Consider the following 576716-nt stretch of genomic DNA (forward strand, 5'->3'; position numbering starts at 1 on the left):
CATTTTTTTAATCTGCCTATTGGCTATCTGTATGCCCTCTTTGGAGAAGTGTCTATTTCTTTCTTTGCCCATTTTTTGACTGGATTGTTTATCTTCCTAGTGTTGAGTTTTATAAGTTTTATATAAATTTTGTTTATTAACCCCTTATCAGACATATTGTTGAATATGTTCTCCCATTGTGTGGTTTGTCTTTTTATTTTGTTCATATTGTCTTCATCAGTGCAAAAGCTTTTTAGTTTGATATAGTCCTATTTGTCCATCCTGTCCTTTATTTTGCTTGCCCGTGGAGATAAATCAGCAAATATATTGCTGTGAGAGATGTCATAAAGCTTACCGCCTATGTTTTCTTCCAAGATGATTAGGGTTTCACAACTTATGTTTAAGTCTTTTATCCATTTTGAGTTTATTTTTGTGAATGGTGTAAGTTGGTGGTCTAGTTTCATATTTTGCAGGTAGCTGTCCAATTTTTCCAACACCATTTGTTAAAGAGACTGCCTTTACTCCATTGTATGCTCTTAACTCCACTGTCAAATATTAATTGTCCATAAAAGTGTGGATTTATTTCTGGGTTCTCTGTTCTGTTCCATTGATCTATATGCCTATTCTTATGCCAGTGCCAAGCTATTTTGAATACAATGGTCTTGTAGTATAACTAGATATCAGAAAGTGTGATACCACCCACTTTATTCTTCTTTTTCAAGATTGCTGAGGTTATTCGTGTTTTTTGCTTCCACATAAGTTTTTGGAATATGTGTTCTATATCTTTGAAGGATGTCATTGGTATTTTAATTGGTATTACTTTGAATTTATAAATTGCTTTGGGTAATATAGATATTTTAATGATGTTTATTTTTCCTATCCATGAACATGGTATATGCTTCCAGTTTTTTGTATCTTCCTTGATTTCTTTTATTAATGTTTTATAATTTTCCAAGTGTGTCTTTAATCGCCTTGGTTAAATTTACACCTAGGTACTTTTTGTTGCAATAGCGAAGGGGATTGTTTTCTTAATTTCTCTTTGTGACAGTTCATTGTTGGTGTATAAAAAGGCCTCTGATTTTTGAGTATTAATTTTATATCCTGCCACCTTGCTGAATTCATTTATCAGGTCCAGTAGTTTTTTGACTGAGACTTTAGGGTTTTCTATATACAGTATCATATCATCGCAAATAATGATAGTTTTACTTCTTTTTTTCCAATTTGAATGCTTTTTATTTCTTCTTTTTGACTGATTGCTGTGGCGAGGACTTCCAGAACTATGTTGAGTAAGAGTGGTGAAAGGGGGCACACCTGCCTTGTTCTTATTTTTAAGGGGATTGCTTTTTTTTAAAATTTATTTATTTATTTATTCATTTTAGAGAGGAGAGGGAGATACAGAGAGAGAGAAGTGGGGGAGGAGCTGGAAGCATCAACTCCCATATGTGCCTTGACCAAGCAAGCCCAGGGTTTCGAACTGGCGACCTCAGCATTTCCAGGTCGACGCTTTATCCACTGCGCCACCACAGGTCAGGCAAGGGGATTGCTTTTAAGTTTTGCCCATTGAGTATGATGTTGGCTGTGGGTTTGTCATAGATGGCCTTTATCATGTTGAGGTATGTTCCCTGTATTCCCACTCTGCTGAGAGTTTTGATCATGAATGGGTGCAAGATTTTATCAAATGCTTTTTCTGCATCTATTGATATTATCATGTGGTTTTTATCCTTTCTTTGGTTTATGTGATGAATCCCATTGATTGATTTGCGAATATTGTACCAGCCTTGCTTACCCAAAATAAATCCCACTTGATCATGATGTATGATTTTTTTCATATATTACTGGATCTGGTTTGCTAATATTTTATTGAGGATTTTAGCATCAAATTTATCAGGGATATTGGCCTATAATTTTTTTTGTGTGTGTTGTCTTTGCCTGGTTTTGGAATCAGAATTATGTTCACCTCATAAAAGGAGCTTGGAAATCTTCCCACCTCCTGAATTTTTTTAAATAGCTTGAGAAAGATAGGACTTATTTCTTCTTTGAATATTTGGTTGAATTCCCCTGTGTAGCCATCTGGCCCAGGGCTTTTGTTTGTTGCCAGTTTTTTGATAACTATTTCAATCTCATTTGTTGTAATCAGTCTGTTTAGGTTTTCTGATTCTTCCAAATTGATTTTTGAAAGATTATATGTTTCAAGGCATTTGTTTATTTCACCTAGATTGTCTAATTTTTTGGCATACAATTCTTCATAATATATTTTTACAATCCTTTGTATTTCTGTTGTGTCAGTTGTTATTTCTCCACTCCCGTTTCTAATTTTATTTATTTGAGTCCTCTCTCTTTTTTTCTTGGTAAGTCTGGTTAAAGGTTCATTGATCTTATTTACCTTTTCAAAGAACAAGCTCTTGGTTTCATTGATCCTCTATATTTTTCTTTAGCCTCTATATCATTTATTTCCACTGTGATCTGTATTATTTCCTTTCTTTTACTTCCTCTGGGCTTTACTTGGTGTTCTTTTTCTAGTTCTTTTACATGCAAAGTTAAATTGTTTTTTTGAGCTTTTTCTATGTTCTTAATTTATGCTTGTAAAGCTATAAACTTCACTCTCAGGACTGCTTTTGCTGTGTCCTATAAATTTTGAGTTGTTGTTTGCTCATTATAATTCATTTCTAGGACTTTTTAAAATTTTTTCTTTGATCTCATTGTTAACTCATTTGTTATTTAATAACATGCTATTTAGTTTCCAAGTGTTTGATTATTATTCAGTTTTTCTGTTGTGGTGGAATTCTAGTTTTATTCCATTGTGATCAGAGAAGATGCTTGATATGATGTCAATCTTCTTAAATTTGTTGAGATCCCTTTTGTGACCTAACATGTGGTCTATTCTTTAGAATGTACCATGAGCACTTGAAAAGAGTGTATATTCTGCTGCTTTAGGGTGAAAGGTTTTGAAGATATCTATTAAATCCAGTTGATCTAGTGTGTCCTTTCAGTCTGTTTCTTTGCTAATTTTTTTTCTTGAGGATCTATCTACTGATGTTAGTGGGGTATTGAAATCCCCTACTATTATAGTATTGCTGTTGATCTCATCCTTTATATCCAACAAAGTTTTCTTTATATATTTAGGTGCTCCTCTGTTACTTGTGTAAATATTTATAATGGTTATATCTTCCTGTTGGATTGCTCCCTTTATCATGTAGTGACCTCCTTTATCGCTTACTATAGACTTTGTTTTAAAGTCTATTTTTTCAGATATAAGTATTGCTACCCCAGCATTTTTTTTCATTTCCATTCGCATGAAATATTTTTTTCCAACCTTTTACTTTCAGTCTATGTGCATCTTTTGTTTTGAAGTGTGTCTCTTGTAGATAGCATTTGTATGGGTCCTGTTTTTCTATCCATGCAGCTACCCTATGTCTTTTCATTGGATCATTTAATCCATTTAAATTTACGGTTATTATTGATATGTAGTTGTTTATTGCCAGTTTATTATTTAAAGCTACATTCCCCTTTAACTATATTCTTTCCTCACTTTGTTCTGTTTACTACAGGCCCCTTAACATTTTTTGCAGCATTGGTTTGGCTGTAATAAATTCCTTGAGGTTTCTTTTTTTTTTTCTCTCTGGGAAGCTTTTTATTTCTCCTTCAACTTTAAATGTTAGTCTTGCTGGATAAGGAAGTCTTTTTTGTATGCTCTTGTTGTGCATTACTTTGAAAATTTCTTGCCATTTCCTTCTGGCCTCAAGTGTTTCTGTTGAGAAGTCGGATGTCATCCTTATGGGAGCTATTGTATGTTATTGACATTTTTTTCCCTAGCAACTTTTAGTATTTTTTTTTATCTCTTAGCTTTGGTATTTTAATTATGATGATCTTGGTGTAGTTTTCTTTCAGTTTCACTTTACTGGAATTCACTTTGCTTCTTGAACTTGTGTGACTTTTTCCTGCTTCAATTCAGGGAAGTTTTCCACTATGATTTCTTCAAACAGGCTCTCTATCCCATGTCCTTTCTCCTCTTCTTCAGGCACTCCTTTGATGGGGATGTTGTTTCTCTTTAGGTTATCACACAGCTCTCTTGGAGTTTACTCAGACTTTTTGTGCCTCTTTTCTTTTTGCTGCTGTGCTTCTGTGCTTTCATTTATCTTGTCTTTTAAATCATTGATTCGATCCTCTGCTTCATCCAGCCTGCTTTTAATTGTTTCTAATGTAGTCTTTATTTCTGATTGTGTTTTTGTCATTTCTGACTGGTTCTTTTTTACTATTTCAATGTTCTTTTTGGTGTTTGTTATCTCTTTATTTAGGTGCTCATTGTGCCCACACATTGTTGCTCTAAGATCTTTGAACATTCTAATAATCATTATTTTAAACCCTGCACCCAGTAGTTTGGTTATTTTCATCTTACTCAGTTCGTATTCTGGGGGTTTCTTCTGTTGATTTATTTGGATTGCATTTCTCTATCTGCCCATTTTGTCTGTGTATATACTCCTCATTTGGGTGTGTTGTTTGTGAAGCTAGCTAAGTCTAGGATTGGTCTTGTCTGCCTCCATTTTTTAGTTGTGTTATTTCTAGGTCTTTTTGGGTTGGTATCAGCTTTTGTTTGTAATCCGCTGTGGCTACTTATCTGCTATCACTGTTCTTTTTGCTGTTTGTGTTGGCATTTACTCTGTGTTAGCTGGGTAGGTGTGAGGAGCCTTTCCTTAAGGTTCCACTTTAACACAGGTTGTTAGGTCCTGAACTGGTGCTTTTTATATCTGGCCACTGAATGTGTCTGTCCTAGACCTCCCTGTGCAGATCAGTGGGGGTCAGTGGCTATGACTGTTTTTTTTGTTTGTTTGTTTGTTTTGTATTTTTCTGAAGTTGGAAAAGGGGAGGCAGTCAGACAGATTCCTGCATGCGTCCGACTGGGATCCACCCAGCATGCTCACCAGGGGGCGATGCTCTGCCCATCTGGGGTGTTGCTCTGTTGCAACCAGAGCCACTGTCCAGAACATAAGAACACACAGCTCTCTCTACAGAGGCATTTTCAGTGGTTTCACACGTGTTAGAAGCAGGTTTCCCTAATCCACCAACACTCATCTGCTTGATCAGTAAGCCCAACTCTGAGAGTTGGCCAGCCAAAGTTAGCCTTGGGATATCTTCCCTGTATGGAGAAATATTCATGATTCAAAGGGAAATTAATGTGTGACTTTAATTTCATTCTCAGTCACTGGCCAAACTAAATAAAGACCAATAAAATCAACAAGCATGGGAGATACATCAAGGACATAAATATGAGGAAAAGTGGTGGTGATAGGTGTGCAACAGGAGCTGCAACAGCCCTAAGGCCAGACCACAACTCCTTGTGGCTGTCAGTCACTCAGCTACTCTGTGACTCTTTCAGCATCTTCCATGTCATCCGTTCAATCTGATGACTGATTTGGAATCTTCTCCTTTTAATTAAAAAGTTTTCATTTGTTATTTTCACAGTCATATAAAATTAATGATGGTACTTACAAGTGTCAACTGTCATCCATTCATTAATCTGTCCATCTGTACACCTACTGCACAAACATTCATTCAGAACCAGGTACTAAAATTGGCCCAGCTTTGCTGGAATGTCTGTTAGAGATATATATTAATGTATATATGATTTTCATGATTCTTTTCTATTATAAAAGCAATTTTTGTTCATTTTAGAAATTTTTAAAACTACATAAAGCTATTCATAATTGTATCATCCAGAGATGATCACTGTTACTCTCCATTTATTTTCTTTTCTTTCTTTTTTTATTTATTCATTTTAGAGAGGAGAGGGACAGAGAAAGAGAGAGAGAGAGAGAGAGAGAGAGAGAGGAGAGACAGAAAGAGTGAAGTGGGGGAGTAGCTAGAAGCATCAACTCCCATATGTGCCTTGACCAGGCAATCCCAGGGTTTTGAACTGGCGACCTCAGCATTTCCAGGTTGATGCTTTATCCACTGTGCCACCACAGGTCAGGCTCCATCTATTTTCTTCACTTAACATTATATTGTTCATTTTTCTGTCATTGGGTTTTCTTCAAAAATATGACTTGTAAAGGTTACATGTTTATTTAACATGAGTATAAATTAACCATTTACCTATAGTTGTACATTTGTTTTTCCAATTTCTCCCCATTATAATGCCACTATAAATACCCTTGTGTATCAATATTTGATGTGTCTGTTTAATTCTTTAGGATAAATTCTCTAAAGCAGTTATTACTAAGTCAAGGAGCATTAAACATTTATAAGAATTCTGATTCATATTTTTAAATATTTTTATTTTTTGTATTTTTCTGAAGTTAGAAACAGGGAGGCAGTCAGACTCCCACATGTGCCCGACCAGGATCCACCCGGCATGCCCACCAGGGGAGATGCTCTGCCCATCTAGGGCATTGCTCTGTTGCAACCAGAGCCATTCTAGTGCCTAAGGCAGAGGCCATAGAGCCATCCTCAGAGCCTGGGCCAACTTTGTTCCAATGGAGCCTTGGCTGCAGGAGGGGAAGAGAGAGACAGAGAGGAAGGAGAGGGGGAGGGGTGGAGAAACAGAAAGGTGCCTCTCCTGTGTGCCCTGGCCGGGAATCAAACCCAGGACTCCTGCACACCAGGCCGACGCTCTACCACTGAGCCAACCAGCCAGGGCTGGTTTTTATCAACCTTTTTGGAGTTACAGGCAATTCAGATCTTGTAGCTGCCTTTGCTGGGCCCTGATGCTGTTGTAAATATCAGCTGCACTCTTAGGCTTGCTTTTATCTAGTGCTGGCCTTGGGGAAGTTCCTTTAAAATTCAAGTTTTTCTGAGATCTGCTTTCTGTTGCTTCTTATTGCTGGCTACTTGTTGGGCTCAGTACTGTAATTCAGTGATTAGGTATGGTATTGGATGTGGCCTGCTCCTTAGCCTCAGGTGTTATTCTATCCAGACTTTTTATTTATTTTATTTTATTTAGTTTTTTTTCTTCTTTTTCAGGGTGTAGTCAGAGGAATCCAGTGGATGTGGCCCTTGTGCTCCCTCTGTGTGGTCTATCCACCGGGATGCCACCACTGTTGCTGCCTGGGGCATTTGGGCTCAGGTGCTGTCAGTGCAAACTTGCTTCCATGGCCACCCCAGCTTCTGCTGCCGCTGAGGGCCAGCCTGTGTTGTGGGCCACTTTGCGCATGGGCTTGGGCCTTCACAGCATTCAGTGTACCTTGCGCCCCCACTGGTGGGCCTACGCATGCCCTTTCAGACCGCTTCTGGGGCTTCTGAGGGCTGTTACACGTCGCCGGAGGTTTGCACATTGGCCCACACTTCTTCAGCAGCTGCGAGGCTCCCACCTCTGTGGGGGGTCCTGGAAACCCACTCGGACCACCCCTGAGGTCGCTTGGCTTCTACTGCCTCTGAGAGCATGCCTGCACTATGGGCAGGTTTGCGCACTGGCCTGGACCTCCGCAGCAGCCACTGTGACTTCCACCCTAGCTGGCAGGTTTGCGGTGCCCATGCAAACCTTCTCTGCTGTTGCTTCAGCCTCCGCCTCGTCCAAGGGCTGGCCCACGCCACAAGCAGGACTGTGTGTGAGCCCAGAGCTCTGCAGCAGCAGCCGCGATTACTGCCTCTGTGGGCCAACCCACGTGTGCTCTCTCAGACAGCCCTGGCCTCTGAAGCCAGGTCCTGGCTTCTACAGCCATGCCCTGCCACCTTCGGCCCACCTGTCCCTGGTGAGCACTCAGCAGTGGAGGGGGGGAGTATGGCTTAGAACTCTCACTACCTATTTGTGTCTCTAATGTGCTGCCTGCCTTTAAGCACCTCTTTGTTCTAACTGGGGCAGATAAGCCTCCAGTGGATGGGGTAATTTCTTCCCTTTGCTGGTGATGCTGTTCCAAGGAAAAATGTTCATTTTTTTGTTTAGGGAGTGGCTCAGCCCAGGGGTTAGGGTGTGCATCCCTTAAATTGTCTCCCTCTGTGCCTCTGAGACCACTCTCTCCCCTGGCAATTCCAGTCCTTCCAGCGCTTCCTGCTCCTAGAGCTCCGGGAAAGTGGCTGTGAGTGAGGCTTTCTGTGCAGCCTCTTTAATATGGAGCCTGGGTCTGGGAGTTCTACCTACTTCTCTCAGTGTCTAGGCTCTTTTGTCAGCCAAATATAGTCCATAAGCCCCTTCCAGTCTCCAGGGCTCTAGTCTGGGATTCCGGTTTTGGGGCTGAGGACCCACAACTTGCTGGGTTACCCTCCCTGTTGTGAGAGTCCCTCTCAGCATCTGTTCACTCCCGGGAGTGGGGCAGCGCTTTCTGCATCTCTGCCTTTCCTACCAGTCTCAGTATGGTTTCTTTGGTGGTCCAGGCTGTAGAATACTCTTAGTTTAGTCCAAAGTTGGTCTTTCACGATGAGTGCTCTCAGAATTAAGTTGTAATCCACCTTGGTTCTGGGAGGTGAGAGTTGGTGTGTCCTTCTCCTCTGTGGCCATATTGTCTCATCTTCTTTTTCTGTTTTTTTTAGGTGTGGTGTTAGGTAGTTTACTTGGGATCTTTCTTATTTCTTTATATAATTGTGTAATGATATAAACTTCCCTCTTATTACTGCTTTTGCTGCATCCCAGAAATTTTAATATGTCGTGTTGTCATTTTTGTTTTTCTTTTGATCTCTGCTTTTATTTTTTCTTTGACTCTGTCATTTTTCAGAAGTATGTTGTTTAATTTCCACATTTTTGTGGGTTTCTTAACTTTCTTTTTACAGTTGTATTTTAATTTCAAAGCCTTATGATCAGAAAATATGCCTGTTATAATTTCAATCTTCCTGAAATTGTTGATGTTAGTTTTTTGGCCCAATATATGGTCTATCCTTGAGAATATTCTATGCACAGTGGAGAAGTATGTATAATCTGATGTTTTAGGATAAAATTTCCTATAAATGTCTATTATATCCATTTGGTCCAAAGTGTCATTTAAGGCTGATGTTTATTTATTAATTCTCTGTTTGGATGATCTATCTAAAGCCATCATTGGTTTGTTGAAATCTCCAGGTATGATTGCCTCTGTCTTGTGTAGCCATGGTATTCGTTTTCTTGTTTCTTAATGAAAGAATTCTAACAACAACAACAAAAACTTGTTAAGATCCCTAACCAACCAACCAAACAAACAAAACAACTACAAAAATGAAAAATTAATAAAACAAAATAAAAAATGTGAAGCTTTAAATGACATCTCTCACAGCAATATATTTGCTGATTTATCTGCACAGGCAAGTGAAATAAAAGACAGGATAAACAAATGGGACTATATCAAACTAAAAAGCTTTTGCATAGCTAAAGACAATATGAACAGAATAAAAAGACAAACTACACAATGAGAGAACATATTCGACAATACGTCTGATAAGAGGTTAATAACCAAAATTTATAAAGAACTTGTAAAACTCAACACCATGAAGATAATCCACTCAAAAAATGGGCAAAAGAAATGAATAGACACTTCTCCAAAGAGGACATACAGATGGCCAATAGGCATATGAAAAAAAAAATGCTCAACATCACTAAACATTAGAGAAATGCAAATTAAAACAGCAATGAGATATTACCTCATACCAGTCAGAATGGTGTTCATCAACAAAAGAACACAGAATAAATGCTGGTGAGGATGTGGAGAAAAGGGAACCCTCCTGCCCTGCTGGTGGGAATGCAGACTGGTGCAGCCACTGTAGAAAACAGTATGAAGATTCCTCAAAAAAATTAAAAATTGAACTGCCTTTTGACCCAGCTATCCCACTTTTAGGAATATACCCTAAGAACACCATGGCACTGTTCCAAAAGGAGAAATGCACCCCCATGTTCATGGCAGCATTGTTCACAATAGTGAAGATCTGGAAACAGCCCAAGGGTCTGTCAGTGGATGAGTGGATTAAAAAGCTTTGGTACATATATACTATGGTATATATAGCTAAAGACAATATGAACAGAAAGTAGTTTATACATATATACTACTCAGCCATAAGAAATGATAACATTGGGTCATTTACAATAACATAGATGGACCTTGATAACATTATACTGAGTGAAATAAGTAAATAAGATAAAGCTAAAAACTATATGATTTCATACATAGGTGGGACATAACAATGAGACTCAGAGACATGGATAAGAGTGTGGGGTTATGGAGAGGGGGAAGGTGGGGGAGAAATGAGAGGGAGGAGTAGGGGAAAGGAGGGGCACAAAGAAAACCAGATAGAAGGTGATAGAAGACAATTTGACTTTGGGTGAGGGGTATGCAACATAATCAAATGTTAAAATAATATGGAGATGTTTTCTCTGAACATATGTATCCTGATTTATCAATGTCACTCCATTAAAATTAATAAAAGAAATAAAGTCTAAAAGCTAAAAAGGAAAAAAAATATGACAAGTAAAGAAAAAAATCCACAGGAGAAAAGACCAAAAGCTGACAAAAAATGAAAAACTAAACACTCACAAAAAATAAAAATATAAAAATGAAAAGAAATGAAATTCAAAAATAAAAAAGAAATAAATAATAAGAAGGGAATAAATAAAAAATGAATTTGATTTTGTGAGGTTTTTTCCAGTAGGTGTTGCTGTATTACAAATTTTAGCTCTCTGAAGTTTATGGGCTGTCTGCTGAGATGTTGCTGTCACAATGGTGTAGGCAGGGCTCTAGTTGCATTGGTGGGTGGGACATGTTTTGAGGGCTTTATGACTTCAGCTTTACAACTTTGGCTTTCTGTCTTTATGGCTCTAGCAGTGGTGATGTCAGGCTTCTGGGCATTCCTTTCCAATTCTCAACAGACCTTGGATCCAGACATGGAGCACCTCTGCTCCTCAGGGGAGAAAGTGGCTCTGGAGTGCTAGTTGTGTGGTTTGTCTCTGCCACTCTCAGTACCGTGAACGTGAGGCAGGCAGGATCTGGGAGGCTGGGGACTCACACTTTAGCTTTCTTTGTCTCTGCTGAGAGTGGAGAAACCAGAAGAATGCAGGAGAGGGTACCTGCAATGTCTGTAATCTTACACTCAAGCCAGTGACCTCAAAGTTTCAGATTGAAGGAGGAAGGGCTGACTGAGAAAGTTTTAAAAGTAACAAACCACAGCTGTAGACCATTTATCAGTTCCCTGAAATAAACTTGCAGCACCAGCAAGAAAAATTGGATATATGAATAGTCAAGGACAGAAAGTCCAAACCTCCCCTCTTACCCCCTTCCCTCCCAGAGACACAAAAGTCATGTAGGTCTGCAGACAAAGAAATCAAAGAAAGCAGGCACTTGTCACATGAAAACTAAAGCTGCAAAGGTATATAAGATTCAGAAAAACTAACTTTGGAGAGCTCGTGCTTTGGTGCTACTTACTCCATGTGCTCCACTGGCTACTAATAAATTATTTCTTCATTGATTTGTCTGGGTGCTATTATCCTCCATTTTCAGGCCAATTCCTGGTTCATGCCTAGTGCAGGTTGCAGGCAGACCATGGGAACACTGGCCATACCCCGTGCTCTGAAGCTTTGGTTGATCTCCTCCTCTGCCCCTCTGTCTCACTGCTCTTCCCAGCAGAAGGAGATCCAGTCATTTCAAGTTTCCCTCTCCATATCCCTCAGACAAAATCCAGAGAGCCCAAGCTTCCCTTCTATCTGTAGTCCAGCAGAGAAAAACACCCAAGTCACCCCAGTTTTGTCTTCTCTCCTCTTCAAAGCCTACTGTGAATGCCATTTATCTCCCACCTCCTTTTCACCCCACCCCACCTTTTGTCCATTCGGTGCATGGATCTTTCAGGCACACTTGTGAGCACAACTGGGATTCCTTCACTGCATTATAGTTGTACAATTTTTTGAAATTTTAAGAGGAGAGATCAATAGTATCTCTCATGCTTTCATTACTCTGACATCCTATTAGTTCCCTTCAATAAAAAAATTTTAAATGTCAGTATCCCCTGTAGCAGAATTACCATTAATGGAGTAGGAAGGGCCAAAGGGAGTCAATCCAGAGTTGAAAAACAAAGTTCATTCTTTGAGGTCTGTCCACTGATCTTCATAGTTGAGAGACATTTGTATCAGGAACTGTCTTGTGTAAAAGGTCAAGAGAATAAGGACTATGACTAGAAAGTATGTGCCATTCCCATGCTTAGCTAGCCTCTGTATGTTTCTTCACATGATCAGCTATACAACCCTCAAAATTAAAAAGACATAAATACAGATGAACCTTTAAAAAAGGAATATTTGAGAGACTGTTGTCCCTTCCATTACCACAACTGTGGAGGGAAAAGGTAGAAACTTTGAAGAGTAAATGATAGGAAGATGAGGACTTGTAGCGTGCTGTCAAGAAAGAACATGGAGGATGCCTGGGTCTGAGAAGGGGCTCTTGTTATTCATGAAATTGCCCAGGAAAGAAGAAACCAAATATAATTCGGTCTGGGTTTTCTTCTCAGTGCCTGAATACATCCAAAGACTAAATTTAACAGATTACATAACTTTAAATTTTTCTGACTATAACACACTCATTGCTAGATAAACTATTATTGTTTATTTTAAATTAAATTTCTTGGGGCAAAATTGGTTAATAAAATTGTATAGGTTTCTAGTGTAAAAGCCTATAATATATCATGTGTATATTGCATTATGTGTTTACCACCCCAAGTCAAACCTCCTTCTGTCACCATATATTTGACCCCTTTTACCTTTTACTACCTCCCTCTAACCACTTTAGTTCTAGTACTCATCATACTATTATCTGTGTCTATAATGTTTTGTTTGTTCATTTGTTTTTTTCAGTTTTATATCCCACGTATAAGTGAAATCATATGGTTCTTGATTTTTTCTGTCTGACTTATTTTGCTTAGCAAGATATTCTCAGGATCCACCCATGTTATCACAAATGCATAGTTAAGTATATAATTAAGAAATTTCCAGGAGTCAAGGCCTAAAGAGGACATTGAAACACAGTGAAAAGCATGTGAGTTGAACTTAAGGTTTGTTTAGCATGGGGGAATGTTAGTTTTAGCAATCCTAGGCCTGGATTCCAGAGTTTATATAAGCATAGGAGATAATCCCATTGGCTTACATGAGATGAGGAGATAGAATTGAGACTCCTATATAAAACTAGAGCCCTCAAAAGGCTACACTCTCATAGTTCCTTGGATAAATGAGAAAGTCTTGATCTGTGTCCAGGGAAAAAAGAAGGTGAGCCTGGAATAATTTATGGTGCCATAAAGAAATGAAGTCCTCAAAGACTAGGAGGGTGTGGCAAAAGGACATAAGAACTTAAACAAATAAGCTCCCACTGGTCAATCTTAAGACAATTTTAGCATTATTTGTAAAGTATCATTTTAGATACTGTCGCAGTGAAAGTGTCACTACCTTAAGCAAGTGATCAAATTATAATTGCTGATAATAGGACAAACTAACATGTATTTTTGCATATGAAGTGATGGGAAACACAGACAAAAACTTCAAAACAGCTGTTATAAATATGTTCAAGGAACCAAAGTAAACCATGATTAAAGAAGTACAGTAAAATGGCAATATCTTATCAAAGAGAGTTAGGGCTGTGTGGAGAATGTAACCCCAGCACAGGGTTCTTCTTGGCTGTCTTTTTCCAGGATTCTCTCTATTAATCTTCTGACTGGCCTGCCATTTTGTTTATTGCTATGATAGAACTACCAGTCTCTTTTAAATGCTTGCCACAAAAATCTCCATTCTTTTCAACAATGCTCTTAGGTATGAACTTCTCCATGTTCTCTTTTAAATAAAGTCTATCATCTTAGGCAGAGATGCCAAGCTCTTGGGCCTTATGACTTGCCTCTCCCACCCTCCAGGCATAACCTCTGTACAATTGCATTGAAATGGACTGCTTTTTCTGAAGTGACACTCTTGGACACTGGGGATGAAAGTAGTTTGCCAATGCTGGAGTGAAATATCTATCATATGAGTGAGCTGGGTTGGAGCCTTTGCGTTCCAGTATTCTTAGCCTGTCTTTCCTCTGGCAGAGCCCTTGTCCTACAAGTGGCAGCTGAATGGGGAAAGGGAATTACATTTCTCTCAGACTCACCTGCCTAGAATAGAGCTTCTGCAACACAGGGCTGGAGATGAAGAAAGATACAAGCAGCCTTTTTTCCTCTCCTAGGGTGAAACTATAGCCCTAGACTAGGAGTTGTGGGGGGGAGGAGAAGGGACTACCTGTCTTCCTAGCCACGCCCAGCTCTGAGTAGAGGTTTCATTGTAGAGATCTATTGAGTGGGGCTGGGAGCAGGTTGTAGCTCAGATGCCACAGACTCTCATTATTCTTACTGAGATTTCATAGGTTTCCTTAGTTAAATATTTCATATTTTCTGTATGTTTAAGACTATTTCCGGAGATTTTAAATGGTTTTAAACATAATTTTTCAATGCTTAAATGTTTGTTTTACTGCAGAAAATTTCATTAAACTTCTTATACCACCATTCCAGAAGTCCCACCTGTCCTTGGGCTATTTCTTATACATAAGGAAGGATGATGCAAAGATGGAGCCAAAAGATATGGACAATTATTCCCAAAGAGCAGGACTGTGCCATAATAATCATTAAAAAACAAACACACAAACAAAAATTAGTGATACATGCCGAGCTGGATTTAGAATTCCTATGGACTGTTATATGTCTCCTGTTTCCTTCCTTTGTGAATGGGAATGTTTACTGTGGTTATCATATTTCTATTTCACCACTATATGTTGGGAATGTGGAGGCACATGGCTTGTTTCTTTGTTTCACAGGTCTTCAGATCTAGAGTACCTGTACTCAAGAAACTTGTCTGGAAGAGCCTTATTCCCAATCAGACCTAATTTAGCTGATGAGACCCTGGTCCTGAAATTTGTACCTGTTGTCAAAATAGAATGAGATTTCTGGAGGCCTCTGTGAGGGGTTAAGTGTATTTGGCATGTATAAGTAATATGAATAATTTAGAGGGGGATGTGGTACAGTACTCCAGTCTACTAAGAACTACCAGTGTCACGTGGAAGAAACCTACTCAAGACACAAACTTATGTCAAGAGGGAGAGGGGGAAGCTTGCCAAAGGAGGCAGAGAAGAGCCCCTGAATTTCCTCCTCCTTTAGCTTTTATTGATCAGAAGCATAACAGAGGTAACAGGATTATAAGGGAGGGAAACCAGGTGATAAAGTGTAAGAATGACTAATGGTCATTTTGCTGACATAGAGAAAGGGCTAATTTGGGTCAGTACATTCTTTTCTTTTGGTAATTAACAAACACAAAGTAAGGGGCAATCTAGAACCTCTAGGCCAGTGTTTCCCAACCTTTATTGTGCCATGCCCCACCTTAACCTTTCTAAAATTTTTATGTCCCCCCCTATGTAACATACATAATTTTTAACATTAAAAAATTGATTTGTTCACTTAATAAACATAAATGATAGGTTCTAGAAAGAAATCACTATGAAATTGTTAACAAAACACAGTAAGTAAAATTTCAAAACATATAATGAAAAACAGAAATTTAAATTCCAAATAATTTTAATACAGATTTTTCTATATTAATTTATTATTTTAGTTTAGTGTGATCCTTGCGCTTGATGCTTGCTGCACAGAGATTTTATATTAGGTTCCAATTTAGTTAGCTTTAGTCTCAAGTCTCCACGTTGTGTTATATCCAGCCGATTTCTTTTTTTTTACCGGTAAGTCATTTACACCACTAAATCCACATTCAGCTAAAAATGAAGATGGGAACGGTAGCAATAGTTTTCTTGCACATTTGGTTGAATTTGGGTATTTGATTTCTGTTTCCTCACAAAGCCATGCCATCGCTCCTTTGATATTAAATAAAGCTTTAACTGACTCATCATTTTGCAATTCTGTGAGTTCTTCTTGATACTGCATATTTGATATATCAGACAAATCCACTAACATTGACTGCATCATCCATGTTGGGAAATCAATTTGTTTTAAATCAGAAAATCTTTCTTTTAAATCAGCCAATAGAATATTCAAATGATTGACAATAACAAGTAAAGCGGTATCAGTTACTTCACATTTTTGGAGCCAATGAAACTGTTTAAAGTTTTTGTTGTTAATATGTTTCTGACATAACTCAATATTGGTAATGAAACCAAATATCTTTGCTTTTGCATCGACAAGAGTTTTATTTGTTCCTTGAAGTTGCTTATTTAATATATTTAGTTTTTCAAAGATATCGGCTAAATAACTCACAAATGCTTTATCATCTATTGTTAACAGATACTTCATTTCAGGTTTGTCGCTTAAAAAATCACTAAGAGTATCAAACAGTTCCATAAATCTTTTCAGTTTCCTTTAGATAGCCATCTTACTTCAGTATGAAGTAAAAGTCTCACATGGTCTTCATTTTGTTCTTCACAAAATAGCTTGAAAAGACGCTCACATTTGGCACTAGCTTTAATAGCATTAACACACTTTATTACTGTATGTAATACTTCATTCAGAACAGGCGAGATGTTTTTAGCTACCAAGTTTTCCCTATGAATAACACAATGCACAAGAATCATTTCTGGATTCGCATCTTTCATCAATTTTAATCAGTCATTTTTCTTGCCCATCATATTGGGAGCACCATCTGCAGCACAAGATGTTATATTTTTCATTGGTATATCATTGACATCTAAGTAGTTTTTTTAGCTTATTATATATATCTTTGGAGGTAGTGGTGTTTTCTAATCTTTTACAGAACATTTCTTCAGCAAAATGTCCTTTATCAATATATCTTACGTAAGTTATCAATACTGCCTCACTGTCTCTCAAAGTTGATTCATCCATTTGTAAGGAGAATTTTCTTGTTTTCAGCTTTTCAATAAGTTGTTTTTCAATATCCTCACTCATTTCGTCTATTCCTCTGCTAACAGTATTGTCACTGAGTGGCATAGCTTTTACATCTTTGTCATCTTTTTCAAGAACCGTTTTAAGAAATGCTGATATTGATGGTTTTATTAAATTCTCTCCTATAGTGTGATTTTCTCCAGTTTTAGCGATGAATAAAGAAATTTGATAACTAGCCTCAAGAACACGATTATTAGTGGAAGTATGAGCAGTAAATAGAGACTTTAATGTTGTTCTTTTTTCAAAAATTTTCTTTAAAGTTTTAAAGTAACTCAAATCTGAATTAATATGAGCACTATGTTTTGCCTTCAAATGTGCCTCAAGATGACCTCGTTTCATTGATTCGTTGGTCAAGCGTTGCTGGCATAAAAGACAAAAAGGAATCCACTCATCGTGAACAGCGGGTATGAACCCATATTTTAAATATTCCTCCGAATATTGACGAGTTTTTTTCTTTCTTGCACCACTCATTTTACTATGGGCTATAAGAATAAAAATAAGATCAATTAAAACTAATATTAAAATATGTGTTAAAATATATTCAATGTGACATAGAGTAAATGTATACTAAAAATTCATATTTATTTAAATGTATATAACACATTTACTATAAAAGGTATCTATATTTTTTCCACTTGACAAAATTTTCTGGAAAGTTATGCTTCTAAAATTAAAATTGTCGTGCATGCACTATTATAGCCCCAATAATATTTATAAAATATTATTGCTTTCTAGCCCCGATGCAAGAAGTACTTAATAAAGAGTTTAATATTGATAAAAATAAAATCAAATACTTACCAAGTATATCTATACAATATATATATGTATATTTATTAAATCAACGAGCTTTTACAACAGTTTTGACTGACACTTATTTCAAATTAACACCAACTGAATGATGTGAAACACTACAGAAGTTGCGATGGGCCAATTAGGTGAGAATAACTGCATTGTTTAGCGAGTTTTTAAAACGTCCGGGGTTCCCCACGGCAGATGGCACGCTCCGTGGTGAACCCAGGACGAAGTTTACTTGACGATGCCAATCACCCAGTTGATATTTTGGTCTCATGAAATGAAATTATACTTAATAATTATTTATCGCAATTATTTAAGAATTGCGTTTTTTTTTTAAATTTGGCACCGATATCTAGCATTGCATTTAAATGGCCCGGGGTGAAAGAGTTAAAGTCGTGTCAAGTCCATTTTCAAATTGCCCCCCTTAACTATCGAATTGCCCCCCTGTGGGGCGTGGGCCCCACGTTGGGAAACACCGCTCTAGGCCAATTTTCTAAAGTTTGTTCACATGCATTCCTTTGTGTCTGAACAAAGGTCACTCACTCACACAGCTTCTTGGTGTTTGCATCCAAGAGACATTCACTCAGGGCTTTTAAAGTTGTAAAATCCAAGTCATAGAGGGTTCAAGGTTAGATGGGTGATTCCATACAATGTGGAAGATATAAAATGGCTGCACATTCTTTGTCACTCATTATTTTGGATCTGAGCTGGCTTTAGTGACTTTCTTGGAATAAATGGAATATAATAACTGTGAAGTTCTAGGACTTTAGTCACAGGATCAGAAGAAACCTTGATGCTATGCTTGGGACTTTTTGGACTCTACCTACCATGTGTGAGGAAATCTTAACAGCCACATGAAGACTAACATGGAGGAGGAATGGTCCCTAGCTGACAGTGTTAGCTGAGCTCCCAACTGACACATAACACCAATTTGTAGATAATGAGAATGATCTAAACATACTTATCACCTGTCTCAGAAACCTTACTCTTGACTAATTACCTAAGATAAATGGAAACCAATGTCCATGTACAATATATTTTGGAAGTGATACTCCAGTTTCAGTAGAGTCATACAGGTGATACTGTGTAGTAGAAATGAACCATCTCCACCCAAATTGCAGATTCATGAATAAAAATATGTGATGGTTGCTGTTTTAATTCATTAAGTTTTAGGGTGGTTTGGTATGTAACATTAATAACCAAGATATTCTTCAAATCAGAAATTTATGTGTCTACCCTAATAAACTCTTGTATGTGTGAACAAAAAACATATATGAGGATGTTTATTATAGCACTTTGTATAAATGTGAATACATTGAAACAATGTATCATTCCTTAGTTAGGGAATGGAAAAATAAACTGGCTTATTCACAGTGGTTATAATGAGTGACTAGATCTATCTGTATCAACATGTATAGTTTAAGTAGTAACAGCAATTTACAAGAAGGTACATGCAGCAGATTCCATTTATATACATTCAAATATATACAAAAATGCTAGACATTATTTATGGACATACATTATTATAATAAACATGTAAACCCAAGCAACTGATTAATAAACATTAACTTCAGGAAAATGATTTTCCCTGGGGAGGGTAAAGGGAATAAGAAGTGTTGTTACATGCAGCCCCATGTTTATTGCAGCATTGTTCACAGTGGCCAGGACATGGAAACAACCAAAAAGCCCATCAATAGATGACTGGATAAAGAAGATGTGGCACATATACACTATGGAATACTACTCAGCCATAAGAAATGATGACATCAGAACATTTACAGCAAAATGGTGGGATCTTGATAACATGATACGAAGCGAAATAAGTAAATCAGAAAAAAACAGGAACTGTATTATTCCATACGTAGGTGGGACATAATAGTGAAACTAAGAGACATTTATAAGAGTGTGGTGGTTACGGGGGGGAGGGGGGAATGGGAGAGGGATAGGGGGTGGGGAGGGGCACAAAGAAAACAAGATAGAAGGTGACAGAGGACAATCTGACTTTGGGTGGTGGGTATGCAACATAATTGAACGACAAGATAACCTGGACTTGTTATCTTTGAATATATGTATCCTGATTTATTGATGTCACCCCATTAAAAAAATAAAATTATATAAAAAAAAAAAAAAAAAAAAAAAAAAAAAAAAAAAAAGAAGTGTTGTTAATGGGGCTTTAATTATAGTAAGGTTTTATCTCTTTTTTTCTTTTGTTATATATTTTTTTAGAGGTCCATAAGATAAAGTGTTTACATCTGTTGTATCTTAGTGGTAGGCATAGTGGTGTATGCTATATTATTTTCTGTAATTTGTGTGCTCAAATTCATTCATATTTTATAATTTTTACTAAAAAATAGGTAAGTATTGGATATGTACTCATTAATCACTACAATATATTACTTCTATTTTGGGGGCCATGATTAACAATAAAGATTTAAAAATCTTTATATACAACAAAATGTACCCTTTTAAATTGTACAGTTTGATGAGTTTTGACAAAATATACACCCATGACACCAGCACCACAATAAAAATCTAGAACTTGGACATCACTCCAAAAGTTCCCTCATGCACCTTTGCAGTCAATCCCAGCACCTTTGGGCCCAAGCAATCATGGATCTGCTTTATGTCACTATAAACTAGTTTTACCTTTAACAGCAAAGAATGTAAATGAATCATACACTAGGTTCAAAATTGTGTTTGGCTTCTTTTGGTCAGCATAAGGATTTTGAAATTCATACATGTAACAGGTGTATCAGGAGTATGTCCCTTTGTGTTGCTGGGTAGGGTAGAATTTCATTGTATGGATGCACACTATTTGTTTATTCATCTGCTGCTAGACATTTAAGGTGTTTCCTGTTTTTGGCCATTATCAATAAAGCTGTTACAAACATTCATATGTAAGTTGTCTTTTTTTTTTTTTTTTTGTGGACATTGGTTTTCATTTATCTTAGGTAACTAGCCAAGAGTAAGGTTTCTGAGACATGTGGTAAGTATGTTTAACTTTACCAGATGCTACCAAAGTATATATATTTACCAAAGTGCTTGTACCATTTAACATCCCTACCGGCAATATGTGGGTTAATATACATGCTCATCAACACTTGGTATTATCAGTCTTTCTAATTTTAGCCATTCAAGTGGGTAATTGTATCTTACGGTTTGATTTGCATTTTGCTGATGACTAATAATATTGAGCATCCTTTTACATGCCTATTTGACATTTCTGTATGTTATTTGTGAAACATTTTTTTAAATCAGTTGTCTACAGAAAATTAGTTTTTTTTTCTTATTATTGAGTTGCAAGAGTTCTTTATATATTCATGATAGAAGTCTCATGTCAAGTATTTGAATTGTGAATATTACTTTGAGTTCATTATTGTGCGTGGCATGAGGTAAGGTTTGAGGTTCATTTTGCATTGTATAGATAAGTTGTTCCAGAACTTGGTTGGACTGTGCTTGAAGTCTGCTCTACTTCTGGACTTCCTATTATGTGAAATAATAAATATTAATGGTTCTTAATTTAAGCCAAAAATGAATCTGTATGTATTGATTCCTATAATTACCTTTACCTTTTTGTTTTCTCAATAACATTTTTATTCAGAAAAGCAAGAGGAGGCATAGGGGAAATTAACTAAGTGTGTAAAACACACCACACACAGATACATATCCGGAGAGATTCTCATTCCTATTGACCTGAGAGCAATGACATACATCATCATCATAGTTACCCTGCAGCCAGTGAAAAAATTATTTTAAACCAAATTGTCTAACCGTTCTTCTTTTAATTCTGGCACATTTTACCCTACTAATTCTAGTTATCTTTCCAGCTCTGTATTCTAAGCCCTCATCATCTCCTTCTGGGTGCTTCATAACCACCTCTTTTCTGGCAATATCTCTTAAGTCCATCACACCTAATTTTTTGCAATGCTGCTTTTCCTAAATTGTTCCTAAGCTCAGACTTTCACAGTGCCCTGTTCTTTAGCTCCATCCAGAACACCTAGACTTTTCTATCTAGCTATCAAGGCCCCCGATCTTTAATTTTTTTTTCTTAATAAGTTGGTGTCCTCTCCTTACCATAAGCACTGTATTAATTCCAGCCACTGTATTTCTTGTTCATGTAGTTCTCCTTGTCTTTCCTCATATGCCACCACCTCTGCAAAGACTTCATTGATGTCTCTAGCCTAACCACTCTCCTTTTATTGTGAATTCTTGCCACATTCTGCACTCAGCTTCTAAGTTTTCTTAACTTTGCTGTGCACATCTCTCCCCAACTGAGATAGTGTCTGCATGAGTGCAAAGACTCTATCTTATATTTCTCTGTCCCCTGCAATGATAAGCACATAAATGCTTCCAGATTTATTTTAACATTTTTTTCAATCTGTAGAGTAAATGTCAATTTAAAATGAAAAAGGATGCCTTTACTTTACTTTTAGAATGACCTTATTTCATCTGTTGACTTTGATGCCTTTGTGCTTCTTGAATGAAGAAGGACATCTATGGAAGGACCACTATGGTGGCTCCACCCAACTTCATTCTTTCTTCAGGTTAGGAGGTGGATGGGAAGCCAATATGCTCTGGTACCATGCTAGAAGTCTGTCTTTAATTTCAGAAACAGATGGCTGGAGAATGAATATTTTCTCTCTCAGACATCAGAAAAAGGCAAGAAATTGGCCCTCTAATTTAACCCGTGGTTGCCCTGGAAAAGACAAAGACCACTCTCTTTGAAGGACTTTCTCCTGGCTGCAGTGTCTACTGTTTTCTGACTTTAACTGAGCGAAGGAAGAACCTCTATTAGGAAACTGTTTTTTAAATTACTACTCTTAAAGTGCACATAGAAGATACGTAACAGAAAAAGTATGTAAGAAAATGCACCACCAGTTCCCTTTTTCTGTTACCATGGCCAATGAAAGAGGCTTTCACTGCAGCCACACTATTAAGGATAGCGCACACCAGAGGACTCCATGTACATCGTTGTGGAGCTTAGAAAGGATTGACACTTAGTTCTACACCCTTAGCCTCATACACATGCTCACAAGAGCAATCTCCTTAGCCCTGTCTTTTCCCTATTCTTGTTCCTTAAAATTGCAGTCTGTTATCATCAGTGATTCAAAGTCCTCTATCTCCCAGAAGGACTGACCCTTGGTTTCCAGCCTTGCTGGCAAGGAATTTTAGCTGTTCACTATCATAACAAGTATGATTGAGGAGCCAGGAATCTCCTGTGATTTTCAATAGTCATTATATCAAACTTTCAGCAACATTAAATTCATTTTTGACATGTGTGGGATCTCATCCCGTGAAGAAAAAAAAGCTGTAAATGCAATGCTTTCAAATGAAAGTAGTGATTAATATTTCAATATTATTCACTTTGTTTTGCTCTGTGGTTTACTTTAGTTAGAATTTGGATGCCACAGAAAACGAGTTGAGAAAATAATAATCCTCTATGAGCAATTTCAAGTTTTCTAACCTTTCTGCAATCTTCTATTTAATTTGTCTTCCATTAGTAGATGCTTCAGTGTAGTGAAAAGAAAGAGAAGTGAGCTGGGAAGGGGAGAATGAGGATGTTCCAGCTCTGCTATTCTCTCACACTAGTTACCATGGTCAGATCATTTTTCATTCTCCGGGCCAGAGTTTTTGTATTGCATAAAGAGGGGCTTGAACTGGGTGGTCTTGAAGGGTTCCTCCAACCTTGATATTTTGCCATTCCAATTAAGTACGTTATTTGTATAGATTTTTTAGAAAATAAAACTGAATCAGTAACACTGGCAATAGCATGTTTTAATTTTTTTTTCCTTTTCTCTGATAAGTCTCAGAAGTGGGATTTCAAAATTAGGATTTCCTACAGGCTGCAGTCATAATAATAGAACAATCACAGGAGAACTATTAGAGTTAATATTCTTATATGTAGTTATTTAGAGAAGCAAATAACATTTGAAGATCTTTTTGCTGTTTCTCTGTGGATTCTTTATCCAGAGATGTTTATGTAACTGGTATATATTAGTGGTAAGAAAAGTGGGAATGTAAGGAGTGAAGAAAAATAAAGTCCCCTTCTTTTATGCTTGCCCCAACGCATCTTGGTGATTGTTTCTCAGGAACACCACTTGTGTTTTACTGCTTGGGACATCAGTGTATATACCAGCACTCATTCACTGCTAATAGAGGCTGCTAATAGCGTTCTCGTCTTCTGTCAGGGCTGACACAGTTGATTGTTTTATGGGATTTTTTTCCACTTCTGTGAGTTCCATCAAGTTTAACAGCTGAAAATCAAGCTCATTAAGAATTTCCTGTAGTACTTCAGTGAGCTAATTTTTCAAGATCTGGTTTGAGCACAGAATTTGGTGAAGGGAATCTAGAAATGGATCAAATAAGAACAAGGAACTTTGTTCCTGGAACTTTGAGAGGAAAGAGAAAGTTGAACAGTAATTAGTGTGCCCCAAATGATGGAAAAATTGCCTGATGACCTAATGTACTCCTCCAATGTTCATAAAGCTACTAAATATACTGACATGTGCATAAAAGCAACTCACGAATGGTGAGACACTTATATGATTAATTAATATTTGACAAAGAAGGCAAGAAAATGCAGTCTATCCAATAAATAGTGTTGGGAAAATTGGATAGACACATGCAAAAAATGAAACTAAACAATCTTCTTATACCATATACAAGAATAAACTCTAAATGGATAAATATTTAAATAATAGACTCAAAACCATAAAAATCCTAGAAAAAAAACATAAGCAGTAAAACCTCAGACATTTCTCGTAACAATATTTTTTTCTGATATATCTCCTTGGGCAAGGGAAACAAAAGAAAAAATAAACAAATGGGACTATATTAAACTAAAAAGCTTTTGCACAGCAAAAGGTACCATCAACAAAATGAAAAGACAACCACTGATTAGGAGGAGATATTTGCCAATGAAGCATTCAATAACAAGTTAGCATTCAAAATTCATAAAGAACTCATACAATTCAATACACACACGCACAAACTACCAATCCTATTAAAAAGTGGGCAAAGGACCTGAATAGACACCACCTCCATAGAGGACATACATCTGGCCAACAGACATATGAAAAGATGTTCAAAGTCACTAATCATCAGAGAAATGTAAGTTAAAACCACAATGAAATACCACCTCACATTTGTCAGAATGTTTATCATCAACACATCAAGGAACAACAAGTGTGCGGAGGGTGTGTGTGGAGAAAAGGGAACCCTCCTGCACTGCTGGTGGGAATGCAGACTGTGCAGCTACTGTGGAAAACAGTATGGAGATTCCTCAAAAAGTTAAAAATGCAACTGCCTAATGACCTAGTGATTGCACTTCTGGGTATATATTTGAAGTAACCCAAAACACTAATTGCAAAGAATATATGGATGCTCATATTCATTACAGTGTTAATTTTAATATCCAAGCTATGTAATAAACCCAAGTGGCCATCAATGGATCAGTGGATAAAAAAGTGGTGGTACATATGAACAATGAAATATTAATTGAGCATAAAAAAAATGAAATCTTACCAATGGCAACATCATGGATGGACCCAGAGGGTATTTTGTTATGTGAACTAAGTCAGACAGAGAAAAACAAATACCATAAGATATCACCTCAATGTGGAATCTAAAGAGCAAAATAAATGAACAAACAAAATAGACACACAGATACAGAGAACAAGCTGATGATGTTCAAAGGGGATGTGGATTGGGGATGAAAAAGGTGAATAAATTGAGTAGAGATTGGTAGTTACAACATAGTCATGGGGATGTAAAGTAAGGCATAAGAAACATAGTCAATAATATTGTAATAACTATGTACAGTGCCAGGTGGGTACTGGAAATATCAGGGGAACTATTTTGCAAGGCATATGGTTGTCTAACTACTATGCTATACACCTAAAAATAATACAAAATAATATATATTTTTATTTTTTAGAGATAGAGACAGAGACAGGCAGGAAGGGAGAGAGATGAGATGCATCAACTCATAGTTGTGGCACCTTAGCTGTTCATTGACTGCTTTCTCATCTGTGCCTTGACCAAGAGGCAGCAGCTGAGCCAGTGACCCCTTGCTTAAGCCAAAGACCTTGGGCTTCAAGCCAGTGACCTTTGGGCTCAAGCCAGCAACCATGGGGTCATGTCTATGAAACCATGCTCAAGCCACCAACCCTGCTCTCACGCTGATGAGCCCACAGTCAAGTTGAATGAGCTCACACTCAAGCCAGTGACCCCAAGATTTCGAATCTCGGGCCTCAGTATCCCAGGTTGATGCTGTATCCACTGTGCCACTACCTGGTCAGGCACAAAATAAAATTGAAAAAAGAGCTACCTTCTCCCACATTTTTAGTATTTTAAAAATGTTTTCCTCCTACATTTCTGTCTAGTCTTTCTCAGTCTTTGCAATTTTCTACTCACCAATCCAATTTGTTAATATTAGATATCCCAAGCGTCAGTCTTTGAATTTCTTTTCTTCTCTAGCAATGCCCACTCCCTTTGTGATTTCATCCAGTATTAGATCTTTAAATATCATCCCTATGCTAATAACTCCTAAATTTATATCTCTACCACAGATCTCTCCTTTGAACTCCAGACATGTATCTACCCACTTCACATTATCACTTGGATTTGTAATATATGTCTGAAACTTAAAATAGGAAAAACTGAATTTCTTCTCCAATCTGCTTATCCCATAGTCTTCCCCATCTCAGGTAATGGCTTTCTGTCCTTCAAGCTGCTCAGGTCAAAAACTTTGAAGCCATCTTTGACTCTTCTCTTTTTTTGTCACCTCACAACCAATTCATCAGGAAATCCTGTTGGTTCAAACTTCAGTTTTTTTCTATCTTCTGCATTTGACCACTTTTTCCCTTTAGTGCTATCATCCAGAAGTTTACATCATTTCTCTTGGATTATTACAATAACCTCTCACTGCTATTCCTGTTTCCTCCCAACTCCCTAACACTCACAATGTGTTGTCAATGTAGCTTTCAGAGTGATTCTTGCAACGGATAAGGTAGATAGTTGTTGCTTTTCTGCTAAAACCACAAATGCTCCTCATTTTGCCAAAGACCACCAATATCTAAAAGGTTTATCATCATCTTCCCTCTCTCCTCCAGTTAACTCTCTGACCTCATCTCTTAATAATGTCATCTTCATTTTGCTTCTTTAAGTTTCTAAAACACACTAGACACTTTCTAGTTTCAGAGCCTTTGTGTTTGCTGTTCCCTCTGCAGAAATGCCCTTCCCTTATCAGCACTGCTCATTCAGTCATCTTCTTTAGGAGCATTCCCTGTTTTAGTTTTTACACAGCACATATCATCATCTTACATTTTGTGAGTGTGTGTATCACTTGTGTTTATTTTTTGTCTCTTTCCACTGGAATGTTAACTACATAAGAAACGTAGAAAAATAATCTTATACATTTTTTATTCTTCAATTACAATTGACATACAATATTACCATATTTTTCGCTCCATAAGACACACTTTTTTCCCCCCAAAAGTGGAGGGGAAAATGCCCGTGCGTCTTATGGAGAAAAAAATACAGTATTTCATTAAATATTTTAACACACCATTTGGTTCAGAATATTTTTTTTCTTATTTTCCACCTTATAATCCTAGGTGTGTCTTATGGTCAGGTGCATCTTATGAAACGAAAAATATGGTATTAGTTTCAGGTGTATAACACAGTGATTAGACATTTATATAATTTACAAAGTAATCACCTCTATAAGAAAAATGATCTTTGCTTTCTTTACTGCTGTATTCCCAATTGCCATAGAGCGCCCAGATATTCGTTTAAATATTATTTTTGGGTGTGTCTCTGAGGGTGTTTCTGGATGATATTAGCATTTGAATTAGCATACTGACTTAAGCAGTTGCCTTTCCTAATGTGGGTGGGCCTCATCCAGTCCATTGAAGGTCTGAATAGAACAGAAAAACGGAGCCTCCTGCAAGTAAGAGAAAATTCCTTCTGCCTGAGTGCCTTTCAACTAGGATATTGGAATTCTCCTGCCTTGGGACTCACACTGAAACCTAGGATTTTTCTAGGTCTTGAGTCCAGAATTACACCATTGCTCTTCCTGGTTCTCAGTCTAGTCTCAATCTGGAAATTTAGCTATCAGTTGCGGTTCTCAGGCATTTCTCAGACTGGATCTACACCACTGGCTCTCCTGAGTCTCCAGCTTTCTAAATGCAGATCGTGCGACCTCTCAGCCTCTGTAATTATATGAGCCAATTATTTATAATAAACCACACACACACATACGCATCCTAACTAATTCTGTTTCTCTGGAGAAACCTGAATAATATACTTACCTTATATTTATTCTTATAGTAGCTATGCAATCCCTCATTCTCCTCACTCTTATCAACATTCTTTCATAATCAATGGGACAAGTTATGGAAGAAATGATCAAATGTGGGAGGGTAAGTATGCAATTCTTGGTAGTTTTTAAATTATATATTTCATTATTGTTTGCTTGAGAGTAATGACACAACAACCAAAGGCAAACTTATTTTAAATTTATATTGTCTAATATTTCTTCTTTCTGTCAGCACTGCTCAACTTTATATTAACAATCATCTTCTCATTTTTGAAATATTCTAATGCATTTTTCTGTATGGACACTAAGTTATACTGGGTATGTATCACTATATTATACTTCTGGGGCCACTTCTCCATTTACTTTTTTGTGGACTATTTCTCAAATCCTTCACTTCCTCTCCAGTCCTATTTCTATCATCCTGGTCCAATGATCATCTTGTGCTTGGCAACTTTAATAGCCTCCTGCTTGACTCCCTGGCTTTCAGCTTTTTTTTTCTATGTGATATGCCTTGGCATTCTAGTTATCCTGTATCTTGGCAAGACTACGGTTTTAGAATTTGGGATCTTAAGATGGAGAGACCAGGAAAGGAAGGAAGAACAATTGTCAGCCTTCAGACATAACTGGTATACAGACAGCCATCAGTCCTCTGGTTGGAAGACTTGCTGAAATGTTCTGGGCTAAGGTAGGAGTGAGGTCTAGTACTCAGGTTTCAACTTATCAAGGTACGAGGCCAGAAGAACCAAGTACACCAGCATGCAGGCCTTCTGGAGACCCCCCAAAATAGGTGGTCAGTTGCTCCTAACTTTCAAGCTGAAATTTCTGTCAAGGGTCTGGATCAGAAAGAAACTGTTGCTTTTGGCAAATTCTCCTTGGAGAATCCTTATATTGTCCTTCTGCTCACTTTCTTTGATGGTGGAACTAAGGAGGGATATGGGAAGAGGAGAGTATGGCAATTACTGTTCTGGCTGACTAGCAATTCCCTTTTCAAAATTTTTTAGTCTCTTCTCTCCCCCCAACACCGCAACAGCCTTCATTTCCCCTCGGCACTGGAGAATATACCAATTCACTTACATGGCTCCTCTCAGGAGAGTCTACCTTATTACATGACACTTGCCCCATGGCCACCTGGTCCTGGCACTTTAATACAGTTGGTTTATGGGTTCCTTTCCCAGAGTTTCTATATGTAAAATCAGAGAGTAGATCACTTATTTCTCCCATGAGTATCAGCCTTTGTTATAATGTGAAGCTCCAGAGCTACTGGTGACAGTAGTGAAGGGGAAGAATGAAGTCATGCATCATATAGGAGTATAGACAAGAAACATGCAGAAACCTCTCTCAATCTGTGGCTCCAGAACAATTGTTTCTGAAGGCCAAGGGGATTTCTGGCCTTTGATTCCCTGAGACCAGGGGTCAGGAAGCTTTTTGGCTGAGAGAGTCATGAACACCACATATTTTAAAGTGTAATTCCATGAGAGCCATACAACGACCCTTGTATGTTACAGCTGTGATTGGCTCCAGCCACCCGCAATCATGAACATGAGCGGTAGGAAATGAATGAATTGTAATACATGAGAATATTTTATATTTTTTTTGTTTTTTTGTTTTTATTTTTCTGAAGCTGGAAACCGGGAGAGACAGTCAGACAGACTCCCGCATGCGCCTGACTGGGATCCACCTGGCACGCCCACCAGGGGGCGACGCTCTGCCCACCAGGGAGCGATGCTCTGCCCCTCCGGGGCATCGCTATGTTGCGACCAGAGCCACTCTAGCGCCTGGGGCAGAGGCCATGGAGCCATCCCCAGCGCCTGGGCCATCTTTGCTCCAATGGAGCCTTGGCTGCAGGAGGGGAAGAGAGAGACAGAGAGGAAGGAGAGAGGGAGGGGTAGAGAAGCAGATGGGCGCTTCTCCTGTGTACCCTGCCCGGGAATTGAACCCAGGACTTCTACACGCCAGGCCGACGCTCTACCACTGAGCCAACTGGCCAGGGCGAGAATGTTTTATATTTTTAACGTTATTATTTTTTTATTAAAGATTTGTCTGCGAGCCAGATGCAGCCATCAAAAGAGCCACATCTGGCTCATGAGCCATAGGTTCCCAACCCCTGCCTGAGATAGTAATGATTATAGCTTGCATGTATGCTATGCTCCAAGTACTTTAAATAATTGATATAAGTCTCATAAGCACCCTATGAGGAAATAATATTAATGTCTCCATTTTACAAATGGAGAAACTGAGGCACTAGGAGGTACCTTGCCCAAGATCACAAAGTCAGGACTTGTATCCTTGCAGTCACACTCCATGCTGTTAACATCATACTGTCAATCCTTGCGGCAGTTCTCTAAATCCCCCTTGGCTAAGCCAGTTCAAGTGTTCTACAGTTACCCTGAGGCAGGAGAAGGAGTCCTAGTGAGCAAGATTACCTTCTGTATGCCCAACAGTTTAATTCTCTGACTCTTTCTCTCACTTGCTGCAGCCCTTCTCCTTTTGCTCACTTGTCCTTTTTTTTTCTTCTTATATTTTTTCCTCCCTTTTTCTAGTTCATTTCTTCCTTTAAAAAACTTACTTTTGGACCATTTCTCCTATCTTTTTAATTATTCTCAATAGCATTTGTATGGCCAGTAGCCACAGCCACCATCACAGCCGCCTGGCCCATGCAGGTTCAAATTGGATTCGGACAGTCAGTAATGAAACAACGGAGCCAAGAACTGGTGGGCCATTAGCTTTATTGTAGCTTGCACCCAGTGGGCAAATAAAAACACACACAGTGGGAAAACACTTCCCTTTCCATTCAGGGCTCCCTAAGCTACTGACTTATCTGAATTTCCTAGAATCAAAGGTTTGTACCTCACCAGACTTATTCACCTCTGTTCCCCATCTCCTTCTCTCTGCACAACCTCTGCACAAACTGGCTTCTTCTTCAACACTCCACCATATTGGCTGCTTCTCTTCTCCTCCACGTGGCCTTTCTCTGCTCTCCTACAGCATGGGGTCCACCTAGAATGTAATCACTCTTCCCCAGAACAACGTGATCTCTCTTCCTTTTAAAACCTTTTGGTGCAAAAGCCCTCCCCCAACACACATTAATATAATCATGCCCATTCCAAACAAGAAGGGCAACTAATATTATCACCTGGGCGATGGGCTTCCATGTGGGCAGCACCATCTTTAACAAAGTGAGCATAATATATTTTATCTGTCCAACAGCATGCAATAATATTGTCATTTTTTTATCTTACAAAATACTCTCTTGACTCTATTTCTCCCTTCAGCTTCACAGCTTCATCCACATTTGGGTGCTCCTCTGTACACCCAAACTCTTCAAAAGAGATATTCAGTTTCAAATTATTCTTTAATTCTTTCATAAACCCACTCCAGTCAGGCTTTTAGCCCCACTGCTCTTGAAGCTTTAAGGTCACCAATGTCCTTAACATTGCTAAATCTGAAGGTCAGTTCTCAGTTCTCTCATTACTTGACTTATTAGCAACATTTATTCCTCATTCATATAAAACATCCAAAACTATTTTTTCTTCACAAATGTGCTGCTTCCATGGTTTCTCCCATCTCAGTAAATTCCAGTTGCTCAAGCCAACAAACTTCATTTTTCACTCCACTCTTTATTCAAATCTTATATTTGGTTATTTTGTATCTTCAAAATACATCTACAATCTTATCATTTCTCACTATTTTCAATATTACTACCATAGTCCAAAGCCATCTTTATTTCTCACTTGGATTATTGCAGTAACCTTTAACTACTCTCCTTATTTCCTCCCTTCTGACTTATAATTAACTTGCCACTTAACATCTAGACCAGTGGTAGTCAATATGGTCCCTACCACCCACTAGTGGGCATTCCAGCTTCCATGGTGGGCAGTAGCGGAGCAACCAAAGTATAAATAAAAAGATAGATGTAACTATAGTAAGTTGTTTTATAAAGATTTATTCTGCCAAACTTAGTGAAAATCCAACATAAAGTACTTGGTAAGTAATTATTATTATATGCTTTAACTTGCTGTAACTCTGCTTTATAAATTTTATAAAATAAAGTTACTTCCCTACTTTATAAAACACCATTACTGTGGAACCGATGAGCGGTTAGAAAATTTTACTACTAATAGAGATATAAAAGTGGGCGGTAGGTAAAAAAGGTTGACTACCCCTGATCTAGAGTGATCCTTTGAAAATGTTTCCTATGGCCCTGGCTGGTTGGCTCAGTAGAGAAAGCATTGGCTGAGTATATTTACGTCTTAGGTTTGATCCCCAGTCAGGGCACACATGAGAAGTGACCATCTGTTTCTCTTCCCCTCCACTCCCCATTCTCTTCCTCTTCCCCTATTGCAGCCAGTGGCTCAGTTAGTCCGAGGATCGGCCTCAGGTGCTGAGGATAGCTTGGTTAATTTGAGCACTGGCCCTAGACAGGGGTTGCCCAGTGCATCCCTTTGTCAGGGCACATGTGGAAGTCTGTCTCCCCTCCCCTCACATAAAAACAAAGAAACAAAGAAAATGAAAGAAAAGAAAAGAAAGTTTCTTGTGTTATGTTTTTCTTTTGCTCAAAAACTATATAATGGTTTCACTTTTCACTCAGCATACATTTCGAAGTTCTCATTGTGGCAAATATTGGCCTATATTTATATAGTATTTTTAGTATATGAGCCCCTGTTACCTTTCTGAGCTTATCTGCTACTCTCCCTTTTTTCCTTATTACTTCATGCATATTGTACTCCTTGCTGGTCCTTAATGATGTCAGGTAAGATCTTGCCTCAGGGTCTTTGTACTTCTTTTTCTCTCTGCTTAAACACTTCTTTTCCAGACATATATGTAGTTCATTTTCTTTCTTTTTAAAAATTTTTATTGAAGTTAGAAAAAGGGAGATAGAAAGACAGACTCCTGCATGTATTCGACTGGAATCTACCCAGTTGCTCCCATCTGTGGCCAATGCTTTGTCCATCTGGGGTTGATGCTTGCAACTGAGATATTTTTTTTTTTTAATAATTTTATTTTTTTAATGGGGTGACATCAATAAATCAGGATACATATATTCAAAGATAACAAGTCCAGGGTATCTTGTCGTTCAATTATGTTGCATACCCACCACCCAAAGTCAGATTGTCCTCTGTCACCTTCTATCTTGTTTTCTTTGTGCCCCTCCCCACCCCCTATCCCTCTCCCATTCCCCCCTCCCCCCCGTAACCACCACACTCTTATCAATGTCTCTTAGTTTCACTATTATGTCCCACCTACGTATGGAATAATACAGTTCCTGTTTTTTTCTGATTTACTTATTTCGCTTCGTATCATGTTATCAAGATCCCGCCATTTTGCTGTAAATGTTCCGATGTCATCATTTCTTATGGCTGAGTAGTATTCCATAGTGTATATGTGCCACATCTTCTTTATCCAGTCATCTATTGATGGGCTTTTTGGTTGTTTCCATGTTCTGGCCACTGTGAACAATGCTGCAATAAACATGGGGCTGCATGTGTCTTTACGTATCAATGTTTCTGAGTTTTTGGGATATATACCCAGTAGAGGGATTGCTGGGTCATAAGGTAGTTCTATTTTCAGTTTTTTGAGGAACCACCATACTTTCTTCCATAATGGTTGTACTACTTTACATTCCCACCAACAGTGTATGAGGGTTCCTTTTTCTCCACAGCCTCTCCAACATTTGCTATTACCTGACTTGCTAATAACAGCTAATCATACAGGTGTGAGGTGGTATCTCATTGCTGTTTTGATTTGCATTTCTCTAATAGCTAAAGAAGATGAGCATCTTTTCATATATCTGTTGGCCATTTGTATTTCTTCCTGGGAGAAGTGTCTATTCATATCCTCTTCCCATTTTTTTATTGGATTGTTTGTTTGTTTGTTGTTGAGTTTTATGAGTTCTTTGTATATTTTGGATATTAGGCCCTTATCTGAGCTGTTGTTTGAAAATATCATTTCCCATTTAGTTGGCTTTCTGTTTATTTTGTTATCAGTTTCTCTTGCTGAGCAAAAACTTCTTAGTCTGATGTAGTCCCATTCATTAATTTTTGCCTTCACTTCTCTTGCCATTGGAGTCAAATTCATAAAATGCTCTTTAAAACCCAGGTCCCTGAGTTGAGTACCTATGTCTTCTTCTATGTACTTAATTGTTTCAGGTCTTATGTTTAGATCTTTGATCCATTTTGAGTTAATTTTTGTACAGGGGGAGAGACTGTAGTCCAGTTTCATTCTTTTGCATGTGGCTTTCCAGTTTTCCCAGCACCATTTATTGAAGAGGCTTTCTTTTCTCCATTGTGTGTTGTTGGCCCCTTTATCAAAAATTATTTGACTATATATATGTGGTTTTATTTCTGGACTTTCTATTCTGTTCCATTGGTCTGAGTGTCTATTTTTCTGCCAATACCATGCTGTTTTGATTGTCGTGGCCCTATAATAGAGTTTGAAGTCAGGTATTGAAATGCCCCCAGCTTCATTCTTTTTCTTTAGGATTGCTTTGGCTATTCGGGGTTTTTTATAGTTCCATATAAATCTGATGATTTTTTGCTCTATTTCTTTAAAAAATGTCATTGGAAGTTTGATGGGAATTCCATTAAATTTGTATATTGCTTTGGGTAATATAGCCATCTTGATTATATTTATTCTTCCTAGCCAAGAACAAGGTATATTCTTCCATCTCATTATATCTTTTTCGATTTCCCTTAACAATGGTTTATAGTTTTCATTATATAAGTCCTTTACATTCTTTGTTATGTTTATTCCTAAGTATTTTATTTTTTTTTGTTGCAATCGTGAAGGGGATTATTCTTTTGAGTTCCTTCTCAGTTGTTTCATTGTTGGCATATAGAAAGGCTATTGACTTCTGTATGTTAATTCTGTAAGCTGCGACCTTACTGTATTGGCTTATTGTTTCTAGTAGTCTTTTTGTGGATTCTTTGGGGTTTTCGATGTATAGTATCATATCATCTGCAAAAAGTGATACCTTTACTTCTTCTTTTCCAATATGGATGCCTTTTATTTCTTTGTCTTGTCTGATTGCTCTGGCTAGAACCTCTAGTACCACATTAAATAAGAGTGGAGAGAGTGGACAACCCTGTCTTGTTCCTGATTTAAGGGGGAAAGCCTTCAGTTTAGTGCCATTTAATATGATGTTAGCTGATGGTTTATCATATATGGCCTTTATCATGTTGAGATATTTTTCTTCTATACCCATTTTGTTGAGAGTCTTAAACATAAAATTGTGTTGTATTTTATCGAAAGCCTTTTCTGCGTCTATTGATAAGATCATGTGGTTTTTGTTCTTTGTTTTGTTGATATGGTGTATTACATTAACCGTTTTACATATGTTGAACCATCCTTGAGATTCTGGGATGAATCCCACTTGATCATGATGTATTATTTTTTTTAATATGTTGTTGTATTCGATTTGCTAGTATTTTGTTTAGTTTTTTAGCATCTGTATTCATTAGAGATATTGGTCTGTAGTTTTCTTTTTTTGTGCCATCCTTGCCTGGTTTTGGTATGAGGGTTATGTTGGCCTCATAAAATGTGTTTGGAAGTATTGCTTCTTCTTCAATTTTTTGAAAGACTTTGAGTAGAATAGGAACCAAGTCTTCTTTGAATGTTTGATAAAATTTGCTGGTATAGCCGTCAGGGCCAGGACTTTTATTTTTGGGGAGGTATTTAATGGTTTTTTCTATTTCTTCTCTACTGATAGGTCTGTTTAGGCTTTCTGCTTCTTCTTGACTCAGTCTAGGAAGGTTGTATTTTTCTAGGAATTTATCCATTTCTTCTATGTTGTTGAATTTAGTGGCATAAAGTTTTTCATAGTATTCTACAATAATTCTTTGTATATCTACGGTGTCCGTGGTGATTTCTCCTCTTTCATTTTGGATTTTGTTTATATGAGTTCTTTCTCTTTTTTCCTTGGTAAGTCTTGCCAAGGGTTTGTCAATTTTGTTGATCTTTTCAAAGAACCAGCTCCTTGTTCTATTAATTTTTTCTATAGTTTTTCTGTTCTCTAATTCATTTATTTCTGCTCTGATTTTTATTATCTCCTTTCTTCGGCTGGTTTTGGGTTGTCTTTGTTCTTCTTTTTCCAGTTCCTTAAGGTGTGAAGTTAAGTGGTTCACTTGGGCTCTCTCTTGTTTGTTCATATATGCCTGAAGTGATATGAACTTCCCTCTTATCACTACTTTTGCTGCATCCCATAGATTCTGATATGTCGTATTGTCATTTTCATTAGTCTGTATATATCTTTTGATCTCTGCACTTATTTCTTCTTTGACCCATTCATTTTTTAAAAGTATGTTGTTTAGTTTCCACATTTTTGTGGGATTTTTTTCCTCTTTTTTGCAGTTGAATTCTAGTTTCAAGGCTTTATGATCAGAAAATATGCTTGGTACAACTTCAATTTTTCTAAATTTGCTGATGTTGTTTTTGTGGCCCAACATATGGTCAATTCTTGAGAATGATCCATGTACACTGGAGAAAAATGTATACTCAGTCACTTTGGGATGAAATGTCCTGTAGATGTCTATCATATCCAGGTGCTCTAGTGTTTTGTTTAAGGCCACTATGTCTTTGTTGATTCTCTGTTTGGATGACTGATCTAGAGCCATCAGCGGTGTATTGAGGTCTCCAAGTATGATTGTGTTTTTGTCAGTTTTTGTTTTAAGGTCAATAAGTAGCTGTCTTATATATTTTGGTGCTCCTTGGTTTGGTGCATATATATTAAGAATTGTTATGTCTTCTTGATTCAGTGTCCCCTTAGCCATTATGAAATGGCCATTTTTGTCTCTGAGTACTTTTCCTGTCTTGTAGTCAGCATTATCCGATATGAGTATTACTACACCTGCTTTTTTTTGGATGTTATTTGCTTGGAGTATTGTTTTCCAGCCTTTCACTTTGAATTTGTTTTTATCCTTGTTACTTAGATGAGTTTCCTGTAGGCAGCATACAGTTGGATTTTCTTTTTTAATCCATTCTGCTACTCTGTGCCTTTTTATTGGTGAGTTTAATCCGTTTACATTTAGTGTAATTATTGATACTTGTGAGTTCCCTATTGCCATTTTATATCTTGCTTTCTGTTAGTTTTGTGTCTTGTTTGATCCTTCTCTTTTGTTTTTCTATCTTTTGTTTTTATTTGGTTGTATTCCATACATCTTTCCACTGTTGCTATCTTTTTTATCTCATGTGCTTCTGTGGTGGTTTTTTCAATGGTGGTTACCTTTGAGTAATGAAATGGGTCCCTACCCTGTTCATTGTAGCGAACTATTTTGTGAGTACTTTTGCACTCCATCGTCCTTTGCTACTGTTAATCTCCATCTTCTCCCCCTCTTTCTTTTTGCTGTTGTCACAGTTTAAATTTGGTTTTATTGTGTTCTTCTTGAAGCTTTTACTTGTGGCTCTGTTTTTTTTTTTGTTCTTTGTATCTGATTGGAGAACCCCCTTTAGTAATTCCTGGAGTGGGGGTTTTCTGATGATAAATTCCCTCATCTTTTCTGTATCTGTGAATGTTTTTATTTCTCCTTCATATTTAAAGGATAGCTTTGATGAGTATAGTATTCGTGGCTGAAAGTTCCTCTCTTTCAGGACTTTAAATATTGGGGTCCACTCTCTTCTAGCTTGTAGAGTTTCTGCTGAGAAATCTGATGATAATCTAATGGGCCTTCCTTTATATGTTGTATTCTTCTTTTCCCTGGCTGCCTTGAGAATTTTTTCTTTGCAACAACTGAGCTATTTTTAACACCTAAAATGGTGGATCCATTGAGCCATCCTCAGCACCTGGGTCCAATGTGCTTGAATCACTCAAGCCATGGATGCAGGAGGGGAAGAGTGAGAAAGAAAGAGAAAGGGAAGGAGAGGGGATGAGAAGCAGATGGGTGCTTCTCTTGGGTCCCCTGTTCGGGAGTTGAACCCGGGACTTCCACACACTAGGTTGACACTCTACCACTGATCAAAATGGCCAGGGCCTTCATTTTCTTACCTTTTAAAATTCATCACTTAAATATTGTATTCTGAGGTGTTCAAATATCACCCTACTTAAAATCACCCTCCTCCATCAACAGTCCCTATTTTCTTTTCCTTCTTTATCTTTTTTTCCCTAGCACTTAGTACCTTCTTATATACTATATAATTTACTTACTTCCTGCTGTGGACTGAATTGTATCTCCTCATTCATATGTTGAAGAAATAATCCTCAGTGTGACAGCATTTGGAGATGAAGCCTCTGAGAGGTGATTAGGTTTAGATGAGGTCATGAAGGTGGGGCCCTCATAATGGGATTGGTACTTTTAAAAGAAGAGATATAAGACAACTCTCTCTCTCTTTCTCTCTTTGCCATCTGCCATGTGAGGATACATGATTGATATCTGCAAGCCAGGAAAAAGCCATCACTGTAGAACTGCATCAGTTAGCATCTCAATCTTGTACCTCCTAGCTTCTATAACTGTGAAGAAATAAATTATTGTTGTTTAAGTCATATAACTTATGGTATTTTGTTGTGGCAGCCTAATTTGACAAGACTTCTATAACTAGAACATAAGCTCAAAAAAGACAAGGAGATTTGTCTGATTGTTTACTGTTGTATCATGAGTGTCTAGAACAGTTGTCAGCATATAGTAGGTGTTCATAAATATTTGTTGGGTGAATAAATGAATAAATAAATGAATAGATCAGCTATGGTCCATGCAGAGAGGATGAAAGGTACATGACCATATCATAAGGTAGACAGTGGTTAAACCCTACATTGGAGGTATCAATAAAGGATTCTGGTTGAGCTCAAAGAAAGAAGAGGTGATTCAGATATGGGGAGGAAATGGGGTAAATCTAAGAGCACTTAATGGAGGAGGTAACATTGAGCTGGGCCTTGAAGAATGGGTAGTATTTGAACTAGTGGATGTATGGGGAAACACAAAGAGTTTGGTCAAGCTGAAGTAGAGTTTATGGAGGGTAGAAATACTGAAAAATAAGATTAAAATGAAGTCTGGGAGGCCCTGGCCGGTTGGCTCAGTGGGAGAGTGTTAGCTCAATGTGTGGATGGTCAGGGTTTGATTCCCAGCCATGACACACAGGAGCAGCGCCTATCTGTTTCTCCTCCCTTCTCCCTCTCCTTTTTATCTGTCTCTCTTCCCCTCCTGCAGCCAAGGCTCCATTGGAGCAAAGTTGGCCTGGGCACTGAGGATGGCTCCATGGCTTCCACCTCAGGTGCTAGAATGTTTCCAATTGCAACAAAGGGATGCCCCAGATGGGCAGAGCAGCGCCCTCTAGTGGTCTTTCCAGGTGGATCCCAGTAGGATGCATGCAGGAGTTTGTCTCTCTGCCTCCCCACCTCTCACTTCAGAAAAAATACAAAAAAATAAAAATAAAATGAAGTCTGGGGCCAAATTATGAGGGTCTTCAAATGCCAGGTTAATGAATTTTGTCTTTTGGTGTGGTCTGAAATGGAGTGAATATGAAGGTTATAAAATTGGGAATAAAAATTTGAGTCATAAATTAATGGTTTTCTCTAATTTTACTTTAAGTTATTTACTCAATTATCTCTTACTTAACTCTAAGTTCTTTGTAGTCTTTATGATATGGTTTCTAAGCTACCACAGAAAAGAAGCAAATAAGGAGAAGAAGGAGGAGAATTTTAATTTGAAAATAGATGCATATCCAGGCAGAGAAGTCCTAAATGGCTGGTTGGTCTGAAAGATTAAGATGGAGACCCTAAATTATAGGCTTAGAACCTGTGGTACTCTGCAATCTAACAACTATTTCTTTTTCTTCACTTACATATTCTTTTACAAAATTTTTCTGATTTTAAAAGTAACGTATATATAATGTAAGACACTTGGAAAACAACAACACATAAAAGAGTTTTCTCTGTCTATCTACCATCTGGAGCCAGCCACTGCTAACAATTTTGTATTGGCCCTTTCTTTGCACATGTGTCCAGAAACAATATACTTACATATTTTAAACAAAACTTATATCATGTTATGCAGATATGAAATAGCCTGCTTTTATCCCTTAAAAATAACCATATGATGAATATTTCCTGATTTAACATCAGTTTTAAAGGATACATGTTTTATTCTGAACCCTTATGTTGGACAGCTGCATTGTTTCTGTTTACTATTAAATATCCTTATCACATTCATCATAGCACTTTTCTTGCTTATTTCTTTAGGGATCAATTTCTAGAAGTGGAATTGTTTGAACAAGTGATTCCACTTATTTAAAGCTTCTCTATTCTGAAAGATTTTACTCTTCACACTCCCACCAGCAGAGAGTATGTGCCTGTTTCTTTATGCTCAGGATAGCATAAACTTTTGTATTTATTTTCAATCTTTCTTATCTTTTTCTTGGGAGTTTTTAAGGAAACTTTTAGAACCAAGGGACTCAGGTCTTCCTGACTGCTTTGCAGTCACTGGTTGAGACCTTGGTATTCCCTTTTTTCCAGTACAGAATTGTACCCTGAAGATGGCCCTGCTTGACTACATCAAATGCTTATGGCCCAGGGACAGTGTGAAGTACAACATGATTGCCCTGCACTTCAACGTGTGCCAAGAGATCTGTGAGAACCAGAAGGCAGCTGGCTGTATCCAGCTGAGATTGATTGAGTTGTAGCCTTGGAGTGAGAAAAGGTCACACAGCTGCCCCCAGTACAGTGCTGCTGACCAAGGAAGTTCTTAGGACTAAGAAGAGCAAAAGCCCATGAGATTGACTATTAGAAGCTGAAGTGGGTACTAGTCACTCAGCAGGGATCTAGTTGGGCAGATAAGAAATGAAAAGAAGACTAGGAAGGCATTTGTGCCTCTTAGGATCTATAGCCTGTGCATCCAAGGTATTATCTATCAAGAACCAATGTGTGTGTTGATGATGTATAAGCTTATCTTGATGTTACAGAGATAAATGAAGAAGTGGAAGGGCCACTGAATCCTACTGCAGAGTGTGTGCACTTCTGTCCCAATAACCTTTATGTGAGGCATACCGGCTTCTCTGTGAACATGAGCTGGGATGTTTTTATTCCAGCCCACTCTCACCATGGCGGGATGAAACCAGCCTTTGGAGTCAGACTTGACAAGTGTCTTTTACTCTCCTGCGAAGGACAGTCTCAAAGATGGGCACCAACTGAAGCAGCTGCTGCTAAAAGACCGCAATGCTGATGCTGGATTCAGCAGTGTTACGCCAAGGTAACCAGACAAATCATATTTTCGACCAGCCTTGGAGCTTGCTGTCTATAGTAGGCCCTGTGTTCTTCCATGTGAATAAGAAGGGAGTTGTGGGTCAACTGGAGGCAGAAAAGGTGAATACATTTGCTTGAGGGTTCACATGGAAGATGGTGGCAACAAAGTTTTTTTCTGTGCCTTTCTCAACCCCTGTCCTTCAGGACTCCTGCATGCCACAGGCCCTGCACTATCAGTGGCTCACCAAGTCGATAACAGTGCAGACTCACTTTCTGAACACTGGCCAGAACACAATGCTCATCAACTTGAGCCACCAGAATAAACTAGCCAGCATTGCCACTATCTTCCTCTTCCTTGCTGTCCCACTCATGGGAACTAGAGGTTGAGTGAATTGTCTAAGGTCTCAAGGCAAGTGACAGAACCAAGAAGTCCAGTTCTCCTGACATAGCTGTCTGATAAACCAAATTGCCTTTTCTTACTAGTGTGCTTGGGCAATGGTTGGAGGAGAACGATGAGACAATGAAATCTCTTTTCCTCCATGCTCTTAGGCCAGCAGAGAAACAGGTACTTTTGGTCTCTTAGGTGGTCCTGGGAGCATCTCCTAGCCCCAGCCCCAGTGTTCCTATAATAGAATGCTGAGCCTGAGCTAGCATAAGGATTTGGTGCTGTTGGAGTCTGGTTCTAGCCCTTTAATGAGGAGGGATATTTCTCATGGAATCAGCCCTTTTATTGTTCCATGTACAGTTGAGTTAGTGAGAAGAATATTCTTTCTCAGCAGTTTTATCATAACTAATGTTCTTAGTGGCAATATGAAGTCATCATGGAAAGGTCAGGACCCTCTGTTTAAAGAGCACAGAAAAGATATGAAACATTTTAGAAATGCTTTCATTTGAAATAATTAAAATCAAAAGACTTATACTGGAGGGGCATGTTTCAGTTATCTGGTAAACTCATTTATATTAAATATCCTGATAGCTTCTCTTGTTTAATAAACAAGGCATGACTGTAATATTGACTTTACCAAGTGCTGCACACACTGCTGTGTGTGTGTGCATGTGGTTTTGGTCCAGAGGGTAGAATGTGCTTTGTTAATATATTAAAATCCACCCACACTCTTGATTATTTGAGCTCCTCTTTTAATTCCTTAGTACCAAGTCATAGTCACTCTGGCATCCCCTACTGGCTGACAGAGTGTCTTGGACAGGGTAAGCACTTGAGCAACATCTGAATTGAAATGTTGAGTTTCATGTCTTGAGGGCCAGCCACATGAAACACATTGTTTTCTTGGTGTAGGTAAAAATTTTTAAAGAGAATATGATAAGGTATTATATTTTGTTTCTATTTTTAAAAGTGTTTAGAATTTGTTGGCTGTTTCTGATTCCAACCATACACTAAACATATGTCTTCAGGGACTTCTCTCCAACAATTCCTAGATCCCTTTCCTGTGCCAGAACTGGTCATTTGGAGACTAACATTTTGTAAATATCTTTTGGCTCATTTTCTCCTAAATGCAGTACTTTGTATTTGCTCACATTAAAAGCTCATCTGTTACTTTTTTACCAAGAAATTCAGGTTTGAGAGACACTTCTGCCATTTATGCATTGACTTAGAATTTCAGTTTCAAAATGTGCAAAGAATCAGTATATCTATCATTTATAAAATTTATTGTTTAAAATATATTTATATTTAATAAACACATATAAGGTCACTATGTGATGGAGAGTGTTGTAAATAATTTAGATATTAATATATTTAATGAAATTAATCCTGGACATATTTTGAGGGTTCTCAGCTTATATTTTATCAACCTCCTCTATCAGGGTTTTTTTACCTGGAGACTATGAGTAGAATTTAGAAATGTGAATTTGAAGGAAAAAAAGTATATTTAGATTTTCACTAACCTCTAACTGAAATTTAGCATTTTGTTCCACTATAAATGTAGGTAACTAAGTACAGGAGAATTGGCAGTAAATTACTTTTTGGCCATCATCACAGATACTATCATATCACAAGTTATTGCACATTTATTGAAATATTTATGTTTATCACTACTTCAAAATTATAATAGATTTTAGGCCTGTCAGTACTTATTACTATTTAATGTGTTAAAGGAGCACACATACTACTGTATCACAAATGTATTTAGATAAGTGTGCCATTTTAATATAGTTGATTCATGCATTAAAAAATGTTATTCTGCCCTGGCCAGTTTGCTCAGTGGATAGAGCATCAGCCTGGCACATGGACATCCAGGTTTGATTCCTGGTCAGGGCACATAAAATAAATGACCATCTGTTTCTCTCACTCTCCCTCTCCCCCTTCTCCCTCTCTTCCCCTCTTACAGCTAGTAGCTTGGTTGGTTTGAACATTGGTCTCAGGCATTGTGGATAGCATGGCTGGTCTGAGAATCAGCCTCAGGTGCTAAAAATAGTTTGATTGATTCGAGCATTGGCTCCAGACAGGGTATGCCAGGTGGATCCTGGTCAGGGTGAATTCAGGAGTCTGTCTCACCATCCTCCTTCCTCTCACTTAAAAATTAAAATAAATCTGGAGATTTTTTTTCTGAACATATGTACCCTGATTTATTGTCACCCCATTAAAATTAATAAAAAAATTAAAATAAAAGTAAAAATGTTATTCTGATAACACAGACTCATAGATACAGAGAAAAAACTGATGGTTGCCAGATGGAAGCACTGTTAGAAAGCTTGGTGGAAAAAGTGAAGGGATTAAGAAGTACTAATTGGTTGTTACAAAATAGTCATTGGGACAGCATAGGGAATATAGTCAATAATATTGTAATAACTATGTATGATGCCAGGTGGGTACTGGAGATATAGAAGGGAGACTACTTTGTAAGTTATGTAAATGCTTAACCACTATGTTGTATACCTGAGACTAATATAATATTGTATGTCAACTGTAATTAAACAAAAATTAATTTAAAAATGTTATTCTGATAAGAAGTTCACAAGCTGAGAGAACTCAGTCTTGCATTCTCATATCCATTTCACTGTCCACTTAGCTGTGTGGCCTAGGGTTCGGGTTTTCATCCTTCTCACACTTGTTTTCCTTATCTGCAGTAATGTTGAGGGAACCACCTGCCTCTGCTAGCTCACAGGGTGTGTGCAGATCAGACAACAAAATGTCTGTGTACAGAGTTATTTTAAAAACACTTTAAGCACAATATAGGGTATATGTTGAAGAATATTAATGAGTTTGGGTTGCAGGGATCTGATGCTCCAGAGGATGATTAATTTTAACTTAGTCTAACATTCTAACAGACTTGAAGTAAGTGCAGTTAGGTAGAACACTCTTTAATATGTCCTGCATTCCATTTTCCACCCAAGATCTGAGATTATCTCCATAATGGTCAGCATGCAATCAATTTCTTTCCCTTCCTTTTGTTGTCCCAAGTTTTAGTATGCCTTTGAGACCTTCCACCCCGAGAGAGCATTTAGGCAAGCTGAGGTCTTCAAACCTTCCTGCCAAGCTGAAAGAATAGAACAGTTACAAATCTTGGGATATGAGAGAGAAGATATTGGTCCTTGTGCCACTTTGTTAATGTGATGTAGTCTGTCCTGTGATGGGAGGGGTGAACTTGGAAGGATGCTGTATATCATAACACAACAAAAGGGAGTTTCTTTCCTATGTCAGCCTGGGACCATGCATCACTTGCCTCTGATGGAACATTGTTCAGTAAATTCTGAATGTATCTGAGCCAGCAGGTATCATTCTTCTTATAACATGTGGTCTTATGGATCTCCAGTACTGAGCAGGTAGTTATGGTGTCTTTAAATAATTGTTAATGATTATTAGTTGAATAATATTTATAGCTATTTATTCAGCACTTATTTTGCCAGGCATAATTATTACTGGGTACTTTACACTGAACAAAGCCTCATAAATGAGACTTTATGGGAAGTACACTTCAATTTTCACTGGTGTGTGTGTGTGTGTGTGTGTGTGTGTGTGTTCAGAGAGATTAAGTGACAGTGTTATAAAGTGACATTGGGCACCATGATATAAAAGAAAAAGCATGAATTGAAGCCAGGAAGATTTGGGTTCAAATCTTGCACTTTGTTGCATACTAGCAGTGTGCCTCAGGTTAGTAATTTAATCTTTCTGAGCCTATTTTCTCCTCTTAATATGTTTCAAGCTTCCTAAAATTTGTGAAGCATTCTATGATGTCCTCTTGCAGCACTTGTACATGACTGTATCATTTAGCAGGCATCTCCACCAGACTGTAAATTCTCGAGGGAAGATGTCATGTTTTATTTCTCTTTAAATTTCTAGGACCAGGACTTGTACATATCAGGTGCTCTATAATGGCATGTGAATGAACAATATGGGGTTTATAATAATACCAATTAATTCAATATGAAGGTTAAATTAAATATGGAGCAGTAGAAAGTTTTGAGTTTGTAGTTGGACAGACCAAGATTTAAATCTTATCTCTGCCTTTTAGAAACTTAAGCAAATTATTTTACATCTCAGAGACTCAGCTGAAACAGGAGACTACTGTCTACTTTTCAGTTAAATTTAAAATGAATAAATCTATATATTTACTGGTAGGTAGGAATCATTAATCAGTGTTAGCTTTTATTATTAGAACATATGAGTGCAGTTTGTATAGAGTGTTACACGGATGCTCACTTAACAAATATTTACTGAGCACCTACAGTACACCAGGTTTTGAGGATATGGCAGTATGAGGACCATATTCTCATGGAACTTACATATGAGACTAGATAGGAGTGAGTAGGGGCCTGGAGAATAGTAGTTCAGGTCTTAAGAACAAGCTGTCATTATCACCTTATCTACACAATTCACGGTTGTTCAACACTAAATATTTTCATGTTGAATTTTATGGTATTGGGTGAAGAATTTAGGTGCAGTGTGTTAAAGCTTATCCTTCTAGCTCTTTGAGGGTAAGGGCCAGTCATACTTCTTTGTATTCCACAGTGCCTGGCAAAGTATCTGAGACTGATTAAATGTTTGAAATATGTTTGAATAACTTTTTGAGGCCCAGTAACATGATGTAGCGCCACAATTCTAGTTATGAACATAAAAACATTTTTTCTTAAAACGAGGGTAAAGTCATGACATATAATTACTTTTGACTGAGTCATAATCATAATCATATCTATTTGAAGCTCACTGTGGGTCAGGGACTGCCCAGGCAATTTATATATGTGATCTTGTTGAAAATTTACCATTACTCTCTGAGATAGGTACTTTTTCTTCTTAATTTTACCTACAAGAAAATTGAAGCTCTCATTGTGTCCTTGTAACTTGCCTAAAGGTATACAGGTAGGAAGTGACTTTGGGCAGAATGATAGCATAATATACTGCTCACAAAAATAGGGGATATTTCAAAATGAATATGAAGCGATAAAAAATAGAATTTGATTTTTTTATTAAACAAGAACATCAGAAAAGCAAATGATAAGTCAAAGAAAGTTGTTTGATTATGCAATGTGATACAAAACCAACTTTTATTTCATTGGTGAAAATGCACTGTACAAAAAGCTGAAAGTACTGGAGTATCTGCACGTTCCCTGATCCCCTCATTTTTGTAAGCAGCAGATGGTAGCAATAGTGAAAAGTGAATCCAGGTCTATTTGATGGACTGTCCAAGACAGCTAAGAATCCCAAGGGCTCACCTAGCTCGACCAGGTAACTCAAAAGGGACTGCACATCTATACTGTCTTTTCAAGTAATACAGTTTATTCTGCATTATACAAAATGTGTACATCATTAAGCCCAATTAAAAACAAAAATTTATATAATTTGAACACAGATATGTCTAATTTTCTCTGTAAACTAACTTTTTCATTTGCACTGAAGACATTTAACAAATAACTTGGTGATATAAAAAATAAGAACTGGAGATGTCACAGGACTAGGAGGTAGATGGAAAAAACTTTTGAAAATAAAAGATGCTTCTATTCATTAGTATCTGGAAAAATCTAAGTACTGTATTGCCTAAAAATAACAAAATAGTAATATTTCAAAATTTAGGCAGAATGACAAAAATAAATAGTACTGAGCATCTGTAAGGAAAAAATCAATAGATTTCTACATGACTGGAAAGTTTTGTAAGAGATGGTATGTATTGCGATTTGATTATGTGATAAAATCCAAAAATATTCTATTTTTAATATTATAACAACTCTGGACTAGTGTATTAGTCAGGATTCTCCAAAGAAACAGAACTAATGGGATGTGTGTGTGTGTGTGTGTGTGTGTATGTGTATATGAGTGTTTATGAGATGCTTATTTGAAAGAATTGACTCATGTGATTATAGCGGCTGGCAAATTTCAAATTTGTAGGTCTAGCCAGTAGTGTGCAAAGAATTCTGGCACGTGTTACTGTTGCAGTCTCAAGTCCAAAGGCAATCTGAAGTAGCAGTTACTTCTCCTCAGAGGACTTCAGTCTTTTCTCTTAAGTCCTTCAACTGATTTGATGAGGCCCACTCTCCTTAAGAAGGGTAGTATGCTTTACTCAAAGTCTACTGGTTTAAATGTCAATTACATCTTGGAAATACCTTCCCAGCAACATCTAGACTAGTGTTTGACCAAGAAACTTGGCACTATAGTGTAATCAACTTGACACATAAAATTAACCATCATAACTAGTATATTCAAACAGGCTGGGAAGTGTATACCTCAATTAAATTGGCAGGAACACTTCAAAGAAACCATTGGTAGTACAAGTAGATTAAGTGAAGAAGAGCAAGGGGTCTGGGTATGGCAGTTATTATTTAAAACTTTCATTTTATTTAACTTATTTAAAGAAGAACTAACTGATAAGTGGCAAATTACCTTGATTTTACAGATATTGTATATAATGTATTCAGGACCCCTTACACAGATGAATCAAAGCCTTCTGTTGTGTTGATGACAGAAGTGCTTCAGTGGAAGGTAATATAAAAATAACTCGAGCTTCCTGCTGGTGCTACAACTGGGCGCTGAAGGGGGAAGCCAGTTTTTGGCACAAATGGGCTGCCATGGAACCCTATTCCTAGTTCTGTATGCAGAAGAAGGTTTAGCATCTTCTTCAAACATACTAGTAACTGAAAGAAAAAAAAAACTGAGATGATTTACTGAAGGATTACTTAGAGAGCAAGTAATTCAAAACAGAACACCAAAATGAGGTATAAAAAAGAAATATTTATCTTTTAAAAATACAACTTTGAGCACTACTGACATCTAATTTACAAAGTATTTTCCTGAAATACTCTTCATCGGCTTTGCTTACTTAGTACATTCAGTTATTTCGAATCAAGACTCAAGGGAGGGCATGCTTGTATTATTATAAGTACCACCAACACTACAAAAGCAAAGATCATCTCTGCCTCAGGATATTATCCCAAATCTTCATTCTATCCCTTTCTCTTCCACCAAGCAGGGCTTCCTGGCTGATCCACCCATACTGCCATTGAAATCTGGAGGTGTCCCTGGCACTGCAGGTGGAGCTGACCTATTTGCAGGAAGCCTCACACATGTTGGCCCATTATTTATTCAGTACCAAGAGTTTTCTGTTAATACTCATATCAACAGTTTGCAAACATTCAGCATGAAGTAAACATAGTATTTACAGCAGTCCACAGTTTGCAATTCAACACACTGACAGCAGAAGAAGAGGGGCCAACAGACTTTGTGAGAGGCCAGAGGAAAAACATTAAAATAAGTCCCTGTTGCTCTAGTGTGTGTGTGCACATGCACACATGTATGTTTTAGTTCACAGAAAATTAAACATGCCCTCCTGTAAAAGCAGACTATTTACAAGGCAATTCCGAATGGCACATACACATGCCAGTCATACTGGACACCTGCTCTCTGCACATACACTTAGATTTGTTTAAATTCTGAAATATTTTTATCTGACATATTAGAGACAATAACTTTGAAACAGTTGCCATTTTTTGGTTCACAGTAATTTTGCAAAAGCCAAAAATCATGCTTTGTCTTTTAAAAGGTGAACCTGATAAAGCACCTTCTAGAAGACACTGATGTGTTTGTTATTCACTTACTAGAGATTGGAAAGACAACGCCAGCCATGGAGTATCGAGCGCTCCTCACGTTTCTCTGACCAGTAGCAATATTAATGTGAAGAGAAGTTTTGAAACACAAATCACACACAATTATCAAAATATTTCAGTTAACAGGGTTAAAAAAATACCAACATCTACAACAGTAGTACAGACATCGAAAACACCCCAAATACTCTTTAGCTGCAGGCCTTTTTCAATACTACTACTAAAGAAAAAGACAATCAATTAACAGAAAGGAAGTTACAGCACTTGAGGTTTGAGTCCATTTCTTTTTAGGGCCTATAGCTTGAGGTGCTACTCTAGGATTCTTACTTTAAGTCAAAACAGATTCCAAGAATAAATTGACAAATTTAAAGCAATTTCTACTTGAAAACCATTGAAAATACAAAACACTTTCTAAGCTTGTGCAACACACATTTATTTTCAGGATCCCAGGTTGTTAAGTAGACAAACTCAGGTCAGTTTCAAGCCCTCAAAGCCACAAAATTTCCATTTCTTCTCCAGACTGGCTCCAACTCCAGTCATTTCTTGCTTGAAGGTATGCTGAAGTCTGCTCATGAGACATTCCACATCACTGGTGCAAATCTGTGGTAGAGAGGGGAGAGAGAAACCAGTTACTCCATTCAAAACCAGTTTCACCTTTCCAAGCTGGCTCTTTCTCCCCTCAATACTGCCTACTTGACTTTTTATTTATTTTATTTAAAATATTTTTTTAGTGAGCTAGCGAGAGAGAGGGAGACAGAATCAGACGGGAAGGGAGAAAGATGAGAAGCATCAATTCTTCATTGCAACACCTTAATTGTTCATTGATTGCTTTCTCATATGTGCCTTGACCGGGAGGCTTCTGCCGAGCCAGTGACCCCTTGCTCAAGCCAGCGACCTTGGGTTCATGTCTATGATCTTACGCTCAAGCCAAATGAGCCTGTTCTCAAGCTGGCGACCTTGGGGATTTGAACCTGGGTCCTCAGCATCCCAGGTCAATGCTCTATCCACTGCGCCACCGCCTGGTCAGACAGTGTTGTCTACTTTAGGATGTTGATGCATATGTGTATGTCAGGGGTGTGGTTGGCTTTTTCCCCTCCTTGTGCATGCGTATATGGTAGGTGAGTGGCTTTCAGATGGCAGCCTTTCAATGTTCTGACCACTAGACAGAGTCTACTGACCTTTCTTTTTGCTTATGTATTTCATAACTGCTTTATTTAGGTATAGTTTTTACATACAATAAATTGTTATTTTATGTATTAATGAGTTTTAGTAAATTTATACAACTGTATAAATTTTTATATAATATACACTTGTACAGTTTTACAACTGTCATCACAATTCAGTTTTAGAACATTCCATCACCTCCAAAATGTTCCTTTGTGCCCCTTTGCATTCAATCCTCACTCCCAATGTCCGACTCAGATTTTTTCAGTGTGATTTTCTATTTTCTAAATATTTCACATATGTATAATCATACAATACATAGTATTTTGTGACTAGTTTCTTTGCTTAAAATGATGTTTTGATATTGATCACCACTGAGCTTTCTTTCTTTTTCTGATTTATCGTTCCTTTTTATATTAATAAAAATGTATTACAATACTACTAATTGTACCACCTTTTAAAATTTAAATTTTCAATTGCAATTTATGTTCAATATTATTTTGTATTATTTTCAGATGTACAGCATAGTAGTTGGACAATCATATACTTTACAAAGTGTATACCCCGGTAATTCTAGTATCTGCCTGGCACCATACATAGTTATCACAATATTATTGACTAAATTCCCTATGCTGTACTTTACATCCTCATGACTGTTTTTTAACTACCAATTTGTACTTCTTAATCCCTTCACCTATTTTTCCTAGTCACCTGACCCTCTCCCATCTGGCAACCATCAGTCTGTTTTCTGTATCTGTGAGTCTGTTTCTATTTTGTTTGCTTATACTGTTCATTAGATATCATGTATAAGTAAAATCATATGGTATTTGTTTTTCTATGACTGACTTATTTCATTTAGCATAATACATTCCAGGTCCATCCATGTTGCAAATGGTAAAATTTTATTCTTTTTTATGGCTGAATAGTATTCCACTGTGTAAATGTACCACAGTTTTTTTTATCCATTTATCCACTGATGGGCACTTGGGCTACTTCCAAATCTTGCCTGTTGTAAATAATGCTGCAATGAACATATGGGTGCATAAATTCTTTTGAATTAGTGTTTTGGGTTATTTCAGACATACACCCAGAAGTGGAATGGCTGGATCATAGGGGTAGTTCCATTTTTATTTTTTTCGTTAACTTCCATACTGTTTTCTACCTCTGAGCTTTCTATTGAAAAAAAGCTGGTATCGGCCATGTGGACAAGCTTGGCTTTGTAGCCACCTGAACATCAGTGATCAGTGCTGGTGATGGCATGCACAGGTCTAGTGAAGCTGACTTTTGGGAAGGGAGTGAGGCAGAAATAGCTACCACTAGACCAGAATTCTCTATACGCTCATTAGTTCACAAGGAAAAGTGATAGGACTAGGAAATGTTCTGAGCTCCTACTTCCGTGCATTGTCTCCTTCTCCCCACTTTCTACTCTCTCTTTCTCTCCCTATCACTCTCTCTCTCACACATTCACTCACATCAATATAAAAAAAAACATGTCTGTGGACCTTATTAAGGCTTGCTATAGGTGGTCATCTTTATGTTAGTAGCAACCTTCCTAACTGTGAGCCTGGGCAATAGAGCTTAACAGAGGAGCACTAAGGATTCCTTATATAAACCCCTAATTGCCACCACACTAAATATTCCTGAAGCTAGAAGGAAGGTCCTCGTCAGTTCTGTCAGTACCACTGTAGGATCTGTTTAGAGGGTCCTGGTACTACCCTGCAGGAAGCTGCTCAGTAGGAACTGGGCCTAGACTAGGAGGAACATCAAGCTTTCTTCCCAATGCTAGTAGTAGACTATATTACAGTGAAGTGAAATAACATTGCAGAGTATCATGTAGAGTTGAATTTCCTCTTCAGAAAACAAATAAGTAATGTTTACTGACATATACATGTGATGTAAGTGCAGCATATATACAGAAAGGGTCTGAAATAAAGATATGCCATACTGTTTACAGTGGTTATCCGTGAGGGGTGGGATTGTGAATAATTTTCCTTTTACTATATTTCTAGATGACTTACATTGTTAGACAATACATATGCATTATTTTTATAATTTTATTTCTTTTCTTTGTGGCAGAGACAGAGAGAGTCAGAGAGAGGAACAGATAGAGACAGACAGACAGACAGACAGGAAGAGAGAGAGATGAGAAATATCAATTCTTTGTTGTGGCTCCTTAGTTGTTCACTGATTGCTTTCTCATATGTGCCTTGACTGGGGCACTTTAGCAGACTGAGTGATCCCTTGCTCAAGCCAGCAACCTTGGGCTCAAGCTGGTGAACCCTGCTCAAACCAGATGAGCCTGTGCTCAAGCTGGCAACCTCGGGGTCTCGAACCTGGGTCCTCCACATCCCAGTACAATGCTCTATCCACTGTGCCACCACCTGGTCAGGCTGTTTTTATAATTGTAAAGAAAAGTCAGATCATTTTTATACCACTTAAACCAGCGGTTTTCAACCTGTGGGTCGCAACCCCGGCGGGGGTCGAACGACCAAAACACAGGGATCGCCTAAAGCCATCGGAAATACATATTTTATTTAAAAATGTATGTATAATAAATACGTATTTTCCGATGGCTTTAGGCGACCCCTGTGTTTTGGTCGTTTGACCCCCGCCGGGGTCGCGACCCACAGGTTGAGAACCGCTGACTTAAACTGACCACTTGGTCCTGGTGCTCACATTTCATCCCTCCATTCACTGCAAAACAGGCCATTTAATTGCGGAATAGCATCATTTCCTAGAGCTAAATGAGGGAGAAGTGCCAGCTAGAACTGAAGCAAATCCCATGAGGAGGATATATCATCATAGCTGGATTCGCAAATAGGCCAGTGCCTCTGTTAAGAGAACATACGCTTAAATGACTTCATATTTTGGACATCCAACAGCAGGGGTCTGCCTTCCAATAACACTTCTCAAAAGGCCCAGATCCTCTGAAATAGTGAGTACAATCCATGGGCAAGTTTAACTGAATGTTTCTTCTGAAAACAAACCTATAATGTCATGAATTTATTTATTCCAAGGGGTCAAGAATTCCCTCCTCCTTCAATGAGGTATCCCTGAGTTTCTAGGGAAGTATCACTTGCCCTTGCTTTGTGAGTTCCAAAGACAGAAGTCCATCAAATCAGCTATGAGCAAATATTCAGTGTGTGTTACAGACTTGTTGTTCCATGTTGGTTTTTTTTCTGTCCCTGCCTTGATTATCTCATAGATAATGGCAGTGGTGATGGAAATGGTGATGGTGATAGTTGGGGAAGTGGTTGGAGTAAGACATCCAATTTGGAAAATGAACATTTGTTAATTGTTAAAGGCCCAGGTCCAAAGATTGATTTGTGAGAAATATTGGTTAATTTATAGCTTATACGTCAATTAAAGGAAAGAAGGTTAATTCTTCTAAGCTGTATCTTGGAAGCTGGGTGACCAACTCATTGACGTTTTCCCAAGACTTCCAGAGTTTTAGTGTTGGAAGCCCAAGTCCCAGAAACCCTTAGTCTCAAGCAAACAGGGACAGATGGTCATCCTACTTGGGAGAGTGAGGCTCTACACTGAATCACAGTGAGAGGATAGGTGAGGGAAATTTCCTTAGAGCAATTACCAATAACTTACCAATGCTTGAGGAGAATAACGTCACCGGTTTACAAAGAATCCTATACCCCATTTCAGGCCCCCACATACCTTATTATCTAGACGGTGCAAGTAGGAACAGATGTATTCAATGCTTGCTCCAAATGGGTGGACATGAAGAAATGTGGCGATAATCCCTATAGAGACAATATCATGGATGTCACACTTGAGTAATGTATTCTTTGAGATGCCACATAATAATGTATAGCCAGCTAACTCATTATTACATACAACATACTATGTACTAGGAATTATTTTAAGTTTACATCTATTTTATTCATTTAATCTTTACAACAATCCCGAGAGGTAGATATTATCCTTATTTCATAGATGAGGAGACACTGAGGCACAGAAAATTTAAGCAACTTGCCAAAACTCACACAGTTGGTAAGTGGCAGGGCTGGTATTTGAACCCAGACAATTACTCTTAACATACTGCCTTTCACTACACTATACAATTTGTAGAAAAGCTGGAACTTGAGGAGTCACTTCCATCATTTTTGATGGATGAAGATGATCTGAGTTCTACATTTTACAATGAATTTAGATTGTCCTGAGTTTTTAGTTCCTTAGCATGGTCTTTAGACGGGGTTTTAGCCTCTATTATGTTAATAATGTCTTATTGTTGTGCTAAAACTACCAATCATGTAATTTATCTGGTTAACCTGTGCCTTTCAGAAGAGAATTTGCTATTGTGTTTGAGTTTCATTCTGTGAGTACAGTATCTCCAGAAAGAAATGCCAAACATTTCCCCCCCATTGAAGTGGTCACTAGCATTTTGTTTGTGCTCAGAGCCCTGAATCTCTTCAAATAACAGAATTCTTATAGTAATATATAGCTTCCAGGAATGATCATAATTTGTACTGAACATAACTGTGGGGTGATTGGCAGCTTTATATACTGCCTTGATTGTTCTGGCTATCAGGTTAATTGTTCCAATATTTCTTTTGTTCAAAAGTGTACTATTTCTTTCTTTAAATATTTTTGAATTCAATTCCTTTCATAAGATCATAGGTACCTCGAATAGACCCAGAATTGAGTTTGCTGAAAACTGCCAGGAAATAAAAGCTAAATATGATTTAGTTCATAAACTACAATTTGTCGCTTTTGGTGACTGACAAAGAATATCACAAGTTTAAATTGTAGCTTGAAGTTCAAATCAGTTCTTCAAAATCCTCCAAATAGTAGATGGCAAGGAGGTAGGTTGGGGGATCCAGGAGAAACTAATGGTAAGGTTCAAAATCTGCTCAAAATGAATGTCATTACTTATAATACTCCTTTATTCTTAAAATGGTTGGGCAAATTGAATTTCTAAACACTCAAACTGAGAAACTTAAATTCTAAAGACAGTGCATGTTCAAAGGAATTCTAGATGCTTTGGTTAGGATAGACTACCAAATGTCAAGAAACAACTCCACAGGATTCAAATACTAAGCACTTTTGGAAGAGACATACCCAAAGAACCAATAAAAAAACAGATTTTCTATTCTGTCAGTCCAAGACTACTTTCTTTAGAAAAACAAAGTAAGAAACAATTAAGAATCTTTGTTTCTAGAATTATCCATTTATAGAAACTTCCTCCTACCTCGCTCTTTTCTGACATCCCAGTTGCCATGCCAATCAGTTAAAGAACTTTTGAGTTGAAAAATGAAAACAAGTTGTCATTTTTCTTGAACATTCAATGGCAGATCCCCCTGTGCATCTTTATTAACATTTCAAACTGTTAACTCTAAGTACAATATCCATTACCAAAGAAGGCAGATATATATATCTCTAAAAAAATTTTTTTGGGGGGTATTTTTCCAAAGTTAGAAGCCAGTAGGCAGTCAGACAGACTCCTGCATGCACCTGAGAGGGATCCACCTGGCATGCCCACCACGGGGCGATGCTCTGCCCATCTGGGGCATTGCTCCATTGTGTCAGGAGACATTCTGGTGCCTGAGGCGGAGCCCATGGAGCCGTCCTCAGCACCCAGGCCAAGTTTGCTCCAATGAAGCCTTGGCTGTGGGAGGGGAAGAGAGAGACAGAGAAAAAGGAAAGGGGGAGGGGTGGAGAAGCAGATGGGCACTCCTCCTGTGTGCCCTGACCAGGAATTGCACCTGGGACTTCTACACGTCGGGCCGATGCCCTATTGCTGAGCCAACGGCCAGGGCTGAGGGCAGATATATTTGAAAACTGTGCAGACTCCGATCAGTGTGGAGAACTTCTAAAATAGGGTTGGGGCTACTATGTGGCCCAGCTTTCTAGAAGGCAGCTAGGATTATCTGCTGAGGTCCAAGACGAGCCACTTTTAAATGATGAAATATTTTAGGATCTCAACCTGCTAATGTTCTCCCAAATTGATTGTAAGTCAGCAAGCATTTGTGAATATTGCTGTCAGTGCAAAACAGATGGTTCACATCTATTGAGGTCTAAATATGGGCTGGGCACTGTATAAGATGATTTAGATGAATTATGGTATTTAATATAGTTGCCCTTTGAAACAGGTAATATTATTATTATAATTTTTCAGATAGAAGAACTAAAGCTCAGGATGGAAATGGTGGAGTCAAGATAGGAAACCAGGTCTGTCGGATTCTTTAACCATTTATGCTATCTTGCTTCTTTGAATAAATTTCTATATAACAAAATATTAGCAATTCTAACATTTATTTCATCAGAGTTCACCAGTGTCTAAAAGTTATTTACAGACAGATTTCTGAGTCATCTGCCAGAAACCTGGAAGACTAAAGAGAGGCACATACTTCTTCCGGAGACTCATCTGGAAAGCTCTCTGCCAAACTGTGTCTGGGCTGTCTCTTAAATGGGACTGAGAAAGGCCTAGTGAGCCTTGCATAGAGATTTAAAAAATCTACAATGTGTTCCCCTAGTGGACCCTCTTTAGTATAGTACTTACACTGTCACACTTAATGTGCCAGTGGCCACAAGGAGCTTCAAGAGGGCTGGAAATTGCTGTTACCATTTTTACTGAAATCTGTACTCGTTCTTATCCTGTCATCTTCAGGATTTTGGGCCCTTGCACTGTCAAACGTCATAATGTTTGGTGTGTGCTTACTCATCTTAGGCAAACCCATCCTCCTCTGCACTGCACTCTATACATTATATGTGTTTAGCTTCCTTACCTACTAGCAGTGCTTCACGTTCCGATTTGACAGGACTACTGTTCAGGGTCTTCTCAATGGGGTAGTCACTGTCCTGGCTTGATGCACAGAGTCTAGAAGCACAGTTTTCCTGTGGGAATAATATGCTTCCTGGGTGAGTTCACCTTATTTGGTAACAGGCTTGGTTTCAATTACACAACATGGAACTTCTGTAACACAGCAGCCTCAAAGAAATACTGCCCAAGTTTGATTATTGAATGGGAGGAAGGAAAACTATAAATTACAAAAGCATGCCAGATAATCCAAAGCTTTCTTATACTATGGTTTCATAACAAAGAAAAAAATAAGACATTCATTTTCACCAATTTTTATTTTCCGCCTTCATCATCCTTGACTCTATTCAAGTAATCGGGAGGACCAGTCCCAACATTACTGTTTTCTAGATGCCAGGTACTCTTAGATATTTATTATCTCCATTCTACTGATAAGAAAAGCAAAGCTCAGATAAATTAGGTATATTGCTTAAGACCACATTACCAGGAAGTGGCAGGGCCTGAATTTCATCCCAAACCATTGACTCTTAAAAGGACTATTTTTGCTTATTTTAGGTTCACATTCTGCTAAAGCAGGGGTCAGGAACCTATGGCTTGCAAGCCAGATGTGGCTCTCTTGATGGCTGCATCTGGCTCGCAGACAAATCTTTAATAAAAAAAATAATGTTAAAAATATAAAACATTCTCATGTATTACAATCCATTCATTTCCTACCGCTCATATTCATGGTTGTGGGTGGCTGGAGCCAACCACAGCTGTCTTCTGGGACAACACCAAATTTTTATTGGATAATGCGTAACATACACGGGTCATTGCATACCTCTCACAGAATTACACTTTAAAATATGTGGTGTTCGTGGCTCTCTCAGCCAAAAAGGTTCCCGACCCCTGTGCTAAAGGTAAATCTCATCTCCAAATGGAGAATCTACAATTTAGCTAATCCATTTACAGGTAATCAACTTTTGGTTTTTGAACTAAAAATTAGAATCTCTATTTATTGACTATCAACTCCCTGTGTGTCTCCTCTCTGACAAGGAAATTATCAGTTAGGATATTCCTGACTTTACAGCAAGAAATTCCCATGACTAAAAACATCAGAACTTAGTGGCCTTTGTTGTTACAAGTGTTTTTTTTTTTTTTCCCTGAGCATAGCAGGCATGATTCATGAGAGATACTCACGACCAGCAATCAAATTGAAAAATACCTCCAGAGCTTTTATGGATCTTTCTTTCTCTCTTTGGGCACTGAGAGCATCTTTTCTGTGTTATGAATGGAGAGGAAAAGCCTTCAGAAGAAGGAATAAAAGAAATCACTGCTTCAATCTCACTGCTATTGTAAAAGAAAATGCGGGGGATATGCTCCCCCAGGGGCAGTTAATGCCTGACTCAGATGCTTTGTCACTTCTCTTCCATAAGCCCTTGGCAGGGATAGATTTCCTTCTGTTTCTTTAAAGATGTCTTCAAAGCTTCCAGGATGTTGCTTCTGAACAAAACAAATGGTCTATGCTGCCAGGTATGTTGTTTTCTGGATTTACAGGCTTCCCTGCTGTAGTCCGAAGGGAATCCTTTCTTGATGACCTATTCAATCTTTGGCCTTTAGAATCCGATCCAGGAAGTAACTATCATGCCAAGTTTGATTTAGGCTACTGGCTCACTTCTAAGTCATGGGCTGAACATCTGCTTCTAACCCCCTTAAAACATTAAACGAGCTAGAAAGCCATTTCTTAAATATGAGAGTTTAACAGATTCAGGGTGATTTAGATGTGAAGACATCCTGCGACGTTTTGGCCATCTTGAATAGAAATGTAGCCTTATGACTACATAAGACCCATTGACGAGAACTTCCTGATTTTAATGTCTCAGTAGAAATAATTAGGATCTTAGACCAAGAGCCAGAAATCAACAGTGCTACAGTTCGACAAGAGCTCATACTCTTGACTTCAGTTTTTTGTTTTGTTTTTGGTAATATAGCTGGCATTTAAAAAAATTAGAAGGCATATGGAAGGGACACATATCACCTTGAATTCTACTAGCAGATCCAAAGAGCTAGTTCTTTCAGATGTAAGTCACATTGTTATATTGCAAAACACTGAAAATAAGTCACACAGTGTTGTACTGTCAAGAAACTCAGACAAAAACAAAGACAAAAAGATCCCTTCTCACCGAAACTTACTGCTTTCCTTTCAACCTAAAATTACTATTGCAGTTTAATGTAATGGTACTTTGCTTCCTAACCTAATTGTGTCAGGTTGAACTATTTGTTCATAAATCAGCTTCACAGAGAAGATCAATTTATAATGAACTGTCGTGACTTTCTCTGAAAGAAGTTTTGCTTAAAATAACAGGAGAAAACATATTCTGACTCACATTTTCCTGAGTATTAGTTGGATATCTTTCCTAGTTCTCTTTAGCTGGTACATCATGTAATATTAAGTTTCAGGATGGGAAACAGACTTACGCACAATATGGCAAGTTTCTTCTATGCGATTTGACCTCTTGCTTCTGCTTCTTTAAAATTAAATACTTTACAAAGCAGAAAGCACTAAAGCCCTAAAAATGTCCTTATCCTAAAAAATGCCCTTAAGTCAATTTGTGATGTCAATCGTAAAGGGTGATTTTAAACATAATCTCACATGTATCGATAATCTTCTGGCTATAAACTCCATTTTGTGCAAGAAGTAAAACAGTTATGTATGATAGCAGCTCTGGGAAATTTGAAAAGCTCTGATAGTATGAAGAAAGTCCTGATAAATAGAGCAGCTTTGGCACTTTTCAATTAAAAGCTTGATAATGAATTTCTCTGAGATTTTGCTTGTTTCTTTTTATTTTATTTTATTTTATTTTATTTTATTTTATTTATTTATTTTTTTCTGAAGCTGGAAACAGGGAGAGACAGTCAGACAGACTCCCGCATGTGCCCGACCGGGATCCACCCGGCACGCCCACCATGGGGCAGACACTCTGCCCACCAGGGGGCGATGCTCTGCCCATCCTGGGCGTCGCCATGTTGCGACCAGAGCCACTCTAGCGCCTGAGGCAGCGGCCACAGAGCCATCCCCAGCGCCCGGGCCATCTTTGCTCCGATGGAGCCTTGGCTGCGGGAGGGGAAGAGAGAGACAGAGAGGAAAGCGCGGCGGAGGGGTGGAGAAGCAAATGGGCGCTTCTCCTGTGTGCCCTGGCCGGGAATCGAACCCGGGTCCTCCGCACGCTAGGCCGACGCTCTACCGCTGAGCCAACCGGCCAGGGCCTGCTTGTTTCTTTAATAGTATCCACAAAACTGGAAAGCGAGTTGGTCTTATGAAATCAAAGAATTAAAAGCATAGTGCAAATGACCTTCAGAATAAAACACTTTCAATCCTTCGTTTCAACTACACTAACGTTGCCAGTTCTTAATAGCACTCTGGGGGCAGTCACTATGCTAGCTCACACAACCAGTGCACCTGTATGCATTGCATCTTCCTGAGCTGAGCACACAAGATAAAGAGCATGAGCTCTTGTTGAACTGTAGAAATGTTGATTTCTGGCTCTTGGTCTAAGATCCTAATTATCTCTATTGAGAAATTAAAATCAGACAGTTCTGGTCAATGGGTCTTCCTTTTCAAATAACACTTCAGTTGAATGTTCCAGCATAAAAGAAATTAGCGAGGTGTGATGGAGATGCCATCAGTAGAATTTACACATCCTTAAATAGACCTATCATGGTTGTGAGACATGAATCCATCAGATGTTAGCAGACTCTTTTAGAGGTCTTCACTGGTGTTTTTTTTATCACTGCAGATTCTCATTGGGTCAAGTCCCATCCTGTCTTCCCTGTTACTATCATCTAGTTTTAGAATACTGTTGTCTCCTTGTTTACATTCCAAGTTTTCTCTCCTTTTGCTTTTGGCTATTTCACCTGCAGCTGCTCATTGTTACACTAGATCAGGTGTAGTCAACCTTTTTATACCTACTGCCCACTTTTGTATCTCTGTTAGTAGTAAAATTTTCTAACCTCCCACCGGTTACATAGTAATGGTGATTTATAAAGTAGGGAAGTAACTTTACTTTATAAAATTTATAAAGCAGAGTGACAGCAAGTTAAAGCATATAATAATAATTACTTACCAAGTACTTTATGTCGGATTTTCACTAAGTTTGGCAGAATAAATCTTTACAAAACAACTTACTATAGTTAAATCTATCTTTTTATTTATACTTTGGTTGCTCTGCTACCGCCCACCATGGGCGGAAGGGACCAGGTTGACTACCACTGCTCTAGATGGAGGTCCACCAAGGAATGTCAATGTTTAGGTTGTTCTGTGTTTATTCCTTTAATGAAATGCTTAACTCAGGGTCGGGAACCTATGGCTTGAGAGCCAGATGTGGCTGTTTTGATGGCTGCATCTGGCTCGCAGAAAAATCTTTAATAAAAAAATAATAACGTTAAAAATATAAAACATTCTCATGTATTACAATCCATTCATTTCCTACTGCTTGTGTTCATGGTTGCAGATGGCTGGAGCCAATCACAGCTGTCCTCCGGGACAACACCAAATTTTTATTGGATAATGCATAACATACACGGGTCGTTGTATGGCTCTCATGGAATTACATTTTAAAATATGTGGCATTCATGGCTCTCTCAGCTAAAAAGGTTCCTGACCCCTGGCTTAACTGAAAGTACTCTGTATAGCAGGAGTTTTCTATGTTGTTATTTGCCTGATGAGATGAAGTGCGCACTCTGTTCTTCCCCAAGAGGGAAGACTGAGGAATTTTAAGGATGTTCTGATTTTTTATTCATTGTAAAGCATACTCTCCAGAACCCTTAGAAATGCAAAAGACTCACACTTAAAAACAGAGCTTTTGATTCAAGAATTACCCTGGATATGGGGCTTTTAATCCCTACTATCCAAACATTCCAAACATTTTTCTATTTTAGCAACTTCCATGGCATTTCATTGTCACTGGAAAGGGGGGGGGAAGGGCAGGGGAAAGGTTCACTTAAGACTCATGTACCTTTTCTTTAAGATTTTCCAACATTTTTTCCACCTGTAATTTGTCATCTTTGATTTTTTCAAGCTCAGCTTCTTTCTTTTTGTATTCCTCTTGGACTTTAAGTAGATGCTATAAGAAAGACCAAAGATTATCAATCAAGTCTTAAGGAGTGACATTTCACTTAAAACCCTGGATGGAATTATATATTAGGATGGCCTTCCTCACTTTCCCCCAGCACACAAAATCATTTCTCCTGGCAGAAATACTAAAGGGAAAGTCAAGATACTTCTCACTGAAGCTATTTTTATTTGGATTTTATTCATTTCTTATGTATCTCTTCATATTTTATGAAGAGCCTAAGAAACTTACTGATCTAATCACATACCTTTCCTGTTCCAGCCAGGGGTAAGGACAGAGTGCATTTAATACTTTGTGGACAATATCTTGATGGCTGAATAGAACTGAACTTAATGTTGTAAAGCATCCTTACAAATAGCCATTTTCCGAGTCAAATTCAATTTTTGTGAGGAAAGTAGTAAAGAATCCAAAATACAAAAATGTTAAGTTTCCATAACAGTAGACAAGGAACTAGATTCATCATTATTTATGATTACAACAAATTCTATTTATTTAGCTTCTAAATGTGCCAAGCATTGGGCAAAGAGTTTCATATGCATGATCTCATTTAAGCCTCACAATAATCCCATGATAAAATATCCTGAGGCTTAGAGAGGTTTAGTGATTTGCCTAAGGTCATTCAGTGGCAGAGCTGGGATTTAGACCTAGGTTGTATCAACCCCATAATCCATGCTTGTAACCACCATATTAGACTATACATCTTTTTGGGATAATATGGGAGAATTTTTTATCATTGCTTACAAGGCTATTTCCCAATAAAATGCAATCAAAATGAGTGAAAGTAATTTTTCAGGAGGTAGAGATCAAATTGTATCACTGAAGTCTTTGAAGTAAATGAAGAAAAAAAAATCATCATTTTAAAATTGCATTTAAATTGCAGAATTGTCTTTATATGGAATGGTTTCAATTTCAAGGTAGGAGGGGAAAACAACAAGAAAATCTTTCTAATGTCTTGCTTTCCAGAGGCTTGCAAAAGACCATTAGAAAGGCTAACAGGTACAGTACAATGTACATTGTTAAAATATTTTGAAGTACATTGATGCAATTTTTGGTGCAAATATCTCAGATATAATTTACATGTTCTTTTTTTTTTAAGTGAGAGGTGGGGAGGCAGAGAGACAGATTCCCACATGCACCCCGACCGGGATTCACCCGGCAAGCCCCCTACAGGGTGATGCTCTGCCCATCTGAAGCTGCTGCTCCATTGCTCGGCAACTGAGCTATTTCAGCACCTGAGGCAAGGCCACGGAGCTATCCTCAGCACCTGAGGCCAAATTGCTCGAACCATTTGAGCCATGGATGCACTTGGGGAAGAAAGAGAGACAGAGAGAGAGAGAGAGAGAGAGAGAGAGAGAGAGAAGGGGAAGGGGGAGGGGTAGAGAGCCAGATTGTCGCTTCTCCTGTATGCTCTGACAGGGAATCAAACCTGGGACTTCCACATGCCTAGCAGACACTCTACTGCTGAGCCAAAAGGCCAGGGCCTAATTTACATGTTGTAATTAAACTTCATGATGACAGTGAAAGAAAGGTAAGCATTACTTTACACATTTTTCTAATCGGAAAGGTGAAATATTAATGTGATATTGCTTGTCACACAGGAAGATAATGGTGGCATAAGTAATAGAAATATGGGGTTCTTAGTGATAGAAGAGGCTACCTGTTTACAATTTGCAATTTCCAACCAGCAATAAGCTTTGCTCTAGTTAATTCCAAGACATACAATTACAAAAATTATTGCAATTTAAGTTGTAAGGAAAATGGTCAGTAATCTGGCAAGACAGAAGAGAATATAGTACACTTACTCATAAGTAGTACTACTTTACTATAATGAGAGCAGCAATCTTTTACATTGTAGGTTCATTGTGGTGATGGTTACATGAAACTTCTAGATATTGAACATCTATTATACAAAATTGTATTTACATAATTACAGTTAGATGCACTTGTTTAATATATTTTTATACTTGGAATAATGTGAAGGTAAACTCACATAAATGACTGTGATAACAGAACAAAATAAAATGAATTGGTATTATATGCCCAAGAACACTGACAATTAAAAACCCATAACAGCCCTGCTTCTATCCAAATCAAGGGGAGGATTCTTGCCATTCTCTAAAATGCTGTATTATTCAGCACTGTATGGACTGGATACTTATGCACCAGCACTTTTTCATATCTAAGCATCTGTGCTTCTTCATAAGGACCCTGAGGCCCTGTCCAGATCCCAAAGTAGATTATGTTCAGTGTAGTTTTATTAAGTACTTTTCACTGAATGTTCATTCTTCGAAAATTGTGATCTACTGCTATCGCTGTATTAATCAGAATATTTCATTTACCACACACATAATCCCTCCTCATCTGTGCCAGAGAATAGAACATCAAGAAGAATAAGGGATTTGCTATTCTATTTGCTTGCAAGGGATTCTTTTATATGTGAGAAGCTGATGCTATTCTTTCAGAAAGCTCAGAAAACCAAAATGCCTTTACCTGTTGCATTCCTTGCAGGGCCTGTTTTAAGAGTTTCAGCTGCTGTTCCTTGTTTGGGTCATCTTCTCTGTGGGCTTTGCCTTGTTCTTGCTTAAGCAGTTCTACTTCATTCCTGTAGGCATCGAGCTGCCAACGGAGGCTGTCATTTTCCTCCTTCAGAGCTTCTGTCTGTGATACTAAGGCTAAGTAAGCAATATAAAGTAGTGAAACCATATGCCCAGATTCCTTTGTGATTCATCTTATCACTATGGAAACTTGGTATTTTAAATTGATTTGTATAAAAAGCTTCTGAATGAGAAAATTTAGGTCTGAGTTGGCCATGGCAGAAAGGGATGGACACAAAAGCACAGACCCAATTTCATAAATGAACACAGGATTCCAACACATGAGAGTCCTCGTTATGATTCATATTCTTCACCTGAAATATAACTAAAATATTTCCATGTAGCATCAGTTACTTTCATTTGAATTGTAGCAAATGATATGACCCTATAATAAAATATAGAGCTCATTGTCTCAAACCGATGACTGTTGAGACATTTCTGCTGACAACTGTAAATAAATGTAGCCTTAACTGGTCCTACACAGGAAATTTAAATGTAAAAATTAAGACACAGACTTCAGTTTCTAGTCTAGCTTAGAAGTTGCTACTCCATCCTAACAACATGTAAAAAGCTGAACTGAAAAATCAACAGCTCTTCTGAGACCATCAGAGGAGTGAAGTAATAGAGCAAACTGTTATCCCAAAACTTGATAGAGAGATAGGTGCCTACAGAGAATCTCAACTTACCAGACCAGAACACCATGAGCAGAAACCCCCACAGGACCCAGTGCCAAAGAAAATCTAAACCATAACTGGAAAATTGCTGGTGGCTCAGTATGGACAATTCTGACATTTAAAAAAATCAAGGGGGACTTAGTCATAGTGAAGTTCCTACACTATTGTGAGTTTTATGTCCAGGAGCCAACAAGGTCCTCACAGTGATTACAGGAGAAAAACTCCTTTGTTCTTCTAGCAGGAGGAAGAGATAAAGGCCATTTTGTATGTTAGAACATTCAGTTGTTGTAATTAAAGAGAATTGCCTTCAGAAGTAACTATTTTATCAGAATCTAACTTGCTGGGGTTTTACCAGAGTCTAAATCATCTGTGTAAGGAAAATCTAACTCTAGCCCCTTCTAGTCATCCTTTGCAGGGGGACAAAACAGAGAAATACTTGTAAAGTTCACATTCCAGAAGTATAAGCTCACTAAATGACTAAGACCTAATCATAGGACTATGGAATGCTTACCCTGCCCCACACTTTACTGTTGCATTACTAAAGTTCTATTTACTAGAGTTTCTTTTACCTAGTACATCATGCCCATATTTCAACAACAACAACAAAAATGACAAGGCATACTAAAAGATAAAAACCACAATTTGAAGAGTCAAAACAGGGATCAGAACCAGAGTCAGATATAGCAGGAAAGTTAGAATTATCAGACCTTCAATTTAAAAGAACTATGATTAGTGTGCTAGGTTTTAATGGAAAAAGTAGGTAACATGCAAAAACAGATGAATAATGTAAACAGAGTAATGGGAATTCTAAGAAAGAACCAAACAGAAACCTAGGAATAAAAAGCATTGTAGGCCCTGGCCGGTTGGCTCAGCAGTAGAGCATCAGCCCAGCGTGTGGAAGTCTAGGGTTTGATTTCCGGCCAGGGCACACAGGAGAAGTGCCCATCTGCTTCTCCACCCTTCCCCCTCTCCTTCCTCTCTATCTCTCTCTTCCCCTCCCACAGCCAAGGCTCCACTGGAGCAAAGTTGGCCCAGACACTGAGGATGGCTCCATAGTCTCCACCTCAGGCACTAGAATGACTCTGGTGGCAATGGAGCAACGCCCCAGATGGGCAGAGCATCGCCCCCTGGTGGGTATGCAGGGTAGTTCCCAGTTGGGCATATGTGGGAGTGTGTCTGACTGCCTCTAACTTCAGAAAAATACAAAAATACAAAAAAAAAGCATTGTAACAGAAATTTAAAAAATGCCTTTGACAGGTTTATTAACAGACTGGATAAGCTGTGGAAAAAATCTCTGAGTTTGAGAATATGACAATAGAATCTGCCTAAACTGAAAAGCAAAGAGAAAAAAGACTGAAAATAAAACCCAAACAGAATATACAAGAACTGTGGGACAACTACAAAAGATGTAGCACACATGTGATGAGAATATCAAAAGGGAAATAGAAAAGGATCAGAAAAAATATTTGAAGCAATAATGACTGAAAATTTCTCTGAATAAATGACAGACACCAAACTACAAACCCAGGAAGCTCAGAAAACTTCAAATAGGATAAATGCCAAAATTAGACCTGAACAGACATCTCATCAAAGATATACCAATATCAAGTAAGTGTAATCATATATGTCATATGTCATTAGGGAAGTGCAAATTCAAACAACAATGTGATAGCACTACATACCTAACAGAATTGCCAAAACCCCAAACAAAGGCAACACCAAGTGCTGAAGAAGATGAGGAGCAAACGGGAAATCTTCTTTACTGCTGGTGGAAATGCAAATGGTGCAGCCACTTTGGAAAACAGTTTGGTAGTTTCTTATAAAATCAAACATATTGTTACATATGATCCAGCAATCATGTTCCTCATTATTTACCCAAGTGAACTAAAAGTTTATCTCTCCACAAAAACATGTACATGGGTTTTATAATAATTTTATAATGGATTTTATTCATAACAGCCAAAACTTGGAAATAACAATAATATTCTTTAGTAGGTGAATGGGTAAACTAACTGTAGTATATCCAGACAATGAACTATTACTCAGTGCTAAAGAGAAATGAACTATCAAACCATGAAAAGACCTGGAGGAAATGTAAATGCATATTACTAAGGGAAAGAAACCAATTAAAAGGGTGACATACTGTATAATTCCAACTATACGGTATGCTGGAAAAGGCAAAACTATGAGTACAGTAAAAAAATCAATGGTTTACAGGGGTTACAGAGGTATGGAAAAATGAATACTCAGAGCACAGAGGATTTTTAGGGCAGGAAAGCTATTCTGCGTGATACTACAATGGTGGATACATACATTTTGAAAATTTGTCCAAACACATATAATGTACAATGCCTAGAGTGAACTCTAATGCAAACTATGGAGAATAATGATGCATTCATTTATCTTAACCAATGTACCCCTGTGTGTAGGATGTCACCAGTGGGGAGGCTGTATGTGGGGGCGGGATTCGGTATTTGGGAATTTTGTACTTCCTGTTCAATTTTTGGTGTGAACCTAAAACTGCTCTAAAATTTAAAGTTTGTTAATGAAAAAAACAAACAAACAAAGCTAAGACACATGGGGAAAGCTAGGTTAAATTTAATTACTTGTGGTTCCAGAACATTTTTCAAGGTCAATATCATCAGAGCTATTTCAAAAATATTTAATCAGAGGATTTTCTTTCACTCAACAAACATTTATTGAGTACCTTTTATGTTCCAGGCTTATGACTATGGTAAAACATGAGATTCCACTAATCTCTATTGTTTACACTCCAAATTAATGGAAGTATTTGTAGTTTATTCTTTTTTTTTATTCCTAACAGAGCATAGGCCCAGAAAAGAGACATTATTAAAATGGATCAAAATTAGAAATTTGTACATTAAATGAATAAGAATGTTAAAAGACAATTTGACAAAGGTGAGGTTTTGTCAGTTACCTATGAGGAGGAACTTTGGGTAGAAAAAAGTAAATGAAAGTAATGGAAATTAAATATTCAAAATTATTAATTATAAATGGTGCAACAAGAGTTTTCAAAAGGGATTTCAAAGACAAGATTCAACCTCTACAATACATAATGAATGGAAAGAAGTTGTGCTTTACAAAAATTAAATATATAGAAGAAAACCATATTCTGAGGGTAAAACATTGCTTATTTTAAAAAGAAAGCTGTCTCTTAGGAGGTGTTAGATTTAATTCAATGCCTTTAACTTGAGGGTTTTCCTAAAACAATCAGGTACTGATGTAGGCTGATGCGATCAGATTGTCCATCCAAAGCAGAGAACACCAATGTCATCAGAAGGGTTCTAGTGATAACTATTTTCTGGTATTGCTGAGACATGCTCTCAGTATACACATTTGTTTTCTGTGTGTAGCCACCCAATTACTCTGATATGGCTGTTTTATACCTTATATTTGTTTAAAAATTACAAAAGACCTTTGGCATAACACATTCAATTTATGTTTGGTTTTAATTTCTGCTGTAATCACAGGGATTTTGTGGTGTTGAAGAGAAAGCTGTTACACACAGTTGGATTCTCAGCACTCCAAATAATAGCTATCCTTGTCATCTCTCCCAGCAGCTGGGATACTTGTCATTAGGCAGCATGTTCCTAACAATCACAACACCAAAAGAAGATGCTACAGTAAAGATGACTGTATATAGGAAACTATACAGAAAAAGGGACATTAACTATCTGCCAAACAGGGGAAGAAATATTTGATTTGCTTTCTGGTTTAGTACCAAGGATAGCATCTTGAGCTGGAGTTTGGCAGAATAGTAGAGGTTAGTTATTCCGTAAATCAAGTGACTGTTACAGATGGAGTTATTTATTTTCACTTTGGCTTGTATGTTTCCTGGCAAGCCAAAAGGCTCAATACAAAACAGTAATATTTCATCTTCTGCCTTTTGTTTATTCTTATATAGCAGGCCAGTAATTGGGCTCATTTCCTACAAGTCATGTGGAGAAACATGGAAAGGAAAAGGGCAGAGATCTAGGAGAATGGTTAGAGGCATATTCTACAGTTTAAATGTGAAAATATTTTCCCTACAAGAAAATGAGGAGAAGCTACTTCCCTTCTGGGGAAAAGGGCAGGCGGATGAGCAGAGCTGCATACCTGCAGACAGGAAGAAGGAGCAGATAATGATCTCAATTTGGATCTGTCACTAAGCAAAAAAACCCCTGATCTATAATGCTACTAGTGGACCTCACTTACAAAATTTATTTCCCACTATCTGAAATAATGGTTTTTGTCATTTTAATGAGGACACTGAGTCTTTACTTTTACAGACTTAATACTAATTGGGACTATTTCTGAAGTTCGAACTCTTTATACATTGTCAGAACACTGAAAAGTTCAATATTACTTTTTAATAGTATGTTTCAGTAGGTGAATCTATCAGTTCTGATACTATAGAGCATAGGACAGTGAATTAATTAATATCCTGCCATAATTAGTTCTCAGCTTCTCCTTTTTCCTATTTTACAAATATCCTCACTCCTATGTGGAAAAAATGTTCCTCTCTGTGGGGATTGCTCCTTAGATCTGAAGGCTGCCAGTTCTTCATGGAAATATTAAAGTATGAAGGCAACTGTGAACTCCTTCTTTTAGAGTAGCCACTCAGAGCAAAATCCCAGGCATATTTTTCTGTAACAAAAGATCTAAAAGGATTTTGTGCCATTAAAAAATTAAGACCAGTCTGACCGATAGTGGTGCAGTGGATAGAGTGTCAACCTGGGATACTAAGGTCCCAAGTTAGAAACGCCAAGGTTGTCGGCTTAAGTGCAGGCTCACCAGCTTGAGTACGGGGTCTCTGGCTTGAGCATGGGATCACTGACATGATCCCAAGGTCGCTGGCTTGAGCAAGGGGTTGCTGGCTCAGCTGGAGCTCCCCAATTAAGTCACATATGAGAAGAAATCAATAAACAACTAAAGTGCCGCAACTATAAGTTGATGCTTCTCATCTCTCTCTCTTCCTGCCCCTCTTTCTCTCTTTCTCTCTCTCTCTCTAAGAAAATTAATACCAACATTTCTTCAATGGTACAAAGAAAACAAAAATAATTGAAGTAAATTCAGGGAGTTATTCCTTACAAAGCCACATTATAAGAGATGCTTAAAACTGTTACCAAATATTAGAAGGAAGGTGTTAAAACATATTACCAAATTATAGAAGGGAAAATGGGCAAAGTTCTCCTCAAGGTTCATAAAAAAATTGAGCTGGAGTGATGCACAAAGAGAAAACGCCAAAAAGAACAATGAATGAGAAGATAGAGGGCGATGATATTAGCATACTCCACTGGGAGTGGTTGCAGGCCAGTTCAGGAAAAACCTCAATTGAGTTTTCTGCCTCACAATGCTTTGCTTTTCTTGCCTCTGCAGGTCATTACTTCAGTCAGGCTTCTATGAGCATGGGACCTCATTGTCTCTCCTCTGAGATTTCTAAATCCCTCTCTTCAACACTGTATCTTCATTTATGAATTACTGCACTACCCCTCATCACCGTGAGACTCCACTGTCTTCCTCACTGGAATTTTTAATCTCTTGTAGTGGCCAACTTCATCCAGTTCATTAATTGCTTTCTGTCTAAACAGATTCCACTGCAAATTCCTAAGTACATCAAGTTTCCTCAGCCTCCTGAAAACCTTTGGCAATCTTAACTCATGGTCACTTGACTCACCTTCTCTGCTCTTTATCCTGGCTGCAGAAGACTTATAGGAAGTTGCAGTGCTGAGTATTCCTGGTCAATACAGACTCAAATTGGTCCCTACTGATTGGTCTTTCCCCACTGACTGATTTCTTTCTTCTGTATTTCCATACAAATCATCCCCCCCCACCAGATCATGTATTCCAGATATGTTCCTCTCTCTTCATGGTCTCATTTCCAAATCCTTCTCTCATCAATGCATAACGAATCTCTTGATATATGGAGAAGCATGGGCTACATAAGCTCTACCTCTATTATTTAAAAGTAAGAGGATTCTCCTATCTCTAAAGCAAACTCCACCTGAATTTGGATCACTTCATATTGGGGACCGAAAAATAAGCAGGGTATTTTGCAGTCTGGATTTTGGGGACAGAGGTGCTGGGAGCTGACTGTAAGCTGACAGCCTGCCCAACCCCCCACCTCACTGGCCTGATTAAGTTGCAAAGGGCTGTGGTTCAGTACTCATCCCACCCATGTTCCCCAGAAGGACTGGAAGCTAGTTACTTCTTTGTGTATGTTAAGATGGTGGGGGTTTTTCTGCACCTGGTGGTTTTCTTGTGTTGCCTTGGAAATGTGATTGATTTACTAATGGCCTACCTCGTGTCCAGTAAATTAAGAAGGATGTTTTCTGGGGGTGGCCATGTTTTTGTGGCTCGGACCAGGGCAGAAGTTCCTGTTGGCAAGGCAAGGAGCTGTGGAACCCTCCCGAACCTATCCTTTTATTTCTTTAAGTCTATTTTCTTCATTTTATACCATTTCCCGCTCGTAACCCTGGAATAGACTAGTAGCGTGGGTCGCGGCAACTTCACAATCTTCTTCTCCTGGATTCCACTTCTATAATTACTGATAAGTACTCTTTCATTTTCATGCATCTTTGACCTCACACTCTCCTTCTTGTCTACTGAACACAAACAACAACCTAACTAACTTTGTTATCAATTCTAGTTACCATTTATAATGCCTTGTTAGTTTTTGCTCATTACCCAACTTACTGACCTGTGATCTTTGTCCATTTTCTCTCCTTAATGTTATATCTCTGGCCTCTACCTCTATTACTCTACTAAAATAGTTCTTGCTCAACATAGTTCTCAATTCATCTCTTTTTAAAAATAATATCTGATAATGTTGATTATCCCCTACTTCCATAAATTATTTTTGTGGGCTCTATAATTCAATGCTTTTCTAATTTTCTTCCAGTCTCTTGGACTGCCTGTTCTCTAACTCCTCTGAAAATTCCTCTTCCTTTTCTTTTCCTTTACTGAGGTATCCCCCAAAGTTCTGTATTCAGTCCTTTGCTTTTCTTTCTTACTGTCTTTCACACTCATTTATTCATATTCTCCGGGATTCAATCAACACATTTGTACTATCATTTTCTACTCCTATTTTCTTCAACCCTGATTTGTATACAAATCTTTTGTATTCATTTCCTAAATATCAGCTCTTAAGCTGATCCTATCATATTTTGCAAATCAGTTTCATCTGTCAGTTCTACTATTATTAATTGAATTTGTTTCCCCTCAAAAAATGTTACATTCTTCAGAATGTGACCTTATTTGGAAATAGGATTTTATAGAGGTAATCAAGTTAAAATGAGGTCATAAGGGTGGGCTTCCAGACTTAGATGACTGATATCCTTTTAGAAAGGGAAAATTTAGACACACACACACACACACACACACACACACACATCATGAATATGAAGGCAGAGATTGGGGTGATGCATCTGCTAGCCACAGAATGTTAAAGATTACCAACAAACCATCAGAAGCTATGAGAGAGGAATGGAACAGATTCTCTCTCACAATCCTGAGAAGTAACCAACCCTGCTGACACTTTGATCTCAGATTTCTAGCCTCCAGAAGCAACTGTGAGATAATAAATGTCTGTTGTTTCAACTATTCTGTTTGTGGTACTTTGATATAGCAATCCTAGCAAACTAATACAACTACCAAACTCCTAATCTCCCAGAGTAGAAAACCTAAAGTCATTCTGGGTTCCTTCCTTTTCTTCATCATTTATATCCAATCTGGTATCAAAGATTGTCATCTATTCCTTCCAAATGACTCCTAGAATCTTTAATTTCATATTTTCTTTTGTTCCCCTTTTCTCTGTCATTTAAAAAATCAGTTTCTGTTGCCTTCAGTCTTGTCCCAACCTCATCATTTCATATCTCAATTCCTATAAAAGTCTTGGGCTGGGTTGTCTTATCTCCTAAAATTCATGTTGCTTTTATCATAATAGTGCATTGGTTGAGACAAACTTATAATGCCATACTGCCCACTATGCTAAGTCTAAGCTTGGTATCCATGGTTCCCTATACTCTGGACCCATCTTACCCACTGAAAACTTTATCCCCCTATACACATCATCCTTATCTCCGTCTTTGAGCCCTGCCCCTTCTCCTCTTCCCTCTCTGCATCAAAACACTTTCTTACTTTCCCTTCTCTTATTCAAACCTATTTATTTTTCAAGGCCCTGATCAATCTTCACTGATTGTGGTTACTCTGACCCAATAATATCTTGCCTTTTGCTACATTCTAATCAGTAACTTCCAGGGTAGCATCAAGAAGTATTTCTTATATTTTATATGAATTTATATATATTACATTTCTATTTCCATCATTTTATAGGACATAGTGCATGTATCATATTTTCCCATGTATAAAACTCTCCCATGTATAAGATGCACCTTAATTTTGGGGCCTGAAATTTGAAAAAAAAATGTATTACATAAAGCTATTGAATTCAAGTTTTATTCATCATAAAATTCATATAACTCCTCATTACTTTCAAGACTCCCATCCATCAGTTTGTCCTCACCTGTGTCTGATGATGAATCACTGTCTTCAACAATGAGCACAAAAACAAGTGCAGAAAAGCGGGAAATGCAAGCAAACAATCTATAACCACTGTATAAGATGTTCTCAGCTTTTAGACCCCAAATTTTTCAAAAACTTATGCATCTTATAAATGGGGGAATATGGTAATTCATTGGTAAAACTCCTGAAATGGGAATAATGGGAGGTGGGAAGAAAGAAAGAAGGAGATTGGATACCACAGGAAGAGAAAACTTGGTTAGAACAAAGAAGAATTAGTCTAAGTCAGTGATTGACAAATGTGCTCCCTGGACCACCAGCATCTAAATCATTTAGGATATCTGGCAAAATACAGATTCCCAAACCCCATCACAGACCTATTGAATCAGACTCTGCAGTTCAGAATTCAAAAATGTTAAGGGTAATCCAATGATTCTTATATACACCAAGTGTGAAAACTACTAGTTTACGTGAACAAGGCAGAAGATAGATGCTGAAAGGAAACAGCTGTTCTTAGGTTTACTGGGTACATGTACTTTCTATCATAGCTAACAATAGAATGAAATAGTTTCACACTATCATGATTTGCTTTGACTTGATTCTCCCTCTTCAACGTACTGCTTTGAGCACAGAAGTCCTTTCATTTATGGCAAGAGTATTTCCAGTATTGCATCACAAATATGGACTGGCTAGTATAGAGTATCTTGAAGAACAGAAATTCTGTGGCACTCCAAGGAAACATAACTGAGACTGCTAAGCTAGCTTTGACTCTTACTTTCTCCGGGAAGGAAAATTTAACCAGAAACATGCTCTAGGCTCCTTGGAATTCAAGTTCGAGAGCATGGAAAGAGAAACAATCAACTTGGAGATCCAGTGGTTAAGCTTGTAATTGGAACCAAGTAATAACTAAAACAGGTAGCTGACTTAGATGAAAACTGAGGACTGACTTACTGGCTCATAGTGAACAGGATTTCTACAGTTGAGTACTACAGAAGCGAGATAACAAAATTAGATACAATCTAGGGGAAGAAAAATGCACAAAAGTCTTTGAATTAAAACAAATTGAAACCTTCTTGGAGAAAAGCTATTTGGTAAGCCTCATTAAGTATATTGTAGATAGCTTTATTTGACAAAGCAACCTGGCATGTGGAACAGGAAAGAAAATAGCTATAAGATGATCTGTTAGGGAGTTTCTTGTCTCTAAACGAATAAAATTCTGTGCACTAGCCAATGCAGCTTTTAACTCAAAAGAGATACAGAAGCAAAATGCAATTATATAACCCTAGTAACTGCAGTTTGAATCTCCCATACAATACTCTACTCACTTAATAACTCCTCAAACTCAGCAATTTATCAAGTGGATGCTCAAACTTATGGTTGCATTCATTTCAGGGTAACACTGAATTAACATTATATAATACTGCAGGATTCTTAGGTGGAGACACTCCTAACAATCAAAGATTAATCATCTATAAAACATCCTGACTCAGTCCTTAGATAATTTGAAAAACTAAATTATCATTAAACTCTTTTGTTTAACTTTAGTTATAAGTTTATATTATGTGTTTGCAGTGACTGTTCTGAAAATGCTAAATATTCACCGATTACAAAGAGTTTCTTCTATGTATATGTAGATTTATTTGTTTAGAGATATAACAGAAGGCATAAACAGAGGAAATCCAGATGTAAAAGCCAACAAATGCCTCAAAGAAAAGGTCTGACTTGGTGGTTTTCTTTCCTTAAGGTTTTCTGTTCATAGAGTAAAGATTCTAGGACCACTCAAGTGGCTGTAGAACTGCTGACTTCAACATGCAAGTACTGGAAGCAAAAAATTCCAGTTTTCCTTATAACCAATCTGGTTTCTCTTCTCCCCCTGCCCAACACACACATGAAAAGTACACTACCATATCTGAATGTCCTAATGTCTAGCTCAGTGCTTAACATGTAATAGTTATTGAATTAATGAATGGATTCATTTAGCCATCATAAAATTCTGTTAGATGGTATTTATAATGTACTTCTTACAAGTGTGGGATCTGAAATTCAGTGGGAAGGAAATCCTTTCCCTTACATCAAGAACAGAGTTGGGACTAGAACTCAGTTGTGGGATTCAGCTGGTTCGCACTGGTTTGACAGAACCTATACCTAATTTTTTGTTGAATTCAGCAAACTTGTTGTTAAAATGCACTTGTAATCAGGGTTCCCTTTAAGGTGGGTGACTGCGCAGCCACCCAATGTGTAAATTACAAATTAACATTCCCTACTCTTTTTTAACGTTCATCTGTACAACAGCATATTCTAAGTGCCCTTAGTAATGTTCATCTGTCCATAGGTAAAAAAAAAAAATATTGCTACTGAGGACACCAGTCAAGAAGGAATATGGAAAAAATAAGCAATATGGGGAAAAAAAGAAGCAATATGAAAATATCTTAACAGTTTTATTGTTTTTTGTCAGGCATTATTTAATATTTTTCATTAATATTTTAAAACTCTTTCTGTAACATAATCCAGTTTTGTGTATCTCTAAGTTGTTTTTATTTAAGCATTAAATGCATGAAATAATAAACTATGTTTCTGTATATATTTTTTTATACTTAAATTGGTCATTAGGGGAAGACAAGATGGCGCTGGAGTAGGCAGATGTACCAACATCCACCTCCCAGAATCAAAGTGGATTACAAACTAATTTTAAGAACTATCATCTGGAAAAACCAACATTGGACTAAACTAAGAGGACTCTTCAACCATGGAACACTGAAGAAGCCACACCGAAACTGGTAGGAAAAGCGGAAATGTGGAGAGGGCTGCCCAGCTCCCCAGAGCTAATGGCAGCCGGGAGAGACTTGCATGGCAGGAAGTGAGTTTAGCAGAGAGGGAAGGGTCCTGAATCCCTGGAACAAAGACCCACCCTGCAGCCCCAGAGCCCAGAAGAGGCATAAGGACAGTATTTAGCTGGAAACAAGTCAGGATACTGTTTGTGAGAAAGAGTCTGATTTCTCAGACCCAGGATACTTCTTAAAGGGACCGCGCAGAACACCTCTCTCACAACCACTCACCCGGGGTTCCGGGGGATGGGGAGAGAGGAGAGTACCGGAATAGCAGAAGACAGTGTAATCTAGGAGGCACAGGGAGAAACATTTTGGGAGACAGCCATCCTAACCCCTGGGACGAGTCACTCCCCAAAACTGAAGGGAATATTTCCTCCGGAAACAGCAATACCAGCAAAGGGAAGCAGGACACAAGCCAAACAAGCTCTCCCACGGCACTCAGAGCAGAGTTGCTTAGAAGGAGGGAGCTTTCGGGTCTACAGTAGTGAGTGTTAGGGTCTGAGCTGCAGCGCCCGCACCCCACATGGCTGAGTGCTCGCCTGAGGCCGGGCAGCGGCGGGATGTGGAGGTGCAGTTCTGTTGGCAGGGGTGGAAGCCTGCTGGCCACCACTGGGCTCACGTGTGAGCTCAGTCTTGCCCGGCTGGAAAGGAGTAGGCATGCAAAAGCGGTCAAGCCCAGCTGCCGGCAGCCTGTAATCCAACCTGTGGGAGAACGGCAGGAACCCTGGAAGAGGTGGAGACCAGCCCTTGAGCAAGGGTGCAGGAGCACAGCCTTGCCCCACCCATGGAACTGAGGCCTGTGGCGTGACTTGGGAGCCGGCTCCTCCTGTGGGGGTGGAGCCAAAAGCCCAGAACAGGTGGATTTCCGCTACTGAGCTGAGCGTGGGCACACAATCCTGCCCGGCTGGTAGAGCCAAGGCTAGCAGCCATTACACCAGCGGGCTCCCCCAGCAAGGGCAGGGCAGAAAGCCTGGAAACAGGCAGAGATCCGCAGCTGAGCAAAGGTGCTAGCCACTGCCCTCAGGGCCGAGCATAATGCCACCCACGAGGGTGGGGCAAAGGCCAAGGCAACCAAGACTTGTGCACCCGAGCACGGGATCACAGGCACTCCCGTGAAGGAGAGGGGGAAACCTCAGCAACAGCCCCAGTGGGCAGGCACCGGCAACGCCCAAACCCAAAAGCCCTAGGCAGCAACAGAAGAGGGGGTGGTGGGCCTGCAGACAGACCATACCTAGGGAACAGAGGACATACCCAGTGGACTCCAGTGGCCAAAACCTTCCTTTACACAGAGAAAATGCGAAGGCAGAGAAATGCAACACAAATGAACCAAGAGAAATCCCCAGAAAAGGACCTAAATGAATCAGATATAACCAAATTACCAGATACAGAGTTTAAAATAACAATTGTTAGGCTGCTCAGAGATATTAGAACAACATTAGATGGTCATTACGAATGCCTAAATAGAGATAGCAAATATAAAAAAGGACACTGAAATAATAAAAAAGAATCAGTCAGAAATGACAAATACAATATCTAAAATAAAGAACACAATGGAAGGAATTAAAAGCAGGATGGATAAAGTGGAGAATCAAATCAGCGAGTTAGAGGACACAATAAATAAAGGCACGGAAACAGAGCAGAAAAAGGAAAAGAGACTCAAAAAGTCTGAAGAAACTCTAAGAGAGCTCTGTGACAACATGAAGAGAAATAACATCCACATCATAGGGGTTCCTGAAGAAGAAGAGAAAGAACAAGGGATAGAAACTTTGTTCAAGCATATCATAGCTGAAAACTTCCCTCAATTAAGGCAGGAAAACATCTCACATGTTCAGGAAGCACAGAGAACTCCATTAAGGGGAAACCCAAAGAAATCAATACGAACACACATCATAATTAAAATACCAAAGCTAAGTGATAAAGAGAAAATATTAAAAGCTGCTAGAGAAAAAAAGACTATCACCTACAAAGGAGCCCCCGTAAGGATGAATTCTGACTTCTCAACAGAAGCACTTGAGGCCAGAAGAGAACAGCAAGAAATATTCAAAGTAATGCAGAACAAGAGCCTACAACCAAGACTACTTTATTGAGCAAGGTTATCATTTAAAATTGAAGGAGAAATGAAAAGCTTTCCAGACAAAAAAAAACCCTCAAGGAATTCACTACAACCAAACCAAGGCTGCAAGAAATGCTAAGGGACCTGTTGTAAACAGATCAAAGGTGAAAAAGAATATAGCAAAAGAGGAATACAGTTTTAAAGAATAAAATGGCAAAAAACAATTATATATCGATAATAACCTTAAATGTAAATGGATTAAATGATCTGATCAAAAGACATAGGGTAGCTGCATGGATAAGAAAACAGGACCCATACATATGCTGTCAACAAGAGACACACCTTAAATCAAAAGATGCACATAGACTGAAGATAAAAGGATGGAAAAAATATTTAATGCAAATGGAAATGAAAAAAAAGCTGGGGTAGCAATACTTATATCAGACAAATTGGACTTTAAAACAAAGGATATATTTAGAGATAAAGAAGGTCACTATATAATGATAAAGGGAGCAATCCAACAGGAAGATATAACCATTATAATTATCTATGCACCTAATATAGGAGCACCGAAATATATAAAGCAGATTTTGATGGATTTAAAGGGCGAGATAAACAGCAATACTATAATAGTAGGGGATTTCAATACCCCATTAACATCATCAGATAGATCCTCAAGAAAGAAAATTAACAAAGAAACAGGAGACTTAAAGGACATATTAGATCAACTCGATTTAATAGATATCTTCAGAATCTTTCACCCTAAAACAGCAGAATATACATTCTTTTCAAGCGCTCATGGTACATTCTCTAGAATAGACCACATGTTAGGTAATAAAAGCGGTCTCAACAAATTTAAGAAGATTGAAATCATATTGAGCACTTTCTCTGATCACAATGGCATGAAACTAGAAATCAGCCACAACAGAAAAACTGAAAAATACTCAAACACTTGGAAACTAAATAGCATGTTATTAAATAAATAATGGGTAAACAATGAGATCAAAGAAAAAATTAAAAAATTCCTAGAAACAAACGATAATGAGCATACATCAACTCAAAATTTATGGGACACAGCAAAAGCAGTCTTAAGAGGGAAGTTCATAGCATTACAGGCATACCTCAAGGAGCTAGAAAAAGCTCAAATAAACAACTTGACCTTACATCTAAAAGAACTAGAAAAAGAACATCAAGTAAAGCCCAGAGCTAGTTGAAGGAAGGAAATAATAAAGATCAGAGCAGAAATAAATGACATAGAGGCTAAAGAAACAATATAGAGGATCAATGAAACCAGGAGCTGGTTCATTGAAAAGGTAAACAAGATCGATGAACCTTTAACCAGACTCACCAAGAAAAGAAGAGAGAGAACTCAAATAAATAATATTAGAAACGAGAGTGGAGAAATAACAACTGACACAACAGAAATACAAAATATTGTAAGAAAATACTATGAAGAACTGTATGCCAAAAAACTAGACAACCTAGGTGAAATGGACAAATTCCTTAAAACATATAATCTTTCAAAAATCAATCTGGAAGAATCAGAAAACCTAAACAGACCAATTAAAACAAATGAGATTGAAACAGTTATCAAAAAACTCCCAAAAAAGAAAAGTCCTGGGCCTGATGGCTTCACAAGTGAATTCTTTCAAATATTCAAAGAAGAACTAACTACTATCCTTCTCAAGCTATTTCAAAAAATTCAAGAGGAAGGAAGACTTCCAAGCTCCTTTTATGAAGCGAGCATAATTCTGATTCCAAAATCAGGCAAAGACAAGACAAAGAAAGAAAATTAACTCTGCCCTCACCTCCTACCACTCCTTTCCTCACTCCTCCGGGCCACTGGCCTCCTTACCCTTCCTTCAACTCTCCTGCCTCCGTACCTTGCACTTGCTGTTCTCTCTGCTGGAACGCTCTGTCCCTACACAGCTGCATATGTCACTCTCTCTTCTTCCTTCGGGACTTTGCTCAAATGATACCTGTCAGACAGAGATTTCTCTGACTATCCGATATCAAATAACTGCCCTTCCCATCCCCATTCATTCTCAATCTCTTCACTCTGCTTTATTTTTCTTCCTAACATTTATCATTACTTGACCTCTTATAGATGTAATTGACTGCTTATTATCTGTCTCTCCCGGACTGGCTGGAGTGAAAATATATCTCATTTAGAACTCACTTTGCAAAAATAAACAAAACACTAATCTGCAAAAAAAAAAAAAAAAAAAAAAAAAAAAAAAAAAAAAGAAAGAAAGAAAATTATAGGCCAATATCCCTGATGAATTTAGATGCAAAAATCCTCAACAAAATATTAGCAAACCGGATCCAGCAATATATGGAAAAAATCATACACCATGATCAAGTGGGATTTATTCTGGGGAGGCAAGGCTGGTACAATATTCGCAAATCAATTAATGTGATTCATCACATAAACAAAAGGAAGGAGAAAAACCTCATGATAATTTCAGTAGATGCATAAAAAGCATTTGATAAAATCCAACACCCATTTATGATCAAAACTCTCAGCAAAGTGGGAATACAGGGAACATACCTCAACATGATAAAGGCCATCTATGACAAACCCACAGACAATATCATACTCAATGGGCAAAAATTAAAAGAAATCCCCTTAAGATCAGGAACAAGGCAAGGGTACCCCCTTTCACCACTCTTATTCAACATAGTTCTGGAAGTCCTAGCCACAGCAATCAGACAAGGAAAAGAAATAAAAGGCATCCAAATTGGAAAAGAAGAAGTAAAACTATCATTATTTGCATATGATATGATATTGTACATAGAAAACATTAAAGTCTCAGTCAAAAAACTACTGGACCTGATAAATAAATTCAGCAAGGTGGCAGGATATAAAATTAATACTCAGAAATCAGAGGCATTTTTATACACTAACAATGAACTGTCAGAAAGAGAAATTAAGGAATCAATCCCCTTTACCATTGCAACCAAAAAAATAAAGTACCTAGGAATAAATTTAACCAGGGAGATTAAAAACTTGTACTCGGAAAATTATAAAACATTGATAAAAGAAATCAGGGAAGATACAAACAAGTGGAGGCATATACTGTGCTCATGGTTAGGAAGAATAAACATCATTAAAATGTCTATATTACCCAAAGTAATTTATAAATTCAATGCAATACCGATTAAAATACCAATGACTTACTTCAAAGATATAGAACACATATTCCAAAAATTTATATGGAACCAAAAGAGAACAGAAATAGCCTCAGCAACATTGAAAAGGAAGAATAAAGTGGGAGGTATCACATTTCCGGATATCAAGTTATATTATAAGGCCATTGTACTCAAAACAGCCTGGTACTGCATAAGAACAGGCATATAGATCAATGGAACAGAACAGAGAACCCAGAAATAAACCCACACTTTTATGGACAACTGATATTTGACAAAGGAGGTTAGAGCATACATTGGCGTAAAGACAGCGTCTTCAACAAATGGTGTTGGGAAAATTGGACAGCTACCTGCAAAAAAATGAAACTAGATCACCAACTTACACCATTCACAAAAATAAACTCAAAATGGATAAAAGACTTAAATGTAAGCCGTAAAACCATAAACATCTTAGAAGAAAACATAGGCAGTAAGCTCTCTGACATCTCTCGCAGCAATATATTTGCCGATTTGTCTCCACAGGCAAGTGAAATAAAAGACAGGATAAACAAACGGGACTTTATCAAACTAAAAAGCTTCTGCACAGCTAAAGACAATAAGAACAGAATAAAAAGACAAACTACACAATGGGAGAATATATTTGACAATGCGTCTGATAAGGGGTTAATAACCAAAATTTATAAAGAACTTGTAAAACTTAATACCAGGAAGACAAACTATCCAATCCAAAAATGGGCAAAAGAAATGAATAGACACTTCTCCAAAGAGGACATACAGATGGCCAAGAGGAATATGAAAAAATGCTCAACGTCACTAATCATTAGAGAAATGCAAATTAAAACCACAATGAGATATCACCTCACACCAGTCAGAACGGCACTCATCAATAAAACAACACAGAATAAGTGCTGGCGAGGATGTGGAGAAAAGGGAACCCTCCTGCACTGCTGGTGGGAATGCAGACTGGTGCAGCCATTGTGGAAAACAGTATGGAGATTCCTCAAGAAATTTAAAATGGAACTGCCTTTTGATCCAGCTATACCACTGTTAGGAATATACCCCAAGAACACCATGGCACTGTTTGAATAGAAGAAATGCACCCCCATGTTCATGGCAGCATTGTTCACAATAGCGAAGATCTGGAAACAGCCCAAGTGTCCGTCAGAGGACGAGTGGATTAAGAAGCTTTGGTATATATATACTATGGAATACTACTCAGCCATAAGAAATGATGATATCGGATCATTTACAACAACATGAATGGACCTTGATAACATTATACTGAGCGAAATAAGTAAATCAGAAAAAAATAAGAACTATATGATTCCATACATAGGTGGGATATAAAAATGAGATTCAGAGACATGGACAACAGTTTTGGGGTTACAGGGTGGGGGGGAGGAGAGGGAGGGGGTTGGGGGAGGGGAGGGGCACAAAGAAAACCAGTTAGAAGGTGACGGAAGACAATTTTATGAAAGTCACCCCATTAAAATTAATCAAAAAAAATTTGTTTCACGGCTAATTCAGGCAGTTAGAAGAATAGTATAAGGATGCTAATTCTGCTTTTCAGGCCACATCCTGCAAAAGGGGCTCCAAGAAAATTGGTGATTTGGCTCCTCTGATCTTGCCAATTGGATTTAAAAAAATAGGTCAGGAACGCCCTGATATGGAAGTAACAATAAATGAGCATAAATTCAAAGGACTTTTAGATACTGGAAGCTACATTGACCTAACAGATACATTGGTATCTGTTATTGCTAAGCTTCCTGGCCCACTATTCTTGCTCTATTGGCCAAGAGTTTGCTTAAAGGCTTTAATCATTGTAAAAAAAAAAAAAAAAAAAAAGAAAGAAAAGAAAAAAAAAAGAAAAAAGAAGACTGGATAAAGAAGATGTGGCACATATACACCATGGTATACTATTCAGCCATAAGAAATGATGACATTGGATCATTTAAAACAAAATGGTGGGGTCTTGATAACATTATACGGAGTGAAATAAGTAAATCAGAAAAAAACAAGAACTGCAGGATTCCATACATTGGTGGGACATAAAAACCAGACTAAGAGACATGGACAAGAGTGTGGTGGTTACGAGGGGCAGGGGGAGGGAAGGAGGGATAGAGGGAGGGGGAGGGGGAGGGGCACAAAGAAAACTAGATAGAAGGTGACTGAGGACAATCTGACTTTGGGTGATGGGTATGCAACATAATTGAATGACAAGATAACCTGGAGTTGTTATCTTTGAATATATGTACCCTGATTTATTGATGTCACCCCATTAAAATTAATAAAAATTTATTTATAAAAAAATTGGTCATTAGGGCAGAGAACTGGTTTTTAAATTATTTGAATCCCAGCACTGAACTCAGTTGTTTTAACTTTAGGTCCAGTGCATTGTCTACTGTACATTTCTGACTCCCAAGATTTTCTGGAGTGGTTTACCTGAAAACAGTGGTCTTTTGGCTGATATTTTAATTCCCTCTATGGTAATCTCCCTCCAAGAAAGTTTGTTATGAAATTAAAGAGTGGTGTATTATACTGTTAAGCAAGTTTGTCTTATGAGTTCCACTGGGAGCCAGCATCATGGCCTCTGTCTCAGTGAGGTCCTGACTATACTAGATAAGAACAAAAGCCTTTACCTGGAAAAGTTTTTGTAGACTCCTTTTTGGTTCCTAATAAACTTCCAAGTAACCACAGTAAAAGTCAGCAGATAGGTGGACTCATACATTGTAGAGATTTCCCTTTAGTTTGTAGATTCTCTTTTAAATTTGTTATATATATATATTTATTAATTAATCTGTATTAAATTTGTGATATATTTATATATAATTAAATTTATATTAAATTTATAATTATGTTTATATATAATTAAATTTATATTAAATTTAATTAATCTGTATTAAATTTGTGACATATATATATATATATATATATATATATATATATATATATATGGTCTACCGGAAAGTTCTGTCTGTTTCTGTCACAAGTTTCAACATGTAAGCACATGTTTATCTTTCCATTTTTATTACTTAATGTATACATACTGACGTAGCAAATTAACTAAAACAAAGTTGATTCACATTAGTCTTATGTGTGAAGCAATAGTGTACCCATGGCTACTGATAAAGTTCATTTATGCCACTGTAATTTTTATGAATTTTAACAAGGAAGAAATGCTATAGAAGCATGTCTGTCACATCCACCATATTCCCTGGACTTAGCACTCTCTGACTATCACTTGTTTTTATCCTTATAAAATTTTTTGAAAGGCAAAAAATTCAAAAATGAAGAAGATATCAAACAAGCACTGGTTCAATTTTTCGCATGAAAAGATAAAACATTTTTCAAAAATGGGATATACAAATTGCCCTTACGCTGGCAAGAAATCATTAATAATAATGGCAATTATATTATTTAATAAAATTTATTGATGGTAAGAAAAATTTGTATTTTGTTTTACTCCAAAAACGGACAGAATTTTCCGGTAGACTATATATATAGTCCGTTTACTCCAAAAACAGACAGAATTTTCCGGTAGACTATATATATATATATATATATATATTTAGTGAAAGGAGGGGCAATAGAGACAGATTCCCACATGTGCCCTGACTGGGATCCACCTGACAACCCCTACCTTTGGCCGATGCTCTGCCTATCTGGGGCCATGTTCCAAAATGAGCTATTTCTAGCATCTGAGGCTGAGGCTCAACAGAGCAATCCTCAGCAACCAGAGCTGATGCGCTTGAACCACTCAAGTGATGGCTGTGGGAAGGGAAGAGAGAGAAAGAGAGAAAGGGAAAACGAAAGGGAAAGGGAAAGGGGAGGGGTGGAGAAGCAGATGATTGCTTCTTCTGTGTGCCCTGACCAGGACTTGAACCCGGGACATCCACACGCCTGGCCAGTGCTCTACCCCTGAGCCTACCAGCCAGGGCCAAGTTTGTGATTTTTCAAGAGAAATATTTAATTTTTTGCATATAAATTTATCAAAAATATTGTTTATGATTTCTCTCTTTGGAGACTTTCATCTGAAATTATATAACCAACTCCTATATGTACCAGAATTTCTTTTGCTATATGTATTTTTTTACATTTGAATCTGAAATTCATCAATTATTAATTTTGCTATAAGGTATAAATGAAATAGGAATCTAACAATTTTTTCCCTAAAAGTTTGGCTAGTTGTCTATTTATGCATTAGCTTTCTTATGGTTTCTACTGTGAAACATATTATTAATAAATCCAAACCAAATACAGAATAATGCTGCCTAAATATCCAGTGTTCCAAGGAAAAGAAAGTCCAGTTTTAATTAGGTACTATGATAAAAGATAAGGGATAAAAGGAGGCAATCCTAAATTGAAAGCCCTTTAGCCACAGTGTTGATATCTAGCCAGTTTGTACTTAAATTGCTTCACCAATTATTTCTAGCTAGCTCCAGTCTAATAGGTTAATGCCCATCACTTACTGGGTGTTAACAGTTTTAAAATGTCATCCATTCAAGAAGATGTCATTTAAATAAAACAGAGCACAATTATCTTTACCTGATTCCTCGGTTTCTTTTGATTCTGTTGTTTCTTCTATTTCCTCATCAGACATCTCCATTTCTTCTTCTCTCCTGATTCCCATTAATTCATCATTATGGATGTTGCGAATTTCCTAAAGTTAAAAGGTATACTTTTAAAATGGGAAAGCCTTGGAAATCTTGAGAAAATGAATAAAGTTAAGGATAATATAAAGCAGTTGTTTTGACATATAACAGAATTTCAGAGTAATCTTAAGGCAAAGGCAAAGGGGAGCATTGAGGCTGAAATTGTCTCAATAAAACAAAGCAGACTTTGTACACTCTGTCTTGCATAAGGCTTTCTTTCCATACCCAGAATTCTGGTAGCTGATGATCCTTGTATCCTTCCCATATTAGAAAGTATTGTTGGTCACAAATGACCTTTTACCTCTTCCTCACATGAATTTCTGGACTTCTCCTTATTTAAGGGTTCTGCCATTTTCATATTCCTGTGTAAAACCCTTTGATTTTACTGCTTTCCATCCACTTTCTTCTCCCCTTACAGTTGCATTCAATGGAATTCTTAACCAAACTTTTGAAGGTTTAGAAGTCACAACCAAAATGGTCAGTAGTGGGCTTCTACCAGATCACCCATTCTATAGATAATAACTATACTTCATGAAAACAAACAAACAAACAAAACAAAACAAAACACCAAACCAAACCAAACCAAACCAAACTAAACCAAACCCCTAACTAATGACATTGTAGGGTGAAGAAAAGCAGGTATATTCTGAAGAGGAGTGACACTTGGAAGAAGTATATGGGTCTCCTAGTTTTTTAAGTGCCTTTTTGTCTGGGAGCAGACCACAGTCAGCACCTCACAGGGTAACTAAATTTTTAATAGAAAAAAAACAGTCTTTATATCCTAAAGAAATCAAGACGAGTGATTATGGCAACTGCAGCCACTGGGAAGTGAAGAGGAGTTTTCAGAAAGGAGACAACTAAAGATAGAGAAATTGAAATACTGTGTATAAGATCTGTTCAAATTTCTTCATGACCTCTGAACCACAAAAGCACAGTGCAGAATCCAAACAATACAGCTAAGGCTAAAAGAACTAAACGGACATTTGAGCTGCCATCTAAGACAGAAATTTCAGCTTAACTCTAATGAAGTAAATTGACTATTAAAATAAAGAATAACATAGTCAACATTCTTTGGAAAAACATAAGAGAATCTAAAGTTTTGTTTTTTTTTGACAGACAGAGAGACAGAGAAAGAGAGTCAGAGAGAGGAACAAATAGGGACAGACTGGAAGGGAGAGAGATGAGACACATCAATTATTCATTGCGGCACCTTTTGTTCATTGATTGCTTTCTCATATGTGCCTTGATCGGGGGGCTACAGCAGAGAGATGGACCCTTTGTTCAGGTCAGCGACCTTGGGCTCAAGCCAGCGACCTTTCGGCTCAAGCCAGTGACTATGGGGTCATGTCTATGATCCCAAGATCAAGCTAGTGACCCCATACTCAAGCTGTTAAACCCGTGCTCAAGTCGGATTAGCCTGCACTCAAGCCTGAGACCTCAGGGTTTAGAACCTGGGTCCTCTGTGTCCCAGTCTGACACTGTATCGACTGCACCACTGCCTAGTCAGGCGAAATCCAGTCTTAAAAGAAAAAGATATTCACAATATGAAGGAAAAGCTCCACAATACTTGACGTATAAAGAACTAGGATGAGATGATCCATTTCCACGAGAAAAGATAATCAACAGAGACCAAATTGAAATCAACCAGATATACAGTAAAATAATGGTGCACTTTTGACCGGTTACAGGAAAGCAACAAAAGACAATAGAAATGTGAAATCTGCACCAAATACAAGGCAAACCTCCCAGTTTCCATAGGATGATGCGGCAGCATGTGTGCATGTGCAGATGATGACGTAACACCGTGTATACAGTGGAGCAGCCCATGGCCATGCGTTGAGATGTGGACGGTACAGAGGAAAGTTTAGTGGTTTCTGTGGCTTGCTAAATTCGAATCCGTGACCAAAGTGCAACGTGAATATCGGCACATTTATAACAAAGCACCACCACATAGGAATAACATTACTCGGTGGGATAAGCAGTTGAAGGAAACCAGCAGTTTGGTGGAGAAACCCCGTTCTGGTAGGCCATCAGTCAGTGATGAGTGTGTAGAGGCTATACGTGATAGTTACCTAAGGAGCTCTAAAAAATCTGTGCTTGAGCCCACATTGAACTGCACTGAGTAGGTATGAAACTGGGAGTTTTCCTTTTATTTGGTGCAGATTTCACATTTCTATTGTCTTTTGTTGCTTTCCTGTGACCGGTCAAAAGTACACCATGACTTTACGGACACTGTAGATATTAGCAGACAAGGAGTTAAAGCAATTATTATAATATAATTAGCCCAATGATGTAAAGAAAAAATGCTTATAATGAAGGAAAAAATAGAAAATTCTAGCTGAGAAATAGAAACATTTATAAAGAACCAATGGAAATTCTAAAACTGAGAAATAAAAAATCTGAAAATATCTAAAATAAAAGTAATTAGATAAACCTAACAGTAGCATGAAGATGACATAATAAAGAGAAAACTTAGAGAACAATATAAATTTATCCAATCTGAAGAACAGAGAGAAACTAACTGGAATTACTGAAATAGGAGAGATTAAATCATTCAAAACCTTTGAAGAAGAAATAATTGAAGATTTCTAAAATTTGATGACAGACATTACTGTATATATTCAAAGAACTCAATGAATCCCAAGCAGGGTATCTGTAAAAAAAAGTATGTCTAGGAACATCATTGTAAAACTGCCAAAAATTAAACATAAAGAGAAACTCTAACAAACTTATTGTGATAATCATTTCAAAATATAATTAAAGTAACTGTGCTCTATATCTTAAACTTTTTTATTTTTAAATTATATTTAGAAAATTAAATTTAACAGTGTGACATTGATCAATAACAGTACATAGGTATCATGTAAACATTTCTATAACATTTGAACTGTTATGTTGTATACCCATCACCCAAAGTCAAACTACATTCTGTCATCTGTCACCTTACATTTCTCCTTCTTTACACCCTTCCCCCATCCTCTTCCCCTCTGCCTTTCCCACATCCCCTTCCCCCTGGTAACCACTTCATATTTATTTATGTCCTTGAGTCTAAGATAATATCTCATTTATGTGGGAGATCATACAGTTCTTAGCTTTTTCTGATTTAGTTATTTCACTCAGTATAATGTTCTCAAGGCCCATCCATGTTGTTGTAAACGACAATATGTCATCACATCTTATGGCTGAGTAGTATTCTATTGTATAATATGTACCACATCTTCTTTATCCAATATTCTATCAGTAAGTACATTTTGATTGTTTCCAATCTGTTAATAATGCTGCAATGAACATGGGGGTGTATATGTCTTTACATCCCAATGTTTTCGAGCTTTTTGGGTTGATACCTAGAAGAGGAACAGCTGGGTAATATGGCAATTTTATTCTTAATTTTTTGAGGAACCACCATATTTTCTTTCATAATGGTTGTACTAATTTGTATTCAAACCAGCAGTAGATGCCAGTTCCTTTTTCTCCACAGCCTCTCCAACACTTGTTATTACCTGTCTTGTTGATAATAGCCAATCTAACAGGTGTGAGGTGGTAGGTATCTCATTGTAGTTTTGATTTGTATTTCTTGAATAGCTAGTGAAGATGAGCATCTTTTCATATATCTGTTGGCCATTTGTATGTTCTCTTGGGAGAAGTGTGTTCAGGTCCTCTGACCATTTTTTCATTAGATTGTTTGCTTGTTTGTTTCTGAGCTTTGTCAGTTCTTTATATATTTGGGATACTAACCCCTTATCACAGCTGTTTGCAAATATCATCTCCCATTTTGTTGGCTATTTGTTTTGTTGTCAGTTTCTTTTGCTCTGCAGAAACTTTTAGTTTGATATAGTCCCATTCATTTATTGTTGCCTTTACTTCCATTGCCTTTGGGGTCAAATTCATAAACTGTTCTCTTTGGCCAAGATCCATGAGCTTAATACCTATGTTTTGATTTATGTAATTTATCATTTTTGATTTTATATTTAGGTCTTTGATCCATTTGAATAAATTTTTGTGCAGGGAACAAACTGTAGTTAAGCTTCATTTATTTGCATGTGGCTTTCCAATTTTCCCAACACCATTTATTAAAGAGGCTTACTTTTCTCCATTGTGTGTTTTTGGCTCATTTCTCAAAGATTATTTGTGTGTGTGTGTATGTGTGTGTGTGTGTGATTTTATTTCTGGGCTTTCCATTCTGTTCTATTGGTCTGCATTTATTTTGCCAATACCATGCTGTTTTTATTATCATGGCTCTATGATACAATTTGAAGTCAGGTAGTGTGATACCTTCAGCTTCATTCTGTACCCTCAGGATTGCTTTGGCTTTTCAGGTTTTTTTTATGGTTCCATACAAACCTTGGAATATTTTGTTCTATTTCTTTAAAAAATGACATTGGGATTTTGAAGGGGATTGCATTAAATTTGTATATTGCTTTGGGTAATATAGCCACTTTAACTGCACTTCTCACAAAAATTGGGGATCAGGGAACTTGCAGATACTCCAGTACTTTCAGCCTTCTGTATAGTGCATTTTTACCAATGAAATAAAAGTTGGTTTTACATCTCCCTTGCATAATAAAACAACTTTTTTGACTTGTCATTGCTTTTCTGATGTTGTTGTTTAATAAAAAAATCAAATGTTTCTTTTTTTTATTGTTTCATATTCATTTTGAAATATTCCCTATTTTTTGTGAGCAGTATATATGTTAATTCTTCCAATCCATGAACATGGAATATTTTTCTATTTCATTGTGTCTTTTTCGATTTCTTTCAATAATGTTTTGCAGTTTTCAGTATATAGGTTCTTCACATCCTTTGTTAATATTATTTCTAAGTATTTTAATTTTTCTGTTTTGATTTTAAAAGAAATTTTTTTAAGTTCATTTTCTGAAGTTTCATCATAGGCATATAGAAAAGCAATAGAAGATTGTATATTGATTTCGTATCCTGTGACTTTACAATATTGGTTTATGGTTTGTAATAATTTTTGGTGCAGTCTTCAGGGTTCTCTATATACAGGATCATGTAATCTGCAAAAAGTGATACCTTTACTTCTTCTTTCCCAACGTGGATGCCTTTTATTTCTTTCTCTTGCCTGAATGCTCTGGCTAAAAATTCCAGAACTGTGTTTAGTAAGAGTAGAGAGAGTGGGCAGCCTTGTCTCGTTCCTGGTTTTGGAGGAAAAACCTTCAGTTTTTCACTATTTAATATGATATTAGCTGATGGATTGTCATATATGGCCTTTATTATGTTGGGGTACATTCCTTCTATTCTGATTTTGAGTGTTTTAAACATAAAGGGATGTTGCATCTTATCAAATGCCTTTTCTGCATCTATAGGATATTATATTTGCTCTTTGTTTTGTTGATGTGGTAGTATATTATGTTGATGGATTTCCATATGTTGAAACATCCTTGTGTTCCTGGAATGAATCCCACTTGATTGTGGTGTATTTTTCTTTTGTGTTGTATTCAATTTGCTTGTATTTTCTTAAGATTTTCCGCATCTGTATTCATTAGACATATAAGTCTATAGTTTTCTTTTTTGTATTGTCTTTGTCAGGTTTTGGTATGAGGGTTATGTTGGCCTCATAAAATGTGTTGGGGAGTACTGCTTCTTCTTTTTTACTTATTTTTTTGGAAGACTTTGAGAAGGATAGGTACCAAATCTTTGAAAGTTTCGTAGAATTCACTAGTGTAGCCATCTGGTCCTGAACATTTGTTTTTGGGGAGGTTTTTAATAGTTGTTTCTATTTCCTCCCTGCTTATAGATCTATTTAGGGTTTCCACTTCTTCGTGGTTCAGTATAAGAACATTGTATAGTTCTAGGAATTTATCCATTTCTTCTAGGTTGTTGAATTTGGTGGCATATAATCTTTCATAATAACCTACATGTTCTTTTGTATATATATGATGTCTGTGGTAATTTCTTCAAGCCTGTGACCTTTAGGCTCAACCCAGCAACCATGGGATCATGTCAATAATCTCATGCTCAAGCTGCAACCCCACACTCAAGCTAGTGATCCCATATTCAAGTCAGATGAGCCCACAGTCAAGCTGTTGACCCCATGGTTTTGATATGGGACCTCAGTATCCCACATTGATGCTCTATCCACTTCACCACAACTAGTTAGGCTCATTTATATCTTAATAAAAATTTAAAAAAGAGAAATCTTGAAAGCAGCCAGAAAATACAACATATTATATGCAGGGATCAACAATTTGTATACTTTGCTTTTTCAGAAACTATAAAGGTCAAAAATCAGAGGAATAATATCTTTGTAACTTGCAAGGAAAGATAAAAATATCTTTTTATTCAGAATTTTATGTTCAGAGAAAAATTCTTTCAGGAATAAAGATGAGATAAATATATTTTCAGACAAATGTAAATGTAAGAATTTGTCACCCAAAGACTTGCACCATAAGAAATGCTGAAGAAAGTTCTTCAGGTTGAAGGAAAGTGCTACCAGATGTAAATACAGGACTTCCAGAAGGCATGAAAACATTGGGAATGATATAGACTACATTAGAAAATTCAGTTTTTCAAAAAGAGTAAACATGAGAACTCTGTATTTTGGAGCAGCTTATAATCATTTAGAGGCCACTTGATGCCTTTTAGAGCTTCCACAGCATTTAGCTCTGACTCCTTTTCCAGGTTAGATGCAAATTGATCATAAAACAAAATATCCAAAACTGTCTGGTAAAAACTTCCATTTAGTGAGATTATAAATATTTCAAATAGATTGTTTTTAGGTGAGAAAAAGAGAGATAGTGAGACTAACTCCCATATGCACCCTGACCAGGATCCACCTGGTAACTCCATCAGGTTCTGATGCTCGGTATTGAGCTATTTTTAGTGCCTGAGGCTGATGTGCTCCAATGGATTTGTTCTCAGTGCCTCCGGTCATGCTTTAATCAATAGAGCCACAGGCTGTGGGAGTGGTAGAGGGGGTGAAGGGGGAGAGGGAAGGGTAAAAAAGCAGATGGTTGCTTTGCCTGTGTGCCATGACTGGGAATCAAATCCAGGACTCTGCATGCTGGACTGATGCTCTATCCTCTGAGCCACTAGTCAGGGCCTCAAATAGATTTCTAAGTAAATAATGCTATAGTTAATCACTATCTAAACCACTATCCTTCTTTGTCATTCCTCTTATCAGGAAAAAGGATTTATGTATCAAGTTAAGTTTTCATTAAAGATAAAGAAGAGTACATTTAAGAAAAGTGAGCTACCCAATGTTATCACTAATGTTAAGAAGTAGTAGAAAAGTATAATAAAAAATAGAAATATTAATATAGCATCCCTCATGTGTTTCAGGGGTATTACTTAAAATAGAAAACAATAAGTTGCTTGAGAAAAATGAACCTTAAAGAGCCATGTCAAGAAAGAGATTTGCTATGTCTGATTCAAACACATTGTGAAGAAAAAAAAAATAGCACTAATTTTTACCAATTTTTTCTATGTAATGAGTCTGGGTTTCAGTTATTATCAAAGAGCTGTTCCTGGAAAGGTGATTCTAAGGAGGTTTGACACTGACAAATTAAAATATTGTACAACTTACTACATAAGGAAAAGTCATGGTTCTCCTTGTTGCCTAACAAAAATGTGGACTGTCAGAGGGTATAAGCAAAGATCAACTCTCAGTATACAAACATGCTATCTAACTCTAAGACAATTATTGTTTTTTCAGAAGAGTAAACTGTGTTCATTCTTGGTTAATGTCTCAGGGAAAGATCTTACTGATAGCTAAGATATGCCTTGTAGCTGGTCACCATCTACAAGGCATCTTTCTGTTTTTAGCTGGGTAAGAAAGCATAATAGTTTCTTCTTAAGAGTATAAAAAGTTTAATAATTAGGTGATACAGCTTATGTAGAGGTCTCTTACATCTTTAATATAATCCCTAGAAATATACTTAATTTACAAATTTTACTTCAACACCTTAAAATACTTCAGGAACAATAATTAGTTGTTCTTTTAGTTAATAAAGAAATGAAGGTAGGGAGGAGATTCCAAGATGGTGGCGGAGTACATAGACATTTCAACTGCCAACTCCCAGGACCAAATTGGATTAAATTAATTTAAGAATAATCATCTTGAAAAATCAATTTTAGACTAAACAAATAGGAGTCTTAACCAAGGATCACAGAAGAAGCCTGTATGACCAGTGGCCATGGGTATGCAGGTTCACACTGGATTCAGGTAGATAGTAAAGGAACAGTGGAGGCAGAAAATGGAGGGCCATTTCATTTATTAGAGTCTCACAATGTCAGAGGAACAAACAAGCAGGGAAAACTGCTTCACTCTCTCAGGGCTCCCAAGCCCCAATCCCCTCTCTGGACTCACTCTTTGGACCCACCAGACTCACAGACCACCACCAGGCTCAGCAATCCTTAGCCAAATTAGCTTGGCCAAAATACTCCTTCCCTGACAAATAATAGCAAACAATCACCCCTCCCCATGGAGGCCAGTAGTCCATAATTTGAAATCTGCTGCCTTGAGAGCAAGCAACTGTAGCCTTCCACAGACCACACACATGGTGCTGCCCTGCACCAATGCAAAATTCAAGCAAGCAAAGCTAAAGATACTTTACAAACTTGTTTGCCCAACAAAGCCACGATGAGACTGGTAGAAAGGGCAGAGATGCAGAAAGGGCTGCCCTGCTCCCAGGAGCAAGAGACTACAGTGGAGGGTCTGGAGGGACTCTCACTGCAGGGAGGTTCATTCTGAGGGGGGGGTTCTAAGCTCCAGGCCAGGTGCCTCAGCCTGAAATACCAGAGCCTAGAGTAGCTGACCACATAGCATTTCATGGTGAAAAAAGCTGAGGTTTCTTTCTGCGAGAAGAGACAGGAGCTCTGGGAGACACACACTCTGTCTTAAAGGGCCAGTGCAGAAAATCTCATTCACAGTCACTTACCCAGGGCTCCTAAGGGGGAGGGCTGAGAGGAGAGTTGTAAGAGGAGAGTATAAAGTTGTAGAACAGTGGTAGTCAACTTTGTCCCTACTGCCCACTAGTGGGTGTTCCAGCTTTCATGGTGGGCAGTAGTGGAGCAACCAAAGTATAAATAAAAAGATAGATTTAACTATAGTAAGTTGTTTTATAAAGATTTATTCTGCTAAACTTAATGAAAATCCAACATAAAGTACTTGGTAAGTAATTATTGTTATATGCTTTAACTTGCTGTAACTCTGCTTTATAAATTTTATGAAGTAAAGTTACTTCCCTACTTTATAAATCACCATTACTGTGGAACCGGTGGGTGGTTAGAAAATTTTACTACTAACAGAGATACAAAAGTGGGCGGTAGGTATAAAAAGGTTGACTACACCTGTTGTAGAAGGAGAGTATAAAGTTGGAGGCCCAGGGAGAGACACAGTGGGGGAAGGCCACTGGAACCCCTGTGCTGAGTCATTCTCCACTACTGCAGTCACCATGGTTCTTGTGTGGAGCAGTCCCCTCTGAGCAGCATCAGCCTGGGGGAAAGCAACTGCCCTACTCTCAGGAGTCTCTCCTGCCCCATCCATGAAGACTGGGTCATGCTGAGAAGCAAGGAAGCAGGTGACACATTCGTGACTGTTTTCTGGTGTTAAGGCTGAAGCTTTACCCCGCACTCTCTCAAGTCTATGACTGATGCTTCCACCTTATGGGAAACTCAGTAGAAACTGTATGGACTTCAGGCAGAAAACATCTCTGGGTCCCAGAGGCCACATTCACTGGATTCCTGGGGCCACACCCTACTGAGGTCTGTGAAAAAAGTCAGGACTGAAACCTAGGGCCGAGCCACACATAGCCCTAATCCCCGAATTGCTGCAGGCTCTAGACTCTACCAGAGGTTTTATTTCAGTGGCTGAGCCCAACAAGCAGCCAGCAGATAGAGGCTGTAGTAGGTGGGACTTAGGGAACCTTGGTCTTTTAAGCAGACCTTTCCCCATGACCAGTGTGGGTAAAAGCCAGTCAAGGTGTGAAGCCTGGTATTTCCATGTGCACCTGAGCCCAGCAGAGGCAGCCACAAATTCTGGATTGCTTGTAGCTCCAAGAAGGTTGCTAAGAGCCAGTTACAGGCAGTGTCTCCCACTGGTCTGTGCTGGGTTCCTTGCAGGGAGGCCTAGCGCTGGGATATCCAGTGGCCAGCTGCAGAGAGTATGGGTTTAGGACCTAACAACCCTTGCTAGTGGAGTATCCTAAGGAATGGGTCCTCATACCTGGCCAACTGAGGTGAGTTCCACTTTCTATGTTCAGCACTGGCACAGCAGCTCGTGTGCATTGGGTAGGGTGGAACTTCACAATCAGCTGGCCCTGGTGCTAGATATATATGCTTCCCTGCTGGGCTAGGTTCCACAGGGTGAAGGGAGAGAGGCTTGTAGCATAAATAATTATAGTGTGGGTCCCTGTGAGCCTCTTTTTGGGTCTGGTCAAGGGGCTTAGCCACTTTCTTGGGAAGGGTACAGTAAGCCCCAGGAGAGGACTTTCTCAGTCTTCCTCTCTGAGACCAGAGTTTAACCAGTTGTAATAACTTCTGCAGAGGGACTGTCAGCCCCACCCAACCTGAACCTGCTGCTCACCTTGCTGGGGAAAACAGAATTGGGACTATCCAGTAGTGGTTGAGGGATTTGGCTCTGGAATAGAGGATGCTTTCCCTATACTGAACTGCTGACCAAGAGACCCCTTAGTAGAGGTTCCATTAATGTACTCCCAACCTCAGCTGCCCTAACCCATTAAGCTTGCAACCTGTAGAGGGGTTGTTTCAATGAGGCAAATCTGAGCCCACACTACAGTCTATCTACAGAAGATTATGTGGGAAGACCAGGCAGCTGCAAGAGGAGGTGGAGCAGCTGAGAAGTAGAGGCAAATCTTACAGAGCTTAGCGCTTTTACAGAGCTGCTGTTATCTCGAAGCAGAAGGAAACTGATCCTTATAGTCAGATGGGCCCCTTCCACACTATCAAAGCACAGGAAACTCAGATACAAACATTGAACAGAGCAATAGCTCTATGCAGGTGGCTCATGGCAGGTTACACACGATGGCTCATGTCAACCCAAGAAAACCTAGGACAAACACAACCACTAGAGAGTGGCAGAGAGCACCAACCCTAGACTCACCTAACTACACAAGCAGCACACACAAAGGAGAATCCAAAAGGCACCAAACACTGTGGAGAATAAATATGCCCAACAGAACAGACTGCACAGTGCCTAACATACATGATTCAACACGACCCTTAGAGCCAGCCAGCCAGAAGCAGTAACTGCACCCATGAAAGGAACAACTACATTCAATAAACACATACAAAAGGAAGGAAAAATACTACCCTCAAGAATCATTCTTAGAGCAAGAAAATCAGGTGACCTGGAGATCTGTACCACTGAGCCCATCTTCCTCATAAAGACACCACAAAAATTTCGAAGTCAGACAGCACTACCTAATTCACAGACAAAATGGGAAGACAAAGAAATATGACCCAAATAAATCAACAAGAGAAATCCCCAGAGAAAGATCTAAATGAAATGGAAGTAATCAAACAACCAGAGGCAGAGTTTAAAATAATGATTTTTAGGATGTTCAAGGATCTTAGAGCAACAATGGATGGTCATAATGAGTACCTAAATAAAGAGATAACAAACATCAAAAAGGACATTGACATCATAAAAAAGAACCAGTCAGAAATGACAAAGACAATATCAGAAATGAAGAATGCACTAGAAGGAATCAACAGCAGGCTGTATAAAGCAGAGGATTGAATCAGCAATTTAGCAGAGAAGATAAACGGATGTACATACAGGAACAGAGCAGCAAAAAGAAAAGAGGCTCACGAAGACTGAGGAAAGTGTAAGAGCGCTCTGTGACAATATGAAGAGAAACAACATCTGTATCACAGGGGTTCCTGAAGGACAAGAGAATGAACAAGGGATAGAGAACCTGTTTGAAGAAATCATAGCTGAAAATTTCCCTAAATTGATGAAGGAAAAAGTCACACAAGTTGAAGAAGCACAGAGAGTCCCATTAAAGAGGAACCCAAGGAGACCTACACCAAGACACATCATAATTAAAATGCCAAAGTTAAGAGACAAAAAAAGAATACTAAAAGTGCAAGAGAAAAGCAATTATATACAGAAGAGTCCCCAGAAGAATGACATCTGACTTCTCAACAGACACTTTACGGCAGAAGGGATAGGAAAGAAATATTCAAAGTGATGCAAAACAAGAACCTAAAACCAAGAGTACATTATCCAGCAAGGCTATCATTTAAAATTAAAGGAGAAATAAAAAGCTTCCTGAATGAAAAAAACACTCAAGGAATTCATTACAAGGAAACCAGTACTGCAAAAATTGTGAAGGAGCCTGTTGTAAAAAGAGCAATGTAAAAAATAAATTGAGAGAAAGAGGATTGTAGATTTAAAGAATAAAATGGTGATAAATAAGTAAATATCAATAATACAGATAAATGTAAATTGATTAAATGCTACAGTCAAAAGACATAGGGTAGCTGCATGGATAAGAAAACAAGACCTGCACATATGCTGTCTATAAGAGACCCACCTCAGAAATAAAGATACAAATAGACTGAAAGTGAAGGGATGGAAAAAAGTATTTCATGTAAACAGAAATTTAAAAAAAATCTGGGGTTGCAATATGTGTATCTGACAAAATAGTCTTTAAAACAAAGGCTATAGTAAGGGACAAAGAAGGTCACTACATAGTGATAAAGGGAGCAATCCACAGGAGGATATGACCATTGTAAATATTTATGCACCTAATATAGGAACACCTAAATATATAAAGCAGATTTTAATGAATATAAAGGGTGAGATCAACAGCAATACTATAATAGTAGGGGATTTTAATTCCCTATTAACATCAGTGGATAGATCCTCCAGACAGAAAATTAAGAAAGAAACAGGAGCCTTAAATTACACATGAGATCAACTGGATTTAATAGATATCTTCAGAACCTTTCACCCCAAAGCAGTGAAATATACATTCTTTTCAAGTGCTCATGGTGCATTCTCTAGGATAGACCACATGTTAGGACACAAAACAAGACTCAATAAATTTAAGAAGATTGAAATAATATCAAGCATCTTCTCTGATCACAATGGCAAGAAACTAAAAATCAACTACAATAGAAAAACTGAAAAACATTTAAACACTTGGAGGCTAAATAGCATGTTATTAATTAAAGAATGGGTTAACAATGACATCAGGAAGAAATCAAAAGTTTCCTTGAAACAAATGAAAATGAACATACAACAACTTAAAATCTATGGGACACAGTTAAAGTGGTCCTGAGAGGGAAGTTCACAGCATTATATGCATACCTTAAGAAGGAAGAAAAAGCTCAAATAAATAACCCTGCAACTAAAGGAACTAAAAAAAGAACAAATAAAGTCCAGAGGATGTAGAAGGAAGGAAATAATAAAGATCACAGTGAAAATAAATGACATAGTCTAAAAATAATGCAAACAAACCAACAATGAAACCAAGAGCTGGTTTTCTGAAAAGGTAAACAAGATTGACAAACCTTTAACCAGATTCATCAAGAAAAAGGACTCAAGTTAATAATATTAGAAATGAAAGTGGAGAAGTAACAACCGACACCACAGAAATACAAAGGATTGCAAGAAAATTCTATGAAGATCTATATGCCAAAAAATTGGACAACTTAGGTGAAATGAATAAATTCCTAGAAACATACAATCTTCCAAAACTCATTTGGGAAGAATCACAGAACCTAAACAAACTGATAATAACAAATAAAATTAAAACAGTTTTCAAAAAACTCCCAGCAAACAGAAATCCTGGACGGGATGGCTTCACAGGCGAATTTTACCAAACATTCAAAGAAGAGGTAACACCTATCGTTCTCAAGCTATTTCAAAAAATTCAAGAGGAGGAAAGACTTCCAAGCTCCTTTTATGAGGCAAACATTATCCTCATTCCAAAACCAAGTAAAGACACAACAAAGAGAGAAAACTATAGGCCAATATCCCTAATGAACATAGATGCTAAAATTCTCAAGAAAATATTAGCAAACCAGATCAAGCAATGCATCAAAAAGATCATACATCATGATCAAGTGAGATTTATTCCAGGGAGGGAAGGCTGGTACAATATTCGCAAATCAATAAATGTGATTCAGCACATAAACTAGTGGAAAGATAAAATTATGTAATTATATCAATAGATGTAGAAAAAGTATTTGATACAACTCAGCACTTATTTATGCTCAAAACTCTCAGCAAAGTTAGAATACAGGGAACATACCTCAATACAATAAAGGCCATCTTGACAAACCCACAGCCAACATCATACTCAATGGGCAAAATTTAAAAGCAATCCCATTAAGATCAGGAACAAGGCAGGGGTGCCCCCTTTCACCACTCTTATTCAACATAGTTCTGGAAGTCCAAGCCACAGCAATCAGAGAATAAGAAATAAAAGACATCCAAATTGGAAAAGAAGAAGTAAAACTATCATTATTTGCTGATGATATGATACTCTACATAGAAAACCCAAAAGTTTCAGTCAAATAACTAAGAGACTTGATAAATGAATTCAGCAATGTGGCAGGATATAAAAATAATATTCAGAAATCAGTAACATTTTTATCCACCAAGAATAAACTGTCAGAAAGCGAAATAAAGGAAAAAATCCCCTTCATTATTGCAACAACAACAAAAAATAAAGTACTTCAGAATAAATTTATCCAAGGAAGTGAAAGACTTGTACTAAAAAAAATTATAAGACATTGAAAAAAAGAAATCAAGGAAGATACAAACAAGTAGAAGCATATACCATGTTCACAAATAGGAAGAATAAACATCATTAAAATATCTATACTACCCAAAGTAATCTATAGATTCAATGGAATTCCTACTAAAATACCAATAGCATACTTCAAAGATATAGAACAAATATTCTAAAAATGTATATGGAACCAAAAAAGATCCCGAACTACCTTAGGAATCTGGAAAATAAAGAATAAAGTGGGAGGTATCACAATTCCAGATATCAAGTTATACTACAAGGCCATTGTACTCAAAACAGCTTGGTACTGGCATAAGAACAGGCATACAGATCAATGGAACAGAACAGAAACCTAAGAAATAAACTCACGCCTTCCTTTATAGTCAATTGATATTTGACAAAGGAGGTAAGAGCATACAATGGAGTAAAGACAGTCTCTTTAATAAATGGTGTTGGGAAAATTGGACAGATACATGCAAATTAAATGAAACTGGACCACCAACTTACACCATTCACAAAAATAAACTCAAAATGGATAAAAGACTTAAATGTAAGTCATGAAATCATAAACATCTTGGAAGAAAACAGAGGTAGTACACTCTCTGATATCTCTCATAGCAATATTTTTGCCGATATATCTCCACAGGCGAGTGAAATCAAGGACAAAATAAACAAATGGGACTATATCAAACTAAAAAGCTTTTTCACAGCAAAAGACACCATTAACAAAAAGATAACCCAACACAATGAGAGAACATATTTGCAGATACTTCTGATAAGGGGTTAGTACCTAAAATTCATAAAGAACTTCTAAAACTGAACACGAGGAAGATAAACAATCCAATTAAAAAATGGGAAAAAGAATTGAATAGACACTTCTCCAAAGAGGACATACAGATGGCCAATAGGCATATGAAAAAATGTTCAATGTCACTAATCGTTAGAGAAATGCAAATTAAAACCACAGTGAGATACCATCTCACACCTGTCAGAATGTCGCTCATTAACAAATCAACACACAGTAAGTGCTGGTGAGGGTGTGCAGAAAGGGAACCCTCCTTTACTGCTGGTGGGAATGCAGAGTTGTCCAGCCACTGTGGAAAACAGTATGGCGTTTCCTCAAAAAAATAAAGATGGAACTGCCTTTTGACTCAGCTATTCCAATTTTTGGAATATATCCTAAGAATTCTGAAACACTGATTCAAAAGAAGATATGCACCCCCATGTTTATGGCAGCATGTTTACAATAGCCAAGATCTGGAAACAGCCCAAGTGCCCATCTGTGGACGAGTGGATTAAAAAGCAGTAACACTGTTGGTGGGAATGTAAAGTAGTACAACCATTATGGAAGAAAGTATGGTGGTTCCTCAAAAAACTGAAAATAGAACTACCTTATGACCCAGCAATCCCTCTACTGGGTATATACCCCAAAAACTCAGAAACATTGATACGCAAAGACACATGCAGCCCCATGTTCATTGCAGCATTGTTCACAGTGGCCAGGACATGGAAACAACCAAAAAGCCCATCAATAGATGACTGGATAAAGAAGATGTGGCACATATACACTATGGAATACTACTCAGCCATAAGAAATGATGACATCGGATCATTTACAGCAAAATGGTGGGATCTTGATAACATTATACAAAGTGAAATAAGTAAATCAGAAAAAACCAGGAATTGCATTATTCCATACGTAGGTGGGACATAAAAGTGAGACTAAGAGACATTGATAAGAGTGTGGTGGTTATGGGGGGAGGGGGGAGATAGAAAGGGAAAGGGGGAGGGGGAAGGGCACAAAGAAAACTAGATAGAAGGTGACAGAGGACAATCTGACTTTGGGTGATGGGTATACAACATAATTGAACGACAAGGTAACCTGGACATGTTATCTTTGAATATATGTATCCTGATTTATTAATGTCACCCCATTAAAAAAATAAAATTATAAAAAAAGCAGTGACAGATATACAGAATGGAATACTATGCAGCTGTAAAAAAGAAGGAAATCTTACCTTTTGTGATGGCATGCATGAACCTGGAGACTATTATGCTAAGTGAAATAAGCCAGGCAGAGAAAGACAAATATCCTATGATCTAACTTATCTGTGGAAGCTAATGAACAAGGTGAACTGAGGAACAGAATAGAGGCAGAGGCAGGAAGGAGGATGAGGGGACAGGATCAGAGAAGGTGAAGGGATTAGTGAAATTATAGATATATAACATATAGATACAGATAACAGGACAGCAACTTCCAGAGGGATGGAGAGAAATTAGGGGAAGGGAGGCAAAGGAGGTGTAACAGGGGCATGTGGTTGGCGGGAGAGGGAGATATATTGAGTGGGATACTTGAATCCATGTTAACACAATAAATTAAAATTAATAAAAATAATAAAAATTTTAAAAAAGGAATGAAGGTAGGAAAAACTAAAAGGATGCCTGCTCTAAGTTATTTAGTCTGGCAAGCAGTGACTAGAGCCCTCTTACCTCCAGAAAATATTTTAATCTTTCTTAGCTACAAAGAAACTAAGGCCTGTATCATTATTCTTCTGTAAATATCCAATATTAAGCCACATGAATGGGATATAAAGCAAAGAAAACATCAGAATTTAAAGGGTACAATATTATAGTAGATTTATGAAGAGCATTTAGTAAATGTTAGTACCCTTAAGTAAAGCACGTGAGATTTTAGGTTTTTGACAATCTTACTATTAAAACTCCTGATATCTAAGACACCTGTTTTCAGTATTCTGTGGTGGATCAAAAGAGCTTTACTTTGGGAAGCAAACCCTAACAAATATCTTCAGGATGAAAGGCTGAAAGGTGGCATTTACCTAAGGAGCACTACTCCTAACTTGGACATAGGTGTAGACAGCAGGAAGACTCAATCAGTGAGGTTTAAGGAGCAGTAGAAATAGCTGCACCTCCCAAATTTATCTCCTCCATCCTGGCATTTGGGTACAGAGCAAACTGAAAAGGGGGGCAGTGGCATGTGAAACATTTTCCAGAAATTTTAATTTGTAAATCTGTACCTGAAACTGAGTGGGTCACGTCACTGATAGACTGCATTGGAAAAGATAAGATAGCCCTTCTAAAGTTTCTATACCACTCTCTTGCCCACAGTAGACCTGTAATATTTTTCATTTAAACAGTGAACTGTTAGTGATTTTTGAAAATGCAATACAGTGACTTTGAGTCTGTTCTAATGGTAACTTTTCTGAAGTTCAGAAATACACACAGTGTTCCGCAATGAAGGACAAAGCACTTGTAGCATAGAGTAAAACTGAAATCCTAGACAGAGGAAAATACATGAAAAGAATTATCTGTGTACCTTATGGCATTTTTGATTTATCATCAAGTAAACAAATCAGAAATCATTACATGTTAATTATCTAACTACTATATGGTTTCACAAAAATTTATTTGGACTTAAATTAATCTTTTATATACTCATGTGATGTTTTTTAATAAGAACTTGATTAAGAAAAGCAAAGCTCTGTGTTAATTGTATAACAAAATTTTACTTACCCAGACTTTCAACATTATTAAAATACTTCGTGGGGAATGGGTGAGATAAAAGAATTGAAATGAACAGAGGATAAAAAGGTATCTTTTACAATTATGTAGAAATTTGATACTGCAATATCATTCAATACAATAAGCAAAGCCTAAACACAGGCTCTTTATTTCTTTTTATTTTATTAATTTTAATTTATTCTGTTTACATGGATTCAAATGTGCCACTGAATATAACACCCTCCCCCCTCCCCTGTGTTTCTATTTACACCCCGTTTGCCCCCCTCCCCTTCACTCTCCCCCCCTTCCCTCTGGGATTTGCTGTCCTGTTATCTATATCACTGTGTTATGTATATATAATTTCACTAATCCCTTTACCTTTTCTGATCCCATCCCCTTATCCCCCTTCCCTCTGACAGCTGTCCCTCTTTTCCCTGTGACTCTACCTCTGTCTCTATTCCATTCCTCAGTTCACTGTGTTCATTAGATTCCACATATAAGTGAGATCCTATGATATTCTCTGCCTGGCTTATTTAACTTAGCATAATAATCTCCATGTCAATCCATGCTGTCACAAACGGTAAGATTTCCTCCTTTTTATTGTATGATACAAATTAGGTTGATCCAGACAGCTATATGTGTTTTGATGGCTGCAAGTCAATAGCAAGTGTTAGTGAAAATGGTTCCTAAAACAAGGGAATGCAGATGACTTGAACATCTATCTGCAAACGGTTCTTCAGAGTTTGGGATGGCAGGCCTGCAAATCTAGAGAGAAAGTTACTTTAGTAATCATGGTACTTCATTTTATGAGACTGCTAGTAACCACCAGATCCCTTTTCCTCTGGCTCAGTAGTATAAATTGCATATTAGGGAGCATGCAGAGGGATTTCTTTTAGTGCCTACTGCCATGGGTCTAGTTTCTATATATCATCCAAAGTAACTTCTAACCTAGGCCAGCTTCTCAGTGAGAGAAACATGCAGGTTCTAAATGATGTTGTAGATAAAGAGTTCCTACAACACAGGGAAATGTCAGTGAAGTGACTATAGGATACTCACATTTAGTAAGGAGAGAGACTTTAGCCTTCTTTTAATAGCCTTTCCAAATGTATCAGCAGGAGCCTCATACACATATAAATCAGGGTAATAAACCAATAAAAAAGACTCATTAGCAATCTAGTCTGCTTGGCATAGGCTACCAAAGTGAGTGCTTAAACTGCATTCAGGGACTTTTTATTCTTACTGTATAACTTCTCTCTCTCACAAGAGTTAAGACAGTGCTAGCTGCTGATAGGAAGATGACAATGAGACATGAAATTAGTACTTTGTGACATGAGGAGGTCACCAGCTAGCTTATTCCCAGAGGAAACTGGTAAAAAATGTTCAATCTCGGGAATTTATAACTTTATAAAACCCTGATTTAGGATTTGTAGTTTAATGCTTAGGTCAAAAAAGCCAGTCTAGTTGATTAAGTCACTGTAATAGTTGGATTCTCAGTGGAGTGTTATATGGCAGCACCAATTTAAGAAGACAGTTTTGTCACTTTCTACAGGGTACCTCCTTTTAGTTCTCAGAGTTGCTGCAGTATGCAGAAGTTTAAAAAAGCCACAATTTAAAGTGGCACCAATATAATATAGAAGAGGCCCCTTAAGTTCAGCTATGTTCCATTCTCAGTTGCTTTATTGATCAAGATTGAGGTATTCCTAGGTAGACCTTAATTTAGTCCAATCCAATAGGCAGAAAGTACTTTTTGGAGTTTCTATAAATTCTACAACGCACATCATGAAACATGTAGCTCTTGGTAAGTCCTGCTAGCCATATACTTTATTCTTGTCACTCTGCCAAGGAAGCTTTGCAGCTTATACCCTATATTAAGTTATAGGGTATAAAACTCTTAGTTGTCTAAAGATCCAGAGAAATATCCAGCTCACTGGCATAATTATCTTTACTGAGAAGAAAATTGAAATCAAATGTGTATGCACCAGATAGGTAAGAGAGCCTTGATGAATACTATTAATGGAGAATATTTTAGTGCAAAGTCATTTGTGAAAGAGTTGTGGCCAAGGTAAGTCAATGCTCCAACAAGAGGCTGCCTTCTTTCCAAGAAACAAGAGAATACAGATGTTTCTCCACTTATGAAGAGGTTACGACCTGATAAATCCATCACAAGTTGAAAATATTGTATAGCAAAAATGTATTTAATACATCTAACCTACCAAATATCATAGCTTAGCCTAGACTACTCTAAATGTTTTCAGAACACAAAATCTAAAAACAAAACAAACAAACAAAAAAACCAACCTCTGGCAACACAGTATACTGTAGAGCAGCGGTTCTCAACCTGTGGGTCACGACCCCCAGGGTCACGACCCACAGGTTGAGAACCACTGCTGTAGAGTATCAGCTGTTTGTCCTTGTTATCCTGTGGTTGACTGGGAGCTGTGGCTGGCTGCTGCTGGTCAGCATCATGAGAAAATATTGACCACGTATCACCAGCCCCGCAAAAATCTCAAAATTAAAAATTTGAAGGAATGTTTCTACTGATTGTATATCACTTTCTCACCACCGTAAAGTAAAAAACAAATACAAAAACAAACAAACAAAACTGAAGTTGAACCATTGTAAGCTGCAATCACCTGTACTGCACTGGCTTGCTGAAACAGGTTGGACAGCTCCTTCCACCCCTTGAAAGGGATCCACATGGATGTGGATTGGAGGGATGGTGGTGACTACACAGCTCTTCTAAAATTGTAAGACATTTAGCATTTTTCTTTCAATCTTTATTCTTCTGAACTCTTCAAACTATATTTAAGAGTTAAGACATTTTTAATTTAGGGTACTAATGTCCACTCTTCCCCTTGATCACTTTTGTTATCCTTTTAGCTTCCTAAAAGCACATACCATCTCATACTGCATTGCATGTCATAATGCTTGCAACACAGAATTGTTCAGTAAACATTTGCATGGAAATGCTGAACTTTGCTTGTTGAGGCTCAACAACATGAGGTCCACCCTAGAATTCTAAAATCATTTCCCTTTTAATTCTTAATTCCTTTAAAAAAACAATTAAAAACATTACTGGCTGCCTGATCAGGCAGTGGCTCAGTGGATAGAGCATTGGACTGGGATGCAGAGAACCCAGGTTTGAAACCCCAAGGTCACCGGCTTGAGTGTAGGTTCATCTGCTTTGAGGACAGCTCACCAGCTTGAGCCCCAGGTCACTGGCTCAAGCAAGGGGTTACTCGGTCTTCTGTAGCCCCACTGTCAGGGCACATATGAGGAATAAATCAATGAACAACTAAGGTGTTGCAACGAAGAATTGCTGCTTTTCATCTCTCTCCCTTCCTGTCTGTCCCTATCTGTCCATCTCTCTGTCTCTCTGTCACAAAAACAAACAAACAAACAAACAAAAAACATTACTGGCTTTTTAGGACTGTACCCATCAATTGTGCTAATGTCTTTAGGAATTTCTCTCCAGAAAGTCCCTGATAACTTTGTTGAGCCAGAACTGATGGCTCAAGGACAGTTTATAAACAGGATTTGGCTTAATATCCTTTAAATGCTCCTCACAGTTTTCATATAGTTGTCACATAAACTATGTCATGTATTCTCATGAAAGACAGAAAAAATAGATTATCTTCATTTTATAGGTTAGGAAACTGAGGACCACAAATATTAAATGACTTGCTCAAGACCACAAGGCAGTTTCTATCAGAGTGAGAATTTCTAGTCCTGAATTACTACTTATTAGCTGTATAATTTTGTGTTCAATCACTTAACCGTTTCAGTTTTCTCACATAAAATATGGATACTGTACCTACTTATTAGCCTTTATGGAGTTGGTAATGATGAATGGAAATAATACTATTTATCATTTCTAAAGCATTTCCATTTTCAAGCTATCTACACATCTGTCATCTCATTTAATCCTGTAAGACTGGTTTTGTTATTAACTCCAATTTACAGGTGAAGAAATAGAGACTGAGAAAGGTGGACTTGCTCAAAGTCACACAGCTATAATGTGTCAGAGCTGAGATTTCGATTCATGTCTGAATCTAAGTCCAGTGTTCTTTCCAACTACATATCTGTTGGGAGGTAGGTGAGATAGCCAATGTGAAATGCTTTATAAAATGTAAACACCTTATAAATGCTATCTAAATGTTAAGAAACATGACAGTCTACATTGATATATATATATATATATATATATATATATATATATATATATATATATATATATATATATATATATAATGAAACTATTATCATACTGGCAAGGAGGACTCAGAAGTGAAGTTGAAAAAGTTGCTGCATTCATAGATCTAACATGGCGGGGCTGGGTAATGAAGCTGCCCACAGGAACAGATGAACTAGAGATATATGTAACATAGTTCCAAAGACACATCAGTGAAAACAAACTTGCCATCTCAGTTTTTAATCCTGGATTCAGAATACCAACCTAACCACATCAGGCATATTCCAGTGTTATACTAAAATGTCACTTCAGCGCAAGCAGAGAGATACGTGTCAACCTTAGTCTGAAATCAGAGTCCTGTTATCTTTAAAGTTGACACCCATAAACATGGGTGAGCAGGTTTGATAAAAGAAGCTCAGAAATCTTAATGCTTCAGTGCAATACCGGGTAGCTTATAGCCTCAACTGTCAAGATGCTCTAATAAATGTGAGACAGCCTTAATAATACTAACACTGAAGGCACAGGTCAGTAATTATTGTTGTACTCTAAGACCAGCTAGCTTAGAGAAGTAAACTTATAATTATCACAGCTATAATTTCCATTATAGCTAAATTCTCACAGCTAAAGTTTCCATCCAGCTGGATGTGCACATTTATCATCCTTTTGGCAGCAGGTGGGTGGCCTGGACACGGTGACAGGTTTGCACACATACAGAACATTTCTTAGTGTTTCATTAAGGCTTGTGTGACCATGGGAGTTTGGCACTGTTTAATTCTGGCTAAACTCCATATCAATAACTTGTTAAAGAACTGTCCGCCTCAGGGGCTACCAGAGTAAAAAAGTTACCAACCTCAGCTTGTTTGCACCAAACACTGATGTTTTTGCGCTGGGCCTTTGTGAAGTGGTCCCATGCCTTTTGTTTGGAGGCAGAATGATATACAGCAACTATCTGCTCAACTGCATCATCAGATAAGCAGTTGGATCAGGCCAGAGTATCATCCAGGGATGGCAAAAGAGAGGAAAAAAGAAATAAGAGAAGCATCAGTCTTGTTGCATCTTCTTATATGACACTACTAGGCTATGGTTGTATTTGGAAAAGGCTATGTTCGGGTACCATAATTAAAGGGATCTTAAAGGCAGATATATCAATATAAAGAAGGAGAAAAGGAAATTTCATAAGGTTTGAGGCGATAGGTGACACAGTTTTAATATAGGCAGTTTGTATCCATTCAGGCAGGAGAAGCAAGGCTCCTGGGGAATGTGATTTAGTGCTGCTGATTTCACACAGCGTGGTGGCAAGCATGAACTATACCAGCTCTTTTTGACCACCTGCTTCTTCCATAAACTAGCCCTCTAAAATGAGCTTGGATGTTTCACTGTAACATAATTCATCTTTTTACTATTCTGAAATATGTTTAACCAGGAGCATTAAATAAAAACCTAAGATGGATGGAATCCATTTTTAGTTTATCTGGATAGCCTGACCAGGTCATGGCGCAATGGATAGAGCACCGACCTGGGATGCTGAGAACCAGGTTCAGAACCCTGAGATTGCCGGTTTGAGAGCAGGCTCATCTGGCTTCAGTGCAGGCTCATTCAGCTTGAGCAAGGGCTCACCAGCTTGCGTGTGGTGTTGCTGGCTTGAGCATGGGATTGCCAGCTTGATCATGGGATCATAAACATAACCCCACAGTCACTGGCTTGAGCCCAAAGATCACTGGCTTGAAGCCCAAGGTCGCTGGCTTGAGCCCAAGGTTGCTGGCTTGAGCAAGGCTCACTGGCTCAGCTGGAGTCCCTGGTCAAGGCACATATGAGGAAGCAATCAATGAACAACTCAAGTGCTGCAACTATGAGTTGATGCTTCTCATCTCTCTCCCTTCCTGTCTGTCTGCTCTCTCTCTCTCTCTCTCTCTCTCACACACACACACACACACATACACACACACGTCTATCTGGATAGGCTCATTAACTAGAGAAACATAAGTTTTAAGAAAGAATGATGTGTAAGTGTTATCCTAGATAGTATTTTTCAGGGTCTCTTAAAATGTCAAAAGGGGAAATATATATAAATATTCTGGGGCTTATCATAACCAGGTAAAAGAAGGGAAACTTAGATATGACAGTTTGGGGAACGTAAAGGACAAGAGCCTCTGCCTGGCTGGGTGTTCACAGTGAGAAAACCCAGAGGTTGCTATTTCTTTCTGTACAAGACACTTTGTAGCCTGTGTGCTAATGATTTAGAATTTATATTCCCATAGTATTTGCTCTTCTCTTTTTCTATATTCTTTAGTCCTAGAAACATGTGCTTTCTCCTCCTGGATTCTATGTCTATGTATATTTTCAAAATAAAAACGGAAAATGAAACAACTCTTTAATTTCAATTACATATGAGTCAAGTATGGGAAGTCAAATATGAGGAGTGAGCCATCACTGTTTAAAAACAAAATCATAAAGCTGCACCCTTATTCTTAAGGCAAGTACAGTTCCTTACTCAAAAGATATGAGTACAGGCCCTTGTCGGTTGGCTCAGCAGTAGAACATCGGCCCACATTGTGGAAGTCCCAGGTTTGATTCCTGGCCAGGGCACACAAGAGAAGCGCTCATCTGCTTCTCCACCCTCCCCCTCTCCCTTTCTCTCTGTCTCTCTCTTCTACTCCCACAGCCAAGGCTCCATTAGAGCTAAGTTGGTCCAGGGGCTAAAGATGGCTCCACAGCCTCTGCCTCAGGTGCTAGAATGGCTCTAATTGCAGTGGAGCAGCGCCCCAGATGGGCAGAGCATTGTCCCTAGTGGGGTTGCTGGGTGGATCCCAGTCGGGCACATGACGAAGTCTGTCTCTGACTCCCTGCTTCTCACTTCTGGAAAAAAATATATATATGAGTACAGTATAGTGAAGTAAAACATTACTTGAGAATTTTTCTAATCTGTTTCATTTAGAGACTTTGGGTATGTTCACAGTGGTACTTCTTTTTGGAAAATGCCCATTTTAGTGGCTTCACATCCTGTCCCAGTGTCTATGACATCCAGCAAAGAAAATGTAGAAGAAAGGAAACTAAAAATAAAAGAAGTAGCAAATTTGGCTTTAATTCAATCACCTTGGGAAATATGATTAAATTAATTATGAAAATTGAGTACCTAAAAAGTATATTATGTGATAATAATGATGCAGGTCTTCCAAATGTTGATGCTACATTATCAGTTCAGCAACGGAATCCCCAACTTTTACTGAGGCATGAGCCTGCTTGTGACTTAAGAACAAACCAAAGTAGAAGCACAATATTGTGGTCTATGTCAGTGTTTGTTTCTAAGTAGCTGAAGTGGCTATTCCAGAGAAAATGAACATAGGAGGTCCCCACATATGTCCTGTGAGATTGGAGCTCAGGCATCCAGCACTGTAAAGGAAAGCCCAAGTCAGTGAAAGAAGCCTTCTTTCCCTTGCTCCAGAATGGCTTTGTGGGCCTTGCTCCTGTGTGCAAAAAATGGTGACTAAGTGAAATGCCCTCTCATCTTTTCAGCAGACCTGCACTCACATTGAATGAGAATTCCAGAAAGGGCCTGCTTGAACTTTTCCTTTGCTTCTTCCATGTCTTTCTCATGGGCAGCTTTCTCATTCACCAGGCGGCGGATGTGGCTGTTGGCCGACTGGATCATGGAGTAGAAGTTGTTGGCACTGCGACGGTTCACCTCTCCTCGCTCGATCCAAGTGAGCAAGGTCTGCACGGCTTCTGAGAATTTGGAGTCATCTGAAAAAAAGAATTTATTTTTAGAATCACTGAAAGTAACCAAATCTTGATCTGTTTTCCCACCACGCCGACAAGGAGGCCGCCATGACTTTTTTGGCAGTTGCTGTTTAAGAACTGCTGAGGATGAGGAGTCATGCGTGCAGACTCCTGTGCACACAGGCAACGGGCACAGGCAGGCAGGCAGAAGAGAAAGCTCGTAACGTACGTTACGTTGCTTTAGTTGAGGCACAATCTTCAGAGAGATAATTGTTTATTTTTTCCTTAAACAAGTTTTTTTTTACTGATACAGTTTTCACAGATTGCAAATTTGTTTATGTCTCTGATTGTGTGTGTGTGTGTGTGCACATGTGTAATGTATGAATGAGCAGTGAGAGAACTTCAGAATTCTACAATCCTAGCTTGTTGTTTTTAGTGATAGAGACACAGAGAGGGACAGATGGACAGATAGGGACAGACAGCCAGGAAGGAGAGAGATGAGAAACATCAACTCTTTGTTGTGGTACCTTAGTTGCTCATTGATTGCTTTCTCATATGTGCCTTGATGGGGGTGGTGTGTGCTATAGCAGAGTGAGTGACCTCTTGCTCAAGCCAGCGACCTTTGGCTTCAAGCCAGAAACCTTTGGGCTCATGCCAGTGATCATAGGGTCATGTCTATGGTCCTGTGCTCAAGCTGGATGAGCCTGCACTCAAGCCGTCAACCTCAGGGTTTCAAACCTGGGTCCTCTGTGTCCCAGTCTGATGCTCTATCCACTGCATCACTGCCTGGTCAGGCTACAGTCCTAGTTTTTAATAAGGAAAAGTCCAGCTTGAATTGGATAGTAAGTTTTTCCTTGACCTGGGATTATTTATAGTGTAGGAAGGAGCTTTACTGAGTTAAATGGGTCATTCTTTAGGAATAAACACATTTTTCTCCCGTCCAAGTACTAACCAGGCCCAACCTTGCTTAGCTTCCGAGATCAGATGAGATCAGGCGCGTTCAGGGTGGTATGGCCGTAGACGCCTGGAATAAACACATTTTTGACCTTTCATAACATCACTCCTGCATTCAATCCACAGCCGCAGGCCTTCCACTCAGTCCCAGGCACATTCTACTAAGATGTAATTCATTCTATTTTCTACATTTCCTCACATCCTGTTTAGCTTGCCTGAGGAAGCCTCCAAGTAGATTTCTACAGGTAGTTAGGAGTTATTCTCTAATATTAAAATAGTAGCAGAGTTCTTTCAAAGCTTCTGGTCCAGCTTCCTGAGATAGCCACTTATGCATTCTTCTATTAAAAATTCCCGAGAGGGAGAGTCCATTAGTATTCTACTGAAATTCTGTTCTGGGGTTCCACAACTCTCTCTGGCCAGAAGCCCGTATGTCCAGTGGAAATATCTCCAACTGCAATGTGAATCTTGCTTATTGCCTTTTCTCAGTGTAAATATATGAGAGGCCAACCTTCCCTTTACAGCAGCTTTTAATTTCACTACATGCATATAGTCTTTTAATGTTTGCTTTATGCTCGAGATCCATTTGACCAGCAAATTCATTAAAAAAAAATTCAAACTGACCAGCGTGGTACCATGTGAACAGGTCAGTCTTGGACTGGCATCTTACCAATGCTTTCAGCCTTTCCAGTTTTTCAAAGTGTCCCATTATTTCTGTGTCTCTATCCTAGTATAAGGTGAAAGATTTATGTGATCTGTAGAGAAACCAGAGTATTGTGTCTCTATTCTAGATTCTACGTTTTCTGTTTTTCTCTTACAGGAAGACAAAATCAATCCAAATAAAGAATTTCTTAAATGTGTGATTGTTTATGTCAGCAATTTTTAACCTTTTTCATCTCATGGCATACCTAAACTAATTACTAAAATTCTGTAACCAAACAATACATACTTTCCTGGCCTGACAAAAAAAAAAAAAAATAGGCATAATTTTCATTTATTCCCACTGGACTACTACTGTTGTGTTGGCTGTTGTCATTTTTTTATTTGGTAATCTAAGGGAAAAGAGGTCAGTGCCCCTGAATAAATAGTCAGGTATTGCATGTTTTAAAAATTCTTGAGGCACACAGCTTGAAAATCACTGCCTTAAGCTATATGGTACAAACAAATTTGGTGAATGAGACCTGTTGAAAGTAGAACTAGCAACATCTTGCCAGAGCCTAGAGCACAAAAAGCAGGGGTAATTAATACCATTAGAGCTGGATTAGTGTCATCAGTAAGATTGATGGAAACCAGCATTCATTTAATATAATCAACCATACTCCGAAGAATGAAAAAGGCTGAATTTGTGCTACTACCATAGAAGACTAGGCTGAGTAACTAATGTTAAATTAGCAAAATAGTTCTAAGAGTCAAGCAAAAGAAACAGAAATCAAAACTAAAGGGGAACAGTCTCATTTAGCAATATCTAGAAGTCTCCATGGATACTGTGTGAAATAAACTGATCATTTTAAGTGATTAAATAAGTCATTTTTTACTTGGTAGTTAAGTCTCTCAGTAATTGAAGAAAAATATACACTGTGACTACTCTTGGGTCCTTTGTTTTATTATCTATAAAATGGAGATTTTTATCAGGGTTTTCCAGGGTCATATTAAGTTCTATCATTCTAATTTATTTCTATTTATACTTCAAAACTAACTTGTTATCCATGATAAAAGAGAAGTGTTTACTTGTCCTGAGTCATGGATTACAGTTAAAATTTTCTGATGTGGAAAGTGGGACACATCATGTTATAGGGATCTTCACCTGAAACCTATGTACTCTTATTGATCACTGTCACCCCATTAAATTTAATTTCAAAATAAAAAAAAGAAAGTGGAAAAACATTTTTTTTAGAAACCTGATGTGTTGAGAGAAAAATGTCATCCCTTGAGACAGCAAAGGAACAGAGACACAAGTCGGAGAGATATTCTGGTTTTTGAATTACTAGGTACAATTCTCTATCTGTAAGGCTCTAACACAAGAAATGTTTAGAATCGATTAATGGAAAATTCAAAGGATAACTGCCAAAACTACAAATATATTTATTAAATTTCCCCAAAGAAAGAGTTATTTTAAACACAAAGCTTGAATGCTTTCTATACCTTTTAGTTTTTCAGCAACAATGCTGCATTCATGATCTGAATAGTGGACCACTGGGGGTGGAGATGGTGGGCGTAATCTTTCTTCTTCTATCCGTCTACGGTGGCGCTCCTCTCTTGCTAGCATACGCTGTTTGCATTCCCACTCATACAGGTCATCTCGAGCCTGTGCAAAATCAACGTGGAGCCTGCCTGTGTCCTTCTTATCGGTGCTAGAGCCCAGGCGAATGCGGTAACCTAAGTGTACAAGAGAGAGACAGAAGAATACGAGAGCAGCCCAGTGAGTGAGCAATTGTATGTAAGTGCCTTTCCAAGTTTAGTGCTGCAAATGCAGGTGCAGCAGTTTAAAGTGCCACATAACCCAAATCCTCTCCTCACTACTAACACAGTGAACTATCAAAAGACTTGCATTATATTCTCAACTCTGATAACAGTTCCATGGGTTGCATCAGTCTTGTTTGTAGGAGTTCCATTCTATCATCTGCAATCTTACCTCTGGCACAGGGAGGCTCTGTGGATAATAGTATCAAGAATGAGTATTATAATACCAAAGGAATAAATAACTACAACAACAAAAGAATCAACAAACTGCACTACATCAAACTTAGAATAACAATAACAAAAAAAGACAACTTACAGAATGGGAGAAAAAAAATTGCAAACCATATATCTGATAAGGGGTTAATATTCAAAATATGGAAAGAACTCAATCAACTCAACAAGAATAAAACCCAATTAGAAAATGGGCAGAACTAAATAGACAATTCCCCAAAGAAGGCATAAAAATGGCCAACAGACACATGAGAAGATGTTTAACATACTTAATCATTAGGAAAATGCAAATCAAAACCACAATGAGATACCACCTCACACCTGTCAGAATGGCTATCATCAAGAAGACAAGTGACAACAGGTGCTGGCAAGGATGTGGAGAAAAGGGAACCCTTATATGTTGTTCGTAGGAATGTAAATTTGTCCAACCACAATGTAAAACAATTTGGAAGTTCATAAAAAAATTAAAAATGGATCTACCATATTATCTAGCAATTCCACTCCTGGGTATATTAACAGGGTTTTGATGAGAAATATGCACTCCCATGTTTATTCACAACAGTCAAGATATAGAAACAACCCAAATGCCCATCAGTGTATGAAAGGAAAAAAATGATGTGGTACTTTGATACAATGAAAGATTAATCAGTTGTGAGAAGGGAAGATATGCTCTCATTTGTGACAACATGGATAAACCCACAGCACATTATGCTAAGTGAGATGAGTTAAACAGAGAACGACAAGTACTTATATGTGGAATGACATCATTTATATATAGAATATAAAAAAGTTAAACCTGTAAAATAAGAGAGTAAAATGATGGCTTCCAGGGGGTGAAAAAAGGGGGCATAAGAGTGATGTTGTTTTAGGGTACAAAGTTGTAACAAGTAGTAAATAAGCCATAGAGATCTAATGCACAGTATAATGAATATAGACAATAAATTGTGCTGTAATTATGTAAGGTAATAAATATTGCTACATCAGCAATCACAATACAATATATTAATGTATCAAAGTAACACATTGCATACATTAAACTTATACAAGGTTACATGTCAAATATATTCAGTTAAAAAAAGAATGAGGCCATGGCAGGTTGGCTCAGCAGTAGAGTTGGCCTGCATGTGGAAATCCCAGGTTTCATTCCTGGTCAGGGCACACAGAAGAAGCAACCATAAGCTTCTTCCCCCCTTCTCTCTCTCTCTCTTTCTCTCTCTCTTCCTGTCCTGCAGCCATGGCTCCAATGGTTGGAACAAAGTTGGCCCTGGGTGCTGATGATGGCTCCATGGCCTTGCCTCCGGTGCTAAAATAGCTTGGTTGCTGATCAACAGAGCAGTGGCCCACACAGGCAGAGCATCACCTGGTAGGGGGCTTGCCGGGTGGATCCCAGTTGAGGTGAATGCAGGAGTTTTTATCTGCCTCCCTACCTCTCACCTAATTAAAAATATAAAAATAAAGAGAATGAGTCTTATACAGCATCATGGACTGAGAAGAATGGAAAAGCTGGCCTGAAACTGTAGTGCTTTTGAATAATTTCAACAATTTTACTCACACCACCACAAAGAATTTTAATAAAATTTATTTATTTTTAAAGAACAAATAATTAATTTATTGTGGTAAGAGTATTTAACATGAGATCTACCCTATTAACAAAATTTTAAGTGCATCAACTTGGTATTTCAATCCCAAAAATTGTTTCTTAAGATGTATTTGGTGACTCTGAATCAATTTTTTGGGCAACAGAAAACAGATATGATAAAGTGGAAAGTGAACCAGGTTACATATATCTTGGGATCCTTAAAAAAAAACCGATAGTGTATTTATAATATAATGATATAGGAGTAGGATTCAGGAAACCAGGATTCAAGTCCAAACCTCCACTGTTTGTGCCAGTTGTACTACCAAAGTTAATTTAATTAAGAACAATAACAAAAAATGGATAAAATTAGTTTTACTAACTTTTAAAGTTTTAGAAGCTGAACTAGCTATTTCTTTTTTTTAATTCATTTTAGAGAGAAGAGAGAGAGAGAGGGGGGAGGAGCTGGAAGCATCAACTCCCATATGTGCCTTGACCAGGCAAGCCCAGGGTTTTGAACCAGCGACCTCAGCATTTCCAGGTCGACGCTTTATCCACTGTGCCACCACAGGTCAAGCAGAGTTCATTTTTTTATAGAGTTTTTTTTTATTATTTTATTTTTATTTTATTTATTTGTTTTTAGAGAGGAGAGTGGGAGAGAGAGAGAGAGAGGAGAGAGAGACAGAGAGAGAGAAGGGGGGGAGCTGGAAGCATCAACTCCCATATGTGCCTTGACCAGGCAAGCCCAGGGTAAACTAGCTATTTCTATACATGTTTGCCACATTTTATTCTGAGCACAGCTTGTAGTGTAATTCCTTCCTTAAGCAACTAAAAACATGGGCAAAATATTTGAAACAGTGGTTTGTAAGACTTCGAACATTGGGCAATGAAGACAGAGATCACTGAGAGACAAAAACTAAATGAAATGATCCCGGTGATTTTCCCAGGTTATTGTCTGGACATAGCTTCCAGGCTTCAGCAGAGGGAGGGGGACTCTGGGAAAACACAGTGATGTCCCTGAGCTCAGGAGAACAAGCTGGAAATCCAGGGAGACTATGGAAGACAGAGTTTACATTGCAGGTAATGGAACAAAAAAACTACACACAGAAAGAACTTTAAAGATCTGAATAGAGTTCATCAATATAAAGACTAATGTCTGGCAACACTAAAACTGCCACATTCTTTTTTGGAAGAAGAAGCATAGATATATATTTCATAAGCAAACTTTGTGAGGGCGTTTTACAGTTTAAAATGCACTTTCACACCTGCTCATCTTATTTGATCATCTGAGCCATAAGAAAAATAAAGCTATTAATGATTATATTGCCTATTCTGCCAGGATTGTGGAGATGACCAAATGAGAGGATGATAGGAAAGTTTTGTGTAAACACATGAAAAATACTGTGATGCTATGAGGATGATATCCTATGCACAATGCCAGCTCCCAAAGCTGTTTAAATGCCAATAGAAAAGAAAATTATTTTTACATTTGAAGCCCTTTTTCTAAATTAGTTTTCTTTGTTTTAACTTTTTTTTTTTTTTTTTTTTTTTTACAATGTTGGAGAACAGTCATCTTATTCAGGAGATTTCTAGCATTTGTGAGCTTCCATTTATATGGAAAACTTTAGTTGTTTTCACATCACTGAATGCAATTCCCTCTCCTCTGGCAGCTTTGAGAACATTTCCAGGAGGTGATTGTTACCAGAGGGCTGATTTCAATGATGTATAGATGGATTTCTCCTGAGCAGCATGTTGTCTTTTATGTAAAACTGTCCAGGGCTTTTCAACACCTTTAAGTTCTTATTAAAATAGTTTATTGTGGAATACTCTGTTATCATTGCTAAGTGCTGTCAAATCTTCCGCAGTTAGATATTACAGCACCTAGCAAATTTAATAAGAGGATTCCACATCTGCCTCCTCCTCTGCTTTTCTATGTTATCAGCCTACTTTTTCAATCACTGATTACCTTTCCTCTCGTCTATTGTAACAGGAGTCTACTGACCTCTCTATTCTCTTCTCTCCTCTAACTCATTTTTATACAGGGCTGTCAGATTAATATTTCAGGAACAATCATCTTCCTTGTTCAAAAATTCTTTCAGCAATTATCTATTATCTCATAAAGACCCAACCAAGTTATTCAAAGTGTTGAATGTTCATAAAAACTTACCCCCTTTGTACCTTTGCTCATGCTGTATCTATGTTCCATTGTTTACATCCAAATTTGCTCTTTGACAAAGACTTGGTCAAAATGCTACCTTTTTTGATATCCCCAGTCAGGAGTCAGAAATTTTCTCTCCCTCTCTGCAAGCCTGTCTGCCTAGCAGTCAACAAATGTTCAATAACTAACTGACTTCTATTGGCAATTCTGAGCACTTTTGTTCCAGGTTATGTGCTCGATAATGGGGATTCAAAGTTAAATAAGCCACAGTCCTTTCCCCTAAGGAATTCACACTGCGCTGAAGGATACTTAGGTAGAAAGGCAAAGTTGTAGCATGTTATTGCAGGAGTCATGTTAGGAGGAAGTAGTGGGTGCTTTGGAATAATTGAGGAAGGCAGGCCCAGATAAGCCTGGGGCAGAGTGAGGACAGAAGCCAGAGAAAGCTTTCCAGAAAAGGTTATGCTTGAGCTAGAGCTTTAGGGTGTGAAGATATGTGTGGGGTGAATGGAGGTGGAGAAGGTAATTCTAGTCAGAGGAGAAGGCATAAAACACCATGGCACAGTCTGGGGCCTCGAATTAATTTAGGGTTGTTGGGACATGCATGTGCGGGAAGGGTTGGAAGACAATGCTGAGAGGTAAAACAGATAATCGGCTGATACAAGTAAGTAGTTTGGAGTTATCCCACAGAAAATTGAGGATTACTGAATAACTTTAAAAGAAGAAGTTGGATGTTAACATGCATTTTACATCTCTGAGGGCAAGAGCGGGTACTAGTAGGACCAAACTTTACACTGATCCCCAATCTCTGCCTTGTGCTTGGTAGGTACAATCCTTGCGATTAAACACCTACCAGAAAGATAAAGGGCTTTGTCCACCATGTACTCCTCAGCAAAGCGAATGTGACAAAAGTTCTTTTTGCTCTTCCGAATAGCAATGATCTCTCCACACTGTTCAAACACTTCCACGATGATCTGCTCTGTCCCATTTTCAGGCAGGCCGCCCACAAATACTGTTTTGCATCCTGGTGGTCGTTCTCGGGTTGCAGGAGGTGGAAGATCTAAGTGTTAAGTGCAAAAGCATTTGAAATTAAAATGTTCACTTGGGACAGGCCTCTTTGAAACCTAACATATCCCAGAAATAGCCTTACTGTCCCTACCAGACTTTTGCCTAGTGCCAGAAGCATGTGGTCCCAAGGTGTTCATTTCTGCTACACAGCAAATTGGTTGCATGAACCTGAAAATCCTTTTATTGGTTGGTTTGGAGCCCATAATGGCTACAGTATAAAGTCTTAGACACAGTTGTTTTTCCCATCTCAGAGTTTTTATATTTTGTTCTTTACTTTTGTTGTGACAATGCAGCTCTGCTTGATTTCCAGTCATTTTTATTAAGAAGACAGTTAGTTGGGGAAAATCACACTCAGTTGAAACTCTTAGTTTCAGGAATTCTCGGAACCAGGATCCCTGAGGGAAGGGCCCCTGTAATTCAGTTGGTAGTTACCAAATTCTCTGTTTATACTTAAAGAACTGTTTTAGAATTAATTTGATAATGAGGGGGTAAACATTTACAAAAATATTTATAGCTCTCAGAATGATTTGATTGACAATGTCAGCCAGAGTACAAATGATCTTTTTTATTTTTTAATTTTTGTTTGTGACCCCTTCCTCAAGTTCCTTGATGGAGAGCTGCGGTCCAGCGCCAACCATGCAGCATTCAGAGGAAAGTATGACAGCAGAGAAAGTAAACTCATCTGGGAAATTAACTAAAGTGAGATAAATGTGGCTATGGAGAGACAGTAAAAATCTACTTAATGAGATGATTCTGGCTCTGCTTTAAAAAAACAAAGGGGTTTCTACTCATTCCTCTTATACATGAAACCTGTTGTATCTGCCAGCTCCTTGTTGCTACTTACATATATGAAAACATTTTCCAAGCAAAGTCTTACAGTGCACAGCTCCCCAAATCAAATCATGACAGTCAAGGGTTTTTCTAGTGTTGCTTTTGGATCTGCAATGATCTATTTTGTGTAATCCGTTCTCTCCATTCAGCTCTGAACAATAATTCGCTCAGCTCAAGATTTGGAGAGCTCAACAACCAGTGATGACAGTTCACGAACAAAAATAAATGTCTCACTTGTAGATTATTAGGTCAAGGCCCACACTTGGCTCTTATCCTAGTTGGCAAGCAGATGATCTGGGAGCTTCCTTGGGTGCCAGCATCTCTAGCTTCCTCACTTTGCTACCACTATCTTATCAGGGTGACTCAGAATAATCAGGTTCTCATGATGCTCTCTTTCCCTCTATTTAATCAATAAAAGGGGAGGGAGACTCAGGGAACTTACAAAATTTCTTTTGATATTTAAATGACTGTAATTTAAAAAACTCACTGTATTTTCCCATTTTAAAGGGAAAAAGAAGATAACCCAATAGCAGGAATCTGAAATATCTTAGTCATGGACTTTGGAGAGGTTATAGTTTTAGTCAAAAGGAGGATGATTAGGTTCAGAATCTCTTAAGACTTATGCTTCTGAGTTTTTAAGAACTGGAAAGGATTCTCAACTCTAGAAGTACATTAGAATCAAGTTGGGAGTCAAAGAAACAAACCAAAATGCTTAGACCCCATGAATCTGATTTAATTATCACGGGGTGCAAGCCTGTGCATTATTGTTTCTAAAGCTCCTCAGGCAAGTTTATCATGTAGCTAGAATTGAAAACCACTGATTTGGTCTAAATTCATATTACAGAGGAAAAATATTAGCTAAGTAATAAGGTTGAGTGACTCATTCAGGTCATCAAGTTAGATAGAAATATAAAGAACATGAACTTGGAGCAATTAAACCTGGATTGAAACCTTAACTTAATTACTCACTGTATGACTGTGGGAGGACCTCTGAAAAATCTCATTTTTAATCTTTAAAGCAGGGACACTGTCTTTTACCTTATAAGGTTTATTGCAAGATACTGTCTATATTGCACATGGTACAATGCCTAGCACTTGATAGGTTGTCGATAAACAGTAGTTATTATAGTGTTATTATTTATTATTACAGAACTCAGGTTTTCTAATTATCAAACTGGGCCTTTCTAAAGCCCTATCACAAATATTGAGTACAGTGGTAGCTCAGACCTGGGCTTCTAAGCTCCCAACTCCTTGCTTTATCCAGACCTTTAGATAAGACTGGGTTTGGGAAGGAATGACTTATTGATAGAGGAATCTACAGCTGTGAAGACACATATTGTTTTGACCATGGAACATACCAAAGTCACTGACTACACATAGGTAAAGAGTTTTTAAGAGCATATATATAGTTTGAGCAATGTTTTAAAATAAAAAAAACAACTTTAGTATAAAATCCTGTGTCAGGATCCTTCTAAAATTTCATATTTAAAGGAATTTGATGATAAGGAATCTCTTTGTGAAGCAAATAAACACCTTTTTATTTTATCTGAGTTTGCTTACTTAGGCCTACCTTTAGGTCCGTTAAGAAGCTCTAAGGAAAGTGTGTTTACTGTCCGTTGCAGTTACATGTCACACTATAAAAACAAAGGCTCTTCTTTCCCTTGACTCATTTCTGTGGGATTTAAAAATCCTGTGAAGTCATCACCTGTTTAGGCGCTGTGATTTTTCAATGGTGACTGATAAATAAAGAAGCATAAAAGCTACGAAGAGTAGTGTCAAGAATGCTGGGATTTATTTTTCTTGGGTAAATGTAGAAAGCCTCTGTTAGCATTTGCTGAGATTTAGGTGTATGCCACCAAGGAAGGCAATGGGCTGTACTATCTTTCTTAATGGATAGTACTTGTTCTTGAATTAACAGCTCAAAGCACTTTGTTGTCTGGGCCTGATTTTCTAATCACACTGAAATACAGCGATGTGGGCACAGCAATGAAAACTCCATAGGAGAGCAAATTCAAAGTGCTAAACTATTAATCAAGTAATGTGCTAAGCTCTTGGAAACACCCCTACCACCACTCTGGATGGAAAAGAAAACTTCCATGTAAAAAGATTTAAGATAACTGGGAGTATAAAGAACTCTAATCTCTGGTAATGGAAAAGGAGGAGCTTCTAGCAATTCTAATTACAACTAAGCACCCACTCTGGGGTGCTGTGTTGAGGCAATCAGCATTAAGATCAGAGTCACTGCTGATATTTGAGGCAGAGAGCAAGACAGAGGACCTATAAACCACTTGCTTCTTGCTTTTCAAAAGAGCACCACAGATCACTCAACTGGCTGGCCGGAAATTACATACTGCAAAACTGTGAGTTGATTTTATTAGACAGCCCAAGATTGAAGGCCTCCTAGAGACAATCATCAGAGGTCAGATATATCTTAATGTAATCCCAACTGGGGGGAAATAATCAGATGGAATGCAAATCTTTATTAATTCTCAATTTACCTACTTCCTCAAATTTTTCTTAACCCATTCTTAGGAACCAAAAGGAATGAAGGAGGCTTGTTTTGAGATAGTAAAATGAAAAAGAAATATTGTTCTCTGGCTCCTGGTTACTTTCTCACATTCTTGGACACAGATAGAAGATGTTATTCCACCATTTATTCCACATGTATTGCTATTTCACAGTAGACTCAAAATGCAACCTATCCAAAAAGAAGGTCTATCAGCTGGAGTAAAATTTATTGGCAAAATTGAATTTTCTGGAGAGATGATGATGCCTCTTATACTACCAAGTGACAACTACTAATTGAGAATGTGGTAAATCTCTGATAGCCACCCAGGGGGTGGGTAACTGTTCCAGAAAGCTTTATTTTGCAATATATTTGACTCCTGGGAGTCAGGAGATGTTGCTTCTATGAGAGCGGGGTGCTTACTCACCATTCATCTTTAGAAGACTGGTGCACAGTCAGCTCCAGTATAGTTTGATTGATTGCATTTTAAGACCAGAACTGATTTTACTTAGTGTAGATTAGAGGAGTTAAATTACTTACCCAAGATCTCATGGCTATTTAGTGGTGGATATCTGGGATATGAAAGCAGGAGTGTGTCGCTTCAGGACTTGGACACTTAACCATTATATCATTCTGTCTGCTCCACTGAAAGCACAAAGCTCTATGTACAACCTACCAATTTCCCCTTGCTTTTCATAATACATTTTGAGGGGCTTTTGCCTGAGTGAATAATGATTGTGGTAGCTACACTTTTAATGTCCAGAATCACGTTTTTAGATCTGAATAAAACCTTGGAGGTCTTTAGGTTAATCTAATTCACTATCCTCACTTCATAGACAAGTAAACTTAGAATGAGGGAGGTTATGTGACTAAGCTAAGATTTGGTGACAGAGCTGGGAGCAGAATACAATTCTCTTGACTTTTAACCTGGTAGTTTGTCAACTATTATATAGTAACATTTTTTGTACATTTGATGTATATATACCTAGAAAAGTCTGTTTGTCAGTTGGTTATATGTATCTGAAGCTCAGAAGAGAAATATGGACTGAACATATCAATTTGGAGATGGTAAGCCTGTGGGGTAATTACTCCAAGCTCTCTTGGTTTCTTTCTAGACCTCTGACCTCTCCTTTTTATCCATCCATCCATCTATACATCTAACCATCAATTACTCTAGAAATATTTATTGAATACTTACTATATCAGACACTTTTCTAACTGCTAACGATATGCCAGTGAAAAAGAAAACAGACAAAAATCCTTATCTTGGTGGGGTTTACACTCTATAAATTCTATAGTTTGTTAAAAGATACTAAATGTTATATAAAAATAGAGAGGGTAAGTAAGTAGAATTGGGAGTATGGGAGGGAGGGCTGTACTTTTAAATACGTACATTGTCAGGGTCACTGATAGACATTTGAACAAATATTTGAAGGAAGTGAATGAGTTAGCCATGCAGCTATTTAGAGGAAGAGCATTCCAGGTAGAAGGAAGAGCTAGTTCAATGGCCCTGTAACAGAAGATCGCCTGGTGTGTTCATAGAATACCATGGGGGTCTATTATATAATAGCACTGCAATTGAGTGCTGGCCAGGAGAGTAGTAGGATACCAAGTCAGAGAGACAATATAGGAGAGGGAAGAAAGATCATAAAGGGCCTTCTAATGCATTAAATCAGTGGTTCTCAACCTGTGGGTCGCGACCCTGGCAGAGGTTGAACGACCAAAACACAGGGGTCGCCTAAAGCCATCGGAAATACATATTTTATTTAAAAATGTATTGTATAATAAACAGGTTGAGAACCACTGCATTAAATGAACATTGGTCTTTATTGTAAGTAAAATAGGGAGCCAATAAAGAGTTTTGAGTAGAGAAGTGACATGATCTGATTTAGGCTTTAGAAAGGACAACTCTGCATGCTCTCTTCAGAATAGACTGTAAGGGGCAAGGGTGAAAGGGAAAAATAAAACATTTAGGAGGCTATTTTAATAGTTCAGAAAATGTATAATTGTGAATATAAAGTGGGTCAGAGTAGTGGTAATCATGAGAGTAGTTAGAATTCTAGATATCTATATTTGAAGGGAGACCTGATAGAGTTTTCTAACAGATTAAATGTGAGGGAAAGAAAGTAGGTAAGGATGACCCTTAAGTTTTGACCTAAGCAACTGAAAGAATGTCACTTCCAGTATCTGAGATGAAGAATACCAGTGGAAAAGGTTTGGGGGCAAAGATTAGGAATTCTGTTTTGAACATATTAAGCTGAGATATCTATTTTGCATCTAAGTGGAGATAATAAGTAGGGATTGAATATAAATTTGGGGTTCTGAGACAAGGTCTGAGCTAAACATTTAATTTAGGGTCATTGGCATATAAATAGTTTTGCAGCCATGAAATTGGATGAGATCATCAAAGGTATGAGTGTAGTTAGAGAACAGGTACAAGAACTTGGTCATGGGGGTCTCCAATGACAAGAAATCAGGAAGAACAGAAGGTTATAAGCAAAGGATACTGAGAAGGACAAAGCAGTGTGGTGGGAGGAAAACCAGTCGTTTTCCTGGAAACTAAGAGAAGGAAGTATAACAAGTAAGAAGTAATCAAGTGTATCATATATGGCTATTAGGTCAACTAGAAAGAGAATTGAGAATCAACCACTGGTTTTAGTATTGTGAGGTCACTAGTGTCCTTAAACAAGGGACATTTTGATAGAGCGGCTGGGCAAAAGCATATATAAAGAAGATTTGAGAGGAGAATAATTGGAAAGATTAAATCTTTTGAGGACTTTTGCTGCTAAGAGGTATATAAAAATGCAAACTACTCTTCTCCTTTAAATTTTGAAATGTTGGAATTCTTCTGGGTGCTCTGATTGGTTGTCTTCCGTTCTTTTTTTTAAAAAATTTTTTATTTTATTTATTCATTTTTAGAGAGGAGAGAGAGAGAGACAGAGAGGGATAGAGAGGAGAGACAGAGAAAGAGAGAGAGAAGGGGGAGGAGCTGGAAGCATCAACTCCCATAGGTGCCTTGACCAGGCAAGCCCAGGGCTTCGATCCGGCGACCTCAGCATTTCCAGGTCAACGCTTTATCCACTGCGCCACCACAGGTCAGGCCCCTCCCTTCTTGGTCTATATAATATCTCTGGTGGTCTCATTCATTCTGACACCTTCAAATAACCTAATGTTTCAAGAAGAATGAAGGGGTCAGTAGTACTAAATATAGCAGAGAGATAAAGGAGTTTAAGGACTAAAATGTATCCATTGGATTTAGCACTCAATATTCAAATGGAAATGCATTAGAGTGATGAATGATTAACTACTATTTTGTTTTCAGTACCTTCCACATGGAAGCATTCCAGGAAAGAGTAGACTTGGAGTTGTGCTAGAGATGAGTGTGAGATCAGGAAACTGTTGAACTTAACTAAAGGATGGGTAAATGGCAAGCAGAAACGATGGATTGAAGAGTCACATGAAGCAGATCAGTGAAAGGCATTTGGAGTTGAGTTGGACTCTTGAGTTTATGGTTACCGAAAGCCCCAGGACTTTTAAGGTTCTGCATATGTCACAAGCACCTAGACAAAGCATCAGGTGGGAGAGAGGGAAATAAATTGATGCTAAGGATAATTTCTAATGAAGCAACAAGAAAGAAGCAGATTAGATGGGTTCATAAAGAGCCCCCAAATCATATGACCTTATTGCTGAGAGGCCACTGAGTGCAAGAGAGTATATCAGAGACAGGCAGGAGTAAGTACTGGGGTTTATAATCAAAGCCTTCTCAGACAGGGTTGGTGGGCTCTGGGGAAGATAAGGGATTCGGTCATACCAAGTTTCGGCTTTTTCTGTCTCATCTGCTCTTCCCATCTCACCTTGACAAAGTTTTGGGTCTATTAACAAGAATGGCACTTTTACCATGATTTTAGCAGAGAACTAAAGGAGGCTTCTGCATTAGTGCTTTCCCCACTCAATTAAACTGAGTGTCCCTTTAAACAAAATTCAAGTTCTAAAAAGGCAATAGAATGTCAGTTTACTTTAAGCTGTGTCAGGAGTGTTATTTTTTTAATTCAATTCCAAAGCCAGGTTCCTTCCCAGAAGCCACCACTTTACTGGTACTAATTGCCCTGTCAGCATTCTTAAAACAAAGCTGGAGAACTAAAGGATTGAGTGGTAAAGGTAAAATACTTCTCTTTCACTCTGTGGCCCTTCCAATTCAGAGCTGAGAAGGCATGGGTACAGGTGGGAAAAATAAATGCATTTGAAAAATGTCTGTTTCCTTTAATAGAGACTACCAAAAGTTAGAGACTCTTTAAGCCATACATTCATTTAAAGACTGCTCAACAATGAGGTCTATGTGTTATACATACGGTATCTTGACTACTCTTGAAATTTAGGAACTAAACATACTGCAAAGTCATCTCTAGCACCCAACACAGACATTATAGGTTATGAGCCATCCTGCTAGATTAGATTTAATTAAAACTATGAAAGCCTACTGTAGGCTGATAATGTGATAAATAAATGATTAAACCAGCAGGATTCTACCTTTATATATGCAGGAGGTTTTAATACTGCAATGTCTAAATTCATGGCTTTTTGAGTGACAAATGCTAGTATCAGGGATGTACAGCTTTCTTTATTCTAAAAGCAACACAGAAGAAGAAAGGGAGAAAAGTCCATTGCCCATTTGTAGGGACAGGGGCATTAAGGGTAAGAGACAAAGGTACAACAATGCCACTCATTCACCAGGGCAATAAATACAAATCTAGAAATGGCCACACGAGTTGGCAGATAAGGCCTACTAGAAACATCTTATTCTCCATTCCCTAATTCTCTGGTACATGCTAATTCTTCTCCTAATTTGGTCCTCTGAGATGTTGGATTCCTAGATTTTTTATTGGTCTGGAGGGAAGTCCCTGATGACAAACAAGTTCAAAGATTGGAACAAGGTATTAAGGATATTTTTCACAAGCAAAAGAGGCCAAGATGATTTGTTCAACCAACCCTGATTAATTCTAAAATCCTCTCAGTTACGAGCAGATTGTACTAAATAGAATCTGGGTCCCTGCAAGGGCCTGATTCTACGATTAATTGATTCTTGTGTAAGGTAGAAGATGAAATCGTGGTCTGAAGTCATATGTCAAAGGTTCATGTTTATTGTGTTAGGTAAGTTCATTTGATCTATGGCCTGGACCCTTGAGTGTTTCCCTTAACAAAGAGTTTTAATCTCTTAGCATGGTAGAGCTAGGTCCCTTAAGTAGGCTACCCAGTACCACTAGAACTATGGAAAAAGCTTTAATGAGGCTTCAGTTGTGTGAAGATATAGCTTTTGATAATTTAAAATAAATAAAACCCCAAATGGATCTAGGAGAAAAGGTCAAGTCAATTATTATTGCTGCTGCATTTAAACTGAAAAATGGACACTGAATCTTGACAGATGTTTTTATGAGTCTAAGGAGAAACTTATTAATTACTGACAATATAGATGCCTAGATCCCTTATACATGAACTGTAATGACTAAATAACTGCAAGTAGTTTGAGCCTCAATATTCCTCTTTGCCCTCATGGAAGGTTCAACCTAGCCTCACTACCTACTGTAGCCCACCAATTGAATAGTGGTAGTTTGAGTGATATATGAATAGCTAGTAGCACTGGAGGACTTTTGGCACCAAAGTTATATTCTTATGGGCCTCAGGTAGGCTCACTTTCTGCTATCATCAGAATGTAAGCCAGTTCTGAAAAGGAGAGACTGCAAATGACAGCATTGAATATTTTGTGTTTGGAGCTTCCTTCTGCACAAACACACTTGAATTCCTTACTAGATGGCATTAAAAATATGTTTTATCATTTGTAAGGCAACCAGCACACAGATTTCTTTCTACTGGTATGAGCATAAAATTCAGCCTTGCTTAGTAAGAGAAAATTTTCCTTTCTTCTGTTTTCTAAGGGAAGTTTTTGTACACACATCTATGAAGTCCTTGGGTATTCTTTTCAAAAAAGAAGCAAGTGTTCTTAGCCAAAAAAACATTGTGACTTGTGTGGAGAAAAAGCAGAATATTACTTGGATTTGGAGGGAATAGTGTGCAGCTTTTACAGTGTATGATCTCTTTTACTACTGGCATATCTGGTGGAATTGGAGGAGGTACAATTCCCAAGCCAGGCATCATCGGAGTTATTGGTGGAATCCCAGTCATCATTCCAAGAGCAGGATCAAAGTCTAAAAAAAAAGGAGAGGACAATCAATGACACCAGGTCAAGTCAAATGGAGGCCGGATGTTCCCCTATATGCTTCCACACCAAAGTTCTCTCTAATACAGAGGCAGAATATTTAAGAAAACGTTATTAGCATGACCAAGTCTTAAATATTGTATTATACTCACACATTTTTCCTTTTGGGATGGAGCTTTTTTATTATGTTTGACTACTGTCTATTGTTCTCTACATCTCATTTTGACATCCAGGCCTTTCATAATGTTATTGTGCCTTTCTACTGGTCTTACCTTCCACTGGTTTCCAATACATATCTTCTGCTCCATTTAGACAAGGCTTCTTGCTGTCCCTTGTAACACTTCTTGTTTTTTTATTTTTATTTATTTTTTTTGCAGTATAGCATGGTGTTAAGAGCATAGTTTGGGTGATCAGGCTGACCTGGGTCCTAGTTTAACCATGTTCTTAACAGAATGAATCTTTTGAACCCCCATTTCCTCATTTATAAAACAGGGTTAATTCCATGTACCTTATAGGGAGCTGTGAGGAATAAACAAAATGAAGACTGTAATGTGCTTAGCATAATGCATAGCACAAAATGCTCAAAAAAGAACTATTTTCTGTGTCTTTATTCATGTTGTTTTCTCTGTGTGGAATCATTTGAGCCTCCCCAAATTCTCCCCATGACCACAGGCCTGGCTGACAACCCAACCTCCCTGAAGAACCCTTTCCAGATTAATCTGGTTTATTCTTAACTCTATGTCTAAAAAGTATTTGTTCTACACATGTTGCTACTAAATTTTATTTTATTTTACATTATCCTTTGTTTCCTTCAGGGATGCTTCTAGGATATATGGAGGCCCCCAAACAAATATTTTTTGCGGGGTTTGTCTATATAGGTACACAATTTGATTCACTCCAAATCAACATCAATACTATTCTGTTGGCACAATCTCATGCAATAACATGAAATAATGACCATACCTGAGAGCTGAAGTGATTTACTTGCCAGGCTACTACTCTCCTGGAAGCACGACTCTGGGAGCACCCCATTGGCGTGAGTTCTGAGGTTCCTTGGGGGCAACTAGTTGACTCCACATGTGAGGTGGAAGATTGGAGAATATTCCCAAATTAAGAAATGAGTACTGGTTTCCACATAGGTTGTGAGATTGGGGCTCCTTGCTTAGATGACACTGCAAGCCCTGGTCAGTTCTACACAAATGTGATTCTTGTGATCAAAAACCACACAGGACCTGCTCTGGACTTGGGGCACCTACCCTGATTGCACTATGTGCCTGGCCAGTGCTCAGTACTGAAGGGGATTTATAAAATATCAAGATAGGCATTTCAAAGAATGAGGTCGCCCATGGTGTGGGCCCAGAGCAGTGGCCCCACCTGTTGGGGCCTAAAGGTGGTACTGACTTCACTGTTTCTATATTGTCTCTATATCCAAATGCAAGTTCTTTGAGAAAAGGGCAGACATTCTACTTCTTTATTTTCCCACTTGTCACCCCTGCCTTCTACTATAGAATGTACAGTGAACTGCAAACAAAGTATGACAGAAGGAGTTCTAATAGTGAAGGGGCAGTTGCATTAGCAGTAGCAGGTCCTATGCCTGAAAACTTTACTTTGCTCAACACAATGGTGTGAGGGGCAATGCCTGTAAGCATGTCCGCAAGGTGGCTCTGAATCCCCTGGGTGGCTCTCTAAGATGTTGAAGGAAGCGTAGATTTAAGCAGTGAGAAGAATTGGTGGTTCCTAAAAAAGCAGAATTTCTTCCAAAAAAAAAAAAAAAAAAAAAGCGGAATTTCAGGTACAACAGGCATGGTGGGAAGGAGTCTTATGACTAGGCAGATAGGCAGTGACTGACAAATGAGCACCCCCTATTATAAGCCAGCCCAAAAGACTTAGGGCATTCCCCATCCTCTTGTATTCCAGTCATGTCAAGACTCTAACATATATGGAAAGAAAATTTTTTTTCCAAGAGGAAAATTTATTTTCCTGAAGAAAAAAATATTTTGAGCCCTTATAGTCACCTCACCCAACATGTACGTGTATACACTCTCCTTCCTTCCCTCCCTGTGACTCTCTCATCCGTACTCTCCTCTACACACTAGTTATGAGAACTTGAGGAAGATTTCTTTTTAAAAAATTTCAGTTTAATGAGTTTTAGAAAGAAAGATGGAGGGAGAGAGAAAGAGAAACACTGATTTGTTGTTCCACTTATTTATGTATTCATGGGTTGATTCTTTTATGTACCCTGATTGGGGATCAAACCCACAACTTTGGCTTATTGGGATGATGTTCTAACCAACTGAGCTAACCATCCAGGGCTGAGGAAGCTTTCTTAATATCTGTGTGTCTTCATTTTCTTTTTGGTAAAAGTGGGGATAAATAATGACATTGATTTCAAAGTATTAAAGGACAGAACAGATAAATACACTGGTGGGATAAGAGGTAGTCCTGTTAGGTAACTCTCCTTTTTTTCATTCAAAACATGCATACGCACACTAATAAATTCACTTATTAAGGCATTCATTTCCACATTCCTCAAACATTTGTGATAGCCTTCTCCATGTCAGGCTCTAGGTAGATGGAGACAAGGGTCCAGATCTTCCTTTCCATTTTGGGAGAACTTAAGGTCCCTGATAATCTGTTCCTGTGCTGTAGAATAAGAGTACTGTGGTTAAGCATGCCATTTATGTTTTGGAAAAATTTTATTCCTTATGTATAACACCTTAGAAAAATTGTTAACATTACTTCACCCATTTACAAACCTAATTTTCAGTAGAAAATATTTTATTAGATTGTATGCTAACTAAACATGCCATCTATTTTTTCCTTCCTACTGAAATGTTTGCTTTCTTTTATTGTTCTGCCTGCTTCCTCATTGTTATTCATATAGCTCTGTCACTCACAACTTTACCTTACCACAGATTACAGAAACACCAGTTCATTAAACCAGTCCTGCCACTTTGAGAAAGAAATGCCTGTTTCCATGTACTGTCTACTAATAAATGGAGACAAACAAAAACAAATACACAGGATAAATATAACTCCTGATTAATGAACTCACCACTTTGCTGTTTGGTATGATTACATTAATATTTTATGAAATTCATTTAAAAGCAAATATATTCATGACACATGGCTAAAGCCAGAGTAGATAAACTCCTTTTCTACTTTGAGTTCAATATGCCAAGAGTTCCAAAGGCTATACTGCCCCACAGGGCTTGCTAGAGGGCAAGCTGTACATGCTATTTCAAAAGTTCCTATCACATTATTTCTCCCCTTATTTTTTTAAATTTTCAACCATTAAACAGCAAAAGAGACATGAATTTCCCAACTAAGAAAATGCCAACTAAGAAAAGCCATGTAAGGTTTGGGTTCAGGGCGCCTTTAAGTTTACACCTCTTTAAAACTAAAATTCAGTTAATTGGCTTGCTATTCTCTCACTTAATGGCTTCCTGGCCTTCACTTTGAAATGTAGCAAAAAGTTTATCTTTGGAGAAATGTCAGGGAAAACTTACATTGGAAAAGGACCTGACAATTAGGGGAGCTTCAATCATAATAGTTGTTTGTAAAAGCCTAGCCACAGGAACAGAGATACTGCAAACCTGTGGGATGAGGGGAGGACTGGCTTACTTGAAGCCTCTGGCCCCAGAACTTTTGAACTAGCCCAGGACTCCATCAGACAGTTGACCTGGGAGATACACAGTCTGGAGAAACTGTGCTGCCACTCCAATCCACATACGAAAAAATATTACTTTGTACCTATGGAGGCAGTGATGTCAGCCACTTTTTCCAAGACCCCTGACTAACTTATAAAAACCCTGTTCTAACCCTCCATGATAAAAACATAGCTTTGGTCTGTCTTGATATGCTTGCACCCAGGCGTATTAAATAAATTTTTCTTTTGGAACACACCAGCCTTGTGTTTTCGGTTTGGTTCTCCCCAGTTTCCACCCATAGAACCAGGTAGGAGTTTAGCCTGTTAGCTATCTCATATGGCAGGGGTCGGGAACATATGGCTCGCAAGCTAGATGTGGCTTTTTTGATGGCTGCATCTGGCTTGCAGACAAATCTTTAATAAAAAAATAATAACGTTAAAAATATAAAACAGTCTCATGTATTACAATCTACTCATTTCCTACCGCCTATGTTCATGGTTGCGGGTGGCTGGAGCCAATCACAGCTGTCCTCCGGGACAACACCAAATTTTTATTGGGTAATGCCTAACATACACGGGTCGTTGTATGGCTCTCACGGAATGACATTTTAAAATATGTAGCGTTCGCCCTGGCCGGTTGGCTCAGAGGTAGAGCGTCGGCCTAGCGTGCGGAGGACCCGGGTTCGATTCCTGGCCAGGGCACACAGGAGAAGCACCCATTTGCTTCTCCACCCCTCCGTCGTGCTTTCCTCTATGTCTCTCTCTTCCCCTCCCGCAGCCAAGGCTCCATTGGAGCAAAAATGGCCCGGGCGCTGGGGATGGCTCTGTGGCCTCTGCCTCAGGCGCTAGAGTGGCTCTGGTCGCAACATGGTGACGCCCAGGATGGGCAGAGCATCGCCCCCTGGTGGGCAGAGCGTGGCCCGTGGTGGGCGTGCCTGGTGGATCCCGGTCGGGCGCATGTGGGAGTCTGTCTGACTGTCTCTCCCCATTTCCAGCTTCAGAAAAATGAAAAAAAAAAATTTGTAGCGTTCATGGCTCTATCAGCGAAAAAGGTTCCTGACCCCTGTGATATGGGATAAGGTAGTCTGCTGCAGTTCTCTCCAGGTCTGATGTAGTCGGGGGTTTATACCGATGTGCCAGTTGCTAAGAGAAGCTGAAAGGAGGCTTTCCCCCTTCCCCATAGCCACCTTCCATTCAGGTACAAGGGGCTTAGCCTGTCAGTTCTCCAGTATGGGATAAGGGATTCTGCTGCAGTTCTCTCCAGGTCTGACCTAGTTGGGGGTTTATACCGACCTGCCAGTTGCCAAGGGAGACTGTGGACTGGCCACCCCAGCTTCAATCTTTACCTTTCATGTACAAGTATTGTAGAACCTAAAAAATTAAAGAAGTCCAACAATTTCAAACACCTTTTTTTTTTGGAATAGAACACCAGAGAAATTTTCTCCCTTTACCTGGCTTGGGGAGTACTGCCAACGGCACTTAGTACTACTACTTATATTAGGAACTGAATCTTCTGAAGGAGATTTGGAATCACTTTATAGTGTTGTGGAAAAGCACAAGAGTTATTCCTCCAAACTCTTTTTCACAATAAATACCCTGTTTTATTTTGCTTTTACCATTTCTTCTAGCACAACCTTTCCCTACTGCTTTCTTGAATCTTGGCACAGCCATTGGTGAGAGTTATAATATGGTTTATATTCCTCTTCTGAATTGTGCACTTCCCCAAATCCCAGTTTGCTGGAAATGCTGCAAATCCTGAGCATTAGTTGGGCCAGCTCGCTCTTCAGAGTTAAAATCATGTAATGTTTCAGTATAGCCTTACGCCCTCCTGCTGCCTAGCAACTTGCACTTACTAAACCTAGAATAGTTACCTGGCAATATTATCATCCTCCATTCTCTGTACACATCTGAACTAGGGAATTACAATGGTGGCAAATGCCATCTCTATGTTGCAGTTTAGTTATCTATTTGTCCATCCACTCAATATTTTGATGCCAAGCCCTTAACCAGGTATTGGTTTTGGAGGAATGAGTAAGACAAAATGTTTGACCTCAAAGTTTAGTCTGGAAATAGTCAAGCAAGCAGTTAAAATGTTGTATCATCAATAATTATCATCAGTATAATTGTTTATTTGTTATATATTTTATTATATAATATAATTGTTTATTGGGTACTTCCAATGTGCTAGGCATTGTGCTAAGCATATTATATAATTTCTTCCCAAAAGATCTGTGAGCTAGGTATTATTATTATTCATTTTATAAATAAAAAAAGTGGGACTCAGTGGGATTTAGTTACTTGCCCAAGGATACACAGCTAGTAAGAGGCAGACCTAAATTCAAATTTAGGTTACTTTAACTCTAATACTCTTTTTTTTGTGACAGAGACAGAGAGTCAGAGAAAGGGTCAGATAGGGACAGACAGGAAGGGAGAGAGATGAGAAGCATCAATTCTTCATTGAGGCACCTTAGTTGTTCATTGACTGCTTTCTCATATGTGCTTTGACCAGGGGCCTACAGCAGAGCGAGTGACCCGTTGCGGAAGCCAGCAACTGTGGGCTCAAGCCAGTTAGTTACCTTGGGCTTCAAGCCAGCGACCTTTGGGCTCAAGCTAGTGACCATGGGGTCATGTCGATGATCTCAGGCTCAAGCCAGAGACCCCACGCTCAAGCTGGTGAGCCCATACTCAAGAGAGATGAGCTCTTACTCAAGCCAGTGACCTGGGTTTTGAACCCGAGTCATCTGTGTCCCAGTCTGACATTCTATCCACTGCACCACTGCCTGGTCAGGCTAACTCTAATGCTCTTAACCACTGCACTGCCACTCAATGTAGTATGACAATTGTTTTAATGAATTAATTTAATTGTAGGTATAAAGTGAATCAAGTGTGCTGGATAACATGGCCAATAAGTAACAAAATACTTCTATATAATTATTTTTTTCCAAGTGTGGTGAATTAAAGTTGGACTCAAATTCTTCGATACTCCTCTCATTAGAATGTGAGGTCTATGACCCACCCCTTGAGAACCTATTTGGGCTCTATGACAAATTTGACCAATAGAATATGGCAGAAGGGATATTGTGTCTGTTTTCAGGCCCTGGCCTTAAGAGAGATAAAATTTCCATTTATGTCTGTGGACACTTGCTATGGGTGCTTCAAGTCACCATGTAACATGTCCATGCTGGAGAGACCATGTGGAGAGGATCCTAGTGTAAACAGAAAGTGAGGATCCAGCTGAGCCTAGTGTTTTATCTGTCCTTGCCAAGGTGCCATGCAGATGAGTAGAGCTGTCTTGGAACCTCCAGACCAGTGTGTTACAACTGAGGCATTCCAGTTCATTCCATACGAAACAGAAGAACACCCATTTGAGTCCTGGCCAAATTATTCATCCAGAAAAATCTTAAAATATAATAAAATTATTGTGTTTTAAGTTACTAAGTTATAAAGTAATTTGTTATACAGTGATAGGTAAGCAGAATATGCTGGATGCTTGGGGACTGGGGTGTGATTGATTAATAAAGTTAGCTATTTTCAAAGAATGAAAAGAGAAAGTATATACTAAGCACTCAAAATAGACTTACTATGATTTTTCTGATTACTGAAAAGGTGCTTTGGAATCCAGCAGGGCCCTAGAGCCAGTCTTGAGCAATTGTTGTCACTGTACTATTGCTGTGTGGAAAGGGCAGTTGGGACAATGCCAGATGACTGACACTATAATAGATGCATTAAGATAACTGATGTCTATAAAACGCTAGAAACCTTAGAGTTTGTCCATTTTTGATGCCTAAAAAAGATAGCACACAGTCCAATTATATGATTCAACCTTTGATATTTTCTGGCCAGCCAATTAAATTTGTGGCAAGCTCCACATTTGTGGCAGGAGGGATGGGGGATTGTGGACACAACTTTTCTACCCATTATTGAACATGTATGAATTTCCAGGTTTTATATACATCATCTTACTTAATCTTCAAAACAATCCAAAGAATAGGCAATATTATTATTCCCTATTTTACATATGAGGAAATTGAAACTCATAGAGATAACACAGTAAGGCAATACAATAGGTGGTTTTTACTAACCATGCTTTCAATCAATAGTCTACACTGCTTTCCACAAAGTCCATGGATCCACAGGGAAAAAAATGCTCCTTGTCAGAATAAACTCTGTACCTACTCAACTTGTAGCAGGCCTTCAAATGTGCCTGTCCAAGAGCATACCTTAGGTTGCTTATCTCTAGATCTAAAATTTCCTTTTGAAATATTTAATATATGTCTTACCACAGTGTTAGGTAATTTAGAGGTCTCTGTTTTAAATTCATTGTCTCAACTGTGACCTATTGAAAGCTGAAATTGTGGCAATATATGAACTGAAGGCAAGCAGTGGAAGAGGTAACATGTTTATTATATTGCTTTGTTTTTTTAGAAATAGATCTTGGATCTGGCTTTCTGGAGGCCCCTCCAAAACCACTGGAAGGCTCTGCCTGCACTTTGTGGTTTCTCCCCAGCCATGTCCCTCAAGGTCCATAAGGGCATTTCCAATCTTTTAGTTATTCCAGAGACCCTTTAAAACCAAGAGGTAGTTTGCAGTCATAGTAAAAACACTGAAATGCAAGCACAGATTCTAAAATGAGTGTTATGAAAGGATCTAACTATATATACACAATTAAGCTACTTTATAGAAAATATGATTCCAGTTCAGGTATACATTTTTGGAACATTATTGCTATTTCCTTAGAGTTCCTATGAAATTAATTGGAAAATTAAGAATTATGCCAGAGTACCTAGATATTTTAACACAATATAGTCCTGACTTCCCCCTCTGTATACAGATCTTTAAAAAGACTTTTCAAGCAGTCAACCTGAAGTGAGTAAACAGATTTCTAAAGACAGCTTATTTAAGCTGCAAGATGATCCCAGACTTATCATCAGCCCTTTTGGAAATAGGTGACAAATTTTCAAAATTTTGTGCAATGAATCTCAAATCTACCGGCATCCATCTTGCTTCTTCAGAAGATCATCAAAACCCTTGTTTCAGGCCAGCTGAAAAGTTGAGGTAGGTCTGTCTCATGTACAACAGAATAAAAGAAACAAACTAAGCTTGAGTGTGCTATGTGTCATAATGTCAATTCATAAATATTATCCCCAATAAACCTTGATTTGATCTTAAATTTCCATGAATGAATTTTCATTCTTTTAGATTTTGATATTATTATATCACACATATACAGTGGTATCTTGAGATACAAACAGACCAACACACAAATTTTTTTTTTACAATACGAGCTGTGACTCGGTCCGTATTTTTGTTCGAGATCCGAGTGAAATTCCGAGATACGAGTCATGATTCAGGAAGCTGCCACTAGTTGGCGCGTTGATGCATGGATCCAGTATCGGCAGTTTGATATACAAGTTGACTGACTTACGAGCTCAGTTACAGAACGAATTAAATTCATATTTCAAGGTACCACTGTATATTTAAAGCATCAGATTGTGTTAATACGGCAAGATTATTTTAGGATTGATATTATTCCAATATTTGTAAATACATTCCAGGTTTTATATATGTGTGTGTGTGCATGTGTACGTATATGAGTGTATGTGTGCATGTGTATATATATGAGTGTATGTGTGCTTTTGCATTTATAGATATTGATGGGGGAACTCAAAATTTAAAATTTTAGCTTGCATAATGATGGCTTTGGTTATGGTCAATGAGCATAATGGTTAATGCCAGTAGAAGCTTTGTTCCAGGAACGGGGATACCTGAACAGGCTTATTGGACTTAAAGAGATCTGCAAGTCTGTAAGTGATTCAACTTTGTCAGGCCTACAGGACCTAACAAAGATCTGCATATGCCAGTGATCAACCTTTGTGCTCCAGGGGACTGCAAGCAAAGCCTTTGTCTTTGTACTCCAAAGAGGATCTCTCACTGAGTATTATCCAGTTAACTTTGACTATGATCTGATTGACTCTCCCTTGAAATCCCAAAACCATTATTACCTACCATTTCTTTCCCTTATAAAAAATCTTGGCTGGGGAAAGGGGGTTGAGATGATTTGGGAATGTAACCTTGATTTCTCCAGATTGCCAGCCATCAAAATAAAGCGCCCCAAAAGATTCAATCTCTGTTCTCTGAATTGGTGACAGGCAGCACAAACTCTGTTATATTTTCCGGTTTCATTTCATTTTAAAAATATTTTTTTATTGATTAATTTTAGAGAGACAGAGAGAGGAAGGGGGTAAGGGGGTAAGGAGAGAGGCTTGAGAGAGAGAGAGAGAGAGAGAGAGAGAGAGAAGCATTCATTCATTATTCCTCTTAGTTGTGAATTCATTGGTCACTTCTTGTATGTGCCCTGACCAGGAATCAAAACTGCAACCTTGGTGTTTCAGGATGATGCTGCAAACAGACTGAGCTAACTGGCCAGGGCCCTTTAAATTTTTTTTTTTTATTTTTCAATTACAAATGACATATGTTGGGCAAATAAGTTTGTAAAATCTGTATTTTTCTGGTTTTGCTCACTTTTATTGTTAAAAATGGCACTGCCCACGTGAATGGTGTTGGGCAGATAAAATATATTATGCTCACTTTGTTAAAGATGGTGCTGCCCATGTGGAAGCCCATTGCCCAGGTGATTGCTAGGGATGGGCGTGATTATGTTAACATGTGTTGGGGGAGGGCTTTCGCATAAAAAGGTTTTAAAAGGAAGAGAGATTGGCCCTGGCCGGTTGGCTCAGCGGTAGAGCGTCGGCCTGGCGTGCAGGAGTCCTGGGTTCGATTCCTGGCCAGGGCACACAGGAGAGGCGCCCATTTGCTTCTCCACCCCTCCCCCTCTCCTTCCTCTCTCTTTCTCTTCCCCTCCCACAGCAAGGCTCCATTGGAGCAAAGATGGCCCGGGCGCTAGGCATGGCTCTGTGGCCTCTGCCTCAGTCGCTAGAATGGCTCTGGACGCAACAGAGCGACGCCCCAGAGGGGCAAAGCATCGCCCCCTGGTGGGCATGCCGGGTGGATCCCGGTCGGATGCATGTGGGAGTCTGTCTGACTGCCTCCCCGTTTCCAGCTTCGGAAAAATGAAAAAAAAAAAAAAAAAAGGAAGAGAGATCATGTTGTTCAGGGAGAAGAGAGATCATGTTGTTCAGGGAGAAGAGGGATTACGTTTTAGGATCATGATGGTGAACCTTTTTGTAAAAACCGCCCACTTTTGCAGTGCTGGTCAACCTAGTCCCTCCTGCCCACTAGTGGGTATTCCAGCTTTCATGGTGGGCCAATTGCGATGCCGTTTGGTTGCTCCACTACCACCGTACTTTAACTTTCTCCATCTCTGCCTAGTATGAGCTACAGGCAGACCGTGGTAACACTGGCCATTACCCCGTGCTCTGGCTGCTTTGGTTTATCTCTCCCTCTGCCCCACTGTCTCACTGCTGCTCCTGGCAGAAGGAGATCCAGTCACTATGAGTTTCTCTGTCCATACTGCTCAGACAACATCCAGAGAGCCTGAGTTTCCCTCCTCCCCAAAGTGCAGTACAGAAAACAAACAAACAATCAAAAAAACTAGTCACTCTAAGTTTGTCTCCTCTCCTCTCAAAAGCTCACCATGATTGTATTTTTCACCCTGTCCCACCTTTAGTCCATTTGGTGCATAAATCTTTCATGTGCCTGCGAGCCCAGCTGGGGTTCCTTCATTGTGTTATAGTTTTTCAATTTGTTGAAATGTCAAGGGGAGAGATCAGAAGTATCTCTCATGCAGCCATTACTTTGATGTCATCTCCTCAAATTCTCCCTCGAGCTTTTCAAGATGCTGCTCCAGCACTGGAGCTCAGAATAGTTGAGTCTGTCAGCAAGTCAGTCCATATGTGGGCCCCTTAAGAGGGCTCCAGAAGCTCTCTATCTCACTCAGCAGCAATCCCACTGATATTCATAGCCAGAAGTTATGAGCACTTCTCTTCCTGGCACTGGAACTCTGTGCTGGGGAGCTGATCCCACACTCCACATGTGGTACCTTTACAGCTGAGATAATCCCTCCTGATTTTCAACTGTTACATGTGGGTGCAGGACCAGCCTGTTCTGTGTTTCCTTCCCTCCTACCAGTATCAGCATGGCTTCTTGTTTATATCTTTAATTAGAGGATTTCTTTTCAGCTAGATTTCCAGTGGTCTCAATAATGAGTGTTCTGTAGTACAGTTGTAAATTTTTAAATATCTTTTTCTTTCAATTTATTTTATATTAGTTTCAGATGTATAGCTTAGTGATTATACAATTATATACTTTATATAGAGTTCCCACTGATATTTCCAGTACACCAACTGGCACCATACATAGTTATTGTAATATTATTGACTATATTCCCTATGGTTTACTTAAAGCCTTGTGAATAATTTTAATGAGGTTGTGGGAGAAGGCAAACACAGCATTTACCTACTCTGCCATCTTGATTGGTAGTCCCTACAAAGCCTTATTTCTTCATTAAGTTTTTGCAAATATCTACCTCTCTAGTCAACCTTTTACTTAGTCCTTCCTATTTATTTATACTGTGCTTTTGTCTCGTTAAGATATTTGACAGATTCAGGGTCATATACTCAACTCTTACCCAGAGATGCTATGAACATCTTTGGAGTAATATTAATGAGGATATTGCACTTTACATCTGTGTTTCTCAGATTTCTGGATTTAGAGATGAATAAAAATGAATGAACAAACAAAACAAAATAAAAACACAAACTGATATATATATCAGATCGTTGGATGTCTGAGGAGAAGGGTGTTAGGGTGAGTGAAAGGCTAGAAGGGTTCAACTGTATGGTGATGAACAGTAACTAGACTTTTGGAGGTGACACTTGTAGTGTATATAGATGTCAAATGATAAAACTGTAAACCTGAAACATATAATCATGAAAAATAAAATTACCTATATTTAATAAATACATATATTAAGGTTTCTAGCCTCTTAATTTGCCAAAAAAGATGTGGGAAAAAATAACAGACATTAATCATGTACATTTCATGTATAGTTCACAAAAGAAAGAACATTTAAAACCAAAAATATAAGAAGCCTATAATCTCATAATAAAGTCAGACAACAGTCCTTTTAAATGAGTAAATTCTACTTCATGAAAAAGTCACTATATTCTTAGTTTTTACATTTTCAGCAGATTAGCAGAAGTAATATTGACTACTCCTGGGATACAAGCTACTGTTTGGAATTTAGAGATCACTCAACTACCTCACTTAGTGTCTACCCCTATCATGAAGCTCCTTGTTAAAACTTCTTTTACAACTAAAATGTCAAACACACACACAAAAGTGTTAGGGGGCATGAAAAGATTTTCTCCTGAGGATTGGTGTATTTTCTCTTCAAGAAAAATGCAAATCAAATCATATAACTGATCAGGTGCAGCTTCACTTTAGAAACTAGGTGGGATTTTATGACATACATATCTGATTCTAATTAACCTTCCTATCTAGACTTCATGTTCTATTCTCATTTATATTTTCCCAGATGATACTTTATTTTGCTTATATTTTCTCCCTTATGTTGTAGTTCTTTTATAAGCTGCCTCAAATTCTTTGTGGAATCAGTTGATGTAATCCAACTCAGTATTTAACCACTGTCTCCATACCATATACTCTTGCATAACTTTCAGTCATTGATGTACTAGGTCCTCTGCCTGGGCTGTTTTTAGAGATTTATTTCCCACTTGACCTATCCTTATGTATACTTGGACATCAAATTCAAATCTTACTACTTCTGTGAATCTTCCCTGACCACCACTACTGATCTAACAACCCCTATTATTTCACCTGGATAAAACAATATTTTTATTTCAATGTTTCTTCTGCTACTGGACTCTGAACTTGAAAGCACAGAATGAGCTATACCCATTTTGGATCCCCTGACCTAGCTCAATATACTTTTAATGAATGATGAATAAATCCACAAATGAACAAAACAGATGGGAACCCTTTGGGCTATTGTCAGTCAAGAAACCAGGTCTTATTAGGGACAAAATACAAAGGTGGGTGGCATGCTAAAAGTACTGAAGTCACTATGATGGTTGGAATTGTTGTCTTTTTTTATTCACTGCTTTATCTCTAGCGTTCCTCACAATACCTTGTATATAGCAAGTCTTAGTAAATATTATACTTCTTGTATGAATGAATGAGTGGTCTCTAGCATGATTCATGAGTTTCCAAGGGGAGATTTGAGAGTACCATCACTGGGTAAGATTAAAGCTTGTTTTAGAAAGATATTAATTCTATTTGGTAAAATATTTTATTGGTGAAGTATCCACCATGATGATTAATTGTGCTCTTTCTCAGGATATTAACTTTAAAATGCCACCAAAAGTGTATTCTATTTGTAGAACATACTAAAAATAATGAAAAACCAAGCACAGGCCTCCTTGAGGAGCATAAAGAACAGTGTCTTGTTATGTGTCATATATTCTCTTTTTCTTTCTGTTCTTATCAGAATTAGCCTGCTGGGTTTAGTGAGAACTGTCTTCTTTTATATTCTTTATTATTTTTTTATTTAGAAAATTAAATGTAACAGGAAGACATTGATCAATAAGAGTACATAGATTTCAGGTAACCATCACTGCATCATTTGAATAGTTAATTATGTTGTACATCCGTCACCCAAAGTCAAAATATTTTCCATCACCTTACATTTGTCCCTTTTTACACCCTTCCTCTAACTCCCTCCTGTCCCCCTTTCTCACATCTCCCTCCCCTTGGTAACCACTGCACTCTTATCTACCAAATTTTCCTATGTTTAAGACGCACATTTTTTTTCTGAAAAATTTGGGGTCTACCTCATCCACTGTTGGTGGGAATGTAAAGTAGTACAACCATTATGGAAGAAAGTATGGTGGTTCCTCAAAAAACTGAAAATAGAACTACCTTATGACCCAGCGATCCCTCTACTGGGTATATACCCCAAAAACTCAGAAACATTGACTTGTAAAGACACATGCAGCCCCATGTTCATTGCAGCATTGTTCACAGTGGCCAGGACATGGAAACAACCAAAAAGCCCATCAATAGATGACTGGATAAAGAAGATGTGGCACATATACACCATGGAATACTACTCAGCCATAAGAAATGATGACATCAGATCATTTATAGCAAAATGGTGGGACCTTGACAACATTATACGGAGTGAAATAAGTAAATCAGAAAAAACCAGGAACTGCATTTTTCCATACATAGATGGGACATAAAAGTGAGACCAAGAGACATTGATAAGAGTGTGGTGGTTACGGGGGGAGGGAGGAGAGGGAGAGGGAAGGGGGAGGGGGAGGGGCACAAAGAGAACTAGATAGAGGGTGACAGGGCAATCTGACTTTGGGTGATGGGTATGCAACATAATTGAACTTTAAGATAACCTGGACATGTTATCTTTGAATATATGTATCTTGATTTACTGATGTCACCCCATTAAAAATAAATACAATAAATAAAAAAAAAAGAATGAATATAAAAAAAAAAAATTTGGGGTCTAAAAACTGGGTGCGTCTTACACAGTAGTTGTAGATTTTTTTTTACTTGCATTTCCCACTTTTTCGCACTTGTTTTTGCACTCATTGTTAAAGACAGTGATTCGTCATTAGACAAAGATGAGGACAAGCTAATGGATGGGAGTTTTGACAGTGGTGAGGAGTTGTATGAATTTTATGATGAATAAAATTTGAGTTCAATAACTTTTTGTAATACATTTCTTTTTCAAATTTTGGGCCCCAAAATTAAGGTGTGTCTTATACATGGGAGTGTCTTATGAAATATGGTATTTCCATGAGTTTCAGTTTTGTATTTCAACTATGTGTAAAATCATAGTTTTCAGCTTTTTCTGATTTATCCATTTCATTCCATGTAATGTTCTCAAATTCAAATCATGTTGTCATAAATGACACCATGTCATCGTTTCTTATAGCTGAGTAATATTGCATAGTATATATGTACTACATCTTCTTTATCCAATCCTTTATTGAAGGACACTGAGGTTGTTTCCATGTTTTGGCCACTGTGAATAATGCTGTGATGAACATGGGGGGGTGCATGTGTCAATACGTACCAATGTTTTCAAGCTTTGGGGGTAGATACCCAGTAGAGGGATTGCTGAGTCATATGGTAGTTCTATTCTCAACTTTTTGAGGAACCACCATACTTTTTTCCATAATGGTCGCACAAGTTTGCATTCCCCCAGCAGTGAATGAGGGTTCCTCTTTCTCCGCTGACCCTCCAATACTTGTTATTGCCTGTCTTGTTGTTAATAGCCAATCTAACAGGTGTCAGGTGGTATCTCATTGTAGTTTTGATTAGCATTTCTTGAATAGCTAGTGAAGATGAGCATTTTTTCATATATCTGTTGGCCATTTGTATGTCTTCTTGGGAGAAGTGTCTGCTGAGGCCCTCTCCTCATCTTTTAATTGGATCACTTGCTTGTTTGTTGCTGAGCTTTGTGAATTATTTATATATTTTGGATATTAACTCTTTATTAGAGCTGTTGTTTGCAAATATCATCTCCCATTTTGTTGGCTGTCTATTTGTTTTGTTGTCAGTTTCTTTTGCTGTGCAGAAGCTTTTTAGTTTAATATAGTCCCATTCATTTATTTTTGCCTTCTATTGCCTTTGGGGTCAAATTCATAAATTGTTCTCTGTGGCCAAGGTCCAAGAGTTTAGTGTCTATGTTGTTTTTCTATGTACTTTATTTTTTCAGATCTTATATATAGGTCTCCGATCCACTTTGAATTGATACTTGTGCCAGGGGACAAACTTTAGTCAAGCTTCATTCTTTTGCATGTGGCTTTCCAATTTTCCCAACCCTATTTACTAAAGAAGCTTACTTTTCTCCATTGTATGTTTTTCGCTCCTTTGTCAAAAATTATTTATTTATATATGTGGTTTTATTTCTGGGCTTTCTACTGTGTTCCATTGATCTCTATGTGTTTTTTTTTTCCTGTCAGTACCATACTGTTTTGATTATCGTGGCTGTATAGTAGTATATTTTGAAATCAGGTAGTATGATACCCCTGGGTTCATTCTTTATTCTCAGGATCATTTTGGCTATTCAGGGTTTTTATGGTTCCCTATAAATCTGGTGATTTTTTGTTATATTTCTTTAAGAAATGACATTGGAATTTTGATGGAAATTGCATTAAATTTTTATATGGCTTTTGATAATATAGCTATTTTAAATATATTGATTCTTTCAATCCATGAACATGGAATATTTTTCCATTTCACTGTATCTTTTTCAATTTCTTTCAATACTGGTTTGTACTTTTTAGCATATAGATCTTTCACAGCCTTTGTTAAGTTTATTCCTAAGTATTTTATTCTGTTTTAATTTTTTGTTGCAATTGTAAAAGGAATTACTTTTTTGAGTTCATTTTCTGATGTTTCATTGTTGGAATATAGGAAAGCAATAGACTTTTTTTTACATTGATTTGTATCCTGCAACTTTACTGTATTAGTTCATTGATTCTAATAGTTTTTTGGTGGAGTCTTTGCGTTTTCTACAAACAGGGCCATGTCATCTGCAAATAGTGATACCTTTACTTCTTCTTTCCTGATATAAATGCCTTTTATTTCTTTCTCTTGCCTCATTGCTCTGAATAAAACTTCCAGAACTATGTTGAATAAGAGTGGGGAGAGTGGGCTGCCTTGTGTATTTCCTGATTTTAGAGGACAACCTTTCATTTTCCTGCCATTTAGTATGATATTAGCTGATGATTTCTCATATATGGCCTTCATTATGTTGAGGTATTTTCCTTCTCTACCCATTTTATTGGGTGTTTTAAAAATAAAGGGAAAGTATGTATAAGGAGGAAAATTAGAGAAATGGCAGCATGAGAGATACTTATCTCTCCCCTTAAAATCTCAACAAATTGAACAACTATAATGCAGAAAAATCATACATCATACCTCTAGATGGGATTGCAGCTGATCCTGAAAAATCCATGCAACAAATAGGCTGAAGGTGGAGTGGGGTAGAAAGGGGTGTCAGAAGATAAAACAGATCTGTGATTGGCTCTAAAGAGAAAAGTAGAGGACTAAACTTTTCTCTCTCCTTGATGGACTCAGGAAGAGTTTTATTCTGAGCCAGGAGAGGCAGAAAGACTGGGGTAAAGGGGCAAGGAACTGAACTAAGGCGGGCACAATCAGATGGAGGGTTACCAAGGACTGCCCATGTCACCTGGCTTGCGACCATCCTCTGCAGCCCCTGCTCAGCTTGCAGCATTTATTCCATCGGTGTATGCTGAACCTAAAGTGCCCAGTTCTCCTAGCAAAGTGTGAACTCCATCAGTGGGTGTTGGGCAATGCTCAGACCTCACAGTGAAATGCAACCTCCACCAGTCAGCAATGAGCTCAAAGTCCCCAGCTGTCACTGTGAGGTGCAGCTCCATCACTGGGTGCTTAACCCATGAAGAGCAGCCTACTGGCACTGCACACTCGCCATAGCCAGGGCCGGCATTGTACCAGCTGCCCATGCTCTGTGTAGTGTCAGGGAAAACAAAAGTGCACACCCTCAGCTTTGTAGATCCCATCTCTCTCCCCAAGCTGTAGGAAGAAGATTGGTAGCAGGCCCCCCAAAACTGACTCTCTGGGGCTACTCTATCCCCTGAGAGGCAGAAGTGCTCTGCATCTGATCCCCCGGGTCTGCTGAGACATGAGGAAGCATGACGAGAAACCAGAAACCACCACTGCAAAATCCATAAAGCCAGCCACAATTCAGGCCTACAACATGACCCAGCTACCAATGCAACTGCAGCGCTTGCCTACATTACTCCAACAGCAGAGGTCTGCCAAAGAATTTCACAGAGCCAAAACTTGTAGTTAGCAACAGCTACCTGAAAAAAAAATGCTTCTTGTTAGCGTTCTTAGTAATACCACTCTCAAATGCCATCAAGGAAGAAGAAATCATACATCATGGAAACACAAGGCAGAGATATAGTTCAGATTGATAATGAAAAATCTCCAGAATAAAAATCTCAATTACATGGAAACCTTGGAGTTAAATGACAGAGAGTTCAAAATTGAAGTTCTATAAAACCTCACTGAGTTGCAAGAAAACAGAGACTGGAAATTTAATGAGCTCAAAAAAAAATTAATGGACAAAAAGAGTACTTCACCAAAGATATTGAAACTTTAAAAAAGAACCAAACACAGATGAAACACTCAAAACATGAATTGAAATATATAGTAACAAGTTTAGCTAACAAAAGAGGCCAAATAGAGGAGATAATCAGTGACATTGAAAACAGACAACTAGAGATTCTATAGAGAGAATAAGAAAGAGACTCACAAATTAAAAAAAATGCAAGAGCTCTATAAGAACTATCTGACTTCATCAGAAAGAGCAATATAAGAATAATGAGTATATCAGAAGAAGAAAGGGAAAAGGGTATGGAAAACTTATTTAAACAAATAATTGATGAGAACTTCCCTAGCCTGTGGAAAGAGTTAGAGTCTCAAATCCAATAAGCAAGCAGAATACCAAGTTACTTCAACTCTAACAGACTTACTCCAAGGCATATAGTAATGACATTGTCACAAATTGATGACAAAGAAAGAATCTTCAAGGAAGTTAGGGAAAATAAGAATATAACATATAAAGGAAAGCCATTTAGGTTATCATCAGATTTCTCAGAAGAAACCCTACAAGCAGGAAGAGAGTGAACCCAAACATTCAAAGTACTGAAAGAGAGGAATTACCAACCAAGAATACTATATCCATCAAAGATATGCTTCAAATATGAAGAAGAAATAAAAACTGTTATTGACAAACAGAAGCTGACAGAATTTATCACCAGAAAACTCCCACTGCAGGAAATACCAAAGGGTGTTATTTGACCAGATACAAACAATAACAACAACAACAAAAAATAACTACAAGTAAAAGCTCCAAAAAGATCACAATAAAAACAAGGATAATCTGCAACAAAAATAAAATAATCTGCAACAAAATAACATAAAAGGGGAGAGGATAAAGACTAGCAGTAGGAAAGGAAGATGGAGTACAGAAGCACTCATATAATAATGGACTCTTGTAAATATGACAATTTTTCTTTCAATAACCTAAAGGTAACCACCCACAAAAATGCCACTACTGAAAAGGTACCTTAAAAAAATAAGCAGGGGGAAAATGTATGGAATGCCACCAAACAAAAAAAAAAATGAAAGAAACAAAAAACAGAAGAACTAAATGAGACACAGATCTATCAGAAAACAGTACATAAAATGGCTATAGGAAACCCTCAAGTGTCAATAATTACCCTAAATATAAATAGAATAAACTCACCAATAAAGAGGCAAGGAGTAGCAGATTGAATCAAAAACCAAAACCCAACCATATCCTGCCTTTAAGAGACACATCTAAGCTCCCAAAACAAAAGGAGACTAAAAGTGAAAGGTTGGAAAATGATTCTCCAAGCTAATAATATCCAAATAAAAGCAGGTGTATCTCTACTCATATCTGACAATGCTGACTTCAAGACAATAAAGGTAACCAGAGAAAAAAAGAGTCATTTCATAATGATAAAGGGGACATTATATCAAGAAGACAGAACACTTCTTAATATATACACACCAAATTGGGAAACACTAAAATATATGACATCTACTAACTGATATAAAAATAGAAACAAACAAGAACACATTTATACTTGATGATCTCAATACACCATTGATGGCTCTCGATCAATCATCCAAACAGAAAATCAATAAAGAAATATCAGCCTTAAACAACACACTAGACCAAATAGACAGACATTTATAGGGCATTTCATCTCAGGATTTCAGCCTACACATTTTTATCTAGTGTACATGGATCATGATTAATAACAGACCATATGTTGGGTCACAAAGCTAACATCAACAAATTCAGGAAGACTGAGATTATACCAAGCACATTCTCTGACCATAAGGCTTTAAAATTAGAATTCAACTATAGAAAGGAAGTAAAGAAACCCACAAAAATGTGAAAATTAAATAACATACCTCTAAGAATGACTGAGTCAAAAAGAACTAAAAGCAGAGATCAAAAGATATATACAGACTAACGAAAATGACAATATAACATATCAAAATTTCTGAGATGCAGTAAAAGCAGTAATAAGAAGGAAGTTTAAATCATTACAGGCTTATATCATAAAACAAGAAAGATCCAAATAAACAGCTTAACATCATCTCTTAAGGACCTAGAAAAAGAAGAACAAAGGCAACCTAAAGTCAGCAGAGGAAAGGAAATAGTAAAAATTAGAGTAGAAATAAATGAAATAGAGAACAGAAAAACTATAGAAAAAATTAATACAACAAAGAGCTGGTTATTTGAAAAGATCAATACAATTGATAAACCCCTGGCTAGATTCCCTATGGAAAAAAGAGAAAAGACTCATATAAACAAAATCTGAAATGAAAGAGGAGAAATTACCACACATATCATACACATACAAAGGATCATTGTAGAATACTATGAACAATTATATGGCAGTAAATTCAACAATCTAGAAGAAATGGATAAATTCCTAGAACTAGACAATCTTTCTAGACTGAGTTGCCAAGAAATGGAAAGCCTAAATAGACTCATAAGCAGGGAAGAAATAGAAACAACTACCAAAAACCTCCCCAAAAATAGAAGTCTGGGGCCAGACGGCTATATTAGTGAATTCTATCAATCATTCATAAAAGAGTTGATTCTTATTTATCTCAAAGTCTTCCAAAAATAGAAGAAGAAGAAGAGGCCAACATAACCCTCATACCAAAACCTAGCAAGGACAACACAGAAAAAGAAAACTACAGACCAATATTCTTAATGAATACAGATGCAAAAATCCTAATACTAGCAAATCGAATACAACAACACATTAAAAAAGTAATACATCACAATCAAGTGGGATTCATTCCAGGAGCACAAGGATGATTCAACATACATAAATTGATTAACGTTATACACCATATCAAGAAAACAAAGAATAAAAATCATATGATCCTATCAACAGACACAGAGAAGGCATTTGATAAGATACATTTTTTATGTTTATGTTTAACACACTATATAAAATGGGAAGGAAAATACCTCAACATAATAAAGGCCCTATATGACAAACCATCAGCTAATATCATACTAAATGGTGAAAATCTGAAAGCTTTTCCTCTAAAATCAGGTACAAGACAAGGCCTCCCACTCTCTCCATTCCTATTCAATATAGTGCTGGAAGTTCTAGTCAGAGTGATCAGACAAGAGAAATAAATAAAAGGCATTCAGATCAGAAAAGAAGAAATAAAGGTTTCATTTTTTTGCAGATGGCATGATCATATACATAGAAAACCCCAAAGACTCCACAGAAAGACTAATAAAAACAATAAACTGATAGAGTAAGGTCAGAGAATACAAAATCAATATACAGAAGTCTATTGCTTTAATATATGCAAACAATGAAACTATGAAATATGAACTCAAAGAAATAATCCCTTTTACAGTTGCAACAACAAAAAAATAAAATACCTGGGGGTAAACTTAACAAAGAATGTAAAGGATCTATATACTGAAAACTACAAAACAGTATTGAAAGAAATTTAAAAAGACACAGTGAAATGGAAAAATATTCATGGATTGGAAGAATAAACATGGTTTAAATGGTCAATATACAAATTTAATGCAATCCTCATCGAAATCCCAATGTCATTTTTTAAAGAAACAGAACAAAAAAATCACCAGGTTTGTATGGAACCATAAAAAACCTTGAATTGTCAAAGCACTTCTGAGAAAAAAGAACAAAACTGGAGCTATTACAATACCTGACTTCAAATTATACTACAGGGCCACAATAATGAAAATAGCATGGTATTGGCAGAAAAATAGACACACAGATCAATGGAACATAACCGAGAGCCCTGAAATGAAACCACATATATATAGACTAATCCTCTTTGAAAAAGGAGCCAAAAACCATACAATGGAGAAAATAAAACCTCTTTAATAAATGGTGCTGGGAAAATTGGAAAGGCAAATGTAAAAGAATGAAAATTACCTACAGTTTGTCCACTGCATAGAAGTCAATTCAAAATGGATCAAAGACCTAAACATAGGATCTGAAACAATAAATTTCATAGAAAAAACATAGGCACTAAACTCATGGACCTTGGCCATAGAGAACAATTTATGAATTTGGCCCTAAAGGCAACGGATGTAAAGGTAATAATATATGAATGGGACTATATCAAACTAAAAAGCTTCTGCACAACAAAATAACTGAGAACAAACCAAAATGGCAGCCAAGTAAATGGGAGATAATATTTGCAAACAACAGCTCTAATAAGGGGTTAATTATCTAAAATATACTAAGAACTCACAAAGCTCAGCAACAAATAAAAAGCAATCCAATTAAGAAATGGGGAGAGGACATGAACAGACACTTCTCCCAAGAAGACATACAAATGGCCAACAGATATATGAAAAAATGCTCATCTTCACTAGGTATTCCAGAAATGTAAATCAAAACTACAATGAGGCCCTGGCCGGTTGGCTCAGCAGTAGAGCGTTGGCCTGGCGTGCGGGGGACCCGGGTTAGATTCCCGGCCAGGGCACATAGGAGAAGCGCCCATTTGCTTCTCCACCCCCTTCCTCTCCTTCCTCTCTGTCTCTCTCTTCCCCTCCCGCAGCCAAGGCTCCATTGGAGCAAAGATAGCCCAGGCGCTGGGGATGGCTCCTTGGCCTCTGCCTCAGGCGCTAGAGTGGCTCTGGTCGTGGCAGAGCTACGCCCCGGAGGGGCAGAGCATCACCCCCTGGTGAGCAGAGCTTCGCCCCTGGTGGGCGTGCCGGGTGGATCCCGGTCGGGCGCATGCGGGAGTCTGTCTGACTGTCTCTCCCCATTTCCAGCTTCAGAAAAATGCAAAAAAAAAAAAAAAAATACAATGAGATACCACCTGACATCTGTTAGATGGGCTATTATCAACAAGACAGGTAATAACAAGTGTTGACGAGGCTGTGGAGAAAAAGGAACCCTCATTCACTGCTGGTAGGAATGTAAATTAGTACAACCAATTATGTAAGAAAGTATGGTGGTTCTTCAAAAAATTAAGAATAGAACTACCATATGACCCAGCAATCCCTCTACTGGGTATATACCCCCAAAACTTGAAAACATTGGTACTTAAAGACACATGCACCCCCATGTCCACTGCAGTATTATTCACAGTGGCCAAAACATGGAAACAACCTCAGTGTCCTTCAATAGAGGATTGGATAAAGAAGATGTGGTACACATATACAATGTAATACTATTCAGCCAGAAGAAATGATGATCTATTGCCATTTACAACAACATGGACAGACCTTGAGAACATTATACTGAGTGAAATAAGTAAATCAGAAAAAGCTAAAAAGTGTATGATTTCACACTAGTTGGGATTGAAAGCTGGGACTCATGGATATAGATAAGAGTGCAGTGGTTAATGGGGAGGTAGATGTGGGGGAGGGAAAAGGGGTTTGGAGGAGGGGTGTAAAGAGGGACTAATATAAGGTGATGGAAAATGATTTGGCCTTAGGTGATGCATATACAACATCATTGACTTATCAAATGATGGAGTGATGTTTGCATGAAATCTATGTACACTTATTGATTAATGTCATCTGTTAAAATTAATTTTTTAAAAAGAAAACAAAAATAAAAATAACATAAAGGGTTGTTGTATCTTATTGAATGCCTTTTCTGCATCTATTGACAGGATCATATGATTTTTTTTTCAGCCTTTTTTTTTTTTTTTTTTACAGAGACAGAAATAGTCAGAGAGAGGGATAAATGGGGACATACAGACAGGAACGGAGAGAGATGAGAAGCATCAATCATCAGTTTTTCATTGTGACACCTTAATTGTTCATTGATTGCTTTCTCATATGCCTTGACCACGGGCCTTCAGCAGACCGAGTAACCCCCTGCTCGAGCCAGCGACCTTGGGTCCAAGCTGGTGAGCTTTGCTCAAACCAGATGAGCTCACGCTCAAGCTGGCAACCTCAGGGTCTCGAACCTGGGTCCTCTGCATCCCAGTCCGACGCTCTATCCACTGCGCCACCACCTGGTCAGGAGGGATCATATGATTTTTGTTCTTTGTTTTGTTGATGTGATATACTACATTGATTGATTTACGTATGTTGAACCATGATAAGGATATTTTACTTGAGGTGAAAATAAAAAAAGTGACACATGGTATATTCCATGAGTACTGCTTTAATTGCTCCATTATTGGATTAATTTGGGATGATGGGCAGACTAGAAGGCCTGACTCTTTTTGGTGTGTCTTATCATATTAATTCTAACATTAGTTTTATTTTACCAGCTTGGAGAAACAAATATACTTTCAGGAAAAGAAGCCACCAGCTGGAGGAGATCTCCTAATCTGCTATCATTGTGGATTAACTTTATTGAACAGCAGCAGTACAAAACATCATGTTAGATGAAAGTATGCTCCACACCGAATCCAAGAGATGGTCTGTCTCTGCTTGCCACTCAATTAATAAAATGAGCCAGACTTTGCCCTGATGACAAGTGTGTGTCTAAGAGACTCAGCATCCGGTATGGATTTGAGCTCTCTAGGGAAAGTGAAAGGAGCTTATGTATCATTTGCTTTTAAGCAAGGATGAAAGCCTTTTCTATAGTGATGGATAGGCCACAAAAGACAGGACGAAGAAAGAAAAGTCTACTGGCTCAGTAGAAAAGCTCTTAAGGGACAGAAAAGTAACTGAACCATTGAGCCATCAATGATGACCTCAAGGAACAATTCCAGGTGGCTCATTGCTGCTTTTTCCATTTTGAGTAATTTTGAGGTATGGGGAGAGAATTGGGGAGATGTTTTATCCTGTACAGTTAAAACACTATTTAATAAAGATGGCAGACATCCTGTTCCCCAGACTTTGGCCAGAAGAAAGGTAAGCAGTATTGGAGTATGGTGCCAACCTTCCATTTCTTGGAAACTCCAATAGATTTACATGGAGCAGTCATTAGCACTGTCAGACACACATTATTCTCTTCACTTGTTCAGTGTTTCTCCAGGGGAAAAAAATAATGCTGCATACATTATACTTTACTGTTGTTAAGAATACAAATGAGCCATAATTCAACTTTTTGTGAGCCATATATCAGATGCGAACTTATAACAATAATAATTATAGATGAATTAATTGAGAGATTACTGTGATCCAGGCATCATTCTAAAACTTTATATGTATTAACTCATTACTCCTCATAAAAACCCTGTTATATTGGGGCTATTATTATCTCCATTTTATAGATGAAGAAACTGAGACATAGAGACGGTAAATAACTTTCAAAAGTTATACAGCTAATTAATGGCAGAACAGGGATTTACTTAAACCTACGTAGTGTAGATTGAGTCTGTTCTAATCTTGATGCTAAAACTGTCTTCTTAAAATAATACAGAGAGGAGAAAATTCAGGTCACATATAATTCAAGTGATTTTGCACATAGCTCTACAAAGTATGTCTCAGTCTAGTGCTATTGCCACATGTACTTTTGAGACAAGAAGGACACTACTGAACTAAATATAAATATTTCTAAGGCAAGGTTTTCAAAAACTTAAGTAACTTTTCTTGGAGCAGGGGTAAAAGATCACTGAATCACAAGGTTTAAGGGGACCCTGAAATTAAAATCATTCTTGAGGTTTCAAATGTATGATTGGAAGTTGATTTGGAGAACACACACTAGATCTGACAGTGGCCGCACAGAACCCAAATGCTGTCAACTGAAGTGGCATTTTAGCAGCCATTTGAAGGAAGAATATTAATATTTCCTCCATCTTAAAGAGCATGCAGTATTACTAACAATAGTAATAATTATGACAATTGACTTTTATTGAGTACTTATTATATGCCAAGCATTGTGCTAAGCATATTATTTCATCTTCACAATACTGCTATGAGGTAGATACTATAATTATCTTCATTTTATAGATGAGGTATTGATAGGTCAAATAACTTGCTCAACGTCACATAGTTAGCAAGTGGCAGAGAAAGGATTCAAACCCAAATAGTCTGTCTTTGAGGCCTGTATTGTTTAAGCGTGGTATTATCTCTGAATAGCCCTCTGGGCTAGTGTTAGAAAACCTACCCCAATATTTAAGGCTCAATATTGGCCCCAGTGTAAGTTTTAGGCCTATAAAGAAGGTTTGGATATATGTATTTTCTCTCTGCTGGGCTTATTTTGTTCTACATTACAGTTGAGTGGCTAGGCATTGAAGATTATTTTGTAGACAAAGACTTATGTTTAGATGTGATGATTTACAAATAATCTGGTGTAAACTAACGTTTAGTTTTCTTAGTATCAGAGCAGTTCTGGCCTCAAGATTTTTCTTGGAACATATACCTATACAGTTCAGATATCCATAAACTGGTAATACTTAATCCAAATCAGATTATCTAGTCACTCTATATCATAAGACGGTGTGACTCAGGAACATTCTAATATGGAACTATAAAAGAATAGATAATATGTTAGCTTAAATTCTATTATAATAAAATAATGAAGAAAAACTAAATAAAAATCCATTACTTCCTTTATAAATGTCTATGAGAAATATATCAATAAACATTCTTAAGTATTTTAATAGTCAATATTTTTGAACATTAACTACATGGCAGTCATTATGCTAAACACAATTTAATTTTCTCATTAACCCTATGGGTTAGGTATTATTAGTCTGCACTTAGGAATGAGGAAACTGAATTTCATATATAACTATCCAAGAGGAATTAGAGGAAAAATATAGGCTTAGAAGTCAGATTGACTCAAGAGTCTGAGTTCTTAATCACTATGCAATACCAGCTCCTGTTATAATACCCACTGATCCCAGATTGGCACGACTAGTGATTTAAAACCCAAGGAGATTCATGGTCCAATCATTCTAGTCCTCAAAGGACCCTTGGTTGCTCTTTTCAAACATGGTAGGTTTAATGGAGTAGGATATAGTCTAGTCACCTATGGCTTACGGTATGAATTATAGTTTGATGAAACAGTTCTTTGTGTCTGCTACATATAGAATCCAAGCTCCTTGTTTCTCCATCCATTTCTCATACACACATTTTTCTTTATGTTTGACTGCTTTTGTGCTTGTTTCCAAGCTTTCAATGTAATCACATTTCTTTTCTTTTTTTTCTTTTTTTGTATTTTCCTGAAGTTGGTAACAGGGAGGCAGTCAGACAGACTCCCGCATGTGCCTGACCAGGATCCACCGGGCATGCCCGCCAGGGGGCGATGCTCTGCCCATCTGGGGCATTGCTCTGTTGCAACCAGAGCCATTCTAGTGCCTGAGGCAGAGGCCACAGAGCCATCCTCAGCACCCGGGCCAACTTTGCTCCAATGGAGCCTTGGCTGTGGGAGGGGAAGAGAGAAACAGAGAGGAAGGAGAGGGGGAGGGGTTGAGAAGCAGATGGGTGCTTCTCCTGTGTGCCCTGGCCGGGAATCGAACCCTGGACTCCTGCACACCAGGCTGACGCTCTACCACTGAGCCAACCGGCCAAGGTCGTAATCACATTTCTTAATTTATTATTAAGATTATTATGTATCATTGTTGCCTATCCTACCTTACCCCTATTATAACCTACAAGCATCAAAATCTAGTCTTGAATTGTGAAGTTATTTTTGGGGTGTAGGAGTAGCTAACTATATAAACAAATGGCACAACAAAGTGTTTCTAAACTTTAAAGTGTTTGTGAAATCACCTGAGGATCATGTTAAAATGCAGCTTCTGGCCTGACCTGTGGTGGTGCAGTGGATAAAGCATCGACCTGGAAATGCTGAGGTCACCGGTTCAAAAACCCTGGGCTTGCCTGGTCAAGGCACATATGGAAGTTGATGCTTCCAGCTCCTCCCACCCTTCTCTCTCTGTCTCTCCTCTCTCTCTCTGTCTCTCCCTCTCCTCTCTAAAATGAATAAATAAATAAATAAAATAAAAAAAAACCTTTAAAAAATGCAGCTTCTGATACAGAATGTCTGGGCTAGAGCTTGAAACTCTGGGATTGTTGACAACTCCCAGGTTATGCAAACCATATTTTGAGTAGGAAGGTTCTATATTGGTCTGATCTTGTCATGCTTTTAAGTAGGACCACATTTAAATGAATCTGGAAAGATTAATATTTAGGTTGTGTACAAAGCATGCAGACTTCCTGAGATGGTAATTCTCTAATTAATGTCTTCACAAATCCATTTTAATGGTTAATTTCTCTGACAGTCTGGAAAAAATTTTTTGTATCTAAACTAAACCTTTAAGATGCTGGGCGCTTTTTCACCTGATTTAATCTTTAGTGGAGATGGAGTTAGGGCACCATGATCATTCTCTTATGGGTTACTTTGTTTAAAAAATACGAAAAGTTATTGAATGTTAACAGTAGTCTTTGGGGTGTTCCCTATCACCTCCTTTCCTTTCCTTTAGGAATCTAAGACTTTTGGGATTTCTCAGTCAGTTCACATTCCAGCTCCATGTATACTTGCCTCCTTTAAGAAATCCATAAAATTAGACAAGCTGTGTAATCCCTTGCCAAGTCCTGTAGCCTTTATTTCAATGAGTTTTTTAAATGTTCAATGACCATGGTCTACATCAGATATACTCTCACATTGTCTATAGGGCAATAAGGAGTATACTAGTAATGATTGGCCATCCAGTCTTTATAAAGGTCATGCTACAAAAAATGCACACTCTAGGCAGAATCTAGTAAATGTCAACATCAAAATAAATTGTGTCATATTGTTATATTTATGATTACATGGTCAAAATAAAAAGAAACACTTGTGAGGTGATTAAAAATAGCATACCAGGTAAAATTGGTTGTCCAGCAATTCCCAGTGGTGCCATTCCAAGATTATTCATTGCTGTGGCCCATGCAGTTGGATCAGACATAGGTAGCGTCATTGCAGTGGAATCCACATTCAGAATTCTACTATTGTCAGCTAAAAAGAAATGACAAGCAAAATAATTTGTTGTAGTAAGTTTTCAGTGTCTAGATTAATTATCAATGTACACACTGGCAAATTATATAGAAACTGACTGATGGAGAAGTGGTGGATAAGGCCTTAATTCTAGCTCTTATCAAGGGTTAAAAAAGTACAGTTTGAACTGGCAGGAAGTCATAGAATTTGAAAACAGTTTACCAGATGGCATTTTAGGTTTTTTTGTTTGTTTGTTTGTTTTTTTTTTTACCTCTTTCTTTCCTCTCTCTCTTCTCACTCCTCCCCTTACTCCCTCAATCCCTCTTTCTCTTCCTTCTTGTTTCTTTTTAATAATTTTTTTTTTTTAGAGCAGTATTAGGTTCACAGCAAGGAAAGGTCCAGGGATTTCACATATACTCTCTGCTTTCCCCAGTATCAACATTCCCCAGCACAGTGGTACATTTGTTACAACTGATGAACTTAGATTGATTGACACATCATAATCACCCAAAAGCTGTAGTTTTAACACATGAGGGTTCACGCTCGTTTTGTACAATCTATGGGTTTTGCTTTTTCTAGAATGCCATTTAGTTGGAATCGTACAGTATGTAGCTTTTTCAGATTGGCTTCTTCAACTTAGTAATATGCATTTAATTTCTTCTGTGTATTTTCATGCCTTGATAGTTCATTTCTTTTTAGTGCTGTGTTCATTGTCTGGATATATAAAAGTTTATCCATTCACCTACTGAAGAACATTGTAGTTGCTTCTAACTTTTGGCAATTGTGAATAAAACTGCTATAAATATATATTTGTGTGCATATTTTTAAAATTAATTTATTTATTTATTGGGTTTACATAGATTCTAGTGTCTCCCTAAAAGCATCCCTCCTCCCCCCACATTTTTGTGTGGACATAAATTTTCAACTCCTTTGCTATATACCAAGCCTCATAATTACTAGATCATATGACAAGAGCATGTTTAGTTTTGTAAGAATTATCAATCTTTCTTCCAAAGTGGCCATACCATTTTGCATTTCCACCAGCAATGAATGAAGTTCCTGCTGCTCCACATCCTCACCAGTATTTAGTGTCAGTGTTCTGCATTTTGGACATACTTATAGATATGTTAGTGGCATCTTGTTGTTTTAATTGATGTTTAATCTGATGACATATGATGTTGAGAATTTTTTTCATATGCTTATTTGCTATCTATATATATTCTTTGGTGAGGTGTCTATTAAAGTCTTTCACTCATTTTTAAATCAGGATGTTTCCTTACTACTGAGTTTTAGAAGTTCTTTGTATATTATAGATAATAGTCTTTTATCAGATGCATATATTGCAAATATTTTTTTTCCAGTCTGTTGCTTATCTTTTCATTCTGTTGGCATTGTCTGTTGTGGAGAAGAAATTTTTTATTTTAATTAAGTCCATCTTATCAATTATTTATTTTATGGACTGTGCCTTTGGTGGTGTATCTAAAGAGTCATCACCCTATACCTAGGTTTTCTCCTTTGTTAACTTACAAGAGTTTTATAGTTTTGTGTTTTACATTTCGGTCTTTAACTCTGAACTGATTTTTGTGAAGGGCGTAAGGTCTGTGTCTAATTTTTTTTTCTTTTTTTGGCATGTGGATGTCCAGTTTTTCAGCACTATTTGTTGAGAAGACTATCTTTGATTCATTGTGTTGCATTTGATCCTTTCTCAAAAGATTAGTTGGCTCTATTTATGTGGTTCTATTTCTGGGTGCTTTATTCTGTTCCATTGACTTATTTATCTATTTTCACCAATATCACACATCTTGATAACTGTACCTTTATAGCAAGTTTTATATTTGGGTTGCATTAGTATCCCAAGTTAGTTCTTCTCTTTCAATATTGCATTGAATATTCTGGGTCCTTTGCTTCTCCACATAAATTTTATTATCAGCTTATTAATATCTACCAAATAACTTATTTGGATTTTGAATGCAATTGCATTGAATCAGTTGGGAAGAACTGACATTTTCACAATATGAAATCTCTTAATTATTTAGTTCTTTTGACTTTGTTCATTAGAGTTTTGTGATTTTCTGGGGTTTTTTTTGTTTGTTTTCTTTTTCTTCTTCTTTTTTTAAGCATATACATCACAGGACTTGGGATGATTAAATGGGTTCCCATTCTTCTTATAGTCTAGTTGCATATTCAGTGAACTTTTATCTAAACTATTATGCATGCAAACCCAGGAGAGGGGGAAAATCCAAGGACTTTCATAGTAGCAATAAATATGAAAAATATATATTCTTGATCCAATATATCTTTGAGGAAGTACTATTGGATAGAACTGAACATACAACCAACATATATTAAATTAGGCAACTGAGTATTTTTAGAATTAGAGGGATACCAGAGAATAAGATAGAAGACAGAGTACCTGCATTCAAAGATTATACAATCTAATTGATGAGACTGATGATGAAGGTGATGATGATTATTATTATTGCTACTCTCACCATCGACATTCATTACTACCAGTAATTATTGAACACTTGTCATATGCTAGATAGTAGAGCACTTAGCATGCATTACTCTCATTTAACTTTCAAACAATCCTATGAGATAGGGACTATTTTTATCTCCATTTAATAGATGAGAGACTTTGAAAGGTCGCATATATAGTTCAAAATTACACAGGATGTACACTTTTAGCCACTATGTTTTACTATCTCCAATTGAACAAGTAGGAAAAATGAAAAACTTAAATGGTATAGAATAGAAATGTTACTGAAGTTTAAGGAATGAAGAGCTACTTAGCTTGAGTAGGTGGGAAAAGCTTCATGGAGAAGATAGAATTTGAAAGAATGGGATAGATTTCTAAAGAACATGTTTTGAGTGACAGGCAGTTATTAGAGAGGTAAAAAAAGGGGGGGGGAGATAATTCAGGTGCATGGATGACATAAACCAAGACATTGAAGTGGGTTATATATGAATGTGCATGTATATACTGCACAGTTAGGAGAGATATAATTATAAGTCATTTTAGCATAAAAGACTTTTATTTTGGCGAGCATACAGGGAGGTAGGAGAAAAGCCATGGAAAGTTCTTTTTCTATGGATATCTATAGTCAGAAGTATATTTCCCACTTCCTCATTAAGCCTTTTACATCTACTCGTGTCACAGCAGCTCTTTATTCCTTAAACTTCAGTAGCTTTCTATTATCTATCAAATCCTTCCAGCCTGGCAATAGTAGGGATGATCCTTGTACAGGTTATTTATACAAGTGCTATTTTGGTCATTGAATAGTTATAACAAGCAAAAGTGAATACACAAATGCATTATTTCTTTTTTTTTCTTTTTTTGTAAATTGTATTTATTACGATGACACTAGTTATAATCATGTTTATTTCAGGTTCCCAACTCTACAACATTATTTCTGAAGTATTAGGTTTTATTAATTTCCTATGTTGTCTATGACTCCTCTCCATAATCTCCCCTCCCTCACCCTGACACAAACAGAGCAATTGATGATTCTAAACATTTATTACTGCAGTCAGAAGTCACATTTCAGAACTGGTGATTTCTTCATCTATAGAAACTCTAATCCTCACACTCAGTTTTCAGTGCTCTCCCATGAAGGTATAGAAGGCTAAAAATACCTTCCTTGTAAATATTATCAAGAAAACAAACATGGGGAATCAAATATTTTTGGGTCAATAGCTTATATAGTGATTATTAGGTTCTAGACTCCAGTCCTCATCCAGGGGAGACAAGTTTTTAGGGAATATTGTAGATAGAAGGAACCTTTAGGGATTACTGTTTCTGCACTCTCATTTTCTCTAGTGGCTGGAGAATGACTCCCAGAGGAAAAAGCTAGGTTCGGAAGAATTGGTCTCCAACAGAAAAATAAATAAATAATAAAAAAATTGCAACAGTTTGGCTACTCATTGGCTCTGCAGACCTGGGAAATATAAGAAAATCAAGAATTAGTCTCAATAAATTTTTTTGAGATAAAAAAATTAGAATTTACAATGGACCAACCTAGCCAAACTCTGAACCTATTTGGTGGGTGTGGAGAGAGAATTAAATCACCAGTTATTTTTAAGGACAGCAAAGAATTACTATCTTCACAATATATAATAATTCAAAACGCCTGTTAAATGTTATCAAATAGAGTTCTTACTAGACTTGTTTACATGAACAGAAAAGGAACATGTGTAATTAATAGCAGTATTTTGCTACAATGAATTTGGTTCTTAAATTCTTAAGGAATTCTGCCTTAAAAGTCTTTCTCATCTCCTTCCCCTCCCCCAACACTTATATCTCCATCTGTCAAATTCTACTCCTTTTAAAGATTTTATTTATTCATTATAGAGAGGGGGAGAGAGAGAGACAGAGAGAGAAGAGGGGAGGAGCAGAAAGCATCAACTCCCATATGTGCCTTGACCAGGCAAGGCCAGGGTTTTGAACCGGCAACCTCAACGTTTCCAGGTTGACATTTTATCCACTGCCCCACCACAGGTCAGGCAAATTCTACTCCTTTTATAAGAGTCATCTCAGTGTCACTTTGTCTGTGAAGCCACCTCACTGGAATTAATTACTCCTTCCTATGTATTCTCATAACATTATATCTAGAATTTGATTTTTGCTTTTTCTCTCACTCCTCCTGAAACCAAACTTCTATTTTACTATATGCCAGATTATATGCTAGTGACTAAGAATTCAGAAATGAAAACAAAACAAAACCTCATTTACTACTATGGAAGGACTCACAGTATAATGAGACATGACATCTAAACAACCAATACAAATTATTGAATAAGTGCTGTAGTAAAACTATGAGTAAAGTGCTGTGAGAACAGAAGTATAATTAAATCTGATGGAATGAGTTTGGATGGATGTGTTTGTGCTTGGTGGGTGGGTGGGGGGATGGGTGGAGATGAGAAATACCAGGGAAGTCTTCACTGCTAAGAATTATATATTTGGAATGCATCTTTAATGTGGGATAAGACTTTCTTCCATGTAGTGAATGGAGAATTAGTGCTGAAGAGCATTTCAGGAAGCAAGGACAACTGAACACTTATCATTGACTGCCTTTTATTTTAGTCATTGGATATGTGTCTCTCTTCTGCTAGCCTGCATGCTCGTTTATAATTCTTTGTATTTTTGTGGTATTGTCACTTTTCTTTTGCTTCTAATTTTATTTATTTAGATTATAGAATGGGTTTTGGGCATCTATGTTTCCCTATTTCTTAGTTCAGTATCTGGTATAAAGCAGGTATTCAAGAAATATTTGGATGAATGAATTAAGAAAATCAACTTATATTGATTTGGGACACAATAAGCAATCTACACAATGATATTCATTGATTATTTGTATACCTTTTTGAAATGATATATTATCTTAAAAGGAATGGTATAATTGCTAAACTGATTTTTCTCTCTAGGACAAATGAATTTATATGTAGGAAATTACTTACAGTTATAACAAAGGATAGATTCACCCAACTAATAATTCAGTTTAATCTTACTAGGTACAATTTTTTTTCTCATATAGACATAGTCATACATATGTGCCAGCTTGTAAATTTTTACTTTTTTTTTTTTATATTTTTTTATATTTTTTTTATTTTATTTTTTTAATGGGGTGACATCAATAAATCAGGATACATATATTCAAAGATAACAAGTCCAGGTTATCTTGTCGTTCAATTGTGTTGCATACCCATCACCCAAAGTCAGATTGTCCTCTGTCACCTTCTATCTTGTTTTCTTTGTGCCCCTCCCCCTCCCCCTTTCCCTCTCCCATTTCCCCCTTCCCCCCGTAACCACCACACTCTTATCAATGTCTCTTAGTTTCACTTTTATGTCCCACCTACGTATGGAATAATGCAGTTCCTGTTTTTTTCTGATTTACTTATTTCGCTTCGTATCATGTTATCAAGATCCCACCATTTTGCTTTAAATGTTCCGATGTCATCATTTCTTATGGCTGAGTAGTATTCCATAGTGTATATGTGCCACATCTTCTTTATCCAGTCATCTATTGACGGGCTTTTTGGTTGTTTCCATGTCCTGGCCACTGTGAACAATGCTGCAATAAACATGGGGCTGCATGTGTCTTTACGTATCAATGTTTCTGAGTTTTGGGGGTATATACCCAGTAGAGGGATTGCTGGGTTATAAGGTAGTTCTATTTTCAGTTTTTTGAGGAACCACCATACTTTCTTCCATAATGGTTGTACTACTTTACATTCCCACCAACAGTGTATGAGGGTTCCTTTTTCTCCACAGCCTCTCCAACATTTGCTATTACCTGTCTTGCTAATAATAGCTAATCGAACAGGTGTGAGGTGGTATCTCATTGCAGTTTTGATTTGCATTTCTCTAATAGCTAAAGAAGATGAGCATCTTTTCATATATCTGTTGGCCATTTGTATTTCTTCCTGGGAGAAGTGTCTGTTCATGTCCTTTTCCCATTTTTTTATTGGATTGTTTGTTTGTTTGTTGTTGAGTTTTATGAGTTCTTTGTATATTTTGGATATTAGGCCCTTATCTGAGCTGTTGTTTGAAAATATCATTTCCCATTTAGTTGGCTTTCTGTTTATTTTGTTATCAGTTTCTCTTGCTGAGCAAAAACTTCTTAGTCTGATGTAGTGACATTCATTAATTTTTGCCTTCACTTCTCTTGCCTGTGGAGTCAGTAAATTTTTACTTTTAAAGAGAAATCCTAGGTGATCATCTCAGGCAGCAATCTGGAATTAAGTTTTGCACTAATAGAACATACTGTGGTAAACATCTGTTTGGAATTACCACTTAATGGTGAAAAAGTTAAATCCTGGCCTGATTCACCTTCCAGACTAAAAATGGACATCCATAAATTTATTTAAGTGTTTTATAAAAGTAGTCTCATGTCATTAAATGAAGATGTTTCTCATTTCCCTACTAGTCCTACGCTCACTGGTAGTAGCCAAGACTATTCAGAAGGCAACTGCTAGTGGTTGATAAATAGTCTTCAAAATACCTCACCTAAGTCTGAAGAACATATACTGCTATGCTGGTTCTCTTGTTTTGACTGTGTGACAATTACGCAAGAGATTATAGGTTGTAAAGTAGTTTCAAATGAGTGTCTTCTAGGTAAATTGATTGTAGATATGGCACTTTGAAATAAAATTTCATTAGCACCAAAATAATAAAAGTTTTGAAAGTGATTGTTGGCTTTAAGTTGGTAACACTCCATGACTATTAAATTCCTTCCATTGAATTGTTTGTAATTAACTGATTAGTGAATTACTGTTAAACTTATTTGATCCTAAGGACCATGCACACACACACATTCTGTGATACACCCATCCTGTAGTCAAATGTTTCCTTTATTTCCTTTGAAACAAGTTTAGTATGTTGATGCCACCTCACCAACTACAGTCTTTTGTTAAGAGAAAAGCTTTCCTTTTCTGACAATTTACTCTCTATAATTACTTTTTTATGTCCAGGATTATATCCATTGGTTTTTATGCTTGCTATAATTTTGTTGCACAGTATTTTACAAAGTTGAGAGAGGATTTTGTCAACAAGCATTTATTGAAAGTCTGTTAAGAGTTGGAAGCAATTCTGCTTAGTACTCATGAACATGGCTTTGAGAGTCAGATGGCTCTAGTTCTACTACTTAGTAACTATAATGTGCTCATTCTCTTTTCTCTTCTAATTTTTTCTCAATTGGTTGGTCTGCCTTCCAACCTTCTTTCCACATTTATCATACATTTATTGAACATTTTCTATGTGTCAGGCACCGTTCTAGTTGTTGAAGACATTACAATGAGTGAAACATATCTCACCTTTGGTCTTCTGAAGCTATACTCCAGTGCAGGAGGGAGAATTAAAATACAAATTAATATAAAATAATTTCACATTGTGGTAAGTGCTCTGAATAAATAATTGGGTTTGATGAGAAAAAAGGCAAATGAAAAAATTATCAAAATAACAGCATCAACCTAATAGGTTTATTGAAGATTAAATTAGATAATGTGGGTAAACAATTTAGCATGGCTTCTGGCTCACACTGAGCACTTGGTAAGTGGTAATAATAACATGGTAATAATTCAATTGATGATGGTGAAGTCGTTCCAACCCTTGAAGGGCTTGAAGTCTACTGAATGACACAAAATATATAGGAATTATTACAATACATCCTATAGGTATGAAACTGAGGCACAAATACTTTAATCAACTCAATATCATACAGCTAAAAGTGGTAGAATAAAAATATTTACCCAGGTAGCTCTGATGCCAATGCCCACAGTCTTATTAGTCACAATAAACTCTCTCTCAAAGAGCCCCTTTATTTTCTGTTCTCCTAGCTCATTGAACACATTACTATTATAACCCTTACCATATTATATTTTTATCATCTCTTTATACATATATATATATATCCCCTTATACTCTGAAATACCTTATTCCTCTTGGCTATTCCTAGTAGTTAGATACCATGTCTGACATGGAGTAGATGTTCAATAAACTATTTTAAACAAATGAATGAAGAAATATATGAATATATATGAGAGTCCTGCAGACATTCTTCTTTCTAGAAGCAGGTGCCAAGCTATTCTGAATGTGATACTACTCTTTGTTATAATAAGATAAAATCTCTGTTGGTAGTTTTCTTCTGAGGACAGAATATTAAACATTTTATATGAAGAGTGAGAGGGAGATAAACTGATGATAATTTGAGGTATTAAAATCCTAACATGCTGATAATATGAGAAAATCACAATTACAGAAATACGAACTTTAAGGAAGATAAAACTGGAGGTGGAGGAAATGAGTGGATTATTTTTTTGATAATTTAAGGCAATTCAATTTACCAAAATTAATGTCCTCCTAGCTGCCATATTAGTCAGTTCCTTGAGGACAGGGAATAAAAATCTCATTTACATTTGTATATTCTACAGTGACTTGCTCAAAGTAGGTGGCATAGTGTACTTTTAAAGTGAACTCTGCAAGAACTTAGCAATTGCACAAAGTCTGGCTTACTTGCAATGCTTATTTCATAGACCCACATCCACATAAAATCTCTTTGCATTGTGTGGTCCTGAACTGTGGACCTAGCTCTCTAGTCATTTCTGTAGAGGGAGGATAGTGGTCCAAAGCTGTGTGAGACATTAGACCTCTGGAATGTAACAGGACTTATATAAATGGTGAATAATAGTATTAATGATAGTAATTATAGCAAGACTAATAACGGTTAACATTTAATACTTACATGTGCCTGGCACTTTTCTAGGCATTTAATGTACATCAATTTAAAAGTCACAACAACCTATGAAGTACAACCTCTCATTCCTGTCATTATCCCCATTTTACTGCTGAGGTACCAGGAATAGAAAGTTTAAACAACCTATTCATGGTCATACAGCACATTGCAGTGGAGTCAGGATTCAAAAACCCAGGCAGTTTGGTTCCACACTTAATGCTCTTACTATTATTTTATACTAAATTATAAAGTTATAGAATATTTGAGCAAGGAGGGCTATAGAGCTCATCATTATAGAGATGGGGGCTCTCATCTATTGCAGTGGTTCTTAACTGCGGCTAATTCCCCCCCCCCAGGGGACATTTGGTAATTTTTGGAAATATCTTTGGTTGTCACAATTGGGGACTGGGAGGTGCTACTGACATCTAGTGCATAGAGGCCAGGGATACTGTTGAACACCCAACAGTGTACAAGACAGCCACCTATACCCTCCTCCAACAGCAAACAAATATCTGGCCCAAAATGTCAATAATGCCAATGTTGAGGAACCCTGATCTATTAGGGAAATTTTCATATGTTCTTACTGGAGAGACACTTATACCTTCGGTTTCTCAAAACCACTTCTACCCACCATATGTGCAGCCAATTCCAACATCTGCAGTTTATGCTCTATTCCCTTACATAACTGTGCTAAAACTAATCTGTTCACATTTACCAACCAAGAAGCTATTAACATGTTCAGCATGGTTACTTCCATTTCTCACACCAAAGAAAGACCCTTGTGGCAGGGAGTCCAGGTGCCATTGAAGGTTGATGGGGTACTGTTTACAGAGTGGTCTGGGGAATAAGCACTAGGAATACCATGACAAAGAAAGAGAGGATATTTAGAAAATGCTTACATGAAACACAGAAGAAATACCCATCTCTAGCATTTCACATCCATACAGTGGGCATTCAAGAAGTATTTCCTGTGCAAGGTTATAGCACAAGGGCAGGAGTGGGTGTCCTAGAATTAAATAACATTGTACTTTCTGTCTCTGGCTAAGGAAAAGAAAACTAGGATAAATCATGTTTTGGGACTGCATTAAGCCTAGGGCTCAAGGTTTTATCTTCTGTTTGGTATTTATTGCTCATGAAGTAATATATTGTGCATTGTAGGTGTTATTTTTAATCCTTCTTCATTTTCTTAGAAAAGTAACAATCCATTACTGTTTGTTAACAATGCACTGAAGCCCCATTCTTTCCCTGACCATAAACGTCACCACCAGTGACGCCTCAGCTTGCAAGATCGCTATGCAGGGTGAAAGAACTGACGGAGGCTTTTGTAAGATGAGGCTCCCAGGCAACAAGGCTCCCAGGAAGCTCAAGAGAGATGACGCTATTAGACAGCCAGGGTTTTGTCTCCTTGTGAGTGTTACCAAGAAAAGATCACAGAGCCCTCAAGGGGATCCAGATGTCATAACATATTATTCTTCCTTGGGGAAGGGTGGGGAAAAGAAAAAAGAAAAGGAAAAAGAAGGGAAAGGGAAGGTTTTCATGCTAGCCTATATAGTAGGGAATCATTCTCACATGGCCTATGAGTGTGGCAGGGTGTGGGGTGGGAGATAGTTATAGCTTGTTCTTTAAGGTATGCAGATGAAAACCTCAGGGTAGAGGGTGCCTTCATAAACTGAGCTTCACTCATCCTAGAAGATTCACTATTCTGGTTTATAAGCTGGAGAGTCCTGGAGATAGCCACATCCATCTTAGAGCAGTTATAAGGATATAAAAGGCTTTAAACAACATCTATAAAAAGCTAGGGCACAGTCTGAACAGGCAGTGGCACAGTGGATAGAGCATTGGACTGGAACACGGAGGACCCAGGTTCGAAACCCCAAGGTCGCCGGCTTGAGCACAGGCTCATTTGGTTTGAGCAAGGCTCACCAGCTTGAGCCCAAGGTCGCTGGCTTGAGCAAGGGGTCACTCATTCTGTTGTAGCCCCCGGTCAAGGCACATATGAGAAAGCAATCAATGAACAACTAAGGTACCACAACAAAGAATTGATGCTTCTCATCCTTCTCTCTTCCTGTCTGTCTGTCCCTCTCTCTGTCTCTGTCACAAGAAAAAAGAAAAAAGAAGTTAGGGCAGCAAACCAGACTTCCAGATGGCAGTTGCAGTGATAGTGGGGGAGGTGTATCAAGATAGAAATCCACAGGTTTTGGCATGTGCTTCTCCAAAAAACTCAAAGTATATACCGTACATTTACTAAGGCAACAGGGTATAGTGGAAGGAATAAAGACCTTGGGGCCAGATAGTTCTAAATATCTATTATTTACCAGCTTTGTGACTTTAGGTGAGTTCTGCAAACTCTGTAGCCTGTTTATTCACCTGTCCTTGGAGATAATGATACCTATCTCTCAGGTACTAAGCTAATGATAATAATGTTGATTTCTAACATTGACTTAAACCATTATATGCCAAACACTGGTTTAATGCTTTATATGTATTATGTAATTTAATCTTCACAAATCCATGAGCTAGGTATTATTTATTATTAGACCTATTTTACAATAAGAAAAATAAAACACAAAGAACTTAAGAAGTTGCTCAAGGTCACATATGGAGTTAATGCTGGAGATGAAATTCAAATTCAGGCAGTAGGGCTCCAGAGCTCACACTTTCAGCCACCGTGTTATATATCATCACTACAGTATAAAGAATGCTGAGCTGGATATCTGACACAGAGCAAGTACTCAATCATGATCTTAGTCCCACTTCTTTTATCTTTCCCTCCCTTTTTTCTAGTTAGGAAAGAAACCATTCATCTGCCCTGTCGGGGTCGTTTCTCACACTTCTCTTAGCTGAAGCCAGGGGCCTCCTTTGTTATCCCAGGGTGGGCTGGCGCAGGTCAAAGAATTTCAGGGATATTTGTTGTCACTTCAAGGTTATTAGCTAAATGTAATCCAGGAGAATAGATTGAGGTTGGATGCAGAGGTCCTGGAATACTGGTAGGCTCTACCACGGGACCCTTGAAAGGTTTCCTCAGTTAGTAAGAGCAGTTGCAAACTGCTCTAGAGAGGTTCTCTGGACCAATGTTCATAATTCTCCTCCCTTGGCTTCTTGTGTTTCTGAAATACCAGTGAACTCATTCTATCCTGGTCTAGGGTGAATGGTTGACTGTGACCCTCTAGTCATTAGGACTGTATCATCATATTCATTCCATATGCCCTCACTTAATATCTATAAACAACATTAAAAGCACAAATGGGTGGTAAAAATCCTATTTATTCTAGATGTTTTAACATCTACACTACTTGTCTGTTAAGTCACCTCGTTCTTTTCCTGGTTTTGAAACAGACATACTGATATTCCTGTCAGGATCCCAAATGTTGTCGCTACTGGTTTTCAACAGGAAATCTTTGTATTTAACAAATCAACTAATTGCATTTCAGGAACTGAACATGCCTTTTAAGTTAATGTCATGGCTGGTGGTAGAAGGGGAGAGGAAGAAAGGAAAAATAGAAGAATGAGTGCTGTAAGTTCCTAAAGCTCTGTGGTCGATGCTTTCCTGAGGTAAGTTGCATAAGAGATGACTTGGCAACCCTGTTGCAAATTTGGCAAGATCTCTTAGATGAAAAAATAATAAAGAACAACCCTGGGGTTAATCTATAAGCCATTTTTGCTTTAGCCCTTATTGCTGAAAGTCTTTCCAACACATTTCAGTCCAAAAATTTTATTTGCCATAGGAGACAGAGTACAACAAAGACAAATAAAGTATAGACTAGGTCTGGAATTAGGAAGGCTGAGTTTGAACTTTGGTCCGGCTACTCAAGGCTGTGTCACAATCACTCACACCCAGGTCTGTCAAAGTGCAGTCCCGCTATGTATATCAGAATAACCTGAATAGCAATTTAACAAACATGTTAAATCCATCACTATTGGGTGGTATGTGTATCAGTGAAAAATCCATGTTTTCCTGCCTTTTGAGGGGCTCACAGACTAGCAGGAGAGGCATACATGAAAAGAAAAACTATCATATAGTTTGATAATGACTAAATAGAGAGACATGAAAAGGATGGAGGCCAGTACTCTGCTAGGAAGAGAGGTGGTAATAGTAGACAAAGGTGAGCATAGGGGAAGTGATATGAAGCTGAAGAAGGTAACTTTAAAGTGACTTTTGAAAGATAAGCCAATTATTATGATGCCATGGATATCTTAAAAGTATAAGAGATAGGCTGTATTTGTGCTAAGTCTAAAACTAAGAACACTTGTTCTTATTTAGAGGATGGGCATTTGTAGAGGATATTTTTTTTATAACAGTGTACTTACTTCTCTTTCCTCCAAGTATGATGTTAAGACTGGAATCATTTTGTATTTTCCAGTTGGCTGGTCTTTGAGAGGATGGGTATTAGGCTATATTGTTGACTTGCTTTTTGCAAGTCTCTATCTACAAGACTATGGTCTAAGTCAGGGGGAGTGGGGCACTGGATATGACCACTATAAACAAGTTGTGTTAAATCCTACTGATAATGGGAACTTTGGCTTGAGGACTAGCTGCCTCAGTCAACTCATTCTCAAAGATTAAGGGCAATGCTTTATATATACATACAGATGCAGGAGGATCTGCTTTAAGCCAGCAGGACTGGGCCCTTTCTAATTTCTTTGCCTCTTACAGGCAGACTAACTTGAGTTTTCAAACTACCTCAATTTGACAAATAATTAGAAACTTATAGTGTACAGAACTTCACACTTTCCCCACCACCCTTCAGGTTTTAAAGTATTTTTTTTTCTTCAACACACTTCAATCAATCCCCACTATACCTTTGGCTAGACCAAACATAGTAACCTCTAAAACCTTAATGCTATGTGACACTGAAAGAAGAAAAAAATGTGGTTTTAACAGTAGTTAAGATCATATTTTTTGGAATCGATCTGAGTTCTAATACTGACCTGCTATTTAGTCATATGATGGTAGGGAAGTGACATAATGTCTCTGTGTTCTATTTTCCATATCTGAAAAATGAGGATAATAATAGCATCTATATCATAGAACTATGGTAAAAGGTAAAGGAGAAAAATGTAAAAAAAATCATCTAGCCTGACCTGCAGCTGGTGCAGTGGATACAGTGTTGACCTGGAATGCTGAGGTCACCAGTTCAAAACCCTGGGCTTGCCTGGTCAAGGCACATATGGGAGCTGAAGCTTCCTGCTCCTCTCCCCCTTCTCTCTCTCTCTCTCTCTCTCTCTCTCTCCCTCTCTCTCTCCTCTCTAAAATGAATAAACAAAATCTTAAAAAAAAAGGTCCATTACAATGCCTAGCTTCAGTAAGTGGTAGTAGAATACTAGTCATTATTATTAATATATTAGCCATAGTAGACATAGTAGACAGTCATGAAAATAAATACACTGAGAGCTTATGGAAAATAGAGGACAGTACAGGTGGAGAGAGAGCAGAATGTTATAATTCCTTCTAGTGAAAAGGACAGGACAGTATCAGTATGGGAACCAGCCTTTAAGAATAGTGGAGAAAACAAGAAGGAAATCTTACCTTTTGCGACGACATGGATGGACCTGGAAACTATTATGCTAAGTGAAATAAGCCAGGCAGAGAAAGAAAAATATCATATGACCTCACTCATTTGAAGAATCCAAGGAACAGTGAGAACTGAGGAACAGAATAGAGTCAGAGGCAGAATCAAAGTGACCAGAGGGAAAGGGGATGAGAGGATGGGATCAGAGAAGGGAAAGAGATTGGTGAAATTATATATACATAACACAGCGTTATAGAGAGCAGAGAAGCAAATTCTGGAGGGAAGGGGGCAGGGTGTTAGGGGGAGGGTGGCAAAGGGGATGTTGAGGGGAACATGGGGGTGGGAGGAATGTATTCAGCGGGACACTTGAATCTATTTAAACATAATAAGTTAAAATCAATAAAAATAAAAATAATAATAGTGGAGAACACACTTAAAAAAAAAAGACAAACCAAAATCAAAACCAAAAAAATCCAAGATGGCTTCTCTTTAACCAGTTCTTTACAAAGAACACTGCCAGAAATAATAGTGGAACTAATTTATATTCCTCTTATATGACTGACATTTTGTAAAAGTGGTACTGCTAATACAATCCTCTATAAATTTCCTGTTGTTACCCCCTCTTCCACTGTATATACTTCCAATTCATCAGACCTGCTGCCAAAACCCATTTGATTTATCTCTAACAGTATGGATGGCATTTGCATCCATGCTCTTTCGCTCATTATCACCCCATCTGATAAGGACAGAGGGCAATGAGGTAGGCAAAGGAAGAATTTGTTCTTCCTCACCAGCTTCCCGATAAAACAATGGGAGGTTATGGCCAAGGCTATGACCTCTGTGACAGTTGTGCAGACAATACCCATTGTATCAGCCTACTTGAGAAACAATCCACATGCAAATGATTTGGTTGTCAGTCTGTGATCTGGGACTGTATTAGTAATTGTGCTTTACCTGAAATGATTCTTACATATAATGTATTTTGCCCCCATTTACTTCAATAGTTCTCCTGAACATTGGAATACAGCAATAGTAGTCCAAATAACAAACACATGTGAGTTATTGACTTCCCTTCCTTTTATCGATTTCTGCTGTAACTTATATTTTCTTCTTGAGTGAATCTTCCAGCCACTAGTGACATTACGTTTTATCCATTTGTGTGTGTATGTGTGTGTTTTAAGATGGCATTAACATGGAGGAGACAGAAACTGTTAAAAAATAAGACAACTAGGTTGATAATGATCTTCAGAGCAAACTTTCCAGGGACTGGTAGAGCAAATTTGATTTGAAAGTGATTACAAAGGCTGAATTCCCTGTAAATAACGAATTGGAAAGAAAATCATTCTGGTGAGTATTTGCACGTGCACTTATTTCCACATGAAAGAAAAGCCATAATTCCTGTCAGCCTGTGCTTACAGCATGCCTAGATTGGCCAGAGAGAAATCAACCAGTGATGAAAATAAATACACAAGCTCACCTGTTCACTGCATTCTCTGTCAGCTCTAACACGAAGGAAAACCATAAAGATAATAAGTCTTTGGGTAACAACCTCAAAATCCATTATTCTAGTTGAAGCAGTTCATTCAAATTCCCAAATGCCCATGCCTCTGTTCTTCGCTGTCTCAGAAGCGAGAAGTTCGGATTCAGACAGGGGGAGCATAAAGGGGGGATGCAATGAAGCTGAAATACTTAATGATCTTGGGAAAAATTGGACAAAGCATGCTCTCATCACAAATCACAACTTTTTCAGAAACAAACTGATATGTCATCTGGGAGACAATGTCAAGACAAATTGGCTGAGATTTTTATCAAAGTGTACCTAGCTTTCAAGGGTACCATTCCTTAAAAATGTAAAACTAATTTCTGTATATAAAATCCTATTTCCCACTGACTTACACTGTCTTTTTCTCATTGCTTAAATTAAATATTGACTAGATGCAAAGGGAAATTTAAATGATACAAGTGTAAAGTATAAAACAACAATGCAATACAAATTGTATACTCAACATGCCATTTAAGAAAAAGATTTACCGCCTGACCTGTGGTGGCGCAGTGGATAAAGCGTCGACCTGGAATGCTGAGGTAGCCATTTGAAACCATGCACTTGCCTGGTCAAGGCACATATGGGAGTTGATGCTTCTTGCTGTCACCCCTCCCCATTCTCTCTCTCTCTCTCTCTCTCTCTCTCTCTCTCTCTCTCTCTGTCTCTCACTCTCCTCTCTAAAATGAATAAATAGAAAGTAATAAACAAAAAATGTTTAAAAAATAGTTAGAAAAAAGAAAAAGATTTACCTTTAAAAGTCACCATGTGCCCCTCCCTGATTTCTTCCAACTCCCCTTATAGATAACCACATTCTGAATTTTGTATTCATCATTCTTGCTTACCTTTATAGTACTTCTATAATACATATGATGAGAATGTCTCTCCAGAAATGTTTTATCTGAATTTCTGAAGGATTCTTTAGTGTTGCCAGCAGCTGTAATTTGTGATGTTATTCCTCACATTTCTCCCCTTTCCCTGACTCTCCCCATCCAACTTGTCCAGTATCTAGTGATCTAAGAACAAACATGACTGTCAAAGGTATCATTTACTAATGGATCAATATGGAAAGACAGTGATTCCTTTGTGACATGCCTACTTTTGCAAATCCCTGCATGGGCCTGATTATTTACCTGGATGTTTGGGAACATGGAAGTGGCAGTAAGCTAGAGATCAGGGTGACAGGGCTGTGTATATCGCCTAACATGGGTACACGATGGGTTTGGAGTCAGAAGACTATGATGTGTAACCTTGGGCAAGTCACTTAATGTCTCTGAACCTTGATTTCCTCATCACAAAAATGTAGACAATAATAATACTGATCTTACAGGATTGGTGAGATGGCTAAACAAGACATAATTAATTGTAAAGTTGTTTTAGAAGCTGTAGGATACTCTTAAAATGTTAGTTTTTAATGATGCTGCTGCTCTGTTGCTACTATTGATGTTGTACTATCATTCTGTTAAAGTCAAGGTAAAGAACTAGATTGTTAAAAATTTATCCCCAGATTTATCTGTGTCTGGCAAAGCTGGCACAACATAAAATTGAATTTTCTTTTCCAAATCTGTATTATTGGTCTATGTGAAAACTTTCCACTTAGTGAAACATCTTCCTTAAATTCCATTGTACCTGCCCAATCAGCATGTGTGGGAGTTGTGTTTACTGTAAAATACTCAGTGCTGGAACCTAGGGCAGAAAGTAAGTCACGTATTACAGGTATCTAGCATTATTTCTTCTTAGTCATTTCTCAGAGGATTGTGTGGGCTGATAACGCAAATAGAAATGTACGCAAGATTTGCTTATCACCTGATCAGTTTGCGCCTGAGGAACCTTCTGAATGTCCAGACTTTTGCCAGTGTGATATTAACATAATCATTTGCATGTCATTTCCATTTTGTTTTTAAAAGGGTCTATCCTTAAAGATCTACAAGAATGAGCGTAAGCAGTGGAAAGGCACATTTCCATTCAGCAAACTATATATAATCAAATATGTAAATGGGCAAGAACATACACAAGAGACGCTCCATGCTCCATAAAACTGCTGGCAATTATTTCAGTGAACAGCCGCAAGTTGTGCATAATTCTTCACAGCTGCTGCAGGTGTTGAAATAAGAGCTTCAAACAACAGAGGAGAAATAGAGATCATCGTTTTGAATATGGAGCTAGGCTACCTGCTTGCGTGCCTAGGAGGGGGTAAGGGAGGAAGAGTGCTGGTAATGTTCCCACAGGTTTCCCAGCCTTGAGGCTAGGCAGTTACATGCCCACCTGCTGTTAAGAAAAAAATAGGGCTTAACCACATGGGACAGGCTGTTTGACCTCTGATATTGCAAGGCTCTTGCCCTCTGCCTACCAGCTGACGCCTAGAACAAGCAGGCTAGCCTCACATGGACTCTGCAGGGGCTAGCACTAGGGCTCCAGCTGGGGGACAGCTGTAGATATGGCAACAAATGCCCAGGAATGAGTTAACACCAGCAAAAGGGGTTAATGGGAGAGGTGAGGGCTTTTATACAAATGCATTAGGGAAAGAAACTCAGTGCAGTGGGAATGCGGTCCATTAAAAAAGCTGAGTAATAAAATCCACCACCATTCTTAAATTGGACTTGGCTACTTAAACTGCTTTTCTAAATCAGTCTCCTGTGTTCCAGCTGTTCATTGAAACACTAAACCGATTTAAAGAAAAAAAAACCCCACAATCCCATAATAAGCAGTACAGTAGGAGAAACAGGATAGACAAAAAGGTGTAAAATCAGTCTTGCCAAAAACAAGAGATTTGTATGTTCTAAATATGTTCAAACAGCTTGTTATTACTAACAATCACCACCTGACAATAAATTACCTCCTACATGTGGATTACAAACTGCATTACTATGATGCATTAGAATCAATCTATGAACTAACGATAATGGATGGTTGGGTAGCTAAACATGGCCCCAATTATTGCTGAGTGCCCTCTGCTTTTGTGGCTACTAAATAACCATCATCAAAATTCTCCTGTAGAGAATGTTTCTTATGTCTTCAAAACATCCCTGGAAGGCAGGTCAGTATTGATGGGCTTCTTCTGAAGAAAACAGGGAGACATGGAGTGGTTAAGTGAAAAGTAGCAGAGGTGACATAGCCATTCCATAACAGACTGGGGGTTACAGAGGGTGCTGAGGAACAGAGGCCAAGGGCTCTAGGCTGTTCTTTCCATGATGACAGTGCCTACTGAATGCAGTACAATAGGATTTTCAGTCATTCAGCTACAGAAGAAGTGTAGATTCCTTAAGCCACTACAGTAGGAATTTCTGATTGTAGCTCAAAGCACAGAAGCACAGAGTACAATTTTACTTCTGGAAGAATACAACGCAACCTCAGAGTACAATTTTATTTCTGAGAAGAAAGAAAAGGTGCAATGAAATTCAGAAACCAGTATACTCCATTTGGATAGAACTATTTCCTACTTTCACAAATGAACAAATGGTACTTACTGAGCCCCATTATGCTTTTTGTTAGTGTCTGAGAGGGACACAAGAGAAGCAAAAGACAGTTACTTCCTTCAGAGAGCTTATAATTTAGTAGGGGTGGAGGTGGGCAAATTCACATACAAATTAAAGACCAAACAATACTCCATAGAATGACTAAGTATAAAGTACTAAGTATAAAGTAGGATCCTCTTCGTCCCATTGGTTAGAGAAAAAGAATGAGAAAACCTGAAAAGTGGCATGTTGGCAAGTTCTTACATGAATGTTACCAGTAGAACTTAAACTGACAAGTATATTTAGACACTTCCATCATCAGTGAGTGTGCTCACAATTGGGGGTGGCTGAAACAAATGAACAGGAGAGAGCATGAAGTAAATTAGAAGGACGGATGAGATTAGAGAGAACCAGGATGGAGGTAGGTATCTGCCATTATTTGAACACAATCATGCCATTTTTTAAGCAAACTCCACTTATAGGTCCTGCTTCACTGGGGATAGTGCTTCTCAGGCAAGCACATCTGGTTGGTATGTTGGCATATTCCTATATATATAGTTAAAGAGTTAGAAGGTAGATAATCAAAATGGAATGCTCTGGTGGACATATGAAGGCAGATAGTCTGTATATAGGCTGAAGGGAGGCCCACATGTTTTAGCTATTAGACATAGAGTGGCTTAAGCCATCATTCTGTTTCAGAAATTAAGGTGTTTGACTTGTGTGCCTGTCCAGATGGAGTGTTAGCTCCCTCAAGGAAGGACTGAATTTTCCTGAAAAAACAGAAGCATTCTGGATCTGTTTTAGTGACTTAGCTGGTATTCACTGATATTCCAGATGATGCCTGCCTAAGCCACTTCACCATCTACTTTCCTCTGCTCCACAGCCTCAGGCTACACATCTCACCGTGTCTTGTCTTGCAAACACAACTAGCTATAGGAGACTGGGGCAAGGGATGTAGATTACTCTATAAAACACCACTGAATGCGCACATTGTCCTGCATACAGTGGGTCAGCAGTGTTACTGTCATAGGTAAAATCTGAATGTTATAAGAAGCAACAGGCTACAGAGCTTCCCTAGATCTACTAGCACAATTCTTATTGAGAAGAATTGAATTTTAACTTGCAAAATGACTATATCTCCCTCTATGAGACCTACTCTTTGATACAAAGTTGAGAATTGCTATTTCTTTTAAGGAAATTTGAAAGAGACCACAACTATGCCCAAAGGAAATGCCATACTATAAGTTTGTGACCCCAGACCCTATAGCTTAAAGGTATTATAGCTCTGACAATAGCCTGCATGCTATTTTATAGCCTCAGAGCCCACCCTTAAAAGAGTTTTACAGGCATATAAATGGCAAGTTATTACATAAATGTTACTTGTAGAACTTGAACTGACAAGTATATTAGACAGATACATCAGGATTGCATAAACTCACAACAGGGTTGGCCAAAGGAGGTGAGCTGGAAAGAGAACACATGGTAAATTAGGAAGACAGATGAAGGTTAAACAGAACCAGGATGAAGGTGTCTGTCATTACCTGAATATAATTATGTCTTTTTTGAGCCATACTCCATTGATAGGTCCTGCTTCCCCAGGGTCTGTACTTCTCAAGCAAGCAAGCAAGCAAGCTTACAAGTCATTTGGGAAGAAATATTGCTCCCCTCTGACGTGAGGAGCTAGGTGTAAAAGATGAGCAGACATTTGCTTTGGGAGCAAGAGGTACTAAGCTTAATGCCCATCATCTGCTGGAGATGATGATGTATTATATATACACATAAAATCACTTCCACTGCTTGCTATTTCTATGAGGTCAGAGTTCAGTCTTTTACCTTCAAATGTCTGGTTTTCAATCTGGTTATATGTTGAAATCTGTTTAAATACAGCTCAGACAGAAAGGTTTTTGTTAAGCATGCAGAGACTAACCTTCAAGCACAACAGAATGCCAGGAGAGTAGCGTGACCTTTGCAGTAACATTAATTTGATGCTTACAATCTAACGCAGAGTCTGTAGCCTTTATTTGTATGACAGAGACACAAGACAATTTAGCAGGGATTATTAAATTCCACTTAAGCTCATCAGAGGGGAGAATTGAGGTTGATGCATTTCAGGACACCAACAAATTGGCCAAACCATGTGGGAAAGGAAAGGAAGACAGACTTCCAGGAATAAAGGGAAAGAGATTACAGTTGGTGCACGGTAGGCTCTCAGTGAGAACTGATTCAATGAATGAGGCAAAGAGTGAGCCAATCTGATGTCTGACAATGAGGGAGCCCCTTCCTTAAAGGCACCTGCTGATGAAACATCAATCCCTTTGAGATTCTAACATAGGGAAGCCATTTGGCAAGTGTCAGAGAACCGATGGTGAAGTTGGAAGGTGAGTGGGTTAGGGATGGTACAAGACATGGTATCTTGCATTCCTCTTCCCATTCGTAGCTGGTGGTAGGAATCTGAGCCAGGAGACTGTTAACCAGAAATGAAGAAAGCCAAATGGGTAGCAACAAATTTAGAAGGATGCATCCTCCCCAAGATGGCTAAGAGTACCTTAAACAAGAGAACTTAGTTAGGTTTTCAGAAAGCCTCTGCAACATTTGTACCAACTCCAGCATTACTCAGGAGGAATCAGTATTCTTGTCACTGAACTTTAACAAGTGTGTTATACACAAAGGCCTGTTTACAGTGGGAAATCCTGGTTGGTTTGTTTAGGCAATACAACACTGTATCTTTCTGAATCTGATGTTTTTATTTGCACATTCATGATAATGACTCATCTCTGCTCTTTTTTTTTTTTTTTACCAAGGTATCTGCATTTTATTAGCAAATATATTTTCATTCGGCATAATAAACAAATCAAAATTATTTAATTCATTTCCATCATAGGTATTGAAGGAATCCTTCAATGGTCTGTTTTGTATCATTCTACCAATTTCAGTAAGTTTTACTTTAATACTATTGTAACATCACAGCAATAATCTGGTTTTGTCTAAGTGAACTCCCTCTTATTTTTTCCCTCAGGAACTGAAAATTTTCCAGTTCTCTCGTATCTCAGAATGCTGACATTTTACTTTTTTAAAAGACACTTAGTACTAATGTGATTTTCTAAATAGCTATCAGCACTTCATCTCATATGAATAGTTAAATAGGTGCCTGTGATATCTTCCCTGCTGGATTGTAAGAACTTTGAGGACAAGTATGTACCTTATATACAGTTAACTTACCCCCAGATTGTGGCATGATAAATGAACAAATGGCCACTGTACTGCTATTAATTTTTACCTTCTTCAATCTGCTGACAGCATTGTAATGCCCAACAATAATTGTAGCTCATGCTTTTATTTAAAGTAGAAATACTTTACCCACCTTCTATGAACATTTCCCCAAGCTAATCATGCTAATATTTACCATATTAACTTTTTTTTTTTACTAACTGAATTTAGCCTATATAAGAGTAATACATTCTATTTTCCTCTGGTAAGCTACACTGTTCACAAAAATTAGGGGATATTTCACACTTCATATTCATTTTTGAAATATCCCCTAATTTTTGTGAGCAGTATAATTGGTTCTGCTACAAAAATAACCTTATGTTACGGAAATACAACTAGAGGATTCAGGAGTGATTAAGAAACATATATTTATATGTTCTAACACTGGAATGGCATGAGCAACCAAACAGAATTGAACAAGAAATCTTAGCACTGGAGCAGGGTCTGGGAGACCCCATCGTTGTACCAGACACTAATATATATTTTTTTATAATAATTTTATTTTTTAATGGGGTGACATCAATAAATCAGGATACATATATTCAAAGATAACAAGTCCAGGTTATCTTGTCGTTCAATTATGTTGCATACCCATCACCCAAAGTCAGATTGTCCTCTGTCACATTCTATCTTGGTTTCTCTGTGCCCCTCCCCCTCCCCCTTTCCCTCTCCCATTCCCCCCTACCCCCCATAACTACCACACTCTTATCAATATCTCTTAGTTTCACTTTTATGTCCCACCTACGTATGGAATATTGTAGTTCCTATTTTTTTCTGATTTACTTATTTCGCTTCGTATCATGTTATCAAGATCCCACCATTTTGCTGTAAATGATCCGATGTCATCATTTCTTATGGCTGAGTAGTATTCCATAGTGTATATGTGCCACATCTTCTTTATCCAGTCATCTACTGACAGACTTTTTGGTTGTTTACATGTCCTGGACACTGTGAACAATGCTGCAATAAACATGGGGCTGCATGTGTCTTTACGTATCAATGTTTCTGAGTTTTTGGGGTATATACCCAGTAGAGGGATTGCTGGGTCATAAGGTAGTTCTATTTTCAGTTTTTTGAGGAACCACCATACTTTCTTCCATAATGGTTGTACTACTTTACATTCCCACCAACAGTGTATGAGGGTTCCTTTTTCTCCACAGCCTCTCCAACATTTGCTATTACCTGTCTTGCTAATAATAGCTAATCGAACAGGTGTGAGGTGGTATCTCATTGCAGTTTTGATTTGCATTTCTCTAATAGCTAAAGAAGATGAGCATCTTTTCATATATCTGTTGGCCATTTGTATTTCTTCCTGGGAGAAGTGTCTGTTCATGTCCTCTTCCCATTTTTTTATTGGATTGTTTGTTTGTTTGTTGTTGAGTTTTATGAGTTCTTTGTATATTTTGGATATTAGGCCCTTATCTGAGCTGTTGTTTGAAAATATCATTTCCCATTTAGTTGGCTTTCTGTTTATTTTGTTATCAGTTTCTCTTGCTGAGAAAAAACTTCTTACTCTGATGCAGTGACATTCATTAATTTTTCCCTTCACTTCTCTTGCCTGTGGAGTCAAATTCATAAAATGCTCTTTAAAACCCATGTCCATGAGTTGAGTACCTATGTCTTCTTCTATGTACTTAATTGTTTCAGGTCTTACGTTTAGATCTTTGATCCATTTTGAGTTAATTTTTGTACAGGGGGACAAACTGTAGTCCAGTTTCATTCTTTTGCATGTGGCTTTCCAGTTTTCCCAGCACCATTTATTGAAGAGGCTTTCTTTTCTCCATTGTGTGTTGTTGGCCCCTTTATCAAAAATTATTTGACTATATATATGTGGTTTTATTTCTGGACTTTCTATTCTGTTCCATTGGTCTGAGTGTCTATTTTTCTGCCAATACCATGCTGTTTTGATTGTCGTGGCCCTATAATAGAGTTTGAAGTCAGGTATTGTAATGCCCCCAGCTTCATTCTTTTTCTTTAGGATTGCTTTGGCTATTCGGGGTTTTTTATAGTTCCATATAAATCTGATGATTTTTTGCTCTATTTCTTTAAAAAATGTCATTGGAAGTTTGATGGGAATTCCATTAAATTTGTATATTGCTTTGGGTAATATAGCCATCTTGATTACATTTATTCTTCCTAGCCAAGAACAAGGTATATTCTTCCATCTCATTATATCTTTTTCGATTTCCCTTAACAATGGTTTATAGTTTTCATTATATAAGTCCTTTACATTCTTTGTTATGTTTATTCCTAAGTATTTTATTTTTTTTGTTGCAATCGTGAAGGGGATTATTCTTTTGAGTTCGTTCTCAATTGTTTCATTGTTGGCCTATAGAAAGGTATTGACTTCTGTATGTTAATTTTCTATCCTGTGACTTTACTGTATTGGCTTATTGTTTCTAGTAGTCTTATTGTGGATTCCTTGGAGTTTTCGATGTATAGGATCATATCATCTGCAAAAAGTGATACCTTTACTTCTTCTTTTCCGATATGGATGCCTTTAATTTCTTTGTCTTGTCTGATTGCTCTGGCTAGAACCTCTAGTACCACATTAAATAAGAGTGGAGAGAGTGGACAACCCTGCCTTGTTCCTGATTTAAGGGGGAAAGCCTTCAGTTTAGTGCCATTTAATATGATGTTAGCTGATGGTTTATCATATATGGCCTTTATCATGTTGAGATATTTTCCTTCTATACCCATTTTGTTGAGAGTCTTAAACATAAAATTGTGCTGTATTTTATCAAAAGCCTTTTCTGCGTCTATTGATAAGATCATGTGGTTTTTGTTCTTTGTTTTGTTGATATGGTGTATTACGTTAACCGTTTTACGTATGTTGAACCATCCTTGAGATTCTGGGATGAATCCCACTTGATCATGATGTATTATTTTTTTAATATGTTGTTGTATTCGATTTGCTAGTATTTTGTTTAGTATTTTAGCATCTGTATTCATTAGAGATATTGGTCTGTAGTTTTCTTTTTTTGTGCCATCCTTGCCTGGTTTTGGTATGAGGGTTATGTTGGCCTCATAAAATGTGTTTGGAAGTATTGCTTCTTCTTCAATTTTTTGGAAGACTTTGAGTAGAAAAGGAACCAAGTCTTCTTTGAATGTTTGATAAAATTCGCTGGTATAGCCGTCAGGGCCTGGACTTTTATTTTTGGGGAGGTTTTTAATGGTTTTTTCTATTTCTTCTCTACTAATAGGCCTGTTTAGGCTTTCTGCTTCTTCCTGACTCAGTCTAGGAAGGTTGTATTGTTCTAGGAATTCATCCATTTCTTCTAGGTTGTTGAATTTAGTGGCATAAAGTTTTTCATAGTATTCTACAATAATTCTTTGTATATTTACGATGTCCGTGGTAATTTCTCCTCTTTCATTTTGGATTTTGTTTATATGAGTTCTTTCTCTTTTTTCCTTGGTAAGTCTTGCCAAGGGTTTGTCAATTTTGTTGATCTTTTCAAAGAACCAGCTCCTTGTTCTATTAATTTTTTCTATAGTTTTTCTGTTCTCTAATTCATTTATTTCTGCTCTGATTTTTATTATCTCTTTTCTTCGGCTGGTTTTGGGTTTTCTTTGTTCTTCTTTTTCTAGTTCCTTAAGGTGGGAAGTTAAGTGGTTCACTTGGGCTCTCTCTTTTTTGTTCATATATGCCTGAAGTGATATGAATTTCCCTCTTGTCACTGCTTTTGCTGCATCCTATAGATTCTGATATGTCATATTGTCATTTTCATTAGTCTGTATATATCTTTTGATCTCTGCACTTATTTCTTCTTTGATCCATTCATTTTTTTAAAAGTATGTTGTTCTTGTGGGATTTTTTCTTCTTTTTTGCAGTTGAATTCTAGTTTCAAGGCTTTATGATCAGAAAATATGCTTGGTACAACTTCGATTTTTCTGAATTTGCTGATCTTGTTTTTGTGGCCCAACATATTGTCAATTCTTGAGAATGATCCATGTACACTGGAGAAAAATGTATACTCAGTCACTTTGGGATGAAATGTCCTATAGATGTCTATCATATCCAGGTGCTCTAGTGTTTTGTTTAAGGCCACTATGTCTTTGTTGATTCTCTGTTTGGATGACCGATCTAGAGCCGTCAGCGGTGTATTGAGGTCTCCAAGTATGATTGTATTTTTGTCAGTTTTTGTTTTAAGATCAATAAGTAGTTGTCTTATATATTTTGGTGCTCCTTGGTTTGGTGCATATATATTAAGAATTGTTATGTCTTCTTGATTCAGTATCCCCTTAGCCATTATGAAATGGCCATTTTTGTCTCTGAGTACTTTTCCTGTCTTGTAGTCAGCATTATCCGATATGAGTATTGCTACGCCTGCTTTTTTTTTGGATGTTATTTGCTTGGAGTATTGTTTTCCAGCCTTTCACTTTGAATTTGTTTTTATCCTTGTTACTTAGATGAGTTTCCTGTAGGCAGCATACAGTTGGATTTTCTTTTTTAATCCATTCTGCTACTCTCTGCCTTTTTATTGGTGAGTTTAATCCGTTTACATTTAGTGTAATAATTGACACTTGTGAGTTCCCTATTGCCATTTTATATCTTGCTTTCTGTTAGTTTTGTGTCTTGTTTGATCCTTCTCTTTCATTTTTCTCTCTTTTGTTTTTATTTGGTTGTATTCCATACATCTTTCCTCTGTTGCTATCTTTTTTATCTCATGTGCTTCTGTGGTGGTTTTTTCAATGGTGGTTACCTTTAAGTAATGAAAAGGGTCCCTACCCTATTCATTGTAGCGAACTATTTTGTGAGTACTTTTGCACTCCGTCGTCCTTTGCTACTGTTAATCTCCATCTTCTCCCCCCCTTTCTTTTTGTTGTTGTCACAGTTTAAATTTGGTTTTATTTTGTTTTTCTTGGAGCTTTTACTTGTGGCTCTGTTTTTTTTTTTGTTCTTTGTATATGATTGGAGAACCCCCTTTAGTAATTCCTGGAGTGGGGGTTTTCTGATGATAAATTCCCTCATCTTTTCTGTATCTGTGAATGTTTTTTATTTCTCCTTCATATTTGAAGGATAGCTTTGATGGGTATAGTATTCGTGGCTGAAAGTTCCTCTCTTTCAGGACTTTAAGTATTGGGGTCCACTCTTTTCTAGCTTGTAGAGTTTCTGCTGAGAAATCTGATGATAATCTAATGGGCCTTCCTTTATATGTTGTATTCTTCTTTTCCCTGGCTGCGTTGAGAATTTTTTCTTTGCTGTTGGTTTGTTTCAATTTCATTATGATATGCCTTGGAGTAGGTTTGTTGGGGTTAAGAAAACTCAGAGTTCTGTTTGCTTCTTGAACTTGAGGCTTTAGTTCTTTCTACAGGCTTGGGACGTTCTCATCTATTATTTGTTTGAGTATGTTCTCCATTCCATTTTCTCTGTCTTCTCCCTCTGATATACCTATTATGCTTATGTTATTCTTTTTGATGGAGTCAGATAATTCTTGTAGGGCTATCTCATTTTTTTTTAATTTTTGAGTCTCTTTCTTCTTCTCTCTGTTGTGCCTCAAGTTGCTGTCTTCTATTTCACTAATCCTCTCTTCTATCTGACCTGTTCTATTAGCTAAGCTTGTTACTTCGTTTTTCAGCTCGTGAATTGAGTTTTTCATTTCTGATTGATTTGTTTTTATAGTTTCAATTTCCTTGGACATATATTCTTTGTGTTCATTGAGTTGTTTTCTGAGCTCCCTAAATTGCCTTTCTGTGTTTTCTTGTATATCTTGGAGGATTTTTAGGATTTCTATCTTGAATTCTCTGTCATTTAGCTCCAAGGTTTCCAATATATTAAATTTTTTCTCCATAGATTTTTCCTCATCTAGCTGTGTTACCTCTCTTTCTTTTGTATCCATGATATTCGATTTTCTCTTCCTTAATGGCATCTGAGGGTGGTTTTGTTGATAGTATTAATGAGATTTAATAAAGAATAAAAAGTTAAAAAAATAAAAAATCGAAAAGATTTTTTTTAAATTAATAATGAAATAAAGAAAAATAAAATAAAATAAAAATTTAAAAAAAAGGAAATTATTCCCCCCCTCCCTTTTTCCTCTCCTCTCCTCTCCCCTCATTCTTGAGAAAATCTTGTGGTGAACTGTGAATTATAACAAACAATGCCTGTAATGGAGGGCCTGAATTGGGGAAAAGTAATAAAGGGGCAAAAAATAGAAAAAAATAAAATAAAAAAGAAGGGGGTATGGACCCACAAGAAGCAAATAAGGAAAAAAAATTGGGTCAAGAATAAAATGATTTCCTTATAGGTGTTGGTTGACTAAGAGTTATGATGAGAGGAATAAGAGGAAAACAGAAAAATGGGGGGACAAATTAAAAAATTACTATTGTATTTAGTGGAACAAGAACTAGATAAAATGGAAACCAGGGATGGGAGCACTGCTAGTGAGTTAAAAAGGTGAAGTAAAAACCCCCCAAAATGACACAAACATAAGTTTGAGCCCCAGATAAGATAATTTGTTTGTTATTGATGTTTGAATGAGAGGAGATGTAAAGGAGAAAGGAAGAAACTAATATAGAGGGAGAAAAGAAAGAGAGAGAGAGAAAAAAAGAGGGAACCACTAAAAGAAGAAAAAAGAAAAAAGAGGAGAGAGAGAGAGAGTTAAGGGTTTTGGAGTGCAACCCTCATAGAGAGAAAGGAAGAGGAGAGAAAAGATAATGGGAGATGTAACACTTATGGGTAGTGTAGTTCAAGGAGCGGAGAGAGTAAGACCGGCAGAGAGTTAATCAGCCAAATTGGAGGAGGAAAAAAAATATCAAGAATGAAGATAAGAGAAACAAACGAACAAATATAATAAAATGGGATAGGTTATAAAGTCTGAAGATTATTCTTGATTTTGAGAGGTTATTTTCTTGCTTTTTCTTTTCTCTCCCTCTTCCTGGTCGGTGACTCTGTACCCCGGGTTCTGCCCCTTTGGCACGCTCAGGTAGAGGTTTGCAGTTGATAAGTCTCTATGGCAATGTCATGTATTGTGCTTTAGTCTCGTTGGCAGTTGAGGCTCATTAGCATTTATAGGCTCCACCAGTGAGAGAGTCCGTGTTCCTGGAGCCTTTCTCCTAGTCTTTCCTTCCTCAATTAGTAGCCTGATAATCCAGCTATGGGGTTGCTACTGCCTCTGCCTGGATAGTAAGAGGCTCAAAGAGCTGGCAACTCCCCACTCTATTTCCACTCAGCACAGGGCTCTGGGTAAGGCTCAATCAGTCAGAGCTGCTAGCATAATCAGGCGGGGTTTCCGCCCACTCAAAGACCTCTGGCTCTGCCACTCTGTCTGGTAACATAGGCAGGCGCCCACTTCCGGGGCGCTTGGAGGAAACTCTCGCTCACTATCTGCACGCGCAGACCAGGATATCCAGCCAGCAGTCTCATGCTCTGAGTGAAACTCCCAACCGCATGGAAAAGTTGCAGCGTTGGAATTGGCTCTCGCTCCGTCCCCATGTGCAGCTTTTGCAAGGTGCTGGGGCGGCCAGAGATTCCGCTTTGGCCCACACAAAGTCCCCTGACTCTGCCCCTCTGTGCGATAACACGGGCGCGCACTGCCGAGGCACTCGGAGGAGTCTCTCGCTCACTATCTGCGTGCGCAGACCAGGATATGAGGCCGGCCGCGTTTCCCTCTGAGTGAATCCCCTACCAGCACGGAAAAGTTCCACCGTTGGAATTAGTTCTCACTCCCTCCTGTGCGCAGCTTTCCCAGGGCACTGGGGCTGCCCAGAGATTCCGCTTTCGGCCCACACAAAGGCCTCTGACTCTGCCTCTCTGTGGGGTAACACGGGCACCCACTCCCGGGGCTTAGGAAGAAATCTCTCGCCCACTATCTGCGCGTGTCTACCAGGAGATTGGGTAAAATGGCTGCCCCGCTTGTCTTTCTTTGTTTGGGTTTGGCACGAGTGTTAGCTTGTATTGCCCGGGTTGCCACAGGATCAGTTTTTTCCTCGGCTTGTATCTCCGTGCCACAGCCTGGTTCGGCCGTTTGCGCCGTGGCCTGGATGTATTCACCCCCTTTGCCCGCCTCAGTTTCTATATTCACGGATCCCAGAGAAAGCCGCCCTGTTTAGGTTAGTGAGGAAGGCGGAGCATTTCTTACTCCCTATTTCCTTCAGAGTTTGGTTATATATTTAGCCAATTTTTCACTCAACCATACCTTCGGGTGTATTGCGAAACATCTGGAGGCTCCAAGGATAGGTTTTTCTGTTTCTGGTTGAAGATCTTGTTGAGTTTTGGGGGAGATTTATCGGTATCGCTTCCTTCCATGCCATTACTCTGACGTCATCCAGACACTAATATATTTTTGTTCGATTGTGGGGAACCCTGGGGGATACTAGGATGATCAGGGTGGCATGGGTGACAGGTAGGCATTATTTAGTATCTTGGATGGCTGTTATTTAGGGGGCCCTGGAAGTACCTATTTACCAACTGCTATATATGGTTTTCAATATTTTAAAACTGTATGCCATCTAGTGCATACAGGCTTAATTTCGGCCTGGAGGATGGGTACCAATTTTCACCTAAACATTCAGCATAAGTAACCAGATATTCCTACCTATAGCTGTAGTATCCTGAAGTAATCTGCCTTAATGTTCAATGAAATCTTTGTGATCAAAGTTATTCCTTATATTAAATCTAAATACTTTTTATCTGTTTAAATGTTTTTTTTTCTTTAAAGAAATTATTTTTTCCTCCTGCGGTGTTTTGACAAAACAAAACAAATTGAATCAAATAAAATAAAAAAAATCAAATCAAAACAAAACACAAAAACCTAGATCTCAACATTTATAGCTTTTCCACCTCATGTAAGAAGTTGATTCAGGGACGGGCAGTTGGGAAGGAAAGAAATGGGGAGAGACACTGAGTAGCCATCCTTGTTGTCTCCTCCTTGGATAGAGAAAGCAAAATTAAAAAAAATGATAGAGGCTAGACAACAAGGAGTTCTTTCTGCAATTTATTATAAGCAATGAAAAAAGTGCCATGTTTTTATGTCCTTTAAAAACCTTTTGTTATTCTAGTCCAATATCCAGATCCCTAGGTGGTAGATTTACTCCACTTCAATAGCTGCTTAGTTACCTCACTGTCACCTATCTCCACCTGCACATGTCTACTCACTGGGGTTGTGTCACAATGAGTAGCAATTGCTTCTCTGCTGGGGGACCAACTGGATTCCAAGGCCTTGGCTTGGGTAAGCTTGTATTTGCCATTTAGTGTTAATTTTAATTTGTAGAAGTGCCAGTGAAAATGGTCAGAAAATTGGATAGGACGTGTGGGAAATTGTGAGGTGACTAATTCCTATTACTGTAGGTGGTGGCTGCAGCTATACTAGATATTATGAGAACATGCTAGTTGCAAAGTTTCTTAGGGAAAGGGTAGTAAAGAGGTTAGTCATAATCATGATTTCTGCTTGGAGGGAATGTCTAAGCAACAATATTTGGCATGAGGTGTTCAGCATACTCTAGTGAAGGGGAGTAAAGCCTGAGAGTCTCTCTTAGTAATAACCTCAAATAAGTAGAAATAAATAAAATAATGCAATCAAACATAATAAAATTATAAAGTAAGAATTCTCACACATACATGTTTAAAAGCAGAGCTCAAGCACATCATGTATACCTTACTTTCTGGGACAGCATGCAGGCTTCAAGCTGCACAGATAAGGGAAGCTGGAGCACACACGAATGAACAGTTTCAAAAGACATTTAACACCCCCATGTCCATAGCAGCATTATTCACAGTGGCCAAGACATGAAAACAACCAAAGTGTCTCTCAATAGAGGATTGGATAAAGAAGATGTGGTACACATATACAATACAATAATAATCAGCCATAAGAAATGATGACATATTGCCATTTATGACAACATGGATGGACCTTGAGAACATTATACTGAGTGAAATAAACAAATTAGAAAAAGCTAAGAACTGTATGATTTCACACATAGTTGGGATATAAAACTGAGATTCATGAATGTAGGTAAAAGTGAAGTGGTTACCAGGGGGAAATGTTGTAGGGGGTAAGGGAGTAAAGAGGGACAAATATATGGTGACAGAAAATGATTTGACTTTGGGTGATGGGCACACAACACAATCAACAGTTCAAATGCTACAGAAATGTTTATCTGAAACCTATGTACTCCTACTGATCAATGTCACCCCATTAGATTTAATTTTCTAAATAAAAAATAATAATATTACTTTAATCTTGGAGAAAAAAAAGAAGCCATTTCAGAGTCACAAAAAACAAAACAAAAACAAAACACATTATCTATAGTTTGAAGTATGCCACAAACATATATGCAACTATAAATCATGGAAGGTAATTGTTCTTTTCCACTTTTTATAGTTGCCTGAATATAAGCTAGAAGTGGACATGTGAGAAAGAAAACTATTTTACATAAGAAGTTATATTTTAACCAGTGGCTCAACTCTCCCCCTCAATTCCCAAATTCTGATTTCTAACTAATATAAAACAACAACAAAAAATAAACAAATGCTATGTTGCATAGTAGCTCCAAGGCAGAGGACGTTCGAGAAGTATTTACTGTGTGTTCCAAGGAAATATCCCAGAAATGGGCCATTTACTCTTTATTAACTGCAAAATAAGGAGATTAACAAAGCAAAGCATTTTTTCTTTATGTATAGAATTTCCTCGAGAAGCAGAGGCTCCTTGGGTGGGATCAATGCCTATAGAATATACACTAAAATTAATGGTTGGGGGTCCACAGTCTAGAAGAACCCTGACAAACACACCCAGTGGGGTAGACTGATTGGACAGTTATAGATTTCTCCAACGTTTACACCTACCTTTGCCTCTTGCTAAGTTGCCTGAACTTCAAACATAAAGGTTAAGATGTCTTCCCCAGGTATTTTACTTATGTAATAGTTTAAGCAAATATTTATATATGAATATAAATGGCTGCTGGTGAAACAGTTGAAGTTTTTTCAATAAAGAAGAAGTTTGTGTCACTTTGTCTGCACCTTGCCAGGGGCACATTGCACTGACATTAGGAAAACGTGCTCTTTTCAACAAGATTTAGTATAATTTCTCTTTTCTTCTCAGTCTTTTTCTAATGACTAGAAGTAGAATGAGACTTCGATTTTAGGATGATTTAGAGGTCGGTGAATTGGCTTTTTCTTCCCTTGGTGTATGGCCAAGTTCAAAGAAGCAATTGTGTAACTACTAAGGAAATTAGTTATTTGCTAAGGGATAGAGATCTTTTGTCATAGGCCAGAATGAATAACTAAGCCCTTCTGTTTCCACCTGAGGATGGCCTCTGGGCTGAGAGAAGTGTCTGTCTACCAGTCTAGGTTTGTTCACTGAAGCAGCAGGCAGTCAGCTGCTCAAGAATATTGGAGTCAGGAGGCTAGGGTGGGTGTGGAAAAAGACAAAGAAAATAAGACAGTAAACAAGTTAACAGATGTAAAGTATATCGCACCATGCCTGTGGCTGTACCTAACGGACACACCTTTATGTATACCTTCCATTTGTTGAGTATCTTCTCTAAGTTAGTATAATAAGCAACTTATATGTATTTTATCCTTACAACAACCTTATGAGGCAAGTATTATTATGATCTTCATTTTATGGAGGAGCAAACTGAGTCTTGGACATTGAAGCCACTTATTCCAAAGCTTTACAACTAGTAAAAACAGGCCAAGATTTGAACCTAGCTTTCTTTCTTTTGACCTCAGGTGTCAGGCATTATGTTTGGTATATCACTTATGCTTAATAATCAATTAACAGTTGAAGAAATGGTGGTTCAAAGAAGTTAAGCAACTCGCCCCTATGCTCTTAAACCACTAAACTCACTTCTATTGCAATCTGATAATCTGATATATGTTATACATTCAGTAACTGTCCCTATCTCGACTGGAACAGTGAAGGTAGGTGGAAGACAAAGAGTTGAAATCACCTGAATTTGGTAGTTAGAGCAGGAGTGGTCGAGTAATGGAGCTAAAGATAAAGTTTCCATTTTCCCTGGTATACATAATGTCGGGAGGGGCAATGAAAGACATAGGAAGACAAAGGGTAACTGATATCTACTCCCTTTTGCCCAAATTGTAAGAGAAAGAGAGCTCTTGAACATGAGCTGGGTCCAGGAGCTAACACTATTAGAGAGTTACTATTACCTGAGCTGAGCTGGTTGCCTCTTAGCTCCAAATCCATCCTTGTTGCTTGCTTCACAGAAAGGGTTCTGGGCCCTTTAAATATTTTACCTTTAGCAGCTAGCCCAGGGTTAAACTTTGCCAGTAGGGGACAGAAGAGAGTATTTCAGGAGGATGGGGATTTTCTTTCTGGTTCCAGTGTGCTGGAGGGCTTGCTTTTGGCGGGCTCCTGCCATGCAACCACCTGCCTTCCCCAGTGCCTAGCATCCACATCTTCCCCAGCACCAGGTTCCTGCAGTGCCTGCTGCTTTTGCAGCACTGAGTTCCTGTGAAATACAGTGACCAACAGGGCTCAACAGCCTTTTCCAGTACCCATCACTCAGGTGGTTCTGTAGTGCCTATCCCGAGATACCTCCCTGTCAACAGCTTTCCTTGGCACTGAAGTGAATAGATTTCTCAGAAGTTGCACAAGGCAGATTTCTAGAAAATTCCTGGAGACAGAATTCCAGCAAGTTCTACTGGTACAGCACCACAGCAATTTCTATCCTATCCAGTGTGCTACAACTGTGACCTTTCCTACAAGTCTGGATCTCATCCCTGGAAGAAGGGTTGTCCCTTGAGTGTCTCTAACTCAGCCCTAGGGGCAGTGGCTGCTCCTTGTATTTGCTGTTCCTAAGTCTTTATAGTTCTTGTTACTTACTAGCCAAGCCCATTAACTTTCTTTGTTCATATTACTGTGTGGTTTCTCTTTCCTGATTTATCCTTGACCAATACAGTTAACTCTCTCTTCCCAGATTTCAAAGTAAGGTGATTCCTAGGGCAAAACGATGCTTCTAGGAGGAGACTGAAGGTAGGGAGGATAGCCTTTTCCCAGAGACAAGAACAATCTTATTTTTTCAGGAGGCAGATTACTTCTCTGTCTTGCTTTCTAGTACAAGAAAATTAATTAGAACAGCTGTGGCCTCTCAGCTGCTGGAATTAATTTCATGAGGAGGAAAGAAGCTGCGAGATAAGAGAGGAAACTAGAGTCTGAGGATTGCTTGGGCCATGAGACTCAAAAGGATTATGATCATTCCTAGACCAAATTGTACTTGAAGTTCTTTAACTTGGTGCTCCAAAGGGAAAGTAGATATTTATGATGACTGCCTCAGAATGACCCCTTTATTTAAGAAAATGACAAATACTGAACTCAACATCTATATAATTGCCCACAGAATTCCTCTTAAGATTTCAAGGTTATGTTACCTCTGATGCCAGAGATAAAATATCTTCTTCTTTTTTTTTTCACCTGGACTACCTGTGGACATTTATAGAAATTTTCAGAGAGCTTAAAGTGTCATGAATTCTGGATAAACTCCTGAAACCTTAGGATAGAAGACAGATGTTTGGAACTGTTGTGTCAGGATGTTTTCCAAGTGTTACAAAGAGAAATGGTTTTCACCAATGAAAGAACACCATCAGAATTTTTATAGTACTCATATATTTGTATCTCTGAGATCTTTTTAAATTTAAGTAAAGCATTTTCCAAAACACGTGCTGGTTATTAACCACTGCCTTTCTACTTTTTTCTCCTTATGCCTTCATGCATTCTCCTTCCTTCAACCACCTTAAACTACAGTACTGCCTCCCCAAAGTTCAATACCTGCAAAATCAAAGGGAAGCAGTTAAGTAGGGGAGAAGAAGGAAATGTAAATCTCAAGGCCTGATAATCAAGTAAAATGCCTCTTGTACATGTTATAACATCATCTTTGGAGATTTTAGAAAGCAGTAGCCCAGATCAAATTCAGAGATAATAAAAGGACCAGAATAAATCAGCCAGCTTCTTCGATTGCTAGGATGTTTCCAGTATACACTTCCCATATCTTAGAGGCCTCACAGCAGTAACAACTACATTTGGAACTGTAGCAGCTTGCAATAAAGTGTGTTTATTCAGAGTTACCTGCAATACTGATGGTTTTTGAGAGGCTTGCAAGTGGCCCTCTGGACCACCAGGGTATGATGTGTTCATGTTTTGGTGAAGATCACAATCAGCATGGGTGAAAGAGAGAAGTTTGAGTCATTTTACACAGTATGGTTTTTTTTGTTGTTGTTGTTTGTTTTTTTTTGCTAGAAAACTAACTGTGAAGAGTTTTAGAAAATTGGTCCATGTATAGTCTCTGCTTTCATTCCTGTGCTTGCTCTTTCCAGTCTTGGCCCTGGCCCAAGTCCCTATAAACCTTCACTAGCCTTCCATCTCTCCCTCTCTTCCTACATAGACACACACATATACACACAGAGGGACCACACAGCCAAGAATATAATGGAGAAAGGAGTAATGCCTCTGAGCAGACTGACAGTTTGTTTATACTGTAGCAGCTGGTGGTGACAGTGGAAATAGGTGATATGTAGGGTTTGTTGCCTTAGAACTCCTTCCTGAAAAGTCAGAAAGCTATTGATAGAAACCAGGGGTTGCTGTGAAGCAGTGCTGACTTGTTTTCATTTTCAAAATAAGAATCACTCCTCTGTTGCTGCCATTAGAATGATTATAGATTACAGCATTAGTTCTTACCCAGGGTGGTTGGATGGGCTGGCCCATGAAGGACTGGTTTTAAGAGTAATAGCAGCCTAGTGTTTAAGATGGCTCCTGGATCAGGATCTGGGTTTGACTCCCAGGTTCATCACTACCCATGGATAAGGTAATTAATCTCTCTGAGTCAGTGTTCCCATCAGTAAAATAGTGATAATTGTATGTGTATTAGAGATTGCTGGGAGAAAGATATATAAAAAAGTGTGTAAAGTTTTTGGCACACAGCAAAAACACTATATTTGTTAGCTACTGTTATTTCTATAGCATTATTGAATAAAAATCACATTGCCATAATACCCTTGGTTGCTTTGCTCGTTTTTGGCAGTATTGGAGATGTGAATGGAGGTGGTGTTGCCAGCAGTAAAAAATGTGACCCACACATACTCACAATTGTTTTCTTACATTGATGCAAAATTAATTCAATAATTTTTAAAAAATGTTGCGATGGCAACTGGATATATTAGGGGTGGAAAAACTAAGTCACCACCTATACAAAGATCAACTCAAGAGACTACCCAGACTTAAATGTTAAATATAAAACTTTAAGAGAAAAACAAGAAAGAAAGTCTTTGGAAGCTAGTGATAGGCAAAGTGTTCTAAGACTTGACTCCAAAGTCAATGCCTATAAAGGAAAAATTGATGAACTATATTTCATCAAAATTAAAAGCATATGATCTGTGAAAACTTTGTTAAAAGGATAAAAAGAAATGCTACAAAGAAAATATTTATAAACCACATATTTGACAAAGAACTATCATCTGAAATATATAAAGAACTCTCAAAACTCAACAGATAAAACAAAACAAAATGATTCAATTAGAAATTGGGCAAAGGATGTGAAGAGACATTTCACCAAAGAGGATATATAAATAGCAAATTTGCACATGAAGAGAGGTTCAACATTATTAACCAATTGGGAAATGCAAATTAAAACCACAATGAAAGATCCCTACATACTTGTCAGAATGGCTAAAACAAAATGACCATATCAAATACTGGAGAAGATGTGAAGAGACTGAATCATTTATACGTTGCTGGTGGAAATGTTATAGTCACTCTGGAAATGTTTGTCTGTTTCTTTAAAAAATTAAACATGCAGCTACCAAACAACTCAGAAATTGTACTGTAAGTATTTATTTCCCTCCAAAAGAAGACTTATATTCACACATTAACATGTACCCAAATGTGTATAGAAGCTTTATTCGTAATAGCAAAAAACTGGAAAAAAACCCACTAAGTTAATTCTCAACAGATACTGAACTGTGATATAGATCCAAAGAATGGAATACTCTAAAACCAACTATTGACACACGATTATCTGATTGAATCTCGAGGAATTATCCTGAATGAAAAAAGCCAATCCAGAATAGTCATATACTGTATGATTGCATTTATATGGCATTATTGAAATGCCAAAATTATAGAAATGAATAATGTATTAGTGGCTGGCGTAAGGCAGAAGGGAGGTAGGGCAACACGTGGCATCCCTGTGGTGATGAACTGTTCAGCATTTTGACTGTGCCAATGCCAATCTTGGTTGTGCTACTGTCCTACAATTTTGTAAGATGTTATTTTATGAAGAGTATATGGGGGGCTCTCCATATTATTTCTTATAACTGTATGTGAGTGTTCAATGATCTCAAAATAAAAAAATAATTTTAGGAAAGGAAAGAAGATATGGATTTTAAAAAAAAAGCATCGTAGAATTAGACCTTGCTCTTTCCAATACAATTCAGGTATGTGTCCCAGATTATGACAGGGTTTCCAGTTTGGCAGGCTACTGGTAGAGGAAAGCCAAGTAGAGTTTTCCTGAACAGATAGCACATTCTCCAATAATGGGAATATCACTCTTAAAATCTGGAAACTAGGAGGTATACAACATAATTAATGAAGGTTAAGAAGCTTCAGTTAGAGCAGGGATCGGGAACCTATGGCTTGCGAGCCAGATGTGGCTCCTTTGTTGGCTGCATCTGGCTCGCAGACAAATCTTTAATAAAAAAAATAATGTTAAAAATATAAAACATTCTCATGTATTACAATCCACTCATTTCCTACCACTCAAGTTCATGGTTGTGGGTAGCTGGAGCCAATTACAGCTGTCCCCTGGGACAACACCAAATTTTTATTGGATAATGTGTAAGGTACACGGGTCATTGTATGGCTCTCACGGAATTACATTTTAAAATATGTGGCGTTCATGGCTCTCTCAGCCAAAAAGGTTCCCCATCCCTGAGTTAGAGTCAGAACTAGTCAAATTCCTGAAAGTCCTCCAAGAAGCTCTGTTCCTGGTACCTAGGCTGTTGCTGATCAAGGCTCCTTTGAGACCATTTAAGCAAATAGGACCTCAAAAGGAATAGGATTATCTTGCAAAGAGGAGAGATAAGGGGGGATAGCCTTAGGAAGGCTGATTCTTGAAGATAGTGTGGAGAAGGAAAACTGAGGCCTGAGAGTGTTGGGGAAGAAAGGACTGAGGATCACAGGCTTGGTAAGGAAGAAAGCAGATATTTTTCTATCTCCATGTGTTTGGCTAATAGGGCATCTCTTTACCTATCATGAATGTCATACAGTAGTACTTCATGCAACTTGAAAGAAAAATGTTGGCTAAAGACCAAGTGACTGTTAACATGTCTTTTCAAAGGCTAACTGTTCACACGTGAATGACTGCAGAATATTGAGAACTAATCTGATTTTCTATCTGAACAATGGATCACTACAGGGAGAATACATTTCTACCACAAGCTGAGTACTTTCAAATAGACACAATAGTCTTGCTCTTCTCTTCATTCTTGTGAAGTCATTAAACAATTTCATATGATTAACACTGACTTTTAGGCCTCCCCACACATTGGCTCATTGCTTACTGTATCCATTGAAAAATGCCCAATACCCAGTCCTTTCCTGGCCAAATAGCTCAGTTGCTTAGAGCATCATCCCAAAGTGAAGAGGTTGCCAGTTCGATCTCTGGTCAGGGCACATATAGGAACAATGTTCCTGTCTTTCCCTCTCTCGTTGAAATCAATGAATAAGTTTAAAAAAAAATTAAGAAAAATGCCCAGTCCAGGAAGTCTACCTAGAACCACCAGAGTTCCTTGGGGTCAGGTGAATATCCAATGTGTCTGAAAGAAGGCATTCTAAGGTGAGAGCCCCATACCAAGCCCTATACATACTATGTTTTTTTTTCCGAGATGTGCATACCTATGATAAAGCTTAATTTACAAATTAGCACAGTAAGAGATTAAGAACAGTTACTACTAATAAAATAGAACAGTTATAAAATATGCTGTAATAAAATGTATGTGTGTGCCTGCTGTAGCATTCGGGATGTGGTCATCTCAGGAGCAGGACAGGGATAGCTCCGCCTCTGCCCACTTCCCATCTTTTCTAATGCGCCAGAGACAGAGAGAAGCTTGTCCTGCTTCCAAGTGCATTTTGTGTTCAGCCCATTTCACAGGGCAGAGCACTTTCCTGCCTTTCCAACTTTCTCTTATGGCTGCCAGTTCTACGATGTACACCAGAAATTTGATCCTGCTATGAGTGCTATAAATTTTTTATTTTGGTCTATTTTTTTAATTAATTTTACTAGGGTGACATCAATAAATCAGGGTACATATGATCAAAGAAAACATGTCCAGGTTATCTTGTCAATCAATTGTGTTGCATACCCATCACCCAAAGTTAGACTGTCCTCCGTCACCTTCTATCTAGTTTTCTTTGTGCCCCTCCCCCTCCCCCTTTCCCTCCCCCCCCCCGTAACCACCAAACTCTTATCAATGTCTCTTAGTCTCGTATTTATGTCCAACCTACGTATGGAATAATGAAGTTCTTGGTTTTTTCTGATTTACTTATTTCACTCCGTGTAATGGTATCAAGATCCCAACATTTTGTTGTAAATGACCCGATGTCATCATTTCTTATGGCTGAGTAGTATTCCATAGTGTATATGTGCCACATCTTCTTTATCCAGTCTTCTATTGAAGGGCTTTTTAGTTGTTTCCATGTCTTGGCCACTGTGAACAATGCTGCAATGAACATGGGGCTGCATGTGTCTTTATGTATCCATGTTTCTGAGTTTTTTGGGTATATACCCAGTAGAGGGATTTCTGGGTCATAAGGTAGTTCTATTTTCAGTTTTTTGAGGAACCACCATACTTTCTTCCATAATGGTTGTACTACTTTACATTCCCACCAACAGTGAATGAAGGTTCCTTTTTCTGCACAGCCTCTCCAACATTTGCTATTACCTGTCTTGTTAATAATAGCTAATCTAACAGGTGTGAGGTGGTATCTCATTGCAGTTTTGATTTGCATTTCTCTAATAACTAATGAAGATGAGCATCTTTACATATATCTGTTGGCCATTAGTATTTCTTCCTAAGAGAAGTGTCCGTTCATGTCCTCTTCCCATTTTTTTTATTGGATTGTTTGTTTGTTTGTTGTTGAGTTTTATGAGTTCTTTGTATATTTTGGATATTAGGGACTTCTCTGAGCTGTTGTTTGAAAATATCATTTCCCATTTAGTTGGCTGTCTGTTTATTTTGTTGTCAGTTTCTCTTGCTGAGCAAAAACTTCTTAGTCTGATATAGTCCCATTCATTTATTTTTGCCTTCACTTCCCTTGCCTTTGGAGTCAAATTAATAAAATGCTCTTTAAAACCAATGTCCAGCCTGACCAGACAGACGGTGGTGCAGTGGATAGAGCATCTGACTGCGATGAGGAAGAACCCAGGTTCGAGAACCCAGGGTTGCCAGCTTGAGCGCAGGCTCATCTGGCTTGAGCAAAAAGCTCACTAGCATGGACCCAAGGTCACTGGCTTGAGTGGGGGGTTACTCAGTCTGCTGAAGGCCTGCAGTCATGGCACATATGAGAAAGCAATCAATGAACAACTACGATGTTTCAATGAAAAACTGATGATTGATGGTTCTCATCTCTCTCTGTTCCTGTCTGTCTGTCTATATCTATCCCTCTATCTGACTCTCTCTCTGTCCCTGTAAAAAAAATTTAAGAAAAAAACAAAAAACAAAACAAAAAAAACAAATAAACTAAGGTCCATGAGTTTAGAACCTATGTCTATGTCTTCTTCTATGTACTTTATTGTTTCAGGTCTTATATTTAGATCTTTGATCCATTTTGAATTAATTTTAGTACAAGGGGACAAACTGTAGTCGAGTTTCATTCTTTTGCATGTGGCTTTCCAATTTTCCCAGCACCATTTGTTGAAGAGGCTTTCTTTTCTCCATTGTGTGTTGTTGGCCCTTTTATCAAAAATTATTTGACCATATATATGTGGTTTTATTTCTGGACTTTCTATTCTGTTCCATTGCTCTGAATGTCTATTTTTCTGCCAATACCATGCTGTTTTGATTGTCGTGGCTCTATAATATAGTTTGAAGTCAGATATTGTAATGCCCCCCAGCTTCGTTCTTTTTCTTTGGCTATTCGGGGTTTTTTATAGTTCCATATAAATCTGATGATTTTTTGTTCCATTTCTTTAAAAAATGTCATTGGAATTTTGATGGGAATTGCATTAAATTTGTATATTGCTTTGGGTAATATGGCCATCTTGATTATATTTATTCTTCCTATCCAAGAGCAAGAAATATTCTTCCATCTCATTGTATCTTTTTCGATTTCCCTTAACAATGCTTTGTAGTTTTCATTATATAAGTCTTTTACATTCTTTGTTATGTTTATTCCTGGGTATTTTATTTTCTTTGTTGCAATCGTGAAGGGGATTATTTTTTTGAGTTAGTTCTCAAATGTTTTATTGTTGGTATATAGAAAGGCTATGGACTTTTGTATGTTAATTCTGTAAGCTGTGACCTTACTGTATTGGCTTATTGTTTCTATTAGTCTTTTTGTAGATTCTTTGGGGTTTTGGATGTATAGGATCATATCATCTGCAAAAAGTGATACCTTTACTTCTTCTTTTCTGATATGGATGCCTTTTATTTCTTTGTCTTGACTGACTGCTCTGGCTAGAACCTCTAGCACCACATTAAATAAGAGTGGAGAGGGTGGACAACCCTGTATTGTCCCTGATTTAAGGTGGAAAGCCTTCAGTTTAGTGCCATTTAATATGATGTTAGCTGATGGTTTATCATATATGGCCTTAATCATGTTGAGATATTTTCCCTCTATACCCATTTTGTAGAGTGTCTTAAACATAAAGTTGTGTTGTATTTTATCGAATGCCTTTTCTGCATCTATTGATAAGATCATGTGGTTTTTGTTCTTTGTTTTGTTGATATGGTGTATTATGTTAACCGTTTTACATATGTTGAACCATCCTTGAGATTCTGGGATGAATTCCACTTGATCATGATGTATTATTTTTTATTATGTTGTTGTATTCGATTTGCTAGTATTTTGTTTAGTATTTTAGCATCTATATTCATTAGAGATATTGGTCTGTAGTTTTCTTTTTTTGTTCTGTCCTTGACTGGTTTCGGTATGAGGGTTATGTTGCTTATCGTATCCATTGAGAAATGCCCAATACCCAGTCCTTTCCTGGCCAGATAGCTCAGTTGCTTAGAGCATCATCCAAAAGTGCAGAGGTTGCCAGTTCGATCTCTGGTCAGGGCACATATAGGAACAATGTTCCTGTCTTTCCCTCTCTCGTTCCCTCTATAGACTTCACAAGAATGAAGAGAATAGCAAGACTATTGTGTCTATTTCAAAGTACTCAGCTTGTGGTAGAAATGTATTCTCCCTGTAGTGATCCATTGTTCAGATAGAAAATCAGACTAGTTCTCAATATTCTGCAGTCATTCACGTGTGAACAGTTAGCCTTTGAAATGTGCTTGGCCTCATAAAATGTGTTTGGAAGTATTGCTTCTTCTTCAATTTTTTGGAAGACTTTGAGTAGAATAGGAACCAAATCTTTGAATGTTTGATAGAATTCACTAGTATAACCGACTGGGCCTGGACTTTTATTTTTGGGGAGGTTTTTAATAATTTTTTCTATTTCTTCCCTACTAATTGGTCTGTTTAGGCTTTCTGCTTCTTTTTGACTCAGTCCAGGAAGGTTATATTGTTCTAGGAATTTATCCATTTCTTCTAGATTGTTGAATTTGGTGGCATATAGTTTTTTTGTAGTATTCTACAATAATTCTTTGTATATCTACAATGTCCGTGGTGATTTCTCTTCTTTTATTTTGGATTTTGTTTATATGAGTTCTTTCTCTTTTTTCCTTGGTAAGTCTTGCCAAGGGCTTGTCAATTTTGTTGACCTTTTCAAAGAACCAGCAACTTGTTCTATTAATTTTTTCTATAGTTTTTCTGTTCTCTATTTCATTTATTTCTGCTCTGATTTTTATTATCTCTTTTCTTCGGCTGGTTTTGGGTTGTCTTTGTTCTTCTTTTTCCAATTCCTTAAGGTGTGAAGTTAAGTGGTTCACTTGGGCTCTCTCTTGTTTGTTCATATAGGCCTGAAGTGATATGAACTTCCCTCTTATCACTGCTTTTGCTGCATCCCATAGATTGATATGTCGTATTGTCATTTTCATTTGTCTGTATATATCTTTTGATCTCTGCGCTTATTTCTTGTTTGACCCATTCATTTTTTAAAAAGTATGTTGTTCAGTTTCCACATTCTTGTGGGATTTTTTTTCTCTTTTTTGCAGTTGAATTCTAGTTTCAAGGCTTTATGATCAGAAAATAGGCTTGGTACAACTTCGATTTTTCTGAATTTGCTGATGTTGTTTTTGTGGCCCAACATATGATCAATTCTTGAGAATGATCCATGTACACTGGAGAAAAATGTATACTCTGTCACTTTGGGATGAAATGTCCTGTAGATGTCTATCATATCCAGGTGCTCTAGTGTTTTGTTTCAGGCCAATATATTTTTATTGATTCTCTGTTTGGATGACCGATCTAGAGCCATCAGCGGTGTATTGAGGTCTCCAAGTATAATTGTATTTTTGTCAGTTTTTGTTTTTAAATCAATGAGTAGCTGTCTTATATATTTTGGTGCTCCTTGGTTTGGTGCATATATATTAAGAATTGTTATGTCTTCTTGATTCAGCGTCCCCTTAATCATTATGAAATGACCATTTTTGTCTTTGAGTACTTTTGCTGTCTTGTAGTCAGCATTATCACATATGAGTATTGCTATGCCTGCTTTTTTTTTTGGATGTTATTTGCTTGGAGTATTGTTTTCCAGCCTTTCACTTTGGTTTTGTTTTTATCCTTGTTGCTTAGATGAGTTTCTTGTAGGCAGCATACAGTTGGATTTTCTTTTTTAATCCATTCTGCTACTCTGTGCCTTTTTATTGGTGAGTTTAATCCATTTACATTTAGTGTAATTATTGACACTTGTGAGTTCCCTATTGCCATTTTATACATTGCTTTCTGTTAGTTTTGTGTCTTGTTTGATTCTTCTCTTTCATTTTTCTATCTTTTGTTTTGTTTGGTTGTATTCCATACATCTTTCCTCTGTTGCTATCTTTTTTAAATCATGTGCTTCTGTGGTGGTTTTTTCAAGGGTGGTTACCATTAAGTAATGAAAAGGGTTCCTACCCTGTTCATTGTAGTGCACTATTTTGTACTCTATCGTTCTTTGCTGCTGTTAATCTTCGTCCTCTCCCCCTTTTTTTGTTGTTGTTGTCACAGTTTAAATTTGGTTTTATTGTGTTCGTGGTGGAGCTTTTACTTGTTATTTTTTTATCTGGTTGGAAAACCCCTTTTAGTAATTCCTGGAGTGGGGGTTTTCTGATGATAAATTCCCTTACCTTTTCTGTATCTGTGAATGTTTTTATTTCTCTTTCATATTTGAAGGATAGCTTTGATGGGTATATTATTTGTGGCTGAAAGCTCCTCTCTTTTAGGACTTTAAATATTGGGGTCCACTCTCTTGTAGCTTGAAGAGTTTCTGCTGAGAAATCTGATGATAATCTAATGGGCCTTCCTTTATATGTTGTATTCTTCTTTTCCCTAGCTGCCTTGAGAATTTTTTCTTTGTTGTTGGTTTGTGCCAATTTCATTATGATTTGCTTTGGAGTAGGTTTGTTGGGGTTAAGAAAACTTGAAGTTCTGTTTGCTTCTTGAATTTGAGGCTTTAGTTCTTTCCACAGGCTTGGGAAGTTCTCATCTATTATTTGTTTGAATATGTTCTCCATTCCATTTTCTCTGTCTTCTCCCTCTGATATACCTATTATTCTTATGTTATTCTTTTTGATGGAGTCAGAAAATTTCTGTAGGGCTTTCTCATTTTTTTTTAATTTTTGAGTCTCTTTCTTCTTCTCTCTGTTGTGCCTCAAGTTGCTTGTCTTCTATGTCACTAATTCTACCTTCTATCTGGCCTGTTCTATTAGCTAAGCTTGTTACCTCATTTTTCAGCTCATGAATTGAGTTGTTCATCTCTGTTTGATTTCTTTTTATAGTTTTAATTTCCTTGGTAATATATTCTTTGTGTTCATTGAGTTGTTTTCTGAGCTCCCTAAATTGCCTTTCTGTGTTTTCTTGTATATCTCTGAGTATTTTTAGGATTTCTATTTTAAATTGTCTGTCATTGAGCTCCAAGGTTTCCAATATATTAAATTTTTTCTCCATAGAGTTTCTCTATCTGTGCTACCTCTCTGTCTTTTGTATCCATGATATTCGACTTCCTTTTCTTTAGTGGCATCTGAGGGTGGTTTTGTTGATAGTATTAATAAGAATTAATAAAGAATAAAAAGTTAAAAAAAATTATTATTCCCCTCTTTTTTCCCCCTCTCCTCTCCTCTCCCCTCCTTCTTGAGAAAATCTTGTTTTAAACTGTGAATTATATTGTGCTAAATAGAACAAAAACTACCTATAATGGAGGGCCTGAGTTGGGGAGAAGTGATAAAGGGGCAAAAAAGGGGTGTATGGACCCACAAAATGCAAAAAAGGAAAAAAATTTGGGTCAAGAATAAAATGATTTGCTTTCATCATAAGAGATATGATGAAAGGAATAAGAGGGAAACAGGAAAAAGGGGAAAATTAAAAAAAATCATATTATATTTAGTGGAGCAAGAACTAGCTAAAATGGAGAGCGAGGGTTGGGAGCACTGCTAGTGAGGTAAAAAAGCAAAGTAAAAAAAACCCAAAGTGCCACAAAGAAAAATACAAGTCCCAGATAAAATAATTTGTTCGTGATTGAGGATTGAATGAGAGGAAAAGTAAAGGAGAAAAGAAGAAACTAATATAGAAGGAGAAAAAAAAGAAAGAGGAAAACACAAAATGAAGAAAAAAGAATAATAGGAGAGAGAGAGAGAGTTAAAGGTTTTGGAGTGCAACCCTCATAGAGAGAAAGGAAGAAGAAAGAAAAGATAATGGGAGATGTAACACTTATGTGTAGTGTAGTTCAAGGAGAGGAGAGAGTAAGACCAGCAGAGAATTAAATTACCAAATTGGAAGAGGAAGAAAATAATCAAGACAAGAAGATAAGAGAAACAAATGAACAAATATAATAAAACGGAATAGGTTATAAAGTCTGTGGATTATTCTTGATTTTGAGAGGTTATCTTCTTGCTTTTTCTTTTCTCTCCCTCTTCCTGGTCGGTGACTCTGTACCCCAGGTTCTGCCCCTGTGGCACGCTTAGGTAGAGGTTTGCAGTTGATAAGTCTCTATAGCGATGTCATATATTGGGCTTCAGTCTCATTGGCAGTCAAGGCTCATTAGCATTTGCAGGCTCCGCCAATGAGAGATTCCATGTTCCTGGAGCCTCTCTCCTAGTCTTTCATTCCTGAATTAGTAGCCTGATGATCCAGCTATGGGGTTGCTGCTGCCTCTTTGCGTTTAGTGTGGAACTTCTGGAGCCTCCAAGGATAGATTTTTCTGTCTCTGGTTGAAGATCTTGTTGAATTTTTGGGGAGATTTATCGTTATCACTCCTTCTGGTGCCATTTCTCTGACGTCACTCTATTTTGGTCTATTTTTTAAATAAAGTCTTTCAGTTTCCTTTGGGCCATTATGTTCTCTTGAAGCAATGTTTTCCCCTCAGTCATTAATATTTAATGTGATTAGAAGCTTTCACAAAACCTATTGAGATGCACATGCTTTAAGTGGCAAAGCTGTTACTTAATGATATCATGTGGGTACACTAATTCAACTTACCCATGAGAGAAGGTGACCTCCTAGTTCCTTTGGCTCTGTGTCTACATTAATATTACTGAAACCTGCTGCCATGTATGAAAGCATCTGTTACCCCCTAAAACGAGGGCTGTAGGATTTTTTTCTGATATCATCAAATTAACTGATGATTCTAAAAGCACTGAGAAAATATAAAAAAAATATAAGTGTGAAAAGATGTACATACAATGTTTATTACAGCAGTGCTATAAAAAGAAAATAAACTAGAAACAATCCAAATGTCCAATAATAGAGGATTGGTTAAATACATTAAATGATTTATTTATATCATGAAATACTTTGTAGCCAGTAGGACTGATGTAGATCTATGTTTACTGACATGGGAAGGTGCCTAGATACAATAGGTGAAAAAAATCAGGCCAAAAATTAATATGGTCATCTCCTTATCTGTAAGGGATATATTCCAAGGACCCCATTGGATGCCCAAACTCATAGATAGTATCCAACTCTGTATATACTATATATTTTTTCCTTAGACGTATATATCTATGATAAAGTTTAATTTTCAAATTAGCACAGTAAAAAATAACAATAACTATAATAAAATAGAACAGTTATAAAATATTCTGTAACAAAAGTTATGTGAAAGTGGTCTCTATTATAACATCTCATTTTACTGTACTCACCCTTTTCTGCTTGGAATGATGTGATATGATACAATGGTGAAATGAGGCTAATGACATTCTTATAATGAAATGAGGTTAAGCATTGTGATGTAGCATTAGGACACTAAAGGTTTAGTGGAACATAAGAACTGCAACACTATGACAATTGATCTGCTAACCGAGATGGCTGCTAGGTGACTACTGGTGGGTAGCTTAAACAGCGTGGATACGCTGGACAAAGGGATGATCCATGTCCTGGGTGGGACAGAATGAGACAACACAAGATTTCATTATACTTTTCCACTGTAGTGGTAAAGCAACCAGAGATAATATGTAAATAATCGGCTCGGCTATGTTCCAATAAAACTTTATAGAAAGAGCCATGTAGCCTCTGTCATAACTACTCAGAATGGTACATAATTTAAAACTTAGGAATTACTTCTAAAATTTCCTATTTAATATTTTTGGCCCATGGTTGACAACATGTAACAGACCATAGAAAGTGAAACAGCAGATAAGGGAATACTACTGTATATATCACATGATTCAGTTGTTTTTATTAAAACAAACAAACAAACAAAAAATGAACAAAACAACAAACACACTGGTGAAAAGCCAGAAAATATATATACCAAAATGTTAATACATATTTTCTCTAAGCATTGTGGTTGTGATTTTTACATCTTTCTTTACTGTCTGAATTTTTAAAAAGCATATACAGCAAAATTACTTTGTTAAAATAATACTATGGGAGTGTATTTATACAGCTTACAAATTACTTTTACTTGAAATGATAACCCAAGTGATATTTATATTTCTATTCAAGCCCCAGTTTTTAATCTGAGTAGAGGTTGGTAAACTTTTCTGTAAAGGGCTGGATTGTAAAATTTTAATTTTTGTGGACCATATAGCCTCTGTCATAACTACTCCACTTTTCCTCTGTAGTGGTAAAGCAACCAGAGACAATATGTAGATAATTGTCTCAGCTATGTTCCAATAAAACTTTATTTATAGAAACAGCCATGTAGCCTCTGTCAGAACTATTCCACTTTGCCCCTGTGGTGCTAAAGCATCCAAAGACAATATGTAGATAACTGTCTCGGCTCGGGTATGTTCTAATAAACCTTTATAGAAACTAGCAGAAGGCTGGCTTTCACCCACAAGTTGTAGTTTATGGCCTAGTGGTTGAAAAATATTGGTTTACTGGATCCTGCTCTGAAGTTCTTAATAGAAGAGGCCGAACTCCCATGTTCATTGAGAATCAATCTGTTTTCCTCTGTTCTTCTAGATCAATGCAGGCTATATTACTAGTTGCTGTTCTCCAAAGTTGAGGCCAAAATGGCTTGGACACATAACTAGAAGTTCCTATTTTTTTCTCCTACTTGGCTAGAGAATTTTCCTACTCCATACTTGGGCCATGCTTTATTTAGGGCCATCCTGACCACCAAAGTGAAGCCTAGAACTGAACCATAGATTAAGTCATGGTTGCAGAAGCCCACTAAATCACTCCAAGGATTGAATTCACAACTACTACCTGAGTGACTTTAGCTAGAACCAGAAAGTCCAAAAGAATCAGTGCTTCCTATAGCCTACCAGTATTAACATACTCCATAAAGAAGGTTTTTGAAGAGATGGATTATTAAAGTCTACCCACAAGAAAGCTTTTAAGGAGTCTTAAAGTGTTCAACAATGGCTTACTTTAGGAGTTTAAAAGACTTACATAACTGATGCAAAGTATACGTGAGGAAAAAAAGAGAAGATTAAGTTGAAGGTGATCAGGGTCCTGGCTAGTTTGCTCAGTGGTAGAGCATCAGCCTGGAGTATTGAAGTCCTGGGTTTGATTCTCAGTCAGGGCACACAGGAGAAGTGACCACCTGGTTTTTCACCCCTCCCTCCTCTATCTTTCTCTCTTTTTTCCTCTCCTGCAGCCATGGATCCAAAGATTTGAGAGCCAAGTTGGCCCCAGGCACTGAGGATGGCTCATAACCTTGCCTCGGTTGCTGAGCAACAGAGCAGCAGCCCAACAGATGGCAGAATATCACCTGGTAGGGGGCCTACTGGGTGGATCCTTTTTGGGCACATGTGGGATTCTTTCTCTGCATCCCCGCCTCTCACTTAATAAAAAAAAATGGCCAGGCACTCCTAGTCACAGACAGCACTCAATTCCCAGAAGAGCAATGGAACTAGATTAACTATGTGCATTTAGCTCATGTATTTGCCTTTGCCTTAAGTTGCAATTAGTGGTGTGGTTTCTTAAAGCAGTTTACCTTACATAGACAATCTATAAAACATATTTTCTCCCCTTTTTCTCTTCAAAGTAAAATAAGTTATTGCTTACACACAGACCTTAAATTCTTCCAAATGAAATAGCTTCCAGATCACCCAATCCTGCTATGTAAAATATTATTCAATCACATTTAATAGTCTGGCCACTCAAAGGAAATCACATTAGAATAGAATGTATTAGGTATATAATCCAGGGAACAAGAGCCAGATACTCAGGATTTCGGGTTACAGCAGAGCTATATATCCTAAATTCCTAATCTGGGAAAATCTGACATAAAGTCCCAATAATTTACTAACAGACTCTCCAGAACTGGATGAATCCCAGGGTACTTGTAGAGCAGTCTACCACACCAGGTATTCACAAAAGTGAGGTGTTGGCTAAGATGGGTAAAAAGAAAGGGACACAGGAAATAGTCTTTAAGATAACCAAAACATTTCAAGGGACAATATTGGCTTCCAAGGTTCAAAAGGGCGTGGGGGATGGAGTGAAGGTGGGCTGAGATAAATGTGATCAAAAGGAGAAAGAAAGGACCAGAAAAGGAACACAGACCTGTTCCTATACTGTGGTTTCTACTCTACAGGGGCAGAGTAACTGACTTGTTCAAAGTCCCTGTCAGTTATGTTGAAATGTAAATTCACTCAGTTTCTACTACCATGTCACACAGCCGCTCACTCAGCTGGTGTCTGCTTATTTACCTGAAGATTTAAACAACTTAGAAATACTATGTAGTATGTAGGTATGAAATGATTGTTTGACTTTATGGAGATGGAAGAAATTTTAGGTGTGCAAACTGTTATACAACCTGTAAGAGCCTGATTTTGGTTAAATGGGGATGGGACATTCCAGCTGTTCAAGGCTAGTGGATTAGAGGTAGCTTTTCCAATTTAAAACATTACCCTAAAATTGCTATCACTACTTACAAAGTTTCAAACGCTTAACTTAAATGAGCTGATTTAGAGGAAAGTACAGTAGACAATAAGTAAGGAGATGAGTAAACCTGACTTATAGTGTCACCTCTGTCACTAAGTTTATTGTGTGATCTTGACTAAATCACTTTCTCTCTTTGGATGTTAGTTTCTTCACCTGTGAGATGATAAGGGAAGATACCATAATTTGTAAAGGATCTTTTCCTTTCACATTTTATGCTTCTGTAATTCCTGGGGGGTTTTCTCACCTGACATTTATTTGCAAGGGCCATTCTGGCATCCATACAATTTAAATTTTCAATAAATCACAGATGGTCTTAAATAAAAAATCTCCCCCTTGAACAGGATATTTGTGCTGAAATGGCTCATGTCAAGTATGACCTTTTTAATTCCGAGCAACTCTCTAGTGGTTCATTAACTCACCCCTAGGACAGCTCAGCAAGCTAGTACTATTACAAAAGGCCCCAACTGTGCAGGCCCAGAGAGCTGCCCTATTAACTAGTGAAAACAAAGTGGTTTTCTCTTTATGCCCTCATTGGTCAATTTTTAGATCAGAACATATGATTCTATCACTGAAGGAATCCTGGACAACTCACAGAAACCCTGTGCCAAATCTAGCACTAGCTTTTAGGACTAAGCTGGAGTTCATTTCAAGGAAGTGATAGAATTACTTCTAAATAATTTATAATAGTGGCTCTCTTTCCTAGATAATTAAAAATGTTTAGAAAATATAATTGTAATTATAAAAGCCCAATTTTGCATATACTTTATATTTTACTAGACATGGCAATAACTTTATTTTTCATTTAAGTTTTCTTAACCACCCACTGAGGTGAATAAAATAGATATCATCATCATCATTTACCAAATAAGAAAACTAGAGCTCAGAGAGGTTTAAAGACTTCTGCCAGATTTCTTAGTAAGTGGCAGAGCCAAGAATAGAACCCACATATTGACTGGTTCAGCTAATTCACAAATACACTTGTCAATTCTACCATTATACTAATCTTTAGATGTTTTCAAGAATGCAAGTTAAAAATCAGAGATTTTTTGCCCTGGCCGGTTGGCTCAGTGGTAGAGCGTCGGCCTAGCGTGCAGAGGACCCGGGTTCAATTCCTGGCCAGGGCACACAGGAGAAGCGCCCATTTGCTTCTCCACCCCTCCGCAGACAAGGCTCCATTGGAGCAAAGATGGCCCGGGCACTGGGGATGGCTCTGTGGCCTCTGCCTCAGGCACTAGAGTGGCTCTGGTCGCAACATGGCGATGCCCAGGATGGACAGAGCATCGCCCCTGGTGGGCGTGCCGGGTGGATCCTGGTCGGGCACATGCGGGAGTCTGTCTGACTGTCTCTCCCTGTTTCCAGCTTCAGAAAAATGCAAAAAAAAAAAATCAGATTTTTTTAGGGGAAGGGTAGCAAAAAAGGTGTAATGGGAAACACGGAAGTGGGGGGGTGAGGGTGTTATAGTGAGTGAGACACTTGAATCCATGTTAACACAATAAATTAAAATTATTAAAAATTTTTAAAAACTCAGAGATTTTAGTATGCTGTCTAGATATTGCAAAGTAATCTTACACTCATTTAAAGACTTCTGACATAGGTTTAATTTCTCATAATGGGATCAGTGGCTATGAGAACTCTGAAAAAATACCTATTACACAATGAATTCAATTATCATGACATTTCTACTAGAGTCAAAGCACATATTTATTGAACATCTATATACCTGGCTCTGTACAAGGTGATATGGAGATATACAAAAGTATAAAATATGATTACTGACTTCAGAGAGATTCAAAAACACTAAATAGTTAATAATGAATAGCTACATATTATAGTCATAACAAATAGTGCTATAGGGACATGAGGGAGGGAGAAATGAAGTGAGGACCACTTCATGGAAGAAATAGAATTGAATTGAGTATGTAAATAAGGGGTAGAATTTTACTGGCAGAATGGAGGGAGAGAATAATTCCAGGTTAAAGGGAGAATGGAGGTGTGGAAAAGAATAATATGAGCTAAACCAAAGGGAAGGCATACAGGAGACTGGATATCTGTGAGGATACTGATCTGAGTGGAGAGCGGTAGGGGAATATTTGTAAAGCCACAGTTTATCTTAAGTGTTCAGGCAGAAGACTGTCTGCCTTTCAAAGTATTTTATTCACTCATGAATAAAATGGCATTAAAGGTAGATATAACAATTTTTAAGAGTTTGGCTCTGGAGGCAGACAGACCTGGATTTGAGTACCAGAAATACCACTTACTTACTCTTTATTACCCTGGGTTAATTAACCTTTTGGGACTTACTTTCCTCCTCTCTACTATGGGGCTATAATGTGGAGCTTATGACATAATGCCCACCAGGTACTCAGCAAAGTGCTGGCACATGGTAAGTACTTATTAAATGGAAACTATAATAAAAGTGATCCATTGAATGAAACTTCATTTGTATACCTTTGTTAAGTGTTTTTTGTTTCATATGGGGAAATTAAAAAGTATTAACATTTTTGATTAACAAACATGATGATCATAGTAGTGAGGGGAGAGTGAGAGATGGTGTTGAATAGGAAGATCAGACCCTGCAGGACCTTCACGGTTGGTTTGAAGAGATTGACCTGTGGGAAATGCATATGCCTTTTGACTAAGGAGAAGAGACCAGAGGAATTTGCTCAAGGGCACTTAGCCAACTGCTGGCAAAATTATCCCAAGCTTGCAAATTGCTTATCCTTACTTTCATCTGCTCATCTGTTTGAGAATTTTGGCTGCTCTCATTTTGTCTCTAAGGAGCATTTCTAAATGGTATATAGTATGCCGAAAACTTCTTCCTTTCTTTATTACTTTCTGAGAAATGGGTATTTTGAAACAGCATTTTTTCCTGGAGACCCTGGGTATAGTCACTTTCTAGGAAGAGCTCAGGGACCTCTAAGCAAAGTGTCAGATTCCCAGAGAAGTAGTCTGAGAACTCCTAGGGAAGGAAATTCCTGACTTAACTAAAGTAGGAAGAAGTAGCAGGTGCCAACAATAATAAACAACAGAATCCTGGGAAAGAGCAACTTTTCCTGAGTCTAGAAGGTCAGGAATGTGGAGCACATTTTCAAAATAGGAGCCCAGGGACACTGCTGTAATTATCAACCAATGAACCTCCCCTTAGTACCAGAAAAACAGATGGATACACTAATTAAAGAGGGATAGAGAGGCAGAAACAGAAAACAATGTAATATTTAAATGTGAGAAACTCAAGAGAGTCAAACTAGCTCTGTTTCTGATACAAAAAAATTATCATGTTAACTCCAGGCAGCTTTAACCAACCCCTAAATACCTATGTCAAGTTCAATGTTTTCAAATAGTCTTCACATATAATGTTCCTTGGTCTAGGGTAGAATGCAGTTCTGTTTTTGAAGTAAATAAAGCTTATGGAAGCCACCCACTAATGACCACATGTACCATCTTCTTTATTTTTTTCTCCTGTTTCTTTTTCAAAAGGAGGGGAAACATAGATTCTACAAATGACAGCTGGATGAGCTTGTTGATTGTAACTATTAAAGAATGGCTTTATTAAACAGATGATGTATTAGCACTTGGGAAAGTAAGTGATGACTTAGAGAAGCCAGTGTAAGAACATGCTCAATTAACTAAAGATAATCTTGTTCATTTTTTTCTTTGAAAAGGATACTATAATGACAGCTTGTACAGCAAACCTTTCACAATTGCCTTAAAAAAGACAAAGAGATATGGATCGAACGATAATTTAGCTGGATTCCTGGTTGGTTGAAGAAGTGTACTCAAAGAGTGGTGATGAATGGATTGACAACAATTCGCAGGCGAGGTCTCTAACAGTTACTATAAGGCCCTCTACTAGCCCATGTCCTGTTCAATATTTTAATCTATGATTTTGGATGAAGGTATAACAGTTATAACGGTAGAAAAGACAGAGCTAGAGAGTATACTTAACTTATTTGATGACAGAATCAAGTTTCAAAAATAATTGTTACCACTATTTATCTACTATCTTCTAGGCACTACTGTACATAAGCTATCTCACTGAAATCTTAAGCCATAGTAAGCTAAGACTTAAAGAGGCTTTAAGTAACTTGCTTGTTCAAAGCTACAGAGCTAGTAAGTGTCATTAGCAGGATCTAAATCCAAATCTGTTGCTAGTAAAGCTCATATTCTTACTCATATACTACACTGCCAGCCACTACTCTACATTGTCTTAACAAACTATACTGCAATATCTCCTGAACACAGAACAAAACAGAACAGAGGATGAAAGCTCTGAGAAACAAGGAAAAATCTGATTCACTATGACTTTCATGAAGAATCAGATTGGTGCTAATTTGATGGTGAAGAACAGCACTTTGGACTAATAAATTGCCAGGAATATTCTAAGTTAAAAGACAGTGAATTCCACTAATTCCTAGTTTTGTTATATCTATCTTTATTTGTATGAGTAAAGTGGCTGGAATAATGAGCCCCAAACTATGAAAATGGTATATAATACAAGGAAAAAGAAGGGTAGCCATAAAATGGAGGAAATACAATTACATTGTACCTCATGTTATTTTGCAACTTTAGTATGAGATGACAATATGAATGGTTTCATTAAAAAATCAGATATAACTCAGGTTGTATTAACAGAAGCACTAAGTAGACTCTAGATACCGAGAAGTTGTTAGATACTATCTTCTGCTCTAGTTACTATGTTCTGTTGTGATGGACAGCCAACAAGAGCAACATCAAATGTCACTAGAGGAAAGTGACTGGGGTGAAGCATTAGTAAACCATCTCTTATGAAGTAACTAAAATATTTAGCTTAGTGTGGAGAAAACTTGAGAGCATAGGAGAGGTATTCATATATTGGAAGGACAATCATGTGGAAAAAAGATTACATTTGGTCTGATACAGTGGTGGGATTCAAATAATTTAACAATTGGTTCTCTGCCCTACTGACCATTTTAAATATAAAAACACACTACATCGAGAGGTAGTTTATTATTTCATGCATTTAATACTTAAGAATAAAAGAGGTATACAAAACTAGATTATATCATAAGAAAGAGTTTCAAAATATTAGATAATACCTGACAAAAAACAATAAAACTGTTATTTAAGGTATTTCCATATTGCTTCTTGATTGGCATCCTCACTTGCAATTTTTTTTCACCTATGGACAGCACGAACACTACTACAGGTGCTTAGAATACGCTGTTGTGCAGATGAACGTATAAAAAGAGTAAAGAATGTAAATGTGCGATTTCCACATTGGAAGGCTGCCCAGGCACCCACCTTAGAGACAACCCTGATTACGAGTGTCATTTTAACAACCAGTTCTCTGAACTCAACAAAAAATTACATCTTGACTCTGCCAAACCAGTGAGAACCGGCTAAATCCCACCACTGGTCTGATACATTTTATAGCACAAAGCTAGAACTCAGGAGAAAACTTATGGTTCAATATAAGAAATAAATTTATAGTAATTAGAGTGGTGCAACCATATATATAGTAATAATAGATAACATTTAGTTATCCAGTACTATGGTCTACTGCTAAAATATTTCATGGGATTCCCAAGAACCCATGAGATCCATGGAGAGGAAAGTGGCTAAATTATAAAGCTGTGATCTTAATGTCATTTGGAGTATTTAAACACGTGCTTAATGAATGCCTGTCAGGAACATGTGATATATAATTCTGCATTGAGGTGGCAGGGTATAAGGTGGCAGTTGAATTAAAATATTGTGTGAGGCTTCATCCCAATCTGAAATTCAGTATATCTACTTTCCCTGTTTTCAACTTCATAATATTAAACATTGTAATCTGATGGTCCAAATATAATATTATGACCTATTCACAGATGGCTGCTATGTGTCTATGTGTCTATATGGACATGTGCACACATGCACATTCACACAAACAATATGCATTTATTTTTTAAATTATACTCACACCAGGTTTTAAAGAAAAAGATAGGGATACCATCTAGCTATATAAAGGATTTTGGACTCCTAACAATACTCAATCTATTAATTAAGCCCATAAAATAAAGTAAGAAAATAGGCTTGGCTCCATTTATTATGGTCAGAAATTGAAATATACATCATATTTTCAAAAATAGACAATGAAAAAAATTAGAAAATGTTAATTTCAAAAGGATTTAATCTCATTGGCTGAATCACAGGATAATTATTTTGGTCTGTCTTTGTAAATCACAGATATAATTTACCATATTTCCCCATGTATAGGACGCACATTTTTTAGAAAAATTGGAATCTAAAAACTGCGTGTGTCTTATACAGTAGTTGTAGATTTCTTTTCTTGCATTTCCTGCTTTTATTGTACTTGTTTTTGCGTTCTTTGCTGAAGACAGTGATTTGTCATCAGACACAGATGAGGACAAACAAGCTAATGGATGGGAGTTCTGACAGTGGTGAGTTGTATGAAATTCATGATGAATAAAACTTGAGTTCAATAACTTTATGTAATATATATATTTTTTCAAATTTCAGGCCCTAAAATTAAGGTGAGTCTTATACATGGGTAATATGGTATTGAGCACTAGCTTCGACTTCATATCCATCATTGTACTCGTGGATTTTAGTGTAGTGCCCTAATTTAATCTTTCAAAAATATGATAAGGTTAGTATGAAGATATTATTTTTATTTTAAAGTTGAGGAAACAGAGTCTCAAAGAGAAGCAAGTAATCAAATAATATCACATGGGACACAGCGGTGCCAGGATTTGAATAAAGGTTATTTCTAACTTCATACTATCTACTATGCTAAAGCAGTACCTTCCTTCCCTTTTTCTTCCTGTTAGCACATAGCACTTTGAAATTTTAAAGTATAGCACAAATTGCCTGACCAGGAGGTGGCAGAGTGGATAGAGTGTTGGACTGGGACATGGAGGACCCAGGTTCAAAACCCTGAGGTTGCTGGCTTGAGTGTGGGCTCATCTGGCTTGAGCGTGTGCTTACCAGGTAAGCTCAAGTGCAGGGTCACTGGCTTAAGCATGGGATCATAGATGTGACCCCATAGTCGCTAACTTGAGCCTAAAGGTTGCTGGCTTGAGCCCAAGGTCACTGGCTTGAACAAGGGGTCACTACTCGCTCTGCTGTAGGCCCCCCATCAAGGCACATATGAGAAAGCAATCAGTGAACAATTAAGGAGCTGCAACAAAGAACTGATGGTTCTTATCTTTCTCCTTCCTGTCTGTCTGTCCTTATCTGTCTCTCTCTGACTGTCTCTGTCAAAAAATTAAAAAAAAAAGTATAGCATGAATGGTAATGACTATCATTGATAAACAAGTATAATATCCAACATTCAGATTCACATAATTCTTGCCTTGAAAAAAATGTACATATTTTTAGCACAGATTGGGAGAAATTTGGATATTCCTAGTCTGTTCTTACAGGCTTGATTTCAAGATTAGAAGAATCTGTTTGAAGAACTGTTGGAGACAAAAGGCACAGTAAAAGGTTCTTCCTTATTTCCTACAATATAGATTCTAAATTGGGGGAGCTTTCTAGGGGGGCTCTCAGTTGAAGGGTGCCATTAATTAATGAAAGTTCTAAAGTAATGCAGTGAATTTCCTGATCAGTCTAAGATCTACTACTATTGCCTGACTTGTGAGGTGGCACAGTGGATAGAGTCTACCTAGTACGCTGAGGTTGCCAGTTCAAAACTCTGGGCTTGCCAGGTCAAGGCACATACGAGAAGCAATTATGAGACTGTAAGTTGATGCTTCCATCCCCTGCTCCCCCTTCTCTTTCTTTCTCTCCTCTCTCTAGAAATTAATAGATAAAATCTTAAAACAAATGATCTACTGCTACAAAGATAGTTATCCTTTTGCTGGAGCTTCATGCTTATCTTCCCTCCCCAATTAGTATAAATGAATAAAATTTAGAGAAAGTCCTGAGTTTAACTAGCTCTTATGTAAGAATTTAAAGCATAGAGACAAAAGATGGCAATTAAGTACTAACAACTTCCAGAAAAGAGCTGATTGAGTAGCTCCAACTTTAAGCCCTTTTTCAGAATCTGTCATTTGTTCACCACAGCCTATGATGAATTGTAACCCCTGAAATCAAACAGACCACAAGTTCTCACTTCCAAGAAGGCACAAGTGGGGGAAGACTAATTGCTACTGTGACAATTCAAGCAATTGGTGAAAGGCCAGTGCTATTTCCAAGCTCACACATTTCTCTTAAGCTTCCTGTTAATGAAAGTCAATGGCCTTGCCAGCAGACATTGTTTATACTCACCCGTTTTCCCACCCAGACAGGACATTCCAGGAACAATTACAGAATAATGAATTTGAGCCATATCCCTAGCCTCACACAGCTTCATTTCCCTGGTGGACTAATGTGTAACAAACAGCTTCATTCCCAACACAAATGTCCTTATAAACTTACAGCCTCATTTTTCTTTGTATTAGGACCTTGGTTTTTGCCTTCTCTTTTATGTTTTATTTAAAATGTCCTCCTTGGAGGTAGAGGGTGTTATATTGGGTGGGACACTTGAATCCATGTTAACACAATAAATTTAAAAAAATTATGAAAATAAAATACCCTCCTTGTTTTAGGCACTGAGGATAGTAATGTAATAGCGTAACAGCTGCAAAACAGTTCTTGGTATCTACCAGAGGCCAGTTTTCTTCCTGATTTAATTAGCTTTTCTTTTAAATATCCCTGCCATCATCTTCGATTTGGTATGAACCTGGGGTCCCTGTTTCTCTGCAACAAGGATTTCTCATGCCAAAACTACCTACCAAAAGGGAAGGACCAAAGAACTGAGCTAGTCTCTAAGCTTGAAGCAATCTCCTTTGCAACTAGCTGATGAGGACTATGAAAATGAGACTTGGGTCAATTCAAGGGAACATAAGGAAGATGATTCTATTTCGTTCCTCATCCCCAGCCCCAAACAAAGCTGAGAGGTTGTGTCTATATGGGACAGGCACTGGTTCAGCCAGAAACAGGGATCCAATGAGGGTCTTCTCTCTTTATCATAATAGAAAAGCTGTGTGCAAATCAAAGATAAATATCTAGACAGCAGGAGTCCAGTTAAGAGGCCACTATAGTAAACCATGGCTGATAGAGAAAAAGTGAAAGGTGCTATCCATACTTATCTCCTACCCTTAAGTATTAACTAGAGTATGAAGAGAGACTGGCACCACAGAGTTGATTAAAGTTGTTTGATGGTGGCAGTAGCACCAAACTGAAATCTTTATGTTTGTATGGAAGGATGGTTTGAGGCACTCTCCTTGGGAGTCGAGTTATGAAAAATATCTGTGAGTCACAACTTAAACAATTACTCTAAATGAAGCTCATATAAGTTATATGTAGTCTGAAGTTGCAGTCTCCTAGCAGACAGAAAAGAAGCCTACCATGCTTCTATTTTTTTTCCGATACACCTAAGATAGCAATTAGCACTTAGCAGAAAGTCTGAATTCCCCTATACCTCTTTGTACAATCAATGGCCTTTCAAATGAAAAAGGCTGAACTATGAAATAAATGGGAATCAATTCCCAGCTTAAGACCCTTTCAATACTAAGAGTTTCAACTTATTTTCAGAATTTAATTCCTCTGTTCAACTTTGTCATAATCCATGCAAATAAAAGAAACCCACATGCCTCCTGGTTTCAGCAGAATATTGATCATTATCTCCTTGAATTTACTTTGGAGTTTCACCCCTCATATGACACTATAATATGTATAGTCAACCTGTTTTAAGACACAAAAGCTCTGACCTATGGGCCTAGTGGTCCTGAAGCAGGGCTTTTCAAAGAGCTTCTGTGCTGAGCAAACTCTTTGCACACTGCAATTAGGTTCAACTAGCAGTTCCCCGTCTGATGTGTCTTCTAATAATAGAGATTTGCAGCAATGTGTACCAGACTTAGAGTATTCAGATCTACCAAGTTTCAAATGTGGGTAAGTGGCTTCCATTATATCTAGAGTTTTCAGTTTCTTTGGAGAGATGTTTTTATTCAAGATTTGGATGTCTGTGGGCAATTCAGACTCTGGCTCAAGCTGTAGCCACCATTTAAGAAGGCCTGCAGACAATAAAGAAAGATTAGAAGAAAAGGGGGGAGGGCGCTATAAGGAAGGGGGCAAGGGAAATGTTGAGGGGAATAGGGGGGAGGGGTGATACATTTGGGGCAAACCTAGAATCTATGTAAACACAATTAATTAAATAAAAAAAATTTTAAATGTGATTTTAGAGAAATATGCTTATTAGGCTCTTTTTCTCCCCAAAGTTGTGAAAACAGAATAACAATAACAAAGGGCACAGAAAGTTGGTGCTGCAAAGGTGGAGTGCATATTAAGTACATTGCTACACATTCAGTGTGTACCTTGTACAACCTAGTCTTCAAAGAGAACTGAACCAAGGATAAAAAGGCCATAATTCTACTCAGTTCCTACTTTCTAAGCTACTAAGAGCTAATATATTAAGTACCTATTATATGCCATATATTGTGGGAAGCACATTACTCTTTGCTTACATGATCTCATTTATTTCTTTATAACTACCCTATGAGTCCTATTATCTTCCCTACTTTACAAAAAGCACAGAGAGGTCAAGCACTTGCTGAACATAATGTAGGTTAACCAGAGCTCAGGTTAGTCTGATGCCTAATGTCTTTGTATCACTGCCTATCTTCGATAATAAAATCATTACTTATGAGGCTACACTGACTATTTACTATATTGCTACCCTTTGTTAGTTTCCTCAATTATAAGTGGGGCATGTGGACTGGATGATTTTAGAACCACCCTAATTCCAAAAAAAAATCCATTAATTTCATAAGGAGTAAATGAGAAAAAAAAGCTATCTTTTTTCCCCCTGGGTAAATGCGGATGTTCAAGTAGACACGATTCTAACATTGCACTTAAATCATATTCTGTGTGACTTTCTCCTTTGAACAGTAGCAGGTGCTTAATGTCCTGGAGGACTGAATTTCCTGTTCATCCCTCTGTAGGGTGCATGGCGTCCACAGAGTGGGTTGGGTAAGTTTCCAGAAGACCAGGCTAATTCTGCTCCTTGTACCCCACCTTAGTGAAGTACAAACCATGTAGGCTCCCTTTTGTTTTCCAGTTCCTCAGGCCAAATGACAAATGACCAGTGGTTCTAGGAGGGAGGCTGAGCTGGTCTTCCGCATCTGTTTCACTTTCCATAGCTTTCTCTTGGGCAGGATCTGGACTGACTAAAGTCATCCGAGAGTCTGATGCAACGAAAAGGCCACCTATGCACTCCATCTTACTTATTTGCACATTGTTCATACAGTTGGAGGCAGCAAATATCAGAAGGCTATTATAATTAAGGAAAAACCAGAAGTCCTTTGAAGACATTTAAGGTCAAATGACTATGGGAAGAGAAATTTCTTCAAGATTTTTCATGTAAAAAAATGAAAATAATATTAAATGCCTTGAAGCTGCAGGCTGAATATTAAATACTAGAAACATCTTAGAGAAACTTGCCTGAGAGCTGTATGAATTCTAAACTATGAAAATAAGACACTGAATAGAAAACTGTAAAAGTGATAAGTTGCTTTATCAAACAAAAACAAAGCATTTTCCTCCAAGGAGAAAGGAAGCATGATGGGAAATCTACAAACAATGGAACTTCATGTGTTTGCTTAAAAACAAAAATAACAATTCAAACCTCATGACAAGTGAGCTCACAGTATTGACATGGGACAAGAGCTTTCCTATTTAATAGCACAGGGCCCCGGGGACATTTTCAGAAGGCAAACTTCAGATTTCAGACTTCATTCCCTTCCCAGCATAATTTGAACTTTCCCCTAAATCTCTACCCTGTTCCAGGCACTGTGCTAACATTCTTCCCTATTGTCTCTTATCTAAGGCTCAACAATGGAAGGCATTGGTGACAGTGATGGGTAGTGGGAGAGGGACTGAAGCAGAAGCTGGCACCTCTAGTTTTCAACTTGGTTTTCTGCCGGCAGTTGTGCCTGTCTCTATGTCAGCATGTCTGTTTTTCTGTCTGACTGGTTTTTTAAAATTTGTTCTCTCTCTGTTTCACTATTTTCCTGTTGTTTTCCAGTCTGTCCAACTCTTTCTTCTTGTCTGTCCTTGTCTGTCATGAAACTTTGCCTGCCAAACTTTTACTTTCTGACTCTGTCTCTCTTTCACGTTGTGTCTCTGTTAGTCTTTGTCTGCCCTTTGCTCAGGCTGGCACTCTTCATTGTTCATTTTCCCTTTCAATCTCTCTTTGTCTCGCTTTCCATCCCCCTAGCCCGCTGCATTTCTGTAACTCACTTTGTCTTTCTGTTTGTCTGCAGTTCAGTCTTTGCCTGCCTGCCTTCTGGTCTGTCTCTCATTGTCTCTCTCTGAGCAATGACTTCTGACCATCTCTTTCTATTTCTTTCTCTCTCTCTGTTTGAATATCTTTCTCTGTTTAACTGCCCATGTCTGCTTTTTAGTTTATGTCTTTTGTTCTGACATTTTCATGCTATATATCTGCCTTTCTATCTATTCGTCAGTCTCTCTGCCACTCTGTAACTCTTTCGTTCTGTTCATTTGCTTCTTTTTCTCTGTCAATTATTTGTCATTCTGTCTCTATATGTCTCTTCTTGCTTTTCTCTCTATTGAAGTTTCTTTCTATACCTATCTGTCTGCCTGTCTTCGCTCTGGCTATCTGTCCAGTCTGCCAGTCTCTCTCTCCAGCAGCCTGTCTTTGTCTGCTTGTTTCTTTGATTGTCTGCATGTATTTGTATCAGTCTGAACTTCTGTCTTTCTCTTCGTCTAACTATATTTCTCCATATTATTTTTCTTGCTCTTATTCCCTCTGTATATGTCTTCCTGTTTCTGCTTTTTGTTTGTTTGTTTCTCTCTGTAAGCCTCTCCATCATGCTGTTTTGCTCTCAGCTTTTCTATTTGTTATCTTTTAGTCTATCACACATTGTCTGTGTCAGTGTCCCTCTGTCTGTCTGCCTGTCTGTCCTTCTCTGTTTGTTGCTCTCTAATAGTCTGCTTTTCTCTCTGTCTCATGGTCTCTTGGTGTATTTAGTTCTTTCTCCGTTAAGTCTGTATGTCTTTAGTAATCTCCTCTCTTCCCCTCTCCTCCCCTCCCCTTCCCTACTCCCCCTCTCCTCTCTCTTCCCTCTGTATCTGTGTTTCTCTGCTGTGTCTCTCTTTATCTCATCACATTGGTTCTTCTCTCTGCATTCTTCTGTGTGTCCACATGTTCTGCCTCTATATCTCTGTCTTTTTAATTTCTGTACGCTCCTCTCCATTTTTGTCATTATCTTACTCCATCTGTTTTCTTCTCTCTGCCCGCCTGGCTGTGCATCTGTCTATCTGTGTTTATCTTTTCCTTTACTAGTTTGTCTGGCTAGCTTCTCACAGGCGGTCTTCCTGTCTCTTTCTCTCCATTTGTCTAGCATTGTCTCTGTCTGTCTTCCTCTGTGTGTGTCTCTCTCTGTCTCCTTTACTCTCTTGGTCTCACTTTTTCTTTATCTCTTCATCTTTTTATTGAGGTGACCTTCATATAACATAAAATTAACCATTTAAACATGAACAATTCAGTAGCATTTAATACATTCATAATGTTGTATACCCCCCACCTCCATCTAGTTCTAAAATGTTTTCATCATCACAAAAGGAAAGCCAGAGGTAGGCCGGGGCACAGTGGATAATGTGTCTCTGTCAGATTATGGAAAGCCAGTCCTCATCAAGTAGTGAGTTGCTCCCCATTCCCTCCTCTTCAGCTGCTGGCAACCACCAGTCTGCTATCTATGTCTACAGATTCGCTGATTTCTGGATAGTCCATATAAACAGAATCATCTAACCTCTAAATTGTGAGTCTGGCTTCTTCCATTTAGCATAAGGTTTTCAATGTACACCCACAATTGTACTATGTATCTGTCTTTCATTTAGTTTCCCCCTTCTTTTTCCACTTTTCTTTGATTAATAACTTATTTTTTTAGGGAAGTTTGAGGTTCACAGAACAATTGAGAGGAAGAACAGAGATTTCCCATACACGCCCTGCTCCCACACATGCATTGCCTCCCTATTATCGACACACCCCATCAGTTGTAAAACCAGAGTGTTATAATTTGTTACAGTTGATGAACCTGCATTGACGCATCATAATCATAAAGTCCATAGTTTACATTAGGCATTCTTGGTCTTGTATATTCTAAAGCTTTGCAAAAATGTACAATGACATGTATTCGTCATTATGATATTATTTTCACTCCCTGAAAAATCCTTTATACTCTGCCTATTCACCCTTAGCCACCCCCACCCTTTGGTAACCATACATCTTTTTATCACCTCCATAGTTTTGCCTATTTCCAAGTGTCATATAGTTGGAATCATATAGTATGTAGCCTTTTAAGATTGGCTTCTTTTACTTAATAATATGCATCTTAGGTTCTTCCATGTTTTCTTCATGTCTTGGTAGCTCATTTGTTTTAAGCACTGAATAATGTTCCATTCTCTGGATGTACACAATTTATCTACTCACCTAGAGAAGGACATTGAGGTTGCTTCCTTGTTTTGGCAATTATGGATATATCTGCTATAAATGTCTAACTTGTTAGGCTACAGAGTCAAATACTAAGCTCCTAACATGCAGAATTGAACACTGGAAGTCTTAGTCCATTTCTTTTCATGGATGAGTAGTATTCTATTGTAGAGATATATCACGATTTGTTTACACATTCATCTATTGGTGGACATTTGGGCTGTTTCTACCTGTTGGTGATTGTGAATATTGCTGTTATGCACATGTATTTGAGTATCTATTTTTAATTCTCTTGGCTATATATATCTAGGAGTAAAACTGCTAGGTCATATGGTAATTCTATATCTAACTACCAAAATTTTGCACAGCAGCTGAACTATTTTACATGTTCATTAGCAATTTAGGGGATCCCAGTTTTCCACATCTTTGAAAACAGTTCTTTTCTTTCTTTTCTTTTTTCTTTTCTTTCTTTCCTTCTTCCCTCCCTCCCTCCCTCCCTCCCTTCTTTCCTTCCTTCCTTCCTTCCTTCCTTCCTTCCTTCCTTCCTTCCTTCCTTCCTCCCTCCCTCCCTCCCTCCCTCCTTCCCTCCCTCCTTTCCTTTTTTTCTTTCTTTTTGCTTCTAGACATGCAGTAATTTTGATTTATACTTCTCTAACTATAATGATGTTGAGCATTTATTCAAGTGCTTAGTGGCCATTTAAATATCTTCTTTATAGAAACTTCTATTCAAGTTCTTAACACATTATTTAATTTAGTTGTCTTTTTGTTTTTGAGTTATAAGAGTTCTAGTATGTCATTGGTGGAACATAAAAACGAGACTAAGAGACATGCACAAGAGTGTGGTGGTTACCAGGGGTGGGGGGAGGGAGGACGCAGGAGGGAGGGAGGGAGAGATTTAGGGGGAGGGGGAGGGGCACAGAGAAAACTAGATAGAGGGTGACGGAGGACAATCTGACTCTGGGCGAGGGGTATGCAACATAATTTAATGACAAGATAACCTAGACATGTTTTTCTTTGAATATATGTACCCTGAATTATTAATGTCATCCCATTAACATTAATAAAAATTTATAAAAAAAAAAAAAAAAAAAAAGAGTTCTAGTATGTTCTGCATAGTAGACCCTTACCAGATATATGGTTTGCAAATATTTCTTCCTAGTCAGTTTCCTCATTTCTCTTTTTGCTTTTCATACTTTTTTTTGAGATATAATAAACATCAACATTAGATTAGTTTCAGAAGTACAGCACAATTCAGTATTTGTATATATTGTGAAATGATCACCATGGTAAGTCTAGTTAACACTCATTTCTTTTTCTCTCTCTCTTCTGATAGAATTCGTCTCTCTGATTTTTCTGATTACTTTTTTGTTGATCATTTTGTACCAATCTGTCTCTGGCATGTTTCTATTTGTTCTTTCTCCCTCTCCTTCCCTTCTGTTTCCTTTCCTCATTTCCCCGGTCTCTCTTTTTCACTTTCTCATTGTCCTTCTGTCTAGTCTCCACATCTGTCACTGACTCCCTTTTTCTAACCATTTTTCTCTGCCCCAACCCACTTCTCAGTGTAACTATCTCTCTGTCCATTTAGTTAGTTCTCCTTATATCTCTCTACCCACTTTTTGTCTTCTTTTGCGTCTTTCTGATTGACTCTCTGTTGGCTTGTCTGCCAACAGACAGTTGGTTGATCACTCAATCTCTCCCATGTCTTTTGAGTTGTCTCTCTCTATCTCTCTCTGCCTTTCACTCTGTCTCTGTCTTCCTAAATATCTGTTTCAATATGTCTCTCAATCTCTGTCTCTGTCATATTTTTTAAATTCACTGTTTTTTTCTTTCTGTATCTGTTTCTGTCTCTCTGCAAGGGTTCCTTTTTCTCTTTCTTTTTGTCTCTTCTTAACTGTTTCTCTCCATCTTTCTATTTCTCTGCCTGTTAGTATTTTAGTCTGTCTCTCAGTCAGTCTCTCCATCTCTCACCCATCTCTCTTTACTATCTCTCTCCCCTCCTTTTCCAATGTATCTCTGTCTGGCCACTATTTCTGTCTGACTGACTGTTTCACTGGATCTCTCACTATTTGTTTCTCTCTTTCACTCCCTGTCTGCTTTTTTGTCTTTTTGTCTCTTACAGTGTCTCTGGCTCTGCTGTACCTTATTCTCTTGTCTCTGTCCCTTGCACGTTCTCTCTCACTAAGTCTGTTTATTTTCTCTGCTTCTCTTTCTGTCTTCCTGTCTCCCATGGTATTCCACTTTGTCTCTGCAACTCCCTTTTCCACTTTTCTATCCGAATATTTTTCAGTCTGTCTTTCTCTATGAGTGAGTCTCTTTCTTCTATCTCTGCGGTAGTTTCGTTCTGTCTTTTTTCTTCTGAACTTTCTTATTCCCTCAGTTTCTATCTCTCTCCTGTCTCCTTCTAGTTCTTTAGCTTTTTCTGTTTCTGGTGTTTCTCTCTGTACCACCTTTCTCTCCCTCATCTTACCTTTTCTCTCCCTCATCTTATCTTTTCAGATTGTTTCAGTCTCTCTCTCTGTTTCCGTTTGTAACTGCTGTTTCTTGTTGGGGACGGAAAAAGCCAACAGGGTATTTTGTAGTTTGGATATCTGGGGGACAGAGATGCTGGGAGCTGACTGTAAGCTGACAGTTTACCCAACCTCCCACCTCACCTGCCTGATTAAGTTGCAAAAGCCTGTTAAGCTGTAGTACTAGAATGTATTTGCTCATCCTCCCTCCTATGTTTCCTGGAAGGACTGGAAGGAAGATACTTCTTCGTGTAAGGTTAGGATGTTTGAATATGGTGGGGATTTTTTTTACAGTTGGTGGTTTTCTTGAGTTGCCTTGGAAACATAATTGATTTGCTAATGGCCCACCTTGCCCTATATAATAAAGAACATGCGGTTTCTGGGGGTGGCCATGCTTTCTCTGCTAGAGCGGTAGTTTTCTGCTAGCAGGAATTATAAAGCCCTTCCGAAACCCATCTTTCATATGTCTTTAATTCTTTGTCTATTTTTATTAATTCCATACTGTTCCTGCTTGAGACCTGAATAAATTCATCGCAGCTGGCCCGCGGCAGTTTCTGTCCCTCTTTACTTTTTTTTCTCCTGTCTTTTTCTGTTTCCCTATTTGTCTAGATATCTTCATCTAGAGAAATAGATCTGTCTTTAGTTTGTCTGCCTCTCTACCTTTCAGCCTTCTCTGTGTCTGTTTGACCATCTCTTTTGATATGCTTCCATCTCTTTATATTTGTGTGTTGATCTCTTTCCCTTTACTTATCCATGTTTCCCTCTGTCTCTATTTTTCCTCCATCTGTCTGTCTCTGTCTCTCTTGGTCAATCCTTCTCTGTCTGCCCCTGTCCATCCCTGCCTCTTTCCAACTCTATCTATTCCTGTGTCTATGTCTGTTTGTCTGTTTCTCTCTGGCTATCTGTCTGCCATTTCTGCTTCCCCTTTGAAATCACTATAGAGATTGATGTTATTGGCACTACTCTTTTATAAGAGCTGAACTGTAAATATCTTCCCAGCCTCTGCCAGTTGAACACATGCATTTCAGAAAAAGGACTTATAGTCCCTGGCTTGCCAAAAACAAATGGATTGTGTCAATTTTCTGAAATATAAGTCTAATATGTCAATGGGTGTCTTTAAAGCACAGGTATACACTAACTGATATCATTCAGGAATTGTTATTTATTTGTCCATTATTAAAAAATATAATACAATCTATATGCTTGAAGCATGTCTTATAAACCTTTTCACTGAGTTGATATCTTAAGTTAGCTTCCAAAATTCAAAGAAGGCTGAGAAACTGTATTAAAATGGGAACAGGAGTTAAGGACAGATCACACAAAATACAGACCCTGAAAAGACTGTTCTTGAAAATGATATCTTCACTGAAACATAGAGAAATCCAAAACTTGGCAGACTACATTATATAAAAACAACCACTTGATTTTTATCTGATAATCTACTTTGGTAATCTTATGATCCAAGTCCAATGATAAGGAAATCTTTATAGGCATTACATAACAGTATCATTAAACTTCTCTGTGTCTCAGTTTCATTGTCTATAACATGGAGTTTGAGATAATCAATGACCTCAGAGAGCTGTTACGAGGAATAAATGAAATAATCCAAGTAAAGCTCTTAGAACAGTGCCTGGCATAGTAGGAGCTCAAAAAATGTTAGTTACTATTTCTATTATAAAAGTTGTTGTCATTGTTATTACTTCATATACACATCTAAACAGTAAGTCTGTTCTGGGAAGTTCCCTTATCTAAAAAATAAAATTGTACTTCTAAGATAATTTCTGGTTCTATGGTTCTAGAATTCCATATGCTTCTCAGTACTAAGCACAGGGGATCATATCATAGATCAGGCTCTATGACAGAATTTTTATCCTCAAAATTTTATCACAGCTTTAAGTTACAAAGGAAAGAAAAAGTCCATGATGATATACTTTTGATTTTTCAAACATTTCTAAAGTCAACCTGAGATCTGCAAACCTCTGCTTTCTCATTGACTTATCTACTGCTTATAGGATCATAACAAACAAAATTCAGTAACATCTTTCATTCTATTCTTTTGCCAATGCTGCCCATATCGAACAGTTCGGGTAGCTGGTATCTCCACAAAGAGATGAGGACTTGGATTCCTGTATTAGTTAGAATGCCATACTTTTCACTAGGGATGTGGCACTTTGCTTCAAATTGCTCTGCGTATGTTGTACTTCTCCTGGGAACGGTATTCATGGATGCTGTGGTTCTTTCTTGAGAATGCTGTTCGTGGATGTTCTACCTTCCCTGGAAATGCAGTTCATGAATGTTGTATACTGCCTTGGAATACTATTTGTAGAGAGTGTACTTTACTTTGGATACAATTTGTGTCTACATCATTTCCCACGCTGAATGACTCTTTTTTTTTTAATATATATATTTTTATTTTATTTATTCATTTTTAGAGAGAAGAGAGAGAGGGAGAAAGAGAGACAGAGAGAGAGAGGAGAGAGAGACAGGGGGGAGGAGCTGGAAGCATCAACTCTCATATGTGCCTTGTCGAGGCAAGCCCAGGGTTTCAAACTGCGACCTCAGCATTTCCAGGTCGATGCTTTATCCACTGTGCCACCACAGGTCAGGCTGAAAGACTCTTGATCATTATTCAACATTGATTCTTTTTCCAAGCTGCTTATTCTGTGCAACTTCTGAAGGAGAGCTGTGTTAATAAAAACCTGTGTTTTTAAGTTTCTGCTATTTTGTGTTTGTAACTTGACTATTGGCAAGCTCATTAATACTTTCTCCAGACAATGAATCTCATGTTTAAAACTGTATTCAATAAATATAATCTCTTGGCACACTGTTTCCATTTTCTGGATGGATAAACTGGGGGTGGGAGTCTATTAAGGAAAAGGAAGAATATTAATCAGCAAATTTAACTTGGGCCTGGGAAAACAGCCGTGGCATAAAACATCTAACTTGATAGCTAAGGAAAACAATTGGCAATGGTTGCCTCTAAAAAAGATGAAAACTGTAGAAGCACAGACCATATTTATTCAAGCAAAAACTGTTACATTGAAATGTGTTGGCATAATGTACCCTGCACTGTGGTAAATGAATTTTTAACTTTGGAGGCATAATGCTACAAATTTTCTCAGAATATGTTCTATAAGTAAAGCATAGTATTTCCATACATTCTATAAGAATTCTCAAATCTTAATTACCTACTATTCTATTTTCTTCATCTTCAATATTTTCCTTAGAATGAAATGTCAAATTTCCTGTGGATATGTGTCAACATTCAACTATCCTGAATACCTGCTTTGACCCTGCTCCTCTAATCTTGCCAGCATTAGTATACCTGTGCTCATTCATATGCATGACTGCTCCCTGACAAATTCTTGCGCCCCATCCCTGTGGTTAGGCAGAATGCATTTTGTCCAAGCTAGCTATATAGGTGAAAGAATAAGGTAATGGAAGAAGGAATATTGGCTTTAGGGGGCAGATCCATACAATTTACAGAAAATACCACCAGGAAGCATCCTGTTTAATTCCTACAGCTTCACATTCTCTACAAAAGAGGCAACAGTAAAATAACTATCCTGACTGAATTATTTGTCCATGTCTTGAAATGGACATAGAAGGTGAAGAAGTCACCAATTCAAAAATGGTTCTGTAAAATTCTTGTTTTAATTTTTTTTTTTACCATTGCTTTTCAAATAGAGGATTTTTAACTGTACTTAAGTGTTCTGAGCTTTGGATGGTGATTTGTTTGCCTTAATTTTTTCTTTTTTAACTAAACTTTTAATTACAGATAACTGTAGATTCACCTTCAGTTACAAGAATTAGTACAGACAGATTCTATGTATCCTTTATCCATTCCCTGCCCCATGGTAGCAGCTTACAAAACTATAGTATAATATAACCAGGATATTGACATTAATTAATATGGTCAAGATATACAACATCTCCATCACAAGGATCCCTCATGTAGCTTGCTTATTTATTTATTTATTTATTTATTTATTTACTTATTTACTTACTTACTTACTTACTTATTTATTTTTGACAGAGACAGAGAGAGTCAGAGAGAGGGACAGATAGGGACAGACAGACAGGAACAAAGAGAGATGAGAAGTATCAATTCTTCGTTGCAGCTCCTTAGTTGTTCAGTGATTGCTTTCTTTCTTTCTTTCTTTTTTTTTTTTTACAGAGACAGAGCAAGAGTCAGAGAGAGGGATAGATAGGGACAAACAGACAGGAACGCAGAGAGATGAGAAGCATTAATTATCAGTTTTTCATTGTGACACCTCAGTTGTTCATTGATTGCTTTCTCATATGTGCCTTGATCATGGGCCTTCAGCAGACCAAGTAACCCCTTGCTCAAGCCAGCAACTTTGGGTCCAAGCTGGTGAGCCTTGCTCAAGCCAGATGAGCCCACGCTCAAGCTGGCGACCTGAGGGTCTCGAACCTGGGTCCTTCTCATCCCAGTCCGACACTCTATCCACTGCGCCACCACCTGGTCAGGCAGTGATTGCTTTCTTATATGTGCCTTGACTGGGGGGCTACAGCAGAGCAAGTGATCCCTTGCTCAAGCCAGTGACCTTTGGGCTCAAGCCAGTGACCATGGGGTCCATGGGGTCATGTCTATGATCCCATGCTCAAGCCTGCATCCCGTCGCTCAAGCTGGTGAGCCTGTGCTCAAGCCAGATGAGTCCGCACTCAAGCTGATGAATTCAGGGTTTTGAACCTAGTGTCTGCATCTCAGTCCAATGCTCTATGCACTGTGCCACCACCTGGTCAGGCTCAGAAAGCTCTTTTATAGTCAAACTCACATTCCTCTCTCACAAACTCTGTTCTTAACCCCTAGCATCCACAATATGTTCTACATTTCTATAATTTTGTAGTTTCAAGAATGTCATACTAATGGGATCATATAGTATATAACCTTTCAGAATTTTTTCCCCACTGAGCATAATTCTCTGGAGATATATACATGTTGTTGGATGCATCAATACTTTGATTCTCTTTATTGATTAGTATTCTATGGTCTGAGTACACTACAATTTGTTTAACCATTCACATATTTTAATGTGTGTTTTTGTTATTTTGAGTCATGAGCTACTAGAAATAGAGCTGCTATAAACATTCATGCACAGGTTTTAGTATAAACATAAATCTTCATATCTCTGTGGTCAAGACCCAAGAGTACAATTATTGGTCTTGTGGTAGCTGTATGTTTAATTTTTAAAGTAACGACCAAACTTCCCCATAGTGGCTGTACTGTTTTACATTCCCACCAGCAATGTATTAGTGATTCAGCTTCTCCACATCATGGTTAGAATTTGTTTTTTTGTCAATTTTTTTTTTAATTTTAGCCATTCTGATAAGTGATTTCTATTGAGATTTAGTTTGCAATTCCTTAATGATACTGAAATATTTTTAAGTATTCATTTACATTTGTATATATTCTTTGATGAAATACCTGTTCATGTCTTTTGTCTATTTTTTCAACTGGGTTATTTCACTTTTTATTGGAGTGAGAATTCTTTATATATCCTAGTTATTGATCTTCCATTAGATATATGATTTTCAAGTTTGTCTTTTTATCCTATTGAAAAGGTTTTTCATAGAATAAAAATGGAATTTTGGTGAAGTCTACTATATTAATTTATTCTTTTATGGATTGTGCTTTTCGTGTTTAAGTAAATGTTTTACTTGGCCTTACATCTTAAAGATTTTCTTCTATTTTTCCCCTAAAAGTTTTAATTTTATATTTTAGAATTAAGTTCATCACCCATTTGAGTTATTATTGTTATTTTTTGTATAAGGAGTTAAGTTTAGATATTTAAGTTGATCTTTTTTGGCCTATAAATGTCTAATTGCTCCAGCACCATTGGTTGAAAAGCATATTTTTCTTCCATTGAATCCCTTTTGCACTTTGAAAAACTATACTGCTCACAAAAATTAAGGTATTTTAAAGCTCCATATTCATTTTGAAATACCCCCTAAGTTTTGTGAGCAGTATAGCTGGGTGCATTTATGTGGGTTTATTTCTCTGTTTTCTATTCTGCTGCAATGATATATGTATCTATTGTTCCACTAACAAACATCACATAGTTTTGATTACTATAGCCATACAGCAAGAAAATATTGGGTAGATTGATTCCCCTGAGTGTATTCTTTTTTCAATATTTACTTGGCTTTCTTAGGGCCTGTGCCTTTCCATAAAAGAATTAGGATAAGCTTGTCTACAAAAACAACTTGTTGGAATTTTGATAGAAATTGCATTAAATCTAAAGATTATCTTGGAGAGTGCCTCTGGTACATGAACATGTTTGTTTCTCTATTTATTTAGGTATTATTTGATTTCTTTCATTACTGTTTTATAATTTTCAGCATATAGATCCTGTACATGTTTTGGTAAATTTATATGTATTTCATTTTATTTTGATGTTTTCAAAATGGTTGTATTTTAAACTTCAGTGCACTCATTGCTAATATAGAAATACAATTGTTTCTGTATGCTTATCTCATATCCTGCAACCTTGGTGAACTCATGTATTAGTTCTAGGTGCTTTTCTTTTTTCCTTTGTAAATTCTTTGGGATTTTCTACATAGATGATAATGTCATTTGCAAATAAGGACATTTTTTTTATTCCGATTTATGTCTGTTATTTCCTTTTCCTGCTTTATTTCATTGACTAAGATTTGTAAAATTATGTTGAATAAAAGAAGTGAGAGTGGACATCCTTATCTTTTTCCTAGTCTTAGGAGAAAATAAATTCAGTCTAGCATTGGAAAGTACAATATTAGCTGTAGGGTCTTAATATATGCTCTTTATCAAGTTGAGGATACTACTTTTTACTCCTATTTTTTTTTCTGAGAGGTTTTTTTTATCATAAGTGGTGTTTAATATAAAAAGTTGTTTTCTGCATTGATTGATATAATTCTGTGATTTTTCATTTTTAGCTTTATAATATGGTAGATTGCATTGCTTAATTTTCAAATATTGAACCACCTCTGCAGCCCTCAAATAACCCCCTGACTTTAGTTTACTAACATTTTGTTAAGGATTTTACATCTATATTCATGAGACATATTGATCTATAGTTTTCTGTTTGTATCACCTTTGTCTTATGTTGATAGCTGGGTTATATTAATTTCATAAAAGTGATTGGAAATTATTCTTTCCTCTATTTCTTGAAAAAAATTGTGTAGAATTGTTAATTCTTCTTTAGAAGCTTGATAGAATTGTCCAGGGAAACCATTTAACGAAATAAATTTAATTTTGGGTGGTTTTAAATTATGAATTCAATTTTTTTAATTACTTGAGACTGCTATTTTAACCCATGGGCTATTTAGAAGTATGTTGATAGATTCCATTTGGAGATTTTTATACCACATCTGTCACTGAATTCTAGTTTGATTCCACTGTAGCTGGAGAAAATACACAGTACGTTTGTAACTCTTTTAATTTGTTAAGGTTTGTTTTATGGCCCAGAATATAGTATACTTTGGTAAAATGTTCTGTGATCACTTGAGAATAATGTGTATTTTGCAGTTGTTGGGTAGAATGTTCTATAAATGTTAGGTCTTATTCCTTGAAGATATTGTTGAATTCATTTATATTCATGTATAGAAGGGATGGGGGTGGGTGTAAAGAGAGACAAAGATAAGGTGATGGAAAATGATTTGACTTTGGGTGATGGGTATAAAACAATCAACAGTTCAAATGCTATAAAATGTTAACCTGAAACCAATGTACTCTTATTGATCAATGTCACCCTGTTAAATTTAATTTTCTAAATAAAATTTAAAAAAGAAAAGAAAATCCTATTTTGTACCAATTCCTGGATCAATTAACAGTATACACATAAAAAAAAGAAATTTAAACTCTTAATAGACAATGTCAGTGAATATATTCCTAACTTTGGGAAAAAAAAGCTTTCTTAAGGCACAGAAAAAAGAATTAACTATAAAATAAAATACTTATAGATTTAACTATTTAAATTTAAAATATTCTTCATCAAAATGATACAACTTTTTAAGAATAAGAAAAGACAAGACACAAACTGAGAGAAGATATTCACAAAACACAACTAACAAAGAAATAATACCAAGAATATATAAAAAGCCCTGGCCAGTTGGCTCAGCGGTAGAGAGTCGGCCTGGTGTGTGGAATTTCCAGGTTTGATTCCCAGTCAAGGCACATAAAAGAAGCACCCATCTCTTTGTCCACCCTTCCCCCTCTCCTTCCTCTCTATGTCTGTCTTCCCCTCCTGCAACCAAGGCTTCTTTGTAGCAAATTTGGCTTCGGTGCTTAGGACGGCTACATGGCCTTAGCCTCAGGCGCTAGAATGGCTTCAGCCACAACGGAGCAACACCCCAGATGGGCAGAGCATGGCCCCCGGGGGGGTATGCCGGGTGGATCATGGTTGGGCCCAGCTTCTAACTTTGGACATATTAATATATATATAAAGAAGGAGTATATATATATATATATATATATATATATATATATATATATATATATATATATAAAGAAGGAGTAAAAATTATTAAGAAAGCTCAAGCAATCCTATTGAAAAATGGACATAACACATGAACAGATATTTAACAGAATTGCAGACATATATAGCTCATTAACTTATAAAGAGATCCAACATTATTATTAAGCAAGAAAATGCAAGTTAAATTATAATAAGATACCAGTTTATATCCAATTGGTGAAATGGGAAAAGGTGACAGACAATACTAAGCAGCCCTTCTTAGTTAGGATTCCTCTCGAGAAAAAAGTGCTAATGCCTTCTAAAGCATACTTTATATATCAAGAATTAACTTCTCTCCTATGCATCTAGAACAGTACTAGTTAATGTATCATCGTTGTGAGAACTGAGGGATAGTTTCTCAAATTATTTTCAATGTTCGGAGTTCAGATGACAAACTCCATCTGAGAGAGACAACTATTGGAAAAAATGTGTAGTCACATGATTTTTCATATATTACTGGTAGTAACATATAGATATTGCTGCAGTCACTTTGGAATGCATTTTGACATTATCTCCTAAAGCTGAATATTTATATACCAATATACCATATGACTCCAAAATTCTACTCTAGATAAATACTTCATAAAACTATTTTCAGTATAACAGAAGACAAAAACAAAAATATTTATAACAACACAGTTCACAATACAAAAATTTAGAAACAATCCAAATTGCATTAACATTAATAGTGGATTAATAATTTATGGTATATTCATATAGTGGAATGTTACATAACATATAGAAAAAATTAACTATAGCCACACACAAAAAATATGGATTAATTTTAGCAGTACAATATTAGATGAAAAAGTTAAAAAAATTACATAAAGTATATCATATTTTTCATAAAATTATATAAATTTTGTTGCTTATAAGTGTAATAAAACTAATTTTAAAAAGCAAAGGGATAATGAATACTGGATTCATGATGATAGTTACCTTGGCTGGGAGGTGGGAGGCATATAGAATGGTGGTAAAGAAATGCCTATAGTTAGATATAAACCATTGTCAAGGTATAAGTTTTTATTTGGAGTTGTGAGTTCTCAGTTACTTATTACATTATTAAAAATAAGTAGCTAAATAACTATGGGACCTGTAATGAGGGTGTGTCATGAACCAAATATCATGATTAATTCAATTTTATGTAGTGGGAGCTCAAAATAAATACATAAATAGTTAAGTACTTATGTTTTTGATAAAATGTTTTTCATGTAAAATAAGGCTAAATAAATGGCAGTTGTCATTTCTAGTATTTCTTCTTTCTCCAACTGCTCCTCATTTTGCCTCCTGTCAAGCAATTAATATTTTTGGGTTCTACCTGAGAATTAATTATTAGAAATATTAATTTGCATTAGGTCACCCCAAATAACTAAGAGAACTATGTTCAAAATTTAATAATTCCTGAGTTTTCAATCTTTTATAAATCCATTAGATCTTTTTCACTGAATTGGGCTTTTTAAGAAAATTATCAAAACTACTCTGCACATGTACTTTTAGGATATTACCAATACCAAAAATGCTTTCGCTTTTGCAAGTTATGACTTTGGTACTCAAAATGGTAATAGTCATTTTATCTAATAGTGGCAAATGGTACTGAATAAGAGCATTCTGCTGGACGATTATAGTATATGATGAACGGGTAGAGTAAAAATTGTGCAATTAACCTAGATCTGTAAGTCTACTTGATATGATTATTTATGTATTAGGCTTTTTATAGTACATTTTCTTCATTCCCTGCTAAAAGCATTCCTCTGGTCCTGCTATCTGAAGAGCCGAACTATAACTTCTTGAAAGAACAAGTTTTTAATGTTCCAATGGTGGGAAAAATGATCCAGAAGTAGTTGTCTGATTTCAGTGTATTTTTGTGGTAAAAGTTTTAACGTATAACAGGATAAAGAAAACTGAAGGATTAGCAGAAGTGAAATTGTATGAAAGAAAACAGGGCAAGAAGGATAGGACAGTGTAGAAGGGAGTTTAGTCTAAGCTCTGCCTTCATATTATTATTTAACCTTAGACAAGTTACCTACCTTTTCCAAGTCTCTCTTTCCTGGGATAAAATGCAGAGATTAGGCTATATATGTCCCTTCAAGCATGAACATCTTATTTATAACAAACAGGGGGCTTTTATTTCCAGGAAGATGGACTATACATACTTTTCCTTATTCCTCCCTCTAAGTACAATGAAACTCTCTGGATATTATATATTAAAAAGTCATAAGAGGACTGAAAGGCGTAGAGGAGAAGGCACACTATCTAGGGACCATAGAACCTGAGGAATGACATGGTGATGAGTTCCCTAGGTTTCCTTTTTGGCTCATATGTCTCACACTTGGAACTGAAGAAACTGGCAACTCAGAAAAAGGAACCTTCATCTACTGTTGGTGAGAATGTAAAGTAGTACAACCATTATGGAAGAAAGTATGATAGTGCCTCAAAAAATTAAAAATAGAACTACCATATGACCCAGTAATCCCTCTACTGGGTATATAACCTCAAAACTCAAAAACACTCTTACGTAAAGATACATGCAACCCCATGTTCATTGCAGCATTGTTCACAGTGGCCAAGACATGAAAACAACCAAAAATCTCTTCAATAGATGACTGGATAAAGAAGATGTGGTACATATATACTATGGAATACTACTCAACCATAGGAAATGATGACATCGGATCATTTACAACAACATGGATGGACCTTGATTACATTATACTGAATAAAATAAGTAAATCAGAAAAAAACTAAGAACTATATGATCCCATACATAGGTGGGAATAAAAATGAGACTTAAGGACATGGACAAGAGTGTGATGGTTCTGGGGGGGGGGGACGGAGTAGGGAGGGGCTGGGGGAGAGGAGGGACACAAAGAAGACCAGATAGAAGGTGACAAAAGAAAATTTGACTTTGGGTGATGAGTATGCAACATAATCAAATATCAAAATAACCTGGAGATGCTTTCTCTGAACCTATGTACCCTGACTGATCAATGTCACCACATTAAAATTAATAATAATAATAAAAAAATGAAACTGGCAACTCAGAAATGGCAATGAGTACAGATACACCCCTTGAAAAAGCTTACTCTATGTAGCCAGAGGACAAGGAAAGAGCAACCCAGTGGGATGAAAAACTTGTAGACAATACCTAAGTGCTCTACTCTAGCCAGGCAGCACAGAAAAACCTTTGTTTATAATCCCACTCACTCCTGGCCAAGAAAGGAACATAGATTTTTATCTTTCACAAGACTCTAATGAGGCACTCTAACAATTCTGCCAGGGACCCCTGCCAGAAGTGTGTCAGAGAATACAAGGTACCTAGCAGGGACTGTCATTCCCAGTGGCCAGCAATGAACCACCTCTTTCCTCTACTCTCCCACTATATCAAAGGAGGCCATTGGGGGATCCTGGACTTCTACTCCTCACTGAGAGTTGAAAGTTATAAGGCTGACCATTCCCATGGTTCTGGTGTCAGAAGAGGAGAGATTCATGATTGTCATCACTACTTACCGGTAACAAGGCTGTCCCCACCAGGTGTCAGTGGAGACTACAAGAGGATCTAGAACTCACACCACTTGTGATCAGTAATGAGATGGGACTACCTTCTTCAAATGTCAATGGGGGCCCTGGCTGGTTGGCTCAGTGGTATAGCGTCGGCCTGGGCGTGGCATGCAGGAGTCCCGGGTTTGATTCCCGGCCAGGGCACATAGGAGAAGCGCCCATCTGCTTCTCCACCCCTCCCCCTCTCCTTCTTCTCTGTCTCTCTCTTCCCCTCCCACAGCCGAGGCTCCATTGGAGCAAAAGATGGCCCGGGTGCTGGGGATGGCTCCTTGGCCTCTCTGCCCCAGGCGCTAGAGTGGCTCTGGTCGCGACAGAGCAATGCCCCAGATGGGCAGAGCATCGCCCCTGGTGGGCGTGCCGGGTGGATCCCAGTCGGGCGCATGCGGGAGTCTGTCTGACTGCCTCCCCATTTCCAGCTTCAGAAAAATAAAAAAAAGTAAAAAAAAATGTCAATGGAGGCTAAGTTGGGGAACCTGCATTTCTATCTTCACTAGGCAATAATGAGGCAGCACCCTCTCTCTCCAGCTAGAATGATGTTAAACAATGCCAACTAAAATATATTTATATTAGATTTAGAGTTTCATAACAGTATGTAAAATATACAGGTTTCAACTGAAAATCACATATACCAAGACCCAGGAAAATTTTGAACTGAATTAAAAATAACTATCAACAGATACAAACACTGAGATGACAGAAATATTAGAATTTTTTATATTAGAATTACTTAATAAATATTTCAAAGAAGCCTTGATAAAAATATTTTAATGAGCATTATGAATAGCTTGAGACAAAATAAAAAAAATTTAAAAGCCTCAGCAAAGAAATAGAAAGTCTCAGCAAAGATATAGAAGTTATCTAGAAGAATCAAGAAAAAATTTAATTGAAAGATATAACAATCGAAATAAAAAGCTCTATAGATGATATTTATAGCAGAATGGGGAGGACAGAGGAGTTAGTTATCTGGGAGCTAACTAAAATATTACTAAATTACTAAAATATAATGAACAGAGACTCCAGGACCTGTGGTAGTATACTAAAAGTTATAACATTTATTTCATTAAAATTCAAGAAGGAGATTGTAGGGTTGAAAAGTACCCAAAGAACTAATGTCTGAAATCTTCCCAAATTTGGCAAGAGATAGAAACTTACAACTTCAAGAAGTAAGCAAACTCCAAACATGATAGACTGAAAGAAATACCAAGACACATCATAATTGAATTTCTGAAAACAAAAGACCAAAAATAAGCAACCTTGAAAGAAGATATTGAAAACAACACCTTACCTACAGGGGGAAAAGAATTAACATGACAGCATATTTGGATCACAAACCATAGAGGCAGAAAGAAGTAATACAATATTTTTTTCAGGTTCTGAAAGAAAAGAACTGTCAACCCAGAATCCTATATCCAGTGAAAATATTTTTTAAGAATGAAGGAGAAATAAAAACTTTCTCAGATGGAGATAAACTAACAGAATTTGTCTTCAGTAGACTACTTGTAAAGGGGTAGCTAAGGATGTTCCCTACACAGAAAAGAAAGTATAAAAGTGGAAATCTTAGAATATCAAGCAGAAAGAAGGAATGCAGTCATCAAGAATATGAGTACACATTAACCAAAGAAAAGTGAGTGGTTATATTAAGATAAGATAAAGTAGACTTCAGAGAAAATAAATTTTCTAGGATTATGAGGGGAGACTATATAATGATAAGCATGTCAAGTCACTAAGAAGATACAGTAATCCCAAATGTATATGCACCAAACAAAAGTGCTGCAAAATGTGTTTAACAAAAGCTGATAGAACTGAAAAGAGAATCAGAAAAATCCATAGAGTTAGGCATCTCAACACATGCATCCCCATGTTCATTGCAGCATTATTCATAGTGGCCAAGACATGGAAACAACCAAAGTGTCCCTTGATGGAGGATTGGATAAAGAAGATGTGGTACATATATACAATAGAATACTACTCAGGAAATGATGACATAGTGACATTTAGGACAACATGAGTGGACCTTGAGAACATTATATTCAGTGAAATAAGTACATCAGAAGAAGCTATGTATGATTTCATACATAGGTGGGATATAAAACTGAGATTTATGGACATAGATAAAAGTGAAGTGGTTACCAGGTAGAGTGGGATGTGGGTGGCGGGTGGGGGGAAGGAAGTAAAAAGGAACAAATATAAGGTGACAGAAAATTATTTGACTTTGGGTGATGGGTATACAACATAATCAACAGTTCAAATCCTATAGAAACGTTCACATGAAATCTATGTACTCTTATTGATCAATGTCACCCTGTTTAATTTTCTAAAAAAAAAAAAAAAGAAGCCTAATATTGATTGTTTCATGTAATTCCCAAAATCACTCTATGAGGTAGATGCTATTTTCTTCATTTACAATTATGAAACTATGGCGTAGGAGGGTTAATTACTTGTTCAAGGTCACAGACTAGTTTGGCAGCTCCAAGCACAAGACTCCAGAGCCTATGTTTTTAAGCAATAAGCAGTACATGTACTTACCCTACTACCTCATAAAGATGTAAAGTGAAAGTCAGTAATTATTAAAGGCAGTAAACTATATATTAAGTTCTGTACTAGCTACTGAATGGTTTGAGGTAGGATTGGGGGTAGTGATGTAAAGAAAAGACAAGGTCTCTTATTCAAAGATCACCTATTCAGTTTTTTCCTGACCATCCTATCTAAATTGCAGCCCTTGTTCATTCTGTATACCCTTAACCTGCTGTGTTATTATTATCACTGTTAAGGTAAGTACCTGAACTTATGTATCTATTTATTTGTTTATTATCTGTCTCACTCATTAGAATGTATGCTCCATGAAGGCAGGGACAGACATTGTTTTATTAGTGCCTTATGTCTATCACCTAAAATAGTGCTTTAGCACATAAAATCTATGTGATCAGTATTTATAAAATGAATGAATGAATGAATGAATGAATGAATGAAGAGTAAAGGGCTTCTGTTACTGGAAAATTGACACTCTAGCTTAGTGTAACATACATGCATATATAAACTTCTATAATGTAACAAAAATAATAAGTGCCACAAGAGGAATTACAAAATGACACTTTGAACACTGGAGAAATAATTTAATGCAGACTGGGAGATCAGGGTAAGCTCAATGGTACAGGTGCCCATGTTGGAACTGGGACCTGACAATGTTTTCCTTCAAATAAAATGAAAATTGTGGAAGTTTAATGCATATAAATTTAGCCCAGAGCTACTACTTGCAGATATCTTGGAATGGACATGAATTACTGAGCACTGTGATAAATAGTTTTCATTGTGGGGAGCAATTTGGACTTTGTCTGGCTAAGAGAAAGAGGATATTCTGGGAAGAGGGAATGGTTTGAAAGCAAAGGGCATGGTGTGTCAAGAAGTCCAGGGCTGCTGTAACATGGCTCAAGTGAGGGTGGCTGGTAGGAGATGAGGTTTAAAAGTGGTCTGGTTGGAATCTGATATCAAGAGTCCAGATTATTTAAATCATTTTGGGTACTAAGTGATAGTGGAATCAGGCACATCATTACAGGAAGTTGTTTTCCTTTGTTTTCTTTTCTTCTTTCTCTTTTCTTTTTCTTTTCTCTTTCTTTCTTTCTTTCTTTCTTTCTTTCTTTCTTTCTTTCTTTCTTTCTTTCTTTCACAGGAAGTTGTTTTCCTTTGTTTTCTTTTCTTCTTTCTCTTTTCTTTTTCTTTTCTCTTTCTTTCTTTCTTTCTTTCTTTCTTTCTTTCCTTCTTTCTTTCTTTCTTTCTTTCTTTCTTTCTTTCTTTCTTTCTTTCTTTCTTTTTTTCCCCTTCCCTTCCCTTCCCTTCCCTTCCCTTCCCTTCCCTTCCCCTTCCTGCCTTTCTTTCTTTCTTTCTTTCTTTCTTTCTTTCTTTCTTTCTTTCTTTCTTTCTTTCTTTCTTTCTTTCTTTCTTTTTTTCTTTCTCCTTCCTTCCTTCCCTTCCTTCCCTTCTCTTTCCTTTCCTCCCTCCCTCTCTTCCTTCTCTTTCTATAACTCTTTCTATCTCTTTCTCTTTCTTTCTCTGTTTCTCTATCTTTCTATTTCTTTTCTTTCTATCTCTCTTTATCTTTCTATTTCTTTCTATTACTTTCTTTTTCTCTTTCTTTCTTTCTTTCTTTCTTTCTTTCTTTCTTTTTTTCTTTCTTTCTTTCTTTTCTTCCTTGTTCTTTCTTTATCTTTCTCTATCTTTGTTCCATAGCAGAGAACAGTGAACAAGAGAGCATAGGGAGTCCAGATTTGTGATCAAGTCACAGTTCTGCCACTGAACTGTTGCATGATATTTGGAAACTTATTTCAGTTAAATCTGGGGGAGATGGCAGTTTTTAAAACTATACATATGCCCTTCAAATGGGAAATACATTTGTAGAAGCCACTATAAGAGGAATACCTGCTTCAAGCACTACCATACCCTCACAAGAATCACTGTTTTAGTGCCAAACAGATACAAATGCATGTGGAAGCATCCCTCAGGCATGTTGGTTGACAACCACTGGACCAGCTATCTCTTAAGTGACCCCGTTTTCATACTAAATTACCCCTTTTCCCCAATATCCACTGTGTGATCGGATTCTGTTCTTACTACTAACTAAGCTTTCAGTATAACGTGAATGCCCCATCTTATGGGAGTAGTTTGGATCATCTGGAGGTCCTCAGGGCTACAGATTCTTATCTTGGAAGAAAACTAGCCAAAAATGGCCAAGGGAATCTAAAAGACTAGTGCACCTACTCCACAGGAAGTGGAGAAGATTACTGGGCTGCTGCTAATTTGCAAAAATAACTCGGGAGATCTCTTGGAAGCAAAGGCATGCTGATCCCTTCAAAGAATATTTGTGAGAAATGGTGTGAATATGTGTGCTATGGGGAGGTTAGTGTGCAGAGAAATTAAATTCCAAATTGCAGAGCTATCCTGGAAGTTTTTACACACTGGGTCTAATCTTCAAGTAGAGCTTGGATGGAGGTGAGGAGGTAAAGTGTGGGGGGGAAGTGATCATTCTAAAATTTATATACATTTCTAAACTGACCTACTTTTAAGAAATTTTTAAATTGCACACAAAAAAATGAAAGTTTACATTCAGCAAGAAGCTCTATGACATCTAATTATGAGAGCAAATGTTACTGAATTCATTTTAAAAATACAACACTGTCCATTTTATAATCTAGGGGAAGCATTTTCTTCTCAAGCCATGTTCAGTATGCAACAGGAAGCCCATTTTTACCCCAGAATATTTGTTAGTGGAAAATGTGTCATGTCCTTATGATATTGAAAGCTTAAGGACTTTTAAAGTCCCTACATTACTGTTTTCTCTTATTTTTAACATCTAATTAACCATCAATCTAAACCAAGATCATTTTCAACATATCCTAAAGGTGTCACTGACACTTGTACAAAGGAAATTTTGGCAGAGTACAAGGCATCCTTTTGTATTCTAGAATGTTCATACCAGCTTTTACTGAAAACAGAGTATGATAATAGGATCCTGAGAGTAAAACAAACAAACAAACACACACACACACACCAGGAAACAGACATTGGTACTGATTGTGTGAATCTGAATTTGGTTTTATTGCTTTCAAGCTAACTCAGAATTAATTCTAACTAAAAATGAACACATATGGTTGTTTTCAAAAAGATTTCTAGTGATGTATTTTTCATCAAAGGAATGGAATAATTTCCATTTACTAGATGTAACCATCTTGTAGACAAGAGCGAGGTCTTATTCATCTCTCAGTTTCTACTAGAAATTAGTATATTAACCTACCCTTCTATTCAGTATCATCTGACACACAGTAGATATCCAATAAATGTTTACTGAATAAATGTATTAGCATATTATTTGTTTGTAATTGTCCACTTCTAAGAATGTTTTAAATTGGTTGCATGAATAGGCTAAACACTAACGTGGCAGCTTTAAAAATATGATTATCAAGATTTTACTTTCTTAGATATAACTAATTTTTGAAGCCCGAAAGAATATGGATGGGAATTTAAGAGATTTTTCCAGGTGACTAAAAAAGTGACACTTTCCTTTACATACACCAGGCAAAACTTTTCCACACCTACTTTTGTGTAACCAAATGCTTTCAAGTAGTAACAAAACATTCCAAAGAGCCTAAACTGTCTGAGTATCAGAGCAGAAGATAGCTGGGTACACGTTTTTGAAAATCACTAGGGCTTACACCTTATTTACATTCCCATTAGCACATACCAGATTTCACAGCTACAAGACATGTGGGTCTTGCTACCAGATTTTTCCCTCAAAGAGGACCTGTCTGAAAACAGATCAAGATCTGCACTGTCAACTACTATAAGTGGGATGACTAAATTTCTGACTTGACAATAGGGAAATCATGATTTAACATATATACTTTTATTTTGGGAAATGATGGAATAGAGCATGTAGTAGGCTGTCTTGAAAAATCCAGAATATATGGTTTTTCATACTTAAGAGGAAGGAGAAGAGAATCTACAGCAGAGTAATAAGTAAAAATTAAATTTGATGTGAAAGAACATAACATAAACAATGTTTAAATGCACAGGGAAATATCTGCCACACATTTAACAAAACAAACAAACAAACAAAAGGATTAATTTTAATGACATAAAAAGAACCCTTATGAATCCAAAATTAGAAGACAACCATAGAAAAATGGGCAAACGTTATCACAAACAATTTATAAAAGAAATACAAAGACCAAAAAATTTTGGAAAAATGCTCTAAACTCATTATTCATTTGAGAAATACAAATCAAAGTAATAATGACCTACACTTTCTCACTCATCCAATGGGCAAAAAGTTAATAGGACTTATGATATTACATGCTAGAAAGAAGACAAGGAATGGCCCTCTCAACACTGAGGCTGTGCATTTAACTTGGTGAAGCTTTTGTAGAAGTTATTTAGTCATCAAAATGAAAGTCCTTAACATGTCAACTCTGCAATCCTATTTCAGGGGCTTTATTCTATAGTAATACTTGCTCACTTTTAGAGAGAAGTATGTTCACTGATGCTCTTTAGAGGATTGTTTGTGACAGCCAAAAGATAAGAATACTTCAAATATCATCAAAGGGAGGATCCCAACAGGGCAGTTATTAAACTAAAGGAGATAAAGTCAGGGCAGAAGTTATCTTTAGTGGGGAAGTAAGTGATTGGAAAAAGGTACAAGGGTCTTCTGGGGTACCCAAAATGATCTGTGCCTTTTCTCAGGTTCTGGTTACAGAAGCATGATACTGGGCAAAATTCATTGGTGTACACATGAATGTGCATTTTTATGTACTTAAATAGACTACTGTTTAAAAAATAAAACAAAAAACAGATTTAGGAGACACTATGCTTTAGTGGAAAGAGGACTATACCGAGAAGGAGCTCTGAGTTCCAGCTTCTTTCTGCCTAAGCTAATTTGGGACCTTAGATAAATCACCTGAGCTGAATCACAGCTGATTCATGTGTAAAAGTAAGGAAAACTATATTTTGTTGAAAGATAGATACCTAGGCCCAATCATTTTCATTTCTAGGCTTCCTGACTCCTTAAACCATAACAGTTCAAGATGATTTACCTCCATAAATTTCTTTTATATATCCCATTTTCTCCATTCTCACTCCCATAATACTGATTCAGGCCCATATTTACCTTCACTGGGCTATTTCAAAAGTCTTCAATTTTGTCTTTGTATCTCTAGTTCTGCCCCTTTACAATTCATAAAAAACTTCTTTGATTAGAGTATCTTTTGAAAGTATAGCACAGATCATATCACTGCCTTTTTCAGAAACCTTAGAAAGTCCTGGGCATGGTTCACAGGACCCATCATCTAAAAACGTAAGTTTGAATAGCTTATTAGCTGGCTATTGTTGCACAAGCCATTAAGCCCCTGAAAGTCCATTACCTCATTTGTAAAATGAGAGTAGTAATGGGGCCTTCTTCACAGAGTTAATGTAGAACAGACCTTTAGTTACTGATGCTTCCAGTCCCAAGTCACAATGAACTTCAGCAGCTACGGGCCCAGAGTAAAGGCAGGAAGAAAATCAAGTGCCTTAGCTACCTTTACTTGAATCTTTCTAATCAAGACAGAGAACAAGTTCTGGTCAAGATGGCAGTGTAGGTAAACACGGTACTCAGAACCTCTCACAAAGCATCAATATTACAACTAAATTACAGCACAACCATCATAAGAATGTCTGAAATCTAGCTGAACAGAAGTCCTATTTCTAAGGATATAAAGAAGAAGCCTCATTGAGATTGGTAGGAATGGCTGGTCTCAGACACACATGTATGGTTAAAAACCAGGAGGATGCCCTTGCTGGTTAGGTCATCTGAAACACCAAGGTTGCAGGCTCAACCACTGGTCAGGGTACATATGGGAAGTGACCAATTGAGTGCAACTAAGTAGAAGAGCAAATGCTTCTCTCCCTTTCCTTCTCTTTCTCTCCCTCTCTTTCTCTGTCTCTCTAAAATAAATCCATAATAATAAATTGACTATCATTTATATAAGTAAATAAAAAAGTAGAAAAGAAAAAAAAAAGCTAGGAGGGATACCTCAGTCGCAAAGGTCACCCCTAAGGCACGAGGGGCCCAAGCACCACATCAGAACTCCCAGCCCAGCGTTTCAGGACCAGGAAAAAGTCACCATAACTTCTTATTTTAAAATCCAGGGTGTGGCTGAGTAAGAAGGAGGGCTTTTGGAGTCCTATGTGTTCCTCTTAAAGGGTTTACATACAGACTCACTCAGATTCACTTGACCTGAGTTAGCACTGGAGCAACATCCCAAAAGGTGCCAGGAACACAAAGGGAAGAACTGAATCATATGTCTTCAAGATGAGGACTGGAGGGGCATCTTTCTTCTCGAGAGAAGTTCTAGCAGAGTCCATTGTTCCTTTGCTGATCTCTCTCCCTACAGAGCTAGCAGGCTGGTGCCATAAATGAGTCTGCACCAAACTGGCTAACACTATTTGCTCCACTCTGCTGATTCCCTGAGTCCTTGCCCCAGGCAACTTGTGGGCCTACCTGAGCCATTTCAAGTGGCTTTTCCATATAAGTGTGTAGGAATATGCTATGAAGACAATGCAGAGTTAGGAAAACAATTAGAGAAAGCAAGGCATCCTAGAGCAAAAGCCCTGAGCAAACAAGAGTCCAGGGATCTCTCTGACCCTGTGCTGAAAACAGCAAAACAACGGGATGAGATTCAACAACAGAATTGTTTAGGCTCTCAGAACAGAGATTAGCAGTCAGCATTTTCTTTGTCTTTTACTTCACCCCCGTGGAAACTTCTGCTGTTTGTCTCCTTGACTTATTTGTGCTGGCTAATAAATATCTGAGTGAGGCTGGGGATGGGGCTTCAGTCCTTCAGTCTGTGGACCAGGGCTGTTGCTTCCCCTCGGCCCCTTGGAGTATTTCATCTGGTCTCCGGGGAGTTCATTGTTGCCACAAAATACATGGCTTCTCTTGGCTCATGCTTCAAACTTTTCTAAAACCTCTCAAACAAGCAGTATCTGACCTCTCTTTGTAACACATACCTCTTGCTAAGTGGCTCCAGTCCTGGCACCAGCTGCATTCAGCCTCAGTTTGCAGCTTGGTCTCTTCTAGCCACCACCATGCCCAGCACAAATAGCAGCCATTTGCAGATCACTCTGTGGCTTATAATAGGTGGTCCAGGCAGGGCACAGGCGGTGGCTGAGTTTGCAACTGTCAGGTCTTAGAGTCAGTGCACCTAGTGGATAGCTTTTGACCAAACTGGATTACAGCCAAATCATGTCCATGAATGACACTCAAAGGATTGACTAAGAAAGCACCACAGCCCTACTGAAGCAAGTCCTACTCCATGGGGTCAGCCTCTACACAGCAGTTCCTCCACTGCAGTCAAAGCTGTTCCTTCCAGCCAACTAGCCTGGCATCAACCCCCTCATCCAATCCACAATGATGTGCCAACAGCAATCAAGGCTCAACCATAACAGAACAGTGCACACAACCTACACAAGGGTCACACCTGGAGCACCCAGCTTGGGGGCCCTAGAGGACACCTACTACCTAAGGCTAGTCAACAAAGTCTGGGAGATGCAGCAGCTCTACCTAATACATAGAAACAAACACAGGGCAGCAGCCAAAACAAGGAGACAAAGAAACGAGTCTCAAATGAAAGAATTGGACAAAACTCCAGAAAAAGAACTAAATGAAATGGAAGCAAACTACCAGATACAGAGTTTGAAAAAGTAAGGTTACAAGGATGCCCAAGGAACTTAGTGAGAACTTCAACAGCATAAAACAGGGCATGGAAACCATAAAAAAGAACCAGGCAGAAATGAAGGATATACTAAATGAAATAAAGAATAAATTACAGAAAATCAACAGTAGAGTAGATCAAACTGATAATAAAATCAGTCATTTGGAAGATAAGGAAGCAGAAAACAATTGGAAAAGCACAAAGAAAAAAGAATCCATAAAAAATGAGAGTAATATATGGAGCTTCTGGAATAACTTCAAGAATATCATTTGCATCATAGGGGTACCAGAAAGAGAAGAGAGAGAGCAAGAAATTGAAAACCTACTTGAGGCCCTGGCCGGTTGGCTCAGTGGTAGAGCATCGGCCTGGCGTGCAGGAGTCCCGGGTTTGATTCCTGGCCATAGCACACAGGAGAAGTGCACATCTGCTTCTCCACCCCTCCCCCTCTCCTTCCTCTCTGTCTCTCTCTTCCCCTCCCGCAGCAAGGCTCCATTGGAGCAAAGATGGCCTGGGTGCTGGGGATGGCTCCATGGCCTCTGCCTCAGGTGCTAGAATGGCTCTGGTTGCAACAGAGCGACGCCCCAGATGGGCAGAGCATTGCCCCCTGGTGGGCGTGCCTGGTAGATCCTGGTGGGGCACACGCAGGAGTCTGTCTGACTGCCTCCCCATTTCTAACTTCAGAAAAATACAAAAAAAAAAAATAAGAAAACCTACTTGAAAAAATGATAGAAAACTTCCCCTAACCTGGTGAAGGAAATAAACATGCAAGTCCATAAAGTGCAGAGAGACCCAAACACAGTGAACCCAAAGAGATGTACACCAAGACATATCACAATTAAATACAAACGGTTCAAGACAAAGAGAGGATCTCAAAAGCAGCAGGAGAAATATAGTAAATTACTTACAGGGAAGCTCCCATAAGACTTTCAGCTGATTTCTCAACAGAAACTTTGCAGGCCAGAAGAGATTGGCATAAAATATTCAAAATTATGAAAAGCAAGGACCTACAACCAAGATTAATCTATCCATAAAAGTTATCATTTAGAATTGAAGCACAGATTAAGAGCTTCCCAGAAAAGAAAAAGCTAAAGGAGTTCATCACCACCAAGCTGCTATTAATAGACATGTTAAGGAATCTTCTTTAAGAAGGAGAAATCAAAATATGAATAAAATGGCAGTAAATACATATCTACTAATAATTATTTTAAATACAAATGATTTAAATGCTCCAACCAAAAGCCATCTAGTGATTAAATGGATAACAAAAAATACCCTTACATATGCTGTCTACAAGAGACTTACTTCAGATAGAAAGATAAACACACAGACTGCAAGTAAAGGGATGAAAAAATATATTTTATAAAAACTTAAACAAACAAACAAAAAAGCTGGGGTAATAATAGTTATACCACACAAAATAGGTTTTAAAATACTCTTTAACAAGAGACAAAGGACCTAGTAACTCCACTTCTGGATATTTATCTAAAAACCCCAAAACACTAAATAAAAAAAATATGTATATACATCCATATGCTCACTGAAGAAATATTTGAAATAGCCAAGATATGGAAGCAACTAAATATTCATCAATAGATGAATTGTTAAAGAAAAAGTGGTACATATATAAAATGAAATATAACTCAGCCATAAAAAAGAAGGAAATCTTACCATCTACAACAACATGGCTGGACCTAAAGGGTAGGTATTATATTAAGTGAAGCAATTCAGTCAGAGAAAGACAAATGCCAGATCATTTCACTTATATATGGAATCTAAAGAACAAAATAAACAAACAACAAGGACAGAAACAGACTCATAGACACAGAGAACATTTTGACAGTTTACAGATAGGAGAGGGATTGGGGGGATGTGTGAAAAAGGTGAAGGGATTACAAGTACATATTGGTAGTTACAGAATAGTGATGGGGATATAAAATATAGTACAGGAAACATAGTCAATAATATAATATCTATATATGGTGTCAGAAGGGTACTAGATTTACTGGGGCAATCACTTCAAAAGTTATATAAATTTCTAATCATGGGGTTGTACATCTGAAACTAATATAATATTATACACCAACTATAATGAAAAAATTTAACCTGTAAAAACAAAAAGACAGAGAACACTTCTGGGCAGTCTGAGGTTCAACACAAAGCTGTCCAGAAGGACAAAAAGTGAAAAGCATCTTGCTTTTTGCAAGGTATACCACAGAGAGAGAGTGACACTCTCTAGCAAAGCACAATAATTGTTTTTGTTCAATAATAGTTGACATACAATAGTATATTAGTTTCATATGTACATCATAGTGGTTAGACATTTATATAACTTATGAAGTGATTCCTCTAATAAATCTAGTACCTACCTGACACTGTGCATAGTTATTACAATATTGTTGACTAGAGTCCCTATGCTATAAAGGACAATGGTTTTAATTAGTGGCAAGCCCCAGCCTGGAAGATCTTTAGTATTCTCTGCACATACCTAAGGTTGATAAGAACTGCTTAACAAAGACCTGTCAAAAAATCAAGAGAAGCTGAAATCTTTCAGTTATACTACTGAGATAATTTAGGATACATTATTCAGTGCTTTTCTGTTTGTTCAGCCTAGGTATGAGTAATTATGGAGATGAATGAAAATGGCCAAATTCAACAACAGCTTGCCAGTAGAACCACTAGATTTATATGGGATGATATTTAAATCAGCATGTGAAAAGAATATGTAGTTATGATTTGTTGTTTTTCAGACTTTATGATAAGCTCTGAAGTAAATTCAGATCTTTGCATTCATCTCAGAGGGAAAGCCTGGTTCCTGTACTTCTTAAAATCTCTTATCTTGCCAAATATGAAGGCCACTCATCCTGGGGATGCCCCTCACATTAAATAACTCAAATGATGTTCAGGAATTAGTTTAGGAGAAAGAAGGTAGATTTTCAACTTGATCTTTCCTCTTCTAAGTGAACACAACCAAGCACTTCCCTGCTCTCCACCCAAAGCTACTTTAACTAGAGGAGCAAAGATATCTTTGTTAACCTCACCCTGATCTGAAATCAAATTCCATGAAAATGGTCCACTTTTCTTTTTTTTTTAATTTATTCATTTTAGAGAGGAGAGGGAGAGACAGAGAGAAGGGGGGAGGAGTTGGAAGCATCAACTCCCATATGTGTCTCGACCAGGCAAGCTCAGGGTTTTGAACCAGCGACCTCAGCATTTCCAGGTCGATGCTTTATCCACTGCGCCACCACAGGTCAGGCCGAAAATGGTCCACTTTTCATCCAATTGTGCACTTGTGCTCAATTCCTTACTTCACATTGTGCCCAGCACATAACAGCCTCTCAGTAAATATTTGCTCTTATTTACTGAGGATTCACTAGAAGCAGTTACTCTTCATTGCACTTGGTATAAGTGCAAATAACTGCTTGCTAAATAATTGTCTTCTTCACTAGACTGTGAGTGTCACAAGGCTAGGGTTGGAAATTTTCTTATTCAACCCTCTTTTTTTGTGTGTGTGTGACAGAGAAAGAGAGAGATGGAGAGAGGGACAGATAGGGACAGACAGACAGGAAGGGAGAGAGATGAGAAGCATCAATTCTTTGTTGTTCATTGATTGCTTTCTCATATGTGCCTTGACCACAGGCCTTCAGCAGACCGAGTAACCCCTTGCTCAAGCCAGTGACCTTGGGCTTAAGCTGGTGAGGCTTGCTCAAACCGGATGAGCCTGCACTCAAGCCAGCGACCTCTGGGTTTCTAATCTGGGTCCTCCATGTCCCAGTCCAATGCTCTATCCACTGTGCCAGTGCCTGGTCAAGCCACAGCTGTCCTCTTAATGCCTATCAGAATGCTTCACACTTATTAAGACTAAACAAATATTAATTGAAGAAAAGAACACCACGCATTAAGACCTATTTATTCATTTTCTTAATTAATCCCTAAACAACCTGTACAGTTAGAATTATTTTTCTATTTTACAGATGAGGAAACTGAGGCTCAAAGAGCTACAAAAACTTGCCTATGGTCACAGTCAGAATTCTGAGCACATGCTCTTACCTATGTTATATTGTCTCCCATTTTTAAAGTCCTGTTCCACTACTTACTAGCTGTAGCCTGGAGAAGTTTACAAAGTTTTCCAGGCCTCAGTTTTCTTATCTATAAACAAAGAAGAAAATGGTATCTATTTTATATATTGGTTGTGAAGTCTGCTTAATTTATATATGTAAAGCATTTGGTTATAGTGGTTGGCATTCAATCAATATTGAATAAAAGCTGCTACTCCTGTACTGTTGTTGAATATAGTATTCAGGAGAAAGTGACTGTAACTAGGGAATTCCACCTGCTGGAAGCTTCCCCACCCCCAAGATAGTACATTCCATTTCAGCGGTCAGATATATCGCTCCGGTCTTTCTGTGGTAGTCTCACCAGCATCACTCACCACATTCCATAAACCAGCTTGCACATGAAAATTGTTTTGCTTAAAATTCAAATGAAGAATAAGAAAAGTATTTTAAAATTAACTCTATTACATAAGCAATTGTTCAATTTGAAATACTACAACTTGCATGGCTTAAACTGAATAACTCACATTATCAAGAAAATAAAAAATTAAAAAAAACCCCAGAAAATCACAAAACTGTCTCCCAGCCTGCTATAAGAGAAAATTTTATTATCATGGTTTTATTTCAATAAATAATAAATGGATATCAGGAAATAGAATGAGAAAGAGAAAATGGTAAATTAGGCAATCTCTTTTCCCTGGGTTGAAATACCTAGAGTGGTCAACATTTACACAACCACTTCACTTTCCACTGGTGGGACAGAAGGCTCTGGACACACTCAGCCACAGGCTACTACAAACAGCTAATATTCTTAACAACAGTGTCTAGGTATGCCTACTTCCTCTGATGCAGCAGGGATTGCTATACTGGTTTTAAGCTTGGCTGCAGATTGGAATCATTTGAGGTGCCTCTAAATAAGAGTGATGCCTGCTTTCCCCCAAATTTCCATTCCGATTCAACTGATTATGAACACTGACTTTACAGCTGGTCTGCCTCGGTTGGATCTCATTTCCTGTACTTATTATTTGGACAAATTACTTAGCGTCCATATTCAAGTCTCATCATAATAATCATAGAGTTCCTATGAAAATAAAATTAATACATTGTCTGGTAGAAAGTAGGTGTTCCATAATATTAGCTATTAGTTGTAGTAGTAATCAAGTGTTTTAATTATGTATTACATTTTGGTGTCATGGAAGAGAAAGACAGACTTGTAGAGTTTGCAACTCTATGTGAATGATATTGCTGAAATGGCAGCAGAGGTGTTCCATGCTTGAAATTCATGAAAATAAAATCTATTCACTGTAATATATTTACTTTGAGGTAAATCAGCTGAATTGAGGTTCGCCATCTGTAGCTTGTCTTGATTTTTATACATGGAGAAGTAAAAAATATAAATGTAACACATTTATATTAGAATAACCCTATTTATTTGTACCACACAATGGTCTGTCACTGCTAGTTTCCCCTCATTGAAAAGAATTCTAAGGATAGGACTTTGAAAAATCAAGTCATGTTAATCTTCAAATAAACAGAAATGTTGGGACTATGGAGAATCTTGTCACATTTGTCACTATTCCAGGGGGAGGAGGGAGTGAGAGAGGACAGACAGTCCTCTGGGCTTTCTACTCACCTCTGCTTTCTCCTTGGTGTAGGAGGAAGATTGATTTAATCTGGTAAGTAAAACTAGAATAAAATAAGTGCTCACTCATGGCTTAACTTCTACATTTGGGCTCAGGTCAGAATGTCATTGAGTTGAGATGAGCCTTTTTCCCTCACAAAGTGAGTAGAGCTTATTGAGGGCACAGGTACTGCTTTTAAATGGCAGACCCACAGGCCCATCTTGCTCTTAATTTTTAGCTTCCCACTGAATTGTGACACAGGCCATCACTCTCAATTACACTGGTTGAGGAAGTAGTCTGCTCTGCAGACTCAATCTTCCCCATAGGTATAGATTTGGAGCTGGAAATGGTAGGAAGCCTCATTAGGCTTTAACCTCAAGCCATGTTCTTCAAGTCAGTTTTACTTTTAATAAGCTAATAACATTACTTTCTTCACATGAATTTTTGTGTTTGTTTTCAGTTTGATGCAGAACTGAAAGGAGAAAAGAACTCATGCTGTCAAACCCTTACAAGCAGCAACAGTAACTATAAGAGTAGTATCTGAGTTTTCAAAAACACTTCTTAACAGATGTGGAAATTAAGGCTTTAAAAGAGTTTTCTATGATTTACCCAGCTTCAAAGTACTAATAACAAGTGGTATATTCAGTACTAAAATCATAATCTTTGGTATTCTTTTTACTTCTTGCTCTTATTAAGGCTGGTGAGGTAAAGAATGTCCCAAGGTAAAGAATGACAGTTGCTTTGATAATTTTACTAAACTAACAGAAGACAAAAACAAAATCTAAGAATCCTCTAACTCTGAAATTGAGTTTTACTGACCTAAAACAATTTATTTTCAGATAAATCTTTACCTAAAAATCAAGAAATTGAAAGAGAGCCTCGACAATATTTGAAACAAAGCTTAAATCACAGATAAAACATGATTATAATTTTTTATTTGGATGGAGTGGCTTTAAGGGTGAGCTGGGATGGGGGACACAAATTTTCCCTGACAAGTAAGCAGGTGTCACAAAAAGTTTCTTTTTTGATTTCATGAACTGCTCGAGTTCAGATCTACAAAAACAATTCTCTCATAGGTGTTTCCCAGTCTCAAACTCCTTTTCTAGCTTGAGATAAAAGGATCCTCCTCTGTGTGTCAAGGAGAAGAGATATTGGATCACATATACCACTGGTTAGCTTGCTACAATCATGTAATGTTATTAGCAAGAGGAAGCCAGCTCCTCTAGGTGAGAGATACACTTTCTGCACTTCAAATAGATCAATCATATGCCACAGTGCCAGTCAACTTGAAAGGATTATATAGGTTCCGTAATAACTAGCTCTGGTTCTGTCACTAATTATGCAGGTGACTTTAGACAAGCTTCATTTCTGGGTCAAAATTTCTTCATTTTCTAAAAAGATGGAGTAAGACGAAATACCTCCAATTCTATAAGACTAGGATTCAACTACTAGCCTCTATGTTACCAACATGTGAGGCTGACTTACATATCATGTCAGCTGAGGGAAGAATGCCTAAAGACTTAGGAAGAATGAAGTCATAAAAATCAGTCCAAAGCTAGTCCAGTAGTTGGGGCAACTTAAGAGAGAGTATTCACTCTTTTCTATTCTGGCTTTTTTGTGCCACTCTCAATCTTCTGTCCTCCTGACAATCCTTGAAGATGAAAAAATCCACACTGAGTTTCTATCAGATCTGAGAAAGAAAGAAGCCAGAATACCTTTTTAATTATCTGGTTATCAAGATATAATTTTATTTCTTGAAACTGTAATCAAATAAATATGCCCAAAGACTAAAGAAACTGAGTAGGGCTATTAGTCTAATCTTTTTAGTTTAATTTCATCCAAAGGAATAATAGACCCTTCATTCCTTTGGCAGTATAATAATTGAGCTGACATGCTAGAAATAGCACACACCAAATTATAAAATGGTGGCATTTTCTTTCTTTAAAAAACAATCAATGCTTTAATTTGGGAACTTCAAAGTACATGTGAAGTTAAAATATCAGCCTTGTGTTTCTAAGGTAAATCAAAGGGCTGGAATTGTTATAGAAAAGACTCCTGGTTCATTGTCCCTCTTCTAGGTTAGAAAGAAAACAAAGTACTCTGAGGCAGACGAGTGCTAATCTCATTTTTTAATTTTTCTTCTGAATGGGCTTAAACAACTTCTCCTGACAACTCGTTCCGACACAGTTCTTCCTTCTGTCTGACTAAAACCCTCCATCCTGTTCTGGAGGCTCACGCGTCTTCTTATTAATCTAGCTTTAGCAGTGCTGGAACTCTTTATTGTTTTTCATATTGTCAAGTCTCAATTTTGGTTACAGAAATTCTAAAGGAAAGCTTGAGAACTAAGTTAGGGATCTATAATCAAGTTTAGATACAACCCAGCGTTATCATGTCATAAGCTTCTTGGTGATGCTAGTCCACCTTAGCCAAATTCATTTCTCCTCTTTGGTTATTATCATCTCATCTTTAGAATGAAATGAATATGAAAATATATTAACAGAAAGAATCACCACACCAATGCAAATTATTATTGAATCAAAAGATCTTCCTGCAGATATTGAACTCTTAGGATTCAATCATTATTGCAAACAGGAAGTGGCTGAAGATCCCTTTTTTCATATTGAACTATTTGTCATTCACATGAACTTTGACAATACTGCTTACTAATGAACATAACATATTTAAGTGAAAACCTATCTTTTAGTACAGGCCTATTAGAGAAGGCAATGGAAATAGAACTATAACCACATCTGGGTGATCATTCTGGTATCTTAATTATCCCCAGGTTAGTTGCCCCCTCTTTCAGAGAGTTGATACCTTCCTTTCTTTGAGTATTAGTTTACCATGAAGTTGCTTAAAACAATGCATTCAATTTTAGTCATCATCTGGTTGGCCTCATGGATTCTTCCACTTTAGTGGAAGTATCTGAGAAAAGGGTTGGCATCTCTTATTCCTAAAAATTCAAGGGATATCAAATCAGAAGCCAGCTGGAATCTTTTGGACAGGGACTTGGGATTACAATTTGGTAACGGTTTAATAATCTACTCTTTGGCCATAGAGTGTCGTCTGTCTGAGTGATATCACTGCAATCTAAGACAATCTGTGTAGTTGCAGCATCATTGAGGAAACATTTCCATAGGGAAATTATAAAATTTGAGAGAAAACACACTATGAAGAATTATGAGCTCACCTTAAGATAAAAACTGCAAAGCAGCCAGATCCACAAAGAAAGAGTTTTTGGTAATATCTACCCAGATTACAGATCTACTTCACAGAGGAGTTGGGACAGGACACACAAACTCCACCTATCAGTTTCCCTTAGACATTCATGAAGTTTCACCTAGTAAAGAGGCAAAGATTCCATTAGGGTTAGGTATTCTTTTCACAAGCACCAAGTTTGATATGTAGCTGCTCTGAGGATGTAATATCACGAATATCTAAAGTTTGACCTTGAGAAAAACGTGAGGCAGTTAGTTGATCAACATTAGATAGTAAGTACTCAGTTTTGAACACAGCTCTATGCTGGGAGTGACAAGAGAATAATAGAGAAGATTAAGAGAAAGGAAAAGCAATTCTTCATGTGATCAACCAACAAACATTTCTTAAGCGTCCGTTATGTGCAAGGGGTGATGACTGAGTTGAAAGGTTAAGACATATTTGTATGAACACATACCCAATAGTTCAAGGTGGTCTAAAATCAATGTCAAGTGATTTATATGAATGTAATCATCAAGGGGGTTTAGAGATACAAGTGAACAATTCAAACAAGCATGATTCAGAAGCCTTCCTGGGGAAGGTAGAACTTGTACTAGGTGCTGTCAGTTGGGCAGGATTTTAACAGGTGAAAGAAGAGAAACGGTATGCTAGCAAAAGCAATGCACTGAAGTAGGTGGGCACAGTGCCTATTTGGAGAAATAGAAGACTTATTTTGGTGATAAGCAGAAATAAAAGCTGAAAAGAAAGAGCCATGCATTCAGAGTTCAGAAGGATACTAGAAATGATCAAATCCAAGGTCTGCTCACCTTATTCTCATACAAACATAGATTTTCCTAGTGTGACAACAATGTTCAATATACATTTTAGTAATGGATCCATATTTCTAATATCTACAGACATAATAATTGTAACATAGTAGAGATAGGCTTTGGAGTTGGAGGCTTGGTTAAGCTACTTGCTAGATGGGTATTATTTAATCTTTATTTCTTCAAATATAAAAATGGATAATAGTACATCTAAAGTAGAGGTAGGGACTGGCCAGGCAGTGGTACAGTGGATAGCACATCGGACTGGGCCGCAGAGGACCCAGGTTCAAAACCTGAGGTCGCCAGCTTGAGCGTGGGCTCATCTGGTTTGAGTGAGGCTTACCAGCTTGAGCCCAGGGTTGCCGGCTTGAGCAAGGGGTTACTTGGTCTGCTGTAGCCCCCTGGTCAAGGCACATATGAGAAAGCAATCAATGAGAAACTAGGTTGCCGCAGCAGGGAATTGATGCTTCTCATCTCTCTCCCTTTTGGTCTGTCTGTCCCTATCTGTCCCTCTCTCCGTCTCTGTCACACACACAAAAAGTAATAAAATAAAAAAATAAAGTGGAGGTAGGAAGAAAAAGAGAAAGAATGCTTGGAGACAAAAGGAAGAAGACTCTGCAAAGTGTATTGCTAAGGAAGGCTGGGGTGGAGATAATTTAAGGATGGAGAGGCTGTTAACATTATCAAATGAAGCAAATAGGTCAAGGAGGTTGAGATATGCCAAAAGGTGATTTATTTCTACAATTTGGAGGTCATTAGTGAACTTTAAGAAGTCCCTTTTAGTATAAAAGAAGAGAGGCAGTTTGAAAACCATGAGGTGGAACGGGGATGAGAAAGAAAAAGAAAGTTAATGTGTAATGAATTAATGATGATAGAGAGGTGGGAAGAGGGAGTGTGGAAAGGAGAGCGAGAGGTAGAGAGAGAGAGAGAGAGAGGAGGGCTTTGATTTAAAGGGATAATGGCATAGGTTTGAGTGATGTAATGGCTACATGTGTATCTCAGCTTAGATCTGAAATAGCTTGAAGCTCCTGTAATGACTTTCAACCATAGCTTTCCTCCTTGCCAAGATGCAGGGAATGGTGACAAAGTAAAAAGAAATTTCTACTTGCAATTTATCTTCCCTCTTATTTTATTCTAGCACTGCATAGGAAGAAAATACTACAAGATATTATAAATCAATCTGCACATTTCTTTTGGAGAGAGACAGAGAGACAGAGAGATAAGGGACAGACAGGAAGGGAGAGAAATGAGAAGCATCAATTCTTCATGTGGCCCTTTAGTTGTTTATTGATTGCTTTCTCATATGTGCCTTAACCGGGGGGCTACAGCAGAGCTAGTGATCCTTTGCTCAAGCTAGTGACCTTGGACTCAAGCCAGTGACCTTTGGGCATAAGCCAGCAACCATGTGGTCATATCTATGATCCAGCGCTCAAGCCTGCGACCCTGCACTAAAACTGGTGAGCCCATGCTCAAACCAGCGACCTTGGGGTTTCAAACCTGGGTCCTCAGTATCCCAGTCAACTCTCTATCCACTTCACAGACTATCTTCACTTTTACAATACCATAAAATTGCCAGCTGAACAATTACAAGAGACTCCCTGTATATTAAAACCTCATTAGTTTGGACTACAGTAACTTGAAATTTGTGTTAATTTAATCTGGGCTAGTTACCTTGTACTTACAAAAAAACGGTTCATTAAAAAGGGTTCAGTAAACAAACAGTGTGAAAAATATGTCAGGGGAGCTAATTTTGCCTTCCAGCAGCCTATTTCACCTATTTTAAAGAACATTCTGTTTTTTAAGAACTTTAGCCTATTCATTACTTGAATGCAAATTGATTGGGCTAATTATAGATTAGCATAGCATAATCTACTGCTAAAATTTTATGTAGGCAACAAATGCTTTGATCTAACTGAATAATCATTAGAAATAAAACTGCAATTGTTTAAAGTTAGCTCACAGTTCAGATTAATGCATACCCCTTTTCCCCACCCTCATGAGTTAACTACAGTTCAGGAGGTATTACTCTAAATTAGCACATCACTTATGAACACAGTGGAAAAACTAGTAAGCGATCAAAAAAGGCCTTACAGTAACCAACGCAGATGTTTTAAAGTTATGCCCTAAATTCTATAACCCTCTCAATAGAAGGTTCTCTTACAGATTATTTAATTCTTATTTAGCACACTAATCTATCACACCAAGTTGGAGAGCTATTCTTTTTTAAGTTCATAACTGATTAGGAGAAAAAGGGCAGCTACTTGAAAGGATGCTAAGGAAAACCAGAAGTGACTGCAATCTGCAGAAAGGTGACAGGACATGAGTAAAATGTCTCTAAATAAATTAAGAAAAAACACCAGTCTAGGGCAATTTAGTGTGGACTTAAAAGACTTCTATTTATTAAAAAACCCTGAAAACTATAATAGAGTATTATAGTGCAGTATAACTAATGACTAAAATTTTGCTTTTAAATGACCAAGCAAAGTTTAGATCATAATGACTATATGCCTTAAAAAGCAGATAAGTTTATAGTGGGGTAAACACTTAGTAAGATATATAAATGTCTAACCACTATGTTGTACACCTGAAACTAATATATGTAATATTGTATGTGAAGTGTAATTGAAAATTAAATTTATTTTTAAATGGCAGAGAAGTTTATACACACATACATATGATTTGTAGCCATAATGGTTAACCTGAAAATGTGAAAAATGTTGAGGCTTAAAGAGATGAAATTCATAATATTATCATATAATAACAAAACAAAAAATTATTAAGTGATTAATATATGCAGATATTATGCTAAGCACTGTACCTGTATAGTTTCACAAAATTCTAACAATCCTAGGAGATAGGTTTTACTTTCATTATTTTTATTTTATTATTTTTTAAATTTTTTATTAATTTTAATTCATTGTGTTAACATGGATTCAAGTGTCTCACCGAATATAACTTCCTCACCACCCACCCCCATGTCCCCCTTTATACCCACCTTGCCCTTCTCCCCCTAAACTCCCTCCCCCTTCCCACTAGGACTTGCTGTCCTGTTATCTGTATCTCTGTTATGTATATATAGTTTCACTAATCCGTTCACCTTCTCCCATCCCGTCCCCTCATCCCCCTTCCCTCTGACTGCTGTCCCTCTGCTCCCTGTGACCCCGCCTCTCCCTCTATTCCATTCCTCAGTTCACATTGTTCATTAGATTCCTCATATGAGTGAGGTATTTGATATTTGTCTTTCTCTGCCTGGCTTATTTCACTTAGCATAATAGTCTCCAGGTCCATCCATGCTGTCGTGGGGTTTCCTCAAAAATTTAAAAATAGAACTAACTTTTGACCCAGCTATTTTTATTTTTAATTGAATTTATTGGGGTGACTTTGCTTAGTAAAATTATATAGGTTTCAGGTGTATAATTCTATAATACATCATCATTACATTACATTGTGTGTTCACCACCCCAAGTCAAGTCTCCTTGCATCACCATTCATTCTCCTTGCACCCTCTTCTATGTCCCTCACCCCACTTTTCCTCTGGTCATCACCATGCTATTGTCTCTGTCTAGGAAGGTTTTTTTGTTTTGTTTTGTTGTTTTCGGCTTAATCCCTTCACTTTTCACCCCAGCCCCACAACACCCCTCCCCTGAGAGCATTGTGCTAAGTGCAATAATCAATTCACAGAAAGACAAGTACCATATGATTTCATGCATATATGAAATCTAACGAACAAACTAAACTAACAAACAAAACAGAAACAGACTCATAGATAAAGAAGAAGGCTTTAAAATCGTTTCTGCTTTATTGTTGACAAAAGTGAAACTTAGAGGGGTTAAGGAACCAACCCCAGGCCATGAACAGAGATAGACCTGGGATTAGATCTCAGGCCAGTTCCTTGGCTATATACTATGCCTTTAACAATGGTCCAGAAAATATAGTCTCTAAGAATCACTCTTTTCTTGAGGGCTCCAGGGGGCTATTTTACTATATTTTGGTTTTCCAAACATGTATTTAACAAATATCTTAATTTATAAGCAAAAAGACCTATGATCTAAGAGTCAGGTATGAAGTTATATGTTTGTAAACATGCTTCATGTTGTAAGTTGAATGTAAAAGTAATAGTAAAAAACTACAGAACAAAACAAAAACAAAAACACCATGAATGTGTCTGTTAGGCCCATCCCAAATTCTGAGATCACTCTCTATATACTAAGGATACTATTTTCAAATGAATAGCCAAACAAAGAGATGAAATTTTAAAATATCAAAACATCAGTTAAGATCTGGTTCTTCTATTTTTTTCCCACTCATTTAGATTTTTAACATGAGAATAGGCCAATGGCACATGAAACAGAGGAAGGATTCCCACAAAAGCTGTTATGGAGGGTTTAGGAAAATCTGATTGTCAGCTGTTCTAAGAGAGCTATGAGGGCATAAAACACGTAAGGGCATAGTGTGTACAGGGGGACACGGGGTAGGGCGAAAGCATTCATTCATGCAATTCCTTCTACCTAAATTGATGTTCTTTACTTATCTCTTCCTGTCTCAAGCCTAGCCATTTAAGAGCCAGCTACAAGTATTACTTCTGTTTTAAAGTGTTGCACGATGCCCATAGTTGTTTTATTCCTCTTACACACTTACCACAGCACCAATGATGTTTATTCATGTATGTGTCCCCCATCTCACCTCAAATTCCTTTAAGGCAGGGGACGCTCTCATTTCTGTAGTTCCAACAAATTCTAGCACAAGGCCTGCCGCATACTAGGCTCTGGGAAAGTGTTGACTCAATAACACTTGGCTTAAGAGAGTGCATTATCACCTAGCTTACCTGAAGGAGTATTTGTTCTCTTTCTTTTCTTGCTTGACTCCCCTCCATTCTCAATGAGGCCTTCTGTGACCAGAGGGCCGCTGGAACTACCAAACTGCAGGGGTTCGTTGTTGTTGGCTGGGTCAAAGGGCAGCTGGTTCAGTCCTAAAGAAGAAAAAGAAGTCAAAATCCAGACTCCATTAAGGATTGGGATGTCTCCAGATTTTATTATAAAACCACTAGAGGAAAACTCGAAATCTTAAGAGTTTAAGAGTAATCAGTGAATTCCTTAAATTAGTTGCCCTCTGTAATTTTTACAGACTTGTTGACAAGAAGAATTAAAATAAAGGGCCTTATAAGACTGTGGCTCTGTCATTTGTAAGATCCCTCCTGTTTCTGGGAAATTACAAGGTTTGGCCACAAGCTATCAATTATCTTCTACCTTGTCCCTTAGAGATAGGACCCTCTTTAAATGTGGCTATAGCTGGACCCACTCTTTCTTTGAAAAAGTTTAGCCACATTTTCCTGAGATTATCTAGACATTTTATTTCTTTTTTTTCATCACAGCAGTTGGTGAATTGATGGAGATATACTCATTAGCCTATCCTGATGTCAAAGTATCTTCCATTGATGATATAGAGGTTCCCAAGAAAGAAAACCATATTTACATAGCAAATAAGAAAAGGAAACAAAAGTATAGAACTTTCAAAGGGTCGTTATTTAGTAGTTGAAGTGTTGGGGAGTTATAACGCAGGTTTGGCAAGTGCTAATCATTTCCTCTTCAAATGATGTCAGAAGCGTGGTCACTTTACTAGTAGTTATTGTACCACAAAAAAAAATGGCAAAAGGCATTTTATACTCTCTATGTCTTACATGATTGAGTCAGGGACAAGCAGAGATAGTTTGTTACTCCTCTGGCAGCAGCAGCACCTAGATTTTCAAGTGCTTCAATCAAAACTCCCTGAAATGTGGAATCAAAAGCTTTTTTAAAGCTTAATGTTAGGTGAGTTCTCCTGAGCCTTTTATCCACTGGTTCTCTATTGCTATTAGAGGAATCAGGTTGGCCTGCCATTGCTCAATCTTTAATCCTCAATTTTTCTATGACCCACAGCGATATAATTCTTGAGGTAATGTTGTGAAATATTAATAAAAGCTTGGGATCAAGTCAGATGAAGGTCAATCCAGCTTCAGTAAAATGAATGCTAGGGTTCTAACAAAATGGCTTTACAATATTGTTTTTAATAAAAAGTATCCCTATACTGATGTTTCAGCCCAGGTAACAAGTACCATTTTTCAACAACCAGACTCTACTTGAAACACCTCAATTAAATGGCTTCTGGACCTTGTCAAATATTCTTCCTTTACATCATCTGAGCAACTAACTGAAATAATGAAAACATGCTTCTGTGTCTTAAGTCACCACTCACTGTATCATATCTATGTCCTATTAAATCCCTAACATAACTAGAACTAAAGAAACAAACACCAATTCTTGCATATTAAAAAACATTCAGATCACAACCAAGACTATTTTCAAATAACACTACATGTTTACATATACACCATGGAATACTATGCGGCCATGAAAAAGAAGGATCTCTTGCCTTTGCGAACAGGATGGATGGACCAGGAGATTATTATGCTAAGTGAAATAAGCCATGCAGAGAAAGACAAATATCATATGATCTCACTTGTATGTGGAATCTAATGAGCAAAGTGAACTGAGGAATGGAATAGAGGCAGAGGCGGGATCACAGGGAACAGAGGGACAGCTGTCCGAGGGAAGGGGGTTGGGGAAATGGGATCGGAGAAGGTGAACAGATTAGTGAAATTATATATACATAACACATACAGATAACAGGATAGCAAGTCCCAGAGGGAAGGGGGCAAGGTGTTAGGGGTAGGGGGCAAAGGGGGTGTAAATAGGGACACGGGGGTGGGGGATGAGGGTATTATATTCAGTGAGACACTTGAATCCATGTTAACATAATAAAATAAAATTAACAAAAGTAAAAAAAAAAAAAGATGTTTTTTTCACCTAAGTAGGTCCAGAGTCAAATATGATTAGTGTACTATTCCAAACCTTTCTTGGTATTTCTTTTTGCAATATCATACTGACCAAGACAAGTTCCATGGAAGGTTGAATGGTATATTGGAAACAGTATGGCTTCAAAGCCTGATATATCAGGGTCCAAATCCTGGCTCGGTCCTTTACTAGCTGGGTAGATTTTGGCAATTCTTATAATTTTCCCTAGACTTAATTTTCATAATGTATAAAGGGGGCTTTATAACATTGCAGGGTTGTTACAAAGGTAAATGTGTTATATATAACACTTTGTATAGTGTGTGTGTGTGTGTATACACACATACATAAACACAAATTTTTTTTAAACTATGATGATCTTATTATTCTAAGTAAATTAAAACTTTTTCCTTGTAAGTATATAAGTTCTCCTAAAAAAAAAAAAAAAAGATCTCTTTCCTTCTTTCTCGCCACAATAACTGTATCCCTAGTGCCCAGCACCATGCCTGCTACATGTGAGTGTTAAATTAATTAATTAATACTCAACAGGTTAGGGAGAGGCAGCTCATTCTATTAACTCATGTAGTTGAAGACTTGACAGCTGATAATCAAGAATTAATGCCACTATTTAAAAGTTTGGATGCTGATTATATTAACATTACTTAAAATAATTAGATTTCAAATTTATCTTTATTACTTGAGCACTATACTGTAGGATGGTAAAATCTTGATCAAAAGGAATGCTCAGGGATTAGGAAATCCTGATTAATAATGGCAATCAAGGATTTTTTTCTTATTTGGCATTTGATAATTTTTACAGAATAATATATTAATTCATTTCCCTAGCTTATTAAGTAGGTAACTAAGTATCTTAAAGAGCTTCAGAGCCAGAGCTGTGATCTATAAAAGGAGGCTTAATAGCAGCACCTAACTCATGGGACTATTAAAAGGATAAAATAAAATCATGTATGTAGAACAATCTGCATCAAATCTGGCTTATAGCAGATGCTCAATAAATATTAACTGCTATTATTATAATTTTGAATTTCCATTTTAAGACTTTATTTATTCATTTTAGAGAGGAGAAAGAGAGAGAGAGAGAGAGAGAGAGGGAGAGAGAGAAGGGGCAGAGGAGCAGGAAGCATCAATTCCCATATGTGCCTTGACCAGGCAAGCCCAGGGTTTTGAACTAGCGACTTCAGTGCTCTGGGTCAACACTTTATCCACTGGACCACCACAGGTCAGGCTTGAATTTCCATTTTTAATTTATAGAATTGTTGATATACAATGTAAAAAGACTGATCTGAATTGGTATATCCTGACCTAAGGCTATACCTTGCTTTCCTCAGCGAAACTTTTTGTTGCTGTTTATACCTTTTTCTTAAAGCTGAAGGACACTAGGAAAAAAAGCTGATGAATTAAAGGTATTCAGTCATAGGCACTTAACGATAATCATGCTTTATTTTTATTACTTAGTGCCAGACGATACTTTAGGGATTTAGGTATTTCATTCTTCATATGTACAGATTTTTTTTTTGTTTGGCACTGAATAAGGCTGAGAGTTCAATTACTTTATGTGTATCTGACTCACATATGCTACAGATATATGAAAATCTTGATATTTCACCATACCATCTCAGGCCTTGTTTCTTATAGAAAAGATCTCTCCTATCAAGGAAAAAGAGACATCCCACTTAGTAGGCTGATACTTTGAATAAAAATCCACATTTTATATTGTCCAGGACAGAGTACAGTCTCCAAAGATTTGTAGTTGAAGAAATGGAGCTAGAGAAATAACAAAATCCTAGAATTACCAGTGCTTCCTAGCTACTTTCATTATATTGTTGAATTTCTCCTTTAGGACAGTACTAAACAAAATAATAAATCAAATAAATCAGGAAATTAAGAGGTACTTATAGAATCTTTTTTTTAAAGATTTTATTTATTTATTATAGAGAGGGAAGACGAGAGAGAGAGAGAAGGGGAGGAGCAGGAAGCATCAATTCCCATATGTGTCTTGACCCGGGAAGCCAGGGTTTTGAACCAGCAACCTCAGCATTTCCAGGTTGACGCTTTATCCACTGCGCCACCACAGGTCAGGCCTTATAGGATCTTTTTTTGTGTCATGTATATGTGATCAATGCTGAATGCTATTTTAAATAAACTTGCCCCATTAAAAGGAAAACCACTTTAATTTCAAGAATTCTTGTTGCTAAAATTTTAATTATGATTTAAATGTAAAATATTATTAATTACCATATTGTACTACTCATACAAATTACAGAATTTATCTTTAAATCTGTTATGGAAAGTATTTCTACCATTTTCTACTATACATGATGAAACTGTAAAGATATTAGGTCCCTGGCCAGTTGGCTCAGTGGTAGAGCATTGAGCTGGCGTATGGAAGTCCCGGGTTCTATTCCCAGTCAGGACACACAGGAGAACTGACCATCTGCTTCTCCACTCCTCCTTCCCTTTCTCTTTCTTTCTCTCTCTCTTTCTCTCTTGCTCACTCTCTCTTCTCCTCCTGTACCCATGGCTCAATTTGTTCAAGCAAGTTGACCCCAGGCACTGAGGATGGCTCCATGGCCTCTCCTCAGGCACTAAAATAGTTTGGTTGCCAAGCAACAGAGCAATGGCTCCAAATGGGCAGAGCGTTACCTGGTAGGGGGTTTGCAGGATGGATTCCTGTCAGGATGCATGTGAAAATCTGTCTCTCTTCCTCCCTACATCTCACTTAATAAAAAATAAATATATTAGGAAGAAACTTTTGAGATTATCTAGTCCATTCTTCTATGCAAAGCAGAAATCTTATCCATGAGTTCCTGACTGGCCTAAATCCAGGGGGCACTTCTTAGCCTGGGGAACATTTTTTTTTGCAATGTTTCTGGGAATTCAGTTTGCTTTCCTTACCTTAAAAAAACAAACAAAAAAACACACACAAAAAAACTACTACCTACTCTATTTTGAGGGTTCCTTTCATCTTCGCCAAACTGACTAGGGTGCAATTTGTTTAATTGTTAATTTACAATCCCTAAATGAGTACATGAGATGTCTAAGTTTTTAAGGGTTCTTGTATAGCCAGTAACCGTGGGTACCATCACAGGCACCTGGCCAACGCAGGTTCAGGTTTGATTCGGACAGATGGTAAGGAATCAACAGAGCTAAAAACTGGTGATCCATTTTTCTTTAATCCTAGCTTGCACTCAGTGAGCAAGAATATACACACAGCGGAAAGCACTTCCCTTTCCATTCAGGGCTCCCAAAGCTACTGACTTATCCGAGTTTCCTGGAATCAAAGGCTAACACCTGGCCAGTCTTATTCACTTCTGTTCCCAGTCTCCTTTTAACTTGCCATTTTGGCTGCCTCCTTCACATGGCTTCCCTGCCCTGCCTTCATGGGCTCTTCCTAGAATGTAATCACTCTCCCTGGAACAATGTGATCTCTCTCCAAATGGCCTCCTAGCTCCTCCTTTAAAACCTTTTGGTGCAAAAGCCCTTCCCCAACACACAATAGTATAACCACGCCCTTCTAAGTAAGAAGGGCAATTAATATTATCATCTAGGTGACGGTCATCCATGTGGGCAGTGCCATCTTTAACAATAAGGGTGATAAAAATAAATTTATCTGCCCAACAATTCTACGAATAATCACTGCAAAAAAATGAGAGAATCACAAATAATTAAGAGAGCAAATTTAGAATTTTTCTAAAGTTTTATGCATTTTTCATTTCTTTTATTCCTGAGGATAAATTTAATAACACTTTAAACCTTGGTCATTCATTTCTTCTCACATCTTGTACCCTAACTGTCAAAGCCTACATAATGTATAGTTTGTCTAATGGGAGGCACAAATTGATAAAATAAAGTAGACAACAATCGTTAGCGTTATAAATTTCTATTTCTATACCTTATTATACTCACAATTAAACAAGTCCATGTGGTCATGTAATTTCATCTAAAACCAGGTTGACCAGTTGTTATTCCATGTGATGTCAAAATACAGACTAGCTGAGTTAATAACACACCTGAGGCCACTTTAGAAAGTATGCATATTGGAGAAGAGTGGGGCTGGGGACTTGAATAATGACATTTCTTATTCAATGGAACCAGGGGATTTGAAATCTCAGAATGAAATTTGGTTTTCAGTGAATCCTCCAACCTGCAGGTCAAGAAATTCATATGCAATGATTTCTGACATAGAGATGCAAATGATTCCTGGGCTTTGAGGAAAGCACTGAAGAATTTACATGATTCTTGTGAAAGAATATCAATGATCTCTTTGTGACCAGCTGCTGTAATAGATATTGTCACAATTCACTTTACAGAGACTTCTACTATCAAGTCAAATTAGAACTAACTATCATGATGTAATCTAACAACTTTAATGACTGTTCCAGTTTACAGTAAGAAATCTGAGATTTGAGAAGATGGCAATGGAGTAGGCGGACTTACCAACTTCTGCCTCCCAGAACCAAAGTGGATTACAACTTAATTTTAAGAACCATTATCGGGAAAAACCATCTCTGGACTAAACTAAGAGGACTCCTCAACCAAGGAACACTGAAGCAGCCACACTGAGACTGGCAGGAAAAGCGGAAATGCAGAGAGGGCTGCCCAGCTCCCTGGAGCTAACAGCAGCCTGGAGAGAATCGCATCGCGGGAAGTGAGTTTAGCAGAAAGGGGAGGGTCCTGTGCCCAAAGAATAAACTCCCAGCCTACAGCCCCAGAGCCTAGAAGAGTCATATGGACAGTTTTAGCTGGAAACAAGTCAGGATAATGTTTGTAATAAAGAGACTGATTTCTCAGGCCCAGGATTCGTCTTAAAGGGACTGCGCAAAAAACCTCTCGCACAACCACTCACCTGGGGTTCAAGGGGACGGGGAGAGAGGAGAGGACTGGAGTAGCAGGAAGAGAGTGTAATCTAGGAGGCACAGGGAAAAACACTTTGAGGGACAGCCACTCTAACCCCTGGGACGAGTCACTCCCCAAATCTGAAGTGAATATTTCCCCTGGAAACAGCAATACCAGCAAAGGGAAGCAGGACACCAGCCAAACAAGTTCTCCCACGGCACTCAGAGCAGAGTCGCTTAGAAGGAGGGAGCTTTTGTGTCTACTGTATTGAGTGTTAGGGTCTGAGCTGCAATGCCCCAACCTACATAGCTGAGGGCCCGCCTGAAGGCGGGCGACAGCGGGACATAGAAGTGCGTTTCCGTGGGCAAGGGAGGAAGTTGGCTGGCCACCACTGAGGCCCAGGTGTGAGCCCAGTCTTGCCGGGCTGGGGCGAAGGGGATGTGCGAAAGTGGTCAGCCCAGCTGTGGGCCACCTGCAATCCAGCCTGCAGGGGGAAGGGCAGGAGCCCCAAAAGGGATGGAGACCCATCCTTGAGCAAGGGCAAAGGAGCACAGCCTCTGCCACCCACAGAAACTGAGGCTCGTGGCTGGACCCACAAGCCAACTGCTCCCACAGAGGTGGAGTGAAATCCAAGAAAAGGCGGAGTCCCAGGACTGAGCAAGGGCACACAGCCCCACCTGGCTCTTGGAGCCAAGGTTTGCAGTCCTCCTGGAAGCAGGCTCCACCCACAGGGGTGGGGCAAAAGCCCGGAATCAAGCAAAGACCTGCAGCTGAGCAAAAGTGCTCACCCCTGCCCTAAGGGCCAAGGCTTGCAGCCAGGAACAGTGCATAACCCCACCCATGGGGGCGGAGCAAAGGCCAAGGCCACCAAGGCTTGTACACCCAAGCACGTGATCATAGCCCCTGCCATGAAGGAGAGGCAGAAACCACAGCAACAGCCCCAGTGGGCTGGCACTGGCAACCCCCATACCCAAATGCCCTATGCAGCAGAATAGGGGGTGGCGGGCCTGCAGACAGACCACACCTAGGGAACATAGAGGCTACACGCAGTGGACTCCAGTGGCCAAAACCTTCTTTTACACAGTCAAAATGAGAAGGCAGAGAAATGAAACACAAATGAATCAAGAGAAATACCCAGAAAAGAACCTGAATGAGTCAGATATAACCAAATTACCAGATGAAGAGTTTAAAATAATGATTGTTAGGATGCTCAAAGATCTTAGAACAATAGATGGTCATTATGAACACCTAAATAAAGAGATAGCAAATATAAAAAAGGACATTGAAATAATGAAAAAGAATCAGTCAGAAATGACAAATACAATATCAGAAATAAAGAATACAATGGAAGGAATTAAAAGCAGGATGGATGAAGCTGAGAATCGAATCAGTGAGTTAGAGAACAAAATAAATAAAGGCACGGAAGCAGAGCAGAAAAAAGAAAAGAGACTCAAAAAGTCTGCGGAAACTCTAAGAGAGCTCTGTGACAACATGAAGAGAAATAACATTCACATCATAGAGGTTCCTGAAGAAGAAGAGAAAGGACAAGGAATAGAGACTTTGTTTAAACATATCATAGATGAATACGTCCCTCAATTAAGGCAGGAAAACATCTCACAAGTTCAAGGCGCAAAGAAAATTCCATTAAAGAGAAACCCAAGGAAATCTACACCAAGACACATCTTAATTAAAATACCAAAGCTAAGTGATAAAGAGAAAATATTAAAAGCTGCTAGAGAAAAAAAGGCTATCACCTACAAAGGAGCCCCCATAAGGATAACTTCCGATTTCTCAACAGAAATACTTGAGGCCAGAAAGGAATGGCAAAAAATATTCAAAGTAATGCAGAACGAGAGCCTACAACCAAGACTACTTTATCCAGCAAGGCTATCATTTAAAATTGAAGGAGGAATAAAAAGCTTTCCAGACCCCCCCCCCAAAAAAAAACCCTCAAGGAATTCACTACAACCAAATCAATGCTGCAAGAAATGGTATGGGGCCTGTTGTAAACAGATCAAAGGGGAAAAAGAATATAGCTAAAGAGGAATACGCTTTAAAGAATAAAATGGCAATAAACAACTACATATCAATAATAACCTTAAATGTAAATGGATTAAATGATCCAATGAAAAGACATAGGGTAGCTATGTGGATAAGAAAACAGGACCCAAACATATGCTGTCTACAAGAGACACACCTTAAAACAAAAGATGTACATAGACTGAAGATAAAAGCATGGGAAAAAATATTTCACGCAAATGGAAATGAAAAAAAAAGCTGGGGTAGCAATACTTATATCAGACAAAATGGACTTTAAAACAAAGGCTATAGTAAGAGATAAAGAAGGTCATTACACAATGATAAAGGGAGCAATCCAACAGGAAGATATGCCAGTTAAAAATATCTACACATCTAATATAGGAGCACCTAAATATATAAAACAGACTTTGATGGATTTAAAGGGTGAGATCAACAGCAATACTATAATAGTAGGGGATTTGAATACCCCACTAATATCACTAGATAGATCCTCAAGAAAGAAAAATAAAAAAGAAACAGCAGACTTAAAGGACACACTAGATCATCTTGATTTAAGTGATTTCTTCAGAATCTTTCACCGCAAAGCAGCAGAATGTACATTCTTTTCAAGTACTCATGGTACATTCTCTAGGATAGACCACATGGTAGGGCACAAAAGCAGTCTCAACAAATTTAAGAAGATTGAAATCATATCAAGCACTTTATCTGATTACAATGGCATGAAACTAGAAATCAACCACAACAGAAAAACTAAAAAATACTCCAACACTTGGAAACTAAATATCATGTTATTAAATAATGAATAGGTTAACAATGAGATCAAAGAAGAAATAAAAAAATTCCTAGAAATGAACGATAATGAGCATATAAAATTTATGGGACACAGCAAAAGCAGTCCTGAGAAGGAAGTTCATAGCATTACAGGCATACCTTGAGAATCTAGAAAAAGCTCAAATAAACAACCTAACCCTGCTCTTAAAGAACTAGAAAAAGAACAGCAAGTAAAGCCCAGAGCTAGTAGAAGGAAGAAAATGATAAAGATCAGAGCAGAAATAAATAACATAGAGGCTTAAAAAACAATACAATGAAACCAGGAGTTGGTTCTTTGAAAAGGTAAACAAGATCGATGAACCTTTACCCAGACTCACCAAGAAAAAAAGAGAGAGGACTCAAATAAATAAAATTAAAAATGAGAGTGGAGAAATAACAACTGACACAACAGAAATACAAAATGTTGTAAGAAAATACTATGAAGAACTGTATGCCAAAAAACTAGACAACCTAGATGAAATGGACAAATTCCTTGAAACATATAATCTTCCCAAAATTAATCTGGAAGAATCAGAAAACCTAAACAGACCAAGTACAACAAATGAGATTGAAACAGTTATCAAAAAACTCCCAAAAAAGAAAAGTCCTGGGCCTGATGGCTTCACAAGTGAATTCTACCAAATATTCAAAGAAGAACTAACTCCTATCCTTCTCAAGCTATTTCAAAAAATTCAAGAGGAAGGAAGACTTCCAAGCTCCTTTTATGAGGCGAGCATAATTCTGATTCCAAAACCAAGCAAAGACAACACAAAGAAAGAAAATTATAGACCAATATCCCTGGTGAATTTAGTAGATTCAAATCTGCATTTGCCACAGACCAGGTGTGCCACTCACAGGGGGGTATAGAACAAGTCACTTGATCTCTCTGAGACTATTTCTGTATTGTAAATGGGGAAGATAATGCCCCTCCCATCATAAGGAAGTGTGGAAAAGTAAATGAGAGAATGTATGTTTAGGGTCTAGCAAATATTAGACACTTAAAAAGTGTTACCTCCCTTCTTGTAACTCAATCAGGGATTTATTTGAACTCTGTCATAAATGAGAAAATTAGAATAGTGTGGCTTCTTAGGCCCCCAGACTACATCCTATTTATGGCTTGGAAGATGTTAGCTTTGCATTCACTTTACAACTTTTTCTTTAAAATAATACACAGCCATCAAGTTAGAACATTGATAAATAATGCTGGGAGTAGTAAGTGATTGTTCTTTGCTTGTACTATTTTTCAGAGAGGAGACTATATTTGTGAACAACTTGAACTTACCAATATAAAAGAGCCACAATTTCCTCTTGCAAAGCCTTAATCAGTGCTTGGTTTCAACTGGGTGCTTTATTCTTAGAACACTGCTAACAGTGGCGTTATAGCTAGAATGGAGAAGGATAATTTCTCTCTAAATCCATACTTTCCTACACTCAGAATGTTCTCTATGTTTTTCCTATGGGATTGACATCTCCCAGGCCTGGTAAAGGTAAATTATTTGAGAAAAGTCTGAACTAAATCTGTTAAGGTATTTGAGTTCCATGAGCAGAATAGCAAAATATTTTCAACATCAAGAACAACACTTCAGGACTCCTTTCCCTGTACAATATAAGGTTTGGGAAACAAAGCAAAATCATATTCTTCAATGAAAACAAAGTTTTAAAAAATGTTGATTTGATAGAACCATTTAAAGTGACAGATGGTAGACAGGCACTATATCATTTTCCTTAGGATAACTCCTGGCAGTTTTCAGAGGAACTGAGAAGAGAACGCCTTATTTTCCTGTAGTGTAGTCTTGGGAACAGTTACAGCAACTACTCTTCTCTCCATATCTTTGGTGCTGGGGGATTAGAAAGATGGTAATTCATCAGTGCCTACTTGGTGCTGGCTCTAGGCTGTGCTGCAATTCCTGTTGACCAATTTTCCACTTGAGCGACAGGAATAGGGCAGGTTCTTAACACACTGACCATTAGGTTATCTGTTTAATATTCGTATGAGAATGTGCCCAGAGGTATTATATTATGGGTGTCTCTGTGTAAATAAAATAAATAATTGCATATTTCAGAGCGTGAGGACAGAGAGTTGTTCTGGTATTGAAACAGGAGTCTATCTTGTCATATCTGTAATGACATCTTCCCTTTAGGCTGACTGAATTCATAAAACTGAGGTAATTATCAAAAGTAAGCCCAGTTCTCCCTACAGAAACCACTCCACTGGTTTTGAAAACTAGCTAGTAAGCTGGATCTGGTCAGGAGCCTAGGCTGAGCCAGACATTTCAGTAGGAACAGTTACTATACACAGACTACAACAACTTACTGTAATAGATTTTTTTGTGTGTGGCAGAGACAGAGAGAATCAGACAGAGGGATAAATAGGAACAGACAGACAGGAAGGAAGAGAGACGAGAAACATCAATTCTTCTTTGCGGCTCCTTAGTTGTTCATTGATTGATTTCTCATATGTGCCTTGACCGGGGGGGGGGGGGGCTACAGCAGAGCCAGTGATCCCTTGCTCGAGCTAGCGACCTTGGACTCAAGCTGGTGAGATTTGCTCAAACCAGATGAGCCTGCGCTCAAGCTGCGACCTTGGAGTCTCAAACCTGGGGCCTCCACATGCCAGTCTGATGCTCTATCCACTGTGCCACCACGTGTTCAGGCTGTAATAGATTTTTAAGACGAGTAAATAAGTGGTAAAAAAAGTTCAGCTAAATAATTTTGCATATTGTGAGTGAGTGAAAATTGAAGTTGCAGTAAGATAAATCTGTATTTCAGTGTAAGACTTTGAAAGGGAGAGTAAGGGATGAAACTCTATTTTTGGAGAGTTAATTACATGAATTGATGCTAGGATATATGTATTCTTTAAGACTAGTACATTGTATTGCACAAATAACATTTTTATCTTTGCTTTTCCCAAAATGTACACAACAATTTTGCCAGATTTAATTTTTTCATTCATTCAGCCTTCATTAGCTATTTATCCAATCATTGTGCTACAACTTAATTACCTTCTAATTAACCAATGATGAGTTTGTGACTTAGCATTACCTAAAGATAGAACTTCATAAATACAGTAAATCTTCATTTACATTTTCAAAAATTTTATCCTCTATATCAGTGTTTCCCAACATTTTTTGTGCCATGTCCCACCTTAACCTTTCTAAAATTTTTATGTCCCCCCTATAACATACATAATTTTTAACATTAAAAAATTGATTTGTTCACTTAATAAACATAAATGATAGGTTATAGGAAGAAATCACTATGAAATTGTTAACAAAACACAGTAAGTAAAATTTCAAAACATATAATGAAAAACAGAAATTTAAATTCCAAATAATTTTAATACAGATTTTTCTATATTAATTTATTATCTTAATTTAGTGTGATCCTTGCGCTTGATGCTTGCTGCACAGAGATTTTATATTAGGTTCCAATTTGGTTAGCTTTAGTCTCAAGTCTCCACGTTGTGTTATATCCAGCCGATTTCTTTTTTTTACCAGTAAATCATTTACAGCACTAAATCCACATTCAGCTAAAAATGAAGATGGAAACGGTAGCAATAGTTTTCTTGCACATTTGGTTGAATTTGGGTATTTGATTTCTGTTTCCTCACAAAGCCATGCCATCACTCCTTTGATATTAAATAAAGATTTAACTGACTCATCATTTTGCAATTCTGCGAGTTCTTCTTGATACTGCATATTTGATATATCAGACGAATCCACTAACATTGGCTGCATCATCCATGTTGGGAAATCAATTTGTTTTAAATCAGAAAATCTTTCTTTTAAATCAGCCGATAGAATATTCAAATGATTGACAATAACAAGTAAAGCAGTATCAGTTACTTCACATTTTTGGAGCCAATGAAACTGTTTAAAGTTTTGGGTTTTTTTTTTTTTTTGTATTTTTCTGAAGCTGGAAACGGGGAGAGACAGTCAGACAGACTCCCGCATGCGCCCGACTGGGATCCACCCGGCACGCCCACCAGGGGCTATGCTCTGCCAACCAGGGGGCTATGCTCTGCCCCTCCGGGGCGTCGCTTTGTTGCGACCAGAGCCAGTCTACCGCCTGGGGAAGAGGCCAAGGAGCCAACCCCAGTGCTCGGGCCATCTTTGCTCCAATGGAGCCTCGGCTGCAGGAGGGGAAGAGAGAGACAGAGAGGAAGGAGAGGGGGAGGGGTGGAGAAGCAGATGGGTGCTTCTCCTGTTTGCCCTGGCCGGGAATCGAACCCGGGACCTCTGCACGCCAGGCCGACGCTCTACCACTGAGCCAGCCAGCCAGGGCCTGATTAATGTTTTTGTTGTTAATATGTTTCTGACATAACTCAATATTGGTAATGAAACCAAATATCTTTGCTTTTGCATCGACAAGAGTTTTATTTGTTCCTTGAAGTTGCTTATTTAATATATTTAGTTTTTCAAAGATATCGGCTAAATAATTCACAAATACTTTACCATCTATTGTTAACAGATACTTCATTTCAGGTTTGTCGCTTAAAAAATCTCTAAGAGTATCAAACAGTTCCATAAATCTTTTCAAACAGTTTCCTTTAGATAGCCATCTTACTTCAGTATGAAGTAGAAGTCTCACATGGTCTTCATTTTGTTCTTCACAAAATAGCTTGAAAAGACGCTCACATTTGGCACTAGCTTTAATAGCATTAACACACTTTATTACTGTATGTAATACTTCATTCAGAACAGGCGAGATGTTTTTAGCTACCAAGTTTTCCCTATGAATAACACAATGCACAAGAATCATTTCTGGATTCGCATCTTTCATCAATTTTAAGCAGCCATTTTTCTTGCCCATCATATTGGGAGCACCATCTGCAGCACAAGATGTTATATTTTTCATTGGTATATCATTGACATCTAAGTAGTTTTTTAGCTTATTATATATATATATATATATATCTTTGGAGGTAGTGGTGCTTTCTAATCTTTTACAGAACAATATTTCTTCATCAAAATGTCCTTTATCAATATATCTTACGTAAGTTATCAATACTGCCTCACTGTCTCTCAAAGTTGATTCATCCATTTGCAAGGAGAATTTTCTTGTTTTCAGCAAGTTGTTTTTCAATATCCTCACTCATTTCGTCTATTCTTCTGCTAACAGAATTGTTACTGAGTGGCATAGCTTTTACATCTTTGTCATCTTTTTCAAGAACCGTTTTAAGAAATGCTGATATTGATGGTTTTATTAAATTCTCTCCTATACTGTGATTTTCTCCAGTTTTAGCAATGAATAAAGAAATTTGATAACTAGCCTCAAGAACACGATTATTAGTTGAAGTATGAGCAGTAAATAGAGACTTTAATATTGTTCTTTTTCCAAAATTTTTCTTTAAAGTTTTAAAGTAACTCAAATCTGAATTAATATGAGCACTATGTTTTGCCTTCAAATGTGCCTCAAGATGACCTCGTTTCATTGATTCGTTGGTCAAGCGTTGCTGGCATAAAAGACAAAAAGGAATCCACTCATCGTGAACAGCGGGTATGAACCCATATTTTAAATATTCCTCTGAATATTGACGAGTTTTTTTCTTGCTTGCACCACTCATTTTACTATGGGCTATAAGAATAAAAATAAGATCAATTAAAACTAATATTAAAATATGTGTTAAAATATATTCAATGTGACATAGAGTAAACGTATACTAAAAATTCATATTTATTTAAATGTATATAACACATTTACTATAAAAGGTATCTATATTTTTTCCACTTGACAAAATTTTCTGGAAAGTTATGCTTCTAAAATTAAAATTGTCGTGCATGCACTATTATAGCCCCAATAATATTTATAAAATATTATTGCTTTCTAGCCCCGATGCAAGAAGTACTTAATAAAGAGTTTAATATTGATAAAAATAAAATCAAATCCTTACCAAGTATATCTATACAATATATATATGTATATTTATTAAATCAACGAGCTTTTACAACAGTTTTGACTGACACTTATTTCAAATTAACACCAACTGAATGATGTGCAACACTACAGAAGTTGCGATGGGCCAATCAGGTGAGAATAACTGCGTTGTTTAGCGAATTTTTAAAACGTCCGGGGTTCCCTGCGGCAGACGGCATGCTCCATGTTGAACCCAGGACGAAGTTTACTTGACGACGCCAATCACCCAGTTGATATTTTGGTCTCGTCAAATAAAATTATACTTAATAATTATTTACCGCAATTATTTAAGAATTGCATTTTTTGTTAAATTTGGCACCGATATCTAGCATTGCATTTAAATGGCCTGGGGCGAAAGAGTTAAAGTCGTGTCAAATCCATTTTCAAACTGCCTCCCTTAACTATTGAATTGCCCCCCTGTGGGGTGTGGGCCCCACGTTGGGAAACACTGCTCTACATTGTATCATAAATGTTCTGGAGTTATGCTTTCTGCATTTCTAATATTAGGTCCCATTTGGACAAGATTTTTAAGAATGTATGATAAACAACTCGACTGTTGGCTGTGAAATTAAACACACAAGAGTAAACAGAAATTCTTGTAACATGCCAATGTGTCTTTGTGGACACATACTTCCCCTATAACAACAGCATTTCAGGAGTATCTATACAGGGTATTGACAAGTGATTAACTCCTTTAGAGAAATTCCTGGGCCAAAGTCAAAGCTACTACTGAGGAGAGAGCTAGAATCTACTTCTTGAGAATACAATGTGACTGTAAAGAAAAAGCCTGCAAAAAAGAATTAATCTGTGTTTGAAAAAAGTCTTATTACTTACTATTGTATAAAAGAATACATGGAATCTTAATTTTGCTCCCGGATGGAGTGTAATTGAGGTATTCAATACATACTTGAATAAATGAATCAATGAGATAATATTGACAGGTAGTCTCCTTATTTGTCCAATTCATTCAAACAATTCTGTGTGCCTGGCAGTATGCCAGGCCCTCCAATCTCAGGACTTCATAAAATACAGTTGCTCTTCTCAAAAAGATTATGACCAGAAAGGGAGGCAGATAAATTAGAGAAAATGTGGCCCAAATTATTTTATCAGCTTCATCTTTTGCCACTTCCCCCAAATATTCATTTGCTTCATTCATAACAAAGTTCTCAAATTCCTCAAATATGATGTCTTTTCACGTCTGTGTTTTTCAAAAATTTATTTTATTGTGATAAGTTAATATGAGAACCACTCACTTATCAAAATTTTAAGTGTACAATACAATGTTGTTAACTGTAGGCATGATGTTGTATGGCAGATCTCTAGAATTTATTCATCTTGCGTAATTCAAAAATTTATGCCCACTGGTTAGCAATTTTCCACTTCATCTACCTCTTAGCCACTGATAACCACATTCTACTCTCTGATTATATGAGTTTGACTATTTTGGACACTTCATGTAAGTGGAGTTATGTGACAGTTGTCCTTCTGTGACTGGCTTATTTCACACAGCATAATGTCTTCATAATGTCCGCAAGGTTCAACCATGTTTTTGCATGTTGCAGGATTTCCTTATTTATTATGGCTTAATAATATCATTGTATGTTTACACCATTTTATTTTTATCCATTCATCTATTGGACATTTACGTTGTTTCCACATCTTAGCTATTACAAATAGTGTTGCAATAAACATTGGTGTGCTAATATCTTTTTGAGATCCTGACTTTAATTCTTTTGGGTAAGGACCCAGAAGTGGCATTGTTAGATCACATGGTAGTTATACTTCTTTTTTTTTTTTTAAAGACCATTTTATTTATTTATTTATTCATTCATTCATTCATTCATTTTTAGAGAGGAGAGAGAGAGAGAGAGAGAGAGAAAGAGAGAGAGAGAGAGAGAGAGAGAGAGAGAGAGAGGAGGGAGGAGCAGGAAGCATCAACTCCCATATATGCCTTGACCAGACAAGTGCAGGGTTTTGAACTGGCGACCTCAGTGTTCCCAGGTCAATGCTTTATCCACTGCGCCACCACAAGTCAGGATATACTTCTAATTTTTTGAGAAGCCCCTGTATATTTATTTTTCAGTACCTCTTTTTTTCCTTTTCTAAAAAAAAGATTTTAGTTATTTATTGCAAAGAGGAGACAGGGAGAGAGAGAGAGAAGAGGGAAGAAGCAGGAAGCGTCAACTCCCATATGTGCCTTGAGCAGGTAAGCCCAGGGTCTTGAACTGGCGACCTCAGTGTTCCAGGTAGACACACTATCCACTGTGCCACCACAGGTCAGGCATCCATATTTTCCATTACAGCTGTACCATTTTGCATTCTCATCAAAAGTGTACAAGAGTTCCAAGTAATCTGTATACTCACTGACACTTAAAAATTAAAAAAAAAATAATAGCCATCTTCACCAATGTAGTGATATCTCATTGTGGTTTTGATTTACATTTCCCTGATAATTAGGGATATTAAATATATATTCAAATACATCTTAGCCATTTGTTTATCTTCCTTGGAAAAATGTTTATTTAAATCTTCAGCCCATTTTTCTTTTTCTTTCTTTTTTTAACTTTAGAAAATTAAATTTAATGGGGTGACACTGATCAATAAGAGTACACAAGTTTCAGGTGAATGTCTCTATGGCATTTGAACTGATGATTGTGTGATGTACCCATCAGCCAAAGTCAAATCACATTCCATCACCATATACTTGTCATATTTTACTCCCTTCCCCCACCTCCCTCCCTCACAACCCCCTCTACCTGGCAACCACTTCATTTTTATTTATATCCCTGAGTCTCAGTTTTATATCCCAGTTATATGTGAAATCATAGTTCTTAGCTTTTTCTGATTTATTTATTTCACTCCCTATAATGTTATCAAGGTTCATCCATGTGGTTGTAAATGACAATATGTCATCATTTCTTATGGCTGAGTACTTTTCCATTGTATATATGTACCACTTCTTCTTTATCCAATCCTCTATTGAAGGACATGGGTTGTTTCCATGTCTTGGCCACCGTGAATAACGCTGTGATGAACATGGGGCTGCATGTGTCTTTATGTAGAACTGTTTGGAAGATTTTGGGGGGTAAGCCCTGGCCGGCTGGCTCAGTGGTAGAGCGTCGGCCTGGCGTGCGGAAGTCCCGGGTTCGATTCCTGACCAGGGCACACAGGAGAAGCGCCCATCTGCTTCTCCACTCCTCCCCCTCTCCTTCCTCTCTGTCTCTCTCTTCCCCTCCCGCAGCCAAGGCTCCATTGGAGCAAAAGATGGCCCGGGCACTGGGGATGGCTCCATGGCCTCTGCCCCAGGTGCTAGAGTGGATCTGTTCACAACAGAGCGACACCCTGGATGGGCAGAGCATCACCCCCTGGTGGGCATGCCGGGTGGATCCCGGTTGGGCGCATGTGGGAGTCTGTCTGACTGCCTCCCAGTTTCCAGCTTCAGAAAAATACCAAAAAAAAAGATTTTGGGGGGCATATACTCAGTAGAGGGATTGCTGGATCATATGGTAATTCTATTTCCAGTTTTTTGAGGAACCACCATACTTTCTTCCATAATGGTTGTACTACTTTACATTCCCACCAACAGTGAATGAGAGTTCCTTTTTCTCCACAGCCTCTCCAACACCTGTTATTACCTGTCTTGTTGATAATAGCCAATCTAACAGGTGTGAGGTATCTTATTGTAGTTTTGATTTACATTTCTTGAATAGATGGTGAAGATGAGCATTTTTTTGTATATCTGTTCACCATTTGTATGTCTTCTTGGGAGAAGTGTCTGTTCATTTCCTCTCCCCATTTCTTAATTGGATCACTTGCTTGTTTGTTGCTGAGCTTTGTGAGTTTTTTTTTTAATATATATTTTGGATATTAACCCCTTATCGGAGCTGTTGTTTGCAAATATCTCCCATTTGGGTGCCTTTTTGTTTTGTTGTTGGTTTCTTTTGCTATGCAGAAGATTTTTAGTTTGATATAGTCCCATTCGTTTAATTTTACTTTTACCTATCTTTCCTTTGGGGTCAAATTCATAAATTGTTCTCTACCCGCTCATTTTTCAAAGGACCTGAATAGACATTTCTATAAAGAGGCCATATAAATGATCAAAAGACATATGAAAAGATGCTCAACATCACTAATTATCAGAGAAATAAAAACTGAAACCACAATGAGAGATCACCTCACACCTATAAGCATGACTATCATCAATAAATCAACAAACAACAAGTGTTGGCGAGGATGCAGAGAAAAGTGAACCCTTGTGTACTGTTGATGGGAAAGCAGATTGGTACAGCTGCTATGGAAAATAGTATGGAAGTTTCTCAAAAATTTTAAAATGGAACATTCCTTATGACCCAGTGATGCTACTTCTGGGTATATATCTGAATAAATCCAAAACAGTAATTCAAAAGGATATACGCACCCATATATTCATTACAGCATTATTCACAATAGCAAAGATATGAAAATAAATCAAGTACCCATCAATGGATGATTGGCTAACTAAATGGTAAACATATACAATTAATTATGTTTAATAAAAAATAAAACATAAAAGAATGAAATATTACCATTTGCAACAGCATGGATGGACCTTGGAGGGTATTATGCGAAGAGAAATAAGTCAGTCAGTGAAAGACAAATACCATATAATTTCCTTATATGTGGAATCTAAAGACAATATAAATGAGCAGAGAAAACAGAAACAGACTAATAGCTACAGGGAACGGACTGATAGTTGCCAGAGGGGAGGGGTGTGGGGCCTGGGTAAAAAAGGGATTGAGAAGTACAAATTGGTAGTTACAGAATAGACATAGGGATTTAAAATACAACAGAAAATATAGTCAATAATATTGTAATAACTATATGTAGTGCCAGGTAGACACTGAAAATATCAGAGGGAACACTTTGTAAAGTATATGATTGTCTAACTACTATGCTAACTGAAACTAATACAAAATAATATTGAATGTAAAGTGTAACTTAAAAGAATAAAAAAATATCTTTAGTCCATGTTTAATTGGGTTATTAGGTTTTTTCTCTATTGAGTTGTAGGAGTTCTTTATATTTTTTTGGAAATTAACCCCTTATGTTTTCTCCCATTTAGTAGGTTGCCTTTTCAGTGCTGATTGTTTGCTTTGCTATACTAAAGCTTTTTTCCTTTGATGTGATACCACTTGTCTATTTTTTAATTTATTCATTTTAGAGAGGAGAGAGAGAGAGAGAGAGAGAGAGAGAGAGAGAGAGAGAGAGAGAAAGAGGGGAGGAGCAGGAAGCATCAACTCCCATATGTGCCTTGACCAGGCAAGCCCAGAGTTTCGAACCGATGACCTCAGCATTCCAGGTCGAGGCTTTATCCACTGCGCCACCGCAGGCCAGGCACCACTTGTCTATTTTTGCTTTTGTTGCCTGTGCTTTTGATGTCATATCATGAAGTCACTGCCAAAACTAATGTTTTGAAGCTTTTCCCCTATGTTTTTTTCTAGGAATTTTAGTTTCAAGTTTTATAGTTAAATCTTTAATGAGTTGATTTTTCTATATGGTATAAGATATGGCTCTAAATTCATATTTTTTTTCTTTTTGCACTTTTCTCAACACCATTCTTTTACTATTTTTCCCACTGTACATTCACATCATTGTTGAAGATCAATTGACAGTAAATGTATGGATTTGTTTCTAGGCTCCCTATTCTGTGCTTCTGTACATAACTTTCTCTTGGCTTAAGTCACATTTTTTCCCCTTTTTTTTACAGGAGAACTTTTACTCATCTTACAAAATCCTGCTTAAACATTACCTGTTCAGTAAAATGTTTGTTAATCCCCAGAAACTCTCTCCAATAGAATCTTTTTATCAGAGTACTCGCTGTAGGATCTCAGTGTTCATTCCGGATGTTTATGGGTTTGTGTGTGTTGTGGGTGATGAGTTGTCAACATCTGATTTGTGCCTTATTGAGCTCATACTTATTGTAGAATAAAGGATACACTGGAGGTGAGAAGGCACCAGAGGCAGAGAGACCAGTTAAGAGTACCACAGTGATATAGTGAAGAGATGACATTAGTGTCACTTGAGATAGTGGCAATGGACGGAAATAAATGAATTGATTTAAGAAATATTCATGAAGTGGAATGATCTATAGCTGGTGTCTGACTGGATCTAGGAGTTGAGGGGGGGAAGAAAAGTCTGAGAGGACTCCATTTTAAATCTCTTAAGTCACAGTCCTGAATGAATATGCTGCAAGGTTTATGAGCTTCTTCAGTATGAGAAAAAGTACAATCCATTAGAAACATATCCACAAAGCTATGAAGAAAAATAAAACTGCTTCCAATTTCTATCTACCATGGCATAAAGGCTGCCAGGAAACACCAGAAAATGTTTTACACTTGACCTTTGCTATGTATTCTTAATAAAGTCTATCAAAAAATATAAATTAATCTGGAAAAAATGAAGCATAATAGTCTCAGAAGCATGATAACATACTGTTGGGCTAAGGAGAAAGAAAAACATTTTAATAATAGGACTCAGCCTTGGTTTATTTTATCTACAGCATTCACTTAAAAAAAATTTCTTTGAAGATCAGGAATATTTATTTAATAGATTCCTGCCCTTTCTCCTTTCATACATCTTTTTTTTTTCTCTTTCTCCTAATAAACTCCTCAAAACTGTCTTGTTAGAAAATCTTGCATTTTAATAGCAGTTGTCTTTTGATTATTATAGTATGTTAGATTAAGCTGACAATTCTCCTTTTAACAATACCCAAAGAAAGCTTGGAAAAATTAATGCTATGTTGTTTTTCTCCTGCTAAAGAATATAGCAAAATAATTGTCTCCTGAAGAATCAGCCTAATCATCTATAACTTTACGGTAAGTTCATTTCAGGAAGATGCTTTGAAATAAACCACTGACAGAGCAAATCAAGGCTCCTAGAAGATTGTGAAGTGATGGATTGAGTTGAAGATAGCCCAGTTCAATTCCATGAACATTTTCAACTTAAGCATTTCTCTGCAACAAAATAGCAGTGTATGGGAGTCAGAATCATGCTATATCTTGGGAGAGAGGTTTTAAACATTGCACAGATTCTTTTTCTTGTGGCAGAGACAGAGAGAATCGGAGAGAGGGACAGATAGGGACAGACAGACAGGAAGGGAGAGAGATGAGAAACATCAATTCTTTGTTGCGGCTCCTTAGTTGTTCATTGATTTCTCATATGTGCCTTGACCGGGGGACTACAGCAGACCGAGTAACCCCTTGCTCAAGCCAGCGACCTTGGGCTCAAGCTGGTGAGCCTTAGTCAAACCAGATGAGCTCGTGCTCAAGCTGGTGACCTTGGGGTCTTGAACCTGGGTCCTCCACATCCCAGTCCAATGCTCTATCCACTGCACCACCACCTGGTCAGGCTGCATAGATTCTTAACACCTAAGAGTTCTAGGCACCATAGAGGCAACAAGCTTACAACCCAATTATTGTATTTGACTTAAACAATAGAGGAAGCTATTGGTCTTGTGAAGTCAGAGTGTGAAAGCATAGTAACTTTCCAAAACTGCCTTTAAGAGGAATCCAGGAGCCCCAGGTGATTACAGCATCATCCCACAACAGGAAGGCTGCGGGTTCTATTCCCCCATGACCAGTGAATGCACAACTAAGTGGAACAACAAATGAATGCTTCTCTCTCTCTTCCTTTTTTTCTCTATCTCTCTAAAATCAATTAAAAATTTATAAAAGAAGAATCCAGGACCAGAAAAAAAAACTAAAAATCCTTTCATTTGAAATGATGTCACTGGGATCTTGGAATAGGATTCAAAAGCCAAAGGATTACTCCAATTTTGAAGATCATTTAAACTATCACTCCCTCCCTAGTTGAATTCATCTCCATTTCCATTGTAGCTGTTTTGTTAGGTTTGGAGAAATGCAGCCTTTGAAAATAGATTTGGATTGGTCCGTTTATAGCCTTGAAAAACTACAGGCTCAGAATTTTCTAGAAATTGGGCACTTGCCTAGGATAATGGTGAAAAGAAGAAATGTAATATCAATGAACTAAGGCCCTGACCAATCAGCCTAGCCTCCTGGGTTGATGCGAAGCATGAATATATAGCTTCAGCGCAGTAAACCAATTCTATTTAAGAGTCCTCCTTTGAGCTTCTAAAAGGCAATTGTTTTTCTTGACATGCATTTGACCCTAGTGTAGTTTCCTAAAAAGAGAACAGTGCCAAAAGCAGCTTTCTTCTTGTGTTCTTCACCTGCTAATTCCTGCCTCAACCCAGTCCCCAACCTCAAAGTTTGTTTGGAGTGTTCGCACAAAAGCGATTGAGACTTTAGGGCACTGCATCTCATCCCCGACTACACATTAAAACTACCCAGGGAACTTTTTGCAAATACTAATGCTTGGGTCCCACACCACAGAAATTTTGATTTAATTGGTCAAGGTGGGGCCTAAACATGTAATTTTTAAAAATCATGAAGTGATTCCAATGGGCAGCTACGACTGAAAACCACTGCTGGAAGTGAAGCAAATGAGTATGCACTGCCCAAAATGCTTTTAAAATTAAAACCAGGTGACACTTAGAGGGTAAATTCATTTACTCATTACCTATAATATGCAGAAAACTGTACTAGTTGTATGGTATAAATATTTTAGAATTAAACTTACACAGTTTATGATGCTTATATGAAAAAGATAGAAAGATTAGAAAGATGGCTGGCAAAAATCAAAAACAAAGAAAAAGCCTGAAATCTTAGAAAAAATTTAGGCAAAGCATAATTAAAGGATTATGTTCCTTTCCTTGATTCAGGAGATACCAGTTAAATACTGTGTCTACTTTCTTATCTCCAGAGAAAGTTTCTGAACTGCCTGGGGGATTGACCTCAAATCTCACAACCCTTAGGACTGCAAGCCAGTCACCCTGCCTTCAAGTAGATCGTTCATTTACTCCAGTACATGTACAATATCATGAAGGATGTTGGGAAGCACATCATCATACAACCACATGTAATAAAATTGGGCTGTAGTGTGGTTTGTCTAGGTCATCTGTCACTTCAATGATTCCTCAGTGATGCCACTGAACTTTGGGAGGAATCTGGCAAAAGGTTAAAAATGCAAAGGAGACAGTTAAGTATAGTGGGAGAACAAATTACAAAGCCACAGGCTCTGGTTTCTGCTCTTCCTTTAACCCAATGGGGGAACTTTGGCAAGTCATTCCTGGTTGAAGTTTCTTGATCTGAAAAATGAGACTTGAATCATATGATCTCTAAACTCTGAATTTAAGAAAACAAAACAAAGAAACAACAAAACATAAAAGTCTAGTCAGAAGACAGTAAAAGAAACCTGACATAAAACTTAGTAAGGGGTAGAAAATGAGAGAGGAGGGAGGCCTGGAGGACCTGCTTCCTAGTACTTCCTACTCAAAACTTATTTCACAGTCAGAAAAGGATTTAATAGTAGTACAGTTGAGGTGTCCTAAAAAAATAAATCAAAGAATTTTCAACACTGCTCCAAAATCTCTTCTTTAGAACTTTTTTTTTTGTGACAGAGACAGAGGGAGAGACAGAGAGAGGGATATATAGGGACAAACAGACGGGAACAGAGAGAGATGAGAAGCATCAATTCTTCGTTGCTGCACCTTAGCTTTTCATTGATTGCTCTCATATGAGCCTTGACTGGGGGCTACAGCAGAGAGAGTGACCCCTTGCTCAAGCCAGCGACCTTGGGTTCAAGCTGGTGAGCTTTGCTCAAACCAGATGAGCCTGCACTCAAGCCCGCGACCTCGGGGTTTTGAACTTGGATCCTCTGTGTCCCAGTCTGACATTCTATCCACTGTGCCACTGCCTGGTCAAGCCCTTCTTTAGAATTTTGATAATTATAAACCTGAACTTGTAAAGAAGTGCAGAAAAGTTGTTTTTTAATTAGATGTCAAATACCAATATACATCCTAAGGAACTTGTTATCAATTAATATTACTTAGAGCACAAGTATTGTGCAACTCAAAAAGAATCTATCACTGAAATGTTAAAAGCACGTCCTGCACAAGAGTAAATTATCCTGATTGACCAAAGTTTTGCTCACATGAGACATTTCAAAATGTAATGATGCAATGACAAAACTTCCTGTCTCCCTTTGAAAAAGTTATAGAGAACACTATTAAATCCAAGCATGGTACTTGTGTACATATAAGAGCAGGTAACAATTAAAATCTAGAAATGTTTTAAATTTAATCTTTTTTATTTATTAGTATTGTTATACAGCAATGAGTAGTCAGTAAAAAAAACTAATCAGTGTGCACTATACAACAATCAGACAAAACACTCCTAATCTTCTGTCATTCTTTTTCCTTGGCCCCTAGGTACTCATTAAACGTTAATTTATTTAAATATCTCAAACATTCATTACAATCTACTTTAATAAACTAATGAATCTTTGGAACTTTGCCTAATTAGTTTATGTTTTCTATTTTAATATCTCTACAAGCTGTCTTTTTTGTAAGCTCAGTCTTAATAGTTTTTTTTTTCTCTTGGAGAAGGTATTGTGCTTCAGTAACAATCTTATTTAAGCATTTAGGTGACACATATCCTCATCTAACATACAGACAAAGGCTGTGACTTGCCAATTGCATTCAGACAGTTATGTTTTAGACAATAGTGAATTGAGTTATGTTTAGTAGGATAATAATTCTCCAGATCAAAATGGTAATTTTACAGGTTCGTAGGAGTGACAACTACACTAAAGCAACACGTCAAATAACTTCACTTCATGTCAAATGCTTTTAGGGCTTATTAATAATTAAAAAAAAAGACAAAACTAAACTCCATTGGAATCATTGCAAACCAGAGCAATGCATGACCCTTGTCATGTGGGTTGATAAATATAAGTGAAGTCCAGAGAAGCTTTTAAAAGAGTAGGACCATCTAAATGGAGTCTAAACGTGTACCTTACCATATGTTCAACTGCCATGTTAAATACATTTTCCTTAATGGTAACTTTGAGAAATCTTTCTATATTACGATCATCAAATTAAATGTTCTCAGGGCAGTGGCCAACATTCAGGGATTGCAGTCTACACTCTACACCAGAATGCCATAAGCTAAAGTCTTGGAGCACTAGGACATTATTGCTAACTTCTTTCCTAACAATGACTGATATTGATATAGAATTTTACAATTTACTTACTAAGTGCTTCCACAACATTCCAATGATGGAAGAAAGGATTAATGTTCTTGGTTTGTAGATGAGAAAACTGCAGCTCAGAACAGCTTCAGTGGTTTATCCAAAGTTATAACGTGGATGTGTGGAAGAGCTGGGACCTAGATCTTCTGACTACAAAATTTTCTCACGTATCATTTTACCTAACCTGTAGGGTTTGTGTTAGAATTAATGTTTTTACTGATGCGTGGTTTACCTCCAATGAAAGAAAAAGTGTAAATATTGCCTCCAAGATGTTTTGGAAGGAAATAAATAAAATTGATTATAAATAATTAAGATAAAATTTTCAACATAACATATCTTTATAATAGAGTAAGTCTTTGGGGTGTAACTTCATGTATAAGAGCCAGAGTCCTTAATTTTACATTTTGTTTTCACTTTTTATACAAATTAATAAAAATAATAAATGCATTACCCACCCTTGGCTTAAATTTCAAGTATTTAAATTTCTAGTGGAAGTAGATGCTTGACACTAAGTTATATTGCTAAAAGTTTTCAAGTTGTCACTTCTACTTTTCCAAATAGTAAATCCAAGAAAATATCTTTCAGAGCTCATTGTTCATTCATTACTTGTCTGTCCACCCAGTAATTCATCCAGTCACCCAAATGACATTTGCAGAATGCCTACTTTGAACCAAGCAATAAGACACATGGAGATTCTCCCTGAAGTTCATGCTGCCACACTTCTTTAGACTAAGAACTCCTTGAAGACAGGAATCTTGTCATTCTGCACAGCATATAGCCAGTTCTATTTGCAATCACTTAAATTCTTTCTTTTTTTTTTTTGTCAGTGAGATTTCTGGCTCCCCTGCCACCACCCACATGCCCTTCCATACATGAGAATTAGGGAAGGAAAGAGCACTGTCTGCTTATCAAGTCTGACCTTTGGATACTGACTACAGTTCTTCCATATGAACTTGCTGCCATTCTGCCTTGTGGTCAACAAATTGATTAGGCTCAAAATGGCAGATCTGTTGCTGCTCCGAGATATCTTCTAGCAAGCTATATTTTTCAAAAATGGTTGCTTCTGCTCTTCACCATAGTGGTGAACTGTATCACGAGTGTACTATCTATTCCTATTCAGTGAGAAGTTGGCACTTATAGACAAGATGTAGATAAATTTGAAAAAGCTGCAAAAGCAGAAACATTCCCTCACTGCTCTCAATAACTAGAAGCTTGATTTTCTTATTTTAACCATAATAATTTATATTCAGAAACTGCTATTATCTTTTCTTTTTAAAATCTTTTTTGTTTCCAATTACAGTTGACATACAATATTGTATTGGTTTCAGGTGTACACTTCAGTGATTACACATTACATAATTTACTAAATGGTCAGCCCAATAAATCTTGTATCCATCTGACACCATACTTAGTTATTAGAATAGTGACTATATTCCCTACGCGTACTTTACATCCCCATGACGATTTGTACTTCTTAATTCCTTCACCTTTTTCACCCACCCCCAAAATCCTTCCCATCTGGCAAACAACAAAATGTTCTCTGTATCTATGAGTCTATTTCTGTTCTGCTTGTTCATTTATTGTTTTCAGATTTAATTGCTTATAGATATGAATTTATCAACACTTTATTGTTTATCCTTTCATCTTATTTTTCTATTACTTCTTAAAGAAGGCCCTTTAACAATTCATGTAGTACTGTTTGGTGGCAATCAACTCCTTTAAGGGATTGGCAAGAAATATTGAAAGTAATGAAAAGCAAGGACCTACAATCAAGGCTACTCTAGTCAGCAAAGCTATCATTTAGAATTGAAGGACATATAAAGAGATTCTCAGACAAGAAAAAACTATTATCTTTTCAACTCTCCTTCATATCTTCCTCATAGTTACCTTGTGAAGTGACCAGAGATGGTATGATTATACAGTTAACATATGAAACTCTAAAGCTCAGAAGAGTACTGACTTGTTTAAAGTTCCACAGCAAGCGAGTTGCAGAGTTGGGTCTCCCAACTACCACTCCAGGAATCAGGTTGTTAGGGCTCCTAGTCTTCAGGAGAGTTGTATTTTTAAGAATTACTGGGAGTCATGAAAAACTAATCAGTTATCTCAGTTTGTGCCACTGCCTAATTATTTAGAAATGATTTCCTACAAGTAAGAAGAAGACCATCATGATAATCAGGCAATTTGGAACCAGAAACTTCTTTCAAGCAGACTGAGCCTTAATTGCAATTCTTCCCAATTGAACATTAATCAAACTAAGAAAGGTAGGATTTAAATAAACAATCAAAAAAAGGTATATTTGCTTGTCATTAGGAATCCTTTTAATTCTGCAAGGACAGGACTAATAATGCCTTGATACATCTTTTACAAATAATGAAGATATGGTTGATATTATTTATTAGTCATTCCTGTTGTTTCTAGACCCTCTAAAATATCAGTATTAGCTTCACATATATTTGAAAAAAAATTTAGTTGGAGCATATATAATATTTTAACAGTCAAAAAATTTTTAAAAAAACCCTGAAGGTCTTCTGTTATTATCATTTTTTAAGTGAGAGAGAGAGACAGACAGACAGGAAGGGAGAGAGATGAGAAGCATCAACTTTAGCTGCTTATTGATTATTTCTCATTTGTTCCTTGATGGGGGGGGGGGCTCCAGCCGAGCCAATGACCGCTTGCTCAAGCCAGTGATCTTGGGCTTCAAGCCAGTGACCTTTGGGCTCAAGCCAGCGGCCATGCGGTCATGACTACGATCCCACGCTCAAGCTGGCAACCTTGCGCTCAAGCCTGATGAGTGTGTACGCAACTTGGTGACCTAGGAGTTTTGAACCTAGATCGACAGCATCCTAGGTCGATACTCTATCCAATGTGCTACCACCTGGTCAGGCTGTTATTATTTCCTATTTGATTCTATGAAATTGGCTCAACTCTTTGTTTGTTTAAATGTTTTATTAAACAATTATATTTATATATCTTTCTAATCCTTTTCTTCTTGAAGATTACCTAGGATTTTATTAATTTACTTTTCTAAGCCTCTGACTGCTTTCTGCCTCACCATAAGTAAACAACAAGCTATACTGTATTATACACATACATTTTACTAAAATAAGTGTCACTTTTATTGCTTCGTGGACAAAGGATAGTCCTTTGTCATCCTCAACAATTTATTCATGATGAAAACCTTTTATATTTCAAAAATCTGTATTATAAATGATTCAAACTGTACTTCATAAATAAGTCATAAAATGACATATATGTCTTAATTACCAACTCCAAATAATTAGTATGGGAGTCAGGAAATAAATTAAATGGAACTCAGCCCAGTCATCCTAGCAAAAGGAATTACAGATCGGAGCTGGGATAACTGTGAAAGAGATCAAACATGTATGATAGTATTAATGAATAACAAACTTGTTAGAAGAGATTCAGAAAAATGAAAAATGCTGACCACCACCTTCACCGCCAAAAAAAATTACACAATATATTTATTGTAATTGTCACATTAAATGGTTTAATCCACTCCTCTCCAAAGACTGATGGAAGCTTATTTGGTATAGTATATTTTGTAGCCTAATGTAGTGATAAAAGAGTCTGAAAAACATAACTTTCAGTATTTTAAGGGGGTGATTTTTTTCCCCTTACTGGAAAAGTTTCCCCCCCAAACTAAATAATTAGTGTATCTTTTCACAAGGGATAGAGTTTGTGGAGAAAAGAAAAAGAAAAAAAAATTATATAAGACTTGAAACCTCTTATTTGGCTTGTGGTTTCTGCTTCCTTCCCTATCAGTCTTCACCAGAGCACTATTTCAGGAAGCAAAATTGGCTGATAAAAGTGTCACTCTGCTATTCCTTCCTTGCTCACCCTCTGGTAAAAGGACTAATGAGCAGCAAAATTACAAAAAGGCAAGCAGCAGAATGGAGAATAAAAAATACCAAGGGTATGAATAACCCACAAACCAGATAATGAGCTCTTAAATAATCAAGATTTGACTTAAACCTCCATTTTTTTCTTAGACTTATAATTCTGTTATTTTTATTTAGTGTTTTAAACATAGAATTTCAGTTTACTTCTAAGTCCTTCTTTGGAGGAATGAGGGCAGGAAGCAATGACCAAACTTTGGAACTAGGACCACTGTTAGCCTCTCTTGATACTCCTTCTGTTATTTCCCTTATCTTGGGCAACCAGATATCTTGCTAACCTTTGTAGGTGCTCTGAACACCATAACAGATGGTTGACACAACTGGAGTAGAACCTCTTGTTCCCTTAAGCAAGGATGAGTTGAATCATTTGAAGTCAAAATTCTAGGGGCATTCAGTATATTGGTATATTCGCTCATTGCCTTTTAGAAATCAAAAATCAGTGCATATACCAGACTTCAGCTGTGGAGGATCTGTTCTTTTGCATTCACCAAAAGTACTTCTCTTTGATTTTGCTTTAAAGTTTTTTCCCCCTTTCTTCTACTTATCATTCCTTAATGTAGTGGGGCCTCTGCACAAAAATACTATCTATCCCATGCTACTTAGTAGATTTCATCTTTAGTACTCATGTCAGTCTATGACAGGCTTCTCACATTCCTCAGATCCAGATTCATTTCTTAACTCCATGCTCTTAAACCTGGTATCTTCCCTGCTACATATATATATATGCTATGTATATGATGATATCACACACACACACACACAGCTCACTAAAATTAGAGGGTATTTTATCATTTCATATTCACTTTGAAATATATCCTAATTTTTGAGAGGAGGGAAGATAGACAGACTTCCATGTGCAGCCCAAATGGGATCCACCCAGCAACTCCCATCTAGGGCCAATGCTCGAATCAGCCAAGCTATCCTCAGTGCCTGTGGCCGGTGCTTACTAATGGAACCACTGGCTGTGAGAGGGAAAGAGAGAGAGAAGGGGGGGAGGGAAGGGAAGATAAGCAGATGGTTGCTTCTCATGCGGGCCCTGACTGGGGAATGAACCTGGGACACCTGCAGGCTAGAATGACACTCTACCCACTGAGCAAACTGGCTACAGCTGAACAATTAATATCATAATTCCCAGATATCTCACATTTCCTGGAAAAATCGTTTCACTCAATGATGGTTTCAAGGCAGCTTTGGACTTCAAAAATGCTTTTCCATATTTTCAAAAATGTTCTTTCTATAGGTAATGTCATTGATAAAGGGAAAATTTTCTTCTGGAAGAAATTTAATCTGAATATAAAGGAAGGGCAAGGAGTAATAGTCCTGGATTCCTTAATTGATACAAAGTAGATTCTTAGGGAAGATGTCTGAGATGACATCAGTAACTAAGTATATATTTCTTGTGACCATGCCAACACTAGCAGAAACTTTTCGTACCCTGGCTGCCCATTTTACGCTCTACCTGCATTGTTTGTTTTATAATTGTTTCCAAGTCATGTTATGTAAGTAGTTGATTTCTCCTAAGCAGATAGCATTTTGTGTGCTCACCATGCTCCCACCCACAGTACAGGTGTGCACAGGCACACACACTGCAGTACATTATCCCACACTGTGTACTCTACAGACATTCAATACATGCCTAGTGACATATTTTATAATGGTCTTCTGGACAACTTTTCCTGGCAATCCCTCATTCTCTTTTTACCACTCCTTGTTACTTCCTTAGGGACATGGAACTGAGATAGACACAGTGAATGAAGTTACTGTTTCCTTTGTTTAGGGAGCAAGGTCAAGTTAAAACCCAAAGCAGAGTTCTATTTTGGGAAGACAGTTATTGTTCCTGCTTACAGTTCAATGGGAGTAAAAGAAAAGCAAATTGGAAATGTTTATCCCAAAGGCAATTTTACTGTAAAGAAACAAGAAATTTTATTAGACTCAAGTGATCCATAATTTGCTGTACATCAATTGCAGTGATATGCTTAACTGGTAGAGTTCACATGGACATACTGGCACATGTAGGTGATTGATTCCCTTTGCCAGAGTGGGCAGAGTGTGGTCTTAGAGCACATCATCATTTTGTAAAAGGAAGGTATAGGTTACAGTGGATAGAACCAGCAGAGCTTTTGCTCTAGCACACAAAGTTTGGCTGATATTTAACCTTTGCTAGGGGAAAAGGAAGAATTTACAACCTGTCATGGCAGCAGCCTATAGCACACTTGCTTACCTCATTCAAACCTTTCTACTGTTATAGAACACCACCATCATTATTAGTACTGCCATTGTGTGACTAAATAGGGAATTGCTGTCTCTGGTATACAAAAAGTGTCTTTCATTTAACAAATTCAAATAAATTTAGCACGTGTACCAACTTAAAAAAATAAAAATAATTGAATAAGGAACGTATGCATGCATAAATATCTCTATTAATTTTAGGGGGAAATATCAATGAGTAGTTTATAAGAATGTTAAAATGTTAACAATGCATCATAAGTATTTTTAAAGGAGTCTTTCCAAATCATCAACAGTTACTATAATGCAATTTTTATTATTAATAGAGATTGAGTTTCTGCTTCTAGAATTACCAATGACTCAGTAAGATACTTTGGGAAAATCACTGTTAATGGTTTTTATTCTAAATATTCTAATAGAGGGTTCAAGGACTAAAAATACCTCATTAATTAAAATCCTACACATGTAGGCCAAGACAAAAATCAACTGTAAGTAGTGCTTATACTTTATAAAAATATTTCAGCCTGACCAGGTGGTGGTGCAGTGGATAGAGTGTCGAACTGGGATGCAGAGGACCCAGGTTCGAGATCCCAAGGTCACCAGCTTGAGCGCGGGCTCATCTGGTTTGAGCAAAAGCTCACCAGCTTGGACCCAAGGTCGCTGGCTTGAGCAAAAGGTCACAAAGTCTGCTGAAGGCTCACAGTCAAGGCACATATGAGAAAGCAATCAATGAACAACTAAGGTGTTACAATAAAGAATTGATGCTTCTCATCTCTCTCCCTTCCTGTCTGTCTGTCCCTGTCTATCCCTCTCTGTTCCTGTAAAAAAAAATATTTCATATAATTTCAGATTTAATTTTTAAAACTCTGGAAGTTCGAGTAGTAGAGTATTATTATTATTGTTATTGTTATTGTTAGTTTCTTAAAAAATTAGAAAACTGGAGTTTAAAAATATTGATTTTCCCAATACAGCTTATAAAGCATTAAACTGGTCCTCAGACTTGAACTACCATTATTTTGTGGGGATGGGGCTTTTCAACAAGATTGAACAAGAAAAATAAAATTTGGAAAGACATTTGAGCTCCCTATATGAAACTAAATAGTAACTCTTAAATGTTAAACCTTTCATCCATTCCATTCACAGTCACAGAAAAGAAGTTTTAGAGTTAACTGGCAGGTCCCTTGGCAGTCATGTGGTCTAACCCCCACCCCCACTGACATTTTGCTGAGAACTTTGGAGTGGTTGAAAGGGGGATTTGTGACTCATTTATGGGAGATCCATGACTAGAATTTAGCCTTCTACTGAAAGATCTCTTCATGGGAGCCATTGGGAACCACAATGTCTCCATAGGTATCTTCTAAATAGATTTCCTATCTTCTAATGTCCTATCCTAACTAAGGTGACCGTTTTATAGCCCTACTCGGAAACATATGATCCTCTTAGAGTACAATGTAAGTGGCAGCAGGTTGTAGTATAGATAAATGCTTCCATGCCCTTTCCAGAAATCAGAGTAATGTGGTAAAAAAACAAAAATTCTGGGAGTCAAATTGTCTAGCATAACAAACTTGCCATGCCACTTACTGAGTATGCAACTCTGGGCAAGATAACTACCTCCCTGAACATTAATTTCTTTAGCTGTAAATGGGAATATTATCTACTTCACAAAGCTTTTGAGATAACCAGGTTAAACATAATTAACAGAGGATCTAAAATATAGCAAAATAGTGAAAATTATTTAATTACCTTTTACTCACTTTCCCTTACTTGTAGTTAACCTAGCTACTTACACTAACTTTGGCCTTAGTGATACTTGGATAACTTTCCTTTCATTCAATTAAGATATTTATTGAGAAATTATTAAATACTAGGCTCTGGAAAGAAAAACAGTGAACAAAAGGGATAAAAATATCTGCCCTCATGGAGCTCACATTCTAGTACCGGAAACAGAAAACAAACAAGTAAAACACATTGTATGTCAAAAGGTGATAGTGTTTGTCCAAATACAGGAAGTAGATTAGATTAGGTTTATTTGCAAAAGCTTTGCATAGGAAATATTTAGTGACTCTTGTCTTCATTTCTTTTTTAAAGAGTAGGGCAACAAAAAGCTAAGACTTCTTTACATCGTCTCTTTTAATCTTGATGTATGAAGATGAATGGGATAGAATATGGATAGGTAAATTATATATGTGAATGTTGTGGACCCTTAATGGCAAAAAGCCATTATACAATAGATTCGAGGCTTGGCAGGGGGCTAAGTTCTCCCCCCTCCATCTCCATATTTGGCTTTGATGCTGAGTATTTGCACCCACTCCACTTGCTTCCTTGGGTTGCAGGAAGCAATATACATGCCCTTCCTCTGACTCTTTGTTTGTTTCAGCTGTTTGTAAATTTCACTAATGTATCCTGTGTAAATTACACTAACTATCCTGTTTTTGCCTTGGGAGAGTTCCTGTCTTAGCCTTTGATGTGCAACTTTGTATCAGGGTCCTTGATTTGCATATGACTATATAATGAAACGAACTGGGGCTATGAGGCACTCAGATACTGCTAGGCAGTTTGAGGAGTCCTCCCGGTCCCATTGGTTTTGTTTTGACAAAGTGTGTTTCCTCAATTCCGCACCGTTATTTGGAGCTGCGCTGGTCCGTGGCAAGTGGCTCATGAACAGAAGACTTGAGTATGAGTACGAGGAAACTAAAACTGAAGGAAGGTGACGGAACTCCCCAAAGTGAAGTGCGCACAGTGAGTAAAGAAAGTTTTGGGGGAAAGTGTAGTTGGGAGTAAAAGAATATTGGACAGATAGGGTAAAAAATAAGGGACCTTTATGTAGAAATGTTTCCGTATGAAGACAAATCATTGTCTGAAGAGTATCAGGGTGAGCTGGAAACAGAGGGATGTAAATACAAGGATAACTTGGAGTCTGAGGATGACAGGGGGGATGAAAAATCCATGGCTATGGCTGCCTTAGCCGCGGGGCCTCCGCTGCCCTCAGCTCCTTCCTACATTCAACCCTCTGCTCCTCTGTTCCCTTATCAAGCTGATTACCAGGCTCGAAATGTAGGGGAAACAATAAATGATGGCTTTACCCATTTTCCTGTTGTAGAAATACAGGATGATATGGGGAGACTAGTGCGAGAACATAAACCTGTACCTTTTAAAACTCTGAAAGAGCTTAAACTTGTTTGTGTTCAGTATGGGCCTACTGCCCCTTTTTCACTTGGTTTATTAGATACTATTAGGGCAAAGGCTCTTCCCCCAAATGACTGGAAGGTGATTGCTTGTGCTTGTTTCTCCGGGGGTGATTATTTGCTTTGGAAGTTGGACTTTCATGAAGGGGCTGTTGAGGTAGGAGAAAAATCTCAGCATAGTCAACCTTAGCCACCGGTTACAGCAACTATATAATTTGAGAATGGATAGGAGATTCAAGTATTAGGAAAGTTACAGCTTTTCCTGTCATGATCTGATTTTCTTTAATGTTTTAACTATGATCTTCTGAGCTATCATTTTGTTTCTTTCTTGTTCTTTGCCTGGAGGTTGAGGCAGGGGACCTATGTTGGATCTGACTATGGAAAATATCCCAGCAGCTGCTGAGAGCAAATTTTCTCGGGGAAATTTTGTTTAGTCACATCCTTCAGTCCCTCTGTCAGAAAATGCCCTAATATCAGGCAGGCATCCTTCTAATCTGGATGTGCTCTGAAATCCCAGGTTTCTCTCTGGTTTGTCTGGTTCGTCTAATTCTTGTTTCTGTTTAGTCTTTGTTTAATGTTGCCAAATGTGTCTGTTTTTAAGGCCTGAATTAAGGTTTTTTTACATGCAAAAATTGGAAATGCTGGCTCTAATATTTAGAAAAAATAAAATGTTTTTAGAACTTGTAAGGAGCACTCATTTAAATTTAAATAGAATAGAATGTAGATCCTTAAGACTTACTGATTTGGTTAGTGCATTGTGAGGTGTGTTCAGAGTTAGGAGCCAAATAGCAACTTAAGTATTAGGAAACTCCTCCAAATCTTCTTTGTCATGTTCTTTTTACTTTAAATTTTTTGAATACTGATGGACAGGGTCATTCAGCAGCAGAGGGACTCTAGAACCCTGCAAGGAAAGCCTTCCCTGAAGTGCGATGGAGGGACCCACTCACAGGAATCTGGCAAGGGCCAGACCCTGTTCTCTTATGGGGCCGAGGATATGTGTGTGTTTTTCCTAGGTCTGCTGAAGCTCCTCAGTGGATCCCTGAACGACTGGTGAGACACCATGATTCTAGATGAGAGACTCACTTCACAAGAGCAATTGTATGAGGCTTATTTTACTATGCTTTCTTCCCTTTCTCAATTATTATTACCTAATTTTTTTTAATGTTTTAGATCATTTTATTTCTTTCCTGCTCCATTGCCTGAAAAGAGGGCGAAAGGGGGGCCTGATTTGGGTGTTCCTGAACAGAAATTTCATACGGCCATCTTGAGATTTTTCGAGAGAGATCTCTGTTTAGTATATATCCTTATGACGTTCCTATTAGGTAGCCCTACTTAAGATCAAGCAGGCCATAGTTTAATCTCTAAAACCCCGGGTTTCACTCTTGATTTGTGTGATTGTATGTGAAGTCTTTGTTTAATGTCTAAGTGTGTTTGTTTATAAGGCCTGAATTAAGTCCTTACATGAAAAGTAATGATGATAATAGTTTTGGAAGTGCTGGCTGTAGTATTGAAAACAAAGTGGGGGGAGGAGAGAGAAGATGGCAGCGGAGTAGGCAGATGCACAGATGCCCAGCTCTCAACACCAAACTGGAATACAAATCAATTTAGAAAAAAATCAGCATGAAAAACCAACACTGAACTGCAAGAACAGCTCTCAAAAACCAAGGAGCAAAGAGGAAGCCACAATAATCCTGGTAAGGAGTGCCTGAATCTCCTCTGCTTACAGGAACGGAAGGAGGGGGGTGAGGCTGAGAGCCCAGAGAGGATTTCACAGAGGAAAAAGAGCAGAAACTACTGCTCACAGCCACTTACCTGGCGACCAGGGAGCAAGGTGGGTTGAAAAGACCAGCTTATCTCCCAAGTGGAAAAGACAGGGAGAGGGACAGACTGTGAGGGGCTAAGGTATGCAAGAAACGAAATAAAAAAGCTGACTCATTCGTGCTGGAGGCGGCCATAGCTGGGGGAGGGACTGAACCTTTCACAAAACAGAGCTGAAGTGCTTCCGGATCAGAGATCTCTGGACATCTATCCAGCTCCAATCAGCACAACAAAACACAGCTGAAAACAAGAAGTGGGGAGGAGGGGCAGTAACTCAGGTCTCCATGGAGATCTGAGATACACCTCCCCCTACTGAAGCTGAGAAAAAACCCTGCCCCCAGTGAGATTAGTTGGTGGAAGAGACCTTCAGCGTCTCAGGTTACACCCACAGCATTCCTGGATACAGTTTCAAGGAAGCCCCCTGCTGAGATCAGTTAACAAGACTATCACCTGTTAAGAAAACAAACAAATCAAGACTTCAAAGCTGCCCAAATCCGAAAGTGGATTACAAATAATAGCTGATACCAACCCATGAAGACCTAAAAATAACACAACTGAAAACTGGAGGCAGACAACACCAAGCCTAGCCTCAACCAACTCTACAAATAAAAAATAAAAAAAAAAGAAGATGAGAAGACAAAGGAGCGCAATCCAAATGAAACCACAAGAGACACCTTCGAGAGATGAACTGAGTGATATGGAAATAATCAAACTTCCAGATGCGGAGTTCAAAATAATGATTATAAGGATGCTTAGGGATCTTAGAACAACAATGGAGGGACAGTTTGAAAACCGAAATAAAGAAATAGCAAGTATAAAAAAGAATCAGTTGGAGACAACAAATACAATATCAGAAATAAAGACCACAATGGAAGGAATTAAAAACAGGATAGATAGAGCAGAGGATCGAATCAGTGAGTTAGAAGACAACTGGAATGAAGGCATGAAAGCAGAGAAGAAAAGAGAAAAAAGACTCAAAAAGTCAGAGGAAACTCTTAGAGAGCTCTGTGACAACATGAAGAGAAATAACATCCGCATCATAGGGGTTCCTGAAGAAGAAGAAAAAGAACAAGGGATAGAGACTTTGTTCAATCATATCATAGCTGAAAACTTCCCTAAATTAATGCAAGAGAAACTCTCACAAATCCAAGAAGCACAGAGGACTCCATTAAAGAGAAACCCAAAGAAACCTACACCAAGACACATCATAATTAAAATACCAAAGCTAAGCGATAAAGAGAAAATATTAAAAGCTGCAAGAGAAAAAAAAGTTATCACCTACAAAGGAGCCCCCATAAGGATGACATCTGACTTCTCAACAGAAACACTTGAGGCCAGAAGGGAATGGCAAAAAATATTCAAAGTAATGCAGAACAAGAACCTACAACCAAGACTACTTTATCTAGCAAGGCTATCGTTTAAAATTGAAGGAGAAATAAAAAGCTTCCCAGACAAAAAACAACTCAAGGAATTCATTACAACCAAACCAATGCTGCAGGAAATGTTAAGGGGCCTGGTGTAAACAGATAAAGTGGGAAAAGAATACAGAAAAAAAAAAAAGAAAAGGAATACACCTTTAAAGAAGAAAATGGCAATAAACAACTACATATCAATAATAACCTTAAATGTAAATGGATTAAATGATCCAATCAAAAGACATAGGGTAGCTGCGTGGATAAGAAAACAGGACCCATACATATGTTGTCTACAAGAGACACACCTTAGAACAAAAGACACACACAGATTGAAGGTAAAAGGATGGAAAAAAATGTTTCATGCAAACGGAAATGAAAAAAAAGCTGGGGTAGCAATACTTATATCAGACAAATTGGACTTTAAAACAAAGGATATAGTAAGAGATAAAGAAGGCCACTACATAATGATAAAGGGAGTAATCCAACAGGAAGATATAACTATTATAAATATCTATGCACCTAATATAGGAGCACCCAAATATATAAAACAGACTTTGATGGATTTAAAGGGCGAGATCAACAGCAATACTATAATAGTAGGGGATTTCAATACCCCACTAACATCACTAGATAGATCCTCAAGAAAGAAAATTAACAAAGAAACAGCAGACTTATTGGAAACACTAGATCAACTCGATTTAATAGATATCTTCAGAACCTTTCACCCTAAAGCAGCAGAATATACATTCTTTTCAAGTGCTCATGGTACATTCTCTAGGATAGACCACATGTTAGGGCACAAAAGGGTTCTCAACAAATTTAAGAAGACTGAAATCATATCAAGCACTTTCTCCGATCACAACGGCATAAAACTAGAAATGAATCACAGCAGAAAAGCTCAAAAATTCTCAAACACATGGAAACTAAATAGCAGGGTGTTAAATAATGAATGGATTAAGAATGAGATCAAAGAAGAAATAAAGAAATTCCTAGAAACGAATGACAATGAGCATACAACAACTCAAAATTTATGGGACACAGCGAAAGCAGTGCTGAGAGGGAAGTTCATAGCACTACAGGCACACTTTCAGAAGCTAGAAAAAGCTCAAATAAACAACTTAACCCTGCATCTAAAAGAATTAGAAAAAGAACAGCAAGTAAAGCCCAAATGTAGTAGAAGGAAGGAAATAATAAAGATCAGAGCAGAAGTAAATGACATAGAGGCTAAAGAAACAATACAGAGGATCAATGAAACTAGGAGCTGGTTCTTTGAAAAGGTAAACAAGATTGATGAACCTTTAAGTAGACTCACCAAGAAAAAGAGAGAGAGGACTCAAATAAATAAAATTAGAAATGAGAGAGGAGAAATAACAACTGACACAACAGAAATACAAAATATTGTAAGAAAATACTATGAAGAACTGTATGCCAAAAAACTAGACAACCTAGATGAAATGGAAAAATTCCTTGAAACATACAATCTTCCAAAAATCAATCTGGAAGAATCAGAAAACTTAAACAGACCGATTACACCAAAGGAGATCGAAACAGTTATCAAAAAACTCCCAACAAAGAAAAGTCCGGGGCCCGATGGCTTCACAACGGAATTCTACCAAATATTCAAAGAAGAACTAACTCCTATCCTCCTCAAACTATTTCAAAAAATTCAAGAGGAAGGAAGACTTCCAAACTCCTTTTATGAGGCGAGCATAATTCTGATTCCAAAACCAGGCAAAGACAACACAAAGAAAGAAAATTATAGGCCAATATCTCTGATGAATATAGATGCTAAAATCCTCAACAAAATATTAGCAAACCGGATCCAACAATATATGGAAAAAATCATACACCATGATCAAGTGGGATTTATTCTGGGGAGGCAAGGCTGGTACAATATTCGTAAATCAATCAATGTGATTCATCACATAAACAAAAAGAAGGAGAAAAACCATATGATAATTTCAATAGATGCAGAAAAAGCATTTGATAAAATCCAGCACCCATTCATGATCAAAACTCTCAGCAAAGTGGGAATACAGGGAACATACCTCAACATGATAAAAGCCATCTATGAGAAACCCACAGCCAACATCATACTCAATGGGAAAAAATTAAAAGCAATACCCTTAAGATCAGGAACAAGGCAGGGGTGCCCCCTTTCACCACTCTTATTTAACATAGTCCTGGAAGTCCTAGCCACAGCAATTAGACAAGAAGAAGAAATAAAAGGCATTCAAGTTGGAAAAGAAGAAGTAAAACTATCATTATTTGCAGATGATATGATATTGTATATAGAAAACCCTAAAGTCTCAGTCAAAAAACTACTGGACCTGATAAATAAATTCAGCAAAGTGGCAGGATATAAAATCAATACTCAGAAATCAGAAGCATTTTTATACACCAACAATGAACAGTCAGAAAGAGAAATTAAGGAAACAATCCCCTTCACAATTACAACCAAAAAAATAAAGTACCTAGGAGTAAACTTAACCAAGGAGACTAAGGACTTGTACTCGGAAAATTACAAAACATTGATAAAAGAAATCAAGGAAGATACAAACAAGTGGAAGCATATACCGTGCTCATGGTTAGGAAGAATAAACATCATTAAAATGTCTATATTACCCAAAGCAATTTATAAATTCAATGCAATACCAATTAAAATACCAATGACATACTTCAAAGATATAGAACACATATTCCAAAAATTTATATGGAACCAAAAAAGGACACGAATAGCCTCAGCAATCTTAAAAAAGAAGAATAAAGTGGGAGGTATCACACTTCCTGATATCAAGTTATACTACAAGGCCGTTGTACTCAAAACAGCCTGGTACTGGCATAAGAACAGACATATAGATCAATGGAACAGAACAGAGAACCCAGAAATAAACCCACAGTTCTATGGACAACTGATATTTGACAAAGGAGGTAAGGAAATACAATGGAGTAAAGACAGCCTCTTTAACAAATGGTGTTGGGAAAATTGGACAGCTACCTGCAAAAAAATGAAACGAGATCACCAGCTTACACCACTCACAAAAATAAACTCAAAATGGATAAAAGACTTGAATGTAGGCTGTGAAACCATAAGCATCTTAGAAGAAAACATAGGCAGTAAGCTCTCCGACATCTCTCGGAGCAATATATTTGCTGATTTATCTCCACGGGGAAGTGAAATAAAAGACAGGATAAACAAATGGGACTATATCAAACTAAAAAGCTTTTGCATAGCTAAAGACAACAAGAACAGAATAAAAAGACAAACTACACAATGGGAGAACATATTTGACAATACGTCTGATAAGGGGTTAATAACCAAAATTTATAAAGAACTTGTAAAACTCAACACCAGGAAGACAAACAACCTAATCCAAAAATGGGCAAAAGAGATGAATAGACACTTCTCCAAAGAGGACATATAGATGGCCAATAGGCATATGAAAAAATGCTCAACATCACTAATCATTAGAGAAATGCAAATTAAAACCACAATGAGATATCACCTTACACCAGTCAGAATGGCGCTTATCAACAAAACAACACAGAATAAGTGCTGGCGAGGATGTGGAGAAAAGGGAACCCTCCTGCACTGCTGGTGGGAATGCAGACTGGTGCAGCCACTGTGGAAAACAGTATGGAGATTCCTCAAAAAACTGAAAATCGAACTGCCTTTTGACCCAGCTATCCCACTTTTAGGAATATACCCCAAGGACACCATAGAACGGCTCGAAAAGGAGAAATGCACCCTCATGTTTGTGGCAGCATTGTTCACAATAGCGAAGATCTAGAAACAGCCCAAGTGTCCGTCAGAGGAAGAGTGGATTAAAAAACTTTGGTACATATATAGTATGGAATACTACTCAGCCATAAGAAATGATGACATCGGATCATTTACAATAACATGGATGGACCTTGATAACATTATACGGAGTGAAATAAGTAAATCAGAAAAAAAACTGAGATGAACCCATACATAGAAGGGACATAAAAATGAGACTCAGAGACATGAACAAGAATGTGATGGCAACAGGAGCGGGGGGTTGGGGGAGGGCAGATGGGGTGAAGAAGGAGAGAGGGGTTAGGGGAGGGGAGGGGCAAAAAGAAAACCAGATAGAAGGTGACAGAAGACAATTTAACTTTGCGGAAGGGGTATACAGCACAAATGTCAAAATAATCTAGAGATATTTTCTCTCAACATATGTACCCTGATTTATCAATGTCACTGCATTAAATTTAATAAAAAAAAAAAAAAAGAAAGAAAAAAAAAAAAAGAAAACAAAGTGGGGGTAATTTCATTTCCCTACATGGATATGATTTTGTTGGGAATAAGTAAAGCGCGCTCATTTTGGATCCAAAAAAACTTGCTGGTTTGGCCAGGCTGCTCCAGGCAGCAAGTGAAAGGCTTGAACCAGCATAGATTTACATAATAAAAGTGTAAAGATTTTTTTTTTATATATAGGAGAATAATGAAGATCACACTGGGATTTTTCAGTTTTAATATGTACTCTTTAAGGTATTAAGGAGTTGTTTTGATAAGTGTGGGAATGTTGTTTGAAGGTGCATTAGCTCTGTTTTTGTTGAAAGTTAACAAAGTCAAGAATTTCTTGCAATATTTGAAGTCAAAATATTGTAAAGTGTGATTCAATTGTAAATAATAAGAAAGGGGGGGGAGTCATGCCCTGGAGCTCCTGCAGGTCTACCCTGTTAAGCTTTTTACTTCAAACAGTTTATTTTGAATGCTGATGTACAAGAGATGCCAAAATTTTTGTCCTGCAAACTACTACCCCTTTTTTATTTTTATTTGATTCCAGCTAATAACACTGTTTTGTCCTTTTCTGAATAGCTCTAGATATATAGGCAGATAGGGACTCTCAAGCCCCTCAGCGAGATCTTCTGAGCATGGCTTTTAAGGTACCAAGAGGCCGAAAAAGCCCAAAGGAGATCAGGTAAAATACTAGCTCTTGGCATATGCCCTCAGAGGCTTCAACGCTCCAACTGGAACTTCATCAGGGCCCTGCTTCAATAGTGGAAAGGATGGTCATTTGAGCCAAAGCCTGCCAGGCTTACATGCCTTTGCTGTGAGGAAGAAGGGACACACTGGAAGGTAGGCTTCCCCCTCACTCCTCTAAGGGAGAGTTCAGTCTCTTCCAGCCCTGCTCCAGCCACCTGTGACCTAACCTTGCCTAGAATACTGGGATTTGCCACTGAAGGCTAAAAGGTGCCCAGGGCCGTCGGCCCCTTCTACGACACTGTGGATGAGCCTGGGGTATTTCTTCCAAGTAGCCAGTAGACTGGTCTCATTTACACAAGGGCCACTAAATTATGTCTTGCCTGAATATTCAGGTTTTTTATTCTTCCCTCAAAGATCTCTGTTGTGGGTATTGATAGTCCTGTTTTATACTGCTTTAATATATAGTCTTTCCTTTATTCCTCCTGCCTCAATGCCCCACTCATATTTTAGGCTAGGACCTACTCCTAATTCAGAGCTCCTTTTTCCTTTTTTGCAAACTTACAAATTTACCTCTGCCACCCAGCTTAGTGTATCCCAAGGTTCTCCTCACCACCCTATGGCTGTAAAGCTCCAGTATAGAACCCCTGGGTTCATCTTTCCACTTTAAAGAAAATGGAAGCTCCATCTTCGTGCGTGCTGCAGATGGCTTTTCCAGTCTACCTGGGTCATTGCCAGCTGGGAGCAGCGGTCATTGGGACTTTGATGCTAACTGCAGAGTGTGGAAGTGTGACAGCAATTCCAATGCCATGTGGACTTCTGAATGTGGACTTTTCCTGGACTCCTGCTCCTGTGACAGTTTTTGTTGGACTGAACTGGGGTTGGGTTGCATTTGCAGAGATTTGGAATGGTGTTGGTGCCAACTTGGACTTGGTGAACACTTTAAGGACATTACTCTTTTATAGATTCTTGTTGTATTATTAGCTTAAAGAGTTTGCTTACAGGCTTTAATCACTGTGATGTATTAGTATACTTGTTTTGGGTATCTGTTAGCATTGGCTATACTAATTTTGTGTTTGTTCTGTATTTTTTCCGTCTGCCTCCAAATTAGAAAATCAGATGAGTGCAAATCTCAGCACACAAATTAAAAAGAAAAGGGGGATATGTTGTGGACCGTTAATGGCAAAAAGCCATTATACAATAGATTCGAGGCTTGGCAGGGGGCTAAGTTCTCCCCCCTCCATCTCCATATTTGGCTTTGATGCTGAGTATTTGCACCCACTCCACTTGCTTCCTTGGGTTGCAGGAAGCAATATACATGCCCTTCCTCTGACTCTTTGTTTGTTTCAGCTGTTTGTAAATTTCACTAATGTATCCTGTGTAAATTACACTAACTATCCTGTTTTTGCCTTGGGAGAGTTCCTGTCTTAGCCTTTGATGTGCAACTTTGTATCAGGGTCCTTGATTTGCATATAACTATATAATAAAGTGAACTGGGGCTATGAGGCACTCAGATACTGCTAGGCAGTTTGAGGAGTCCTCCCGGTCCCATCGGTTTTGTTTTGACAAAGTGTGTTTCCTCAATTCCGCACCGTTATTTGGAGCCGCGCTGGTCCGCGGCATGTGAACATGCTAGAAAATGTTTTTGGTTTACTCAGTTAATAGGATATAAGTTCCAGTATTCAGTCATAAAATTTGAACATATAAACAACAAAAATGAGCACAAAAGCACAACCTACTAGGTATAAAAATGGGCATATGAAACTTTGGAAAGAAATTTCAAAATTTGTTAACATCTTGTAAAGCTCTCAGCTATCTGTTATTCATGTAACAGAAAGGGTTGAACCCAAAATTTGGTAAATATGATTTGGGTGGGATAGTAGGTAGTCTAAAAAGATGAAAATCCCCTTCTGGGAATAACCTGTATCATAAGAAGTTAACTTTAATTTGTATTCTCCAAGCACTTGCAGTTTCAATCACCTAATTGAGCTGAGGAATGTACATATCTCATTTTGTGTTTTGTCATCCACTTAACAGAATCAGACATTAAACTATTGTTAAAAAAGAGATGAAGAGGCCCAGGCCAGTTGGCTCAGTGGTAGAGCGTCGGCCTGGCGTGCAGGAGTCCCAGGTTCAATTCCCGGCCAGGGCACACAGGAGAGGCAGGCGCCCATCTGCCTCTCCACCCCTCCCCCTCTCCTTCCTCTCTGCCTCTCTCTTCCCTTCCCGCAGCCAAGGCTCCATTGGAGCAAAGTTGGCTCAGGCACTGATGATGACTCTATGGCCTCTGCCTCAGGAGCTGGAGTGGCTCTGGTTGCAGCAGAGCAACGCCCCAGATGGGTAGAGCATCGCCCCCTGGTGGGCATGCCGGGTGGATCCCGGTCGGGCGCATGCAGGAGTCTGTCTGACTGCCTTCCCGTTTCCAACTTCAGAAAAATACAAAAAAAAAAAAATACGAAAAAAAAAAAAGAGAGAGATGATGATAGGTCTAAAAAGGAGTAAGTTGTAAGTTTTGCTAGGTCCCACATCAGCAAAGCAAGATTTATTATTTAACCTATTTCAGTTTCCAAGGAATAAACCTTTGACAGGTCAGCATAGAATTACTTGGTCAGCACTAGTGAGATAATCTGCCCAGCAGACCCCCTCTTCCCCTCAGGATAGTGACCTTGTCTGAAACAATGCATTATTGGCGAATACATTCCTTTTTCCTATCCTCTTTCTGCCTTTTAAAACATTTCCCCTTCTACGGATCCATAGAGTTCCTTTCTATTTGCTAGATGGGATGTTGCCCAATTATTCAAGAATGGCCGATTAAAGCCACTTTGATCTTTACATTAATAGCTGAATTTTCTTTTTTAACACTACTAATTTTAGCCTGACCATGCAGTGGCATAGTGGATACAGCGTCGGACTGGATGCAGAGGATCCATGTTTGAAACATGAGGTTGCCAGCTTTAGCAAGGGCTCATCCAGCTTGAGTGTGGGCTCACCAGCTTGAGAACAGGGTCGCCAGCTTGAGCGTGGGATCATAGACTTGACCTCATGATCACTGGCTTGAGCCCAAAGGTCGCTGGCTTGAAGCTCAAGGTCGCTGGCTTGAGGCCATGGTCACTGGCTCGGTTGGAGCCTCCAGATCAAGGCACATATGAGAAAGCAACCAATGAACTACTAAGGTGCCACAATGAAGAATTAATGCTTCTCATCTCTCTCCCTTCTTGTCTGTCCCTCTCTCTGTTACTCTTGAAAAAACAACAACAAAAACAATAATAATAAAGAAACACTACTGATTTTATAATTCTCTTAGCCTACCACAGAATGTACAATTATGGTGTGTGATATAAAGATCTGTAGGTTTTTAGTTGTTTTTGATTAGCTAAGGCTGGTCAATGTTTTCTTCAAAATTCTCTGGCCTAGAAGCAAGTTACCTAAAGATATCAGAAAATTATAATTTGTTTCATCTTTGCTGGTAGTTACACTAGCTATTCCATTAGAGGAGGAGTTGATTTATGTGCAGCTGTTGAAAACACAATGAACCAGTCACCACAATTTTAACAAGTGTTGATCTTGGAATACCCACTTCAGATAGCATCTACAACACTGTCATGAAGAAAGTTTACCATACACCACCTAAAGTAATGATGCTAGTTTCATATTTGCCAAGATTGATGTCACTGCTATAGCACTAGTTCTACTGGGGTGGCAATGAAAATTCACTCTCTAATGGTCATTTAAACAAGGCTAAGGCATATGTCCACAAATGTTCTTTTACATTCGCTTCTTATGGTATATGCTTTATATCATTTGGACTGAGCTAACACGAAGTTTGTTTTGATTGTCCACAACTTAGCCACTCTTTATATTGGTCCTAATCTTCTCATTTTTTATGTATTAAAATTGTCGATAGAACAATTTACAAAGAAGATTATGGTTACCATTAAGAAAAGGGTACATTTTATTACAAGTTAAAATTAAGTCTCTGCCCACATGGAATTTACAGAATGTGTGTAGTATGTGTTTGGGGGACCTGCAGAACAGATGTAAACAAGTAGCCACAATACAATGTAATAAGTATTAACAAAGAACCCCAAAATTGCATGACTAATTCTTTGGCAACTTCTTCAGTTAGTCATATCTGATCTGGTTCTTAATATGTAAAGTGGATGGGGGAATGAAAAAAAATATTTCAGCAATAGTAATTGTTGGAGATAAGGTACAAAGTGCGGAGTGCAAAAGTAAATTCAAGGAAAAGTTATGGTCCTGCGGAGCTTGAGTATAATGTAAAAGGATGATGAGGAGCAGAACAGACATGCCTACACTTTTATTTTGCTATTAGACTTTGGTACAATCTGGCTTCTTGCATAGTTTCATTAGTATCACCTACAAGTCTTACAGAAGAATATCACACACACTATGATTCTTTAATGAAACCAGCTACTGGCAGATAGACAAAAGGTAGAAAAAAATGTGAAGTAAAAAGCAATCAAGAAAAAGAAACTGGACAACGGAAGTAGGAGAATGATTAAGGACGCTCACCTCAAACACACCTGAAACAGTACTGGGCTGTGACAGCAGACCTTAAGGATAGGATGGTTGTTTCTGAGCCAAGATTTGGTACCACAGTAGCAGAAACATAGCCATATAAAAAAAAAGCTTGTAATATTTTTGACTGCAAATCAGGGGGTGATTTACACACGAAAGCAGCATCTGCAAAAGGCAGTCATTTGCTGACAGAGATCAATAGCCATCCATGATAAGGGTCATCTTAAATATCAAGGGCAGTGCCTTTGAAGTTATATACTGCTGATGGATGCATTTGACTAAAATCCACATGTTTGACCAGCTCATCTGTTTTTAAGTAAAGGCATTTTTTTTCCTGACTTTTAGAACATAGGAAATCAACTGATAGCTTTGGTGTTACAGATTAGTCCTGAGGTTTCTCCTCTAAATACACATCTCACTATCTTCACTCTTCCTTTTCTGACCTTCCATAACTTCTTTTATTTCTTTATTCTTTTTTCTTCTCTTAGCTTAGGTCTTCCAAGATCATGTATGGGAATTGTTTTAGCATTATCAATTCTACATCAGTAGTACAAGGTTTGAAAGGGACTACAGATGTGTACTAGAAGGCTACCAAGAAATACTAGTGGAATTATTGAAAATCTATATGAGTTGAAAGTGGGAAAGTCATTAGGATACACTTAAGCCATTCTTTATTTCCACATACCATGGACTTTTAGAGCTGGAATGAGCTTTAGGTACCATGTAATACAATTTCCTCACTTTATGTATGAACAAAAAAATAGAAGACAGGTGAAATGACTTGTCCAAGAAATACGGTTGTTGATACAGCAATTAACACATATTTTCTATAAAATTACTGTTATGTTAAGGCTGAAAACACATGTACTAAATTACTTAGTTTCCTTTATATTGTGACAAAAAAAACAACATGTAATCTACCCTCTTAAATTTGGAAGTGTACAGTGGAATACTGTTAACTACAATATAATATCTACATTCTTGGAGCAGATCTCTAGAAATTCTTCATCTTGCATAACTTAACTTAGTCTCTGTAATGACCTTTTGAAGTTAAATATTTTAGGGATGGAAACTCCTTCACATTTCTATATAACCTCCCAAGTGTATCTTACATGAATTCATATAAATGTAATCTGGTATCTCACTTCAAGTTACTTCATTTTAATTTAATAAGAAGTATTTCAGATTGTATTGGAATGATACTCTCTTGTACACAGGCTTATATTTAAAGAATAGGGACCTTGATAATTTTTACTGAATTAAGAAATTAAAAAAAAAAAACCCTGTTGTTCAACAGAGGCAGCATAAGCAAAATTAAAAGACAAGCTACAGACTGAAAGATGATATTACAAAGCATAAGGGCATAGTATGCAGAAGAGATAACCTCCTTCAAATCAATAAGAAAAAGACTTACTGCCTGACCAAGCAGTGGTGCAGTGGATAGAGCATGGGACTGAAACGCTGAGTACCCAGGTTCGAGACCCCAAGGTTGCCAGCTTGAGCGCAGGCTCATCTGGTTTGAGCAAAGCTCATTAGCTTGAGCCCAAGGTCACTGGCTTGAGCAAGGGGTCACTCGGTCTGATGTGGCCTCCAGTCAAGGCACATAAGAGAAAGTACAGTGAACAAATAAGGTGCCACAACAAGGAATTGATGCTTCTCATCTCTCTCCCTTCCTGTGTGTCTGTCCCTATCTGTCCCTCTCTCTCTGTCACAGAAAAAAATGAAATAAATAAATAAATAAAAATTAAAAATAGAAAAAGACTAACGACCAAGTAGAACAATAGGGAAATAATATAAATAGGCAATTCACAGATGAGAAAAACCATATGACCAATAAACACATGGAAGCATATTTAACCCCATTAGTAAATGAGACAACTGCATATTAAAATGTAGTGAAACATTTCATACCAACAAAATCGGCAAAATGTTTTAAGTCTGACAATACTGAATGCTGGAAGATGGGGAGAAACAGGAATCCTCATACACTACTCATGAAAGTATAAAGTAGTTGTTATAGACTAAATGTTTCCATGCCCCCAAAATTTGTATGTTGAAGTCTCTACCCCAAAAAAGTTAGTGTTAGGAGGTGAAACCTCTCGGAGGTAATGAAGTCATTAAAATGGAGCCTGCCTTAAGGAAATTAATGTCCTTATATAAGAGACCCCAGGGAGCTTTCTAGCCCTCCTTTCTGACATGTGAATATAAATACATCAGCTCTCTGAAACCTGGAAGAGGGCCCTACCATGCTGCCATCCTGATCTCGAACTTACAATCTCCAAAACTATGAGAAATAAATTTTTGTTGTTGATAAGCCACTCAGTTCATGGTACTTTGTTATAGGAGATCTAGCTGTAAGACAGTGGTATGACAATGGCACTTTAAGGTGAAAAACATTTCACACATATACAGAATCAGACATGTACAATGATGTATATTTGGAATACTTTTTGTAATAGTGAAAAATGAGGAAAAAAAACTAAAACGTCCTTGAACAAGGAAATAATTATGCTGAAAAACAGTATTCATAAAATGAACTACTGTAGAGCTGTTAAAATGAATAAGTATGTACATCAACAGAGAAGTCATAGACATATTAATATTGAGTGAAAAAAGGAAGTTCCTTCACAATGTGTAGAGTATAAGTTTTGTAAACATTAAAACTATGCTAAATACTGTTTCTAGATGCAGACATCTGTACAGACACATAAATGGGAAAGACTCATACCAACTTCAAAATGGTAGTTCCTCTGGGGAGAAAAGGAGAAAAATGTGATCAGGGAGGGACACAAAATAACCTTCAACTGCTCAGCTATGTCTGGATGCTTAAAGGACTGGAAAATATTAATGTTTAGCAAATATATATGGTGCATATAACTATATACCATGTTCTCCTCTATATTTGAAAATTTTTATAATACTTTTATGAGAGAATAAAGTAGTGCATTTCCTTTCCAACTATCCATGCTCATACTCAAAAATTAAAGTTTTAAATCAATGCACAACTACGGTGCCGCAGCAAAGAACTGATGCTTCTCATCTCTCTCCCTTCCTGTCTGTCTGTTCCTATCTGTCCCTCTCTCTGTCTCTCTCTCTGTCTTAGACACACACACACACACACAGAGTCAACAAGAAATAGTTCAAACATACACAATTGAAAGCTCTTTTATAGCAAGAGTTCAGTGAGGAAGGAAATTCTAGAAAGTGAGAGAGGGAGATAACTTTAACTAATTTAGAAAATTATTTACATGGTCTTAAAAATGGTTTCAAGAAAATGGTCAAAATTCAAATCACACAGACTTGTGATTTCTGAGTTTATGTACATGTCAGGAAATTAAACATGCTTGCTGGGGTTTAAGTAGATAAAACAAACTGTATGTTGATGGACACAACTCTCTACTAATAAATAGACTAAGTTAAAATGCAGAAACTCACTGAAAGCATTTAAATAATGCAAATATGCAATTATCTACAGTTGCAACAACCAAAACAAACAACACTCAGAACCAGAAGGGGGTTCCTAATAAAATATTTGAGATTGAAAACTTGAGGAATTAAAAAAATAATTAAAGAGCAAAACCAGTTCATGTTAGGACAGGGTTTCATTCATGCCACATATCCAGGAACAGAGCCAATAATCCACAAGGTTTGAAAAGCCATGAAGTACTTCCAGATTTAGGCAGAGACACAGTTACCTATAAATGGGCTGATTTCTCAATGGATACGCACTCCAAAATACTGAAAAGCTTTGCAGTGATATCACCGTCCTCTTTGATTGTAATACTCTTCCTCACTCCTCTCTGCTAGGCTACCATTACTCATTTCTAAAGTCTCAGCGTATCACTTCACAGGAAGTCTTTCTATAGTCTCTCTTTTTTTAAAAATATTTTATTTATTGATTTTTTTTAGAGAGAGAGGAGTGAGAGAGAGAGAGACAGAGAGAGAGAGAAGGGGGAGGAGCAGGAAGCATCAACTCCCATATGTGCCTTGACCAGGCAAGCCCAAGGTTTCGAACCGGCGACCTCAGTGTTCCAGGTCGATGCTTTATCCCACTGCGCCACCACAGGTCAGGCCTCTACAGTCTCTCTTTACATCTCAGGTTCTGTACTCCTGTTAGGTATTCTATTACACTCTGACAGTCACCTATTACAGTACTTAAACTTCATTTTAAATGTATGTTGTCTTCCATAATAGAATCAGTTCTATCTTGATTATCATAGTTTTCCCCCAGTACAGCACAGTACCTGACACATAGTAGGAACTTCACAAATATCTGTTGAATATATTAATGAAAAAATGCATGGGTGCATAAACAGATATAAGCACATTAATCTATTGATCAAATTTTACACAGTGTGTGTTTCTTTTTACTTGATGGGGATGAACTACAGTGTGTCCGTAAAGTCATGGTGCACTTTTGACCGGTCACAGGAAAGCAACAAAAGACGATAGAAATGTGAAATCTGCACCAAATAAAAGGAAAACTCTCCCAGTTTCATACCTATTCAGTGCAGTTCGATGTGGGCTCATGCACAGATTTTTTAGGGCTCCTTAGGTAGCTATCCTGTATAGCCTCTACAGACTCGTCACTGACTGATGGCCTACCAGAACGGGGTTTCTCCACCAAACTGCTGATTTCCTTCAACTGCTTATCCCACGAGTAATGTTATTCCTCTGTGGTGGCGCTTCGTTATAAATGTGCAGATATTCACATTGCACTTTGATCACGGATTCGAATTGAGTGAGCCACAGAACACACTGAACTTTCCTCTGTACCGTTCACATCTCGACTGGCATGGCTGTGGGCTGCTCCACTGTATACACAGTGTTATGTCATCATCTGCACATGCGCACATGCTGCCACATCATCCTACGAAAACTGGGAGGGTTTTCCTTTTATTTCGTGCAGATTTCACATTTCTATCGTCTTTTGTTGCTTTCCTGTGACCGGTCAAAAGTGCACCATGACTTTACGGACACACTGTATATTATGCATGTGTTTAAAGGAGGGAGGGATTTTCTAAAAACACAAATAGCAGTATGCCAAAATAATTCCTTAGGAGTAGTAATTTTTCTGATTGATGCATTTATGTTCAAATTGCTTCTCTCTATGTTTCATTTATTCTTACAACCCCCAAGTAAAATAGGTAAGGACAAATACTATCACTGTCATTTCTTTTAAGGGGAAATGGATTGAGGAGTGATGTGAACTTGCCTAACTGTAAATGATATTTTAATATCCAAGTTGATGCTCCAGTCACTAAAAGGGTATACCCTGGTAAGATCACAATTATTACCACAGATATGAGCAAATATCTGAGACAGAAAGAAAGCCCATAATTCATATAGACTAATTTAGCTTCTGAGTTCAAGTTATTTAACTAGCACATATAAAGGGATATTAGGGTTGAGATGGAAGTTTACTTCTAATTTTAAGTTGACAAAATTTTGCATTAACATTGGCCATTCAGTTTAGAAGAAGAAATCAGGAGTCTGGCATGAAGAAATGCATTTAAGAAGAATGAACAAGATTTCAGCTAAAACAATTAAATGTAACATTTTTCTGAAATATAATTAATGAGAAAAAATTTGACTCTGACTTATCTTTATAATTAATATCATGTGGAAAATAACATTGAGATTTTAAAATTTATATTAATTGAGCTCTTTATTTATTTATTATTTTTTAAAGAGGGAGAGAGATAGACAGTTAAAGGGACAGGCAGAAACAGACAGACAGGAAGAGAGAGAGAGAGAAATGAGAAACATCAACTTGTTGTTGAGGCATTTTAGTTCTTCATTGATTGCTTTCTCATATGTGCCTTGACCAGGGGACTTCAGCTGACCCCTTCCTCAAGCCAGCGACCTTTGGGCTCAAGCCAGTGACCATGCAGTCATGTCTATGATCCTATGCCCAAGCTGACAACCCTGTGCTCAAACTAGTGAGCCCGTGCTCAAGCCAGATGAGCCTGCGCTCAAGCTGGTAACCTCAGGGTTTCAAACCTGGGTCCTAAGAATCCCAGTTTGACACTCTAGCCACTGTGCCACTGCCTGGTCTGGCTTAACTGAGCCCTTATAGAGTCCTATATGTTCTAGTTTGATTAACATTACTTAAAAGCATTGAAACGAGCTGCCCTCCTCCATTTTTCTTTCCATTTTTAAAAATTTATTTAATGATTTTCGAGAGAAAGGAAGGGAGGGAGTCAGAAAAAAGTATATCCCTTGACCAGGAATAGAACACACAATCTTTGAGTATTGGGATAACACTGTAACTAACAGCTATCTGGCCAGGACACCTCCTCCATATTTATTTTCCTTAAAAAAACCAACACAACTCAGTAGGGTATTTTTAAATCCAAGAAGCAAAGTAGGTGTGGCCCCCAAATCAGTTCTGGTCAGCTATGAATGAGATTTTATCACATTTTTTAAAAAGGCGAAAGATTTATGAAATCTGAAGAAAAACCAGAGTATTTATTATTATATTTTTTAGCCTCAAATGATGCCTTTCCATCAGGGAACTCAAAGACCTCATATGAATGGCCGTTTTTCCTAAATCCTGATCAATAGGGATCTATGGAAGATGCCTTTGTCCATAAGTGAAAAGCAATGATGACCTTAGATTGAGAGTGGAGGAAATTGGGCATATTATTATCTTGGGCTCAATTTGCTCATTCTCAATGGAAGACAGCATTCAAACTCTAATAGAAGAGTTCAATGTTAAAAGAAATCTATCTACGTGTCTACAATATTTATTGTAACACAGCACTATATGCACCCTTCTAGCTCCACCCCATTGCTAATGTACTGATGGAACTTGTTATTTTTTCAGGTCTTTTTCTCCTATAGGCTACTTATTGCTCTTCTATGATCCAGGAAAATAACAAGTAACAAGGACAAAAGTTAGCTATACATCAAGAACTGATATAAGAAGGTAAATATGAGAGCAGGGTACTACAATATAATCATAATAATTGTTTTGATTAAATGTCTATTACATGCAGAGTCCAATTCTTTCAGGAACTTTTTTATTTTTGACAGAGACATAGAGAGAGTCAGAGAGAGGGACAGATAGGGACAGACAGGAAGGGAGAGAGATGAGAAGCATCAATTCTTCTTTGTAGCTTCTCAGTTGTTCAGTGATTGCTTTCTCATATATGCCTTGACTGGGGGCTACAACAGAGTGAGAGTGACACCTTGCTCAAGCCTGTGTGACCTTGGGCTCCAAGCTAGTACCCTTTGGGCTCAAGCCAGTGACCCCTTGCTCAAGCTGGTGAGCCCATTCTCAAGCCAGATGAGCCCACACTCAAGCCGGCGACCTCGGGGTTTCAAACCTGGGTCTTCTGTGTCCCAGTCCAACACTCTATCCACTGTGCCACTGCCTGGTAAGGCTTCAGGTACTTTAAATATACTATCTGATTTAGTTTTCTTCCACTAACAATCAGATAAACATTATAAGTGTCCTCATTCTATAGAAGAGGAATTTGAATATTAGCTGGTTAATTAGTTACCCAAGGTCTCACAACATGGCAGACTCAGAATTTAAACCAAGGTTCATCTGGTCCCAAAATAATTTTTCTACAAAAACTGAAGCAAAATGATGTACTCTAAATGTGGTGTCAGTTGGTATACATGCCTTCTAGCAAAAGAAATTCCAAGCTTTCAGATGTTTTATTGCCAAAGGATTGGTGTAGAACTTTGGGTAATAATAATGTCTAACATTTCTTTGAGGGCACCATATAAATAGGTACTGTTGTTCTAAGAGCTTCACATTATTGACTGATTTGATCATACAATAAACCTAATAAATAAGTAAGGTATATAGCATTTCAATGCCCATTACAAAGATGAAAGTAGCACTGAAATGTGAAATGAGTTACTCAAGGTAACACAGCTGGGAAAGTGATGAAGCTAGAATTCAAATTCCACCAGCATGGCTTGAGAGTCTATACACTTAACCACAACACTGTATAAATAATAGATTGGTTGCAATTAGGAATTGTCCCAGGGGAAAAAAAATCGTACAGTTTTCGAACTGGAAATAACCTTGAAGATTATTTAGTTTAATCTTATTACCTTAACAATGATAAAAAGGAAGGCAGAGCAAGGTTAACCAACTTGCCTAAGGTCACATAGTCTATAAGCGCTTGAGCTTGCATTACAGTCCAGGTCTTCTAAACCCTAGTGAAGTGGTTTGTTCTATTATATCATATTATGCTGTCTCAGATACATCATATGGCAAAATATGAGTAGTAGGATGCAGTTAAATTGCCTTTTTGGGGTCTGCACGTAAGCTATTGAACAGGCTGAAGAAAATTTACATAGCTGAGGGGATGGGCTACACTTCTTTCTAAAGTAATTATAGTCACAAACCTCAACTGAGCACTCATCTTTGTCCAGCAATGCTACTTCTGCATTAAATGTGCTTTCCCACTTTTCAAAGTGACTATGATATATCTTTACTTTTCTCTTCAATCTTCTTGCATCTTCCCCACCCCTCTCCTGCTTCCTGCCTTTAGTTGATGGTCCTGCCTCACACTTTTTGGAGAAAACAAAAGCCATCAGAAAGAGCTCCTTGAGGAGTACGATGGGGGGAGGTGGAGGAGGTTAGGGGGGAACAGATAGTGATGGAAGGAGACCTGACTTGGGGTGGTGAACACACAATGCAATATACAGACGAATTGCACACCTGAAACCTGTATAATTTTATTAAACAATGTCATCCCAATAAATTAAAAAAATTTAAAAAGAACTCTCTTATCTTCCTACCGCCAAATCTACAAACTAGTCTACATATTTATCTATAGTCTTTTTCTTCTGTCCTGTTAAAATGGAAGGTGTGTCCCTGAATTCCATCCTTTTTTGCCGGCTCAGAGACTTAGCTCCTACAGATATCCGTTTTCTTTTGCATCATTTCTCTCCTTTTACTGGAAGTTAGCCTCAACTCCTACGTTTCAACATCCTATATTTCCAAACCATCAGTTAATCTTATCTTTTGATTCTAACTTCAAAGTACATATTGAATCTTTCCATTTATCTTCATCTTTGTTAAGATCATATTTATCCAACTTACCATTTTCTCTTACCCAGATTTCTGCAATAATTAAATACCCTCCTAACAGGCTGTCATACTTCCATTTTTTGCCCACTTTCAACTCATTCTCCATAGAGGATCCAAAGTAGTCTTTTTTTTCCCCAAAGTAGTCTTTACAAAAATAAAAAACAATTTATATTACTCCCATGCTTAAAATCTTTCTATGGATGTCTACTGCTTTGAGAATAAAATTCACACTTATTGAGGTCATAAACCTTGTTTGATTTGGCCCCTGTTTTTCTCTCCTAACTTCTTCACACGCCATGTTCTCTTTCTCACTCAGCTATGCTGGCATTTCCACTGTTTTGCAACATACCTTAGTCCTTTATTGCCTCACAGAACTGTGCTTGCTATTCCCCAGGCTCTTAATCTGACAGATGCCTTCTCATTCATCAGATTTGAAATTCTTTTTTTAGAGAAACTTTCCTTTTAAGATATCTAAATAGGTCCTGCCTAATTTTCTTATCCATAGCTGTCCTAGCACTTACTGACATCATTTAATATTTTATGCATGCATTTATTTCTTTGTTCACTTGTCTGCCTCAAAACTCAATGAGGGTGGGGACCTTTGAATATTTTTTTCACTGTTGTAGGTACAAGCTCTAACAGAGTATCTGACACCAAGCAGGCACTCAATACATTTTTGATGGATTATGAAATTAATTAATTATTGGATTCCATTGAAAACTATCTGAGACAACTGTCAAATGGGAAATGAGACATAGTCCTCGGAATAAATTTTAAGAAAGGAAGAAGTCTGTAAGTGCCATCCCAAATATTCACCTAGAGAATACTTCTTCAGGTCCCCTAAATCACTCATCAATATGTTGCTATAAAATAAAGATACTCTGAACAGAGTGAAATAATTCTGACTTCTTTCTTTAAGAAAAGAATATGGCTGGTTTCATAATCCCAACCCTTTTGCCAAAATGTAATCAGCAAACTCTGATCTCTCTTTGTGGTGATCTTTTTCGGAATAATATTAAAAAATAATATCTGCAAAATTAACCCAGATGAGGGACAGGGTCTTGAGAATAACTGTTTAAGGTTCTCTTTGTCAAATATGCTCATTACACACACTTGAACAGAAAGTGGGAGTTATAGTTTACTTGGTTATTTTTACTTCAAGTCATTTATTTCTCTCCTGAGTAGTTAAATGATTCTTTAACACCAGTTTAGATAGCTAGAGTTTACAGCACTCCCATCAGAAATATTATAGTGCTCAAAAGGAATGTCTTGCCCAAACAATAACGTATCAGTTGTTGAAAATGTAACTCAGGAAAACAAATGCACCTAACAGTAGAACTTAAATATACTATAGATATCTCCTTATACACACATACACTTCCTAAGAATAATAAAGAAAAATCTATAACACAAAAAATCAGTAGTATAAAGAGTCTAATAAGGAAAACATTAGAATTCACCAAAGCCTACTACCTTCCACTAATATTCCATTAGAGTTATTTTAGACATGAAGCACAAGATTGTCAAATGTTATTTTTCTATGTTTCCTAATACAACTTCCACATCCTACACATCTACTGTAGTATTAAAAATGTTGTCCATAATATTTTATTTCCTGGTCTCTAGAGTAGAAGCCTTCAGGTCCTGCCTATTAACCATTGGAGATTCAAATTCCAACTTTCATCCTGTAGAAAGCACATCCATCTACATATACCACCTCATTGTAGCAACATGTTGGTTATGTTCAAATACTTTGGGATTAGGAGTAAGGAGGTCTTAAATTACATTTCTAAGTACAAGCCATTAATTGCTGGGTCAGAGAAACACAGGAAAGATACAAATGTTTTAACAGTGTCACTCCAAGTGCAAGTATTCATGTATATTGACACATACACACAACACTAAATTATTTTTTCACCCTAGAAGGAAAGCAGATGCTAAAATTGCTTGAGTCTTAGCATTGAAGATTTAAAATAATTGCTTCACATGTTGATTTGAAGTTGCACATCATCTGATAGACATGTAGGGAATTCCAAAGTGCACCAGAATTTGGCATACATGAAATACTAATTATTTTCCATTTCTTTTCTCCAATTTCCTCATAATTGCTCTTCCTGCCTGATATAGCCCTATGTTCTTTAGGGGACTGTGGAAAGAGGCTCAACACACCAGGTGGTTTCTCAAAAGCACATGAATAGGCAGGGTCATTCGTTCAATAAATATTATACTAAATGCCTGCTAGGTGCCCATTTTAGAAACTGGTATAACATGTCCAGAGAAGGGTTATACAGGTTCAAATAAAGCTTAATATTAACAAGGAGAGACAGAGTTCTGATTTTTAAGGCTGTTTTTTCATTCTGACTTGTTTTTCAGGCAGTGGAACAGCAATTGCCATAGGCTGTCAGTAGTCAAATAGGGAGTGTCTTCCTCAGCACAACCTGACTTCGGCTTTCCCTCTTTTTCTAATAACACCATAGCATACCTCAAGATTCAGAGAAAAGAGATCTGAAAAATAAAGGCACTTTTGCGCTGTCATTGAGACAAATGGAACACTCTGTAAAAGCATCTCTTTAAGCCATCCCTGCCCTGAGCCCAGGTCTCCACTGTCTCTTGCTTTATATTTTGGGTTCAATGTCCTTCTTTACCTTTTTCTCCCCCATCACTTCAATGTAGCACATGAAGGCAGTTCAAATATACAATTATCTTTTTTTTTGTAATCAACTGAGAGGTAGGGAGGCAGAGAGACAAACTTCTGTATGAGCCTCGATCAAGATACACCCAACAAACCCAGCCTGCGGCTGATATTCTGCCCAACTGGGGTCACTGCTTCATTGCTCAGCAACCAAGCTATTTTAGTGCCTGAGGCGAGGCCATGGAGTCATCCTCAACACCTGGGGCCAACTTGCTCATTTGAGCCATGGCTATGGGAGGAAAAGAGAGAAGGGGGAGGGGTGGAGAAGCAGATGGTCACTCTCCTGTGTACCTTGACCAGGAATCAAACCCAGGACTTCCACATGCAGGGTTGATGCCCTACTGCTGAGCCAACTGACCAAGACAAGTACACAGTTTTCTTTACATATGTGAGAGGAAACCTTAAAGTAAGTTTCTACATCGATCACTCATTCATTCAACAATACTTAGTGAGTACCTTCTAGAAGCCAGTGATATATCAGTAAATAAAGAGAGAATAAGTTCAACTCTCATGGAGTTTACACTTTATTTTTTTGAAACAGACAGACAGACAGGAAGGGAGAGGGATGAGAAACATCAACTCATAGTTGTAGCACTTTAATTGTTCATTAATTGCTTTCTCATATATTCCTTAACTGGCGGGGGGGCTCCAGTCAAGCCAGTGACCCCTTGCTCAAGCTAACAACTTTGGGCTCAAGCCAGTGGTCTTGGGCTTCAAGCCAGTGACCTTTGGGATCAAGCCAGTGACCATGGGGCCATGTCTATGATCCCACACTCAAGCCAGCAACCATCAACTCAAGCTGGTAACCTCAGGGTTTCAAACCTGGATCCTCAGTGTCCCAGGTCGACACTCTGTCCACCGTGCCACCACCTGGTCAGGCTGAAGTTTACATTTTAAATGGGGGTTGTTGAGATAAGTCAGTCAATTCTGCAATAATCACATAGCTTTATACTTACTGGTTTGGGTGATTAAACTGTTCCTGTTATACCTAGCTTCTATCTAGAGATCAATCTTATCTTCTTGCTACTTTTGCTACTTTTGATGTTTCTATATTCCACTTTCACTCCTAGGTCTCGTCTTGATGCTCTCTTTCAGTTGCCTCCACTTCCCTCTCAGGTCCTTACGCATACCGCCTTTAGTTTTGACTATCCCTAATGAATGGAGTTCTCCTTATAATGATACACCCATCTTTCTTAGATACTGGTGACAGCAATTTGAACAAAAAACCACCAGGGCACTGGGCTTGGGATTCCAGTCTTGAAAATCTCTGATTAATGTTTTCTTCACCTCTTTTCTGAGCTTCTAACACCATTTACAAATCAATATTTTCCTTAACTTCTGTCTAATCTTCTCTTTTTGTTTACTTTGTACCTCTGTGATTTTTCCTGAGAAACATTTCTCAATCAAGTTGAGAAAGGAAGATAGTTGGAAATATAAAGAGCATGGTTCAATTTAAATAAATATATTTGTTAAACAATTCTGGATTGTCAAAGATAATTCAAATAAGAAAGCTTCTGGGGCCAGGTACCATGCCTTCATAAGATTCTAATATCATATATACAGTGCTTCTTCCTGTGGAATTTCTCTAAGCTGATTTTTAAAATAGTTGTATTGTGTATTTCTAGGCTCCCATGGGGTTTTAAAATTTTGAAACCACTGAGGCAAATAAGAAAATCCTAAAATGTGATTACTCAGTGGTCAAATAAAACGTTATAAGAAATTTCTTCATTTTTTCCCACCCTTCAATATTTTCCAATCTCTCTGAAATAGGAAACAAGTTGAAGGTGTTTTAGTTCAAAGGGTAATTTTATGGAAAAGATAAGTGCCTAGGAAGAGAGGTATATAATGAAAGTATCTCCTCCACCACACTAATGTAATTCAATAAAGTTTGTAAAAACATCCCTGCCAATCAAAATCTAGAAAAGACCATTTCCTGTTTGTGGAAATAGATATCATACTGAACAGAGCCAAATCACAGTGCAATTAACTTAGAAATAAACCTGATATGCTAGACTTAGGTTAGCTAGGCTCAGGTTGCTGCATTTTAACACATTTACATAGTAGTTAAATAAAATTAAAATTTCCATGAGAATTCTTATTCTAGGGATTGGGAAAGAGGGACTCAATGAGATATACAGAAAAAAAAAGTTACACAGTAAAAATAGCTACCACTCATGGAAAGTTTACTATGTGCTAGGTACTCTGCAAACTGCTTTATGTACATTTTCTCATTTGATTCTCACTGTAATTTTAACAGACGGGTTTTTTTATTATCTCAGTTTTACAGATGAGGCAACTGAAGCTCAGAGATTGTTTTATGTTAAATTCACACAAGTAATAAGGGATAAAATTCAGACCCAGGTCTGTTCTTCATTGTTAGGCTGCGTTGTTGCTCATAGAATATACAGCTGCTCCATCTTTATAATATACACTGATATATAGTCATGTGTATTATGATGGGGATACATCCTAAGAAATGCATTATTAGGTGATTTCATAATTTTGGAAACATTGTAGAATGCACTAATCACATATTTAGGGTACATGTTACTGTACTGAACAATGTAGGTAACTAACAAATTTGCAAGTACATATTTATGTATCTAAACATATTTAAACATAGATGAGATACAGTAAAAATAAAGTATAAAAGATAAAAAGAATATACTGTACCTGGTTAGAGAACTTATCATGAATGGAGCTTACAGAATTGGAAGATGCTCTGGGTGAGTCAGTGAGTGAGTGGTGACAGAAGTGAAGGCCTAGGACTTTACTGTACACTGCTGTAGACTTTATAAATACTGCACCCTTAGTCTACACTGTTTATAAAATATTTTAATAGCAATTTAATCTTAGCTTGTTGTAACATATTTATCTTACAAGTTTTTCAATTTTTTTTTTTATGGTTTGGCTCTTGTAAATAACATTAGCTTATAACAAAAACATACTGTACAGCTAGCTATACAAAAATACTTTTTTCTTTATATCCTTATTCTATGAGCTCTTTCCTATTTTAGAAATTTTATTTTGTTATTTATTATTATTATTATTTTACTTTTTAATTTTTTTGTTAAAAATTAAGGCACAAACACACACTTTACAGGGTCAGGATCATCAATATCACTGTCTTCCACCTGCACATCTTGTCCCACTGGAAGGTCTTCAGGACAATAACAAGCACAGCACTGTCATCTCCTATGATAACAATGCCTTCTTCAGCAACACCTCCTGTAGGACCTGCTTGAGGCTATTGAAGAGGTGTCACTAGTTTCAGAAATATTTTCACAGTGGTTTGCTTGGGTTCTTTTTATTTCTCTCTCTCTCTCTCTCTCTCTCTCTCTCTCTCTCTCTCTCCCTCTCTCTTTTCATAGATTTGCTTATAAGCAGAACATAAGTCATGAACATTCTTCTCTATGAGTATCTTTTGGTATTTGGGTACGTTTTAATACTCTTTAAGGAGTTTGTTGAAGTTCGTAAAGACTTCTGTTAAACCTATCACTGTTGATTTTCTTGGAGATTCTTTTATTTCTTCTCCTGAAGTTTCTTTTTCCCTTGCCTCCTCTTTAGCTATGCATTCCCATCCCAGTTCCAGTAACTACTCATTAGTCAATAAGTATGACACAATGTTAATCTTATATCCAACCAGGTTAAAATTGTTTGCCACTTAACCACAACTCTGTTGATTTTTGCATCTTTTGCAATCTGACATTACAGTGGCTACTATGGCCTGACCTGTGGTGGCACAGTGGATCAAGCGTCAACCTGGAATGCTGAGGTCACTGGTTCAAAACCCTGGGCTTGCCCAGTCAATGCACATATGGGAGTTGATGCTTCCTGCTCCTTCCCCCCTCCTCTCCCCCCCCCCCTCTCTCCCTCCCTCCCTCCCTCCCTCTCTCTCTTCTCTAACATGAATAAATAAATAAATAAAAATTAACAATGGCTACTATGTCGCTAGGCAATAGGAATTTTTTTAGTTCCATTATACTCTAAAGGGATGGAGCACTGCCAATAAATTCAATAAAAACTGTTCTAATAATACAAACCTCATACATTGTTTCTGAAATATCACTGGTGCTTTAAGTAAAGTTAAATTGGGAGAAGCTAGTTGTAAAACAATAATACCAGTTAGATAATTCCCTTCTTTAGGGGATTGAGCATCTGGGAATTTTATAAAAACTTAGCCCTGGCCAGATGGCTCCATTGGTTTGAACATCATCACAATGTACAGAGGTTGCCAGTTTGATCCCCAGTCAGGGCACATACAGGAACAGATCAATGTTTCTGTCTGTCTCTCTCTCTCTAAAACATAAAACAAACAAAAAACTTCACATAACTTTGGCAAGACTCTAATTTTTGTATCTTAGTACAATGTATAATGCCAAACTGATCAGTGAGTCTCCAGAAAGAATAGACACATTCAAAGATTCAACTGGCCTACCATAGGAACACCAGCCACTTTGAGGAGCAACTGATAAAAAGTGTTAAGCTTTTATCTTTCTATTTCTGCAGAGCAGTTCTTGACTAAGTTCTCTCCATACCATTGCATTCCCAGGTGACTCACTGTCATCTTTGCCATAGAGAGTAGTGATGAACTGCACTAGCTTCCTTCCCAATTCTTTCAAGACCCACTGAACACAGGAAGTTAATGATAGCATCTTCTCACTTCTATCATGGACAGTAACACAATGATGGAATTCCTCAAGAGCTCATTTTTCTCTTGAAGTACAGAGGGGTCCTCCTGTTATGATAGTCTTGACATACGATGTTTGGAGTTTATGATGCTCACTCCCATAAAAAGTTTTAAAAATTGAGAAGTGAGTGTTTCAGCTTACGCTGTTAGTGTCCTACTTACTATGGACTATGTGGGCGAACTAGTTTGGTTGCATGCAGTGGAAGAATACACAGTAATGCAGCATATGAGTGAGGGAGCTGGTGTCCCCAATACACTCACCTACACCATTTTGAATTGTTAAAAGCACAAGTGTTCTGTTTGTGTTAGGCCAGGGTGTGTTTTGACTTATACCAAAATTCGGGTTATGCCACTGTCATAGAGATGGAACTGCACTGTAACCCATGGACCCCCTGTACTTTATTTTGTTTTTGATAGGTAGCCAAAGGAAAGTAAAGAAAGATGAGGAAGGGGGAGAAAAGGTTAGGTATTTAGCTATACCTGTGGGCTATTTTCCTCATGGCATGGTGTATCTGTATCTTCAAATTAAATGAAACCATTTGTGCACTAGGTGAAAATGCTATATGAATCACAGATGGCTTCTATAATAGGCCAATATTAGAAATATAATGATGTCTGAATGAATAGATAAGTGACATTATCACAAGACTGGAAAGGGAAGAACCATATGGCAGTTAATGCAAGGAGTTATTATGATAAAGTGAAGGAGCTGGAATTTGAATGTAGGTACTAAATTCATTTGAATTATAAACTATTACAATTAGAAAAGAGACTCCTGGAGGTTAGTCAATTTTCAGTAATAAATTTCTTTTGAAATCTATTGTCCAGTGATTTCTAAATTTGTTCTTGCAACATACCTTTGGAATAGTGTCTCCATTTGATAAACCAGGGCATTAACTCATATTTTAACGCTAAGAGCTTATATACACAGTAACAGAAGTGAAGCTTGTTCACCTATGAGATCGGAGTCCCCAAAGGGCCTAGAAAGAGCATAGCAGCTCACTAACCAGTAGATGTGCCAACTTAGATTCATATAACTTTAGAATTGAAACAGACCTTTGAGTTTATCTTATAGTGAAGGAAACTTTTACACAGTATCCCTGACAGTAGCATCTAGACATTGCTTAAACACTTAAGCAGGTCCTTGCTTCATCAGAAAAGCATTACACTGCCAGGTAATTTATATAGAAAGGGTTTCCCCTTGTGCTAATCTAAAATCTGCCTTCCCATGACTACTTGGGTTCACATCCAAGTTCTCTCACTTAAATGATGTTGAAAACATTACTTAATCTGTGCTTCAGTTTCTTTGTATGTAAAATTGAAATAATAGTACCTATATGACAGGATTGTTGAATGGATTAAACATGTTAATAAGTCAAGTGCTTAACACAGTTCCTGACACAAAGTAAGTGGTTGATAAATGTCAGGTTATTATTTTTGTTGCTAATTCTATTGCTACTTTTACAACTATTACTATCACAACAACATCAATCCTCAGTCCTCTTCTTTATATCAGCTACTCAAGTACTTTAAGACTCCTATTTAAAACACGAGCTTTAAAGCTGTGTATCAAATTCTGCTCTTTATTAACTCTATAATAGGGAAGTTATCTGATACCTTCAAACCAGGTACCTCCAGGAAAGGTAATACCTCCTGCATAGGGTGGTATGAAGATGAAACGAGGTAATATATGCAAAACACCTGGTACACAGTAGGTAGTTAAAAATACATCAGTTCCTGTCCATTTCTCGATATCTAAGTTTTCTCTTTCCCAAGTACTAAAAACCACAATTCCTAAATTTTCTTTATTTGAGTTTTCTAGACTCTGACCATCTTTGTTTTACTTTAGTTCAGTGGTTCTCAAAGTGTGCACCAGGGCACACTAGTGCGCCCTGGAACAATGGTTGGCAAACTGCGGCTTGCGAGCCACATGCAGCTCTTTGGCCCCTTGAGTGTGGCTCTTCCACAAAAGACCACGTGCGGGCGCTACCTCAATAAGGAATGTACCTACCCATATTTTAAGTTTAAAAAATTTGACTTTCAAAAGAAATTTCAATCGTTGTACTGTTGATATTTGGCTCTGTTGACTAATGGGTTTGCCGACAACTGCCCAAGAAGCTTTCCAGGTGCGTTCTATGGTATTCCAGAGAAATATGTGGCTGTTCGGGACCAAAAAACCAACAGGGTTTTCGGAGTTTAGATTTCTGGGGGACAGATGTGTGGGGAATTGGCTGTAAGCTGACAGTCTGCCCAACCCCCCACCTCACTTGCCTGATTAGGTTGCAAAAGGCTGTTAAGCTGTGGTGCTGGATTGTTTACACTACCCCCCATGCAACCTGAAAAGACTGGAGGCAAGTTTCTTCTATCCTTTGTTTGGTGTAAAGTTAAGATGATATGTATGGTGGGGGTTTTCTGCACTCAACACAATTAAGAATAAAAGAGAGGAATTCTTCAACGTATTGATGAGGAAATGAGAGTTTGCCTTTCCAATATATGCCCAAACATTGAAGAAATCGCTAGGACACATCAGGCTCACGTTTCTCATAAACACAAGAATGAAAAAACAATTTGCACCGGGATCTGCCAAATTTACTAAATCTTACTAAGAATGTGTGTGTGTGTGTGTGTGTGTGTGTGTGTGTGTGTGTGTGTATATATATATAAAGATAACTTTTTTGTCACTTTTTTTATTTTTTAACCCCTCTTTTTTTTACAAATTCTAAAAAGCATAACTTAGAAACTATAGCATAAAAATGTTTTCTAATGTCAGAATAAATTTAATTTGGTTGTATTTATTTCATTTAATTACCATAAAAGCACGATTGGACTTTGTAGTTTTTTCTTTAATATTTGACTTAATTATTATAACATATTTCTCAGAAATTTGTATATAGTGCACCTACAATTATTTGTAGGATTTTATTTTATTTTATTTATTTATTTATTTTCATTTTTCTGAAGCTGGAAACAGGGAGAGACAGTCAGACAGACTCCCGCATGCGCCCGACCGGGATCCACCCGGCACGCCCACCAGGGGTGACGCTCTGCCCACCAGGGGGCGATGCTCTGCCAATCCTGGGTGTCGCCATGTTGCGACCAGAGCCACTCTAGCGCCTGAGGCAGAGGCCACAGAGCCATCCCCAGCGCCCGGGCCATCTTTGCTCCAATGGAGCGTTGGCTGCGGGAGGGGAAGAGAGAGACAGAGAGGAAAGCGCGGCGGAGGGGTGGAGAAGCAAATGGGCGCTTCTCCTGTGTGCCCTGGCCGGGAATCGAACCCGGGTCCTCCGCACGCTAGGCCGACGCTCTACCGCTGAGGCAACCGGCCAGGGCCTATTTGTAGGATTTTAAATGCGCCCTGACTTCAAAAAGTTTGAGATCCACTGCTTTAGTTTGTCAAGTGTCTTTCTTATGATGAAGTACTCTGGCCTGACCAGGCGGTGGCGCAGAGGATAATTGTTGCACTGGGACACAGAGGATCCAGGTTTGAAACTATGAGGTCTCTGGCTTAAGCACGGGGTCACCAGCTTGAGCATGGGATCGGCACAATGGTCAATGGCTTGAAGCAGAAGGTCGCTGGCTTGAGCAAGGGTTCACTCACTCTTCTGTAGCCACCCCTCCCACCCCACTGTCAAGGCACATATGAGAAAGTAATCAATGAACAACTAAGGAGCCACAACAAGTAACTGATGCTTCTCATCTCTCTCCCTTCCTGTCAGTCTGTCCCTATCTGTCCCTCTCTCTGACTCTCTGTTAAAACAAAAAAATGAAAAAAAAAGAGAAAAGAAAGAAGAAAAAGGAAAGGAAAGGAAAGGGAAAGGAAAGGGAAAGGAAAGGAAAGGGGAAAGGGAAAGGGAAAGGGAAAGGGAAAGGGAAGGGAAAGGAAAGGAAAGGAAAGGAAAGGAAAGGAAAGGAAAGGAAAGGAAAGGAAAGGAAAGGAAAGGAAAGGAAAGGTAGATGAAAGGAAAGGAAAGGAGAGGAAAGAAGAGAAGGGAAGGGAAGGGAAGGGAAGGGAAGGGAAGGGAAGGGAAGGGAAGGGAAGGGAAGGGAAGATAGATGAAGTGCCCTGGATGGAAAACCTAACTCCAAAGCTGTGACCCAAGTATAGTATGTCATGCAGAGTTGAGTGAGATTTGAATGTTAAGACTTTTTTTTTAATAATTTTATTTTTAATGGGGTGACATCAATAAATCAGGATACATATATTCAAAGATAACAAGTCAAGATTACCTTGTCGTTCACTTATGTTGCATACCCATCACCCAAAGTTAGATTGTCCTCTGTCACCATCTATCTAGTTTTCTTTGTGCCCCTCCCCCTCCCCCTTTCCCTCTCCCTCTCCCCCCTCCCCCCGTAACCACCACACTCTTATCAATGTCTCTTAGTTTCACTTTTATGTCCCACCTACGTATGGAATAATGCAGTTCCTGTTTTTTTCTGATTTACTTATTAACAAGACAGGTAATAGCAAATGTTGGAGAGGCTGTGGAGAAAAAGGAACCCTCATACACTGTTGGTGGGAATGTAAAGTAGTACAACCATTATGGAAGAAAGTGTGGTGGTTCCTCAAAAAACTGAAAATAGAACTACCTTATGACCCAGCAATCCCTTTACTGGGTATATACCCCCAAAACTCAGAAACATTGATACGTAAAGACACATGCAGCCCCATGTTCATTGCAGCATTGTTCACAGTGGCCAGGACATGGAAACAACCAAAAAGCCCATCAATAGATGACTGGATAAAGAAGATGTGGCACATATACACTATAGAATACTACTCAGCCATAAGAAATGATGACATCGGATCATTTACAGCAAAATGGTGGGATCTTGATAACATTATACGAAGTGAATCTTAAGACTTTTTAAATCTTGGGAGGATACAGCACAGCTAAAGTCTTATGTGGGCAAGACAGGGATTAGGTGTATTCTCTTATCACCATGATTTCTTTTGCTCATTGATTTCCTTTATTCTGGCACACAGCCTAATGAGTCATTGATCCCATCAAAATTTCAAGTTACTTATTTAATCAAAATGGTTGTTCTAGCCTGCTCCAGTAGCTCTTTCCCAGAAATCTGTTTTCTTAGCAGGTTGCGATGCATACATAATATAGAGAATCTAATTCCTGCGACATATATTGAGGGGCATTACTTCCAAATTGTCTCTTCCAATCCATTTTATGTGGTTGCTTTCCAAAGCAAACTGCTGAATTTAAAAGATAATTTTAATCTTGTCGGTTGGTACTGATTATGTATCTCCAGGCATGTAGAGGGGTAGAATGCATGTTCTGAAAGTATAAAGCGAGAGTCCACCTTTCGTATTTTCTAGAGGCAATATAGAATATTGAGATCATTAAGAGTCATGAAACTTGAGATAGAGCCTTATATATGCCGCTTATTAGTGTATGATCCTGGATAATCATTTGTCCTATTTAATAGATCATAGTTTCCTCATCTGCAAAATGAGACGGTTGGATTAAATTTTAATATCAGTTCTGGGTCCAATAATGTGTAGCATTATGGCTAATTAAAGAATCATATTTCGGCCCTGGCCGGTTGGCTCAGCGGTAGAGCGTCGGCCTGGCGTATGGGGGACCCGGGTTCGATTCCCGGCCAGGGCACATAAGGAGAAGCGCCCATTTGCTTCTCCACCCCCACGCCCCTCCTTCCTCTCTGTCTCTCTCTTCCCCTCCCGCAGCCAAGGCTCCATTGGAGCAAAGATGGCCCGGGCGCTGGGGATGGCTACTTGGCCTCTGCCCCAGGCAGAGTGGCTCTGGTCGCAGCAGAGCGACCCCCGGAGGGGCAGAGCATCGCCCCCTGGTGGGCAGAGCGTCGCCCCTGGTGGGCGTGCCGGGTGGATCCCGGTCGGGTGCATGCGGGAGTCTGTCTGACTGTCTCTCCCTGATTCCAGCTTCAGAAAAAAAAAAAAAAAAAAAAAAAAGTATCATATTTCTCCACACCACAATTACCTTTTTAAATCAGCTATTGCTGAATAGCCCAGACAAAATGAGATTTTTAAATGTTTTATAATTTTAATAGAGAACTGAAATAATTGAACACTTCTTCTCTTAAGCTTTTGCCTATATAATTTTAAGGTAGTTAATTAAATTGTGTTTTACAAAGATTATCATTATAATCATGCGGAGCTGAAGGGAAGAGGTCAACATCTTGAGGTACAGCATGGAGAGCTGCATTGAGCAAGACTGTTTATAATATATTAACCACAGGAAATGGCTTGGAGCCTGACTTTGAGTATACACAGCTCAACTTAGTGATATGCTGTGGAAATGTCTGAGAACATATATCACCCACGACTCTGCATCAGCAGTCACACAATAAGCAGGTTTAAAATTTTTGTTATTAATTTAACTGTTAAGGTAGGAGTCAAAACTACTGTAAAGCAATGTATTTGGTCCCTAGTACATATGAAATTAGTGGTTTAGAAGAGGTTGTGCATGCTGATTTTTTTTAAGTGAGAGGAGCAGAGATAGTGAGACAGATTCCTGCATGTGCCACAACCAGGATACACCGAGAAACTGGGGCTGATGCTCAGACCAATTGAGCTATCCTCAGTGTGAGGTTGGTTGGCAATGGGGGAAGGTCACGTGAGGAGCCAGGCTTGGGAACTTTGGCTGGAACCACCCACACCCATGCCCGCCAAAAGAAAGGGCCCTGGAGCCCTTTGAAAAAGAACAACTGTCTGTCAGCCAATGAAATTTCACCATGTTATACCACCCTACAGACGCTATAAATTACCCCCAAGTGAAAAAATCTGTGTGACTTCTCTGGCCCCCATCTCACGGACCAGAGAATCTCATCCAGGGAGTGCTCTACTAAATAAAGTTTTTGCTATTCCACACATTGTGGCTATGCCCTTCTTTCTTCCTCGACGGAGAAAATACCTTACACTCAGTGCCTGGGCCGATGCTCAAACCAAAGGAACCACCAGCTATGAGAGGAGAAGAGGGAGAAGAGGGGAAGACAGAGGGGGACAGAAGCTTATGGTCAGCTCTTTTGTGTGCTCTGACTGGGAATATTGAACCCATGGCACCATATACTGGACCAACACTTTATTCCACTGAGCAAGCTTCCCAGGGCCTGATCTTTTGGAGAGGATATATATATATATATATATATATATATATATATATATATATATATATGTATATGTATATGTATATGTATATATGTGTGTGTGTGTATATATATATATATATATATAATCCTTTAAGAAAACAGCCTATTAAAGTTTTTACTCTGCTTGTACATAAACTATAGCTACATTACCCAACAGAAATCTTAAGAATCCATATCACTGGTTATGTTTATTAATTAAAGTGCCCCATAAAACACTGATAAAACTTGTGGTTTTTATTTTTTTCACGTCTAACTCAAGAAATACCGTATTGAGTTATCACTCTGAATTCTGGTATTTGTACTCTGACAGTAGCATCATAAGGATGTTTCCTAGGAGAACATAATTATTTCCCTATATGAGCAGGCATGCTCCTAAATGTTAGATGTTAGGAACATTTAGGAAACCTTACACACACACACACACACACACACACACACATCCAGGTGGAGCAGGAGTTCCTATTGTATTTTTCAAACTATATTCTCTTTGCTATCACATATTTCTCCATCGGACTAAAAAGGCAGTACTTAGGAAAACAAGAAAACCTCAAAGAACCTCAGTTTTCTATACTTCGGCATTCTTCACATAGATTCATGCAATGGCTAAAAGACAAATCTAAAATAGTGGGAGAGGTAGAAACCTTGGCTCACCACAGCGTCATTTACGCTGATATTTCTAAAAGTCAGAATAAATTTGGTCTAGGCTCACTTCCAATCATTAATTCACTCCAATATGACAACATGCTTATATGATGACACAGTTTCAGTGGCTGGAGGGGAAGAAATAGCAGAATTTCCAAACGCTTATGATATTACTCTGATTTTCCCAGGTGGGATCCTTGCTATTATCCTTGAACTGTGATTGATAGGCCACTACATGGCAGATGGTAAAAAAAGAGGACCAAAGTTTAAATTAACAACCATCTTCCTCACCAACATCAAGTCTCCCTTTGAAACAACAGGAACTGTGAAATCTGAGTCTACATCTCTGTTGAATGTCAACAAAGCAGGCTTTTTTAAGACAGACAGGGTTTATTGTCTTTCTTAGCATAAATAGACTACACAAGAATATATCAAGCAGAAGATAATAGTGCATCCCTAATTCAGTAATTGTCATAGGACTCTTTCCTTCTCCTCAATTAAACAGTTAACAGGGAGCTGAGATTCTAACAAAGAAATTAGCTCATCCTCCTCTTTCCCAGTTTGATTTATGCATAGCCTCTGGAGATGCAAATTAATGTCTTCATAGAGCAAAAACCCCAGCTGTTTCGGAAAACCTATGACAACGATTAACTAAGGTTCATACATGCAAACACAAAGCCCCCATAATTACTAAGCTGGGTATTACAAAGCTGGCTCTTCAATCAAGGGTCTAAAGCCAGCCTTATTGCTTCTCTCATTCCTAGCCAGGCTGACCTGAATACACCTAGAGTACTGCCTGAGGCATTGTGGATTCTGGGGAGACAGACACTTTAAGCAAAGCTGAGAAAGAGATATAAAAGTGTAGGGATTTAAAACCACAATTGATCGTTTATTAATATCAGACAGAAGCATTGGAAATATGTAAAACTCCATTTTTTTCCTTTTAATTTTTTTAAAATTGAATTTATTGGGGTACAGGTTCTGGTGTGCCACCCAATAAAACATCATCTGCACACTGCATTGTGTCCCCACTGCCTCAAGGGAAGTCTCTTCCATCCCTATTTTACCCCCTTACCAACCTCCATCTACCCCATTCCCCTTTCCTTGTGGCTATTACCACATTGCTGTCTCTGTGTTTGTTATGTATATATGTTTTTTGAGTAATCCCTTCACCTTCTTTTACCCAGTCCCCCACCCCCATCCTCTGACAGCTGTCAGTCCATTTCATGTATTCATGCCTCTGCTTCTCTTTTGTTTTGTCAGTTTAGTTCATTAGATATCACACATAAGTGGGATCATATGGTATTTGTCTTTTTCTGACTGGCTCATTTCACTTAGTATAAGAATCTCCAGGTCCATCCATGCTGTTGCAAAAGGTAAGTAAGGTTCCCTTCTTTCTTTTTTTATTGCATGTTGGTCAAATAAGTTTGTACATATGACATATATTTTTGCTCGCTTATAGTTTGTATTGGGGGCTGGGCAGCACCAGATATAGTGGTCTGGGAGGTTGCGAGTTGCCTTCCTGATTGGGAGGGGCCATTGTCTTGCTAATAATGTTTACTGGGAGAGAGATTCTGTCCCCACCACCTAGAGGTGCAGGAAGATTTCCTTTTCTCTTCTCCCTGATCCCTTGCCCTCCATGGGAAAAGCAGGTTTTCTGCTTTTCCCTTGGCTTTTCTTATGGCTTGCCTGTCTTGGTGAGACACCAATAATCAGAATGGCCCACCATCCTGACTCTCCCGTTTCTCTACTGTCTGCCTGAATTTAATGAGAACCTGCATGTGAATGGTCACGATGGCAGCAGCGGCCCCTGGCCTTACATTGCCACATAGTATTCCATAGTATAAATGTACTACAGCTTTTTTATCCACTCATCTACTGATGGGCACTTGGGCTATGTAAAGCCAGTAGCTGCAGCCACTATCACAGCCACCTGGCCCGTGCAGGTTAGCATTTGATTCGGACAGATGATAAAACAGAGTCAAGAACTGGTGGGCCATTACCTTTAATCCTAGCTCACACCTGGCAGGCAAGAAATACACACAGTGGGAAAACACTTCCCTTTCCATTCAGGGCTCCCAAAGCCACTGACTCATCCGAGTACTCCTAGAATCAAAGGTTTCTAGCTCACCAGCCTTATTCACCTCTGTTCCCCATCTCCTTCTCTCTGCACAAATTCTGCACTAACTGGCTTCTCCTTCAGCACTCCGCCATCTTGGCTGCTTCTCTTCTGCAATGCTGTTGGCAGGATCTGAGAGAGCAAATCCCCGTCTGCGTCATTTTATAGTGTAGAAATTAAAGTCATTAAGCCAATTTACAAATAAGGAAGTCTCTGATACAAAGCCACTTATCCGAGGCATAAATGGGAACACTCATAAGAGTGCACCACCCCCTATCATGTAACAGTCAAGGGTGTGGGGAAAAGCTTAGTTTTGAAAAGATCTTAGTATCAGAAGGATGTTGAAGAGACCTTAGTATTAAAAGGGTGGGAAAGGCTTAGTCTTAAAACTAAGCCTTAGGCTATAATAACTTTGCCAGCTTACAGCCTGTCTCCCACACCCAGTGCAAATTATAAGCAAGCAAACATATGTATCATATTTGCAAACTTATTTGACCTATAGGCTGTTCCAGATCTTGGGTATTATAAATAATGCCACAACAAACACAGGGGTACATAACTTCTTCTGAATAAGTGAAACTCCATTTCTTATAGATCTGATTTCTGTGCTTTATTTGTTCTTGAATGATAAGAAACCAGAAAATGATATGACAGATTTAAAGAAAATACCAAAAGACACTCAACATGCTTAATTTGGTTTTAAATAAACAAAAGACAAGCCTCCTCCCCCAAACCCTACCCTCTTGGAAACATGTGTCCATTGTTTGACTTTCCCACTTCCTCTCCTTTCAGCCACTTATTAATCATTGCATTTTGGGTTCTGTCCAAGGCATTTCAATGAAGCAATCCTTGCAAAGGTCACTGATACTCTTTGTTGCTAAAGTGAATGATCACTTTTCAGTTCTTACCTCACAATTTCTCTCTAAAGCACTTAAATTTGCTGACCATTCATGCTTTTTAAAAACTCTTCCCTTACATTCTGTGACACTCCTTACCTATCTGGTTTCTCCTTCTCAGTTTCTTTTATGGACATCTGTTCCTGTACCAAGTTCTTAACTGCCTCTTTATATTTCATTTTTATTTTATTTTTCTGCCTCTTTCTTTCTGTTCCACAACCAGGGGTTCTTAATCTAAAAAACTAAGGGTTCATATTTGTGCTTCAAGAGCTCTATGAATCTTCTAAAACTGCCTGCAGAATTGCAAATACACATTTTATAGGGAGAGTGTGTATAGCTATCAGACACTTAAAGGAGTCTAAGGTCAAATGAAGTGAAAGGGCAATGTTGGGCAGATAAAATATATTACGCTCACTTTGTTAAAGATGGCGCTGCTCACGTGGAAGCCCATCTCCCAGGTGATATTAGCTGCCCTTGCTGCTTGGGATGAGCGTGATTATGTTAATATGTGCTGGGTGAGGGCTTTCACGCCAAAAGGTTTTAAAAGGAAGAGAGAACATGTTGTTCAGGGAGAAGAGTGATTACGTTCTACGAGGAGCCCATGCTGGAGGAGAGCAGAGTAAGGCCACGTGGAGGAGAGGAGAAGCAGCCAAGATGGCAGAGTGCTGAAGGAGAAGCCAGTTTGTGCAGAGAAGGAGATGGGGAACAGAGGTGAATAAGGCTAGTGAGCTAGAGACCTTTGATGCTAGGAAACTCGGATAAGTCAGTAGCTTTGTGAGCACTGAATGAGTGGGTTTTGCAGCCCAGTGTGTATTTTTACTTGCCCGCTGGGTGCAAGCTAGGATTAAAGCTAATGGCCCACCAGTTCTTGGCTCCATTGTTTCATTACCATCTGTCCGAATCGAATGCGAACCTGCATGGGCCAGGCGGCAGTGATGGTGGCCATGGATACTGGCTTTACAGGCAACTTCTTCACATTGGTTTTATGTAATCCCATGACTTCAAATCAAATATTTATATATGCTGCTAAATCTGATATTTACATATGAGTCCAAATTGTTTTCAGTCTTGGCATCACAAAGGTACTTCTAGCTTAACCCACTATCTTTACCCTATAATCTTCTTTCTCACATGATCTCCATGTCAGTAAATGGCACACAACCCACCTAGCTACTTAGTCCAAAAGCCTGGGAGTTATCCATATTTTTTCCTCCCCCTTATTCCCTATATCCAGTAACCAAGACCTATGAACTCTATAACCTGTCTTAAATGTGAATCCTTTGCTTCATCTCAACGCATCATTATTTCAGCCCAGGTAGATTACTACAACAGTCTCTTCACATGCCTTTCAACTCTTCAGTTACATATAGAGTGACTGATCCTTCCAAAAGAAAAATATAATCATGTCACATCCTGATATAAAAATCCTTCAGTGACTTCTTTATTGCTTAGGCTCCAGGGGTCCCCAAACTTTTTACAAAGGGGACCAGTTCACTGTCCCTCAGACCATTGGAGGGCCGCCACATACAGTGTTCCTCTCACTGACCACCAATGAAAGAGGTGCCCCTTCTGGAAGTGTGGTGGGGGGCTGGATAAATGGCCTCAGGGGGCCACATGTGGCCCGCGGGCCGTAGTTTGGGGAAGCCTGGGCCTTACACCAAAGAACTTCAAATTCCCTAACATGGTAAATAAGGCCCTTTATGACCTGGCTCCTACTTATCTCTACATTCTATACACTAGAGTCCCCTTAACCAACCCATTAAACACCCTTTCCCCCAACCCGTAACTATGCTATATTCTCTAGCCATGCAGACCTATTTTTTTGTTTTTTAGAGAGCAAGAGAGACAGACAGACAGACAGACAAAGACAGACAGGTAGGAAGGGAGAGAGATAAGAAGCATCAACTCACAGTTGCATCACTTTAGTTGTTCATTGATAACTTCTCATATGAGCCTTGACCAGAGGGCTCCAACTGAGCCAGTGACCCCTTGCTCAAGCAAGAGACCTTGGGCTCAAGGCAGTAACCTTGGACTTTAAGCTAGAGACATTTGAGCTCAAGCTGAGAACCATGGGGTTATTTCTAAGTTCCTAGGCTCAAGCCAGCAACACTGCATTCAAGCTGGTGAGCCCGTGCTCAAGCCAGTGGCCTTGGGATTTTGAACCTGGGTCCTCAGCATTCTAGGTTGATGCTCTGTCCACTGTACCACCACCTTGTCAGGCCAGAACTATTTTCAATTCTTTTCTCAGGGATTTTCATATACATCAGCCCGGAACACCCTGCCCATGTAAGCCCTGCCAGGAAGCTGTCCATAGCCAGTTAAATCTGGGTCAGGGGGCATCTCTATATGCTCTTCCAGCCTCCTACATATGCTATGGGAATATGTCATTCTCCATTAGTATTGCCTATTTCTCTGCTTCTGTAATTCCCATTAGAGTTTGGTGAATATACTATAAGCTCCTTGAAGTCAAGAACCATATGGTATCCTTAGTACCTTGTACAGTATTTGGCATACCATATTTTGTCAATAAATACATGTTAATTAGCTGAATGAATAAGTGGACAGATGGCAAACCCAAGACTTTTACATTGTACTCTTACTCCCCATGATCTTTGCCTTTAGTTTGGTATAGGCAACAAAAACAGTGGGCTCCAGAAAAGTCAGCAGATTTAGGCATTAACTTCTTGGGCCTCGTTTGTATAACTAAGGAAATGTTCCCTGTGGCCTTGGGAATTCTCTAATTCACTTCTTCTGAACATATATGATTCTCATGCCCAAAAACCCACTTCAGGTTTTCCACCCTCTTCCCTACATGTCCCATTCCCATCCAAATGGCACTGTGATTATCTGGTTTGACATAGGCTAATGTGTGTGAGTGTGTATGTGTGTGTGTTTGTATAGAGAAAAGGAGGGAGAAAGGGAGGGAGAAAGGAAGGGAAAAAGAAGGGAGGGAGAGAGGGAGGGAGTGAGGGGGGAAGGGAAAGAGGGAGGGAGGAAGGGAAAGAAGAAGGGAGGGAGGGAGTGAAGGAGGGAGTGAGGAAGGAAGGGAGGGGAAGAAGGAGAGGAAAAGGAGATATAATGAGGCAATTCCTGGACATCCTTCCCTTTCCATTTCTATCCTTGTAAGACGTTAAAGTACTATATGGTAACAAAATTCCTAAAACTGTTTAAGAACACTCAGAATAGAAAAAAACAGATAAGGAAAAAGTGAGAGAGGGCCAAGTGGGCATAAGTTATCTTAAAAAGGCTGAATCCCTGTAACTTGATATAGTTCAGAAAAATAAGGCTGTCCAACAATTGAAAAGGAAACATCTCCTTTGAAATGAGATGTAACCTGAACTTTTCTTGTCAAGAGAAGTGGAAGAACTCTGGTTACAGAAGCATTTGAAATTATTGCAAAACTATGAAAAATGTGACAAAATAATCAGCACAGGAATGTAATAATGCAAGGACCAATCCTCTACTGATCCTTGGGGTAGGAACCAGATAGCCTAAAAGACGAATTGTCATCTATTAATTTCTTTGATTGATAAGGAAGGATACACTTCCATTTAGTTCCCATAAACAGTGAACATTTTTCTCCTCTGTATATAAAGTTTATGTACTTCCACTTTTGCTTCCAGATATTAAACTCATATTTAATGATATGTGTACCTGGTAATGTATGCCTCAAAAAACTTTCCCTGACAAAAATGGCCCTGCATTCATCTATTTGTCCTTAAGTTGCTACACAAAAATACAGCAGGGAAGTGGAGAATTTAAATACATTGCAGGCAGCTGATATATTTTTCCATAAAGTAGTCTGCATATCATGGCAAGAGCAGAAGCAAAGAAAACCTCAGGTACATTCTTCCCCATAAAGTGACAAACAAAGCCAAGGAGCAGAGTAGCAAGGAGGAAAATGAAAGGCTAAAATGAGATTACTAGTGCATTCCCTTTTAAAAAACAAATTAAAAGAACCATTATCATTGCCAACACTGAAGATGGGTTAAACTCTTTCAGACCAAAAAATAAATAAATAAAACCAATAGCATTTTCAATATTGTTGGATAGATGCTATCTCACCTCAGAAATGGTTAGTATGTCATGTAAAAGAATAAGAGGCAAAATAAGAATATTTAAAGGAAATAGCAAAATACAGAAAAAAATAGAAAACTGAAATAATATGGACTGTGTCTACTGGTCTTGGATACCATGGAACTTGGATAAACAGGTAAATACATATGTTTATAGGGCTTCTATAAAAATTACTGTATATCTCACATATAAATATATATTTATATAATTATTATTGATATATGCCTATATGATAACTAAGCAGGTCATATGGCAAGAAAGTAGACCTGAGTCACTGGGCTAATGAAGTAGAAAGAAACTATAAGAAACCATGGCAAATCAGGTTAAGAAATCAGGCTTTAACAGTGGGTTCATTCCTTGATAAACTCTGTGTGAGGACAGAGTATACATGTGCCCTATTTTTAAAAAAAAACCCTTATTGCTACCCATATTCAATTTACAACTCAGAGAAGTTGGGAGTAGTTATTTGTATTATAGGAGCAAAATTTTGTATTCCACATAACAACATTTTTAAATGCCAAGCTTACATTGCACATTTAAGATTTTTTTTTTCTTTTTTACAGAGACAGAGAGAGAGAGAGTCAGAGAGAGGGATGGACAAGGACAGACAAGACAGGATCGGAGAGAGATGAGAAGCATCAATCATCAGTTTTTCATTGCGACATCTTAGTTGTTCATTGACTGCTTTCTCATATGTGCCTTGACCACGGGCCTTCAGAAGACCCAGCAACACTTTGCTCGAGCCAGTGACCTTGGGTCCAAGCTGGTGAGCTTACCAGATGAGCCCACGCTCAAGCTGGCGACCTCGGGGTCTCAAACCTGGGTCCTCCACATCCCAGTCTGATGCTCTATCCACTGTGCCACTGCCTGGTCAGGCTATATATTTTTTTAAATACAGAATTTATATATTCAGTTTCTCAGAAGTACATTTTTTTCTTTTATTTGGGTGACATTGGCTAACAAAATTATATAATTTCAGTTGTACAATTCTGTAATACATTATCTGTATACTGCATTGTGTGTTCACCACCCCGAGTCAATTGTACTTTATTCACCATTTACCTCCCTCATACTGTCCTCACTTCCCCCCTTCTCTTCAGGTAATCACTATGCTGTTGCCTGAGTATGCAAGTTATTTTCTCTTAAAAATTTTTATTTAGAAAATTAACTTTAGCAGGGTGATATTGATCAATAAGAGTACATAGGTTTCAGATAAACGTTTCTATAGCCTTTGGACAGTTGATTTTGTTGTATACCCATCACCTAAAGTCAAATCATCTTGCATGCCCTTATATTTGACCCTCTTTACTCTGTTCCATCCCCCACATACCCTCTGACAAGCACTTCAAATTTATCTGCCCATGAATTTTCAGTTTTATATCCCACCTATGTGTGAAACCATATAGTTCTTAGCTTTTACTGATTTAGTTATTTCACTCAGTATAACATTCTCAAGGTCCATCGATGTTATTGTAAATGGAAATAGGTCATCATTTCTTATGACTGAGTAGTATTCCAGTGTATATATGAACCACATCTTCTATCAAAGGACACTTTGGTTGTTTCCATGTCTTGGCCACTGTGCATAACACGACAATGAACATGGGGGTGCATGTGTCTTTATGTTCCAACAATTTTGATTTTTGGGGGGTAGATACCCAGTAGAAGGGTTGCTGGTTCATGTTGTATTTCTATTCTTAATTTTTTGAGAAACCACCATACTTTCTTCCATAATGGTTGTACTAAATTTACATTCCCACCAGCAGTGAAGGAAGGTTCTTTTTGCTCCAGTCTCTCCAACACTTGTTATTACCTGTGTTGTTGATAATAGCCAATAAAACAGGTGTCAGGAGGTTTCTCATTGTAGTTTTGATTTGCATCTCATGAATATCTAGTGAAGATGAGCATTTTTTCATATATCTGTTGGCCATTTGTATATCCACTTGGGAAAAGTGCCTCTTCATACCCTCTCCCCATTTTTTTTATTTTTTTATTTTAGGATTTTATTTATTCATTTTAGAGAGGAGAGGAAGACAGAAAAGAGAGAGAGAGAGAGAGAGAGAAGTGGGGGAGGAGCAGGAAGAATCAACTCCCATATGTGCCTTGACCAGGCAAGCCTGGGGTTTTGAACTGGCGACCTCAGCTTTCCAGGGTGACAGTCTATCCACTGCGCCCACCACAGGTCAGATCTCTCCCCATTTTTAAATTGGATTGTTTGCTTGTTTGTTGTTGAGTTTTGTAAATTATTTAGATATTTTGGATATTAACCTCTTATTGAAGCTGTTGTTTGCAACTATCATCTCCCATTGGTTGACTGCTCTTTTGTTTTGTTGTCAGTTTCTTTTGCTGTGCAAAAGCTTTTTAGTTTGTTAAAGTCCCTTTAATTTATTTTTGCCTTTACTTCCCTTGCCTTTGGGGTCCAATCCATAAATAGTTTTCTAAGGCCAAGGTCCATGAGTTTAGCATCTATGTTTTCTTCTATGTAATTTATTGTTTAAGCTCTTATATTTAGACCTTTGATCCATTTTGAGTTAATTTCTGTGTAAGAGAACAAACTGAATTCATGTTTCATTGTTTTCTATATGGGTTTGCAATTCCTTGCATCATTTATTGAAGAGGCCTTCTTTTCTCCATTGTGTGTTTTTGGCTCCTTGGTCGAAGATGCTTTGTCCATCTATATGTGGTTTTATTTTTGGGACCTCAATTCTGTTCCATTGCTCTGTATGTCTGTTTTTCTGCCAATAGCATCTGTTTTGATGATCATGGCACTTTAGTATAATTTAAAGTAAATATGGTGATCCTTCCGGCTTCATTCTTTTTCATCAGGATTGTTTTAGTGATTCAGGGTTTTTTATGGTTCCATACAAACCTGGTGATTTTTTTTTTTGTTCTATTTCTTTAAAAATGACATTGGGATTTTGATGGGGATTGCATTAAATGTGTATATTGCTTTGGATATTATGGCCATTTTGACTATGTTGATTCTTCTCATCCAGGAACATGAAATATTTTTCTATTTCATTGTATCTTTTTCAATTTCTTTCAACAATGCTTTATAGTTTTTAGTACATAGGCTCTTCACATCTTATTTAAAGTTTATTCCAAGGTATTTTTGCAATTGTAAAAGGAATTTCTTTTGTGACAGAGACAGAGAAACAGAGACAGAAAGATAGACAGATAGGGACAGAGAGACTAGAAGGGAGAGAGATGAGAAGCATCAATTCTTCATTGCTGGACCTTAGTTGTTCATTGATTGCTTTCTCATATGTGCCTTGACCAGGGAGCTATAGTAGAGTGAGTGATCCCTTACTCAAGCCAGTGACCTGGGGCTCAGGCCAGTGACCTTGAGCTTCAAGCCAGCAACTTTGGGCTCAAGCCTGCGACCACGGGATCATGTCTATGATCCCATGCTCAAGCCAGCGACCCCACACTCAAGCTGGTAACCCCATGTTTTAGCCTGATGAGCCCGTGCTCAAGCCAGTGACCTCAGGGTTTCGAACCCGGATCCTCTGCATTCCAGTCTGATGCTCTAACCACTGTGCAACCACCTGGTCAGGCAAAGGAATTATTTTTTGAGTTCATTTTCTGAAGTTCCATTGTTGACGTATAGAAAAGCAATAGACTTTTGTATATTGATTTTGTATCTTACAACTTTACTGTACTGGTTTATTGTTTCTAATATTTTTTCAGTAGAATATTTGGATTTTCTATATACAGGATTATATCATCTGCAAAAAGTGATATTGTTACTTCTTTTTTGGTATCAATGTTTTTTATTTCTTTCTCTTGCCTGACTGCTCTGGCAAAAACTTCCAGGCCTATGTTGATTGAGTAAGAGTGGAGAGAGTGGGCAGCCATGTCTTCTTCCTGATTTAAGAGGAAAAACCTTCATTTTTTTAAAACATTACTATGATATGAGTTGATGGTTTGTTATATATGTCCTTTATTATGTTGAGGTAGTTCCCTTCTATTTCGATTTCATTATTTAAACACAAAGAGAAGTTGTGTCTTATTGAATGTCTTTTCTGCATATATTCATAGGATAATATGATTTTTGTTCTTTGTTTTATTGATGTGGTGTATTACATTGATAGATTTATGGATGTTAATTTTTTTCTCAATCTCTTCTTTTTAATTAAATTTATTGAGGTAACATTAGTAACTTTGTATAAGTTTCAAGTGCATAATTATATAATAAATAATCTGTATGTTGCATTGTGTGCTCACCCACCCATAGTCTAGTTTCCTGCTGTCATCATATATTTGATTCCCTTTACCCTCTTCATCCTTCCTAACCCTGTGCCCCTTAGAAATATATATTTTTTGTATTTTATTTATTAACTTTTTGTATTTTTATGAAGTATGAAGCAGGGAGGAAGAGAGACAGACTCCCACATGCACTCGACCAGGATTCACACAGCATGCCCACCAGGGGGCAATGCTCTGCCCATCTGGGGCATTGCTCCATCACAACTGGAGCCATTTCTAGCACCTGAGGCAGAGGCCATGGAACCATCCTCAGTGTCTGGGCCAACTTTGCTCCAATGGAGCCTTGGCTGTGGGAGGGGAAGAGAGAGAGAGAAAAGAGAGGGAGAAGGGTAGAGAAGCAAATGGGCACTTCTCCTGTGTGCCCTGGCTGGGAATGGAACCCAGGACTTCCACACGCTGGGCCAACACTCTACCACTGAGCCAGATGGCCAGGGCCAGAAAGATAATTTTTAAAAAATATAGTGAGGTATGCTTATACCATCAACTTCTTATACACTCTATATTGATTTTTCCTTTTTGATTTTGAATATTATCATATTGTACATCTTTAAAGCTCAAATATCTAACCTTTGTATGTGGGAGGCAGGCATGGGAAGAAAATTCATAATTCTAAACCAGGAGGCAAAGACTATGACCAAGAAGTCACTGTCCCCATTGAGAAAGTAGAGTTTCAAGACAAAAGTGAATTAGAAAACATTCTTGACACATTTTAAAGGCCTGAGGCCAAATTCAGAAGAATGTAATAAATGAGAAGTAAGAAGGTCCTTACAAATCTTCTACAAAGGGTGAGCTTATTGTTAATACTTAAAAAGAAGTGTGCTTCCACATTTGGATTGACGATAATTCTCTGTGTAGAACTGAGAGTGAGGTTTCCACTGAGATCTAGTTTAATTGAGTGTTTTATACACTATATGTAAGTATTGGTCTGACATACTTAAGATCTTTGAATAAGTAAATATAAATTGGATAGTTTTGAGGAACCTCTGAGTCTGTCCTTGGTGGTCTAGGTATATTAATATATAAGCATAATTTCTGATTTTATGTGCAGCTGGTAGCTTCTATCTGAATATGGTATTAAAAATGTCTCGTGTTTGTAAAAATATATTATTCTCATGCATAGAGAGAGCACTTAGATACTAATTCCATTTATGATAGATGTTTCCTTGAGTACAAGTATAAAAAGTAGTCAAGTTGATGGATTAGCAGAGTGGTATTTATTAGGTGACCTCTAAGAAAGACAAAGGATCCACTGACACATCAGAACTAAAACCAGATAGCTTCCCATTCTTCTGCCTAACCCAGGCACACATCTTAAAGAATAATCTACTTATATCAACAGTATAAAGACCTGAATTATAGTCGTCCCTCGCCATATCGCGGTTCACTTTTCAAAGTCTTAATGTATCATGGATTTTAAAATAGTATATATCTAATTTTGTATCATGGATTTTTCGCTATGTTGTGGGATTTTTAGGTATATAGTATTTTATATATTTATTATTTTAATAATTTTTGCAGTAAAATAAGCATTTTCTAGCTTAAAAATTGAAAACTATAAAAATATATAAAAATATTAAAAGTATTAAATCAAAATAAAATACGTAGCATACAGCAGATGAGTAGACAAAGACTCGCACGTATGGAAAACACAAGGAATGTGTTTATAAAAGTGTGAGAAAGGTTAATAACAGTGTGGAAAAGGTTTATAGGAGTGTGGGGAGGGTTTATAGAACCTTAAAATATGTATAATAAAATAAATATAAGGTCGCTACTTCGCTGATTTTCGCCTATCGTGGGGGGTTCTGGAACCTAACTCCTGCAATAGAGGAGAGATCACTGTACTAACAGAATACATTTAAACCAGCTGTTGTGAAGTTAATACCTTAACTGCTAAGATGAAGGGTCATAGATAATAAATGTTTTTTGACTGGACATGATAAGTGGAAACTATTGTTTTACATTATATAATGTTTAAAGGATTCTATTGTGTTAAAGATAAAAGCCACTCTAACCTGACCTTTCATGGCACAGTGAATCTGGAAAGGTGAAATCACAGGTTCAAAACCCAGAGCTTGCCCAGTCAAGGCACATATGGGAAGCAACTATATATTACAAATAGATGCTTCCTGCTCTCCTCCACTCTCTGTCTCCCCTCTCTCTAAAATAATAAATAAAAGATTTTTTAAAAAAGATAAAAGCAACTCTAATTAAATCTTAGTTCCAGTATTATTCTAGGGTAGAAATTCAGCTTTTAGTCTGATAAACCCCCAAGTTTCTAACTCAGTCATAGTTTCATACATTCAAATCATCTAATAACCTCAGTTTCAAATCTCTCCTAAAAATAGCTTGGTCACTATCTAGAATCGATGAAACTGGTCCAGGTTACTCCAAATCTCTAGAGTTTAAAAATGAAAACTATACAATAATTAAAATTAAATACGATTAGAAGATCCTATAAATATAAAAGCAGTAGTTCTATTTATCAATGTCATCAAATAGAAATGAACACCTGAAAAGACTGAATTATAAACTCTCAATACATAATATCAAAATCTACACCACAATAGATACACTGCTCTGTGAAAATTTATCTTTTTAAAAATGATGGGGAAGGATAGTATATACTTGTTATTCACTTTAACAAAGTCAAAGCTAAGGGAAAAAAATGGAGAGCAAAGATAACTTGGAAAGTAGCTTTAAATTAACTACTGTAAACCTAGCATGAACCTTTAAAGAGGAGTTCCTTTTTCTTTTAACCAAATAGAGACTGAAGTTCTATCTTTCAATTCTAAACTTTTGTTATAATGCTTTTCTCTATTATTAGGTGGTAATAAGAAAGAGGTAACAGTGTGGTAAATAGCCAGAGGAAAACTGGGGTGGATATAGGTAGAGGTGGGAGATAAATGGGGACATAAAGAGACTTTGCTTGGGGTGCTGGGTGCATGACGTAGTGTGCAGATGATGTTTTGCTGACTTGTACACTTGAAACCGTATTGCTTTGCGAACCAGTGTCACTCAAAAAAATTCAATATATTTTTTTTTAGCAAAAGAGACAGAGAGACAGACAGACAGAAAGAAATAGACAAAGACAGAGACAGGAAGGGAGGGAGATGAGAAGCATCAACTCATAGTTGCAGCACCTTAGTTGTTCATTGATTGTATTCTCATGTGTACCTTGACCAGGGAGCTCCAGTTGGGGGGATCTAGCCAAGCCAATGACTCCTTGCTCAAGCCAGCGACCTTGGGCTTCAAGCCAGCAACCTTTGGGCTCAAACCAGAGACCATGGGGTCATATCTATGACCACAAGCTCAAGCTGGATGAACTTTCACTCAAACTGGCAAACTTGGGGTTTTGAACCTGGGTCCTCAACATCCCAGGCCAACATTCGATCCATTGTTCCACCACCTGTTCAGGCTTAAATATTTTTTCTGTTATCTCTTTGGTCAAAGGAAACAATAGAAAAACTAACAAATTTTGTACACAAAGGAAACCATCAACAAAATGAAAAGACAACACATTAAATGGGAGAACATATTTACTGACACATCTGATAAGGGCTTAATACACAAAATTTACTGGGACTTATAAAACTCAACAACAAAAACAAACAAACAAATGAACAAACAAAGAATCCAATTAAGAAATGGCCTAAGGACCTGAATAGACACTTCTCCAAAGAAGATATACAGATGACCAATAGAAATAGAAAAATATGTTCAGTGTCACTAATCATCAGAGAAATGCAAATTGAAACCACAATGAGATATCACCTCATACCTGTCAGAATAGCTATCATGAATAAAATCAACAAGCATTGGCAAGGATGTAGAGTAAAGGGAACTTTCATGAACCGTTGGTGGGAATGAAGATTGGTACAATCATTGTGGAAGTCAGTATGGAGTTACCTCAAAAAATTAAAAATTGGTATGTCTTTCGACCCAGCCAACCCACTTCTGGGAATGTATCTAAAGAAACCCAAAAGAGTAATTCAAAATAATATATGCTCCCCTACATTCATTGCAATGTTATTTACAATAGCCAAGATTTAGAAGCAGCCTACGTGCCCATCAGTAGGTGAGTAGCTAAAAAAGCTGTGGTATATTTATACCATGGAATGCTTGGAATACTACTCAGCTATTAAAAAAGAGAAGAAAATCTTATCTTTTGGGACAGCATTGATAGACCTGGAGATTATTATGCAAGTTAAATAAGCCAACCACAGAAAGACAAGTATCAAATGATTTCACTTATATGTGGAATCTAATAACGAAATAACTAACAAAAAATAGAAACAGCCTCATAGATAGGAAGAACAGACTGAGAGCTGTCAGAGGGGAGAAAGAACGGGAGATTTAGTGGAAAAGGTGAAGGGATTAAGCAAAAAACAAAACTATAGACACAGGCAACAAAATGGTGATTACCAGAGGTAAAGGAGGTAGAAGAGAATAGAGGGAAAATAAATGTTGATGTATGGAATCTTGGCTTGGGATGGTGAACACACAATACAATATACAGATGATGTATTATAGAATTGTACACCTGAAACCTATATAATTTTATAAATCAATGTTACTCCAATAAATTCAATAAAAACAAAACAAATAAAAAGAGAGAAAAAAAAGAAAGAAAATCTAGAACTGTTTTGGAACTTAGCAAGTTAAGATGATGTAACATCAACATGAAAAAATCAGGAGGATTTTTATACGAACTGGCCAGGTGCTCAGTATGTAAGAACATGACTAGGTTGTGAGTTTGATATCTGGTCGTGGTATATATGAGAAACAGTCCTTAAGTGTACAAGTAAATGGCACAAGTTGATGTTTCTCTTTTTCTCTTTCTCCCTACTCCTCTTCTCTCTCTCCCTCTGTCTCTCAAAACAATGGGAAAAAATTAAAGAGAACATTTCTCTATACTAACAATGCACATGTGAACACCAATATTAAAACTATATTTACAATTGTTCAAAAAAAGAGAGAAAGACAGGTATAAATCTAACAAAATGCATATATGACATATGCTAAAAACTAAAGAAAAAATATTAAATAAATCAAAGAAGATATCAATAAATGGAGACACTAACTGTGCTCAACAATTAAAAGACTCAATATAGTAAAGAAATCAATTCTACCTCAAAATGACATTTGGTTGAATGCAAGGCTGGTCAAAATCTAAGCAAGAATTTTTTCTAGATATAAAAAAAATACCCTAAAATTTTATAGACAATAAACTAGAATAGCTAAAGCAATTTTGAAATAAAAGAATAACATAGGAGAAATTGGTCTATTCAATTTCAAGATTTATATAACAACAGTAATCAACAAATGGTACTAGGGCTATTAAATATGCATAGGTAGGAAAAAAAATAAGCCTTGATGTAAACCTCACATGTTAAGCAAAAATTAATTCAAAATGGATACAGACTTTAAATGTTAAATGCAAAACTGTAAAACTTTTAGAAGAAAACATAAGGAAAGTATGTCACCTCATTAAATCTAATTTCTAAAATTAAAAAAAAAGGAACAAAAAAATCAATGACAAAACTGAAAAGAAAAAAATATAAAGGAAAATTTTGGGACTTGGTGAAGACTTCTTAGACATAACATCAAAAACATAATCCAGCGTGAGCATCGGACTGGGACTTGGAGGACCCAGGTTAACACCGAGGTCACCGGCTTGAGCGTGGGTTCATCTGGCTTGAGTGGTGGCTCACCAGCTTGAGCGTCACTGGCTTAAGCGTGGGATCATAGATATGATCCCATCATTGCTGGCTTGACCCTAAGGTCGCTGGCTTGAGCATGGGGTCACTGACTCTGCTGTAGCCCCCTCCTCTCAGTCAAGGCACATTTGAGTAAGCAATCACCGAACTAAGGAGCTGCAACAAAGAATTGATGTGGCCCTGGCTGGTTGGCTCAGTGGTAGAGCATCAGCTTGGCGTGCGGGAGTCCCGGGTTCGATTCCCGGCCAGGGCACACAGGAGAGGTGCCCATCTGCTTCTCCACCCCTCCCCCTCTCCTTCCTCTCTGTCTCTCTCTTCCCCTCCCGCAGCCGAGGCTCCATTGGAGGAAAAGATGGCCCGGGCGCTGGGGATGGCTCCATGGCCTCTGCCCCAGGCGCTAGAGTGGCTCTGGGCGCGACAGAGCGATGCCCCGGATGGGCAGAGCATCAACCCCTGGTGGGTGTGCGGGGTGGACCCCGGTCGGGCACTTGTGGGAGTCTGTCTGACTGCCTCCCCGTTTCCAGCTTCGGAAAAATACAAAAAAAAAAAAAAAAAAAAAAAAAAGAATTGATGCATCTCATCTCTCCCCCTTCCTGTCTGTTCCTCTTTCTGACTCTCTGTCTCTGTCAAAAAAAACCCTCAAAAAATATAATCCATAAAAAAATGGTAATTATACTTCATCAACATTTAAAATTTTTGTGCTATGAAAGATTATTAAGCAGAGAAAAAAGAAGCTACAAATTGGCAAGAAAAATATTCTCAAAGCATATATCTGACAAGTCCTCATGTACATAGAATATATAAAGAACCCTCAAAGCTCAATAGTAAAAGGACAAACAATCCAATTATAAAAACAGTCAAAGGACATGAAAAGACATTTTACCAAAGAAAATATGCAAATGGGAAATAAGTACATGAAAAGTTATTCAACATCACTAGCCTTTAGGGAAATGCATATTAAGATCACAATGAGATATTACTCACACCTACAAAAATAGCTAAAATAAAATACAGTGACATGGCTAACTGCTGTCAAAAATGCAGAAACACTGGATTAGTCATTTTGCTGGTGGGAACATAAAATGGCACAGCCTCTCTGGAAAAGTTTCATAAAAATGGATGGAATGCTTATCCACCATCATGGTATCCCACATAGAGTCCCTTTTAATAAAGGAATTCATCCAGAGCCAATATCATATTTCCCCACGTATAAGACAATCCCAAGTATAAGGAGCACCTTAATTTGGGGGCCTGAAATTTGAACCTGGGACTTCCATACACTGGGCCAACGTTCTACCACTGAGCCAACAGGCCAGGGCTTGTTTGTTAGTTTTAACCCAGGTGTTTTCCAACATCTAGAACAATGCCTGGCACATAGTAGGTGCTCAACAATAATTGATGAATAAATAAATGTGTATGAAACAAAACCTATGGTTAGTGAGAAAATGTGGAGCAACCACCTTTTTTAAAATTGAGAATGAAAAATTTGAGAAGAAAAGCCTCTGAAGAAATTTTAAAGGAGCATAGGAAGGACTACTCACAGCTTCCCTCTTATTTTAATGGATTCTTGAACTGCAAAGAATACAAAGCTGGTTTATGTCTGTAAAGAGATTATCGACATTTCCTTGTAGGACCAGATAGACTGAGCATCTTATTGCAGGGTATACAATACTTCACTTCCATAACCTCCAAGCCCAGATGCCTAGAAAACACACACACACACACACACACACACACACACACGGTATTGACTCTAATAATTTAGACTAAAAGAAGGTTTAGGGATGATCTACAGCAGGGGTCACAAACTCAACTTAGCATGTGGGCCGCAGAGCAAGATCACAGCTGTTCGGCAAATACAAGTAGGCCCCTAGGCTTACTTAATTTTATCCAAAATATTTTGAACTTCGTGGATTAGTCTGCGGGCCGCACAAAATTGTTCGGAGGGCCGCATGCGGCCCGCAGGCCGTGAGTTTGAGACCCCTGATCTACAGATTTTAATTATCTCACTTTCCTTAACACAAATAACCAAGACTTATTCCTGAAATGTATTATCTGAACATGAACTCTTAGAATGTTAAAGGCAGGAGGAATCTTAGAAATCATCTAATCCAAATTCTTCCTCTTTCACTTATTGATTTCTTTTTTAAGGGCAAAGATGTCTATTGTCTCTCCAAATAAGGAAAGACTACTTCAGGAATGTATTCCTTTTGAAATACACATACACAAACACATCTCTTTTAAATATTATACATATTTTCTCCTTCCTCAGTTTCAAATAAGCATCTGATATTTGTTATTATCAATAAAGTACTTTTCTCTCTTACCTTACTTCTTTCTCTCTATAGATAAGGACAAGCTTTTATAAACCATATCCATGGTTTATGAATCTAAATGAATACCTAAAATTTCTGGATTCAGATAGAACAACCTAGACCTAATGAAATTAATTTAGCTAAAATTGAATTTAAATATCTGCTCTAAGACAGTATTGTTCTGCTCTTGCTAAATTACCATTTTATCATCAAAAATGTGTACTTTTATAATTTCAGTTATTAAACTAAAATTTAATAGAAGTAAAGAAAATATAAAAGAAAAAGATAATAGTTCTGACATATGAACTATGAGAAAATCTATAATACCTTTTTTAAGAACTCAATTTCTCACTGGTTTAGCACACTTTTTCTATCTCTGCCTTGAAATATGCTCTAAAAACAAAATGTGGGGTTACATTTAACTGTAGTTTGTATCTTATTTCATATTAATTTGCATTAACTGGATAACAGCAGTAAAATTAACATGGAGTTACAATTAATGTTAAATATTTTCTACTATCTTTCTGGGTAGATTTACAATTGCAGGAATCAGAGTTAAATTTTATCTTTTGATATTAACATTTTTCTCACTTCGTTTTTCCATTTCTTTTCACTGTTTTAGTAAACAGTGTCATCAAAAATCATAATGTAATCAAAACAGCCTGGTATTTGCATAAGAACAGGCATATAGATCAATAAAACAGAATAGAGAACCCAGAAATAATACCATGCCTTTATGGTCAATTAATATTTGACAAAGAAAGCAAGAGAATACAATGGAGTAAAGGCAGTCTCTTTAATAAATAGTGTTGGGAAATCTGGACAGTTCCATGGAAAAAAAAAAGAAACTAGACTACCAACTTACACCATTCACAAAAACAAACTCAAAATGGATAAAAGTCTTAAATGTAAGTCACGAAACCATAAAAATCCTGGAAAAAACTATAGGCAGCTGAATATCAGATATCTCTCATAGCAATATTTCGGCTGATTTATCTCTCAGGCAAGTGAAACAAACAAAAATAAACAAATGGGACTATATCAAACTAAAACTTTTTAAAAAGATTTTATTTACTGATTTTAGAGAAAGGAGAGAGAGAAAGAGAAAGAGAGAGAGAAAGGTTGATGAGAGAAGCAGGAAGCATCAACTCATAGTTGCTTCTCCTATGAGCCTTAATCCAGCAAGCCTCAGGTTTTGAACCAGCGACCTCAGCATTGCAGGTTGACACTTATCCACTGCTCTACCACAGGTCAGGCCTATAAAGTTTTTCTACAGCAAAAAGAAACATTATCAAATTGAAAAGACAACCCATATATGGGAGAAAATATTCATTGACACATCTGACAAGAGGTTGATAACCAAAATTTATAAAGAACTTATAGAACTCAACACCAGAAAAACAAACAATCCAATTAAAAAATGGGCAAAGGACCTGAATAGACACTTCTCCAGAGAAGCCATACAGATGACAAACAGGCATATGAAAAAATTCTCAATGTCACTAATCATCAGAGAAATGCAAATTAAAACCACAATAAGATATCACCTCACACTTGCCAGAATGGCTATCATCAACAAATCAATAAGCAACAAATGTTGGCAAGGATGTGTACAAAAGGGAACCCTCCTGCACTCCTGGTGGGAATGCAAACTCATGCTGTCACTGTGGAAAAACAGTATGGAGTGGAGTTTCCTCAAAAAATTAAAAATGGCCTGACCAGATGGTGGCTCAGTGAATAAAGCATGACCTGGGATGTTGAGGACCCATATATGAAACCCCGAGATCACGGGCTTGAGCATGAGCTCATTCAGCTTGAGCATCGAATCACTGGCTTGAGTGTGGGGTCATAGACATGACTCCATGGTCGCTGGCTTGAGCCCAAAGGTCACTGAGGCCCAAGGTCACTGGCTTGAGCAAGGGGTCACTCTTTCTGCTGTAGCCTTCTGGTCAAGGCACATATAAGAAAGCAACCAATGAACAACTAAGGTGCCACAACAAAGAATTGACACTTCTCATCTCTCTCCCTTTCTGTTTGTCCCTGTCTTTCCCTCTCCTCTGTCTTTCTCTGTCTCTCTTGCCAAAACAAACAAACAAATAAATGGATCTGCCTTTTGACCTAGCTATCCCATTTCTGAAAATATATCTTAAGAATCACGAAAAACTAAATCAAAAGAATATATGCACCCCAATGTTCATTGCAGTGTTATTTACAATAGCCAAGATCTGGAAACAGTCCAAGTGCCCATCAGTGGATGAATGGGTAAAAAAAGCTACGGTATATTTACACAATGGAATACTACATGTCCATAAAAAGGAGGGAAATCTTACCCTTTCTGACAGCATGGATGGATCTGGAGAGTAGTTTGCTAAGTGAAATAAGCCATTCAGAGAAAGACAGTAACATATGATCTCACTTACATGTGGAATCTAAGAACATAATAAACTGACGAACAAAACAGAAACTAAGGTATGGACATATGGTTCAGATGGACAGCTGTGAGAGGGTGGGGTGCGGGGACTGGATGAAAGAAAGTGAATGGATTAGACAAAAAACATATGTACATAACACATAGACAGCAGGGTGCAATAGCCAGAGGAAAAGGGGGTGGAGATAGAGGGAGGAGGGCAAAGGGGGAGTAAGTGGGGGCAGAAAGAGACTTTGGTTGGGGCAGAGGATATATGAAGCAGTGTGCAGATGGCACTACATTGAATTGTAGTGAATTGAATCTGTATGATTTGATGAACCATGTCATCCCAATAAATAAAAAGTAATTAAAAAAAGAAAAAATCATATATGTATACTTATAATTATATATAGTATAATAATATACATGTATTTAAGCTTTTGACATTTTTCTAAAATTCTTTACTTATAGAAGATATAAATTTTCATACTTCAAGAGACAGGATGTGTTCCTGGTTTCCTCAGTAAAAAGTTGACTTCAGTTCTGTGTCTTCCCTCTTTCTACAACTTCAGTAGTATCTTTTGCAGATAAAAAGGAATCAACAAATCTGTGATATGAAGCTTCCAAGATGGCCCTCAGCAGTCCCTGTCTCCTGGTATTCACAAAACCTCCTGCAATCTTCTTGCCTTGAATGTGACTGACTCACTTTTCAAAATTATAATATGGCTGAAGTGATGGGATGTTACTTCTGATATTAGGTTATAAAATGACTCTAGATTCTGTCTTGAGCATTCTTTCTCAGTCTCTTGGATCACTTTCTCTGGGTTAGCCAGTCATTGTGTCATGGGGCAGCCCTGGGGAGAAGCCCAGGAGACTAGGGACTGAGGTCAGCCAACAACCACACAAATGAGCTTGAAAGCAGAACCTCCCATCCTGTAAAATCTTCATGTAAGACCACAGTTTCAACCAACAACTTGACTACAGCCTCATGAGAAATCTGGAGCCAGAGGCATCCAGCTAAACTACATCTAGATAGCCTGACCTGTGGTGGCACAGTGGATAAGGCGTCAACTTGGAATGCTGAGGTCGCTGGTTAGAAACCCTGTACTTGTCTGTTCAAGGCACATATGGGAGTTGATGCTTCCTGCTCCTCCCCCCCTTCTCTCTCTCTCTCTCTCTCTCTCTCTCTCTCTCTTCTCTCTAAAATAAATAAATCAAAAAAATTTAAAAAATAATAAAAATAAACTACTTCTAGGTTTCTGACTCACACAAACAATGAGATAACATTTTCTGTTTAACATGCTAAGTTTTGGGGTAATTTGTTACCAAAAAGTTGATAACTAATACAAAAATCCAAGCTTAACAGCCATTGCTATATAACTACTTTATGAGGAAATCCTGGAAAATCAAATAATTTGTTTCCTCCAGTAAAATCAACTATATTCCTTCTTAATGACAACTAATGCCTAAATCGAAATAAACTATTTTAACCATCAACTGGACATAGTCTTTTTGATCCAACTAATGCACTGGTCTTCTGAAAGACTGGCAACTAATATTTATGCATCAATAACCAAATAAATGTAAATTAAATTAAATATCTTAATGGCTATGATCATGACTGTTTAAAGTCCAAAATGGTTATTCATTTTGATGCAAAATTATTGCACCAGACACCACCAGAAAATGAATATATCCCATACAGATTAATAGCATATCCTCATAGGAATAAAAGGTAAGGCTACCAGTTGTGTTTTGATCCATAGAGTTAAACAAATACACATGCATCATTTACCTCCCTCTGGCTGCCTCACATTCAAGTTAGCAAGACTAAACAATCCACCTCCATTTTCAATGTGTATTTCAACAGCACTCTGCTAGCTTCCAATAATAGTGCCTGAGAAGTATTTAGAGCGAATCAATATATCTACAGATGTTTGTATCTGAAGATATGGATCATTAATTATTTCCCTTAGTGTAGTGTCTTATATTTATACGTTTTGCAAAACTTTTATCAGCACTAGCTAAGTATTTTCATTTATTTATTGACCACTTACTATGTGCCAAGTACAATTCTAGGCACTTAGGAGACATTGAGTAAAACATACAAAACAAAGATTCTTGCTTTTGCAGAGCTTGCATTATATATTAAATCTTCTCTGTGGAATCCGACATGGTTGATTTCCATCTCCTTGAAACTGTTCTCTGTTGGCTTCTGCATTCTGATATTATTTTGTTCCCCTAATAGTCTTCAATTGTTTCTTCAGTCTTCTTCACTTGCTTCTCCTATCAAAATCTAGTAGCTTTAGATCATAAGGTTTAGTTCCTGGGCTCCTGATTTGTACAATTTGTTCCTCAGAAAACTCAATCATTTCCTTAAGCCCAGTGGTCATCTCTCTAGCCTCTCAAATTTATACTTCTCATCCAACTTACATTGAATGAGTTTCTATGCATACATATTTCTATTAAGATAATCTCACATCTTCAACAAATTAATAACATAATAATTATGTTAAAATGGGTCTACTTAAAATGAGTCTCTTTATGCTCTTTAATATTCTACCAATGGCAGCATTATTCTTTCAGTCATCAGTGTTAAAATTAACCCCCTTTTTCTAATCAATCATGCCCTGTTCGTTTTGCCTTTACAATATCTCTTCCATCCTTTATTTACTTTCCATTCCCATGACCAACCCCTTATCACTTCACGCATGGATGACCATACTATTGTCCTAATTAATTTCTAGTACTTCTAATTCCAATCTCTCTTTTACACTACCTCTAGATTCAATTTCATAAAATGTCATTTTATCATGTCATCATCCTGAATCACAAATGTTTAATAATTTTCCATTGTCTGTAAAATCTAAATTCATTATTCTGGCATTTGAAGTTCTTCAGAGTCTGATTCTAGTCTATTTATTCAATTAATTTCTTGTGACTCAGCAATGTAAACTGTTTAGTCCAGTCAGGATGATTTCCTTAGTATTCCTAGAATATATTATGTTTATCTTAGCCTCTAAGACTGCTCATAGTGGAAAGAGTCTTCCCCACTCTTGTTCTACAGAATCCTAGCTGTGCTTAACTCTCTCATTTCAACAAATCCCTTACCACTTTAGTTCACATTCTTTTTTATTATTATTATGGTTTAGTGCTTACTGTCAATGACATTTGCTTTGGCACTTAGTCATATTTTTACATACTATGTTTTCCATTATTTCAGTTTCCTGGGTAGGTGTTTAGGCTACTTAATAATAGTAAGACAATAAGTATTCTCATCTGTTCTTCTCACCACTTCTATTTCCAATAGTTTTACAATAGCAGTTCCAAAACTTTTTGGTTTAAATACCTTTATAATTAAAAATATATCTATATTGAAGGTCTCAAAGATTCCTCAATTTCTGTCAGTTATATCTACAATAACTTATATTAGAAATTATATCTGTGAGATTTTTAAGTATAACAACATTAAATAAAATACATGCTAACATAAATGTTTATAAAATAACTATATTTTCCAAAACAAAATAAAAAGAGTGAGAACATGGCTTTGTTGTATAAATTTGCATATATTTTTTTACAGAAGCGTTTCCTAGAAAACAGTTGGATTCTTATGTCCATTCTGCATTCAATCACTTGTGATGTGTTCTTTGGTTAAAGTATATGAAGAAAACCTGGCCTCATAAATATGCAATTGAAAATGGGGGAGTATTAAATAGTCTTTTCAGATAATTGTTGATATTCTTCTGTAATACTGCACCAAATTTTTTTTGACAGAGACAGAGAGTCAGAGAGAGGAACAGACAAGGTCAGACAGACAGAAAGGGATAGAGATGAGAAGCATCAATTCTTCATCGCGGCACCTCAGTTGTGCATTGACTGCTTTCTCATATGTGCCTTGACTGGGGGACTACAGCAGAGTGAGTGAGCCCTTGCTCAAGCCAGAGACCTTCGGCTCAAGTCAGTGATCCCACAGTCAATCTGGTGAGCCCAGGCTCAAGCCGGATGAGCCTGCACTCCAGCCAGTGACCTCGGAGTTTTGAACTCAGGTCCTCCAAGTCCCAGTCCAAAGGTCTATCCACTGTGCCACCACCTGGTCAGGCTGTACCAAAATTTGACAGTGGTAGTTGTTTTTTTTTTTTTCAAGATAAATGGAATAAGGACTCTGAATCCACATTAATAAATTTTTGGATTTTGTAATGTTAAAATTCACTAGTTAGGCCTGACCAGGCGGTGGTGCAGTGGATAGAGTGTCAGTTTGGGATGCAGAGTACACAGGTTCCAGACCCCAAACTCGCCAGCTTGAGTGCAGGCTCATCTGTTTTGAGCAAGGCTTACCAGCTTGAGCCCAAGGTCGCTGGCTCCAGCAAGGGGTCACTCAGTCTGCTCTAGCCCCTCAGTCAAGGCACATATGAGAAAGTAATCAATGAACAACTAAGGTGCTGCAACAAAAAATTGATGCCTCTCATCTCTCTCCCTTCCTGTCTGTCTGTCCCTCTGTCTCTGTCACACACAAAAAAAAATCCATAGTTAATCTTATACTTTAAATGGATCTTTTATCCAGGTGTGATTTTACAACATTAATCATTTGACAAATACTCTTTCACTGAGTTATACAGACCTTCCAAATGGAGAAACATTTCACCATAAAATATTTTAAAAATCATACTAATTAATATCACTGACAATCTCATAAGAAAAGGTTGTAAGTATTTGGAAGCTCACACAAATTTATGGTGGCAGATACACATTTGAACATTCTAATTTTCACTTTAAATCTCAAATTTCATCACTGACAACAAATACTGTCTGTGTGTGGGCCAAATAAAACATATTTGTTAGTTGCCAGTCTATAATACATGGCAGCTCTGAAATATCTCTTGATTTTGCACCTGCTTTTTCATTTCTACTGCCTTTCTTCTAATTTACATCCCCATCATCTCTTACATAGATTATTGCAATAGTCTTATACCTGATCTTTCTGGCTCCAATTTCCACAAATACTTCCCTTCCCTGCACCATCTAGATTTACTTTTCAGGAGGCAGAGAATGATCTAAAATGCAAAGGGTCACTTATTTGAAACCCTAGCTTAAAATCTCATTATAGTTCCCAATCACTTATAAGTAAAAAACACACATTCCTTAGCACAGTGTTAATCAATATTCTGCAACTCTTCATTTATTACTTCAGTTTAGCTTTTTTTCACTTTTCTATTTTTAGCTATAGAGCTAAGATTTATTAATCATTTCTTCTATGCCAACGACTGTTTCAAGTTACATATAATAACTTATTTTTCTTCACAAGCATTAAGACATGTATAATTATTAAGCCTATTTTACAGATGAGGAAACTGCAGCACAAAGCTAAATTGAACCACTGGCTGTTCATCTCAAGTCTCTCACGTTGTTTCAGGATTCTGTGTCATTGCATCTGCTATTCACTCTGACTAAAATGGTTCCATTTTTAACAAATTTTTACCATCTTTCAATATTTAGATTAAATGTTATCTAGTTGAGCTACCTTTTCTGGCTAACGCACTCCCCAGGTAAAGGTAGGTATCCCTTCCCAACTTTGGAATATAAACTATAGATTACAACTTCTTAGAAATAAATATCTGCCTACCTTTTAGCACACCAAAACATTGGCTTATGAGTAGCAAGATAGTCGTTGCTGTAAGCAATATACTAAAATTTCAACTTTTTGTGGAAGAGTGAATGGAACAAGGTGAGGATGATTTTATTCCTGGTCCCTCTTCCCAATCTCACTCTGCTGTAATCCCTATCATGTCCCCATGACAGATAGTCCTTTAGATGATTCAAGCAAAATCATAACTTTTACATATTGAATAATCCCTATCTGGAGTTTTACAATCCATGAGGCTTAAACTCACTTCATAATCCCTCAATAAATTGATGCTTATTTGAATAATTGCAATTGTCAAAATCAATAAGAAGGTTAAAAACAGTCAGGACTAGCCACTCTGAAATGAGAAAGAGAATATAAGTCACTGATTACTATAATTTTTACAGAGAAAGCTATAAAGTCTTTCTTAAATTGAGCATTAAGGTATAAAAGCTCCTATTCTCTAACACATTTAGAGTTTGAACACATGTAATCTAGCATCTTCCACTAGGCAGGAATTTAATGAACATTTTGTGAGAACATCTGTTTGTTATTTATCTTTGTCTCATTTTACACATCAGCAAATCCTTTTTTACCATCAGGACAGAATAAATATCACCATTTTATTATGCAGCGTTCATAAATTTAAACTTCAACTAAGGGAAAGAGAAGCAATCGTGAGCACTATATTCCACCTGATATTACAAGGAAGAAGTACAAGGGTGAGGAAGTACAGAGGGAAATGATTAAATATATAAATCCCTTCAACACACACTCTGCCAATGGCTACTATGGTTTACTGTTCCAGTAACTGCTAAGGAGAATTAAAGCTGCTCTATCTCTCTAGAATGGTATTCTTTTTTGTCCTCTTGAGTCTATGTCCAAAATTAGGATGCTTTTTTTTCTTAATAACAATATTTTTTCTCTATGGTCTACAGAAAGAACTTTCACAAATAAACAACTGAGATAATCAGATATAGATTTTTCCCCTAGCTTTATTGAGACTAAAATGACATACTACATTGTACAAGTATAAGGTGTATAATGTGATGATTTGACATATATACATATTGTGAAATGAATACCATAATAGTATTAGTGAAGACTTTAAAAATCTGGGGAACAAAGAGAGTTACTGTATATTCTTCAATGTTCATATCCTATTTCATGAAGCTACTGAATGGCATTTCTAAGTGCTCCCACTATTCACTTTTGAGAAGGAGCCAAAATCAAGGCCTCTGCCATTAGGAATGGCCAGTGTCATGAACTAAGGCTGCTGCAAAGCTTAGGCAGAGTGCCTGAAGCCACTTCTGGAAGTAGACCTGCCATAACATCTACCTGCAAATGCCATAGGTTTTAGGGTAGATAATAGCACAGAATAAAATCTTCATTATAACAGTAGTTAGAGTTGATTTTCTTTAGATTCAAATATATTGTCCTGTATGTCATGAAGAATAATAAAGAAGGTATAAGAAAAGCAAAGCCCTTGCCTTCAAAAATTTATAATCATTTCCTTTCAATAGTCACTTATAGTACACATACATCACCAGTCTTGTGTAAGGAGAAGAAGTTGAGCACATTATCAACTCACTAAAGAATAGGGGGAGATAGAACACTCAATTGAACATTGAATTGAATGGTATAGTAAATAGTGTTGCAGTTCAAAGAAGGGGGAAGTCAATACAGGCTGGTAGAAGTGGGGGTGCTTTCTGCGATGTGTGGAATTTGAGTTTGGAAAATTTGATAGGATTTATAAAGGTCAAGGAGGAGGACAAACTAAAAATCAAATGAATCTATATTATGTACCTTAATCTTATCCCAAAACTTAAGTTCCCTTTTTTTGTGTGACAGAGACAGAGAGAGGGATAGGGACAGACAGAGAGGAAGGGAGAGATGAGAAGCATCAATTCTTCGTTGTGGCATCTTAGCTGTTCATTGATTGCTTTCTTATATGTGCCTTGACTGGGGGGCTACAGCAGAGCGAGTGACCCCTTGCTCAAGCCAGTGACCTTGGGCTCAAGCCAGCGACCTTGGGCTCAAGTCAGCGACCTTGGGCTTCAAGCCAACGATCATGGGGTCATGTCTGTGATCCCACACTCAAGCTAGTGAAGCCGTGCTCAAGCAGAATGAGGCCGTGCTCAAGCTGGTGACTTTGGGGTTTCAAACCTGGGTCCTCTGCATCCCAGTCCAACACTCTATCCATTGTGCCACCACCTCGTCAGGCAAAACTTACGTTCTTTACTACAGAAGTGTTTTGAAAGTCCCTCCACATAATAACATCAAACAGGTAAAGAAAGCAATAAGGAGAAGCACACGCCTTATTTACACCTTCATTTCTAAGCTACTAGGGAACAGAAACCTCAAATAGCAATCCATCTGAATATCTGATTAAAATAATTGATGCTGAAATATGATTGAAGCTTAATTTTTCCATGAGAGAGTTGTATCTTAAAAGAAGAGATCATCAACCAATACAGAATCTTTAATTAGTACAATTATAATGAAAAGATATTCTGAAGCTCAGAGAGGCACCCCACCCCAGAGCAGTTTTCTTCTCTTTGTCTATTTCAGAGTGGTGCTCTTTTCCTCACACAATCTGCTAGAACTTTAGATATGTAGGATCACTGTGGATAGTATATACACTTTCTCCCTATTTATAAGAACTTCCTTACTTCATTGGGCTCTTGGATATAACAAATTGAAAATATTGTAAGTTACCATGAAATTGGTCTAAATAGGTTTCTGTTTTCTTTAGCATTAATTTTTGTTTTTACTTTTGTACGGCAAAACATTTTAAGATATAGGGAGTCATTTTATATTAGTAAAAAAAAATGCTCATGAGCCCTGGCTGGTTGGCTCAGCGGTAGAGCATCGGCCTGGCGTGTGGGGGACACGGGTTTGATTCCCGGCCAGGGCACATAGGAGAAGCGCCCATTTGCTTCTCCACCCCCCCCCCCACTCCTTCCTCTCTGTCTCTCTCTTCCCCTCCCGTAGCCAAGGCTCCATTGGAGCAGATGGCCCGGGCGCTGGGGATGGCTCCTTGGCCTCTGCCCCAGGCGCTAGAGTGGCTCTGGTCGTGGCAGAGCGACACCCCGGAGGGGCAGAGCATCGCCCCCTGGTGGGCAGAGCGTCGCCCCTGGTGGGCGTGCCAGGTGGATCCCGGTCGGGCGCATGCGGGAGTCTGTCTGACTGTCTCTCCCTGTTTCCAGCTTCAGAAAAATACAAAAAAAAAAATGCTCATGAATGATATAGAAGTCACTTTCATTTATCTCTGTGATTCTCAACCAGGCTGGTATAATATCTACTGAGGCTCATATCAGAATTTCTAAGAAAATTTTTTCAAACTATGTCTCCCCAACCTCTGATAATTTTATATACTGCTCACAAAACTTAGGGGATATTTTATCTCTTCATATTCATTTTGAAATATCCCTTAATTTTTGTAAACAGTATATTTCTCCACTATGGCATATCCCCTCTCTCCTTGATTTCAACATCAGCCTAAACTTAATTATTACTATAACCTACCTTCATTTCCCGTCAACCTTTGCATGTTAGATCATCATCATAATAGAAGCAACGAAGAAAGGAAAACAAGAAAGAAAGGTAGTGAGCATTTCTTTTAAAAAGCTAGAGAAAACATACAATACCAGATTTCTAGTTAAAAATCTTGCCTGACCAGGTGGTGGCGCAGTGGATAGAGCGGTGGACTGGGATGCAGAGGACCCAGGTTCGAGACCTCGAGGTCACCAGCTTGAGCGCAGGCTCATCTGGTTTGAGCAAAAGCTCACCAGCTTGGACCCAAGGTCGCTGGCTCCAGCAAGGGGTTACTCAGTCTGCTGAAGGCCCGCGGTCAAGGCACATATGAGAAAGCAATCAATGAACAACTAAGGTGTTGCAATGCGCAATGAAAAACTAATGATTGATGCTTTTCATCTCTCTCCATCCTGTCTGTCTGTCCCTGTCTGTCCCTCTCTCTGACTCACTCTCTGTCTCTGTAAAAAATAAAAAAAATAAAAAAATCTTTGTTGAATTTACTTTGGTACTAAAGACTGGCTTCTCTCCTCCATAAGAAGTGTTTGCTATGGTCCAGGATGGTAGACACTGTTCACTGTTGCATTTGTAACTGGGAAACACAATACTTGGAAATTTTTGTACTACCTGAGTCCTGGGTTGAGAAGGAATTAGAAAGGCTCTATAGAACTGACTCTTTGGTACCAAAATGTGGGAAGAAAGGACAACGTCCAGTAAACCAGCACTGCAAGGTTGGCAGCACAGGCAATTGGAGCAGTGCATGAAGGTAGGTCAAACTCTGGAGATCTTATGGGTCTATAGCTTAAGAACCAAAAAAGCAAATTCAGAAACTAGTGCCAAGCAAAGAAATTAAGTAAAAGAAGGAAATCAGAGAAATAAAAATAATTTGACTTTGGGTGTTGGACACACAACGCAATGAACAGTTCAAATGTTATAGAGATGTTTACCTGAAATCTATGTGTTCTAATGGACTAATGTCACCCCATTAAATTTATGGAGTGAAACATTTATTTTTATTTTTATTCAGTGAGAGGAGGGGAGGCAGAGACAGACTCCTGCATGTGCCTTGACTGGGATCCACCCAGCTAGCCTACTAGGCAGTGATACTCTGCCCATCTGGGGTGTTTCTTCGTTGCTCAGAAAACGAGCTCTTCTTAGCAGCCTAAGCAGAGGCCATGGATCTATCCTCAGCGCCTGGAGCCAACTTGCTCTAATTGAGCCATGGCTGCAGGAGAGAAAGAGGGAGGGAGGGAGGGAGAGAGGGGGGGGAGAGAGAGAGAGAAAGAGAGGGGAGAGGGGAAGGGGTGGAGAAGAAGATTGGTGCTTCTTCTGTGTGTCTTGACTGGGAATTGAACTCAGGACATCCATACATTGGGCCAATGCTCTACTGAGCCAACCAGGGACTATATTTAATTTCTAAATAAAAAGAAGGAAAGAAAGAAAAAAAGGAAAGAAGCAAGGAAGGAAGGGAGGAAGGAAAGGGGGGAGAGAGAGAGAGAGAGAGAGAGAGAGAGAGAAAGAGAGAGAGAGATGGAGGAAGGAAGGAAGGAAGGAAGGAAGGAAGGAAGGAAGGAAGGAAGGAAGGAAGGAAGGAAGGAAGGAAGGAAGGAAGGAAGGAGAAAGAAATAAGAGACTAAGACTGACCGGGCGGTGGCGCAGTGGATGGAGTGTTGGACTGGGATGCAGAGGACCCAGGTTCGAGACCCTGAGGTCGCCAGCTTGAGCACGGGCTCATCTGGTTTGAGCAAAAGTCACCAGCTTGGACCCAAGGTGGCTGGCTCGAGTGAGGGGTTACTTGGTCTGCTGAAGGCCCATGGTCAAGGCACATATGAGAAAGCAATCAATGAACAACTAAGGTGTCACAATAAAAAACTAATGATTGATGCTTTTTATCTCTCTCCATTCCTGTCTGTCTGTCTGTATCTATCCCTCTCTCTGACTCTCTGTCTCTGAAAAAAAAAGAAGAGACTAAGAAAGATTATATATGTATATATAAATATGAATTATAAATACCCTGTACAGGTGGAATGGACAGATTCATGTCTAATTCTGAAGTCTCAATAAGCTTAGCTAAGAGGTTGAAACACTACAAAGCCTTTTTGTAGTACTCTATTTCATTAGCAAAAGGCACCGTTGCTGGGAATCAAAAGCAAAAACAAGAGAGAAAACACAAAAACAATACACATATACACACATATGCATACATACATACATATACAGATATGAACATTTCTGTGCACAAAGATTAAAATAGAAACAAGTGCAGAAACTCACATACTAGCCTCTTAGCACACACACAAACATTAACACTAGCACATACATACACACATGCACACACACACTTCAGGATGGGATTGAACAAAAGGAAACTTTCTGACTTAATTTTCTCCTTCAACTTCGTTTCTTAGCTTCTTCACTTAAATTTGATTAGGAATAATCCTAATCAAATGCAAGAGGTGTGTTGGGCAATAAATAGGTTACTTCATTTTGGTTGTCTTACATTACATATTTACACCATAGGGATTCTGGTTACTTCAGAAATAAAAAGATAGTTGTAAAAAATAGAGGTTTTAATTCTGAAGTGGCATTATTGGTGAAAAAGGGTATATGGAAATTGTATATAGAGCAACCCTTCATGGTGTTCCATTCTAAGTGAGGTTTGTACCTTTTAAAAATCAGTAACTTGAGCCTGATCAGGTGGTGGCACAGTGGATAGAGCATCCATCTGGGACACTAAGGACCCAGGTTTGAAACCCTGTGGTTGCCAGCTTGAGTGAAGACTCATTTGGCTTGCACACAGGCTCACCAACTTGAGTGTGGCGTTGCCAGCTTGAGTGTGGGATTATAAACATTATCCCATGGTCATTGGCTCCAGCCCTAGGTTGCTGGCTTTAGCTAGTGGGTCACAGGCTCAGGCTGAGCCCTCCCACCCCCAGTCAAGGCACTTATAAGAAGTGATCAATGAACAACTAAAGTGATACAGCTGTGAGTTGATACTTCTCATCTCTCCCTTCCTGTTTTTCTCTTTCTGCCTCTATCTCTCTCTGTGTCTCTCTCACTAAATATATATATATATATATATATATATATATATATATATATATATATATATATATATATATATATATATATATATATATTTTAAATCAGTAACTCTAAGATTCAATGCAATCACTTTCAAAACTCAAGCTGGCTTCTGACACACTTATTCCAAAATTTATATGAAAATATAAGACACCCAGAATACTCAAAAAAGAATATTTAAAAACAAGAACAAAGTTTGAAGACACCCATTTTCCAACTTCAAAAATTGCTACAAAGCTACATTAATCAAGACAATATGGTACTGGCATAAGGGCATGTATATAGGACAATGGAACACAATTGAGTGTCCAAAAATAAACTCTTATATGTACCATCAGTAGATTATTGACAAGGGTGCCAGAATCATGTATGGAGAAAAAAAAATCTTTTCAATGAACAGTGCTGGGACAACTGTATATCCACATATGAATGAATAAAGTTGAATCCCGACCTCACATCAAAAACAACAATTAACTAAAAATGAATTATAAAGCTATATATAAATGCTAAAAATTCAAAACTCTTAGAGGAATCCATAGTAGTATGTCTTTGTGACCTTCAGTTAGGCAATGATTTCTTATATATGACATATAGGCAACAAAAGAAAAAACATGATAAATTAGCTTCATCTGAATTAGAAAATGTATGTGTTACAAATGTTAATATTATTAAAGTAAAAAGGAGAGCTTACAGAGTGGTATAAATATTCACAAAAGTATGAGATACCACTTCAAACATATTAGAATAGCTTTAAAAAAAAAGACAAATATTGCCTGACCAGGCAGTGGCAAAGTGGATAGAGCATCGGACTGGGACGCAGAGGACTCAGGTTCAAAACCCCGAGGCCGCTGGCTTGAGTGCAGGCTCACCAGCTTGAGAGCGGGGTCACTGGCTTGAGCATGGGATCATAGACATGACCCCATGTTCACTGGCTTGAGCCCAAGGTTGCTGGCTTGAAGCTCAAGGTTGCTGGCTTGAGCCCAAGGTTGCTGGCTTTAGCACAAGGTTGCTGGCTTTAGCAAGGGGTCACTCACTCTGCTGTAGCCCCTGGTCAAGGCCCATATGAGAAAACAGTCAATGAACAACTAAGGTGCCACAAGGAAGAACTGATGCTTCTCATCTCTCTCCTTTCCTGTCTGTCTGTCCCTATATCTGTCTTTTTCTCTCTGTCTCTAGCACACACACAAAAAAAAGTCAAGTGTTGACAAGATTATGGAGAAGCTGTACACCTTACTCATTGCTAATGAAATTGTAAAATTGTGCAACCACTTTGGAAACAATTTTGAGGCTCTTCAAAAAGTTATACATAGAGTTACCACATGACCCAAGTATATACTTATAGTACTAGGTATATAACCAAAATAAACAAATCCATATGTCCATACAAAAACTTGTACAAGAGTACTCATAGAAGCATTATTGACAATAGCCAAAGAATGGAAACAACCCAAATGTCCATCAAATCATGAACAAGTAAACAAAATGTGTCATAGCAATACAATCCCATAGTGTACAGTCTTAAAAAGGAATGAAGTACTGATATCTGCTACAACATGGATGAACTTTGAAAATATCATGTAAGTGAAAAGAGACAAAGGCAGAAAAATAATTTTTTAATGATCCTATTTAATGATCCAGAACAGGCAAATGTATAGAAACATAGTAGATTAATGATTGCCTAGGCCTGGGGAGAGTGGGGAGATTGGAAAATGATAGCTAGAGGATCAGGATTTATTTTTTAGGGGTAATAAAATGCTATAAAATTGAATTTTTGATGATAGTTGCATAACACTGAATATACTAAAGATCATTAAATAATATATTTAAAATAGGTAAATCGAGGAGATGACGTCAAGAGTGATGGCGCGGTAGGAAGCGATACCGAAAATCTCCCCATAAACTCAACAAGTTCTTCAACCAGAAACAGAAAAACCTATCCTTGGATTCTTCAGATGCTTCACAAATCACCCGAAGGTGGGATCGAGCGAAAGATTGGCTAGATATATGGTTAAACCCCGGGGGAAATAAGGAGTAAGAAATGCTCCGCCTTCCTCTCTAATCCAAACAGGATGGCTTTCACTGAGGACTGAGAATATAGAAACTAAGGCGGGCATAGGGAGTGAATAGATCCAGGCCGCGGTACAAACAGCCAAACCAGGCTGTGGCATGGAGATCCAAGCCGTGGAAAAACCTGGGCAATTCAAGCTAACACGCGCGCCAAATCCAGACAAAGAAAGACAAGTGGAGCAGCCATTTTCCGCATCTCCTGGTTGGCGCGTGCGTGGTTAGTGGGCAAGAGATTCCTACGAACACTTCAGGGGTGGGCGCAGCCCATGCTAACCCACAGAGAAGCAGAGTCAGAGGCCTCTGTGTGGGCAAAAAGCAGCATCTCCTAGGAGCCCCAGCGCCCTGAGGGGAACGGGCACGGGAAGGGAGCTGGAGCCAACTCCAAAGGCGGAACTTTTCTGTGCGGGAGGAGGGCTTTCTCGGAGCGAGAGGTGTCCCGCCTGAGCCTCATAATCTGGTCAGCGCGCAGGCACGGAGAGTGTGCAGGAGATTCCCGTGTTTTCCCACAGAGGAGCAGAGTCAGAGGCCTGTGAGTGGGCCAGGAGCGGAATCTCAGGCAGCCCTAGCCCCCTGGGAAAGCTGCACGGGGATAGAGCGAAAGACAATTCCAAAGCTCGATCTTTTCCGTGTGGGTAGGGATTTCACTTGAAGTGTGACATGTCTGGTCTGACATCCTAGTGGGTGCGCACGGAGAGTGGGCAAGAGATTCCTCCGAACGCCTCAGGAGTGGGCACCCGAGTTATCCCACAGAGGGGCAGAGCCAGAGGTCTTTGAGTGGGAGGAAGCCACGCCTGATTATGCTAGCAGCTCTGACTGACTGAGCCTTACTCAGAGCCCTGTGCTGAGTGGGAATAGAGTGGGGAGTTGCCAGCTCTTTGAGACTCTTACTATCCAGGCAGAGGCAGCAGGAACCCCATAGCTGGATTATCAGGCTTCTAATTGTGGAAGGAAAGACTAGGAGAGAGGCTCCAGGAACACTCTCACAGTGAGAGGTCCTCTCACTGTTGGAGCCTATAAACACTAATGAGCCTCGACTGCCAATGAGACTGAAGCCCAATACATGACATCGCCATAGAGAATTATCAACTGCAAACCTCTTCCAGAGCATGCCACAGGGGCAGAACCCAGGGTACAAAGTCACCGACCAGAAAGACAGAAAAGAAAAAGCAAGACGACAACCTCTCAAAATCAAGAATAATCTGCAGACTTTATAACCTATCCCATTTTATTATATTTGTTCGTCTGTGTCTCTTTTCTTCATTCTTGATTTTATTTTTTTTCTTTCTACTCCAATTTGGTCATTTAATTCTCTCTCAGTCTTACTCTCGCCTCTCTTTGAACTACACTACCCATAAGTGTTACATCTCCCATTATCTTTTCTTTCCTCCTCCTCTCTCTCTATGAGGGTTGCAATCCAAAACCCTTAACTCTCTCTTTCTCTCTCCTCCTTTTTCTTTTTTCTTCTTTAAGTGGTTCTATCTTTTCTCTCTCTCTCTCTCTCTTTTCTCCCTCTATACTAGTCTCTTCCTCTCTCCTTTATGTCTTCTCTCATTCAAACCTCAATAACGAACAAATTATCTTATCTGGGACTCAAACTTAAGTTTGTGGCATTTTGGAGGGTTTTTACTTCACCTTTTTAACACATTAGCAGTGCTCCCATCCCTGGCTCTCCATTTTATCTAGTTCTTGTTCCACTAAATACAATAGTAATTTTTTAATTTTCCACCCCTTTTTCCTGTTTCCCTCTTATTCCTCTCATCATAACTCTGAGTCAGCCAACACCTAAAAGCAAATCATTTTATTCTTGACCCAATTTTTTTTCCTAATTTGCTTTTTGTGGGTCTATACTGCTCCCCCCCCCTTTTTTATATATAAATATTTTTTTCTTTTTTCTTTGTCTTTTTTTTCTTTTTCCTTTACCCCTATATTACTTCTCCCCAATTCAGGCCCTCCACTACAGGTATTGTTTGTTCTATTTAGTACAATATAATTCACAGTTCATCATAAGATTTTCTCAAAAAAGAGGGGAGAGGAGAGGAGAGGAAAAAAGGAGGGGAAGGAATTATTCCCTTTTTTTCTCAAATTTTTATCTTATTTTATTTTTCTGTATTTAATGATTAATTTAAAAAAAACACAATTTTTTATTTTTATTTTTATTTTTTTATCCTTTTATTCCTTATAAAATCTCATTAACACTATCAAGAAAACCACCCTCAGATGCCATTAAAGAAGAGAAAATCGAATATCATGGATACAAAAGAAAGAGAGGTAACACAGAGAGAAGAGGAAAAATCTATGGAGAAAAAAATTAAGATATTGGAAACCTTGGAGTTAAACGACAGAGAATTTAAAATAGAAATCCTAAAAATACTCAGAGATATACAAGAAAACACAGAAAGGCAATTTAGGGAGCTCAGAAAACAACTCAGTGAACACAAAGAGTATATCTCCAAGGAAATTGAAACTATAAAAACAAATCAAACAGAGATGAAAAACTCAATTCATGAGCTGAAAAATGAGGTAACAAGCTTAGCTAATAGAACAGGCCAGATAGAAGAGAGGATTAGTGAAATAGAAGACAAGCAACTTGAGGCTCAACAAAGAGAAGAAGAAAGAGATTCAAAAATTTAAAAAAATGAGATGGCCCTACAGGAATTATCTGACTCCATCAAAAAGAATAACATAAGAATAATAGGTATATCAGAGGGAGAACAGAGAGAAAATGGAATGGAGAACATAAACAAATAATAGATGAGAACTTCCCAAGCCTGTGGAAAGAACTAAAACCTCAAATTCTAGAAGCAAACAGAACTCCAAGTTTTCTTTACCCCAACAAACCTACGTCAAGGCACATCATAATAAAATTGGCACAAACCAACTGCAAAGAAAAAATTCTCAAGGCAGCCAGAGAAAAGAAGAATACAACATATAAAGGAAGGCCCATTAGATTATCATCAGATTTCTCAACAGAAACTCTACAAGCTAGAAGAGAGTGGACTCCAATATTTAAAGTCTTGAAAGAGAGGAACTTTCAGCCACGAATACTATACCCATCAAAGCTATCATTCAAATATGAAGGAGAAATAAAAACATTCACAGATACAGAAAAGATGAGGGAATTTATCACCAGAAAACCCCCACTCCAGGAAATACTAAAGGGGGTTCTCCAATCAGATACAAAGAATAAAAAAACAACAATAACAAAGCCACAAGTAAAAGCTCCAAGAAGAACATAACAAAACCAACTTTAAACTGTGACAACAATAAGAAAGGGGGGGGGGAGAGGATGGAGATTAACAGTAGCAAAGGGCGATGGAGTGCAAAAGTACTCACAAAATAGTGCACTACAATGAACAGGGTAGGAACCCTTTTCATTACTTAATGGTAACCACCATTGAAAAAACCACCACAGAAGCACATGATTTAAAAAAGACAGCAACAGAGGAAAGATGTATGGAACACAACCTAATAAAAACAAAAGATAGAAAAACAAAAGAGAAGAATCAAACAAGGCACAAAACTAACAGAAAGCAATCTATAAAATGGCAATGAGGAACTCACAAGTGTCAATAACTACACTAAACGTAAACGGATTAAACTCACCAATAAAAAGGCACAGAGTAGCCGAATGGATCAAAAAAGAAAATCCAACTGTATGCTGCCTACAAGAAATTCATCTAAGTAACAAGGATAAAAACAAATTCAAAGTGAAAGGCTGGAAAACAATGCTCCAAGCAAATAACATCCACAAAAAAGCAGGCGTAGCAATACTCATATCTGATGATGCTGACTACAAGACAGCAAAAGTACTCACAGACAAAAATGGCCATTTCATAATGGCTAAGGGGACACTGAATCAAGAGGACATAACAATTCTTAATATATATGCACCAAACCAAGGAGCACCAAAATATATAAGACAGCTACTTATTGACCTTAAAACAAAAACTGACAAAAATACAATCATACTTGGAGACCTCAATACACCACTGTCGGCTCTAGATCGGTCATCCAAACAGAGAATCAACAAAGATATAGCGGCCTTAAACAAAACACTAGAGCACCTGGATATGATAGACATCTACAGGACATTGCATCCCAAAGTGACTGAGTATACATTTTTCTCCAGTGTACATGGATCATTCTCAAGAATTGACCATATGTTGGGCCACAAAAACAACATCAGCAAATTCAGAAAAATTGAAGTTGTTCCAAGCATATTTTCTGATCATAAAGCCTTGAAACTAGAATTCAACAGCAAAAAAGAGGGAAAAAATCCCACAAAAATGTGGAAACTAAACAACATACTTTTAAAGAATGAATGGGTCAAACAAGAAATAAGTGCAGAGATCAAAAGATATATACAGACAAATGAAAATGACAATACGACATATCAGAATCTATGGGAAGCAGCAAAAGCAGTGATAAGAGGGAAGTTCATATCACTTCAGGCATATATGAACAAACAAGAGAGAGCCCAAGTGAACCACTTAACTTCACACCTTACGGAACTAGAAAATGAAGAACAAAGACAACCCAAAACCAGCCAAAGAAAGGAGATAATAAAAATCAGAGCAGAAATAAATGAAATACAGAACAGAAAAACTATAGAAAAAATTAATAGAACAAGGACCTGGTTCTTTGAAAAAATCAACAAAATTGACAAACCCTTGGCAAGACTTACCAAGGAAAAAAGAGAAAGAACTCATATAAACAAAATCCAAAATAAAGAGGAGAAATCACCACGGACATCGTAGATATACAAAGAATTATTGTAGAATACTATGAAAAACTTTATGCCACTAAATTCAACAACCTAGAAGAAATGGATAAATTCCTAGAACAATACAACCTTCCTTGACTGAGTCAAGAAGAAGCAGAAAGCCTAAACAGACCTATTAGTAGAGAAGAAATAGAAAAAACCATTAAAAACCTCCCCAAAAATAAAAGTCCATGCCCAGACGGCTATACCACCGAATTTTATCAAACCTTCAAAGAAGACTTGGTTCCTATTCTACAGAAAGTCTTCCAAAAAACTGAAGAAGAAGCAATACTTCCAAACACATTTTATGAGGCAAACATAACCCTTATACCAAAACCAGGCAAGGATGGCACAAAAAAAGAAAACTACAGACCAATATCTCTAATGAATACAGATGCTAAAATACTAAACAAAATATTAGCAAATCGAATACAACAACATATTAAAAAAATAATACATGATGATCAAGTGGGATTCATCCCCGTATCTCAAGGATGGTTCAACATACGTAAAACGGTTAACATAATACACCATATCAACAAAACAAAGAACAAGAACCACATGATATTATCAATAGACGCAGAAAAGGCTTTTGATAAAATACAACACAATTTTATGTTTAAGACTCTCAACAAAATGGGTATAGAAGGAAAATATCTCAACATGATAAAGGCCATATATGATAAACCATCAGCTAACATCATACTAAATGGCACAAAACTGAAGGCTTTCCCCGTTTAAATCAGGAACAAGACAGGGTTGTCCACTCTCTCCACTCTTATTTAATGTGGTACTAGAGGTTCTAGCCAGAGCAATCAGACAAGACAAAGAAATAAAAGGCATCCATATCGGAAAAGAAGAAGTAAAGGTATCACTTTTTGCAGATGATATGATCCTATACATCGAAAACCCCAAAGAATCCACAAAAAGACTTCTAGAAAAAATAAGCCAATACAGTAAGGTCGCAGGATACAAAATTAACATACAGAAGTCAATAGCCTTTCTATATGCCAACAATGAAACATTTGAGATTAACTCAAAAGAATAATCCCCTTCACGATTGCAACAAAAAAAATAAAATACCTAGGAATAAACATAACAAAGAATGTAAAGGACTTATACAATGAAAACTATAAACCATTGTTAAGGGAAATCGAAAAAGACATTATGATATGGAAGAATATTCCTTGTTCTTGGTTAGGTAGAATAAATATAATCAAGATGGCCATATTACCCAAAGCTATATACAAATTTAATACAATTCCCATCAAAATTCCAATGACATTTTTTAAAGAAATGGAGCAAAAAATAATCAGATTTATATGGAACTATAAAAAGCCCCGAATAGCCAAAGCAATCCTAAAGAAAAGGAATGAAGCTGGGGGCATTACAATACCTGACTTCAAACTCTATTATAGGGCCACGACAATCAAAACAACATGGTATTGGCAGAAAAACAGACACTCAGACCAATGGAACAGAATAGAAAGCCCAGAAATAAAACCACATATATATAGTCAAATAATTTTTGATAAAGGGGCCAACAACACACAATGGAGAAAAGAAAGCCTCTTCAATAAATGGTGCTGGGAAAACTGGAAAGCCACATGCAAAAGAATGAAGCTGGACTACAGTTTGTCCCCCTGTACTAAAATTAACTCAAAATGGATCAAAGATCTAAAAATAAGACCTGAAACAATAAAGTACATAGAAGAAGACATAGGTACCAAACTCATGGACCTGGGCTTTAAAGAGCATTTTATGAATTTGACTCCACAGGCAAGAGAAGTGAAAGCAAAAATTAATGAATGGGACTACATCAGACTAAGAAGTTTTTGCTCAGCAAGAGAAATTGATAACAAGATAAACAGACAGCCAACTAATGGGAAATGATATTTTTAAACACCTGCTCAGATAAGGGCCTAATATCCAAAATATACAAAGAACTCATAAAACTCAACGACAAACAAACAAACAATCCAATAAAAAAATGGGAAGAGGATATGAACAGACACTTCTCCCAGGAAGAAATACAAATGGCCAACAGATATATGAAAAGATGCTCATCTTCTTTAGTTATTAGAGAAATGCAAATCAAAACTGCAATGAGATACCACATCACACCTGTTAGACTAGCTATTATTAACAAGACAGGTAAAAGCAAATGTTGGAGAGGTTGTGGAGAAAAAGGAACCCTCATACACTGTTGGTGGGAATGTAAAGTAGTACAACCATTATGGAAGAAAGTATGGTGGTTCCTCAAAAAACTGAAAATAGAACTACCTTATGACCCAGCAATCCCTCTACTGGGTATATACCCCAAAAACTCAGAAACATTGACTCGTAAAGACACATGCAGCCCCATGTTCATTGCAGCATTGTTCACAGTGGCCAGGACATGGAAACAACCAAAAAGCCCATCAATAGATGACTGGATAAAGAAGATGTGGCACATATACACTATGGAATACTACTCAGCCATAAGAAATGATGACATCGGATCATTTATAGCAAAATGGTGGGATCTTGACAACATTATACGGAGTGAAATAAGTAAATCAGAAAAAAACAGGAACTGCTTTATTCCATACGTAGATGTGACATAAAAGTGAGACCAAAAGACATTGATAAGAGTGTGGTGGTTACGGGGGGAGGGGGGAGAGGGAGAGGGAAGGGGGAGGGGGAGGGGCACAAAGAGAACTAGATAGAGGGTGACAGGACAATCTGACTTTGGGTGATGGGTATGCATCATAATTGAACGATAAGTTAACCTGGACATGTTATCTTTGAATATATGTATCTTGATTTACTGATGTCACCCCATTAAAAATAAATACAATAAAAAAAGGGAAAACAAACAGAAATAAAATAAAATAAAATAAAATAGGTAAATCATATGATATGCAAAACATACCTTGACAAACTGTTAATAAAAATCAGTCACTCGGGAAGCACATGATGATTATTTTCTAACATTTGAGGGGCTATCATATGGAAGTGGGAAGAGTTTTCTTGGTGTAAGCTCCAAGGAGTAAACAGAATCAGGGGCACCATACAATACAACTCCAGAGGGCTCAATTCATGTTGTAGTTAATGTAAAAACAGTAATGCCTAAGAGTAGAAGCAATGGGTGAAGCCTGAAAGGAGAGAAATTTTGGGTTATTTATGCAAACTTTCAATAACTGGAGCTATTTAAAGATCAAATTGCTACCTCATAGTGGAAAGTGCAAAAGTATTGGAAATATCCAGGCATAAACTGGATGACCACTTGAGGATGGTATAGATGGTTTTATATAACGTGTTATATATGCATGTGGTAGAGTGGGGAGATGTGCCTGGATAAACTTTAAGGTTTCTTATAACTCTTAGATTGTATAGAATGCATATATTACAACTTTTCATTGTAAACCATTTTCTCATTCATAATCATTTCCTCATTAGCCAGGAATAAATGAGTGTTTACATATTCCCACAAGATTCACAAGTCCCAGTAGTGATTTCCAAAGAAAGAATAAAATTTGATGCTGTGGTGTAGGTAGGCCATTTCTTACATTTATATACTGTCTCTGGCTGAATCATTTAACATGGACTTATCTTTTCAATTTTTCTTTTTTGTAGTCTATAGCTTTTAGGGTAAAACTTCGTAAATATTAGTAAGAACAGAATCCTACATTGTACTTAATACTCATAATTAAGTTAATAAAAACAAATCATTCTAAACTTTATCTTTTCTCTCTTTCTAGTCTCCTCTGTACTTTTATCAGATATGGAATATGTAGACGGATGATTTTTACAAGTTTCTTTCAATGCTCCAGAAGAAACCTTTTGGCTGAAGGTTTAAAATATTTTGGCCTAATTCCACAAATGCCATAAAAACCTGGCACTCCATTTTGCAATGCTTTTCTCTCTGACAATAACTGTAACTTAGGATCATTAAGCAAATCATTTGTCAGGTGGTCCATTATGCTCTAGATTTAAAACCTCATGGGGTAGCAGTCCTTTACACTACTTTACATTTTAGAACTACTGGGAATGATTCTATACTGAAAGAAAGAGAAGTTTAGATACAATGAGAAAAGCCGCTTATTCATCATCTGTCTCAAAATGGCAAAGGGCAGTTTAATAGCCTTGGAGGGGCAGCTTACCAATAGTGACATGGATTCAAAAGTGGCTAAACAGCTTCAAATAAAGTACCTTCTCCCTCATTGCATTAGTCAAGTACAAGCAACACATATAGTAGATGCTAGTTTTGCAGTGCTAACTGACTAATCCTGGCTCAATGCCATCTAAGGCATATACAAAAGCCCTATATAAAAAATCTTACAAGGAAAACATCTGCATGACATTGTCCTCATTGTCCAGCTAGTACATCAGAGCCTTACTATAAATCTGAACCTCAGGGTTCATGCCTTGGAACTGTGTACTGTGTTCTAACATTGCCTTTCTGTTACTTCCAGTAATAAATTCCCATGGAAAAGTTCCAAGAACTTGCCTTAGATCATATTCCATGTTAGAGTGAGGTTCTCCACAGCTCCTGCTTTATCTGGTCTTGATGTGAGGCCAGCAAAAGAAATGTGCTAGAAAGGTTGCTTCTAGGTAGGGTTTCTATTTATTTTAAATAGTTGTAAATATTTGATAATCAGTTATGCCCTTGTCACTTCAATTCCATCAGACCATTTCTTTCCAGACCATTTCTTTTCCTTCCTGTTAAAGGCCTCAAAAGGCCCATGGATAGGGAAAAAGATACTACTGGAATCTCAGGCTCATTCTTCCAATGGCATATTTCTATCTGTGCTTATTTCTTTTTCTGCCACATTGTGCTGTTTATTGCTCGCATAACTCAAAATAGCCACAAGTACCAATATTCAATTAGAACTACCCAAGCTGTCTTTATTGTATTTACTTCGTATCCCACCCTCATAAACCACTATCCCTAGATCCCTTAAGTTCTTTTCCATCTCAAGTATCTCAATTCCAGAGAATGGATAATTGGCCATAATCTTATTATCAGTTAAAAAGGGACTCTTACTACTTTTTTTCTAAGAAGTTATTTCTCTGGCCTGACCTGTGGTGGCACAGTGGATAAAGCGTCGACCTGGAAATGCTGAGGTCGCCGATTCAAAACCCTGGGCTTGCCTGGTCAAGGCACATATGGGAGTTGATGCTTCCTGCTCCTCCCCCCTTCTCTCTCTATCTCTCTCCTCTCTCTCCCTCTCCCTCTCTCTCTCCTTTCTAAAATGAATAAATAAAATAAAAATAAAATAAAAAAAAAAGTTATTTGTCCATATCCATGTCAGTTACTCAAAATTATATTGGCTTTTTAAATGCAATAGCATACTGTACACTCTTAATCTAGTTTACTACCTCCTGTCATTGATGGGTTTTTAAAAGCATGAACCAAATTTACTTTCAATGATCTATTTGCATGATATTTATAACCAAGAAAAAAATGTCACCCAAAATATTACTCCAGAATAGTCTGACTTACTTGCAGAACATCATTGTTATTAACATAGACTATCACAATCATCTCATCTTCTTTATGTTCCTTATCACAAATTTAGGTGAGTCCAGATTGTACATCTTCCCCTGAATAAGCTGGGAATATTTCCTTGACTAAGGAGAGCATCCTTTGCAGTTCCCCCCACCTTCAAACAAAAGGGCAGTGTTTGTGCAACTGAAAACCCTATTTAGCAGGAAGAGTTAACAGTCTAGGGTACCGTAGGGGGAGTAAAATCGGCTTTCTTTACTTCTTCATTAAAAGCTTTAACTGGATATGTCCCAATTCTTATTTGGAAGTCAGTTAACACAAGAGTGTTTTCTTTAATATTCTCCCACTTTACACTGATTACTGATCTGGGATTTTTTGGAAGAAAAACCCTGGTAATATGAAATCTTCCCTCTCTCTCATGGGGGGAGGGAGAGAGAGAGAGAGAGAGAGAGAGAGAGGGAGAGAGAGAGAGAGAGGGAGAGAGAGAACACAATCATTTTGAGTCTGGACACAGAGCTATAGACAAGTTAGTGGTACTAGTGGTACATACAGCCTTGAGTAAGGACAACCATCATTAATGGAGAGGGCTAATGAGAATTAAATGAAATAAGTTCTATAAAGACCTTAGCATAGTCCTATAATACATCATTAAAGCATATTTTCCTTCTTCTCCACCCTAGTTTGAATTATGAAGGGTTCTTCTCAGTGAGCTTTTTCATTGAAAGTAGAAATGTCAAGCTTCCTAAACAAAGTAAAAATATCACTGAAAATTGTAGATGTAATTTGGAGGAAGGAAGAAGCAAGGAGTTTAAAGTTTCTTTTAGATCCAAATGGGTTTTGTCTTCACACATTTCTTGAAACTTGCTGTGGCACTATTATCTCCTCAGTCCTCAAAACAAAAGAACTTATTTGCAGAGTGTTCTAGGGTGGCCCTGAGTGGCACGTTAAAACACCAGTTTTGAACTCCTCAAGGCAGTTCAGTGAGAATGAATTCAACAACAGATTCTGGGAATACGTTGAATGGTACACAAAAAGGGGGAGCAGTTTGCTGCCCACTGAAAACAGAAAGCAGAGCCAAAGAAAGTAAAGGATGTGAAAGAGAGAAGGGAATTTCAGGGTGTGCTAAAGTTTTTAGCAACTGAAAACAGTAGAGAAAATTGTGAGCGAGGCAACAGAGGGCAGGTCAAGCAACTTATTTACCATATAGTTTCCATAGATAGCAATAGTCCAGTCATTATTCTATCTACGTATTTTTCCAGTACTATAGATTATAACACAGGATTATTTCTAGAAAGCCACCAAGTACAACTAATACACATGATGGATTCCACACAATAATAAAACAGAACACCTAGATGTATGTCTCTATGTAGAGAATACAATCTATCTCTAATTCAAATCCATCTAAAGCAGCGGTTCTCAACCTGTGGGTCGTGAGAACTGCTGATCTAAAGCATTAATAATATTTTAAATAACAAAATCATCCCCAAAGGGGTATACTATTGGTTCAAGAAAGATTTAGCAGACAGAAAAAAAAGAAAGCTATAAAGTAGTGACTAATGAGTGGCTAAATTATTGAATAATCCAAAAGAGAATAGTTAAAGGGTCGAAGAGGGTTAAATCGTATAAAAGTGTCTATGAACTAAGTACCAGAGCTAGAAGCTCTTTCTTTGATTAACTTCTTTCTTATCCCTAGCTCAGAGATCAAGGCTTAACAGTCAGCTCTCAATAGCAATCTAATATGATTAGAAAAACAGTTCTGATGAGAAATGCAGAACATAGGTCTCATTTGAATTTAATTGAGATCATAATTTGTTAAATCATTTCTGAGGATAACTCACTTTAGGACATTTTAAAATTTAAATTATTCAAAGTAAGAAATGCAGTGTTCTATATGTCAGCAAATAAGGTTCCTGTTTTATTACCCATAGATATAATGAATGATCACTGTGGCCATCTAAACCTCTAAGAAAATTATTCCTCTGGAAGGCCAAGTTTTCTGGACCTGCACCTCTAATACTGCTTCCAATAACCAAATGTAACTATTTTCATCTTAATTTAATTAGATGTAAATAAAATTAAAAATTCACTTCCTCAGTTGCATTAGCCACATTTCAATGCTCAATAACCAAATGTGGCTGGTGGTACTGTGTTGAAAATGAAGATATAGAATATTTCATCCTCACTGAAAGTACTATTAGATAGCATGAGGCTGGACACCAGGAGACCAAGACTTTCAGCTTCAGATTTAAAAAAATCAAACTATTTTAGTAGTTTTTCCACAATGTGTTTAATATTCATATCTACAGACAATATAGATTAAGATTAAGCATTTTATTTTAAACTATAGACCATGATTTTCAAAGGTCACTTGTAGAGAATATTAGGGCAGTTTGCTAAATGCAGATAACTCAGAATGATTCAGTATATCTGGAATAGGGATCCAGTAATCTGCATTTTAAACATATGTCCTAGGTAATACTGCCACAGAGAGTCCATAAACCACATTTTGAGAAGACCGTGATTATACATAAAAAATTCCAATGATCAGTTTATATATTCTGATGCACTTTCTTAAATTAGTATTAACATGTGTACATAGGCAAGCTCTTATCTCTCTACAAAAGTGCAAACTGTTTGACAAAGGCAAAAGAAAAAGCTTTCAAGGTATAGTAATCTGACCAGGAAGATTATAGAGAAAAAAATCAAGAAGACAGTTACAATAGAAACAAAACAAATATTTGGACAGAATATTCCAGAATATTTATGCAGGGCAGAAGCTACTTAGCTATACAACTTCTGGAATTCTCAGGCTCTGGGAACAATTTTGAAACTTGAGCTAGCAGAAGAGGAAAGGAACAGTTTCTAAAGACCTGAATATTCATGTAAATGCTGAGTATGTACAAGGCACTAGGTTAAAGTGATAAGAAACTAGTAAAATAAGGTGTTTTTTTTATTTAAAGGAACTCAAATCTAGTGGGGGAAGACCAACCAAAAATAAGTATTCTAATAAAGTAGTACATGTCATTTGAGCTTAACCTTAAATGTTGTGTAGCTTTAGGGCTGTTGGAGATGTGGAAGAATGGCAATTAAAACGTAGAGAACAGCATAAGGAAAAGCACAAGAGCTTGACAGTTTGGGGTGTACCTGGTGACCTATTTCCCACTGTGCAACTTTCTGTAAAACCTATTCACCAGCCGCTCTAGAACACTTCTAAATTAACAGACTGTGTGAAAATTCTGGTTTCTTTCCAAACTTCATTGTTGGTACTCTCTATTGCCAGAGACATAGTAGATCATTGCATCTCCAGCAGCATCTAAATACTGCTACTACTCATGTTTTTCCTTCAGATTTCAGCCTTAAAATATATCTTTCATCTCCCATTGCTCCACTCTCAATTCTCAGCTTACTGTAAGAACAAACATTGCCAACCAGAGTACAGCTTTTCTTTCATGCAGCCAAATGATCGAATCATAGCACATCTTCCCTGTATCTACTTTCTCACCACTCCATTTTATGCTTAGCTGTTAGGGTTTTCTTCCTAAGTGCATATCTTAACATATCACTACTCTCCTGAAACATCTGAAAAAAAATCTTTTTTCAAATGTCATTCTGAACCATTCATGTTCTTTTCCCAGACATCCAGAATGGGTGGCTCAAAATTTTCAGTCTGGTGAGCAGAGAACTCTACACTGTCTATGTCTTCTGAAGGTATGGATAATGGGATATCTGATTTCTGCTCTGGAAACATGTGATAAGCCAAAAACTTCTTCAGTGAAGTGCTTTTAAAGACATACAACATATTGGTTACATAGTGGTTAAGGACATAGGTTTTGGAGGCAGACTTGTTATGATTAAATTCTGATTCTGCTACTTAGTAATTGTGTGATCTGGTTGGCAGGTTACTAAAATTCTGTATCTCAGGTTTTCTACACTTAAAATGGAAATAATACTATCTACCTCAATGGAGTGTTATAGAGGTTGATCGAGTCCATACATACATATAAGGTATTTATAATATGGCTTAGCACAGTGTAAACACTCAGTATAAGTTAGCTATTATTATCATGTGTATGTATGAATGGAAGACACACTTAATCTTGCTATATTTGATAGCCCTTGAAACCCACGGACATCTGCAGTATCTTGTCCTACATGGACAAGTATGCCTATTACTCATACTAAGTATATTAAGCCCTTTTAGGGAAAAGAGACAGAATACATTTTTAAATTTGTAAATATTCTTAGTGGTCCCCTTCACTAAGCCAGACTAAGCCAATTCCATTATACCTCTGGCTGGTGTATACTAGCCCTAACACCCACATTTGTAATACCTGCATTTCACTTTCCTAAAACACACTCAAAGGTGTAATGAAGGAGAAATGATTTGTCAGATAACCAAATTCAGCTCCCCTGAACAATTATAACTTAGAACTCTAATGTACCTTAGCATCAAACACATTGGAAAAATGATTTTGAAAATGAACGACTTTTTCTTTCAACAACCAAAAATTGTCAATTTCTTTAAAAGCCCCAATAAGTTCTTTTTTTTCATTTATATTTAGAGTATTTGTTTACAGAAAGAAGAATAAAATGAGGGGTGTGAGTCAGAGCTTCCAACTGCACAGGAAATTTACCACCTGAAACCAAGTTTAATATGGAACTTCCAAACACATACCTAAGTCTCTCAATTCTCCCCCTTTAACTCTGATTCACTCCCCAAACTTCCCTCCTGTATTTTTTAAGTGTTAATTTCCATTTACATTTAAAGAATGGCAAAAGTGCTTTATATCAACTTTTTTTTTTTTGGCTGGGGGAAAAGAATAGTTTTACTTTATGATATGTTAAAGTATGAAGATACCATCTTAGATAAAAATAAATTCTAATTATATTGTATCTGATACAAGATAACCATTTCCAGATTTTTAAAAGTTTCATAAACAGGTTAACACTTGCCCCATCTCTGGCTCACTTGTTTGACAACATCCTCAAATGTTCATTGTCAACTGCTGAAGAGTTGTCTGTAGTGTAAGCACTCAGTCATTTCCTCAGTACATGTGGCTAACCTCAATTAAGTTCAGATCTAAGAATGATTGCTTTTATTATGTTTCCTAAAGAGGTTTTAAAATACATTTTACCAAAAAACTGGTATGAGCTATGCAATTATCTGGATTCATCTGCTGAAGTGATAATGCAGTTTTAACCACTATTCTCTTCTTTAGTTGTACAGAAAGTGTTTTTTCCCCTTTAACTTAATGAGAAATCATTATAATTGAGAAATCATTTGGGTTTACAAAGATGGGAAAGCTAGGCTACATGAAAAAAAGAAAGAAAGAAAGAAAAAGAAAGAAAAAGAAAAAGAAGAAAGAAAGAAAAGCAAAGAAAGAAAGAAAGATCGAAAGAAAGAAAGAAAGAAAGAAAGAAAGAAAGAAAGAAAGAAAGAAAGAAAGAAAGAAAGAAAGAAAGAAAGAAAGTAAGTTGGTAGGTTGGGAGAGAGGAACAGGAAGGAAAGAAGGAAGGAAGGAAGGAAGGAAGGAAGGAAGGAAGGAAGGAAGGAAGGAAGGAAGGAAGGAAGGAAGGAAGGACATCAGAGTAATGGTGGCATAAGAGATACTCCTGATTTCTCTCCTTGAAATTTCAACAAATTGAACAACTATAATGCAGTGAAGGAACCCCAGCTGGGATAGAAGGTGTGCCTCAAACAGCTGCACACCAAAAGAAATAAAGGTGAGAAGGGTTGAAAAAGGGGAAAACAGATAAAATGCACTTGAAATCGTATCAAGAGAGAAGCCTAAGGGACTGGATTTTTGTTTTATGCCAGGATAATGTGAAAGAATGAAGTCTGAGCTGTCTGGGTTTTGTTTACTAAGAAATATGTAGAGGGAAGCCCAGAGTGACTGGCTCTGCTTCTGCCCAGAGGAGTGAAAGGACTGAGGAGCAGAGGTATCTATACTAAACCGAAGTGGCAGCACAGCACAGGGTAATGGCCAGTGTTCCTGCAGTCGGCCCACAGCTTGGACTCGGAGAAGAGACAAAGAAAACCAAAGTGTGGGCTTCTGGACTCCTAGATCCCACCTCCCTCACCTCCCAGGTACAGAGAGTGGCAGAAAGAGACCACACAGCTAACTCTCCAGGATCACTCTCTCCCTGAAGAACAAAGGTGCTCCATATCTGGTCCCCTGGTCTTTTCAGACATGGAGAGGAGCACCCAGAGGCCTAAGACCACCATTGCTAAAGCCATAAAGGCCTCAAAACATGTCCTACCCACCAACAGGACTGTGGCCTTGCCTACATCACTGCGACAGCAATATCTCAGCTGAGGTCAGCCCAGGAATTTCACAGAGCTAAAACCTGTAATACAGTGACAGTGACTAGAAGAAAACAGTAACTTCTCAAAATTGAATTTTTCTCTTTTCTTGGTTCTTCCTTTTTTTATTTGATTTTTTTCTCTTTTTCTCTATTGACTTTCATATTCTTTAATATTATGTTTTTTATTCTTATTCTTTGTGGGTGCATTGTGTTTGAATTTTTCTGGTTTTTGATATTTGTTCTCTGAGCTTTCCTTTTTTTTAACTTGTCAAAGTAAAATTATTTTAAAAATTATTTTCATTGTATTTTTTTCAATATTTCTTTCTCTTTTTTTGTAGTTTTTTTTTGTTAAGAGTTCTTAACAATACCACTCTCAAAGGCATTAAGGGACAAGATATAAAATACCACAATGACACAAGACTGACAAGTAATTCAGAAAGAAAATGAAAAATCTTCAGAATCCTATCTCAGTCATATGGAAAACTTGGATTTAAATGATAGAGAATTCAAATTGAAATTATGAAAACACTCAATGAGATGCAAGTAAACACTGATAGAATTTAAAGAGCTCAAAAAACAAATTAATGAACAAAATGAGTACTTCACCAAGGACAATGAAAATTTAAAAACAGAGATGAAGAACTCAATACATAAATTTAAGACTGAGGTAGCAAGTCTACCTAATAGGACAGGTTAGATAGACATCAAAGACAGGGAACTAGAGATTTTACAGAGAGAAGAGACAGATTCATTAATTAAAAAACAAAATTAGACAACTCTACAAGAGTTGTCTGGTTCCATTAGAAAGAGGAATGTAAGCATAATGGATATATCAGAAGAAGAAGACAGGGAGAAGGGAATGGAGAACCTATTTAAACAAATAATTAAAAATTTCCCAAACCTATGGAAAGGGTTAGATCAGTATTTCCCAACCTCTTTTGTGCCATGCCCCACCTTAACCTTTCTAAAATTTTTATGTCCCCCCTATGTAACATACATAATTTTTAACATTAAAAAATTGATTTGTTCACTTAATAAACATAAATGATAGGTTCTAGGAAGAAATCACTATGAAATTGTTAACAAAACACAGTGAGTAAAATTTCAAAACATATAATGAAAAACAGAAATTTAAATTCCAAATAATTTTAATACAGATTTTTCTATATTAATTTATTATTTTAATTTAATGTGATACTTGCACTTGATGCTTGCTGCACAGAGATTTTATATTAGGTTCCAATTTGGTTAGCTTTAGTCTCAAGTCTCCACGTTGTGTTATATCCAGCCGATTTCTTTTCTTTTACCAGTAAATCATTTACAGCACTAAATCCACATTCAGCTAAAAATGAAGATGGAAACGGTAGCAATAGTTTTCTTGCACATTTGGTTGAATTTGGGTATTTGATTTCTGTTTCCTCACAAAGCCATGCCATCGCTCCTTTGATATTAAATAAAGCTTTAACTGACTCATCATTTTGCAATTCTGCGAGTTCTTCTTGATACTGCATATTTGATATATCAGACAAATCCACTAACATTGACTGCATCATCCATGTTGGGAAATCAATTTGTTTTAAATGAGAAAATCTTTCTTTTAAATCAGCCAATAGAATATTCAAATGATTGACAATAACAAGTAAAGCGGTATCAGTTACTTCACATTTTTGGAGCCAATGAAACTTTAAAGTTTTTGTTGTTAATATGTTTCTGACATAACTCAATATTGGTAATGAAACCAAATATCTTTGCTTTTGCATCGACAAGAGTTTTATTTGTTCCTTGAAGTTGCTTATTTAATATATTTAATTTTTCAAAGATGTCAGCTAAATAACTCACAAATGCTTTATCATCTATTGTTAACAGATACTTCATTTCAGGTTTGTCGCTTAAAAAATCACTAAGAGTATCAAACAGTTCCATAAATCTTTTCAAACAGTTTCCTTTAGATAGCCATCTTACTTCAGTATGAAGTAAAAGTCTCACATGGTCTTCATTTTGGTCTTCACAAAATAGCTTGAAATGATGTTCACATTTGGCACTAGCTTTAATAGCATTAACACACTTAATTACTGTATGTAATACTTCATTCAGAACAGGCGAGATGTTTTTAGCTACCAAGTTTTCCCTATGAATAACACAATGCACAAGAATAATTTCTGGATTTGCATCTTTCATCAATTTTAAGCAGCCATTTTTCTTGCCCATCATATTGGGAGCACCATCTGCAGCACAAGATGTTATATTTTTCATTGGTATATCATTGACATCTAAGTAGTTTTTTAGCTTATTATATATACCTTTGGAGGTAGTGGTGCTTTCTAATCTTTTACAGAACAACATTTCTTCAGCAAAATGTCCCTTATCAATATATCTTATGTAAGTTATCAATAGTGCCTCACAGTCTCTCAAAGTTGATTCATCCATTTGCAAGGAGAATTTTCTTGTTTTCAGCTTTTCAGTAAGTTGTTTTTCAATATCCTCACTCATTTTGTCTATTCTTCTGCTAACAGTATTGTCACTGAGTGGCATAGCTTTTACATCTTTGTGATCTTTTTCAAGAACCGTTTTAAGAAATGCTGATATTGATGGTTTTATTAAATTCTCTCCTATAGTGTGATTTTCTCCAGTTTTAGCGATGAATAAAGAAATTTGATAACTAGCCTCAAGAACACGATTATTAGTTGAAGTATGAGCAGTAAATAGAGACTTTAATGTTTTTTAAATTTTTTCTTTAAAGTTTTAAAGTAACTCAAATCTGAATTAATATGAGCACTATGTTTCGCCTTCAAATGCGCCTCAAGATGACCTCGTTTCATTGATTCGTTGGTCAAGCATTGCTGGCATAAAAGACAAAAGGGAATCCGCTCATCGGGAACAGCGGGTATGAAACCAAATTTTAAATATTTCTCCGAATATTGACGAGTTTTTTTCTTGCTTGCACCACTCATTTTACTATGGGCTATAATAAAAATAAGATCAGTTAAAAACTAATATTAAAATATGTGTTAAAATATATTCAATGTGACATAGAGTAAACGTATACTAAAAATTCGTATTTATTTAAATGTATATAACACATTTACTACACTACCACTGCAAATCAAAAGGTATCTATATTTTTTCCACTTGACAAAATTTTCTGGAAAGTTATGCTTCTAAAATTAAAATTGTCGTGCATGCACTATTATAGCCCCAATAATATTTATAAAATATTAGTGCTTTCTAGCCCCGATGCAAGAAGTACTTAATAAAGAGTTTAATATTGATAAAAATAAAATCAAATACTTACCAATTATATCTATGCAATATATATATATGTATATTTATTAAATCAACGAGCTTTTACAACAGTTTTGACTGACACTTATTTCAAATTAACACCAACTGAATGATGTGCAACACTACAGAAGTTGTGATGGGCCAATTAGGTGAGAATGACTACGTTGTTTAGCGAGTTTTTAAAATGTCTGGGGTTCCCCACGGCAGATGGCACGCTCTGCGGTGAACCCAGGACGAAGTTTACTTGACGATGCCAATCACCCAGTTGATATTTTGGTCTCGTCAAACAAAATTATACTTAATAATTATTTACCACAATTATTTAAGAATTACATTCTTTGTTAAATTTGGCACCGATATCTAGCATTGCATTTAAATGGCCCGGGGCGAAAGAGTTAAAGTCGTGTTGAGTCCATTTTCAAATTGCCCCCCTTAACTATCGAATTGCCCCCCTGTGGGGTTTGGGCCCCACATTGGGAAACACCGGGTTAGATCCTGGAATCAAAGAAGCAAATTGAATGCCAAATTACCTCAACAAAAACAGCCTTTCTCTAAGGCACATTGTAAAAAAAGTGGTCAAAAATTAATGACAAAAAATAATCCACAAGGGAGCTAAGGAAAAGAATATAACATATAAAGGAAGGCCCAGGCCTGACCTGTGGTGGCGCAGTGGATAAAGCGTCGACCTGGAAATGCTGAGGTCACCAGTTCAAAACCCTGGGCTTGCCTGGTCAAGGCACATATGGGAGTTGATGCTTCCAGCTCCTCCCCCCCTTCTCTCTCTCTGTCTCTCCTCTCTCTCTCTGTCTCTCCCTCTCCTCTCTAAAATGAATAAATTTTAAAAAATAAATAAATAAATGAAGGAAGGCCCATTAGGATATCACATTTCTCAGAAGAAACTCTACAAGCCAGAAGAGAGTGGACCTAAACATTTAAAGTACCGAAAGAGAGGAATTCCCAGCCAAGAATACTACATACATCACAGTTATCCTTCAAATATGAAGGAGAAATAAAAACTTTTGCAGACACACAGAAGCTGAAGGAGTTTATCACTAGGAAACACCTACTGCAGGAAATAATCAAGGGAGTTATTCTACCAGATACAAAGAACAAAACAAATCAAAATTACAAGTAAAAGCACCAAGAAAGTTACAATAAAAAGAAGAATAAGCTGGGACAACAAAATAAAAGGGGAGAGGTTAAGACTTGCAGTAAGGATGATGGAGTGCAGAAGAATGCATAAGAAAAAAGACTCTTGGAAATAGAAAAAGACACAATGAGATGGAAAAATATTCCTTGTTCTTGGATAGGAAGAATAAATATAATTAAAATGGCCATATTACCCAAAGCAATATATAAATTTAATGCAATTCCCATCAAAATTCCTATGACATTTTTTAAAGAAATGGAACAAAAAATCATTAGATTTATATGGAACTATAAAAAACCCCGAATAGCCAAAGCAATCCTAAGGAAAAAGAATGAAGCTGGGGGCATTACAATACCTGACTTTAAACTATATTATAGGGTCACAATAATCAAAACAGCATCGTATTGGCAGAAAAATAGACACTCAGACCAATGGAACAGAATAGAAAGCCCAGAAATAAAACCACATATATATGGTCAAATAATCTTTGATAAAAGGGCCAACAACACACAATGGAGAAAAGAAAGCCTCTTCAACAAATGGTGTTGGGAAAACTGGAAAACCACATGCAAAAGAATGAAACTCGACTACAGCCTGTCCCCGTGTACTAAAATTAATTCAAAATGGATCAAAGACCTAAATATAAGACCTGAAACAATAAAGTACATAGAAGAAGACATAGGTACTAAACTCATGGACCTGGGTTTTAAAGAACATTTTATGAACTTGACTCCAATGGCAAGAGAAGTGAAGGCAAAGATAAATGAATGGGACTATATCAGAATTAAATGTTTTTGCTCAGCAAGAGAAACTGATATCAAAATAAACAGACAGCCAACTAAATGGGAAATGTTATTTTCAAACAACAGCTCAGGGCCTGATCTGTGGTGGCGCAGTGGATAAAGCGTCGACCTGGAAATGCTGAGGTCGCCGGTTTGAAACCCTGGGCTTGCCTGGTCAAGGCACATATGGGAGTTGATGCTTCCAGCTCCTCCCCACCTTCTCTCTCTGTCTCTCTCTCCTCTCTCTCTCCCTTTCTGTCTCTCTCTCTCCCTTTCTCTCTCCTCTCTAAAATGAATAAAAAAAAAAAAACAGCTCAGATAAGGGCCTAATATCCAAAATTTACAAAGAACTCATAAAACTCAACAACAAACAAACAAACAATCCAATAAAAAAATGGGAAGAGGACATGAACAGACACTTCTCCCAGGAAGAAATACAAATGGCCAACAGATATATGAAAAGATGCTCAGCTTCATTAGTTATTAGAGAAATGCAAATCAAAACTACAATGAGATACCACCTCACCTCTGTTAGATTAGCTATTATCAACAAGACGGGTAATAGCAAATGTTGGAGAGGATGCGGAGAAAAGGGAACTCTCATCCACTGTTGGTGGGACTGTAAAGTAGTACAACCATTATGGAGGAAAGTATGGTGGTTCCTTAAAAAACTGAAAATAGAACTACCTTATGACCCAGCAATCCCTCTACTGGGTATATACCCCAAAACCTCAGAAACATTGATACGTAAAGACACATGTAGCCCCATGTTCATTGCAGCACTGTTCACAGTGGCCAAAACATGGAAACAAACAAAAAGCCCTTCAATAGAAGACTGGATAAAGAAAATGTGGCACATATACACTATGGAATACTACTCAGCCATAAGAAATGATGACATCAGATCATTTACAGCAAAATAGTGGGATCTTGATAACATTATACGGAGTGAAATAAGTAAATCAGAAAAAAACAAGAACTACATGATTCCATACATTGGTGGAACATAAAAACGAGACTAAGAGACATGGACAAGAGTGTGGCGGTTACCAGGGGCGGGGGGAGGGAGAGGGTTAGGGGGAGGGGGAGGGGCACAGAGAAAACTGGATGGAGGGTGACAGAAGACAGTCTGACTCTGGGTGTGGGGTATGCAATATAATTTACTGACAAGATAACCTGGACATGTTATCTTTGAATATATGTGCCTTGATTTATTAATGTCATCCCATTAACATTCATAAAAATTTATTAAAAAAAAGAAAAAGAAAAAAGACTCTTGTACATATGACAATTTTTCTCTTAATAACATTATGTTAACCACCCATGAAAAAGCCATTACTAAAACACATAGCTTAAAAAAAAGAAAAAATGGGAGAAAAAAGGATGGACTACCACCACATAAAAACAACTGAGAGAAACAAAAAAGAAAAGAACCAAACAAGACACAGAGCTACCAGATAACAAACATAAAATAGCTATAGGAAATCCTCAAGTGTCAATAATTGCCCTAAATGTAAATGGAATGAACTCACCAATAAAGAGGCATGATGTAGCAGTTTGGATCAAAAAGCAAAACTCAACTGTATGCTGCCTTCAAGAGACATATCAATGCTGCAAGGAGAAAGTAGACTAAAAGTGAAAGGTTGGAAAACAATTCTCCAAGCAAATACCCAAAGCAAAGCAGATTTAGGCATACTCATATTGGACAATTCTGACTTCAAAATAACAAAGGTAACCAGAGAGAAGGATGGAAATTTCATAATGATAAAGGAGACCTTGTATCAAGAAGATATAACAGTTCTTAATATATATGCATTGAATCAGGGAGGATCAAAATATCATATATAAGACATCTACTAACTGATTTAAAAATAGAAACATAAAACACAGTCATACTTGGAGACTCAACACACAATTGGCAGGTTTAGATAGATCATTCAAACAGAAAATCAATAAAGAAATATAGGCCTTAAATGACACTCTGGACCAAATGGACATAATAGATATTTACAGGACATTTCATCACAGAACAACAAATTATATAATCTTCTCCAGTGTACATGGAACATTCTCAAGGATAGACCATATGTTGGGGAACAAACTTAATATTGACAAATTCAGGAAGATTGAAATTACAGCAAGCATATTTTCTGACCATAAAGCTTTAAAATTAGAGTTCAATTGCAAGAAGGAAGTAAAGAAGCCAACAAAAGTATGGAAATTAAACAGCATACTTCTAAGAAATGAAAGGGTCAAAGAAGAAAGAAAAGCAGAGATCAAAAGATATATATACAGACAAATGAAAATGACCACACAACATATCAATATTTCTGGGATGTAGCAGAAACAGTAAAAAGAGAGAAGTTTATATCATTACAGTCTTATATCAAGAAACAAAAGAGATCCCAAGTACACAACCTAACATCACACCTTTAAGAACTAGAAAAAGAACAAAGGCAACTCAAAGTCAGCAGAAGAAAGGAAATAGTAAAAATTAGATCAGAACTAAGTGAAATAGAAAAAAAAGATAAACAAAAAATTAATACAACAAAGTGTTCATTCTTGAAAAGATCAATAAAATTGACAAACACTGTCTAGACTTACTAAGGAAAAAAGAGGAAAGACTCATATAAAGAAAATTCAAAATGAAAGAGGAGAAATTACCACAGATATTATTGATATACAAAGGATCAGAGTAGAATAATATTAAAAATTATATGCCACCAAATACAACAACCTAGAAAAAGTGGGTAAATTTCTAGAACTATAACAATCTTCCTAAACTGAGTCATGAAGAAGAAAACTGGGGATCCAGAAGATGGCAACAGAGTAGGCGGACGTTCAAACTGCCACCTACCAAGACCAAATTGGATTACAACTTAACTTAAGAACAATCACCTTGAAAAACTAACTTAGGACTAAATGAAGAAAAGTTTATAACCAAGGTTCACAGAAGAAGCCACAACAAAACTGGTAAGAAGGGCAGAGACATGAAGAAGACTGCCTCGCTCCCAGGAAGGAGCAAGTGGTGGCGGAGGGTCCTCAAGGACCCTCACTGTGAGGAGAGTGGCACTGAGAGAGGTGTGCATCCTCAGTCCCAGGCCTGAAGCCCAAGCTTAGAGCTCCAGTGCCTAGAAGAGGCTCCCCTACAGTATTTTACATTGAAAAGAGCTGGGTTACTGTTTTCGAGAAAGAAACAGAATTCTCAGACCCAGGATCCATCTTAAAGGGCCTGCGCAGAAAACCTTCACAACCACTTGCCCTGGGCTCCAGTGGTGCGGAGAGCTACAGGACTGGAGATGCGAGAGGAGAGTGCAAACTCGAGGCCCGGGGAGAGACACTGAGGGAAAAGGCCTCCTTGGTGCTGAGTCATTTCCCAATACTAAGGTGACCATTTTTCCTGGGAGAAGTGGCACCTTTCCAAGACAACAGCAAAGGGGGGCAATTACCCCACCAACCAGAGTGTTTCCTTCATGTCTGTGCAAAGGGTGGCTCAGAAGCATGGGGCGTGTCAGAAACAGAGGTTTTAGGTCCTGAGGCCAAAGCTAACCCCTCCACACACATTGCTGAGTACTCCCAGAGGGCGGGCAGGCCAGTGGGGGCAGCGGCCTATGGACAGTTGGCCAGTCGTGTCACTGAGTCAGAGGTGGCAGCTGCAATGTGCATGCACCCATGCCTGGCTTGGGCATGTGAGACAGCGAGCAGAACACACCTCTGGATCTCAGAGACCATACTCAAGTAAGGTCTGAAAAAAAAGTCTGTATAGAATGACACCTGAGGCCAAGAGGCAAGCCACACCTACTACCCTTCCTAATCCCTGAATTACCATGCTGAGCCCAACAAGCAACCAACAGTAAGGGCTCCAGAAAGCAGAACTTAGGGGAACTTGAACTTTTTAACTTGAACTTTTAACTTGAACTTTTCCCAAGCCAAGAGTAGATAACAGCCAGCCTAGGAATGCAGCTGATATTTACAATGGTACCTGGGCCCAGCAGAGGCAGCCACAAACCCTGGATCACTTGTGGCTCTAAGAAGGTTGCCAAGGGCCAGTCATAGAGAATGACCCCCACTGGTCTGTGCCAGGTTACTGCGAGGGAGGTCCAGGGCTGGCACATCCAGAAGCCAGATGCGGAGAGAATCAGGTCAGGACCCCACAACCCTGGTTAGAGTGGTATGTTAAGGAAGGGCTCATCACATCTGACCCACCTAAGGCACATAAACGCCAACACAAACAGCAAAATGAACAGTAGCTGAAGAGAAGTAGTCCACAGCAGATTACAAACAACAGCTGATACCAAACCAAGAAGATCTAGGAACAACACAACTAGAAGTTGGAGGCAGACAACACCAACCCTAGACTCATCTAGCTACACAAACAACACACCCAAAGGAGGAGTCTATACACAGACAAAATGGGAAGACAGAGAAATGCAATCCAAATGAATCAACAAGAGAAATCTCTACAAAAAGAACTGAATGAGATAGAAGTAACCAAACTACCAGATGCAGATTTTAAAACAATGATTTTCAGGATGTTCAAGGATCTTAGAGCAACAATGGATGGACATAATGACCAACTAAAGAAAGAAATAGCAAGTATCAAAAAGGACATTGAGCCTGACCAGGCAGTGGCACAGTGGATAGAGCGTCAGACTGGGATACAGAAGGCCCAGGTACAAGACCCACAAGGTTGCCAGTTTGAGCGTAGTCTCATCTGGTTTGAGCAAAGTTCACCAGCTTGGACCCAAGGTCGCTGGCTTGAGCAAGGGGATACTTGGTCTGCTGAAGGCCCACTTTCAAGGCACACATGAGAAAGCAATCAATGACCAACTAAAGTGCCAGAATGAAAAGCTAATGATTGATGCTTCTCATTTTTCTCCGTTCCTCTCTGTCTGTCCCTATCTCTCTCTCTCTCCCTGACTCTCTCTCTGTCTCTGTTAAAAAAAAAGGACATTGAGATAAAAAAATGAGTCAGAAATGATGAACAGAGTATCAGAAATGAAAACTGCACTAAAAAAAAATTAACAAAAGGCTGGATCAAACAGAGGACTGAATCAGCTATTTAGAGGCCAAGATAAACAAAAGCACAGAAGTAGAGCAGTAAAAAAAAAAAAAAAAAAAAAAAAAAAAAAAAAAAAAAAAAAAAAAAAAGGCTCAAAAAGTCTGAGGAAATTCTAAAAGAACTCTGTGACACACTAGATTAATTGGATTTAATAGATATTGTTAGAACCTTTCATCCCAAAGCAACAGAATATACATTATTTTCAAGTGCTCATGGTACATTCTCTAGCATAGAACACATGTTAGGAAGCAAAACAAGTTTCAATAAATTTAAGAAGATTGATCCTAATGAACAAAGTGAACTGAGGAACATAATAGAGGCAGAGGTGGGGTCACAGGGACCAGAGGGACAGCTGAAGAAGGGAAAGGGGATGAGGGGATAGGATAAGAAAAGGTGAAGAGATTAGTGAAATTACATATACATAACACATAGATACAGGTAATAGGAAGGGGGAGGGAGTTTGGAGGAGGGGGCAAAGGGGGTTTAATGGGGGACACAAGAGTGAGGGTTAAGAGTGTTATATTGAGTGAGACACTTGAATCCATGTTAACACAGTAAATTAAAATTAATAAAACTTTTAAAAAATTAAAAAAAGAAGATTGAAATCATATCAAGCATCTTCTCTGATCACAATGGCATGAAACTAGAAATAAACTAAAATACAAAAACTGAAAAATATTCAAACACTTGAAAGCTAAATAGCATGTTACTAAATAATGAATGGGTTAACAATCAGATCAAGGAAGAAATAAAAAATTTCCTTGAAACAAATGAAAATGAACTTACAACAATTCAAAATTTATGGGACACAGCAAAAGTAGTCCTGAGAGGAAAGTTCATAGGACTACAGGAATGCCTCAAGAAGCAAGGAAAAGCTGAAATAAACAACTTAACCTTGCATTTAAAAGAACTAGAAAAAAGAACAAACAACAAATAAATCCCAGAGGAAGTAGAAAGAAATAAAGAATGAAGTTCAGAGCAGAAATCAATGACATAGAAGCTTAAAAAAAAAAAAAAAAAAGATGATCAATGAAACCAAGAGCTAGTTCTTTTTTTTTTCTTTTTTTTTAAATTTTTATTTTTATTAATTTTTAAAAAGGAGAATGAGAGAGAGAGAGAGAGAGAGAGAGAGAAGGGGAAGGGAGGAGCAGGAAGCATCAACTCCCATATGCACCTTGACTAGGCAAGCCCAGAGTTTTGAACCGGTGACCTCAGCGTTCCAGGTCAACGCTTTATCCACTGCGCCACCACAGGTCAGGCGAGCTAGTTCTTTAAAAAGGTAAATAAGATAGATGAACCTTTAACCAGACTCACCAAGAAAAAAAGAGAGGGGACTCAAAATTTTAAATTATAAATGAAAGCGGAGAAGTAACAACTGATACCACAGAAATACAAAGAATTGTAAAAAAATACTATAAAGATCTGTATGCCAAAAACCTGGACAACCTAGGAGAAATGGATAAATTCCTTGAAACATATAATCTTTCAAAAATCAATCAGAAAGAATCAGAAAACCTAAACAGTCTGTTAACAAATGAAATTGAAAGTTATCAAAAAAATCCTAACAATTAAAAGTCCTGGATCAGATGGCTTCACAGGTAAATTTTACCAAATATTCAAAGAAGAATTAACACCTATCCTTCTCAAGCTATTTCTAAAAATTCAAGAAGAGGGAAGACTTCCAAACTGTTTTTATGAGGCAAGCATAATCCACATTCCAAAACCAGGTGAAGACACTACAAAGAAGGAAAACTATAGACCAATATCACTGATGAACCTAGATGCTAATATTCTCAACAAAATATTAGTAAACCGAATCCAGCAATACATGAAAAAAATCATATCTCACGATCAACTGGGTTTTATTATGGGGACACAAGGCTGGTACAAATATTCGCAAATCAATCAATGAGATTCATCACATACAAAAAGGAAGGATAAAAATCACATGATAATACCAATAGATGCAAAAAAAGCATTTCAGAAAATACAGAACACATTTATGATCAAAACTTTCAGCAAAGTGAGAATACAGGGGACATATCTCAACATGATAAAGGCCATCTACGATAAACTCACAGCCAACATCATACTCAATGGGCAAAAATTAAAAACAATCACCTTAAGATCAGGAACAAGGCAGGGGTGCCCCCTTTCACCATTCTTATTCAATATAGTTCTGGAAGTCCTAGCCATAGCAATAAGACAAGAAGAAGAAATAAAAGGTATCCAAATTAGAAAAGAAGTATAACTACCATTAATTGTTGATGACATGATACTATACGTAGAAATTCCATAAATACTCAGTGAAAAAACTCCTAGACCTGATAAATGAATTTAGCAAGGTGGCAGGATAAAAAATTAATATTCAGAAATCAGTGGCATTTTTATATACCAACAATAAACTGTCTGAAAAAGAAATTAAAGAAACAATTTCCTTCACTATTGCAAGAAAAATAATAAAGTACCTAGGAATAAATTTAACCAAGGAGGTAAAAGATTTGTACTCGGAGAATTATAAAACATTGATAAAACAAATCAAGGAGAATATAAACAAGTGGAAGCATATATCATGCTCATGCATAGGAAGAATAAACATCATTAAAATGTCTATATTATCCAAAGCAATCTATAAATTCAATGCAATTCTTTTTAAAATACCAACGTCATACTTCAAAGATATAAAACAAGTATTTCAAAAATCTATATTGAACAAAAAAAGAGCATGAATAACCTCAGCAATCTTAAAAAAGAAGAATAAAGTGGGAAGTATCACACTTCCTGATATCAAGTTATACTACAAGGCCATTGGACTCAAAACAGCTTGGGACTGGCATAAGAACAGGTATATAGATCAATGGAACAGAACAGAAAATCCAGAAATAAACCCACACCTTTATGGCCAATTGATATTTGACAAAGTAGGTAAGAGCATGCAATGGAGTAAAGACAGTCTCTTTAACAAACGGTGTTGGAAAAATTGGACAGGTATTTGCAAAATAATGAAACTAGACCACCAACTTACACCATACACAAAAATAAAAATAAACTCAAAATGGATAAAAGACTTAAATGTAAGTCCTGAAACCATAAACATCTTGGAAGAAAACATAGGAAGTAAACTCTCTGACATCTCCTGTAGCAATATCTTTGCTGATTTATCTCCACGGGCAAGTGAAATAAAGGACAGAATGAACAAATGGGACTATATCAAACTATAAAGCTTTTGCACAGCAAAAGACAACATGAACAAAATAAAAAAGACAACCTACACAATGGGAGAACATACTCGCCAATAAGTCTTATAAGGGGTTAATAACTAAAAGTTATAAAGAACTTGTAAAACTCAACACCAAGAAGACAAACAATCAATTTTAAAAACAGTAAAAAGAACTGAACAAACACTTCTCCAAAGAGGACATACAGATGGGCAATAGGCAGATGAAAAAATATTCAACAGCACTAATCATTAAAGAAATGCAAATTAAAATCACAATGAGCCTGACCTGTGGTGGCGCAGTGGATAAAGTGTCGACCTGGAACACTGAGGTTGCCTGTTCTAAACCCTGCACTTGTTTGGTCAAGGCACTTATAGGAGTTGATGCTTCCTGCTCCTCCACCCTTTTCTCTCTCTCTCTCTCTCTCTCTCTCTCTCTCTCTCTCTCTGGCTATCTTTCTCTCTCTCTCCCTTCTCTCTAAAATGAATAAATAAAAAAAAAAACAGATCAGAACCATTTTAAAAAAACACAATGACATACCACCTCACACCTGTCAGAATGATGCTCATTAACAAAATAACACATAATAAATGCTGGAGAGGGTGCGGAGAAAAGGGAACACTCCTGCACTGCTGGTGGGAATGCAGACTGGTGCAGCCACTGTGAAAAACAGTATGGAAATTCCTCAAAAATTAAAAATTGAACTGCCTTTTGACCCAGGTATCCCACTTTTAGGAATATATCCTAAGAATACCAAATCACTGATTCAAAAGAAGAAATGCACCCCTGTTTATTGCAGCATTGTTTACAATAGCCAAGATCTGGAAACAGCCCAAGTATCCACCATGAATGAGTGGATTAAAAAGGAGTGGTACATATACAAAATGGAATACTATATGGCCATGAAAAAGAAGGAAATCTTAACTTTTATGACAACATGGACGGACCTGGAGACTATTATGCTAAGTGAAGTAAACCAGGCAGAGAAAGACAAAGATCATATGATCTCACTTACATGTAGAATCTAATGAACAAAGTGAACTGAGGAAGGGAATAGAGGCAGAGGCAGGATCACAGGGAGCACAGGGACAGCTGTCAGAGGGAAGGGAGATGAGGGGATGGGATCAGAGACGGTAAAGGATTCATGAAATTATATATACAAAACACAGAGAAATATATAGCAGAACAGCAAATCCTAGAAGGAAGGGGGGAGGCTTTAGGTGAGGGAAAGTGGTGTGTGGGGGAACACAGGTGTGGGGGGTGAGGGAATTATGTTCAGTATGTCACTTGAATCCATGTAAACACAATAAATTAAAATTAATAAAAATTTTTAAAAAGTAGAAAACCTAAAAATACTCATAAGTAGGGAGGAAACAGAAACAACTATCAAAACCTCCAGAAACATAAAAGTCCAGGACTCGATGGTTACACTAATGAATTCTACCAAACATTCAAAGAAGATTTGGTTCCTATCTTTCTCAAAGTCTTCCAAAAAATAGAAGAAGTAATACTGCCTAACACATTTTATGAGGCCAACATAATCAATCCTCATACAAAAACCTGGCAAGGACAGTACAATAAAAGAAAACTATAGACTAATATCCCTAATGAATATAGATGGAAAAACCCAAAACAAAACACTAGCCTATCGAATACAACACAATAAAAGAAATAATACATCATGATCAAGTGGGATTCATTCCAGGAGCACAAGGATGTTTCAACATACAAAAAGTAATCAACCTAATACACCACATCAACAAAACAAAAGACAAAAATCATATGATCCTATCAATAGATGCAGAAAAGGCATTTGAGAAGATACATCCCTTTGTGTTTAAAACACTCAATAAAATGGGTACAGAAAAGTACCTCAACATAATAAAGGACATACATAAGAAACCATTAGTTAATATCATACTAATTGGTGAAAAATATATAGGCTTTTCCTCTAACATGATAAACAAGACAAGGGTGCCTACTGCTCCACTCCTATTCAACATAGCTCTGGAAGTTTAGCCAGAGCAATCAGGCAAGGGAAAGAAATAAAAGGCATTCATATTGGGAAAGAAAAAGTAAAGGTATCACTTTTTGCAGATGACATGATTCTGTATATAAAAAAACTCAAATACTCCACCAAAACAATATTAGAAACAATAAACTAATACAGTAAATTTGCAGGACACAACACCAATATGTTGTACAAAAGCCTACTGCTTACCTATATGCCAATGATGAAACTTTGGAAAATGAACTAAAAAATAATTCTTTTAACATTTGCAACAAAAAAAGTAAAATACCTAAGAATAAACTTAACAAAGTATTGAAATACCTATATACTGACCACTACAAAGCATTATTGAAAGACACTGAAAAAGACACAATGAAATAAAAAAAATATTCCATGTTCATGGATTGGAACTATCAACATAGATAAAATATCCATTTACCCAAATCAATATACAAATTAATTGCAATCCCCATCAAAATCCCAATATCATTTTTAAAAGAAATACAACAAAAAATCAGTAGGTTTGTATCAAAGTATAAAAAAATCAAAATAACCAAAGGAATCCTTAGAAAAAAAGAATGAAGCTGGTGGTGTCACAGTTCCTGACTTTCTCTATAGAGAAATGATAATCAAAAAAGCATGGTATTGGCCCTGGCCGGTTGGCTCAGCGGTAGAGCGTCAGCCTGGCGTGCGGGGGACCAGGGTTCGATTCCCGGCCAGGGCACATAGGAGAAGCGCCCATTTGCTTCTCCACCCCCACCCCCTCCTTCCTCTCTGTCTCTCTCTTCCCCTCCTGCAGCCAAGGCTCCATTGGAGCAAAGATGGCCCAGGCGCTGGGGATGGCTCCTTGGCCTCTGCCCCAGGCGCTAGAGTGGCTCTGGTCGCGGCAGAGCGACGCCCCGGAGGGGCAGAGCATCGCCCCCTGGTGGGCAGAGCATCACCCCTGGTGGGCGTGCCAGGTGGATCCCTGTCAGGCACATCAGGAGTCTCTCTGACTGTCTCTCCCCGTTTCCAGCTTCAGAAAAATACAAAAAAAATAAAAATAAAAAAAAATATAAAAAGCATGGTATTGGCACAAAAATAGGCATACAGACCAATGCAACAAAACTGAGAGCCCAGAAATAAAACCACATATATATGGACAAATTCTCTTTGACAAAGGAGCCAAAAACACACAATCACAATGAAGAAAAGAAAGCCTCTTCAATAAATGGTGTTGAGAAGACTGGAAAGGCACATACAAAAGAATGAAAAGTGAGTTCAATTTGTCCACTGCACAAAAATTAATTAAAAATGGATCACAGACCTAAATATAAGCTCTAAAACAAAAAATTACATAGAAGAAAACACAGGTACTAAACTGGTGGACCTTGGCCATAGAGAACAATTTATCAATTCTACACCAAAGGCAAGAAAAATAAATGAATGGGACTATATCAAACTAAAAACCTTCTTTCTGTACAGCAAAAGAAACTGACAAAAAACAAATAGGCAGTCAATATAATGAGTGATGATAGTTGCAAACAACAGCTCTGATATGGGGTTAATATCCAAAATATATAAAGAACTCACAAAGCTCAGCAACAAACAAGCAAACAATCCAATTAAAAAATGGGGAGAGGACCTGAACAGACACTTCTCCCAAGAGGACATACAAATGGCCAACATGTATATGAAAAGATACGCATCTTCATTAGTTATTAGAGAAATGCAAATCAAAACTACAATGAGATACCACCTCACACCTGTTAGATTAGCTATTATCAACAAGACAGGTAATAACAAGTGTGGGAAAGGCTATGGAGAAAAAGGAACCTTCATTCCTGATGGTGAGCATGCAAATAAGTACAACCATTATGGAAGAAAGTATGATGGTTCTTCAAAAACTAAAAATAGAACTACTTTATGACCCAGCAATCCCTGTACTAGGTATCTACCCCCAAAACTCGAAAATATTGGTATGTACAGACATATGCACCCTCATATTCATCATAGCATTATGCACAGTGATCAAGACATGGACACAGAAAAAGCATCCTTTGATAAAGGATTCGAGAAAGAAGATTTGGTAGATATATACATTGGAATACTACTCAGCCATAAGGAATGATGACATAGTGACATTTACGAGAACATGGATGAATCTTGAGAACATTATAATGAGTGAAATAAGTAAATCAGAAAAAGCTAAGAACTGTATGATTTCATACATAGATGGGATATAAAACTGAGATTCATGGACATAGGCAAAAATGAAGTGGTTACCAGGGACAAAGAGATGTGGTGGAGGTGGTGGGGGAAAGAGAGTGAAGAGGCACAAACACTGTCCCCATATATAAAACGCTCCAATGTATAAGACATACCTTAATTTTGAGGCCTGAAATTTGAAAAAATGTATTACATAAAGTTACTGAACTCAAGTTTTATTCATCACAAAATTCATTCAACACCTCAACACTGTCGAAACTCCCACCTATTAGCTTGTCCTCATCTGTGTCTGATGACAAATCAGTGTCTTAATATACTGCCTTGTCCTCAGTTACATCTATGACATTTGAAATGCCACACTTCTTAAATGACTTGACAAAGATGTCAATCTTGATATTATCTCAAGATCTTTTCACCCAGGTACAAACTTCTCCTATAGTTGATTTCTTCACCCTTTCTGCTGGTATCAAATCGTCCCAAGAAGACTTCATCCATTGGTTCCATTCATCTCTCATGGCAACTTTGAAGGGTTTGTTAATGCTGACATCAAGTGGTTGGAGCTGGGATGTCAAGCCTCCAGGTATGACAGCAAGTTTTGTTTTTTGCTCTGCAGCAATCTTCTTTGTGTTTTTCGTTATGTGTGCCCTGAACTGATCAAGCATCAATAGGGCAGGTTTGTATAAGAGCCCACTGGGTCTCCTTTCCCAAACTGTCTCAAACCAGATCTTCATCTCATCCAAATCCACCCAACCCTTGTCATGAACATGGACAATCACTCCTTAAGGAATGTCTTTTGGCATTGTTTTACATTTGAAAATCAGCATAAGAGGCAGCTTGGTTCTGTTGGCACAACAAGCTAGAACTGCATAATGGTTCTTTTCATGTCCACTTGTCTTCACAGTTACAGTCTTCACCCCCTTCTTATCAACAGTTCTGTTACTTCGGACATTAAATTGAAGGGGGACTTCGTCCATATTTGCAATCTGTCCCAACTCAAACTAATGTGTCTTCTGACTTTGAATAACAAAACGATGAATCCCAAGAACCTTCCGCTCATAGCTTTCAGTCATCTTTTGGGCAAGTCTGGTGCATGTACACATGCTTAGTCCATTCCGTTTCATGAACCTGAAGCACCAACTCTGTGCTCTTTTGAAATGAGTAATTTCTTCTTTTTCATCAGCAATTCTTCTTACCTCATGTATTCCTTTGTGGACACAGGAATTCCAATTGCCCTTTGCTCTTCAATCCATATCTTCAATTCCCTCTCTAAATCAGGCCATTTTGCTGACTTGCCTCTCATGGCCTTCTTCTGCTGTGGAGTTTTCAGTAGGATTTCTTTTTCCTGTAGCCAGTCTCGGATTGATTTCTCAGTTGGAGGAGGACCAAACTTACATTCAGCAGCACAATTTCCATTCAATTTTGCAAACTGGATCACTTTTAACTTGAATTCAGCACCGTACAAAAATCTTGTCTGAAACATTTCTAGGCAAAATGTGGCAAAACCTAACCTACCATAATATACCAGTTAACAAGTCCTAAACCAGTGATGGACAATCTTTTGAGCTTGGTGTGTCAAAATTCGCCAAAAAACCCGAGCATAACTCAGGTGGTGCGTCACTTCAAGAAAAACGGCCTAACTGGAAGTCCCAGAACTAGATACTCTCTGCTGGAGTTCTGTTGTTTGTCCTACAGACCTCTGGCACAGAGTGTCTACACTACAGTAAATGTTTTATCCTTGGCTCCTGTACCTGGCCGTGCAGGAGCCGAGGATGAAACGTCCTTCTCAGCATGCGGCCCCATGCTTCTCTGGTATGCGGCCCCGTGTTATCGAAATGGCTACGCATGTCAGTGCTGACACGCGTGTCATAGGTTTGCCATCATGGTCCTAAACAGTGAGTGCAAAGACAACAAGAGTGAAAAAGCAGGAAATGCAAGTAAAAAGTCTACAATGAATGTAAAAGGAAGCAGGAAATACAAGTAAAACAATCTACAATCGCTGTATAAGATGCACCCAGCTTTTAGACCCCAAATTTTTCGAAAAATGGTGCATTTTATACATGGGGAAATATGGTATACAGTGATGAAAAATGGTTTGACATTGTGTGATGGGTATACAATATAATCAACAGTTTAAATGCTATAGAAATGTGGCCCTGGCCGGTTGGCTCAGCAGTAGAGCGTCGGCCTGGCGTGCGGGGGACCCGGGTTCGATTCCCGGCCAGGGCACAAAGAAGAAGTGCCCATTTGCTTCTCCACCCCCCCTCCTTCATCTCTGTCTCTCTCTTCCCCTCCCGCAGCCAAGGCTCCATTGGAGCAAAGATGGCCCAGGCGCTGGGGATGGCTCCTTGGCCTCTGCCCCAGGCGCTTGTATGGCTCTGGTCGCAGCAGTGATGCCCCAGAGGGGCAGAGCATCGCCCCCTGGTGGGCAGAGCGTTGCCCCTGGTGGGCGTGCCGGGTGGATCCCGGTCAGGTGCATGCGGGAGTCTGTCTGACTGTCTCTCCCTGTTTCCAGCTTCAGAAAAATACAAAAAAATAAAAAATAAATAAATAAATGCTATAGAAATGTTTACTGAAACCTATGGACGCTTATTGGTCAATGTTACCGTGTTAAATGTAATATTCTAAATAAAATTAAAAAAGAGACAAATAAAAGTATAAAACTGAGTTATCTGAACATTTTTTGATATGGATAAAATATTTAAATTATAAAACATACAACCTTCACACTTATGGCCAGTATATTTTATATTTATACATACTTTTATGAAAATAATTATATTTTTGCAAGAAATATTAAAAACAAACTAGTTGTTTTAGAAGTAAAATATTCCAGTGAACCTTTTTGATTGGCATTTTATTTCCCAATAACTTCACAAGACTCACTTCACTGATATTGAATTAGAAATGAACCAAAACACTAATATTCCTTCACATATCTGTAAAATTAATCTAGAAAGCACTCACATATTAAAATAAATGTTGGTTCAAAAATAGCTTGAAGAAATCTCTAGAGTTATATTAAATAGCACATGTCTTAGTAAATGACTAAATTGTGTTTTTGACTAACAGCTTAAGTCAAATTTATCCTGGATCCATCAACTGTGAGTCAGCCTGTTTTAAGGGGGAGAAAATACTCAGATTCTTGAATCATATCATCTAACCTATGCATTTAGCCTCTGTCACTTGTTAGATGTGAACCCTCCAACCAGTTACCCTCTGAATCTCAATTTTCCTACCTATGAAACAGAAATCATAATGTCACTGACCTCACACATGGTTATTACGATGATAAGAAGATAAAGGGTATGTTAAATCATTGTGTAAATATTTTATACCACATCCACAATGACTCAATAACCAACAAATATACTGAAAATGTTATTTTTAATACAGTAAAACCATGAAGAAATTAAAGAAGTATTCACTATTAGCATACAAATAAAATTTAGTCATAAAAGCCACCTACTTGGATTTGTCATTATTCATTAGGTCACCCTAGAATAGAAACATGGCAAGGATAAAATGTCACTATTTTTTTAAATGTCACTATTTTTTAAACATAAACACTTTTATTAGCATAGAGAAGTTCTTCTCAGATATCCAGTAGTATAATAAAGTTCAACATTTTTCAGTGCCAGAAATTTAACTCAGTAATACAGATCCATGAGAAACCTCCATTTACTGAACAAAACAGTATTTCCTGTGAAAATGTATCTATTTACTTTTGGAGTGGAGAAAGAGATTCTCTGGGTTTAATACAGGGAGAGAACCCTCAACAACTTCTCACATTAAATATGTACAGAGATAGCTCTTCTAGAGTCAAGCATGCATTGGAGCTTGGAGTATGGAGAAAACATCCAACAAGCACAACTCTTCAACACTTCGTGAAACAAACCATCCACAGCCCAAAGAAGAAACTGAAGCTATAAATTCAAATAAATTGACTGCAAGGGGACCACACAAACCTGCTGTTGCTTTAACTGCAGACAATTCAATTCAGCAGCTGTTAGTCCAGGCACTAAGGTTCACTGTATGCTTTTCAGGGTAACCTTGAAATACTGTCACTCATTCACTTCTCCACATCATCTGCATGCTGTCCAATTAATGAAGAGCGAAATCAACTGTCAAACCACCCAGCAAAACAGAACATGATCTTTTAGCTCTTAAGCATAAGAGCACAATATTTTAAGGACAATAAAGCAAGAATGGAGGTGAAAGTCCTTAACAATAAATGATATTCAAACTTATTAAAACATGTGGTTGTAAGAACTAAGCTTCTGTTCTGTTCAACAAGAAAGTGAAACTTTCTCAAGGTTTTTTTGTTGTTGTTGTTTTGTTTTTATTTGAAATGATCCTTTCTAACTGCTGTACATTTAAGAAGCCTTTTAAACATTTACCAAAACCTGTTGAGTCCTCAATTTCTTCATTATTATGGACCAATATGTTTCTGAAAGCTTGAGAAGATACCGGAACAATTTTGGTCCAATGATACTTTACAATAAAAATGGGTTGCACCTGGAATTTTTAGCGTTGCTGTTTTCAGCACTCTTTTTTCCCTACCAAAAGAACAAACAAATAACAAAACATATAATGTTCATCATCTGAGTTAAATAATGAAGTAAAAATAAATTTACCAAATGTGTCCTGGAATCCTTGTCATTTGAGGTTCCCTTACTCTTAACAAATCTAGACAATCAATTAAGAAATATAGGAGTCAATAAACTCAACAGAAACACAACATATTTTTTAAAAATTGCTTTCTTTCCTTCCTCTGTGCAAATACTCTAGACTCTATCACATACTACCAGTTGCAGATATAAGACTTGAGAAATTGAATATGAGAACATAGTAGAGAGGCATGCACAATTAAGGGATCAGGACTACCAATTTAACAAAAAATCCAGATTCTACATACCAATCTGCTACAAACATAGCTTAGGGGAAGGCATGTTTTATGCAGAGATTTATTTAGCTCATTAGAAGCTTATTTGTCCTTCAGTACAGCTTAACTGGAGGCAAAATAAGAGAGGAATGCACTTTGAAACAAAAGAGAAATTTCAGAGGAAAAAAAACCATACTATACCTGTGTATTGTACCAGGAACATCGTGATACTCTTCGGGGAACTGTTTCACGTTGTATCCTACAGTGAGTTATTCTCCCCTAATCCTCTTCTCTCCACAAAATGAAAAGCCAAAGCACCCCGAACCCTCACTACACACTACCCCTAACCCACCCACCCCCATTGAGGGGGAAAAAAAACCAGCTACAATTCAGCTCAGATCCGCTGCTTCTGTTTAGCAGTTCAGCTCCAGCCGAGCAACTGAGCTCTAGCAACGGAGCACAGGGAGGTGGATTCTGATGCCAGTAGCACTTCCATCCACTTCACTTACACAAAAGCAGGCAGTGGAAAATCCAGGAGCCTTGAAGACAAGGGCTGAAACCGGCTTTTATGAATTGCTATTACTGCATGTGTCACCATCCATCTCCAATGACGGACACTTATAGGCTGAATTGGGAGTGGAGGGGGTGGGGTGGAAAAGGTTGGAGAGCAGGTGGAGAAGCAATTAGCGGTATGTTCATTGGAGAATTTGTTCAGGATTTCATACATCAGTGCCTAAAGAAACAGCGTGCAGTTGCCAAATCAGAACTTTACGATTTGCATGCCTTAGAGGAGATCTTAGCTTGCAGCACCAAACAAAATAATGCTTGCCCACTCTTATAGAGCTTGGAAAGTCACCTCTCTGCTTTCTCTTTCCTCCAGTTACCCTTGTTCCTGAGAAATCAACATTCAAAATGAATGTTTGCTCATTTTCCCTAAGGAACTGCATTTAAAAGACTGGGAGCAAAGAAAGTACAAAGAAATTAAATTATATTGAACAAGACATCTCTTAACAAAAAAGCCAAAAGCTAATTATTTTAAGTCAACTTTTCATCTCTAGTTCAATTCCCCAGGTGCAGCTTTCACACCTTTAATCAGGGAATCACAGAAGTTTAACACTGAAAAGCCAGACTATGTATACCTAAAAATAGTTCAGTTAAAGTCAAGTGGAAAAGCTAAGATTTACGTGCAGGATTCTCTGTAAGTAATCTGAAAAGACACTTTATCTATAAGTGCTTCAGTTTTACTCACCTGCTAAACTAAAGCACATTTCTCTAAATTAATTTCAAACTTAATTATGCATATGAAGAAAAAGGAGATTGAAAGGAAACATGACACAATTAAGGGAGTACCTCAGCTGGGTATTAGGAAACCTGGGTTCCAGTTCCAGTTCTATAACTTTCTAGCTGTGTTACCCTGGCTAAGTCACTTAACTTCTCTGAGCTTAAGTTCTTTATTTATAAACTGGACATAATAATACCTACCCCTATGATTTCAGAGGACTCCTATGAAGAGCTAATGAGATCACAGAAATTAAAAGTGTTTTGTAAATTATAAATAGGTACACAATTATACGGGATAATTAATATTATATGCTGAAACAAACCTTGCCTAAATGACTGAACTGAGCCACCTCTATCACATAAGGAAAGTAAAAAGAATCAATATAATTTTATAAAATATCCCCCCATTTCCCCAGTTTTAAAACAAAAGGAAGCACTATTTACTCTTAAAGTCCACAGAGGAGAAATTTTTTGAAAAAAAAAAAAAAAAAAACATTTAAAAATCTGATATATAATACACAAACGTTTATTAAAGAGGCTGAAGTCCTTTAATTCCATCTTTCCTTTCTGGAAAGTCAGTCCAATTTTCTTTGTATGATCTAGTAATTATGTCCCATCTAAAATGCAAGCTAATGGAAAATGTGCATCTCCTCTTCTTAAATCTATTAACCTAGTACGTCCTTACTGACCAGTGCGAGAGGAAGAATTCAGGTTTATTTACTTAATCTAAATCCACAAGTTAAAATGAAAAGTCATGCTCTATGAATCTCTAAGCTGCCTTGATACTATATATACAGTGACCATCTGGCTTAAGCTGGGACACAATTTTATCACATGAAGTCCTGGGGTGGCCACACCTGGGGCACTAAATGATCCAGGCAATGTTTGGGGACCTTTGGTTCAGCCAAATCCCACATGTCCTGATTTCCATCTGTATGGTTGTTACCCAAGTGTGTGTCTGTCCACATGGGCCAAATCTAAAGCAGCCAAAAGAAAGGTGGGAGCTATAGCAGAAATGTCAGCTCCCCTTGGCCCACTCCAATGCCATCTGTGTCTTCAATCAAATGCCTAGCCCACTTTCTGTGACAAGAAAGAAAACTTTCTTTAATTATCTCTTTGAATGTCACTGCCAATACTAAAAATGCTAGCAAAATCGATATCCAAAATCTCTGTTAAATCAGAGGGGAAAATGGATATTATAATTAACAAAGAATTAGGTACTAAGAGCAAGTGAGCCATAAAAGAGGAGAGGGGAGGACAAGGTGGGGTGAGGTACAGAGAAGTGAGGAGAAGAAAGAAATGGAGAGGAGAGGAGAGGAGAGGAGAGGAGAGGAGAGGAGAGGAGAGGAGAGGAGAGGAGAAATGAGGAAAGGACAGGAGAGGAGAAGGGAGTAGGAAAAAATCTAAAGCAAGAACTTTTATTTATGAACAGAAACACACTTACTAGAATCATTCAAAACCTCATGTCTTAGGACATGCTTCCCTTTTGAGTTACTGGTAATGACCAGAGCTGCAATTTTACCCTTTCAAATGCTTGAAAAACCACAGACAGCTCTAAAACCAGAAATTACTTTCCTGTCATGTAGAAAGCCATGCAGGTTGGGTACAGTTCTCCAGGGGCCTTATCATTGCTACCCCCCACCACAGCCTTACCTGTGGTACTGCTGGCCACCAATAAAGCGTTCAGCCCAAGCCCTGGCCAGTTGGCTCAGTGGTAGAGCGTCGGCCTGGCGTGCAGGAGTCCCAGGTTCGATTCCCGGCCAGGGCACAGAGGAGAAGTGCCCATCTGCTTCTCCACCCCTCCCCCTCTCCTTCCTCTCTGTCTCTCTCTTCCCCTCCTGCAGCCAAGGCTCCATTGGAGCAAAGTTGGCCTGGGTGCTGAGGATGGCTCTATGGCCTCTGCCTCAGGCGCTAGAATGGCTCTGGTTGCAACAGAGCAATGCCCCAGATGGGCAGAGCATCGCCCCCTGGTGGGTATGCCAGGTGGGTCCTGGTTGGGCGCATGCAGGAGTCTGTCTGACTGCCTCCCCGTTTCCAACTTCAGAAAAATACAAAAAAAATAAAAATAAAAAATAAAGCTGTCAGCCCAATTTCAGGTTCAGCAAAGGAGGCCTGCCTGATTTTTAAAACCACATTGAAAAAAAAGGAACAAAGGCTATATTTCAGAATTAGGCTGTTCTGGCTTTGGGCATTGCAAATGAAATCCTTCATACATTTAAGCTTGAAATTCATATTCCCCAAGTTCCTCAGAAAGGCCATTCAAAGTAAAGGGGAAAAGACAGGGAAGACAATTTTCTGTTGTTTTCCTTTCCCTCAGTCAAAAGATGAGAATCATATCAACAATATGACCAACAGCATGTCACAAAAGACCATGATGTGAGAGGCAGAAGTTTTAACACATATTAGCTCTAACAGAAATGAAAGCTTCAGAGAATCCTAAGAAAAACAAACACACAAACATACACACCAAAAACTGTTACAGGTTCCATTACCCTGATTTGAAACTTCAGAGTGTAAGCACTAATATTTCCCTAATCATCTAAGCTCCTTTTCAGCAGCCATAACCAATCCTGACTGATCTTTATTTCCCCTTTTTATTGAATTTATTATGGTGACACTGGTTAACAAAATTATACAGGTTTCAGGTGCACAAATTCCCATTGTTGAGCACCTTGGATTCTGAGTCATTCTGTCAAAAACAAAAATCCTAGTGGAAGATTTAAAAGAACCAAAAACTTGAAACAAACAGTTATTCTAAAAAGGGAGAAACAACACTAGTTTGCTAAACCCCAAACAAAATAGAAATGTTAACAATTAGTGAATCAATTTGAACCAGAACAAATCCTCTTATTTTCTGAATCAACTGAACTTGTACCAAACCTTGCAAGTCCAGTTAGTTTAAGCTCCTGCAAAGGGCACACATCATGACTACGTTTCACTGGCCTGACTGGTGGTGGTGCAGTGGATAGACCATCTAGACGCCAAGGTCCCAGCTTTGAAAGGTCACTGACTTGAGTGGTGGGTCACCGGCTTGAGCATGGGATCATTGACATAATCCCATGGTCACTGGCTTGAGCCCAAGGTTGCTGGCTTGAGCAAGGGGTCACTGGCTTGGCTTGAGCTCCCCTACCCTCATCAAGGCATGTATGGTAAGTAATCAATAGACAACTAAAGTGACACGAATATGAGTTCATGGTTCTCATCTCTCTCCCTTCTTTCCTCTGTCTCTGTCAAAAAATGAATAAATAAAAGACCTGGTTTCACCTGCCTTAGAGCCCATAAAGGAACCACAGAATGAACACTGGATAAAGAGTTGGGGGAATGGGATTTTACTGATTTTTTTTTCACTGTTTGACCTTGGACAAGTAACTTATACTCTTTTAGCCTCATTTTGTTTGCCTTGAAATGGCTGGAATTACCAATATCCCAGGTCACATAGTCTATGCCAATTGGGAAGTTTAGTCTAGTGACAAAATAGATGATGACACAATCTGGCCCTAATATCCAGGAAGCAGAGAAATGGACCACCTAACTCTACCAAGGGTTCATGTTTCTGGTTTATTTTGAAATACACTTCACATAATAACTGGGCTGCTGTCCTTGCTCATCTTTGGGAGTAGTCAGCCTAATATTCTTTTCTCAGAATGTTTCTCTAAAAAATGTTTCAGGAACAGTTTGTTTTCTTCAAATGAGAGCTATAGGTGAGTAGTTTGGTCCCAAAAAGGAAGTCAGAAGAAAAGAAGGTGATCTAGAACATGCTGAGCACCCACTGTGTGCCAGACATGGCATGATACTTTACATTATTTTTTAACATAGCCATATGGTAGGTATTAATACCCTCATTTTATAGTTTTAGAGTGTATGGGTGGGCCACTGAATGAAACTAAGACTTATTTATGTGAAATGACTTGCTTACAATCACTCAACTGGTAAATGATGAAATTGGAACTTGAACTCAAGCATCTGAATCCATTACTATATCAACATTCTAATGATTAAAATCGAAGTGACTAAATTCCTTCTTAATTCAGTGATTCAACTGGACTTGTTTAGTGAATAGATCAGTGAAAGATCAATTCCTTGAATTTATACTTAGTTGAGAATTTAAAAAAAAATCTGACAATGTGGTTTAGACTATTGGGCTTGAAGTCAGACAAACTGGCATTTCTTGAAAGCTGGTTTATGAACAAGGTACTTAAGCAAGTTGTCTCAAATTTTCTTATCTGGCAAATGGGAAAAGAAGTAGAACCTAATTCACTGAGTTAATGGAAAGTGTTAATGATATGACAGAAGCTAGCACAGTACTTGGCACAAAATAATTATTCAATAAATTTATATTAGCACTGTCCTTGTATTCATAAGCAACAGAGCAAAAGGAGAAATATTATAAAGAAAAAGGAAACTAGGATTTATTGAACTCAAGTGCTTTTTCATTTGTAGCATAGATCTCATTTGAAAGAGTTTTCAGTGGCCCACCCATACACTCTAAAACTAATTTAATGAGGTTATATTGGTCCATAGAAACATGTAATTTTCAGGTGTACATCTCCATAGCACATTGTGTTGTGTGCTCATCACCTAAAATAAAGAGTTAAAAGATAGTTTGTTAAATGCTGATCCCCTTCACCTAGTGTTGCCATTTTCAGTAGATGGGGTATTAGGTCAAAAAGTAATAGATAATTTGGAAAGAATGGGGAGAACACTAATCAACCAGTTAGTATATCTTAGGTGCATACTACAGTATATGCTAGATACTATGCTAGTGGCCCTGGTGGGTTGGCTCAGTGAATACAGCATTGGTCCGGCATATGGACATCCGGAGATCGATTTCTGGTCAAGGCACATAAGAGAAGTTGACTATCTGCTTCCCTTTCCTTCTCTCTACCCCTTCCCCCCCCCCACAGCTAATGGCTCAAGGGGTTCAAGCATTGCCCTAGGCCAGTGGTCGCAAACCGCTGCTGTTCACGAGCCACATGTGGCTCTTTGGCCCCTTGAGTGTGGCTCTCCACAAAATATCAGGTGCTGGCACAAAGGCTAGCTTAGGAGTACCCTAATTAAGTTAATAACAATGTACCTACCTATATAGTTTAAAAAATTTGGCTCTCAAAAGGAATTTCAATCCTTGTACTGTTGATATTTGGCTCTATAGACTAATGAGTTTGCCGACCTAGGCATTTAGGATAAATGCTTGGGTACTTAGGATAGCTCCATGTGATAGCCTGAGGTCCTAAAAATAGCTTGGTTGATTTGAGCATGGGCCCCAGGCAGGGGTTGCCTGGTGGATCCCAGTTAGGGTGCATGTGAGAATCCGTCTCACTATCTCTCCTCTCACTTAAAAAAGAAAAAAAAATTCTATGCTAGGCACTGTGGGGAGGGGGTAAATACAACATAGCCTCTGCTGCCAAGAAGGCTTGCAGAGTAGGTGAAGGAATGTCAGAGCAGTGTCTGAAAGAATAACTGGTGAGAGCAGAGAAGTTCCCTGAGAGAGAACTATGAAAGTTGGAAAGGTAAATTGGAGTCAGACTGCAGAGAGTACTGAATGCCAGGCTAAAAAGCTTGGAATTTACCCTATGGATAATGGAAAGCCATTTTCGATATCTGAGTTAGAGAAAGGACATGCTCTAAAACTGGCTAGATAGTATAATTTGTTCGGGCACAGGTCCCTTCAATATGCATTTGTTTAATACTATTATACCTCTGCCTTTTATATCTACTTCCCATATCTGGATACGGCCTTTAGGGATTGCCAACACACTGGATGCTGAGCATTTTTCAAACACCCACTTCCTGCCATCTCTTCAGCCTGTCCTCTTCCTCTCCCAGTCCCCAAAGGGAGTTAACCAGCACTCACCTCAGCCCTGCTGACTAAGTAAGCAATAAGTAAGCCTCATATAGTGTTGTTTTTTTAAATTTAGCCTTTAAGCTTTGAAACTCTGATTCCTTCATGAAAATCAAGCCCCAATTTATACTAGGATCACTGATTTGAGCTGGAAAGCATGAATATTCAGCAGAGCAACGTGAGGAGGAGTGCAGAAAGGTATGTCCAGTGGTGGGATTCAAATAATTTAACAACCAGTTCTCTGCCCTAATGACTGTTTTCAGTATAAAAAAGCAATACATTGAAAGGTAGTTTATTATTTCATGCACTTAATACTAAAATAATAACAAGAAAAGAAGTATACAAAACTATATTCTTAAGAGTTTTAAAATATTAATAAAAATATTAAATAGCCTGACCAGGTGGTGGCACAGTGGATAGAGCGTTGGACTGGGATGCGGAAGACCCAGGTTCGAGACCCCGAGGTCACCAGCTTGAGTGAGGGCTCATCTGGTTTGAGTCAAAGCTCACCAGCTTGAGCCCAAGGTCGCTGGCTCGAGCAAGGGATTACTCAGTCTGCTGAAGGCCCGCGGTCAAGGCATGTATGAGAAGGCAATCAATGAGCAATTAAGGTGTTGCAATGTGCAACAAAAAACTAATGATTGATGCTTCTCATCTCTCTGTTTCTGTCTGTCTGTTCCTGTCTATCCCTCTCTCTGACTCTCTCTCTGTCTCTGTAAAAAATAAATAAATAAATAAATAATTCCTGACAAAAACAAAAAAACAAAAAAACAATAACTCTGTTATTTAAGATATTTCCATATTGTTTCTTGATTGGCATCATCACTTGCAATGTTTTTCACCTATGGATGGAATGAACATTACTACAGGTGCTTAGAATAGGCTGTTGAGCAGATGAACATTAAAAAAAGAGTAAGGAATGTAAATTTGTGATTTCCATACACAGCCACCACCTTTGAGAGAGCCCTGATTACAAATGCCATTTTAACAACTGTTTCAACAAACTCAACAAAAAATTAGGTATCGGTTCTGTCGAATTGGTGCAAACCGGCTAAATCCCACCACTGGGTATGTCCCATCTGTAGAAGAAAACAATTATTCAAAGTGATTTTTTTATACTGAAAGAAAACTAAGCAGAGATGGTGGTATTGCTGAATAGTATAAGACCTCTCAAAGATTGCCAAATTAATAGGTGTCTCCAGTTATCTCCCCATAAAGTCCATCCTCCAATCCAATCCTATTACTCCCTTATGTAAAACCCTGTGCTGGCTCATCCCTGCCTATAGGATTAAGGCCAAGCTCCTTAACAAGCACTTATTTCACCAACTGGACACATGATACCTTTCTAGATACTTATTCTTTCCCCTCTCCCACATTCCCAGTGGTTCACATAGGGTATCTGGCTCTTTCTGAACTATCCATCTTTACATGTGACTGCCTAGAATCCTTGCCCAACACTTCTTTGTCCACCTATTCTACCTAATGCCCACAAAGGGTGTTTTGTGACTCAGCACAGTTAGATTCCAGTTTGTAAATGTCCCACCCTTAGCACTAATCCCCTCCGTCATGTTCTTAGGGCACCTTATACACATCTCTTTCTCTGAGCAAAATCCCTTGCATATAATTATTGGTTTGGGTGTGTATCTTCTGTACTTGACTGTAGGCTCCTTAAGGGCAGTCAGGGACTGCTTCTAATTCATCACTGCATTCCTGGTGCTTAGCATAGGCTCTGGTCCTATATATGTGTTCAAATGACTATTGACTAAATGAGCTTGAATGTCAAGTGCTCCTTGAATTCAAACTCAGCATCTCTTAAAGGTGAAAATTACAATATTAGTGACCAAAGTAATCCAGTGAATTGTGTTCAAGGACTTGACTGAAGATGAAATAGTAGGAGGACATATTACTGTGGGATAGTTTCGACCATAGGAAGCTCTTACTGGCAGTTGTTGCTGACTTAAAAGATCAGCAGGAGCGGATGAGAAGGGCCCTTACTGAGAATTTCCTCATCATTATCTCTCACAGTTCACCACTGCGGCAACATTGTTTATATAACATTCTCCACACAGTGTTCCAACTATTCTGAATTACAGCCAAACTTTCATTTATATATAGATACACCTGGACCAGCCTCCTTAATGGCTAGTCATGGAAATTACTCCAGTTCTTATTCTCACCTATCATTATTATGCCAAGGAACAACATTTTGTGGGTAAGAGACCACTGACCATCTGAGAGCCAAAAAGCAGGGCAGAGTGGGACTAATAAAAATAATCTTTTTCCCCCTCCTAGATTGTCGATATATTTCACTACACCTCACATCCTACATTGTTTTAAACTATGTTAGTAAAAGCACAAAAGGAAAATGAAAACTTTAGCAAACTTTACTTTATAGGCAAGAAAAAGAAGCAACCCTTAAACCTGGTATATAAATCTTTAGACATATGATCAGTTGCCACTTCTGCAAAGTAAACATTTTGGTGGTTTGAAACAAATAGCAAAAGCAGTTAGCTTTATCTGTAGACTAAACTGAGATGTATGCTAAATTTAAAAAAACAAAAACAAAAACAAAACTGTGTCTGTTTTGATCTTCAAAAACGTCAAAATTGTAAGCACTTCACTTTTCTGTACATATAAATCTAAGAGCCAAGCCTAGCTTGAGGAAGATTTAAGAGACATAAAATTTGTCTGAGGTGTCTGCCAAAACTCTGCAGCAGAGACAGAAACCCTGGAGAAGCTGACATAGTCATAACTCTCACAAAATCGCCAGCAGGCTTGTGCAGGGCTGGACACACTGAACGTCACTGTTCCATCTCTGAAACTGTTTGTAAACAGAGTAGATCATTTGTTTATCAGCTATCTGGTAGCTCAATTTTTTTCCTATGTATCCCATAGAGAAAAGAGACAGGAAAAAAAAATCCCTACTAGCACATATCCCAATTTTCACCTGGGTATATTTGCATTTATAGAATGGGCCTGCTTGTTAAAGTCCTTTTTTTTTTTTTTCATTTCTTTCTCTTGCACACTCATTCTTGTGTGTACACTAGACTCATTCTCTCTTTATTAATGGGGGTATTTATAAGTATCTAATACAGTGCCTCACATGGTAATCCCACAATAATTTATCAATGAATTAAAACTCTATCTGTACTTCCTATGTGTAATTAATTTGACTGTGGAGTAGGACAAATAGAAATTATTTTTCCTGGAGCATTTAACAGTGACAATTCCTTACACAGTAATACACTTTATTCATATAATTCATGCTTAGGACTTCTGAATTTTAAAGAGCATCCATTTTTTTTACAATGAGTATTATTTATAAGGAAAATGTAGGAAAGAACATACAGCAGGATCCTGAATGACAATATAAAAACTGATATATTTTTGTAGAGAAAATCAGATATCCCATATTCACCTGATTAATGTCTTTAGGTAATCCACTACATATGTCTAAGATCATTTAACAATGCAAGAATATAGTGCACACATGGGCTGTATTCCGTAAATGGAATTAACAGCTGAATTCAAACTAGGTCTTCCCTGGGGACAGACTGCTGGAAAATACATCTACATGACATTTTAAAAAATGAATTAACCAATGACATGGGTTCCCATGAGACACACTGTTTCTTGTACATTCAATTTGATCATAGATTTCTGCAGCTCTCTGCTGACATCCCCATCCCAGAAGACATAGAATTTCAAAACAGAAAGAAAAGTAGACCAATTGGAGCTATTATGTGTCTCTTGCATGAAGTGTTATGTACACAAAGAAAGTATTTCTGTACCTTAGCACAATGTGAACAATGACATGGTGAGATCATATCAGTCTGAACTGTGTTACGCTGTGGTCACATATAACTTGCCCAAGGGAAAGAACAAAGTCTCCCTGCATGCTGATAAAACTAGCAGGAAGGGGTGCAGAAAAATAAGGAGAGCTGCTTTATGGCAGATGGTTTGGATTTTTTCTCTAAAAAAATGTGCTTTATTTTTATTTTTTTATTTTCCACTTTTATTGAGTTGATTTTCCTCATCTGTAAAACAAAGATAAGTGTTATGTATTTAAGACTTTTACTCTCGGGATGAAATGAGGTAATAGTGGTTGCCTGGCACACAATAGTAGCCCATGCAATCCTCATCGACATTTGGCTAACATTAACTAAACATCTGTTATGTTCCAGAATCTAGGCAGTGGTCTAAGATTTCAAGAAAAAAGTAAATTGCAGGAGGAAATGATATTGGAGAGAAAAGCAGGGAGTTAATTTTCAGAGGTTTTATAAGCCAGTCTAAGTCATTTGGATTTTATCTTACGGACAATGGGCAGCCTTTGAACTATTTTATACAGAGCCAGATAACTTCAGATTTGCAATTTAGAAAAATCATTCTGTCAGCACTGATGGAGAATGGATTGCAAGTGAGGTAGACTAGAGGCAAAAGTAACCCAAACTAAAATCACGTCTGTGTGTGGACAGGGGTAGTGTGCCCCAAACTAAGGCAATGGTAATAAGGGTGGGCACAGGAAAAACATATTTTAATAACTTTTAAAAATTAACCAATGTATAATTATAGAAGATTAGAAAACAAAAATATGCAAAAGCTTAAAATTAGAACTCATTTGTAATTTTAAGATCTATAGCAAACCTCTATTAATTTTTTGTTTCACATTACAAGGTTTTTTCTATTTATTGCATACACAGATGTGTGCATGTGTACACATATGCATGTGTGACATGTGTGTGTATGTAATCTGGGATCTGACAAATTTATAAGCTGAATTATCTCTGAATATATCATAAACAACTCTCCACATCACTAAATAATTTTTATAACAACTTATATGAGTACATAGCAATTCATTTTATAATGCACTTTTGATTAATTCAAACCTCTAGTATTGGACATCTAAAATGTTATCTTTTCTTTTATGTTGTTATTATATCCACTTTGTTTGTTTTTGTTATTTTAAAAATATTCTGAGAGCTACACTGTTGGAAATTGACATATATTTCCTCAATATAGAACCCTATTAGTTGAAGTGGTATGTTGAAAGCTATGTTAAATTTTAATTTTGACACATATTGACAAATTGTTTTCCAGAAGGGCTGTATCAAATTACAGTTTCACTAGCAGTGTCTGTGAGTAAGAAGAGGCCCATTTGAGAGTGATTTCAAAGATACAGTCAACTGGACTCGGGTGTAGAGGAGAAATGGATTCTTGCAGAATATCTGGGCAGGAGCAGCGTGAACTCTGTCAACAGGAGCAGAACAATGGGCAGGCCTAAGGAAAAAGGTGGCTGGGTGGGTAAATGACGAGAAAAAAGAGTAAGGTGACTACAGGAGAGTGGGAGAAAGTGAAGAAAAAATAAACTTGTACTGGAGTTATGAATTCAGGTCACTTGAATTTACTACTTTATCCAATAAAAGTAGCAAATGTTTCAAACAGCTAATTTTTTTGTAGCACTTGACACTGTAAGGTCCTGAGTTACATTCATTGAATACATTAGCCCATTCTTTTCATCCAATAATCATTTACTAGGTCTCTACCATGTGCCAAGAGCTGTTCTGGATGTTATGAGTAAGAAGATGAATGACAGCTGATCCCCACTCTCAAGGAGCCCAAAACCTAGGGGGGATCATCCAGAGACTGACATACCACACTATGGTACAGGTTGGGACAGAGATAAGTGCAAGGTCCCATTAAAGCCAGAAACCTAATGTTACTTCATGCGTGCAAGCGTGTGTGTGCTTGGTGGGGGGGGCAGTGAGGGTTGCAGGAAGGGCTTCATAGAGGTACAGTGGTACCTTGACACAAGAGTTTAATTCGTTTCATGGCCGAGCTTGTGACTCAATTTGCTCATGTGTCAAATTGAATTTCCCTATTTAAATGAATGGGAATGCAATTAATCCATTCCGGCCCCCAAAAACCACAGGAATTTTTTGTTTTATATGCTTTTAAATAAGAAAATGTACTTTATAAATAACAGATATATATATATATATATGTACACATACATACATACATGGTTTATGAAGTGTATTTACCTTCAAGGTCAGGCAAAAATGCTGGCAGAGGGGGAGGAGACTGGTGGAGGAGGTTTTCATTTCCTGTGCTATTGCTTAACATAACTTACACTCTACACACTTAACACTACATTTAATTGCAAAATTTAACTTACACACTACCTATGATATGTAACTTTTTCACTAAACTTAATTGCTATTATTATTTTACTTTGCTTAACTAACATCATTTTCTTCGCTGACTTTTGGCTTTTTCACCATACTTTCCTAGCTTTCACTTAGAGGCCGTTTCAACAAAAACCTTTCCCTGGAAGTTTGTTTCTTCCTTTCAGAATGTTCAGGAGGCCATCTAGTGGAGGGTGGTGCAAGCTCATGATTCAAATATCCGCTCCTGACGTAAAGCAAAAAATCCCTCTCAAATTGCTTGTGATTTAATGTGCTCGTGTGTCGAGGTACCACTGTACTGATATTTGAGCTGATTATTGAAGAAGGAGGAGTTCCTCAGATAGCTAAGGGCCACAGATCATATTGATATTCCCTACCAGCACCTTGAATGTTAGTACTACTGCTCTCAAGGACACTAAGGCAGTGAAGATGCTGTGTACCATCCAAAACCATTTATGAAAATAGTCTCCACTATTACCTTAATGAATATATGTACCAGCCTGTTTGGGCAATAACATGCTTGTCTCAGAATATAAAAAAGAATAACCAAATGGTATATAGACTTTTAAAATCATTTTGATGACACTGAAACAGTATTAGTATTCCTATCTACCAAGTCCTACGAATTCTATCTCTTACATGGCTCAAAACGTGCCCTCCTCTATGTTGCTCTCTTGGCTTCTCACCACCTCTCTGTGGGACAGAGTGCCGATCTCCTAACTGGTCATGTTGTCCCCTCTATTGCGTCCTAAGCCTAAAGTCTGATCACGGTGCACCTCTCCTAAAACATTTTAATGTTCTTTTTAATCTTCTGCAGAAGTATTTCCTAAATTTCTGTCATTTGAGTACTACTTGGTGATTTTTCCCATATTTGTATACCACATGTGTTAATACTTGTCTTTAAATCAATTTAACATAGGTTCATTAAACCAGTTAGAAGGTGACAGAAGACAACTGGACTTTGGGTGATGGGAATGCAGTATAACCAAATGTCAGAATAACCTAGAGATGTTTTCTCTGAACCTATATACCCTGATTTATCAATGTCACTGCATTAAAATTAATTTTAAAAATCAGCAAAAAAAATTAAAAAATAAAATAGGTTCATTTTTAATTTTTACTAAGTCGTATCTTAGGAAAACTTAGATTTGATTATGTAATTCAGTATTACCTTTTATAAGACACATTAGATTATAAAATTAGTAAAATTTAAAATATTTTGGGGGGTACAATATAACCACCAATGGCAGATGCCCTACATTTTGAGAAACACTGGCCTGTGGGACCACATCCAAACTTCTTAGCCTGACATTCAAGGTTCTTCAGAAATCAGCCTGACCATGTCTTTCCAGACTTTTTTCTCACTATTCCTTCCTTTTCCCAAACAATCTGCACCCCTTCCATGCTAAATCCCTCAATACTGAACAGCCATGTATTGCTCTTATATAAGCACATGCTTCTCACAGCGTGTTCCATTTTAAATGCCTCCCCTGAGCTCTTCTCTGCCTGGCAAATACAACATGCTTCAATACCTGTCACATGATTTCCTCATAGAAGCCTTCTCCTTGACTCTCCCTTAGTTAGTTACTCCTTCCTTTATCCTTCCATAGCAATTCATACCTGTCTCTGTTGTACTATACAATACATTATCTCAGAATTATGAGTCTCTATCTTCCCAACTAGAATCAGGGACAGCTCACATTAATGCTTCATAAAGGCAAAGGTCACGGAGGAGACCTAGTGACCCAGGTTACTTAAAAGCTAATATAAAATAAAACCGAAAGTACTGTCCATGTCCAAATAGCTTAGAGATATGACATGTTTTATAAAGAGAATCATCTAACTCAGAAATAGCCATACTGACTATATTTTGGCAGACACAATTTGCTGTGGCTGCAATACCATTTAAGCTAATTTGGTTTTGGCAGCTACTTTACAGCAGACACATACTGACATAGAAACTAAGAGTGAATCATTTTTGGGTTTTAGCCAGGATGATCAATTACACATCACAATAATCTCTTCTTATCACAGATGGAAACTCAAGAACAAAAATGAACAGTAGGAACAGCAAACCATGGTAGAGTCTGGGCTCTGCGGTAGAAATCTGTATACCCAAACCTGAACTCAACTCATTAAAATCTATATGAGTTCAGGTAGGCTATTTAACTTCTTTTGAGTTTTAGTTTACTCTTCTAAAAAAAATGTGAAGCATAGTACTTACTTACTAAGACGGTTAGGACAATACAACAGAATGCTTATGATAGTGCCTGGAACATTATACGAACTCAATAAATAAATCACTACTGTCAGCCATTGAAAGGACTACAATTCAAATAATGTGATGATGCACAGGATAGCACATGCATTTTTAAGAAAACAAATTTGTCATCAGGCTTTAAAATTGACAACTCTAGAGTATAGTTAGGATTAGCCACAAACAAAACAGTGTATATGACAAAGTTCTTCTGGGGTTTAAACTCACACCTGGAACATACCACCACACGTCTTTGTGTTCTCCAAGAATTGATCTCAAATCAGGTTCCCCTAGGATGAAAAAACAAAAATCACCCACTCTTAATTTTTTGTCTTTTATTTGATACGGAATAATACCCAAATCATGTGGATGCTTCAATGTGTTCTGTTATTATGACCCTAAACTTTTAAAACACCTTTCTTTCTCAATCTATCTCTGTTGACGCCTTTGATTTTTATGAATTTATTGGGGTGACATTAATTCACAAAGCCACAGGAAAGAGACTTTGCTTTGGGGGATGGGCACACGATGCAATGTGCAGATGATGTTCTGTTGAGTTGTATACTTGAAACCTGCTGACATCTTTTATTCTATTCAGGCAAGTCCATTTGTCACAAAAGTGCACACTCTTCTATTTACCCTTCTCAAATTCCAATCCCAGTATCAGGAGCCATTTTCTCCATCTTCTTTGCCCATTTCAAATCTGTTCTGGAGCCCAAGTTAAAATTTACCTTCTTATCAAAGCCTACCAGGATTGATCTGAAGACAGTTGAGTTTCAAGCCTCCAGCTTGATACTTCCAGGGTTTGGCTTGACTCTCCACAGATCAGAACCATCAGTATCCCTTTCACTAACCCCTCAGTACTTTTTACACACGTTTCTAATAATAAAATCGTTAATAGAGTCTGTTTCACACAGCCTACTTTACTCTGTAGTTGGTGTGCCACATAAAACTTTGTCTACATTAGTGCTATCTGGAAACTCCTAAAGTACTCTATTTAAAACATAGGCCTAACTTGCTCTTTCCTCTCATCATAACACAGCATTAAATCTTAAACACGTATCTCAAAAGCGAGATTCCTTCTCTCTCCTGAAAACTGAAAGGAAACCTTTTCCACTCCAATGACCTGGTTAGGGAAGGGACGCGTGGCTGAAGGAGCCAATAAGGAGATGGCAATATTTATGTCACCATCAAGGAGGCAGAAAGTGAAAAGTTGACAAAAGGCACGCCCTGGGCGTGGCAAGGAATTCTTCCACCTCCAGAGAAAATAGCAAGTGTGTGCGTCGGTAGGGGCATAAGCCCAAACCTGAAATGTAAATTGAGGAACAAGAGGAAAGAGATCACCCAACTCCTCCAAGCAATGAGAGTCCAAGTATCACCTAAGGAAGACCCTGGTCAAGATTCGTAACTTCAGACCTCTGAAGAGGGACAAGGCAGTAGTGGGGTTATGTGGAAGAAAAAGACAGTGGACAGACTGGAGAAAAATGAAAGAAAGAGCGCGCTCCCCCAACTCGAGGGAACTGGCGCGGAGAGCGAGAAGCCCCCCACTCTCCACTCACAGTCCCTATGCCCTCCTTTCCCGGCAGAGGCGGAGCTGGGCGGAGTTAAGCACTGAGGGCAGTGGCCCCGGAAGCACCCTCCTCCCTAGGCTCCATCTGTCCCCCAGCCCCCAGCCATAGCCATTCAGACTTTCTGCCTCTCTGACCTCCAGCTCCCCGGCTACCGAAGCGCTAATCCTTATACAGCCGCAGAAAATCGCGCCGGCGCGGTATCTCCCGGGTAGGAAGTGCTCTCACCGCACCACGCGCCACAGAACTGTCTTCTGTACTCTCCGCCTTAACGCTAGCGGATCTAGGCCCGGCACTCAGGTCCAAGGCTGGACTCGCACCTATTTTAGCATCTCCTATTGGCTACTGGTCACCAGGGAAGCGAGGCCTAAGTCGTTGTCCTCATGGGAAGTGTAGTTTGAGGTTACTGTGTCTCCTCTTCCGGGGAAGGATCCAATATTGGCATTGGTGTAGAGACTAAAGTGAAGACTGAGGATTCTGGGAAATGGAGTTGAAACAATAGTTTCTACATATACCCATAATCCCCAAAACCGGTAACCCGGGGGTTGTGACTGTGCCCAGAGTTCAGACAGAGAAGGGTATTCTGGGTGTTGTAGTTTGGAGTACACTGGCTTACAGAATCTCCTTTCTTGGGTTATGGTGTGCTTGTGGGGGTAGATGAAGGCTCTAGATTTATTTTACTATTGGTTAGGTTATTAGCATTTGGAAGGAAGCACTTAATAGCACTTAATATCGGGATTTGAAATTATCATTCAGTTTTGATTGAGTCTTTATGTTATTTATACTTTGTTAAGCTTACAATTTTAACTGGTCCTTTATTTTTTTTTAATTTTAGACAATTAATTTTAACAGGCTGACATTGATGAATTAGAGTACATACATTTAGAGAAAACATCTCCAGATCATTTTGACATTTGATTATGTTGTATACCCATCACCTAAAGTCAAACTGTCCTCTGTCACCTTTCATTTGGTTTTCTTTATGTCTCTCCCCTCCCCCACTCTTTTCTTCTCCTCCCTTCCCCTCCCCCTGGTAACTACCGCACTCTTGTGCATCTCCGTGAGTCTCAATTTTGTGTCCCACCTATGTATGGAATCATACAGTTCTTAGTTTTTTTCTGATTTACTTATTTCACTCCGTATAATGTTATCAAGGTCCGTTTATCTTGTCGTAAATGATCCTATGCCATCATTTCTTATGGCTGAGTAGTATTCCATAGTATATATGTACCACATCTTCTTTAACCAATCATCTACTGAAGGGCCTTTTGGTTGTTTCCATATCTTGGCCACTGTGAACAATGCTGCAGTGACCATGGGGCTGCATGTGTCTTTACGTACCAATGTTTTTGAGTTTGGGGGGTATATACTAGTAGAGGGGTTGCTGGGTCATATGGTAATTCTATTTTTAATTTTTTGAAGAACCACCATACTTTCTTCCATAATGGTTGTACTACTTTACATTCCCACCAACAGTGAATGAGGGTTCCTTTTTCTCCACAGCCTCTCCAACACTTGTTATTACCTGTCTTGTTGATAATAGCTAATCTAACAGGTGTGAGGTGGTATCTCATTGTAGTTTTGATTTGCATTTCTCTAATGGCTAGTGAAGATGAGTATCTTTTCATATATATATTGGCCATTTGTATTTCTTCTTGAGAGAAGTGTCTGTTCATGTCCTCTTCCCATTTTTTTTATTGGATTGTTTGCTTGTTTGTTGCTGAATTTTGTGAGTTCTTTGTATATTTTGAATATTAGGTCCTTTTCTGAGCTGTTATTTGAAAATATCATCTCCCATTTAATTGACTGTGTTTGTTTTGTTGTCAGTTTCTTTTTCTGTGCAGAAGCTTCTTAGTCTGACGTAGTCCCATTCATTTATTTTTGCCTTCACTTCCCTTGCCTTTGGAGTCAGATTCATAAAATGCTCTTTATGGCCAAGGTCCATGAGTTTATTACTTATGTTTTCTTCTATGTAATTTATTGTTTCAGGTCTTATATTTAGGTCTTTGATCCATTTTGAATTAATTTGGTACAAGGGGACAAACTGTAGTCCTGTTTCATTCTTTTGCATGTAGCTCTCCATTAACTGATCCTTTAAAACTGTCAAAGAGTGTTCTGTGTGAAACATCTGCATTAAAATCACTTCAAAGGATCTGGAAAAAAATTAATATTTTGTTTCTAATTTCGAGTGAATGTTTTTCCTTTGAAATGATGCTGTACATAACAAGCATAGAAATGTAATTTAAGCCAGCTCAGGAAAAGTCTACTAACTAATAATGAAGCTGGATTGTTGCCATAAATTACAGTGGCCACATACACCGTTGTAATGCAATCATTCAAAACAGAGATACAATAGCTCTTGAATAATGAGAAACAATTTCATTTCTTTAGAAACCATTGTTCTTTTTAGTAAAAGTATGTTAAAAGATGTGGATAAAAAATTAGATGGGAACACAAGCACTTTTAAGTAATTTAAAGTTTGAGAAAAATGACTGTTTATTAGGGCTAATTTCACTTGTAATTTTTGACTTTGTTAGATATGAATCCTTATAGCAGAATGAATCATTACACTTACATTTCTACACTTCTGATAAGGACAACTACAGTATTTGACTCACAAATGGAAAAATATTGCCTTTTTCCTATGATAACTGTCTAAAATGTTAAAAAGAGAAGTTAAAGATGAAGAGGATTTAATAGATTCAGTATTTTATTCAACAAACTGCTTTGTGCAAGGCAATGAGCTAGTACTCTTGCCACAGAATTGGAAAAACACTCCTGGCCCTCAAGTACTTAAAATCTAAGAGGGAAGATAGAGTATAAAACATGGAAAGTGCTCTAAAAATATCCACATAGGATTCTATAGGACTATAGAAGAACTCATTCCACCTCTCCAGGAATCCATGCTTAAATGATGAGGCTTGAAGAACCAGTGAGATATTTGTCAGATTTGGGGCAGGGAGGTCAACCATATTCCATATAGAGAAAATAGGAATAGAGAGAATGCAGGGGAACTCCGGAAAAGTTTCATATTGTAGGAACTAGATCAGGCAGGAATAGGGAACTATGGCAATGAGTTCGAAATTTAACCTGAAAGCAGTCAAGAACCACCAAAGGATTTTAAACAAGGAAATGGTTGGGTCATATGGACTTGGTAGTTATTTGGATATGAAAAGTGAGGGAAAAGAAGGAGTCTGTTGTGACTCCCAAATTCTGATTTGGAAGACTGAATGTATGGTAGTGCCATTCACTGAGATAGAAAACCCTGAAAGAATTGCAAGTTTTGTAGGGGATAGAAGGAATTCAGTTTTGTACATTTAAAACTTGAGGACTGTGTGGAACATTTGGGTGGAAATGCCTGGTAGGCTGCAAGGAAATCTGAAGCACAGGAGAGAAGTCTTGGTTCTAACTAAACATTTGAGAGACATCAGTTTATAGATGGTGATTAAATAAGTAAAACTGGATTAAATTTCACCTAGAGAATGTTTAGAATAGTAATTTTTCAAAGAACATAGATTAAGTTTGAAACCCTAGAAGATAACAATATTCAAGTAGTAGTTACAGAAAGAGCCAACTTCAAGGAAAGCTGAGAAGGAATACCCAGATAGATGAACAAAGTAGAATTACTGGAATGTAGCACAGAGAGGTCAATAAAAGAAGGACAGAGAAGTAACAAGGAACTACTCATTCATTCATTCAACAAATGTTTATTGATTATCTACAACACTCCAGGCATAATTCTAGATGTGAGGACTAGAGAAACAGAAAAAGAAAAAAAAAACAGATAATATTCCTTCACTTTGGAGCTTACATTTTATTAATAGTAAGGAAAAACTATCAATAAACAAGATCGATAATTAAAATATTTAGCTATGGCAGGTAATGTTTCCACAAGACTTATTAGAATATGTGTGTGTTTATATATACAAAGGTGACACTCTTGACCTATTTCTGGTAGAAAGTATGCTTGAAAATACATATATCCTGATAAAATACTTGAGTATAAGAAGATGAATTTGTGAAATAGTGTCCCAGAGTTAATTAGTCTGGCTAGATTTATAGATTAATTACTAGGCCAAGGTTAAGGCTCTACTGAGAGCCATTGTACAACTCAGGTTCTGGCCAGGGATCAGGTTTATAATGTGGAATGTGTTTGACTTCAATAATTGCTTAGGTTAAGACTTAGTCAATCTGTTGCCATCTTTATAAATCAGTGTAGATCCATGATTAAAGAGCCATGGAACCAAGGCTAGAGCTCATCTTGCTGTCAATGTTAGGCCCCTCAGTTATAGTCATGGTTTAATTTCTGACAAGGACCAGAGTGTATTTTGGACCAGTTTAAAAGCTCACTCTGAGGCTGCCATTAGTCCAGTATGACCTCTGTTATGCCTCATCGTGAAGTCAGTGAAGAATATTTGGGACAGTTGCCCCTCAGTATCTACTGGAGATTGTTTCTAGGATCCCCCTTGGATACTAAAGTCACAGATGATCAAGTCCCTTGAGCAAGTCCCAAATACAATGGTATTGTATTTGCATATAACCTATGCATATCTTTCCCTATACAGTACTTTAAATCACATCTAGATTGCTTACCATACTTAATGCAATGTAAATTCTATGTAACTGTTGTTATGCTGTATTGTTTAGGGAACAATGACGAAAATTTCTGTACCTGTTCAGTATAGATGCAACCATCCTAGGACTAACTACATAGTAGTATATGTCAGCAACAATGCAACATTTTTTCAAATATTTTTGATATGTGGTTGATTGAATCCATGGACTTGGCAACCTTGGATAGAGAAGGCTAACTGTATTAAGATTTAGTTTGTGTGTAAGGAGAGGCCTCATTCTGAGATGAGTGCTAAGCTCCAGTCATCCTTATACCATTGCTAGGGTTAAAGCTTAGCTCGAGGATTGACTTTAATTTTGGGTCAGTGTTGGAATCACTTTTATTTCTAGGTTTGCCAATCAATAAAGGCCAGCATTATAGTTCTGCCATGGCTTACTGTTCATGCTGATTTCATTGCCTAGGTGAAAGTCTAATTATAAGTTTTAACAGGATTTATGTTCAATCTTTTATTGGGTGAAGTTCTAATTAGTGTTCATGGTTAGAGTTTATTCCTGGTCCAGAGTTAGGCTTCAGTCTGCAGCCAATGTTAAGGCATAGTGAGTGTCTAAATTTAATATTTAACCTGACCTGTGGTGGTGCAGTGAATAAAGTGTCAACCTGGAATGCTGAGATCACTGGTTCGAAATCCTGGGCTTCCCTGGTCAAGGCACATATGACAAGCAATCAATGAACAACTAAAGTGAAGCAACTATGAGTTAATACTTCTTGCTCCCTCCAATAAAATCAATAAATAAAAATTTTCAGTTTGATATTTAGTTTATTGCCATGTTAAGACATTACCTATGATATGCCCTAGGGTTTGGTCTCAAAACAAAGATATCATTTCATGTGTGAACAATGCTGGAGTGTAGATTGTGGGCAGGGTTTCAACTACAGATATAAACAAGATTTGTGATGCAAGAGTAAGCTTGAGGTGTGGTTTCCGACTTTAGCCAGTGTCAGAATCCTGTGTTTGTCAATAACCTGAATCAAGGATGGTCTGTGGAGCTAAGTCACAGTGGCCAGTTTTATACTTCATTGCATGGCCAGAACATGGCTCAGTCGGTGACCTGTGTAAGCATTTTTACTTGGCTTGAATCAGAATCGATTCTGCTGGTAGTACTCTTATTTTGACTTTGTGCAGAGTTTCTGTTCAGTGAGTGCTGCTGTTGGTGCTGTCTCAGTAAACTTTTGTTTCTCTGTTAGCATTCTCATTTTAAAAATTCGAGTATTGTTCCATATACAATACACTTATTTTTGTTTATTTAGACACTTGAAGGAAGCTGTATTGAATGTTGGAACAATAATTTGTCAAACATTTTTAGGTAGGTTATTTAATAATAATAATATAATATTAATAATATTAATTTTATGGAACTCTTCCTGTAGTAAATTCCATTGATTGATTAACTAGATATGTTTAAAGCATCCTTTTTACTTATCTTAAAAAATACACACTCTAAAAGCTAACACTACTTTTCTCAGGTCCTTCTTTTCATCAATGAGGCACAAAAAGAAATGTTTTGACCTATGTGAAATTTATTTCCCTGATTAAAGGAACAGAAATTATGGGCAGTGCCCCTTTTGTTTTTTAAAAAGCTCTATCAGCCTGACCTGTGGTGGCGCAGTGGATAAAGCATCAACCTGGAAACGCTGAGGTTGCCGGTTCAAAACCCTGGGCTTGCCTGGTCAAGGCACATATGTGAGTTGATGCTTCCTGCTCCTCCACACTTCTCTCTCTCTCTCTCTCTCCCCTCTCTATAACAAATAAAATCTAAAAAACAAAAACAAAAAAATAAATAAAATAAAAAGCTCTATCAAAGTATAATCAATATACAACAATTCCACATACTTCATATATGTATTTTGATATTTGGAATTATGTATATACCCATGAAATCATCCATTACAGTCAAGGCACTAAACATTTGCATCACCTCCAAAATTTTTCTTGTGTTCTTTTCTGGGTTTTTCTTTGTGAAAGAACATTTAATATGAAATCGGTCCTCTTACGATATTTTAAAATGCACAATACCATATTTTTAACTATAGGCACTAGACACTGTGTTGTAGAGCAGATTCCTAAAGCTTATTTATCTTGCAATATTGAAACTTTATACTCATTGAGCAATAACTCCCTATGGCCTTCTCCCTCCAGCCTTCGCCAACCACCATTCTAATCTCTGCTTCTATGAATTTGACTATTTTAGCTACCTCATGTAATGGGATCATGCGATATTTGTCCTATGATTGGCTTTTTCACTTAGCATAATGACCTCTATGTTCATCTATGTTGTCACAAGTGGTAAGATTTCCTTCTTTTCTTAGGCTAAATGATACTTCATTGTATTTATATACTACATTTTCTTTATCTGTTAATCTGTTGAACATTTAAGATTTTGTATATCTTGGCTATTGTGAATAATGCTGCAGTGAATATGAAAGTGAAAGATATCTCTTTGAGATACTGATTTCATTTTCTTTGGATGTAAACCCATAAATGATATTGCTGAGTCATACAGTAGTTCAACTTTTAATTTTATGAATAACTTCTTTGTTGTTTTCCATAGTGGCTGCCCCATTCTCCACACCCTCCAACAGTGTATAAGAGTTCCAACTTCTCCATATCCTCACCAACACTTGTTATCTCTTGCCTTTTTTGTTTTTGTTTGTTTGTTTGTTTGTTTGTTTTGTATTTTTCTGAAGCTGGAAACGGGGAGAGACAGTCAGACAGACTCCCGCATGCGCCCGACCGGGATCCACCCGGCACGCCCACCAGAGGGCGATGCTCTGCCCCTCCGGGGTGTCGCTCTGTCGAGACCAGAGCCACTCTAGCGCCTGGGACAGAGGCCAAGGAGCCATCCCCGTGCCCGGGCCATCTTTGCTCCAATGGAGCCTCGCTGCGGGAGGGGAAGAGAGAGACAGAGAGGAAGGAGAGGGGGAGGGTGGAGAAGCAGATGGGCGCTTCTCTTGTGTGCCCTGGCAAGGAATCGAACCCGGGACCTCTGCACACCAGGCCGACACTCTACCACTGAGCCAACTGGTCAGGGCCTATCTCTTGCCTTTTTGGTAATAGCCATCTTAAGAGGTGTGAGGTGATTTTTCCTTGTGGTTTTAATTTACATTTCCCTGATGATTAGTAACGTTGAGCATCTTTTCACACACCTATTCTCCATTTACATATATCTTTTGTTTTTAATTTTTAAATTTTATTTAGAAAATTAACTTTAGCAGGGTGACATTGATAATAAGATACATAGGATTCAGGTGAACATTTCTATAACATTTGAACTGTTGATTATGTTGTCTACCTATCACCCAAAGTCAAATCATTTTCTGTCACCTTGTATTTGTCCCTCTTTACACTCTTCTCCCTCCTCCCTCTCCCGTCCCCATTCACTCAAGTCCCCTTCCCCCTTCCCATGTTTCCTTCCCCCTGGTAACCACTTCACTTTTATCTATGACCATAAGTCTCAGTTTTATATCCCACCTATGTGTGAAATCATACAGTTCTTAGCTTTTTCTGATTTACTTATTCACTCAGTATAATATTCTCAAGGCCCATCCATGTTGTCATAAATGTCACTATGTCATCGTTTCTTATGTCTGAGTAGTATTCCATTGTATATGTGTACCACATCTTCTTTATCCAATCCTCTATTGAGGGGCACTTTGGTTGTTTCCATGTCTTGGCCACTGTGAATAATGCTGCAATGAACATGGGGGTGCAAGTGTTTTTACGTACCAATGTTTTTAAGATTTTGGAGTATACTCAGGAGAGGGATTGCTGAATCATATGGTAGTTCTATTCTTAATATTTTGAGGAACCACCATACTTTCTTCTATAGTGGTTGTACTTACTACTTTGCATTCCCACCAGCAGTGGATGAGGGTTCCTTTTTCTCCGCAGCCTCTCCAACACGTTATTACCTGTCTTGTTGATAATAGCCAATCAAACAAGTGTGAGGTGCTATCACATTGTAGTTTTGATTTGCATTTCTCTAATACCTAGTGAAGATGAGCATCTTTTCATATATCTGTTGGCCATTTGTATGTCCTCTTGGGAGAAGAGTCTGTTCAGGTCCTCTCGCCATTTTTTAATTAGACTGTTTGCTTGTTTGTTGCTCAGTTTTGAGAGTTCTTTATATATTTTGGATATTATCCCCTTCTCAGAGCTCTTGTTTACAAATATCTCCCATTTGGTTGGCTGCCTATTTGTTTTGTTGTCAGTTTTGGGGTTTTTTTTTCTGTTTATTTGTTTGTTTGTTTTTTTGCTGTGCTTTTTAGTTTCTTATAGTCCCATTGATTTATTGTTGTCTTTAATTCTTTTGCCTTTGGGGTCAGATTCATAAATTGTTCTCTAAGGCCAAGGTCCATGAGCTTAGTACCTATGTTTTCTTCTATGTATAATAATTTATACTTTCATGTCTTATATTTATATCTTTGATATATTTTGAATTAATTTTTGTGCAGGGGGACAAAATGTAGTCAAGTTTCATTCTTTTGCATGCAGTTTTCCAATTTTCCCAGCACCATTTAATGAATAGGCTTTCTTTTTTCCGTTGTGTGTTTTTGACTCCTTGGTTGAAGATGATTTGTCCATATTATATGTGGTTTTATTTCTGGGCTCTTGATACTGTTTAATTGGTTAATATGTCTGTTTTTTCTGCCAGTACCATGCTGTTTTGATTATTGTGGCTCTATAGTATTATTTGAAGTCAGATGGTGTGATACCTCCAGCTTCATTCTTTTTTCTCAGGATTGCTTTGGCTATTCCAGGTTTTTTATGGTTCCATACAAACCTGGTAAATTTTGTATTGTTTCTTTAAAGAATGACATTGGGATTTTGATGGGGATTGTATTAAATTTGTATATTGTTTTAAGTAATATGGCCATTTTAACAATGTTGATTTTTCCAACCCATGAACATGGAATATTTTTCCATTTCATTTTGTCTTTTTCATTCTCTTTCAGTAACATTTTGTAATTTTCAGTATATAGGTCCATCACATCTTTTGTTAAGTTTCTTCGTAGGTACTTCATTTTTTATTGTTTCAATTGTAAAAGGAATTGGTTTTTCAGTTCATTTTCTGAAGTTTTATTGTTGGCATACAGAAAAGCAGTAGGTTTTTGTATATTGATTCTGTATCCTGTGGCTTCACTCTATTGGTTTATTGTTTCTGATAGTTTTTTTGGTGGAGTCTTTGGGGTTTTCTATGTACAGGATCAGGTCATCTGCAAAAAGTGGTACCTTTACTTTCTTTCCCCAAATGAATGCTTTTTATTTCTTTCTGTTGCCTGATTGCTCTGGTTAACACTTTCAGAACTATGTTGAGTATGAGTGGAGAGAGTGGGCAGCTGTGTCTCGTTCCTGACTTTAGAGGACAAGTTTTAATTTTTCACCATTTTGTATGATATTAGCAGAGGATTTCTCATATAATGGCCTTTATTATGTTGAGGTACTTCTTTTCTATTCTGATTTTATTGACAATTTTAAACATAAAGACATGTGGTATCATAACAAATTGCTTTTCTGCATCTGTTGACAGGATTATAAGATTTTTGTTCTTTGTTTTGTTGATGTGGTGTATTATGTTGATTGATTTCCATATGTTGAAACAACCTTGTGCTCCTGGAATGAATCCCACTTGATCGTGATGTATTTTTTTTAATGTGTTGTTGTATTCAATTTGATAGTATTTTGTTTAGGATTTTTACATCTGTACTCATTAGAGACATTGATCTGTAGTTTTCTTTTTTTGTGTTGTCCTTGCCAGCTTTTGGTATGAGGGTTATGATGGCCTCATAAAATGTGTTAGGGAATATTGCTTCTTCTATTTTTTGGAAGATTTTAGAAGGATAAGTACCAACTCTTTGAATATTTGGTAGAATTCACAAGTGTAGCCACGTGGTACTTGACTTTCGTTTTTCGGAAGGCTATTGATAGTTGTTTCTAGTTCCTTCTTGCTTATAGGTCTATTTAGGTTTTCCACTTCTTCATGGCTCAGTCTAAGAAGATTGTATAGTTCTAGGAATTTATCCATTTCTTCTAGGTTGTTGAATTTGGTGGCATATAATTTTTTATAATATTCCATTATGATAGTTTGTATATCTTTGATGTCTGTGGTAATTTCTCCACTTTCATATTGGATTATTCTTATGAGTCCTTCCTCTTTTTTCTTTAGTTAATCTAGCCAGTTTATCAATTTTATTTATCTTTTCAAAGAACTGGCTCTTGTTATATTAATTTTTCCATACTTTTTTTGTTCTCCATTTTATTTAGTTCTGCTCTAATTTTTACTATTTCCCTTCTTCTGCTGACTTTGAGTTACCTTTGCCTTTCTTTTTCTAGTTCTTTAAAATTTAAAGTTAGGTTTTCTATTTGGGATCTCTTTTGTTTCTTGATATAAGCCTGTAATGATATAAACTTCACTCTTATTACTGCTTTTGCTGCATCCCAGAAATTTTGATATGTTGTGTTGTCATTTTTACTGTCTTCAGATATCCTTTGATCTCTGATTTTATTTTTTCTTTGACCGAGTCATCTTTTTTAGAAGTATGTTGTTCAATTTCCACATTTTTCTGTGTGTTTTTACTTCCTTTTTAGAGTTGAATTTTCATTTCAAAACCCTATGATCAAAAATAGGCTTGTGATAATACCAGTCTTTCTGAATTTGTCCATGTTTATTTTGTGGCTCAACATATGATCTATCCTTGAGAATGTTCCATCCACAATGAAGAAGACTGTATAATCTGACATTTTGGAATGAAATGTCCATTATGTCCATTTGGTCCAGAGTGTCATTTAAGGCCAATATTTCTTTATTGATTTTATGTTTGGATGATCTATCTAAAGCCATCAATAGTGTGTTGAAATCTCCAAGTATGATCATGTTTTTGTCTGCTTCTATAATTCGATCCATTAGTAGATGTCTCATATTTTCCAGTCCTCCCTGGTTGGTACATATATATTAAGAAATGTTATGTCTTATTGATACAATGTCCCCTTTATCCATCTTTGTCTTTAGTTACCTTTGTTGTCTTGAAGTCAGCATCATCAGATATGAGTATGGGTATACCTGCTTTTCTTTGGATATTATTTTCTAGGAGAATCATTCTCCAATCTTTCACTTTGAATCTATTTTTGTCCTGTAGTTAGATTTGTCTCGGAGAGGCAGCATATGGTTGGATTTTGCTTTTTTATCCAATCTACTACTCTGTGCCTGTTTATTGGTGAGTTCAGTTTATTTACATTTAGGATAATTATTGATACTTGAGGATTTCCTATAGCCATTTTATGTTTGTTTTTGGATAGCTCTGTGTCTTGTTTGGTTCTTCTCTTTTTTATTTCAGTCAGTTGTTTTTGATTGTTGTTATTCCATACTTCTTTCCCCTGTTTCATCTTTTTTATGCTGTGTGTTTTAGTAGTGGCTTTTTCATGGTGCTTACCATTGTGTTAAGGAAAAAAAATGTTCATATATACAAGAATCCTTTGTCATATGTATGCTTCTGCACTCCATCCTCCTTTGTTACTGCAGATCTTCATCCTCTCCCCTTTTATGTTATTGTCACAGATTATCCCTGTTTTTCATTAATTAATTTTAATTTATTGTTTTTACATAGATTTAAGTGTCCCACCAAATATAATCCCTCACCACCCACCCTCGTGTCCCCCTTTACAGCCTCCTTGCCTCCCTTCCTCTGAACACCTTCCCCACTTCCCTCTAGGATTTGCTGTCCTGCTATCTATATCTCTGTGTTATGTATATATAATTTCATGAATCCCTTTACCTTCTGTGATTCAAAACCCTCATCCTCCTTCCATCTGAATGCTGTTCCTCTGGTCTCTGTGACCCTGCCTCTGCCTCTATTCCATTCTTCAATTCACTTTTTTCATTAGATTCCACATATAAGTGAGATCATATGATATTTTTTCTTTTTCTGCCTAGCTTATTTCACTTAGCATAATAATCTTCAGGTCCATCCATGCTGTCGGAAAAGGTAAGATTTCCTTCTTTTTCATAGCCCAATAGTATTTCATTGTGTATAAATACCACAGCTTTTTAATCCACTCGTCCACTGAGGGACACTTGGGCTGTTTCCAGATCTTGGCTATTGTAAACAATGCTGCAATAAACATGGGGGTGCATATCTTCTTTTGAATCAGTGATATGCTGTTCTTAGGATAAATTCCTAAAAGTGGGATAGCTGGGTCAAAATGTAGTACCATTTTTAATTTTTTGAGGAATCTCCATACTGTTTTCCACAGTGGCTGCACCAGTCTGCATTCCCACCAGCAGTGCAGGAGGGTTCCCTTTTCTCCACACCATTGCGAGTACTTATTGTGCACTCTTTTGTTAATGAGCGCCATTCTGACAGGTGTGAGGTGGTATCTCATTGTGGTTTTAATTTGCATTTCTCTAATGATTAGTGATATTGAGCATTTTTTCATATGTCTTTTGGCCATCTGTATGTCATCTTTGGAGAAGTGTCTGTTCAGTTCTTTTGCCCATTTCTTAATTGGATTATTTACCTTCCTGGTGTTCAGTTTTATAAGTTCTTCATAAATTTTTATTATTAACCTTTATCAGATGTATTGACAAATATGTTCTCCCATTGTTTGGGTTGTCTTTTTTTTTTTTTTTTTTTGGTTCATATTTTCTTTTGCTCTGCAAAAGATTTTTAGTTTGACATAGTCCCATTGTTGATCCTGTCCTTTATTTCACTTGCCCATGGAAATAACTCAGCAAAGATATTACTATGAGAGATGTCGGAGAGTTTATTTCCTATATTTTCTTCCAAGAAGTTTATGGTTTTACGACTTACATTTAAGTCTTTTATTCATTTTGAGTTTATTTTTGTGTATGGTGTAAGTTGGTGGTATAGCTTCATTTTTTTGCATTTACCTGTCCAATTTTCCCAACACCGTTTGTTATAGAGACTGTCTTTACTCCATTGTATGCTTTTACCTCCTTGGTCAAATATCCATCAGCCATAAAGGCATGGGTTTATTTCTGGGTTTTCTGTTCTGTCCCATTGATCTGTAATCCCGTTCTTATGCCAGTACCAAACTCTTTTGAGTACAATGGCCTTGTAGTATGTAACTTCATATCAGGAAATATGATACCTCCCACTTTATTCTTCATTTTCAAGATTGCTGAGGTTTTTCATGGTTTTTTTTTTTTTTTTTTTTTTGGCTTCATATAAATTTTGGGAATATTTGTTCTATATCTTTGAAGTATGCCATTGGTATTTTAATAGAAATTGCATTGAATTTTTGGATTGTTTTGGGTAATATAGACATTTTAATGATGTTTATTCTTCCTGTCCATGAACACAGTATATGCTTCCACTTGTTTGTATCCTCCTTGATTTCTTTTATCAATGCTGTATAATTCTCCAAGTACAAATCTTTTACCTCCTTGGTTAGATTTACTCGTAAGTATTTTATTTATTTTTTCAATAGTGAAAGGGATTGTTTCTTTAATTTCTTTTTCAGACAGTTTATTGCCAGTGTATAAAATGCCACTGATTTCTGAATATTAATTTTATATCCTGCCACCTTGTGGAATTTGTTTATTAGGTCTTGCAGTTTTTTGACTGAGACAGTACAGTTTTCTATGTACAATATCATGTCATCAGCAAATAATGATAGTTTTACTTCTTCTTTTTAAATTTTTATGCCTTTCATTTCATCTTCTTGTCTGATTACTGTGGCTAGAATTTCCAGAACTATGTTGAATAAGAGTGGTGAAAGGGGACACCCTGCTTTGTTCCTGATCTTAAGGGGATTTGCTTTTAATTTTTGCCCATTGAGTAATATGCTGGCTGTGGGTTTGTCATAGATGGCCTTTATCATGTTCAGTTATGTTCCCTGTATTCCCACTTGGCTGAGAGTTTTTATCATAAATGGGTACCTGATTTTTTCAAATGATTTTTCTGCATCTCATGATATTATCATGTGATTTTTATCCTTCCTTTTGTTTATGTGATGAATCACATTAATTGATTTGTGAATATTGTACCAGCCTTGTCTCCCCGGAATAAAAACCACTTGATCATGATGTATGATTTTTTTGCATGTATTGCTTGTTACGGTTTGCTAATATTTTGTTAAGAATTTTAGCTTCTAGGTTCATTGTGGATATTGGCCTATAGTTTTCTTTCTTTGTAGTGTCTTTACCTGGTTTTGGAATGGGGATTATGCTTCCATTATAAAAAGAGTTTGGAAGTCTTACGTCCACTTGCATATTTTGAAATAGCTTGAGAAGGATAGATATTCATTCTTCTTTGAACATTTGGTAAAATTCGCCTGTGAAGAGTGTTGTCCTGGTATGTGTAAGTCCTGGGTTCAATTCCCAGCCAGGGCACACAGGAGAAGTGCCCATCTGCTTTTCCATCCTTCCTCCTCTCCTTTCTCTCTATCTCTCTCTCTTCCCCCTCTGTAGCCAAGGCACTACTAGAGCAAAGTTGGCCCAGGAGCTGAGGATGGCTCCATGGCCTCCGACTCAGGTGCTAGAATGACTCCAACTGCAACGGAGCAATGCCCCAGAGGGTCCGAGCATTGCCCTCGTGTGGGCTTGCCGGATGGATACCAGTTGGGCACATGCGGGTTTCCCTCCCTGCTTCTAACTTCAGAAAAATACAAAAAAAAAAAAAAAAAAAGGAACAAAAAATTCACTAGTGAAGCCGTCTGGTCCAGGACTTTTGGTGGTTTGGAGTTTTTTTGATAACTGTTTCAATCTCATTTGTTATAATTGCTCTGTTTAGGTTTTCTTATTCTTCCAGATTGATTTTTGAAAGATTATATGTTTCAAGGAATTTATCCATTTCACCTAGGTTGTCCAATTTTTTGGCATACAGTTCTTCATAGTATTTTCTTACAATCCTTTGCATTTCTGTTGTGTCATTTGTTACTTCTCCACTCTCATTTCTAATTTTATTTGAGTCCTCTCACTTTTTTTCTTGGTGAGTCTGGTTAAAAGTTCATCAATCTTATTTAGCTTTTCAAAGATCAAACTCTTGGTTTTATTGATCTGTATTTTTCTTTAGTCTCTCTGTCATTTATTTCTGCTCTGATCTTTATTATTTCCTTCCTTCTACTTCCTCTGAGCTTTACTTGCTGTTCTTTTTCTAGGTCTTTTAAATGCCTCGTTAAGTCATTTATTTGAGCTTTTTCTTGCTTCTTAAGGTATGCCTGTAGTGCTATGAACTTCCCACTCAGGAATAATTTTGCTGTGTCCCATAAATTTTGAGTTGTGTGTTCATTTTCAGTTGTTTCAAGGAATTTTTTTTATTTCTATCTTGATCTCATTGTTAATTCATTTGTTATTTAATAACATCCTATTTATTTTCCAAGTGTTTGAATGTTTTTCAGTTTTTGTATTGTAGTTGATTTTTAGTTTCATGCCATTGTGATCAGAGAAGATGCTTGATATGATTTCAATCTTCTTAAATTTATTGAGACTCATTTTGTGTCCTAATGTGGTCTATCCTAGAGAATGTACCATGAGCACTTGCAAAAAATGTATATTCTGCTACTTTAGGATGAAATGTTCTGAAGATATCTATTAAATTCAGTTGATCTAATGTGTCCTTTAAGGCTGCTTTTTCTCTCTTTATTTTCTTTCTTGAGGATCTATCCATTTATGTTAGTGGGGTATTAAAATCCCCTACTATTAGAGTACTGCTGTTGATCTCGCCCTTTATGTCCATCAAACTCTGCTTTATATATTTAGGTGCTCCTATATTAGGAACATAGATATTTATAATGGTTATATCTTCCTGTTGGATTGCTCTCTTTATCATTATGTGGTGACCTTCTTTATCCCTTACTATATATAGTCTTTGTTTTATAGTCTATTTTGTCCGATATAAGTGTTAGTACCCCAGCTCTTCTTTCATTTCCATTTGCATGAAATATTTTTTTCCATCCCTCCACTTTCAGTCTTTGTGTATTTTTTGTTTTGAGGTAGGTCTCTTGTAAAGAACGCATGTACTGGTCCTGTTTTCTTATCCATGCAGCTACCTTATGTCTTTTGATTGGAGCATTTAATCCATTTACATTTAAGGTTCTTATTGATATGTAGTTGTTTATTGCCATTTTATTCTTTTTTTTAAGTGATTTTTAATGAAATAGGAAAAGTGGCATAAATAGCATTATTTTAAAAATAAGAGCATGAATTAAAAGTATAAATATACAACTATTTTTATTTTCATTTAAGCCAAGTATGCTTGAACTAAAAAGTTAGACAAGATGTATATTTTTCTATATTTTACACTTTAATACAAATTTCAAAACATAATGGATAACAATACTCTTGATGTTCAGATCTACTTAATTTTATCTGAAACAGGTTATGTACTGCACCAACAGTTCCTGTAACAAAACCAGTATTAGAATTGTTTAAATTATTTTGTAATGGCTGTAAGTGGAGCTAATTTGTCTCATGAGGTACCTACCAGGAATTAGCACACTCTTTAGGTTGCTGGAATACAACCAAAATTGTGGTACTGATAAGTAAAAATATTATATATACATTAAATATTTAGCAAACATTCAAGATAAAAGGACTGACTTTTGACTTAACTCCAAACCAAAAATAAATATCGAAAATACATTTCACCGCTGTTAACACAGTCCTTTATGTGCTCACACAGCATGTTCCAGGAAGTCAATCTTCTTGTTTCTCAATATATGTCTTTGCATTAACACGTGCCATCTGCCTGGTTAAGTACCTGTCTCTAGCTGACATCACAGTTTCTTCATTGCTCCGTTTTGCAAACTTGTTCACTGCCTCATGTGGTCTCTCTTCTTTGCCCGTCTCTTGACATTCATCTGTGATTCTCTGTTTTGCACCTAGTGATGTTTCAGAGCTATTGAGTTTATCTGAGTTTTTTTCTTTGTCCTTTTCCATGGTTCTCATTTTGTCGGATCTTTCCTGGTCAAGAAACCTATCCTTTGCCCCAGAATCTGGGCTGCTTTCCTTTCTGTCTTGCTTTCTTTCTGAAGAATGAACACTTACTTCTTGTTTCTCTCTATCTCTGTTTTCATATCTTTCTTTCCTTGTTTTCATATGTTCTTCCTTTTCTTTGCTTTTCTCTTCCTTCTCTGCTCCTTACTCACTGTGTCGGTTATGATCATTTTGTTGTCTATCTTTTTGTATCTATTGTGGGATACTTCTCTCTGTTTTTCTCCCTTTTCCATTCTCTGTCATTTCTTTCTCTTTGATCTCTTCCCCTCAGTTTATCTTTTTGCTCATGCCTCTTCCAGTGGGAATCTCTATGACTGATTTCTCTGTGCCTATGGGAATCCTTTTCTTTTCGGTAATCACGGTCAGTGTAATAATTCTCCTGGTCCCTGCGTTGTCGGTCTTGGTGTTGATCTTCCCTTTTCTCATGTCCTCTGGACTTGGAACTTCTTGTGTGGGTTTTTTGTTCTCTTTCTTCACTAGATGACCGTGAGTGGGCTCGATTCCTGTGATGCCTGGAGTGATTCTCAGAGGTCTGTATGTTTTCCCTTCTGCAGTTCACTTTATTTTCTTCCATTTCATCATCTTCACTGCTGTCAGCGTCAATGTCACTGTCTGCATCTGGATTTTCCTCTTCTTTCACAACAGTCTGGAGAATGCATTTCTCATGTGGTAGTCTGTTCTCTGAACTTACTTCATCAGAATAACCCCTTGATTTCTCTTCCTTTATTCCAGACCTAGCTTCACGAAAGCTGCATGTAGGTACTTCCTCTTCACCAACTGCTTGATTTAACAAATGCCTATAAAATCCACTGAGATCTTTCTGTTTAGTTACATCCAAACGTGCTTCCAGTGCAGCAGCCCTCTTTTCTCTTTCCTCCTCTTCGGCTCTCTCTTGCAGTTTTTTCTTATAAGCAGATGTCACAAATGCCTCTTTATCATCAAATTCTCCTTTTTCCATTTCTCGTTCTCTCTGTATTTTCTTTTCCATTCTTTTTTCCTGTTCCTTTTTTCTTATCTCAACTGCTTTTAGTAAGTTGTGAATATACTTGGGTTTCCGGTCTTTTCCCAAAAGCAGTTTGGGATTACTTTCTTCCTTTTTTTTTTTTTTTTTTTCTGCATTTCATCATAAATACTGTCATATTCATATACAGTGGAATCTTCAGCAAGGGCCTTCTGGATTTCCAGTTTGGTCTGTTTCATTGCTTGCTTTTTAGCAGCTTCTCTCTGAAGGCTTTCACTCACGGAGGCCTCATCATCATCAGAATCATTCCCAAACACTGATGGTTTTTGCAAAACAGGGAGCAACTGCTGTGCTTTCTTTGGCAAAATAAGCCCATACTGCCTGCCCAGAATCGCCATCTTGCTCCCGTCTCCATTGAACGTGGCCGATGCCGACGTGTTGCTAACACAGATGCTGACCGCCATTTTATTCTTTAAATTGACATTACTCTTTTTCTAGATTTTTTTTCCCTTTGTTTTGTTTACAATGGACCCCTTAACATTTCTTGCAGTGGTGGTTTGGTTGTGATGAATTCCTTGAGTTTTTTTGTTGTTTTTTTTTTTGTTTGTTTGTTTTTTGTCTGGGAAGTTTCTTATTTCTCCTTTAATTTTATTATAAATGATAGCCTAGCTGGATAAAGAAGTCTTGGTTGTAGGCTCTTGTTTTGCATTATTTTGAATATTTCTTGTCATTCCCTTCTGGGCTCAAGTGTTTCTATTGAAAATTCAGATGCCATTCTTTTGCAGGCTCCTGTGTTGGTGATTGACTGCTTTTTACTTGCAGCTTTTAGTATTCTTTCTTTATTTCTTAAGTTTGGTATTTTAATTATGATGTGCCTTGGTGTGGTTCTGTTTGGATTCCTCTTTAATGGGACACCCTGTGCTTCTTGAACTTTTGTGATTTTTCCTTCATCAATTTAGGGAAGTTTTCAGCCATGATTTCTTCAATCAGGTTCTCTATCCTTTGTTCTTTCTCATCTCCTTCAGAAACTCCTAATATGTGGATGTTATTTATCTTCATGTTGTCACAGAGCTCTTTTAGAGTTTCCTCAGACTTTTTGATCTTTTTTTTTTCTATTCTGCTTCCATGCTTTTGTTTATCTTGTCCTCTAAATCGATGATTCGATCCTCTGCTTCATCCATCCTGCTTTTAATTTCTTCTAGTGTGGTCTTCATTTTTAATATTGTATTTGTCATTTCTGATTCTTTTTTATGATTTAATGTCCTTTTTCATGCTTGCTATCTCTTCATTTAAGAGCTCATAATGTCCACCCATTGTTGCTCTAAGATCCTTGAGCTTCTTAACAATCATTATTTTAAACCCTTCATCCTGTATCTTGGTTATTTCCATCTCATTCAGTTGTTTTTCTGGGGATTTCCTTGATTTATTTGAATTGCATTTCACTATCTTCCCATTTTGTCTCTGTATAGACTGATCCTTTGGATGTGCTGTTTGTGTAGCTAGCTGGGTATAGGGTTGGTGTTGTCTGCCTCCAACTTCCAGTTGTGTTTTTTTATAGATCTTCTTTGATTGGCCTCAACTGTTGTTTCTAATCCACTGTGTGCTACTTGTCTGCTGCTATTGCTCTTTTAGCTGTTTGTGTCAGCATTTTCTATGCCTTAGCTGGGTCAGTTTTTAGGACCCTTTCCTTACAATACCACTCTAAGTAAGGCTGTTGGGTCCTAAGCTGATGCTGTTCTTATCTGGCTGCTGGATGTGCCAGCCCTGGGCCTCCCTGACCAGAACCTGGTGCAGACCAGTGGGTGTCACTGCTTATGACTGGCCCTTAGCAACCTTCTTGGAGGTATAGGCAATCCAGAATTTGTGGCTGCCTCTGCTGGGCTCAGGTGCTGTTGTAAATATCAGCTGCACTCAGAGGTTAGCTTTAGCTAGTCTTGGCCAGTGGGTATGGCCTCTGTATTCTCAAGGTGTGGTCTGTCTGCTTGCCAGCTGCCGTTCCACCACCTCCTCAGTTGCTCAGTCACTAGCACCACCTGGCACACAGGCTCATGAGCCTCAGCATGGGCTGCCCCCACTGACCTCTGCATAGGCTGCCTCCTAGGGCATTGCCCCTGCGGGCCTCTGCAGGTGCAACCTTGCCAGGCTCTGACCTTGCTGGCCTCCACGTGGGTGCCTAACCTGGCTCTGCCCCCTGCTGCTGTGGGGGCTGACTCCCCAACTGCTGCCCGTGCCTCCATGAGCATGCAACCACCACTGCCACACCTGGGTCTGGCCACCCTTTGGAGGGTACTCAGCAGCATGGGGGGGTGTTGCCCTGACCTCCGCACTCAAAATCTGTGTCCTTCATGTGCCCCCTGCTTCTAAGCAACTCTTTGCTCTGACTGGAGTAAGAGCGCCACCTGTGGGCAGGGTAATTTTTTCCCTTTGCTGGTGTCCCTTCCCCCAGGAAAAATGGCCACTTTAGATTTGGGGAGTGACTCAGTACAGGGGTTAGGTTGGCTGTCTCCCAAAGTCTCTACCTGTGCCTCCAATATTACACTCTCCTCTTAACTCCAGTCCTCTCAGTGCTCCCTGTTCCCAGAGCTCTGAATAAGTGGCTGTGAATGAGGTTTTCTGCACGGTCCCATTAAGATGGAGCCTGGGTCTGTGAGTTTTTTCTCCCTTTCACAAACAGCAACCTGTCCCTTCTTTCAGCTAAATACTGTCCATATACATCCTCTAGTCTCTGAGGATCTAGGCTGGGGCTCCAGTCCTGTGGCTGAGGACCCACAACTCTAGGCAATCCACCCTACCATGAGAGACCCTCCGGGCCGCCTCTTGCTTCTGGGAATTGGGCAGCCCTTTCTGTGTCTCTGCCCTTCCTACCAGTCTCAGTGTGGTTTCTTCGGTAATCCTTGGTTATAGATTCCTCTTAGCTTAGTCTAAAGTTGGTTTTTCAAGATGATTGTTTCCAAGTTAAGTTGTAATCCACTTTGGTTTCGGGAAGTGGGAGTTGTAACGTCAGCCTACTCCATCTCCATCTTCTGGTCCCTCTTTATATGTTTTTTTTTTCTTCTTTTCTCTAGTTGCCTTAAGGATTCTTTCTTGTCATTGATTTTTGACAATTTTATTATGATGTCCCTTGGACTAGTTCTGTTTGGGTTGTGGTAACTCGGCATTCTATTACTTTTTGGATTCTAGGCTCTAACTGTTTCCATAAATTTGGGAAATTCTCATCAATTTTTTTGTTTGAAAAGGCTCTCTATTCCTTTCTCCCTCTCTTCTTCTTCTGATATACCCATTGTTCTTATATAGCTCTTTCTGATAGAGTCATACAATTCTTGTAGAGCTCTCTTTTTTTATATATATTTGTAAGTCTCTCTTCTCTCGGTAGCATCTCTAGTTGCCTGTCTTTGATTTCACTGATTCTTTCCTCTATCAGTCTTGTTCCATTGGCTAAACATGCTACCTCAGTCTTCAATTCACATATTGGGTTCTTCTTCTCTATTTTTAAAGTTTCAATCCCCTTTGTGAGGTATTTGTTTTGTTCATTAATTTATTTTCTGAGCTCATTATGTTGTCTGTTGATGTCTTCTTGTATTTCTTTGAGTATTTTAAAAGTTTCAATTTTGCATTTTCTATTATTTAACTCAAAGACTTCCTTACAATTGAGATTTTTTCTGGGTATTTTTAAATTTTATTTTTGAAATACATCTCTTTCTTGTCTAACCATGGTATTCAAGTTTTTTTTTTTTTTACTTGATGGCATTTAAGAGTGGTATTGTTAAGAATCCTAACAAGAAACAACAAAAAGAATTAAAAAATTTAAAAAATACAGTGATACCTTGAGATACGGACAGACCAACAAATGAATTTTTTAAGATACGAGCTGCGACTCGGTCCATATTTTTGTTCGAGATCCAAGCGAAATTCCGAGATATGAGTCGTGATTTGGGAAGCTGCCGCTAATTGGTGCATTGGCACACAGGTCCAGTATTGGTAGTTTGATATACGAGTTGACTGACTTACGAGCTCGGTTACAGAACGAATTAAATCCATATCTCAAGGTACTACTGTATATGATAAAAATTTTAAAAATTATTAGAAGAAAAACCACAGGAAAAAAAGATTGAAAGCAAAGAAAAAAATAAAAAACAAAACACCCATAAAAATAAGAATAAAATATAAAAATTAAACAAAATGAAAATCAAAAATGAAAAAGAGGAAAGAATAAGGAGGAAGAAATGGAAAAAAGGGGAAAAGGGGTAAAAAAGTAATAATAAATTTTACTTTTGAAAGGTTTCTTCCAGTTGGTGTTGCTATATTACAACTTTTAGCTTTGTAGTGTTCCTGGGATGTCCACTGAGATGTTGCTCTAACAATGATGTAGGCAGGGCCACAGTTGTTTTGGTGGGTGGGATGTGTTTTGAGGGTCTTATGGTTTCAGCTTTACCACTTCAGCTTTCTGACTTTATGGCTCTAGCAATGGTAATCTCAGTCTTCTGGGTTTTCCTTCCCAAGTCTCAATAGACCTGGGGACCAGATGTGGAGCACCTCTGTTCTTCATGTGAGAGAGTGGCTCTGGAGAGCTAGCTCTGGAATTTGTCTCTACCATTCTCCATAACACATGGTGAAGGTGGCAGGATCTCGGAGGCTGGAGAGCTGCACTTTAGCTTTCTCTGTGTTTGCTGAGTGTGAGCTACAGGCAGACTCGGGGAACATGGGCCATGACCCCACACTCTAGCCTCTTTGGTTTATTTTCTTCTCTGCCCCACTGTCTCACTGCTCCTCCTCGCAAGAGACCCAGTCACTCTGAGTTACCCTCTCCATACCCCTCAGACAAAATCCAGACAGCCTGAGTTTCTGTCCTCCCCATAGTCAAGCAGAGAAAAAAAAAAAAAACAGTCACTCCAGATTTGTCTCCTCTCCACAGCCCACTGTGGATGTGTTTTATCTTCTGCCCCCCCTTTTCACTCCATCCCACCTTTAGTCCATTTGGTGTAGGGTCCTCTTAGGCACACTTGTGAGCCCAGCTGGGATTAATGTTCTGAGTTATAGCTGTTCAATTTGTTGAAGTTTCAAGGGGAGAGATCAGGAGTATCTTTCATGCCATTATTACTGTCCAATTATATGTATTTTTGAAGAAATGTCTATTCAGATCCATATAAATTTTGTGATTGTTTTTCTATTTTTGTTTAAAATACCATTGAGTTTTTATAGGGATTGCATCAGATCTGTAGATCACTTTGGGTACATTTTGACAATATTGATTTTCCCAATCTATGAGCAAAGGATGTCTTTCTGTTTATTTGTGTCTGCTTTAATTTTTTTATCAATGTTTTGTAGTTTTCAGTGTAAATGTCTTTCACTTCCTTAGTTAATTCCTATTTATTTTGTTATTTTAATACAACTGTAAATGAGATGTTTTCTTAATTTTACTTTCAAATAGATCATTGCTAATGTATAGAAATTCAACTAATTTTGTATTTGATTACACTTTTACTAGAGTTTGGGAGTTACTAATGGCCAGATTAAGGCTTATTATGAAGAAAATTTTAGGGCTAAGAGTGTAAACATGTTTCTCAGATTGGCTATTGACATTTTAGGTCAGTCTACACATAATGTTAGTGTGAGGATGGATGGACAACACATAGGGGATCGAGCTTGAGTTCTAGTTTAGAGGCTCAGGCTAGAATTAAGGTTTTGGGCTTAGGCTGTTGCCAGGGTTTGGGTTTAGAATGTTCATGTTCTGTTGTTGGTTTTGGACTTAGAATCTGGCTGTGTATTAGGCATTCTGGTATCAGTAGTAGAGTTCAGTCTGTGCTAATTTGTAGTGTCTCTACTTTGCCCAGTGTCATGTGTACACCTCTCCCCAATTTAGGGCTAGTTTTGTAGCCAGACTGATTGCTCAACCTCAATTTGCTAGAACTCAGTCTGTGGCCAATAATATATATAGTAAACTTTGTTTACAGGTTTAAGACTCAGTCCATGACAAAGTTTATTATTCAGTCTTAGTCTGTTGTTAGGGCTAATAATATGAGGAGGGTTTTGGTTTAGCCTTTAGTGTTAGGAATCATTTTTATTATTATTTTTGTATTTTTCTGAAGTTGGAAACGGGAAGACAGTCAGACAGACTCCCACATGCGCCTGACCGGGATCCACCTGGCATGCCCACCAGGGGGCGATGCTCTGCCCATCTGGGGCGTTGCTCTGTTGCATCCAGAGCCATTCTAGCACCTGAGGCAGAGGCCACAGAGCCATCCTCAGTGCCCGGGCCAACTTTGCTCCAATGAAGCCTTGGCTGCAGGAGGGGAAGAGAGAGACAGAGAGGAAGGAGAGGGGGAGGGGTGGAGAAGCAGATGGGCGCTTCTCCTGTGTGCCCTGGCCGGGAATCGAACCCAGGACTCCTGCACGCCAGGCCGACGCTCTACCACTGAGCCAACCAGCCAGGGCCAGGAATCATTTTTTAAATTCAGGATTAAGGGTCAGTCTTTTTGTCTCAAATTATGGGAAGGATTTATAGTTTTCATCCCAGGGCAGTACTCAGATTATGGCTAAGAAAAGACCATGGTAAATTGTATCTGTTCTCATGGTTAAAGTTAAACCTCTTGCTAGGTTTCAAGCAAAGAATATGAAAAGTATTTGCTTTGTTTTGTCCTTAATTCATGTTCAGGGTTTTGGTTTAATCTTTGACCAGTGTTGGTGAAAAGTTCAATTTTTGGTATTGGGAATCTGTGGCTAGGGTTAAAGATTCAGTTTGGGTCTAGCAGTTAACAAGAGATAGAGTTCAATGCATCTCAAAAGTTAAGGATCAATCATCAGCATATTGGGAATCAGTTTAATTTTGAGGTTGAAATCTCAGGCTGGAAACTAGGCTTATAGACCCAGTCTGTGATAAGAGTTAGAAATTCAGTCTGGCTGAAGACTTAGTTTGTAAACAGGTTGGAAACTATAAGTTTTGGGAAACAATCTGTAGCCAATGATGGAATCTGGAATTAGTTTTAAATCTAAGTGATGAGATTCAGTGGATTATTCCATGTTCCGTTTTATGAACCCAGTACCTTACTGGGTTTAGAACTTCGTTTCTGAACAAAATTAAGTGTCAGCCTGTAGCTATGTTCAGGTTCTATCTGTGAGCACGATTAGGGCATATTCTGTGGTTAGAATACATCTTCAAATTAGTAAAATATTTGGTTTCACTTTTTGGCCAGGATTAAGATTCAGTCTTTCCTAAATTTAGAGTTCAGTCTCTGTACATGATTTTATTTTTGTATGAGGCCAAGTTTAGTAGTCATTCTGTAGCTAATGTTGAGATCATTTTCTGGTTACTGCTAAATCTGTGGAAATTGTAACTGGGTTAGTTTTCCAGATAAGATTTTAGGCTATGACCGAGTTAGAGACTCAGTTTGTGGTCAGGCTTTAGAGTTCAGTCAGTATCTATGGTAAGCATTCATTTTGTGATCAGTATAGGATACTATGTATATCCTAGAGTTAGAGTAGTCTTTAGCTCAGTCTTGAGTCTTAGCCTGGGGCAGGTTTAGGGGTTAAGTCTGATGATATGCTTGATCTTGGATTCATGAGTTAAAGGTTTATCAATGGCCATAATTAAGGTTCAACAGGACATCAGGGTTAGCGACTGAGATTGAGACCAGTCATAGGTATTTATTTTTTTACCTGACATAGACAGTGATTATGTGACTATATCCAGGAACTCAATTTAATCAGGGTTAAGGCCTTGGACTATATATAGCTAGGTGTAAGCTCAGTTTATGATTAGAACTAACGTCTTCATCTGCGGTCAAAATCAACGACTCGGTCTGAAATTAAGGCTAATTCTGTAAGTCCAGGGTTAGGCTACATCCTGGGTTAGGTATTTGGTGGTTGCTCAGGATTACACAAAGGTACTGTATTTAGTGTTGATAGTTGGTCTATGACTAGACTTAAGAGACTTGCTGCTCAGTCTGTGATCAGTGATAGTGCTTTATTAATTATATTTGAATAAAATTATCATAAAATGGTTAAAATAAAGAGGATTTCTACAAACAAAATAACAGAAATAATGCAAGGAAGGGACCATGGTAAGAGGTTTATTACTAAATAAGAATTAGTAATGTCCTTGGTGTTTCAGACTTATATGCTTAGGAGGAACAGGGCAAGCCCCAGAGACTGTAGGGAAGGAAACTGGTAAATAGAGAGCTAATATAGCAAAGAAATATGTACTTGCTTCTTGAAGGAAAGAAGCTTATACAAGTTGTCTAATGGAAATAGTACAAGTTGGAAAAATTTGCAAACTATAAAACTTTCATTTGTTAAACTCATCTATCACATTCTTTGTGCTTATAATGGGCTTTCCTGACACCCTTTCTAAAGCATGCCACTACACTACAATGATCTCCATCATATCATATGTTGAATAAATATTTGTAGAATGCATGCATGTATGTTTTTTTCCACTTATATTCTCCTATTGAATCTTCATGAAAGGTAAGTATTCATGAAATACTTATCCTTTATGATAAGTATTCTTATCCCCATTATACAAATGAGGAAACCAATTAAGGTAATTAAGTGGCTAGTAAATGCAGAACCAGGTTTTCTTTTTTTAAATCAGGTGAAAGGCAGGGAGGCAGAGAGACAGACTCTCGCATGTGCCCTGACCGGTATCTACCTGGCAACCCCTGTCTGGGGCTGATGCTCTGCCCATCTTGGGCCGCTGTGCTGTTGCTTGGCAACCAAGCTATTTTAGTGCCTGAAGCAAGGCCATGTAGCCATGCTCAGTGCCCTGGGACAACTTGCTCATTTGAGCCATAGCTGTGGGTGGGGAAAAGAGAGAGAGAGAGAGAGAGAGAGAGAGAGAGAGAGAGAGAGAGAGAAGAGGGAGGGTGGAGAAGTAGATGGTCACTTCCCTTGTGTGCCCTCACTGGAATCGAATCCAGGACTTCCACATGCTGGGCTGACACTCTAATACTTAGCCAAGTGGTCAGGGCCAGAACCAGGTTTCAAATCCAGTTTTATCTGGTTGCAATCTCCTATGCTCGTTGCATGCCACCCCTGGCCTATATTACGTATGTGAGATAAACATTTCACCTTCACCTCTTGACTGTAAAGTTTGTCTCATTTAATTTTCACAAGAAACAACCTTATAAAGTGGTTTTTATTATTATTACCCCATTTTTACAGTTAAGAGAAGTTAAGTAACTTATTCAAAGTCATACAGCTACTAAGTGGCAGAGCTGAGATTATAACTTAAATATGTCTGCTTCTCAACTGAAGCTGTTTTGTTTATTTGTTTACTGGTTTATCATGCTGCCTCAGAAAACCTCAACCTCCATGAATGATACTTGACAGAGATTTTGGACTTAGGGGCAGGGTGATGGAGGGAAGGATTTAGTAGTAGGGATATGCCATTCACTACAGTGATTTGAGTCTGAATGATTGAGAGTACACAGAATGGGATAAACCATAAGTTGCATGGGGGTATATATAGTTGTATGTCATTCCATGAGAATCACTGAATATAAAATGAGAATTACTGGTGATGTGTTGTGCATACGAAGTGTAAAGGGGTATAAGAAATGTAGATAATCACTGAAGTAGGCCTCCATATTTTTGTCTATGCCAAAGGACCAGCCCTGTCAACAGTATTTTTATGGGAACTTACAGACAATTTTCCATCATTTCTACAGTCTTCTCTTGACTTCATTTATCCACATTGTATCAGGGAACCACACCTTCTCCTAGGAAATTTATATGCTGAGGTCAAGAGGGACTGATTATGTTTATGCCTTCAATATAGCTGAGTAAGTTCTTTTGGACATACAGAAGAACACCATCAAGTAGACTGTCATAATCAGAATAGGAGTCTTGGAAGGAAAAGGGAGAAAGGGGCAGAAAACATTTGAAGAAATAATGGTCAAAACTTCCCTAACTTGATGAAATATGTGAATTACACATGCAAGAACTCAACAAACTCCAAATAAAATAAAAGACCCACTTTTCTTTTGTCTTTCACCTTTATTGATATGTTATTGACAAATTGTAAGATATTTAAAGTGTACAATGTGGTGATTTGATATACATACTCATTATGAAATGATTACCCCCAATGAAGGAACACGTCCATCAACTCATATGTTTACCTTTTCTCCTCCTCCTCCCTGTTTTTCTTCATCTTTTGGTGAGAACATTTAAGTTCTACTTTCTTAACAAATTTCAATTATACAATCCAATGTACTTTTCAGTGTTATTGTCAACACATATTCTTTGGCTATAATATAGTACTCTTGCTCCAGATAAAATCTTGAACATAAACTCAATACATTAAAAGGGAAAATCAGAGCTATTGTATTTTAGTTCTTTACTTCCTGATGTCATCCATTATCAACACTTGGCTTTGGTAGATGCTGTGCTGCTATCCCAAGATCATGTTCTCTACATATGTCGTGGGCATAACTTTGCATTAGATAATCCACACCCTGACACTCAAAGTGATATGCACTTTGAAGGCATCAACCTAAAAGAAAAGTGCAATTTCTCTCTAGAGAAAGTGAATAATTGACCCCCAAACGACGATCAAGGAGCCTTCAGCATGGCCTCATTGTAGTGAGTCTCAACTTCTTTATTTTTGCTCTCATTCTTGAACAACCTGATCATGGACCATGATCCATTAACTGTAATTATAATATTTAATAGTCTTAAAAATCCAGAAGTTTTTATAAGTTTTCCACTAAAACTCATGAGGCAGCAAGACTTGATCTGAACTGAAGTGAGACTATTTATGGTCTTTATTTAACTTATTTATGTGACTATCCACTTTACTGTGAAATACTAATGTGCTTTTAACACCTACAGGGGTGCTCTTTTGACCTTTCTCTTTCTTTTTAAATTGGCTTATCACATAACCTAATGGACAGTCATTGACAGTGTGTGCGGGAGGGCAGTGGTTGGGTTTGGATGTGAGTTTGGGCAGCCAGCCACATACCCACCGCTGCCAGGATTCACCAAGGCCAAGATATTTTCCTACTCGTTTTTCTTATGGAGACAAGAATGTAGAATTTGTTATACAATTTCTTGATATGATGATTTGGCTGGAAAGGCAAACTCTATGGAAGTGTTCCCTCTCTGATCCCGAAGGTCCATTCTGATGTAAAATGTTGTGTTGATGGGTATGTTTTTATTTACTTGCATGCATGGACATGCATTTACATGCATGATTCTGTACCAGTTAGCATGTATGTGTTCAGTGTACTAAGCTGGTTCTCTTTTTTTTTTTTAATAAATTTTTATTAATGATAATGGGATACATTAATAAATCAGGGTACATATATTCAAAGAAAACATGTCTAGGTTATTTTGTCATTAAATTATGTTGCATACCCCTCGCCCAAAGTCAGATTGTCCTCTGCCTCCCTCTATCTAGTTCTCTGTGCCCCTCCCCCTCCCCCTAACCCTCTCCCTCCCTCCCTCCCATGTCCTCCCTCCCCCCACCCCTGGTAACCACCACACTCTTGTCCATGTCTCTTAGTCTCGTTTTTATGTTCCACCAATGTATGGAATCATGTAGTTCTTGTTTTTTTCTGATTTACTTATTTCACTCCGTATAATGTTATCAAGATCCCACCATTTTGCTGTAAATGATCTGATGTCATCATTTCTTATGGCTGAGTAGTATTCCATAGTGTATATGTGCCACATCTTCTTGTGCCCATCTATTGAAGGGCTTTTTGGTTGTTTCCATGTCTTGGCCACTGTGAACAGTGCTGCAATGAACATGGGGCTACATGTGTCTTTACGTATCAATGTTTCTGAGGTTTTGGGGTATATACCCAGTAGAGGGATTGCTGGGTCATAAGGTAGTTCTATTTGCAGTTTTTTAAGGAACCACCATACTTTCCTCCATAATGGTTGTACTACTTTACAGTCCCACCAACAGTGGATGAGAATTCCCTTTTCTCCGCAGCCTCTCCAACATTTGCTATTACCCGTCTTGTTGATAATAACTAATCTAACAGGGGTGAGGTGGTATCTCATTGTAGTTTTGATTTGCATTTCTCTAATAACTAATGAAGCTGAGCATCTTTTCATATATCTGTTGGCCATTTGTATTTCTTCCTGGGAGAAGTGTCTGTTCATGTCCTCTTCCCACTTTTTTATTGGATTGTTTGTTTGTTTGTTGTTGAGTTTTATGAGTTCTTTGTAAATTTTGGATATTAGGCCCTTATCTGAGCTGTTGTTTGAAAATATCATTTCCCATTTAGTTGGCTGTCTGTTTATTTTGATATCAGTTTCTCTTGCTGAGCAAAAACTTTTTATTCTGATGTAGTCCCATTCATTTATCTTTGCCTTCACTTCTCTTGCCATTGGAGTCAAGTTCATAAAATGTTCTTTAAAACCCAGGTCCATGATTTTAGTACCTATGTCTTCTTCTATGTACTTAATTGTTTCAGGTCTTATATTTAGGTCTTTGATCCATTTTGAATTAATTTTAGTACACGGGGACAGGCTGTAGTCGAGTTTCATTCTTTTGCATGTGGCTTTCCAGTTTTCCCAACACCATTTGTTGAAGAGGCTTTCTTTTCTCCATTGTGTGTTGTTGGCCCCTTTATCAAAGATTATTTGACCATATATATGTGGTTTTATTTCTGGGCTTTCTATTCTGTTCCATTGGTCTGAGTGTCTATTTTTCTGCCAAAACCATGCTGTTTTGATTATCGTGGCCCTAAAATATAGTTTGAAGTCAGGTATTGTAATGCCCCCAGCTTCATTCTTTTTCCTTAGGATTGTTTTGGCTATTTGGGGTTTTTTATAGTTCCATATAAATCTGATGATTTTTTGTTCCATTTCTTAAAAAAATGTCATAGGAATTTTGATGGGAATTGCATTAAATTTATATATTGCTTTGGGTAATATGGCCATTTTAATTATATTTATTCTTCCTATCCAAGAACAAGGAATATTTTTCCATCTCATTGTGTCTTTTTCTATTTCTCTTAATAATGCCTAGTAGTTTTCATTATATAGGTCCTTTACATTCTTTGTTATGTTTATTCCTAGGTATTTTATTTTTTTTGTTGCAATTGTGAAGAGTATTATTTCTTTGAGTTCGTTTTCTAATATTTCATTGTTGGCATATAGAAAGGCTATGGACTTTTGTATGTTAATTTTGTATTCTGCGACCTTACTGTATTGGTTTATTGTTTCTAATAATCTTTTTGTGGAGTCCTTTGGGTTTTCGATGTATAGGATCATATCATCAACAAAAAATGATACCTTTACTTCTTCTTTTCCGATATGGATGCCTTTTATTTCTTTGTCTTGTCTGATTGCTCTGGCCAGAACTTCTAGCACCACGTTAAATAAGAGTGGAGAGAGTGGACAACCCTGTCTTGTTCCTGATTTAAGGTAGAAAGTCCTCAGTTTTATGCCATTTAATATGATGTTGGCTGATGGTTTATCATATATGGCCTTTATCATGTTGAGATATTTTCCTTCTATACCCCATTTTGTTGAGAGTCTTAAACATAAAATTGTGTTGTATTTTATCAAAAGCCTTTTCTGCATCTATTGATAAGATCATGTGGTTTTTGTTCTTTGTTTTGTTGATATGGTGTATTACATTAACCGTTTTGCGTATGTTGAACCATCCTTGAGATTCTGGGATGAATCCCACTTGATCATGATGTATTATTTTTTTAATATGTTGTTGTATTTGGTTTGCCAGTATTTTGTTTAATATTTTAGCATCTGTATTCATTAGAGATATTGGTCTGTAGTTTTCTTTCTTTGTGCCATCCTTGCCAGGTTTTGGTATGAGGGTTATGTTGACCTCATAAAATGTGATTGGAAGTATTGCTTCTTCTTCAATTTTTTGGCAGACTTTGAGTAGAATAGGAACCAAGTCTTCTTTGAATGTTTGATAGAATTCACTAGTATAACCATCTGGGCCTGGACTTTTATTTTTGGGGAGGTTTTTAATAGTTTTTTTTCTATTTCCTCCCTGCTGATAGGTCTGTTTAGGCTTTCTGCTTCTTCATGACTCAGTCTAGGAAGGTTGTATTGTTCTAGGAATTTATCCATTTCTTCTAGATTGTTGTATTTGGTGGCATATAATTTTTCATAGTATTCTACAATAATTCTTTGTATATCTATGATGTCTGTGGTGATCTCTCCTCTTTCATTTTGGATTTTATTTATTCGAGTCCTGTGCCTTTTTTCCTTGGTGAGTCTTGCCAAGGGTTTGTCAATTTTGTTGATCTTTTCAAAGAACCAGCTCCTTGTTTTATTGATTTTTTCTATAGTTTTTCTGTTCTCTATTTCATTTATTTCTGCTCTGATTTTTATTATCTCCTTTCTTCAGCTGGTTTTGGGTTGTCTTTGTTCTTCTTTTTCTAGTTCCTTAAGGTGTGAAGTTAAGTGGTTTACTTCGGCTCGATCTTGTTTGTTCATATAGGCCTGAAGTGATATGAACTTTCCTCTTGTTACTGCTTTTGCTGCATCCCAGATATTCTGATATGTCATATTTTCATTTTCATTTGTCTGTATATATCTTTTGATCTCTGCGCTTATTTCTTCTTTGACCCATTCATTTTTTAGAAGTATATTGTTTAGTTTCCACATTTTTGTGGGTTTTTCCCCCTCTTTCTTGCAGTTGAATTCTAGTTTCAAGGCTTTATGATCAGAAAATATGCTTTGTACAATTTCAATTTTTCTAAATTTGCTGATATTGTCTTTGTGGCCCAACATATGGTCAATTCTTGAGAATGTTCCATGTACACTAGAGAAAAATGTAAACTCTGTCGCTTTGGGATGAAGTGTTCTGTAGATGTCTATCATATCCAGGTGTTCTAGTATTTCGTTTAAGGCCACTATATCTTTATTGATTCTCTGTTTGGATGACCGATCTAGAGCCGTCAGCGGTGTATTGAGGTCTCCAAGTATGATTGTATTTTTGTTAGTTTTTGTTTTAAGGTCAATAAATAGCTGTCTTATATATTTTGGTGCTCCTTGGTTTGGTGCATATATATTAAGGATTGTTATGTCTTCTTGATTCAACTTCCCCTTAATCATTATGAAATGACCATTTTTGTCTCTGAGTACTTTTTCTGTCTTGTAGTCAGCATTATTAGATATGAGTATTGCTACACCTGATTTTTTTTGGGTGTTGTTTGCTTGGAGTATTGCTTTCCAGCCTTTCACTTTGAATTTGTTTTTATCCTTGTTGCTTAGATCTGCTTCTTGTAGGCAGCATATAGTTGGATTTTCGTTTTTAATCCATTCTGCTACTCTGTGTCTTTTTATTGGTAAGTTTAATCCATTTACATTTAGTGTAATTATTGACACTTGTGGGTTCCCTATTGCCATTTTATAAATTGCTTTCTGTTAGTTTTGTATCTTGTTTGATTCTTCTCTTTTGTTTTTCTATCATTTGTTTTTGTTTGTTTGTGTTCCATACGTCTTTCCTCAGTTGCTACCTTTTTTAAGTCAAGTGTTTTTGTGGTGGTTTTTTCAAGGGTGATTACCATTAAGTAATGAAAAGGGTACCTACCATATTCATTGTAGTACCCTATCTTATGAATATTTCTGCACTTCATCGTCCTTTGCTACTGTTAATCTCCATCCTCTCCCGCCTTTTTTTCCTTTGTTGTCACAGTTTAAGTTTGGTTTTATTGTGTTCTTGGTGGAGCTGTTACTTGTGGTGTTGTTTTCTTTTTTTCTTTGAATATGGTTGGAAAACCCCCTTTAGTATTTCCTGGAGTGGGGGCTTTCTGCTGATAAATTCTCTCATCTTTTCTGTATTTGTGAATGTTTTTATATCTCCTTCGTACTTGAAGGATAGCTTTGATGGGTATAGTATTCTTGGCTGAAAGTTCCTCTCTTTTAGGGCTTTAAATATTGGGGTCCACTCTCTTCTAGCTTGTAGAGTTTCTGCTGAGAAATCTGATGATAATCTAATAGGCCTTCCTTTATATGTTGTACTCTTCTTTTCCCTGGCTGCTTTGAGAATTTTTTCTTTGTCATTGGTTTGTGTCATCTTTATTATGATGTGCCTTGGAGTCGGTTTGTTGGGGTTAAGAAAACTTGGTGTTCTGTTTGCTTCTTGAATTTGAGGCTTTAGTTCTTTCCACAGGCTTGGGAAGTTCTCGTTTATTATTTGTTTGAGTATATTCTCCATCCCATTTTCTTTCTCTTCTCCCTCTGATATACCTATTATTCTTATGTTATTCTTTCTGATGGAGTCAGACAATTCCTGTAGGGCTTTCTAGTTTTTTATTATTTTTGAGTCTCTTTCTTCTTCTCTCTGTTGTGCCTCAAGTTGTTTGTCTGCTATTTCACTAATCCTATCTTCTATCTGGGCTGTTCTGTTAGCTAAGCTTGTTACCTCATTTTTCAGCTCGTGAATTGAGTTTTTCATTTCTGTTTGATTTGTTTTTATAGTTTCAATTTCCTTGGACATATATTCTTTGCGTTCATTGAGTTGTTTTCTGAGCTCCCTAAATTGCCTTTCTGTGTTTTCTTGTATATCTCTGAGTATTTTTAAGATTTCTATTTTAAATTCTCTGTCATTTAGCTCTAAGGCTTCCAATATGTTAAGTCTTTTCTCCATAGATTTTACCACATCTATTTGTGTTACCTCTCTTTCTTTTGTATCCATCATATTCGATTTCCTCTTTCTTATTGGCATCTGAGGGTGGTCTTGTTGATAGCACTAATTAGAATTAATAAAGAGTAAAAAGAAAAAAAAAAGGTAAAACACTCCACAAAAAAAACCAGTAATAATTTATTATTTCCCCCTTTTTTCTTTCTTCTCTTTCCCTCCTCTCCCCTCCTCAGGGAAATATTGTGATGACCTGTGAATTATATTATGCTAAATGGAACAAAAACTGCCTATAATGGAGGGCCTGATTTGGGGTGAAGAGTTCAAGGGGCAAAAAAAGGGAGTAGGGACCTACTAAATGCAAAAAAAAAAAAAAAAAAGGAAGAAAATCTTAGACAAGCATAAGATGATTTGCTTGTAAGTGATGGTTGACTAAGAGATATAATGAGAGGGATAAGAGGGAACCAGAAAAAAGGAGAAAAAAAAAAGAATAATAAAGAAAAAAATAAAAATAATAAGTAAAAATCTGTTGTATTAAGTGGAGCGAAGACTAAATACAATGGAGACCTTGGGTTGGGAGGAATGCTAGTGAGTTAAAAAGCAACGTAAAAAGTACCCAAATGCCACAAAAATAAACAAACAAACAAAAAACAAAAACAAAAGAGAAAAAGAAAAATAAAACCAAAAAAAAAACCTTGAGTCCCAAATTAACTAATTTGTTCGTGATTGAGGATTAAATGGGAGGAAAAGTAAAACGAGAAAAGAAAAAATGAATAGAAAGGAAAAAATAAGAAAAAGAGAAAAACGAAGGAAGGAAAAAAAAAGGAAGAGAAAAAAACAAAATAAAGCAAAAAAAAACAAAAACAAAAGAGGAGAGAGTGAGAGTTAAGTGTTTTGGAGTATAACCTTAATGGAGGGTGAGGATGAAGATAAGAAATAAAATGTAACACTCATGGGTAGTGTAGTTCAAGAAAAGGGAAGCATAAGATGGGCAGAGAATAGAAAGACCGAGGTGGAGGAAATAGAAATAATAATAATAAAGGCAATAAGATAGAAGAAACAAACAACAGCAAAAAAAAAAAATTGGTGGAACAAGTTGTAAAGTTTGTGGATTTTTCTTGATTTTGAGAGGTTAACTTCTTCCTTTTTCTTTTCTCTCCCTCTTCCTGGTCGGTGACTCTGTACCCCAGGCTCTGCCCCTGTGTCACACTTAGGTAGGGATTTGCAGTTGATGGGATTCTATGACAATGTCATATAATTGGCTTTAGTCTTGCTGGTAGTCAAGGCTTGTTGGCATTTGCAGGGTCCAACAATGAGAGAGTTTGCTTTCCTGGAGTCTCTCTCCTAGTCCCCCCTTCCTGAATTAGCAGCCTGGTGATCCAGGTATAGGGCTGCTACTGCTTCTGCCTGGGGAGTAAGAGGCTCAAAGAGCTAGGAAATCCCCACTCTATCCCCACTCAGCGCAAGGCTTTGGGAAAGGCTCTGGCAGTCAGAGCCTCCAGTGTAATCAGGCGGGGGTGGGAGTCAATTGTTGTCAAGGTGACTGTTCAGCGCCTAGCATTCAGTTGGACTACTCACCCCAGGCTTTCCACACTTTGTAGCCTGTTTTGGCTGGGAAGAAGAGGCACTAGTCTCTGCTTGCGACTAGTGTAGTAAAGATCTTATTATCTGCCAAGTCCCTCTTGTTAGCGTTTATCCCTGAATATGGAGGCTCTATCAATCAGAAGTTGCCCCCGCCCCTTTAACGAGAGGTACTAAGAAATTTCATGCCTCTTGTCTTGGATCGCTGAACTGAGAGAGATCTTATCAATTAGAGCCCGTGGGTGCGCAGATTTCATGGGTTAAGCTAATTTCAGTGATTGGGTCCGCAGCTGTGCTCCCAAAGGTATTTCAGGCTGCCTGCGTGCCCCTCCCCCAACGCTTGATTGTTAGCTTGAATGGCTGGGTGAGGTGCCCCGCCCGTGGAGAGAATCTCCCAAGTAGGGAAGACCGCCCTGGCGCTTCTCCCGCTCGCCCCGCCGCTGGCGGCTGGGGCGCACCGTGCGCAGGATAATGGGGCACCCTGGGTGTGCGGGCCAGTAGGGCGCACCGGGTGCAGGATAATGGGGCACCCTGGGTGTGCGGGCCAGTAGGGCACGCGTGCGAATGGGGTGCTCCAGGCACCGGTGGCTGGGGACTCTCACTCGCAGTGTGCGGGCCGCTGGGAACGTTAGCGGTGCTCGCTCTGCAACTGGACCAGGTGCGCGCCAGCGGCTGCTCGCCGCTCCCGAGTGTGGGCCGACTCACCACAGGCGCACTCCCTCCGCGGCTTGAATGAACGTCCCTGCGGTAGTTAGCTTCCTCCACACCCTCGTCTCTCAGATTCAAGTGATAACAATCCTTTCGCTTTCAGTTTGTGTGGAACTCCGGAATGCTCCGAGGATAAATTTTTCTGTTTCTAGTTGATAAATTTGTTGTGATTCTGGGGCGATCTGTCGGATGCGCTGCTCACGGCGCCATTTCCGTCTAAGCTGGTTCTCAAAATTGAATGTTGAATACCTGGATAAAATTTGAAAATTCCTGGAGCCTCAGGGATTTTGATTCAGCTCAGCTGGGATGGAGTGCAACAGTTTGTTATATGTGTCTGAAATGATACTGCATGTGGTTTATGTAAACCATTTTTTATTTATTTATTTATTTATTTATTTATTTATTTATTTATTTTTTCATTTTTCTGAAGCTGGAAACAGGGAGAGACAGTCAGACAGACTCCCGCATGCGCCCGGCTGGGATCCACCCGGCACGCCCACCATGGGGCTACGCTCTGCCCACCAGGGGGGGCGATGCTCTGCCCATCCTGGGCGTCGCCATGTTGCGACCAGAGCCACTCTAGCGCCTGAGGCAGAGGCCACAGAGCCATCCCCAGCGCCCGGGCCATCTTTGCTCCAATGGAGCCTTGGCTGCGGGAGGGGAAGAGACAGAGAGGAAAGCGCGGCGGAGGGGTGGAGAAGCAAATGGGCGCTTCTCCTATGTGCCCTGGCGGGGAATTGAACCCGGGTCCTCCGCACGCTAGGCCGACGCTCTACCGCTGAGCCAACCGGCCAGGGCTATGTAAACCATTTTGAGAAATGATGGGATAATTATTTAGAGTGTGCTCTGTAGACAGGCTGCTATGAATGGTTCTAGGCTTAAGCTAGGCTTAGACAAGTCAACTTGCCTCTCTCTCTCTTTTTTTAAAAATTAAGTGAGAGGTGCTGAGGCAGAGACAGACTCCTGCATGCTCCCTGACTGGGATCTACCCGACAAGCCTCCTGCTGGGTCATGCTCTGCCCATCTGGGGCCGCTGCTTCATTGCTCAGCAACCGAGCTATTTTAGTGCCTGAGGCAAGGCCATTGAGCCAACCAGTGTCAACTTGTTCAAACAGTTTGAGCCACAGCTGCAGGAGGGGAAAAGAGAGAGAAGAGAGAGAGAGAGGGAGAGAGAGAGAGAGAGAGAAGTGGGAGGGGTGGAGAAGCAGATGACTGCTTCTCCTGTGTGCCCTGACTAGGAATTGAACCTGGGACTTCCCCATGCCAGGCCAATGCTCTACTGCTGAGCAAACTGGCCAGAGCTAGTCAGCTTGCCCCTCATAACCTCATTTTTATCATCTGTAAAAAATGAATAATAACATCTGCATCATGAGGTTACTGTGTAGATTGAGTGATATATATTTATTTAAAACATGTCTCATTTCATGAGCCTGACCCACCATAAGTGATAAATAGTAACTCTTATTTTTATAATGTTATTTATATTAATCACTACACTAGGGGGAAATCTGAGACATGGTCTTGACTTCTGACACTTATAGTTAAGTAAAGAAGACTGAAGTGTGTGAAGAGACTTGAGAACATTTAACCATGTTAAATTGGTGGATGCTGACTTTAAGGGTGAGTAGTAAATAGGAATCATGAGACTGAAGTGACTGAGAGCCAGGAAAAGTTGAACACCTTCCCTGGAGAATTTCAGTGTGACCAAAGACTGGTAATAATGATAAGTGTAGTACTACAATTATATAAATTAAGATAACTATTTTAACATGTCAGATGTTCATAGAAACAAAAGGCCATCTTGAACTAGGGAAATCACAGAAAGCTTTATGGAGGAGTTAGAAGTTGAACAGGACCTCAATGTATGGGGAGAGTTTGATGGGTAGAAAGGAGGGGAATAAGACATTCCAACTGAAGGAAATAGTCTGTGTGAGGGCATGGGGACAGGAATGCAGAATAGATGCAGAGGTCAGCAAGTACTTTCAGTTTTTAGAGTTGTACACCAGAGGGCTCTTGTCACACAGAGCACAATGAATAATGACAACCATCATGGTGCTCACCACCCCGTTCACCTCAGAATGTGCAATGCAGTTGCCTTTAGTGCATGCTTGTAAATAGTAAAGAGGTAAAGGAGGAAACCAGTTCCAGGGGGGCTCCATAACCAAGAATTTTGGTTGTTACCTAACCCAGTGGTTGGCAAACCGCAGTTCACAAGCCACAGTGCGGCTTTTTGGCCCCTTGAGTGTGGCTCTTCCACAAAATACCACGTGCGGACACTACCTCGATAAGGAATGTACCTACCTATATACTTTAAGTTTAAAATTTTTGGCTCTCAAAAGAAATTTCAATTGTTGTACTGTTGATATTTGACTGTTGACTAAGGAATTTGCCGACCACTAAAACCTATAACATTGCTACCTAAGAAGGATTTAATAATCTAGAGAGCTGAAAAGGTTGAAGGCATTACAGACAATGTGAGTGCCACTAAGAGTAGATTTGGGACAATAAGGCCTGTGTTCCAAAAAAACTGGGGATAGGTGCTGCTCTTGTACCCCTTTTCCAGGAAATGAGAGGGAGACACAATTACCTATAACTCTGTACAACTTGCCTGTACCCAGAGGCGGATTAAGGTTGGTTGAGGCCCCAGTTGCAGAAGAAAATGTTGGGCCCTTTACATTAGAAAAAAGTGTAAATTTGGGGTTCTATGGGGTCCTTCAGAAGTTGGGGCCCAGGGCATGTGCCTGGTGCACCTGCCTGTAAATCTGCCTCTGCCTGTACACTTTCCTTCTGAGGTATTAGCCACTTTAATGGTGGCCCTATGGCAGGATAATGTTTCTATTTTCTAACTGAAGAGAGCATGTATTTATTTGGTAGTTACTTTATGCCTAGTTCACACCTGTTAAGTGCCTCAGTTTGGCCGAAACCTCATAGATTAAAAGTAACATTGGTGTCTATTCTCTCACTTTATCTTGACCATGCTCAGTGAAGATCAGTCAGCAATAATTAACCCCATATTACAGAGCCACAGACTAAGTCTGAGAAGCATGGTGAGTCTACCTAGGTCATGCAGTTAGTAAGTGATGTCTGCTCACAACCCAAGTCTTATGACTTTAAGATGAGTTTTATTTCTACAATATCACTGGTCTTCCACCATGTAAGATGCTATATAGAGATACTAATCAAGTTGAAATTATGATCCCTGTCTTCAAGGAGCCTAGAGTCTTTGGAAGAAGCAAACACACTACCATGGTGACTTTAAGTAAGGACACTCCCTTCTCTGTGTTGAAGCTTTTCTTATAAAGTGATGGTTTGAACTATCTGACCTCAATTATTTCACGTTTCTTACCCTCCTATAAGTAAATAATTATTGAGTCACAGAAAACAGTGCATGATGACACAATGTGGTAGGGTTAGGAAATAATCACTCAGGCCAAGGAAGATGCTGCAGAATTTAGTGATGAAAAGCTACTTCAAGGAAAGAAGGGGGGAATTGGAACTAGAGAGAAAGACCCAGCTCTTGCTGGTGCTAAAAATTGCTTATTCTGACATGTACCAGTGGGCTGGTTCTACCAGTAGACCATATGCTGGTTCTTCAATATACCTCTAGTCATTCATCACCAGCCCCTTTGCTGCTTATTAATTTTAGCTAAAGGTGGGGAGTTAATCAACAAGGATATCTTAGAGGAAAATGTCACAGATCTTGTGTGTCAGAAAGAACTCAGGGTAAGTAGGAGCCTGGACTCACTGAAGTAACTGAGAACTAGAAAAGGACTAGTCTCCTAAAGCACCCTGTCTGAGGGCTTCACTGTGACCAAGGACTGGTAATAATAAGATAGTTATAGCACTACAATTATATTAACTAAAGATAGCACTTTCTATATGCCAGGTGCTGTAATAAGTGCTTTACAAGGTATAAAGTGTAAGCCTTATTTTTATTATTTTACAGTTGTTGAAAGTGAACCATATTAAGCACTGTCCACTTTCTTTTCTCAGAGCTTCTTTTTTTCTTCTTGATTCTCTCCTTCTACCCTGAACTTCATTAATGATCTGCCTTATCTTTGGATAACATTTTATTCCAATAATGTTCTAGTGTATAAGGTAAGATGCTCAAAGTCTAGAATTTTGAGGATTCTAGAAGCAGGGTACATTGTTGATCTAGCCATAGGTAGTTAACTTATCTTCCCTTCTGCCCTTCCTATCCTCATAGAAATGTCTTTAATGGGATGGATAATTTCCAGCAAGTACCAGCGAGTGACTTTGGGGAAACAAAGTGAGATTAGAAGTGCAGGTGTAGTAACTATCCCTCAGCCAAAGGGATTAAGAGGGGTTAGACAACCTTTTGAAAGTGTGTCTTATGAAAAGAAAAGCCTTCTGGTCCAAATACTTGAAAGGAGGAATGAGAGGAGGTTAGAATACAAGGAGGAAGTATGGGCAGGGCTGTGACCTGACTTACCGGCTAAAACGGTTCGTGCGTGCAGTATGGTTTTGGGCAGGCTCCAAACAAACAAAAAACGTAATGTCTCCTCTTATAAGAAAGACTTGTTTGATTCTACTGGAAGCCTCCTCAGAATTCAAAAGCCTCTGAGATGTTTTGCTCAGAGCTCAAGGGCTTCCCACATTCTCTGTTGCCACCTAGTGGAAGACAATAGGTAATGAACAGGATATAGGAAAATGAAGTTTGGAAGGGAAGAGGGGAGGTTAGGTTGGACCAGTGGTTAATGTTGTGAGTAGGCACTATGGGGGTTCAGGGCACCAAAAGGATAATTGGGTGCCTGGTGAGGCTGTTGGGACATGGAAAGGGATATGAGGAAAGTAGAACATTAAAGATAATATGTGTAAAGCCCCTGGCCTACAGACCCAGCTGCATCAAAAGGCACTTACCACATGCTGAGACAGAGCTCAGAATTTTACATATCTTTTAGATATTTAATCCTTACAGCTGTGTTTTTCAGTATCCTAATTTTTCAGACAAGTGAAATGAAGCTCAGAAAGGTTAAGTAACTCACAGAACTAGTTAGAGGCAGAGACAGTGTTCAAATTTTTGAATCATGATATCAAACACTGTAGTAACTTCTAATGTGAATTATATGATGTAAAAATGAAAATATCATAGAGGAACTTAAGTACTATGAGTTTGAATCAGGTAGGCTCTGGTGCAGATGGGGGGAAGGGAAGGAGTAGTATCATATATACCACCTCTTCAGCTATCTCCACCTTGAGATACAGGGAAACCAAGCAAAGGTTGACCGGAGTTCTCTCACCCATCCCCTCAACTGATAAGCATAGTTTAGGCACCTGCTCTATCCAGGGCTTTGTGGAATATAAGATCATTTTTTCCCTAGGAGTTCTGGTATGCTAAGGTTACTTGTTTCTGTCCTCCCACACACACTATAGGTCTTTAAAAGAGCTTAGGTCAATGAGTGTGTCCGTGTGTCTTTCAGAAAACCCCGTCTCATAGGGGACAAAAGATCAAAAGTGGATGTTATCTACTATATTGATCAGGAAATTATGGAACACCTTGATTAAAAAAAAGGAAAATAGAGAATCAACAAGCACTGAGCACCTGTGCTGTGTGCTTAACTTAGCTAACCCTCCCAACTTCTAAGAGGCAGGTTCTATAACTATCCCTGTTTAAAAATGAGGATGTCTGAGCTTCAGGGACGTTTCCATATTCACACACTAATCAATAGGAGATCTCTGTATGACTTTAAAACCTACACTCTTTTAAAATAAAAGGGTGTCTTTTTATTATAGAAAAGTTTAATTGGATGAAAAGTGGAGATAATAGTGTAATGAAATCCCTTTTATTCATCATCCAGTTTCAGTAATTATTACTACATGTTCACTCTTATTTCATCTGTATTCCTATCTACTCCCTCCCACCAAACTGGATTTTTTAAAGTAAATTCCATACATAATTTCATTTCATCAACAAAATTTTCAGGATTTGTCTCTAAAAGATACAGACTTTTAACAAAACATACTGTTCTCACACCTGCAAAATTAGTAGTAATTCCTTCATATGAGTAAATACACATTTTGTTTTCAAAGTTCCCCTATCATCTCATTTTCCCTTATTTTTCTTTTTTCTTGTTTATTGACACGTAACTTGTAGACAGTAAAATGCACACATTTTAACTGTACACTTCAACAGATATTTACATGGATATCCATCTGTATAATCAAAGCATATTCCAAAGTGCCTGCATTAAATCTACACTTCAGCAAGCAATGTATGAGAATTCAAGTTGTGTTATCTACTAACACTTAACATAACCAGTATTTTTAATTTGAGCCATTCTGATTGGGAAGGGGATAATGTAAAAGTATCTCTTTATTGCTTCATGATTCTCTGATGAATAATGTTGTGTCCTTTTCTATGCCCATTTTGTGTGCCCATTATTAAAAAGCTTTGGGCCTGACCAGGTGTTAGCACGGTGGATAGAGCGTCGACCTGGGACACTGAGAACCCAGGATTGAAACTTTGAGATCGCTGGCTTGAGCACTGTCTCACCAGCTTGAACGTGGGGTCCCTGGCTTGAGTGTGGAATGATAGATATGTTCCCATGGTCACTGGCATGGTCCCAAAAGTCGCTGCCTTGAAGCCCAAGGTCGCTGACTTGAGCAACGGGTCACTAGCTTGGTGGGAGCCTCCTAGTCAAGGCACAAATGATTAGAAATCAATGAACAACTAAAGTGACACAACTATGAGTTGATGCTTCTCATCACTCTGCCTTCCTACCTGCCTGTCTGTCTGTCTCTCTCAAGCTAAAAATAAAACAAAACAACAAAACAAAAACTTTGGTTTGTCAGTCATTTTTATTTATATTTAGGAGTTCTGTATATGTTCTGAATATTTGTCGGAATGTATACATACATATCTTCTCTTACCAGTCTGGCCCTTTCACTTTCTTTATTTTTATCTTGTGTCTTGATTAAAATATATTTTTAGCTTTAATGAAGTTTAATTTATCAATCTGTCCTTTTCTTTTGTTTGTGTGCCTTATTTAAGAAAAATTCACCTCCCTGAATGTAATAAAAAATTATATTTTTCAGGAATTAATGCTTGTATATGATGTTAGATAGAGATGAAGATTAATTTTTCCATAAGGATATTCAGTTATTCCAGCATTATCTTTCCACTACTCAATAGTAATAACGCCTATGTCAATAATGCAAGGGACTGCATGTGTAGAACATTTTTCTTGTCTCTCCATTCTATTTCTCTGATCTGTTTATGGTTTCCTGATAATGCATTGTTTAGATATTACAGCATTATATTAATTATTTTTATCTATTAAGATAAGTGCTTTAGCTTGGTGCTGCTGGTTGAGGTGGTGATTCTTTCTCCCTTCTCTTCTTCTCTCCCCTTTATTATCTTGGATTTTCTAAATTCTTTAACTTTTCAAATACATTTTAAAATTAGCTTATAAATTTCCAAAAACTGCTGGAGTTTTAAATGCTATTATTTTGAATATGTGATCAAATTGCAAAGAATTGAGATCATTATTGTCCTGCCATTCATAAACTTGGCATGTTATTACATTTATTTAAGTCTTATTTAGTTTCTATTGACAGTATTTTACAATTTTCATAGTATAATTTTATAAAATATATTTTAAAATTAATCCCTAAATGTTATTTTTATGTTTTGATGTTATTGTAAATAGAATATTTAGACATATTTTTCTATATTTTTCACTGCTATGACAAATAAATACAGTTGATAATTTTATAATCTAAGAGTGGAGGAAATTAATATGATCAGGGTAAACTTACAATCATTGAAAGATAATGATGCCTTGGTTCATGAGAAATCTTTGCTTTGACAGAAAGATTGCTACTTGAGAAACTGTCACTGTAGAAAATAATAAATTCAGAAGGTGTTTTCCCATCTAATTATCAACAACAAGAACAAAAGAAAACAATTGTTAGAGGGAATTTAAAATTTTTTAATTCATTTTAGAGAAGAGAAAGAGAGAGAGAGAGAGAGAGAGAGAGAGAGAGAGAGGAGGGGGAGGAACAGGAAGCATCAACTCCCATAAGTGTCTTGACCTTGACCCGGCAAGCCCAAGGTTTCAAACCAGTGACTTCCATGTTCCAGGTCGATGCTTTATCCACTGCACCACCACAGGTCAGGCCTAGAGGGAATTTGATGTTGTCCTGAAACAGCTTATTCTTTTTTTTCTTTTTTTGACAGAGAGTTAGAGAGAGGGACAGAGAGGGACAGACAGACAGGAAAGGAGAGAGATGAAAAACATCAATTCTTTGTTGCTGTATTGTAGTTGTTCATTGATTGCTTGTTCATTGATTACTTTATCATATGTGGCTTGACTGGAGGGCTACAACAGAGCAAGTGACCCCTTGCTCAAGCCAGAGACCTTGGGCTCAAGTCAGCAAATTTGGGCTTCAAGCCAGCGACCTTTGGGCTCAAGCCAGTGACCATAAAGTCATGTCTATGATCCCACACTCAAGCCAGTGACCTTGTGCTTAAGCTGGTGAGCCTGAACTCAAGCCAGATGAGCCCGTGCTCAAGCTGGACCTCAGGCTTTTGAACCTAGGTCCTCCGTGTCCCAGTCCGATGCTCCATTCACCGCACCACCACCTGGTCAGGCATGAAACCGCTGATTCTTTTACCAGGTTTTCATTTTTATACTATTTCATTTTCATAACTATCTGTATAGGGGTGTATTTTGGGTATTATTTTCCCTATGTGAGACATGAGAGTATTCCGAGGAGTGAAATAATTTATCCTAGATCACTCAAGTAACCAGAGTAAATACTTTCCATTCATAGCCTAGTGTTCTTTCTATGACACCAGAAATAATATAGTAACAATCAAATAAGGCATACCCAAGGCCTGAGGTGAAGTTTTGAAGTATAATTACCAGGTAAAATCTTTTTTCTCTCTCTAAACAGTCCACTAAATGATACTAGGGATAAAGAAGAGAGGGCTGATAATAATCAGGTAGAATAACAAGAAAATTGAATTGCTACATTAGTTAACTATTGTTGCCTAACAAATTAGTCTAAAACTTAGTGACTTAAAACAACAGATTTTTATTATTCTATCCAGTTTCTGAGAGTCGGGAATGCAGTAGTGACCTGGCTGGATAGTTCTGGCTCAGGATCTTTTATGGGGTTACCATACAATTGTTCACGAGGGATTGGGAATCTGCTGCCACTTTGACTCCTGTGTGTTTGGAAGGCCTCAGTTCCTCCCCACCTGTTGGCCAGCAATCTCTATGTTTTCATATGCCATCGAGACTTTTTCATAGAGCTATCTGACATGACAACCAGTTTCCTTCTCTCAGAGTGAGTGATCCAAGAGAGACAGAGAGCAGAAGTTAGAGTGCCTAAGATGAAAGATAAAATATTTTATTTTATTATTTATTTTTTTTGTATTTTTCCGAAGCTGGAAACGGGGAGAGACAGTCAGACAAGACTCCCGCATGCGCCCAACCGGGATCCACCTGGCACGCCCACCAGGGGGCGACACTCTGCCAACCAGGGGGCGATGCTCTGCCCCTCTGGGGCATCGCTCTGTTGTGACCAGAGCCACTGTAGCGCCTGTGGCAGAGGCCAAGGAGCCATCCTCAGCGCCCGGGCCATCCTTGCTCCAATGGAGCCTTGCTGCGGGAGGGGAAGAGAGAGACAGAGAGGAAGGAGAGGGGGAGAGGGGGAGAGGTGGAGAAGCAGATGGGCGCTTCTCCTGTGTGCCCTGGCCGGGAATCGAACCCGGGACTTCTGCATGCCAGGCCGATGCTCTACCACTGAGCCAACCGGCCAGGGCCAGATAAAATATTTTATAACCTACTTTCAGAAGTGACATACCATCACATGTGCCTTATTATACAGACCAACTTGGAGTGAATACCCAGAGGTGGAGATCATTGGAAGGCTACTTTGGAGATTGGTTACCATAAGAGCTAATATTAAGAAATAGTCTTATTGATAAGAGTGTGGTGGTTACGGGGGGGAGGGGGGAATGGGAGAGGGAAAGGGGGTGGGGAGGGGCACAAAGAAAACAAGATAGAAGGTGACAGAGGACAATCTGACTTTGGGTGGTGGGTATGCAACATAATTGAACGACAAGATAACCTGGACTTCTTATCTTTGAATATATGTATCCTGATTTATTGATGTCACCCCATTAAAAAAAATAAAATTATTATAAAAAAAAAAAAAAGAAATAGTCTTATATGTGCCAGCTACTATGCTGAACACTTTACCTGTATTAACTCATTTCTCCCTCACAACAACACTGTGAGGCAGATACTATTATTATTTCTATTTTACAAATGGAGAAACTGAAGCTCAGAGTGGCTAAATAACTTACTCAAAGTTTACAGAACTAGAAAGTGGTCGAGTCAGGATCCAAACCCAGGCAAATTGGCAACATATCACTAAGTTATAAATATTGCTTCTGTGTTTAGCTATTGTTAAGAGTTATGCAGGAAATAAAATGAAATAATGTGATAAAGTGACTGGAATGGAGAACAGATAGGGATTTATGTTTGTTTGTATTTAGATTGACTTGTCAGAGTAGGCCACTCTGTATAGGTGATATTTAAACTGTAACCTAAATGGTGAGTGAAGAGCCAGCTTCACTGGTAAAGTATACTTCATAGCAAGGGAATATAATGTGCAAAGACCCCAAAGCAAGAAAAAACTTGACATTTTAAAAGAACATAAATCAGTGTGGCTTGTGTATATAAGGCAAGGAGAGGGCACTTGAAATGAGTTGAGTAGAGGGCAGATTATCCAATTATCTTAGGACCCCTGTGAAATAAGTAGTAAAACCCTAATTTTATGGTGAAAAATGAAAATCTTTCCCTCTAAAGTCATGAACAAGACAAGGCTGCCCATTCTCTCCATTCCTATTCAACATATTGCTGGAAGTTTTAGCCAGAGCAATCAGACAAGAGAAAGAAATAAATGGCATTCAGATCGGAAAAGAAGTAAAGGTTTCACTTTTTGCAGATGACATGATCCCTTATATAGAAAACCCCAACAACTTCACATAAAGACTAATAGAAACAATAAACCAATACAGTAAGGTCAAAGGATAAAAAAATGAATATACAGAAGTCTATTGCTTCTCTATATGCCAACAATGAAACTTTGGAAAATGAACTAAAAATAAAATAATCCCTTTTACAGTTGCAACAACAAGAAAATGGCATAAAATAAAATTCTTAGGAATAAACTGAACAAAAAATGTAAAGGATCTATATACTGAAAACTACAAAGCATTATTGAAGGAAATTGAAGGAGAGATGTCAGGGAAATGGCAGCATGAGATACTCCTGATCTCTTTTGAAATTTTAACGAATTGAAAAACTGAGCAGGAGATCCACATGGGCTCATAGGTGCATTTGAAGGATCCACGCATCAAATGGACTAAAGGTGGGATGGGGTGAAAGGAGGTGCAGAAGATAAGACACACTCCCAGAGAACTCTGGAAAGGACAAAAACCAGAGGACTGAATTTTTCTCTTTAATCACTGATCTGAGTGAAAGAGGCTCTTTTAGAGTGGGTATTGTTTCAGAGCCAGGAGAAGTGGAGAGTCTGAGGGGCAGAGGGGAAAGAGCTGAATTAAGGAGGGCATGCAACTAAGAGCAGGGACATGGCCAGTTCCCATGGTCTGCTGGCATCCACTGCTGGGCTCCACTTGCCATTGCTGGTGCTGGGAATGTGCACAGCCTGTAGCACTCCCTCGATATGTGTGTGATTAGCCTGTGGAGATTGGCCCACACAGCACTGAGGTGTGCTTGATGTGTGCAAACTCAGGCCACGGAGTTTCACTTGTGCAGTGCTGAGACATGCTTGATCTGTGATCTGTGCCCATGGCACTCACAAAATTTGGGGCATCCAGCTTTTAGGCGTGATCAGCTTGTGGTGTGCAGCCACTGCCCTGCCCATGGGCCACATTTTGATTGGTATTAGAGGGAGGACCAGGTTGTGGCCCCTTCAGCCTCCAAGGTCTGGCATTGCTCCCTTTACTGTGTGAAGAGTAGTGGTCATGGATCCCCCACAGGTGACTCTTCGGGGCTGCTCTCTCCTGTGAGAGGTGAAGGTGCCCATGTTTGATCCCCTGGTCTTTTGGGATGTGGGGAGAGGCACCAGGAGACCTGAGACTGCCATTGCTAGAGCCATAAAATTGCAAAGCTTTAAGAACAAGCCCCACCCACCAATGTGACTGTGGCCCTGCCTACATCATTATGACAGCAATGCCTCAGCAGAGCTCCACCCAAGAATCTCACAGAGGCAAAACTTGTAGTACAGCACCACCTGCCAGAAAAAGGAAAAAGTAACTTCTCAAAACTGAAAAAAGTATATCTTTTTGCATTTTCTTCTTCTCTTGTTTTCTTTTTTTCTCATTTAAACTTCATTATCCTTAGTTGTTATATATTTTTATTCTTATTTTCCATAAGGGTTTTATTTCTGACACTTTCTCTTTTACTCCTTTTTTTCTCTCTTTACTTTTCTTCTTGTTCCTTCTATTCCTCTCATATGAACTACATTTTTCTTCAAATTATTATATTTTTACTCATACTTTTTTGAGGTGTTTTGTCTTTTATTTTACTTTCATTCTCTTTTTTATATTTTTCTCCAGTTCCCATTTCTTGTTCACTGTAGTTTTTGTTCTACTTATCATTATTTATGAAATTTTCATTTTTACAGGTATTTTTCAATTTATTTTTATATTTTTTAGTTATCTCTTGTTAGTGTTATTAACAATACCACTCTCAAAGACAAGCAATTTAGTGAGCTCAAAAAAAAAATTAATGAACAAAAAGAGTACTTCAAAAAGGAGATTGAAACTATAAAAAAGAACCAGAGATGAAGAACTGAATACATTACCTAAAAAATTAGGTAGCAAGATTAGCAAATAAAAGAGGCCCAGAAAGAATCAGGGACATTGAAGATAGGCAACTAGGAATATTACAGAGAGAAGAAGAGAGAAACTTACAAATTAAAAAAATGGGAAAACCTTACAAGAATTATCTGACTCCACCAAAAAGAGCAATATAAGAATAATGGATATATCAGAAGAAGAAGAGAGGGAGAAAGGAATGGAGAACATATTCAAACAAACAATTGTGAAATTCCTGAGCCGGTGGAAAGAGTTAGAGCCACAAATCCAAGAAGCAAATAGAAAACCAAGTTACCTCAACCAAAATAGACCTACTCCAAGGCACATCATAATGAAAATATCACAAATTAATGACAAGAAAGGAATCCTCAAGGCCGCTAGGGAGAAGAAGAATATAACATATAAAGGAATGCCCATTAGGTTATCATCATATTTCTCAGCAGACACTCTACAAGCCAGAAGAGAGTAGACTTCAACATTTAAAGTACTGAAAGAGAGAAATTGTCAGCCAAGAATACTATATCCGGCCCTGGCCGGTTGGCTCAGCGGTAGAGCGTCGGCCTGGTGTGCAGGGGACCCGGGTTCAATTCCCAGCCAGGGCACATAGGAGAAGCGCCCATTTGCTTCTCCACCCCCCCTCCTTCCTCTCTTTCTCTCTCTTCCCCTCCCGCAGCCAAGACTCCATTGGAGCAAAGATGGCCCGGGCGCTGGGGATGGCTCCTTGGCCTCTGCCCCAGGTGCTAGAGTGGCTCTGGTCTTGGCAGAGTGACGCCCCGGAGGGGCAGAGCATCGCCCCTTGGTGGGCAGAGCGTCGCCCCTGGTGGGCGTGCCGGGTGGATCCCGGTCGGGCGCATGCAGGAGTCTGTCTGACTGTCTCTCCCCATTTCCAGCTTCAGAAAAATGCAAAAAAAAAAAAAAAAAAAAGAATACTATATCCATCAAAGCTATCCTTCAATAATAGAGAAATAAAAATATTTACATACATAGAACAAAAATCATATGATCCTATCAATAGATGCAGAGAAGGGATTCACTCTGATACAATATCCTTTTATGTTTAAAACACTCAAAATACTTCAACATAATAAAGGCCATATATGACAAACCATCAGCTAACATCATATTAAATGTTAAAAAACTGAAAGATTTTCCTCTAAAATCAGAAACATGGTAAGGCTGCCCACTCTGCACTGCTATTCAACATAGTGCTAGAAGTTTTAGCCAGAGAAATCAGGCAAGATAAAGAAATAAAAGGCATTCAGATTCCCCCCCCCCCAAAAAAAAAAGAAGTAAAGGTTTCCATTTTTGCAGATGACATGATCCTGTATATAAAAAACCCCAAGGACTCCACAGAAAGACTATTAAAAACAATAAGCCAGTACAGTAAGGTCACTGGATACAAAATTAACATACAGAAGTCTATTGCTCTCATATATGCTAACAGTGAAACTTCAGAAAATAAACTAAAAAAAAATAATTCCTTTTACAGTTGCAACAACAAAAAAAATACCTAGGAATAAACTTAAGAAAGAATATAAAGAATCTATACTGAAAAGTGCAAAGCATTATGAAAGGAAATCGAAAAAGACACAATGAAATGGAAAAACATCCCATGTTCTTGGATAGGAAGAATAAACATAGGTAAAATGGCCATATTACCCAAAGCAACGTGCAAATTTCATTCAATTCCCAATGTCATTTTTGAAAGAAATGAAACAAAAAATCACCAGGTTTTTATGGAACCATAAAAAAACCCCAGATAGCCAAAATAATCATGAGAATAAAAAATGAAGCCAGAGGCATTACAATACCTGACTTCAAATTATACTACAGAGCCACAAAAGCTAAAAATTGTATGATTTCACACAGAGGTGGGATACAAAGCTGAGACTCATGGACATAAATTAGAGTGCAGTGGATACCAGGGAGAGGTAGATGTGGGGCAGGGGAAGGGGATTGGAGGAAGGGTGTAAAGAGGGACAAACAAGTACAAGGTAATGGAAAATGATTTGACTTTGGGTAATGTGTATACAACATAATTGATTATTCAAATGATGTAGTGATGTTTGCCTGAAATCTAAAATCTATGTACACTTGTTTATCAATGTCATTCTGTTAAAGTTAATGTTCTAAAGTAAAAAAAAGACCCCCATATTAAAGATGAAGAAATTGAGAGGCTACGTATCTTGCTCAAGGTCACAAAGTAGGTAAGTGGCAAAACCAAGATTTGACCTTAATTTTGCCTCCCTGCGTTGCTTCCCTTTTCTCTTCCATGCAATTTGGAGTTCTTATATATTTGTTTTCTTTTTCTTTTTTTCCCCTGATGTAGGTCTTGTCTCTGCCATCATACTGGGGAACCTCTAAGGCAGTGGTTCTCAAACTTTTTGAAGTAGCGGCGCATTTAAAATCCTACAAATAATTGTAAGTGCGCTATATACACATTTCTGAGAAATGTGTTATAATAATTAGGTCAATTATTAAAGAAAAAATATATAAAATCCAAGTGTGCTTTTATGGTAATTAAATGAAATAAATACAACAAAATTAAATTTATTCTGACATTAAAAAAACATTTTTATGTTACAGTTTTTGAGTTATGCTTTTTAGAATTCATAAAGAAGAGGGATTACAAAATAAAAAAACAACAAAAAAGTTATCTTTTTATATATATCGATACATTCTTAGTAAGATTTAGTAAATTCAGCAGGTCCCGGTGTGAATGTGTTAAGTTTTTTCATTCTTGTGTTTATATGAAAGATGAGCTTGCTGTATCCTAGCGATTTCTCCAATGTTTGGCCATATATTTGAAAGGCAAACTCTCATTTCCTTGTCAATACATTGAAGAATTCCTCTCTTTTACTCTTAATGGTGTTGAGTGCAGAAAACCCCTACCATACATATCATTTTAACTTTACACCAAACAAAGGATAGAAGAACTTGCCTCCAGTCTTTTGGGCGAGACATGGGGATAGTGTAAACAATCCAGCACCACAGCTTAACAGCCTTTTGCAACCTAATCAGGCAAGTGAGGTGGGGGGTTGGGCAGACTGTCAGCTTACAGCCAATTCCCCACATCTCTGTCCCCCAAAAATCTAAACTCCAAAAACCCTGTTGTTTTTTTGGTCCCTAACAGGCACCTATTTCTCTGGAATACCATAGGGCACCCCAGGAAATCTTCTAGGGTGAAGATTCACACTTTGAGAACCACTGCTCTAAGGGCTATTTCCTCATCCTACTGCTGGCTCTAGTGAAGGTGGGAGAATTAACCTAAAAAAAAAAAAAAAGCAACCATGCTGGCCAAAAGGCAGTTATACAGTTCAATGGATTATGAATCTGTTGTTGGTTATGTAAACAGAACCCCATATGACATTGCAATGGTGATGAAATAGGCCTATACTCAGTTCAAGAGTGACATTAGCATATATATATTTTGTATGCATCATAGCTGCATTTTTTTTCAGTCTGGTAAACTATTGCTCCTTTTTATTAAGGATGATTGTTTTTTCCTTGCCAGAATGCTTCATTGGTTAGCTCATCATCCCAAAGTGCACAGGTTGCTGGTTTGATACCTGGTCAGGGCAGATACAGGAACAGATCTATGTTCCTCTTTCCCTGTGTATTTCTCTCCCTCTCTGTCTCTCCTTTTCTCTCTCACTAAAATCAATAAATAAAAATTAAAAATGTATATGTTAAAAAATAAACATTAAAAAATTAAAAAGGATGATGGTTTGTTCTTTTCCACACAGTTCCTTACCCAATCTTTGTTCTTGTTGACTATTACCTGCAGTAGTGGTCTTGTTCTCAGGTTTAGAAAAAAAAGTTTGCAAAATCCTTTCTTTGATATGAGAAGTTCATGGAATCCTCTCCTCTAGAGAGACATCTATTAAATGGGCCCAACTTAATAAAGAAAACTTTTAAATATCTGGAGTTTGACCAACAGATTAACACAAAAATTGGGAGGCATTTACTCAAAACATTGGATTGAAATTTATAAGAGCAGTAGCATTTGAGCTGCACCCATCCTTCCCTAGCTCTGTGTGTGGGTAAACACTCTGCCACATGCATCAGACTGAGTAGATTCAGCAGCTGGAACCTAGTAAGCAGCTTGTATCTTCCACAGTTTCTTGATGTGAAAGATCTATACTAGATAAGTGTTAGAAAGTGATGAATATCCTATCTCTCCCAATCTCTGTACTGCAGAAATATACACCAGGTTGGTGGAAACAGCCATTTGGTGGTGCTTATTTCCTCAACCCACAGCACCTGCTCCATAATGAGTCAGTAAAAAACAGTGTGCCCCACCACAATTCCACTACTCCTCCCATGCCAATGCACTAAGGTTCTTGGGAGGAGGTTCAGGAAAAGCTGAAAAGACAGTAGACTTTATTTCATTAGAGAGTTGAAACATTCATGTCCCAGAGTGTTGTTGAACACTATAAATATCATAGTGACTAGCAATCAGAGGAGGATAACAGCTTGGTGATTCCAATAAAGGGACACCAGCCGTAAGTTTAATGACAGCATCAGGGGAAAAGTTTGAGAGACTTGCAAAACTCCTACTCATCTCCTCTGGTCTAGAATACTTTTGTGCTCAAGGCTGTACTATCTTCAGAATTACTAGAGAAAGTACTTCCAAAACATACCATATTTTTCGCTCCGTAAGACGCACGCACCTGGGGTTTTAAAGAGGAAAATAAGGAAAAAAATATTCTGAGCTAAATGGTGTGTTAAAATATTTAATAAAAAATACCACAATAATATTTCATCAATTTAAACTCAACAGCAGTATTAACAACCATTAGCACTATTATTAACAAATGAGAAGAGACTTTAATGTTCAAATACTCTTCTAGTTGTCCAGGAACCCCAGGAACTCATCACTAATGTCAGCATTTAAGAAGCTCAGTTGCTCAGTCACTGGTCACTGGTCACTGGTATCACTTTCTTCGCTATTTTCATATATGATACCATCTTCAGTGTCATTCTAAGGCATTGCTAATGCCGCATTTTTTGAATGACGGTACCACGGTTTCATTCTTCACTGACTGCCATGATGTTCTCACCCATTCACAAACTTGAGTGAAAGTGGGTCTCTTCATTCGTCCACCTGGTGTCAGCTCATGATCACCAGCAGCTATCTACTTGTTACACTCTTCTCATTAAAGGCTTTAAAAGGTTTGTTGATAGAAACGTCAAGAGGTTGCAACTGGCTGGTAAGACCTCCAGGAATTACAGCTAGATGGGTCTTCACTTCTTTAATGTTTGTGTGTGTGTGTGTGTGTGTGTGTGTGTGTGTGTGTGTGTGTGTGGTTTCACTAATATGTGCTCTCAACTGGTCAAACACTAATAGGGCAGCAAGTGACGTCAGCACTTCACACAGAGCTCCAGCAGCTGCAGTGCAGCCCTCCACCTCTGCAGTGTGCCTCTCATGTCTGCCCTGGTGATGCCAGATAAATGCGCCTACACAACGTTGCTGCCTTCCCTCCTGCGCTGCATGCAACTGTGAAAACCTGAACCAGGAGATCACTCAGCAGATGCCGGTTCCGCATGCCACCATGGCGGGTGTGATTACGCTCCTGCCGGCGCTCATTCTACCTATGTTTACTGGTGCAGTGCCCCACAGTAGCTAAAAAAAATGAACACTCTCCATAAAATGCACGGGCATTACCCCCCCACACACACTTTTGGGGGAAAAAGAGTGTACCGCATGGAATGAAAAATATGGTAACTTGGCCCTGGCCGGTTGGCTCAGTGGTAGAGTGTCGGCCTGGCGGGAGGAAGTCCCGGGTTCGATTCCCGGCCAGGGCACACAGGAGAAGCGCCCATCTGCTTCTCCACCCCCCTCCTTCCTCTCTGACTCTCTCTTCCCCTCCCGCAGCTGAGGCTCCATTGGAGCAAAGATGGCCCAGGCGCTGGGGATGGCTCGGTGGCCTCTGCCTCAGGCGCTAGAATGGCTCTGGTCGCCAGAGCATCGCCCCCTGGTGGACATGCCGGGTGGATCCCGGTTGGGCGCATGTGGGAGTCTGTCTGACTGCTTCCCCATTTCCAGCTTCAGAAAAGAAGAGAAAAAAAAAAAGAAAAAAAATATGTTAACTCCCTGACTGAAGGGTTTTCTCTAAGCTACACACAGATCCAATAGTAAAGGGTAAAATCTCCACTTGATTTAGAGAATTTTGCACAACTTCTTGCCAATCCATGGCTAAAAGCTAAGCTGTGTTGATCTAGTGGCAATTCCTAGGAAGGCAGATTAAAAATTTTTAAAAGAGGGGAAAAGCTCAGAAAGGACATCTGAGGTAGGGGAAATAAATGTCACTAAAAATTTAAGCAAATGAACAAACAAACAATAAACCCTAAAGGGAGATTAGTTTTCAGAATTGCTACAATATACCTAAAACATCCAGTTTTCAACAGAATATTATGAGATATACAAAGAAACAGGGTGGAAAATGCAGCCTCTGAAATTGTATCCAAGTGTGCCCAGATGTTAGCCTTAGCAGACAAAGACTTTAAAGTAACTATTAAAATATGTTCAAAGAAGTAAAGGAAATCACATTTAAAGAATTATAGGAAGGTATGATGACAGATTCTCATTAAATACAGAAAATCAATAAAGAGATATTATAAAAAAAACAAAGTGGAAATTCTGAAGTTGAAAAATATAAATCCTGAAATAAAAAATTTAGTATAAGGGCTCAATAGCAGATGGTAGGAAAAAGAATTAGCGAATTTGAAGATAAATCAATCAAGGTTATATAGTTTGGAGAAAACAATGAAACACTGAACACCTCCCCAAAGACCTGTGGGAAACCATCAGGAATACCGCTGTATGCATAAGGAGAGTTCCAATAGAAAAGAAGAGGGAGAGAAACGGACAGAAATAATATATGAAGAGCTAATGACTGAATACTTACCAGTTTGACAAAAAAATATTGATCTACGCATCCAAAAAACTCAATAAATCCTTCTCTGTTTCTCTTTTCAAATGATTGGACGTTCCTTATGAGGAGTTCCCTCCTTTTCAGCTCCCTGAGACTGAGCAATCTCTGGGTCTGAAAGCCAGAGGGTGCATTGGGTGGGGTTGCCAGAAGGTATGCTGTATAGATTTAAGCAGTTTGGACCTTGCACAAAAGTATAAGGCTAAGGGAGGTCAAAGAGTCTGTAATAAAGCCTATTCTCTACTTCCTAAGCTATGTGGAGGGAGGGAGGGATGGAGGAGAGAGAGAGAGAAGAGAGAGAGAGAGAGAGACTTCTTTTTCTAATTGGCCCAAAGTCTCCAACTGCTCTATAAGTCTCCCTGCACCCATTGGGCTTAGAAGGGACACTTTTTTCCTAATTTTCACAGAGGCACTTTGCGGATGAGTGTGGGTTTTGGTGTGGAGGCAGAAGAAAGGTAGAACTCAGAGTAGACAGAAAAACTACACAGAGGTATAAAATCACCCATAAAATCAACCAGATAGTACTTGAGAGTTACTAAAACTCAGGTCAACCCTAAGCCTTACTTTCATCTCTGCCTGGGACTAAAGGGTCTAATCATGACAGATGAGAGAGGCCCCTTAATTTTAATGACTCTAAAAGGCCTTTGCCAAAGTGTCCTTTTATTATCTGAATATGGAAACTCGGGCAGCTTAGCATGGTGATTAAGAGCTGAGTGATCTTGGGCAGGTTGATTTCCTTTCCTGATTTTTAGGGTTTTTTTCTTTTATAAAATAAGGCAATAATAACATATCTCAGAGCATTGTTATAAGGAAGGAAAAAGAACTTGAAGTGCTTAACAAAATATTTGACATATCATAAACTCTCAGTGCACATTAACTATTATTAATGCTTAAAGTACAGTTGCCAAAAGCAGGAGTAGTGTGTGCTTCTGTGACATTACTTTACATTACTTTATTTTACCAAGAGAGCTGGAGCCTCTTAAAAACCATTCATTTCCTTTGAGTAATTCATCTCTTTTTCCTTGGCTATGCAAAACTTCTTCCTGGACCCAGTTTTCTACAGGCTACATTGGCTGTCATTGGGACTAGAGATTATAGTCCTGACTTTTTGGTTAGAAAGGGTCTTAAAGGGCCAATAGATCAGGGTTTTCCAAAGATTATGTGGACAGGCTTCAGATCAGCATCATGTAGGGGAGCTTTCCCAGAAAATTTCCTATGGAGACTCCTTTTTAGGGTGCCTGGGTTGGGATTTTGAAATCTGTGTTTTGACCAGTGGCCCCGATGATTCTGGTACTCTTCATCCACTGGCTCATGTCTGCAATAATGGAATGGCCTAGAATGCACCAACTACCTACACCAGGGATGGGGAGGCAGATTGATAAGCAGGTTGGTATAGGCAGGCAGACTCTTGACTATAGAAACATTTTTCTCACATAAGTCTATTTTCTCTGTCTCCCATACCTACGTATGGGAGCTTTGAAGCCACAATGCAGAAACTACCTTTTTCCCTCTTTTCTATGTCACCAATAGTGACAGACATGTTACTTACAACTGAAAATAGTGCCTGTCTACTCAGTCCTCTCCAAGCTTCACTTCTCCAAACTGAGCAACCTTACCACTTTATATTACTAATTGGCTTAGAAATATTGCTGCCTCACCAGGGACTTAGGAAACTGCACAATTACCTTCAGCTTTATTGCTTTTCCAGGCATAGTAGAGCAGCAGTAGATGGTATCTGTATCTCATAGAACCCCTATTCTCTTTCCCTTGATCCCTATTTTCTACTCCCTCTCTGGTCCTATCCAGGAGTTACAAGTGTAATGAAGGCACTATTTGCTGCTTCGAGTTCCTCAAAACCAACATGTTGAGCATTGCTGTATACACATCATACAGAAGGCACATTAGTTTTCCTGTATGAACATGGCATAATTGGGTTCCCAGAGGGGAATTTTGATACCATTACAGAGAATTAAGAACCAGCCAACAGATGGGGAAAGAAGCATGATGGGGAAGGTGGCAGACAGGGCTGCACATCTTCTGGAGTCTGCATCAACCATAAGATTGACAGGCTGGCTCTGAGGGAAGCAGCCAACCTTCCAGTAGAAAGACCGAATAAGGTGGCAGAATAAATAATTCTTCACAATATTTACAGAGTAAGTCTCTGTCCACTCAGGGATGTCTTAGCAGACTATGAAAGCAGCCACTTTGGACCTGCTGTTTCTTTCTTTCTTCCTTTTTTATTTATTTTTGTTTGTTTGGTTTTTTATGGGTTTAGGGGGGAGGAGAGGGTACTTTTCTCCTGGGATTCTTGGATGGCATATGAACTCAGGTCATGAAGTTCGTGCTCCCACTCAAGATATTCTATTCCAATAATCTTTGACATGTGAGTTTCAGACTCCTTACTGCAAGCAGTCTGTGAATCTGGACACTTAGATATTACACACTTTCATATTTGGGTAACCTAAACTTCTTAAAGTCTCATTTCTTAAGGTTTTTTTTTTCCTTTTCTCTGTCTGCAATTATTCTGTTGATGATATTCAATCCCCTAGCTTTACTATATTAATATCTTCCCCTCAGTGTACTGCCAAATCCTCTTCGTCTACAGCTTTCTCTATCTTAAGAACTTGAAGTCAACCTTGACACTTTTCTTTCCCTTATATCTGACATGCATATGTCAGAAAATTCTCTTAGTTCTACCTTCAGAATACTTTTATCTGGAATCAAACTACATCTCCCTACTTCAGAGGTCGGGAAACTTTTTGGCTGAGAGAGCCATGAATGCCACATATTTTAAAATGTAATTCCATGAGAACCATACAATGACCCATGTACATTACACATTATCCAATAAAATTTGGTGTTGTCCCGGAGGACAGCTTTGATTGGCTCCAACCACCCACAACCATGAACATGAGCAGTAGGAAATGAATGGATTGTAATACATGAGTATGTGTTATATTTTTAATGTTATTTTTTTTAGTAAAGATTTGTCTGCGAGCCAGAGGCAGCCATCAAAAGAGCCACATCTGGCTCGCAAGCCATAGGTTCCCGACCCCTGCCCTACTTACTTCTACATTTCTAGTATAAGCCTAGTTGAAGCCTCCATCCATTTCTCTCATTGATTTCTGCAAAAGTTTTCTGTTCTCCCTTCTGTCACCCTTGCCCTTTAATGTCTGTTTTTAACAGCCAAGTGATGCTTCATTTTAATTAAAAATTTATTGAGATAATTTTAAACTTGTATGCACTTGTAAAAAATAATTTAGAGACTTACTGGCTCTAAACTTTGCTCAGTTCCCCAAATGGTAACATTTTATAAAACTATAGTGCAATATTACAACCAAGATATTGGCATATAACTCACTTACTTTATTGCAAATTTTTCAGTTTTACTTTGTACTCATTTGTGTTTGTGTCTGTGTTAAGTTCTATCTGATTTTATCATTTATGTGGGTTCATGTATCTACCACTTTCAAGATACAGAATATTTCCACAGTATTCTTTTTGTTTTCCCTTTATAGCCATCTCTATATTCCTCCTGTTGCATCTCCCTGCCCAGTCCCTAAACCCTATTAACTATTAACCTGCCCTTCATTTTTAAAATTTTATTATTTCAAAAATGTTATATAAATGGATAATACAGCATATAATCTTTTAGTTTGGGCTTTTTAAAATACTTAGCATAATTCTTTAAGTTGTGTTTATCGAGGCTTCATTCCTTTTATTGCAGACTGATATTCCATACTGTTTAACTTTTCTAGGAATGTCATAACAAAGTACCACAAAATGTGTGTCTTAAAACAGAAATTTATAGTCTCATACTTTCAGAGGTTAGCAGCCCAAAACCAAGTTGTTGATGGTGCCATGCTCTCTATGAGACTCTGTCTTGGTAGAGTCCCTTCCTAGTTTCTGGTGGTGGCCATCAATTCTTAGCTTGCAGTGCATCAGTCTCATATCTACCTTCATCACCACATGGCTATTTTTACATGTCTGTGCATATCTTTCTCTGTATCCAAATTTCACCCTTTTCATTTTATAAAGGGGAGCAGGGCAAGGAAATTTCAGGAGGAAGGGAGGATCAGAGAAGTAGTGTAATGCGGTGGAAAGGCCAGGAAAGTTCACATTGGATTTAGGCAGACGGTAGAGGAACTGCGGAGCCAGAAAGTGATCAGCCATCCCGTTTGTTGGAGGCTCACAGAGACAGATAAGCAAACAGGCAGGTGAAAATGACTTCTTATGGTAGCAGGTAAATGAACAGCAAAATGTTCCTCACAGTGGTGGGTAAGCAATCTGCTATTCACAATCCATGATCTGCTCCAAGGGAAAGCACCTGTAGCCTTACACAGACTATACACATGTGGTTCTGTTATGTGCTCATGCACTAATCGTGCAAAGTACAAGCAAGCAAGCCTAACACAGCTGTTTTCCCAACACTCCACCCCTTTAAGGTTGCTCACCTTACAATCTACATGACAGGTATCTTTTGTGACAGTCCCTATGCTAGGAGTGAGGTACGTTACATCACGGAAACAATACAGACAACACCAATTGAATTGCTAAGGCACAAGCTATACCAAAAATGACAATAATTATCAAGGTGCCCTTTACAATGTCTTCCTGAGCACTCTGCCCAGGGGGTTAACTGGAGGTCCACCTCTAGCCCTTTACCCCACAGTGCCAACAAGGCCACCCATTATATATGGGGGGCCTGTATATTCCAAGACCATGTCCATTGAAGAAAGTGTCCTTGGTGCATCTCTAATACTGGATGGGAGCAGCTTCCTAGTGCAGGAGGGCCTTCACAGGTGCTGCTGACCCCTCAGTCAGGGTCTCTCCTATTATCCACAAGCAGCATGTTCATCCAGCAAGGGAGCTAGAATCTCCCTCTTGTCACAGTCCCTGCTTCAAAAGTTTATTATACTGCTCAATAATTAGTCCATGATAGACAGCCCAGCTGTCTGTACAAATTTTCAAGTTGAAGGTTTATTACAGGCAACTACAGCTCTTTGATAATAAACCTCAGCAGCTTTCTGTAAGCACTCTGTTGCCACAAGCCCCATTTAAACTCCTCAGAGGTCAAGGTCATAGGGCCTGGTGGGGTCAAACATATTCCAGGCCTGTGCCACCTTGACAATTCTCTTAGCTGTTGCAAAAGCACCTTGTGCCTGCTAAGGCCAACACCTGTTACACATTAGAAGGAGACTAATGGATTGCCAATTCCATTTGGGGCCTCTGCCTCCCTTTATCCATTCCCATTAGAGAAATCCCTCAGCCTTCCCCTTATTCAAGCTGGAACAATGGGTCTTGAGGATCCTCTTCTCCTCAGCTGTCTCCAACAAGTAATCCTACAACCATGTAACTTGAGCACCAAATGATTTATTGGCAGCTGCTGGGGCCACCTGCTTTCCCTGCTTTTTCAGAAGCTGGAACCTCTGTTCCAGCTTAAGCTGCTGCCAAAGCTCCAAAAGAACTTTATTGCATTTGCCATCTAATTTATCCCGATCTACCCTGGCCACAATCAAATCTACTGACATTTGTGTTCAGGTAACCTTAGAAGCCTGTTTCTCTTGTAAGCTGGGGGTTGGAGGGGGGAGAGAGCATCAGCAGCAGCCCACACAGCCTTGTGGTTTCATGCTGCCTCTACCTACCCCAAATCTGCTACCATCCCTGTGACAGCACTAATGCGCTGCCCCACATTGGGGCTCAAGATAGCCATGAGTGACCCAAAAAGGGCTGATGAGGTGCTACAGAGAATATGATCCCTCATCCCCACCATAAATACTTCCTCATATAGTCCATGAGACCTCAGATTGAAAGCAACATTTCTCATACCCAGTTCCCAGAAAACTTAATGCAGCTCAAAATATGATTGCTACTGAGTCACTGCCCCCAGCAAGTGTCCAACATTCTGCTGGACTGTACAAGTGGGAGCCATAACCCATTCTAATAGGGCATGGTTTCCTGGGTTGTCATGTCAGTTCTGAAGACACTGCATCAAGGATGAGTGTGTGGTAATGGTTGCTAATTTCTCCATCTCTGCTCCAGACAGCATGATGCCATTCACCCCTATGTCCCACAACCACAGCAACCAAACTGCCAGGGACTCAGTGGGTTTCTGCCTGACTTTCTCCCCTAACTCCATCAACTCTGTCTCAGTGTAGGGCTGGACTACAGAGTGTTCCACTACTTGTGGAAGAGGCTGTGCCTACCCCCTGAGGCACTTTCTGCTGTTGGGTTTATATCTTCTGAGTGACCACAGGCCAGGCTCTGAGTCTACCAATAACAGTTTCAGCCCAAACTTCCATCTCCTCCTTCAGCAACTGCTTCGGTCCTTGTAGCTGCTGGCTCTTGGCCTGAAGCTGAAACTGAAGTTCTTGAACCTGCAGCTGTGTCTCTAACAACTGGCAGTGCCAGCATCAGCTTCCAGGGCAAACTGAAACTTTCAAACTCACAACTCCTTCTCTAGCTCCTGCTGCTATTGGCACTTGGCCTCTTGCACAGAGGTTTCAGATTCTGCTTGCAGGTCTGTAAGAAATACCCAGCCCATGGCCCTAACAGGGTAGACACAGGGAATCACATGTTAAAGAATGGCCACCCCTGTATTCTACCCTTCAAGGGTGTTGGCGGCTCCATACTGATCTGATCCAAATCCTGCCCACTACACCAGATGTAATGCCAGTGGCTGAAGCCAGGCACAGATTGGATTCACATTGGATTTGGGCAGAAATAGTTGGACCATTCCCATTTATTGAAACCTTGCAGAAATAGACAAGTGAAGAAGCAGCAGAAAACCACATCTCCAGGCAGCAGGAGAGCAAACAGCAAAATGGCCCCTTGCAGTGGTGGGCAAGCAATTTATGCCTCACAGTGGCAAGTCAGTAATCCACAATCTGTGCCAAGCGAAAGCACCCATAGCCATACATAGACTATGCACATATGGCTTTGCCATGTGATTATGCACTAATCATGAAAAGTACAAGTGAGCAAGGCTAACACAGCTGTTTTCCCAATAGGTAGCCTATATATCTAGGTGATGTCACTTTGCAGTATGGTGTGGAGTCTCTGGGTCAGGGAACTCTGAAGGACAGCAGTGACTTGTGGGCTTTATAGACAAGGAGTTTTTCTTATCTATGGCTAACAGATGTTTGGTGCAGTTTTGAGGTGTATGCAAACTAAGAAGGCTCCAAATGTCTAAAAATCTGTTTGTTTGGGCCATATTTAAAACAATAAGATATGTAAAAAGTAGAGCTTTGTACTGAAAGGCTTTTGAGCTGATTACTTCTGGCCTGCTTTGAAGAAATAAACAACATAAGGCCAATATACTGAGACCATCTTTGAGTCATTTATATAATACGAGTTCAGAATAACCTAGAGATGTTTTCTCTGAACATATGTACCCTGATTTATCCATGTCACCCCATTAAAATAAAAAAAAACATATTGGTTGATTATTTCTCAGATCTTTTATATCCTTGATGACTTTCTGTCTAATAATTTTACCAGTTGTTGAGAGTAGAGTGTTGAAGTCCTCAACTATAATTAAGGGTTTGTCTATTTTCTTTTCAGTTCTGTCTACTATGTTTCAATTATTTTGAAATTTTGTATTTTGGTGCATACAGGGTTATGATTTTAAATATTAGGGTAGATCATGCTTTCCTTCTGCTGCAAAGCCTCATAATGATTCCTTATTTCATTTAGGACTTTGTAGGGGAAAAGGCTGCAGTTAGGATTGCTCTCTTGTTTTCTGACTGCAATCACTTTGCTTAATTAGTGATATAAGCATGTGGCAGAGAGCCACTTTTGTATGCATAGCCTATATAAAGGTATGGGTACTTTCTCTGGGGGCAATTTCCCCCTGTTTTCTTACCTGATGCCTCAAGAAGTGGTTTCCCCCTGCCTGTTAACTCTCTCACCACTGTGATAATCCAATAAAGGAATGGCCCAATGCCTTTCAGCTCCGTGGTTCTTTTGTGGTCAGCCCAAATCTAGGGTGAACCTCCCTGGCCTCAACAACCGGAATTACAGACTTTATCTATAGTTCTGAATATCTATCAAAGTCTGCAGGGTTCTATGAGATATGGCCCCAGGGTATCAGTCTGATTCGATTTCCCACTATTTCCTCACTTACTTACTCTGCTCCAACTACACTGGCCTCTTTGATGTTCCTTGAGCAGAACAGGTATGCTACCTCCTTAGGGTCTTTACACTAACCCTTCACTATGCTAAGAATGCTTCTCCAACTTGAAATGGGGGTTTGAATGCACTTGTTGCAAGAAGTGTTAGCTTTACATTTCAGAAAATCCAAGGTCAAATGCCAATAGAAACAGCATATTACTGGTAGAGCCAGGTTATGGAGAAGATGAATGTAAAGAAGAGCAGCAAGGAAAGGTGAATTAAGAGAGAAAAACAGCAGCAGCTTTGGTTTTACATATAGAAAGAATTGATGCTCTTAATTTCGTCATTAAACAATTTCTCCCCCAATAACCTACCATTGAGTCTGAAATTCTAGCTGTGTAGTTCTTTGGAATAAGCATATAAAGACTCTGAGGAATCTAGCAGAATAAAATCTTAGATTTAATCTAGAGCTTTAAAAGTTGTTTGACATCATATTTACCTTCCTTGGTGCTTATCCTACAAAAGTCCACCTTGGGAAAACATTGGATTAAAGCCTTATATTTCCAGAGAACTACTGCTAAATGGCTAACATTGCTGATTACATTGAAAACAAACTACCATCATAGGGAAGCAGTATGAGGTGCCTGGGGGACAAGGTATAGAAGGTTTTCTCTGGAAAGAACTTTCAGGGTGACTGAAGCCAATTCTGATTTCACCTGCATGTATTTTATAGACAATTATACTGAGGATCAGAGCATTAGGAGAAGCTACTGAAGGAAAGTGTGTGCCTCACAGTATTGACAAGGATCCGGGATGGCTTGTTGGAGGTATGTAACCAATTCCAAAGAAGATCAGGTATAATGCCAAGAGGCTTGTATGAGAGAGCTGGTGGAGCCTGATTATCTCAGTAAGGCTCCCTCTTTTCCTTAGACTTTTCCTTAGTCCTTTGGCTCACTCAGGTATCTCAGCTACTATGTAAATATCTGGGCATTACATACACAACAGATCCTTTCCACATGCCTTGCAGGCTTCTGAAGTCTTTTTTAAATCTGGAGCCTGTACTCCAAATGAACTCTGAACATCTTGAGGACAGAGAATATACATATATTCAGTTCATTTCACCTCTTTGGGTTCGAGATAACTGTTACTGATGTTATATAAGTAGTATACAACACAAATTGTAGAGCTATTGAAACCCCAGCTCTTTTCCCAGCACAGACTATACAGGTGGAATTCTGCGGTTTAGTCCCTGTGCACTATGCCAGCCTAATCTTGGACCTTCAGCCATACTCAGTGACGTTATACCAGCCATATTCTCTCTATATCTCTGCATCTCTCCACTGACTATATGAGCATGTTTTTCTTTTCTTTTTTTTTTTTTTTTCAGAGACAGAGAGAGAGTAAGAGAGAGGGATAGATAAAGACAGACAGGGAGGAATGGAGAGAGATGAGAAGCATCAGTCATCAGTTTTTCACTGCGACACTTTAGTTGTTCATTGATTGCTTTCTCATATGTGCCTTGACTGGGGCCTTCAGCAGACCGAGTAACCCCTTGCTCGAGCCAGCAACCTTGGACTCAAGCTGGTGAGCTCTGCTCAAACCAGATGAGTCCGCGCTCAAGCTGGCGACCTCGGGGTCTTGAACCTGGGTCCTCTGCATCCCAGTCTGACGCTCTATTCACTGCGCCACTGCCTGCTCAGGTGAGCATGTTTTTCTTGATGTTTGGAACACTCTCCGTTTTCACTTCTTTGACATCATTTGGAGCTCAGTTTGGGTGTTACTTCTTCAAAGAAATCTTTCTCAGGTCCTTCTCCTTTGTGTTCCCACAGCAGCCCACATTTCCTCTTTTTTTTTTTTAAATAATTTTAGTTTTTTAATGGGGCGACATCAATAAATCAGGATACATATATTCAAAGATAACAAGTCCAGGTTATCTTGTCATTCAATTATGTTGCATACCCATCACCCAAAGTCAGATTGTCCTCTGTCACCTTCTCTCTAGTTTACTTTGTGCCCCTTGCCCTCCCCCTTTCCCTCTCCCTTTCCTCCCTCCCCCCCCCCATAACCACCACACTTTTATCAATGTCTCTTAGTTTCAATTTTATGTCCCACCTACATATGGAATAATGCAGTTCCTGGTTTTTTCTTTTTTTTTTTCTTTCTTTCTTTTTTTTTTCCTGAAGCTGGAAACGGGGAGAGACAGTCAGACAAACTCCCGCATGCGCCCCACCAGGATCTACCCGGCACGCCCACCAGGGGCGAAGCTCTGCCCACCAGGGGACGATGCTCTGCCCCTCTGGGGCTTTGCTCTGCAGCGACCAGAGCCACTCTAGCGCCTGGGGCAGAGGCCAAGGAGCCATCCCCAGCACCCAGGCCATCTTTGCTCCAATGGAGCCTTGGCTGCGGGAGGGGAAGAGAGAGACAGAGAGGAAGGAGGGGGGGTGGAGAAGCAAATGGGCGCTTCTCCTATGTGCCCTGGCCAGGAATCGAACCCGGGTCCCCTGCACGCCAGGCCAACGCTCTACCACTGAGCCAAGCAGCCAGGGCCAGTTCCTGTTTTTTTTTTCTGATTTACTTATTTCACTTCGTATCATGTTATCAAGATCCCACCATTTTGCTGTAAATGATCCGATGTCATCATTTCTTATGGCTGAGTAGTATTCCATAGTGTATATGTGCCACATCTTCTTTATCCAGTCATCTATTGACGGGCTTTTTGGTTGTTTCCATGTCCTGGCCACTGCGAATAATGCTGCAATGCACATGGGGCTGCATGTGTCTTTGTGTATCAATGTTTCTGAGTTTTGGGGGTGTATACCCAGTAGAGGGATTGCTGGGTCATAAGGTAGTTCTATTTTCAGTTCTTTGAGGAACCACCATACTTTCTTCCATAATGGTGGTACTACTTTACATTCCCACCAACAGTGGATGAGGGTTCCTTTTTCTCCACAGCCTCTCCAACATTTGCTACTAACTGTCTTGTTAATAATAGCTAATCTAACAGGTGTGAGGTGGTATCTCATTGCAGTTTTGATTTGCATTTCTCTAATAACTAAAGAAGATGAGCATCTTTTCATATATCTGTTGGCCATTTGTACTTCCTCCGGGGAGAAGTGTCTGTTCATGTCCTCTTCCCATTTTTTTATTGGATTGTTTGTTTGTTTGTTGTTGAGTTTTATGAGTTCTTTGTATATTTTGGATATTAGGCCCTTATCTGAGCTGTTGTTTGAAAATATCATTTCCCATTTAGTTGGCTTTCTGTTTATTTTGTTATCAGTTTCTCTTGCTGAGCAAAAACTTCTTAGTCTGATGTAGTCCCATTCATTAATTTTTGCCTTCAATTCTCTTGCCTTTGGAGTCAAATTCATAAAGTGCTCTTTAAAACCCAGGTCCATGAGTTGAGGACCTATGTCTTCTTCTGTGTACTTAATTGTTTCAGGTCTTATGTTTAGATCTTTGATCCATTTTGAGTTAATTTTAGTACAGGGGGACAAACTGTAGTCCAGTTTCATTCTTTTTCATGTGGCTTTCCAGTTTTCCCAGCACCATTTATTGAAGAGGCTTTCGTTTCTCCATTGTGTGTTGTTGGCCCCTTTATCAAAAATTATTTGACTATATATATGTGGTTTTATTTCTGGACTTTCTATTCTGTTCCATTGGTCTGAGTGTCTATTTTTCTGCCAATACCATGCTGTTTTGATTGTCGTGGCCCTATAATACAGTTTGAAGTCAGGTATTGTAATGCCACCAGCTTCATTCTTTTTCTTTAGGATTGTTTGGCTATTTGCAGTTTTTTTTAGTTCCATATAAATCTGATGATTTTTTGCTATATTTTTTTTTTGTATTTTTCTGAAGCTGAAAACGGGGAGAGACAGTCAGACAGACTCCCGCATGCGCCTGACCGGGATCCACCCGGCATGCCCACCAGGGGCGCCGCTCTGCCCTCTGCCCACCAGGAGGCGATGCTCTGCCCCTCTGGGGTGTCACTTTGCCACGACCAGAGCCACTCTAGCGCCTGGGGCAGAGGCCAAGGAGCCATCCCCAGTGCCCGAGCCATCTTTGCTCCAATGGAGCCTTGGCTGCGGGAGGGGAAGAGAGAGACAGAGAGGAAGGTGGGGGGGGGTGGAGAAGCAATTGGGCACTTCTCTTATATGCCCTCACCGGGAATCAAACCCGGGTCCCCCGCACGCCAGACTGACGCTCTACCGCTGAGCCAACCGGCCAGGGCCTGCTCTATTTCTTTAAAAAATGTCATTGGAATTTTGATGGGAATTGCATTAAATTTGTATATTGCTTTGGGTAATATGGCCATCTTGATTATATTTATTCTTCCTAACCAAGAACAAGGTATATTCTTCCATCTCATTATATCTTTTTCGATTTCCCTTAACAATGGTTTATAGTTTTCATTATATAAGTCCTTTACCTTCTTTGTTATGTTTATTCCTAAGTATTTCATTTTTTTTGTTGCAATCGTGAAGGGGATTATTCTTTTGAGTTCATTCTCAATTGTTTCATTGTTGGCATATAGAAAGGCTATTGACTTCTGTATGTTAATTTTGTATCCTGTGACCTTACTGTATTGGCTTATTGTTTCTAGTAGTCTTTTTGTGGATTCTTTGGGGTTTTTGATGTATAGGATCATATCATCTGCAAAAAGTGAAACCTTTACTTCTTCTTTTCTGATATGGAGGCCTTTTATTTCTTTGTCTTGTCTGATTGCTCTGGCTAGAACCTCTAGTACCACATTAAATAAGAGTGCAGAGAGTGGACAACCTTGTCTTGTTCCTGATTTAAGGGGGAAAGCCTTCAGTCTAGTGCCATTTAATATGATGTTAGCTGATGGTTTATCATTTATGGCCTTTATCATGTTGAGATATTTTTCTTCTATACCCATTTTGTTGAGAGTCTTAAACATAAAATTGTGTTGTATTTTATCGAAAGCCTTTTCTGCATCTATTGATAAGATCATGTGGTTTTTGTTCTTTGTTTTGTTGATATGGTGTATTACGTTAACCGTTTTACATATGTTGAACCATCCTTGAGATTCTGGGATGAATCCCACTTGATCACGATGTATTATTTTTTTAATATGTTGTTGTATTCGATTTGCTAGTATTTTGTTTAGTATTTTAACATCTGTAATCATTAGAGATATTGGTATGTAGTTTTCTTTTTTTGAGCCATCCTTGCCTGGTTTTGGTATGAGGGTTATGTTGGCCTCATAAAATGTGTTTGGAAGTATTGCTTCTTCTTCAATTTTTTGGAAGACTTTGAGTAGAATAGGAACCAAGTCTTCTTTGAATATTTGATAAAATTTGCTGGTATAGCCATCAGGGCCTGGACTTTTATTTTTGGAGAGGTTTTTATGGTTTTTTCTATTTCTTCTCTACTAATAGGCATGTTTAGGCTTTCTGCTTCTTCTTGACTCAGTCTAGAAAGGTTGTATTGTTCTAGGAATTTATCCATTTCTTCTAGGTTGTTGAATTTAGTGGCATAAAGTTTTTCATAATACTCTACAATAATTCTTTGTATGTCTAAAGTGTCCATGGTGATTTCTCCTCTTTCATTTTGGATTTTGTTTATATGAGTTCTTTCTCTTTTTTCCTTGGTAAGTCTTGCCAAGGGTTTGTCAATTTTGTTGATCTTTTCAAAGAACCAGCTCCTTGTTCTATTAATTTTTTCTATAGTTTTTCTGTTCTCTATTTCATTTATTTCTGCTCTGATTTTTATTATTTCCTTTCTTTGGCTGGTTTTTGGTTGTCTTTGTTCTTCTTTCTCTAGTTCCTTAAGGTGTGAAGTTAAGTGGTTCACTTGGGCTCTCTCTTGTTTGTTCATACATGCCTGAAGTGATATGAACTTCCCTCTTATCACTGCTTTTGCTGCATCCTAGAGATTCTGATATGTCGTATTGTCATTTTCATTAGTCTGTATATATCTTTTGAACTCTGGACTTATTTCTTCTTTGACCCATTCATTTTTTAAAAGTATGTTGTTTAGTTTCCACATTTTTGTGGGATTTTTTTCCTTTTTTTTGCAGTTGAATTCTAGTTTCAAGGCTTTATGATCAGAAAATATGCTTGGTACAACTTCAATTTTTCTGAATTTGCTGATGTTGTTTTTGTGGCCCAACATATGGTCAATTCTTGAGAATGATCCATGTACACTGGAGAAAAATGTATACTCTATCACTTTGGGATGAAATGTCCTGTAGATGTCTATCATATCCAGGTGCTCTAGTGTTTTGTTTAAGGCCGCTATATCTTTGTTGATTCTCTGTTTGGATGACCGATGTAGAGCCATCAGCGGTGTATTTAGGTCACCAAGTATGATTGTATTTTTGTCAGTTTTTGTTTTAAGGTCAATAAGTAGCTGTCTTATATATTTTGGTGCTCCTTGGTTTCGTGCATATATATTAAAAATTGTTATGTGTTCTTGATTCAGTGTCCCCTTAGCCATTATGAAATGGCCATTTTTATCTCTGAGTACTTTTGCTGTCTTGTAGTCAGCATTATCAGATATGAGTATTGCTACACCTGCTTTGTTTTGGATGTTATTTGCTTGGAGTATTGTTTTCCAGCCTTTCACTTTGAATTTGTTTTTATCCTTGTTACTTAGATGAGTTTCCTGTAGGCAGCATACAGTTGGATTTTCTTTTTTAATCCATTCTGCTACTCTCTGCCTTTTTATTGGTGAGTTTAATCCGTTTATATTTAGTGTAATTATTGACACTTGTAAGTTCCCTATTGCCATTTTATATATTGCTTTCTGTTAGTTTTGTGTCTTGTTTGATCCTTCTCTTTCGTTTTTCTATCTTTTGTTTTTATTTGGTTGTATTCCATACATCTTTCCTCTGTTGCTATCTTTTTTATCTCATGTGCTTCTGTGGTGGTTTTTTCAATGGTGGTTACCTTTAAGTAATGAAAAAGGTTCCTACTCTGTTCATTGTAGCGCACTATTTTGTGAGTACTTTTGCTCTCCATTGTCCTTTGCTATTGTTAATCTCCATTCTCTCCTCCCTTTCTTTTTCTTGTTGTCACAGTTTAAATTTGGTTTTATTGTGCTCTTCTTGGAGCTTTTACTTGTGGCTTTATTTTTTTTTTGTTCTTTGTATCTGATTGGAGAACCTCCTTTAGTAATTCCTGGAGTGGGGGTTTTCTGATGATAAGTTCCCTCATCTTTTCTGTATCTGTGAATGTTTTTATTTCTCCTTCATATTTGAAGGATAGCTTTGATGGGTATAGTATTCATGGCTGAAAGTTCCTCTCTTTCAGGACTTTAAATATTGGGGTCCACTCTATTCTAGCTTGTAGAGTTTCTGCTGAGAAATCTGATGATATCTAATGGGCCTTCCTTTATATGTTATATTCTTCTTTTCCCTGGCTGCCTTGAGAATTTTTTCTTTGCCATTGGTTTGTGCCAATTTCATTATGATGTGCCTTGGAGTATGTTTGTTGGGGTTAAGAAAACTCGGATTTCTGTTTGCTTCTTGAATTTGAGGCTTTAGTTCTTTCCACAGGCTTGGGAAGTTCTCATCTATTATTTGTTTGAGTATGTTCTCCATTCCATTTTCTCTCTCTTCTCCCTCTGATATACCTATTAATCTTATGTTATTCTTTTTGATGGAGTCAGATAATTCTTGTAGGGCTATCTCATTTTTTTTAAATTTTTGAGTCTCTTTCTTCTTCTCTCTGTTGTGCCTCAAGTTGCTTGTCTTCTATTTCACTAATCCTCTCTTCTATCTGGCCTGTTCTATTAGCTAAGCTTGTTACCTCGTTTTTCAGCTTGTGAATTGAGTTTTTCATCTCTGTTTGATTTGTTTTTATAGTTTCAATTTCCTTGGACATATATTCTTTGTGTTCATTGAGTTGTTTTCTGAGCTCTCTAAATTGCCTTTCTGTGTTTTCTTGTATATATAAGAGGATTTTTAGGATTTCTATCTTGAATTCTCTGTCATTTAGCTCCAAGGTTTCCAATATATTAAATTTTTTCTCCATAGATTTTTCCTCATCTAAATGTGTTACCTCTATTTTTTTTGTATCCATGATATTCAATTTTCTCTTCCTTAATGGCATCTGAGGGTGGTTTTGTTGATAGTATTAATGAGATTTAATAAAGAATAAAAAGTTAAAAAAAATAAAAAAATAAAAAATCGAAAAGAGTTGTTTTTTTTAAAAAAATTAATAATGAAATAAAGAAAAATAAAATAAAATAAAAATTAAGAAAAAGGAAATTATTCCCCCCCTCCTTTTTTCCTCTCCTCTCCTCTCCCCTCTTTCTTTAGAAAATCTTGTGGTGAACTGTGAATTATATTGTATTAAATAGAACCAACAATGCCTGTAATGGAGGGCCTGAATTGGGGAAAAGTAATAAAGGGGCAAAAAAAGAAATAGAAAAAAGAAGGTTGTATGGACCCACAAAAAGAAAATATGGAAAAAATTTGGGTCAAGAATAAAATGATTTGCTTTTAGGTGTTGGTTGACTAAGAGTTATGATGAGAGGAATAAGAGGAAAACAGGAAAATGGGGGGACAAATTAAAAAATTACTATTGTATTTAGTGGAACAAGAACTAGATAAAATAGAGAGCCAGGATGGGAGCACTGCTAGTGAGTTAAATAGATGAAGTAAAAAACCCCCGAAATGCCACAAACATAAGTTTGAGTCTCAGATAAGATAATTTGTTCGTTATTGAGATTTGAATGACAGGAGATGTAAAGGAGAAAGGAAGAAACTAATATAGAGGGAGAAAAGAAAGAGAGAGAGAAAAACAAAGAGGGAACCACTAAAAGAAGAAAAAAGAAAAAAGAGGAGAGAGAGAGAGAGAGAGAGAGAGTTAAGGGTTTTGGAGTGCAACCCTCATAGAGAGAAAGGAAGAGGAGAGAAAAGATAATGGGAGATGTAACACTTATGGGTAATGTAGTTCAAGGAGAGGAGAGAGTAAGACTGGCAGAGAGTTAATCGACCAAATTGGAGGAGGAAAAAAAAATATCAAGAATGAAGATAAGAGAAACAAATGAACAAATAAAATGGGATAGGTTATAAAGTCTGCGGATTATTCTTGATTTTGAGAGGTTATCTTCTTGCTTTTTCTTTTCTCTCCCTCTTCCTGGTCGGTGACTCTGTACCCTGGGTTCTGCCCCTTTGGCATGCTCAGGTAGAGGTTTGCAGTTGATAAGTCTCTATGGCGATGTCATATATTGTGCTTTAGTCTCGTTGGCAGTCGAGGCTCATTTGCATTTATAGGCTCCGCCAGTGAGAGAGTCCGTGTTTCTGGAGCCTTTCTCCTAGTCTTTCCTTCCTCAATTAGTAGCCTGATAATCCAGCTATGGGGTTTCTGCTGCCTCTGCCTGGATAGTAAGAGGCTCAAAGAGCTGGCAACTCCCCACTCTATTCCTACTCAGCACAGGGCTCTGCTTAAGGCTCAGTCAGTCAGAGCTGCTAGCATAATCAGGCGGGGCTTCCTCCCACACAAAGACCTCTGGCTCTGTCACTCTGTCCAGTAACACGGGCGGGTGCCCACTCCTGGGGCGCTTGGAGGAAACTCTCGCCCACTATCTGTGCACGCAGACCAGGATATCAGGCCGGCAGGCTCACACTTTTCCACTGCATGGAAAAGTTCCAGCGATGGAATTGGCTCTCGCTCCGTCCCTATGTGTGGCTTTTTCAAGGCACTGGGGCAGCCTGAGATTCCGCTTTTGGCCCACACAAAGGCCCCTGACTCTGCTCTTCTGTGGTATAACACGGGCGCGCACTGCCGAGGCACTCAGAGGAATCTCTCGCTCACTATCTGCACACGCAGACCAGGATATCAGGCCCGCTGCCTCATCCTCTGAGTGAAACCCCCACTCACACGGAAAAGTTCCAGCATTGGAATTAGTTCTTGCTCCCTCCCTGTGCGTGGCTCTTTAAGGGTGCTGGGGTGGTCCTAACATTCCGCTTTCGACCCACACAAAGGCCTCTGACTCTGCCTCTCTGTGGGATAACATGGGCGCCCACTCCCGGGGCTTTGGAAGGAATCTCTCACCCACTTTCTGCGCGCGCCGACCAGGGGATCGGGGAAAATGGCTGCCCCACTTGTCTTTCTTTGTCTGGGTTTGGTGTGAGTGTTAGCTTGTATTGCCCGGGTTGCCACAGGAACAGTTTTTCCTCGGCTTGGATCTCCATGCCACAGCCTGGTTCAGCCGTTTGTGCAGCGGCCTAGATCTATTCACCCCCTTTGCCTGCCTTAGTTTCTATATTCTCAGTTCCCAGTGAAAGCCGCCCTGTTTAGGTTAGTGAGGAAGGCGGAGCATTTCTCATTCCCTATTTCATTTGGGGTTTGATTATATATTTAGCCAATTTTTCGCTCGACCATATCTTTGGGTGTATTGCGAAACATCTGGAGGCTCCAAGGATAGGTTTTTCTGTTTCTGGTTGAAGATCTTGTTGAGTTTTGGGGGAGATTTATCAGTATCGCTTCTTACCCCGCCATTACTCTGACATCATCTCCCACATTTCCTCTTAATAGTTACTTCCCCACTGTACTTCAATGTCATTACTTACTCATCTGTCTCCTTGACTTGACTACCGTGCTTGAAGGCACAGATTGTTTCTGTCTTCAACTTTGTCTCTATATGGCCTTGTAAGAGATCTGACACAACAAATTGATGTATTCTTTTTTCAGTGATTTCCACTTTCTTTCTGCTTTTCTTTATAAGTCTGCTATAATCAGTTGTATAGTGGGAAGGAGCTGAGATAGTGGATATGAAACACTTGCAGTCTCTTGTTAGAACTCTTGCTGGTCTTGTCATGGAAGCCTGTTTGCAAGAACCAATAGGTCTGCCTGACCAGGCAGTGATGCAGTGTACAGAGTGTTGGACTGTGAAGCAGAGGACCCAGGTTTGAGACCCCAAGGTCACAGGCTTGGGCATGGGTTCATCTGGTTTGAGCAAGGCTCACTACCTTGAAACCAAGGTCACTGGCTTGAGCAAGGGGTCACTTGTTCAAGGCACATATGAGAAAGGAATCAATGAACAACTAAGGAGCCACAATGAATTGATGCTTCTCATCTTCCTTCCTCTCTGTCAGTCCCTATCTGTCCTTTTGTCTGTATTTCTCTCATCTCTGTCACAGAAAAAAAGAGCTAATAGCTCTTTTTTTTCCAAGTGAGAGGAAGGGAGAAAGAGAGATAGACTCCCATATGCACCCTGACCAGGATCTGGAACCCCGGTCTGAAACCAATGCTCTGCCCATTTGGGGCCCTGCCTGCAATGGAGCTATTTTTAACACTTGAGGCAGAGGCTCCATAGAGCCACCCACAGTGCTCAGGTTGGTGCTCTCAAACTAATTGAGCCATGGCTGGGGAGGGGAATAGAGAGAGAGAATGGGGAGGAAAAGGGACAGGGGTGGAGAATCAGATGATCACTTCTCCTGTGTGCCCTAACTGGGAATCAAACGTGGAACATCCACACACTGAACTGATGCACTACCACTGAGACAACCAGCCAGGGCTTAAGCTCTTTTGTAAGATTCTATGTTTTTTTCATAACTCCACACCTCCAATTCAGTGAGTACTGCATGTTGTGCACCTCTTCTTGCTTCAACTCCCCCTCACACCCCAGAACCACGGTATAGCACTGGGGGATGTTTGCCAATTTCTGAGTTTTTGAAGTCTGATATAAGCTTTGGGGAAAAGAGGAAAGTGATTTGGTAGCCTTGGTGCCACTTAATTGTAAGAGGACAGCTAATGTGCTTGGGAGATGACTGACTCCCTAAAAGCTTTTGTCAAGCAGGATGATAATGAATAAATACAACTTGCTAATCTACTAATGGCCCTCAGACAGCAGAAAGGATCCAGTGGAATATTACACATCATAAAGCAGCCCCAGGGTAGTGGACATCAACAGTCCTGCTCAATTAATCCTTGGAAACATAATCAGAATTAATGAGAAACTTGTTGAAAGTTGATCAATGCCTTTTGAAGGGTAAAATCTTTTTTGTTCCTATTAAGTGTTGTTAAGGCCTTTACCAGAAATTGGAACAGAGAAATATGACCCTTCATGTGGTGGATTCAGAAGCTGAGAAGATGGATGGCATGGAAATATACTGGCAGCTTATAATAAGCATCTGGATGGGGAGTGATAACTAAAGTTTGAAAATTGAAAAATGGACCAAACTGGCAAAGAGCAACATAAAGAGTGAGGGAGTACAGTTTGCATGTAAAGGCGATGAGTAAAAGGAATGAAAATATCAATCCAACAGGGTCACCCATACTGAGAGTCAGTTATGGATTACTCAGAAAGTGCCAGAATTTACTAGGTGAAGAAGAGGGAAGATTTTGTTAAGAGATGAACAGATCACTTTCTAGCTGTTGAGAAGAGTAATGATTTAGTTTTTCCTGAGAAGACAGGGTACCAACAATCAATTCTCTCAACTGACAATCAGGAGGTCTTGAGATATCTGTTTATTCAAGTTTCAAAGTGGCTAAATGACTATAACCTTTCTTATCTTGTGGTTGGTTGTATCCTTCCAAGTGACTAATGTGAAACTTCATTGAAATCTATTAAAATGATACAAATGTAAGGAATTATCATCATCCAACTAAATCCAGTGCAAATAATATTGCTATATGGAGCTATGTAAGATTTTAATTATTTCCTCTGATAGAGGTGAATATGTTTACAGAAAATCTTGAGTAGCAAGTGCCCACATTATTTATCTTAGGCTCAGAGATACACACACCATGATATTTTGATGGAAGAAAGTTGAAGGATGTGGAGTGTGCAGCAGAATGGAAAATGTGACTTTCAATTTCCCCTGCCATTTTGGCTTGGCTCAAATCACAACAGTCTGAAAGTAGAAAGAATGCAGTGATCAAATGTCCGGAGGCACTGTCTGCTGCAGAGACACCCCAGAATTCCCAATCCACCAGTGCCATTTGAAACTTGGCAGTTTTTCACCTACTGAACTGAGCTGACATAATTTGATGAAGTCTTTCTCATAAGATCTGCCAGAAGCTGAAGTTTTGTGATGTAGTTATTTTTTAAGTAACTGTTAACTTGTGTCAGGTACTGTGCTAAGCATTTTACCTGTACTATCTCATTTAATCCTCAGACCACCCTGTGAATAGATTCTATAATTATCCTCACTTTGCAGTTAAAGAAAAATTAGACTAAGGGATATTAGTAACTTGTCCAAGGTCACATCACTGGTAAAAGACAAAGCCTAGTATTTAACCCACAGTATCTCTACAGTTTGTGCATGGAACACTATACTGCCATATAAGTATATAAACAAACCTGAGGCTCTAGGAAGGAAAGTAATGTAACTTGCCCAAAGCCACCAAACTAGTTAGTAGTCTTACATCCATTTATTATTGGAGTGAATTTATTATGTTTTCAGCATCTAATAGTTGTTGAGCATCTAATATGTGCTAGGCACTGTAATAACTACTTCATATGTACACTCATTTATTTATTTGTTGAACAAATGTTTATTGGGAACCTACTACATATAAACCAGGCAACATTATAGGGACTAGGAATTCAGCAACAGACAAGACAAACTTCATACTTTCTCTTATATGGAGTCTTAGATGTCTTAGATAGTGAATACCTACTATGAATATGAAAACCAGCACCTCACGCTACAGGGCATCACCTACATTATTCTGTTCAATTCAGTGACATACAGATAGTACTGGATTTGAGACATTTGGACTTATGGTATTTTGACTTGATGATGATGTGAAAGTGACATGCATTCAGTAGACACTGTACTTTGAATTTTGATATTTTCTAGTGATATGTGGTATGATACTTTCTTGTGACGCTGGGCAGTGGCAATGAGATGATTTTTCCCAAATGTAAGCTAATGTAAGTATTCTGAGCACACTTAAGCTAAGCTAGGCTGAGCTATAATTTTCAGTAGTTCAGAATATTAAATACATTTTCAACTTATGATGGGCTTATTGGAATATAACCTTGTAGTAAGTCAAGGAGCACCTCTAGTTCTACATTGTTTGAGGGCATTGTAGGGATGAGAACACAGAGAAAAATATGTGGCAATATTTCTGCAGGCATTCTTAGTCCTTTTGTATAATGGACTCCTTTGAAAAGCTGAAGGTTATGCACCCACACACAGGCATGATTTAACATGTGTGCACTTGTGCGCATACACACACTTTTTCTTACAATTTCAGCTTTGGATAAGTGGTTCAAAAGGCTCTCAATAGGACAATATCATACCCTAAATAGTATTTCAGAGTTAATGGAGGCTCTTATTGACACATAGCAGATAGAATCCAGGAATATAATTGTAGGACAGTCTTCATAATGAAGAATTATAGTCTGCTGGACATTCATGTAGATGAAAAATGTATTTATAAATTATCAGAGCTGAGAATCAAAATCTGTTTTACATAACATAAAGGATTTTGGAAGACACTGAATTTTTCAGCAACCCAACAACAATGTAAATTGAGATGGAGTTGCAACTTTTTTCTTAGAAACTATACAAGTTTTTCTCCATTTTGGAAAATCATATTATCAACATCAATAATATTCAGAGTATTAGAGTCACTGATACAGCATACCTATATCAATCTGCATTTGTAATTCCTGTTTTACTGGTGATTTCATGCTGATCAGTTCATCTTTTGTGTGTGTGTGACAGAGAGAGACAGAGAGAGGGACAGATAGGGACAGACAGACAGGAAGGGAGAGAGATGAGGAGCATCAATTCTCCGTTGTGGCACCTTAGTTGTTCATTGATTGCTTTCTCATATGTGCCTTGACCGGGGGGCTACAGCAAGGTGACCCCTTTCTCAAGCCAGCGACCTTGGGCTCAAGCTGGTGAGCTTTGCTTAAACCAGATGAGTCTGTGCTCAAGCTGGTGACCTTGGGGTTTTGAACTTGGGTCCTACGCGTCCCAGTCTGATGCTCTGTGCCACCACCTGGTCAGGCTAACCACTTCATCTTAAGAGTGAGATTTACATGTTTATATAAATATGTAAATAATCATAAATTATTTTCTTTTATTTTTTACATGATAGGGAAATATATTGATATTTTTGAAATCATGTGTGTAAGTGGGTTTTATCTGTGAGTTTCATTTCAAGATGATAACAGAGATGTCACAAAGTATATTTCAAAAAGATAATGGGTGCTAAAAAATTGAGAATGACTTAATTCTAGAATAAGAATTATAGTCTGAAGGACATTCAGTTTAGTAGAAGAAGTAATAATGGCTTTCATTTATTAAGTGCCTACTGTGTGCTATTTATAGTTTAAAGGTATTTTCTATGAGCTCATATTTTCTTTGTAAGTCATACCCCATTTTCTGAACTATGAAGCAGAAAAGGAAGAGCACTGGAAGAGACACAAAGAAGAGGTGCTTGAACATGTAGAGCCCTAGTCTCGAGATGTCTGGTCCAGCTCTAGATCTGCCACCCCTTCACTGCTCTCTAGAGTGATTGCACTCTGATCTATGACTGATCCCACTGAAGACTCTTACTCTCAACAGATAAGCTGTTCTTGTACTCTCTTGTGTGTGTGTGTTGATGGAGGCAAGGGTCAGAGAGCTGGGTAATCTCTGTGAAGCAATAGAGCCTGATTACTGCATTTGTTATCTTTCTTCTTCTAGGATCATGATGATTCGGTATTATATTAAAATATGCTCTTCAATAATCAGTCATTTCTTCATAATCTTTGCTACCACCATGGGGCAAAAATCTCTGAGCCACAGATACAGAGATAGATGAGGAGACAGTGGACCATTTTTCCTGGAATGGCAGCTGTGATTTATGACCAGGCTGCTTGGCAAGGGCAGTAATCTCTGGTTTTCTCTGCTTGCTTCCCCAAGTGTGAGACAACTGCCCTATAATAGAGCTGAAAGAAAAGCAACTGGTGCCACAATGCTCTTATTCAGCCCATACCTGAGGTAGAGTCATTGCCATATGAGCGGGATCTGGGTGAAGACAAAAACCCTTCACCATTACACTTGGCTACACTTACTAAGAATTTAACCTTTGAAACTCATAGTTGGGAAAGGGATATTGTAAATTCTAGAGTTCTATCCCTTGACTGGGAGATGAAGGAGGAGCCTTGTCAAACTCAGCCGGGGAGAAGGAGCGTGGGAATGGGTCATGGCTCAAGGGCCACAGATTCTCATTGTTCTCACTGAGATGTAGTACATTTTCTTAAATAAATATTTCTTCACTTGTTATATTGTTTTAGGATACTTTTGAGAGGGTTTAAATTGCTGTGTTTTCTTTTTAAATAATATTATCCATTATGTCTGTTATACTGGGATCGGAAAACCCTCATTATCATATACTTTTCTGATGCCTTCTTTTTTCTATAACTTGAGAGGAATTCTGAAATCCAAGAAAACAGTGTCACAGTTATCAATGCTGCATTGTGCCTGTACGATATTATCCTTGGACCATGTACTCAAGTGGATATTAAGTCCTTAGAGTAGAAGGATTGAATTTATTATAACCATCATTCAGAGAATGATTGCACAAAAAATAGCTATATCTTCTCTCTGAAAATGACCTAAAAATGGAGGATAACTATCACTCCTATTCTGAGCTCTGCAAGTGACTTTGTTCCAAAGAATACATTATGGAAAGGAAAAATTTGACAGATAGTATCTCATGCCAGCTGATTAAGGTTAACATCAACAGTGATGTTGTATTATTAGTGTATACTCTTGATCTGATGTGATGAAATGGTATTTGACCTTTTACTTCTTCCTGACAAAAACTCATTACCCAGTATAATCATGAGAAGAATATCAAACAAATCTAGATTATGCGACATTCTACAAAATGCTAACTTTTAAGGTAACCAAAGAGAAAGAAATTTTGATAAACTGCCTCAAGAAAGAAAAACCTAAGAGGAAATTATGAGTAAATGTAGCATCCTGGATGAAATCCTGGAACAGAAACAAGAAATTATGTAAAAGGGAAATTTAGAGCAAGTATGAACTTTAGTGAATTATAATGTATCAATACCAGTTCACTACCTGAAATCATGTGCCATACTAAAAGTGTGATGTGAATAATAAGAGAAAGTGGGTGTTATGTATATGGGAACATTCTTTCTATTTTATCAGTGTTGGCCTAAAACCTAAATTCTCTGCAATTAATAAAAACTTACTAAATAAAAAAAAATCTATCCTACAAAAAAAGGCAGATCTTAAGCTGAGCAGAAAGAAACTCAGACTGAGTGAGACTCTTTCTCTTCAGGTCCCTTGTGAGATGGGGTCCATGGAAACTCAGCAAAACAAGCTAGATAGGCAAGAATGAGAACTCTAATTTTTTTGGCTCACTAGTTTCTTTCCAATGACTCTATTCTAAAGAGAAAGCCAAGTGAATTCACAAACATTTTAATGCAAGTACAGTTATGGCAAAATGATTTGTAAGATTTAAAACACTGCAACTTCTTAAATGTCCACACTGGGGCGGTATCTCTCTATGTTTATTTTATAGAGCATCAGCCCAAAGAGATGCTCCACATAGGAGAGTGATCCGTGAACAAAGAAGAAATGCTGGAAAATCCCTGTGAGGCAATAAGGCCTGATTACTGCATGTGTATCTTTCTTCTTCTAGGACCGTGATGACTCGGTAGTATATTAAAATATACTTTCTAGTAATCAGTCATTCCTTCATAATTTTTGCTACCACCACTGGGCAAAAATCTCTGAGCCCCAGATACAGAGATAGATGAGGAGACAGGGTTTTTTTTGTTTGTTTTGTTTTGTTTTACCATGTTTCATGTTCCCTTGGTAAATCCTGTACACATTGATGAAATAAGGCTCTGAGATCAGCCTTGCTGAAAAGAAATGTAAGTTCCTGTTTGAATAAAAATTTTGAAACTCATTTGATCATGGATTGCTCTTTTTGTGCTATGTATTTTTAAACAAATGCTAATACTATCTTCACACTTTAGAAACAGCTTCCCTGGGGGTTGTACTATATAAATTATGGCATATATTTTGATTAGAATATGATATAGAAATTAGTGAAATAATATTTTTGATAATATTTAATTAATTGGGAAAATATTTGCAATTTTAAATAGCAAAAAAGATACACATTTGTATACACAATATATCTTTAATTCTTTCTATGCATATGAAAGGACAGTAGAAAATCACAAAGTTAATAGTGGTTATCTTTGAGTTGTGGAATTATAAGTGATTTTAAATTTCTTCTTTATAATCTTATAATGGTTTACAAAAGAAATATATTATTTAAATAACTCATAAAGAACACATGTCATAAACCAATATTTTTTGTCCCTCTCATGCATTCTAAACTTAATAATCTTTTATTATAAATAAGTATTTATCAGATTTATTTTGGAAATTGCCAGATTATTTAAGCTCTAGAAGGGAATGACAGGATTTCTCAAATGCTCTTGATTTAATTAGTGGAGCATTATAAAAGTAGAGTAGTGTGTGCTCTTGTGGCCGGCAAGGTGATAACTGCACTAGCCTAAAAAAACACACACTAGCATTCCAGGCTGCTAAGTGGATGCTTTCTTTTGATTAGTGCTAGACTCTGCAATGTGAGATAATATTACCTTAAAAATAAGTGTTTTTCCTTTAGTTGCCTTGAGAAAGTAATGACTATAGAATCAATTCCCTATGTTAAACCGACCTCTAGAAGATAATACTTGATCTGCCTGCTTGTATGCAGTACCGGGTTTCAGTTTGCTTCTACCAAAATCCTACTTCTTACTGACTAATGTAAAAACACTTGCTCCTTCTTATGAGACTGGAAGAATTGGGGCTGGGCTGGCATCTTTCAGTGTATCTCTGTGCAGAAACGTGAGGTGCTAACCCATTTTCAGTGTCTGGCATGGGACTGAGCACCAGTATGTGCTCTGTAAGGCTTGCTGAATAAATGACCTGAAACCCATTTGCACATCATCAGTTTCCTTAGTGGAAGCTGCAGTCAATGAATCTGCAATGCTATGATATGATATGTGTGATTTACACAGAATATGATATGGCTGGGAAGCAAATGCATGATTCTGGAGAACAAGGGAAGGTTGGTCTTCATCCCAGGTTTGCTACTAATTCTTTGTGTAATATTGGACAATTACTGTCACTGGGCTTTGGATTTCCCAAATGAAAAACAAGTGATTGGACTATAAAATTGGTTTCATGCTGCATTTATAATACAACTTAAACTTTTTACATGAACATCAAGACCCTATAAATCAGGCTTTTATTTCCCTTTTTGCCCTATCTTCAATGACTTTCTCTTTTTTTTTTATTCTATTCCAGTTACAACTCAGGACCTTTGTACTGTCTCTTCCCTCTGCCTGGAAGTCTGTCTCCCAATATCTATTCTGGTTGTGTACTTAGGTCCCAGCTTAAATGCCTTCTTCTCATAAAGACCTTCTCTGACCAAGTTATAGAAGAGTGCTCCTCACTTTCTCCCTATCACACTGTATGTTATTGCCTTGTTTTATTTCCTTCCTGGAAATAATTATTTTACATTTGTTTATTTTATTGTTGGCTTACTTATTGTTTTCCTTACCTCACTGATAGGACTGAGGACCACAAAAGTAGGGAATCTTGTTCATTTCTACACCTTATGCCTAGCACATTATAAGCAATTGATAGATATTTGTGGAATGAATGAATAATCTGACATCGACTTATTTAACAAACACCTATATAGATAACACTTACTCTGTACTTCTCTATGCGATTTATAAATGTTAACTCATTTATTTCTCATAACATCTGTATAAGGTAGATACTATTATTCTTTCCCATTTTAAAACAGGAAAACTGAGAAGCAAAGTGACTTGCCTAAGATTACGCTGTAATTTGCATAGATTATCTCTTTTAACCCTACAAAATCTTTGCAAAGTAGATTATTTCCCCATTTTGTAGACAAGGAAACAAAGACTTAGAGGAGTTAAGGAACTTGCAAGAATTATACAGCTGGGTAAGTGGCAAAGAAGAACCTCAAATCCAGAATTCTAACTTTAGAACCCTGTTTTCTTGTGACTTAATGGCTGTGGCTGTTGCAGAGCTGCCTACCTGTCCTTTCTGTACAAAGGGCAGAATGCCAGAATGTGCAGGTCCTGGGTACAGCAAGTAGGATTGTATTTGAGTGAAAGGCTGGTTTGAGGAGAAGCTGTAGTTGAACCATCTGGAAAACACGATGGAATGGGTTGGGTCTCCCTCTGCAACTCACTTATATAATATATCTGTCTCCCACTGGAGACAGTTCCTTTAAGGGCCAGGGTGAATGGATGTTGCTAGGACCGAAAGACCCTGACCCCCGAAAGGAATTGGTGAGCCACCCCAAATCTTTTCCTGCTGAAGACTCTACAATGGCCACTCTTTGTTTTAGGTACACTTGGAGAAGCATCATACAGTTTTAGGAAAGTTGCAGGAGAAATCCAGAGGTATGACCAATAACTGGGATTACTGACAGAACACTCTAGACACACTGACCATTAGAAACATTGACCATTCTGCAGGGATTGATAAATTTAAGCATATCAAGCAATTAGCTTTGCCTACAAGTCAGGCTAGATTCTGACCAACCCAGGAAAGCCACACATTTTAGATAATGTATTATCTGTATATTTACCTAGAATATCTTCCTCCTTTTTCCATTTGCATAGGACTACGACATTGAACATCTCCAGACCGAGTCATTCATTTCATGGTATGTGTAAATGGTGCCCTGGGAGTTGTTACTAATATATATGATGGCTCTGGTGCTAGAGTTTCACTTGTATGTCTTGTTGTGGATTCATTAAACTTATGAATTACCTGCCCATTCCATCATCGAAGCCTATAGGCCCAGCCATAATCAATAAATAAAATATTTTTAAAATTAAATTGACTTTTTAGAGAGAGGAGGGGGTGGGGAGGAGCGGGAAGCATTACCTTGTAGTAGTTGCCCAGGGTTTCGAACAGGTGACCTCAGCATTCCAAGTCCACACTTTATTCACTGTGCCATCACAGGTCAGGCATTAATTTAATTTTTAATTTAATACAAATTTGTATGATTTCTAGGTGTCCTTTCTAAATTTTTTTACTTTCCTGCCTTAAGAGCAGGTCAGAAAGAAGTATAAGAGGGTAGCCCTTAACATTTTGAGAAACTAGGGCATTAAGAACTTGGTGCAAATGAAATTTGGAGTGAGAGGGTAGGCATAGGAATAGGATGCTGGGCCAGTGTGGCAAGCCCTGGGAACGTGACACGTCATTTTGACATTACTGCCGGCTGTCCATCAGTAACTTTGGAGGGAACCTGGAAGCATCAGAACACAGAGCCTTGGTGCTTTTCTTAGGCAAAATTGGCCTGAGCTTTGACTTCTATTCTTCCACAGAATTTCCTTCCTATGTTACTCACGGTTTCAGCATATAGTATTATGGTGTAGTGGAGAGAATGTGTGCCTTGGAGAGACATACTTGGGTCCAAGTCTCAGTTCTGTTATGCCCTAGCTGTGTGATCTCAAGTTACTTAAACACTCTGGTCTCTGTTCCTGATCTGGGTTGGTATGAGGATAAAACTATCATCTAGTACACTAAGGTCTCAATAATTAATACAATCATTATTCCTTCTCTGTTACTGCATTTCCACCCCAGACTCTCTAAAGCTTTGTTCACCAGTCATTTTCCACATGAAATGAGCCTGGAGCCTTAAATAATTGTTGTACACCTACGAATTGATGCTAACCCCCATTCTCTCCAGTGATTTGATTAAGATTTATTTTTTGGAGACAGTTTAAGCAGGCCAAACTGAGACTCATATTTCATGGCTCCCACCTTCTAACAAATCCTGGCCCTGAACTCTGAGAAGGTATGGGGAGGGGAACAAATGAGGCAGTTTATGAAGTGGCCCAAGGCCCAGGGCTAAATTTGAAATTAGCATGGGGATTTCAGTCTAAGGAGTCAAGTATCCAGAGCCAACAGCTAAGGCCCCATGGAGGGCTAGAAAGCTAACTCTTTCTGGCTAACACTTTGGCCCCTTCCTTCCTGTCACTTGCTCCATGTTCCTGGTGTTCTGGGAAACAATGAGAGCCACTCTCTTGGCTTATGATTTCTCAAAATGTCAGGAGCAGTATTTTGTGCTGCTTTGTGGGATGAAGACAAAGTGAGCTGGGTCTGACAAAGGGCCAGGGAGCAGGTATAAATTGGATAGTACTACTGTCTTCCTTCTTTCCCCAAAACTAGTGCCTTCCTCACCCACATAGCCCTCTTCTAGCCTGAGACACAAGCTCAAGTTTAGGTGATCCCCAATAGAACTTCAACGGTCTGTACCTCATTATTTTAGTGTTATGTTCCTAGGTTTTTCTGAATGACAGCTACTTATCCAGAGTGTCTACTTAGCTCTGACAATCTCTTGGTTTATGAAATATTTTGGGGGGAGGAGGTTAAAGAGTTTTCTGTGATAATTTTTAAATTGTATTTTTGTTACAATGGAAATATAAACCAAATGATATAACCTTATATTGTGTCATACATCTGGATGACTACTTTATAAACTAAGGACAACCATGAGTTTTCTGGACCCTAATTTATATCTGCCTTAGTGTATTAAGATCAGATACATAACACATAGATACAGATAACAGGACAGCAAATCCCAGAGGGAAGGGAGGAGGGAGTTAGGGGGATGAGGGCAAAGGGAGTGTAATGTGGGACACGGAGGTGGAGGTGAAGATGTTATACTGAGTGAGACACTTGAGTCCATGTTAACACAATAGATTAAAATTAATAAAAAAATTTTACAAAGATTAAATTAGGCTTTGTGTGACATAAAAAAATCCAAAATGACAGTTATTTAAACAAGATAGAAGGTTAATTCTTTATCTTGTCAAAGAAAACCAGAGATAGGATGTGCACATTTGTGTGGTAGCTCCATAAAGTTGTTAGAGACTGTAACACCTTCCAACTCTTTGGCATGCCATCCTCAGTGTGTGACCTTTGTGTTCATGATTTGAATTCACTGCAGTAGCTCCAGCTAATATTTGCTTATTCCAAGTGGTTATATGGAGGGAAGGGCAAAGAAGGGCCAGTCCCTTTCTTTTTAGAAGATTTCCAAGAAATACAAAATAACGCTTCCACTTATATCTCATTGGCCAGAGTTTTATACAATGGCCACACAAGGGAGAATGTGGAACATAGCATTTCAGTTGGGCACACTAGGGAAAGGAGGGGGTGGTTTGTGGCGTAATAACTAGCACTGTCTTCTATATTTTGTATAAAAGATCTCATTAGCTTCACATTGTCCAACTTGTATTGTCAAGGACTAATGAGAAAAGAACATAGGAAGACTTAATACATAAAAGATGGCATAGTCCCAGCAAAGGCCAAATGATGTCCCTGAGGGCTGTGAGAATGACAGTTTAGCAGTAGATGTGATTGAAAATAAAGTGATCCTAGGGCTGAGTCATCGCCTGGCATGCAGTAATATAGCATGATGAACTCAAAAGAATCTGTATCCCAGTAGGCAGCACAGTCACGATCTGAATGACAATTTAATTTTAGAAAACAACATCATTCGCTTTGTTAAAATCATTGTTTGTTCATTTGATTTTTACTGCTTTTGTAGTTTTGTTTACACTTCAGTTTGAAGTTCGTTTCAGCTTTATAATTGTGCATCAGCTATAAGCATCAGGAACTTGAAGCTTGTTTTATATTTTACATAGTTTAATATTGTGATGAAAATGATTCAGACATTGGAATTATATACATATTTTTGAAAAGGGATAAAATCAACTGGTAAATGCTCCCTGAAACCACTTGGGACCACTGTAGCAAACAGGAGGACTGTGGGACAGTGAACCCCAAACTAGGAACTCTGACCTCAATTTCAGGGTTCTTTTCACACCACCATCCCAGTGCTTGTGAGGAGGAAGCAGAACTGTGCTGTAAAAACAGGTGTCGAACATATAGTATGTGATTGGAGGAGCCGAACATTTGAGAAGCTCTTAAAGATCACATGGCATGTCTCCTGTCAGAAGCTTGAGCTTCTCTGTTAGCCAAGTGCCTGAGTCAGGGGTGAAGATGAGGTTGGCAGTTTAAGGTGACATAAAGAAACAAAAGGGGAAGGTCGATTCAAACGTCATGTCCCTCATGCCATGAGTTCTTGGGATATTTTCTGAGTATGCTTATGTGAATATTTGCCAAGCATATAAAGTCCTTGGGTCAAATGTATGGAAATACATCCCTTCCCTTGTCCCTAGTAACTCCCCCTCAACCATCTGCTACAGCCACCCTTAACCTGTGATGGCATACACCCTCCAGGCTTCTTTCACTGTATTACAACCTGGAGGGCAGCCTGTTTATCATGGAGCAAAGGAGCTGGGATAGATAATAGGGACTCTTTCGTAGCTGAGCAATTGAAGGGGAGGGAGTTTTCCAAGATCTTTTTTTCTGCCCATTTATAGATGTAGGGGAAAAACTCCTTTTCTCTCCTTCTCTGGCAGCAGTGAATCTTCTTTAACTTCAGCCACTGCTACCCTCTTTGAGCAAGATCTTCCATTCTCCATCTGTTGTGAGGGAATTCCACAAAGTTAAAGAAATTCTGAGAAATACTCTTCTATCAGAGTGAAAAAAGAAGAATCAGTAAGGGCAAGGACAGAGATAGAAAGAGAGAGATGTATACAGTATACACACAGAAGCAGAGAGATAGAAGGAGAGAGATATTCATTGAGGTATTCATTTATAGAGGGTAAGAGAGATGGAGAAACACAGAAAGAAAAAGAACCAAAGAGAAAGAAGAGAAAGTGAAGTGGAGGGAGAGAAAAGAAATGAGAAATAAGAAGGAGAAACAGAAAAATATACTAAGACCCAATTCAACATATAGAAAATACAAGTACAAGCCAAGAAGAGGTTGCTGGGACTCTGTATTGCTCCCTAGTAGTAGAAATGGTGATGACAGGAGAGGATATGGTCAGTTTCTGTGCTTATGCTTTCTGCACTAAGAAAAGTCCACCAGCCTGATCTTGTTGTCAGGAATCTTCCAGTCCAACATACTGATGGGTCACTGCATTCATAGACATCAAGACATTGGAAGAGAAAAATTCATGACAAGCCACACCATTTAAGTTTTCTGTTTTCTGGAAGAATTCAGGATAGGGCCAAAGTTACCCCTGGGACAAGGTGATTAGAAAGAGTAGAAGCTAGATGGACAATGTTTGTCTTTGAGAATTCATACTATGCCTAATCCAAGCAGGTTTTCTGGAGCAGAAGGCAGTTTTGAGAGCTGTGGGCAGTGAGGCTACTGTAGTAGGTCAACAGCTATACACAATCAACATGTGAAAATTAGTGCTGAAGACTGATTCCAAGATTCCTTCAAGCCTCAGCCTATCCCCACTCTCTTACAGTCAGTCACTGGCCTCTCTTCTCTCACAGAGAACATAGAGGCTACTCCTGACATCCCCTTTATTCACACCTACATCATTTCTGTTATTCACTTTTTTCTCCAGACTCTGCTCATTGTTCCCTATCCATTCTTCATCTTCCATTACATGCTAAATTATTCTAAAACTTAGAAGGGGTAGTCTCTGAGAAGTGTATATTAATACACATCAGACTATTTCATCCTTAAAACAGTTGTCTGTGGTGAGCATCATGATACCTAATTTTTGAAGATGAAATTGAGACTCGGCAAGGTAAGGCAGCTTAGCCAAGATCACATAGCAAAGCTGAGGCTCAAACTTTAAAATCCTGGTTACTCAACCCATTTTTCTCCCACTTGTTGAAGATAGGATCCTAGTAGCCTCTAATAAATACCTGTTGAATAAAATCCTGTATATTTTTTGTTTGTTTTTAGTATGTGTGTTTCAGAGAAGGAGAAAGAGAGAGACAGACAGACAGAAAGACAGGGACAGACAGACAAGAAGGGAGCAAGCTGAGAAGCATCAACTCATTGTTGTGGCACTTTAGTCTTTCATTGATTATTTTCTCATATTTGCCTTGACTGGGTGGCTCCAGTTGAGCCAGTGACCCCTTGCTCAAGCCACTGACCTGAACCTGGGTCTTCAGCATCCCAGGTTGATGCTCTATTCATTGCACCACTGCCAGGTCAGGTTAAATCCTGCTCATTTTGAATCCATCAGAGTTAAGGGTGAGTGAACTTTATGCAGTTCTGAGGACATAATAGCTGTAGGAACAAGATTGAAAATGTCAGGCTGATGTGCTTATTGGCTGAGTCACTGGGAGTGAAGAGAGAACAAGCAATAAAAATTAATGGTGCAAAAACAAGTTAAGAAAACTTCACATATACAGAGGGACATATTGCATGTTATCACTGTCTCATAATTGCTCAAATGATGATCTTGGCAAACAAGTACCTGGACCTGGCACAGGGCCCTTCTAACCTCCCAGACCACCCAGGGCATCTGCAGGTATGGGTGAAAAGTTGGTGAAGTTTTTTTAATTTTTATTTTATTTTTTTATAAATTTTTTTATTAATTTTAATGGGGTGACACTAATCAATCAGGGTACATAGGTTCAGAGAAAACATCTCCAGGTTATTTTGACATTTGATTATGTTGCATACCCATCACCCAAAGTCATATAGTCTTCTATCACCTTCTATCTGGGTTTCTTTGTGCCCCTCCTCTCCCCTACCCCTCCCTCCTCTCCCCACCCCTGGTAACCACCACACTCTTGTCCATGTCTCTGAGTCTCATTTTTATGTCCCACCTATGTATGGAATCATATAGTTCTTATTTTTTTCTGATTTACTTATTTCACTCAGTATAATGTTATCAAGGCCCATCCATGTTGTTGTAAATGATCTGATGTCATCATTTCTTATGGCTGAGTAGTATTCCATAGTATATATAGACCACATCTTCTTTATCCAATCATCTACTGAAACAATAAATTACATAGAAGAAAACATAGGTACTAAACTCATGGACCTTGGTTACAAAGAGCACTTTATGAAGGCAAAGACAAATGAATGGGACTACCTCAGACTAAGAAGCTTTTGCTCAGAAAAAGAAACTGACAACAAAACAAACAGACAGCCAACTAAATGGGAGATGATATTTTAAAACAACAGCACAGATAAGGGCCTAATGACCAAAATATACAAAGATCTCATACAACCCAACAACAAACAAGCAAACAATCCAATAATAAAATAGGAAGAGACATGAACAGACACTTCTCCCAGGAAAAAATACAAATGGCCAACAGATATATGAAAAGATGCTCATCTTCATTAGTTATTAAAGAAATGCAAATCAAAACTACAGTGAGATACCACCTCCCACCTGTTAGATTAGCTATTATCAACAAGACAGGTAATAGCAAGTGTTGGAGAGGCTGTGGAGAAAAAGGAACCCTCATTCACTGCTGGTGGGAATGTAAAGTAGTACAATCACTATGGAAGACAATATGGTGGTTCTTCAAAAAATTAAAAATAGAACTACCATATGACCCAGCAATCCCTCTACTGGGTATATACCCCAAAACTCAAAAACACTGGTACATAAAGACACATGCAGTCCCATGTTCATTGCAGCATTGTTCACAGTGGCCAAGACATGGAAACAACCAAAAAGCCCTTCAATAGATGTTTGTTTGTTTTTCTTTTTTTTGATACCTGCTTAACTCTCTTACAAGGAGAAAAGAGCTTGTAAGAGAGTTAAGCAGGTATCAAAAAACAAACAAACAAACAAACAAACAAACATCTGTTGAAGGGCTTTTTTCTCCTTAATGCCTACTTTAGCTCTGTTCCTAGCCACCAGCTGTCAGTAACCGAATCTCTGCTCAGTTTGCTTCCAGTTGAGTGTGTGGTCTCTTTTAGGTATAGTTACCTTCTATAGGAAGCACCTAGAGAACTTAACTGAGGGTTTAAGCACTACTGAGGACTGTGGACAGACTTTGGAGTAAAGACGATTTGTCAGCCGCCCGCTCCTGTTACCTCTTCTGCTTCGTAAAGCTGTCAGCTTACAGAGTGTCAGACATGGGGCTTGGTGATTTTTATATCATCAAGATATACTGTATAAGATCTCATTTTATCTTCAGTGCAATTTTGTAGATATGGTATTATTACTATTTCATAATGATGAAACAGAGGATCAGAAAAGTTAAGTAACTTGCTCAAGATTCACAGAGCAAGTAGCAAAGCTGGAATTTGAACCGAAGCACTGGCACTTGTAGAGACCATACTGATAACAATTACTCTACACCAGGGGTCTCAAACTCAACTCAGCATGTGGGCCACAGAGCAAGATCACAGCCGTTTGGCGGGCCGCACTAGGTCTACAAAAGGCAACTGTTACGCAACACTTTTCTCACTGCAGTTGAAAACAAAAAAAAAATCAGTACAACAAGCACAATCGTACATGCAGTTTACTCAGTGTCACAAAACGACCAGAAACTGTAGTTCGCATCACAACTTCTGTTAACTAAGCTAATATCTAGCTAGGATGCTAGAGAAATGAAAAATACAAGTAGGCCCATAGGCTTACTTAATTTTATCCAAAATATTTTGAACTTCGTGGATTAGTCTGCGGGCCGCACAAAATTGTTTGGCGGGCTGCATGCGGCCTGCGGGCCGCGAGTTTGAGACCCCTGCTCTACACTGTCTATCTACAAACAAAACAAAACAATAATAATAATGAAAACTGCTATTTCTGTCCCACCACCAAAGAAGTATAAAAATCTGGTTTTGTGGTCCATGATATCCCAACCTAGGGCCATTTTCTCCCTAATGATAGAATGTCTTAATGCAAACAATCATGAAACAAATACTATGTCACAGCTAGAAAGCTTTCCTTGGAATACCAAAGGGGAATTCAAAGCCAGGACTTCCTGATCTCTCATCTCATTATTTTAACCCCCTAGGGTACCTCAACTTTTCATACTAGGAGTGCTATTATGACCTAGCTGGGTATTATGTGATAAACTTGGGCTGTGGTGAGAATTTTTACACATTAGAAGGTATTTTCTTTTGAGAAAACCCTTCTGTGTTTTCAACATATGATCATGCTCATGGTCTTTTTCATTTCTTCTCAGAATATTTCTCCATACTTGTAGGTTAAAAATAATGGCAAATAAGAATTGAGCTCTTATTCTATGCTGTGTTCACTGCTTTGTATGGATGAGCTCTTTTACTCCTCCACAATCCTATGAGGGAGGTACTATTATTAATTCCATGTACAAATAAAGTGACAGAGACTTAGGAAGGTTGACTGATTACCTCCAAGTTCATAACTTCTAAATGGCCCAAGTACTATTTAAACCTTGTGGTTCTGTGACTCCAGATTTGGGCTTGTGATCTTTTTCTGAGCATAGAAATTCTAGAGCAGATTAGTGAAAGTTGTTTTTTTTTTTTTTTGTATTTTTCTGAAGCTGGAAACGGGGAGAGACAGTCAGACAGACTCCCGCATGCGCCCCACTGGGATCCACCTGGCACGCCCACCAGGGGGTGACGCTCTGCCCACCAGGGGGCATCGCTCTGTTGTGACCAGAGCCACTCTAGCGCCTGGGGCAGAGGCCAAGGAGCCATCCCCAGCACCCGGGCCATCTTTGCTCCAATGGAGCCTCGGCTGCGGGAGGGGAAGAGAGAAACAGAGAGGAAGGAGCGGGGGAGGGGTGGAGAAGCAGATGGGGGCTTCTCCTGTGTGCCCTGGCCGGGAATCGAACCCAGGACTTCTGCACGCCAGGCTGATGCTCTACCACTGAGCAAACCGGCCCGGGCCTAGTGAAAGTTTTAATAAGAAAAGTTGTCTAGCAATTGTCTCATTGCAAAGATGGGAGAGTTGATGTTGAGCAATCTTTAAGGAATAACTTAAATACCACCTGGAGGGGAGTGGAGAATTGACTTGAAGTTTCCACAGTTCTTGTCTAGCCATTAGAATCTGTAAGGTCTTTGAAGCAGAACTGGATCTGATCCAATTTTCTCCCCTGTGTCTATCACATACTAGGAATTCAGTTATTCAAATTTAGTGATTGAGTGAATGTTTCTAATAATTTTAATCTGGGCTGGCTCTGGTCTTCTCTAAATTATAGGTTAACTGTATACCATGTTGGCACAAACCTCCTTCTAACAAATATGGAATATAGATGAGAGTCTGAGCCATCTGTACTGTTCTGTTTGATTTAAGGTCATCTGTGGCTTCACCACAGACATTTTACCACTAACATTTGATATACATTTCCTGCAGCTCTACTTCCTACAGAAGAAGAAAACACTTGGGAGAACAGTAAAAATAATAAGGATGCCAAAACTACAGCTAAAATCAACAACAAAAAAATCCACTTTAAAAAAATAGCACCCAACAATTATTTTTCTATATTCTAGGCACTATTCGAAGTCACTTATATGTACTAATTTGTTTAATCCTCATAATAGTCCAAGGAGGTAGATACCATTATTGTTTCCATTGTACAGTTGAAGAAACTCAGACAAAAATGGCTGGCTGCATAGCTAATTAGTGGTGGAACTAGGAATTTAACTATGTTTGATTCCAAAGCCCCTGTTTTTAACTATAATGATAAACTCCTTATAATCATTACTCTGGGACTCATTCATGGATTATCTATGGGGACTGAGTGAGAGGAAGTGGTAATAACAACTTCCTAGAGTACAACTTATGTAACTATGTGGTTGAAGGTGTTATCAATGAAGACAACAGCAAAGAGGAAGACTAGTTTGGGATGTATGGAGGGGTCATTAGTTTGAGTTTTAGAAAAATAAAATTTGAGGTGTCTTTGAGAAATCCAGTTATAGATGCCAAGAAAACAGGTGAATGTGTGGTTTGAAAATCTGAGCAGAATTTTGGGACTCTTCACCTTATTGATAAAAAATAGGTAACATTTATTAGGCACTCACTATGTGTCAGTGCTGTCCTAATAGATTTTGTTGGTTACTCTAATTTTCATGGCAGCTTTTTGAAGTTGGTGCTTTGTTATGCTGATATTAAAGGCTAGAAAACTGAGTTATACAGGTTAAATGACTTACCCAAGATCATACAACTGATAAATTGAGAGGTGGATCTCAAGCAGAGACAGTCTGAATTCAGGCCAAACTGCTCTGCTCGCAATTCAATAGATAAGTGGAAACACACACACACACACAATAAGAATACAGGGAACAGAGAAAAGGTTCATCTAGGAATTCCTCTATGATTAAATAAGAATATTAAATAGGTATATTTAAATGGCTAGTTAGAAGAGAAACAGGCCGTTCTTTGTTTATCATTTTCTCTCCTACTAGACAGTAAGCTCCAAGAGCACATTTTATCTTTTTTGATCACTTTTGTATCCTTTGTAACTACCATGACTTTGTTTTAATCAACAAACATATAGTATATTACAACATATTTTAAAATATTAGCTCATTTAATACCAACAACTGAATGTGATACTCTTATTATTTTCACTTTTATAGATAAGGAAATTAAAGCACAAAGAGGTTAAGTAACTTGTTCAAAGTCATATAGCTAGTCAGTGGCAAAGCTCAGACACAAGCTCAAGCCACCTGCTTCAGAGTCTGTGCACGTAACCACTATGCAATGCTCACAAGAAATATTTTTTGAATGAATGAGGGATAAGTCCACTGAGCCAAAGGTTACCTGGAGATCCAGTGATTTGAGGATCACAGTACCTTCTGGCTATGTTGACCTGTAGGTCACTGGTTGCCTTAACAAATCTATCTAGTTCAGCTTTAACCTAGAAGAGAGGTTGTCAGAGAAGTCTAGAAAAATCTACAGGCTAGGATTTTCAGCCTGCCCACATTTACTAAATACTTATCATGTTCCATAAACTAATAATATATGGGCTGGAGATAGAGCAAGATAGCCAAACTCACTGTCTTCAAGGATCACACAGTTTGTTGAGAAAGATAGACAATAAACAAAAATATAGAATCATAATATCAACAGGTGATACATGCTATGAAGAGAAGTGGCCCTGGCCAGTTGGCTCAGTGGTGGAGTGTTGTCCCGGCATGTGGAAGTCCCCAGTTCGATTCCTGTTCAGGGCACACTGAAGAAGTGACCATCTGCTTCTCCATCCCTCTCCCCTCACTCTTCTCTCTCTCTCTCTCTTTCTCTCTTTCTCTCTCTCTTCTGCTTCCACAGCCATGGTTCAGTTTGAGCAAGTGGCTCTGGGCGCTGAGGATGGCTCTCTGGCCTTGCCGCAGGCGCTAAAATAGCTCATTGCCAAGCAACAGAGCAGTGGCAGAGTATTGCCCTTAGAGAACTTGCTGGATAGATCCTTGTCAGGGTGAAAATGGGAGTCTGTCTCTGCCACCCCATCACTCACTTAATTAAACAAAAAGAGCAGTGAAGCAAGGTAAGGAAATATAGAGAGAGCACAGGAGAGGGCACTATGTTAGCGATCTCAAATGTGGTTATTCCTCAGTTCTTCACATTGATTCTGACATTACAGAATGAAATGTGCTTTGAGGTTTTTGGAAGGTCTGCTTTGTCTCTGCAGAGGCAGTGTACAAAAGTAGTAATAACATGGTTCCTCAGATCAGACAGGTATGATTGAGGATATTTATACTGCTACTTCCTAGCTGTGTAACCTTTTTCAAGTAACATACCTTCTCAGTGCTTCAGTTTCCTAATCTGTAGAAAGTGGATAACAATAAATAGTGCCTGCTTCATAGGGTTGTTGTGAAAATTAAATGAGTCTAGATTAGTGCCCAGCACACAAAAGACATGTACAAAATGTCATCGGAAACTAAAGGAAGTGACAGAATTTTCAGATGCTAATGACAGTTTAAGGGGAAATATTCTCCAGTAGAAAAAGCATGGGTTTTGAAGTTAGACAGATTTGGGTCTATATCCAGGCTCAGCCATTTCCTACCTATGTGGCTTTGGTCAAAGTCACTTATCATCAGGTTCAGCTTCCTCAGTTGTAAAATTGAAATAATAATTTCTGCTATGCTGGATTTTTACAAAGATTATACATGTAAAACTTGGCATATAGTAAGAATTCCAAAAATTGGAACTATTACCATTAGTAATATTTAATATTATTAAATACTTATTGATTGCTTAATTTATAATAAAATGCAATTATTATTGTAACAGGAAGGATCTAAGGGTATCCTGACCAGGTATTTCTTCATTTCTTATTTTCCCTGAGAAACTGAGCCTGATCTTGGTTTCTTCTCTCAATTCTCTTTTAGCATCTTCAGTTTTGAAACACATCAGATGTCCCAGACTCTTTCTTCAGTTTGGCTCATTTTAGGGCCTTTCTCTCAGTATTTTAGTGACAATTCACTACTTTGCATCGGCCAGCCCTCCTAGTACTGCAAGTATCCCAGGCCCCACCAAGTACCTTGGGCACAACCACGTACCTGGAATTAATAAAAAAAAAAACCAAAAAAACAACAACCATAGTCTTCAAAATATCTCATTTATTTGCTACCAATGCTCTATCCACAAGAGGGCACTAACTTACATATAATCCTTACATTTTTGCTGTAGCAATTAATTAAAAACTGAGACAGTGGCAGAACACTAACCATGATTAAGCACACCCTCAAATTTATCTGAAGACCAAAACCCCAACACTACCCAGAGCCCCTGCTTTGTATACTGACCTCAGGATGGGCACTCTTCTGAGGACAGTACAGCGTAATGGTTAAAACCATGGGTTTTGAAGTCAACTAAGCTGTGTACTTTCTAACCCTCAGCCTTTTCACTAGAAAAAGTGATGCCGCTGGTAAGCATCTCAGAGAGATTCCAAGGAAAAATAGCCTATGTTCATAAAGAGTTTGACACCATACCTGGCATCTGGCACATACTCAATAAATGTTAGCTATTTGAACCTTTATTGTGGCCACCAACTGAATTCCCACTCAGTTCACACACTGAGCTCCACATACCAACTCCAAATGCTAACTATCTCTCAACTGGCTGTCTTAAATTGCACGGTCCTGGAAAAGACTGTGGGTTATGACTCTGTGCACTTGCATTCCCACTAAGGGAGACCCAATTCCAGGTTCCCTGTTGCCTCTTCCCCATGCCCACTCCACCCAGCCCTCTGCCATGTGCACCCTTATGTATTCAGGTCCAGGCTTTAGGTCAGTGTGCTAATTTTGGATCTCAGTTTGCCTGCTAGCCTTGGCCTTGGAGACTGGCTAAAATTACACATTCTTGAACTGGAGAGCAGCCCTTCCCAAAAACAAACAGGCACATGAATGAACACCTCGCACACACACATACCCACACACCCACACATATCACACACATGCGCACGTGCACGCACACACACACACACACACACACACACACACACACACACACACACACAGGTATCTTTCACTCAAACTCCAGGAACGAATTCCTGCCCACGGGAACAAAGTGAAAGAAAACTGAGCCTTGCAGGACAGCTGGTCTGCTGGCTCTGTCAGGCATTTTTCCTAGTAAGGGCATCCTTTGGGAGACAATATCTAATTGAAGATTCATCCCATAGGGCACTTCATGACTGTTTCTCTTAGCTCTGCTAGCAATGTCTCCAGAACCATTTTGGGGGATTGTATTTAGAGACCTGATGACACTCATTGACCCGGTCAACCAGCAGCTGGTGCCTGCCTGCTTGCCTCCTCACAATTCTCCTTCCACCCCAGTAGCAATAGCTTTACCCACAGAGATGAGTGATTCAAATATCTTTAATCTGTGGTCTCCTCTAATGCTGTCTGTGGCCTAGGGGTGCCCTTCAACAATTTTGTAAGCCTGAACTCCCCAAAACCCCTATGCCATTTCAATTGTTTTTCTAAGGGATTGAATGGTTTCTAGTCACTTTAGCTAGAGGATCCTGTAAGTACGTCCTCCAAGGTCCCATCAGTTTGTGGAGACTGATTTCCCAAACACCCATGTATTCATTTAACAAATATTCAATGACTCCTTATTATGTAATAAACACTGTCCTCAGTCTAAGATATGTAAAATTTTAGAAAAAAGAAAAAAGAAAGAGAAAGAAAAGAAAATCTTACAGAATTAGCTAAGAACTGTAGAATTCAATGGGACTAGAGTGCCAGTATTGTGCTTACTGCATGCCAGGCACTTTTCTGAGAGCTTCACCACCTATTAAATTGTTTAGTTTTCAAAACCTGAAATATGGAATATGAGTAGTATTATTATCCCCATTTTAAAGATGAGGAAGCTGGGGCTCAGAGAGTTTTCATGACTGTGGTGAGTTGAATAATATCTGCTAAATTTTATGTCAACCTGGAACTTTAAAATGTAAACTTATTTGGAAATAGGGTCTTTGCAGATGTATTAGTTAAGTATCTTGAGATAAAATCATCCTGGATTTAGGGTGAGCTCTAAGTCCAATGGCTGATGTCATTATAGAAGATAAGAAACACAGAGAAGAAAGCCATGTGAAGATGGATGCAGATATTAAAGTTATATGTCTATAAGCTAAGGAACACCAGGATTATAGTCCAGAAACTAGGAGAGGGGTATAGAATGGTTTCTTTCTCATAGCCTGTGAAAGGAACTAACCCTGCGAGTGCCAGTATTTTGGACTTCTTGCTTCCTGAATTGTGAGATAATACATTTCTGTTGTTTTTAGCCATCCAGTTTGTGATAATTTGTTACAGCAACCCCAGGAAACAAATGCAGTGACTTATAGAGCTAAGATTGGAAACCAAACAGAAGGTTACTGAATCTATGTTTTCAACTTCAGGGTAGGGATTTGCTCCTGAAGTTTGAGTGGAAGATCTCTCTCTCTCTCTCTCTCTCTCTCTCTCTCTCTCATCAGAAGGGGACAGCTTGTCTACTACCTCTCAGACCCATTTGGAGAAGGTGGTTGGAGGGCCTTCACTGGTAACCTCAGATGAGTAATAGCCTGGCCTCCTTCTGAGCCCTAATTTTCTCATCTGAGCAATTAAGAATTTGTGCTAAATGGTCTTTAAGGCCCCTTCCAGTTGTGACATTTTATGAACCTGTGATTCATGGTAGGGAAAGAAAGTGTCACCATGACAATAGTGAAAGGAGGTTGTGGATGAGGGAATAAAGGATATACATTTTATGCAATTGATTTTCAAAAGACCTGTGGTTAAAAACTGTGTTATGGAAATTTTTTTGTTCTCTCTCCCTGTGGTTCTCTTTGAGGTCTGTTTCCCTCAGCTTCCCCTTGGTCCCTTCTTCTTTTACACATGCATATGCATTCCTACACCCACACACTTGCACAGAGATTCCTGTCTAACCTTGGAAAGTGAGTGCATATTTATGAATTTCAAACTGATGCAGAAGGAAGAGGCCATGGTATGAGTGTCCAGCAGTTCCTGGCTATTCCATGCATTGTGGAGTGCTGGGGGAAGGCTCCAGAGATTTGGGACTAGAAATAGTGTTATTAAGTATGTTCATTAATGAGCCCAGAAGGAAATGACTAATAAATTGATGGAAGGAGGCTGATGGCACCAAACCATTTGGTTAATTAAAACCACAGAGTTCTTAAACTGACTCTGAAAAGCCTCTGAGGATAAAAGTATCAATAGGAGGCAAATAAAGAATGAAGCCAAGAAAGACCATTTAAGAGGTGATCACTGAAGGGATGTCTCTTGCATGGAGAAGGGTCTCAGATTGGGAAAAGGGACAACAGACAAAAGCCACAGGTCCGAAAAGTCTTCCCTAATATACTTTCCCTGGGTACTAAAATCTCCCCAACACTTGCATGCTTCTTTATAAATGGTGTGGTGCTTATGTGTGTTTCAGTCACCATAGTTATTTTCTGAGAAGCCACTGGAATGCATCTAGGCCTAAGTCCAGAGCAAATGAGAGGAGCTATGGTACCCTACAAAAGCCTCTAGATATTGGTTAGGTGGATAGGCATCTGACGGTTTCCTTGTTGTTGAAAACCAAGTGGCATAGTGCCTCCCCAGCTGCAGTATAACTTTCCCTATATTAGTCTTAGAAGTTATCCCAAATTGAATGACAGAAAATGACTTTGGAAATTGACACAGCATCATTTAAGGTTCTGGATGGTTATTTGCAGAACAATGATAAGTACTTCAAAGTTTGTATGCAGGGACCTATCTTTAAGGTTTTGTCTGCTTGACCTGTGGCGGCACAGTGGATAACGTGTCGACCTAAAACACTGAGATCACTGGTTCAAAACATTGAGCAAGCCTGGGCAAGACACATATGGGAGTTGATGCTTCCTGTTCCTCCCCCGCTTCTCTCTCTCTCTCTCTCTCTCTCTTCTCTAAAATGAATAAATAAAGTCTTAAAAAATAAAATAAAAAAAGACTTTGTTCGTCTCTCTTGTCAAAGTGGTAATGTACAAATACTAGAAGTCTGGAGTCAGACAAGAGTTGGGATGTCACTCAACCTCTCTGGGCCTTATTTTCTTCATCCATTAAATGAAGTATGGTGTCAACCTCATAGGCTTGCTTTTACTGTACAGCATGGTAAGTATAATAAACAGTACTGTATTATATACTTGAAAGATGTTAAGAAAGTAGATCTTGAATGTTATCCCCATAAAAGTGTGGTAATTATATGAGGGGATGGAGATGATAACTAGCTTTATTGTGCCAATCATTTAGCAATATATATGAGTTTCAAGTCATTACACTGTACATCCTAAACTTACACATTTAATGTAAATAGTATCTCAATAAAGCTGGAAAAAAGAAATAAAACTATAGTATTTAAGAAAAAATATGGATAATATACATGCTTTGCATATTTAATATAAATAACTATCTTTGTAATTTTTACCTAGATATCTTTCATATACCTCAAACTTGGCATAACTTATTATTTCACTTACTCTAAGCCCCTTATCTCACTTAATGGCATCACCATTAACCCAGGTTCTTAAAATTTAAATTCAGGACCATCTTTATTCCTGCTTTCCTTCAACCTTCACATGCAACTGATAACCAAGGTATGGTTCTTCTCTACCCTTTGTTGTTCCGTATTGTCTCTACCCTTTTACCTAACTCCATTGTTTCTTTCCCAGACTATTGCAATGGCTTCCTAACTGGTTCTCATGCCTATGAGTCTACTCCCTGCAGCCCATTTCCCACAGTTTAGTCAGATTAGCTTTCCAAAACACAAATCTGATCATGTCACTGTACCTCAACTTCAAACATTTTATACTCTCCATTTCTCTAAAGGTCAAATCCACACTCCTTATTTTGTCCTACAAACACATTCCCAATTATTTTCCTGTCCAGCCTTCTGTGCACTCTTCACACATTCTGCACTTGAGCTTCCTTGAATCCCTTTCATAAACATGCATGCTATTTCACTTCTCCTGCCCTTGCATATGTTGTTTCTTTTCCTTACTCTTACTTGTTAAATGCCTACTCATCTTCAAAGGCAGGACTTAATTGTGCCCTTTTTTGGGAAGACCTTTCTGTCCCTCCCAAACAGATATTTTGGTGACCTCCTTATACTCCCAAAACACTTATTCAGGCCCCATGTCCAGCACTTATTTGCTCTCTAAAGGCTGTCTATTTATTCCACTTTCTTGAAAGCTCCTCACACCCCACAGTAGTCAGATTAAGCTGCCATAGTTGGAGGAATAGAATCAAGGCATCTGGCTGTGGCCGATCTGTGTCCTCGACTCTGGTCTTCTTGTTTCTCCAAAACAAAACCTGTCACAGTCCCCCAAGGAACTTGAGAAATAAAAAATCCAGGCGAAAGGAACTGATGTTGAACAAGCTAGTGCTACTGGAAAATCTTCTTATAACAAACCCTAATCAGCTTCCTGTCTTTAAGATAAATGACCCAGTACTGATGGCTCTGCAATTACCAGCTCTTCTAACTGAAGGTTGAGACCTTCAGTTGGCTCTATTCAAATTCAGTGGGTAAGTGGTGAGTCTCTGCCATGTGGTAGGAATCTTGCAAGGCATTTTAGAAACACGACCTCATTTAACCATCATAACAAACATATCTGGTGAATATTATCATCTCCAGTTGGAATATAATATGGAATGTGATATGGACATGCCCAAGATTACTCAGCTAATAAATAATACCGATATTATTTAATGAGTTCATACTAGGTGCCTAACGCTGTGTGAAGTACTTTATGGACATTGTTTATCTGTACAGCTCTGGAAAGTAGACATTATTATCTTTGTTTTAGAGCTGGGGAATTTGGGACTCAGATAGATGACGTGTTTAATAAGTGACAGAGCTGGAACTACGAATCCATGTCTCTGTCTTTATGTCCAGTAACCTTTCTACAACACCACATGATCTTGTTTTACTTCATCAGATCAAAGTTCTCCAAGTAGAAGGGCTGTGTCTCCCATGAGAAGGAGAACCATTGTTCATAGTGCTGTTCACTGTGAGGAACAGACAAATTAGAAAATGAGAGCCAGTTGCTCCTATCTAAATTTTAGAGCCAGGTACTGGTAAGAATACAGTCTTTGAGGGAGTCAAGCCATTTTGTCACAAATGGTCCTTCTTCACATCCCTGAGGTAAGCATCTTCAACTCTCAAGGTTCTGAAGGGGCGTTAACTCTCTGGGAACAAAATGAGTTATCAACAGGGAAACATATTCCCATCTCAAGCACAATATTCTGAGGGACAACCTAGGTGAGAAAAAGTGAACATAGATAGAAGCTGAAACAGCAGTCACTTACTTTTCCAGTTTGTCTCTTTTTTGGGAAACACATGGATGTGTAGTTGAAGCATTTACTTAGCATTCTTCTTGGGAGCCACTAGTTTCCTGTGTGTTCCTAGATTTCAGTTTCTCATGAACCCAGTGAGAACACAGACCAGAAATCCTCTAACGTCCTTCTAGTTTGAGTCCTCTACAGTTCACAATCCTCAAGAAACTAACATTGATTAGCTGCTAACCCATTTTTGGTTTGTTTGTTTGTTTGTTTGTTTATTTATTTATTTATTTATTTATTTATTTTAAGGAGAGAGTGAAAGACATGAAAGGAGAGAGAAAGGAGAGAGATGAGAAGCATCAACTCATAGTTGTTTCATTTTAGTTGTTCATTGATTGCTTCTCATATGTGCCTTGACTGGGGTGGGGTGTGTCAAGCTGAGCCAGTGATCGTTTGCTCAAGCCAGCGAACTTGGGCTTAAACTGGTAACCTTGGCCTTCAAGCCAGAAACCTTGGGCTCAAGTCAGTGACCTTGAGTTTCAAGCCAGTAACCTTTGAGCTAAAACCAGTGATCTTGGGATCTTGTTGATGACCCTGCATTCAAGCTGGCAGCCCTGTGCTTAAGCTGAGGAGCCCTTGCTCAAGCTTGTAGCTTCAGGGTTTTGAACTAAGAACCCCAGCATTCTAGTCAGCCCTCTATCCACTGTGCCACCACTGGTCAGGAAAATTGGCTGCAAACCTGTTGAATGTTGTGAATTTCCTGGGCCAGCTCCCTGATCAGTGTCAGCAAGACCATGCACCCCAGGAGTCAACTTTGAATACAGCACCTCAGTTAGTACTTCATCTTCTTCCTGACAAGCGCTTAACATAAGTGGACTGATGAATTGGACAGGAAAATGATGACTCTGGAAGACTCAGCGAGATCTCTTACTTCCCTCACCACCGCTCAGAGCCACAGCCAAATGAAATGGCTCTTGGAACAAAACTGGCTCATTCCATTAAGGAGATGAGAGTTATATTAATTGGGAAGAAACTTTCAAAGGTAGTGTGGTCAGCAACCAGGGCCTATGGCTAAACACTACTCTGTGGGTACAACAAATGGTGAGATTCTGCAGGCTTGATGATAATGGTTGGAGAGCACAGAGGCATCTGAACTCAAATGGACAGCACCAGCCTGTAAAACGCAGGTAACACCAATTGGAGCTGCCCCCTTTTGCTCCTCACTCCATCACTTATAATTCCTTTAGCTACTCCATGTCTTATTTACAAACACCACCACATTTCTATTCCTTTAGGAACTATTATGAATAATATCACTGCTATAAAAAATTTTTGTGCGTTTTTGGTGGACATATGCACTAATCTTTTTATATACCTATGTATACAATGGCTGGATCATGGGGTAGGTATACCTTTTTTTAAATTTAGCTAAGTTAGATACTGCCAAACTATTTTCTAAAGTGATTGTATATCACAAGAGTATGAAAATTCTAGTTGTTTCTAATTTTTGCCAACATTTGGTACTATTGTTCTTGTTTTAAATTTTAGGCATTTTGGTGTGTGTAGTGGTGTCTCATCATGGTTTAAATTTGCACTGTGGAAAGCCATTTTAACTAGATTGCATCGTGTAACACTGGTAAGAGAGATGGGAATGCCTAGCACAGGGCTCTCTAACCAATGACAGATGGTGTGGTAAACAGTGTACAAACCAGTTCAAATCGTATGATAGAATGCTAGAAAAGTTCAAGGGAAAATTCGCGCTTCTTTACTATTTTGGGGTATTCAGTTCCCTCCATTATGCAGATAAGATAGTTCTCTCCTTGGAATGGGGCACGGACCTTAAGGTTAGCCTTTGAGTTTGGGAATACTAAGACAGTACCAGTCTCTGAGATGGGAATGAAGTTGGTGTATTGGAAGAACAGAAAGAAAGTCAATATGGTTGAAGTATAAGGGGAAAAAAGGATATAGAATAGATGATATTAGAGATATCAACAGAGACCATCTTTTGAAGATCTTGTAAGCTATAGGAAAGAGGTTGGAGAATTCTAAGCACAATGGTAATCCAGAAAAAGGTTTTCAGCAGGATAGTGATGATGTCTGACTTAGGTTTTGAAAATGTCACTCTGGGTAATGTGTAAAGCAGTGATTCTCAACCTTAGCTACACATTGGACTCACCTGAGGACTTTTCAAAAACACAGATTCCTGCTTCTTATCTCCCGAAGTTCTCATTCAATTGGCTTGGAGTACAGTCTGGGTATTGAGATTGAAGGCAGAGAAGGAGACAGATTTGACACATATTTTGTATGTGTAACATACTGAGTTTGGAGATTGACTATGGACTATAAGGAAAGGATGTAGTGAAAGATGTGGCACAGTATTTTACATGGGACTTGCAGTAGATACTAGTGCCATTCACTGAAATGAAGAGTACTGAGGGAGATGGAACAGATGTGGGAGTGGGACTGTGAGTTCATTTTTAGACATATTGAGCTGAAGATAAATGAGCTATTTGAAGAGGTAAACGGAACTTTATAATGGATTGAATACAGTGAGAGGAAAAGGAGAGGAAAACACATGGAGGATTTCTTTCTTTAATGTCTATTTTATCCTTTCCATGACTCTTGGCTTGGTCATTTCCACTTCTGTTGTTTGGATCCAGTCATTGTGCTCTGGGTACTAAAAGGCAAATCAGATAAATTTCTTTCTGAAAATGTTAGCTCATTTCATTCCATCTTCTCATCCAATACCTTTACCAATCTATATTGCACATGCGCCATAGACCCTCAGGCTCTTCTGGTGGTTATTTCAAGCCTCTGTGGCTGACTGGTAGGGAAATTTGAGAGAAATTTAGCTAAAATTTTACTCCTTCAATTTCAGTGAAGATAAGATAGTTTGATCAAGATTAAATGGGACAAATTTTGCTTCCCTTTGGGAAAATGCAGGCTGTGAGCCAGGAGTTTTATATCCATTGTCTTATTTAATCGTTCAAACCACTCTGGTTGTTACTGTTTCTATTTTACAGTTAAAGAAACTAAGGACCAGAAAGGTTAAGCAATCCATCCAGAGTCATACAAATAGTCACATGCAAATCCTGGAAGCATGTTTCTGCCACAAGGGCTTAGATAATTTATTTATTGATTGATTTGTTTGTTTATAATTCTCTTCCAAAGCCTGTCCTGCTACATGCTCAGCTTCCTCAAACCATTCACTGCTTTCCATAGTATTCTTGACCATTAGCTCTTTGGACTCTCATTCTAACAGTCCTTACCTCATGTAGGGTGCCTCTGGGAGCACAGAAGATCATGCATAGAGATATTCTGAGGAGCAACAAGGGAAAAATAGTCCCTTGAACTAAAAACTAGATAGATTGATGGACTGGTGTGCAGTCACCATTTGTGAGTTGCATTTCTTGAGTACTGTACTATCTTATAGTAATATGCCACCACCCTTGCCTCTGAAACATAGATACTAAGAGGTGGAAGAGCCAGCCCTTCAAGAGCAAAGAGTTTCATTCCAAAAATAGGTAAACAGAGCAGAGAAAGGCGAGGTAGTTTGCCCAAAGTCACAGAGCCATTCAACTTAATCTTTAGGTGTCCTGAGCCTCTATTACCTTTATCCTGGAGTTCTGAGAGTCTTTATAGCAGCCCTTCACAAGAGCATATATTTCTGGGAAGAAGTATTCTGAAGGAAGGGGCAAGGGATGAATAGGTGGGTGAAGAGAACAGACATAATTCATCAGGCTGTAGCAGAGAATTTTGCCTAGAACCTATGCAGTCACCTTCCACCCTGCCATTCAGTTCTGGAGCCCTTATCTTAGAGCTGGAAAAAGTAATAGGACAGGGCTCTTTAATGAGAACATTTGGGAACCCAGGAATGGTTAATGATCTGCAGCCTCAACCATTCATCAGGCGTCCAGCCAGAGATGGTAAACATTGTTACTCATCTAATTAGTAAGAAAAGGCAGGGCAGGGACTTAAGACAAGACTTTGTGGATTACAATCTAAGTGTCCACTTGCTTAGGGCTGTTGAAAGAGGCTACCTGAAGGCACAGCTCCCATTGCCAAAGGCAGTTCGGGGGTGTGTGCACTCTCAGCTGGTGCTTTTGTGGCTTTCATTGAAGGTTGTGGCAAAGACATGGAAGTGCATGGAAACTGATTGAGGGCATCCTCTGTGCCAAGTATTGTGCCATTAAGTCCTACATGTGTCATCTTTTTTGGCCTCCCAAGAACACTACAAAGTTCTTGCATTTACTGAACACCTATTGTATGTTAGTCACTGTACATATATGTCTTAGGAGTTTTTTGGTATTTTTCCCATCCTACAGGAAAGAAATGGAGATCTACAAAGCATAATTGGTTTATTCACTGATTGATTCAACAAATGTGTACAGTATGCCCACTCTGTGTCAAGTGCTATGCTAGATGCTGAAGATATAATGGTAAAAAGACAGGCACAGATTTTGCCCTCATTAAGCCCACTGTCTTAATGGGCAAAACAAACATTAAACATGAGCTCAGGCAACTAGTAAGAAGCAAGACTAAGCTTGGAATCTGATGGTAGTGGAAAGCTATAGACGGGATGACAAGGGAACTCAGGCGACAAGTACTTGTGGAAATAAAACCAAAATACCCTTGCTAGTGGCTGACCTATTCTGGGTTCATGAGGCCAGGCAATGGGACAAATGATATACTGCTGGGAGTGTTGAAGATTTCTTGAGGTATATGTGTTCGTTGCACTCTGGGAGGCTCTTTTCAAGCTGTCGTGATTTTTTTTTCAGCTCCAAAGAGGAGGTACTGGAGTTAAGACTAGCTTTGTAATTGTTAAACAATCAATGGGGTGAACCAAGGCAATGGAACGAGTATTTTCTGAACATCGGGTATGTTCCCAGCCTCATGCAAAGTCTTGTGAGAGGGTGCCCAATAGCAAAGACCCCAAGTTTTTTTCCACAAAGATGTTTAATCTAGGTTAAAAATTTTGACATATTTTTAGGAACAATTAAGGAAGATAGCCAGTTGAGAGCTAAGCAAGGCAGTTCTGGCTGGTCAACTTAGAAGCCTGAGATTCTTTGAGGAATTTTTGGAAGAGAGAGAAGAAAGCATGAGGAGGAAGATAGAGAGTACACAAATGAGAGAGAAAGAAAAAATATGATGGAGAGAGAAAGAAAGAGAAAGAGAAATGAAGACATACATAGATGGCAATGAGAGAAAGAGGGAAAAGGAGAGTACAAGAGATAGAGGAGAAAAACAGAGACAAAGTGTAGCAGAGACCAGAGCAACAGAAAATGGGACAAACTGAGATACAGTAGAGAGAGTGAGAGGAAGAAAGTGAGACGCTGGGGTTTGCAGTTGAACAGGAGGATAGTCAAATAAAGAAGTTGCCCCTTACCAATATTGAGGCCCTATAGAACACTGTGGAATCAGGTTTCAAATGGTTACTGCATCCTAAAAAGAGATTTTTTTTACATTAATGATGGGTCCAGTTTTCTGTGCAATTAGTGGAGAGAAAGTGCACATCTGTGTGTGGACTAGATAGAATTCACCACATAGGCATGTGCGTACTCTTTTTCTACACTCTTATATATACTTATAAGCCTAGCTTCATGCAAAGTTGAGCTTATAAAGAGAATCATGTTTTTCCATCACATTACATTTTTACTCTATTTAGGAAATATCTCTACTGGAAAATAAGTTCATGTCATTTGAAATATACATGAGAAAATGTTGTACCCAAACTAGAAATATCAGAAGACCTAGGTTTATATCTAGGCAAAATTAGGTCTTAGCGATTTATTAGCTGTGTGACCTTGAACTGTTTCATCAACTTCTCTGTGTTTCAGTTTTGTCCTGAATGATGAAGTGGTAGTATTGAGTCCTTGGCCATTTTCCCATTTGAGCACGTGCAAGAAACAGGTGTAGCCTGAGCCCCCAAGGAAATCTATCCTGATGACATTTAATTTGAAATGGTGAGGAGAGGGGAGGGGATCAACAGATTTCATCAGAAGGCAGTGTGGAATGAGACGGGGTATAAATAAAGTAATGCCTAAAACAGTCATCTGAGATGGAATGGGCCCCTGGGAACACAAATCTGGTTCATACTCTTTTGTCCCAGTTGGCTGGCTTAAGGGAGAGGCCTTCCTCCTCTCACACTCTTTTTGGCTCCTTTCTGCCTCCTGCCTGCCTTCTACCTCCCTTTCATTTTACTGCTTAGTAGAGCTAGTATAGCCTGCCTTGTAGTAAGGAAATATCTCCATATACCATTTGTATTTCCAGGGAAAATTTTAGTTCTTTGAAGTGGAATATAACAGTGTTGAATACTTAATGAAATGTTAGGAAGGAGTAGTGGGGACTCTCAATTGAGAAACCAGAATGTGTGGATGGTGGGAGGAGACACAGAGTAAAAAACCCAATATGGAATTTGTTCTTAAGGTCATGTTAAGGATACACTGGGGAAAATAGCCATATGTTACTTGACTGCAAGGACAATCCCTTCCTCTTCACCCTCAATGCTTCTGTTCAAATCAGCTTTTCTTCCATGTGACTGGAATATTGCAACAGCCTCTTCCCAGACCTCTTTCCCTCCAGTTGCTTGTTTTTTGGTTTTCATTTTTCAAATCACTGTCTTTCACCTTTATCTTTCTATATCCCAACATTGATCATGTGTTTCCTTTACTTGAGTGTGAGCTATGTGAGAGAAGGAACTGAGTCATCTAAGATATGCTCAACAAATGTTTGGTAGATTAATAAATGAGTTAATAAAACCATGGACCAGTCACTGTGCTAGTCATTTTAGCATGTTCCTCCCATATCCTCCCATATATCATAGTGTTTGTTCTTATTAAATAGTTTGTTCCACAGTTTGAAATTGCTTGTTTATTAGATTGGGAATTGTGTAAGGATGGGGACCCCATCTGTAAGGTTAACCTTCCCTAATATATTTATACCTTATACCCAGTACCTTGCACTGTTTTGAATGAATGCATGATGAATTTTCCACTGGGAATGTATTTTCTCTTCATCTTTAACTATACATTTATTGGACACCTATTTATGTGCAAGGCAATATTCTAGGCATTTGAATTTTAGCAATGAACAAAACAAACAAAAAACTTCTGCTTTAATGGAGCCTATATTCTAGTGGAGAAGACAGTCAATAAATCAATGGACATATATTTGTATAAGCAAATGTCAAGTAGTTATAAGTGCTATGAAGAAAAGTGAAGCAGGACAAAAAGGTATGGAATGATAGAAGGGATTCTTATTTTAGCTGGGGATTTTGAGGAGGGCCTCTCTGAGGAGGTAACATATGAATAGAGACCTGAATGTCATGAAGGATGAGACATTCCGAACAAAGGGAACTAAGAATTCAAAGGCCCTGATGTAAGAATGTGCTTGACAAGTTTCAGAAAGTGTAAAGAGGCCAGTGTGACTAAAGTATAGTGAGCAAGAAGCTGAGGAAGAGACAGGGTCAGAGAGCTATGCAGGGGTCAGATGATGTAGAGTTATAGAGCCCATAATAAAAAATTGAGAGATTATTTAAAATAAAATCAAAAGCCAACAAAATAATTTTAAGTAGACAAATGACAACAATTGATTGATGTTTTTAATAAAACTGTGAATCCTGGAGAAGAAAAATCTGGGGGTAAGTGTAGAAGGAGAGAACCCTGTTAGAAAGCTAGTACAGGAGGCTGGTGACTAATGACTATAACTTGGTTCAAAGTGTTAGTAGTGGAAATGAGAAGAGAGTTGTTTGACAAGATATAATGGGAATGCAGAGCTGATAGACTTGTGTATAGTTTGGATGTAGAGTGTGAGAGAAAGAGAAAGAGAAGAATCAGGTATGAGTCTGAGGATTTATAATCCAGTTCAAGTCCTATTCTTTATTTTTAATTTATCATTCATTTGAATTTTTTTCAATTATAGTTGACATTTAACATATTAGTTTCAGGTGTACAGCATAGTGGTTAGACATTTATATAACTTATGAAGTGATCCCCCCCAATAAGTCTGGCACCGACCTGACATCATACATAGTTTTTACAATATTATTGACTGTATTCCCTATACTGTACTTACCTAGAGGGTATTATGATAAATGAACTATCAGACAGAGAAAGATATTATATGATTTCACTTATAGGTGGAAAGTGGAAACAAACTCATAGATACAGAGAACAAACTGATGGTTGCTGGATAAGAGGGGTGTTGGGGGCAAGATTAAAAAAGTGAAGGCATTAAGAAGTACAAATAGGCAGTTACAAAACAGTCAAATCCCATTCTTTATGGCTCAGTTCAAAGCCACCTCTTCTGAGAAGTTTTCTCAGACACCTTGTACCTTAACACCAAAGCAGCATCTTCTCCTCAATTCCCATAACAGTTGTAAAATGCTGACAAAAGCATTCTACCTTCTGGTAGAGCAGAATAACCTGTGCATATCTCCCTTCCCCACCTGACTTAGAGCTCCTCAGGGATTTGTCATTGTCATCTTTGTTGTCTTTACTGAACCGAGCACAATGGCTTGTGCAGGATATCTGATCAATAAAATACTGGTAAATTCACTAGATTAACTAAATTGAAGCTGTTCATTATTGCTACCATTGTATGGATGCAGAACTTCCCAATCATTAGAAGGCAAGCAGAATTATTTCAACATCACTGGCTTTTAATTACTGAAGTCCATTTGATGAATATTTCTGCTTGAATTATTGACATCATGAGGATTAAAATGTGGTGCCTTGATTAAAAGGGAACTCTTGTTTTGAGTGAGAGACATGGAGGGCACTGAGGGGTGGGATGTTGAGTGAATCCTGTTCTCACAGCTCATGTTCATCTAGGGATGTTGTGAGGAGAACTAAAAACTATCTAGGGGAAAATAAAGTTGATACAAAAATGGAAAAAGTAAGAGGAGGCAGGGAGTTTGGAATGATGAGAGTTGAAGTATCTGGATCTGGGTTCAAATTTTAGCTCTACCATTTACTAATAATGGTACTTCACAGAGTCACTTTCTAAAGTTATTGCTTATTTTTAATTGAGGTACAATTTATCTACAAGAATGTGAATCCATGTCTGAAGTGGTTACCAGGGGGAGGAGGGCAGAAGAAGGTTAGTAATGAAGGACAAATATATACCCCATATAGGTGGGATATAAAACTGAAACTCATGGATATAGATAAAAGTCAAGTGGTTACAAGGGATTGGGGATAGGAAAGAGGAGAGTAACAAAGGACAAATATACAGTGATGGAATCAACAATTCAAAAGCTATAGAGATGTTCACCTGAAACCTATGTACGCTTACTAATCAATGTCACCACATTAAATTTAATTTCTAAAGAAGGCCCTGGCCGGTTGGCTCAGCGGTAGAGTGTCGGCCTAGCGTGCGGAGGACCCGGGTTCGATTCCTGGCCAGGGCACACAGGAGAAGCGCCCATTTGCTTCTCCACCCCTCCGCCGCGCTTTCCTCTCTGTCTCTCTCTTCCCCTCCCGCAGCCAAGGCTCCACTGGAGCAAAGATGGCCCGGGCGCTGGGGATGGCTCCTCGGCCTCTGCCCCAGGCGCTAGAGTGGCTCTGGTCGCAATATGGCGACGCCCAGGATGGGCAGAGCATCGCCCCCTGGTGGGCAGAGCGCCGCCCCATGGTGGGCGTGCCGGGTGGATCCCGGTCGGGCGCATGCGGGAGTCTGTCTGACTGTCTCTCCCTGTTTCCAGCTTCAGAAAAATGAAAAAAAAATAATAATTTCTAAAGAAAAAAGTGCATTGGTCTTGAAGTGTACCACCTGATAAATTTTTAAAGACACTCACACACATATACACACACACACACACACACACACACGCGCGCATGCATGCACACACACACAAGCATCCCTCAAATCAAAATGTCCCAGGAGACTCCCTCATATCCCTTCACAGTCAGTACCTTCCAGAGAGGTAGCTATTGTATTTCCCCATGTATAAGATGCCCCTTAATTTTGGATGCCAAAATTTGAAAAAAAACCCCAACTATCTCATAAGGTTATTGAACTCAAGTTTTATTCATCTACAACAATGAGCACAAAAACAAGCATGAAAAAGCAGGAAATGAGAGTAAAAACAAATTACAACCACTGTATAAGATGCACCCAGTTTTTAAACCCCAGAATTTTTTGAAAAAAGGTGCATCTTATACATGGGAAATACAGTACTATTATAACCTCTATCACCATATAGCAGTTTTTCCTGTTTTTATTACTAATATACCAGTAAATGGATTTATACAGAATGTACTCTTGTGTCTGGCTTTTTTCTGAACAATTTATGTAAACTCTTTAAGCCTCAGTTTCTTCATCTATATGACAGGAATATTAATACCACTTACATCATAAGGATGTAAAGATTTAATGATATAAAACATTATAAAATGTTCAGGATAGTGCCTGGGATATATAGTGTACTGAATACTTGAGTCTTTTCCTTCTTTACTTCCCTTTTAAGTTCCTAGAACTGTGATAGGCACTATTAGTGTACAAAAGCAGTAAAAAAAGAGGAAATTGCAGTCTAGTTAGGAGACAAGGATGTAAAGTGATTGTTAAGTAGTAAAGGATAATATTCATATAAGATATTATTAATATAATGAATATGATAATATAATTACTGATCTCACTGCTAGTTGGAGAGGAGTCAGACTATATAGTGAAATGGTTAAAAGCATAAGTTTTGTGTTTTTGGACTTCAGTTCAATTTCCGATTTCCTTACTTACCTATTGTGTGATACTGGGAGTGTTACATAATATCTCTAAAACTCAGTTTCTTCATCTATAGAATAAGAATAATAAGAATTTATCTCATGAAATTTCTAAGAATACTGAATATAACAACATATGTCAAGTGCAGTGCTAGGAACATAGTATAAATTTACAGCATCCACCTGACCAGGTGGTGGAGCAGTGGATAGAGCATCAGGCTGAGACGCATAGGACCCAGGTTTCAAACCCCGAGGTCACCAGCTTGAATGTCAGCTCATCCGGCTTGAGTGTGGGCTTACCAGATTAAGTGCGGGGTCGCTGGCTTGAGTATGGGATCATAGATATGACCCTAAGGTCGCTGGCTTGAGCAAGGGGGTCACTTGTTCTGCTGTAGCCCCCACAGTCAAGGCACATATAAGAAAGCAATCAATGAATAATTGAGGTGCCACAATGAAGAATTGATGCTTCTCATCTGTCGTCCTTCCAGCCTGTCTGTCCCTGTCTCTCTCTCTCTCTGTCTCTTTCTGTCTCTGTCAAAAACAAAACAAAACATTTATACCATCATTTTTGCAGAGGTTTATTTCCTGTTTTGCAATACTAGGATTCATAAAGAACCAGAACTATCAATCAACCAGGATTGACTGAGTGGTTTGCAAATCCTCACCTACCCAGCTGAACAGGTAGCAGAGTCCTGTTGAAGCCAAAGGGCTCACTACTTTGTCTACTCTTCTGCTTTTCTCTAGTAGACACTTGAAACACTACCAGTAACCATTGGTCTATAGAGTCTGTCTGTGAACCCTCAAACATGCTTTTTAAATTTTTTTTGTCCATAGTCACCTACTTAGGTCCTCAACTGGGACTCCATCTTGGAAGGCTGATCATGCAGCTTTCCTCCAGGAGCCATCTTAATATGGTCTCGGTCTAGCAGTGGAAGACTCAATTGTCACAGAGGAATGCTATTTTCATGGCCATTTTAAACCAACTTTTGGAAATAAAAATTCTTTAAACAATGTTTTGCATCACAGTGTTTAGAGAAAACACTTTCTTTTTTTTTTAAATAAATTTTTATTAATGTTAATGGGATGACATTAATAAATCAGGGTACATATATTCAAAGAAAACATGTCTAGGTTATCTTGTCATTAAATTATGTTGCATACCCCTCGCCCAGAGTCAAATTGTCCTCCGTCACCCTCTATCTAGTTTTCTCTGTGCCCCTCCCCCTCCCCCTAACTCTCTCCCTCCTTCCCTCCTGCGTCCTCCCTCCCCCCACCCCTGGTAACCACCACACTTTTGTCCATGTCTCTTAGTCTCATTTTTATGTTCCACCAATGTATGGAATCATATAGTTCTTGTTTTTTTCTGATTTATTTATTTCACTCCGTATAATGTTATCAAGATCCCACCATTTTGCTGTAAATGATCTGATGTCATCATTTATTATGGCTGAGTAGTATTCCATAGTGTATGTGTGCCACATCTCCTTTATCCAGTCTTCTATTGAAGGGCTTTTTGGTTGTTTCCATGTCTTGGCCACTGTGAACAGTGCTGCAATGAACATGGGGCTACATGTGTCTTTACGTATCAATGTTTCTGAGGTTTTGGGGCATATACCCAGTAGAGGGATTGCTGGGTCATAAGGTAGTTCTATTTGCAGTTTTTTGAGGAACCACCATAGTTTCCTCCATAATGGTTGTACTACTTTACAGTCCCACCAACAGTGGATGAGAGTTCCTTGAGAAAACACTTTCAAAACGGCTTTATGCATTCTGTGTCCTACTGTTCAAAAATTTTTTAAAAAGCACTTAAAATCAACATGTCTTGAAAATATTTTTCATACCAAAACAAATGTCTCAAAAGCTTTTTGCAGGTATGATGATTAGTAAGATGATTCAACCCCAGAGAATATTTTCCCTAATGGTGTTCTGATGATTGTATTTTGCCGACTTGATTTAGTCAGATTATTGTCTCAAAGCCATATTTATTTTCTATCTTAAGATTCAGCCAAGGGACCAAGGAAATTTTAAACTTTAAAGCTTCAACATAAAATGTTTTTGAATAAATGAACCACCTCTTCTTTTTTTGTCTTGGCTCCCAGAATACTCAGAATCATGTTAAGTTGAGGTAGAGGTAATTATTTTACCTTTGGTTAGGTAGAGGTTAAGTATTTCATTCTTCATTATGTTTTTCTCTACTTTTTTTTTTACAAGACAGCTTTATTGAGGTATAATTGATGTACAAAATGGCATGTATTTAATGTATGCAATTTAATAAGTTTAGATGCATGCATACATCTGTGAAACCATCACCACAATCAAGGTAATAGACATATCCATTGCATTTAAGTTTCCTTTGTTCCTCTTTTTTTGTGTCAAGAATACTTAATATGAGCTTTAACTTTTTAATAAATACTTCAGTGCTTATTTGTGAAACTCTTAGAAGAAAACATAGGGGTAAAACTTCTTGACATTGGAATTAGCAATTATTTCTTGGCTATAACACCAAAATCACAAGCAAAAGAAAAAGGAAAAAAAAGTTAGTGGGGACTACATCAAACTAAAAAGCTTCTGTAAACAAAGGAAACAATAAAAAAAATGAAAAGAAAACACATGGACTTGGAAAAAATATTTGCAAACTACCATATTTCCCTATGTATAAGATGAATCTTTCTAAAAAAAATTGGGGTCTAAAAACTGGGTGTGTCTTATACAGTGGTTACAGTTTTTTTTTTTTTTTTACTTGCATTTCCCACTTTTTTGCACTTGTTGTCTTTGTGCTCATTGTTTCACACCTGTTACCTGTATGTAATGGTAGGTTAGTTTTTGCTACATTTTGCCAAGAAATGGCTCAGAAAAGATTTTCATACAGTGCTGAATTCAAGTTAAAAGTGATCCAGTTTGAAAAGTGAATGGAAATCATGCTGCTGAATGTAAGTTTGGTCCTCCTTCAACTGAGAAATCAATCCGAGACTGGCTATGGGAAGAAGAAACCCTACTGAAAACGCCACGGCAGAAGAAGGCCATGAGAGTCAAGTCAGCAAAATGGCTTGATTTAGAGAGGAAATTGAAGATAAGGACTGAAGAGCAAATGACAATTGGAATTCCTGTGTCCACAAAGATGGTTCAGTATAAGGCAAGAATTGCTGGTGAAAAAGAAGTTACTGATTTCAAAGGAAGACACAGCTGGTGATTCAAGTCCATGAAACGGAATGGACTAAGCATGCGTGCATGCACCAGACTTCCCCAAAAGATGCCTGAAAGCTATGAGCAGAAGGTTCTTGGGATTCATCATTTTGTCATTCAATGTCAGGAGACACATTAGTTTGAGTTGGGACAGATTGCTAATACGAATGAAGTCCCCTTCAATTTGATGTCCCAAGTAACAGAACTGTTGATAAGGAGGGGGTGAAAACTGTAACTGTGAAGACAAGTGGACATGAAAAGAGCCATTATACAGTTGTTCTAGCTTGTTGTGCCGATGGGACCAAGCTGCCTCTGATACTGATTTCCAAACGCAAAACAATGTCAATAAAAAGATATTCTTCGAGGAGTGATTGTTCACGTTCATGACAAGGGTTGTATGGATCAGGATGGGATGAAGATCTGATTTGTAAAAGTTTGAAGAAGGAGACCAGGTGGGCTCTTACACAAACCTGTCCTACTGGTGTTTGATCAGTTCAGGGCACACATAACAAAAAACATAAAGAAGATTGCTGCAGAGCAAAAAGCAAAACTTGCCATCATACCTGGAGGCTTGACATCCTAGCTCCAGCCACTTGATGTCAGCATTAACAAACCCTTCAAAGCTGCCATGAAAAATGAATGGAACCAATGGATGAAGTCTTCTGGGAACAACTTGACACCAGCAGGAAGAGTGAAGAAACCAACTACAGCATAAGAGAAGTTTGTACCTGAGTGAAAAGATCCTGGGATAATATCAAAATTGAGATCTTTGTGAAGTCATTAAGATGGCATTTCAAATACCATAGATGGAACTGAGGACAAGGCAATATATGAAGGCAGTGATTTTCATAAGACACAGATGAGGACAAGCTAATGGATGGGCGTTTTGACAGTGATGAGGAGTTGTATGAATTTTGTGATGAATGAAACTTGATTTCAATAACTTTATGTAATATATATATATATTTTTTCAAATTTCAGGTCCCCAAATTAAGGTGCATCTTATATATGGGAACGTCTTATACATGGGAAAATATGGTATATATTTGATAAAGGGTTAGTATTGAAAATTTATAAGGAACTCTTACAAACTCAAGAACAGCCTGACCAGGTGGTGGCGCAGTGGATAAAGCATCAGACTGGATTGTAGAGGACCCAGGTTCAAGACCCCGAGGTCGCCAGATTGAGTGCAGGATCATCTGGTTTGAGCAAGGCTCACCAGCTTGAGCCCAAGGTCGCTGGTTCGAGCAAGGGGTCACTAGGTCTGCTGTAGCCCCCCGGTCAAGGCACATATGAGAAATCAATCAATGAGCAACTGAGGAGCTGCAACGAAAAATTGATGTTTCTCATCTCTCTCCCTTCCTGTCTGTCTGTCCCTATCTGTCCCTCTCTCAGACTTTCTCTGTTTCTGCCACAAAAAAAGAATAAAAAGTTAAATAACCCAATTTAAAAAACAGACAATGCACTTGGATAGACATTTCTACATGGTTTTTCTATTACTCTTTTGATCTTTATTTATTTCCACTATTTCTCTGATTTTTAAATTCTAATCTGTCTCATATCCATTTGGAAAGTAGGTGGAATTTTTAATGACATATGAAGCATAAATATTTTAAAATACACAGACAAGAAAAAATCTACTAAGTAGAAAATGAAAAATATTTAAATTGAGACTTCACAGGTTAGAAAACCTGATGTTACAGGAAAATGTACAATTGCAGTAGTACTCAAATAAATACAAAATTTGAAAACCACGAGATATTGCTTGACACACAGTTGAATGGCTATATTAAAATAGTCAGATTATACTATTAGCAGGTGATGATATGGGGAATCATATTCTCATGTACTGCTGGTAGAAATGTGAACTGCTACTATCATTTTGGAGAGTTATCTGGAGGCACTTAATAAAATTAAATATAAAGAAATCATATAACTAAGTTTACACTTCTGGAACACAGCTATTAAGGGGCATGTGAAAGATGTTTATGGGAACATTTTTTTAATGATAACTATGAAAGCAACCTAAATCTAGGAGACTAGATAAATAAAATGTGATATAGGTACATGATGAGAATACCATGTATAATCAGAACTAATAATCTAGATACATGTCTTATTCAGCTCAGGCTGCTATACAAAATACCATAGATTGGGTGGCTTAAACAACAGATAATTTGTTTTCTCACAGTTCTGGAGACCAGAAATTCAAAGTTAGGGTGACAGCATGGTAAATTTCTGGTGCAGTGAGGGCTATCTTCTTGAGTTATACATAGCAATCTTTTCACTATGTCTTTGTGTGGCAGAGAGACAAGAGGAAGCAAGTTTTTTTGGTGTCTCCTTTTATAAGAGCACTATCCTATCATAAGGTCCCTACTGTCATTACTTCAACTAACTCTCATTACTTTCCAAAGTCCTCATTCCCAACTACCATACATTCAGGGATTAGGGCTTCAAAAAATGAATTTTGGAGGGACACAGACATTTAGACCATAATAATACACCTAAAACAGCATAAATAGGTCTTAAAAATTATGTTGAATAAAAAAATAATAAACGGAATTTCATAGTATGATACAATTTATGCAAAAATCACTATAAAACTTCAAAATCACACATGCATGTAACCAAATATATGAGTGGTAGATTAAAAGTATGTTTACTAACTACATTAGAGGGGATGACTGCCCAGGCAAAAAAATGGAATTGGAGATAGGAAATAATAAAATTATTTAAAACAAAAAGAAGAGTCTTTGTAATGAAAGTTGTGTGCCATTAACTAAGAAATATGAGTGACTCAAGTTTGTGAATCTTGAGGTCAGAAAAATATTTATAAATTTAAGGGGCCAATTACAGTGTTTCAATAGCACTTTTTATAAATATGCAAGAAAACTTGCCTGACTTTTAAAATATGGCCTTTTAAATTATATAGTTGAAGCAGACCTCTGTCCATACCTCAAGATTATATGGATGTTGTTCAAAGAAACAAGATGATTACTATGGAAATGAAGAATTAGGTTCTAAAATCAAGCCTTACCTTATTTTCAGAATGAGAAAGTGGTATGAAGTGAAGGAACATTTTTTTCCAAAGACACTGCAATGGTGGAAGGTTGTGTCTAGGCAACAAAATGATGTCTAAAGAGAATCATCTCAAAATTCAATTCAAGAACATCTAGACCAAAAAAAGGTAGATGAATGATATGCAGTGTGGATGTTACTGTCTGGCTTGGGGAGTCAGAGTGGAGGTGGAAGGAAAGAGGCATCATTGCAAAAAAAAAAAGGTTATTAGGGGCAGGGAGATAGTTCTTAGATGGGGGAGCAGGGTTGAGGAAAATAGTTGTGGATGGAAAAAGGGGTAGTAGAGGTTGCATTGAACAGAGCAACTTGGAGAGTAGAGACTGTGCTAGAATAGGGAGTTAAGGGAAGGGAAAACATTTTTTCAAGGGAACTAAGAATCTAACATTTAAGTGACTCTCAGTCTTCCATGCCTAGGTGACCATCAACCTGGGAGGAACAACCGTGATGACACCATCCTCCCTACACAGACTCCATTGTGCAGTGTTCCTGTTCTCTCTTGCAAGTGACAATAAGATGTGGTTTGAAAGTTGACAGGAATAGGGAATTCAGTCATTGTCAAAGATGGTTTGTCTAGCTTACTGATTCCATTCTGGTGGGGGAGAAATAACAAGAGACTAATGGCAAAATGCCCTGGGTGTACCATGAAAGTTCCAGAACCATAATTGTGAGTGGGTATGCCAGTTAACTGGCTTTAAGTATAAAACACATTTTTTCACCATTGGATATTACTAAGAAATCAGGAATGTGTTTGTTTTGAGGGCACAACATGGAGTCAGAATTTATTTCACTTTAGGAAATATTACTGAGTATCCTATTTAAGCATAGAACTGTCTTTAAAAGATTAAAAAAAACCATGATCTTCTAGACTCTCAAAATTGAACCCAGCATTGACATTTTGAAATCAATCAATGAACATATAGTCATACATGTGCTATCTTTTTAGGGGGTGGGGCCATTAATGGTTGCTAGTGCAAAAGGGAAGGGAAAAGAACTTATGCTGAGAATTTATCATGTATCAGGCCTCATACCTGAGCTTGTTATGCATTCTTTCACTGGGATTTTAGAAAGGACATCCTTGGAGAAACAGAAGATGTCTTGACTGACTGCAGATATCTGAGGGTTTGTTGTTTGTAGAAACAGAACTGTGCTTTGTACCTCCAGAGGGAAAAACCTTGTCCAAGAAGGAAGCTTTCAAAGGGATAACATTGCTTAATGGATACAATAAATCAAAAGTATACTATTAATAGTTACAGCTTCCATGTACTGGTCACTTACTAGGTGCTAGACTCTGTGCTGAGAACTTGCAACCCGTTATCTTAATTTATTCTCTCAGAGGTGCAATGAACCAGCTCCTCCAAAAACTAGCATAAGAAAAAGTCAAAATTAGTTGTATGGAAAAACTTTGCCACTACAATTTAATCAAATTAAGATGAATCTTTTCAGTAGTAGTATTACTTTTCCACTAGACATTAGGGCATCATGCTCCTTTAAGGCATAGGAAACATTACTATATCATTTACCTACCTTTGTAATTATTATTTCCTGAATTTTCGGTCTATCTTCCCCATTTTTTGAGGAGTGGCTCTCAGGATTCCTTGACAGCCCATAATTCTAGGTGACCTGAGGAATATTCATGTGGAATACCCATCCAACACATCCTGGCTTCATACCTTCCTGACCTTTAAGCTCTTGTTAATTCAACCGTCATCATACATTTGATATCACTAGACATGGCTTCACCCTTAAGAGACTCAATTCTAATGTTATTGTTATCAAAATCACCTAGCAATGGCTGAGTTATGTATCATTGGTTCTTTGACCTCAATGAGACTTCCAGTGCCTCTAATTCTTCCTTTTCTTGTCATTTTCTTCCTTGTCCAGACAAGGTCTTGGGATATTTATTAACCCTGATTGCATCTTCACCCCCTTGCCATTGAAATATCATATCTGTACTATTTAACCTCAGCTCTGGGTACCTCCAAACATCTAATTTATCCAATTTTATAATGCCCACTGTAGGAAAAAGAGGCAGCACCCCAGACATTAGTGCTTATAATAGTCAGTTTTCAACTTAGCAATCCTTTCAAAACCTCCAGGTCATCTCTTTATCCCTGTATCTTCACATTTGTGCTCCAAGTTTCTTCATTACTTCCTTCAAGTAACTGATCCTTTCATTCTACTCTCTGTCTACCCCAAACAACTACTTAGACTTACTCCCCCACCCAAGTTGAAGCCACCCTCAACTCACCCTATATCTACATATATCTCTTTAGCTTCACTAGCCATCACTGCATATCTGTCCTTCAGTTTCAGAACTGACCCTCTTCTTCTAGTTTCTCCATTTTTGTTCTGTATCTTCTCCTCTTTCCATTCCTCCCATCTGCCCTAGAACCTTGCTTACATAATTATACCTTCTCTGTCCTGAATCTTTATTCCCTCCATTCTTACTAGTCTCCTTACCTTATATTATTAACATAGTCAACTGTTCCTCTTTAGAAATATTTTTGACACCAATGCCCCCTTCATTTACTGTTAAAGCCCTCCCCAAATTTATTTTTGTTTAATTTTTAAAATTAATGCTATGTACTCAATCTCTACTTTCTTACCTCTTATTATTCTCTTCTCAGGCCCGTGTGATCTAGCCTTCAATCATACCACTCCATTGGCACTGCACTTATCACAACTACTCTTTAGTTCTGATATTATTTTGTATCATATCTTTATTGAGGCATAAAGTGCACTTATTAGAAAACATTGTGATGAGTTTTGATAATTATATATACCTGTGACACTATCATTTCAATCTAAATAAAAGACAGATCCATCACCAACAAATTTCAAGGTACCCCTTTATAATCCAAGCATCTTCTATACCAGTGGTCCCCAACCCCTGGACTGCAGAATGGTACCGGTCTGTGGGCCATTTGGTACCGGTCCACAGAGAAAGAATAAATAACTTACATTATTTCCATTTTATTTATATTTAAGTCTGAACGATGTTTTATTTTAAAAAAATGACCAGATTCTCTCTGTTACATCCGTCTAAGACTCACTCTTGACACTTGTTTCATAAATTCGACAATTATATTTAAAAATACCACAGTTTTTACGCCAGTTGCATAATTTTATTTTGTGCATTTATCCGTCCCACCCTAAAGGCTGATCTGTGAAAATATTTTCTGACATTAAACCGGTCTGTGGCCCCAAAAAGGTTGGGGACCATTGCTCTATACTGTCCCTAAGCAACCGTTATCTGCTTTCTGTCAAAATAGATCAATTTAAATTTTCTAAAATTTTATATAAATGGACTCAGACAATATGTACTTTTTTTGTCTAGCTTATTTCACTCAAGATAATTATTTGGATTCATCCGTGTGGTGCATGCACATTTAGTTTGCTCCTTTAAACTGTTGGATAGCATTTCAATGTGTACAAATAAGTCACAATTTTTCCATTTACCTATTGATGAACTTTTGGGTTGTGTACAGTATGGGACTATTTTTAATAAAACTTCAGTGAAGATTTGTGAGTCATTTCATGGACATATGTTTTTTATTTCTCTTGGGTAAATACCTAAGAGAGGAATGAGTGGGTTGTATGGTAGGTGTATGTTTAACTTTTTAAAGAAACTGCTAGACTGTTTTCCAGAGTTGATGTACCATTTATATTTCCACCAAAAGCAAATGAAAGTTCCAACTGTTCCACACCCTCGCCAGATAGGTATGGTCAATTTTTCTCATTTCAGACATTCGAATGTGAGTGTAGTGGTGTGGTTTTGATTTATATTTCTCTAATGACTAATGATGTTAAGCATCTGTATTCTTATGTTCTTATTTCTCATCTGTATTTCTTCCTTTTTATATTTTTTAATTTTATTTTAAATTTTTTTCTTTTTTTATTAATTTTAATTTATTGTGTTAATATGGATTCAAATGTCCTGCTCAGTATAACACCCTCACCACCCCCATCCACATGCCACCCATTACAAATCTTTTGCCCCATCCCTTAACTTCCTCTGAGATTTACTGTCCTGTTATTTGTACCTATGTTTCATTTTTATATTTTTGTAAAAATAGTACTGAGGTTTTTTGTGTTTTTTTTTAATTTTTATTAATTTTAATTTATTATGTTAACATATATTCAAGTGTCCCACTCAGTATAACTCCCTCACCTCACCCCTTTGTCCTCATTATGCCCCCTTTGTCCCCCTCTACCTAACTTCCTCCCCTTCCCTCTAGGATTTGCTGTCTTTTTATCTATATCACTGTGTTATGTACATATAATTTCACTAATCCCTTTACCCTCTCTGATCCCATCCCCTCCTCCCCCCTTCCCTCTGACAGCTGTCCCTCTGCTCCCTGTGACCCCGCCTTTGTCTCTATTCTGTTCCTCAGTTCACTTTGTTCATCAGATTCCACATATGAGTGAGATCATATATTTTTCTTTCTCTGCCTGGCTTATTACGTTTAACATAATAATCTCCAGGTCCATCGATGTTGTCACAAAAGGTAAGAGTTACATTTTTTCACAACCACATAGTATTCCATTGTGTATCTGTACCACAGCTTTTTATTTTTCATTTTTATTTTTATTTTTATTTTATTTTTAGTACCACAGCTTTTTAATCCACTCGTCCACTGATAGACACTTGGGCTGTTTCCAGATCTTGGCTATTGTAAACAATGCTGCCAAAACATGGGGGTGCATTTCTTCTTTTGAATTGGTGATTTGATATTCTTAGGATATATTCATAAAAGTGGGATAGCTGGGACAAAAGACAGTTTCATTTTTCATTTTTAATTTTTTAAGGAAACCCCATACTGTTTTCCACAGTGGCTGCACCAGTCTGCATCCCCACCAGCAGTGCAGGAGGGTTCCCTTTTCTCCACATCCTGGCCAGCACTTATTCTGTGTTGTTTTGTTAATGTGTGCCATTCTGACTGGTGTGAGGTGCTATCTCATTGTGGTTTTAATTTGCATTTCTCTGATGGTTAGTGATGTTGAACATTTTTTCTTATGCCTATTGGCCATCTGTATGTCCTCTTTGGAGAAGTATATTCATTTCTTTTGCCCATTTTTTAATTGGATTGATTACGTTTCCGTTGTTGAGTTTTAGAAGTTATTTATATATTTGCTTATTAACCTCTTATCAGACATATTGGCGAATATGTTCTCCCATTGTGTGGGTTCTCTTTTTATTTTGTTCATGATGTCTTTTGCTGTGCAAAAGCTTTTAGTTTGATATAGTCCCATTTGTTCATCCTGTCCTTTATTTCACTTGCCCGTGGAGATAAATCAGCAAAAATATTGCTATGAGAGATATCAGAGTTTACTGCCTATGTTTTCTTCCAAGATATTTATGGTTTTGCAACTTACATTTAAGTCTTTTATCCATTTTGAGCTTATTTTTGTGAATGGTGTAAGTTGGTGGTCTCATTTTTTTTTTTTTTGCAGGTACCTGTCCAATTTTTCTAACACAATTTTTTAAAAAGACTGTTTTTATTTCATTGTATGCTATTGCCTTCTTTGTCAAATATCAATTGATCATAAAGCTGTGGGCTTATTTTTGGGTTCTCTGTTCTTTTCCAATGATCCATATGTCTATTCTTATGCCAGTACCAACATGTTTTGATTACATTGACCTTGTAGTATAACTTGATATCAGGAAGTGTGATACCTCCAACTTTATTCTTTATTTGCAAGATTGCTGAGGTTATTTGTTGTTGTTTTTTTTTATTCCATATGAATTTTTGTAATATTTCTTCTATATCTTTTAAGTATGTCATTGGTATTTTAATGGGTTTTGCATTGAATCTATAGATTGCTTTGGGTAGTATAGATATTTTAATCCTGTTTATTCTTTCTATCCATGAACACAGTATATGCTTCCACTTGTTTGTATCTTCTTCGATTTCTTTTTTCAATGTCTTATAATTTTCTGAGTACAAGTCTCTTGCTTCTTTGGTTAAATTTATTCCTAGGTACTTTATACTTCTTGTTGCAATAGTGAAAGGGATTGTTTCCTTAATTTCTCTTTCATACAGTTTATTGTTGGTATATAAAAATGTCACTGAGTTCTGAATATTAAGGTTATACCTTGCCAACTTGCTGAATTTATTTATCAAGTCTAGTAGTTTTTTGACTGAGGATTTAGGGTTTTCTATGTACAGTATCATGTCATCAGCAAATAACGACAGTTTTACTTCTTTTCCAATTTGGATGCCTTTCATTTCTTTTTCTTGTCTGATTGCTCTGGCTAGGACTTTCAGAACTATGTTGAATAAGAGTGGTGAAAGGGGGCACCCTGCCTTGTTCCTGATCTTAAAGGGACAGCTTTTAGTTTTTGCCCATTGAGTATGGCTTTGTCTATGAGATTGTCATAGATGGCCATTATTATGTTGAAGAATGTTCCTTGTATTCCCACTTTGCTGAGATTTTTTTTTATCATAAATGGGTGCTGGGTTTTATCAAAAGCTTTTTCTGCATCTATTGATATCATAATGTAATTTTTGTCCTTCCTTTTGTTTATGTGATGAATCACATATTGATTTGCAAATATTATGCCAGCCTTGCTTCCTCAGAATAAAAGCCTTTAATCATGATGTATGATTTTTTTTTTATGTATTGCTGGATCCGGTTTGCGAATATTTTCTTGAGAATTTTAGCATCTATGTTTATCATGGATATTGGCTTATAGTTTTATTTCTTTGTAGTATTTTACCTGGTTTTGGAATGAGGATAATGCTTGCCTCTGGAAGGAAAGTGGAAGTCTTCCCTCCTCCTGAATTTTTTGAAATAGCTTGAAAAGGATAGGTATTAGTTTTTCTTGGAATATTTGAAAAATTCACCTGTGAAACCATCCTGTCCAGTATTTCTGTTTAATGGGAGTTTTTTGATAACTGTTTTAATTTTATTTGTTGTATCCTGTCTGTTTGGGTTTTCTGATTCTTCTTGACTGAGTTTTGGAAGATTGTATGTTTTTAGAAATTTATCCATTTTGTCCAGGTTGTCCAATTTTTTGGTATATAGATCCTCATAGTATTTTCTTACAATCCTTTGTATTTCTCTATTTTCATTTCTAATTTTATTTATTTGGGTTTTCTTTCTTTTTTTCCTTGATGAGTCTGGTTAAATGTTGGTCAATCTTGTTTTCCTTTTAAAGTACCTCCTCTTGGATTCATTGGTCTTTTGTATTTTTTGTTTTAACCTATACGTTATTTATTTCCACTCTGATCTTTATTAATTCCTTCTTTCTACTATTCTGGGCTTTTTGTTGTTTTATTCCTAGTGTTTTTTGGTGCAGAGTTAGGTTGTTTGAGGTTTTCTTGCATCTTAAGGTATGCCTATAATGCTATGAACTTCCCTTTCAGGACTACTTTTACCTTTTTCATAGATTTTGAGTTGTTGTATGTTCATTTTCATATGTTTCAAGGAAATTTTTTAATTTCTTCCCTGATCTCATTTTTAACCCACTTGTTCTTTAATAACATATATTTAGCCTCCAAGTGTTTGAATATTTTCCAGTTTTTTAGTGCAGTTGATTTCTAGTTCCATCAGAGAAGATGCTTGATATGATTTCAATCTTCTTAAATTTATTAAAACTTTCCTTGTGGTCTATCCTAAAGAATGTACCATAAGCACTTGTAAATAATGTATATTCTGCTGATTTGGAGTGAAAAGTTCTGAAGATATCAATTAAAGCAAGTTGATCTAGTTTGTCATTTAAGGCCACTGTTTGTTAATTTTACATCTGGAGGATCTATCCACTGATGTTAGTGGGGTATTAAAATCCCCTACTATTATAGTATTGTGATAGCTCTCACCCTTTATGTCCATCACAATCTGCTTTATATATTTAGGTGCTCCTATATTAGCCCGTGCTCAAGCTGGTGACCTCAGGGTTTCAAACCGAGTTCTTGTACGTCCCAGTCCGACACTCTATGCACTGTACCACCACCTGGTCAAGCTAATAATTTTGCTTTTATAGTTTATGCTTACTTTATTCTAATTAAAAAACTTTACCAAATGCAAGTACACTTAGAATTTCTACTGTATGTTCTGCTAGAAATTTTGTTATGTCTTTGACTAATTTTGAGTAAATTTTTGTATATTGTGTTAAATAAGAGCTGAGGTGCAATTCTTTGCACAGAGTCATTCTGTTGTTTCAACATCATTGTTGGAAAAGATTTTCCCATTGTTAAAAATGAACTAAGGTCCTGGCCAGTTGGCTAAGTGGATAGAGTGCTGGCTTGGCATGCAGATGTCCCCAGTTCAATCCCCAGTCAGGGCACACATGTGAAGTGACCATCTTCTTCTATCTCCCTTCCTCTTCCCCTTCTCTCTCTCTTCATGTCTCACAGCCAGTGGATTGATTTGTTAGAGTGTTGGCTTCCCAGGCATTGAGGATAGCTTAGTAGGTTTGAGCGTTGGCCCCAGTGGGAGTAGCCTGGTGGATCCTCATCAGGGTGAATATGGAGTTCTTCTATATCTCCACTCCTCTCACTTAAAAAAATTAACTGACCATATATATATATGGATTCTATTCTCTTTCACTGATAATATATGTTTTTCTTTATACCAGTACTACACTGTCTTGATTACTACACCCTTACAATTTATCTTAAATCCAGATAGTTTGTTCTTTATCAAGTAATTTGGCACTTGTAGATCCTTTGAATTCTCACATAATTTTTTATTAAGAAATTAAATTTAATGAGGTGACATTGATCAATAAGAGTACATAGGTTTCAGGTGAATATCTCTATAGCATTTGAACTGTTGACTGTTGTGTGGCCATCACTCAAAATCAAATCATTTTCTGTCCCCTTATATTTGTCCTCTTTACTTCCCCTGTAACCACTTCACTTTTATCCATGTCCATGAGTCTCAGTTTTATATCCCACCTATGTGTGAAATCACACAGTTCTTAGCTTTTTCTGATTTAGTTATTTCACTTAGTATAACTTTTAGAATAAACTTGTCAATTTCTACAAAGAATCATACTAGGATTAGGACCATGATTGTGATGATTCTATAGATTAATTTGGAGAGAACTGATAACAAAAGTGAGCCTTCTGAACCATACATAAATATGGTATATCTTCTATTTAGTTGGATTTTTAAAAAGTTCTCTCAGCAATGTTGTGTATGTGGTTTTCATGTATATTGTCAAATTTATTACTAATTTAAAAATATTATTTGATGCTATTAAAATTTTAAATCTCTTTTTGTTTGTTGGTAGGATACAATATATTTTTATATATTGACCTTGTATTTTATGAACTTGCTAAAATAATTTATTACTTTTAGTATCTTTTTGTATCTCCCTTATGCTTTTCTATAGAGATGACAATATCATCTGGGAGTAAACTATCTGTTTCTAGTCTGTGTGCTATTTATTTCTGTTTCACTCCTCATCATGTTAAGTATTGCTTCTAGTATAATGCTGAATAGAAGTGTTCAGGGTGGATATCCTGACTTATTTATGATCTTAGGGGGAAAGTGTCCAGTTTTTCAATTTTTTTTTCAGTTTTTCAATTTTTAATGTATGGTTAGCTGTAGGTTTTTCACAGATGCTCTTTTATCAGTTTGAGGGTATTCATTTTTATTGATAGCTTACATAGAGTTCTTTTTTTAACATCAAGAAGGGGTGTTGAATTTTATTTAATGTGTTTTTTGTATGTACTGAGATAATTATGTTTTCTTTTTAGTTTGTTAATATTGTGAATTATATTGATTTTCTTTTTCATTATTGATTTTAATTTATTATGTTTACATAGATTCTAGTGTTGCCCCGAATGCATCCCCTCCCCATATTCCCCTCAACATCTCCCTTGCCTTAGATAATGTCTACTTGGCCATGATGTAATATCTTTTAAATGTATTATTGGGTTTGATTTGTTAAAATGTAAGAATTTTTTGTTTATATGTTTGTGAGAGCATTGGTTTAGAGTTTTGATGTAATGAATTTGGTTTTGGTATCAGGGTAATGTTGGCACATAGAGTTGTAATCTATTTCCTCACTTATATTTTTCTGGAAATGTTTGTGCAGATCTGGTATTATTTCTTCCTTGAATATTTAGTGAAATTTACAAGAAAAGCTGTCTAAGTCTAGAGTTTTCTTTGTTGAAAGGTTTATAGCTACACATTTTTAAGTATCTTTAATAGATATTGGACACTTTCAAGTTATCTCTTTTTGAGTGAGCTTTGGTCGTTTATGTCTTTTAAATATTTGTTATTTCATCTAAATTGTTGATATTACTGGCTTTAAATTGTTTATAATATTTTATCACTTATTATTTGTAGCATCTGTAGTTTTGTCACCTCTTTCCTGATATTGATAAATTGTCTTTATCCCCTTCATCAACCTGATTGGAGGTTTATTAATTTTATTGATACTTGGAAAGACCTAAATGGTCATACTGATTTTCTCTGATGTGCTTCTGCTTTTATTTTACTGATTTCTGCTGTTATCTTTATTATTCCTTCCTGCTTGTTTTGGAATTCATTTGCTTTTACTTTATAGTTTCTTAAGGTGAAAGTTTAGATCACTGATGTGAGACTTTTCTTACTTTCTAATATGGCTTTCCATGGCATAAATTTCCTTCTAAGCACTACTTTAACTGAAATCCACAAATTTTAATATCTTGCACCATCATGTTCATTCAGTTAAATATTTTCAATTTTTCTTGTGGTTTTTATTTGACCTATGGAAAATAAAAATAAAAATAACAAAATAAAAATATTATTTTGTTTTTAAATATTTGGATATTCTTTATATATACAGTATTTGTTTTTGATTTCTAATTCAATTATATTTTGATCAGAAAACTTATTTGTACAATTTCATTCTATAAAAAGGTATTTAAACTTGTTTTATATGCAAGAATGTGATCTACTATGATAAGCACATATGCACTTGAGAATTATTCTGATATTTTTCTGTGGAGTATTATATAAATATCATTTAGGTCAATTTTATTGTTTGTACTGTTTTGGTCTTCTGTAGTCTCATAGACTTTCCATCTATTGTTCTATCAGTTTTTGAGAGAGGGGTACTGAAATATCCAACTATAATTGCAAGATACATATATTTTTCTCTTTAGCAATTTCAGTGTTCACATTATGTATTTTTTGAATCTCTTATTAAATGCACGATACTAAGATTGTTATGTATTTTTAATGAATTGACTCCTTTGACATTATAAAATGACTACCTTTGATTTAAAATCTACTTTGCATGCACTGATATGGTCACCCTAGATTTCTTTAGTCTGTTGTTTGCATGATTAACCATTTTTCTTTCAGTTTTTAAAGGTAGTTTTTTCGGATGTCCTTTGACTTACATTGTTACCAATAAGAAGTGTTATGTCTTTTTTATATTTATTCCTCTGTATGTAATATGTGCTTTTCCCCTACTGGCTTCTTTTATAGTTTCTCTTTATCATTAATTTTAATCAATTAGTTTATAATGTGCCTTGGTGCATTTTCTATGCTTTTTGTACTTGGAATTTATTAAGATTATTAATTTGTAAATTCATAATTCTCATCTAATTTCTAAAATATTCAGCTATTATTTCTTCCAACATTTTTCTGCTCTCCCTCTTCCTTTTCTGTCCTCCTAATGAATGTTTGTTAGGCTGATTAAAATAGTCTTATGACTCCCTATGTTAACTTTTTCTTCTTTTCTTCTCTTTGTTTGACTTCCAAGAGTTTCTAATGTTATATGTTCAAATTCAGTAATCCTTTATCTGCAGGTTCTTCTTCGTCTATTTACTCCTTACACACTGTTTTTTCTCCAGGGATCATTCTTATGCCACTTTTTAAAATCTCACTCTGCACATTCACACATTTTCAGGGTTTTGGTTATCGATTCTATTCTGATCACTGCCAAAATTGTATCATTAGTCCTGATCACTTTTTATTCCAGTATTTCTTACTGATTATTTGACATCTTCCCCTGATTGATCCAAAGCCACTTAAATTCACACAGAACAATTACTTCTTCCTACATGTTTTATTATATTAAATAGCAACATAAAACAACTGTTTACCAAAACCAGAAATATGGGTCTCATTAACTCTTCCCCCCCATTCTCCAACCTCCGCATTTATTTGATGACTACATTTTGTCCATTTTATCCCATTAACATGACTTAGGTTTACCTGCTTTTCTTGATTAAAACTGCCACTACATTGACTCAAGTTCCAGGCTTTTCACATGTAGATTATTGCAACCTCCTCTCTGCTTTTATAAGGTTATTTCAAACTTCCTAAACTCAGCTTACTCCAAATTTGATCATGTCATTCTCTAGGTTTCTATGGACAACAAGATATACCTAAAATTTCTTCACATAAGATACAAAGACTCACACAATCCTTTGTCTACTTCACAAACAAGTTTTATGAAAGTAATCCATGTTGCCTATTTGCAGTTCCTTGGAGAAACTATGTTGTTTCATACTTCCATGTCTTTGTTTAGGATATTCTCTCCTCCTAAACTCTCCTTTCACTTTCTGTGTGGCAAACTCTTACTTATTCATTTAGACCCATATCAAGAGTTCTTTTTTCTGTGAAGCATTTCCTGAGCTTTTTATGGTAATAACTTTTTTTGAGCTACCAAAGTATATGGCACTGCTATTAATACTATCCATTAAATTTTATTGTGAATATTTGTTCATGTCAGTCTTTCTTACTATACTTTGAGCTCCTTGAAAACTTAAATTTTGTTTGATTTTTATATTTCTAGGTTTCTGTATGTCCAAGTACAATTCTTAAGATATGGAAAGTGATCAATAAAGGTTTATTGATGTTTAGAGTTATTTTTTGTGGATAGAAAATTAGTAAGAGGTGTGGCAGGGTTTGAATCAATATAAATTCAAATCCTTTTTTCATTCACTACATGATATTATCTCCAAGTTAAATACCCCAATTCCTTGACTCTATCTTCCTAAGGAACATTTATTTGGACTTATTTGATCTTATTTGGTCATTTTTGAACTCTAACACTCCAAAAGACAGTCTTTCTTTCCCCTTTGAATCTACATAGGTCCTGTGAGTACTCTGACCAATAAAATATAGTAAAAATAATGATGTAACAATGCTTGGAATATCTCTTAACTGGTCAGGTAGTTTCCACTTCTTACCTCTTGAAAGTTAGTCAGTATGAGACTACCTTGACAACACCAATGTCATGAGAAGCGTAAGTCATGTGGAGAGGCCCTGGAGTATATGATGCCATATTTAGAGAAAGAAAAGGCTAGGGATCAGACTTTGTAGTGCTAGACATGTAAGTGGATAAGCTATATTGAAAGTGGAGTGTCCAGCCTTAGCTCTTCAGCAGATTACATATGAAAAAAAGACAAACCACCAGGGAAGGTCATCCTAAATTCCTGATTCATAAAATTGTGAATAAAACAAAACAGTTGCTTTAGGCTAATGCTTTTTTTTTTAACATAACAATAGATAACCAAAATGGAGCAGAAGAAAATATGACTTATATGCCTATCATCATGGAAGGCTTAGAGTAAAATCTTGTTTCTAAAGTTCCAAAATAGCAGGAGGAAGAAGTCACCTTGAAGCTGGAAAGAAAGTTAAGGGCAAATAAGAAGTCTTCTTTGTACCTTTAGAGCTTGGTACCCCTTGAAGTGCTGGAGATGAAATATACATGACTTCCAAACAGACAAGAAAAAATTATTTTCTGTATTACAGATGACAAAGAGAAAGGAATAGTAGCAGTTGTTTTGGAAGGCTTAAAGAGTGTTCCCCAAAGTCATGACAGGTTAGAATAATGGGTTAGCCATAAAAGATAGAATTTAACAAACATTAATTAAATGTGGTGCAATTGAGTCCAACCTGCGTACGTATAAAAATAATTAGCACACCCTGTGAGATAATAATTTAGGTGCCAGGAATTGCTGAGAGGTAATAACTTCTTACACCGCATTATTAGAAGTGGAAAATTACATATGGAATCTGATCATTCTTTTTTACTCAAAAACCTAAAATATTTTCCTTAGTTCAGTGAACAATCAGGAGAATGAGAGAGATCAAAGCCCTATCACGTGCAGGAACTTTTGATGTTTTAGATTCCTGTTAACCTGTAGAGTCGCTGAATCTAAATGTAGATGCATTCTTGAAATTCTGAAGATCTCATGCTATTACTCAATACCAGCTCCTGGCCTGGATCTGTGGTAGTGGTGTTCTTTAAATCCAACTGCATAATAGTCTAATAAGATTTGATAAGGCAGTGTCCAGAGGGAGAATTGTTTCTGGGCTTTCTCATGCTGAGATTTGATTAAGGCAGGCTTTCCCATAAAACCTCTGAGGTAGATCGGGGTGGGTATTTTTGGATGGCCCTATAGTCTCACAAACAGGAAGTATTTCCAATTTTCCACCTTAGAAAGAGCCAATAGGCTTGAGGTCAAAGTCAGTTGGACATGACTTCATCAGAGTTTTTCCCCTGTGTGCTTTGTTTGTGATGTATGACTCATAATAATTAAATTTTGAGCTAGATTAACTGTAATTCCTGCACTTCTTAGATGATCAGAATTTAAAGCTCTTGTAAAAGAGGATAGGCTGTTCATTCTAATAATACAATTAGCTACCCAACAGAGCTAATATTTTACTTTAAGGAAGAGTAATTTTTGATAATGATGGGTCTTATTTTCCAAATCCCTGTAGTAGTGGGCTACATCTTCAGTGAGAAAGCCAAAGAAAAATTATAAATTTGTAAAATTCAGAGGGTTTTGAGGTGATTAGTGTGGCCTCTCTAAAATTGGCTACTCCTAAAACCTTGTGCCTTTGGGCACACATGTACCTCAGGATTTCCCACAGCAGTGTATACCTAGGAACATTTCTAGAAGCACTGACATCTCTTTCCCTCATTTCCTCTTACAGAAAGAAGATATAATATCAGCTTTTCTAAGGTTCTTTGGCAACATTTCCTTAGAACAATTGAAGACGACACTACTTGGGAGGAATCAAGAAATGCTTCCTGAAAGAGTAATATTTGAGGATATCAGTGGCACAAAGATTACATGACAATTGTGTCAGATGGCTTAGGGTCAATAAAATCAATTAGAAGGTTATTTTAGTAATTAATATAACTCAGTAGGAATGGAAAGAGATGTAGACATATTCAGCCAATATTAAAGAAGTAAAAACTTAAGGTATTGTTGATTGAGTGGATGTTTGGAGGACAATGACTGGGGAGTCAAAAAATTCCTGATGCATAATTTGTTTGAGAAAGTGTGTGATGGCAGATAAGGTAATAAAGTGTATTTTGTAGGAGAAGATTATCTCTCCTGGGATAATGGAAGAGATTTTGAGTTGGAATTAACTGTGGCACATCAAGGTAGAGATGTGCAGTAGGCAGCTGGATGTATGTGGCTCTAAGACTCAAAAGATATAAATGTAGATGGAGAGGCCATTGCCATAGCAGTTTTGGCTATAGATGTGGACTAGAGATGATATGTTTGAATTAAACTTTGAGAATAAGACCAAGAATTTAATTCTGGGGAAGATTAACTCTAAAGAGACATGCCAAGGAGGAGCAAGGAAGAAGGCTGGGCAGAAACAGAATTTAGTGGTTTTAACAATGGGAACTGAGGACAATTGGAGCAAAGAAAAGAAAAGAAGGACACTTTATATAATAAATCAGCCTTTTCAGCAAGAAGATTTGGTAGGGGAGAGGCTGAAGAAGACACTATAGCTTTAGAGTTAGCACAAGTCACAAGTAAAGGCAAAGAAGGTGAACTGTGGAGGTGCCAAAGCAAGAATTTCAGTAAACTAAATTAAGTTTTTTCTCTGAGAGCAGTTTTCTATCATTACCCATGCTGATAAGGAGCCTCAGTGTGACTTTCCCTTTCTAGAGTCGATGTGTTACCTGTTTCTCCTTGGCCTCTGAAAATCAGGGAGCAATATCAATCTTTTGCTGTTTTCTCCGCATCCATCCTCGGATATTCACTGATGCTGACCTCTGCGAAAAAGAAGCTAAGGCTGGGCCTATGGTATTCCAAACCTTCCAAAAAAATGCCTACTACATTTTGGCCCAAACATATCTTCCCATCTTGTTTTTTCTCTCATATGTCTAGTCTCAGTTCTGTTAAAATACAATTATACAGTGATTTCCATCTAACCCTTCTGGTTTCTCTGGTTTCTTACCGCTGTGCCTATGTCATATTGTTCTCTTCTTCTGGAAGTATCCCACTCCCACACAATTATCATTTCTTCAAATTCTACTTATCTTTCACAAGTCAACCTCACACACCCTGAAGTAATCTCAGATCCTGCAAACAGATCTGAGTCTTTTCTCTAGGCTACCAGAGCATTTTGCTTTCTTATGGCATGAATCCTGCTTTGCTTTGTATTTGGAATTAGCCATGTCTCTTTCCAATTTCTTTCTCTGTATTATGGTGAATTCCTTGAGGGCCTAGACCATGTCCTTCCCTTCACTATGTCTTATCCACTAGCACCAAGCACAGTGTTTGGCACATATAAAATGGTCAATAAATGTTTATATAATGACTGAGTGGATGTATGAAAGAATGAGTTAATGATAGGTGGAAGAACTCAGCACTAATCCAAGTCATTTCTCATCCTTAGCCCCCATATTCCAAATGGGGTCTTATAAATCATGGGTCTTGTCTTATTCCCTCAAACAAGGTTTTTGCTCTGTTATGCTAAATACCCCAGTGGTCAGGTATGCAGTAATTCATTTTCATTTCTCAACATCTAACTGTGAGGAGATGCCATGATGTAGGGAACAGAGCCTGGCCTGTGTACAAATTCTGCAATTTTTTATTACCCACCCTCTGTAAATCTAGGCCAGATTACTTGCCCATTTTGTGCTTTGTAAAGAAGAGTATCTATCCTTGCCTTGCCTGCCTCTCAGTGCTGCTGTGAGGCCCCATTAAGATATAGAGTATACAGGGTTTTTAATATTTTTCCTTTTATTTTTTTTTGCAAAAATAGACTGTGGACTCAGGTGAGGCATTGTCATTAACAAGGCAATTAATCTGGCTTGGAATAAGATAATTCAGATCCTGTCCTGGTTGGACCAGGATACTTTTTAATCACTATGCTGGCTACAGCAGAACCTTAGGACATGACCTTAGGTTATGTAGGTGACAGAACAATCAAAAAGGGTATAAGCTCAGACATGATGGAGAGTCCAAAGTAACTAGAGTGGCTAGTAACAAGCAGAAAACAAAGTCTGCCTGGCATTGGTAATGAGATAATCAGGACAATATTACAGGGAAATGGAAGAGAAAATTTAACCAAAGTGTGAATTTTTAAGCAGTTTGGAGAAGGTGTGTGTGTGTTTGTGTATGTGTGTGTGTGTGTGTGTGTGTGTGTGTGTGCGTGCGCATGTGTGGTGGGGGATTGGGATCATTAACAGCAAAACTCTTGTCAGTTGCATATTAACCCTTGACAACTTGCAAAGCATTCTCACAGCCATCACTTCTGAAATCAGAAGAGTTTTTCCACTTCCCAAGAGAAACATAACTATAGCAGCATCTCTGTCTTAACTTTTCTTATTCTCTCCTCGCTTCACTTTTTCTCTCAGCCAGTATCTTGAACCAACCTTAGGGCCACGAGGAACATTGTAGAAAGTGAGTCTCAGAGAGTAAAGCAACTTATATAAGGGGCAGAGCTGGAACTAAGTCTGATGCTCTATTTTCTTTAATATTTATCTCTTTTCTTATGCATAAAAGCAACAATGCTCATTGTAGAACATTTAAGACAAGAGAGACCCAGACAAATATTAAGAGAAAATAATCCACTCAAAATCCAACCTCTCAGACACAACTGTTAATATTGATTGGATCCTTCCAGCTTTTATTTTTCTATACAGTTTAATACACTTGACATTATGCTAAATGTAAAATTGTGTATTCCAGGATATGTTCAACTGTATCATGATCTGTGTAATTTCTTTCCCTACTATTAACACCCATGTATACCCTCTTTCAAACCACTGTAAACTTCTAATGCTCCATTTTCCAAATAAGGTTTGTAGCAATGCCATATTAGCCTCTTACAGCTAAAGGGAAAATCCAGCACCCATTTATGATAATATTCCCAGAAAACTAAGAATGGGGACCATACCTCAACATAATAAAGACCATATATGAAAAACCTATAGCTAACATATTACTCAATGGGAAAAATTAAATGTAATTCCTTTAAAATCAAGAATAAGACAGGGATATCAATTTTCACCACTCTTATTCGACATAGTTCTGGAAATCCTAGCCACAATAATCAGGTAAGAAGAAGAAATAAAAGGCATCCAAATTGGAAAAGAAGAAGTAAAACTGTCATTATCTGCTGATGACATGATGCTGTACATACATAGGCCCCACCAAAAAAACTACTAGATCTAATAAATTAATTTGACAAAGTAGCAGGATACAAAATTAATATTCAGAAACTAGTGGCCTTTTTATACACTAATAATTAAGTATCAGAAATATAAATTAAGGAAATATTCCCATTTACTATTGTAACAACAAAAAAGTAAAGTACCTAGGAATAACTTTAACCAAGGAAGCAAAAGACTTGTATTTGGAAAAATATAGGACATTGAAGAAAGAAACTGAGAAAAATAGAACTAAGAAGAAGCATATACTGTGTTCATGGATTAGAAGAATTTACATCATTAAAATGTCCATACTACCCAAAGTAATCTATTGATTCAATGCAATTCCTATTAAAATATCAATGGCATATTTCACAAATCTAGAGCAAATATTCTAAAAATCTGTATGGAACTACAAAAGAACCAGAATAACCCCAAGCATTCTTGAAAATGAAGAAGAAAGTGGGAGGTATCATACTTCCTGATATCAAGTTATACTACAAGGCCATTGTACTCAAAACAGCTTGGTACTGGCATAAGAACAGACATATAGATCAATGGAACAGAACAGAGAACCCAGAAATAAACACATCTTTATAGTCAATTAATATTTGACAAAAGAGGCAAGAGTATACAATACAGTAAAAACAGTCTCTTTAATAAATAGTTTTGGACTATAATGAGATACCACCTCACACCTGTTAGATAGGCTATTATCGAGAAGACAGGTAATAACAAGTGTTAGAGAGGTTGTGGAGAAAAAGGAATCCTATTCACTAGTGGTAGAAATGCAAATTAGTGCAATCACTGTGGAAGAAAGTATGGTGGTTCCTCAAAAAATTAAAAATAGAATTATCATATGACCCAGCCATCCCCCTACTGGGTATCTACCTTCAAAACTGAAAAATATTTGTACATAAAGACACATGCTCCCCCATAACTATTACAGCATTATTCACAGTGGCTAAAACATAGAAACAACCAAAGTGTCCCTTAATAGAAGATGTAAATATATACAATGGAATGCTACCCAGCCCTAGGAAATGATGACATAGTGACATTTATAACATGGATGGACCTTAAGAATGTTATACTGAGTGAAATAAGTAAATCAGAAAAAGCTAAGAACTGTATGATTTCACATGTAGGTGGGATATAAAACTGAGACTTAAGGACATAGATAAAAGTGAAGTGGTTACCAGGAAGAAGGGGATGTTGGGGAGGGGGTGGGGAGATGGGTATAAAGAGGGACAACTATAAGGTGATGGAAAATGATTTGACTTTGAGTGATGGGTATACAACATAATCAACAGTTCAAATGCTATAAAAATGTTTACCTGAAACCAATGTACTTTGATTAATCAATGTCCTCATGTTAAAGTTAATTTTCTAAATAAAATTTAAAAATTTTAAAAAAATAAATAAAAAATGGTTTTGGGAAAATTGGACAGGTATATGCAAAAAAAAAAAAAAAAAAAAAAAAGAAGAAGAAGAAGAAATGAGCTCTAACTTACACCATTCACAAAAATAAGCACAAAATGGATAAAAGACTTAAATGTAAGCTGTGAAATCATGAAAAGTTCAGAAGTAAACATTGGCAGTAGACTCTCAGATATCTCTTGTAGTAATATTTTTACTAATATATCCTCTCTGACAAGTGAAATAAAAGATAAAATAAGCAAACGGGACTATATCAAACTGAACAGCTTTTGCACTGTGAAAGATACCATTAACAAAATAAAAAAGCAACACACTGTGCGGGAGAACATATTTGCTGATACATCTGATAAGGGGGTAATAACTAAAATTTATTTAAAAAATTATGAAACTCAACACCAAGTAAACAAACAATCCAATTAAGAAATGGGCAAAAAACTTGAGTAGACACTTCTCCAAAGAGGACATACAGATGGCCAATAGGCATATGAAAAAATGCTCAATGTCAGTAATCATCAGAGGAATGCAAACTGAAACTACAATGTGATGTTACTTTACAACTGACAGAATGACTTTTATTAAGAAATCAGCAAACAGTATGTGCTGGTGAGGATGTGGAGAAAAGGGAACTCTCCTGCACTGCTGGTGGGAATGCAGACTGGTGCAGCCATTGTGAAAAACAGTATGGAAATTCCTCAAAAAATTAAAAATGGAACTGCCTTATGACTCAACTATCCCACTGCTAGGAATATATCCTAAGAGTCCCAAAACACTAACTCAAAAGAAGATATACACCTCTATGTTCATTGCAGTGTTGTTTGCTGTAGCCAAGATCTGTAAACTACCCAAGTGTCAATCAGTAGACAAGTGGATAAGAAAGCTGTGGTAGCCCTGGCTGGCGGCTTCGTGGATAGACTGTCAGCCTGGCCTATGGATGTCCTGGGTTTGATGCCTGGTTAGGGTACACAGGAGAAGCGACCATCTGCTTCTCCCTCCCTCCCTCTTCCCTTTTTCTTCCTCTTCCTCTCCTGCAGCCATTGGCTCTGTTGGTCTAAGCATCGGCCTCAGGTGATGAGGTTAGTTTAGTTAATTTGAACATCAGCTCCAGACAGGGGTTGCTGGGTGGATCCCAGTTGGGGCACATGCAGGAGTGTGTTTCTCTATCTCTCCTCTTCTCACAGTTATGCAATGGAATATTATGGGGATGTAAAAAGAAGGAAATCTTACCTTTTGCAACAGCAGAGGTGGACCTGGTTATTATGTTAAGTGAAGTAAGTCAGGCAGAGAAAGACAAATTCCATATGATCTCACATAAAAGTGGAATTTTATGAACACAATAAACTAATGAACAAAATAGAAACAGAAGCATGGACACATGGAACAGATGGACAGTTGTCAGAGGGGAGTAGGACAAGGGAACTGGATGAAAGAAGGTGAAGGGATTAGTTAAAAAATATATACACATAACACAGAGACACAGACAACAGGGTGGCAATGACCAGAGGGATGAAGAATTGGAAATAGCTGGAGGTGAGCAAGGGTGGGGAGGAATGGGGATGAAAAGAGACTTTGCTTGATTCAGGTGGTGCAGGATGTGGTGTGCAGATAGTGTTATTTGAGTTGTGTGCTTCAAGCCTGTATGGGTTTGCAAACCAATATCATCCCAATTAACTAAAAAGAAAAAAAATAGCCAAAACAATCTTGAAGAAAAATAAAATTGGGACCTTTATGCTACAGAGAAAAAGACCTTAATATTGGTTAAGATAGTATTAGTATTGGTACAAAAATAGACAAATTGTCACTTGATTTATGAAAACAGAAAACTGCAGTAAAATGAGAAATGGATACTTTTTAAAATAAATTGTACTGAGTTGACTGGTTATCTCCATGGAACACAACAAATATGAAGTGATGATCCTTTGGGATTCTAAAGGTAAGGGTATTTTGAAAACCTCAGCATGTAATGTGTGGAGAGGCTTCCAAGTGCAGGGCTTGGGGTTAAACAGTGAAAGGCTATGCTCACTCCTTATCTGGTAAGCTCCATGTGTACTCACTGGGGACAAACCTTTCCAGGAGCCTCCCTGTTAATGACTACTTTCGGATGTTCTCTGTACCTCTTATTTTTTCTCCTTAAGACCTCCTTCTCTTTTCTCCAGTCTACTGCCCTCATGTGACCCTAAAACAATAACCTGCAAGAATAAATGGGATTTGAGAATATTAAATACAACTTCAGAACATGGTCATCTTGTACTTTTTCAAGCTCACAATAAAAAAAAACCCACAACGAATTCTTATTCACTCATATTTTTTCCCTTTTGAGTTAACTTTTGGTTTTCATATGTTTGACTGTTCTTAATATTTCTATAGATGACATAAACTGGAAAGGAGAGGTCCTAGTGGTAAGAGTTTAAATCTATATAGAATAATTACTCAGAAATATTCACCTGTTCTTAGCTTATACTTTTGTTGGTGGTACAATTCTTCACTGAGGAAGGTGGTGTTGTGTGATGACTACTGTTGGCTTTGTTCCCTGGGAACTTTGATCACTGATAATCTTAAATTAATGTTTCTAGCATTGGAATGAATCAAGTTCACACGATCAGGTAGTCCAAGGAGGGAAGGAGAGAGAGTGCCTCTCTCCCTTGGGTACTCATGCATTTGTTCTATCTAAAATAGTGGTTAATTAAACATGCATTTACTTTCCACATTAAAGAGTAATCCTATATCACACAGCAGAATTTCTCAATGTGTGGTTCATGAACTACCTATATCAGAAGTGCTCTAGTTGAGGTTTGGGAATAGCATTGCAAAAGCATCCCAGGTAATAGGGATGTACACTAAACTTTAATCCCCAGTGCTCTGGGCCCTGAAATGCT

The 576716-nt window shown here is 37.9% G+C and overlaps 1 protein-coding gene and 1 pseudogene across 8 annotated transcripts; both read right to left on the reverse strand.

Annotated features, from left to right (window-relative positions):
• Nucleotides 1-48202: 48202 nt before the first annotated feature.
• Nucleotides 48203-432568, reverse strand: ENOX2 (ecto-NOX disulfide-thiol exchanger 2). Of its 8 annotated transcripts, none has more exons than XM_066356618.1 (16): nucleotides 432417-432568; nucleotides 430862-430910; nucleotides 266748-266891; nucleotides 222669-222971; nucleotides 160228-160362; nucleotides 130586-130741; nucleotides 120990-121196; nucleotides 115857-116090; nucleotides 112575-112787; nucleotides 109897-110003; nucleotides 86503-86617; nucleotides 64629-64810; nucleotides 62022-62129; nucleotides 56996-57104; nucleotides 53925-54010; nucleotides 48203-49691 (listed from the first exon to the last, which is right to left on the reverse strand). In XM_066356618.1, exons 4-16 carry the CDS (start codon nucleotides 222862-222864, stop codon nucleotides 49560-49562), a joined length of 1980 nt encoding a protein of 659 aa, XP_066212715.1. In that variant the 5' UTR covers nucleotides 222865-222971; nucleotides 266748-266891; nucleotides 430862-430910; nucleotides 432417-432568; the 3' UTR covers nucleotides 48203-49559. The 8 variants fall into 8 exon arrangements, with proteins under 8 accessions (XP_066212715.1, XP_066212714.1, XP_066212712.1 ...); XM_066356617.1 differs by having other exon boundaries at nucleotides 430849-430910; XM_066356615.1 differs by having other exon boundaries at nucleotides 432326-432568.
• A 16682-nt stretch (nucleotides 432569-449250) lies between these two features.
• On the reverse strand, nucleotides 449251-451154 carry LOC136385454 (nuclear speckle splicing regulatory protein 1 pseudogene; annotated as a pseudogene).
• Between the last annotated feature and the right edge of the window lie 125562 nt (nucleotides 451155-576716).

This window comes from Saccopteryx leptura, chromosome X (assembly GCF_036850995.1).
Source record: "Saccopteryx leptura isolate mSacLep1 chromosome X, mSacLep1_pri_phased_curated, whole genome shotgun sequence".
Classification (NCBI taxonomy): domain Eukaryota; kingdom Metazoa; phylum Chordata; class Mammalia; order Chiroptera; family Emballonuridae; genus Saccopteryx; species Saccopteryx leptura.

Coding starts and splice junctions, on each gene's coding strand:
- ENOX2 (XM_066356618.1), bottom strand. CDS start 222,864: ATGGAAGCCACTTACCCACATTTGAAACTTGGTAGATCTGAATACTCT. Junction 160,363..222,668: donor CAGGACCACTAGGCCCATAG/GTCAGAGCTTTT, acceptor ATTTCTTTTTAG/CTGACAATAGTAGAATTCTG. Junction 110,004..112,574: donor TTCTGGAATTCTCATTCAAT/GTGAGTGCAGGT, acceptor CTGATGATGCAG/TTGAGCAGATAGTTGCTGTA.